We start from the raw sequence: 576,716 nt of genomic DNA, 5'->3' as shown, positions 1-576,716 counted from the left end.
GTCAGGCTCTGTGCTTAGTGGTGAGTCTGCTTGAGGATTCTCTCTCCCTCTCCCTCTGCCCCTCCCCATGCTTGCTCTCTCTCTCTCTCTCAAATAAATAAATAAATCTTAAAAAAAAAAAAACAATGTTGATAGTATGTACATTTGATATGATGTGATGAAAATAACATTTTGTATCTGTGATCTTATTCCCCAAAACCCATTACCCCAGTCTAATTATGAGAAAAATACCAGATAAATTCCACTAGAAGGCCATTCTACAAAATACCTGACCAATAGTACTGACCAAAATTGTCAAGGTCATCAAAAACAGGGAAAGTCTAAGAAACTGTCACAGCCAAGAGAAGCCTGAGGAGACATGACTACTAAGTTAATGTGGTATTCTAGATGGGATCCTGGAACAGAAAAAAGGACATTAGATAAAAACTAAGGAAATCTGAATAAAGTATAGATGTTAGTTAATAATAATGTATCAATTTTGATTCATTAAATGTAACAAATGTACAGTACTAATGTGAGATGTTAGTTATGGGGCAAACTAGATGGGGAATATATGGGAACTCTGTACTATCTTTGTAATTTTTCTTTAAATCTAAAACTGCCTAAAAATAAAGGCTTTTTTTTTTTTTTTTAATTTATTAAGAAGAAAAAACAAGCAAGAATAATAGAAGAGATTTCCAAGGGTCACCTGGAGGGCTCAGTCAGTTAAGCATCTGACTCTTGATTTCAGCTTAAGTCATAATCTCAGTCAGGGTCACGGGATTGAGCCTGGTGTCAGGCTTCGTGCTCAGCGGGGAGTCTGCTTCTCTCTCTCTGCCCCTCGCCCTGCTCCTGCTTTCTCTGTCTCTCTCTGAAAGAAAGAAAGGAAGGAAGGAAGGAAGGAAGGAAGGAAGGAAGGAAGGAAAGAAAGAAAGAAAGAAAGAAAAAGAAAGAAAGAAAGAAAGAAAGAAAGAAAGAAAGAAAGAAAGAAAGAAAGAAAGAAAGAAAGAAAAAGAAAGAAAGAAAGGAGGGCGCCTGGGTGGCTCAGTTGGTTAAGCGACTGCCTTCGGCTCAGGTCATGATCCTGGAGTCCCTGGATCGAGTCCCGCATCGGGCTCCCTGCTCGGCAGGGAGCCTGCTTCTCCCTCTGACCCTCCCCCCCTCTCATGTGCTCTCTCTCTCTCATTCTCTCTGTCTCAAATAAATAAAATCTTTAAAAAAAAAAAAAAAAAGAAAGAAAGAAAGGAGAAGAGAAGAGAAGAGAAGAGAAGAGAAGAGAAGAGAAGAAAAGAAGAACTACCCCAGTGGAGTATACAATTAATTGACAAATTGTAGAGATAACAATGGCTCTGGAAGTTTGGAGGGAGAGAAACGACTTCAGACTATAGCTGCTAACAGATGCTTTATGGAAACATGGAAACTGAAATGTCTCTTAAAGATTGATAAGATGTTTACAAATCCAAGTTGGACTAACTTTAATGAGTACAGTTGACCCTTGAATGTCATGGGTTTCAACTGTGCAGGTCCACTTATATGCGGGTTTTTTTTATATATAAAAACAGTACAATACTGTAAATGTATTTTCTCTTCCTTATTTTTTTTTTAAAGATTTTATTTATTCATTTGAGACACAGAGATACAGAGAGAGAGAGAGAAAGCATGAGCAGGGAGAGAGGCAGAGGGAGAGGGAGAAGCAGGCTCCTCCCTGAGCCAGGAGCCCGATGTGGGGCTCGATCCCAGGACCCTGGGATCATGACCTGAGCTGAAGGCAGACGCTTAACCATCTGAGCCACCCAGGTGCCCCTATTTTCTCTTCCTTATGATTTTCTTAGTAACATTTCCTTTTCTTTAGCTTAGTTTATTGTAAGAGTACAGTATATAATACATTTAACATAGAAAATACGTGTTAATGGATGGTCTACGTTATCAGTAAGGCTTCCAGTCAACCATAAGCTATTAGCAGTTAAGTGTTTGGGGAAATGAAAATTATATGTGGATTTTTGACTGAGCTAGGCCAGTCAGCACCCCTAACCCCTACATTGTTCAAGGGTCAACTGTAATTGTAATACCTGGATTAACTAACTGATGAATTGTTCTCTAGGTCCAAAACTAAACTTAGAATTATTAATAATAGTTAGTAATATATAAGTACTGATGGTACTCTATAAATCTTAAGGCCAGCCTCTGAATACAAAGGGAATTTCCTTATTTTTATTCTTTCTTAAACATTTTTGAATAAAAAACTTTTTTTTTTAGAGCACCTGGGTGGCTCAGTTGGTTAAGCATCCGACGCTTGATTTTGGCTCAGCTCATGATCTCAGGGTCATGAGATCAAGCCTGCATCAGGCTCTGTGCTAAGCGCTGAGCTTGGAGACTGCCTAAGATTGTTTCTCCCTCTACAACTCCCCTACCTCCATAAATAAATAAATAAATAAATAAATAAATAAATAAATAAATAAATAAAATTTTTTGACAAAACAAACAAGAACATGTAAAAAAACTCTTTGACCAACCTCAACCTAGACTATTCCAGAAGCAGAAGAGCAACATCTACTTCTTCAAATAGTGATTAGTAATGAAACTAATTCAGAATAATTAAAAGAAAAAATATGAGACCCCTGAGAGCTTGAGTATCTTTGCATCTGCAGTGTCCAGCATAATACTCACTTCTCCTGGTTCAACTCTAATCTTTCTGACCCCTTTTTCTCAATCTCTTTTACTGCATCTTCATCCATGTGCTCATTAGGAATCAAAACAGTTATGAACAGGTTTGGAGAACTCTATGAAAATATGTGCTGCACTCTAGCACTACATTAAAAAATACAGAGGAAATTGATGGCTTCCTAGTAAAATATAATTTGCCAAAATTGATCCAAGAAAAGGAAGAAAATCTAAGCAGATCAATACCCATCGAAGAGATTAGAAGAGTAATTTAAATCTAACATTTGAAAAAGCAACAGGCCCAGGTGGCTCTGTGACTGTGTTCTATCTATCCTTTAATGCAGTGCTATTCAAGTAGCCAGTCAGGGAACCGTTTATTACCAGCCTGCCAAGAGGTAAAGAGCTTACACTAGAACATAAATCAACATATTGCTTCCTTCAGAAAGTCTTGCTTAAAAAAAAAAAACAAACAGCTTATTTTATTAATGGTGTCCTGAACCGACCCCTTTGGATTTAGTAAGTCAACCTGAGGGTCTCAGAAAATATCAGAGAAGAGAATCTTTGGAGAAAAATGAACTTTCATGTATTGGGATATTTCTTTTCTTTTTCAAGGTTTTATTTATTTATTTGAGAGAGAGAGAAAGCACAAGCAGGGGAAGGGGCAGAAGGAGAGGGAGATGCAGGCTCCCCACTAAGCAGGGAGCCTGATGTGGGACTCGACCCCAGAAGCCTGGAATCAAGACCTGAGCTGAAGGCAGAAGCTTAACCCACTGAGCCACCCAGGTGCCCCGCGATATGTATTTTCAAATAAATATTTGAGTATTAATTATGTTGTGGCCCTATTATACCCTAAGCTGATGAGATAGATGTGTGTCTCAGTTTGTTTTGTATTACTGTTGTTATAGGTTGGGGGGAAGAATATTTTTTTAAAACACCTTTAATTTAGGGTGCCTAGGTGGCTCAGTTGGTCTGTGTGCCTTCAGCTCAGGTCATGATCCTGTGGTCCTGGGATGATCCTGGGCTCCTGGCTCAGCAGGGAGTCTGCTTATCCCTCCCCCTCTAACCCTCCCCGCTGCTCATGCTCTTGCACTCTCTCTCACTCTCAAATGAATAAATAAAAAAATCTTTTAAAAACATAAATAAATAAAACACCTTTAATTTACACATCCAGAGTCAAGCACTCTGGGATATACAGTTTCGGAAAATTTTCTTATGTAAATGCACAAATGCAGATATGGGACAGTTAGTATCCTCAAAATTAAATAGTATACAAACTATTTTGTAATCTGCTTTTTTTCACTTAAAAAAGGTGAATGATTTTCCATGTCAAAATCGACCTATATCATTTATAATAACTGAATTATATTCCACTGGCTGGATGTAGTATAACTTTTTCAATCAGTTCCATGTTAATGAATAATTTGAGTATCTTCAATTTTAAAATATCATAAATATCATAATAGATAACAACTATATGTCCATTCTTTGTGCCACTACCCTCATTATCTCTTCCAGAACTGTCGCAATGGCTTCATAAATAATATTTTTTCTGGCAAAAAAAGCGAAAGAGAGAAAGTCAGCTGAACTAAACAATATATTTAGTGACAAAGTTGATTTATATTTTCATGTCTGTAGATCACAGTTTGAGTAGTGTTGCTCTAGTAAGTGTATAATTTCTATGTTATTTAAACTATTTTAGCTCTCATTAGGACAAAAAAAACCCCTACAAATCCCTAAAACACTTTATGAAGTTATCATAATTTTAAAATCCAGTTAAGATACTAAAAAAAAAGAAGGACAAAAGAAAGGGGAGCAGAGAACAGGAAGAGAGAAACTCCAGGTACTGGAGATCTAGAGGGGAACGAGGCAGAGCACTTCTATTCTAGTGGAAGGAGATTGGCCCTAGCATAAAAACAAAGCACTGACAAGAGCTGTGAAGAAAATAAAATAGGGCAACATGGTGGAGAGTTACAAGAGTGGGGAGAATCTGCTTTAACTTCTGTAACAGAAACTTTTTTGATTCTCTGCAAATTTACCACCCTCGGGGCACCTGGATGGCTCAGTTGGTTGGGCTACCGACTCTTGGTTTCTGCTGGGGTCATGGTCATCGGATGGAGCCCTCTGTTGGGCTCCATGCTTGGTATGGAGTCTGCTCGGGATTTTCTCCCTCTCCGTCTGCCCCTCACCCCCCCACAATTTTTTTTTTTTTAATTTACCTCCCTCTTCTCATCCCCTTGCTGTTAGTCCACAGCTCACCACTGAGGCCCTTTAGCACAAGGACAGGCTTATCCCTCTTCCTAACACAGGATAGATGCTCAAAAAATGCTTATTGAATTGCACAAAGGCTCTCATCTGATCCTAACTGTAACACAGAAGTAACCATTAGTGTCTCCTGTTTTATCAAGGAGGATACTGCTTCAGGGTGTTTGTGTGAATTGCCATGGTGGTTCCACTAATATGGGAGCTGGGATGCTAACCTGGGTCTTTCCCACACCAAAATGCCATCTTTAGAAATACTGTTGTTGAGGAAGGCAAATCTAAGGAGGGGCAAGGGGAAGGGCGGGCCACAAGCAATCAGTGGCTTTAACCAATGAATACCTTTCCCTCCTTTTTGGAAGCCAATGGCAAGCCTGGTTTAATATGGTTAAAGCAATTCTAGAATGAACAAGCAGAAAAGAAACAACTAGAGGGAGGTTGCTTCCCAGAATAAGATTTTATTAGAACAAAATCCCAAATTCAGGCTGACCTGACACTGTGGGGCAGCCCCAGGACATTTCCTGGAGAATAAACCAAACTCCTCTCTATTTCCCGCTCCCCACCGAGATGGCAAATACTGGAGATAAGGTGTCACAGATCCAAGATCCTCCCAATGTCTCCTCACTTTTGCCTGGGCTTTGAACCGTTGAGTCTCTTCCCCAGCCCTACCAGGGAAAGACAAACAGCCGCTGTTGAAAATGTGCGTGGAGTTGGCACAAGTGTTGAAGACTGCAGAGAGCCTCCTTGGACAGCCTCCAGCACCAGAAGTAAACTGCCCTGGGCTTTCTACACAAGCACATTCTCACATCTTATAATGGTATCACAGCTAGGGTGTAATCTTCTAAGTGTCAGAAAACTTAAGCACTTCACAAGTTCTTTCAAGTAAAGTGTCTCTGGGTGTCTATTGACACCTTTTCCACTTTCCTCATCCCTAGCCCCTCCAGCTTTAAAACCTTCCCTAGGGGACAAACATATTCCTCTAAGCACTCCCTTCTTCAATTCCCATCTACAAGTCCTCCTTGGAAGGCCAAGATCAATCGGTCAATTGGATGGTATTGATTCTCTAAGTGCTTTCCTTAGTTTTTCTTGATTAATTTTTTGAATAGATGATTTATGTACATTCTAAAAATTGCACAACACTAAAAGGTATATAGTGAAATATGTCTCCCTTTTATGTTGATACCCATCTGTTACAGATTCAGAAATGCCCTGTGTGTATTCAAGCTCTTTCTTTTTTTTTTCTTTTACACAAATGGTAACATAATACTCTGTTTTTCACCTAAGTATCTAGGAGATTGGTCCACGTCTATTCAGGTGGATCTGTCTAAAAGTTTTTGTGGCTGGAGAGTGTTGCATTTTGTGGACGGACTAGCTGGGGTTGAGATCTGGGCCTCTTCCCAAACCATGACTTCAGATAATATATCCCACTGTCTTGTAGTCTTGCAGTAGATTTATGAGTAAAACCCTAGGACAAAAATGCTTGACTGGAAACGTATAATCAAACAATTGCCGATTATGAAAAGCTCAAGGAGACAGCTCTCGTGAAAGAGTATGCTCTCCTAGCATTTTATATGGACCTCCATTCAGCTAAGGCAGGGGCCCCCACCTCCTTAGTTTTGGAGCTTATAGGCACTTACGCCCAGGGAAAGGGGAGCAAGTTATCCAGGTGGGGAATTAAATGTGTTCCACTAACCGAGAAATTTGTCTCAATTTTTACCTGTATCAAGGAAATAATTGTTTCCAGTGATCATGAATTTCCTTTAAGCTCTTGACCTTTTGTTCCCTTGTGGCGAGGAAGAGGCAGTCAAGGGTTAGGGAAAAGTGGGATCAAATGAAGATGTGAGGAGGAGGGCTCCCAGGCAGGAGGGCTGCCAGCGCTGAGGTGAAGGGGGATGGGAAAGTGGAGAGGAGAGACTCTAAGTGCAGACAGATTCCAGATGGTGTAGCAAGCAAGCCGGATGGACGGGTACTGCCACACCCCCATCCTAAGGCCGCTTTCACTTCACCTGTTGGTCCTGAAGCTGCCTGACCTGCCCTTTGCCCTCAGGGGTTCCCAGGACTGAAAGGCATTTCTCCAAGTCCTGCCTAAGGGAAAGCCCTGGTTTTCTAACGCCAGGGGTGGCCTGAATGTTACCCTAAGGAAAGGAGAGACTAGGTTGCCTGTTCCTCATTCTGGGCCAAGTAAGAAGGGCCGTGCTGTTGCCTCTCCCACCATCCCATCCAGTAAAATCCACGGGAAAAACCTTATCATACTGTCTGTGATTTACTTTAAGATAAAGCAGTCTAGGGAGTGAGACGTTATGTGTGTTGGTTTTGATCTATACCCTTACAGATGGTTAGTTACTGTCTTTAATCCAGTGGTCGTGTTCTTTGCCTCATCGGCAGCATCTAAGGATGTTGCTCTTCCTTCCTCCTTGGAATACTTTCAGGACCACAGGCTCCCTGGGGTCGCCTGCTGCCTTCCATGCTGTTCTTTTTCAGCCTCCTTTGCTGTCTCCTCCTCATCACCCTGACCTGTAGGTGTCTAAGGGACCTAAGGATCACTCCTCAAACCTCATCTCCTTTCTGTCTCTTCTCACTCTGTTGTCTCACTGCTTTAAATATTATCTCTATGCGGATGACTCCCAGATTTTTCTACCCAGGCAGGACCTCTCCTCTGAACTCAAAACCCTTCTACTTGCCCACTTGACAGATCCAATATTTCACCGACTTCTCAAAACCAACATGATTGGCCCCTCAAAACCTTTCTCTCATTTTCTTCCCCATTTCAGTAAATGGCTACTCCTCTTTAAAAGTTTTGGCTTTGGCAATAATAATAATAATAATAATAATAATAATAATAATAATAAACAATGTGACCCTGGAGAGTCATTCTTCCCTCCCATCTTTCCACACTTCCCATCTCTGGATCAGCCTGAAAACCAGTCATTACAATGACCTATGAGGCTAGCAACTGGGTGTGTGACTGAATTTAGTCCTGTTCCAGACTTGAGAGTGAAGTAATGGGGAATTAGGGATTTATATCCCCCATGAGCTTCTCATTTTGGAGGCTACAAATGTTTGCCAAAAGAGTCCAATCATTGAAAGACCAGATGGGCTTAGGTCAGTCCCAATAGCCTATTCCCTCTCAATTCATTTCTTCAACAGCTATTTGCCAAGGAGTTAAGTCTGTGCCAGACTGCATTCTAGGTGTCTGGGATATAGCTCCAAACAAAATAGGCAAAAGCCTCCCCTCTCTTGGAACTTACATTCCACTGGGTAAACAGATGGCAAACAAAATATCAACAAGTAAGTTACATAGTATTAAGGTTTTAAGACTCTGCTGAGAAAACTAAGGCTGGGAAGAGGGATAGAGAATATTTAGGAGAGAAAGGGGTTCTGTGTTCAGTGTTGGATAGGATGTCCAGGGATGGTTGCATTGAGCAAGTGACATTTGAAGAAAGACGTGAGGAGTGAGCCAGCAGTGTCCGGGGCAGTGGGTGCTGGGCATGGGGAACTGCAAAGGCAATGATACGCCCTCCTCACTCCTGCCCTCCAGGGTTGCCTGCCCTGCTCCTGTTAGTGGCACAGGAAGCAAGGAGGAGGGTGTGCCTGCAATGGAATCAACGAGGGCAGGAGGAGGAGAGGAGATCAGAAAGAGAGCCAGTCTGGCTCTGGCCACTGAAAAGGCTTACAAACTGTAGCAATCCCCAGAGCAATAAATACTCCCAGCACCCACATTCTGGTCTCTAAATTCAACTTGTCACTGAAGGGAACCAGGGCTTTAGATAATCACTGATCCCAGAGCTGGGGCAAGAAATGGACATTTTGTCATACCAGAAAGCAAAGAAGCTTTCAAAGACAATGGGTTGTATCCAAAAGATTAGGTTAGGAGCCAGTGTAAAGAGACTCCCCAAGTTCAAGGACGGATAATTTGAGTATGTGCAGTGGATTTAAGTGCATCAAATATGTTAAAATCCATGAGTTTATAATTATACCAAGAAAAAAAAAAAAACCCTCATAGGTCACCTTTACAGGTTGCTAGGGAACCAACTCATTACTCTGAAAACTGGTTTAAAAAGGGAAAGAATCGAGCATTTGTCTTGTCTTTTCTATATGAACTGTATCTCAGGATAGCTAAATTGTTGTTGAGGAAAAATTCTTCTTTTAGAAGCACTCCACCTAATAGATGAAGGAGAAATGGTAGAACTAGGGTACCATAATTTTGCAATCCCTAATGAAATAATATATCTGTGATGACCTCAGTGGCTGTTAAAAACTATCAGGGGAGGGGCACCTGGCTGGCTCAGTGGGTAGAGCACGTGGCTCTGGATCTCTGGGTCGTGAGTTTGAGTCCCACATTGCGTGTAGAGCCTACTTAAAAAAAAAAAAACCTATCGGGGGAAAAGCTTATGAGGAACTTCTATAAAAATTGTATTATTTTTTATTTTTAAATTATTTTAAATTGTTTTTATTTTTTAATTTTATTTTTATTTCTTTTTTTTATTTCTTTTTAATTTTAGCTTATGGAAGACTAAATGAATGGATCAAGCTGTCAATGTCTCAATCCATTAATCAATCTTAACATTACAAAAGAGGAGACAATCAGACATCATGTGTTCTTGATGTGATGCAATAGGAAGTTCACAGAACCATCTATGAAGAATCCTTGTCAAAAAATGGAAACTGAATTTTTTAAAAGATTTTTTTTTTGAGATTTATTTATTTATTTGAGAGAGAGAGAGAGAGTTGGGGGGAGGGGCAGGGGGGAGGGAGAGAGAGAAACTCAAGCAGACTCCCTGATGAGCTCTGAACCCAATGTGGGGCTTGATCTCACAACCCTGGGATCACCACCTGAGCCAAAACCAGGAGTTGAACGCTTAACCCACTGAGCCACCTAGGCATCCCTACGATTTTTATTTTTAAGTAATCTCCACACATAACATGGAGCTCGAATGTATGATCTTGAGATCAAGAGTCGCATGCTGTACCAACTGAGCCAGCCAGACACCAATGGAACCTTAATTACTCAAGATCTAACTGATACTTTTCAGGAAATACAGGGCTTAGGGAAATATATTGGATGATACCAAAGGGATACAATCAGCAAAATGCAGAATGTGGGAAACTCTATGGGACAAATGACACAGTTTCTCCAAAAATACATTATAAGGAAAAAGAAAAGATGGCAAGGGAGCCCTTAAATTAAAAGAGACCCTAGAAGATACAGTAACCAACTGCAACGTGTGGGTCGTATTTGGATACTAACCTAAAAAAAAAAAAAAAAAACCTGTAAAAAATTATTAGAAAATTGGGGAAATTTGAACACTGATTAAATATTTAATAATATTTTTAAAATCTTAAAGGTATGATAACAACATTATGGTTTCTTTAAAGTCCCTATCTTTTAGAGACGCAATACTAAATGATATAATACTAAATATATACTAAAATGATAATACTAAAATGCATGGATGAAATTATATGAAGTCTGGGACTTATCTCAATATAACCCAGTGGGGTAAAAGCAAGGAGAATGGGTGAAAGGGAGTTTCCATATGTTGATAATTGTTGAAGCTTGGTGATGGTCTTTTACTCTATTTTCTCTGTTTTGTGTATGTTTGAAATGTTTCATAATATAAAGTTTAAAAAGAGAGTGTGTTGGGGGGGATACTCACGTACATAGGAGTCATTAAGAAAGATTTTCTATGACAATTGGGAATAATAATCCCTATTTTCTAACTATAAGGCCAACAAATAAGTCATCCTTTGCACAGTTTCTCCTTTAGTAACCAATAACTTACAGGAGACCCTAAAGAACTATTTTAGGGAAGATACACTTCTTTTCATGAATAAAAGGGCTTAGCTTAAATGTGATTAGTTGAGGTGTGGGTAGACTCTTCAGGTACCTCAGCAATGACCAGGGCCAGTGCTTGGGTGGAGGATGAAACCACAAGAGAAGCATAGAATGCTTCTGTGCCACCGTCCTACTGTCTCTCTCAGGTCTTCCTGCCTCTTTCCTACTGCTTTGCCACTCCCAGGAGCAGGGCTACTTTGTCCAGCTGAGCAGGCTGTGCACTGCACAACTCCAGGGATATAGAAAGCCTGTATGAATAGTGCCCCTGGACTTACGCAGCATGAAAGCCCTTAGCAGGAGCCTGGTCACCTCATGCCATCTCTGACTTTGGACTCCTTAGTCTTAACCAGGGCTATTTCCTCAGGACCCTGCTTTCAATCTCTGCTAAGGTCAATGGGTAATAATGGTGTAAATCATATTAGTTTTTTAAATGGGTATTTTTCTAGTATTTCTACTAGCATCTTTCTCCCAATAATAATATTCCCATATGTATTAGTCAAGATACGCTTTCAACTCCCAGATCTCAGTAGTTGAACAAAATAAAGGTTTGTTTCTTGCTTCCATCATAGTCCAGTATGAGGGTGGGGGAGAAAGGGATCTGCCTCTTGCTCTTTCAGGCTCCATCCTCTGTCATCACCTCCTTCCCTGGGTCTACTGCAAGGGAACCAAAGTGTGAAAAGGCATCTCCATCTGAATGGCCTCTGACTGGAGCTGGTGAAGATCACCTTGACTCACATTCCATCAGCAAGAACAAGTTAAGGAGCAGAGTGCCAAGGAAGGCCGTGCTGATGTTTAAGAATAACCAGCTAGTCTCAGCTACACCATGTGAGGTAGCAATGCCTTAGTCCAGTTAAATTAACAAGCCTCCACTGCAGAATGCTAATGCTGACCGTAGAAGTCCCTGGCCCCTCAGAGAAGTGAGGGAGAGGGAGATTTCTGGTAGGACACTTTTCTGGTGCTTTTAAAACTCTGCAGCTATCTCCTTACTCCACCTGCCAGGTGGTAATTGCTCTTTCAGAACAGGAAGACTTGGAGAGGGAAGTATTCAGTTATATTCCTTTTACTAGCCAGGGGCTCAGGGGTTTTTAATTTGAGGGAGGGGGTCCACGATGTTCTTCAAGAGATTGGTGATTCCCTGAAAACCCTATGTAAAATTTGTGTTCGGGCACAATTTTCTGGGAAGAGGGCCCATAGTTTGGCACATAGAAAGCATTCGATAAAGATTCCTTCTAAAAATTCACAAAGGTGGGGCGCCTGGGTGGCTCCATCATTAAGCGTCTGCCTTCGGCTCAGGTCATGATCCCGGGTTCCTGGGATCGAGCCCCACATTAGGCTCCCTGCTCAGCGGGAAGCCTGCTTCTCCCTCTCCCACTCCCCCTGCTTGTGTTCCCTCTCTCACTGTGTCTCTGTCAAATAAATAAATAAAATCTTTTAAATAAATAAATGAATGAATGAATAAATAAATAAATAAAAACTCACAAAGGTGTCTGCACTACTTAGTGCTCTCCAGAGAAACGGAACCAATAGGATGTGTGTGTGTACACACACACACACACACACACACACACACACACAGATTTTAAGGAAATGGCTTACGCAGGTCCAAAATCTGCAAGGTGAGCTGGCTGTCTGGAGACCTAAGAAGAGCCAATGCTGTAGTTCAAGTCCAAAGGCTCTTAGGCTGGAAAATTCCCTCGTGCTTGGGAGAGGTCAGTCTTTTGTTCTATTCAGACCTTCAACTGATTGGATGAGGCTCACCTGCATTATGGAGGGCAATCTGTTTTACTCAAAGTCCACTTATTTAAATGTTAATCTCACTCAAAAACACCCTCACAGAAATATCCAGAATAACATTTGAGCATATATCTGGGCACCATGGCCGAGCCAGGTTGATGAATAAAATTAACCATCACAGGAATCCTGACCGAACAAAAGGTAGAGATTAGGAACTACATCTAAGAAATTTCCACCAGCCTCCTTCGTTCTTGTTAGTCAGGTTCTGCACTCACCCAGTTTCTGTGCCTGGCCCTAGAATAGCTTACTTATTTTGGTGACATGTAGGAAATCTGCCTAACAACTCCCTTCTAGCAACTTCCATCTATTCCACACTGAAAGAATTGGGGCGGGAATTCCCAATTCGGTTTTAGTAAATGTTAAATAATGTTTAAAAAAAGCATTACTTTTTCTCCTGGAAAAAAAGAAAGTTTTGACAAAATCTCCAGAAATGTTGCTTCATCAAAGCATTTTAGCTTTCCCACACTGTATGTGTCACCGATAGTATATAATGGGCTAAGGTATATATCTTTACTGTTTATATCTTACAACCCTGCCTCTAATCATTTCTCTTGAATAAATCCTCCAGCCAAATGAAGTCCTTGAAATCACAGATTATACTTTATCCCTTTGCAATTCTCTAGAGTGTTGAAAATGTGGCTGGCTCAGGCAAGAGCGCTGATTAACTGGTGTGTTGTCACATTCTGTTTTATTTGACTCTGCTAACATTAAGCCACCAGCTAGCCCCGGTATGAAAAAGAGCCCAGATTTATCTTTCAGGGTTGTCACCTAACTTCCACATCTCTACCTTGCTTCTGCACACAGAGCGTCACATAAAGAAAACTGAGGCAGCATTGGGGCAAGAGACTTCTGACTTTGTCACTATTTCTTAGCCTAGGTAAAGTCTGGTGATTTAATGCAGGTATTTTCTCCCACCCTCCTTGCCCTAACTTAATTTTCATCTGAAGGATGGAATGAGTTCTGTCTGTGAGGAAAGGGCCCCTTCTACCCCTACTTGTGCTCTAATACAACACGGGTTGAGACTTCCCTTCCTTGCCCTGGGGAAGAAGGGATGTTCTGTTTTATACAGTACTGAGGGACCTGGATGGGGCAACACTGCTCTATTAATATAAAATGAGATTATTCACCAGCTGTTGTTTCACTGCTTTCAAGCAGAGCCATTGAAACATTTGCAAAATAGCAAAGTGTTCCGGATGGGAGGGGCCATTGTTCTCAATCCAGACCACCCAGTGGGCACCTCAGGTAATGGGCTTTGCACCTGACCCGAGTAGAAACTTAACAAGACATCAAGGGTCTTGCACGATCAGTCTGTGCCTTTGGCAAACCACAGCAGGCACCCTCATTGTCCTCCCCAATCATTTCCTTTTCCCCATTATTTTTCCCCTCCTGTTGCACAACCAGAGATCTCTCCAAGAATCTATTCAAAAGGAGTTCTTAGATTAAATTAAAGTAAAAACAAATCCAGTTAGAAGATAGCAAATGCTGCCTTGATATAAAGTTTGTCTTCTAGAACCCACAACATGACCTACTTCTGTTTGATTTTCATGGACTCATAGAACATTATCCAAGATGGGCGGGAGAATGCCAGGGAAAGGTATCTATCGGGAGCAGCACCCTCCTCAAATTTTCAGTGCATCAAACCACCTGGGGGATCCTGGTGGATGGGGAGGGGCTGGAGGAAGGGCCCAAGAATCTGCATTTCTGAAAAACAATAAGGGGATGGACAACTCTTTGAGCAGCAAGGGTCTAGATTCAATGTTGTTCAACCATTTCCATTTTGGAGCGTATTTGTAAATTTGCCCAAGTTATAGAAAATACAGTCTGAACAGATGATCGAAGTGGCAAAATTGTTCTCCTTAAAGCTGAATTCCTTAATAAATGCTTTGTTACAGAAATATATGTGAGAATAGAGCATTGTATAATATCCATTTAAAAAAAAATGATTCTCCTCTCCTTCCTACTGATGGATCATTCAACCTTCATCACTACTTTTGCTGATTTTCTACAGGACACCTACTCTCTACGTGGATCCAGTGTACCAACCTGTAACTACCTCTCCTATGAGATGTGTTCTCTGGGAGTGAAGTTTCTAGAAGGCACTTTGGCCTTGTGGCAGGGAGGGTGTGAATCGAGCTCTGCCAGTGAGGAACTGAGAGCCCTTGGACAAGTTGCTTAACCTCCCTCATCCTTAGTTTCTGCACCTAAAAGAGTGGGGGGAGAGTAAAAAATTATTTTTGAATTTTTAACTGGGAAAATAGAACTATGTCCCTTACAGGATTACTGTAAGCTTTAAACAAGATAATGTATGCAAATTACCAACTACATTCATGAAGTAACGTACATAAGCCATGTGAAGTGCTCCATAAACCAATCTTCAGAACAAACAAAACCCTGAAATTGATATTCAGGATTGCTAAAATGTTTTCTGGTAAACCATTTTGAAAGGAAATCTTTCCAAAACATTTCTCAGCCCCACCTTGGATAACGGTGTATATACCTAATCCAGTTTAGGTCTTTTCTTATGACTCAGAGTCCTTATTTTGAACACGAGTGACTGCACTGTCCTGAAACACAGGATGACCTCAGTCAGGGGGATGATGATCTCGGGCTTTCTAACATCCATCCTCCCCGCCCCTCGCCCCCCTGGTTCCCCCACAGCCTCTGTGCACACTTCCATAACAGCACTTAACCACACAGAGCCAAAAATATGTGTTTACCTCCTTTCTCAGGGCAAGGGCCAGGTCCTGAATAAATGCTTGTTGTTGAATGAAGATCTCCCCAGGCCCCACTTAAAGGGTTGGATGTCAGGAACTCAGAAGCACGGCTTGTGTTCATTCATTCAGACGCTTTAAAATGCCTCCGTATACTCAGCCAAGGGCTAAAAGCACTGCTCTATTTTATCTTTTAGAGATAGCCGAGAACCGAAATTACATTCCTCCTTAGAACCTTGTGATGGTTTTCAATTACTGCCGGGCCCAGAACGTACTACCCTTCTGGTCAATTGCAGCCCCTCTGGTCTTCTTTGGTGCTTTGTTCTGCTTTCACTGGCAGCAAGGACATTGGAGCCAGACAACCCTGGGTTCAAACTCTGATCTACAATTTGATAGCTGTTTGACTTTGGGTGAGTCACTTAAACTCTCTGCTCCGTTTCCACATCTGTAAAATGAGGTAATAGCCCTCAGTCTGCAAAATTGTTGTGTGTATGGAGATGGCGGTAAAGAAATTCCGAGTCGGCCTCTGAGGGAAGAGTTTTCATAACCTGTGCTTTGATAATCCCACTAGGGTTAGGGGCAGGGGTCGGGCTCTAAGAAGCCTCTCTGAGCAGTACTAGATGGCTGTGAACTAGACTTGCAGAGAGCATGGCCTGTTAAGAAGCAGGCAGCTTTTGGGGCACCTGGGTGACTCAGTCAGTTAAGCATCTGCCTTCGGCTCAGGTCATGATCCCGGGGTCCTGGGATAGAGCCCCACATCGGGCTCCTTGCTCAGTGGGGAGCCTGCTTCTCCCTTTCCTGCCGCTCCCCCTGCTTGTGCTCTCTCTCTCTCTTGCTCAAATAAATAAATAAAATCTTCAAAAAAAAAAAAGAATCAGGCAGCTTTCTTTGCAGAGTACAGAAGTGAGCAAGATGCCAAGCTGCTCTGTATGGCTGAGACTGGTGGCTCCTTGTCAACAACCCTTCTCTCCCCACCCTTCATCCTTGCTGTCACAACCTACTTTCCAAATCTCGAGAATAAAGATGCCAATATTGGCTTGTATTATTAAGGCACAAGTATGAATTTATTTTTTTTAAAGACTTTATTTATTTATTTGACAGAGACACAGCAGGAGAGGGAACACAAGCAGGAGGAGTGGGAGAGGGAGAAGCAGACTCCCCACTGAGCAGGGAGCCCGACGTGGGGCTCGATCCCAGGACCCCGGGATCATGACCTGAGCCAAAGGCAGACGCTTAAAGACTGAGCCACCCAGGCGCCCCAAGGCACAAGTGTGAATTTAAAGATAAATCTTCTGAAATATTTCTGGGAAACGTTTTCCTTTCTGATGCGTGTGTGTGTGTGGTGGGGGGGGGAGTTGGGTGGGCGAGGAGAAATGCTCCTCTTCTTATCTTTAGATGTAGTTACCTGCAGATATAATTCCTAGAGCTATGGCAGCCATCTTGTAACCATGAGGGACATCTCTGAGGATGAAAACCTAAAGGCTGTGGATGACAAAGAGGGAAAGGCAGAAAGCACCTGAGTTGAGTGCATGATGACATCATTGTGCCTCTGAATTAACCAAGCCTGAAAATGATATCTCCAGAGATAATAAACCTACTGTTTAAGTCATATTTAGTTACGTATTCTGTTACCTGTTTCTTTATTATACACTCAGCATAAAATTGAAGAGGCTAAACCTTGGAGGTAGGAGGAGGCTTGATGATAGCACAGAGAAAAGTCACTTCTGTTGAGTATTTTAACTTTTATTGGATGTGCAGTGTAAACCTCTGCCCCACTCTGGGAAGGCTTCAGTAATTTCCACAGTTTCTTACAAATACTTTTGGTGCTGGTGGATTGTTCTGGAGGATTTGAACAAAAGTTGAGATCTACATCAAGAATGGTACCTGATGAAAACAGAGACACACCTGGGAATGGCAGTACTTCTAGGTTATGTAAGGATTAGAGATCATATCTGTCAGGCATCTAGAATGATGCCTAGAATAATATAGGACATATGCCATAAAGGATAAATACTATTATTATTTTATATTAGCATTATATTATTTTATATTAACAGTATTATTATCTCAGCTCCTGACTGGTAGCCAGCAAGGAGGTGGAAATTAGAGGCTCATGGGTAGGGCTGTACCTGGGGGCAGACCCAGTAGTAGACTTTGAGAAGAAGCTCTGTGATGAAGGCTGTATGAAGACAGCACGGAGCCACGCCGTTGGTGCCAGGAAAGTCCAGCAGAGCTTCTGTGATCCTGCAGATGGAGCAAAGGTCTGGATCCAGGGGCTGGAGGGACAGGGAAACGGGAGGTTGTTGTTCCATGGGTATAGAGTTTCAGTTATACAAGATGGAGAAGTTCGGGAGATCTGTTGTACAACAATGTGCGTGTAACGCTACTGTCCTGTAGACTTAAAAATGGCTCAGATGGTAAATTTTATGTTATGTGTTTCTTACTACAATTAAGAAAAGGAAAAAAGCTAGATCCCAGTTACTAGAACAAAGGCCTACAATCCTAACAGGCTCAACAGAAGCCTGACTTGTTTGGGTGGGCCTTCCCGAATTTTCCCTGATTAGAAAAGGACTGGTCCCAGATCTCAGATTGAGACTAACATTCAACCTTCCATGTGGAAGTCCAGAGTTACAAACATTCTATCTGTATACATATGTGTGTGTGTGTGTCTCAGAAGTAGTATACATACTATATGTGTGTATGCACCTATACATATAAAATCTCCTTTCTCTGTTTATGTGTGTACATGTATCTCCTTATCTTATTTAACCTCTCTTTAAAGGACCTTGAGTGCCAACCTAATTTACCCTGACAGCTAATGGGGAGCCCTCAAAGCCAGGGTCTTGCTTTGATCAGTGAGGTGTGACAGGACGGGCCATTGTGTTTATTTCCACCTACTGTCTTGCTCTCTTCCTTTCTGCCACAGGACAGGCATCTCAGATAGGAGTTACTTCTGCGGTCTTGGTCCCAGAATGTGAAAATACATGGAGAGCAGAAGCAGAGCCTTCTCTGATGTGATGGGGAACACGCAACATTGGTTGTTACAAGCCAACTCAGGGAGTCATTTGTTACTGTGGTAAAGCTGACTAATAAATCTGGGCAGTCGCCCACTGCCAACGCACAGGATCAGGAGAAATAATAAGTCATTGTTGTTTTAAGCTACTCCATTTTAGGGTCTTTGTAAGACAATAATGGATAACGGGGGCTTCCTGTAAAGAAGGGATGTCAACCTGAACCAAGGCAAGGTCGGATGAGAGGAGAAGATGAATTGAGAAATTTTAAAGGGGTGGTTTAGAACTCTTTCAATCACTAATGATAGAACTTAACCAAAAAGTGGAATTTATTGGTTTAAGGTGCTGAAAAGGATTCAGGACTGAAATGCTGTCACAGGGTTCAGTTTCTCTGCATCTCTTGGCTCTACCTTCCCTTGGCTGAGTGGGTTCCCTGGACTCTGTATGGTGGATTCCAGCAACCTTGGGGACAGCACCTCCTGGTTCATGTCTTCCCAATGTCAAGTCCAGTAGAAAGAACTTCTTTTCTGGTCATGCTACAAAAGTTTTGAGATCCACTCTGAATAGACTGGCTGAGGTCATACCCCTGAGAAAATCCCTTTGGTTAAGTGGGGATGGTGGTGATTGGAGAAGAGGTACATTGGTTATGGGTCCTTCTGTTGAAACTCAAACAGTTTTTTAAGAGGGAAATTTACTCATTCATATAACTAAAAAAAGAGAGAGAAAAATTCATGGACTGTCCCAACCTCAGGTGCAGTTTGATTTAGAGCTAAAAGAATGTCACCAGAATTCGTCTCTTGACTTTTCAAAATTATTGCCAGCTGAGACACTTCTTATGGGGGATTTTGAAAACCAAGGAGAAGTGGGTTTGTTGATGGTAACAGGCTCCAGTCACATGTGTGGGGTTCTTCCTTTTAATTGCTTTCTGCAAACAAACACAGCTATAAGATAATGGCCCTGTAAACAAACACAGCTTTTAAGATATTGGTCCTGGTGAATGGTCATAGGTTTGTGTTTAAGTTCATCATCGTTCCAACTGCCCACAGAGACAAGAGTGTAAAATGAATCCAGATTGCTTGAGCTTAGATCCTGGCTCTCACGCTGATTAGCTGGTGACCTTGGGCAAGTCATTTAACCACTCAATGTCTCAGTGTACTCCTCTGTAAAATGGGAAATGACATTATCTACCTACCTTAAAAGGTTGTTGTTAATAATACATGCAAATCACTTAGAACAGTGCTTAGAACATGTTAAGTGCTCAATCAGTGTTCATTATTATTCTCATGTCTACAGTAAACAAAGAATCATTTGTAGACATTTTTTCAGAATTATGACCATTTTAGATGGCAGGTGTTGGCTTGGTTTCGATTTATCTCTTGGCAGTGAGTAACTGGAATTGTATCTACTCATATTATGGGTCAGAACACACTCTGATAGCATTTTGCTATGTATTTTCACTGGCTTCCCATCAGTTACTGGACTGTATGTAGTCTTCCAAGAGAGATACCTCCGTTTTTTTGTACTACTTTGGTATGAAAGAAAACCTAAGTTCAATTAAAAGTCTAAAAAGGGAAGAAAACAAAGGTTTTTTTATAACTAGCATATATTTTGCAATCCAGCTTTGAATAGTGAGGGCAGAGTATTGTCCTCTATCTTTTTATCACCTCATTGTATAATCTTGCCTTTTTTTTTTTTTTTTTGAGGAGCTTAGAAAAACAGAAATTTCAAAGTAAGTGTGATGTTAGCAATTCGTATCATGATGAGTTGTAGGTTACTCATAGCTTCTCCTGGTTATTTTTGTTTGGGTTGTTTTGCGTACTTGGGGTTGATAGAACAATTGTTCTATGAGTCTGGAATTATCTTGGCTCTGGCTGCCCGCATTCCTAACTGCAATGTGTCCCTCTGTGAGAGTGGCAGGGATTAAGCTCTGTGGGCACATTATCCACAGCTTTCTCTCTCAGTTTTGGATGCTGTTACATAAGGTTCCATAATGACAGAAAGAGGGGAGAGTGGGTGGGGCTGGGGAGACACTTAGATAAGTTGAATTACTTTCAAAAGTGCTGGGATGTGTAACTTGCATGGGTTTTATCTCCAAGCTAATGGATGGTGGGGAGAGGGGTATGCATTTTGCCTTATTGCTCTGCAAGTCAGCCTTAGTTAGCCAATAGACTTCTTGTATAAATACAAACATTTGCTGGACATGTGCGTGAATTAAATTGCAAGGATGGCTTGGGAATCAGAAATCTTCTGGGTCACTATATAGCTTTAAATAGCTACCTGAGTCTAAGGTTTCTCTAGGGCAATTCAAGTTGGTTTTATCCTATAGAAGTTTGATATCCTAGATAAAGAAACAAAATAAGTGTGTTATTATGTTCTTGATTTTAATTCAATTTAATATTTTTGGGTAGCCAGCAAGATTTGAGTATTCATAGTATGAAGAAAATATTGGTGTCTAATTTCAGTCTCCAAAGTTTGAATTTTTGATCCCTAAACATTAATAATAGTAGTCTTATTAAGTAATTAAAATGTGCTGGGCATTGTACTGCTTACTTTAATGGTGTAGGTATTTGTATCTCTACAATTTAACTAACTGAAGCTTTGAAAGTTTAAGAAACTTACTGTGGTCACAAGTCTAGTGAAAACCAGTTATTTTTTTTTTCCTTAAGTAATCTCTAAGACCAAAATGGGGCTCAAACTCATGACCGGGAGATTGAGAGCTGCTTGCTCTACCAACTGAGCCAACCAGGCACCCCACAACTTTAGTGAAATATGGGAATTGAACACAGCTCTATCTGTTGCCAAATCTGTGTTCTTTCTAACGCAGTGCTGTCCCGTAGAACTTTCTGTGATAACATGTTCTATATTTCTATGGTCCAATATGGAAGCCACAATGTGGAAGCTACTGAGCATTTGAAGTGAGGCTAGTGTAACTGAGGAAATCAATTTTTAATTTTATTTAATTTTAATTAAAATTAAAATTTCATGGCCACATGTAGTGGTTGCACAGGACATCACATTATCTGGCCTATAAACATTCAAGCTACTGTGATCTCATGTGTAGTACATTTAGATATCAAAGACAGCAAATGTAAACAAGTAGTTGGAGGAAAAAAAAAATAACATTTTATCAAAATCAAAGTCATTTATTATTATTATTTAAAAATTTTTTATCTGAGTATAGTGGACCAAAACAAAGTCATTCAAATTGCAGTATTTAAAGGGAGGTAGACCTCAAAGTTAAATGACTCATAAAATTTAGTTACGAAAACTTCTTTTGGAAAATTTCTGCTGTACATTTTACTGGGTGATTATTAACATATTGGCAATGTTGATTATAAGGGGCATAGCAATTTGAAAAAAGGGAAAAAAATGTTCCTGGAACTGTACTCTTACTGCAAGATTCAGATCTCTAGGCATTTTCCAATCTAAGGAATCACAAATTCCTCAAGTAGCAGGGACAGAGGAGTATGTTTACAATCAAACTAACGAAACTTTTTTTTTAATTAAAGATTTTTTAAATTTATTTGAGAGAGAGAAAGCACAAGAGAGGGGAGGGTCAGAGGGAGAAGCAGATTCCCCACTGAGCAGGGAGCCCGATGTAGGACTCAATCCAGGGACTCCAGGATCATGACCTGAGCCAAAGGCAGACGCTTAACTAACTGAGCCATCCAGGCAGGCGCCCATAACCAAACTTTTTTGATTTCTACTTTCAGGTGTCTCCTGCCTCCAGTTATCTTGTTTTTCATAAATGGTTTTAGAGCTGAATATTTACAAACCAGCATCTTTAATGCTCAATACTCATAGACAGACTACATCTCCAACAAACAGTGACATGTAAACAAAACATAGACGCCTACTTAATAGAACTCTAGATGATAACCCCTTTCTTGTCTGACCTCTGGATTTATGGTTCATCGGGATAGGTTGTCTCCCAGTTCTGCCAATTTGACAGTCAAGTCTCTTTTCTGTAAAGACTAGTTTTCTCGCACGAGTTTAATTCATTATTTCTTAGTAACTAATCTACCTAGACTTTTTTTCTTTTTCTTTCAGCTGACTACAGCTTTACTGTCCTGTGGAAACCCTTTTGCTTGCACTAGATCCAGGGAGTTTCTCCATGTGTTGCAGGCCAGAAGGGGGAACGTGGCTCTCAGGGGCAAGGGTCCTGCAGGAGCTGCCCTGGCTCCAGGTTGCGGAACTATTCCTGGCCCCATCCCTCTGTGTGCCCACCCTCAGAAAAACAAATCACAGATCTGACTGGAGTCAGATTGCCTGGACCCTATCTCCTCCTGACCATGCAGGCATTAATTAATATTTTTTGGCCTCACACTCTTCATCTATAAGACAGGACAAAAATAGTTTCTATCTGATAATATTATTGTGAGGATTAAATGAAAGTAATCCAAGTAAGGGTTTAGCATAGTTCCTGGAATAATTATTGATTGTTATTATTACTGGTTATTATTATTATTTAAAGACCATAATCCCCCTCCTTACTATAGTGTGACTTTTCTTATGCCAAGTAGAAATAGGCTCTTCAGTTTTATGACACCAAACATTTTTACGGCTTCTCCTCCAGTTGGTCAGTTTCATGTTTTTTCTCTACTCCAGTTTATGTGTTTATTCATCCATCCAACATTTATCGAAGCCCCATTAAGGGCCAGGTACCATCTTAGAGATGGGGACAGAATGTTGAGTGAGACAGATCTCCTCCAGGTGCTCATGTTTACTGGAGGAGATAACACAGAAACAGATTCCAAATCTGGTATTCATTCCAAGAAGTCACTTTCCAGCAAGTCTCGTTTCATCGGAATAACTTCGGCAGGGATCAGCTGCCGTTGGATGCCCAGGGGCTGCTCTTTGTTTTCTGGTGTGGGGAGGGGCTGATGGATGTTAATAATAGGCTAACTATACCAGACATTCCATCCACTGTGATTCACATGGTTTAATAAAGTCATTCACACCTTAATGTGAATGAACTATTTCTTATCTGAGTTGAATACCTGAGAGTGAAAACTGTGACTTGGGGGTGACTGGGTGGCCCAAAGCATTTGAGAGAGAGCCAGATGTGGCAAGCTGAGCACAGTGGGAGCCTTTGGAAAATCAGAAGGCCTATGAGGGACTGGAGACCAGTGGAAAAAAGTCAGAACGCTCAGCTCCAATTATGATTATTTACCATCTTTGGATTTTTCATTTGTAAAATAATGAGAAATAGAAGAAATGCTGCTAGGCTGGATAGATGATCCCACAGACTTAGAGAATTACACCTGTAGGAGGAGCCTAGAGATCATTCAGTCCAATCTGCTTCTATTACAGGTAAGGAACTTGTGACTTAAGAGAGGTGAAATAACCTGTTCAAGGACACACAGCTTGTTATTTAAAGAATCGGCAAGTCACTAAACTTCTGAGACAGTGCTCATCTCTAGGATATCATTTGGTTCTGTAGCTAGGATATTGTAAACTTATAATTAAGGTCCAGGATCATGACCTTGAGATATGGAGAGGTACTTAAGTATATTTGGAATTATTGAATCGTGCTTTTTATAACTACAGTATGCTCACTACAATTTTAACATTAAGTTTATTTTGCTACATTCTGATTATTTGAGAATTATATTAGAAGTGTAATGTATGTCTCTTAGGTCCATGCACCCATTACTACAAAATGAAGCCACTTTATTTGTATTATCCGCATTATTATGTATGAGTGCTCACTGGCCAGACGCTAGCCCCTCTCCATGTGTCCCCAATTATTTCTGAGAGTTCTCAAGTTCTTCCACTCTGACTTCTCACCTTACTGCCACAGTGCTCTGTCTGCTGCTACTAACTTTTGAACCAGAGCCTCAGGCTCCACCTGCCCCAGAAAGAGAAGGAGATGATCATTCCAACCATGCAGTGTTCTCAGGGGATTAGAGATGATTTATGTAAATGCCTGGCATGCAGAAGTATTCAGTAAATGTAAACTCTTATTAATATTTTAGGTTTCCTTACCACCAGAGTTTCTAGAAGCATAGCTAGGTGGTTGAGTTGATGAATTTCAATGTCATTTTCTTCAATTTTCTGTATTGGCTCTTTGCTTTAAGTGCTCTTAGAGAGTAGTGAAATAGTCAAACATGATTATGAGAGAAGGAAGGAGTTCATTCATTCACTCACTCACTCATTCACTCATTCATTCATTTATTCATTCAGAAAACATGCATGAGATTCAATTATTCTAGGCTGGGGAGCACAAATATGTACAAGCTATTTCAAGGGTTTACAGGTGATTGTGAGAGAGAAGACTACACAAATTCCAGCAATACAAAACAGTGTATAAATTCTTCTGAGTTTCAGGGAGGAAGAGATCATGCCTGGTTGGAAAGACAGTAACAACTAATATTAATGTAGCAATTTCAAAGCACTTCCACGTGCATTTTAGAACTTGATTCTCACAAAAACCCTGTGATCAGAACTCTCATTTGTAGATGAGAAGACAGTTCAGGCGAAATAGAGTGACTTACCTGGGCTTGCTCTGGGAGGAAGTCAGCCCTAGGGTCTGCCTGTTCAGGTTTGGAAGGTCTCTCCACTGCATCATGCTGGGAAAGCTTCATGGAGAAGGTGACTTCATAGACTGAGTATTTAAAGAGGGACCACTTTTAACAGGTAGAGACAGGGCCAGGGCTTTTTAAGTAAATCAAACAGCAAAGGTATGAAGGCTCAAAAGGTTAAGACATATTTTAGAAAGGATGAGTAGAACATGTTAGCTGAAGCATTAGCTATTTGCAGGGGAGTCAGAGATAAGGAAGGTGCACTGCACTGTGGCTGGATGACACATAATCTGATCCACCAGACTAAGGAGTTTAGAAATGATTTGATAGACAACGATAGAGAGGAAGGAGTGTGCTGCATACAGGGAGAATTAGGTAGATCTGGGGAGGTGAGTCAGAATATTGCGGAGAAGATGGAGGAAGCAGGGGAACCAGGAGGAAGCAGTGTCAAGGTAGACTTGTGGGGTGGCGTGGGAAGAAGAGCCAGACCCAGGGAGCATCGAATGGGGTATTAACATGGTGACCAGGTGTGGGAGTTGAGAAAGAGGCAGGGAGTAAAGATGGCTCTTAGTTCTGAGTGGAATCCCTAGAAGAATGGCAATGCTATTCACAGAGTTGGTGTATTTGCAGAAGGAACTGACTTCAAAGGGAAAATCATTAGCTCCCTTTTGGCTCTGCTGTGTTTGTGTTGCATCCTGTGTATTGCCACCTGACTGTCCCCTGAGAAGGTGGGTGGTGAGTCAGAGGGAGAAGGAGAGTTTGCTTGATCTCCCAGAGGCAGAGGGCTCTTCCTTCCTGTCACTGCTCTGCTCCCCACTGCCCTTATTGTGTCTGATGACAACAATGCCCGCTATGTGGTAAACACTCAAAATAAGTTTGGAAAAGAAATCCACTTAAGAGAAGACTTGTCAGGAAAAGCTTTAGGGCAGGGGAGAAGATTAGGGTGAGGGAAAAGAGATGGTTGCTAATAATTGGGAAACACCAAATTTGAGTCACTGGATATAGCTCCTGGTGGGAGCCATAAGTGGTAGAAACCTGGTGGAGTTAAGAATATGGAGAGATTCTGGGGCCAGAGTGCGGATGTTTAAGTTGCTGGGGATAATGGCAAAGAGTAAAAATGACTGGGTTAGACCCAGGCAAGAGAAGCCCCTGCTCTGGACCCTGCCTTTTAGAGGACCTCACTCTGGCTCTCTTCTGTACCCCTCCTTGTACTACACAGTTCATGGGGCCAAGGGGTGATGCTCACTGGAATCTGTGCTTCTAGATCCAGCTCTGGGTAACAGAGCCCTGGGATGCCCCGCTCAAATGGACAAGCCTGCATCCAGGGGCAACCCCAGCCTCTATGCTGGGTCTGACCTGGTAGGGGTACACAATGCCACTACTTTGCACATTCCTGGCCTGAGTAATGGCCAAGGAGCATCCCTTGAGGTGGGTAGCGGGATGTAAATAAAACTTTGGGGGTAAGTGGCAGAACTTGAACCTTGCGGGTAGGGGTATAAACATATGTTCTATTCCAGTGTGGGATGGAGCCAGGAGATGCAAAAGAAGAGGAACAAAAATTGGTGGGGGGTTGGCTTCCAGCCCTATTTGCATGACCACATTCTGAAGCAGAAGTCCAAGGAGTCAGGGAATTTAAATTCAAACCCAGACTTCCAGGTTGTAAAGAAAGTGCATTTGTCAATGTCAAATGTTAGAATATATTTTATTTAAGTTTGTAAGCTTAATTTATACCTTCTATATATATACATATGTATATATACACACACACACACACACACACACACACACACATTTATTTATTTATTTATTTATTTATTTATTTATTTATTTATATTTTTTAAGTAGGCTCCACACCCAGTGTGGATCCCAACACAGGGCCTGAACTCACGACCCCGAGATCCAGAGTCAAGAGTTGGACGCTCAACTGACTTAGCCACCCAGGTGCCCCTATACTTTCTCAATATTTAGGTATGTGATATGTAGACCTCCATTTGTGATCTTATCCTCATATGTTAGGGGTCTTCAGAATCAGCAGGTTATAAAGATCTCCCCACTGTGAGTCTTGAGCTTCCTTCCCCTTTCTTGACAACCACCACACTTTTTGGGTGATAACTTGTTTTATTGTCTGTCTCCTCTGACAGACATGAAACTGTGTGGAGGCAGGAACCAGGCTGTCTTGTGGTGGAAGGGTGTAAAGTAACCTTTAAAGAGAATGCCTTGCTAAATTATAATAGAAATAGAGCAGCAGTCTAGAAGTTTCTCTTGCAGTCAGTCAGGGAGACTGGCAAACATACACTTCTGTTGCCTTAAGAACTAGAGTTGAAGTAATCTATTCATTCTAAATTTTAGGCATGTGCTATTGTTTCCCTTGGAATGAGTGGTTGGATTAGGATCAGATATTATAACATGAAGGCCTGAAATTCTCAAGTGACTGATGCACTAAAGTGCATTTAAAAATGCAAATTGACATTCAAAAATGAGGGGAAAACACAGCCTTTTGGTTTTCTTTGAAAAACTGGACCTTTGGCAACAGTGGTCTGAAGCCTTCAAATGGGCCTATGTTTATCAACAGGCCACATCCTACCACTCACAAAACAAATGCCATGGCCACTGTAAGGCCTCTGAATTCATGACCCCTGCACGGCGGGATATTTAAGGCCCCTTTGCTTTGGAAAAATGTCTTCTTTAATCTCTTTAGGGTTATATTTCTACCAACCTTTGAATTACCTCAGTATCATTTGAATTGTACTATAATACTGCATACCTGCTTATATCTGCCATAGATTCTGAAACTGATTATTTCACATATACTCAAAGAAACCCAACTGCTCCAGGAAGCTACTTTCTGTTAGAGTCATTGATCCAAATTTCCTGTAATCAGTCCTCCGATGACCCTACGGGGAGATACTAGATTGGAGAGTCTGCAGATGAGAATTTGACTGCTTCCTGAAGGCTGAGAAGATTATGTGTGGTGATGGAACGAGAGATGTTGGGGACATGGAAATGCAGGAATTGCCAGTGTGAAGGTTGGAGAACCGGGTTTGGGAGGATGATGAAGAAACTGAGAACGCTACAGCGCTGATTTGTTCAAGTATTTACTGGGTATTCACAACGTGCCAAGAACTGTTTTGCTTTTTTTTAAGATTTTATTTATTTATTTGACAGAGAGAGAGACAGCGAGAGAGGGGACACAAGCAGGGGGAGTGGGAGAGGGAGAAGCAGGCTTCCCGCAGAGCAGGGAGCCAGATGCGGGGCTCTATCCCAGGACGCTGGGATCATGACCTGAGCCGAAGGCAGACGCTTAACGACTGAGCCACCCAGGCGCCCCCCAAGAACTGTTTTGACGCAAGGAATTCAGCAGTAAATTAACAAAAGTCCCTGCTCTCATTGAGCTTAATTCCCGTGCAATAAGCCAGGTAGCACATACATAAACACATACATCGCAAATCTACATGTCAGATGGAAATAATTACTATTTATAAAACCAAAGCAGAGCAAGGGAACAACGAATGAGGGTGGCTGCTATTCCAGGAGACCCCAAAGAAGCAAAGAAGCGTAGCACACACCGTCGATTGGTTTCTAATTTTCTAGGCTACTGGGAGCGAGATGCACCTCCCAGGAAGCCCCGCCCCTCCCCCCCAATAGGGCGCAAGGTGCCATCTCCTGGAGAGCCCCTCCCACTTCCCCGCCCAGAGGCAGCCTTGGAGGCGTGGCTTCGCGCCCAGGAGCACAGAGCGCGCCGCACTGAAAGCCGCGCGCACAGAGTTCCCGGCATTCTTCCCGTTCTGTCAAGGCCGGGAGAATTACCCCCGCCGGTACCTGGCATGCTGGGAACTGTAGTTTCTGCCCGCAGCTCCGGGTCTCAGGGGGCAGTAAAAGCCGCTCCGATCCGGCTCCATTGCTGGCACATGATTTGCATCCTCCAGGGGTTGTGGGGAGGCCCTGGCGGGGGGTGGGGGTCATCCTGAGAACAGTCGGGCAGGCGTCCAGGCGGTGGCCGCCCCGGTCACGTGACCCCAGCTCGCCGGGCGCGCACGACTCCTCAGCGCCATTCCCGCCCCGCCCCGCCCCGCCCCGCCCAGCAGTCGGCCTGCGCCTCCCCTGGCGCTGCTGCCACCTCGCGCTCGGAGGCGTCACGGAACGTGCTCTCCTCTCCCCCTCCCCCTCCCATCCCCTCCCGCCCTCCCCCACCTCCCCCTCCCGCGCCGAGACTCGCCGCCGCCGCCGCAGCCGCAGGAGTAGCCGCCGCCGGAGCCGCGCGCAGCCATGGCCGAGAACCCGGGCTTGGAGAACCACCGCATCAAGAGCTTTAAGAACAAGGGCCGCGATGTGGAAGTGAGTGTGCTTCCGTGGTCTGGGCCCGCCTGGCCGCGCCGGCCCCACGGCGGCGGGGAGGGGCGGGGGGCCGACGCCGGGCTGGTTCTCGCCGGCTCGCGGTGGGTCGGAGTTGGCCGCCGCCTCCCGTCACCGCGGCCCCGGGCTGGGCGGAGCGGGCGACGGGACCGCGGGCCGGTCTGCAGCCGCCGTCCGGAACTGCCGGAGCGGGGACCGGGAAATGCCGGGTTTTCGGCCCCGTCACGCGGGCGCGGCCTGCTGTCGGCGAGGAAGGGATGTGGAGCTGAGGCGGGGTCCGCGGGCCGGGGCCTCGCGGGCCCGGGATGCTGCCGCCCTGGTCCGTCGACCGCACCGCGGAGGGGGCGGCCGCGACTCGCGCCGGCTGCCCGTGCAGCCTCCCGCCCGGCGCGGCCCCCTCGCTGCCGCACATGGAGCCGGGGCTGTGCGGGTCCCCGCGCATATCTCCTGCGAGCCGGGCCCAGGCGGGCGGTGGCGGCCCGCAGAGGGGGGTGGGGACCAGCCGGGTAACTGACTTGTTTGAGGGTGGTGAATGGGGGAGGGTAGGATGCGCCAGGACCATTTTCTCATGTTTCCAGTCCAGTCCTTTGGACCAGTGCTGCTGAGCTATTCCAGCTCATACTCCTGTTACTGCTGGCATTTGGAGCAAGCTGAAGGTGGACAATAGTTTACCATCTATTGTGTTGAGGCTTTGGAAGAGACGTTCCTACCTCCGCTCACGGGACCTCTTTTCTTAGCCGTTCTAGTAGTGGGATTGTGCATAGGATAATAATTTCTTTGACATGTTTTACCGGAATAAATTGGATACATAGCTTCGTACGGCCTTGTATATATCTCTTGCTTCAAGCTGGTACAATTTCCAAGTGGTTGCAAAACTGTAAACATCTTGGTCACTTAGTTCGTTGCTACTCTGCATGTTGCCATTGTTTCATTAAGATGACATTAGCAGGTAGTATTTGCAAACTCGGCTTATTGAGGCAGCGCTAGAGGTCTCTCTGCAGCTACTGAAAGCAATGTAGTATACAGCACAAACTTCCCTGGGACTCTGACCTCTGGATTTGTTAGGCAGAACGTGGTTTTAAGTCCACAGCGTCCTTTTCTAATACTAGGTGACATGATTTGCAGTTTTGTAATTCTTGATAAAGGGCCAATGTGACTAAGAAGTGAGCATTTTTCCTGTCTTAAAGAGAGAAGGTGGTGGGAAAACAGTCGGCGTTCAGTTTTGTAGAGAGACAAAACTCAGGCGATTTTTCAGAGCTACAAAATTAAATGCTAATTGGAAAAAACCTAAGGAAATACTGTGGAATTCCCATTTGAATAACACAAATAAAGGTCATCTATCTATTTTGGTCATGGTTAAATTTCTTTTGTGAGAAATAATTCTAAGCAAAAGTGAAACTTAAGAATAGCAACAAGAAATTCTGGAACTGCCTCCGAATAGCAACAAGAAATTCTGGAACTGCCTCCTGTTATTGGTCCACTTGATGATAGTTAATTTTGAACTTTTCCCATCAGTAATTGTTTTTGAAGCTTACCACTATTATAAAGCAAAACTTATGTAGTTTGAAAAATACCCATATTGTTTGTACAGAAGAACTAATAACATTTGTTTCCTCTCTTGGATATTGGTACAGGTTTTTGTTTTATTACTTGTCTATATTATTGTGTTCTGGGAGCTCAGTGCTACCTCGTAAGGGCTCCTGCATATAATAGGTATGCAATAAATATTTGCTGATGATCAGAATGTAATTAATGACGACTTCTGGATGCATGAAAAAGAGGCATACTTGCCAAGCCTTTTAGCCTGAAAATAATGGTCATAACATTACATTTCCCAGGATACATTAGGGTAACTAAGGCATAGCAGACGTTCAAATGGTAGTTCTATGGGGCAGACCACTATACTAAGAGCTTTATGGGACTTCATTTAATCCTTATAAGAACTTTATGAACTAGGTATAGCATTATCCCTACTTTACAGGAGGAAAGTACTTTAGGGGAGGAAACGTGAGAGTGCTTATGTAGCATGTACAAGGTCATGAAGTGGGTATGAACATTCGTTCACTAATTGTCAATTGGATGTCTGACAATGTTAGGGGATAGAAAAGAGAATAAAATTCAGCGTGTACCTCAAGGAGTTTACAGTTCAGTGGGAATAATAGAAAAGTAAACTGATAATTACAATGAAGTACATCAATAAGTATATTCTGAGAAAATTCTAACTTGGGGCTGAGCAGTCAAGAGAGATGTTCTGGTTGATTCCTAGTGGATGAATTGGAGTAAGCTGATCCTGAAAGATGAAAGAAAATTGGTCCGATAAAATGCAGGAAAAGGGAGGGCACAAGGAAGGGGCATTGCAGGCTTGTGGGAGGAGTAATTGAGCAGTCCTGAGAGAATGCAGTAGGACTGCTGAGAGAGAAGGGAGTGTGACTAAAGGGTAAACTGGGGTCAAATCTGATCAGTAAGTGCCTCTGTTGTGGATTTAGGTATAACCAAGACTAGACACTGTATCTAACTTAGTTTTATCCATTAGAAACGGTATTAAATCAGAAACTTACACAACAATTTAGCTCTGTAGAAGTTGTGATTATCAGGCTATTTCAAAACAGTGAGATGCACTTTTATGAGATGTGATTCCTACTTTTTCACGTATAGAATAGATAAAAGATAAAATATACAACCAGCTGATACACAAATAAGGTGATAGGTGCAAGTATAAAATACGTATTTTCTAAAGAAAATAAAAGTATAGAGTTATACCTGTTCCATTCACAGGAAATTGTGTATGGGTAGAGGTTGGAGGAAGAGCTAGTCAAGAATGGCTTCATAGAAAAGAGGTTGGTGAATTTTATAGGAAGTATGTGCTAAACTTGAACAGGGCACATAAGAAATTAGTGAATGAAGACTCAGGTGAAAAAGAAGAAAGAATAGATTAGGGAGTGAAGAGATGAGACTTCCATATGGCCTGTGGTGGTCTGAGAAATATATCTGTGGCAAAGAGTTGCTTGGACACTTCTTGATAGGGAGATCCTTGAAAGGGAGATCTGAAGGAATTTATTCCAGAGTGAATTAGAAAGTACAACATGATTAGAGCAATTGAAAAAGGTGACTGGCAGGGGACATTCTGGAGGTTCTGGAGGAATAATGCTCTTATCCCATATGGAAGGAGGAATTTTCAAAAAAATTGCAATTGGGGATGGTCATAACATGGAAATAGGATTTGAACTTCCTCTTCCTCCTCTTCTTCCTTTCTCTTCCTCTTCTTCATAAAACTCAAGTAGAGAAAAGGGATGAAATTTTTCCTGAGGTCTATAGGTACAGATAGGGGAGGGAGTAATTATCACCGATAGCAGTTTGGAGCATGAATGGGGGAATGGATTTTGTAGCTAAAACCAGGGAATACATTGTGAAAAGGAAACTCTTAATTATCTTCATTTGCTCTGGAATGTGTGTTTTAATACCAGTCCTTTTTATGTAAGGCATTGTTCTTAGACTTTTTTCCCTTTTACAGAAGTATTTAAAACTTTTCCAATATACTTACAGAAAAGTGCATGAAATGGAAATGTTCCATTTAATATTTAATGAATACTTATAAATCAAACACTCTGGTAATTGCCACCCAGGTTTGCCACCCAGGTCAACTTTGCTTTTTCTTGCTCCTGTGTACCTCAAGAATGTAACATTTTTATCAGTAACAATAATAACATTTTAAAAATCTTAACATTTATTGTTTGCAGTGTACCTGTACCAAGTATTTTATATGGATTATTTAGTCTTCACAACAATACTGTGAAGTATGTACTATTATTATCCACATTCACTGCTGAGGAAACTTGAGGCCTACGATTCTTAAGTAACTAGCCCTACGTCATGGGTTGGAGGGTGTAAGTGGCAGGACCTAGGCTTATAGTGAAGCAGTATGACAGAATTCTTGCTCATGTTCTTTACCGTCTCTCCACTGCATGGAGCCTCAGACCTGACTTGTATGAAATACATCTGAAAATTAATGGGGAAAATATTTAAGGAATCTTGGTGATTTCACAGAAATTCCTATCTTGGTGTTTTAGAACCTTGCTAATAAAAATTTCTGAAATCTTAGTTATCATCTGATTTATTTACCTTTTTTTTTCCTTTTTACTGTTACAAAGTTTCCTTATTAGTAAGGAGCTAGTTAGTTGGTTTCACCAAAAAATAACAACCAATATCCTTGGGCTTAACACTTAAACTTTATGCTTAAGTTTCTAATACTGGGGATAATATACGTTTTCTCATCTGCAGATTTGACCAGCATTACCAAACTCGCTTCTCTCTCTGGAGCCTCTATTGCTTAGTAGTACTACCTAGTTGCTGGAGCTTGAAACCTTATCCCTGACTCCTGTCTCTTCCCTTCCTTCACTGTTCTGTATTGGTCAGTTATCTGAAGAGCCCTCATATTTTTTTTTTTTTTTTAAAGATTTTATTTATTTGACAGAGAGACACAGCGAGAGAGGGAACGCAAGCAGGGGGAGTGGGAGAGGTAGAAGCAGGCCTCCCGCGGAGCAGGGAGCCCAATGCGGGGCTCGATCCCAGGACCCTGGGATCATGACCTGAGCCGAAGGCAGACGCTTAACGACTGAGCCACCCAGGCGCCCCGAGCCCTCATATTTTTACCTTTGATACCGACCTTACTTACTATAGCTACGCTAGTTTGGGCCACTGTCAGTCTCACCTGTGTTAAGTATGATAGTGCACCTGGTTTCCCTGTCACCAGTATCTTCCCTTCCCATTGTATCTTGTGGGTTGATCTTTCAGAAATTTTTTTGTGTGTTGCTTATAATTCTGCCACACCATGGCATCCTAGTTCAAAACAAAACAAAAAAACCTGCAGAAGTTCTTCATAGGGCCTTTCCTGACTGACCAGTAACATGCTTAGTACTGTCAGTCCGTAGTCTTTTTCTTCTCTCTAAAGCTTTCTTAAGTAAATTTTCCTTTACCTCTTTGGGATAAATTGCTATGATCTACAACAACTTCTGTGTGTGTGTAGCTGTTAAAGTATGTGGGCTCTGTGGAGGTAGGTGTGGGTATGGGGTAACTGGATGATGGGCATTAAGTAGGGCATTGATAAAATGAGCACTGGGTTTTATATGCAACTGATGAATCACTAAATTCTACCCCTGAAACTAATAATACACTATATGTTGACTAAATTGAATTTAAATAAAATTTTTTTTTTTAAAAAAGTATGTGGGCTCTGTAAAGAAGCTCACTGAGGGTAGAGACCTTGGGCTTTAAGTGCTCATTTAGTGATGAGTATATAAAATTTAATAAATATTCTGAGAAGAGAGACTAGATAATATACTTAAAACACTGTACATTTGGGAGTCAATGGTACTCTATGATTCTAGGACATCAATGATTTCTTTTGGTGTTGACTCCATGGCATTGATACTGCTGCCTAGCCCTCCTTTGACAGTCTGTTCTGCTATAATGTATTTTTGTAACATGAACTAATTCATACTTGAATGCTGAAGAGGAATAATGTTAGTTAATGCAGAATTCATGTTGGTTCATATTTGATTTTTGAGTTGATTTTTACCAGCACGTTAACTGTTTAGCACTCCCAAGTAACAGCACTTGAACACAAACACGTGAAGTACAGAAACACAGTTGAATACAGCAAGTCCAAGAGTATGCACATTGCCCCTTCACCCATATTCTGCCTCTAGGCTCCATTTAACCCCGTGTTCTGTCTTAAAGGTGCTTATTGCCCTAACCATCTTGATATATTTCCCTCTTTCTTCTTAATTTTGCAGCCCATGAAGTTTTTCAGGAATCTATATATCACACAGCAGATAGGTTATAATTATCTTTACTTGAATTCACTAATGGCATAAAATCTCTCCTTGTCCTTCTGCCTCATTGATTACTCCTTTTTGGTTGGTTTTGCCAACTCTTCTTCCTACCTCTTGAGTGTAGGCATGTCTTGGGATTCTGTCTGTGACTCTCTTCTCTATAGACTGCTTTTCTTGCCCACATCAAGCCGCTCCATTAGTTTTAACTATCATTTCAGTGTGGGGGACTTAAATCTGTTTTAAGCATCTGCTGGAAATTAATCACATGAGCATCACATCAGCTCCTTAAGCCCAAAGTGTTTAAAGCTATGTTCTGCCTTTTTTTTCTTTTTTCTGTTTATGGCATCATCACCCTCACTGTGACCTGAACTTGAAACTTGAGAGGCTTCTTGGACTCCTTCCTCATCGTCCACGTTCAGTCAGATGCCAGTCATGTAGCTTGAATCTCTGTGCTGTCTCTGGATTTTGGCCCTGCCTCTCTATTCACTGCCTCCAGCCCACTTTCAGGCTTAGTACTTATCATCTGGCAATTTAAAAGTTGCCCCCAAAGTGATATTTGATATTCTTTCTCCAGTCCATGAGATCTTTCAGTGAGTCTGATACCTGATTATTTTTCCAGGTTCAACTTTCCTTCCTCTCTCCCTCTCTGCCCCTTTAAGCTCTGGCAACACTGAACTTCTTATATGCTTATACATAATCTGGAATCCTGCCCTCCCCTGCTTGCCAGTGCTATTTCTATTCTCAGGGCTATCCTGCTGACTGGAATATCCTTCCCTGCCTCCTGTTGCCTGGCTAATTCCTACCCCTCTTTAAATACTCAACTCTGGGTTTAGCTCTTATGAGAAATCTTTCTGAATCTCTTCATCTTCCCAAGTTGAGTTAGGTACCATTCTTCACTCCTGAATATATCTTTCTCATTGCACTTATGATAATGTATTTCAATTATGTTTTATCTCTTTCTCCTACTAGATTGGAACTTTTTGAGCACATAGACTGTATATCTCCTTTGCCTACCTCTTAGTACAGTGGCTGGAACAAAGTAAGCACTAAAATATTTCTTGAGTAAATATATCTATACTAGGTACCACCAGCACGATAATTTTCTTAAAATACATTTTTGAACCGAAGCTTTTAATCTTTTAGTGCCTTTTCCTATTGCTTTCCAAATCAAGTTCAAACTTTTTATTATAATAGGTAAAGTGTTGAGAGATTAAGACACATGCACAGTGAAATAATTTTAAATTTTTTCTTAATTTTTTATTTTTTTTAAGATTTATTTATTTTAGAGAGAGAGCGCAAGAGCGAGTGGGGGAGGGGCAGAGGCAGAGGGAGAGTCCCAAGCCGACTCCACGCAGAGGGCAGAGCCCGACTTGGGGCTCAATCTCCAGACCCCGCAGTCACAACCAGAGCTGAAACCAAGGGTCAGACACTTAACTGACTGCACCACCCAGGTGCTCCTCTTATTTTTTAATCATAGAAATATTCTAATACATAGTAAAGTGGAGAAAATAGTAAAATTCCATATGCACATCACTTGGTTTTAATAAGTAACAGTTAGCTCTTTGTTCCATCTTTTGTTCCATCTATATATATGATATCATGACATTTTACTCCTGAAGACTTAAGGCTACCTCTCTAAAAAAGTAATGCATTCTTACATAAATACCGTATCACCCTGACACAATAATTTCCTAATAACATCTAATCTAGTCCACATTTTAAATTTCCCTGGTTGTCCCTTACTTTTTTTTCCCCCTTAATATTTGGTCATTAGAACCAGGATTAAACAAGATCAGATCACATTTGGTTATGTTTCCAAAGTCTCCTTTACATTTTTTTTTATTGTAGTAAAATATACATAACAGAATTTACCATTTTAACTATTTTAAGTGTACAGTTCTGGAGCATTAAGTACATTCACATTGTTGTGTAATGATCCTTACTGTTCCATCTTCAGAACTTTTTCATCTTTCCTAACTGAAATTCTGTCTCCATTAAACAGTAACTCTTCATTCCCTCTCTCCCCAGTTCCTGGCAACCTTCCTTCTACTTTCTGTTTTTATGAATTTGACTACTCTAAGAACCTCATATAGGTAGAATCATACAATATCTGTCCTTTTGTGACTGGTTTATTTCTCTCAGCATAATGTCTTCGAGGTTCATCCATGTCGGGGCATGTGTGAGAATTTTGTTTCTTTGTATGGCTGAATAATATTCAATTGTATGTAGGTACCACATTTTGTCCATTCATCCACTGATGGACTTGGGTTGCTTCCACCTTTTGGCTGTTGTCCCCCACCATTTTATAAATGCTGTTAATTTGTTGAAGAAATCAGGTCAGTTTTCTTGTATTAAGTTGAACCACATGAAATTTCCATTTTTGGGTCAAGTATCAGCAATTCCATATGGTTAAGCCTAATAAACTGTCCTCATTACTGGATTTGTCTGTTTCTTTGTGATATTGCTTAACTTGTTCCTCCTATTTCTTAACACCCTCTGGATTTTCTGTAAACTGGAGGTTAGCTTTAGAGGCATGATTATCTTCAGTTTAAACATTTTTGATTAAAAAAAAATACTTCCATTGGTGATGCTGTGTACTTCAGACTATATCCCAGTGGTGTACAAAGATCAGTCAGAGGGTTCAGATGATAAAGAATAGATAAAGATAGTTCAGATAAAGACTAGGGATGCTGGGGTGGCTCAGTTGGTTGTGTCCAACTGTTGATTTCAGCTCAAGTCATGATCTCAGGGTTGTGAGATCGAGCCCAGCTGGGCATGGGCCCTGCTTAAGATTCTCTCTTCCTCTCTCTCTCTCTCTCCCCCATACCTCAAAAAAAGAATAGTTTAATGTTGTAATGTCATAGTCACTACATTTGGTGAAATGAATTTTAGTAATTTGGGTGAAATGTGATATAGACTGGATAACATTTGAAGTGAAAGAGTAACCTGACTTCTTGGTATCCAGCAAAGGAGTTAGAAAATGTATCTGGAAAATCTAACTTCAAAGTCAGTGACATTCTCTTTCCATGACTGACACTGTCCCTAAGTTGACTTTGGTTTCTTAGCATAGAATTTGGCTATATTCTCAATTCCTAGTCTCTGTTCCTTTACTTTGAAGGTAAAGCAATAGTAAAAATGTAAGGAGGATATGGCTGTACTTTGTGCAGTTTTGCTGTTAAGAAAAATTTTGTCACAGCCTAGGATACCAACATTAATAGTTAAAATATGGTAAAACAAAATCATGACTATATTTACTTGGAATCAGTCTTTCTGAATGGTTGTGTTTTCTGGGCTATGAGTTTATTTGTTTACATACCAAACTTTCTTTTATTTTGAAATGTCAGTGTTTCTGTGTCCTATATATTTCTCTGCCTTCCTAGATAGAATATAATTTAGTTATTTTCTTGTTTCTTGAGAATTACCATTATGCATACGGATATCAGTTTTTACTTTTATGTAAGTAATGCCTTTGGGTTCTTAGATTTGTCAGAATTTTATCCTTAATTTCTATGTTTGTGGAGTTTTTGCTCTTCATAATTTTTTTTTGCCTGTCCTTCTGTTGCACGTCAGCTATCTCTTTGATATGTCAGCGTGTTTACCTGTAGTAGTTCCTCTCTTCCCTTTTAATTTGATGCTTCATACAGCCTAGTGACTTGGATAATAGATTTATTAAACACTTATTTATCATTTGCTATGGGCTGGGCAGGCATTGTTAATGCCAAAGATAATAAATATAAATAACATTGTCCTTGCTCAGTTTAGTGGGAGAGACTGATACCTAAGCATATACAATGGACTCTTGAACAATGCAGGGGTTAGGAGTGCCCACCCCTGTGCTGTCAAAAATTCACATATAACTTTTGATTCCCCGCTTAACTACAGATACCCTGCTGTTAACTGCAAGCCTTACAGATAACATAAACAGTCAGCTAACAAATATTTTGTATATGTATGTCTTATATACTGTGTTCTTACATTAAAGTGAGCGAGAGAAAAAATGTTATTTATAAAAACCATTAGGAAGAGAAAATACATTTACAGTACAGTACTGTAAAAAAATGTGTATAAGTAGACCAGCATAGTTCAAACCCACGTTGTTCAAGGGTGAGCTGTACTCTGTGTACAGCATGGTAAGTTCTATGATACAGGTACGTAATTTGCAAAGTACTGTGAGAGCATGGAGAAAAGGAGTGACTATACCTAGGGAAATTGAATGAAGTTACACAGAAGATCACACTTGAACTAGGTCTTGAAGAATGAATAGGAGTTTGCCAAAATGAAAGAAAAATAACATGAATAACAGTGACTGTGTCATGGAGTCTTAAAGTCGTGATGTGTTCAAGCAATAGTTGATGTGGTTCAGTTCCTTTCTTTTGGAAACCACATTCTGATTTGACCTTTCTTTGCAGGGTACTCTTCTGCCATTGGATATCTTTTGGGGAGATTTTTAATCTAAGTGCTCCTGCCTCCTTTAGTTAATTAAAGTGCCTTGCTCTTTCTGGTTAACACAAAGCCAATTAAATGCTGTCCCTGGCATTTAAATCTTAAATGAGCTGATACTGAGGCCTAAGTTGTTCACCTTGGCAGAAGTACTATGAAGAAATCTTTCATTAATTCCCACCACTTAGATCTGCAGAGTTGTTTTCATCCTGAGTTTTTCATAGATTGGATTCTACAGCTTTTCCTTTGGTTCTGTGAATTGCTCTATATTCTTTCAGTAAATTCTCCTGCACCCCTTTGCCCCCCTTTGTTTCTTAAACTAACTCAAGTCTGTTTTTATGGTTTGCAGCATAACTGTAATAAGGTGACCAGCTGTCCTGGTTTGCCCAGGACTGAGGGAGTTCTCAGGACATGGGACTTCCATTGTTCAAACCAGTAAATTCCTGAGCAGACCTTAACAAGTTGGTCACTTACTGTAATTGAAACAGTTTGGGAGTAAAGATGATGAGTTTGCGGAACCAAATGTTCAGATGGAAATATCCAGTATGCAGCTGAAAATAATGTGTGCAGAACTAGCTTGCTTTGGTTATTTCACTCAGCAGTTACTTGAATTCTGAACTAAGTATGAGAGATAAAACACTGAATATAATGATAACCAATAACTGTTGAGCACTCACTATGTACAAGGCACTATGCTTATTAGAATAATACTAAATAATTCTCACATAATTGCCATTATACAGGTGAAGAAAGTGAGTTAAGAAATTTGCTTAAGAACATATAACTAGGAGGAGGCAAAACTGGAATTCAGTCCTAGATTTCCTACTTTAAAGCCCTCTTCCCTTAATAACCATTCTTCTACTCTGCCTCAGGGTCCCTGCTCAAGGAATGTGTGGATTAATATGGAAATGATGTAAAACCAAATAAATACTTACAGTGGAAGTATGTTGAGAGAACAGTGGGCACATAGGGAAAGACTCAGCATGGGTGAGTTAGAGAAGGCTTCATGGAGATGATTGTCCTTAAGATGAAACTGGAAAATTGTATAGGTCTTTCTTTGGTAGTAAATCTTGGGTGGGCCTGGAGGTAAGAGACAGCCTGATATATTCTGGGGAATAAAGTAAATCAGTATTTCTTACAGGTGGAGTGATTGGAAGGTTGGATAGGATAGGCAGGGTAGGCAGGGGCTAGATTGTGAAAGACCTCTCCTGGGTTTTGTGCATTTAAAACTGTAGCTTCAGTTGCACCATAGGAGGTAGATTGGTGAGGGTGAGAAGGGAGTTAGAGAGGAACAATGAGAAAACTCTCAGGGGTCTCAGAGATGGATGGTCTGACTAATAGCACTGTCATTGGGGTCCAAAGGCTGTTTATTTGGCATATGTTACCTTCTCTTTTTTTTTTTAAAGATTTTATTTGCTTATTTGAGAGAGAAAGAGAGCGAGTGTGCGAGTGCACAAGCAGGGGGAGGGGCAGAGGGAGAGGGAAAAGCAGACACCCTGCCGAACAGGGTGCCGATGTTGGGCTTGATCCCAGGAGCTGAAGGCAGATGCTTAACCAGCTGAGCCACCCAGGCACTCCTTTGTGTTACCTTCTAGAACAGACGTTAGCAAAATTTTTTTTGTAAAGGGCCATAATATTTTTCAAAGCCCAAATCTTTTAGGCTTTGAGGGCCATACTATTTATGTCACAACTCTCTATCTCTGCTGGAGATGAAAGCAGCCATAGACAATAGGCAAACAGATGAGTGTGGCTGTTCCAATAAAGCTTTATTTATAAAGTGAGGTGGCAGGCTAGATTTGGCTTGTGGGCTGGATTTGGCTCAAAGGCTGTAGTTTACCTAACTTTGTTCTAGGATAATATGACCAGTAGTGAAGATTTGGAAGATAGATCAAGCAATGATTTTAGTGATTATGATGATAATGTAGATGAGGGTTCTTGAGTATAAGAAGAAAAGAGGCTAGGGGAGGAAAGAACCCAAGGAAGTACATCATCTTCGGGCACTAGTGAAAATGCCACTGAAGAATGAGTCTGTAGGAAGCTTACAGCAAAGTGGTGTAGGAGAGTTTCTTGAAGGAGGGGCAATAGTTGCAATATCAATGCTACAGAAAAGAGAGCTATGAAGGACCTGAAGTAAGCCATTCATTGTATTTGGCAGTTGGGGCCAGGGAAAAGTGGAAAACCCAGACAGTAGAGGAGGCAGGGCGCTAGATTATGATGGAGTGAGAAGTGAATTGGAGTTGAGGTGGTAGAACCAGTCAGTAGAAACTCAATTTAAAAATTTGGTAGCCGTGGAAGGAGGAACCACAGGTAGTGTGAGGAGGAAGTAGGGTTAAAAGAAGGCTCTTTGTTGTTTTTTATTTGTTTACAAGTATGGAATTGACTGTTGTTTGTAGACTGAATTGAAGAAGCCAGAGGAAAAGAGTTAAGGGGCTGGCTAGAAAAGGAATAAATGATTGAGCCAAGAGTAAGCGGGGAGCTGTTAGGGAGGTAACATAAGAGATGTAAGTTGTGGTTAGATTTTGAAGGGCCTCAGGTGGAAAGGACTTGAAGAAGAACAGACAGGAGTGAGGATGGGCTGAAGTAGGGTAGGGAAATTGGAACAGATTATGCCTACTGGCCTCTATTTTCTTTGACGTCGTTATCTCTAGAGAATAAAGGGTCTAAGGTAGTATGTGAAGAAAGGGTGATTTGGGAAATGCAGGATATTTGGGGAGCAAAATACCTGGGAACAAGAGGGGAACGGGGGAGGGGCAGAGGGAGAGGGAGAGAGAATCTTAAGCGGGCTCCATGCCCAGCTCAGAGCCTGAAGCAGGGCTCAATCTCACGACCCTGAGATCACAACCTGAGCAGAAATCAAGAGTTAGATGCTTAACCGACTGAACCACCCAGTTGCCCCCAGATATCATCTTTTATATGTCAATATTTTAACATGTATTTTAGAAGTTAGGTCGATTTTTGACAACAATTATAATTTTTGAGTTTTTCCTCACACCAAGTAATTTCTCCCACACCAGCAGGGTGTCCTACAATTCAATTCAATTCTGACACTATGTAACTGGAGACAGCATCAGATTCCCACAGGTTAAGGGCTTAGTTCTATAAGACTTCACCCCTTGCCCCCCACCCCCTTCTGATCTACCAGCTATAGATTGGAGGTTCCCACAACCTCCTTCTCCTCCTGTTTAATTTGCTGGAGTGACTCACAAAACCCAGAGAAACATTTTACTTACTAGATTACCAGTTTATTATAAAAAGATGTAACTCAGGAACAGCCAGTTGGAAGAGATGCTTTCTCTTGGAGAGTGCCACTCTACCTGTACCTCCACGTCTTCACACCAGGAAGCTCTCTGCACCTGGTCATTTTGGATATTCATGAGGCATACTTTATTAAATCATTGGCTATTGGTTACTGAGGTCAATCTCCAGCTTCTCTCCCCTCCCTGAAAGTTGGGGTGAGTGGAGGGACCAGAAGTTCCAGTCCTCTAATCACATGGTTGTTTCACCTGGCAACCAGCTCCCAGCCTTAGGTGACCTAGGGGGGGCTTTCCAAAAGTCACTTCATTAACATAATGAAAGACACCTTTATAGTTGTCAACACTTAGGAACAGCTGAGGGCTTTAGTGCCAGGAACACTGATGAAGACCAAATATATATTTCTTATTATAAATCATAGTATCACAGTAAGACATATAGTATTATCCTACTTAAAAACTCCAAAACAGTACTTGTCATATCATTAGCCTATTAAAAATGTACTTTTGATATGAAATTTCAAAGTAAAAATACCTGCTATTATACCACACATTTACAGACCAAAAAGAACCTTCTTGGTCAGTTGTTTGGGGTTGGGTGTGACATAGGAAATTAATAAATAATATTTTAGATAACTTTTTCTTCTCCAACGAAAAAGAGAAATAAAGGAATAATCTTACCCCTGCCAAAATAGGTTGATGATAATGCGTAATTTTTACGAAGATGGTATAGAAGTTGTTACAGAGGAGACTTCATGTAAATCAAGGTGTCTCCGTATTTGCAATATTTTGAGTGATTTTTCTTTCACTTTTTAAAATGAAAATGACTAATGAATGCTCTACATTATCAGAAAGATATTAAAGTACTCTATGTGTCTTTGAAACAGCTTGATGTATTCCAGTTTATTATACCTTGACTGTAAAGAAAACACAACAAAAAGTTTTTTTATCAAATGTGGAAGCATTAGAATTATAGAGGCATCAAGTGGGACAGCAATGAATTTGTGCTGTGGTCCTTCCGATATTGAAACACTGTGTTCTTTCTTTGCATTCACTATCTCAGAATTGCAAAGCTGGTAAAGATCCAGCTTTTCTGGATGTCTTTGTGATGTATACAGAAGGTGTTAAGGTAGACACTGTTGTCATTTTTCTGTACTTAAGATAACAGTAGAGAAACAGTGGTAGAAAGCTGAACAGAGTATGGAGGAAGGTAGCTGGACAGGCATTGAAATAATTAGAGATTGGATAGTGTCTGCATCTTCCTCTTAAAATTCACATGTGCAAGAAAAAAGGAGTTAGGTAGCCTCAGAAGGATGATCATGTTAGCTGGGTATTGGGCTATAGATGGTAGAGATGCAAACAAAGATGATAGAGGAACAGCCTACAAAGTGTTATATAGTGTTAATCAGCTAGCAGAGAGCCATGGACTATGCGGTTAGATCTCTTTGTAAATTTGAAGCTAATTTTGCTAACTTGAATCTAGTTCCATGAATATCATATATATGTATCTTGGTTTTAGAATAAGGTATAATTAGGAACATTTATCGAGGCTTTTTTTAATACTTTGTAAAAACAAATTTTTAATACCTTCAGCATCTGGTGTTTTAAACAAAAACATAGGAAGTAGAATATTTTGGGAATGGTGCTGCATAACACTATTTGTGTGCTAATTCATATTAGTAGTTACTCACTTATTAGTTATACTATGCTTTTATCTAAAAGTTAAATATATTTTAAGGGGGAAGAGAAGATAAAATATAAATCATGATTTTAATTAGAAAATTTAAGCATGTAGATATATTCACAAATTTTAGAGAGAAAGTTTATAAACTGGTAATTCCCAGTTAGGGCTATCACACTATTTAATGATAAAATGCAAATTTACTCCTGTATGAAAATAAATTCTCATTGGCTGAATCCTGTAGTAAGAGTGACAATAATTTGGTGCGCCTGGGTGGTGCAGTTGGTTAAGTGTCCAACTCTTGGTTTTGGCTCAGGTTGTGATTTCACGGTTGTGAGATTGAGCCCCAGGAATCTGCTTAAGACTCTCTCTCCCTCCCCTTCTACCCCCACCCCCCCAAATTAGTAAATAAATAAATCTTTTTTTTTTTAAGTGACAATAATTTAAAATGCTTCCTCATTCCCCTTGGACTGTTTACAGTTACTGTCATGGACTATGGCTGCTGGCAGCAGTGTGGTTTTCAGTTATGCATTGAGTTTTGGGAACATTGTTTTTGCTAGAATAAAGGAATTTGTACTTGGATGTTAAAGTTCTATCAGGGCTAGATGTTTGCTTTTTGTTTTCTAAATTTTATGAATGTGGGGCTAATACAAACGAATACTTTTCTTCATCCTTTTGAGCTTTTGAAACTTTGGGAAAGTGGAGTATTTGAGAGACTTGGAGCTAAATTAATCTAGATTTGGAATATAGAGGGAGAAAAAACATAGACTATATACTGTGATTATGGTATAGTGCAAACAGCATTGTCACTGGATATGACTCTCCCAAGTTCAGATTTAACATTGGTTGTGTAGACTACCCTTTTTTGATATTGTGGGGCAGAGGGAAATAAAAACGAATGAAACAAGATCCCTGCCTTCAAGGGGCATTTAACCGAGGAGGGTAAATAATACAGCTAACAGTAACTATAAGGCGGAATGCAGTGGTTTAATAAAAGTAAAGATAGTTTGAGAACACAGAGGAAGGACAGGTGAATTACAGCTTTGAAGATTTGGCAGAGCTTTATAGCAGAGCTAACATGAACTGGGCCAAACATTTCATGGTTTGAACTAGATGTTGAATTAGAATAGCAGAGAAAAACACATTTTTTTCTTAACCTAATTTATTTGTGACCATGTATGAATGAATTTCCCTCTGGTTTGTTGCAGTGATCCAGAGCATTAGCATGAAAGTCTGTGTTTCCCATTTGGTGTACTGCCCTAGGGCCAGCCAACTGAGGACTTAGGTGATGGAGCACTTGCAGCCTTGTTCCTTAATCTCCGAGTGCTGTATAAACATTTTGTGTGTGTGCCATGATGTGAAGGAGATCGGGAAACACAATTTTAGATTACTTAATACTTCCTTCCTGGTAATAAGTTCTTTAATATATTGTTCAGCTTTTGTCAAAAATAGCTAGATAATATTCATAATAAGAACACATTCTGAGTAGGCTGTATTAGTTACCAGCTCAGTCTTCTGATATATTAGACATTAGCTCCATGCAGTGATTAGGGGGCTCAGCCAGGTTTTTCACTTTTTTTCTATGATTTTGTATTTGGGAACATGATGGCATTAAGTGAGGATGTGATACATTTAGGGTCATGACTAAACTTCAAAAATAATGTGACCAAAATATCCCTCCTTATGCTTTTCCCCTTGGTAAACATAGTACTGGACCTGTTTCTGAGAAAAATATGTATACTCTTCACAGCAGAACAGCTATTGGGGGGGAAGGGACGATGGGCAAATCTGTGTAGGGTAGGGACAGCCTTGAGAGGAAATCTAGAGCTCCCTTCCTCTCCCTTCTTCCCTGAAAAGGGAGAAGGAAGCAGAAGACAAACTTAGTTTCAAAGTTTTGAATTTACAACCCTGAAGAAACCAGGCAGCTGGATACCCAGGCCTAGGAGCACCCTAGTAGTGACTGTTGGCAAGTGTTGAATTCAGCTAGGGCTGTAGATTCTGGGGCTAGTGTGGCATGAAATACCACCCCCCTCACCCCTGGTTGTATTGGAGAGGAGAAACTGGAGCTCCAACTTTCTTATATCACGGAAGGAAGCACTAAGATGATTCTAGGAGAGTGATAGTTTTGGTGCCACAGATTTTCAGAACACAGTTACTTTTTGTGTGTATGTGAGGTAGAAGATATCTGGTGCCTAGGGGTGTTTTAGGGGTCTTCAGAAAAGATTCAGCACGCTCTTGCTCTTTTTGTTCAGTTCCTCTGCCTGATAGACTTTAGTAATGTTAGTTTGGCTACATAACAGTACTGTAAATAAAATGTTCACTTTTGCATAAAATAAGTATGACATTAAATAAATGTCATGTAAACATCATTGTAAGTTTTATTATAACACTGTTAAAGGTTAGTTATTGACCACTCACAAATTTTTTTAATTATAGGGAATATTTATCAACTGCTAAAGTGGTGATAAGCAATACGACCAGTGCATAATACAGTTTTAATAGGAGGAAAAAATTAGAATGTTATTGGTAATTATAGAGAAACTAATCTTTGAAGCAAATTAATTTAGGAAGCGTTTTAAATAATTTGAGCATTTATCAGTAGGATAATGAACTTGTTTTAAATTACAGAGGTAATACACATAATCAGTAATATAAATTCAAAGGAGAAAATGAAACATGTCACCATCACTTGCCACCTCTCTTTACGCAAGTAACAACTGCTTTTTTTTTTTTTTTTTAAGATTTTATTTATTTATTTGACAGAGAGATAGAGCCAGAGAGCACAAGCATAGGGAATGGCAGAGGGAGAGGGAGAAGCAGGCTCTGCACTGAGCAGGGAGCCCGATGTGGGACTCGATCCCAAGACCCTGGGATCATGACCTGAGCCGAAGGCAGACGCTTAACCATCTGAGCCACCCAGGCGCCCACAACTATTTTAATAAACTTTATTGGGGTATATTTATCCATCTTAAGTATTAAACTTGATGAGTTTTGCAAATGATTACTTCCTTGTAAGCACCATCACAGTCACGATGTAGAATATTTCTGTCTCCCTCAGAAGTTCCCTCATGTCCCTTTGCAGTCCTTTCCTCCAGCCCCAAACAAATATTAATCTGCTTTCTGTCACTATAGTGTGCTTCTTCCACAATTTCATATAAAGGTAATTATAATACATACTCCTTTGAGTCTGTTTTTGTGATATAACATTAATATTTTTTTTGTTTACTTGGAGTTCAGTATTTTTAGTTGCTGACACATACTCCATTGTATGAATATATCACAATTTGCTTATCCATTCACCTGTTACTGGACGTTTGGGTTCTTTTCAGTTTTTGGCAGTTATGAGTAAAACTGCTATAATATTTGTTTACAAGCCTCTGTATGTGTTTTTTTCTCTTGGATAAATACCTAGGAGTAAAATGGCTGGATTATATATAGTAAGTGTGTATTTGGCCTTATAAAAAACCGAAACTCTTTGGGATGCCTGGGGGCTTAACTTATGCAGTTAAGCATCTGCCTTGGGTTCAGGTCATGATCCCAGGGTCCTGGGATCGAGTCCCGCATTGGGCTCCTTGCGCAGAGGGGAGCCTGCTTCTCCCTCTCCCTGCCACTCCCCCTGCTTGTGCGCTCTCCCTCTGACAGATAAATAAAATCTTAAAAAGAACAACTTTGAGACTCTTTTCCAAAGTGCTTGTAGTATTTTACATTCCCACCATAAGTAATGTGAGTTCAGTTATTCCACATCTTCACCAATACTTTGTATTGGCAGTCTTTTTAATTTTCAGCATGTAGTGACTATATGTTGGTATCTCATTATGGTTTTAATTTGCATTTTTATGATGACTAATGATGTCTAGTAATTTTTTGTTTATACATTTACAGGCTAGTTATATATCTTCTTTGTGTAGTGTCTGACTCTTTTGCTCATTTTAAAAGTTAGGTTGATTTTTCTAATTACTAAATTGAGTTTTTTTATAATCTAGATACAAAAGTTCTTTGTCAGATACATGTGAATATTTTCTCTCAATCTTTTGTTTGCCTTTTCATTTTCTTAACAGTGTCTTTTGAAGAGTAAAGGTTTTAAAGGTTTAAAGCCCAATTTATCAATTTTTCTTTTATGGTTCATGCTTTGTGAAACATTTACCTACCCCAAAGTTTTTCTTATGCAAAGCTTTTTTTCCTGTGTTTCCTTCTGGAATTTGTTACTCTCATTTTTTACATTTAGGTTTATGATTCATTTTGAAGTAATATTTGTGTATACCATGAGATAAATTCTTACAGCACTTCAATTACTATGGCACTTTTGTTGAAAATCAATTAACATATATATATGGTCTCTTTTTTTAAAATATATTTTATTTATTTATTTGACAGAGAGACACAGAGAGGGAACACAAGCAGGGGGAGTGGGAGAGGGAGAAGCAGGCCTCCCGCGGAGCAGGGAGCCCGACGTGGGGCCCGATCCCAGGACCCTGGGATCATGACCCGAGCAGAAGGCAGACGCCCAACGAATTCCTGATCTCTATTCAGTTTTATTGATCTACATGAGTATCCTTATGCCATTACCTCACTCTCTACTGCTCTAGCTTTGTAGTAAGTCTTTTTTTTTTTTTTTAAGGGGCAGTGACTTTGTTATAAGCCCATTGTTCTGAGAAAACATTTTACAGAAAATATGGGTATCAGTAAGTCTTGAAGTCAGCGTAATCTTCCAACCTTGTTCCTCCTTTTTAGGATTGTTTGGCTACATAACAGACATCTGTAGAACACTTTACCCAACAAGGTTAGAATATACATATACATTCTTTTCAGGTTTACATGGGACATTCTCTAGGATGGATCATATGTTAGGCCATAAAGGAAGTCTCAATTAGTTAAAAGATACTAAAATCACACTGAGTTGTTCCTTGACCCCAGTGGAATAAAGTTCACAAGTTATGTGGAACTCAAACAGCACACTTCTAAATAACCAATGGGTCAAAGAAATCACAAGGGAATTAGAAGTTGAAGAAGTTAGAGAAGATTAGAAGAAATTTAAGATGAATAAAAATGAAAACATAGTATGTTGAAACTTACTGGATGAAGCTACAACCATGCTCAGGAAACTGTATAGCTATAAATACCTACATTAAGGGGTGCCTGGGTGGCCCAGCTGGTTAAACATTGACTCTTGGTTTCAGCTCAGGTCATGATCTCAGGGTCATGGGATCGAGCCCTCTGTAGGGCTCTGCACTCAGGGCAGAGTCTGCTTGAGATTCTTTCCTCTCCCTCTCTCTCCCCTTCTGCTCTGCCTTCCCCCACTTCACGTGCTCTCTCTCTCTAGGATAAATAAATAAATAAAATCTTTAATACCTACATTAAAAATGAAGTATAAACTAGACTTGTAACAAACAGAAGGTAGGAAATAATAAAGATTAGAGAAGACAAAAATGAAATCAAGAATAGAAAAACAATAGAGAAAACCAGTGAAATCAAAAGTTGGTTCTTTGAAAATGTCAACAAAATTGACAAACCTTTAGCTCGATTGATGGGAAGAAATGATGGAGAAAACCAGTGAAATCAAAAGTTGGTTCTTTGAAAATGTCAACAAAATTAACAAACCTTTAGCTCGATTGATGGGAAGAAAGAGAAGACTCAAATTATCTTACAGAAATCAGATAATAAGGGAATACTGTGAACAATTATATGCCAGCAAATTACATAACCTAAATGAAATGGAAAATTCCTGAAAAGATATAAACTACAAAATTGACTCAAGGGGAAATAGAAAATCTGAATAGATTTGTAACAGGTAAAGAGATTGAATCCATAATCACAAAATTTGCCACAAGGAAAAGCCCTAGACCAGAAGGAAGAGGGGACATTTTCCAACTCATTCTATGAGATCAGTATTACCCCGTTACCAAACTAGACAAATGTATCACAAGAAAAGAATATTACAAACCCATGTCTCTTATGAATATAGACACATATCCTCAAGAAACTAGGAGCAAATTGAATTCAGGAATATATTAAAAAGATTATACATTATGACCAAGCAGATTTATCCCTGGAATGCAAAGCTGGTTCAATATATGAAAATCAGTCAACATAATATACCATATTAATAGAATAAAGGATAAAAAACCACATGATCATCATAATATGTACAGATATAGCATTTGACAAAGTTCAGCACCCTTTCATAATAAAAATATTCAAACTGGGAATTGAAAGGAGCCTCCTCAAGCTGATAAAGAGCATCTACAAAATATCTACAGTTGGCCTCATATTAATGGTGAAAGATGGAAAGAAAGCTTTCCCCCTAAGATCAGGAACAAGACAAAGATGTTCATTGTTCTTCCTGTTCAACATTGTACTGGAGGTTCTAGGCAGGACAGTTAGAAAAAAAAATTAAAAAAATAGAAATAAAAGACATCCAGATTGAAAGTAAGTAAAACTATTCTCTTTTTGAATATGACATAATCTTGTATATGGACAATCCTAAGGAATCCACTAAAAATCTACTGGAGCTCTAATATATGAGTTCAGCCAAGTTCAGGATATGAGATCACTATATACATAGCAATTGTATTTCAACACTGTCAGTGAACAATCTGAAAATGAAATTAAGAAAACCGTTCCATTCACAAAGAATAAATACTGAGGAATAAATTTAACAAAAGTTTAAGACTTCTAGTTGAAAACTATAACTTCATTGGAAGAAATCAAAGAAGATCTAAATAAATGGAAAGACATTGTGTGTTCATGGATCAGAAGAGTTAATACTGGTAAACTAAAATACTCCTTACGTGATCTACAGCTTCTTTGTAATTCCTATCAGAGTCCAAGCTGGCTTGCTTTTTTTCTTTCTTCTTTTTGACAAGTTGATTCTAAAATTTTTGTGGATGTAAGTGACTCCAAGTAGTCAAAACAATCTTGAAAAAGAATAAAGTTGGAAGACTTCTACTTAGCAGTATCAAAACTATTACCTACAATAATCAAGACTGTGCAGTACTAGCATACGAATTGGACTCTACCTCACAGCATATACAGAAGTTAATTCAAAGTTGATCAAAGATCTAAATGTAAGAACTAAAACTATGAAAGTCTCAGGAGAAAACATAGGTGTAGATCTTCAGATTAAGCAGTGTTTTCTTAGTATGACACTAAAAACATAAATGACAAAAGGAAATATCTAATTGAACTTCATCAAAATTAAAATCTTTTGTGCCTCAAAAAACACCTAGAAAGTGAAAAGGCAGCTCACAGATAGGAGGAAATCATATATCTGATAAGGAATTTTTATCTAGGATATATAAAGAACTCAGCAGTAGAAAGATAATCCAAGGGGTTACCTGGCTGGCTTAGTTGGTGGAGCATGCAATTCTTGGTCTTGGGGTTGTAAGTTCAAGCCCCACTTTGGGTGTGGAGATTACTTAAAAAAATAAATAAAAATTAAAAAGACAATCCAATTTTTTTTTTTTAAAGATTTTTTATTTATTTATTTGACAGAGAGAGAGAGAGCTAGAGAGGGAACACAAGCAGGCGGAGTGGGAGAGGGAGAAGCAGGCTTCCCGTGGAGCAGGGAGCCCGATGCGGGGCTCGATCCCAGGACCCTGGGACCATGACCTGAGCTGAAGGCAGACGCTTAACGACTGAGCCACCCAGGTGCCCCGACAATCCAATTTTTAAATGGGCAAAGGACCGGAGTAGAAAATGCTCTAAAAAAATTATACAAGTGGTTAATAAGCATGTGAAAAGATTCTCAACGTTATTAGTCATTAGGGAAATGCAGATCAAAACCATAATGAGATATCCCTTCATACACATTAGAATGGCTAAAACAAACAGATAATATCAAGTGTTGGGGGAGGATATGTAGCAGTTGAAAAACTCATACACTTCTGGTAGGATTGTAAAGTAGTATAGCCACTTTGGAAAACATTTTTGCAGTACTTCAAAATATAGAATTGCCATACCACCCAGCAGTTTTACTGCTAGGTATACGCCCAGGAGATATGAAAGCACATGTACACAGATGTTCATAGTCACATTATTTGTAAAGGCAAAATATGGAAACAGTCCACTGGCCATCAATTGATGAATGGATAAGTATGTTATATTCATACAATGGAATATTATTCAGTAATAAAGAGAAGTGAAGTACTGATATATGCTACAACCTGGATGAATCTCAAAAACATTATGCTAACAAACCAGACAGAAAAGGTCACTATATGATTCCATTTATATGAAATGTCCAGGCAGTCAAATCCATAGATACAGAAAGTAGATTAGTGATTGCCAAGGACTGTGGAGAAGTACAGAGAATGAATGATAAAGGGTGTGTGCTTTCTTTTTATGATGATGAAAATGTTCTAAAATTAGATAATAGTGATGGTTGCACAACTCTGAATGTACTAAAAACCCACTGAATTTACCCTTTACAGAAGTGTATTTTATGGCATGTGAAATATCTGAATAAAACTGTTATTAAAAGAAAAAAGGTAAAGTACACCTAATATTAGCACAAATTATGTAATGAAAGCATTTTCAGAATGGAAAATTATATGTAATAAGGATAATGTGGAGTTCTGGTATTTAGATTCTAAGTCGTTGGGTTGGGTTTTTTTGTGAAAGGGCAATGTTGTTAAGTTCCAAATTCATAAGCTGTGAGTCTTTGAGAAAAAAAAATCACTTAAGAAATGTCATCTTTTCTGGGAAATTCCTCTGGTACTCCAAGACAGAACCAGTTGGTGTTTCTAATGATCACACACAATGTAACCCATACTTAAAGGCTAAGAAAAGATTAAAAAACAAATTGTAGCCAACACTGTTCTAAAGTGGAGTATCTTTTAGTGGGATAAAATATGTATCTAGAATTCTTTGTTCCTGTGCAGCTAAGTCGCCCTTTTCATTCTGCATTCATCCCAGGAGGTGTTCTCTTCTCAAGATGCAGGCAAGGGCCTATTAATGGCTTTCTATCATAAAAATTCAGTGTTCAGGAGAAGTAATAGGATTTAAAATTGAAAATACAGATAGATCACAACCTGTAGAAAAAGGAAAATAAACATTGATGACTACCTACTTTGTGATACAAATTGCTTTTGTTAATGTTTATTTCATTTAGTTCTCAGAACCATTTTTTGAGATAATTTAATATCCTACTTTTGAAAGGTGCTATTATCTATGGATAGGGTAAAAACAATAGGTGAAGCAAGATCAATGAGAAAAATGATGAGCTCAGTTTTGAATATGTTAAGAGACTTGGGGTTTTCTGGAGAGTGATCCAGGAGACACTTCAGCTCAGGAGAGAGAGTTGAGCTTAAGTTTTAAGCTGTTTAAATTCCCAAGGGTGTTGGTCTTGCAGAATATATCAAAACCTGCTTGTTTACAAATGCAGCAGTTTATTTAGAGTATGCTGGCTAAAGGGAGCTGCAGTTGAGGGGATGATTCAAGTCTGGCATCTGAAATTTATATCAGCTGCCTTTCCTTCTCAGAAACTAAGTTGCCTTACACATTCTCTCCCTGCCCCATCACACATTTTAATTGTTTTTTATGGGTAGCATCTTTTTTTTTTTTTTTTTTGTACACAGACTGTAATCAGCTGGTGTGGATAGTCTCTTATAATTTTTAACTAATTTTGTATTTTCTTGGGGGCTTATTCTTGAATGAAGTCTTCAGATATTAGTATTGTTTTAACAGTTCATCAATCAAAAGTAATGGTTCATTAATCAAGATTGTGTGGTACTGGCATAAGGATAGGCATATATAGATCAATGGAATAGAACTGAGAGTCCAGAAGTAAACTTTTACATTTATAGTAAATTGATTTTCAAGGGTGCCAAAGCAGTTCAACAGGTAAAAAAGTCTTTTCAACAAATGGTGTTGGGACAACTGAACTGGATATTCTCATGCAAAGGAATGAAGTTGGGCCCCTACCTTATACTGTAAAATTAACTCAAAATGGGTCCAAGACCTAAATGTAAGAACTAATCCATAAAAAACTGTAGGAGAAAAAAAAAATATGTGGATCTTTGTGATCTTGGATTCGTGGTTTCTTAGCAACAACATCCAAAGTAAAAGCAGTCACATAAAAATGGATAAATTGAACTTTATTAAAATTAAAAATCTTTGTGTTTCAAAAGACATCATCAAGAGGGGCTCCTGGGTGCCTCAGTTGTTAAGCGTCTGTCTTCAGCTCAGGTCATGATCCCAGAGTTCTGGGATCAAGCCCCACATCGGGCTCCCTGCTCCGTGGGAAGCCTGCTTCTCCCTCTCCCACTTCCCCTGCTTGGGTTCCCTCTCTAGCTGTCTCTCTCTGTGTCAAATAAATAAATAAAATCTTTAAAAAAAAAAAAAAGACATCATCAAGAAAGCAAAAAGAAACCCATAGAATGGAGGAAAATATTTGCAAATCCTATCTGATAAGGGACTTATATCTAGAATATATGAAGGACTCTTAAAACTCAGTAATAGGGGCACCTGCGTGGCTCAGTCAGTTAAATGTCCGACTCTTTATTTTGGCTCAGGTCATGATCTCAGGGTCCTGGGTTCGAGTGTCACATCATGCTCCCTGCTCATCAGGGAGCCTGCCTCTCCCTCTACCTGCCGCTCCCCCTGCTTGTTCTCTCTCTCTCTCTGACAAATAAATAAAATCTTTAAAAAAAAAAACAAAACTAACAGGGATAAACCTTGAAAATGATACGCTAAGCAGGAGAAACCAATCACAGAAAACACATACTGTATGATTCCATTTATATGACTGTCTAGAAGAGGCAAATCTATAGAGACAAAAAGTAGATTAATGGTTGTGTAGAATTGCGGTGGGAAGGTGGGTAAAATGGGGGGGTGACTACTGAAGGATACAAGGATTCTCTTTGTAGTGATGAAAATAACTCAAACTGATTTTGTTGGTGGTCATACAACTCTGTACTAAAAGCTATTGTGTACTTCAAATGGATGAGATGTATGGTGTATAAATTATATCTCAAAGCTGTTGTGATACCAAAAAAAAAAAAATAGTTCCACTGTGATACATTGACTAGTTGCAACCTAGACTATATACAGGTAGACAAAACAATATACTGTACTATTTTAAACACTAGATATAAATATTTCCTTATATTTAAAGATTTAAATGTTTCCCATTACGTGTATTCTGTTTATGACCCCACTGAAAAGTTACACTTCTTTTTTAAGATTTTATTTATTTGCCAGAGAGAGAGAGAGAGCACAAGTAGGGGGAGCGGCAGGCAGAGGGAGAAGCAGACCCCCCCACTGAGCAGGGAACCTGATGTGGGACTCGATCCCAGGACCCTGGGATCATGACCTGAGCTGAAGGCAGATGCTTAATCAATTGAGCCACCCAGTTGTCCCTGAAAAGTTACACCTTATTATGTTTTAGAATTCATCAGGAAACAAATCCAGATGGTTCAGTTATAATATGTAGTTGGTAATTGAAGCCACAGAAATATATGTGACATGCTAGGTGGAGTGAGTAAATGAATAGGCCTACAGGGCTGTAGACAGATCATAGGGAAGGACGATGTAGATGAATGGAGGAAGAAGACCATAGAGGATGGTATGGAAGTTAAGGAGGTGAAAATGAATGGTTAACTGTTTTCCTGCAGAGATGCCACATAAGAAATGTGTTCCATGAATAGAAGGTTGCTGATGATGTTGGCGGTAGCAGTGTCAATGGAACTTTGATTGGGAGTGGGCTAAGTGAAGGGAAGTGAAGACAGTAGAGACCACTCTTTCAAGAATTTGGCTAAGGAGGAGAGGAAAATGTAGGGTGAGGAAAGGCTTTAAAAAAAAAATAAGATGAAGGAGACGTGAGGTTACTTACGATGATGGGACATAGAGGTTGAAACATGGGAGAGAGGCGATAATTGATGAAGTAAGGCCCCTAGCTAGATGAGATCAAAGACAGACACCTCTTGCTCTGTCATATTTGGTAGGATGAAAGGAGACAAGGATGTAAGAGGATTCGGGTTATTGGGGATGGGATTGGGGAGGAGGTTTGGATGTGCATGATAGGAAGTTGAGGGAATTGCTACTATCTGATGGCTTCTGTTTTCTTAAATAGGAGGCCTGGTCTTCTGTTAAAAAGAAGGAGGACAGAGAAGGGGGGATTGAAAGTAGTAGCTTTTTGTAAAAAATCTAAGAGTAACCTGGAAAGATTTCCAAGCAGCAAGCATTGAGATCTTAATTGAGATTAGAGACCTAGAATTGGTAATACCCATAATGGAGGGAGGTTGAGCTTTTTTTTTTCCCTCTCTCACAACACTTAGCAGCCTAGCTTTTAGAGTGCGAATTGAAGTGACCCAAGGTTAGCTTTTTTGCCAGGGCAATAAGCTAGAATCACAGGGGACAAAACTGTGTATGTAATGTATATGAAGTATGTAAGAAGGAAGCGAAAACAAGAGGGGGTTGATAAATTGGGAGAAGTTGAAGGAGTTAGGGATTAAGGTAATCTTTGTGGATCTAGGTCAGTCTGTTGAATGGCAATTAATGGGAAATTGTTTAATGCCTTAATTGGATCTAGGGAGAGTTTTGCTGCTAGGGTCAGAGATTCTTCAAATTAGAGAATACTGTACAGAGTGTTTAAAATTCATATCTTCATTTCATATTAAAATGTTGAGCATTTCATAGTTTTTGAATGAAATGTAAAACATCCAAAATTTATCCTAATTGGACTGGTAGATCTGTGGCTGGTTCTTGATTGCTACAGAATCTTGAGTCATGGTGAAACTGAAATTTAGGAAAAAAGCAGAGCCTCGGTCTGTCCCTGACCAGCCTCTTGAACTGGATTATTTGAAGGGTTGTTGAAGGTACCAGGGATGTTGTCAAGACTTGGTTTGGGGAGGAAAATTGAGCCAGCTGCCAGAGTCTTCAGTGAATGTAAGGGAGATGGTGACAGAAATGAGAATGGACACGGGGATATGTGGCTAAATGATATAAACCTTTTCCACAACTGGGTAGAAGCCGTGGTCTTGCGGTGGTATAGAGACAGATATTGATCTTGACACATGTGGAATATGGGAGCATCATTAACAATGATGATGAAGATAACATCTGTTGATGGCTTTCTATGCCAGACACTGCCCCTGTCACATGCAGTTAGCATGAATTTGATTTATTTGTTTCAGTAACCCTGTGAGGCATTGTTATCTTTATTTTATGGATAAAGAAGCTGAGATAGGCCAGTAACATTCCTAAAATATCATAAAGTTTGCATGTGAGGGAGCCAGGATTTAAACCTGCTGACTCCTAAGCAGATGTTTCTAAACACCATTTTGTGCCATCAGCAGTGCACTAATGTAATTTGTCGAATATATATGTATTCCATGTGCATTGAATAATTTACATTGTTTGTAAGTACCTTAGAGGAAAATTGTTCAGTAGAATTTTTTGATGCTTTCTAATTGATGATGATTGTGTTGTTATATGTTTTATGGACATACTACCCTAGAGTTGTACCCTAGAATTGTGGATCTTAATAGTGTGGGTCCTGGACCAGTAGCATCGGCCTGGGATCTTGTTTGAAACAAATCCTTAACCCTTACTCCAGCCCTGCTGCTCAAGAAATTCTGGGAACGGACCCCAGCAGTCTTTTAACAAGCCAGATTAATTCCGATGTAGGCTGAAGTTTGAGAACTACTGACCCAGAGCAAAGTGTAGTATAAGAAGGTGAATGAGAGTTTGAATTAGACCCTTGGAGTAGTATTGAGATTGTCAGTGTTTTTCAGATCATGTTCTGTGAATTGAAATCTGATGGGGAATTATTAGCATTAGTTTATACTTTTCATGGCTGCAGTTTGGTATGTTGATGCTACTAGACACAAGTGAGATGGGAGGCAGAATGTCAGTAGATCACAACTATTGACAACTCAAAATGCATAGTAGTACACATCAGCAGTATTATTTTCTTTCCATTAAACATTTAAAAGTTGTGTAATATTTGATATACGAAAATAGGTAATGTCCATACAAGTTTTGAAGCAATAATAAAACAGATATTCTTGAATCTAATCAATTTAAGAACTAGCACAAAAACTACCTGTGTTTTCTTCTCTGATCACATCCCTAGCTTCCTACTGGAAATAATCCACTGTCACAAATGTGTTTAAATCATTACTTTGCTTTTCTAGACTTACCATACATGTCTATATCCTGAAATAAAAGATAGTATTTAGTTTTGCTTGCTTATTTTATAAAAATACTATGAAATACTCATATTTATAAAAAAAATAAGGTTTTTTTTTTTTTTACTTTGTTCATGTAATGTTACATCTCTGGATTTGTTCATGTAGCTGTAGTTCATTCCTCCTTGTTGCTGAGTTGTATATCACAATTTATTCTCTTTTAGTAAACATTTGGGTTGCTTTCAGTATTTTTGGGTTTTTTACTATCACAAACTAATGATGTCAGAAACCACTTGTATATGTCTCATGGTGCATATATGCAAGAGTTCCTGTAGGATTATACCCTGGAGTAGAATTGCTGTGCCCTTGGTGTTTTTCAGCTTTACCAGATTTTTGCCAAATTGTTTCCCAAAAATGATTGTACCAATGGACCTTTTACCAGTTGCTCTACATCTTTATGAACACTTGGTGATATTATACCTATTAATGTTTGGCAGCCTTAAGTGGAAGATGGTATCTCAACTGTGGTCTTAATTTGCACTTCAGTTAATAAGGTTGACTACCTTTTCATGTTGGCTATTATTTTTTATGAAATACCTTTTCTTGTCTTTCTCTTATTTTTTTTTTCTGTTGTCTTACTGATGTGTGAATACTTTATTCTGGGTATTTATTCACTATTCATGCTTCAGGTATCCTTCCAGTTTGGCTTGTCTTTTCACATTCTTTGTAGCATCTTTCAAAGAACAGAAATTCTAAGTTTTAACAGAGTTCTTTTTGTTTTAGCATTTTTTATATCTTCCTTAAGAAATTTTTCTCCACTCAGGGATCATAAAGATAGTTTTCTTTAAAAATTTAAAGTGTTGCTTTTATAAGTGTTCAAACCATCTGGAATAGATTTTTCTGGTGATATAGTAGGAATCCAGTTTATCCCCCCACCCCCATGGATAATTATTTGGCCCAGCACCATTTACTGAATAGTCTTTTTTTCCCAGTGTTCTGCATTGCCATCTCTATCATATCAAATTGCTATATATGTTTGGATTTATTGGGAGTTCTTTTCTATTGGTGAATTTAGTTTTCCTCTTTAATGTTTATATACTTTTTATATACCTTTAAAAGTTGTCAGTTTTTAAAATTACAGCTAAACCTGACTAGTAATAGTAACTTACCATTAAATATCCAGTCAGTGTTAAAATTTCCCCAGTTGTCTTTTATATGTAATATACGCATGTTTGGATTAGTATCCAAATAAAGTCCACTTACTGTGATTGATTGGTATGTTTCTTAAATTTTTTAAATCTGTAGGCTCCTACTTTATTTCCCAAACCACCTTTTTTTGCTTTGTTGCCTGTTGTTAGAGAAATGGGGTTATACTGTATTTGGCTGTTTGCAACCCATTGGTGTTTAGTATATCTTTCTGTTCTCTATATTTCCTGTAAGTTGGTTGTTAGATATAGAGGCTCAATATGGTTTGTATATTTGCCAAGACTGGTTTATAGATGGCATTATATACTCTTTTTAAAAAGAGGTTTTATTTGTTTGTCAGAGAGAGAGCACAAGCGGGGAGCAGGCAGCAGGCTGAGCAGGCAGAGGGAGAAGCAGGCTCCCTGCTGAGCAAGGAGCCCAATGCTCCTGACCTGAGCCAAAGGCAGGTGCTTAACCAACTGAGCCACCCAGGCATCCCGACTTTTTAAAAAAACATTTTATTGAGATAAAATTCACATACATTTTCACATACCATACAATTCACTCATTTAATGTGTATTCAGTGGGGTTTTTAGTATATTCATAGCGTTTCTCAACCATCACCACAAAAAGAAATGTTGGGCGCCTGGGTAGCTCAGTCGGTTAAACGTCTGCCTTCAGCTTGGGTCATGATCTCAGGGTTCTGGGATCGAGCCCTGTGTCTGGCTCCTTGCCCAGCATGGGGTCTGCTTCTCCCTACCCGCCCCCACCCCGCATGCATGCGTGCATGTGCTCCCTCTCTCTCTCTCAAATGAATAAAATCTTAAAAAAAAAAGAAACGTTATGCCCTTTAGCAGTCACTCCCCATTTCCTTATCCTCCCCAAACAACCACATCCCCCAGACCTAAGCAACAACGAATCTTTCTATCTCCATAGATTTGCCTGTTCAAGACATTCATATAAATTGAACCATATAATACGTGGTCTTTTGTGACTGGCTTCTTGGACTTAGCATAATGTTTTCAAGGTTCTTGCATGTTATTAGTATGTGTCGGTATTTCCTTCCTTTTTATTGCTGAATGGTATGCCATCGTATGGATATATCACATTGTATTTTATCCATTCATCAGTTGATGAAGGTTTAGGTTGTTTACACTTTTTGGCTATCGTGGATAACACTGCAATGAACATTCATGTATAAGTTTTTGTGCAGGCATATGTTTTCCTATCTCTTGGGTATTTACCTAGGAGTAGAATTGCTATCAAATGGTGATTTGATATTTAACCTTTTGAGGAACTGCCAAACTGTTCCAAAGTGGCTATGCCATTTTACAGTCTCACCAACGTGTATGAGAGTTCCAATTTCTCCACATCCTCACCAGTAGTTACCTGTCTTTTTCTTATTTTATCCATCCTAGTGAGTGAGTGATTGTAGTTTTGATTTGCATTTCTCTGATGGCTACTTTTGTTGAGCATCTTTTCATGTGCTTAGTCACCATTTGTTTATCATCTTTGGAGAACTGTCTATTCAGATCCTTTGCCCATTTTTAAAATTGTGTTGTCTTCTTATTGAATCAAAAGGGGTCCATTATATATCCTAGAATAAAAGTCCCTTATCAGGTATGTGATTTGCAAATCTTTTCTCCCATGAGATGGCATTTTAGTTTCTTGGGTATTATATATTCCTGTTAGGTGGTACATAATAATGTCATATTACCTCTTTTTGTGATACTACCAAGCCTTGATGATCACTGCCTGGATCCATTAATTTATTAACTGTTGTAAAGTGGTGGTATTTGAATTCTGTCATTCCTTCTTAGAATTTTGAGTTTGAAGTTAATGTTCTTTCAGCACATTGAAGATATGATTTCGCCGTTTTTGGTTTCCATTGCTTTTCAGAAGTCACTTTTGTCATATATTCCTGGAAACGTGGATGCCCAGTTGGTGGCAGTCTTAAAGAGTATCAGCACAATACCCTTTAGGTTTTGTTTTGGTTTTTGCTTTTTTGGCTTTTGTTTGTGTGTTTGTTTTGTTCCAGAGCTATAGTTTTCAGTTTTCTAGCTCTATCACCTCTTGAGAACACAGTTTTGTATCCTTATATAGTCTCCTACCTCCTTCTCCCCAAATAAAATGTATACATTTGCTTCAGTTGGTATATTTAGAAAAACAGAATTCCTAGCCCAGGGAACAGTATATAAATATCCATTTTACAGAGGATTTTTAAAAGAACAGGTTTATTGAAATATTGTTTGTATATCATATAATTCATTCATTGTTAGTGTAAAGTTTGATTTTTAGTAAGTTTTACAATTGTGTAACCATCCCCTCAATCCAGTTTTAGAACACTTCCATCACCCTAAATCCTGCCCTTTTCTGAAATTATTTATTTATTATTATAAAGATTCTCAACCAGCAGTTGACATAGGCTTCTTTTTTTTCTTTTATTTAAGATTTTATTTTTAAGTAATCTCCACACCCAACATGGGGCTCACACTCACAACCCCGAGATCAAGAGCCGCATGCTCCACAGGCTGAGCCAGGCTTTTCATAGCCCTAGAACCACCTGAAATTGCATGTCAGCAATATGTTCTATAGGTCCTGTGTTTAGAAAAAGTAAAATTTTAGTAAAATGACAGTTATGAATTACAGTCAGAACCATTCAGTGCATCTTGTTAAAGTGGTTCTGAAATTGTTCCTATGACTGAAAAGCTTTAGGAAAGAAAAATATGGGGATATGCTGTTTAAAAAATGAAAAGTAAAAATAAATTAAAAAGTAAAAAGTAAATAAAAATTACAAAATTAAAAATTATAATTTCATAATAAAGTTACAGACCTGTAAAATATAACCATTTATAAGGCCCATCTGTAGTGAATAAAATCAATAGAGAATTTTAAAAAATTTTTTAATTAACATATAATGTATTATTTGTTTCAGGGGTACAGGTCTGTGACTCATCAGTCTTACACAATTCACAGCACTCACCATAATAGTACCTACCCTCCCCAACGTCCATCATGAGAATTTTTTTTTAAAGTCTGTTTTCAGACTGTTGTGTTTTAAAGATAATCTGTTTTTCCCTGGCTGTTTTCAGGATTTCTTTTTTATTTTTGTTTTTTCCTTTTGTGTCCTGCAGTTTTACTGTGATTTCTTTTTATTTTCCTGCTTAGTGTTTGGCTTCTTAAACCTGTGGTTCAGTGTTTTTCATCAATTCTGGAAAGTTCTCAGCCAGTATCTCTCAAACATTGCTTCTGTGCAATGTCTCTAATGTCTTTGTGGAGCCCAAATAAGTACTGTTTGGTAACTTCTTACTATATCCTCTATGTTTTTTTGCCCTTTCTTCTGTAATTATAAAATTTGTGCTTCTTATATTTCATAATTGTTTCTTCTGACTTGCCTTACAGTTCACTGAATCTCTGTTAAACTCCATCAAATCTACTTATAAAACCCATCTGTTGAGATCTTAATTTTGGTTATAGTACTGTATTTCAACAATTATTTTTCATTTCTCAAAGTTCTGTTTGTTTTTTTCAGATCTGGCTCTTTCTTTCTTTTGTTTCTTTTCCTTCTTTCTTTTTACAGTAATCTCTATACCCAATGTGGAGCTCAAACACACAACCCCAAGATCAAGAGTCACAGGCTCCATTGACTGAGCCAGCCATATGCCCCCAAATCTGGTCATTTCTGATCATTTCTTCTGGCTTGCTGATAATTTTAATTTCATTTTTCTATTCCTTGAATGTTTATTATAGTTATTTTATATTTTATAATTTAATTTTAGTATTCTAATTCCAAGGAGGGTAGACCTGTATTCCTAGTTGTCATTGACTCTGTGGTTATGACTCTCTTTATAGTGGTTTATTTTCTTGTATATTTGGTGACTTTTCCTTAATCCTGAGAACCTGATGGAACTGCTTTTCAAGCAGAAAAGGTTTGCATCTGTTGAGGAACAGTCCATTTTGGCCATCTTGAGCAGTCGGGCTAAATGAGAAGTTTAGTTTTTTAACCCTGCATCAGAATCTGGATTTAATTTCTGTTCCCAATGTGAATAGATTATTAACCTCATACTTTCCCTTTCACATATTTACGTTTGACAACTTCCCCCATGGTTAATTTTACTGGCTCCTCTACCCCCTTAGTACTTATGTGAGTTTAACAATGCATTTAAAAAGTATTTTTTCCGTTATGGCTAGGATCCAGTTTAATGAAACAGAAGACTACTCAAAAGTATGAGGTCTTCCAGAAGTGACATATTTTGTTACTAAGAAAGATGTATGCATAGTATTTAAAATAAATATCATCATCACATTCTCTTTCTCTCTCTCTCTCTCTCTCTCTCTCTCTCACTCACACACCTGACCCTAAGAGTAACAGTAACTCCTTTAAAACTAACAAAGTATCTAATCGTTCAAATTTCCAGTATTCTCAAATATTACATATTTTTGAACAGTTTGTTTGGATCAGTATCCAGATAAAGATCTGTAGCCTTACTCTGATTGAGTGAATTTGAAGTCTCTTTTTAAATCTACAATCTTTTTTTAATTCAGTTAGCCAACATATAGTACATCATTAGTTTCAGATGTAGAGTTCAGTTATTCATTAGTTGCATATAACACCCAATGCTCATTACATCATGTGCCCTCCTTAATGCCCGTCACCCAGTTACCCCATCCCGCCACCCATCTCCCCTCCAGCAACCCTCAGTTTCCTATAGTTTAGTCTCTTAATCTGTAATCTTTTAATCTCACTTTTTTTGCCTTTTAGAGTGTCATTTAACATGTTTATTTGTCCTCTGTATTTTTTTTACAAATTGATAGTTGAATCTGGAGGCTTTATTTTGGGCAGAGGGGACAAGAGTACATCATATGTGATGGCTTTCTTTTCCATCAGGACGGCAGATAGTGTCTGATTGTCTCTCTCTGTAATGCTGACAGCCATTGAGGAACATTGCCTAAATTTATTATTTACTAGGAGTTGTAAATGGTGATATTCTAATTCTGTCCTTCTTTCTTTATTAGCTGGAATACTATTTTAAACAGAAACTTTCCCTTATTTATTAACTGGTTAGGTTATCCTCATGATAAAATTTGTTTAGGTAAAGGCAAAATGAGTGCTTGATTCTCTCCATTTATCAGTTTTCAGAACAATGAGGTGGTTCATTAGCACCTTCCAGTGATGACCAATATGGGTTTTTTTCATATTCTGAATTCATGAATTGAATCATATGTATGTTTCAGTTCATTGTGTTGTTGTTTTTTTTTAAGATTTTATTTATTTATTTATTTATTTATTTGAGAGGGGGTAGGGTGGGAGGAGCAGAGGAGTGGGGACGAGCCGACTCCATGCAGAGCTCAGAGCCTGATGTAGGGCTCCATCTCACCACCCTGAGATCATGACTCAAGCCAAAATCAAGAGTTAGACATTCAACTGACTGAGCCACCCAGGTGCCCCCATTGTAGTTATTATTTTTATTGATACTCTAATTGACCATCCTTGACCAATTGGCGCCCCTTCAAGGTAGCTTCTGAGTGTTTTGGACAGATCTAGGAATTTTATTTTATTTTAATTTTTTTTTTTTTTTTTTAAAGATTTTATTTATTGGGGCGCCTGGGTGGCTCAGTTGGTTAAGCGACTGCCTTCGGCTCAGGTCATGATCCTGGAGTCCCGGGATCGAGTCCCGCATCGGGCTCCCTGCTCAGCGGGGAGTCTGCTTCTCCCTCTGACCCTCCTCCCTCTCATGCTCTCTGTCTCTCATTCTCTCTCAAATAAATAAATAAATAAATCTTTTAAAAAAAAAAAAAAAAAAAAAGATTTTATTTATTTATTCATGAGAGACAGAGAGAGAGAGAGAGAGAGGCAGAGGGAGAAGCAGGCTCCCAAGGAGCAGGGAGCCCGATGCGGGACTCGATCCAGGACCCTGAGATCATGACCTGAGCCAAAGGCAGACGCTTAACCATCTGAGCCACCCAGGCGCCCAGATCTAGGAATTTTAAGTGGACAGATCTAGGAATGTTTTTAAAATGATGTATTCTGCGTATATTGGTATTTCCGATTCAAATTCAGGACAATAAGTAGGGTTTTACTAAACAACTTCTATCATATATCTCTATCTCCTTTGTCCCAGGTTGAAATTCCTTGTTTTCTTTGATACCAGGGTTGGTAGAATTAGAGTATCACATTACTACTCATTTCCTTTGTTCCAAATACATACACAACAGTGTCAGAATAATAATCTCAATACTATAACCAGTAGTAGGATTACTGAAAATGGTATAGTTTCTTTGTACTTACCTTGTCTTTAGGGTTGACTGGGAACATACAGTCAAATTACTATGTTGAAAAGTTATATGGGATAGTGTAACTGTGTCACCAAGTGAATATACACTTAGGTTAATTAATTTTTAAAATTCTTTTAGGAATTGCGTTTTTTTAAGTTTAATTTCATCATACATGTATGTAATTCATTTTTATATAGTTCTGAAGTCAAAGGGTGCCTAGTTTCCTTTAGCTCTTCACCCTGTTTCCTTCCTATTCCTGTATATTTTTCTATGTGATCTGTTTTATTTACTATTTTTTAGTTTATTTTTGGTATTTTGGAAGGTTTGGTATTTTGGAAGTTTTGTTTATTTGTTAAAGTGGTTAACTTTATTTAGTCTCCCCCCTTTTAGTCATTATTATCTATTGATTCCCTATTATGTGCATTATTGAAATTGGTTGTGACCTCTTTTTTCCCTTTTCCTAAGCATCTGATGTGAAGTATATCCTTTTTAAAAAAGTTTTTAAAAATTATTTTGAGATAGTTCTAGATTGATAGTTCTAGATTGACATGCAGTTGTAAAACATAATACAGAGAGATCCTTTGTACCCTGTACCCAGTTTCCCCCAATGGGAACATCTTGCAACACTATAGAAAAATACTGATATTTATACAGTCAAAATACAAAACATTTCTATCACCACAAGGATCTCTCATGTTGCCAATTCGTAGCCATGCTCCCTCCCTTTCACTCTGCCTCTCCTCAACCCGTGACAACCACTAATCTCTTCTCCATTTCTGTGATTTTGTTGCCTTAAGAATGTTATATAAATAGAATCATATGGTATGTAACCTTTTGGAATTAGCTTTTTTCTCTTAGCATAATTCCCTGGAGATTCATCCAAGTTTTTGCTTGTCTGAATAGTTCGTTCCTTTTTACTGTTGGGTAATGTTCTATGGCAATGTATAGTTTCATTAAACTGTGAAGGATACCTGGGGTGTTTCCAGGTTTGGGTTTTTCTGAGTAAGATGGCTACAAACATTTTTGTACAGATTTCCTATGAACATAAGTTTTCATTTCTCTGGGATAAAGGTCTAGACATGCAGTTGCTGAATACTATGGTTTTGCATGTTTTGTTTTTTAAGAAACTGTTTTCCTAATGGCTGTACCATTTTATAATCCTACTAGCAATGCATGAGTTTCTACACATCCTCATAAACATTTCATCACAATTATTTATTTTAGCTGTTCTGATAGATGTGTAGTAATATCTCATTGTGATTTTAATTTGCATTTCCCTAATGGCTAATAATATTGAACATCTTTTCTTGTGCTTATATGCCATCTGTATATCCTCTTTGATGAAGGGTATACACTTCATTTCTTTTGCCTATTTTCTAATTTAATTGATTTTCTATTTTAATTAATTTAATTGATTTTCTATTGAGCTTTGAGAGTTCTCTATATATTCTAGATACCAGGCCTTTAGTGGATATGTAGTTCGCAAATATTTTTTTTCAGTCTTTAGCTTATCTTTTCATCCCCTTTCCATGGGGGGCTTCCTCAGAGCAATGTTTTTTAATTTTGATGAGGTCCAGTTTACCAATTATTTCTTTTATGCATCATACTTTTAAGGTCAAATTTAAGATCTCTTTGCCTAGCTCCAGAACCCAGAGATTTTTTTTCTGAATGCTTTATAGTTTTACACTTAAACACGATCCATTTTGTATTAATTTTTGTGTAATATATGAGACTTAAATTAAGATTCATACATTTTGTCTAGCAGTGTCTACCTGTTCCAGCACCATTTGTTGAAAAGTCTGTCTTTCCTTTATTGAATTGCCTTTACCCTTTGTCAGAAATCAATTTGAGCATATTTGTATAGGTCTGTTTTTTTTTTTTTTTAATCTGTTTCTTTGATCCACCAGTATCACACAGTTTTTATTATTGTAGCTATGTAATCTTGAAATTGGATAGACTGGTCCCTCCCACTTTATTCTTCTTTTTCAAAAATTGTTTTAGCTTTTCTAATTACTTTGCCTTTTTTTTTTTTTTAATTTATTTATTTATTTGACAGAGAGAGACCCAGCAAGAGAGGGAACACAAGCAGAGGGGGTGGAAGAGGGAGAAGCAGGCTTCCCGCCGAGCAGGGAGCCCAATGTGGGGCTTGATCCCAGGATCCTGGGATCATGACCTGAGCCGAAGGCAGACGCTTAACGACTGAGCCACCCAGGCACCCCATACTTCGCCTTTCTGTATAAATTTTAGAATAATATTTTCTGTATCTACAAAGAATATTATTGGGATTTTGAGAGGAATTGTGTTAAACCTGTGTATTATAGTAGGGAGAATTGACATCTTTACCATGTTGAGTCTGTCAATCCATGAAACACAGTATATCTCTCCATTTTTTTAGATCTTTGAATTCTTTCATCAGTGTTGTGTAGTTTTCAACATGTATGTCCTATACATGTATTGTTAGGTCCATACGTAAGGTTTTTTTTTTTGAGAGATTATAAATGATACTGGGGGTATTTTTAATTTTGGTGCCCATGTATTCATTGCTAGGATATAGACATACAACTGATTTTTGTATTTTTATGTTGTATCTTGTGACCTTGTTGAACTGACTTATTATATCTACCTAATAAATCACTGGATTTTTTTTTTTTTTTTTTTTTTTTTTTACTGATGTCCAAAGGCATTTTTCTTTTTTTCTTTTTGGAAATCCATTCGTTTTTCTAATACATCTTGGTATTGGTTTCTCTCAGTTAATGTCCCAGGCATTGGTGTACTCTTTCAATATTTCATTTAAAGGCTTTTAGTTGTAGGACTTTTTTTTCTTTAATTGTAGTGTTTAGTATTTGCTTTATTTCATTGCTTTGGTTTTCTTCTTTGAGGTCTCCTTATTATAGGTATGTAGGATCTTTGCTTAGCTTTATTGTCACTTTCATTCTAATATTTTCACCTTCATTCTTTTTCTTTCTTTCTTTCTTTCTTTCTTTTTTTTTTCAGATTTTAAGTAATCTCTACACCCAATGTGGGGCTCGAACTTACAACCCTGAGATCAAGAGTCGCATACCCTACTGACTAAGCCAGTCAGGTTTTCTCACCTTCATTTCTTTCGATTAAAAATTTATTTGCACGTTCTTGGGCGCCTGGGTGGCTCAGTTGGTTAAGCAACTGCCTTCGGCTCAGGTCATGATCCTGGAGTCCCTGGATCGAGTCCCGCATCGGGCTCCCTGCTCGGCAGGGAGTCTGCTTCTCCCTCTGACCCTCCCCACTCTCATGCTCTCTCTCTCTCATTCTCTCTCTCTCAAAAAAATAAAAAATAAAAAATAAAAAAATCTAAAAAAAAAATTTATTTGCACGTTCTTTATCTCTTAGGCATTATCTGTTGTGTATTGAATCTCATGACTGTTCTTGGTTAGGTTTCCTTTCTGAAATAATTTTTTTCTTTTACTTCAAATTCTTTCCTATTTTTAGCACCTGATTTCTGAGTTTTTCTAATTCTGATTTAGAATGTTATTCACATTTTCTTGGATATAATCTTTGTCTTGTAGGTATGGCTTTTTGGTGGCAAGCTTTTAGTGTCAACATTCTGCTCCTTATTTTCCCATTTCTTATGGCATGTAATTTGATCTCAACCCTTTTCTGTTGTTCATTTACATTTCCTGAACTTTTTGGAGCAAGGGATTGGTCAGGATAGTTTTTCTAGCTTTACCACCCTATACCCCTCTTCTTCTGTGGATTTTTACAAAATGATAAGAAGTATTTAGCTTTCTGTGTTCTGAGATCAGTCTCTGTTTCATTAACCCACTTTTGTCTGGACCCTCCTTTTCTTTGCTTCGTTGTGCCTGTCTTGCTCAGTTGGGATTCTTCTCCCCCAAGTTCTTTTCAGTGCAGGGCTATGCCCAGAAAGGGAGACTTCAGTCCTTAGTTTTCAAGTCTAGAGGCTTATCATACCTTACAGTGTTGGTGTATACAAAAAGATCTTTCCATTTGTAGCTATTTGCAAATTGCCTTTCTAAACTCGAGTGATTTATGATTTGGGGTTTTTCTGGCCGCAAGTCCTTCAATTACCTACCGTATTATTTCTGCTTTTCTGTTTCCTTCTGTATACATGCTGATACCATGTGAGTCCTATACTTGACGATTTGACCCAGATTCTGCGTGTATTTGAGAATTCGTGGGGATACCTTGTCACTCAATCTTGTAGATTTTGTCCATGGGGTTTTGGTTTGGGTGTCCTGGTGACTGTGTGTGTGTGTGTGTGTGTGTGTGTGTGTGTCGGGGGAGATTATAGGACATTAAAAACTTAATTGAGAACTTTTATTCAAGAGAAAGACAACCCAAGTAGACTAGTTAGGAGGCTATTGTGGTGATCCAGGTGAGAGGATGGTGGTGTAGTCTAGGATAATGGCAGTGGAGCCAGAAGGTGTGAATCCTATTTTTGGTGACTTGTTGGACGTCAGAGAGTGAGAGACTGAGCAGACATGGCAGATCTCCTAAGACTGGGATTCTTACAACTGTTTGGATGGTGGTGCTTTTTCTAATATTGGGAATATTCATGGAAGAGTAGTTTTTTGGGGGAATGTTTTTTGGGGAGGGGAGGAGTAAAGGGAGGAGAGGGATCAGCTATTATGGTATTTGTAAGCATGCTAAATGTGAGGCCTTGCAACAGTCTGTCCTCTACCCCCAAATACACATATAGACATATTTCATTTCTTCAGGGAGCTGTTTCCTGATTCCCTAATCATGTCTCCTTCCAATACTGAACTTTATTTATTTTCTTATCTTAACATTTAACACATTTATATTACGCTTATTACTAATGTGTTTTTCACTAGACCAACTGTTGGCAAACTTTCTCTTAAAGGGACAGAAGGTAAATATTTTAGGTTTTGGGAGCCCAGAGACAAAAATAAGGATATTACATGGATACTTAATAGTATTTATAATATAACCAGCTAAAAGTGTAAAAACCATTCCTGTTCATTCCTACAGAAAACAGCCCATAAGATTTGGGCCACAGGCTGCGGTTTGCTGACATTTTACTAGACTGTAAATTCTATACTTGTCTCTCAGTTGTAGGCATAGTGCCTGGTGCATTTTAGATGTATTCAGTAAATTTTTGTTGAGTGAGTGAATATAGTACTTACAGATTTGGAGCTCAGGCAAGAGGACTGAACTAAAGATAGGTATTTGAGAATGGTCATCAAATAGTAATTGAAGACATGAGAGTAGATGAGATCACTTGGGAAGAATGTTAGGGAGGAGAGGGCCCAAGATGGAGCCTTTTTCTGTAATTCAAACAGAGAAGAGAATAAGTCATGACTAACTCAGTGGTACTTTTATCAGATACATAGTAGTCAGTACTTGTTGTTGATTGACCTAAGTCATTTGGCTATTTTACACGCATATGGTACTTTTGGGTGAGTAGGAGGCCTTTAACTATTAGAGATAGGTATTTTTTCCTTAGGAATTTTACTACCAGTGAGTTATGTTATAATAAGCTTTAGAATTCTGCCACTTATACAAGCATGTGTTAGCAAGCAGTTACCACCTTGTAATAAAACTTGAACTATAAGCATATACCACAAAGAACTGATTAGGATTAGATGACAAAATCCTCCAAGAAAGGGTGAGATACAGGATCAAAGGGAGGCCTAGACTCAAAAACTTCTCTGAAGACAGACTGCTGGACTTGCCAGATTCTTAAACTGCAAACAGATAAGAATCAAGACACATGTACAATATTCCTAGTCAATCTGTATATCTTGCACAGTTCCATTTCATCAAGAAAAAAAGTTATTTCCAATATCTCTTATACTAATTAACAAACCATTGTCTAAATTCAAATGTTGGTATTTGAAGCACTTACTTAACTGGGAGCTAACTTCTGATATGGATGCTTCAAATGCTAACTAACTTACTTTGAAGTGTGGATTCCTAATTTAGGGAACTTTAGAAGTTGACTCACCACTCCTATTGATGCTGAAGTATTTTAGTGTGAATTACAGGATAGCATTAACTTGATCATATTTTGTAAGGGATATGTTGCCTGATCTTTTTTGTTGTGTGCCTATCATCTTATTAACAGTCCATAAATAATTAAATGTAGTAGTTATTGCAATGAAAATATTTTTCCTTCTCAGTTCTAGTAACAGTTGGATTAGATAGTCATATAGGCAAATTTTAACTGTAGTGCGGTTCTAATCTTCAAGTGAATCAAGACAGTTTAGAGTTATCAAAATAATATTGGTATTTGAAAATTGCTCAACATTTATTACCATTCTATATGATGAATTTTACATGAAGCAGTCTGTATTCATCATATTAAAGTCAAAACACAGAAACATAGAATTAGATTCAAGGTTCTATCTTTCTACTCTTGAACCCTACTAGAGATAATAGTTTTATCAGTGCATCATTTCTTCACATTAAATGAATGCTACTAATTTGAATTTTGTTTGGCAGTTTTGTTTACATTTAATATATATATTTAAGCATAAGTTATATCTAGATTAATATTTCAGTATATTTTACCAACTTTATAATTTGATTTTTGTGGGATTTTTTTTCCTAAGAGAATTAATTTATCACTGCAGTTTAGGAAAACTTGACAGAGATACCATAGCAAAAGAATTATTAAATAAAATAGTAGCATACTGAATCTGGCAATATATTAAAATAATAATATACCATGACCATGTAACCTTAATGTAGCCTTAAATCCAAAAACGTAAGTACCATACTTATATGTGTAATAAGATAATCCATCATATCAGTACATCAAGGGGAGAGGGGATATCTAACCATTTCCGTCATTCCTGATAAGACCATGCCTGATAGAGCCTCTCAGTAAACTTAGAAGGATACTTTGCCTTTTGATACAAAATAGCTATCCCAAATTTATTTTCCTTTTCGTGTGGTTTTAAGGCCATGACAATAAGTTATTTACTTTTTTAAAATGTGAATCATTTGAGATAGATAATCATTGGTTGCAAACCTCAAAAACCAACTCTGGCCAACTTAAACAAAACCATAATTTATTGGAAGGATATAGGTAGTTCATAGAATGAATAGGGACACCTGAGAACTGGGAATAGAGCAACTCCAGGGTATAGGTATTATTCACTATCTTGTCCAGATATTTCCTTTGGAAATTAATGTGCTACCCTTCTTTTATTTTCCTTTCTACTTTGCTCAAGGTTCAGGGGGAGAAAGTTCTGCTGGCATGGTTTCGGTCTCATGCCCTGTTCAAAACTAGGAGAGAATGAGATACTTTAATAGGAGTTCGATCAGGGCAGTCCACAGCGGAGGGCATATAATTCCCCAAAGAAACCTGGGTGCAGTTAGGAAAGGGGAATGGATTCTAGGCAGCCAAGTCCCACCTCCCACTCCCCACAAAATTAACCAACAGATATCCAGTAAAATAGACAGGAGTTTCGGCTTTTTAAACTCCATGGTTGATTTAAAATCTAAAACTGACCAGTCCTTAATCCTTAACAATAAATTACTTCTAAAAAATTTTTAAATATTAAACGCTTAGACCTTAATTTATCTACTAGCAGTATTAATATTCAGTACTTATGTATTCTTTATTTTTCCTTTTAGACAATGCGAAGACACCGGAATGAAGTGACAGTTGAACTGCGAAAGGTAAGGGTGATTACATTTAAGAGAAGGTAATTAGGAGGTTTTTCTGATTTTAAAATTCTGTATAACTTGAATAATGAAAATACTGTAGCAAACTAGTGGTCATCCCTAAATCACACAGCATAAAAATATATCATTAAATAGTTAATAATGGTATATACTTACAACAGCTTTTATTTATCGAGGTACTGCATACTGTGTGAAGTATTTTAGTGCCAGCATTGAAATTCTCACATCTGATGAAATTAGATACTCTTCTGTTTTGTTTTGTTTCTTAATATCTCTTTCTTTGGGCTAGAAAGGATTCCTCCACCTTCTTCACGTAAAAGTTACACGTACTTGTTAAAGATACTTTAGAAAAATAAAAGTAAAATAACCTTTTATCTTACCAATTAAATGAAACTGCTGTTAAAATTTATTGTATTTCCTTTTGGGTTTTTTTTTGAGGACTTTAGAGTTAACCTTCATGAGATTCTGTATTCATGCAAGTTCATTTTATTTGAAGCAAATATTTTAATTGCCAATCAAGAAAATACACATAACTAATTCTCTATATTACATGACCATTAAAAAAACAGATTTTGAAATTTATTTCCAAATCTTTGTGTTCATCTTAGGTTAGATCCTTTTCTTGATCTTAATTCACTCCTGAAATTCCTATATTAAATTACCATCTTGAAACTTTTCAGTTTTAGAGAGAAGGAAGGTCTTGATTCTGAGAGTAACACTCTCCCTGTTACTAAAACTATAAATAGACCTGTGCGTTTATTTATTTAGTAAGTATTTATTAAATACCTACTTTGGGTCATGAATTTTTACCCAGCATCAATATTATGCTCATTGTATAGTATATAGTTCCTGAAATTGATTTTCCTATACTCCCTATGTACCCCCCCCCAGTCTTTAGTACAATTGAAAAATGCTTGCTAATTCCAGTGTTCTTTCAACTCCTTAACCTCTTCAAAGATACTTACAGATTAACAACAGTGATTTGGCAATCATATTTTCAAGTTTTTTCAGATCCTTGGTTCATTTGGACCAGAGACGTAAACTAAGCCTTAGCTTAATAAAGAGAGTGAGGTGAGCTCCTTGCCAATCTTAACACTCGGACCTAGCTTCTTTTTTTCTTTTTAACTTTTATTAGCATATAACATACATAGAAAAAGGTCAACACATCTTAAGTGTACAGCTTGATGAATTTTCACAAAGTGAACACATCTGTATAATAAGCTCCTAGATCAAGAAAGAGAACATTACCTGTATTCTAAGGCTCCTTCCCAGTTACTCCTTTCCCCCAAGGGTAACCATTATCTCGGTTTTTAATATTATAGATTATTTTGCATAGTTTGAACTTTATATAAATAGAACAGTAAGTGTCCTTCTGTGTCTAGTTTTTTACATTCATCATGTAAAGCTCATTCTCCTCAATAGAGACAGTAGGAGTAAAACATCTGTAACATTATACCAGCTATCCGCAGATGTGGGCCTTTACTTTTCCCTACATTTCATGCTTGGAAAACAACTCTAAAACTTTTGTGTTGGTCCTGGTGTTATTCAGAATCCTCCTCTTATTTTAAGCTTTCTAGCTCTTCTAATATGCTTATAAATTCAAGCTATTCATTTGTATTTATATTTGGCTATTTGTTCCTCCATTTATAGTTGTGCTATCTTCTGTACTTAATTTATAGAATTAAAATTTCTTGCTTGTCAGAGTACATCTTTTTAAATATCCATTTTGGTTACCTTAGAGTCCTCTTCGCTCTTCTTTTTCTTCATAGATAACATTATTTTCATTTCAGTCACTAGAATTAGTTCCTAGAAATCCTTATAGAAGGATCAAAAATGAAATTAAAGAAATCTCAAGAAATTCCTTACTTCACACTTCAGAATTCCCTGGTTAAGCAGCAGAATGTGAACCATTCCTGAAGCAAAGCCTAAACTTCAAACCAAGCTTAATTGATTTTGATATGATTGTACAGAGGTGTGGAGAGCCCTTCAAGAGAAGATTCCTTTACTCTTTATAGTCAGTGTCTGTCTCTACTTCTAGTCTTGCTGTAGCTTTGTAGCTCCATTGAGGAAAAAATCCCAGCATTGTTGTTAATGATATTGAGATTCTTGAAAAATACAAGAAAGCTAGTTTCCAGAGTTTCATAGATTAGCTCTACCCATTTGCATTAGACTGTAATCTTTTAAAGTGAGGGTGATAACCACACTCCCCCACCCCAAGTACTCTCAAGTCACTCTCCCAGCCTATCCCTAAATGCCTAGTCAAGTTCTGGACCAATAGTTGGTACTTATTAAATGCTGATATTCAAGAATTAAATTGATTATGATATCTTAAAATTTTCTGTATATTTAAATCATTTATTGAACTTTTAAAAAATCATTTATTGAACTTTTAAGACAAATACGATAGAGACAAAGCAGTACTATTCAAAAGTCCTAATCTGTGCCAAATTAGGGAGCTTATGTCAAAATATTAAACAAGGGACTGCTTCTTTTACCAAAAAATCCTTCTGCCTAAATAAATAAATAATGGAACTAAACAATGTGTTTAGTTTCATAGTTGATTTCTGGCACAAGCTTCGTATCTTGTAGCAGACCTGTAACAAATTGAGAAATTTTAGCCAGTTCAGGGATCATACTTTGAATAACACAGTATCTGCTCTGTCAAATTAAGAATGAAATCTAATTATTAATGTGTACTGTTTTTACTGGCCTCACATTCTTTTTTTTTTTTTTTGAACTTTTTTGTCTTCTTTTACCTCCTTGATATCTTACTTTCCTATTTAAGTAAGTACTTTTGTATCAACACTTACACAGAAGTCTGTACTCCTGTTTTATATCATGTTGTAAACAGAGTTACATAGGAGTTAAATAACTTGCCTAAAATCACACAGCTGATAACACCTCTCAAGGTAAATGTTTGTTGAGTGAATAATACCTCATTCATGAGTTGAAAATCAGTCCACAACCTGCCACTGGCATTTTTAACTTTAGCACATTATATTAAACTTTATATAATCTTCTCTTGGTGATTAATCAGTCAGATATTCCATTAGGATTTTATTGTCATTAGATTTGGGGGTAGGATTGGTTAAGTTCTTACATAATGAAAAACACCACCAAAATGCCCTACTTGACTAATCAGATACAGTATAATTGTTTTAATTGTTTGGCCTTGTAGTAAAATATCTTTTTAAAAATAGCCTGAATTCCCGTATATCAACAAGATAATAAAGAAAATTCATATCATATTCATTAATACAGAAACAAAATCCAGCACTCATCCTGATAAAACTCTAAATAAATTACAGATAGAACTTGCTCAACTTGATAAAGAACATCTGCAAAAACCTGCAGCTAACATCATAATTAATGGTGAACATTAAGTGAAAGCCGAATGCTTTTCCCCTAGGATCTGAGAACAAGGCAAGGGTGTCTGCTCTTATTGCTCTTATTTAATACAGTTCTGGCAATTCTAACCAGTGCCATAAGTCAAGAAGAATAAATAAAAGGCATTTAGTTTAGAAAGGGAAAAATAAAATTGTCCCTTTTTGCAGATGACGTGAATGTCTATGTAGAAAATCCTAAAGAATCTACAGAAAAGCTCCTCAAATTAGTAAGTTCAGCAAGGTCACAGAATACAAGATTAACACATAAAAGTCAATGGCTTATGTATGCTAACAGTGAACATGCAGAAATCAAAATTGTAAGTACAATACCATTTTTTAAGATTTTATTTATTTTTTAAATTAATTTAAATTCAGTTAATAAACATATAATGTATTATTGGTTTCAGAGGTACGGGTCTGTGATTCATCAGTCTTATATAATACCCAGTGCTCATTACATCACATGCTCTCCTTAATGTCTATCACCCAGTTACCCCATTCTCCCACCTCCCTCCCCTCCAGCAACCCTCAGTTTGTTTCTTATGATTAAGAGTCTCTTATGGTTTCTCTCCCTCTCTGGTTTTGTCTTGTTTTATTTTTTCCTCTCTTCCCCTGTGATCCTCTCTTTTGTTTCTTAAATTCCACATATGAGTGAGATCATATGATACTTGTCTTTCTCTGATTGACTTATTTTGCTTAGTATAATACCCTCCAGTTCCATCCACGTCGTTGCAAATGGCAAGATCTCATTCCTTTTGATGGCTGCATAATATTACATTGTATATATATACCACATCTTCTTTATCCATTCATCTGTCGATGGACATCTTGGCTCTTTCCACAGTTTGGCTATTGTGGACATTGCTGCTATAAACATCAGGGTGCACGTACCCCTTCAGATCCCTACATTTGTATCTTTGGGGTAAATACCCAGTAGTGCAATTGCTGGATCGTAGGGTAGCTCTATTTTCAACTTTTTGAAGAACCTCCATGCTGTTTTCCAGAGTGGCTGCACCAGCTTGCATTCCCACCAACAGTGTAGGAGGGTTCCCCTTTCTCCGCATCCCCGCCAACATCTGTCATTTCCTGACTTGTTAATTTTAGCCATTCTGACTGGTGTGAGGTGATATCTCATTGAGGTTTTGATTTGTATTTCCCTGATGCCAAGTGATGCTGAGCATTTTTTCATGTGTCTGTTGGTCATTTGTATGTCTTCTTTGGAGAAATGCCTGTTCATGTCTTCTGCCCATTTCTTAACTAGATTATTTGTACTTTGGGTGTTGAGTTTGATAAGTTCTTTATAGATTTTGGATCCTAGCCCTTTATCTGATATGTCATTTGCAAATATCTTCTCCCATTCTGTCAGTTGTCTTTTGGTTTTGTTGACTGTTTCCTTTGCTGTGCAAAAGCTTTTTATCTTGATGAAGTCCCAGTATTTCATTTTTGCCTTTCTTTCCCTTGCCTTTGGAGACATGTCTAGCAAGAAGTTGCTGCGGCTGAGGTCGAAGGGGTTGCTGCCTGTGTTCTTCTCTAGGATTTTGATGGATTCCTGTCTTACATTTAGGTCTTTCATACATTTTGAGTCTATTTTTGTGTGTGGTATAAGGAAATGGTCCAGTTTCATTATTCTACTTGTGGCTGTCCAATTTTCCCAGCACCATTTATTGAAGAGACTGTCCTTTTTCCATTGGATACTCTTTCCTGCTTTGTCGAAGATTAGTTGACCATAGAGATGCGGGTCCATTTTTGGGTTCTCTATTCTGTTCCATTGGCCTATGTGTCTGTTTTTGTGCCAGTGCTATCCTGTCTTGATGATTACAGCTTTGTAATAGAGCTTGAAGTTGGGCATTGTGATGCCACCAGTTTTGGTTTTCTTTTTCAACATTCCTTTGGCTATTTGGGGTCTTTTCTGGTTCCATACAAATTTTAGGATTATTTGTTACATATCTGTGAAAAAAAGTTGATGGTATTTTGATAGGGATTGCATTGAATGTGTAGATTGCTTTAGGTAGCATAGACATTTTAACAATATTTATTCTTCTAATCCATGAGCAGGGAATGTTTTTCCATTTCCTTATGCCTTCCTCAATTTCTTTCATGAGTGTTCTATAGTTTTCTGAGTGCAGATCCTTTTTCACTGGGGTCATTTTTGCCATTTTAGTATTTTGTTTCTCACTCATTTATTCTTCTTTGGACAGAATGATAAGATGGAAAAATTCACATCAAAAAAGAGAACAAGAGGCTGCACTGACTGCCAGGGACCTAATCAGTATGGACATAAATGTCAGAACTAGAGTTCAGAATAACAATTATAAAGATACTAGCTGGGCTTGAAAAAAAAAAAACATAGAAAACACTAGAGAATCCCTTTCTGGAGAAATAAAAACTAAAATCTATCCAAGTTGAAATCAAAAAGGCTATTAATGAGATGCAGTCAAAAATGGAGGCCCTAACTGCTAGGATAAATAAGGCAGAAGAGAGAATTAGTGATATAGAAGACCAAATGATGGAGAATAAAGAAGGTGAGGAAAAGAGAGATAAACAAGTACTGGATCACAAAGGGAGAATTCGAGAGATAAGTGATAGTCTCAAGGGGAACAATATTAGAATAATTGGGATCCTAGAAGAAGAGGAAAGAGAGAGGGGGGAGAAGGTATATTGGAGCAAATTATAGCGGAAAACTTCCCTAATCTAGGGAAGGAAACAGGCATCAAAATCCAGGAGGCACAGAGAATCCCCCTCAAAGTGAATAAAAATAGGTTAACACCCTGACATATAATAGTGAAACTTGAAAATCTCAGAGACAAAGAGAAAATCCTGAAAGCACCTCAGGACAAGAGGTCTGTAACCTACGAGGGTAGAAACATTAGATTGGCAACAGACCTATCCACAGAGACCTGGCCAGCCAGAAAGGACTGGCATCATACATTCAGGGTGCGAAATGAGAAAAATGTGCAGCCAAGGATACTTTATCCAGCTAGGATGTCATTCAAAATAGAAGGAGTGATAAAAAGCTCTCAGGACAAACAAACCAAAAGAATTTGTGATCACCAAACCAGCCCTACAGGAAGTATTAAAGGGGATCCTTTAAGCAAAGAGAGAGCCCAAAAGTAACGTAGACCAAAAAGGAACAGAGACAATCTACAGAAACAGTCACTTTACAGGTAATACAATGGCACTAAATTCGTATCTTTCAATAGTTACTCTGTAAATGGGCTAAATGCCCCAGTCAAAACACACAGAATATCAGATTGGATGAAAAAGCAAGACCCATTGATATGCTGTCTGCAAAAGACTCATTTTAGACCCAAAGACACCTCCAGATTTAAAGTGAGGGATGGAAAACCATTTATCATGCTAATGGGCATCAAAAGAAAGCTGGGGTAGCAATCTTCATATCAGACAAATTAGATTTTAAACCAAAGACTGTAATAAGAGATGAAGAAGGATACTATATCATAAAGGTTCTATCCAACAAGAAGATCTAACAATTTTAAATATCTATGCCCCTACCATGGGAACAGCCAATTGTATAAGCCAATTAATAACAAAATCAAAGAAACAAATTGACAGTAATACAATAATAGTAGGGGAATTTAACACCCCCCTCACTGAAATGGACAGATTATCTAAGCAAAATATCAACAAGGAAATAAAGGCTTTGAATGACACACTGGGCCAGATGGACTTCACAGATACAATCAAAGCATTTCATCCCAACGTAACAGAATACACATTCTTCTCAAGTGCACATGGAACATTCTCCAGAATAGATCACATACTGGGTCACAAATCAGGTCTCAACCAGTACCAAAAGATTGGGATCATTCCCTACATATTTTAGGACCACAGTGCTTTGAAACTGGAATTCAGTCACAAGAGGAAATTTGGAAAGAACTCAAATACATGGAGGCTAAAGAGCATCCTACTAAAGAATGAATGTGGGGGGATGGGTTAGCCTGGTGATGGGTATTAAAGAGGGCATGTATTGAATGGAGCACTGAGTGTTATACGTAAACAGTGAATCATGGAACACTACATCAAAAACTAATGATGTAATGTATGGTGATTAACGTAATAAAATTAAAAAGAAAAAGAATGAATGGGTCAACCAGGAAATTAAAGAAGAACTAAAAAATTCATGGGAACAAATGAAAATGAAAACAAATGTTCAAAACCTTTGAGATGCAGCAAAGGCAGTCCTAAGAGGGAAGTATATAGCAATACAAGCCTTTCTCAAGAAACAAGAAAGGTCTCAAATACACAACCTTACCTTACACCTAAAGGAGCTGGAGAAAGAACCCCAAATAAAACCTAAACCCAGAAGGAGAAGAGAACTAATGAAATTAGAGCAGAAATCAATGAAATAGAAACCAAAAGAACAGTAGAACAGATCAATGAAAGTAGGAGCTGATTCTTTGAAAGAATTAATAAGATCGATAAACCCCTGGCCAGATTTATCAAAAAAGAGAAAGGACCCAAATAAATAAAATGATGGATGAAAGAGGAGAGATCACAACCAACACTGAAGAAATACAGTTGTAGGAAAATATTATGAGCAAAGCCAACAAATTAGGCAATCTGGAAGAAATGGATGCATTCCTAGAGATGTATAAACTTACCAAAACTGAAACAGGAAGAAATGGAAAACCTGAACAGACCCATATCCAGCAAGGAAATTGAAGCAGTAATCAAAAATCTCCCAGGGGCGCCTGGGTGGCTCAGTTGTTGGGCGTCTGCCTTCAGCTCAGGTTGTGATCCCAGGGTCCTGAGATCGAGCCCCACATCAGGCTGCCTGCTCGGCGGGAAGCCTGCTTCTCCCTTTCCCACTCCCTGTGTTGTCTCTCTCTGTCAAGTAAATAAATAAAATCTTAAAAAAAAAAAAAAAATATCCCAGCAAATAAGAGCCCAGGGCCAGATGGCTTCCCAGGGGAATTCTACCAAACCTTTAAAGAAGAACCAATACCTATTCTTCTGAAGCTGTTTTAAAAAATAGAAAGGGAAGGAAAACTTCCAAACTCTTCTTATGAGGTCAGCATTACCTTGATCCCCAAACCAGACAAAGACCCCACCAAGAAGGAGAATTATAGACCACTGTCCTGGATGAATATGGATGCCAAAATTCTCACCAAGATACTAACGGGGCTCAGTCTCATGAGCTGAGCCCTAATCAAGAGTCAGACACTTAACCATCTGGTCTACCCATGTGCCCCCAGACAAGCTTATTTTAAAATGTTTATGGAAAGGCACAGGTTCTAGAAGACCTAAAACAATCCTGACAGAGAATAAAAACAGGAGCAATTGCTCTACCCAATATTAAGGCTTATGGAATAGCTACAGCAATGAATACTGCATGGTATTGGCTGAAGGATGGACACCTTGCTCAGTGGAACAGAAGATAGAACCCAGAAATAAACCCATTATTAGTTTCAGATGCAGTGTTCAACAATTCATCAGTTGTAACACAGATAAACCGAAGTTCCTTTTGGCAGGTGCAAAACTAATTCAATGAAGAATAGCTTCTTTAGCAAATGGTACTAGAGCAATTGGAAATCCATAGGCATAAATAAATAATCTCAACCTCATTCTCATACCTATACAAATATATAAAATGGATCCTACACTTAAATGTAAAAGACAAAAGTATAAAACTTTGGGAGGAGTAGGGGACCATATTTCAACTGGTCCCTGGAATTGAGCTGGATATCTACCAGACCACTCTGAGCAACCACGAAACCAGCCTGAGATGTAAGATCTGGATCTCTACAAACAGAATATCACAGGTGGTTGGTTTGGAGGTACGAAGCGGGGAGCCGTGATTCCGTGGGCAGATATGGAGGATAAATGGCAGCGGGAGGGTGCCTGGCCGTGGGGATCCTGCACCGCCAGTGAGCGACAGCCTCGCACGCTGGGGACGGGGCACAGACTCGCAGACCGGTAGCGGCGGGGAAAGGGCTTTAGGGCAGCCCCCAGGGCGGAAACCTGGAGCAGCGGGGTCGTGCGGGCGAACTGGGAGCGGCTGGTGGTTTTAGAAGCACAAAGGGCAGAGATGAGCTCCGACCTGGAGGCAGGACTGGGAGCACTGCGGAGGGGCGCACAACCCAGGCCGATGCAGTTCATAGCACCACGGACAAAAACGGAGATAGTGTGGCCTGGAGAGCTCACTGAAGAACAACAGACTGCAGTCTCTCTGCTCTGAGGCAGAGGGTTGGAAATGGTCTCTTCTGCTCTGACTCGTGGAAGAGACGCGGAAAGACGCCAGGGAAAGCCACCAGAGAATAAAAGCCCCTAAAACTGATTCCCGCTGAGCCCATCCCCCGCCACAGGGGCGCAGGGCAACTCCGCCCGAACAGGGTTGCCTGAGTAACAGCGTGGCAGGCCCCTCCCCCAGAAGACAGGCTGGGAAAACAAGAGGCCAGCAACCCTAAGGTCCCAAGAAAACAGGTGCATCTTGCTTGAGTTCTGGTCAATAATTTGGACTCTATACATTCCCTCATACACCCATCAACAGAATGACTAGGAGGAGGAGCCCCCCAAATAGAAAAGACTCAGAGATTATAACTTATGCTGCAGATTTACAAATGGATACAGATATAACCAAGATGTCAGAGATGGAATTCAGGCTAGCAATTGTGAAGACAATGGCTAGAATGGAGAAATCAATTAATGGCAACATAGAGTCTCTAAGGGCAGAAATGAAAGCTGAATTGGCAGAACTTAAAAATGCTATCAATGAGATCCAATTCAATCTAGATAATCTAACAGCTAGCGTAACTGAGGCAGAAGAACAAATAAGCGACCTGGAAGACAGTATAATAGATAAAAAGGTAGAAGAGGAGGCCAGGGAAAAACAACTCAGAATCCATGAAAATAGAATCAGAGAAATGAGTGACACCATGAAGCGTTCCAATGTCAGAATAATTGGAATCCCAGAGGGAGTGGAGAGAGAGAGAGGACTAGAAGATGTATTTGAGCAAATCATAGCTGAGAACTTCCCTAATCTGGGGAATGAAACAAACATTTGCATCCTAGAGGCAGAGAGGACCCCTCCCAAGATCAAGGAAAACAGGCCTACACCCCGGCATGTAATAGTAAAACTTGCAAATCTTAGAACCAAGGAAACCACCTTAAGGGCAGTTAGGGGGAAGAGATTCCTTACGTACAAAGGGAGGAACATCAGAATAACGTCAGACCTATCCACAGAGACCTGGCAAGCCAGAAAGGCCTGGCAAGACACGTTCAGGGTACTAAATGAGAAGAACATGCAGCCAAGAATACTTTATCCGGCAAGGCTTTCATTTAGAATGGATGGAGGGATGCAGAGCTTCCACGACTGGCAGAAACTGAAAGAATATGTGACCACTAAGCCGGCCCTGCAAGAAATATTAAGGGGGGGAGGGGGTTCTATAAAAGGAGAAAGACCCCAAGAGTGATATACAACAGAAATTTACAGGGACAATCTATAAAAACAATTTCTTCACAGGCAACATGATGACAATTAATTCATATCTTTCAATAATCACTCTCAACGTGAATGGCGTAAATGCTCCCATAAAACGGCACAGGGTTGCAGATGGGATAAAAAGACAGGACCCATCCATATGCTACCTACAAGAGACTCATTTTGAGCCTAAAGATACATCCAGACTGAAAGTGAAGGGATGGAGATCCATCCTCCATGCCAGCGGACCTCAAAAGAAAACTGGGGTAGCAATTCTTATATCAGACAAATTAGATTTTAAACTAAAGTCTGTAATTAGAGACACAGAAGGACACTATATCATTCTTAAAGGGTCTAGCCAACAAGAAGATCTAACAATTGTAAATATCTATGCCCCCAACATAGGAGCAGCCATCTACATAACCAACTGTTAACCAAAATAAAGAGTCATATTGATAACAATATGTTAATTGTAGGAGACCTCAATACTCCACTCTCAGCAATGGACAGATCATCTAAGCATAAAATCAACAAGGAAACAAGAGCTTTGAATGATACATTGGACCAGATGGACCTCATAGATATTTACAGAACATTCCACCCTAAAACAACAGAATACTCATTCTTCTTGAGCGCACATGGAACTTTCTCCAGAATAGACCACATACTGGGTCACAAATCAGGTCTCAACTGATACCAAAAGACTGAGATTATTCCCTGCATATTCTCAGACCACAATGCTTTAAAACTGGAACTCAATCACAAGAAAAAATTTGTCAGAAATTCAAACACTTGGAAGCTAAAGACCACTCTGCTCAAGAATGTTTGGGTCAACCAGGAAATCAAAGAAGAACTTAAACAATTCATGGAAATCAATGAGAACAAAAACACATCGATCCAAAACCTATGGGATACTGCAAAGGCGGTCCTAAGGGGAAATACATAGCCATCCAAGGCTCATTCAAAAAAATAGAAAAATCCCGAATTCACCAACTAACTCTACACCTTAAAGAACTAGAGAAAAAGCAACAAACGATACCTAAGCCACACATTAGAAGAGAAATAATTAAAATTAAAGCAGAGATCAATGAATTAGAAACCAGAAATACAGTAGATCAGATCAACAAAACTAGAAGACGGTTCTTTGAAAGAATTAATAAGATCGATAAACCACTGGCCAGACTTAATCCAAAAGAAAAGAGAAAGGACCCAAATTAATAAAATTATGAATGAAAGGGGAGAGATCACAACTAACACCAAGGAAATAGAAACAATTATTAGAAATTATTATCAACGGGGCGCCTTGGTGGCTCAGTCATTGAGCGTCTGCCTTCGGCTCAGGTCAGGATCCCAGGGTCCTGGGATTGAGCCCCGCAGCGGGTTCCCTGCTTGGCGGGAAGCCTGCTTCTCCCTCTCCCACTCCCCCTGCTTGTGTTCCTTCTCTCGCTTTGTATCTCTCTGTCAAATAAATAAATAAAGTCTTTAAAAAAAAAAAAGAAATTATTATCAACAACGATATGCCAATAAACCGAGCAGTCTGGATGAAATGGAGGCCTTCCTGGAAACCTATAAGCTGCCAAGACTGAAACAGAAAGAAATTGACAACCTGAATAGGCCAATAACCAGTAGCGAGATTGAAGCAGTGATCAAAAACCTCCCAAAAAACAAGAGTCCAGGGCCTGATGGATTCCCTGGGGAATTCTACCAAACATTCAAAGAAGAGATAATACCTATTTTACTGAAGTTGTTTCAAAAAATAGAAACAGAAGGAAAACTTCCAAACTCATTCTATGAGGCCAGCATTACCTTAATCCCCAAACCAGGCAAAGACCCCATCAAAAAGGAGAATTTCAGACCGATATCCCTGATGAATATGGATTCCAAAATCCTCAACAAAATCCTAGCTAATAGGATCCAACAATACATTAAAAGGATCATCCACCACGACCAAGTGGGATTTATCCCCGGGATGCAAGGGTGGTTCAACATTCGCAAATCAATCAATGTGATAAAACACATTAATAAGAGGAGGGAGAAGAACCATATGGTCCTCTCAATTGATGCAGAAAAAGCATTTGACAAAATACAGCATCCTTTCCTGATTAAAACTCTTCAGAGTATAGGAATAGAGGGAACATTCCTCAAGTTCATAAAATCCATCTATGAAAAACCCACAGTGAATATCATCCTCAATGGGGAAAAGCTGAGAGCCTTTCCCTTAAGATCAGGAACACGTCAAGGATGCCCACTCTCGCCACTATTGTTCAACATAGTACTAGAAGTCCTAGCAACAGCAATCAGACAACAAAAAGAAATAAAAGGTATTCAAATTGGCAAAGAAGAAGTCAAACTCTCTCTTTCTGCAGACGACATGATACTTTATGTGGAAAACCCAAAAGACTCCACCCCCAAATTACTAGACCTCATACAGCAATTCAGTCATGTGGCAGGATACAAAATCAATGCACAGAAATCAGTTGCTTTCTTATACACTAACAACGCAACTGTAGAAAGAGAAATTAGAGAAACGATTCCATTTACAATAGCACCAAAAAACCATAAGATACCTCGGAATAGACCTAACCAAAGAGGTAAAGGATCTATACTCTAGGAACTACAAAACGCTCATGAAAGAAATTGAAGAAGACACAAAAAGATGGAAAAATATTCCATGCTCATGGATCGGAAGAATAAACATTGTTAAAATGTCTATGCTACCCAGAGCAATCTATACCTTCAATGCCATCCCAATCAAAATTCCAATGACATTTTTCAAAGTGCTGGAACAAACAATCCTAAAATTTGTATGGAATCAGAAAAGACTCCGAATTGCCAAGGAAATGTTGAAAAAGAAAAACAAAGCTGGGGGCATCACATTGCCCGATTTCAAGCTATATTACAAAGCTGTGATCACCAAGACAGCATGATACTGGCACAAAAACAGACATACAGACCAATGGAACAGAATAGAGAGCCCAGATACGGACCCTCAACTCTATGGTCAAATAATCTTTGGCAAAGCAGGAAAAAACATGCAATGGAAAAAAAACAGTCTCTTCAATAAATGGTGCTGGGAAAATTGGACAGCCACATGCAGAAGAATGAAACTCGACCATTCTCTAACACCATTCGCAAAGATAAACTCAAAGTGGATGAAAGACCTCAATGTGAGACAGGAATCCATCCAAATCCTGGAGGAGAACATAGGCAGTAACCTCTTTGACATCGGCCACAGCAACTTCTTTCAAGATACATCTCCAAAAGCTAGTGAAACAAAAGCAAAAATGAACTTTTGGGACTTCATCAAGATAAAAAGTTTCGGCAAAGCAAAGGAAACAGTCAACAAAACAAAGAGGCATCCCACAGGATGGGAGAAGATATTTGCAAATGACACTACAGATAAAGGGCTGGTATCCAAGATCTATAAAGAACTTCTCAAACTCAACACCCAAAAAACAAATAATCAAGTCAAAGAGTGGGCAGAAGATATGAACAGACACTTCTCTGAAGAAGACATACAAATGGCTAACAGACACATGAAAAAATGTTCATCATCATTAGCCATCAGGGAAATCCAAATCAAAACCACACTGAGATACCACCTTACACCAGTTAGAATGGCAAAAATGGACAGGGAAAGAAACAACAAATGTTGGAGAGGTTGTGGAGAAAGGGGAACCCTCTTACACTGTTGGTGGGAATGCAAGTTGGTACAGCCACTTTGGAAAACAGTGTGGAAGTTCCTCAAAAATTTAAGAATAGAGCTACCCTATGACCCAGCAATTGCACTGGGTATTTACCCCAAAGACACAGATGTAGTGAAAAGAAGGGCCATATGCACCCCAGTGTTCATCGCAGCAATGTCTGCAATAGCCAAACTGTGGAAAGAGGCGAGACCCCCTTCAACAGATGAATGGATAAAGAAGATGTGGTCCATATATACAGTGGAATATTACTCAGCCATCAGAAAGGATGAATACCCAACTTTTACATCAACATGGATGGGACTGGTGGAGATTATGTTAAGTGAAATAAGTCAAGCAGAGAAAGACAATTATCATATGGTTTCACTTATTTGTGGAACATAAGGAATAGCATGGAGGACACTAGGAGAAGGAAGGGAAAAATGGGGGGGGGGGAATTGGAGGGAGAGATGAACCATGAGAGACTATGGACTTTGAGAAACAAACAGGGTTTTAGAGGGGAGGGGGGAGGCAGGATTGGTTAGCCCAGTGATGGGTATTAAGGAGGGCGCGTACTGCATGGAGCTGGGTGTCATACGAAAACAATGAATCGTGGATCACCACATCAAAAACTAATGATGTATTGTATGGTGACTAACTGATAAGATAATAAAATTAAAAAAAAAAAAGTATAAAACTTTTAGGGAAAAAAATGGAGGAATATTTTCAGGATCCAGAGCCAGGCAGATGGTTCTTAAAGTTGACTGCAAAAGCATAATCCATAAAACGAAAGTTGGACCTTAATAAATTAAAAAATTTTATTCTGTGAAATCTCGTATGAAGAGGATGAAAATACAAGCTAGAGCTAAGATGAAAACCACATATCCAATACAGGACTAGTATTTAGTATATATAATGAACTCTTAAAGGTTAACAGTAAAAAACAAAACAAAAAAAAACCCTAATTAAAAAAATGGGCAAGAATGAGAAGAGACATTTCATTGAAGGAGATACACACATGGCACTTATTGTAATTATGATTATTAATACATTAGTCATCAAAGAAATATGGATTAAAACCAACTAAGCATGTATTAGAATGGCTAAAATAAAAAATAGTGACAACATGAAATGCTAGTGAGGATGTAAAGAAATTGGATCACTCATACGTTGCTGATGGGAATGTGGAATGGTACAATCACTCTGGAAAACATGTTGGTACTATACAGCCTACTGGTTATACTCCTACTCATTTATCCCAGAGATATGAGAACTGGTGTTCATACAAAATCTGTACATGAATGTTTGTAACAACTTTATTTTGTAATAGCCAAAACCTGGGAACAATCCAGATGTCTTTAAAGGATAATTGGTTAGGGGCACCTGGGTGGCTCAGTCATTAAGCGTCTGCCTTTGGCTCAGGTCATGAGCCCAGGGTCCTGGGATCGAGCCCCGCATCGGGCTCCCTGCTCCGCAGGAAGCCTGCTTCTCCCTCTCCCACTCCCCCTGCTTGTGTTCCCTCTCCCGCTGTGTCTCTCTCTGTCAAATAAATAAAATCTTTAAAATAAATAAATAAGTAAATAAAGGGTAATTGGTTAATCTTTGGTATGTCTTTGCCATGAAATACCACTCAGCAGTTAAAAGGAATAAACTATTGATAGAAGCAGCAACTTATGTGAATTTCTAGGGAATTATGCTGGGCAAAGGAACGCCCATCACAAAAAGATTATATACTGGGTGATTCTATTTATATAATATTTTTGAAATGATAAAATTTTAGAAATGAAGGACAGATTAGTCGTTGCAGGGGTTAGATATAGGGACAGGGAGGAGAGGCAGAGGTTGCTTATAAAAGGGCAACAGAAGGGCATCTTCCGTTTTTGGAACTGTTCTGTATTTTGACTATAATGATGGATACATGAACCTCTGCTGGTGATAAAATTGTATAGAATTAATACATACAAACTTTCATACAGTGAATGCAAGTAAGACAGGAATTCTGAATAAGATCGGTGGGTTGTATCAGTGTCAATGTCTTGGTTGTGATGTTATACTATAGTTTGGCAAAATGTTAATTAAGGGAATCTGGGCTAGGAGTACCAGGGTGGCTCAGTTGGTTAAGCGTCTGCCTTCCACTCAAGTGGTCCTGGGATTGAGCCCTGCATTGGCTCCCTGCTCAGCAGGGAGTCTGATTCTGTCCCTTCCCCCTGCTCATGCTCACATGCACTTGTGCTCTCTCTCTTTCTCTCTGTGTCTTAAATAAATAAATAAAATCGTTTTTTAAAAAAAGATGTGGTTTATATATACAATGGAATATTATTCAGCCATAAAAAAGAATGAAATCTTCCCATTTGCAATGACATGAATGGAGGTAGAGTATTAGGCTAAGCAAAGTAAGTCAGAGAAAGACAAATACAATTATGATTTCACTCATATATGCAATTTAAGGAATAAAACAAGTGAGCAAAGGGGAAAAAAAGAAATAAATCAGGAAACAAACCTTAATTATAGAGAACAAACTGATGGTTACCAAGGGGAGGGGTTGGGGGATTGGTTTAAATAGGTGATGGGGATTAAGGAGTGCACCTATTGTGATGAGCACCGGGTGTTGTATGGAAGTGTTGAATCACTATATTGCACACCTGAAAGTAATATAACACTATGTTAAGTAACTGGAATTAAAATAAAAACTTAAGAAGAAGCTAATTCAGGGTTTCATTAATAGAAGTTTTGATTGATCAAGGTTTTATTAATTGAAGTTATGATTGAGACAATTATCAATGTGAATGCAGTTATAAGAAATAATGCAAAAATCCCTAGCCCAGGTTCTCTTTTTAAAAGATTTTATTTATTTATTTTGAGTGAGTGAGCAAGAGAGTGTGTGAGTGGGGAAAGGGACAGAGAGAAAGAAAGAATCCCAGGCAAACTCCATGCTGAGTGTGGAGCCCGACATGGGGCTCAATCTCATGACCCTGAGATCATGACCTGAGTTGAAATCAAGAGTCAGACACTCAACTCGACTGAGCCACATCTTCTTTATCCATTTATCAGTCAGTGGACACTTGGGCTGCTTCCATATCCTGGCTATTGTAAATAATACTGCAATAAACGTAGGGGCGTAGGTATTCCTTTGAATTAGTGTTTTTATATTCTTTGAGTAAATACCCAGTAGTGTGATTGCTAGATCATAGGGTAGACCTACTTTTAACTTTCTGAGGAACCTCCCTATTGTTTTCCAGAGTGGCTGCACCAGTTTGCCTTCCCACCAACAGTGTAAGAGGGTTCCTTTTTTTCCACATCCTCGCCAACACTTGTTGTTTCTTGTGTTTTTGATTTAAGCCATTCTGACAGATGTGAGGTGATATCTCATTGCAGTTTTGATTTGCATTTCCCTGATGATCAGTGATGGTAGGCATCTTTTCATGTGTCTGTTGGCCATCTGTATGTCTTCTGTCTGTTCATGTCTTCTGTCATTTTTTATTTATTTATTTTGAGGGTGTTGAGTTTTATAAGTTCTTTGGATACTAATCGTTTATCAGATAGGCCATATGCAAATATCTTCTCCCATTCCGTAGATTGCCTTTTAGTCTTGATGATCATCTTCTTACCTTCTTCACTGTGCAGAAGCTTTTTATTTTGATGTAGTACCAATAGTTTATTTTTGCTTTTGTTTCCCTTGCTTCAGGAAATATATCTAGAAAAAGGTTGCTATAGCCAATGTCAGAGCTTACTGCCTGTGCTCTCTTCTAGGATTTTTATGGTTTCAGGTCTCACATTTAGGTCTTTAACCCATTTTTAATTTATTTTTATATATGGTGTAAGAAAGTGATCCAGTTTCTTTCATTTGCATGTTGCTGTCCAGTTTTCCCAGCGCCATTTGTTGAAGAGACTGTCCTTTTCCCATTGGATATTCTTTTCTGCTTTGTCAAAGATTAATTGACCATATAGTTGTGAGTTTATTTCTGGGTTTTCTATTCTGTTCCATTGATCCATGTTTCTATTTTTGTGCCAGTACCATAGTGTTTTAATTACTACAGCTTTTTAATATAGCTTGAAGTCTAGAATATTGATGCCTCCAGCTTTGCTTTGCTTTTTTGAGATTGCTTTCACTACTCGGGGTCTTCTGTGGTTCCATACAAATTTTAGAATTGTTTGTTCTAGTTGTGTGAAAAATGCTATTGATATTGTAAAAGGGATTGCATTAAATGTGTAGATTGCTTTGGGTAGTATAGACATTTTCACAACATTTGTTCTTCTAATCCTTGAGCATGGAATGTGCTTCCATTTCTTTGTGTCATCTTCAATTTTTCTCATCAGTGTTTCATAGTTTTCAGAGTACAGTTCTTTCACCTCTTTGATTAGGTTTATTCCTAGGTATCTTTTAGGTATCTTTTTATTTTGGGTGCAGTTGTAAATGATATTGTTTCCTTAATTTCTCTTTCTGCTGCTTCATTATTGGTAATAGAAATGTAACAGATTTCTGTATATTGATTTTGTATTCTGCAACTTTACTGAGTTTATCAGTTCTAGCAGTTTTTTGGTAGAGTCAGGTTTTCTATATAGAGTATCATGTCATCTGTAAAGAGTGAAGGTTTTACTTCCTTACCAATTTGGATGCCCTTTTTAAAGAGAGGGAGTGGGGGGAGAGGGAGAGAACCTTAAGCAGACTCCATGCCTAGCGTGGAGCCCAGAGCTGGGTTTAATCTCAGAACCCTGAGATTATGACCTGAGTCAAAATCAAGAGTTGGATGCTTAACTGACTGAGCCACCCAGGCGCACCACCTTTTATTTCTTTTTGTTGTCTGATTGCTGAGGCTAGGACTTGCAGTACTATGTTGAATAAAAGTGGTAAGAGTGGACATCCCTGTCTTGTTCCTTACCTTAGGGAAGAAGCTCTCAGTTTTTTCGTTAAGGATGTAGCTGTGTATTTTTCATATATGGACTTTATTATGTTGAGGTATGTTCCCTATAAACCTACTTTGTTCAGGGTTCTTATCACAGATGGGTGTTGTATTTTGTCAAATACTTTTTCTGCGTCTATTGAAATGATCATATGTAAAACCTTAAATTAGTAAGGAAGAATCCAAAATAAAGCAGCCATTTGATAAGGTTAGTTAAGTGATCCTTCAGGAAGAATAATTTCTGTTGTCAAATTTTTACATGATTGATGAACCAGTAATGTTTTGGTTTTTTTTAAAAAATTTTTTAAAAGATTTTATTTAAGGGGCGCCTGGGTGGCTCAGTCGGTTAAGCGGCTGCCTTCGGCTCAGGTCATGATCCCAGGGTCCTGGGATCGAGTCCCACATCAGGCTCCCTGCTCAGTGGAGAGTCTGCTTCTCCCTCTCTGTCTGCCTGCCTCTCTGCTTACTTGTGCTCTCTATCTTTCTGTCAAATAAATAAATAAATAAATAAATAAATAAATAAATAAAATATTTTATTTAATTATTTGAGAGAGAAAGCACAAGAGGGGGTAGGGTCAGAGGAAGAAGCAGACTCCCTGCCAAGCAGGGAGCCTAATTCGGGACTTGATCCCGGGACTCTGGGATCATGACCTGAGCCGAAGGCAGTCGCTTAATCAACTGAGCCACCCAGGTGCCCCGGTTTTTTTAAATTTTTTAGTCAAAGTATAATACATTGGGGAGAATGGCCAAAATGTAAATATAACATATAAAACTTGTGGGTGAATATTCATATATCTACACAGTGATAGTATCATTTCATAAATGTTAATATTGAGGGGAAGGTCTTATCTTTTGAGTATTTTTTTCTACTTTTTTTTAAGATTTTATTTATTTGAGAGAGAGTATGAATGAGCAAAGGGGAGGGACAAAGAGAGAGGGAGAGGGAGAAGCAGACTCCCTGCTGAGCAGGGAGCCCGACTTGAAGCCGGGCTTGATCCCAGGGCCCTGAGATCATAACCTGAGCCGAAGGCAGATGCTTAAGGAGCTGAGCCACCCAGGTGCCCCTTTTTTCTACTTCTTTAGAAGCATTTAGATGCAACCAGAGTTGGGCTACTTTAAAAAAAAAAAAAAAGCAAGTTGTAGAATATATCTAAGAAACAGTTCTGTAGCTACAACTGGGGTTCAAATCTTAACTGATATTTCCTAGATATATAATTTAATTTAGCCTGGTTCTCTGTATCCCCATACTCATCTGTGAAATAAGAGATTTTAATTTTACAGGAACTAAAACTAGATAAGATTTAACACAATGAATATATTGCTCAATAAAAACAAATTTAATTATGTCACGTTCAAAATGGGGCTGATAAATATCTATTTTTTTCATAACATGTTTAAGAAGTGATTGCTGACTTATTCCACAAATTTAGGTATAGAATGTTCAGCCACTTTTTCAAGATGAAGAGAGAAATTTGGGAATAAAAAAGAACTTTATATAGAGACAGATATACAGAATTTTTTAACTCAAAAAATATTAGATTGAGTCTTAGAAATTGTCCATAATTAACCTTATTAACCTACAAAGTGTTAATTCCATGTGGTTCAATCCTAATAGGAAACAGAAAGTTAAAAAGAATTAAATACATAGTTGGGTAATAGGTTAATAATAGATTTTTATTTTTTTTAATTTTTATTTTTTAAAGATTTTATTTATTTATTTGACAGAGACAGAGATAGCGAGAGCAGGAACACAAGCAGGGGGAGTGGGAGAGGGAGAAGCAGGCTCTCCGCGGAACAGGGAGCCCGATGTGGGGCTCGATCCCAGGACCCTGGGATCATGACCTGAGCTTGAAGGCAGACGCTTAACAACTGAGCCACCCAGGCACCCCAAGATTAATAATAGATTTTTAAAGGAACTTTAGAAATGGATCTAATTTCTATGTGTGTGTGTGTAGATAAAGTAGGTGTTGAAACTAGGTTAGTTTCCATATCTTCTGCACTCTCCTCCCACTTGACAAAAGAAAGAGATACCTTTTATAGATGCTGAATTTATTGAAGTACAGTGTCTAGGAGGGTAAAAATCTCTAGGTTGTTAAGTAAAGGGACAGTTTAAGTTACTGGTTTTGATGAGTAATTTCACAGTGTTGTACAGACTATATTCTCTGATCACTATACAATTAGATTAGAAGTCTGGGAATAAGATAGTTATGAAAATCTCATAATTGTGAAGAACAGAAATAAATATTACATGATTAATTAGATCACCAGAAACCTGCCCAGGGATTACCTTTCCTTGGCATGTACATAGTTCTTGTTTTGTTAAGAATAAAGTATGATTTTCATGCCCTGGGATATTTTTGGCTTATTTTAGGATGCTGTCAATTTAAATTTGTGAGTTATCACTTAATTTTTGAATGAAGAAACAATTTACTATGCAGCTACAATAACTTTAAACTTGTATACGCTTAATAATATATGTCCAAATATATATAAAGCAAAAATGAACAAAATTACAAGGGAGAATTTGTCAAAGACATACATAATCACTGTGGGAGATTTTCTTGTCGTTAATAAACACACCAGTTTACAGGGGAAAGAAAAGTTAAATAACCTAATTTGCAAGTGTTATTTTAAAAACACATATAAAACCCCATGAAAAATGGTTTTGTGATAGTATAAAGCTATAATTTCCAAGCTGTGCACTGAGGTGCCACGGGGCTCCGTGATGAACCCAAAGGGATATTTGGGATATTCTAAATTTTTAAGAGAAACAATGTGACATTTAACGTCTTTCAGATACCACAGAACTATTAGGTATTAAGGTAGTTCACAATTTAAAAAATAGATCTCACTGCATTCCTTTTAATCACATATTTTGTTTAAGAGTGAAGTGAGATTCTTTTTCTTTCAGTTTATATGCTCCTAAAACCCCCGACTCCTCACAGCCCCACAACCCCCTGCCAATGACTATTAAGTCATTTGGACCTGACTACTTGAATAGGAAAACTTAGGTATTTCCTTTGGCCTACAGTGTGGACTGAGAAGGTTCAGGAAATTCTGATATAAAGCAAATATCAATTAATTTCACAGTGTTGTACAGACTGTATTCTCTGATCACTATACAATTAGATTAGAAGTCGGGGAATAAGATAGTTACGAAAATCTCATAATTGTGAAAAAAAGAAATAAAGCACTTCTGAATACCTTGAGCATCACAGAAATCTTAATGGCTATTAGCATTACCTAGAAATGAACAATAGGAAAAATATTACATGTCAGAAACTGTGGAATACAGTTAAAAATGTACTTCACAAGAGAAATTTATAGCAAGTAGAGATACAGAACAAAGAATAATAGGAATTTAAAAGGCATATTAATGTATCTGTAGCATAAGTTTTAAAATATTAGTACATCACTTAGTTTTTGCTGCATAATAAACCACTCCAAAACCAAGTAGCTTAAAACAATTGCCATTTTTTCAGCTAATAATTCTGTGGGTTGGCAGAGGGGTTCTTCTGGTCTGGGCCAGTTCAGCTGATCTCTGCTGGGCTCCCTCATTCATCTCTGGTCAGCTGGTGATCTGTGGATGATCTTTGTATGGTCTCACACAAGTTCCTGGCTTTTGGATGAGACCTTGGTTGTCTTCTACATAGCCTCGTCCTCCACCAGGCTAGCACAGTGTTATTCACATGGTGGTTTTAGAATTTTAAGAGCAGCAAGAGAGGACATTCTCAGATGTGTAAGAACTTTTCAAGTCCATTTGATTAATGTCCCATTACCAAGCAAGTCAAACAGCCACATCTAGAATTAGTGCAGGACCAAACTATCCAGAGGCACAGATATGGGAAGGGGAATTATAGCCATTTTTGCAAACAATCTACCACAATTTGAATATAAACAGTTTTATGCCAGTAGATTTGAAAACTTAGCTGAAATGAACAATTTCCTAGTGGAAAAAAAATAATTTACCCAGCTAACTCAAGAAGAAATGAAAAACCTGAATAGATCTAAAAATAAATTATATCAGTAACAAGACATTTAACCTCTTCCAACCCCGTGAGAAAGAAAAGGTAATCTTGCTGATAGAACTCCAGCAAACATTCAGAGAACAGATAATTTCAGCCTTATTAAATGATTTTAGAGAAGGTAAGGAGGTAATACTACTCAACCCATTTTATGAGGCTAGCAAAACCATAACATCGAGAATAAGACCAAGACAGCATGAGAGAAGGTGCTTATAAGCCAGTTTCACTTATGAACATAGGTAAAAAAAAACACAAACAAATGTTAGCAAATTAAGTACAATAATGAGTATCTTTTTAAAATTTGCAGTAAAGGTTTATCCCAGGTCTTATAAATGTGTAACTTTTACATTGCAAGGTTCTAAGTTTAACATTAAAAAATCAGTTAATTTACCACATTTACAGATAAAAGGGGAAAATTATATGTCCATATCAATAGATGCAAAAGAAGCACAATTTAATAAAATTAAGCACCTATTTGTGGCTAAAAAGGAAAAGAAAAAGATCTTCGCAAATTAGAAATAGAAATGAGCTTCCTTACCCAAAAAAAAAGACCGCAAGCATCATATATTAGGATAAAATGCTATCCCTGTATTGGGCATCTGTGTATATAGGAGGTTTTAGTTATATTTATGCTATGTATTGTTTTTATGCCTGAAATATCTGGGGGAGTTGGAGGAATGGAGAGAGTACAATTCCTAAAAGGCCTTTGGAAGCTTGATTATTCAGACTCAAAAATAGAATGGGATAAACCTTAGTGAAACATTTAAATAAATTCCAGGAAATGTTAAAATATAATAAATTTTAAGATTAACCATTTTACAAATCACAAAGTACAATGCATAGATTTTTTTCAGTTTTGAAACAATTTCAGACTTGCAGTTTGAAATTCAAATTTACATTAGTACAAAAACCACTGTGCACTCTTTACTCAGCACCCAGCTTCTTTGTTAGCTTTTTTCTGTATTTGCCTTATTCTCTCTCTCTCTCTCTCTGATTTACATACCCACACGTACACACACTTTTTCTTGAAGCAGTTAAGTTGCAGGCATAATGCCCCATTACCCTTAATTTGTCAGTTCATGTTTCATAAAAACATACTTTCCTATGTAAACCACAGTGCATTTGTCAAATTATCAGGCTAAATATCTACCATCTAATTCATAGACCTAACTCATTTTGCTAGTTGTTCCTAATAAAAAATGTCCTTTATAAATCCAACATCCAATCCAGGATTAGACATTGCACTTGTCATGTTTCCTTAATCTCATTCAGTCTGACAGTTCTTCAGTCTTTATCTCTCATGACTACATTTTTGAAGAGGACAGACTAGTTTTTATAGAATGGCAGATTTAGGTTTGTCTGACTTTCCTCAGGTTGTTGTTACCACAGAAGTGATAACTGTTTTCTCAGTGCATGAGACCAGAAGGCACACAATATGGGTTTGTTCTTTACTCATGATGATAACCTTTGTCAGTTGGTCAAGATGCTGTCTGCCAAGTTTTTCCACTATAAATTAATAAGGATTTTGTGGAGAGCCACTTGAGACTATAATATATCAATGCATGGATTTTAATATTTGTGAGATGCATTAATTTAAAAATAATGTAGAATTGATTGAGTAGTTGCTAAAGAAGTATGCTGTGATATAAGTACAGGTTGGTAGGTAATCTAATGATTAGCATATATATAGAGGCCTCAGTTTGTTTAAACATGTTTGCTTTGCATAGGACAAAAAATAGGTGTTAATGCAGATAAGCCAGTAAACTGCAGATACACATATATTTCCAGTTTTAACTTTCTACTGGATCTGAATTTTAACATCAATATTAATACCTCTTCAGTTAATTTCTATTATCAAAAACTTCTGTAAATATTGTATTGAAGACTAAATAGTATACCCTCTGAAATTGTAAGTTGAGAAGGATTTTAGAAATCAGTCTTTTTTTTTTTTTTAAGATTTTTATTTATTTGAGACAGAAAGAGAGAGCGAGCACAGGTGTGAGTGAGCATGGGGAGGGGCAAAGGGAGAGGGAGAAGCAGGCTTCCTGCCGAGCAGGGAGCCCAACATGGCACTTGATCCCAGGACCCTGAGATCATGACCTGAGTTGAAGGCAGACGCTTAACCACCTGAGCCACCCAGGCACCCTAGAAATCACTCAGTCTTTTATCTAATTTATTTTGACTTAATTCCATAGATAAACTATAAACTTTTTTTTATTATGTTATGTTAGTCACCATACAGTACATCATTAGTTTTTGATGTAGTGTTCCATGAGACAAACTGTAAACTTAAAAGATTGATTTACCCAGTGATAAATTATGTGAAATGGCACATGTTGCTGCTATTACAAACAATTGAAATCCCATGAAATGTAGAACCATATTTGCTTGTAGAGAATTTTTGTTTGTAAAAGCCAGATAGCAAGAGTTTATATCTGAGATGATGGCAAGTAGGTGGCATTTATGCTAATGAATTCCCATTCCCCACATTCCCAACAAGCATACAAACCTTAACATTTGAGCATTGAACTCTTTCCAATCTAGCTGACTTCTTGCTTTAGTAAGTACATGAAAGCTAGCATACCATAAAAATGTAAATTTGCTAGATTTTTATAGTAATAATGCATCCCCAAATTTGAATCTTTATTAAAGATTGGGAGGCATGATATTGGTCAGAACTATTGCTGTTTAATATAGTGTGTGTGTGTGTGTGTGTGTGTGTGTGTGTGTGTGTGTGAAAGCTGTACTGTCACCAGTTAATTTTGTTACCAAATCTAGAAGGTAGCCTGTTATTGGTTTGTAGTATGTATATTTAATTCATGTTCTCCTTATCCAGAACAAAAGAGATGAACACTTACTGAAAAAAAGAAATGTTCCCCAAGAAGAAAGTTTAGAAGATTCAGATGTTGATGCTGATTTTAAAGCAGTAAGTTACTTTGGTGTTATAAAGTGTTTTTTTATAATTTTTATTATAAGCAGAGAACTTCATTTGTAATCTAAGACCAGTTTTACAATGATAATTAATGTATATTAACTCATAACTTTAGTAAATAGACTTAATAAATGTAATTTTATTTAAAAAACTCTTCCCTGAACTGTCTTTTTTTCCTTTTAAGCAAAATGTAACACTAGAAGCTATATTGCAGGTATGTTATTAATTTAATATAACTCTCATTTTGAAGTGTTTTGAAATTGATATTTTTAAAATTTCTTAAATTTACATTTGGTGTTACAGAATGCCACAAGTGATAACCCAGTGGTCCAGTTAAGTGCTGTTCAGGCTGCAAGGTAAATACTAATTTGTCCAGAGAGTTATTGTAGGTGTGTTAGCTGGTAGTCTAGAAGTAATACATTGTTTTTTCTGTTCATAGTTTGAAAATTATAGCAATTAATTTCTTATATTTCTTTTTCTAGAAAGCTATTATCCAGTGACAGAAACCCACCAATTGATGACCTAATAAAATCTGGGATTTTACCAATTCTAGTCAAATGTCTAGAAAGGGATGATAAGTAAGTATGGATTTGAGTCTCTGTTCACTTTTTTCAGTTAACTGAAAATTTAGGATTATAATTTAATGGGTTCAGTTCGGTTTTGCATTTATTCTGTTTTTCATTTGCTATATATTTTTATGTAATTTTCTAATTCTGTGATCATATTCAGAAGACCTAAAGTACTTTTTTTTTTAATTTTTGAAGTATGTGTATATTTTCTAGGAAAATTTTAGCTTCTGTTTATTGCCTATTCCAACCTACTTCAAATATTTATAGTCTTTATTTTATTTTTGTTTTGAGTAATATTTTAAAACAGCCCAAATAGTGTTTGAGTCACTCTTTGCTTATGAGTCTATATATAGATTAACCTCATGACTGAGTCAACATGATTGATTTCCAGAACTGAGTGGCTCTTACCCTGGGAATACTCCAGCTGATCCACTGATCTTCTTCAAAGTCTTTAATAGAACTCCAACCATGATTAATTGTCTAATAATATGCTTTTTATTTGTGGTAAATTAAAAATCAGGTTATTCTTTTCCAGAATAGAAAGGGAAAAACACTACTTTGTATCTTTTGAGATGTGGTCCCATTTCTGTTAATGTTTAGAGATATCCCAGAGTACTGTATCTTAAACCTCATCAATTTGAATTAACTGGGAAGAACGTAAGTTTGAACTCCAAAATATTTTATTTATTTAATTTTATTTTTTAAAATATTTTATTTATTTATTTATTTGACAGTATAAGCAGGGGGAGCGGCAGGCCGAGGGAGGGGAGGGAGCCCGACACAGGGCTCGATCCCAGGACCCTGGGATCATGACCCGAGCCAAAGACAGACGCTTAACTTGACTGAGCCACCCAGGCGCCCCATGAACTCCAAAATATTTTAAAACAAATGCTGATTGTGCTTTTGAGAGCCTTTAGACTAAAATTTGGTATATTTTGCTAAATGTTGTCCAAGGAGTTTTCAGTTGACTAGATAAAATAGTGAAATATAGATGTTGCCACAAAGGATTTTTATTATTTAAAAATTCTTCCTTCTGCTTTCATTGTATGCTATGACCATCTTTCCAAAAATGCTTAACACTTATTTTATTCAATCATGTATATTTTCTGTAACAAGTAATTAAGTAAAAATAAATTTTATTTCAGCTGTTTAAAAAACAGTCTATTCTATCTCTACTTTAGGGACCCCCTTTTTCCCTTGATCTCCTTCTCTTTTTTTTACTTTACATTCCAGCCTTTGGGCTCATTTGTGTGTGTGTCTGTCTGTCTGTCTGTCTGTGAAATACAGCATATATACAAAAATTATGCTAAAATACATACAGGCCTGTACAACTACCGCCCAAAGCAAAAACAAAATTGTCGGGATGCCTGGGTGGCTCAGTCGGTTAAGCGTCTGCCTTCGACTCAGGTCATGATCCCAGGGTCCTGGGATGGAGTCCCGCATCCTGCTCCTTGCTAGGCAAAGGAGCCTGCTTCTCCCTCTGCCTGCCGCTCCCCCTGCTTGTGCTCTCTTGCTCTCTCTCTGACAAATAAATAAATAAATCTTAAAAAAAAAAATTGTCAGTGGTTTGGATTTGACTTTATGGATTTTTCATGGGGAATTGTGTTATCATATAAAAGCCCATAGACTTTGGAGCCAAATAGATGTTGGTTTAAATCTAGAGTTTGCTATCGATCAAAACCCAAGTGACTTTTGAGCCTCAGATACTTCATCAATAAAAATTAGGTGGTTGTGAGGAATGGAAATAGTATACACAAAACACTACAGTATCAAACTTAAAATAAATGCTCATTTATTATTACACTCATTATTTTTCTACATCTTCTCTTTTTCTTTTTTTTTCTGAATGTTATCTTAGAACACTCCCTGCTTTGTAATTTTATTTTTTTATATCTCACTGTTTTCTCATTTTCTCATCTCTCCAATATTTTGCCAGGCTACCTATACTAGCTTAATATAATAACCCAATAACCCTTTCTTCTTCCAGCCAAGAACAACATAAACTCATCATCTTTGATTTTATTGTCCCCTTGCTTCTTCTCTGCCTCTAATATTCCCTGCTTTTGCCGAAATTCGTCCTGTAGTTCTTACCTGCTACTCCATTTTCTTATCTGGCCCATCTTTTTGACCTCACTGCTTTTTCTATCTCTGACATTTATTCTCCTTAAAATACTTTTCCTTCTTGGGTTTCTCTAACCTCGTTACTAACAACCTTACTTTCTTTGATATTTAAAAAGCTTTGTTCTAAGCCCCTGACCTTTGGCTCTCCTCAGTTTTTGCTCACTACCACCCCCTCCCACCTTGGTATTCTGTTTAAAGGAACTTATATTCTTTCAACCATCTATCCTAACTTGATGTACATAATTTCCTTTTAACAGGTCTCTCCATCAGCCTTAAACCTTTTTTATCCATTCTACATACCATGGACTCCAACATTGTTTTCTTTACTCTCCTTTTCAGTAGTCCTCTATACTTAGTATGTCTATAGAATAAATTCCCAGTTCTGAAGCTTGGGATTTGAGTTCTACTCCCCTTCACCACCACCCCCCCACCATACACCCACACTTGATAACCACCCTTTCCAATTTCATCCCGTTACATTTCTGCATACTTTCTTAGCTTCCTCTCTCTTGATCTATTCCTTGTCATCTGTACACATCATGGTTATCCCACCCGTGATACTTTTATTTGTATTTCCAGCTGTTAGTGCCTTTCTTTCTTTATCTGTCTTTGAAAATCTAGTTCAGTTTTCACTTTCTTTGTGAGCTCTTATCACAGTTCTAAATTGTAATGATCTCATCTTTTCAGTAAAATTATACAAACTTGTAATATCTCCAGTATGTGAAGCAGATGATGTAGTGGATCAGATGGGGTCTCAGCTTTAAGACCAGTCTAGAGGCTGTAGCAGTAGTCAAGTGAAATGGTGAGGGCCTCAACTAGTACAGTGATTTTAAGAGTGATACTATAAATATAAGAAACATTTAGGGGGTAAAATTAACATGACTTTTTGATTAGATATTTATGGGAGAGGAAGGAGTCAAGGAAAATAATGACTAGCTAAATGTTGCGACTACCAGTGGACAGAAACAAGTAGGTTTATATTGACTGACTTTGGAAGCCAGTGAGACAGTCAGGTGGAGATATCCATCAGGCAATTGGATATAACAAGGTGAAATTCAAGGACAGGGTAAAGGATAACCATATAGGTCTGTGGGTCATAAATTTAACTGGAAGTTATATGTCTCAAGACTTTCTTTGTGTTTTACAGTCCTTCATTACAGTTTGAAGCTGCTTGGGCGTTAACTAATATAGCATCAGGAACTTCTGCACAGACTCAAGCTGTTGTACAGTCTAGTAAGTAAATTAACATCCTTACTTGCTGGGAATTTTTAAAAAATAGAGGCAAGGAAGTGGAGTTTTATTGTAAAGACTGAATTTTATCTTAAAACATTTTAAATTAGTGAATTTTATGAGTTACTTTTGATGATTGATATCTTTCCCATAGCTATCATTAATCTATCACTAAATATGTGGTTACTAAAAAGTGAACAAAGTTTTATGTTTTGGGGTAGAGACTATCTCCTAACAACAGGTTTTAAATTTTCAGTTTGTAGTACCTCTGATGTGCTGAGTAACTTATGCCTTTTAACTTGTAACATACATTTTTAAAATTTTGCCCACCTCAGGATGGGCTAACTATGATTAGTGTGTTGATCCAAACTGACAAAAAAAGCTCTTTGAAAAAATTAGAGGTCACCAAGTACTCTTAATGTGTGAGATGCTTAACTGGCTTTAGGTGGCACTGGAGATGATTTTAAGTAGTATATGATATAGCAATAAATTACACTGAATCAGTTAGTGAGAATACCACTCCCTTTCAGATATTTCAAAGGAGAAAGTTCCCAGTTAGATATTAATTGTAACAAAAAGGCAGCAGGTTTTAGACTAGGGCTTTTAATAGAGACTAGTAGGTACAATTTAATAACAATGTTTTATTTGAATTTTTAATTTTTTGGTTACTTTCTATTTGTGATACTGCTAAGTGATACTGGTCTTCTGTTTTATAGAAGTGATAAAACTAGTTAAATTACAAATGTGAGGTCAGTTGAAACCCTCATACATTGCTGGTGGGAATGTAAAATGGTGTGGCCTCTTTGGAAAAACAGTTTATCAAAAGGCTAATCATAGAATTACCATATGACTCAGCAGTGCCACTATTAGGTGGACCCAACAGATAGGAAAACATGTCCACACAAAGACTTGTATGAATACTCATAATAGCCCAGATATGGAAGTAATCCCAGTATCCATTAACTGATATAAGTAGGTGAACAAAATGTGTTATATAATGGAATACTATTCAGCAATAAAAAGAATGAAACATTGATATGTGCCATGTATGGATGAACCTCAAAAACACTATATGCTATCTAAAACTAATGATGTAATGTATGGGGATTAACATAACAATAAAAAAAATTTAAAAAAAAACAAAACACTATATGCTAATTGAAAGAAGCCAAACCAGAAAAAAATCCCACATATTACATGATTTCATCTATATAAAATGTCCAAAATATGAAAATCTGTAGAAACAGAAAGCAAATTAAATGGTTGGCTAAAGCTGGAGGAGTGGGCAGTAGGACTGCTTTGGATATGGCATTCTTTTGGGGGTGATGAACATGTAAAATTAAATTGTAGCGATAACTATTACAACTCTGTATAAATACTAAAAACCACTGAATTGTATACTTAAACAGATATATTGTATGTAAATTGTATCTCAATAAAGCTGTTAAAAGTGTGAGTTGATTTTAATTTAAGTGTTAAGTAAATAATACAGGTAGTGCAGAGTTACAACAAAAAATCCTGGAAGTAGTACACAATTGACTGAAATTTAAGAAAAAGTGATCTAGCTTATGTTTAGTTTCCTTCCTGGAATGACTATATACCAGTGTTTTAGAACTTACATTAATGTGTAAATTATGTAAGAGTAAAGATTATAATGATAAATTATTTAATATATAAGGTAAGCCAGATACGGGAATGATCAGTTCTTTAGGTAAAATCCCATATCAGCGATTAGGATCATATTGACTAAAGTATTCTAAGTTTATGTGTTGGGGGGATCTCTCTTTTTTTTAAAATGCATTATAGGAAAAATTTCATGCTGCTGTTTTCTTTTAGTTAATGATATATAATAGCAACTTTTAAATCTTGTCAGTAGGTGTGTTACTTGAATATTACTAGGGGAAAGTGCTAAAATTAACTTTTTTAGGGTAAAGGTATTTGCCACATTTATTCATTCAGTGAACTGTAATTGGGTAACCATAGTGTGCCAGGCTCTGTATATTTTATCAACTTATTTAGTCTGAAATCTATAAACTCTTCAACATTTTGCAGTATCAATGTTTGTTATTATTATAGATGCCGTACCTCTTTTTTTGAGACTTCTCCATTCACCACATCAGAATGTTTGTGAACAAGCAGTATGGGCTTTGGGAAACATTATAGGTAAGTTGGATTTAGGTTTAAAAAAACTCCAATTAAGAATCTTAATTAACTTTTCTCCTACATTGGCATAGCCATTACATCCTATGTTTCCTCTAATTTTAATGTGGGTTGACTATCTTCTTGCCTCATAAATACTAACTTAAGATGGTACCTCTTGAAACAGATACGCAATTTGTTATCAGGATTGATAGGTTAAATTTGTGTTCTCCAAATCAAAATCTGGAGAAACAACAACAGTTGATGCCCTTGACTAATGGTGAGGAAACATAGAACATCAGTGTCCTAACATGAGCCATTGCATACATTTCAGACTTTCTCATCCTGAATGTAATTTTTTTTTAAATACAATTTTCATTTCTGTAGGTGATGGTCCTCAATGTAGAGATTATGTCATATCACTGGGAGTTGTCAAACCTCTTCTGTCCTTCATCAATCCCTCCATTCCCATCACCTTCCTTCGGAACGTCACATGGGTCATTGTCAATCTCTGCAGGAATAAGGACCCCCCACCGCCTATGGAGACAGTTCAGGAGGTAAATGAAGAATTGCAAAGCCCAGATGGTATATTTTCCCTATGTTTATGCTTTCAATTTTCATTCAGGGAATGAAATAATGCACATACTTATTTCATTGCAAGTATGAGATTTTTTAATAACATATCATATTTAATTTTTGACTCCTGTGAAATGAAAGTTGAGTATCTTATGGCACCTGACAAAATGTTAGTCCACCCTAGTTCTTATTTTTTAATGACTATTTTCATTAAAAAAAACAACTTTCAAAAAGAAAAATACAAAAGGAGAAAACCAAATCTCAGAGGTTTTATTACTACGTTGCATTGTTGGTTTATTACTAAAAAAATAAGGGATTGCTACAGATAAAACTAGTGTACTTATATGCAAATGTTCTTGAATGAATTTACATTAAGTCCAATTGAAATTTCTCTAGATTTCTAACAAAATCAGTGTTCTTAAATGTGTGACATACTTTGTGTTAAATCTACTAATTAAAACAAAATAAAAACTTCTCTATTTACATTTAAGTTGTAAATGGATCTGAGTATTTTAAGTTTTTAAAACTTTTATGCAACCTTTAATCACTTGACAATGTCAAAAAATGTTAACTATGAAACTTTATAATTGACATCTTTCACCAGCTTCTGGGTTTTGCTGTTATGGAAAGGGTACTTAGTGTGATCCCCCCACCCCCAATTCCTCCATCCCAGATTTAAGAAAAAAAAAAAAAAGATAGTAAGGCCTGAATTCAGCAAACTGTATATTTTGTACTGGTTGTCATTTTCTTGAGTAAATCTGAAGTCAGAAAATTTAATTTGACTGAAGTAACTAAAATCTTATCTTACTCTTTAAGCAGGTAAGTGAGATGACATTTTTAAGAATAGCTTTTTTTAGGGGCACCTGGCTGTCTCAGTCGATAGAGCATGTGACTCTTGATCTTGGGGTTGTAGGTTTGAGCCCCACATTGAGTATATAGATTACTTAAAAATAAAATCTTACCAAAAAAGAAAAAAAAAACAGCTTTTTTTAAGCTAGCTGTACTGTATAGTTACATCTTCATTCTTTCCACTTGACATTCTATGTTATAAAGAAAGTTACTGAAAACAACTGTTTTTCCTTTAAGGTGCATTAATCTCTGCCAAATTTATTTGGATATTTTAATTGGACATCTGAACTATTCAGATTGAATTGATTTTCATTTTCCTAATAGAGATTCATACAAATTTAATGTCTTTTCTTGCTCTGCAAGTAGTATTTACTGCTTTTTGTATCACACTCATTTTTACAAAGACATATTCATCAACTCTAGTGTTATTTATTGTTTATCTTCTTTCCTCAGATTTTGCCAGCATTATGTGTCCTTATATATCATACGGACATAAATGTAAGTAAAGTAGAATCTTAGATTTGGGATTTTGCTCTTGATGGGACTGAAAGGGTTATTTATTTTTTAGACTTTTGTAAGTGTCAGCGTATATTTGATTAACTTGTGAAGCTTCCAGAATGTATATCTTTTTCAGAAATAGGATTAAGGTTTTATTAACTTTATATCTTAAATCATCCAGATAGCAAAAATACTGACTTCAAAAAAAAAAAAAAAAAAATACTGACTTCAGAGAAATTTCACATATGTAGTTATTTATCTGTGTCATTCATATTATTTTAAGTATCAGTATTTATAAAGAGGTAAAAACTTTATAAAGCACCTTCATATTTCTTTAAACTTCATTAGCCGGTTAAGTGTCCCAACTCTTGATTTCGGCTAAGGTAATGGTCTCAGGGTCATGGGATTGAGCCCTGAATTGGGCTCTGCATTGGGCTCCATGCTTGGCACTGAGTCTGCTTGTCCCTCTCCCTACCCCCTCTTGCTCTGTCTCTCTCTCTCAAGTAAATAAATAAAATCTTTAAAAAAAATAAATCTTATTTGATTCTTATAATAGGATAGATATTATGCCACCATTCTATAGAATAAGAAACTGGGCCTCAGGGAAAGATTAAGTGATTTATCCAAGGTTGCAGAGCTTGTAAGAATCAAAGTTGATGTTGGCGTGCCTGGGTGGCTCAGTCGTTAAGGCGTCTGCCTTCGGCTCAGGTCATGATCCCAGGGTCCTGGGATCAAGCCCCACGTCGGGCTTCCTGCTTGGCGGGAAGTCTGCTTCTCCCTATCCCACTCCCCCTGCTTGTGTTCCCTTTCTCGCTGTGTCTCTGTCAAATAAATAAAATCTTAAAAAAAAAAATCAAAGTTGATGTTCAAAACAGAGATATCTTCTAAAAAAACAAAAACAAAAAAAAACCCTGAGATCTTCCGATGGCACATCTTGTGTGCTTTCAGTGAAACCACACTGCCTCCCAGGACAACCTTTGAAGGTATAGTATTGAAGAATATCAAGTATAGTTTTAAATGCAAAGGCATTTTCAGATGATTTGGTCATTACGTGAGATTTAGTTAAGAATTTACTATATAGGGCGCCTGGGTGGCTCAGTTGGTTAAGCGACTGCCTTCAGCTCAGGTCATGATCCTGGAGTCCCGGGATCGAGTCCCACATGGGGCTCCCTGCTCAGCAGGGAGTCTGCTTCTCCCTCTGACCCTCGCCCCCCATGTGCTCTCTCTGTCAAATAAATAAATAAAATCTTTAAAAAAAAAAAAAAAAAAGAATTTACTATATGTATTCTGGCAGATTTTTTTATTAGATAATCTGAAAACCCCCTTAATGTAGCAAAGCAAAATGCTACTCTTCCATGGAGTAAAATAATGAATAAATTTCAGTGAATCTAAAATTGATTCTAGTGTTCATCTAGCATTGATTTGGCTTCTCTTGTTCCAGCTAAGATCTCTTTCTGATTTGCTGTGTGTTTGTGTTTTTTATAATCCTGTCTTTGTTTACATACATATATAATACAAATGTATGTATGTTTGCCAGAATTATGTGTGTGATTTATCACTGGGATGAAGAAAATACATCTTTGCTAATATTGAACCACATTTCTCTAGTTCATTTTAGAACTTTAAACTCTGGGAAGGATCTTTTTGCAACCAAAGTAACTTGTCATTTGTGACATATTAGCCTGAAATGTCATAAAAATTAAGTGAAACTTGTTTAGCCATATACATCTTATCTTCAAAATGAATATAAAAGTGACAGTAAAAGTAAAAAAAATGATAACTATCTTAATAGCAAGAAAGTAAAATTATATAAAAAAATGTATTTGTTGCTAAATTTAATTCTAAGCATTCCAACAGCTAAGATTAAAGGGAAGATAAACAAAATATCTGATATTGCCATCAAGACAAAACCCAGGACATTATGGAATTGATTACAGCCAAATGAAATCTTCCACCATCTGTTGATGATGTTTATTTGAATTTCAACTTTGTATTTGTATTAAAATGGCAAAGTACTGAGTTATAGGTATATTTATCAAGTTTAACAAATACTCATGGATTATTAACCACTCAAGCCAGAATTGTGCTGTGAATTGTAGGCTCAAAGATAAAGAAGACAGAGAGACCCTGCCTTCTAAGACCTTTACATTAGTAGCAGGTAAAAAGAGTTGAAAGGAATGAACTTTTGTTGATGACTTGCTACACTGAACCTATTTCTGTAATTTTCTTTTACCTTACTACACCCTTATGTGATAAGTTTTATTTTCCTATTTTATAGATAAGGAGTTTAAAATTCAGTAAAGTAAAATAACCTAACTAAGGGCCTATATGATAAATAAGAGCTATAGCTGAGACTTGAAGCTATGTCCAAGGCCTATGCTTTTTTTATACGATGATCACATAAATACAGAACATGGTGTGAAAACAAAACAAAACAAAAGTAAAATAGAGGAATGACCAAGATGCTAATTATGAGAGCGCATGTTCTCTCTGGCAGCCAGAAAGCTTCACTGAGAAAGTAACATTTAAAACAAGTATCATGTGGAGAAAGATGGTGGTAGAAGTGGCAACAGAGGTAACAAAGATGATTATTTTAATAGCTAACATTTATTAAGGGTTGAAAATGTGCCAGGCATTATTTTAAGCACTTTTCATATGTTAACTCATTTATTCCTTATGAAAATAAGATTGGTACCACCATTATCTCCCTCTTACAAATGCGGTAAAAGAGGCAGATAATTAAGTAATCTGTCTAATGTCATACAACTGGGACAAGTAGTACTTTGTCAAATTGAAAAGTCATTTCAGGTATATGAGGAAAGATATTAAAGACTCAGGAGCATACTTGGACGGTTTGGAGAATATAGGTAGTTAATAACCCAACACATTTGCTGGGGAGTTAAGTTGCAGGGTTTTGAATCCTGTGTTAAGCAGTGTTGGTTTTATCTTGTGATCAGTGCAGAGTCATTGAAGATTTTTAAATAGAGGAGTCATGTGCTCATATCTGTTATGGTCTGATAACTTAGAAGAGGTATGCAGGGTTTGGAATGGGGAAGGTATGAATGTAAGTATGCTTATTTTGCTATCATAATTGGTTTAAAGAAGTTGATGAAGGTCTGAATTAGAAACAGTAATGGTTAAGAGAGGAAAAGTTTAGATATTAAGAGATAAAATAGTAGAACTTCAAGAGGAAAGGATCAGATTGAAGGAAAAGTAAAAATTACTTTGGTTTCTAATTGAGCAGTCCACATGGATAATAATGCCATAACAATCAGAAGGAGTAAAGCAAAAGGATGAGACTGGTAGAGAAAGATGATGAGTCTATTGTAGGGCAGACATATTGATTATGACCTACTTGTTGTTCCTCCATAGCAATATTCTAAGAAGGAAAACACAATACAGACTTATTTATCAGTATTTAAGGGATTCATGAAAATATGGGAAAGGGGCTAAAAGTTGAATTCTAAGAAATGCTCTGCATTTGAGCAGTGACATCAAGGGAGGAAGAGCCATTGAAGCAGTTGTTAAAACTAGAGAGATGGAAGAATAAGTTATAAAAACAAAGAGTAGGGAAAAATACAGCAGAAATTCAGCAGTTTCTGAATCATACAGCATCTTATGTACCACCTTAAGAGCCGTATATACTTTTTATGTAGCTGATATTGAACCAAAGAATAATGGTCTAATTTGTATTCTGGGTCGATGATTCATACCATTAAGTGGAGTGTAGTTTTTAGGGGAAGGTGGAGTTGGAAAGACAAATTGGTGGTGCTTTTGTAGTATGGATGAGAGAAAATTAGCACCAGTACTAGAGCTTAGATATCAGGAAGACAAGAGAAGACTCTAGAAATGTTTCAGTGATAAATTTGCTGGGTTTAATATCGGTGGCAAGAGAAGAGGAGGTCATACACATCTTTCTAATTTGGGTTTTAAGGTGTAGGACACAACGGAAAACAAGAATAGCAGCAGGCAGAGGAATGAAACAGCCGGAGCGACTTAATTTATGAGACAGTGACTAGTGAGAATGTTGGAGAAGCTGGGTTGGGTTGTGGAGATAATTAGTTGGTTTAAATATGCCTATGTGACATTAGAAGAAAAACTAAATATTAACCCTTAGGACTAGAGAAAAAATCTGGACTGATTGAGGTCAGTCTGTGTTTATTGCTTTCTAGTTATTGTGCTTCTTAAAGTTAATTTGCAGTTGCAGTAGTTCTGTAGCATTTGATTTTCCTGCCCTTTTCAAAGTTGTACATCCATGGCTTAACATGCCCAGACAATTTTGAGTGTTCCTAACATTTGATATCTAGCTTATTGTATTGCTGGTGCAAATGAAATTAATCAGTTGTAGCAGATTGGTTATGTGTGGAGACTTGATTGTTAGTGACACTTGATGATAAGCGTGTCGGGTCCCTGAGACCACCCTCAGGTTCATTGAACTGCTAGAAAGAGAGAAAAGCTGTTACACTCATGCTTATAGTTTATTACAGCAAAAGGATACAGATTCATTTAGGAAAAACTTAGTTTTTTCCTTTCTATGTAGGGAAAATCCCAGTCCTTCCCAGCTATGTGTTTATCTTCTGTATGTCTCCTTTACTACTCACACAGCCTACTTCACTTCTGACACTTGTGGTTGCCAGATGTATAGGGTTTTCCCCACAACAAAAGGCAAGTCTCTCTGATACCAACTGGGTATCCTATAATTTAATTTGATGTGATACAGTCTGCCTGGAGAGAGTGTCTGATCTCACAGGTTAAGCATTCATTTCTCTCAGGTCCCCCACCCCAGCAGTCTCACACTTCAGACACCAGTTGTCACCTGTGCTTCTGACTAACTGCCTGTAGATCGGGAGTTCCAACAGCCCTGTCCTTGAGTTCAGTTAGGTTAATTTGTTAAAGTGGCTCACAGAACTCAGGGTAACACTTATATTTACCAGTTTATTAAAGGAGATGATAAAGGATATAGATGAAGAGATACAAAGAGCAAAATCCAGGAGGGCCCTAAGGGCAGGAGCTCTATCCAGGAAGCTCACTGAACCAATTTGTACTATTGGGATTTTTACGCAGGTTTCCTCCTGTAGGCATGATCAGTTGTTAACTCCATTTCCAGCCCCTCTCCCCTCTCTGGATAGGGTTGAAAACTCCAAACTTCTAATCAGGGCTTGGTCTTTCTGGCAACCAGCATCCATCCAGGAGCCCACCCAGACTCACTTCAATAGAACAAAAGATGCTCCTAGGTCTCTTATCACTTAGGAATTTATAAGAGTTTAGGAGTCCTGTGTCAGGGCAGGGTCAAAGACAGATACTAGAAGAAGAGATGTTCTTAGTGTTCTTATTGCTTAAGAAATTACAGGAGTTTTAGGAGCTCTGTACCAGGACAGAGTGCCAGGGACAGACACCTATATATATAAATATTTATACTATTTACATGTATAAATATGTATATATTATTTCACAATATTAAAATCAACAAAGGCAAAAGGCAAAGGGGGTAGAGTTTAGGAGAAACCAGGTGCAAGCTTCCAGTTCTCCTCTCCCAGTAGAGTTGTAAGGACAGTGCTTTATTTTCCCAGCAGCCATGAGTGACACATATGAACGTATGAAATATTACTAACCAAGAACCTCCTGAACTTTGGTGTGCAGGGTATTTATTGGGGGTTAGTCATATAGGCTTGGACAGCCCCCATGACTGCCCTTAGCTTCTCAGTCTCCATCCCCTTCTGGAGGTCAAACTGATACAGTGTGGCCCACAACTTCAAGCAAACTAAAAGAGATATTCACATAAAATCACATTGTTGCATAAGCTGTTTGCCCAAGATCTCAGGTATACAATGTAATCAGGCAGGATAATCCAAGAGCTCAGAGGTTATCTCAAAGGAGCTAATCAAGAGCTGGTCCTTTTCTTTGGAATGTGTAGGATGCAAGTACCCCTAGTCTTCTCAGTTACCCATTACTGCATATAAGGATTAAATATAAGTACACAGTTGTAACCCGAATCAGCTCTAGTTGTCTCTGAAGCATGTGTGAAGTTGACATTCCATAGACACTCCATTGATACCTAATCTTCTAGGAAATGCTGTACATGTTAATAGCAGTTTTCTGTAACAGTGCCTAACAGGACATTATTGGTTAGCACATTTATTGGAGGTGACATAAATCAGTGAAGGTCTTTGAGCTGAGCATATTCTTATTGGAAGACTGAGTTGCTGGAGATTTTCCTTTGGTTCATATACCAGTTTTCAGAATTATTATCTCAAAATATTAACCATATAGAGTTGTCAGTCTTTTGCGTGTGTGCATATATGCCTTCTATTGTGTGTCTCGAGATCAGCTTTCTAGCAGTTTTCAAGTATCTGAAATATTAGCTGAAGTAAAAACTTTTAAAGCTTTCTAGCAGAGAAAAAACAGACATGAATAGTGAAAAATAATTAAAGTAGCCCAGGATTACTGAAGACTTTGTCGGCACAGTATTAATCAGATGATTAACTGGAAGAAGAGTATACTCATTGACTATTAGTGGCTGTAAAAGCCAGATAGTTTAGTAGTTTAGCGTGGAAATCATGAAAAAGGGAAAACCAAGAAAAAAGAATAGTAGAGGGGGAAGGTGTAAAATAACAGAAGCAGCTTACATGGGAAAAGGCAACAAAAGGTAAGCATCAGAGAGAGAGCGGCTGTTAGCCTGATAATGGAGATGAGAAAAGCAGACTTTGATGAAAACAGAAGAAGCTAGCGTGGCCTGATAACCACGTGCTATGAATTTCAAAGTTTTTAGAACTTTTTTAATATGAAATTTTCAGGGGCACCTTGGTGGCTCAGTCGGTTAAGCGTCCAACTCTTGATTTTGGCTCAGGTGATGATCTCAGGGTCCTGAGATCAAGTTTTGCGTCGGGCTCTGCACTGGGTGTGGAGCCTGCTTAAGATTCTCACCCCCTCTCCCTCTGCCCTTCCTCTTGATCCTGCACATTGGTGCGCGCTCGTGTGCTCACTCGCTCTCAAAAAATGAAATAAAAAAGCATTTTTAAATAAAATGAAATTTTCAGTGACCCAATTATATTACTAAACAAAATTAAAGAGAGACTAGAGGTGTCTGCAGTTTGAGGAGGCCTAGGACTTAGCTGTAGCTTACATTACCCTACCGGTTTTTCAGATATTGTTGTGGAGATCCCACTGAAAATTATTAACTGACCTCAGCTAAGAAACCTTAACTATTTCATTTTTCCAGGCCTCTGAATATTAGAAAAAAGTGGTCTTCTGCTAGTAGTAGGTGCCACATGATGGAGAAAAGGTTACATTTTATTTAGCAGCCTCCTAAAGTACAGGCCCAGGCAACCAGTATTGTTTTGTGAACATGGTTTATTCAAACACACTATTACGGATAGGTATTTAGGCTATTTCCTGAATTTTGCAAATATAAATAACGTAGCAGTAAATAATCCTGTGTATTTTCATATTATTGGAGATACACTTAAGGGTAAATCCCTAGAAACAGGATTGCTAGGTCAAAGAGCAAATGCATTATAATTTTGTTATATACTGCCCAAATTCCTTGTCTTAGAGGCTATGCCATTTTGTATTCCCCAGCAGCACCATAAAGTGACTTTCTCCATAGCCTTACAAATAGAATGTGGTGTCACATTTTTAATTTTTGCCAGTCTGATAAGTAAGAAACTGTGTATCAAGTTTTAATTTGCATTTCTTTTTTTTTTTTTTTTTAATGAGTGACATTGGACATGATTTCATATATTTAAGGGCCATTTTCAAATCTTTGCAAATAGCCTGTTTTTCGATCGGATTTTTGTCCTTTTTCCTTAGCTTCTAAGAGTTCTTTATATATTAAGGATATTAGCTCTTTATTTGTGATACATATTTCAGGTATTTTCCTAATTTGTCTTTTGTCATCGATATATTTTGCCATGCAGACTTTTGCTTTTTATGTAAACAAATTTATCAGTCTCTTGTTGAATCTCAATTTGTTTCCTAAGTTAATAGGTTTTTTATTATATTAAGCAAATATCCATAAAATCCTATTTTGAGTGTTGACATCAAGAATGGGTGTTGAGGGACACCTGGGTGGCTCAGTCAGTTAGGTGTCCAACTCTTGATTTCTACTCAGGTCTTGATCTCAGGGTTGTGAGACTAAGGTCTGCGTCAGGCTCCCCACTGGGTATGGAGCCTGCTTAAGATTCTCTCTCTCCCTCTCCCCCTGACTCCCCCCTTTAAAAAAAAAGAATGGGTGTTGAATTTTTCAGTGTCTGTGGAGATAACCATGATTTTTCTCCTTAAATCTGCTAATGTGACATATTAATGATATTTCTAAAATTGAACCATTTTTGCATTTCTTCTTTTTTAAGATAGATTTATTTATTTATTTATTTATTTATTTATGAGAGAGAGAGGGAGGGAGGGAGAACGTGAGCAGTGGGGAGGGACAGAGGGGGAGAGAAAATCCCAAGCAGGCTCCCCGTTGAGCACGGAGCCCCATACAGGGCTTGATCTCATGACTGCAAGATCATGACCTGAGCCAAAACCAAGAGTCAGACGCTCAACCAACTGAGCCACCCAGGCAGCCCCCCCCCAGTCTTTGCATTTCTTAAATAATTCCACTTGATCATCATACATTGTTTTCTTAGTGTGGTATGGGATCCTGTTCACTAATGTTTTATTTTGAATTTTTACACCAGTATTCACATAAGTGATACTGGTTTGCAGTTTTACTTTTATGCTATCTTTATGAGGCATTAATATTATGTTTTTATTGCTTTTTTAATGTTTAGGTATCAACATTATGCTTCCTTTATTTTTTTATGCTCTAAAACAATTTATATAACATTGGGTCTGTCTGATCTTTGAAGAATGATAGTGTTGCCCTTGAAACTTCGGGTGTTGGTACTACATGGGGTTAGTTCCTTGATGATTTTCTTTATCTTTGCTATGGAAATTATCTTGCTTAAGCCGTCTATCTCTTCTGAGGTCAGTTTTTGTAAACTGTTGTCCTAGGAAATTACTCATTTCATCTATAGATTTTCAACTTTACTTCCATGTACTATTTACTTTTTATTTTTAGCCTTTTTGAATTACTTAATTTTAGATGTGTCTCTTATACACAGCATAGAACTGGGGTCTGTTTTGGGAGCCAATTTAAGAATCTTTTTCTTGTTTATAGGTGAGTTAATCCTGGTCATATTGTTTGATATGTTTAGCTTCAACTCTGTCACATTATTTTGTATAATATTTTGTGTGTGTTTTATTTTCTATTTAGTGTGCTCTTTTTTTCTTAAAAGGTTTGTTTTTGTTCTAATGTTACCTTTATACTTACACCTTTTCTAATGCCCTTTTCTTCTATCTGATTTTAATAATATTTTTTGACTCCTAATACCTATACAATAATTGAGGAGCTTATTCTGTTTTCTCCTTTCTCTTGCCTCATCCTCCCATTTTTGAATCTGCTTATCTTTTGCCAAATATAGGAAATTTTCTGCCATTATTTCTTTAAATATTTTTCAGCTCCACTTCTCTTGGGACTCTTGAGGGCACAGTGTTAGATCTTTTGTTACTGTTCTACAACTCTCATGAAGTTTGTTTTTCCTGTTATTAGATTGGGTGATTTGTATTGATCTATCTTTGAATTTGTGGATTTTTTTTCCCTTTTTCAATTTTACTAGTGAGTCCTTCCAGTGAGTTTTAAATTTGGGTTACTGACTTTTTCCATTTAAAATTTTGTTTGGTTCTTCTTTATATCTTTTGTTTCTTTGCTGTTTCTTTGCTGAGATTTCCTATATTTATTTGTTTTAAATATATTCATAATTGTTCACTGAAGTATTTTTATGATAGTTCCTTGAAAATCTTTGTCAGGTAATTCTGGTATCTGTGTCATCTCGGTATTGACATCTGTTGACTTCTTTTCCCTTTTGAGTTGAGAGGTTCCTCGTTCTTGGTATGACAAGTTATTTTTGATTTGTAAGCCTGTACATTTTGGGTGTTGTGTTATGTGACTCTGGTTTCTGTATAAATCTTATTACCTGTTACTGCCAGACTGGGTAGTAGACAGGCTTTGTCCACACACACAACATCTGCAGACACCCGTCAGTAGGGAGGCCTTAGTGCTGGGTGGGATGGTAGGTGGGCTCAGCTTTCAGGCATAGCTCCCTTCTGTCCTCCCATTTTTGAAGTTGCAATATTTCTATTTCTTCAGAACATATACCATTTATAAATTATTCTTCCACTCTTATCCCATGTTTATTTTAGTCTGTGATCTACAATGAAATATTTCCTCAGGCATCTCTAGTGCAGAAGGTGTCAGCATATTTTCCTGAAAAGGACAAGTAGTAAATATCATAGGCTTTTGGAACCACATGGTCTCTGTCCCAGTAATGTGAGATAGTTTTACTAGGATATGTTACTTTTAAACACTTTACTCTCTTCCCCTCTCCTCTTCTCTGAAGTCTTACATAGGCTTGGGGCAGGAGGCCCAGACAAAAACTAGAATTTAATTTTTTCTTTTCTTACAGGTAATTTGAAATTTGTAGTATTCTCTGACTCCTACTAATGCTGAGGGTGTGGGCTATATGTGTTTGTTTTTAAGATTTTATTATTTATTTATTAGAGAGAGAGGGCACGCAAGCAGGGGGAAGAGGCAGAGGGAGAAGCAGACACCCCACTAAGCAGGAAGCCCAATGCAGGACTCGATCCCAGGACTCTGAGATCATGACCTGAGCTGAGGGCAGATGCTTAACCAACTGAGCCACCCAGGCACCCCTATATGTGGTTTTATTTGCTCTTTTTATTCATCTCTTTATATTTTGAAGGATATATAGATGGATTTTAATTCAGGTGGCATTATTTTAAAGCAACAGAATGTCTTTAATTTGGATACCTTAGTTAGAAACATCTCGATTTCACATGAGATAAGATCTGTGCTTACATATAAACTCTTTGACTTTGAGTGAGTCAACAAACTTGAGTCTTTCTTTTTGTTTATTATTTGCAAAATCAGATGGGTGTAGGGCATGGTTTATACTCTCTGCTCTTCACTTGGAGACCTTTTTCAAGGGCTTTGCAAATAATTAATTTTTCCCCCAAAGTTAAAATGCCAACTTATTTCTTTTAACTGTTTACTTTAATAGCCTGAAAAATTAATTATATTGCTAAACATGTTTGAAAACCACTAGTATCTTTTTGGTCTTTTCTAGCCATGAAGCAGCTGGTATATGGTCTTGTTCTGTATATAAAGTGTTTCCTTATGATTATTAGGTACTCAATTTGTGGGGCAGAGAGAAAAACTTCTCTGCCTGTTGTTGTTTTTTTTTTTTAAGATTTATTTATTTATTTTAGAGAGAGAGAGCGCGCACGGGCACACACACAAGCAGGGAGAGAGGCAGAAGGAAAGGGAGAGAATCTCAAGCAGGCTCAACTCCCTACTCAGCGTGGAGCCTGATGTGGGGCTTGATCTCACCACCCTGAGATCATGACCTGAGCCGAAATCAAGAGTCGGATGCTTAACCGAAGGAGCCACCCGGGCGCCCCTTGGCCTGTTTTTAAATTCATCTCTCTGATATATAAAGGCAGAAGTTAGGGTAGAAGTTGTCTCAGACTTCTGTCTCATATTTGTGAAGAATGATCTGAGGTAGGTAAGCATTGAGAAAGTTCTCTGCTGCTTAGTAGATTTATCAGGTAAGCAGATATTTTTGCCACCAAACTAAAACACAAAGTTTAATTACTTTTTATGTCACTGCCCCTGAGGTATGTTAATGTATTTTAAGCATTCAAACAAATACCTAAACTGGTAATTCTTTTTTACTTTCTGTAGATTCTTGTAGATACTGTTTGGGCTCTGTCGTATCTGACAGATGGAGGTAATGAGCAGATACAGATGGTTATTGATTCAGGGGTTGTGCCATTTCTTGTGCCCCTGCTGAGCCACCAGGAAGTGAAAGTTCAAGTAAGTATCTTATTTTTCTTACTTGTATAGAATTGTGTTTACTATATAACCTGTTAACTTGAACACCAGGCTTCAGTTCTGTCTCTATGTACATATCTTCGATATTTCTCCTCTATTTTACTGAACCTGATTTTGTTGGTTTCCAGATCTTTATCTCACCCAGATTCTTTGCAGAGTTTCAAACTGACAATAGCCAGTTTTCGTTGAGGTCTCAGACATCTCCTCTAAGAACTCCTTCAAGCATTCCATTGCCATTTTAACCAGACAAAATTAAAATGTATCGTCTTCTCCCACAAACCTGCTCCTCTTTATATATCCCCTTTCAGTAGACCACATAGTTCAAGCTTGAAACCTTGATTCCTCCTTTCATTTACCCTCCATTATAGAGTCCTGTTCATTCTTTTTATAGCTTTCAAATCTGTCTGCCCGTTATGTATCTAGAGCCACTGATTTAGTTCAAGACTCTTTTTCCCCTCCAAATAATTGAAACAGCATCCTAGCCGCATTTCCTCCTCTCTCCTTTCTCCTCACTCTAATTAGGGGTGGGTGGCTGATAGATATTCATTCCACTTCTGCCAAAGTGACTGTCTAGATGGAAATACATGCCCATTCCAGGCCTTTATTAAAATATTTCTGTGGTACTAAATTAGTAATAGATAAAAAATAGCTGCTGTTAAAATGAACCTTTACTTTTTTTTTTTGAAACTTTACTCTTTAAATTATCATTTCTTTTTAGTTTTTGAATCTTTTCAGCAGTTTTTTACACAATTTTTCTATACAGTTCCATTTTTTACAAGACTTATTTAAAATTCAAAATTGCCTCTCAGTTCTACGTAGTACTTTTCTAAGAATACAGTGTCTACCCCTTGCATTTTTACATTTTCTCAGGATTATGAAAAAAATAGAATCCGCTTCATCATAAACAAATAAATTTATAGAAAGTGTTTTATCCCCACCCCAGACGGCAGCCCTCCGAGCAGTTGGCAACATAGTAACTGGCACTGATGAGCAGACCCAGGTCGTTCTCAACTGTGATGTCCTGTCGCACTTCCCAAATCTCTTATCACACCCAAAAGAGAAGATAAATAAGGTAAGGCATATAATTGTCTCACTGGTGCATTTCTTTCTCTCTGTATATTTCATTTTTCACTGTCCCCTTGTTTTCTGTTGCTATTTGTTCAATCATGATTGTCTTCAAAACCACTGTAGTTAAGATGAGAATTATTTCAGATCACCTCTGCAGTTATTTTGTTGTAAGTGCTGCCCTGATAAAATAACCAGTGTGTTTATTTAAATAGATTGGGCAGTAGCAAGAATCAGTAAATTAGTAGCCACTAAGTGAGAATACATACAGAATCTCTCATTGGATGGCTGGTATTTTTTATATACAGAGAGATCATAATTTAATCTCCCTATGAAATTAGACTGGACCAAAAGAGGCAATGCCTAAATTAAAGGATCAAAAAAGTCTTTTTTAAAATTTCAAAGTTGAGATATAAACTTATTATTAATTGTTTAAATATATACTTCAATACTTAATTCCTTTTGTGTCTGCCTTATTTCACATTGCATAATTTTTTTAAGGTTCATCCGTGTTGGAGCATGTATCAGAACTTCATTTCTTTTTATAGCTGAATAAATATTCCATTGTACATATATACCACATTCTATTTATCCATTCATCTGTTGATGGACACTTGGAGTTTTTCTCCCTTTTGGCTGTTGTGAATAATGTTGCAGTGAACACTGGCATGCAAGTGGCTATTTGGGTCCCTGCTTTCAGTTCTTTTGGGTATATATCTAGGAGTAGAACTGCCCAGTCATATGGTAATTCTATGTTTGGCTTTTTGAGGAACTGCCAAATTGTTTTCCCTAGCGGCTACACCATTTTATGTTTCCACAAGCACTGTATGAGGGTTCCAATTCCTTTTTTTAAATTATTATCATAGCCACCCTAGTAGTTGTGAAATGATGTCTCGTGGTTTTGATTTGCATTTAGTTTAATGTAGTTTTATCTGCCTGAAATGCCACCATCCCCAAAACCAACAGAATTGATCATTTCTTCTGTGTCATAGCTATATTTCTATAGTTACTCAACTATAATTTGACAGTTGGACTCTTAAGAAAAGCATGTTGTCAAAAAGTGCATTTTATGAATACATTTGTTCCAATGAAGGGAAAGAAGCCAGAGTCTTTTAGACTCTGGGCCAGTTATTTTTACTACAGAAATTTCAATAATATAGGTGATTTTTACAGCTAAATGTATTCCATAATTGGAAACAGAGCTGAGAAGTGAGGAGGCCGGACAGAAGTGGGTGCAGAGAAGTTCTGGCCTGTGATCGATATGCTTTAAGTGAAGGTATCATGGGGGAAAGAAAAAGGGTTCGTATAGATACCCACTCAGCCTCAGCAGCCAGTTAGTCTCCTCAGAGGTTTTTCACCTTGAGCATTTGTGTTATTTGCACTTGGGATCATCATGGGACCCTCGAGGTGGAATAAAACTCCATTTTATTCCCTCAACATTTTTTTTAAACATTTTTTTATTCTAGAGAGAGAGAGCAAGCACACGCGAGTGAGTGTGGTGCGGGGGCGGGGGGGGGAGGCGAGAGAGAGAGAGAATCCCAAGCAGACTCCTCACTGAGTGCAGAGCCCAATGTGGGGCTCAATCCCAGGACCCTGAAATCATGACCTGAGCCCAAATCAAGAGTCAGACACTTAACCAACTAAGCCACCCAGGCACCCCATATTCCCTCAGCATTTTAGTTTGAAAATTTTCAAACCTACGGGAAATTTGCAAGAATAGTATAGTGAGCACCCATATACTCTAAACACTGATTTACCAGTTGTTAACATCTTAACCACAATTGGATGGCAAAATAACTTTACAGTTAACTTTTTTAATTGTAGAAGAAGAGACAACATTTGACACTAAAATTAAAATAGAACCTGGTTTGTGACTTATAAATCCTTTAAGGTTATAATAGTTTTCTTATAACTTGTTTAAAATGAGAGATTCTGTGTAACCTAATTGCTTTTTGGATGCACTCCCCCTAATGCAACTCAAGTGATGTTGTTATAGTATATGTAAACTACATTAAAATAAAAATACAAATGCATTAAAAATAATTTTTCAAACAAAGGTACCCTGTATTTTGATCAATTATAGGAAGCAGTGTGGTTCCTTTCCAACATAACGGCAGGCAACCAGCAACAAGTTCAAGCTGTAATAGATGCTGGATTAATTCCTATGATTATTCATCAGCTTGCTAAGGTCAGTGGTATTATGAGTTTATCATGTACATTAATATATTACAACCAAGATTTTTTGAATAAAGAATTCATATAATTATTTCTTTTTTAACCTTCAGGGGGATTTTGGAACACAAAAAGAAGCTGCTTGGGCAATTAGCAACTTAACGATAAGTGGCAGAAAAGATCAAGTGAGTTTGGAGAAACTATTAGGATTGTTAATACTGCAAAGTATACTACTCTTTTGTTTAGGAGCTGCTGATTGTTTAGAAGCCCTGTGCTATGTTCTTTTTGGGGGAAAGATAATTATATAAATAAAAATGTTTCTTTTGTTGCCTAGGTTGAGTACCTTGTACAGCAGAATGTAATACCACCATTCTGTAATTTACTGTCTGTGAAAGATTCTCAAGTTGTTCAGGTGGTCCTTGATGGTCTGAAAAACATTCTGATAATGGCTGGTGATGAAGCAAGCACAATAGCTGAAATCATAGAAGAATGTGGAGGTAAGAGTGGATTGAAGAAAAATAGTTGAGCACTGGAATGCTGAAATAATAGTTCCCTTAAAGACAACTAATTAGGAAGAAAACTCTCAGGGGACATTGCTGTTCCATCATCAAAGTATGTTGCTGTCCTTTGTTTGCTATGTTAGCATTCCAGGAGGTTTTTCCAGCCAGCATTAGTCCATACTTTGGAAAAACTGGTTGTGAAGGTCACTCCGTGCCTTCCTAGAGGTTTATGTTGCTTTTTAGGTAACATAAACACTCCTCTTGAAGTCACAGTGCGTGAGAGCAAATTAAAAGCTCGAGAACCACTACAGTAGAGAAACATAAGCTTTGTTTAATCCAGCATTTCTTAGAATCCGTGATAGTGAAACACTTTTTTCATGTTACACCTAATATCATGTGATTGTGTGGACCTTACTTTGTGAAATACTATTCCATATTGTTGGAAAAGGTTAATGATTTCAGAGTCATCTAGGTATTTTATTTCAGTCTTACAATTGCTAGAGCTGCATGCTGAACTTAATGCCACAGAAGTTACTTTGAAATTTTAATGAGAAAACTGTGATTTGAAATATTACGTTAATTATTTCTCCAGTAATGACATATGAAATGTATTTTTTAAAGTTTTATTTTTAAAGGTACCTGTTCAATATGTACTAAATTGCCCAAACCTTAAATTAATTCATTCTATTGTCATGTTTTATTTTGTATATTTTATTGACTATTATGTGTAGTTATACTACCCAATTTATTTTTTAAGAGAAAGCAAACACAATAGCATCATAAAATATTCAGACTGGAAATACTTTCTCAATAACAAGAAGAAATTATCCTGGAGATGTTAAGGAGTTTTATCTATGGTCATAGAAGTAGATCTTCATGCTATTAATTCACTTCTTATTCTGGTTTGAAGATATTTTGAGATAATTTAAAATTAGCATTGTAGTCCATATAGAACAGTTACCCCCAGAGAGTTTAAGATGCAGAATTGTAACTCTTTGGCTTTTTATCAGTGTAGTTGTTTTGGTCTATGGGAGGTATACTTATAATTAGGAAACACATATACTTAGTGTTTTATAATTTTATAAAGAACTTTACATCCATTATCTTTGACACTTATATTCCCATTTTTGTGGTTCTTATATTACTATATAAAGAAAAATGCAACTATTTCAGAATAACCTAGCTAAAAAGACATTTCGCAGAATACTGTTAAGGATGTAAATTTATAGACTTGTGCATCTGATACATGGAGTAAATATATTGGGAATAGACATGAAGGCATTCTATAGTTTTGAAAAATTGTTTCCGAATTTCACGGTGGCTATAAGATATAAGCACCCTATTTGATTGTTTTTTTAAAAGAAATTACTTGAAAATGTAAAGCTTTGTCTTCTGTTTATATCAGTTAATCATGAAGTTTCTGAAAACTTGTTGTATAAAAGTAATAACATTTGGAAAACAAAGGGAAAGTTAAAAAAAATTACTATACGACATAGTGTGCTTCCACTAAAACATTCTTGGGAGGCCTTGGTTCGAATTCTGTCACTGACTTGCCATGCAACCTGAAGTAAATTGCTTTACCCCTCTGGACCACAGCTTCCTCATCTGTCAGATGGAGTGCTTAGGTGGTTTTTTTTACTGTCTGCCTCAGATACAAATGTACCTCAGGGTTTCTAGAGAGGAAGAAATTGGTGGGATGCTGGTCCTCCAACCAGAGCAGCTCAGAGTTTTATCTGTTTTTTTAAGAAAACTGTCATCTTTGGGGAGTGGTGGGAGGAAGGTGTTCTGAGTTCTTTCGGATTTTCCATGGTGAGAATGAACAGTTTTTATTTGTGTCTGCTTGATTATTTGATTTTTTTGTTTTTATCAGGTTTGGAGAAAATTGAAGTTTTACAGCAACATGAAAATGAAGACATATATAAATTAGCATTTGAAATCATAGATCAGTATTTCTCTGGTGATGATGTAAGTATACATTAAAGTATGGTATGCCTGCATGTACATTAAAACCTGGACATACTCTAAGTTAACTAAGAATTTTCCTTTTATCATTAATACTACAAGTTTATACTATATTTCTATCAGATACTCTTGAGGTGGCATTTTCTAGTTATTTTTAATAATCTAAATTTTAAAAAATTAATGATTGTTTTCCATCAGTCTGTTTTTTTATTTTTATTTTTTTTAAGATTTTATTTATTTATTTGACACAGAGAGCACAAGAAGGGGGAGGAGCAGAGGGAGAGGGAGAAGCAGGCTCCCCACTGAGCAGGGAGCCCGATGCAGGGCTCAATCCCAGGACCCTGGGATCATGTATGACCTGAGCTGAAGGCAGATGCTTAACCGACTGACTGAACCACCCAGGCGCCCCCATCAATCAGTTTTTTTTAAATACTGTGTCTGAAACATCATTATAAGGTAAAAATACAAAAATGGGTGTTTGAGGGGCACCTGGCTGGCTCAGTCAGTAAAGCATGAGACTTGATCTCAGGGTTGCAAGTTTGAGCCCCACGTTGAGCATAGAGATTACTTAAAAAAAAAAACAAAACAGTTCTTGTTGCATTTGTAATCTGTTAAATGGGAAGAAATAATACAGTTGACTTTTGAACAAGTGTTTGAACTGCACAGGTCCACTTATAGGTAGATTTTTTTATATATATAAATACAGTACAGTACTATAAATGTATTTTCTGGGGCACCTGGGTGGCTCAGTCAGTTAAGCATCTGACCGGGTCAGGTCATGATCTCAGGGTCCTGGGATGGAGCCCTGTGTGGGGCTCCCCACTCAGCGGGGAGTCTGCTTGTCCCTCTGTCCGTCTGTCCCTCCCCCTGCTCATGCTCTCTTTGTCTCTCTCTCTCTCAAATTAAAATCTTTCAAAAAACTGTATTTTCTCTTTCTTATGATTTTCTTAGTAACATTTTCTTTTCTCTAGCTTCATTATAAAAATACAGTATATAATATGTATAACATACAAAATATATGTTAAATCAACTGTTTGTTATCTGTAAGGCTTCCAGCCAACAGTAGGCTATTCGTAGTTAAGTTTTGGGGAGTCAGAAGTTATACTTGGATTTTTGACTCTGCACTGGGGAGGGGTTGGTGCCCCTAGCCCCCAGTGTTTTTCAAAGGTCAACTGTAATTATAGAAATGATGTGTGTTCAGATAGGTAAAATAAATCTACAGATACAGAAACTTAAGAATGGGGCAGGGAAGGGGGAGGGGGTAAAAAAATTGGAGCAATTTTTAAATGTGTGTTCAGTTTAATTAAATTGTTAAATTACTTGGGGCACCTGGGTGGCTCAGTCAGTTGAGCGTCCAACTCTTAGACTCTTGATTTTGGCTCAGGTTATGATTCAGGGTCATGAGATTGAGCCCCAGTTTGGGCTCTGGGGTCAGCAGGGAGTCTGCTGGAGATTTTCTCTCCCTCTGCCCTTTCCTCCGGCTCTCATGCCCGCACCCTCTCTAAAATAAATAAATCTTAAAAAAAAAAAAAAACTTAAAAAAAAAAGTAAATTGCGGGGGCGCCTGGGTGGCTCAGTTGTTAAGCATCTGCCTTCGGCTCAGGTCATGATCCCAGGATCCTGGGAACGAGCCCCACATCGGGCTCCCTGCTCAGTGGGAGGCCTGCTTCTCCCTCCCCCACTCCCCCTGCTTGTGTTCCCTCTCTCGCTGTGTCTCACTCTGTCAAATAAATAAATAAAAACCTTTAAAAAAAAAAAAAAGTAAATTGTTAAATTTCTTAATATTATTATTGATTTAAATATTTTTATTGATTGAAACATACAGAATGATTATACAACATTTGTATAGAACTCCCGTAAGAAGTAAGTTCTGCTTATACCACAACATGTAGTATCTTAACATAATAAGGACTTTTTTTTTTGCTTTTTATAGATTGATGAAGATCCTAGCCTCATTCCTGAAGCAACACAAGGAGGTACTTACAATTTTGACCCAACAGCCAACCTTCAAACAAAAGAATTTAATTTTTAAGTTCAGTTGAGTGCAGCATCTTTCCCAGTTCAATACGAAGCACCACCAGATGGCTACCAAATGACAAGAAGAAGAACAACAAAAGGCTCCAAAACACACATGCCTCTTCGTTTTGATGCTTCTAAAGCAAGCCATGTCTCAGTCACTTTGCAGTTGCCAAAAGTTACTATCACATGGACTGTAAATGCATATGCATGATTTCCTAAACTGTTTTAGAATTCTCCTTAACAATCTCAACTACCCTATTTTTCCCTGCTCCCTGGTGCCACACGCTGACAACTGCAGTCTCCAGTTTAGAATATTCCATAGTGGTGGCATGTCAGCTGTCCACTTGATATTCCTTTGGAAAATGGTGCGCTGTGGATCAAGACACTTTGGTATGATGCATATACACGTTGGAAGACTTTAAAGAGGTGCAGTCTGATCTGAGCCTCCATCATTGTCCTCCACAAACATATTTTCATATTCTTTATGTGAAGAATAGATTTTAAAGTACAAGCCAAATGATTTTCATTGGTGGAACTGACACACAAAAAAAGTAACTTAAAAAAAGAAACTTGGTTATTGATTAAACAGATAAGTTTTAAAAAAACTGCGCTTCATCTACCAGTAATTGATGTGTTTATTATCTGCCTCAGAAGCCAGGGTTGGAGGAAGAACTTTAGCTATGGATGGTAATGCTTTCGCCATTATACCTAATTTTTGAGAACAGCAAGCCCTATTTGACCACTCACTTCAGCCTGTGTGTTCCTGCTGTTTTGAAGTAATCAAATGCTGTGCATGGTATTTTACCTGAGCTGCAACCTGTTATGGACTTGAACTTCTGTTTAAGTTGAAAGCAAGAGTCCCTGACTATAAAGAGAAAAACAAATAAAAAACAACAACAAAAAACAAAGGTCTAAAGTACCGATTGGTGATGTTTAAAAAAAAAAATCTTGCTTTCAGCTTTCAGGAGTTAATATTTTTTTGTTTTAAATTGATAATTGGATATGGTTGATTTATATTGGGTTTAAACTGTGGAGCTTTCATGTTTACTGTAATTTAGTCTTAAAATATTTTTTACTTAGTAACCAGTGCTTTTGATAATGTGGTTGGCAACAAACCAGCAACTATTTAGAAGTGTTATAAAACTTCATTCTTTGAGTATTGGGAAAGTTAATTCAGATCCTACTCTAAAGGCATACTCATATATTAAAAGATTCAGACAAGGATCTGTGTAGAGGAATAATCTGCAGTTATTTGACATAAACCTGATTTGCAGTGATCTTTAAGCAATTCTGCAATATCTGGTATTACTATGTAAAGTCCTTGCTTTTGGTAAATTGTCTGACCCAGTTATTAGTGAAAGAATATGGATTTGAAAAATTTTAAACTGAATAATTTGTGCTGTCACAGAAATGGTTTTGTTGCTATTGTTTACTGGGTATAATTTCCCAATGCATTGATGTGAAGGGATAGAAAATCTAAACTAATTTAGTATCCGATGGGGGGTGTATTTACTGTGATGAAGATGAGACAGATGCCATCAGAGCTTTGTGAATCAGCTGGGGTGTTTTCACTGATAAACAACACATAGCAGGTGTGCATTCATTACAAATATATGTATCTGCCAAGGTGGAGCCACTTTAAAGAGTGAGTTTTGTCTTGTATCTAAAATGGATACAAGCGTATGTTTAAACTGCAAGATTTTTACTTGCTAGAGAATCTGTTTTAATATAGTGGTTTGGCCTCTGATTATTTATAGGTTTTATAAATTTTAGAATCAATTTCTCTTTAAGGTGGCTCAGATTTTTCAACTCTTGTGCACATAAAATTGAGTTGAAGTTCATTGTGCCTTTTTTTCTTTATCCAAATTTTGAGTTAAAGCTTCATATGGTAACTGCATCCTGTTCAGACACTGTAGTTGAAATTTTTGAAACTGTGTGGTGTTCACTAAAAGTAGGAATAACAAAGTCAAAGCTAATTAAGGTCACAAACTTCGGTGAAACCCTTAAAGTCCAAATCTTCTCGATATTGTGAATTGTACCCCTTCCAGTTTAGTTTCTTCCGGACTCTCCATACTACTTACTGACAGTTACCTTTTAAATTTTGCACACATTGAGATTAAATTGGGCCTCTACTGTGCCGATTCCTATTTCCTCTTGTGTTTTAAGTGCGAACTAACATAAGTGAACATTAGCATCAAGTAGTGCAGACATATGTATGCATTTGCTTGATTCAGTTTGTTGTGACCTTATCAGTTTGGAATTGGAATTGCGCCATTTCGTAGACAAAGGAAACTAAGTATATTGCTGCACTTTTAAGTTTTCAGAACAGTGTTGAAAAATTGCATTGTTTTTATTTTTTTTAAACTCAGTTAAAAAAGACTAAACGTTCTTTCAAAAGAGGCATCTAAATGTGTTCCTAATTTTGTATATGGGCTTAGGTTTTGTAACCAATAAAAAAAAAAGCTGCTATCAAATACGATAAAACATTGAAGAACTTATTTCTAAAAGTTTCTTAATTTCTTAGTTTTGTTTTCTGCGTGGTTAAATTTAAATTTGGAACTATTTTTCAGACATCAGCCACAAGGAGGCAAATCATGAATTAATCTTTCATTGTATTTTAATTTCTCTCTTCCACTCTAACAAACCAGGACAATAACAGTGCTAGATTTCAGAGTATTTTGTGACAAATAAGAAATACCCAAATCTTTATTAATTTCCTGAGCTGCCATAACGGTACCGCAAACCAGGTGGCTTAAAACAGTAGGAACTTACTGTTGCACAGTTCTGGAGGCCAGAAGTCGGAAATCAAGGTGCGGGCTGGGACCCTCTCTGGAGGCTCTGGGGAGGACCCTTCTCTGTCTCTTCCCAGCTTCTGGGGTGCCTGGCAGTGCTGGGGTTCCTCAGCTTGTAGCTGCGTCCTTCCAGCCCCCGCTGTCGTCCTCGTCACGTGGCCTTCTCCCTGCCTACCTCAGGTTTAAATACCGTGACTTAGAAGGGCCATTTGAGAAAATGGTGTGATTATGACTTTCATGAAACAAACAAAATCAAACTTTACAGCCTAATCCTTGAGAACAAGTAACTGTGGAAGATAGTAATTGAAGTAAACTGGGAAGTTGTAATCTGTGAGATAGAGGTTGTGGCTCTAAATGAAATCTTGGATTAATTAAAAGGACAAAAGAGGAACAACTTTTGAATATACAAATATTTTTACTTTAGTATAATGCCACTTCAAATTATTTTTGAAAGAAGTCAGTGTGTATAAGTAAATAAATGTGGTAGTACTTTTTTTTTTTTTTTTTTTTGTGGTAGTACTTTTATGTCATCTTGCCATGATTTCCTTCAGAAGAGTTGTCCTTTTTAGAGGATTATTGCAAGTGAAAATTCATGAATGTCATTTGTCTTACAGTGATAGTTACGAATTTTCATAACCCTAGTTGAACCGGGGGATTTCAATTAAATCTATTTGGAGAAAGGAAGTATAATTTCTGTACATTAAGCTCTAAGTCTTAAGGCATATAACCCAAGGAGTGCTCTATATAACCCACCACTCATTTGTCTAAAGTTTTAAAGGAACTCTTTATGTTGTACATAAAGCTAAAAAGTAGTGGTAGAATGATTCTCAAAAAGTACTATATAGAGATAGGAGTGTATCTGTCTGTCTATGTGTATAGATAGGGCTCAATACTGTATTAAGAGAAAGTGTTTGGGGAAAGGGATGTGAGAATATAGCCTGTTCACCTCCTTTAGCCTCCTTAGTTGTCCATGAAACCCCTCAACTAACTTTGACCTAAATCAGGGTTTCTCAAACCCTGCAATAATGACATTTTAGGCTGGCTGATTCTTTGTGTGTTGGGGGGTGTCCGTTGCATTGTAGGATGTTTAGCAGCATCTTTAGGCCCACTAAGTACCTCTGCATTCCCCAGTCATCGTGACAACAAAAATTGTCTCCAGACATTGCCAAATGTCCCCTGGGAGCCAAATTTGCCTGGGTGCAAACCACTGGCCTAAGTCATGCCTCTTTGTTGTGTAAAGAGTCCCAGACTTTGCTCAGATGAATCAGATAAAAAGAGGAGACACAAATATGCCTTTTCTTCATTCTCCATTTTAGGAGAAATCAGAGCCAGCCCTATCACCAATCTGCAGGAACTCCTGGTAGTACTAAGCCCCATCTACTGCAAAGGACTTAGGATAGAAATGGGAATATGGGGGAACTACTAACCTTCTTGAATTCATCCTGTGGCTACAAAAAGAAGGTGTGTGAAACAAGCAAATGTGTTACTTGCCCACAATTTTCACAACACTGCCCTGTAGCGGGTTAAGCATCTCCATTTTAGTTGAGATATTTAAGTTCTCTGGGAAAGCTGGGGTGCGACCAGAAAATCACAGCCGAGTCTGAAAAGCACTTCTTTGAAGAACTGTGAGAGATTGGCCCCATCAGGAAACTTACAAGTTTATTAAAAATGATCAAAAGCAGTAGAACTATGGTTGAGTCATGCTATAAACGATATCTTCCCTGCAGGGAACTTCTGCAACATTCCTCTTCCCTACCCTAACAAAATTGCCATCCACCTTCTTGAGTCAGTCTCTTGTCAAACTGGTACCCAAAGAGAAACGGGGCCTTGTGCCAAGTAACCTGTAAATCTACAAGATAAACACATCTTCATGGGACAGCAGTTTTACTTGATGATAAGTAGAGCAGTTTTATGGTAATACAAGCCTAAGTGTTACAGAGTAAAGGACACATTTTAAAGATAAAATCAGATTTTTGAGGCAGGCTATTTTACGGAAACATTCCTGCAGGAGTTGGAGAGTTTGAGAAGCAATGATGAAACACTCTTAAGTGAGCCTGTTCTACTTTGTGGAATAGCTTTAGTTGTTACCAACTCTCTTCTTAATACTGAACAAAAGGCACCGCTCTTAAATGACCATCTTTATAAATAAACTTTTTTGTTATTCCTAGTTAGCAGAAGAGGCAGATCTGCATTTATCAGTTGCCTTCCTCAACCTGGACACCCCATGCATTTCAGCCATCTGGGTATGAAGTCGTTCCTGGAACTGGTTCCTGTCACATCATGCATTCCAAAGACCCCAAGAATAGAGGGTGATGTGACTAGTTTCTGGGTAAAATGGAATAGGAACATTGCATTACCTGGACACTTAATTCTATTAATGTGGAGGAGAGTTTTTTAATTATCCTACCAGCTTATCATAATTAGACTTGTGATCAAGTAACAGCCTCAGCTCCCCTTGTCATCAGCTCTCTTTGACTCAGTAGTTAGGCATTTACACTTTCAAACCTAAATATAAGAATTTATAAATGCCATATTATGGATTTCAGCCCAGTTTTCCTCATAATAAGATCAGATTCTGTTTATATCTATCCTTTCCTTGTCTTCAATCATGTAGGAAGCACCATGGTGAGTTAAAGGGAGTGAAAGAAAGCAAGTATAGGGGGAGCACCTGGGTGGCTCAGTGGGTTAAGCATCTGCCTTCGGCTCGTCATGGTCCTGGGGTCCTGGGATTGAGCCCCGAGTCGGGCTCACTGCTCAGCAGGGAGTCTGCTCCCTCTCCCTCTGCTGCTCCCCCTGCTTGTGCTCTCTCTCTCTGTCTCTGTTAAATAAATAAATAAAATCTTAAAAAAAAAAAAAGTATAACTAGAGCAAAAATAACGACAGGGAGCAGGATTACGAGGGACATGGGAGGGGCTAAAGAGATTGGTAGGGGCCAGGCCCCACAGCTGGTAAATCAGTCTAAGAGCAATGGGAAATCATTATTACTCATCATTATCATTCTACAAGAGTGATGATAGAAGATCATGTGTAATAACAATCATTGGCTGATAAGGTAAGGACAGGAAAGGTACTTGGGGTCAATGATGTCTAGAGGTCACATTAGTGAGTGTGAAGCACGGAGGCAAGAGATGGTGAACAGCTTGGTCCATGAAGTGGATGGGATCAAGAGATACTTGGTAGCTAAAATAGTTGATGATGCCTTAGATCTGGAGTTTGAGGAGCGGGAAATACCAAGGATGATTTATAGGTTTCTGGGTTGCAGTAACTGATGAGTGGAAGCACAAGATAGGGAACACTGGAAAAGACTCAGATGTAGGGAAGAGAAGTGATGAGTTCAGTTTGGGTTGTGTTGAGACATCTAAATGACTGTCAAGTAGGGCAGTTGGAAATACTGGTCTGGAGGTCAGAGGAGAGCTGGGCTAGAGATTTGAATTCTCTGCCTGTTTTGGTGGTTATTAATGCAGGGGGTGAGCATGAAACTACCTGGGTCCAGCATTTGGAGTGAGAACAGGGCTTAGGACAGCGTTGTGGAGTTCCAACATTGAATGGGCATGTAGTGGAGGATGAACTTGCAAAGGGATCAGAAGGTATAGATAGGGAGGTCAAAAGTAAATGCTGTGTGTTTCCTCAGCAAATGGAGGGAAAAGAGATTCCAGTACCCAGTGGTGCTGTTGAGAAGTAAAGTGAGGACAGGAAATGTCCTTTGGGGACATCACCAGTCACCATAGTGAGAGCTTATATCACTGAGACGAGGGTGGAAACTAGAGTAGGAAGGACTGAGGAGCAGGGACACAATATGGAGACATTGAATCTAATTAGGTTTTTATTTTGCTCCGAAAGGGAGGGCAAGAGACTAGCAATAAATGCGTAAATAAATAACATAACTTATCTGGTGTTAAATGCCATATAAAGTATTACATAGGGAGTAACCAGGATAGAAAGCTTTTGAAATTGTGCTCAGTGCCAGAAATCATATTTTTAAATTGTGGTAAAATACACATAACAAAATTTGCCATCTTAACCATTTTTAAGCGAACAGTTCAGTAGTGTTAAGTAATATCACATTGTTGTGCAACCATACTCCATAACTTTTTCATCTCGCAAAATCGAAACTCTATAGCCATTAAACAACTCCTCTTTTCACCCTCTCCAGAGCCCCTGGCAACTTCCATTCTATTTTCTGTCTCTAGGAATATGCTTACTTTAGATACCACATATAAATGAAATCATACCACTATTTCTCTTTTTGTGACTGGCTCATCTCAGCATAACGTCCTCAAGGTTTATCCATGTTGTAGCATGTGACAGGAAATCTTTCCTGTTTATGGCTGAATAATATTCCATTGTATGTATATACCACCTTTTAAAACAACGAATAATTTTTTATCACAAGTACCCTAGTGATACTTCAATATAAGTATTTAAAAATTCCTTTTTGGGGGGCTCCTGGGTGGCTCAGTTGGTTAAGCGATTGCCTTCGGCTCAGGTCATGATCCTGGAGTCCCTGGATCGAGTCCCGCATCGGGCTCCCTGCTCGTCAGGGAGTCTGCTTCTCTCTCTGACCCTCCCCCCCTCTCATGTGCTCTCTCTCATTCTCTCTCTCTCAAATAAATAAATAAAATCTTTAAAAAATAAAAATAAAAAAAATAAAAATTCCTTTTTTTTTTTAAATTTGAAGCTCAAGTTTATCTGGGCATCCTGTATCTTATCTGGCTATCCAAAAGTGAAAACACAGGCTTGGTCAGTAAGGGTTACAATCTTTTTAAACTCTGACTCCTTTCTCCAGTGCTAAGTCTCTAAGTAACAGAGGCCTAAGGAAGGGAATGAGGAGAAGGTTAAAAGCAAACAAGATGCTACCAAAAGCAGAGAGAAAACGTTAACGCATGATCAGGACAAATTGGCTCTTCATTAGGGGAGAGCTGTAATTGCCTACTAACATGTCAGCGTGCAGGGTCAGAAAGCAAAGGTCTCGTGGGTTCTGGCTTCCGTTGTCACTGAGAGTCCGTAGGCAAGTTACGTTGAGGCTGTTTTCATATTTGTAAACTAGGAAAACATTGACCTCCTAGGGTTGTTGTGACTTGGATAGGATAACGTTCAAAGAATCCAGCGTCAAGCCAATACGACCTATTGCTCCTCTCCCCCATACTTTGGTGCTTCTGTGGGTTTTTAAAGAGATAGGGTCAGAGTAAGCCACCAGGGCTTTAAAAAGCCTGCTGGTGGCTGACAATACCTTTGGCCCTCACCTCTCCTGCAAGACTTGCAAGGGCTTAATTAGAACCTTTTGTTCCTAAAATTCTTCCCGGTCTATTGCCAAAATTTCTACCATATGGACTTGGCTTTGTCGCTTAAGGTTTTGAACCTTGTTGAAAATCAAAGCGCATCAGAAGGTGTGGCTACTACCAGTCTTTTGGGCTTCGTCTGGGAACAGGCCCGGTCCAGGCACTAGGCGGGTGCGTGAGCAAGATCCCGACTCGTGAAAGCCTCCCGGCTCGGCTGGCCGGCCCGGAGGCGAGGCGGGAAGCGAAGCGTCTCACCCGCCCGCGGGCGCCGAGCAGCCCCGCCCCGGCCCGGCGGCCCCGCCCCGCCGCTTCTCCGCCGGCTCCCCTTTGCAGGGTCCCCGGCCGCCGGCCGCATGGGCGCGGGCTGGGAGCTGGGGGCGGCGGCCGGCCGCTCGCTGCTGCTGTGCGCCGCGCTGCTGCTCGCGGGCTGCGCGCTGGGCCTGCGCCTGGGCCGCGGCCGGGGGGCGGCGGACCGCGGGGTGCTCGCCTGGCTCTGCTACGACGCCCTGGTGCATTTCGCCCTGGTAAGTGCGGACGCTGCCGCTCTCGGGACCCTCCCCTCCTGGTCGCGGGGTGTTCCCGGAAAAGGACCGGGACCAGCCGGCCGCCCCACGCCCTGCAGCGGGCGGGCGGTCTGCGGAGACCGGGAGGTGCCTGGAGGCCGCGGTGCTGCCCCTCTCGGTCCCCTCGTGTAGAAAGAGCGCACCTTCCTGGGGGTGCCAGTTCCTCTGCCACATTAAAAACGAACAAACAAAAAAACCCTCTGAAATGGTTATTTCTGTACTGTGTTATGTTAGTTTGATTGTAAGCCATCCAGAGGCCTTGGCTTACGTGACCTGCACATAAATGTTGAACGGAAACAAATTGAGAGAGAGAGAGTTCTTGAGTGCCCCAGGGGGAGCAGGGAGAGATGAGGAGGCGCACTGCGCAAAGTCCGAGCGCCGGTACCGAGACAAAACATCCCGCGTGTCCCGAGTAATCACCATGTTTTGGGTAATGACTGTATGCCAGGCACAGCACCGTGTTTACTATTTCCGATCTTTACAACACCCTGTAATCTACTTATGGTCCCTGTTTTACAGAGGAGAAAACACGCCGTGCAAAGTTAGGTGACTTTACAGGGCCACACAGCTGGCATGGTTCTGAGTCAACAGAGTCTGGCTCCAAAGCTTGCACACTTTGAATCATGCCCGGCTTTGGGAACCGTGTCCCTAAAAATTCAATCCACTTTATAAATAACCAGGAGGTTAGTATTTAAGGGAATTCTGTTGAAATGCCCCCCTCCTCCATGCACACACGTTTTTTAAAGTTTGTGGGTTTTTTAAAGATTTTATTTATTTATTTGACAGAGAGAGCACAAGGAGGGGGAGCAGCAGAGGGAGAGGGAGAAGCAGACCCCCACCACCCCAGCAAGGAGTCCGATATGACATCGATCCCAGGACCCTGAGATCATGACCTGAGCCGAAGGCAGTCGCTTAACCGACTGAGCCCCTAAAGGCTTTCTGTTGTTGTTAACAACTATGCCAAAATAGCTTTTTTGCACATTTGATCTTGCTTTGATCTAGGCCAAACTGTGGTTGATGTGAAGCCAAAGTCTATAGTATTGAGAAAGAAGGAGAAAACAAAATTTTAGTAATCACTTAGGTCTCTAAATGTGGATCAGTTGGATGTGTGCACATACCAGGTGTTGCTGGGCTGTGAAATTCTTTCTTTCCTAAAAACTTACATGTGGAAATAAGAGACAGTGACTAGGTCCTTCAACCTGATTTTTTAAGCTGTCATTGGACACAAGGTCTCCCAAAGAACAGGGGCAGTAAAAGAGGTGGCTAGCCCTCTTAAAGAAAATGTAGTATAACATATTTCAGACGTACAAAAATGTATAATGATACTAAAACATATACCCATATGCCCACCTCCTAGTTTAAGAAAATTAAGTCTGCTTTTCCAGCACAACTGTTACAGGTAACATCACACACCTCTCCATTTGTGGCACCTTGAGGGGTAAGCCGATGCATGCAGCCGTTGCTCCTGTCTCCACCCACCCCCTGTTCTGAAGGAAATGTTCCTCCCACAGCCCTATTTTACCTGTCCCAGCTGCAGAAGAGTCCACTGTATGAGTGCACCATACCTTAGTTTTCTTAATTCTAAAAGGCACATTTTTTTTTCACATATTGGAACAATCAGTGACATAAAACCACTGTGGGCTATTTTACTGATATTTATATCTGCGAAATTGGGATGTATCTTATAACTGATGATGAAATATGATACCTTAGCCAGCTTATATTAATAGGCATGTTTTTATTTTGCTGTTTACACACCATGCTTCAGCCAGCATCTTTGTACACATATCTTAGAGATTGGTGAGGAGGACGCTCGAATGAAGCTTAAAGCCTACGAGAAAAACGCGTGCTCTCAGTATCTTTGGCTGGGAGTTTACCCAGCCAAATACCCAGAAATGTGGCATAGGCAAAGACTGGGAAAGAAAGCCTCCCAGAGAACTGGAACTGTGACTCACTTGTTCACACTAGAACCTGAGCTGCCTCTTCTTACTCCTTTAAACTTCTCAAAAGGGAGGAGACATTGGGATGCGTTGGCCACCATCAAATGCGGAGCTCCTAGTTGGACAGCATTTCCAGCCAAGCATTCCCAGAGGCACTTCGGCTCCCCGATGTCCAACCAGCATGTGGTTCCCCGGGGCTGCAGCCCGGTTGGTTGTGGCCAGGGTGAAGGACACGCTGATTTCCCACCAGTGCACCTGGAAGGAGTTCTGGCAACATAAATAGAGAAATCAGTGGTTTGGTTCACCGTTCCTCGAAGATGGCCATGGCATTTTGTGCACGGGTGCTTCATGGTTTTTTCCCCCTCATCTGCAATCTTAGTAGAGCATTCCAGGCATGGCCAGCGCAGGGAGGCAGGATATGGATGTCTGTGTTTTGGGACCCATCTCCTGATTGACTAGAGCACAGGGTCTACCTAGGGAAGGAGTGAGGACAGGCCAGAAAGGCACTTGAACGACAAGTAAGACCTTGAATTTCCTTCTGTAATAGGAAGCCGTTGAAGAAAGATCTCAGGCAAGGAAGTAGCATGGTCAAAGCAGATCTTTCCAAAATAATTTGGTGGTATTGTGCTAAGTCAGGAATTGTAAAGGGCCTGAGATTGTACCCTTCTTACAAATTAACAAGTTAGCCTGGTTGATCCCCCCAAGTGCCGCAGGGCAGCACAGTGAGGGCCCGCTGGTACCTGCACATGCAGTGGGGGCATTTACCGGGGAGGAACCGCAAAATTAGGCTCCTGTCTTATCTGGAGTTGCTGGTGACCCGCTCATCCTTCGTGAGAGAGTCCTTATCTTTACTCAAGAATGTAAACAAATCTTCTCTGGGAAGGAAAGGCAGGTCTTTATCTTTACTACTCTGGAACGTCTCAGGAGGGAGAGATCTCTTTAAGCGTTACTACCTTGGAGTGTCTTCTTATATAAAGATTCTTCAATTGGTGTAAATGCCTGTGCTCAGACACTTCAGACGGTGCAGGAATGCGAGGGGTACATGGAGAATTCCCTCCCAGCACAGTGGATGGTGGATTGAAAAGAATAGTGAAGGGGCAAAAAGATCAGCTAAAAAGCAAGTGCAGTATTTGGGCAGTGAGATGAAAGAGGGCTGAGCTAAGGTGGAATTGGAAGTTAAAATGGGGAAGAAAGCTAAATCCAACAGCCCTTCCAGGGGAGAATGTTGTTAAGTCAAAGTGACGGCTCGTACGTTGGGGGTGGAGATGATGTGGTTACTGTTGACAATGTTAGTGAAGACAGGAAGGTCAGATTTTAGAACTATGCATCTGGGGTTCTGGTGTGTAGTTGAGGGGAAATGGCCAGAAGGCAGTCGAAACTGTAAGACAAGCTGGAGAGACAGATTCAGGGCAGAGTGGAGGGAGTTAGACGTTTTTACTGCGTTGGAGGAGACAGCAGGAAGCTCTGGGAATGAGCAGTTTCTGAGCAAGAGAGAACAGAAAGGTGAAAATGCTGAGGAATGAGAACAGAATCTTTAAAAATGTCTAAAAATGTGTATATATTGAACAGGCAGGAAGAGGAAGAGCCAGGAAGGGGAGACAGTGGGCCGGACCAAGAACCAGGATAGTGCTGGGTCCTGGGACCCAAGGGAAGGAATGACAAGATCACTGTTAATCGCTGCAGCACCATTTAAAAGTAAAAAAAGGTGAGGGCTGAGCCGGAGCCTCTGGGTCCAGTGATTAAGCGTCTGCCTTCTGCTCAGGTCGTGATCTCAGGGTCCTGGGATCGAGTCCTGCTTCGGGCTCCCTGCTCAGAGGGGAGACTGATTCTCCCTCTGCCCCTCACCCTGCTCTGTGCTTGCCCTTGCACTCGCTCGCTCTCTGTCTCTCAAATAGATAAATAAAATCTTAAAAAAAAATAAATAAAGCATTGGTAAGGGTGCCTAGCTGGCTCAGCTGGTGGAGCATGCAACTTTTGATCTCAGGGTCATAAGTTCAAGCCCCATGTTGGGTGTAAAGTTTACCCAGAAAAATAAAAAAGTCATTGGTAAAAGTATTGTTTGAGAAGCTGAGGACTTAGCAAGTGGGGTAGAAAAAGAATGGAGGCAGCATCTGAAAGACTTTTAAAGAGACTTGGTGGTGGGAGGAAGAGGAGTGTAGGAAGGTAGCTCAAAGACATAGAAGAAGCAGGCAAGAACTTGGGGTTCTGTCTGAGATGGGAAGGTCTGGGAGCATCTGTGAGCAAGAGCACGGTCAAGGGAAAAGTGAAGGGGCAGAGAAGTCAGCTGTGCAGCGCTTACTGTCTGGTGCTGTACCTGGCTGCGTGAATTAACCTACCACAGAGCTGAATCTGCCTGAATCTACTCCTTGTCCTCAGATCAAACCCCTCTGATTGACTTGTTCCTCCCATACTTCCCTCATTGAGAGCATGACTTAGGCTTGTCCTTCAGGGTGAAGGACAGTTGTCATGGAAAACTCGGGCTTCACCTGTCCCCATTCATCCTACCTTAACACCCATGGGTCTTCCTTTAAGAAGTCCCGAGTCCCAGTGGCTGCTCAAGTCCCTATTAATTTGTGTATTTTGGACATTACCCTTTTCCATTTAGCATCACCATCTGTTCTCACCTTCCACGACAATAACTTCAGCCTCCGACTCTCGGGATTCTAAAAATTTCTTCCTCCTCCTACTTGCTTTATCATTAGGTCTCAAGTTGCCTTTTAGTGCGCAGTCTGTTACTGTCTCCTGTTTTCCCTTTCCTTTTTTGGCATTGTCTTTTTTGTCGGTTTTGCTGTAAAATAGATCTCCTCTCCGGTAAATGCATTTATAGCCTTCATGCTACTTGGCAGGCCTGGTGAATCACAGTTGGTTTCGCTGTCTATTAATGGTAAAGCTTTCTGATGGTTAATTGTCTGTGTCAACTTGACTGAGCCATGGAATGTCTAGTTATTTGCCCACATGTTATTCTGGGTGTTCTGTGAGGGTGTTTGGGGTAAGACTGACATTTAAGGGGCGCCTCGCTGGCTCAGGTGGTAGAGCATGTGACTCTTGATTTCAGGTATTAAGTTCAAGCCCCATGTTGGGCGTGGAGCGTCCTTTAAAATAAACAAATAAATAGCATAACATAACATAACATAACATAACATTTAAACTAGTAGACTGAGTAAGGGAGATGGCCCTCTCTAATGTGGGTGGGCCTCATCCAATCAGTTGAAGGTCTGAGCAGAACAAAAAGGCTGACCTTCGGGCAGAGTAAGCTAGATCACTTCCTGCCTGATTACCTTCAGACTGGTAGGTACATTGGCCTTTTCCTCCTTCAGACTCAAACTGAAACAGTGGCTTTTCCTGGGTTTCAAGCCTGCAGCCTTTGTACTAAAACTACATCAGTTCTCCTGGTTCTCAGGCCTCCAGACTCAGACTAAAACGACATCATCAGCTTTCCTGGGGCTCCAGCATGCCCACTCACCCTGCAGATCATGGGGCTTGTCAGCCTTCATAATCACATAAACCAGTTCCTTATGATGGATCCTCTGTGTGTCTGTGTGTCTGTGTGTCTGTGTGTATCCCCATCCCATTGGTTCTGTTTCTCTGGAGAACCTAATACAAGCTGAGAAATGATGCCAAATTGAAAGTCCAAGGAATAGCACCCATAGTGACCACTGGCCTTTTTCAGAGTACAGGGGTATACAGCCCTTCTGCTTCTGCAGACCTAAATCCAGTTTGTTTTCTAACATCATGAACAAGACATGCATTAGGGATAGATGTCTAGGTAGCCACACTGCAGAGTGAAATCCCATTCTGCTGTTCCTCATTTCCCATCCTCCTTGGGGCCAGGTGCCGTGCTCGACACAGACACACACGTGGCCCTTGTCCTCTCTGGCCTTATAGAGGAGCAGAGAGTTTTTCTCTAGTTGTTTCATATGGAGGATAGTAGTTACTAATGTCACTCTCGGTGTAACCATATGAGAAATGGCTTTTACAGGGAAGTGCTGGGAGAAGCTTAGTTTCTCCTGAAAAAATTGCTTCGTCTGCTGCTTCCTGACAGCAAGAACAATGTACATGTTTCTCCCTTTTCACTTGGCTGCTTGGAAGCTTAGAACCACATTAAACTCTATAATAACAACAAAAGAAGGTCTGCATATATATGTTCTTATAGGCCTCCTGATCTGGATTCTTACTCATTTTTATATTTTTATGACAAATATTTAAAAATTCTTAAGTACATTTCACCATTTAATTGAATGTTTTGTTGTAGACCTAAAATATAAGACGAAGTATAGAAATACTTCAAAAAATTTTAATGCTGCTAAAATATATTTCCTTTGAAATGGAAGAGATATCCTAGGGAAGTACCATGTTTGTTTGTTTGTTTGTTTTGTCCTTCGTAACACAACACACAATTTGTAATTGTTTTGTCTTCCTCTATCCCCAGTACCTGGCGTGGTGCCTGGTTTTAGGAGCTATTCTGGATAATTTGTTGATATCCCATGAATGGAAGAATGATCCTATCATTTCAGTTTATGGTAGTTATCAGTCATTTACATGTTAAGCCTCAAGTAGCTCAAATATCTAAAATGTCAGAATGCTTTTCCCGTGTCAGTCAGTGTTTTAAAACAAAATTGGTTTGAATTGTATATTCCCGTGATCATTGCCGAACATACAACATTTACAGATATAAAAGGAAGAAAAAAATAAAACTAACCAGAGATATTGTTCGTATCCTTAAGAATAGCCTTCCAGAATTTGTATGAAAATATATATCCAGATAAGTGTTTTTTCAGAGTTGTTTTTATGAAAATGGGATCCTACTATTCATTCTTTATTGCTTTTTTCATTTAACTGTGTTCAGCGACCATCCATATCAGTATCTCTTGAACTGCTTCATAATTTTAAATAACGGCAGAGGATTTTGGTATACTTTATTATAAGCTATTTTTTCAAGATTTATTTATTTGAGAGAGAGAGGGAGGGGGTGCATGAGTGGGGGGAGGGGCAGAGGGAGAGGGAGGGGGGGAAGCTGACTCCCTGCTGGGCTCCATCCCAGGACCCTGAGATCATGACCTGAACCAAAACCAAGAGTCAGACCCCCAACCAACAGAGCCACCCAGGTGCCCCTTATTATAATTCTAACCAATCCCTAATTGTTGGGCTTAAGGCTCTTTCCAGCTGCTGGCAGTCCTATAGAACGCACTCTGGGCATTTTCGTCAATGTGTGTAATTATTTACCCAGGACAAATCCTGAAAGTAGGATTGCTGGATCTAAAGGAAGCCAGTTTTTAAAGACTCCACAAGGAGGGGCCCCTGGGTGGCTCAGTCGGTTAGGCCTCTGCCTTTGGCTCAGGTCATGATTCCGGGGTCCTGGGATCAAGCTCCGCATCGGGCTCCCTGCTCAGCGGGGAGCCTGCTTCTCCCTCTCCCTCTGCGCCTCCCCTCCCCCATTCATGCTCTCTCTGTCTCTCAAATAAATAAAAATAAAATCTTAAAAAAAAAAAAATAAAGACTCCACAGAGATAGTCACCATGTATATTCCAGTCAGCTACTTTCTCACACCCGTGCCAGCGCTGGGTGTCATGATTAGATCCCACAGCTCTTAGGCACTGGGTCTCAGCTGACCCTTGACAAGATATTCTGTCCGGCTGCCACCACGGCAGCCAGCTCCGACTTGACTTCCTTGGGCCCCGAGCAGACAGCCCTTGCTCCCCGCTCCCGCCCCAGGCCTCTGGGATGCAGCTCAGGGGTGAGGTCCTTGGGAGCCAGTCAGCTTCCAGCCACCTGCCGCGGGATGGACCTTTGGCAGTGATATCTGGGAGCCCCAGGATAAGTTCTTCCTCCCTCCCCTGAGATGGACTCCCCAGAGAAGCAGTAACGCATGTACAGTTTCTGGAGAAAGTCAAGCCTGGGCCAGCCAGCCTGTTGCTGAGTGATGTTCCTAAGTTACTAAGCTCAGTGATGCAGCCTCAGATCGGAGGAGCCTTCCATCCTCCTTCTCTGTCTCATTTCCCATCCCCCACCTGCTTCCAGCCTCCCTGCGAGAGCCATCCCCATGAACGTGGTGGAACACAGTATAATTCTTTCTGGGGGACCCAAGCCAAGATATCATCTCTCCCTCTCTCTCTCTCTCTTTTTTTTAAACTAATCTCTATTCCCACCGTGGGGCTTGAGCTCATGACCCTGAGATCAAGAGTCATGTGCTCTACTGACTGAGCCAGCCAGGCAGGCTGATACCCTTTCTCTTAATAGTTGCATATTACTCCATAGCGTGGATAATTGAACCAACCATGCAACTTCAGGTTATTTCTAATTTCTTTTGCCACTAAAAACAGCCAAAATTTTATAATAAACGTCCTTGAGCAGGTATCTCTTCTTCTATTGGACAAGTTTAATCGAGCTGAAAAAAATCAAAATAAATGGAATTGGCAAGCTTCCACCCTATCTAGGAGTGGGCCATTCAACCCTTGATTGGGAGTCTACCTTCTTTTGTAGGGTCTCATGAGAACCCGGGAAGAGACTTACAGGATTCCCAGAAAAAAAGGAGTGTCTAATCTTTGCTCAATCCTGATCCCATGATACCCTCATAACAGAGCTTCATGCTTTCTAGAAGGCAGGCAGGCTTGCTGTCCTGTACCAGGCTTGGGACAGGAATATGGGATTGGATCCTGGGGTCCACCCCCTAATAGCCTGGTTTTCTTTTTTTTTAGGACTTGTTTATTTATTTTTAGAGAGAGAGAGAGAGAGAGCACCAGCGGGAGGGGCAGAGAGAAAAGGAGAAGCTCAAGCAGACTCTGTGCCCCAACTTGGGGCTCATCACGGGGCTCCATCTCACCACCCCAAGATCACAACCTGAGCTGGATGCTTAACCGACTGCGCCACCCAGGCGCCCCGATACCCTGTTTTTCTATACAGCTCTTCATCTTTTCCTTATTGAGCTGAAAGGGGTGTTCATAAGATAGTACAAATGATTTCACTCATATCTTATTATGCATCCTCTTCTTTTTGGCCAAGAAAGTGTCTCAACTGCATTTGTTGACTAATCCATCCTTTCTCCACTTATTTGAAATTCTGTTTTTATCGTATACTGAAATCTTTTATATGCATGGATAATTGGGAGATCTAACAAATTTGGTTCTGTTTTATGAATCTTTCAATTTCAGTTCTGTCCATACAGTTTTGTATTATTTTAGCCTTATAGTGTATTTTAATATCTGACAAAGCAAACTTCTTACCACTCACTTCCAAACACTTAAAAATGGATCCTTCTACATGAACTTTAGATTCCCTTTGCCAGATTCTAAAACTTGGTGTTTTAATTTGGGATTTTCTTAAACTCCTACATTAACTTGAGAGTAAGTGATATCTTTACAATACTGAGTCTCTTCTAAGAATTGAGTGGATCTCAATTTATTTAAATCTTCAGTTACAGTCTCTTAAAATTGACTTCTAAATATTTTTATTGCTACCGTGAGATATTTTTCCTTTGTACTTTAACTGGTTGTTGCTATAAATGGAAACTATTGGGATATATCTATATATAGTAACCAGCCACTTTCTATATTCTCTTTTTCCCCATTCCAGCGTTATGGAGTTATAATTTCCATACAGTAAAATCCACCCCTGGGGAGTACAGCTTGGTGAGATTGGTGAGTGTAGAGTTGTGTGACTACCATCACAATCACAGTATAAAACATTTCCATCACTTTTTTACAAAGGTTTCTGCCGTCCCTTTGCAGATGTCCCCCACCCTGACCTCTGGCACCAGGAAACGCTGATCTGCTTTCTTGTCATAAGGGTTTACTGTTTCTGGGATTTCATATAAATGAAATCATAGGATATGTAGTCTTTTATTTGGCATAAATTACTGAATGGTATCCCACTACATGGATATATCCCAATTTATTTATCCATTAACCAGTTAATGAACATCGGGGTTGTTTCTAGTTTTTGGCTGTTATAAATAATGCTGCTATGAGTATTTGCTTAAAAGTCTTTGTGTGGGCATGTGTTTTCATTTCTCCGGGGTAAATGCCTAGGAGTGGGATTTTTTAACTAGGGTAGCAACTACCAAACCTTTTCCAAAGTGGTTCTACCATTTCCATTCCCACCAGTGATATGTCACTGTTCCAGCTACGCCACGTTCTCACCAGCACTTCGTGTCTCAGTCCACTCTGGCTGTTATTACAAAAATATCATAGACTGGTGGCTTAAAGAACATTTATTTCTCATGTTGCAGAGGCTTGGAAGAGAAAGCCTTGGTCTCCCTTCTTCTTATGAGGACAACAGTCCCATCATGGGGCTCTACCCTCGTGACCTCATCTAAACTTAATTATCTCTAAAGGCCCCACCTCTAAATACCATCACATCACATTGGGGGTTAGGGCTTCAGCAGATATATTTGAGGGGACACATTCGGTACATTACACTCAGACTGGTATTTTTCTTGTTTTGTTTTAGTCATTCTCATAGATGCATATGAACTAACCCTATCGTAGTTTCAATTGGCATTTCCATGATGTCTGGTGATATTGAACACCTTTTCCTATGTTTCTTTGCTCTCCATACATCTTCTGGGATTTGCCCATTTTTTTAAATGAAACTTGTAATTTTGAGATAATGGTAACTTCCTCCCAGAGAGAGAATACAGAGAGAGCCCATGTACACTTTATCCAGTTTCCCCGGTGATAACATCTTACAAAATTATAGTCTAATATCACAACAAGGACATTGACATTGACACAATCAAAAGGCAGAACAAGGAGCACATGCTCAGTTTCAAACATTTATGAAATTGCAAGTATGTCAAGAACCCCCCAGCTGAACCCCCCAGGTTCCGCTATGATTGGACTGGAACCAGTGGCCCTCCTTCCCCCGCACCCTGTGTTCCTGGTGATGTTGTGCTGCTCCCACCCACCCACCCCCCGCCACAATAGCAGCCCTGATCCAGCAGGAATGAGGAAACTCCATGCCCCAAAGCCAACCTGCTGGCAATGGCCAAGACCCTGGAGAATGGCCTTGTACCTCACAGTCCATCTTGCGGGAGCTTACTGATGCCAGCCAGAGCTCCAACAAAGCAGTGCCATCGAAGGTTTGATGGCCCCAGGCTGGAAGAACTTTGGCAGTTTCAATGCTTTGGGCAACCTCGGTGAGTGAGCGGGCACCTTCTCAAAAGAGGGATCCAGAGGCAGGATCAACACGACTCTCCCTCCCAATGCAGAGAGCATCTCAAGGGCTGTGGGCGCCTCTTCACATTCTCACTGGGCCACCCCCTCACCCTGCCACCTTTTGGTCCCCATGCTATGGTGACCCAACAGTCCCCGTTTCCCAGGAACTGCAGGCATTCCTGAAATGAGATGGTCACCCTACCTTCTGCTCCTTTCACTTTCTGCCTCCAGACCTTTCCTGTGTATCCTTGTCCACTTGTCTCCACCTGCTTTTCCCTGCCCTTTCTTTTGTCTCCTGCCTTCTCCCTCCCAGAAAATCTAACACTGGAAAGTTTTTTTCTCATCTACCTGAAACTGCCAAGGGTAAAGAAATAGCAATTTGAAGACTGATCAAACAGCGTTGTGTTTTATTTAAACTAAGGCAGGACAACCAGTTTTTTTTTTGTTTTTTTTTTTAATTACTCGAAAAGAAGGGAATTAGGCAAAAGAAGAACGCTTGTTTCTCCCAAAGCTTAGAACGATTAGTTCCTTGTAGGAAAAGGGCCTTTTACATTTTCTGGGTATGCACATGTGCGCATGCGCACACAGGCGCGCACCCACCCCCAGGAGAAAACCTGTCCGGTGGCCTGAGGCAGATTGCATCCCTGCGTCCTGGTTATCATTATAGTCAGCGTTCCCCCCGCTCTCTGTGAACTCTCTATCATGATGTAGCACAGGCCTTTTTTGAGGGGTGTCGGGGAGTTCCTGCCTCTCTTGCGGAGGCTGTGAGTCCCTTGGGGACGAGGACTATTACTTTCCTATTCTTGCATCTTCAAAGATGCACTGCCTGGCTGCATAGTTGATTTGCAAAACTGATTTCATCCCAAAGACCTCAAGATGTTTTATGACCGTCGGCTCCGTTAGCCAAATGAAAAGCGAGGTGGCTAGAGTGGTGCTTTCCACTGGAGAATCTGTTTCTGCCCATTCAAAATGGTGGCCTCAAATTGCAACCACTTTGTGGAAGAGATTCAGAGGAGCTTTTGTGTTACTTGAGATTTTCCTTGCATGGTATACTTCTTTGAAAAGTTGCCATCCTGTGTTAATTTTGGGGACGAAAGGCGAAGGGACAGCACAGGTGGCAGGGTTCATCTTTAGGATACAAGTTCCTGAGGATGGTGGTAGCTCAGTGTCAGACCTGTTAGTGAAGCTCTTTGGGGCCAGAACCCTGCATTTATTTCCTCAAACTAGGTCAAGTGATGGGTGGGCATGCATGGCAACAAGGAACAGGTTAACTCATGGAAATGTAGCAGAAGCTGAGATGTAGCTGGGCCGTTGGAGGTTGGTTCTGATTCACAGGCAGCTCTGGGTTAAGAAAATTATGACCCTCCTCCTAGCTCCTCTCTAGGTTTGCTTCTCTTTCTGTTACTCACTGGCTTTCTCACCCTTTATTCTTTTTGTGTATCCCATAGCATCTACTCTTCATATCCATGTGTTTTCAGTTGAATTGTGTCCTCTCCCCAACAAAACATGTTGGAGTCCTAACCCTCAGTACCACAGAATGTGGGCCTACATTCTTAGGGGGCTTTATGGACCTAATGAAGCCATTAGGGTGGGCCTTCATCCAGGATGACTGGTGTCCTTATAAAAGGGGAAATTGGGACACAGAGACACAGACAGGTTCCATGTGAAGATGAAGACAGAGATCAGGGTGATGCTTCCACAAACCACGGAACACAGGCAAACCACCAGAAGCTGGAGGAAGTTATGGTACGGGTTCTCCCTCCCACCCCTCAGAAGGAACCAACCGTGCTCACACCTTGATCCTGGACAGCCAGCCTCCAGAACCGTGAGGCAGTAGATGTGGTTCTAAGTCACACAGCGGGTGGTTCTGCATTATGGCAGCCCAGCAAACGGATACACCGTCCTTGCTCGCACATGCTTCCTTGTAACTTTTTATTCATAATGTCGAGTTGTTGGCCTCTCACAACCTCGCCTACATAATTAGTTTTCGGAAATCAGTTGGGATTCACTCCCTATTTGTCAATTTCTGTTCCAGAGAGCAAGAATTTCCTTGGCCCAGTGTGTCCCTGTTTGAATGTGGCTTTTTGGATAGGCCGCCTCATAGGCCAGCAGCCAGCCTGTGAGTTGTCTGCTCTGGAGTCCTGTCATCCCTCCTTGTCTCTCCTTGTCCTCTGGGTCAGTCACCTGTTGCCAAAGCTGTGGTTGTCACAGTGTAAACCAGTTTCCCACAGCCGTCCACTCTCCGGAGACTGGCGGTAGACTGGGCACAGCATGCGTCATGATGGACGCATCTAATGGAATGCCCAGTACTGGGTGTGGAAAGCCACCTCAGTCTAGGAAGGGGCTCTAGGGGCCAAGGAGTCCAGTCTCCCCCTTGAAATTGGAATTGTACTAATAACCCAGAGAGACATAGGGTCATCCACCCTTTGCTTGAAAACTTTCAGCCAATAGCATCTTTCCAGAATGGTATAGCTCTGGTGTTAAGAAAATACTTCCTTATGGTGACCTGAAATTAGCCTCCTTATGATTTCTATTCGTTGGTCCTAGTTCTGCCCTTATGCGCCGGAAAGGAAGTGGAGTCCCCTGTCTACCCTACAGCGCCCCCTAGTGTCAGTGCCTCCCACCCTTTCTCAGGACATGGTTTTCTGGTGCTTTACTGTCCTTGTCACTCATCTTCACCCAGGCCACAAATTGCCTTTTTTTTTTTAATTTTTTTATTGTTATGTTAATCACCATACATTACATCATTAGTTTTTGATTGCCTTTTAAGTGCAGTGCCGATTCCTCAGCACTGTTCCAGAGGGGTCTGACCATTATTCAAGAAGCCTGGGCCGGGGAGGGAAGTTAGAGCATGGGCTTTGGGGTCTAATGGATGCGTTCTCGAATCCTGGCTCTGCCATTCACCAGCTGCGAGATTCTGAACAGTACCTTTTCCCTACCACAACCCTTTCTGCAAGGAGGAAGAGAAAGAAGGAAGGGAACTTTGTGTCTCTGCTTCCTTATTGTCTTAATATGTTGGGGCTGCCATGACAAAATACCACAGACTGGGTGGCTTATAAACAGTAGACATTTATTTCTCAGAATTCAGGAAGCTGGCAGTCCAAGATCAGGCGGCCCTCATGGCAGGGGAGGGCCCTCCCCCGGCTCTGGAGGTGGTGTCTTCTTGCTGTGGTAGAAGAGGCTAGGAATCTCTCTGGAGCCTCTTAGAGAGTCACTGATCGCATTCAGGTGGGCTCCCCCTCAGGACCTGAGCACCTCCCAGACGCCCCACCCCCTAGTATCATCGTCTTTGGGAGATAGAATTTCAACACATGCATTTGGGTGGCACACATTCAGACCAAAGCACTTATCCATAAAGTATGGAAATAATATTTTCCTCAAAGCATTGTCATGAGGTTTAAGTAGAGCTTGGTCATTTAGGACAGTGCTTCTCAAACTTGAAAATCCCCAGGGAACTTTTCACAAGGCAGATTTGAGTCCATAAGTCTGGGTCTGAAATTCTGCATTTCTAACAAGCTCCCGGGTGATGCCCAAGTTGTGGTTCATGGACCACATTTGAATAGCAGGGATGTGGGACGCTTGGCACCGTGCCTGGCACCCAGCAGAGTTCTGTAAACGTTGATTCTGTCTTCCTCTGCCCCTCCCGTGACCCTTCTCGCTGTACTCCATGCTAGCATTAACTTTTCATTTTCATCCTGTCCCTATGTAATATAGTGACAAAGCACTTGTCCAACTAAGATGAGCCTTTGAAAGTTTCCTTTCAAATCCTTAACCAGAGAAATAACGGTCTCGGCAGAGTAGGGTGTAGTCTTAAAAGGGGAGAGATGTTTTCAAGTTCTAAACCAAACGCTAAGCTGCCATCACGTAGGAACAATAGAACTGGTGTTGTTCCATCCCCGAAGTTCTGGAGAGGCCAGCACTGTCCTCTGTGAATACCGGGCGACAGCCCATCTGCGCGGCAGGTTCCATCAAACAGAAGGCGTCATGTCATTAAGGGGACGGCAGCTGGGCAGCCTAGATTTATGAAGTCACTAAAGCCTTGTCATCGAGGTGCCATAGGAGGCTGAAGCAGCTGATACTTCCAGAAACAATGATGGGTGCTGTTGCCATGACATGGAAAAATCAAGTCTGATTAGGCTGAGATTTTGTGAGTCTGAATAGAAAATGCTAATAAATTTTGACAGGATTTATGTGGTGATTCCATTCTACTCCACTTTATTCTCCCACTCTTAGTAATGAGTGTTGTGCTGTTTTTCTCTGGTTCTTCATGCAAACAAGCTAAAAAAACCAAAAGACTTGCAAGATACATTTGAATGCAGATTTAGCCTTCACAAATACCGACATAAATTACAAAAAAAAAAAAAATGGGATTCTTTTTCTTTTTTATTTCTATAAAGCCTTTTTTTCCCCCCACTAAATTTTCCTGTAAGGGTTGAAATGAGTAAGTTGCGTATTTTCTCTAAAGTGGTCATTGAATTACGGAGAGCGGTAGCTTGCTGAGCCCAGCCTTTGTTGTTTTTGTTTTTAATCTGAGCTTTGGCTGGTAGTTGTCTAAAAGCTTCCAAAATACAGTTGCTAAAATTACAGTCTGGAACACCTTAAATGAAAAATGACCTTGCTGTTGTTACTTTTATTTGCCATGACACAATTTAGCTTTTAAGTTGATTTTGTTAGCAGCTCAATTAACTACAGTTCAGTCATTCAATCATTAGAGCATCTAATAGGAACTTCTGTGTGCTTTTTTTATTTTTATTTTTTTCCCCAAAAATACACTTTACTTTTTAGAAAAGTTTTAGTTTTACAGAAAAATTGAGAAGATAGTATAGAACATTTCCATGTATGCTACACCAGGTGCTTCCTATTACTAGCATTTTTTTGTTGTTATTTTTTTATTTTATTATGTTAATCACCATACATTACATCATTAGTTTCTGAGGTAGTGTTCCATGATTCATTGTTTGCGTATAACACCCAGTGTTCCATTCAGTACGTGCCCTCTTTAATACCCATCACCAGGCTAACCCATCCCCTCACCCCCCTCCCCATTCTGTATGTTTTTAAACCAAAATTCCTGATCCACAGAACTTGAAAATTTCTTAAATAAACAAACATGGTAAAATTTTCCTCATCACCCTCTGGGTTTATAGTTGAAAATTTAATAGCAGAAAGAAAATATTTTAAATATTTATGGCTCCATAATAACATATACATAAGAAGTATTTTTTTAAGATTTATTTATTTTGGAGAGAGCAGGGGGGCAGGGCCAGGGCACAGAGGGAGAGAGAGAGAATCTCAAGAGGACTCTGCACTGAGTGCGGAGCCCATCGTGGGGCTCGATCTCAGGACCCTAAGATCATGACCTGAGCCGAAATCAAGAGTCAGAGGCTTAACTGACTGAGCCACCCAGGCATCCCCGTGAAAAGTTTCTCGAGGGCTGCCATGAAACTCACCAGGAGTGTCTCAGGAGAATGAGATTGGGGATCAGGAGGAAAAGAGTTTTACCTTTCACTTTATACCTTTTCATTTTTTTAAAAAAAACTTTCAGTGGGGCACCTGGGTGGCTCAGTCGTTAAGCGTCTGCTTTCGGCTCAGGTCATGGTCCCAGGGTCCTGGGATGGAGCCCCGCATCGGGCTCCCTGCTCGGTGGGAAGCCTGCTTCTCCCTCCACTCCACCTACTTGTGTTCCCTCTCTCGCTGTGTCTCTCTCTGTCAGATAAATAAATAAAATCTTTAAAAAAAAAAAAAACTTTCAGTAATGTATCCCTTTAATAATATTTTTTAGTAATTAAAATAGTTAAGGTATACCACCAGAAGAAATGTCATAGAATTACCATATGATCCAGCAAGCCCACTTTTATATAAATATCCAAAGAAATTGAAACCAGGGACTTTGATACTTGCACATAGCAGTTTTATTCATCGTAGCCAATAAACAGATGAGTAGAGAAACAAAATGTGATGGATACCTACAATAGAATAGTAGTCAGCCTTAAAAAGACATGAAATTCTGGCACATGCTACCACACAGAGAAGCTTGCGGACATGATGCTGAGTAAAATAAGCCAGTCATAAAGACACAGATCGTATGATTCCACTTATGTGAGGTACTTAGAGTAGTCCAGTGTGTCGAGACAGAGTGGTGGTTGTCAGGGGCCGGGGCTAGGAGGAGAATGAGGAGTTACTGTTTAACGGGTTCAGAGTTTCAGTTTGGGAAGACTCAGTTATGGAGATGGATGGTGGTGATGGTCGCACAATAATGTGAGTGTACTTACCACCACTGAATTGTAGACTTAAAATGGTTAAAATATTAAATTTTATGTATATTTTACTATAATACTTTCTTTTTTTTGATTTACATTCTTTTCTGGGGGGAAGAAAGCCAGGCCTGGGTACTGTAGGCAGAAGAGCCACTCAGGCACAGCCTGGAGGAGTGAAAACCAGCCCTAGGTCTTCTGAGAGCACAAGTGTAGGTGCCCTCTGCCCTGGTGAGGGAGCCCAAGGGGAGGGGCAGGGGCCATCGCTGTCGGCTACAGTGCCAGGCAGGGCAGAGTCTGGACCCACCAGGCCTCATAATGTCCTGCCCTCTGCACCCCTGGGCTACCATCCCTATCCTTCCACCTCTCAGCCTGCCTGCTAAGGCCCAGCTCTAGGCCTGCCTCCTCCTGGAAGTCTTCCTGACTGTCTCAACCACAGGCCCCTCATCTTTTTCCAATCTTTATTAAATTGGAAGTTGGTATTACCCAACTAGATAAGCTCCCTGAGGCCAGAACCCAGCCTATGCTAAATTAAAAAAAAAAAAAAAAAAAGCTGGGGGCGCCAGGGTGGCTCAGTCAGTTAAGCATCTGCCTTCAGCTCAGGTCATGATCTCAAGGTCCTGGGATCAAGTCCCGTATCAGGCTCCCTGCTCAGCGGGGAGTCTGCTTCTCCCTCTTCCTCTGCTCCTCCCCCCTGCTCATGCTCTCTCCCTCTCCCTCTCTCTCTCTCTCAAATAAATAAATAAATAAATTTTTTTAAAAAGTCCTGGCAATTGATTAAAAAATGTTATTCAATTAGTAATGTTCTTTCTTCCACAGCTCTTGTTCTACCTGTCTGGTTTTTTAATTAATTTTTTTGAAGGGGAAGATAATTGTTGAATCACGTGTTGTTGTACGAAATAATACAGAGAGAGCCCATGTATGCTTTGCTTAGCTTTCCCCAATGGTAACATTTTTTAAACCTATAGTATAATATACTATAATATCACAAGCAGGATATTGATGCAATCCACTCATCTTACTCAGATTTCCCTAGATCCACTTGCATGTGTGTGTGTGTGTGTGTGTCTATTAATTTCTGTACCATTTTACCAACTGGGTAGGTTCAAATATCCACCACAACAGGATACCAGATAGTTCCGACACCACAAGGATCCCTGGTGTTTTCCTTTTGTATTCACTGGCACTTGCCCTGCCGCCCCCCATCTCCTCCAGCCACTAACCCCTGGCAACCACTCTATCTGTCCTCCATTTCTTAAAATTTCTCATTTCAAAAAGTGTTATATAAATGGAATTACGGAGTATATGTAATCTTTTGGAGTTGGCTTCCTTCGCTCAGCAGATTCCCTGGAGATCCATCCAAGTTCTCGCGTGTATCAGTAGTTGGTTCCTTCTTAGTGCTCGGGAGTGCTCCAGCATGGATGGACTGTGGTTTGTTCAGGCATTCACCTGGTGAAGGACGTCCAGCTTTAAGCTATTACAGATAAAGCTGCTATGGACATTTGTGTGCTTGTTTTTGTGTGAACATGAGCTTTTATTTTTCTGGGACAGGTGCCCAAGAGTGCAATTGTTGGGTCCCATAGTAATTGCATATTTAGTTTTAGAATAAACTGCCAGCCTCGTTTCCCAGAATGGTACCATTTTCATCCCACCAGAAACACGTGAGTGATCCACATCCTTATCGGCATTTGTTGTAGTCACTATTTTTTTTTTATTTTATGCGTTCTGATAGGTGTGGAGTACTAATTCATTGTGGTTTTTATTGGCATTTCCCTGCCTGCTAATGATGTGGAACATCTTCTCATGTGTTTGCTTGCTGTCTGTAGACCCTCTTTACTGAAATGTTTCTTCATTTCTTTTGCCCATTTTCTAAATGGGTTAATTGGGTGTTTGCTGTTGTTGTTGTTGTTTAACTCTGTTATCCCCCACTACCCTCTCCCTTCTTTTATTTCTTATTCTTTTAGTAAACATTTATTAGCATGTACCATCTATCAGGCATTTGGAATACAGAGATAAAAGACAAAGACTTTGCCTGAAAGGAACTGATGGTTTGGAGGAGGGGACAAGTAAGCAGGGTTCTTCTATGTAGGAGATGCACCTACTTCCCATCAAGAGAATCAGTGAAGCCTTGCTTCCTGGAGGAGGCAGCATCTGATCAGCATGTGGAGGCGTGAATATATTTATTATACTTTACATATATTACAGCTGACCCTTGAATATCCTGGGTTGCACTGCACTGGTCTGCTTATACATGGATTGTTTTGATAAATATAGTACAGTACTGTAGGTGTATTTTCCTTATGATTTTCTTAATAATTTCTCTAGCTCACTTTATTGTAAGAATACAGTATATAATACATATAGCATACAAAATATGCTAATAGATTCTATGTTTTTAGTAAGGCTTCTGGTCAGTAGTAGGCTATTGGTAGTTAAGTTTTTGGGGAGTCAAAAATTATATGTGGATTTTTGACTGCACAGGGGTTGGTGCCCCTAACCCCTGTGTTGTTCGAGAGTCCACTGTAGACTGCCATTGCATTTGAGACATTAATATAATAAGAAGTATACAGTGCCTTCTAAAAGCCCCTCGGTATCTTTCTAAGTAATTCGTAATGGGAACTTGTCATTAATTCAAGGTTAGTAAACACTGAACACAAAATATCATCCTGGGTTCTTGAAGATTCTGAGATAAGACAGCATTCCAGACTCCAAAGGTGTATGATCTAATGGGAACTAGAGATTGATAACCAGCAGACAGTTGATTATAGAAGCACAAATTTAGTAACACAGTAGAGTGAGGAATTATCACTAGGAGGTTGGGAAGATTTCTTAGAGGAAGGAGGGTTTGAACTGGCATTTGAAAAAGGAGTAGAACTTGAACAGGTAGATATAAAAGGGATAAAATTTGTTATACACTCCTAGGTCCCTGCATGTTATAAATTGCCAGATCCCCATCTTGCTCTTACCCACAGAGCTGCTTCTGAGGAAAGGTCCCGGACCTAATGTCAGAGTCCAGGTGTTGCTAATGGCTTCAGTTGAAGAGATTGCTAGTGGAAGTCATATCTAGTTTTAGGATGAGATCCACAATCTAATTTTAGGCGGTCCTTCATCTTACAGATAGATGGAATGAGACCTACAGAGGATCAAATTCAGCCCAGCTTTATTGCTTCTGCTGGCCAGGCCAGGGGATGTGTTTTGTCTAGAAAGTCCCCAGGCCAAGCCAGGGAAGTGGTGTGGATTTCCTGCTATGTCTCTGCTAAAAATAAAAAATTGATTGGTGAAAATAAAGTGTTACACAGTGGATGGGGAATACTTATTTTAAAACATTGCTGTTTATCTCCTTGTAATTTTTTAAAATCTCCCTTAAAGAATATAATTTTTACATATACTCCGAGGTAAGCCACATTTACCAAGTAAGTAACTTACAAAGTGTCAAGAAAAGACAGAACGAACCAACTTTAAAGCTTCTGTTTAGCAGAGATGAGCATGTATAAGAAGCTGGAAGATATTAATGAGATGGGGAGAAAGTCAGGTTTCTTCTCTCAATAAGAGAAAAAGAAAGGCAATTAAACACTGTAACTAAACAAAAATATTTTATAAGAAAGTCATGGCCCAAATATGTAGCAAACTAAAATACAGCATGATTTTGAGAAATTTATGAGTGTAATAAAGGATATTCCAGCTGCCACATTCTTCTTAAATGACACAGGAGTCAAAATACTAGATCTGCAGAGAAAGAAGTTGTGGCCCTTTGCAGTGAATGACATTTACCTAATCACCATATTGTAAATGCTGTTGATTTTCAGCTTTCAGAATCCATATAAAATAGGAAGACAAATATGTTTACAGAACAAGAATGGAAATGTAATCAATCTCAGCAATGTACAAGCAAAGTAGACAGAAGTTGAGCGTTAGAAATGGGGAGGAGAGGAAGAAAGCATGGCAGGGGCTAGCTTCCTCATCTTATACACTGGGAAGTCCAGATGCTGGGCAACACTGATGAATGAGGAAGCTGAGGTTTTTAAGTTTACTACCTAAGTTACAAATTTGGTAACTAATGGAAGAATTAAGGAGTATAATATAGCTATTTGAAAGGATTCAGGGGTACCTGGGTGGTTCAATCGATTAAGCAACCGACTCTTGGTTTTAGATCAGGTCATGATCTCAGTGTTGTGAGATCAAGCCCTGCGTCGTCAGGCTCTGTGCTCAGCATGGAGTCTGCATGGGATCCTCTCCCTCCCCCCCCACCCCCCCCACATGTTCTCTCTGTCTGTCTGTCTCTCTCAAATAAATAAAATAAATCTTTAAAAAGGGGGGGGCGTGGTTCAGGACATGCCACTCTAAACTATGCCATTTTGGCACATTGATGGTTAAGAGCTGAAGGCATTTGGAAAAATGCAGATGCAGGAAGGCCTCTCTGACCTCCTCCTTTCTACCTAAAATCAGGTCATTAAATTTCCCATGAGAACGGTGCCCTCCCTGCACCAGGAAGAGAAGAACGTTCTTATCACCAGAGACTGGGAGTCAATGCTGAAATGGACCTATACGAACAAACCTACTAAAATAACCCTTATCTTCCACTGGTTTCCCTCATATATTTCTTAGTCACTTTCCCACAATTTACTGTCCCCTAGTCCACGCCCCTTTGTCTTGTCACATCTCCGTAATTTATCGTTCTTTGTGTAAAACAAAGTATGCAAGCTTTTGGGCCTAACAGCTTCTTTGGGTCTTTGTTTTACTTTTAAGGACTCCCATGTACATGTAAAAATAGTGAATAAAATGTGTGTGCTTTCCTCCTGTTAGTCCGTCATGTCAGTTAATTCTTAGGCCAGCTACAGAGTCAAAGAGGGCAGAAGGAAGTTTTTCCTCCCCTACGCTATCAAAAAACTGTAAAAAGTGGAGACGCAGAGGGGAGACATAAGTTAAATCATAATTTTTCAGGATTGGCAGTCAGTTGAGAATATCTAAAGAAATAGCAGTGTAAGTATATTGTGAGTTAGGGCAATAACCCCCAGAACTAAATTCAGCTCTAAGTGATAACCTCTGGGAAGTAGTACTATAAGTGAGCAGGGATTAGGCAGAGACATCATTTTAATGTCATATAAGCAATTACATTGGTAAAAAGAAATGGGAAAAGAAGTTGTAGTGACCGGCAATAAAATTTGTTCAAAGGAGCAACATGACAATTAGATACCCCAGTGAATTCTAATTAATTAGTTTTGAAATTTAAGCAAAGAAGCACTTCAGTGATAGGAGAGTCCTCAGTGTAACTGCAGATGTTCGTTACCTAAAATTTAAAATGTAGCCTGTAAGGATTTTAATTTTCCTAAATTTGCCCTTATGCAGGAAAAAGAACTAGTTTAACTCCGACAGATATGTAAATGCCACTTTTGTTAAGAGAGATCCTGGCTGTTTTTTGAGGCGAGACAAAATGAACTGCTGTGAGGTACTTCTCAAAGGTGTAAAATCTCTGGAATAATCCAGAGTTTAGCCTATTTAATATAACATTTAAGCTCTTTCCTTGTGCGAAATTTTCAATGTATTTTTCCCCATAAGAACACACCTCTGATTTTTATCATGCCAATCATTGAAAAGCAGCATTTATTAGATAAACATTCCCTTTGGGCATATCTTTTTGCAAGGTCGGGGGCGGGGGGCAGTCAGGCTCCAGGCTCACACCCCACGGGGTCGTGGAGGTGCGGAGGGCGCGGACCAGGACGTGGGCTCCTGGGGATGCTGCCGCGCGTCTGCGGTGCCATCCCGTGGCTGTGATGCTAAATTAGAGCCTGTTTTCATTTTCTTCTCTCCAGGAAGGCCCTTTTGTCTACTTGTCTTTTGTAGGAAACATTGCAGATTCCGAAGGCTTGATTGCTTCATTGTGTAAGTAATTTTAAAATGTTTGCATTTGGAATGTTTGAGGAGATTAATTGCAAGTATGGCTGTCAATTAAATGAGTCCCTGTCGCACAAATGGTGTGATTTCATTTATATGAAATGTCCAGAATAGGTGAATCTCTAGAGACAGATGATAGATTTGTGGTTGCCTAGGACTAGAGAGGGGGGACAGAGGAGGGGGATGGAGAGTGAGGGGTTTGGGTTTCTTCTGGGGAGTTAATGAAATGTTCTAAAATTTCATTGTGATGATTCAAATCTATGAATATACTAAACCCCACTGAACTGTACACTTTAAATGGGTGAATTGTATGATGCGTGAATTATATCTCAATAAAGCTGTGTATTTAAAAATATGTTTATACTGCAGATTGAATAGTTTGCAGTATTTAAACTGGGTGCTTTTCCATACTTTTAACATCAACCTTCACTTTATCATATATACATACGAGGTCTGTATGTGTGTGTATATATGTGTGTGTGTGTATATATACATATATATATATGTAGTCTTGAAGATAATTTCCAAAGCTCCTCCAGCTCTGCAGAGGTGTTAACTAGTTTTGCCTACCTTCTTCATGCTGCTGTAAATCAGTCAACATTCCATCAGTTAGTATCGACTTCCTCCCACGTACTGGGTCAAATTTGACGAACAGGTGAGCCAGGCAACAACAGGATCCTTCACCACCATTATAGAATTGCCTTATGCAAGGTAACTTCTTTGAGACTTTGCATCAGAAATTCTGCATTGTTTATCTCATTTTTTCCATAATTCTGAAATCAGGTCCTTCAGCCAGGACCTGTGTCCGGACTGCTGTTCATCACTAGAGTTAGGAAACTTCGAGAGAATCCAGGCAGCTATCGTTAGTGCTTCTCAAAGCAAAATGTGAGTTGTCTTTGATGCCTGTCAGGTCCCAGCCAGGGGTAGCTCAGGGAGCCTGAGCCCCCACCTCAGGAGGGAAATGTTGCTGTGCACATTCGTGTGTGCAATGTGATGAGTGGGCCAGATTAAACTGTGCCTGAGAGTTGCTGGGGAAGCCCAGGGCTGGAGGACGCAGCCTAAGTCATTGTCCTCCACCCTGGCTGCCTGGCCTGGCATCAGAGAAAGTGAACAGCCCAGCTTTGGCCCAGTCCCATGAAATGCAAATGTCTAACATGATCTTTATCAGTCATCTTCAGTTTACATTTTTTGGCCTTAAAAAAAGTAAAAACTCATTTAATGGTGGTGTCCATTATTCTTGAGAAAACGAAAATCCAGTAGATAATGTAAAGTAGTTCTTCTCGGACTTTAAAGTGCACCAGCTTGCCTTGGACTCTTGTTCAAATACAGATTCTGATTCAGAGGATCTACGGTAAAGCCTCCCAGATGTTGATCTGCGGACCATCCTTTGATTCACCAGGATGTAGAGCTGGGCTATAAACATCACATGGACCCTGTTAAAGAGGAATTATTAATGACACTTGTTCAAGATGATAAGGAAGAATTTATTCAGGAGGTACCCCTACAGTGGAGTCTTGCAGTAGGGAAGCGAGATCGGGCTCAAGTCCAGATGCAACAAGGACAGGTGGAGCTTTATGGCCAAGAAGCTGGTGGGGTCAGTGGATGGAAAATTACTAAGAAGAAACATCGAATGGAGACTCTTAATAGACCGACTCAACAGGAGTCTTCTGCAGGCAGGCCAGGATGATAGGATATGATATAGAGGGTGGGGGTTGAGGAATTTGATCAGGTATCAAGAGTAATCAGATATCTGCACCCCCATGTTCATGGTAGCATTATTCATAATAGCCAACGCATGGAAGCAACCTAAGTGTCCATCGACGGGTGAATGGATAAAGAAGTTTGGGGTGTGTGTGCATGTGTGTGTACACACGCATGGGCACAATGGAATACTATTTAACCATAAAAAAAGCAAGAAATTCTGCCATTGTGACAACATGGTTGGACCTTGAGGGCATTATGCTAAGTGAAACAAGCCAGACAGAGAAAGACAGATATTGTATGATCTCACTGCTATGTGGAATCTTAATTAAAAAAAAAAAAAAAACTCAAACTCATAGAAAAAGAGATCAGATTTGTGGTTACCAGAGGTGGGGGGGGGGGTGGAGATTGAGGGAATTGGATAAAGGTGACTAAGTACAAACTTGCAGTTACAAGATAGGTAAGTACTGAGGATATAATGTACAATATGATGACTCTAGTTACCACTGCTGTTAAGTTATCAAGAGAATGGATCCAAAGAGTTCTCACCAAAAGGAAGAACACACCGTTTTTTCTTATTTTTTGTATCTATATGAAGAATGTATGTTCACTGAACGCATTGTAATCATTTCATGATGTATGTAAGCCGAGTCATTGTGACGCACACGTTAAACTCATACAGTGCTAGATGTCAATTACATCTCAATAAAACTGGGGGAGGGGAGTGGTGTAAAGCCTGAAATTAAGATCCAGTATTAGGTATTGACAGCTGATAAAATCCAGAGGGCTTCACATGGACTAACCGCAAGGCCCCTCCGCACTCTGCTTCCTCCTATGAGCCAAACGACCCTCCTTGTCCCAAGGACCAGGCACGGTGCCCGCAGATCCCTGAGGAGCAGGCTTCAGTTCCTTGCCAGCCCCCCGGATTACTGGAAGAAGCCCGTTCCTGCTGCAGGAACCAGGGGCCGCCCCAGCCTCATTGCTGCAGAGCCTGCCTCCTGCGGGCCCTTCCCGGTTCGCTCCGGTTCTGAGTGCAGCCCCCGCATGGCCCGGTGGCGCGCAGTGCCCTCTTTCCCCCAGCCGTGAGTGTATGTGACTTGTAAGTTGCCATCAGCCTCGTCCGTCCAGTGCCACCTGTTGTGTGTGGCCACCCCCATAACCCAAGGCTGGGGCTCCCTCCTCACCAACAGCGGGAAGGAGGAAGTGATCACACCTCACCTCCCTCATCTGGCCCAAGTGTCTCTTTCTCTACGTCCCACATTCAGTTGCCGTCACTTACTGTGCAGTTTGACCTCAGAAAGGGAGCCCCTAGGGGGCCGCCTGTGTCCCCCGTCCTAGTTAAGGCTGCATTCCCCAGGCCCGGCACAGAGCCTTCCTGTGCTCCGGAAGCTTTGCTGAATTAAAGAATGAATGAATGGGGTTATTTTTGCATGTCTAAACACCCACTGATCTCTTAGTTCCTAAAGCACTGACATTTTACATTAGTGATAATTCCTTAGATTTTGGGTGCACTAGAGGGAACATTTCAGATGTATATATGTTTATTTTTTTTAAAGATTTTATTTATTTATTTTGAGAGAGAGAGAGAGCACGAGCTGGGTGAGGGGCCGAGGGAGAGGGAGTTGCCCCGCGGAGCAGGGAGCCCGATGTGGGGCTCGATCCCAGGACTCTGGGATCATGACCTGAGCCGAAGGCAGAGGCTTAACCGACTGAGCCACCCAGGCGCCCCCGTATATATGTTTAGATTTAGAGGAAAACCTTACTTTCACTATTATGTTGTTTTCCGGTTAGCTCCTGGCTGGCCGTTGGCTCGGGACCGACAGCGCAGCTCTGCCTGGCCCGTCCGTAGTGTCTGGCCTCTCAGAGTCTCTGCTCAGCATGTGTCTGTGTGTTATCTCATTAAATGGCTAATCCTGTTTATTGGCCTTTCTTTCTGCCAGGACAGCCTTCATTAGAACCCTTTGTCCCTGGCCCCGAGGGATCCTAACTTGGGCCATTAATAGAGACTAGAGCTTTGTCCTGCTGCTCCGACCAATCAGATAATGTAGCTGATATTTGATCATTCATGCCTTTTCTAAGTAATGTGAGAACAGTATCAAAGCGAGAAGAGGTGGGACTTTCATTTTTTCACTCTGATCATTTGAGATCTTACGAGCAGCATGTATTACTTTCATAAATTAAAAGAGAGAGGAGAGACGAGGGAGAGAGGAAAAAAGAGGACGAAGGAAGGAAGGGAGGGAGGGAGGGAGGATTCTCCCAGTGCATGACTCTCAGTCCAGCTCTAAAATGACTTTCTCACTTCATTCTTTCTAGAAGAAACCATCCTGATAATGGGGTCTGGAAGGATTTCTTAGGGCACGCCCACTCCTTGGTGACCACAGCAGAGGCTTCTGTGGTGGCTGTTCTTAGTGACTCCTGTCTGCACTGAAATGCCCCGCCCCCGCCCGTGTCCATCCGGGACCCCTTCTGTAGTCCAGGCTGTGTCATTACCATGCCCCCCACCGTCCCCTCGGCACTCAATTTCTCTTCAATTATTAATAAACACTTTTTTAAATAAACGTTTCCTTAATAAAAATTTTCCCACGTCTAGATTATACCTACAGACTTTACGTAGCAATTTTAAAGTAAGGAATTGTAACGCGTTTACCAAGATAATTATTAAGGATCGTCTTTGCAAAATCTGACCGTGCTGAATTAATTTAGAATTCTGCTTATAGTGAAAAGGGCGGGGGCGAAGAGGATGCATGTGTGAAAGTGCTTTGGGAACCAAAATCCTTTTACAAATGTCACGTGACGTTGTTATTATTACTCGTGTCACGTAGCAAATGGGTTTTAGCTTCAGTCCTTCTCCTGTGTTCCACGAGGCATTGTGAAGAAGGGGGGGGCAGTTCTTCTTTTTATCTCCTCCTTAGGGGGAAAAAAAAAGGTCATTTCCACTGACTGTCATAAAAATGGTTGCCAGATGAGTAACAAAATGTATTTCACTTGTAGGGAAAGAATATGGCAAAGCTGATGCAAGATGGCTTTATTTTGACCCAACCATTGTGTCTTTGGAAATTCTGACTGTTGTCCTGGATGGGTCTCTGGCATTAGTCCTCATTTATGCCATAGTCAAAGAGAAATATTATCGGTAAGTGCCCGCCTCCTGGCCTGCTGAAGAGAGGACACACATGAGCTGTCCCAACGCCCGTGTGGTGTTTGGAGTAGATTATGACCACATTTATTTGTTAGATGAAGAGTAGAGTAGAAATGAAAATTGTTCTGTTAGGTAAGAATCATGGTGCCACCAGGATAATTTCAGATCGTTCAAAATAAAAAGTATGAGAAATATGGTTTTAGGAACTACCTAGTCACTGTATAGGCAAGAAAGTGTGAACTGCATTGGATGATTTTTCACCAATATTTTGGAGAATACAAGGGTCATATTTCCATCCTTCCTCCCCCGCCCCACCCAAATCACTCTAGAAAACTTGTGTTCCACCTTACACCAAGTAAATTCTCTTATGTAATTTGGAGTTAGGCATGCAAGATAAATCTCTCCAGAAGCAGGTTATGGAGGATGTGAGGAAGGCAGAAAAGATGGGAGGAGAGGGGGGCGATGGAAGATTAACCGTCTGGCGTCAGTCAGACTCTGAGACTTGGAACTCTCGGCCCTCCCTCTTACCCTTTCCCTTCCTCTCCTTCGTTCAGACACAGTGACCTGGGGCAAATAGAATGCTATCCTGGGGATGATTCCCAAAAACAATGTCAAGTAGGCACAATTGCATTCCATTTTCTAGCATCTTGAATGGAAGAAGTCATTTTTAAAGCTTTAATCACAAAATTTCAGGTTTGAATGGAACCTCCAAGGTCATTTAATCCACCTTTCCCCACTCAATTTTACTTAGATAGCAGGAAAAATTAAATTTCTTCTTGGTATCTTGATATAACTTTGGCTCCATGACCCTCGTTGTAGACTCACTGCCCACTGTATTCTTCGAGGAAGGGACTGTTCTTACTATCCCCTTTTCGGGTAAGGTAAAATTGTGGCTCGTAGCAAGATTCGCATCTCAGTCTCTTTTGCTGGGCGAGATGTGACCTCAGTAAATCGTCCTAAGAATAGAACAGGATACCTGAGAGACCTTATTTAACTGAGAATAATCCTCTAGAAAGGGCAGTATTGCTTCTCCAGAGGATGTATGGGTCTTCCACTAATCAGATTGACTTGCCCCATCAAAGGAGCGCTGTGCAAAACCTGAGGTCTGACTTCAGAGGGGTCTTCTGCTGTGGAAGACTGTGTTAATGCTGACATCTAAGACAAGATGTCAGGATTCCGGGTGCCCAGCTGCGCTGAGCTCTTGTTTCTTTCTCTCTAACAGGCATTTCATACAGATTACCCTGTGCGTGTGTGAATTGTATGGCGGGTGGATGACCTTCTTCCCAGACTGGCTTATGGGAAGCCCCAACCTCAACACCGACAACTGGCTCTACTTTGGGGTCTATCTGGTATTTTTCAATAGTGTGTGGGTTCTGATGCCAGGGCTGTTACTGTGGCAGTCATGGGTAGAACTCAAGAAAATGTATTACAAAGGAACCAGTGCAGGGAAAAAGTTTAAGTGAATTTTCAAAATCACAAACACTGGTATCTTGCTTTATAAGCCAGAATGGGGTCAAACCTTTTTGGTTGGTCAAAATGTAATGCATTCCTGTGTACACTTTCTTTTTCTACTGTTGTTCCTAAACAGCCTATTTCAAATTGATTGTATGGTGGCAAGTTTTTGTTAATCGTGGTTTTTTTTTTTCAATTAAATTACAATATGGGGAACAGAGAATAAATTTTAACTTGTAATAATAACCCATTTGATTGTATGTTTTTATGGCTAGCATTAATTGTTCTGCATTAATAAAGCCAATTATCATAAAATACTGTAGAGCCTATTAATTTTTTATTCCAAGAAAGTATTGTTGCCTCAACTTTTAATCCTCTCACTTGTCTTTTGGTTACCAAAGTGAAGGCGGAAATGAAATGAATGCTCCTGTTTTACATTTGTATTTTGTCCAAGTTGTGAAGCCAACAAAAATGCTAGTAGGAGAACCCTGTGAGTGGGCTAACTCCTCACAGGTGAGCTCGGGGGATTCACAGTCAGGTGATTGATTTATATCTGTCCTGTTTCAAGGAGGAAGATTGAGGTGCCTTACAGAAATACATTGCACAATATGACAAAAAAGTAAATTGGGAAATAGGAACCCAGGGAAAATAAGAGTGGGAAATAATAAGATGACCGTAAAGTTAATGCATGCCATAATGTCGTATGTAGTGGGTAGAAGTGAAGCGCACGGATTTGGCACTTACCTCCAATACCAGGAGGGAAGCATGACCCCGTTGTGTCTCATAAAACACCAGTTTTGGGGAAGCAATTGTATCAGGTCTGTCAGAGGTAGGAGGGCAGGCACTTACATAAACTTGTTCAGCACATGCCTTTCTTACTAAAGTCTGAGCTCACAGGTGTATCCTCTGCCTAGAAAAGTGTCCGGCACAGAGGCCAGGCACGTGGTGAGTTGCAGCGGATCCTGTAGCTCGGCGAGCTCGGTCTGCATTGTCCCCTCCTTCTAGTTGTCTTCTTATCCTGCAGAGGATGTAGGCTGTGGTCCTGGATGCAAAATTGGTTTCACCTTTCAGAAATGCTTCTGAGAGATCCAGAGGGTAAAAGCGTGGAAATCATTTCAACTCTTCCTCCTTTTTTTTTCTTTTTCTTTTATTTATTTATTTATGATCATTATTATCATTATTGCTGTTTTGTGGTGACATGTGAGGGGTTTTGGCATTTGTGTTCTATTTCCCAGGTACTGAGAGGCAGTTGGGGTTGGGGCACAAGAATAAAGTGTGTGTGGGCTGAGCAGCTCCAGTCGTGACCCCTTTGGTACTGCCTCCCTCGGGGGAGGGTTCTTTCTGTGGGCATCTGGGAGTCATTCCTAGAAGCTTAGCCAACGATCTGCTCTTGCAGCCTCCCAGTGAATTTTGTAAGTACCTAATTCCCTGGGCTAAATCCTCCTCAAATCTCCTAAAGTGATTTCTGTTCTCTGCACTGTATCTTGACAATGATATTTGTTGAATATTGAATAAGTATAGCCAGACGAGTGTGAGGAATCTTATATTATCACATTAAAGGCTTTAGAAGTCCTGCAATAAAGAAACTTGATTAACTTGTGTTGTTTTTTTTTTTAAGATTTTTTTTTATTTATTCATTTGAGAGAGAGAGAGCACAAGCAGGAGTAGGGGCAGAGGGAGAGGGAGAAGCAGGCTCCCCACAGAGCAGGGGGAGCCTGACGTGAGACTCGATCCCAGGACCCTGAGATCATGACCTGAGCCAAAGGCAGATGCTTAACCATCTGAGCCACCCAGGTGCCCCCTTGGTTAACTTGTTTAACCCCACTTTTTCCCAACATATTTACCAGACCACTTTAAAAAGCGGATGGTATTTCATGGAACATCGCTTAGGGAAGCACTGAGCAATGCAATACAGTATCCATGAAATTAAAAGAAAACCAGTTGTCAATAAATGTTTAAAACCTATTCTAATATTTAGAAAAACTGAAAGATATACAAGAAAATAAACTATAAAATATTATTGAGAGAAGTTATGTAAGATCCAAATAAGTGGAAAGATAGGCCATGTTCATATCTTAGAAGACTCAATATTGTAAAGAAGTCAGTTCTCCCCAAACTGATATATAGATTCAGTGTAATCCCAGTCAAAATCCCAGCAGATTTTTTAAAAAATGATAATAAGTTGATTCTAAGTGTTTTGGGGAATGAAATGCAAAGGGATAGGAAAGCTAGGACAACCTTATAGAAGAACAGAGTTGGGGGCGCCTGGGTGGCTCAGTCAGTTAAGCTTCTGACTCTTGATTTCCACTCAGGTCATGATCTCAGGGTCCTGGGATTGAGCCCCGTATTGGGCTCCAGGCTCAATGGGGAGTCTGCTCGGGATTCTCTCCCTCCCTCTCCTCTTGCCCCTCCCCCTGTTCATGCTCACTCTCTCTCTCAATCTCTCTCTCTCTCTTTTAGGTGTATACCTTACAGAAATGCTTGCTTTGTGCACCAGAATAGCAGCATTATTCACTTAATAATCCCAAACTGGAAACAACCTAAATGAATATATTGTGATACAGACATATAATGGACTACTATACAATGAAAATTAACAACTAGGTTACTCATAACAACATGGATGAATTTTCCAGACATAATGAAAAATGGAAGAAACCAGACTAAAAGAATATATATTGTAGGATCTTGTTTATAGAAGGTCCCAAAACAGGTCAAACTGTGGTGTTAGAAAACAGGGTGAAAGGGGCGCCTGTGTGGCTCAGTAGTTAAGCGTCTGCCTTCGGCTCAGGTCATGATCCCAGGGTCCTGGGATCGAGCCCCACATCGGGCTCCCTGCTCCGCGGGAAGCCTGCTTCTCCCTCTCCCACTCCCCCTGCTTGCGTTCCCTCTCTCGCTGTGTCTCTCTCTGTCAAACAAATAAATAAAATCTTAAAAAAAAAAAAAAAACAGGGTAAAGGTTGCCTTTGGGGAAGACGATTGGATGTAGTGATGGGGAGAAGTCATGAGAGGACTTCTGAGATGCTGGTAAGCTATTTTTTTCATTTGCATGGTAGTCATAATTTGTGATAATTCAGCTGTACGCTTATGAATGGTATGCTTCTCTCTCTATGTGTTCTACCTCAATTTTAAAAGTTTATTTTTAAAAATCCCTGGTATGAAGACCTGGAAACTGTCTCCAGTGGGCCCCCATGAAGAGAACACTGTGTCCTTGACTGCAGGTCCGGGATAACTGGCTGTTTCTAACGGTGTCCCCGATGTGCGCTGAAGGCAGGATGCCAGGGGGAGAGTCTAAAAGCCTTTCCATGAGGGATTACCTAATTGTTTCCGGTACTTTGCTCTCTGCTGAACTAGCTCAATCCAAGGGTAAACAGAGTAGAGAAAAATGGATGGGCTGCCGATCCTGCAGGCAGTCCCGAAAACATGATGTCTCTCAACAGAATTTTTGCTGAGTGTTGAATGGGAGAGAAACGGGGATTATAGGCGTTGACAGGAACTCGGAGTACAGATACGTGCTGCTGCCAAAGAAGGACAGATCGAAATGTTTTCACAATTAAGGGAGTTGGGGAGACATTGGTGTCCCGGTGCGAAAGTCTAACAGATCAGGGTAGATAGAAGCCCTCCTCCCCATCAGAGAGAGTTGGGGACAAGGTGTACAGTACTCTATTTCATTGATCCTAAGATAGATTTATTTCTCCATATTTTAATATTTTTATTTTTATTTTTTTATTATGTTAGTCACCAATATTTTAATATTTAAAAAAAATTAGAAAGCGTTTTACAGTTGCTGTGCCGTAGTTAGTTGGTAGTGCTTTTTCTTTTTCTTTCAAAGTATGATGCGTCTCATCTTTGATGGTATCTCAGATTCAATTAAATAAGTCACTACCTTCAATGTTGCTCCTTCAAGCCTCAGTATCTCTAGCTACTTGGAGTCTGATAGTTCAAAATTTATTTTAAAAGTCTAAATTTTGCTTGGGGCCTTAGGGATCACTTACTTTAATACCCCCTGTCCCCTCCCCCATCCCTTCACATTTGCCTACTGGGGGCCAACCACAGAAGGCCTGCTTTGATGAATATATAAAATGACTTGTAGTAGATTACTAGTGGCTTATATTATAGGTAACTAGATTCCCGCAAACAGTCCGTCCCTCCCCAGTATTGTTTACACTGTAAATTTCCTTTGCCAATTCTTCCTTTCCAGATAAGGTTGAGGCAAAGAATCAGCATAACCAATCCCAATTCCTGGTCTAAATGATAGTTTCCTTGTATTTAATTATGTCAGTTCTACAGCTCCTGGAGTACTAGCACCCCGGCTCCAGGAAAAGTCTACAGATTGCAGTATGAAAGTGTAAAATAACACTTTGTCAGAGACTGGCTTGATGGAAGACAAAATGCCAAAAGTTTGGGGAAGAATCCTTTGTTTTTCTTTAGTTTAAAATTATTATTAAAATCCACAAACTTTTTCTTGTTTGTTATGATAGCTAGAGTTTGAATGTAAGGATAAATAATTTATACAGAGAATCACTGGGCAAAGCCTTGCATGAAAAAGGTTAACTGCTGCTATCCTTAATTGTAATTAAATGCCCTCGAGGTACTAGGTAGGGCCTGGGAGGCCTAAGCATAATATGAACTAACCTCCAGGCTTGTCTACCCATTACCCATTGCCCTTTTAGAGTCTCTACACCTTCCCCCCCCCCACCCCCACCCTCCACTTAGCACTGCTGGACGCTGGCAGACCCCAGACCTAACAAAATCCATTTCCTGTCACCACTTCATTGTAGGAAACAAATCACATCCATTAATTAGTATTAAGGTGTTAATAATTATAATGGTTTGACGCATTACCCTTCCTGAATGTATTTGCATAAAAAGTGTATTACACAATTGATACATTTGCATTGCCAAAAAATGGAAAATTCAGATAAGCAGAAAGAAAAAAAATAATTATCCCCAGAATCGTCAGGAAGAACCACTATTACAAATTTAGTTTCTAGTTCTCAAGCTCTTGTCTGTGCATGTATTAACATTTTGGGGAGACTTTAACATTTGAAGTAGGACTTTAACACCCCTTCCTTCCTCTCTCTCCCTTGCCCTAAACTTATCCAAGAAGGAGAAGTTCTACACGTACACGTAAAACCAGCTGTGGATAGTATTCCAGAACATGCCCCCATTCTCGAGAAATGCATGCCCTTACAGAGGTGGAGAGGTAGCAATTATCATTTATTTTTGGAAACTAGTTTCCGTAGATGCTTATGTTAACACAGATCAAGTTGACATCTTAAAATATTTGATTGGCCACCTCCCAGCTCTTCAAGGGAGGGATCAAGTGTGCTGAGCGTGCTCTGGTGTTATGTCCTACTTGTTCAATCCCTTCCCTTCCAGAAGCCTTCCCTCAGTCCCCTGAGAGTCAGAGGGAAGGACTCTGAATTCTTACAGCCCTTGTCTGTGTCACTTAAGTGGCCCTGGGTGGCCTTGTAGTGTTATTTTTGGTGTCCAGCATCACGACTCCCAGGGGCCTCAAGGCCACACTGAGTCCTAGAATCTTATACTGTCAAGGGGCCTTGGAGAGGTACAGTTGATACACAAGGAGGATCAGAGGGCTTAGCTAACTGCCCAAGGCCACACAGCATTTTAGTGAGGTAGGACCCAGTGTTCTTCCCTTTCCAGCAGTGTTGGACATATTCCCAGGAGCTTACAAGTTATGGAAGTTATTCAATTTTGTTCACTTTTTTATGATCTAAAAAAATTAGCCTAAGCACCTTTCTGATCCTCCGAGTCTATTCATTACACTTGAGTAGTCTCTCAATTTCATCATTTGACTTTGTATCTTGTATTGTCCTGTTAGTATTTTTCACTGGTTGGACCAAGTGATCAGGTGACAGCAGTTAACTTGTATAATGCAGTGGTTTTCCAGGGGGGAGGGGTGACAAAGTAGAGGACACGCTCTCAGGGGTCCCCACTTTTTCAGATTTGAGCAACACTACAGAATAGCATGGTACTTACTCCCCACAAATGTGTTTGTTGATGATGGCTTCTCATTTCTGATTCATGCTACTGTATTGACAGTAAAAAATTGGGGGCATTTTTTTCTTATTACATGTTGGGAATCGGACTGATTTTGGTATCTGGGGGGAGGATTAGTAAAGAACTGGAGGCAAGAAACGGATCTCACTGGTGTTCCCCTGAGCGCCCACAATTTAAACTGTCTCCATAAATTCAATGCCTGTCCCGAGATCAGACTACATTCATGCTCCCTGTAACAGTGCCATCTGGTGGCCCCAGGGTAATAGGACAGCAGTTGAGTGATCCAGGATTTTGAGGAGACCTTATTTTAGATCATAAAGCCCATGGCCAACACCCTTTCCCTGGGAGGCCCCCTCCTCCCATGACAACCTCCTCTCTCATCACTGCATACCCAGTTGGCACCTCTGGCCCAAGAACACTTCAGCGTCATCCCCACTTCCCCAGGGCACTCTCCGGCAGCTCCTGAGCAGTAGACAAGCTGTTGATAACTGCCTGGCTGGGAAGAAGTGAACTTACCTGTGGGGCCTTGTCAGCTGCTATTGGCCACGTTAGGCCAGGCCTGGCCTGGATTCTGGTGCTCGAGGCCCAGTGATTTACTGCCTTCCTGGGCAGCAGGTGGCCAGAGTATTTTTAGTTGCCCGGAGCCTTTAGAAGGTTTGGGTGGGGGTAGAAGGCAAAGGTGAGGTCTTGGCTCTTCCAAGGCTTAAGTTCAAAGCCTCCCACTTGTGGAGTCTCTTCCCTAACTTCCCATGGGCTTGCAGGCTCCTGGTATAGGGGTCTCCACTTTAGAAACCATGTACGTCTTCTTGCACCTCTTGGCCTTTTTCCTTTTCCTAGTCCGTGGCGAAGCATGAGCTGGAGACAGTGATACCTTTGGGGTGTCCGGGTTGTTTGGTATCTAGGAAAAGGACTGGGTGTTATTAACGCCCTGCATGCGCACTCATTCCATTTCAAAGCACTTTTCTGTTCATTGTATGATCAGATCCTCACAATGATCCCCTGAACTCTGCGGATGGTGATTATCATCTTCCTTCTACAGCAGAAGAAGCTGACAGAGAAAGACAAGCGATCACCCAAGGCCACAGGGAGTGCACGTGGTGGCACCTGAAGCTGGGCTGTCCTGGCTTGGCCACCAGCAGTGCTGAGTTAGAACCCACTTCTGCTGCTCACCAGTGTTGGGATTCGGGGAAAGATGCTGAACTCCTCTCCTTATCCAGAAACTAAGAATTGTGGCACTTGGCACATACAGTTGTGAGGATGGTTAATAAATCCTGGGATCAAGCCCTACGTCGGGCTCCCTGCTCAGCGGGGAGTCTGATTCGCCCTCTCCCTCTGCTCTTCTCCCTGCTTGTGCTCTTTCTCTCAAATAATCTTTAAAACACACACACACACACACACACACACAGTAAGTTGTTCTTATCCAAATAAAACCTCATGTGTTTATTTGGCTTTGCGTGTGTCCAGGGTCCAGGCCCTAAATACACCACATTGCCACTGCCCTCACAGGAAAGACCATCTCAGAACCAACTAATCAACACACCAGGGTGTTCAGGCCTGGAGCAGGACTGGCCAAAACCTGGGGCTTCTGAGCAGGCACATCAGAGAGAATAAGTATGCTCAGATGCTTTGTCAGTTGGACCCTCTGAGACCTGATTGGAGTTACCTGGTACAATTACTTGGTGATGTAAATGCTTTTGTGATTCCTTATTCTTACCATCCTTCTGTTTCTTTTTTTTTTTTTAAGATTTTTTATTTATTTATTTATTCATTTGAGAGAGAGAGAGCAAGCAAGAGCATGAGCAGGGGGAAGGGGCAGAGGGAGAAGCAGGCTCCCCGCCCAGCAGGGAGCCCGATGCAGGACTCGATCCCAGGACCCCGGGATCATGACCCGAGCTGAAGGCAGACGCCCGACCGACTGAGCCACCCAGGTGCCCCACCATCCTTCTGTTTCAAGAAAACATTCTACTTGTCCTTCAGGGAAGAGGGGTTTTGCACCAGCACCTGGATTGAATGGTATCAGCACCATGAGAGACCTGGAGAACCAGGAACAATGAAGTCACTGAGCCTCCAGCAGGGAGGGAGTTGGAGAGAGCTTCAGTTTTAAGTTGTCCACACATGCATTTTACCCAGAGCAGCTGAACTGGAACCCCTGGGCTTGTCCTCCCTGTGGCTGCCCCACCATCTCCGGAGCTAAGGCATGCCACTAGGAGCCTCAAGGTCTCCGGCTGGTGGAGAGGGGCTCCTGGAGGTTTGATCTTGGTCTTTCGAGGGACTGTCAATACACCATAGATCTGTGGGTCCACTGGGTTCCAGCCTCCCTGCTGGGTGCCTGGATACCTTTTAATTGGACCGTTCCCTGCTCTTTTTTGTTTAGTTAGCACTCCAGGATTCCTGGAGGGTGGGCAGAATCTGGCTCAAACCTCAGTTCATTTGCCTGTTGACCCTGAAACCTAAGTAGACCTAGCCAGTGCAGAGGGCCTTGACAGTGGTGGAGATGGTCCCCCCACGCAAGGAGCCAGGTCCTTTCCCTGTGAGTACCGGCCCCCAGTTGATGCCCAACCCCCATGCTGGAAAGTGATTGTTGTCCATAGCTCACCAGTTCAATGTCATGTTTTGTGTGGAGAGGGTTCCATGGTTGTGATCAGTCTTTCGGATTGGCTATTCCCATCATCATATTAAGGGCTCTGAGATATCCTCTAGTGGAAAAACCTGTTCAATGTCATTGAACCCAGCATTTCCCAAGCCTGTTGGACCATGGAGCCAATGTTCAAGTCAACAGCACTTCCCATCCTTCAGACTAGAGTTTCACAGAACCTACCTTGGGAAGCACCAGCCCAAACCATGCCACAGCCACCTCCTGAGAGCCGTCAGCTGCCTTGACTCATGGCCAGATCCTACCCCAGATGGCATAGGACACCAATCCCTCCCAAAAGTGAACCTGAGCTCATCACATCATGAGCCAGCCCCGCTTGGCCCATCTCGCCAGTCCTAATCCTACTCAGCCCTGGCTTTCTACCACATTCCGTTTTGTCTAGTAGCTGAGCCATCCTAGGGCAACAGGAGAGGAGAGAGGATTCTCCTGAGAATTCACATCTTCACTGTCCACCAGATTGACACCCAGAGGGCACTGTTCACCTTGAGGCTGGGATCCCATTGGACAGGGATCTCCTTGTTTTTCCTGCTTCCCTCCCTTCTGGTTCTTCATACTGTGCTCCCTGACATCTACTTAAAATGCCTTGGGCCTGGGAGGAGACTTTTATTAGGTGAGCAAATCCAGCACAACCTCATTCCTGATTCAGAAGACTAGCCCTGGCTATTCCAGCTGGCATTCTGAAAATGTATTATTCCGTTTCTTTTCTTAAATCCAAACTAGTTGTGAACCACAGCCCACGAGTGTACCTGTCCTTCCTCTCTGGTTTTCCACCTGTCCACAGCCCCAGACCCCCAAGCTTTGGGGGAGTCTCCCCCCACCTCCACCCCCCACCCCCACCCCAGGCAGCTCTGTTCCAAGAAAAGCTGACACTGCAGGACAGATGGGAATGCTTTGTTAGACGTGAGTGGTTAGGTGCCTGTGGGTTTTGCCCAACCAAGGTGCATTTCCCCCTCTGCTTCATGATGGTTTCTTCCTCTCCGCTTTGTGATCATCATACAGGAGTCTCTGCTTTGGATGCATTCTGGGATCTCTGGCTTCTAGAACCCATTGCCTGATCCTCACCCCTTACTAAAACCTGCTTGCAGCACACCGTCAATCAGTGTGTTCGCATTAGCTCAACTAAACATCGCCAAGATGGGAAAGAGTCTGGTGGCCAAGGACACCCTGAGAGCCCATGAAAGTGGAAAACCAAGGAATGTAAGAATTCCAACATGCACTTTCACACAACTTCACACAGGAAAATAGCTTGGGTCTTTAATCATTTATGAACTAAGGAAAAGAAGTTATAACTTCAGAAAGGTGTAGCAGATGGCAAAAGAGATTCTACCTTACCTAATCATATGCTTTATCACTTTATACTCAAGAGTCCAACACATATACAGTCACATCAAGGGAATATGCACCCCTGAGCGCTGAGGGGGACAGTGCAGTGAAAATGGCTACTTCTCAGACTCGTAGCTGGAATACCATCCCTGAGCATTATTTTATATACAGGAAATCTTTTTTTTTAAGATTTTGTTTATGTGAGAGAGAGAACATGAGCAGGGGGGAAGGGTAGAGGAAGAAGCAGACTCCCCGCTGAGCAGAAAGCCCCACCCGGGGCTCTTCCCAGGACCCCGGGATCATGACCTGAGCAGAAGGCAGACTCTCAACTGACTGAGCTACCCAGGCACCCCGATAGATGAAATCTTTTTTTTTTTTTTTAAGATTTTATTTATTTGACAGAGAGACGTTAAGAGAGAAAGCACAAGCAGGGGGAGTGGGAGAGGGAGAAGCAAACTCCCCGTGGAGCAGGGAGCCCGATGTGGGGCTCGATCCCAGCACCCTGGGATCACGACCTGAGCCGAAGGCAGTCGCTTAACGGACTGAGCCACCCAGGCGCCCCATGAAATCCTGATATAAAACAGTAGACAGGTAGCTTCCAACGTTCGGTGCCCGTGTTAGCTAATGTCAAGGGGAGGAAAAACCCACAAACATCAGTTCAGTGCAACGGGAAGCATTTGCCCTCAGAGCTTTGTGTCGTCTGGGATGAGGCTGATCTGCACTGGGCTCGGCTGGTCAACTCTGCTCAGTCTGCAGTGGCTGAGTGGCTGTGCTTCTCACTTCAGGTCTCTGGACTGCGTTGGTGGCTTGGCTCTACGAGTCTCTCATCGTCCTTAGCGGACTGGCCCAAGCTTGTTCTTCTGACCGCGCGGGCAGAAGCAGGAGGGGCGCCTGGGTGGCTCAGTTGGTTAAGCGACTGCTTTCGGCTCGGGTCATGATCCGGGAGTCCCGGGATGGAGTCCCACATCGGGCTCCCGGCTCAGCGGGGAGCCTGCTTCTCCCTCTGACCCTCTCCCCTCTCATGCTGTTTCTCTCTTTCTCTTTCTCTCAAATAAATAAATAAATAAAATCTTAAAAAAAAAAAAAAAAAGGCAGCAGGAGAGAGGAAGCCCCAGCGCGCGAGCACATGGCCAACCCCGGCCTGAGTCACATCTGCTCCCATCCCATTGGCCAAAGAGAGTCACGTGGCCACGCCACGCTCAACTCCCCCGGCAAGGGCCGTCCATCCCTGGTGAGGCCCCGACAGGGGAGTTGCGGGGGCGGGGAAAGGAGTGAGGAGCCAGGGCGATGGCACCATCGTGCTCACCTGCGGTACACAGGACAGAGCTAAAGACAGGGTTTCTTCTGTCAGTTGCTACAGCAGCAGCATTTTGTTGCAAAGATGCTCCAGGGAACCCGGCAGTCCTGGGAAACCCTTGAAGGTAAGTCAGAAAGAAAAAAAAAAAAAAAAAGGAAGGGGATAAAGACTTGTTCTTTAGTGGTGGTTTTTCACAGCAGCTCTCTGCCCGGAAGCTCCTCAAGATGCGCACAGGCTCCGTGAGCCCGAGAACAGGACGCCGCCCAGAGTGATCCCGAGGAGTGTGCAGGGAGCGGGCACACGGAAGGGCAGCGTGGCCACCAAAGAACTCTTCCATGGCTGAGGGTGGTGAACCTTTCTGACAAATGGGTGCCAAGGAAGCACCAAGGAAGGGAGAGCGCCCCGGGGGCCGGCCAGGTGAAGATCAGCCTTCCCCAAGAATCAGGGAGAGCAGGAAGGAATGGCAAATGGACGAGGCTGGAGCCTACAGGTAGTTGGCTTTCCATGCCTAAATTAACCGTGGAGTGAGCATGGTTACCCACGCTGTTTTGGTTGCTCTCAACTTATTTATTATTTGAAATGTAGTTTTTATTTTTATAAAAAGAATACAGATATCTGGCTTAAGAAGTGAAATAAAAGTAGAGGCTTATAATGAAAAACAGCGGTCTCCTGCCTCACTCCCTACTAACCCCTAATTCCTTCTCCCCAGAAACAACTGTTTTCGCTGTATCTTCTGATATTTTCCCTACTTCTTTCCCCCATGCTTCTGTTGCTGTTTCTTGATTTTTTTCAACTTCAGACACAACCTATTCTCTTCTTACCTAGGAAGGTGAGACTTGCACTCTCTTGCACTCTCCCCCAGTTTTCACCCCCACACATATATCCCTTCCCCCATATTCCCAATATAGACTTTTGGTTAAATGAGTATTTAGTGTGTACACTGTTATGAATATGAAAAAAAATTGTTCACAACTGGGCCATTATAGAACACTATGGTTACACTTCTTTTCAGTGCAACCTTTTGTTTCCCCAGGAGCTGATAATTGCCCTTCTTTGTGTTATTTCTTGCTTGGTTTTCTACATACTTATCAATAAGACAACCTAAACTGTCAAAACTGAAAACTTCACTGATAGAATCAAGCAGATAAGGTAAACTATTAGTTTCTTATGACAAAAGACGTAAGTGAGACATCCTTCTGGGAACGGTTGGTTCTCTTGCTCCCAGCTGTACGGGTAGCTCTTGTTCTGGAAACTCCTTTGCTCCCCTCTAGTGTTGAATTCCATATTGCCTGCATCCCCTGTCTTCATTTTGGTCTATCCTCTTGAGGGAGCACGACGACCAGTAGTCTCCTGATAAAAGGTGCACAAGTCCTTACTTGTCTGAAAATGTCATTATTCTATCTGCACGATTGATTGTTTAGGTTACAACAACAATTTTCCCTCAGAATGTTTTCTTACTTTTTTTCTAGACTTTCAGAAATGTTGCAAAAACATTAGCGTTCTATCTAATGCCTTTACCGAGCTTCCCCTGATGCTAACATGTAACATAGCCATTGCACAATGATCGAAACGAAGGCATTAATTTTGGTACACTAGTATTGACTGCATTATGGACTTTGGATTTCATCAGTTTTCCCGATCATCATTTTATGTTTCCAGGGTCCATTCCAGGATCCCATATTACATCTCATTGTGGAGTCTTCTTAGTATCTTTTTTTTTTTTTTTTAAGATTTTATTTATTTATTTGACAGAGAGAGACAGCGAGAGAGGGAACACAAGCAGAGGGAGTGGGAGAAGGAGAAGCAGGCTTCCCGCAGAACAAGAAGCCCGATGCGGGGCTCGATCCCAGGACCCTGGGATCATGACCTGAGCCAAAGGCAGACGCTTAACCGACTGAGCCACCCAGGCGCCCCTTCTTAGTATCTTCTAATCTGGAACAGTTCCTTAGTCTTACTTTGTCTTTCATGATCTTAACAGTTTTGAAGAATAGTGGTCAGGTATTTGGTAGAATGTCCCACAATTTAGATTTTCCTGATTTCTCATGATTAGACCAAGGTTCTGGATTTTTGGCAAGAATACCACAGAAGTGATGTGCCCTTCTTAGTGCATCTGATCAGGGGTGTGTGAAGGTGGTGTGACTTATTACTGATGGTGTTAATCTTGACCACTTGGCTATATGGTTTGTGCCAGTTTTCCCCACTGTGAGTTACTATTTTTTTCTCATAATTAATAAATATCCTGGTGGACATACTTTTTTAAAATTTTATTTTAATTCCAGTATAGTTAACATACATTGTAATGTTAGTTTCAGGTGCAAAATATAGTGATTCAGCACTTCCATACAACACCCAGTGCTCATCACAAGTGCATTCCTTAATCCCCATCACCTATTCCCCCCCTTCCCCCTCCCCCCTCCTCTCTGGTAACCATCAAGTTTGTTCTCTATAGTTAAGAGTCTGTTTCTTCGTTTGCCTCTCTCTCTTTTTTTTCCCTTTGCTTGTTTGTTTTGTTTCTTAAATTCCACATGAGTGAAGTCATATTGCATTTGTCTTTCTCTGACTGATTTATTTCACTTAGCATTCTACTCCCTAGATTCGTCCATGTTGCTGCAAATGGCAAGATTTCATTCATATTTATGACTGAATAATATTCCATTGTATATATATGCCACATCTTTTTTTTAGCCTTTTTCTTAATCTTTATTTTGCTGTATTAAAAATAGTTGAAAAGAATCTATGTTTCTTGTAAAATCATAGCATTTTGTTCTAAATACTGAGATAAAGTATTGGCTAAAATAATACCTGAGGCATATATAAATATTTTTTAAATGCTCAAGGAAAAATAAATAAACTGGAAACTGAGGCTGGGTGGCTCCGGTCTGGCCCTCCACCCCCAGGTGTGCCCAGGGAGGGTAGCCCAAGGTTTAACCACTGCCATTTCAATTAGTGTTAAAAATTCCTTTTTTTTTAAACATTATATTACATTTTTAAAAAAATTTATGTCCATCACCCATTACCCCATCCCTCCACCCCTCTCCCCTCCAGCAACCCTCAGTTTGTTTCCTATGATTAAGAGTCTCTTATGGTTTATCTCCCTCTCTGATTTCGTCTTGTTTTATTTTTTCCTCTCTTCCCCTATGATCCTGTTTTGTTTCTCAAATGCCACATATGAGTGAAATCATATGGTATTTGTCTTTCTCAGATTGACTTATTTCACTTAGCATAAAACCCTCTAGTTCCATCCACACCGTTGCAAATGGCAAGATGTCATTTTTTTGATGGCTGAGTGGTATTCCAATGTATATATATACCACATCTTCTTTATCCATTCATCTGTCGATGGACATCTGGGCTCTTTCCATAGTTTGGCTATTGTGGACATTGCTTATGCCACATCTTCGTTATCCATTCATTTATGGATGGATATTTGGGCTGCTTCCATATCTTGGCTATTATAAATAATGCTTCAGTAAACATAGCAGTGCATGTATCCTTTTGAATTAATGCTTTCATATTTTTTGAGTAAACCCAGTACTGTGATTACTGGATCATATGGTAGTTCTATTTTTAATTTTTTGAGAAGCCTCTAGTGGACATACTTTAAGACAATGCAAATATCCTGTTTATCCTCAAACTTTCACCCACTAATTTTAGCCTCAATTGGTAAATCTTGCCTACAATTATTACTGTAATATTCTTAATGTTAATTTCTATTTTCCTCCTTTCTTCTACATTTGTTAATGTAATTCTTTTGTAAGGTAGAGCTGTCCCTTCTCCATTTATTTAGTGATTCATTTATTTATTTACATCAGCATGGATTCAAAGGTATTTATTTTTTTCTAGGGCCTATAGTCCAATTCATTGTTAAAATTGCTCTCAGAATTTTGAAGGCTTTGCTCCATTATCCTTTAGATTTTAGTATTGTCATTAAGATGTTTTAATGCTATTCTGATTCTTGCTCTGTTGTATGTGACCTATTTTTCTCTTTTAGGATGTTCTGAAATTTCCTAATATTGTGTTTTTGTGTTTATCTTTATAAAATGTATTTGTATTGGGCCCTCCAAAGACTGATCTTTCAAGCTAAAATTCATGTGTTCTGGGAAATGTTCATGTTTTATTTATCTTATAATTCATCCCCTTTCACTTTTTTTTTTATTTTTTTTACGATTTTATTTATTTATTTGACAGAGAGAGAGACATCGAAAGAGGGAACACAAGCAGGGGGAGTGGGAGAGGGAGAAGCAGGCTTCCCGCTGAGCAGGGAAGCCCCCGATGCGGGGCTCAATGCAGGGCTCGATCCCAGGACGCTGGGATCATGACCTGAGCCGAAGGCAGACGCTTAACAACTGAGCCACCCAGGCACCCCTATCCCTCTTCACTTATTTATTTATTTATTTATTTATTTTATTTTTTTATTTTTTAGAGCGAGTGAGAGCATGTGCAAGGGAGTGGGAAGAGGCAGAGGGAGGAGAGAGAGAATTTTTTTTTTTAATTTTTATTTATTTATTTGTCACAGAGAGAGAGCACAAGCGGGGGAGCGGCAGGCAGAGGGAGAGGGAGAAGCAAGCTCCCCACTGAGCAAGGAGCCCAATGCGGGACTCAATCCTAGGACCCTGGTATCATGACCTGAGCCAAAGGAGACACTTAACCAACTGAGCCACCCAGGTGTCCGGAGAGAGAGACTCTTAAGCAGGTTCCACACTCAGCACAGAGCCTGATGCAGGGCTTGATTTCACGACCCTGATGTCACGACCTGAGCCAAAACCAAGAGTCAGACACTTAACCCACTGAACCACCCAGGTGCCCAGGAGATTTTTGTTTCTACTTTATCTTCCAACTTTGTGTTCGATTTTCAGTGTAGATTTCCAAGAGCTCTTTCTTGTTTTCTAAATTTTTTTTATAGCAATCTTGCCTTATGAATCTTGCCTTATGGGTATGATATCTTCTCTTATTTCTAAGGATATTGATTGTTTAGGGGAAGTTTTCTTTTGTTTCCTGCACTGATCTCTTCTGAGTTAACTTTTTGTTTGTTTTTGTCTCTCTTTCATGTTGGAAGCTCTTTTTCAGATGTCCCATTATCCTTTATTGTCTGTTTACATTGGAGTAATGCATTGCACAGGATATGCACACTGTGCCAGACATTATCCATGGTCCCTGCAAAGGGGAAAGCAGATCTTTACAGTGGAGAGATCTAGCGGTCACTGCCTTTACCAAACTTCACTTCACCACTAGTGAGACAGCAGATGTTATCTCCTGATATGATGCAATATGAAGTAGAAAATCCATATGACTTGCCAAAAACATCTGATCTGAATCTATCCGTGCCTTTAGATCTAACTTCCAGTTGACAGGATTTACAAGAGATACAAGGACAAGTTAAATGATACCACAAGGAAACAATCAGGCAAATCAGTTGTGAGACCTGGTCTCTTCCAAAAGGGAAGGGGGACAAACAAAAGGAAGAGGACTGTTCTAGGGAGGAGAATAAAGATACATAATAACCAAATGCAATGGCATTCTAGGGACAATGAGGGAAATTTCAATATGGATTGAATATTAGACTGTATTAGAGAATTATTTAAAATTTTCTTAGGTGCAATCATGGATTATGTATAGATTTCGATTATGTATGATAATGACCTTCTACTGAAATATGTAGGGGTGAAATATCACAATGTCCACAGCTCATTTTCAAATGGTTCAGAGAAACAATATATGGACATATATTTATCTATATTTATTTATCTGTATTTATCTAAAGATAAAGCAAATATGTTAAGATGCTAATTATTGTACAACTTAAAAGGTAGGTATATGGGTGTTCATTATATTTCCAATGTTTCTATATGTTTACTTTTTCCATAATAAAAATGTAGGTGGAAAAAAGAGGAAGATACCAAAAAGCTGCTAGAAGCTTGTATGAGCCCTGGGTCTGTGGGCAGGGCTCATCAATCAGTGAGGCAACTGGTTCATGAGAGGACCTTCAGATGTCAGTGTTGACATCTTCTCTCCAACTGGTCAGAACTCCTACAGAGGAGCCCCCAGTTCCTGCCTGGGGAGTGCAAACCTCACTGCCAGCACGGGGGCTGAATGGGGAGGGTGTCTGCAGAGCCTCACCAGTCAGTTCACAAACTTTCACTGAATTCTCCTGTTTTCATAGCTGTCTCATCCTCAACTGGGTAATGCCTCCAGAGAATAAACCAGTGGTATCCTACCAGGGAGCCCTGGGGCAGTTGCCTGGCCTGAGTAAGATAGTGAAGGAATCTGAGGGTCTGTCTCTTCATACAGGCTTCCCACCAATTCTATTTTCATCCCCATTTTGAAGCTTCCTGATATTCCAAGTCTGGAGATCTCCCAGGGTTTGGTGCAGAAGGACTTGCTTATCACTGTGAGGCTACAGAGCATGGTCTCTGGGCCACACTTCTACAGATTCTGCTGTGTGACCTGGGACAAGTTATTTAACTTCTCTGTACTTCATCCCCAAAATCAGAGTACAAATTCTAGCGTTGTTGGGGTGTTATATGAGTCAATGTACCTTCAACACTTAGACCAGTACCTGGTACAGAGGATGTCCTCTAAGCTACACACACACACACACACACACCCAGCCCCCAGCCCCCAGCCAACTTAGGTTTCCACTTTATTTGGTCTATGAGATTACTTTCCATCTTCCATAATTTCATTGCTATCTCAAGCCTGCTACTCTCTCTTCTGCTTTCTTCGTCCATGTGGGGTTTGGCCTTTTTTTTTTTTCCTTTGCTGTCCCGCTAGTAAGGTTTGGGCAGATAGTTGAGTTACATGTATGTTGCATTTCCCAACCTTAAACCACAAGTCTCCACAACTTTCTTTCTCTGTCCCTCCTAATGACCCCCTTCAGGTAGTATATTCATCATATTCTAGCCCAAACTCACTGGAATGCTGCAGGTAGAGCCTGGGTAGTGAATGTCCAGGCTTCTCAGGTCTGAAACCAGCTCTTAATGTTGATCTAGAAAATGGCTGAGAAGTGCCCCAAGATGAACATGCTGGTTGAGCTCCTTTCTGAAATCGGAGTCATCATCACTGGCTGAGGGGAAGGAAGCGCTCGTGGCATGGCAGGCCACCCCCAAGCTTGTGTAAGAATCTTGTGACCCACAGCTGTGTCAGAACAAAACAACCAGCAGGCTTCTCACCCCCGCAGCCCAGAGCTCTTGATTCCTAGGGATCATCTGATCCCTAGAGAACTTAATCTTACCTTCAAAGTGGTAGAAGGGGGTACCTTTGCAAATGACTTACTTGAAGAGTTTGGAATGCTAATTTAGAGGAATGAATTCCCTCCCCAGGTAGGATTAGGCCCGTGGAATTCTGTGATCTTCACATCTTCTTCTGCCTGGGTCATGATGTTGTCCTTCTGCACCTGGAGAAGCCCCACTCCAAGTACAGGATACAACTGAGGAAAGAGTGGCTTTTCCAGTTAAAGACTGATCCTACCTTCTGGCTAGTTGACCCTTGTACTTTAGCACTCTCTACTGAGCAGAAATAAAAGAGCTTGGGCTGCTTGTTTTCCATTTGCCATTCCCCACCCCTGTCTACCCTGCTCTATGCCCTGGGAGGCCAACCTCTGATGGAGATAATGGGGGGTGGGAGGAAGGAGAGGCCAGATTATTCATTCCCTACTCACTCCCCATTCCAGAGGGGTGCTCCCCGGCTGGCCACTTAGCTCTCCACTCCCTGGCTCTAGGCCACTGTTTTCCAAGTGCCTGAGAAGGTGGCAGTCCAACATACCCAGACCTTCCCTCTTGGGCCTTATTTCTGCACACAGTAGGTCCCTGCTGTGTGGACAATGAGAGATAGGGGGCCCACATTCATATGGCCTTGAGCAAAGTTGTGAATTTCCAGCTCTTACATTTCTGGCGGTACTCCTTCCCTTTTTCAGCTGTTCTCAACTTTTAGCTTTGCGTTCTTAACAAAACCTCTCCTGAAAAGATATTGAGAATGCATTCACATTAAAGTGCAAATAACTAAACCATCCTTGCTGCCCTTCTTCTAGGGATATTTTCTTTTAAAAACTGAAGTCCAAGGAATGAACCTGTAAATGTAGAATTTCAAAGAGGAGTGGAATTTAATGTGGGCTTCAATTTCCAGTCTTCTGAAATCACTCCTAGCCATTCAACCTACTAGCCTTTGTAAGAGGAGGGTGCATTTAAATGTGGTGAAGAAAGCATAGTGTATAAACTTGTCCAATCACTATGTTGTACACCTGAAACTATTGTAAAATTTTAGGTCAACTATACTCAAATAATAATTAAAAAAATACACTGCATGGAGGAGATATTAATTCTAGGCTTACAGTACTTTTATTGAAAGTGCTTTGGGCTAGGAAAGGGCAGAGGAGAAGCACTAAAATAGAGCTGTCAGTAGAAATGGTAGGAAGGCGGATGGAGGCTAAGTGTCCAGAGTTTCAGAATTCGTAAGAGCTGTCTTGTGACTTCACTCCCACCCCCCTACCCTTTCACCAGCTATAACACCCTCTTTACTCCAGAACAAGTCTGGGTCTGGAAAATTCTAAGGCAGCAAAGAAAGCCTGGGCCCCCAGAACTCTGTGTTTCATATGCATTTTTAATGTACTGTAGCATGACTTCATAGTTGTCCCATACCAAAAGCTAGACTGTGTGTCGGAGGGCAGGGACGATGTGTCTCCTTCATCCTGTCGTTCGTGTACGTGGCTCGGTGTTTGGCACATAGTTGGTGCTCCAGAAACATAAGTTGACTAGATGGACACATTACCTCACTGAATTCTAATTTTCTAGATCAACATTAAGAGCTGGTTTCAGACCTGAGAAGCCTGGACATTCACTCCCCAGGCTCTACCTGCAGCATCCCAGTGAGTTTGGGCTAGAATATGATGAATATACTACCTGAAGGGGGTCATTAGGAGGGACACATTACCTCACTGAACTCTCACAAGAACTTTGTGAGGTACTCCCTATTATCATTCCCATTCTGTAGATGAGGGAGCTGGAGCTTTGTTAGGTTAAATAATTTGCCCAGGTTACCCAGCTGGTGAGGCAGAGCTGGTGTTCTAGTCAGTTCTGACCGACTTTAAGGCCAGGCTCCAAACCAGAGCACTTAACTGCATTTAGACAGCACCAGTTTGAGCAAAGGGTGGGGCTGCACCTCCGTCTTGATAGTGATACTCTCATGGAAGAATTTTCATAACCCTCAAAATCTCTGTATACATTTATTTATATCCTTTATATTTTCCCTCCAGGTTAAGCCAACATTTCATGCCATATGAAATTGAAGTTTGTGGAATTCAAAAAGGTAAATATAAATGGCAAAATGATAATGGTATCATGTTCATAATCTGGAGATAGTTTATAATCATGATGCCTCCTTTTATTTGAAGAAATGGAAATGCTTTTGTGAGAACTAATTTGTTTAGGTTTGTGATTTCATGCTTGAAGTAGGCTGCAAAAATATCCACATGGATATTTCCAGGTTCCAGGTTGCTGGTGGGGAGGAGGGGGTCAGGGGAGGGAGAAGGATTCATTATTAGGTCTTAGCTTGAAATCTGAGGCAGAACAAGGCCATTTTCTCATGGAAATTTTTTAAATACTTAGCTCTGTAGCTGTAGAGCCAAATCTCCTTGGGGGTGAATGTTGTCAGAGGAGTGGAAATCAAGACAATGAGGTAAAAATAAAAGACTCCTTTTTTTTTCCTTTCTAAAATTGTTTTGTTTTTCCTGAGCTGCTGCTTTTATGAGCCGTATGGGAAAGGGATACAGGGGTCATGCTTCACCACACCAAGAAATACGTCTCTCAGTAAGTTGGAAGCAGTCACAGGTTTCCATAATCTTGTGAGAGGAAAATGCCTTGGGTCATACTGAACTCATGTTCATCATTCCTAATTAGGAGTCCTTCAGAAACCTTCTAGGATGCATTCCAGTTGATTAGCCCTCACCAATATTATTTTGCTAATCATGGGTTCGACTAGAAGCTCACAGAGCCAAACCAATGGGAGCTGTTGGGGAACTAGAATTAAAAACAAATCTGCCAACCTCTCCACAAAGGTAGTAGAGAAGGAAGACAGTTTTCTTATTGAATAAGCTTTCAACCAGAATGTGATGTACGTCACAGGCCATCAGCTAGAGATTGCAAAGACAGAAAGGAGTCTCACCCTCTGATACAGCCAGGCAGACACAACCCATTACCTACCTAATAACCAGTCCTCAAGGGCGTGACAGCACCATTTGTCATACAAGGTTCATCCTAGATTTACCTGGTAATTGGGGTCACCATCTGTTAGCTAATTGGCTTCTCCTATCTTTATGACAGGAAGTAGTTTTGCAACGTGGAGTGAGGTACTTTGCCGAGTTAGGCTCCTGCCCTTCCACAGAGACTGGGAGGCAGGCCCTATCTCCCTAGATGTTGACATTTCAAAGGGATTGGTCCCAGGTCCTTGAGAAAGACATTCCTGAGTCCTAAAGCTGGCAACAGCTTTATTTAGCTTTTTAAAGGATTTACATACATTTCAAAGAGACAGAGGAAAGAACTTACAAGTTGTCTAAAGTTAATGCTCTAAGAAAAGGGATGCAGGGAGAAGTCTCTTCTTTTCAACAGGGACAATTAACTCTCCTATTTTGAATTTGTATTTGTCCTTACAGGCCAAGAGGTGGCAGCAAAGGTTGGCCTCTCCACCTCCTGTTCACCCAGGGACTCTCCCATCTCATCCCAGGCTCTGCAGAAAGAGGCACAGACTAAACAACTCATCATTCCTATTTGACTTCCATCTGTCTGAAGGCCGGGCCTGGGGCTTCTGGAAGGGAGGGCTCTGCCCCACCTTCCCTCCCCCCTCCCCCCCGCCCATTCTCCACTTATCCCGCTGAGTTGCATCATCTTGGTTCTGAGGAAAGTGCAAGTCTTCTGTGAGGGGACCTCACCACCCCACCTGAGGCTGGGTTGGGAATGCTTGAGGTGTTGATGTGTGTTCTAAATCCTTGAGGACAAGAAGGAAAGGCAAGGTCCTGGCTCACCCACGTGTGGGGCATGCGCGCCTGGTCCACTTGGAGGGACACAACTATCCCAGGCCTGCAGGAGGAGGTGCGTGTGTAGACCGGGGAGGACGGACAACTGAAAACCACAGCAGAACCAAGTCAAAACCAACCCCCGTGGTTCACTTTCACCAAGAGGATTGATTCTGACCAAGAGAGGAAGGAGAAAAATCTTTAAAATCCATGAGTCGGAAAGGGAGAAACTCAGCCTCATATTCAGATGGGTAATCAGCTCTCCAAACTGGAACAGTTCTCACTGTACACAGTGTTCACAGAAAAAAAGAACAGAGGCATTTTAATTTAAGAAGAAAACAGACACCTGCTGTCCTGCATTTATTGCCACATCCACTGGCGCACATTCCTGCTCCTTCACGCACTCTCGGGGATTAATGGGAGCTTGATGGATCTGAAAGGTGTGGGGGAATTGGAACAGGCAAAGTACCTCTCAGGTAAGGAGAGCACCATTTAAAAAATAAACCAGAAAGCACGATTTGTTTTTTCCTAAGGTTTCCTGTTTGTAGCTCTGTAATGTGTATATGTGTGTATATATATGTGTGTGTGTGTGAATATGTGTATGTATCTCTCTGAGCAGAAGAGCAGGAGGGAAACCCTTCCATCTGCCCCCTACCTCCCCCTTCCATGGCCTTGGAGGGCCCTGGCCTGCCTCAGGTGGGGAAGCAAGGGCTGAGGTTACCCTACTGAATACTGACTGCCCTACCCTTCAGTTGCCAGCAGCAAAGGGAGTGTGATTCCCACTTGCAAGGGCTAGCCTGGACCTACTGTCATTTTGCTTCCAGGCAGGCAAGGCTAGCTTCCCCGTGGCCTTCAGGGAAGGTTCTGAGAAAGGATGGTCTTAGCCTCCCTCCAGCACCACCAGTGTTAGGGTGAAGCAGAAGGAAGGATGGGAGCCCTGGAGTGGGCAAGGCGGGGCCCCTGCCTGGGCAGGAGAGCAACCTGGCCCTCCTCCCAGGCACTGGCTCTGGGCCCTGCGCGTGCTCTCACTGGCCACCTACCTCCAGGGCCTTGGCCTCCCCAGCGGCCCCTTGCCCTACCTCACTAGGTCCCCACTTAGCATTCCCTCTGCTACTTAGACTACAAGTCGGGTGGTTCTGAGCATGACATGTTCCACAAAGAGCACGTATGACTTTTTGCTGTTGTCTTCACTACAGAGGATGCATGAAGTACAGGTTCGTGCTGCCATTTTGGCTCTCGAGCTAATGAGCCTCTTGGAGTTCTCATTTGGGGATTTCACTCTGGACAGTTCAGAGGACCTGGGGACTCCCCACCATGACACCCAGTTCAATAGCTTTAAACAGTTATTCATTATTCACCCAGGTATTCAATGAGCAGCTCTCAGTACCTAATATCGTTATAGGCTTTGAAGAGGATCAAAGGATGTAAGGCATCCCCTGATCTCTAGGAACTTAGACCATCCTTGGAGAGACTATGTGCCCAGGTGTAGAACAGCCCCGATTCAGGCACTAACAAGTGGGCCAGCACCAGGAGAGTTCAGGAAGGGGATGAGCATGGGCTGAGGCATACGGGCAGAGCTTCCTGCAAGGTGGGATCTGAGAGCCTTAAAATCGTGGGCAAGATTCCAACGGGAAAATATCCTAAGCCTAAAAGACAGTAGGGGTTCAGGAGGCTTGCCTAAGGTGGTGTGACCCCAGAGGCCTGCCGCCACAGCTGGCATCACTCGGGTAACTACCGGACGGCCTGCTGACATGGAAGCGTGAAGAGCCGGAGCACGTGCACAGAGGGCATGGGAAATCCCAGGAAGGTGCTGGGGGGCCTTGCATCCCGTGGCATTCCCATACTCACACGAGGCAAACATCTCAGAAGCTGGGGAGGTAGAAGGCTGGCAGGCTGCCCTCGGACTCTGAGGCTCTCCAACCCCACCTTCTGTCCAGAGAGTTGTATATATAGTTCCCATTCCAGAACTCACCTGCTGGGTGATTCTGTGACTGATTTGGCATTCAATCCCTTCAAGCAGGGACCAGCAGGGAGTTCTGGTCAACACCAACTGAGCACTAATGGGCATGGTTCTTAGGATATTTTGTTTTGTTACCCTTCTTCCCAAATCTTATCCAAGGGGGGGATGATGAGAGGAGAGCTCCTGGGGCTTATTAAGAGCACATCTGCCTTCAAGGATTTGGGGCTGTCGTCACACACTACCTGCTGGTCCCCCTGTCCACTCTGTTTGGTCCAAACAAGGAGCACACTCTCAGAGCTGGACAAGATCTTGGTGCGTCCTGATGTTAGAAAAGAGACGGACAATTGTCAAGAGAAACGAACAGATGCCCACAGCATGATGGCTTCTGCGGTGACAGGATGTCTGTTTGCCCCATGGGTGGCAAGAGCGGGCATGTCAGTCAAAAGACATCCCGGTCACCTTCTACCCTGCCTCCCTGGTTTAGGACCCTCTCTCCACCCCAAGTCAGCTACCCAAGCCATCTTCCTAAGTACAGATCTCCCTGCCACATATCAAAACAGTTCAGGACATTCAGAAGGACAGTTCATAGCAGATGGACCCTTGCTTATTACAGAGGGATGGAAATGTTGGGTAAAGTATCACCAAAAAATTGCATTTTAATACATGCTGTCCTTAAACAAAGAAGGGACATCCTCAAGTGACAGAAATGAAGAGCAAAACCACAGTCAAAGCAGGTAAGTGTAAGCTGGGAGCCTGGAGCCCACGGAGATACTAGAGAAGCCAAGGTTAGGCTCTAGGGACTGGGCTAAGGTTATAACACCTGTATGGGAACAGGAGGTATGGCCTTAGGCTTGCTTGGAAGAGAGAAAATTTTGATTTGAGCTCAATAGAAAAGCAAGAGCATCAAAGAGATGCCCCTTCCTTAAAAAGGGGATTGGGAAATGGTATTCACTAGCTCAGGAAAGTATGAAGAAGTAAATGGTCTCTTTGGAACATGGGTGCAAAAAAAAAAGTCACCTGTCAGAAATTGAATCCCTAGGGCCTGTGCCATGAATGGGCACAGAACCCAAATCGATGCCACCTGTGAGGCCATGAGCCCCAAGCAGAGAAACTAACATAATGTTTGGTCTAAAACAGTTGAAACCTCCAGGAGCCTAGTCAACACTAATGTGAAACCACTCTGTGTAGAAACATTGTCACAATGCAGGGCACATGGGGGTCACACAGGAAAAACAAATCCTACCAAAGATGAGCTCATGATAAAAACTGACACATCAGCGGGGGAAAGGAGCCTGTGTGAGTGGGAACCAGCTGATGCACCCAGCAGGGTACTCAGTATTTCGGGGACTGCAGGTAATAGAACGATCTGAAAGAAGCTCTCAACACATCCATACCCAGTACTTCAAGACCAGAACCCACCAGTTCTGGCCCCGTCCCAAACATCCATACCCAGCACTTCAAGACCAGAACCCACCAGTTCTGGCCCCATCCCAACTTGTTCCTCCTGTGTCCACCTTCTCAGGTCATTCCAATCCCTCCTGTCACATACACTCAAAATCTTAACGCCATCTTCAACTTGTTCTTCTCTCAGCTTTTTCCCTCAAAAATGGCTTTTAATTTCTCCTCTCTCTTCCTCCCCTCTCCTCTGTTACTGCAAAGGGCGGCTAGCTGGTCTCCCTGCCTGCCCGACTCCAGTGTCCCCCTTCTTTTTATTCCACCCTACACAGCCACTAAATTATCCTCCTAAATGTTAAGTCCACTGGTTTCACTTCCCTGAGCCAAATCCAGATTACGAAAGTCCAAATTTTCCCCAGCTTGGACTTAAAGTTCTTTCCAGTTTTGTTTCCTATTATAATACAGCCCCCTCATCCACCCCTCACCCCACGCCGCTTACTTGTCCTTCCTTCACTCCCCCTCATACTTCCAAGCAGTCTCCTTCCTCTGACTCGACTGCTTCCCTCATCACATCAGCTGACTGAAGCTCAACCTTGGCTTAAACCTTCTAGAAACATGATGTTGTGGAAGAATACAGGCATCATTTGGGCTAGACCTACCAGGTTTCAAGTTCCAGATATGTCACTTAATAGTTCTGTGCCTCAAGCAAGTCAGAACCTCCCCCAGCCTCAGTTTCTAATTATGCAACATGAGAATGATACCTACTTTGCAGAATTGAGAGAATTTGAGATAACTATGGAAAGCACCGAGCACAGAACTTGACCCCAGTAAGTGCTCAATAAACAGTTGCTGAATTGAGCCTCTATCTGCTTTTTTTATGGGAGTTTTGTCCTACTGCTTCCCCAAGCAGAGCTCCATGAGGCCTGAGGCCTTGTCCAATCTGTCTGTGCATCTTTGTACTTTCCTGTGCCTGACACAGGAAAACCTATCTACTGACAAGTAGTGGAAAGAACGGAGCATGCCTAACCTGATGTTAGAAGGAAGAATTTGGGTAGAGGGACCTAGTGGATCTCAGATGTTGGAAGAGTGTTGAGGGCCCATTTATACCGTGTCACTCCAGAGAGGGGAGAACCACCATCCATAAGGAGGAAGGTTTTAGCCCAGAGTAGGAATAGCTAACATGTAGAGCTGTTTAACATGAGAGCAGGTGTCAAGTACGAGCTGCTTGCCATTAAAAAGCTCAGATTATAAAAAGTATTCCTCCGTTGGATGATAGGTAAGACCAGATCAGTGATTCTTAACTTCTGGGAGTTACAAAAGCCTTTGAAAGTCTGATAAAAGTTATGGATCTTCTTCCCCCGCCCCCCCCAAAAAAGGCTCAAAGCATAACGTTTTGCAAATAATTCTGCAAATAATTTCAGGAGCTTCATGGTTCCTAGGTAAAGATCACCTGAAAACCCTTGTAGGATGCTATGTTCAATTTTCTTTTTTACTGTTAATAATGAGAAAGAAGCATTTTTGTTACATGTATCTTCAAAATCCACACCTCCCATCTCAAGGGCCTGGCTCATAACTAAAAACTCAGTGCTGTTTGCCCAAATTCAATGCTCTACATATTTGTTGATTAAATGAATGAATAAATGAATGAAATATTTGATTAATCTGATCTTTAAGGAAAGATATGTGCTGTATGGAGAAAAGAGAAAGAAAAAAAGATAAAAATGAAGCATTTTAGAGAAAGACCAATACAAGATGATAAAAGGTGGAGAAGAGTTCATCAGGGTCAGAGAAAAGGATAAATTTTGGAAGGCTTTAACTCCCAGCCTCTTGCCCAGGGCCAAATGCCCGAGCGAACTTCTAAACCCAAGGTTCCGTGGGGCCAGAGTCACCTACTCCAATCTGCTAGCCCTGGCAGCTTGCACTCACAGTGATCGTGGCACATACCCAGGGGCACCAGAGAAAAATCACTCCTAAGATCGTGACCATGTCCAGATGATATTCTAATCTGATTTTGAAATCTCTTTCCCTCTGTAAATTTAGGTCTTAATTGTAATGCAACCATTCATTGTTCTAGTATTACAATTGCTCAGTTCACCCTTGGTAATGAGTTATCAAAGGAAGTATGTTGAGGCATTTTTTTTCCCCTTAGAGTATTATTATTCAAAGAATAGTTGGTTTTCAGCATAAACCCTCGTGACAATAAGCCCCAAGAAGAAAATATCCTGTCCAAGCACAGAAGGACATCTTGTTTGACAAACTGAGTTTCAGATTCTCAAGGACTAGCTGCTTCTTTCAGTTCGTATGGGCAGAGTCACGCTGCTCTGCCTGGATCCAGTCTTCTTGCTCTCCCCACTCCCCCGCTGCACCTGCGCTCACCTGGAGACACAGTGGCAGCGGGATTTCAGGAGCCTTCTCAAGCTCTGCAGGGCCTCGGGCAGCCCAGCGCCGGTGAGGGCACTGCAGGCCCGGAGCTCCCAGCTGCGGTCCTGGAATCTCTCCAGGCCCAGCCTGTCTCTGATCCAGAGCAGTGGCAGAGCATCGGGCGCCTCCTGCTTGTTGGCCAGCACCAAGAAAGGGACGCGGGCCATGTGTGGATCATTCAGGACTTCCACGAGCTCAGCCACCGCCTCGGGCAAGCGAGCTTCATCTGTGCTATCCAGCACATACACAAGGACATCCGTGCCTTCCAGGTAGTCCTTCCAGTTGGCCCTCAGCTGGGTCTGCCCCCCCACATCCCAGATGGTCAGAGACACATGCCCAGGGACTCTGAGAGGCTCCACGTTGAAACCAACAGTGGGCAGGGTCTCCACCAGCTGGTAGCCCTTCAGTTTGTACAGGAGCGTGGTCTTCCCAGCTGAGTCGAGGCCAATCATCACCACCTGGGCTTCTGCCTTGTGACCTCGGGAATTCACAGAACCCATGGTGGCTACTGCTAACCCCTAGGGGAGAAAGGCCAGGTGCACACATCAGCCATTCTTTTCGGGAGGAACACAAATCCACGCAGGCACACCGAAGAAGAGCCTCTCCTCCAAAAGCAGGAAGTGTCTTTACGATGTCAGGTTTCAAACACAGGCCTGGGCTCTGAAAGGGCCAGGAAGTAGGGCAAATGAGTCACCCCGAGCTGATCTATCTGGGAGGGAAGGGGGCTGCATCAGAGAAGAGGGTAGGGCTTCCTGGAAGACACCCAACGCGGGCTCACCTTCCTTGGTAGTTAAAGCAAAGAGGCAAAAGGAAGTTCCAGTTAGATATAACCCAGTTCAGTAGGAATGACCGAAAGATGTCTTCAGTTCTGGCTAGTCTGTGGCTTCCCGCCTCTATTTTCTTCCTATAAGCCTAACTCCCGAAGTGGAAGCTAGCTCCAGTTCAGTGCACCAAGTGAAGAGGACAGTCGGCTGCCTCTGGAGCTCCCCTCAGGACCAGCACTGCGTCCTGCAAACAGTGGTATTTCAAATACGGTTGCCTGGGGACACATTTACCAGTCACAGCCAAGTGGTTTCCTCCATTGCCTTATCAAGGTAAATTGCCTATAGAGCACGACTCACCTTTTTTTTTTTCATTTAGAAATGCCCAATTTCTAAAACCAAGCCCTGTTCCCGACCTAGGGGACACGTGGCTGGGACATCTCTCCCCCGGGGTGGGGGGGAGGCGGGAATATTGCGGTTGCCCCTGGAAGAAAGTAAGACAGGCGGCGTTCATTCCTCACGCGGGCGGGGAAGAGGGCAAGTAAAGTTACCTCGGTGTTACTAGGCTGCGGCCGAAAGCTCCTCCTCTGTGGCAGTCCGCTCGCCCGCAGCTGCTTTCCGCGCGGCAGTAGCGTCCCAAGAGCGAGAAGAGAAGGAACTGCAGGGGCTGCTGCCGGTTCCCCTTTTCCGCTTCCTTCCCCAGGTGGTCGGGGCGGGGCAGGCTCCACAGCCCCTCCCACGGCCCTGCGCGGCCCGAGCTGGGCTCCCGCGGCGGACGGGCCGCGCAGATGTCCCCAGCCCGGCGAAGCCTCGCACCAACCCCGTTTCTTAGCAACTCAGAACACATGCCTTGATGGTTTTTTGGTTTTTGGTTATTTTTTCTTCTGGAGCCTGGAGATTCTTTTGTTCGCTTGGACCCTACAGACTTTTAAAAACTGCCGAAGTATGATTAAAACCCTCTAAAAAATAGTAACTATGTTGAAGGTAAACGGTAAAAATTTAATAGTTGTGTCACTGTGGTGGAACTGCGCAGTTAAACTTACTGCTTAATTTTTTTTTCGGCCATGTCATCATGTTTTTCCCAGCAAACAATGATACCTCCAGAAAACATAATTTTTTAAAAATTATGGCCCATCAGAAGCCGTTGACTCTGCAGCTCTCTAATTGGCATCTGCAGCTGCAGTGATTTGGCTCTTGGAACCAGTCACATTTGTGAGGTGCTTTTTGCTTTCCCACGCACTATTTCATTAAAACGCCAAGAACCGGGCGCCTGGGTGGCTCAGTTGGTTAAGCGTCTGCCTTCGGCTCAGATAATGATCCCGGGGTCCTGGGATGGAGCCCCGTGTTGGGCTCCCTGCTCCGTGGGAAGCCTGCTTCTCCCTCTCCCACTCCCCCTGCTTGTGTTCCTTCTCTCGCTGTGTCTCTCTCTGTCAAATAAATAAATAAAATCTTTAAAAAAAATAAAAAAATAAAACGCCAAGAACCGAGATGGGGGTTATGACTCTCCCGTTTTACAAATAAAAAAAGAAACCACTTTTAAAGATTTTATTCATTTACTTGAGAAGAAAGAGAGCGAGCACAAGCAGGGGGAGCAGCAGAGGGAGAGGGAGAAGCAGGCTCCCTGGTGAGCAAGGAGCCTGCTGCAGGGGCTCCATCCCAGGACCCTGAGATCATGACCTGAGCCACAGCCTCTTTTTTTTATTTGTAAATAATTTGCTCAAGTAAATAATTTGCTCAAGATCTTGCTGGAATTTATTCATCTCTTGCTCTTTTAGCGTGTCTGCTAACTCACCTAGAAAGTGCTTTATAGAGAGCAAACATCCTGTTGTAATTGTCGTTGCTTTTCTTAGGCCAGGATATTTTAACAGGAGGGAGTGGTTAGGAAAACACAGAGTGTGTTATGTACACACACCACTGTGTTGTGTTGTTACTGTTGCTTAGTACTTCAGGGTCGTTTTGCAGCCAGCCTGGGCAGGTGGGACTTATAGCCAAGGATCGGCAGGGTGGGGGTCAGCAGATAGAAAAGTACTGAGAGAGAACATCAGGGGTCAGGGGAGATTCTGGCTAAACTGACCTCTAACAGGATTCTTGCTGAAGGCAGGCCAGGTGACCAGATGTCACCTGGGGGAAGGTAGGGGCTGAGGAATTCGATCAGATATTGAGGTGATTAGATATTAAGGGCAGGGCATTCTGGTTAACACATAGCAGGGTTCTTGCTAAAACAGGATTTTATGAGGAAGTGCACAGATGAGCCTAGAAGAAGGTTCGGGAGCCTGACTAAAGTTTAGCCGAGCAAAGAATCTTTGTCATTACCCCAGAGCAGTCTCCAAGCATTAAAGAACTGTCTGGAGGAGGGCTTGTCTGTCTAATCTGTGGGGCAGGGCAATCAGATCAAGCTGAGACTCAGTCCTGTCCAGCTGATGAATCCATGGGGATCCTGCCAGGATTTGATTTGCAGGAGGATTGGGATGGACAGAGGATAAGGACACAGAGGCCAAGGATAATGTGTGTCTGGGGCCTGGGAGCCAAGGGGGCAGTGTTGCTATCACTCTGATCCTGGTTCCTTCTGTGTGAGCCCTGGGGACGGGGGAGAGGTGGACAGGAGCTGAAGAAACCACTGACTTGAGAAGAAAGGTTGGAGTAGGTACTGTAAAGTTTAGTTCAGCTCGAATATCTTATAGGACAATATCTTATAGGACAATTTTTATTGACCAGCTGTAAGCATAGCTTTGTACAGTCTATCACATGACTTTTAATTTTTTTTTTAAGATTTTATTCATTTCCTTGAGAAGAAAGAGAGCGAGCACAAGCAGGGGGAGCAGCAGAGGGAGAGGGAGAAGCAGGCTCCCTGCTGAGCAAGGAGCCTGCCGCAGGGGCTCCATCCCAGGACCCTGAGATCATGACCTGAGCCACAGGCAGACGCTTAACCGACTGAGCCACCCAGGCTCCCCGATCACATGATTTTTTTAAGGAACTCTTCAAAATGCATCTGCATGCCATATGAATGGCAGCAGTCAGCATCATTCTTGTATGTGAAGACTAGGACATCGTGTATCAGAATTAGATACAGAATATATTGCAGACTCTTAAACTGTCTTTATTTTGCATTATAAATTGTATTTAGAATTATTACCACTTTGAGTGCCTTGTGTTTTACATTTACAGCACAGCTCATTTTCCAGAACTTTTCTATTTCTAGTTTCCATTTTATTGGTAACACCATCTCTTTTTTTGTTTTGGTTTGGTTTTTTGTTTTGTTTTGTTTTATCACCACCTCCTTATAACCAAATGAGGAACCTGGAAAAGTCGGGGCGGGGGTGGGGGGGGTGGGGGGGAGCGGATTTCCTTGCCTGCCTCTCTTTGCTCTGTCTCCTCCAAACAGAAATAGTATCTCTTTCTTTCTCTCTCAAAAACAAAACAGAACAAACCAAAAAACACAAGAGGAAAAGGAACTAGCAGTGGGTGATGTGCTTTCTGAAACAGCGAGCCAAAAAAGAGCTGAAGGATGTTAGCCCTGCACCGAAGCTTTGACTACCGACTAAGCTCTTAACAGCATTTGCAGGAGGTTTCTGGGCGCTAAGGGGGAAAAGCCAACAGTGGCCAGAGACTGTCTCCTGAAAATGTGCGGGGACGATGATGCGGAGGCAAGGGTGAGGAGCTCCCGCCGTGCCTCCGCAGGAGCCGGGGACGCGAGCTGCTGCTGTTTATCCTCCAAGGTTGTTTCAATATGCAAAGTAGGGCCTTGGCAGCCGCTGCTATTCAGTCAGCCAGGGCTCCTGAACTGGGTAGTGTATTTTTAGTTGGCAGTGGAAAAAAAAAAAAAAAAAAACTTGATTAGGAAGGAAGTTGGAAGGTCACTTCGTAGCTAGAAACTCAAATCTGCACTTGAGACTTCTTTACGTTTCCCAGATGAGTTCCTGTCACTCTGGGCAGCAAAGTGCTTCATTCAGTGCTTCGATTCTCTTCTTTTTATAAACAAAATTACATAAGTAATGATGAATATATTGTCTCTCATTTGAGTGTCAAACAATGTAAATGCCTACAGGACAAAATTCTTAGGTTCACTCTTTTTTTTTTTTTTTTTGAGAGGGAAGGAGAGAGAGAGAGGATGGGCAGAGAGAGAATCCCAAGCAGGCTCCATGCCCAAAGTAGAGTCCACCGCGGGGCTCGATCTCACAACCCTGAGATCATGACCTGAGCCTGAATCAAGAGTCAGATGCTTCACTGACTGAGCCACCCAGGTGCCCCTTAAGTTCACTCTTTTTTAAAAAAAATATTTTATTTATTTATTTTAGAGAGAAAGAGTGAGAGTGAGTGGGGGAAGGGCAGAGGGAGAGGGAGAGAGAGAATCTCAAGCAGACTCTGAGCTGAGCATAGAGCCCAAGACAGGGCTCAATCTCATCACCATGGCCTTATGACCTGAGCCAAAATCAAGAGTCAGATGCTTAATCGACTGAGCCACCCAGGTGACCTGAGTTCACCCTTTAAATCACTACTCCCCTCCTCTGAGGTTATCAGGATTAGTAGTTTGATGCACATTTGTGCAGTGATCTTTCTATATATACTTATATGTTTTGAAGCACACACATCTATTTTACTGTTTGTTTTTTGTTTGCGTCTTTTAAACGTAATTGTGATGTCTGTAGCTTATCACATTGAACGTTTATGAGATCTTTCCACATTAGTATATATACTAAATCAGATGCACTTACCGTTTTGTTTTTTTTTAAGATTTTATTAAATAATGAGAAGGCCACAAGAAAATACAAGAAGCATAATGCTAAAATATTCATAGATGAAATTACATGATTCTGAGATTTGCTTATAAATAATCTAGCAATGGAGAAGTAGTAGCTCGGGATATAATATAACAAGATTGGCCCTGAATTGACAGTTGTCAAAGCCAGGTAGACAGGGGTGTATTATATTAGTCTCTCCATTTTGCATACCTTTGAAATTTTCTGTAGTAAAATATGAAAAGCATATATAAGAGCCATATTCCAGTTTACCAAATGTCTGATTCCGCTACAGCTCACAGGCCTCTGGGCGTCCTACGACTTGTCACACTCCACATTTTCTCTGTAAGAACTCAAAAGTTGCCTTCTCCGGAATCTGCCATGACCCTAGCTGGTGTGGTTTGTCCCTGCTTTACCCTTACTACACTTCGTATATATACAAACACACGCTACAACAGTCACACTCACACACATACTCCCACACTAAGGGAATTATCTTATTAAGTTGAGATTTTAAAGACATAGCAGTCATCGATTGAGCCCCTAATCTGTATCATACACCATGTCTACATTTGTTTCGTTACTCCTCTCAACAGCTTTGGGAGGTAAGACTTTTTTGGTCCCCTTTTATAGATATAGAAACTGAGGCTACAAAAGATTAAGTAATTTGCCCCAGCCTAGTTTTTTTTTCTTTTTTATTCTCAATTTTCTATCACTTTGTCAACTATTTTTTAGATAAATACATGTAAAAAGTGATCAATACAAACACTGAGAAGCAAGCACAAATCTTACTGAGAAGGAACATTGCTGTTATTAGATGGAGATAAACTGAAGAGTGTCTCTGGGTCATCGTCTGAATTTGGCTTCCTTGGGAGTTTTACAAGAGTCCGTCCTGGGGCAGTCAGTGTGCAAGGCCATGAAAGCGTCTTAGGAAGCATAGGGCTTCCCATAGTTGGGGCAGCAGGCAGGCCTTTCCAGCAGGCCCAGTACTGGCTATCCAGTGGGAACATGGCCAGTAGGAATGGACCGCTCTGTATATTCTACGTCAAAGCCCACTTTCAGGGGCACCTGGGTGGCTCAGTCAGTTAAGCGTCTGCTTTCAGCTCAGGTCATGATCCCAGGGGTCTGGGATCAAGTCCTGCATCGGGCTCCCTGCTCAGTGGACAGCCTGCTTCTCCATCTGCCTGCCACTTCCCCTACTTGTGCTCTCTCTCTGACAAATAAATAAATAACATCTTTAAAAAAAAACAAAAACAAAGCCCACTTTCAGCTCTCAGGAATGAGCAAATCCGAATACTTCTTGGGGTGAGGGGAGTATGGTCAGGTGGTCCTGTCTGTAGGGCATGGAGAGGAGAGGAGAAAACTCGTTACCACATGATCAAGGCCTGCCAAATACAGATAAGAATTCGAGCCAGGCTTGCCTGGGAATTTTTTCTTCCAGGTAAAGAGAATATAATGACTGCAGATAGTTTGGTGATAACAGTCTTTATTGTGTCTATGTCTTAAGTCATACTACTTCAACTTGAACTAGTTGTTCTCTATATCATATGCACATCTTCTTTGAGATTCCCTTGACATCTGTCCCATGTTGGATCTTCTGCTTTTATGTCCCAGATTTTCCCCTTTCTTGGTTCGCTTGGTTGTTTTGGTGGAACACACCTTCAGTAGCCTCTCAGATGCGTGGGAGGTAAGTTTTTAGACCTTGAATCTCTGAAAATGTCTTTTTTTTTTTTAACTCTAACGATTTATTAATAGTTGTCTGGATATGAGATTCTAGGATGGAAATCACTTCCCTTCGGGACTTAGAAGGCGTTGCTTCATTGTGTTGTGGCTTCCACTGCTGCTGTTGAGACTCTAAAACCAGATTGGCTCTTGATCCATCGTTTGTGACTTGTATTCTCTCTGGAAGCTTATAAACTCTTCACTCTTCACTGTGTTCCAAGAATTCTGAAATTTCAACTAAATTGTCATGTTGTGAAAGTTTGTGTGCTTTTAATTTTTTCCCTTTTCTTACTTTTTTATTCTTTCCTTTTATTATAATTTTTAATTTTGTTTTGTTTTGTTTTGTATGAAAGAGATGTTAAAAAGATTTTTAAACCAAAAGGTTTTAAAGCCTTTTTACTTGGTATGAGCCTATTTTCATCCATTATGCTAGAAACTTAGCGGGCCCTTTCCTCTGCCTCTTACTGCTAGAAGTAAGTTACTTTCAATTTTGGGACATCTTGAAATTTCCCCTCCAATTTTTATGTTCCTTCTTTTTGGAATTCCTATTATTTGGTTGCTGAACTTTGACTTATTCTTTAATTTAAAAAAATTAGTTTCTGGGGTGCCTGGGTGGCTCAGTCAGTTAAGCGTCCGACTCTTCATTTTGGCTCAGGCCATGATCTCAGGGTTGTGAGCTTGAGCCCTGCATCGGGCTCCACGCTCAGTAGGGAGTCTGCTTGAGATTCTCTCTCTCTCCCTCTGCCTCTGCCCCTCCCCACCAATCTCTCTCCCTCTCTCTCTTTTTTTTTTTTTTTAAGATTTTATATTATTATTCATTTGACAGAGAGAGAGAGAGCTGGAGAGCACAAGCAGGGGAAGAGGCAGAGGGAGAGAGAGAAGCAGGTTCTCCACTGAGCAGGGAGCCCACTGTGGAGCTCCATCCCAGAGCCTTGGGATCATGATCCGAGCTGAAGACAGATGCCCAGCTGACTGAGCCACCCAGGCGCCCCTCTCTCCCTCTAAATAAGTAAGTAAGTAAGTAAATAAATAAATAAATAAATAAATAAACAAATAAATAAAATCTTTAAAATATATATATTTTTTTCTTTCCCATCTCATACCTTTACCTTTTCACTCTACTTTCTGGGAGATTTCTTCAACATTATCTTTCAGTCCTTCCATTTTGTTCATTGCATCTATGATATCTCTGCCCCGCCGCCAACAGCTCTTTTTTTGTTCTCCGAATCTCTCTGAGTTTCCATGGAACCAGGGAGAATGGCTATAGGAGACCCCAAAGTAGAGGACATGTGGTAACAACCAGAGGGTTCATGTTCTATTTTCTGAGTTACTGAAGTCTGCCTCCTTCAAGGTAACATAGAGTCTGTTTCCCAGCATGGAGCCTGCCAGCCTGCTTCTACCTAAATCCTATTTACCATCTTGGGACAGAATGCTATTAGATCATTGTGTGCCATGAGTACACTGGGAAGAGATGAAGGAGCACAGAACATTCACCAACATAGATCACAGGGTGGGCTACAAGTCTCAATAATTACAAAAGAATTGAAATCACACAATATATTCTTTTGTGTGACCAAAGTGGAATTAAGGTAGGAATAAATACTGGAAAGATACCTGGAAAACCCCCAAATTTTTGGAAATTGAATAACCTACTTCTAAATAGCCCAAAAGTCAAAGAAGAAATTGCAATGGAAATTAGAAATTATTTTGAGCTGAATAAAAGTGAAAATACAACATACCAAAATTTGTGAGTTACAGCAAAACCACTGGGAAATTTATACACTTAAATGCTTATATTACAAAAGAAGAAAGATGTAAAATCAATTACCTGAGAGAAAAAAAGAAAAGCAAACTAAATGCAAAATAAGAAATAAAATAATCAAAATAAGAATGAAAATCAATAGAAAAAATGGAGGAAATGGATACAGACAAAAGATTCTTTGAAAAAATTAATAAAATCAACTAACTGCTGATAAGGCTGATTAAGAAGAAAAGAAAATCATGAAGAATAAAAAAGGGACATCACTATCAATTTTAGACCAAAAAAAAAAAAAAAAAACTGACAAGGAAGATATTATGGGCAGTCTTATGCCAAGAAAACCAATAGCTTAGATGAATACTATTTGTTGAATAAGCTATCTTTTTTCTTGGCTAACTTGAAATATCACCTTTATTGGGGCGCCTGGGTGGCTCAGTCAGTTAAGCATCTGACTCTTGATTTTGGCTCTGGTCATGATCTCGGGGTTGTGAGATTGAGCCCCGTGTCAGGCTCTGCACTGAGGATTCTCTCCCTCTCTGCCCGTCCCCCCTCCCTCCCTCTAAAAAAAAAAAAAAAGAAAAGAAACAAAGAAATATCACCTTTATTGTACACGAATTCACATACTGACACATAGTTATGAGTTTGGATGCTTTTATATATCACATTGCGTTACTCTATTTGCTCTAAGAGCAAGTGTTGCAGTAAACCAGTGGGAAGTTGCATCAACTTTTCTATTTACTTACTTACTTACTTACTTATTTATTTAATGGACAGAGAGAGAGAGACAGCAAGAAAGGGAACACAAGCAGGGGGAGTGGGAGAGGGAGAAGCAGGCTCTCCACTGAGCAGGCAGCCCAACGCAGGGCTCGATCCCAGGACCCCAGGATCATGACCTGAGCCTAAGGCAGTCGCTTAACCAACTGAGCCACCCAGGCGCCCTGCATTAACTTCTCTGACCCAGCCTCAAAGGGCCACTCCTGCTGCATTTTATTGGTTACAAGCAAATTTTAAGCCCACTTAGATTCCAAAGGAGGACACCTAGACTCCATCTCTCAGTGGGAGGGTGACCAAAGAATATGTGGCCATTAAAAAAAAAAAATCCATGCTGTCTTTAGTGGTAATGCTTCTAAAGTTGTCAATAAGTATAATATTTCTGTAGGTTTTGGATAAATATCCTTTATAAATTTGAGGACCTCTCTGATTAGATCATGAAGAAATAGAAACAGCAGTTGTCATTTGTTTTTCTCACAGACAAGTAGTAAAATTCATGGAGAATAGGTTCTCTTTTCTTTTTTTTTAAGTGTTTTGACATACAATGTTATATTAGTTTAAGGTGTATAACATAGTGATTTGACACTTCTGTACACAACTCGCTGCTCACCATGAATAGTGTAGTCACCATACAACATTATTACAATATTATTGGTTATATTCTTCATGCTGTACTTTTCATCTCCATGACATACTTATTTTTAAAAGTTTGTACCTTTTAATCCTTTTTATCTATTTTACCCATCCCTCCACCGATCTCCCCTCTGGCAACTACCTCTAAGTTTGTTCTCTGAATTTAAGAGTCTGCTTTTTCTTTGTTCATTTATTTTGTCTCTTAAATTCTACGTATAAGTAAAATCATATGGTATTTATCTTTCTCTGTCTTACGTATTTCACTTAGGGAAATATTCTCTAGATCCATCCATGTTGTCTTAAATGGTAAGATCTCATTTTCTTTTATGGCTGAGTAATGTTCGTGAAGAGTAGTTTTTAAGGGTAAACTTATATTGCCAGATTTGTGAAATCTGGCCACACGGGTGAAATTTACTACACAATACCAAATACTATTTAGATTCTAAACTTTGGATATTAAAGCTTTGGCATATTTTACAACATCAGTGAGACAGTATTCTTTGTGAATTGTTATTTGACTGATAGTTTCTGGCAATACCTAGCACATACAGCAAAGAGATTCATAGAGAAAAGAGTGGTTTGTTTTTTAAAACGTGAACATTTTCTTATAGAAACTGTACATTTATTTTTCACACAAAGGAGTATGAATAGGGAATGTCAACAATGGTGAGCTAAACAACACATTTAATTTCAAGAAAACTTCAAATCCCACTATAGAATCCTGCTGAGCTAGATTAAATTAGACTACATGGTGAACTCTTTAAGCAAAACTAAGGTGGGGGCACCTGGGTGGCTCAGTCGGTTAAGCGACTGCCTTCGGCTCAGGTCATGATCCCAGTGTCCTGGGATCGAGTCCCGCATCTGGCTCCCTGCTCAGCACGGAGTCTGCTTCTCCCTCTCCCTCTGCCCCTCCAACTGCCTGTGCTGTTTCTCTGTCTCTAAACAAACCAACCAACCTGAGTGGCCTTGTTCCTAAGCCCACATTTATCACTTCATTGATAAGGGCCGATCTGGAACATTTAGGCCAAAGAGAAAAATGACAAGAACTAGAATATATGCCTCAATCTCTAAGCTGATTTAGGTCATCTGTGGGAGAAATTTCCAGCGTCCCCTGCACCAATTTTAGCTGGCTGTAGTGATAAGAAGGAGATCGATGGCTGCTCTAGAGGGAAGGCAGAGAACTCCCCCAAAGAATAGATATTTACACAATATAGAATGATTATGTGTATACTTTTGGCCTCTAAAAAATACAGCCAAAGTGGTGTTCTTCACCTTGGTATATACCCATGCTTGGGAAAGATGAGGAGGCTGGGGGAGGTGAAGAGGTGAGGAGAAATCTGAAGTGTAAAGGAGCTTGGATTTCCATTGGCACCTCCTTTTTCCCCTAGAGAGATACTGACATAATCATAGGAGTAAATGAATGTTCCCATCTCAATGAACTCATTAGATGGGAATGATACATTTACACACCAGTGTATGAGCTTATCCTCATGAACCTTCCATCCAAAAGAGGGAAGCAGAAAAAAGAAAGAAAAAAAGGATTCTAAGGGCTTTTAATTTATTCTCAAACATTAAAAAAAAAACTTCTATTCCTTTTAATTGCTTTCCCTAGTTATATGTGAAATGGGTATTTCAGAGTTTGCAGTGGTAGGAAAAAAAAATAATAGGACTGAAGAAAAGGAGAGACATTTAAAAATTGCATCATTTGTAACCAAGTGTTAGAATAAGCAGAAATACCAGATTTCCATTTAGCTACCTGCTAGATCTATTGCCTTTTAAACAATTTTAGATGTTATTCCTGTTTTGCTAAATCCAGGGAAGGACCAGGAAATATCTGCCTGGCATGTTATAACATAGTAAGTTTATGTAATGTTAAAACTCTAGGAAATGTTGAACCCTATATAAATTCTGACTCCATTTTCATATGGCTGTTTTATTCATATTTGAATAGCCCTTACGTTCCTATTGCACAATTGGGAAATCTGCCTTCTCATCTGGCTCACTGATTAACTTTTGAGTGGACGGAGATAAATCCTACTAATTGCTGAGTTTGTTCCCTTGTTTGTGAAGCACTGAAGTAATCCTCCGGCAAATGTACCTGGGCCACATCTTAAAAGTTGGTCACCCCGTAACAGGTTTGGAAATATTGCAATAATTTTAGAATTGGATGAAGGAATGCATCTTGAAATTTTTTTAAAAACCTATATAATTTAAATTTGGTGTGAATTTCTTATCAGGCAGCATCACATCTAGGTTGGTTAGTAAATAAACTAGAAGCAAAGTAAAAGGGAAGAAGACATTTAACAGACTCTAGGTTTGGGCCCACGCCACACGGTGGCAGGCTTACTCTGTTGTGCTCCCTCTTCAGGACCAAAAGAACCAAAAATAGAAACGGGGGTGGGGGCGGGGGGAACAAACTTATGAGAAACACATATTAACGCTTGGATTTAACTACCTTAAGCCACATATTTTAGGAAGGTAATGTTTAGAAAAGATGACATAAGTTAGTAGTTTGTCAAGATCGTATGTTCAGGGATGCCTGGGTGGCTCAGTCGGTTAAGTATCTGCCTTCAGCTCGGGTCATGATCCCAGGGTCCTGGGATGGAGTCCCCTATCTCCCACTGTGATCCTCCTCGCTCTTTCCGCTTCTGCAGGTTTCTCATGGAAGCCACTTATTAAAGATGGCAGAACCACAACATGGAAGAAAACTTGGTCCTCGAATCACGTCTTGGAGGAGAGCTTTGTGCCTGTGAGGAATCATCATTTTGGATGTTCCATGAGTGAGAAATAAACTTCTATTTTGTTAAGACACTGAGGTTCTGGGGCTTATCTATTATGACAGATAGCATTAACTAAAATCGCATGTAGAGTCCTTAGTACGATACCTGACACAATACCCACTTAATAAATGTTAGATGTTAAAATCATGACTCTAAATATAAACCAGGAGGTGCCTCGGTGGCTCAGTCGGTTGAATGTTCCACTCTTGGTTTTGGCTCAGGTCATGATCTCAGGGTCGTAGAATCAAGACCCATGGAGTCTGCTTGTCCCTCTCCCTCTGCTCCTCTCTCTCTCTCTCATAAATAAATAAATAAAATATTTTTTAAGTAAATAAATATGGGGCACCTGGGTGGCTCAGTCAGTTAAGTGTCTGCCTTTGGCTCAGGTCATGATCTCAGGGTCCTGGGATCGAGCCCCGCATCGGGCTCCCTGCTCAGCAGGGATCTTGCTTCTCCCTCTCCCTCTGCTCCTCCCCCCCACTCATGCTCTCTCTCTCAAATAAATAAATAAATAAATAAAATTAAATAAATACAAACCAAGAGCCTAAAACTCTGAACTTCAAACAGCAATATATGGAGATTCTTCTGCAGTATACGAGATCTGGTTTTTTTTTTTAACCTGGAGAAAGTCTAGCAAATAAAGTTGTGTGGGGAAGCAGTAAAAAGCTGAGCTATTCGTGTATGGAATTTGGAGAAAGTCATGATCAATATTTTGTATTTATATTTGCTACTTTTTTGGAAAAAATTAACAGAATGTAAAAGAAAGAAAATCAAATAAAAAATTCATGTTGGTACCATCTTTAAAATAATATTTAAAATTTTTCTTTCTTGTGATGACATTAGTGTTATGATTCAATTATTTCTCTCAGTATTTCACGCAATGCTTACCCTTTTTTCTTAAAAATGTCTTCTTTCTTGGCTCCAACACTTTTTGATTTTTAGTGCTTTTATTTATTTTTGTATTTTTAAGATTTTATTTTTAGGTGATCGCCACACCCAACGTGGGGCTCAAACTCACAAACACAAGATCAAGGGTTGCACGCTCTACCAGCTAGCCTGCCAGGTGCACCTTTGGTGCTTTTATTAATGCCTATTCTCAGTTTTCTCACTTAAAACCCAGATCAAATTTCACGTATTCAGTCAAAGCCTTCCAGGATATCCTGGTTGGAAGGGATCCCACTTGCACTCAACTGTCAAATTTTAAGAAAGATTTATTTATTTATTTGAGAGAGAGAGCAAGTACAAGCATGGGGTAGGAGAGGGGCAGAGGGAGAGAGAGAGAGAGAATCTTAAGCAGACTCCTTGCTGAGCATGGAGTTGGGCTCAATCTCAGGACCCTGAGATCATGATCTGAGCCAAACTCAAGAGTTGGATGCTTAAAGGACTGAGGCACTCATGCGCCCCTGAACTGTAACATTTATACAATCCAAGGCTCTTACCATTTGCTGTCTTCTGTGCTAGAGTTTATTTTCAGGTGGGTTTATATAGCTTGCTTCTTCCTAATCAGACGGCAAGCTATTTGGTGACAGGGACCACGCTTTTTTGATTTTCCATTGCCTACAGAAAATAGAGTCTGTGCAAACAATTATTGATAATCAACTCATTGGTTTGAAAGCTCCAGGTTTATGAGATTTCCTATCACATTTTAATATCTATCTTTCAAAGAGTTTTATGAGAATAAAGAAGAATAGCTCTCATAAAGTTTTCTTCAGAGATAAATAATAATTTATAGTTGGGGGACAATAGTGGGAAAGGTGGTATTTCAATGGTCAGTGGTTTGGGTTAGAGGAAATTTACAAAGAATAAATTAGTGCCTGATGTTCCATACTGAAATGAGGACAATTTTATATGTATTATTAGCTAAACTTATTTTCATTTTTTTTTTGGTCCTGCATCCTGTTTTTAAGAAAAAAATTTTTTTTGTTGGGGGGATGCTTGGGTGGCTCAGTCAGTTAAGCGTCTGCCTTCGGCTCGGGTCATGATCCCAGGGTCCTGGGATCGAGTCCCACATCGGGCTCCTTGCTTAGCAAGGAGCCTGCTTCTCCCTCTGCCTGCCACTTCCCTTGCTTGTGCTCTCTCTCTCTGACAAATAAATAAATAAAATATTAAAAAAAAAATTTTTTTAAGTAGGCTCCACGCCCAGCATGGAGCCCAACATGGGGCTTGAACTCATGACCCTGAGATCAAGACCTGAGCTGAGATCACCAGGCACCCTCCTAACTATTTACTTTTTTTTCTTTTTTTTTTTAAAGATTTTATTTATTTATTTGACAGAGAGAGACACAGCGAGAGAGGGAACACAAGCAGGGGGAGTGGGAGAGGGAGAAGTAGGCTTCCCGCTGAGCAGGGAGCCCAATGTGGGGCTCAATCCCAGGACCCAGGGACCATGACCTGAGCAGAAGGCAGACTGAGCCACCCAGGCGCCCCCTAACTATTTACTTTTTAAATTTCTTTCTGTTTGCATATTTGCTTAAGATGTTTACCTTAAAAATATTAAAAGTTATAGCTGAAAATGTTTCATATTTTATATTCAACATCAGAAGGACTGTAGAATGTTTTAACTCTGACTTGCCTTTCACCTTCAATTTGATCGCTAGTTTCATCCTGTGTTTATTGTCTAAATTTGGTAATTTTCTATAATCAGTGTTTACTTAGATATACCAATGTTCTATTAATTTCTTTGCTCATCATTGATTCCTGCATTCTGATCTTTTCTTCCAGGTTTATTTTTCTACCTTCTGGGTCTGTGAGTGGGAAATTCTCTTAGTCATGGTTTGAAAATGTCTTTATCCTCACCTTTGAATGCTAGTTTCACTGGATAGAGAATTCTAGATTAACAGATATTTTCCTCCACCCTTTTGAGGATATTGTTCCATTATCCTCTGGCATCTACACTTGTGACAAGAAGCCAGCTTTGTCTACATATGGGTCTTTGTAGGTACTATGACTTTCAGCCTCATCCCAAACATTCACAGAACCCGGAGCAAAATTACAAATGGAGGCCCGCATACAATGTGTATAAAAAATTTTAAGTTCCAAAACAAGCTAACAACTTGTTAAATAAAATATGTTCTATCCTCCTATCTTGACAAATACAGCTTTTTAAGGACCTGGATTTAGACCAAACCTTGAATTTAGAATTCTTGGAATCCTTGGGGGGATGGGGAGAGATCCCCACCCCGGCCCCTGCCTCCCAGCTCACCCTCCTTGTTTCCCAATCCTGGCTCCATCCCGCACCGAAAGAAGCTTCACACACATGCCTGTGGACACTCCATTTCCAAGCCTACAAACAGCCTCTCCCCGGACACCCCATGGCCTTAAGGGTGTGCAGTCTGTTCTTAGGGGTTGGACATAGGAAGAGGCCCACTAAGGTCCTGAAAGTGGGCTGGTGCTGTCTGGGCTGGGAATTCTAGGGTGTTGGGCACCTGGAACATGGTTTGGAGGAAAAGGGCAAACTTTGGGTCATGTTTCTTGATGTTGTAATAACCTCCTTAACTCCCATCCAACCTCTTCTCTGCAGTGTATCAGAGAGAATTTTTAAAAATGTAAACCATAGCATTTTACTCTCTCCTAAAAAATCCTTTAAAGGCCTCCTATTGCATTTGAAATAAAATCCTTTAAAAGCCTGCAAAGCTCTAAGTGGTACTTCAACATGCCAAGCTCTTTGGGAAGAGCCTTCATCCAAGAATCTCTCTTTCTGAAACATACTCTCCTACCTGCTCCTCACATGGCCGAATTCAGTCTATTTTATGGTTCCTGGTTTAAATGCCACCTCCTCCCCAAGTACAACTTCCATGTTATTTGCTATCACTGCATCTTGTTTATTTCCTTCAGAGTACAAATAACAAACACATTCACCTGTTTGTCTTCTCCTCCACACTTGTCATTGTACAAGGGAGACTGTCACATACAAGTCGACTCTGAGATGGAGATTAGCACGTAGGAAGTTATTAGGGAGTACTCTATCAACCCCTGTTGAACAAAAGAAAGCAAGATGGAGCATCCATCAGGCAGTGGACCCCAGAAAGGGCCCTGACTTTGGGCAAAACAATTCTCTTCAGCCGAAGCGCTTCCTCAGAGGGCTGACAGCTCTGGTCTGGACAGGGCAGTAGAGTACCCAGATGGTCCATGCCTTGTGCAGATGTGTTTTCCTCACATGAGTTCTGGATGTAGCTTCTTGCAGAACTCCGGGCGGGCCTGTTCCCTGGAAGGAAGGTTAGTAGCGTGAACTACATCCCCCTGCTGTTGTAGTTGGCATTAGGCTGCAACCAATACTCATCCTCTCTCTCTTCTGTGGTCCATTCTAGATTCTCTTCACTGTTGATTAGCACCTCTGAAGGTTTAGGTGACTTACCTCGTGGAGTGACAGATTCTTAAAACTGATGAGTTCCAGTTCCTGTTTATCATGTCCTTCTCGGGCTGCCCCTGCTGCTCTTGTCCATTTGCCATCAAAATTGCACAAGTACTGAAAGATGTCCTAGTTGAATACCGGGATGCCAAACATATGCCTCCCTGTCTCCACTGTGTAATCATAGCTCTACTGTCTCTTGATAATAAGAGTCAACTACCCCCATGAGGATCTTTGTCTTGCCTGCTGGTCTTTGGCATGAAGGGCCCAAAATGCTGGGTGGTGGTATAGTTTAAAGTTCATTGAAGACTCTTGCTGTGTTTCCTGGTAAAAATGTTTCCCCTTTGGAAACTAAGACCTTTAAACCTGTGGTTATGCTTGTGAGGATGAAAAACAGAAATTCCCCAAGTGGGTCATTGGGATTGATGGTACATAGGGATGCTCCTGCTTCCACACCTTTGATCACACTTCCAGGTATTCTCCTGTGGGGGATACAGCATCATACAATGGTGATTGATTCAGAGCATGACTGCGTCCTGGAGAGTAGCACTTTATCCTCACGGGTATCATCTCCAAGCTGGTACTTCAGCCAATCTTTCTGGGCGGTATGCCATGTGACGGGTCCAAAGTCGATTCCATGGTCATATGCCCACTGCTATATCCCTCTGCTATGTAATGGGTTCCTTGATTGGATACAATGATATATGGGATGCCATAATGGTGGATCAAATACAATATAAGCCCTTGGACAGTCATGTTGGCTGAGGTTCAGCAGGCAGGAAAGGCAAACCCATAGAATATGAGTCTATTCATGTTGAAATGAGTGACTGCCTCATCCAGGGTGGGAGGAGTCCAATATGGTTGCCTTTTCACCAAGGAGCTCTTTGGTATCTTCAAGGGATAGTGCAGTACTGAGTCTCAGCAATGATTCCTGTTGCCGGCAGGTTGATCATGTGGCCACGGGAATAGTTAAATTAGTGTTGGTGAGTGGGAGATCATGCTTGTGGGCCCATGTATAGCTTTCCTCCTTGTTACCATGTCTTCTCTGTTCATGAATCCACTGTGCCAGTACTGGGGTGGCTGATGGAAAAGCTGTTTGGCACTAACTGGCTGAGTCATTCTACTTGGGTGTTTAATGCCTCTTCAATGGTAGATGCTCTCAGAATCTGTGGAGGAAAGGGATGGAAGCAAGATTGGGCAGAAAGAAAATAGGCTTCAGTACGGTCACAACCAGGGCTCAGCCAACCCTGTGGGAAGTTCTGAAGCTGGGATGATTCTTTAGAATTGTCCCTTACTGAGGTAAGGGAGTCTGGTCTTAACAATCCCACATTGATCAGTCATTTCTTGCAAGCTGCTCCTGGAAGGGGCATGACCTTGGGTAAGGTAGCATTCTTTAGTTAAGAAAATGACTGAAGAGGTCAGTGCATCACCTTCTCAGAAGCTGGGAGAGTAAGTCCTTCAGTCTTAAAGGAGAGATAGGCTGGTATAGCATAGCTTCCGTGAAAGAGACCATTACTATTTTTCACCAGTATATACCCAAGCTTAATACAGTGCTTAGCACACAGTAGGCATTCAAAAGATCTTTTTGAGTAAATAAATTACTGAAATGTCCTGCTTTCTTAGTTTGGAGGATAAAGGTCAACATCTCATCCCACCTTCCAACATTTTACTATGAGAATTTCAAAATTTAAAGGAAAGTACAAAAACCATTTCCAGATTTAACATTTTGTTATATTTGCTCTCTCTTTTCATGGATAAATATGTGTACAGTATTAGTTTGGTTTTTTTGTTTGTTTGTTTGCTGAACCATTTGCAGACCTCATGACACTCTGTCCTTAAACACTCAGGTATGCATCTCCTAACAATAAGGACATTCTCAATATTACTATGATCATATCTGAATAAATAACAGAACAATTTAAAAGTCACCTAATATCTAATATCGGCACATATTAAATCTCTATGATTCTCCACAAAATATCTTTTACAGCTTCAAAAAATTTTTCAACCATGATTCCACCCAAGGTTCGTGTATTACATTTGAATATCATTTTTCTTTCGTATCTTTTGAACTGGGACAGTCCCCTCCCCTTTTTCCCCAATAGACTTAACTTTTTGAAGAGACCAAGGCTAGGAGGGTTCTTGTACCCCATTCTGGATTTGTCTGATTGTTTACTCATAGCGTCATTTTGTTTGTCCCAGGTAACGTCACCTGCAATATTCCAAACCAATGAAGCAAGCCCCATCTGAGAATATTCTTCCTACCCCCTATCAGCACCCTAGCATCATTCCAAGAAGTCATCAAGATACATACTAATACCCAGAGGATCAGTCCTGCTTCACAGTCAATTGCAGTCAAAACTCTAGCTCCCTGGAAGACAAAAGACCTCATAACTCCTACCAGAAGCTGGTGGCTTCCTAATGAACCATGTTGCTCCTGGTGGTACTGCCATTGCTAAATGAAGGTGGCCCCAGCACCACTGCTGATGAATAAAGTAAATATGGCACTGTCAGTTCATGTGGTCAGTGCAGGGCTTCCATATTTAACAAGCTCTTTCATCTGACCAAGGACAAGGAAGCCACTCTAAACAGAGTGTATTGGGTCACCTTTATGCAGAAGGTGGTCTTGTGTAGGAGCAACATAGACACGATAAGTTCTGTGCTTCAGAGGGTCTCATGCCTGATCTAGGGAACAGAGTAGGTTTATCTCTTTATGTCACCTGTTCAGCATAGCATCTGCCCTCAGTGCAGGGGAAGAAATCAACCAGCAGAGTACTTTACTACTTTAGCCAGCGCTAAGACACTTGTTTGCTTATTGATGTGTTCTTGGGGTGACGGAAAAAAGGAATTAGAATAAAAATTCTTTTCCAATTCTCCATTACCACTTCTTTCAATCTTCCCCCCTCCCTGTTTTATGTTTATTTATTCCAACTATAAGAGCAGAAATTATCCCCAAAGTAGTTTGAGGTTGTAAAACTAATTGTGACTGATCACGTTTACCCGTTCCGTTAAGCTAATTGGAAAATCAAGGGGCACTTTGTTGAGTGTCCGACTCTTGATTTCGGCTCAGGTCATGATCTTGGGGTTGTGAGATGGAGCCCTTCATTGGGCTCCATGCTCAGCGGAAAGTCTACTTGGGATTCTCTGTCTCTCCCCCTCTGTCTGCCCCTCCTTCCCCACCCCCACCCCCTGGATCTCTCTCCCTCTCTCTCAAATAAATAAAAAAATCTTAAAAAAAAAAAAAAGAAAATCAAGGTGGAATCTCTTTCTAGGTAGATTCTATATTTTACTACATTTGTAAAATCCCAAGACTTACGCCATCCTCAATTCTCAAAAAATAATTATATTGTTTCTGCGGCTTTCAGAACAGATGTCTGTGTGTTACAACTGTGTATTACATAAACAGGTAAGCAATCTTATATAGTGAAATAAATGTTTCCTATTTAGCCATTACAAGAGTTGCTGGTTTTATGGCTTCTTTTTTTTTTTTTAAGATTTTATTTATTTACTGAGAGAGAGAGAGCATACATGAGCAGGGAGAAGGACAGAGACTTTCAAGCAGACTCCCCACTGAGTGTGGAGCCTGACACAGGGCTCAATTCCATGATCCTGAGATCATGACCTGAGCCAAGAGTCGGATGCTCAACTGACTGAGCCACCCAGGCACCCCTCATTAGGTTCTTGACAGATACTTTTTGCCAGCATAGTCACGTCTTAGCATGAACATTAAGGGGGATCCTCCCTCCCTGATGGAAGTAGAACCAAGTTTCTTCCTTAAAGTACTACTTATAAATTGAGTTATTTTGCCCAGTAGTTTAGAGTGCTCTAAAATAATCTTGTTTGGAACAAGTAATTTTGCTACTTTTAGATAACAATTACAGAGAGCTTTTGAAGCTGGAAAAAAAAAGGTAAAAAAATCACCTAGCACTAGTCTACAGGCCAATTTTAGGTTAAGAGGCTATGATTTGTCTGAGAGAAAGTTACTGAATCCAACAAATAACACTAATACTAATAAATATGTCAGTCTTAACAGCAATGTTAACCAATTAGGTTTCCTTTGTCCCAGAGTAACTGAGGTCACCAAGTCCAGCTATATAGGGTTACTCACTTTTTCTAAATAAATAATACTGTTTCATGCCTTCCTACCTTTGAACATACTGTTCTCTCTTCTGGAAGGTCTTTCTCTCCCTTCCATCTAACTACTACGTGTCCTCCAAATTCATTTTCCCAGGAAGTTTTTTTCCTGGCCTTCTAATAGTGGTCCTTCCTTTGCGTTCACCTAGCACCCTGTATCATACTTTTCACACTGTACTGGAATAATGAAACAAACTACATATTCCTTGAGATCAGCAACCATGTCTTATCCAACCTTTTATCCTCAAAGATGTGCCAAGTATAGCATCTGGCACATGATAAGCAGTGAGTGCTCAGGAAATATTTGATGACTCAAACCCCAAACCTCAATATTTTTCTCAAACAAGTTATGTTTTACAGAAGCTCTTTTGATCAGATTGTAGCCTAAAGAAACTGACATCAGTTTTTGTGTGTGTGGGTTTTTGTTTTGTTTTGTTTTTGAACAAAGTAGGCTCAAGAATTTTTAGTAAATTCACTAACTGCTACAACCTTGATGGTGCCACTTTGCATTCAGTGGATATGGAGGGTCTACCACATTGACCTTCATTCAGTGGGTATTGTATTAAGCCCAGAAGTCCTGTTTCAAAGACTTCATAATCTAAGGAAGAAGATAGCAATAGACAATTTACCTCTTATGGGAAATGTGCATTTCTAGGCAGAGTGAGACTTATGTATCAAAATATGTAGTTGCCAGGAAATTAGGAAGAAGTTACTGCAGACACTGTCTGAATGAATTTCAAATGCTGAAGCTGTTGAATCAGGGAGGAGGATGCAGAGAAGGAACACAGGAGTAGGTGGTATTTGATCTGGATTTTGAAAGATGAGTAGGAGACTGATGAGTACCTTGGGGTGTTGTTAAAGATAACCAGAACTCCACAATAGTTAAAGCAGTAAACAGATTTTATTCAGAACTATTGGCAGTAGGAGAAAAGAGACCTCAGTATACAACTGGGCTTGATTGCACTATGGCAATAGTTTTTGAATAAAATCTGTTTTAATGCCTTAAGTACTGTCTGACTCTGGTTTTCTTTAAGAGGGAGAGGGTAGTGATTCCAGGGCATTTCAGAGAGTCGTGAAAGAAAGAATGAATGCAAAGACAGGTAAAGCAACTTAGGGGAAAAGTTAGTAATCCAAAGAAAGTTGAATAGTCAAGGAAAACAGGAATTCTCTGTAGCCAGAGCCTAGAGTACTGCTGAGGAAGTGCTGGAAGATGTGGAAAAGCAGCCTCCTTCCAGTGGATTGAGTTGTTTGGTGATACTTAGAAAATGTTTTTCTGTTTATTCATGGGAGTTCAAGCGGGAAAGGTAAGTCTGAAAAAGATTGCTTAGAAAGTTATGCCAAGAAGTTTGGACTTTATTCTGTAGCTTGTGGAGCGAACTGGAGTTTTCAAAGGCTGTACAATACTTTATAAAGATGATTGTGGTCTCAACAGATGACAAGCTAGACCAGCACAAAGCAACCCCGGCCCCAGTTTACTCATTCATAAGAAGAAAAGGGTTGGGTCATTTGCTGTCTTAGGTCCCTTACAATCCTGGGGGCATGCTTCCGAGGTACGTCTGCCCTCCTTTCATCACCTGGGCCCTATGCCTCACTCCCTCCTTCCTTCGGATCAGGATCCAGTTGCCACCTTCCCTACCCTCCCGCCTAGCGCAGCCGCTCTCGGACCGGTAGGAAATGGGGGGCGGGGAGAGACATCTCTGGAGTTCAACGAGTCCTGCTCCGAAACCCTCTGTCCTCGGCAGCACCACCTGGGTAGGCTAGAGGGAGCAGGGCGCGCCACGGGGCAGGGAGAGGAGTGTGCAGTCGCTTTTCCGTCCTAGGTCCCCGCGGGAGGCTAGCCGGCCGTCCCCACGGCTAAACAAGCCATCGGGGAGGGCAGCAGGAGCCAGTCCCTCGAGCGTCCCTGGCTCCCTGAGACAAAAGCCTGCGAGTCTCGGCGGTCACCGAGCTCCACCGAGACTCTCCTCGGAGACCCCCGCCCTAGAGCCCAAAGACGCCCACTCCGGGACACCGCCAGGTGGGAGGCTTAGCCCGGAGGCCGCCCGGCGCGCGCGGCGTCGGCGTCACGTGAGGCGGCCCGGCCACGTGACCCGGCGGCCCGGCCCCTGGCGCCCGCCCCCCGCTCCTCCCCTTCGCCGGGCGTCCGGGCCGCTGCTCCCAGGGGCTTCTCCGGCGACCGAGCTTCCGAGATCCCCGCGGCTGGGCCCGGCCGGACGGCGTGAGACAGCGGCTTGGCGTCCCAGGTAGCCGGTGGGGCGCGGGCCCGAGTTCACGGGGGCCGCTTCCGCCCCTGCCCTTCTCCTTGCTCCCGTTCCCAGCGGGCCGGGCTGGCGCGTCCCGTTCTCCTGCCCGCTCCCTCCCTCCGGCTGCGGGCCTCGGCCCCCCGGCCCCCTGGCCCCCGGCCGCGGGTCCGCGGGGCGCTGCGTCCCGGCGGATGTCTGCGACGCCAGCACGGCACCATTAGCACCTCTGCTGGCATTTCTTCCGAGGGGGAGAGAAAGGGTGGGGGGAGGCTAGCGAAAGTTTTCCCGGCTCCCTCTCTTTTTTGAGCTGTTTGGACGCAGCTTTGCTCCCAGCTGAAGCCTGTTAACGCTCTCGGCGCTGTTCTGCGGAGAAGAGACCTCCCCTCCGACTCTCCTCCCCATCCTCACTCGGCCCTTGCCAAGATCTTAGCATCTCCTCCTTCACCTCCGGAGGGTAGTGGTGTCACAAACCATATTCTCCACTGTTTCCCTTTCCTCCACAACACGGCTTCCGCAAAGGGGCATTCACTTAGGGACCTTTATCCAGGAGTGCGGCGAACTGCGTGAAATATTTCTCGTGTCCTCCTTCGGGTATACTACCTACTCTATTTTATAGGAGGTGACCATCGAGGCATGCTCTGTTCTCTCGTAAGTGGCTTTTTGTGTTTTTGTTTGCATGCGAGACATTCCGATGTCATCTTTGCAGCTGAGGATTACAATTTTATAAAGCAGTATTATAATATTGCTTAAAAAAACAGATTCCAAGTCTTATTGGACTTTGGCCTATTTTGGGGGGATTATAGTTCTTGGGGGCAAAAACTGAGTTTCTGAGACTGTTGTGCATTGTGGAATAGTAACATCAAAACATCACGGTATATCATGCTGAAAGGAATGGATAAATGAGCTAACCCTGAAGGCAGTTTATAGTGTGCTTTAAACTTTACAAAGTATCCATTTGAAGTGAGCACTGGGTGAATTTCACCTCTCTGAAGTGCTTTCAGGGTTGAGTAGGTAACTGTGTATTTCCATTCTATTAATATAGCAGTTAATCTGTGAGATGGGTATCTTTTAATCCATTGTGTGAATTCCAGTCTATTTATTAAGTACTTCTGGACAGGTCCTATTTTTTCTTCCCTCTAGAAGAAGAGGAAGGATATTAATCATTAAAGAGATTTCTTCTACAGTGATTTTTATGGGTGTGATCCAAATGATCAAATTCTGGGAACTTCAGAAAGCAAATAGCCTTAAAAAGCTATCTAGTTTGTAGCTTAAAAAAATTCTTTACAGTTTTTAAAAATGAAGAGTGCCTACATGTTCTAGCAAGAGGTTTGGCTTCATCTTAGCAGCTCAAGCTGGGAAGTCGACAGTGTCCTCCTTTATTTGAAAGTCACTGGGGAAGATGAAACTGAAAGGAAATCAAAGACCATTATTATTATTCTATTTTTTCTGTGTGTACTACATTAAACAGTAATTCATGCATCATAAACAAGGTGGGGACGCTCAAGGATTCTAGAGTACAGCCAGGGCATTAGGACACATTTTTAAGATATTCTGTGGTTTAAAAAAAATTCTAAAAATGTTACATATTGTGTACATGTTGAGGAATGCACAGGAGGCATATGATAAATGTTGTTTGAGTTTAACCAGAATAGACTTCATAGAGGAGGTCAGTTAATCAAGTGATTAATCAAGTGATTAAATCAATTGTGTATTTGAGCCACAACATGGACTTAATTTTTTAAAATGTCTAAGTACATTAAGTCCACAATATAGACTTTTTTTTTTTAATTTTGCAAGGAAACAATGAAATTTAGAAACTACAGAAGCATAGGGCGCCTGGGTGGCTCAGTCGTTAGGTGTCTGCCTTCGGCTCAGGTCATGATCCCAGGGTCCTGGGATCGAGTCCCGCATCGGGCTCCCTGCTCGGCAAGAAGCCTGCTTCTCCCTCTCGCATTCCCCCTGCTTGTGTTCCTGCTCTCCCTGTCTCTCTCTCTGTCAAATAAATAAATAAAATCTTAAAAAAAAAAAAAAAAGAAACTACAGAAGCATAAAAAAGAATGTATATCACCTGTAATTATACCATCTGAAGATAACAGCAGTTAATATTTTGGGGCATACATCCTTTTTACTATACAAATTTACTGGGTTGCTGTGTTCAGATAGTGAGAGTTCAGGTAATAAGAGATACTGTGATATACAAATCTAGTTCATACCTGGGTCTAGGAGAGTCAATAGCAAAGGTTTGAGTATTGAGGAACTTAGCCAGATCTATATAATTTTGAGTTTAGATGGAGTTTTTTTTTTAGTATTAGATTTTAATAAATGAGATCATACTCATGCATACCTAAGAAATCGTAAAGTGTGAAAGGACTTTAGGAGGTAATGAATTTCAGTTGGGAAAGACTATACTCGGGCCATTCCCGAAAGATAGTATCTATACTTCCCACAACCCCAGAAAAGAAGATTCCATGGCTTTCCTGAGATTAGCATTCCACAGGGGCAAAAGAGTATGTTTGCTGAGATGTTCTTTTCGATGCTTAAGAAAAAGTTTTAGTTTTGGAGATGGACCAAGTCTATCAGGTTCTAGTGCTTCAGTCATGAGCTCAACTAGTATAGTGGAAACAGCTAGTAATATTGTTGACAGCTGTGAAGTGTTTCCGAGATTACTGCCAGCAAGTCTTCCCATCCCTATGTTGACTGCACTACCCCCCATTAAGAGATGGAGTCTCTATCTGCTCCGTTTGAATCTAGGAGAAGGAGAGACCACCTGCAGTGGCCGCGCTATGTGAGTGAGGCCTGTGTCAGCCTTACTTAAGCTCCCAGTGCCCATGACCTCGTGAGTACCTCACAGAATTGAAAGAAATAACAAACAGCTCTTGTTTTAAGCCACTGAGTTTTGGGATGGTATGTTACTTAGCAAAAGATGATTGAAACAACAACATAGCACCTTGTGTCATATAATCCTTGGTGTAAATCTGGTTCACATATATGTCAGTCCCAAGATGTGATCCCTGAGCACAAAACTGAGACCAGGATATGCAGTAGTGTGCCTTAGTGATAAATCTCTAAATTATTAAATCTTTACTTCATATTACATAAGGATGTACTTACTGAATAAATTTAACTGAACGCTGTGACAGTATCTTGTACTCTACGAGGTAACTGGTTACGTCAAAAATCGGTGAACATGTTTTAAAGGAATTACCCATTATTGAGGTGAATGGATATGTGGTGTTTTCTTGCAGTTTGCCATTTGATGAATTTAGTACCATGATTGTAGTTGTAAATACTTAAAGTACAGATGTAATATCTGCTGCAGTGAACACGTTTGAGAGGTGCTTTGTTCTCAAGGGTCAAGAAGAGTGAATCTTAAGCAAACTGTCATTTCAAATGTGTATATTACACGACTTTCAGCAAGCAGATGATCTATTGTTCAGGAGCACTTGTCTCATTATGTTTAAACGAGCAACTTCCCATTCCAGGTCCGGTTAGATCAGTTTAAGGGGAACAAACCACTTCACTGGAGAAGAAAAACTCACAGGAGCTCAGATGGGTACTTCTACAGACTTAAGGTTTCCAGCTTCCCCTGGGCTCTGTCTTAGCACCTCTATAGGTTCCTCTGGTCAGTCCTCTTTCCTCACAGGGAGAAAAAGGTGACCTCAAAAGAGAATGGCCCCAAATGCAAATCAAACCCACAGTGAGATACTACTTCACACCCACTAGGTTGGCAATGATAAAAAAGACAATAATAAGTGTTGGTGAGGATATGGGGAGGTTGGAACTCTCATAAATTGCTGGTGGAAGTGAAAAATGTAGAGGGAGGGGTAGAGAAAGAGAAGAGAAAGAAATAGCTTCCAACTTCTGGTGCCCCAACCTTGAAACTCACTTCTATCCATATCTATCTTTTCCTTCTCTTGTATTTTCACAGAAGACTCTCCCCCTTTCTACAGCTTATCTTGTACCTCTGCTTCAGATTCCACTTCTGTTACTTTCTCAGAAACCTTATTTAGTTGTTATGTCCTGTCCTTATCTTTCTCTCTACGGGCTCCTTCCCATTAACATTTAAACATTTTTCAGTCTCTGGGGGCACCTGGCTGGCTCAGTCGGAAGAGCATGTGACTCTTGGTCTCGGGGTTGTGAGTTCGAGCCCCACGTTGGGTGTAGAAATTACTTGAAAATAAAATCATTAAAAATATTTTTTAAGTCTCTCACATGTTTAAAACAAAGAGATCACCCAAAATATGTCCTTCAACCTACCTATTTCTCTTTTCCTTCACAAACTTCGTGTCGTGAACATGTGTTGTTTATATTGTTTCCTCCTCTTCACCTTTCACATGCTCCTCAACCTGGTGCAGTTTGGCCTTGTCCACCCACAACTTCAACAAAATTCTTCTTGTGGAAGTCACCAGTGATTCTTGTTAAATCCAGTGGATCTCTCTTTGTCCTTACCTAGTTTGGTCTCAGCAGCATTAGACCCTGACACTACCTTCTTTGATACTCATGTCCCTAGGCTTCTATGACACTCTTTTCTCCTGGTTTTCTTCCTACTCTGCCTGTTCCTTCACAGACCAGACTCTTCTGCAGGGTATTCCTTGTCTCTCTGCTATTGGACTTTCTTAGAGTTCTTTCCAAGATCCTGTTCTCTCCTTGCTCCATACGCTTTTCCCTGGGTGATCTCGGGCCAAATTTCCAAATATCCAATCCAGATCTTTCTTGATCTTCAGATTTATAAATCTACCTATTGGACATATCCACTTTGATATCCCATAGGTAGCTAAACGTAAAATGTCCAGGGTAGAATTCCTCATCCTCCCCTGAAATTGGCTGTGTTCTCTGTCCTAGTGAGTGGCACTCCGTTCACTCAGTTACTTCAGCTGAATAGCTGGATATAACCCTTGGCTCTCTCTTGCCCTTATTCAGCTCCTTTCCTCCCAGTCAGTTACAGAATCCACTTGAGTCTGTCTCCTGTCCAGGTTTCTCCATTTCCATTTCCTTGGTACAGGCTCTTTTCTTTCCTGCCTTACCGCAGCCACCTTAGGCTCCCTCTGAGTTCTTTTTCTTCATCCTTATCTGCTCTCTACGTTCAGCCAAAGTAATCTTTAACAGACCTACATCTGATCACACCACTTCCCTGCTTAAGGTCTTTCAGTGATTAAATGTTTCTCTTAGGATAAAGGCTAAGGTTTCTGCTGCAGCCAGGCTAAATTTCTTTCAGTTCTTGCACCTGGCGTGTGCATAGTCACTGTTCCCTGCCTGTCTTCTCAGAGAGTTGACCCTCCCCGATTCTGGTCTTCCCATGGCATTCACACCTCCCCATCAGAGCCGTGGCCACTCTGGGGAACATCTGTTTATGTGCCTAGACCCCTCTGACACCATGTAAGTTCCGCTAGGGGCAGGGGAGGGGGTTGCGGTGTTGGCTTTGTGTCCTTTTTACCTAGAGGACATCCAGTAAACGTTTATCAAGTGAATACAGTATGGTTATGCCTGTCTACTGCTGGAATTTTAATTTGGCTTTAGGCCAGGCCATCGCAGGGTATGGTTGATACTTTATTTATTTATTCATTTATATTTTTTAAAGATTTTATTTATTTGAGAGAGTGAGAGAGAGCATGAGTGGGGTGAGGGGCCGAGGGAGAGGGAGAAGCAGGCTCCCCACTTAGCGGGGAGCCCGATGTGGGGCTCCATCCCAGGGCCCTGGGATCATGACCTGAGCCGAAGGCAGATGCTTAATCTACTGAGCCACCCAGGCGCCCTGGTTGATACTTTTAATACTTTTAGAGACTAGTAGATGAAATCACATTAGAGCTTTTCACATAGGAAAGGTTCATGATAACATAAATGGATTTGAGCTTGGAGCCCTCTATTCCAGCCTTGAACACATTAGAAAAATAAAATCAAGTATTACTGTGCTCTATCCATTTCTTTAGCCTTATGACCCATCTATTTTTATGTGATCTGTTTTACAAAGCTTTGTCTGTTTGGTGCAATGAACAAAACTATAGAAATTATTTCAAGTCATGAAAGTTTCTTTTCTGGTTTCCTTTTAAAAATAGAAGTATCTCATAAAAGCAATACTTCTATGAGATTACAGTCAGCTTCACAACCCTGGATATCTTTTTTTTTTTTCCCTGCTAATACTGTTCCCACTTGGGTTGTTTGCTTTTCTAACCAGAGCACATGGCTTCAGTTGAATTATTTCTTCACTTACAGTGAGCTGTCAGATTCCCTATGTCTTAGAATTGCCTAAAGCTTCTATGCAATGAAATGAGAGTGGCCCTTTGGGTGATGGGGATAAAGAATTGCTTCCAGAGGCCATAGTTGCAAATTGTGTTTCAAGTAAAGTAACTTACTGGCAGTTGGGAAGTGACAGATGTTCTCTCCAGTGAGTAACAAATTTGAACAAAACTGATGAGGCAGAGGGTCGTCACTATGTTAGGAAATTCTACAAATGTCAGTTTGTTTTTAAATGAAAGTAGGAGGATTACCTTGTCACCTGTTCATCTGCATCTTTATGAAGGATGGCATAAACTCTTGGAGAATGCCATGCGGCGTTCGGAGCCCCTTTGTCTTTGTGGAATTTGTCAAGTATTCAGGACATTCCCCTTCATTCTTCTAGTAAGGTAAGCTTGCAGAAAAGAGAAGTGGGTGACAAATTCTAGCAGCTGGGGCAGTAAAATATCAGTATCTCAGTAAATCTCTGAAACTTTGCTTCTTTGCAGTACTTATACCATGGAACCAGTGCAGTAGTTTTAAAGTGTATTTTTATTTAGGGGTCCCTGGGTAGCTCAGGGTCCTGGGATCCTGCCCAGCAGGGAGACGGCTCCTCCTTCTCCCACTGCCCCTCCCCCCCCGGCTTGTGTGCGCTTGCTCGCTCTCTCTCGCTCTCTCTCTCTCTCTCTCAAATAAATGAATTAAATCTTTTTTAAAAAATAAAGTATATTTTAATTTATAAAGTTTTTTTTTTAAAGATTTTATTTATTTATTTGACAGAGACACAGCGAGAGAGGGAACACAAGCATGGGGAGTGGGAGAGGGAGAAGCAGGCTCCCCGCTGAGCAGGGAGCCCGATCCCAGGACCCCAGGATCATGACCTGAGCTAAGGCAGACGCTTAACGACTGAGCCACCCAGGCGCCCCTGATTTATAAAGTTTTGAGGCCGAGTCTATCTTAGAGGCCTGTCTGGACCTTGGAAATACGTTTGGTGTCTAAGTCAGAGGTGTAGCATCTGTTCAGTCTCAAACAGCTCATCAGAGTAAGTATGGAAGAAATCGATGAGCGTAACATTTGGCTCTTCTGTAACTTGAGCAGTTTCTTGAATTTATTTTGCTGTAGCACAGATGTAGGACATGTTGCACCCCCAAAGTTTACCTAAAACCCTAGAACTCGTCTATTTGAGAGTTGTACTAGAATTGAAATACAGTCCCCCAAAATAGAGAAAGATGGCTACACACTTAAATCTTTTGTGCTCAAACAGGAACTTCCATTGGTGAAAAAGGAAGATAGCTATGAAAAACACTCATTCCTGCAGGAAACTGGGTGATCTTCACTGAGGAAATGCTTTCATTTTACCATCTGCTAGAATACTAAGAATTTGATTTCTGGGATTTCATGTAGCAGTTTTCTGGAATATATCATTTTCACATAGTTTTAACTATTGTGCAAGTAATTTTTTTCCGTTTATACATTGATACATATCACATGGACCATGTATTTGTATGTGGTATCCCATTGTTTGCATAGGTATTCTACTTATACTTGTGTTCTAGGTTTCTAGTTCCTAAGATCTTTCTATTAGGGCATAATCTCCTCAGAGCCAGGGACCATGAATGTATTGCTCCTTATGATTTCCCCCAGCATTCTTGGTATGTGGGGTCATTGTCAGAAGAAGAATTAATATATGCTATTATTTTGTTCACATTATCATACAGTAGTACTTTTTTGGTAAGGCATCTTAGACTTTATCAATAGCTCATTAGCTATAAATAAATTCCTATTGTAAGGCAGCTTAGCAACTTAAGCTGATAACAAATAATTACCCATCCAGTTTATGAAAATAGAAAAACCTCTATTAGAAATTTCCAGTGTACTTACATGTAAGTGCTTTAATTTAAATAAATTTCTTTGCAATTAAAAGAAATCTTTTTTCATATTTGACATAGCTGTTTCAAATAGCCTATACCAGGCTACATCTTGTATGCTAAAGCGTATACAGGTCACTTTTAAACAGATTGATTCAGCATTCAGAGTCCTTATGTTTACTGTAAGAATATCCGCCTCCATGATAAGAAATGATACAAACTCACATCCTGCCCTAAGATTGACAGCGTAAGAAGAGCCAGAATCTTGGTGCTAACCAGTTCCGCGGGGCTCTTCATACTATTCTGACCTCTTTTCCTCAGCAAGCTTTTAGGCCAGCAGAAGACAGATTCTGAGGTGTACTTTCCCACTGGTTGCATCCGTCTCCTTTTTTGCCAAATACGTGCTGGTTAGAACGAAGGTTGAGATCTGTGTGGAAGACCCATGCTTGTAAGTCATAATTCTAATTTCTACTGTTACTGAGAACATTATTTTATCAAAAACAGAGTTTTCCTGGACTAGTTTCTCCATTTCGTGTTGTTTTTTTAAAATTTTGTAAGTGTATTCAAATATATTTTTGCTAGATCAGTAAAGCAAACCTTCCTTTAACAGTTACTTGGTTCCTAGGGGAAGGGAAAATAAATGTGCTCTTAGAGGGATCAAAAGATTGGTTGCTACTTTACTCCTTTAGTCTTCTAGTTCTAAATGTAGATTTCTAAAATTGGAAGGTCTGTGTTTGTCCTCTTGACTAAATTTGCTTTCAGAGTGTAAAATAAAATAACCTTTTCTTCTCCATGCCATGAGCTTTCTGAGGGACAGTGCTTGTCACTAGGAAAAGCCATCCAGGGAATGGGATTTTGATCTGTAGTACCAATGGACACAGAAAAAGTCTGTGGGAATATGGGATATATTTTCAAGTGCCAGAGAAAATATGGAGATCCAAGTGAGTTGGCATATTAGCCTCTGAAGGTGTTAAAACTCTTTTCCATCCTCTGCTTTCATTTCTCATTTCTGTTCTTCTCTTCTTGCTTTCTTTCCATATGGCAAAAAAACAAGAAGTCATTGATTCACCTATTAATGTACAGTGAGTGACAGCTGAGGCTGAACATACCAAGGCCTTTTATGAGAAAGTACTTCCTAAATAATAGGCAGAAAAAATGTTGCAAAAAGAAAAAAGATTATCTTACTGAAGTACTTCAGAGGTGATTATTTAATATAACGGACATGCTAATTACAACTCATTTTTATGATTATCAATCAAGCCCTAGAAGGACTGGTCATCATAACAAATAGTTGGTTTAGTTTGAATTGCTGTATATGCTGGAAAGTTCTAAGAAGGCTATATGTCTTTTAGAAATGTTCCATTCAGGATTTCTTTAATCTGAACTTGCCTTCCCAAGACAGAATTAATGAATTATGATTGTACTTTTTCAAAAATATTTTTTAGGACTGAAACACTTTTATATTTAATTTAAGAATATAATCTTTTAGTTTATTAATGCAGGTTTGATGTAAACCCATGGGATCATAATTTTATTTTTTTTTAAAGATTGGTTTATTTGAGAGAGAGAGAGAGTGCAGACATGTGTGTGAGGGACGGGCAGAGGGAGAGGAAGAGAATCTCAAGTGGACTCTCCACTGAGCACAGAGCCACCCTGAGATCATGACCTGAGCCAAAACCAAGAGTTGGTCGCTTAACCCACTGAGCCACCCAGGTGCCCCCATAATTTGATTTTTAAAAATTGTGATAAAATATACATAACATAAAAATTATTTTAACCATTTGTAAGTATACAGTTTACTGACTTTAAGAACATTCACATTATTAGGCCGTTGTTAGAACTACCTGTCTCCATAGAACTTTCTCATCATCCCAAACTGACACTCTGTACCCATTAAACAACTCCCCATTCTCATCTCCCCCCAGTCCCTGGCAACTGTCATTCTCCTTTTTGCCTCTATAAGGTACTAGGCTCGGTACCTCATGTAAGTGGAGTCATGCAATTGTGTTCTTTTGTGTCTGGCTTGTTTCGCTTAGCCTAATGTTCTCAAGGTTCAACCCCATTATATCATGTATCAGTCATTTCTTTTTTAAGGTCGAATAATATTCCATTATATGTAGATACCACATTTGTTTATCCATGCATCTGTTGGTAGATATTTGGGTTTTCTACCTTTTGGCTATTGTGAATAATGTTGCTCTGATCATTGGTGTATGACTATCCAAGTCCCTGCTTTCAATTCTTTTGTGTATGTACTAGAAGTAGAATTGCTAGATCTTATGGTAATTCTGTCTTTAATTTTTTGAGGAGCTGACATAATGTTTTCTACATTGGCTGTAACATTTTACATTCCCACTTCCTACATTTAATTTTATATTAATAACTCATTTTACAGATTTGCTTGAAACACTGCCATCCTAGGTTGTAAATTTAAGGCAAGAATACCTCTTTAAGGCGATGGACTCTGAAAAACAAACAGGGTTCTAGAGCGGAGGGGGGTGGGAGGATGGGTTAGCCTGGTGATGGGTATTAAAGAGGGCACATTCTGCATGGAGCACTGGGTGTTATGCACAAACAATGAATCATGGAACACTACATCAAAAACTAATGATGTAATGTATGGTGATTAACATAACAATAAAAATTTTAAAGAATACCTCTTTAAACTTTAGCAGTTAGGGGGTATATATAATTCAAATAACTAAGCTTTTATTTTCATTTAAAATATTTGTTTATCTTTTGGTCACAAAGTGTTTGTTACAGAAATGTGGAATATATTTGAACAGTACAAAGAAAGAAAGAACCACTTCTGAATCTTTCCAGAGAAATACATTTGGTGTATATGTATCCTTTTATCTGTATGTATTGTATTTTAAAACATTGTAATCACGTAGCACATACTGTTTTCTAACATAGCTAAGCCTTACAGGTACACTTGGTTTTTTGCAGGGTGTTTTGTTTTGTTTGTGGGAATAAGCTCATAGTTTAGCTTTTTGTTAGCATCTCCCTTGGGATACTTCATTTGAGGGATGCGTAGTACTATGGAAGGAAAAGCATTGGGTTACCTTCCTTAAAATCACTGCTGAATACTTACAAAGTGTGTGCCTATCCAGGATGGCCTAGGTTGAGCAGGCCATTTGAAGATTCTTCCCTATTAGTAGTGCCTCCTGATAGAATATTATTATTTGAAGCATGATGATTTAAATGAAATGATGTTGAACTCTGTTTATATACCTTTAAGTGTAATCCATACAATTAGAACAAATCTGTTAATACTTCTACTTCATGTTTAGGCAAATTTAGTAGATGAGTAGATGTCATAAGACATCTGTCCTGATACTGTACTTCTTGTGATAGGTCCTTATATTTCTGACTCATTGTTAGCCACAGTGGTTCTTAAGTCTGGTATAGATTTCAGAACAGACTAAAGCTAGTGATTCCACCTGCTTTAGCCTTTTAGATTAGTAGTATACGCACTTTATGATTATGTGGTAGAGGGTCAAACATATGAAGTTGATAGAATGATACTTAGTATGATTTTCTCAACATTAGCTAGCAAAGGTGTTGCTGCCCCCAGGAAACTGGAGAAATTAAACATCTCACCACAGTAATCTAATTGTAATGATGATGGTGGTAATTTTGAGTTAATTAGAAAATGTTGGTGGTATTTGCATTTACATTATACTGCCTTAGGAAAAGATACGCCACATGCCCATGTTCAGGACTTCTATTCCTTACAGCACATAGCACATCCTGAGTTTTAATACCTCCACAAAACCTCTTGGGGAACCTTGTCTGAATTCTGAGGATACCTTGTTCGTGTCATCAGCTACTCATCTTGAACATAGTCTAATGAAGACATACTTTGTGCTTTAGCAGTCTGTAGCCCAAGGAGGCACCTTGTGCTCGTACACTCTTGTGAGCTCCTTGAGGACAAAGGTGCGTTTGGTCTCCAGGACCTGCCGCCTGGTGGTTTTCGGAGGAAGGAAGGAAGGAATGAGTGACATTCACAAGGTTTAACCAGGCAAATCTAGATAGAGGCATATTAGGAAACACATTTTTAGGGGGGAAGTTCTTTTTGTATTTGAAGCATTTTAAAAACAGATGCTGGTGTACATTATTAGACAAAGTCAGAAGGAAATAATGTTGGAGAAGTTTAATCACTGAAGGGACAGGGCTGATGTTCTTTGATGTGAGAAGAATCAGAGGGCTGGGGTTGAGTCCTGACTATGCCACTCATTGCTCTGTGACCTTGGGAAGTCACTTTGCCTCTGAGCCCCACTCCTCATCTGCTAAGAATGAATTATGACCTTTCTTCCTTACAAGAGTATCGTGAAAATTAGATGAAATAACGTATGTGAAGCTGCTTAACATAGTGTCTGCAACAGTTTTTGTTTTTTTTAAGATTTTATTTGGGGGGGGAGCACAGAGGGAGAGGGAGAAGCAGACTCCCTGCTGAGCAGGTAGCCTGATGCAGGGCTTGATCCCAGGAGCCTGAGATCATGACCTGAGCTGAAGGCCACCACTTAACCGACTGAGCCACCCAGGCCCCCCAGCAACAGTTCTTGATCACTGTTCGTGTCTTCCTTCCTGGTCTTTATTTACTTAACAGAATCGTGTTGCTAGGAGTAATTACTTAGCTTGGGCAGCATTACTGCCGTTGTTCTCACGTGTTCCAAAATCCCCTGCAGCTTGTTCATTACATCTTGAACATACCATTATAGAATCTTACAGGACAGATTTTTGAGACCCAGGCTCAGGAAGGTAGGTGGCATGTCACACTGATTAATTAAAAGCCAACCTGGGAATAAAACATGTGCTCAGGACGCTGTCTTTTCCACCATGCCAAGGCTGTTGATAACGCTTTCTGCTTTTATGATGGTTGTGGACCTGTGAGGTACATGACCTGGTTTTATATTAACTTTTAATTTGACAAGCCTTTGGAGAAATATCTTGTAAAATAAAGCTTCAAGTAATTTAGGAATGGGTTCATATAATAAGTTCATAAAATAAGCCACCATTATGAAATATGTAATATGTTCATATAATAAGCCACCATTATAAAATATGTAATATGTTCATATAATAAACCATCATTATGAAATATATGTAATTTCATATAATAAGCCATCATTATGAAAGCCTGATTTTTCAGTAGCTTACCAAAACCCTTGGGGGCAGAGTGGCCTGTGACTGATTGACTTCAGAATAATTGTACTGTTGTCAGGAAATTGTATAAGTTTGATGGTAGTATCCCTTTGTGTTGTCATTTTAAATGTGGTTATCATATTTTTTTGGCTAATTTAAATCCCCCCTTTTCCCTGTTTATTTAAAATTCTATATTATATACAGTATTACATGTTGAGAACTAACTTTGATGTGGTTCATACTCTAGGAAAATAAAGTGCTAGATTTTTTTTGGAATTGATCTGTCTGCTTATAGACATTTACACTGTTTCCTTTCTTGTGACTCCTTCCTTGTCTGTTTTGTAAGAGACACAAGGCAGGCCATTTGGGTGGGGTAGGGTGGGAGGCATCTTTTTTGTTACCTCGAAGAGCTTTTAAGATAATCATCTTACCATACAAAGAACACAAAAATCAAGAACAAAGAAAAGAACAATAGCCCAGGAGGAAAAATAGGGACTTTATGTAAAAGGATGATGCATGAGGCCAAGAAATGAAGAGTGCACGTGCAGATTCCAGATTCTGGATTGTGTGGCTTCAAGGCCCAGACTCAGCCACTTAATGGTTTGAGCAAATTCTTAAAATCCCTTTGCCTCCCATTTCCTTGTCCGTAAAGTGAGGATTTACATGAATTAACAGATGTAAAATATTAAGAACACACTTGGCACATAGTGTTCAAGAAATATCAGTTGTTATTGTTGCTGTTATTGTGATTATTTTTTAAATGGTGCCCAGCCACACTCATCATAGGAGGAATTCAAGTTGAAACAAAACCAAGACACCATGATAATACACTGTGTGGTAAGGATGTGGGTAACCAGGTGCTGCCAAACATTGGTGGTTATTTTATATACTCATACTACTTCGGTAGAGGACAATTTGAGATAACTGTTAAAAAGGTAAAATAGCAATTTGGGGTGCCTGGGTGGTGCTTTAAGACTCTTTCTCCCTCTCCCTCTGCCCCTACCCCTGCTGTGTGCTTGCTCACTCTCAAATAAATAAATAAATCTTTAAAAAAAATAGCAATTAGGGCACCTGGGTGGCTCACTTGGTTAAGTGACTGCCTTCGGCTCAGGTCATGATCCTGGAGTCCCTGGATCGAGTCCTGCATCGGGCTCCCTGCTCAGCAGGGAGTCTGCTTCTCCCTCTGACCCTCCCCCCTCTCATGTGCTCTCTCTCTCATTCTCTCTCTCAAATAAATAAATAAAATCTTATAAAAAAAAATTAAAAAAAATAAAAAAAATAGCAATTAGACTTTGACCCAGCACTTCCATTTTTAGGAATTTATCTTATAAATGTATGTATAAAAAAAGACAAGTATATGCAATAATATATGTAGACAATAATTGCAGTCTTGTTTATGCTAGGAAAAGACTAGCAGTGACTTGAACAGTCTCTCAGTGGAAGGAGATAAGTTGTTAACTTGATGTAATGGAATGTGCTAATATAGAATGATTTCCAAGATGTACTGTTAAGTAAGGGAAAAAAGGCTTCCACACACATATACACGTAATGTTTTGTAAGCATACACTATCTCTGGAAGGAATTAGAAACAGCTGTTCACAGTGGTAGCCTTTGAGGAGAGGGTTGGGGAGGGATGGTAGGGAAACTTACTTTCCTTTACCCCTTTATACCAGTTGAAACAAAATTTTTCAACATGTTTATGTATTAGTTTTTTACCTTTCCCCAAATCCTTTACCTGTTCCCACCAGCACGCACACATGCACACTTCTCAGAACATTCAGATGCTGTGCCAGGAGTCTGGCTGTGGAGTGATGGGGAATAGCCTGTCCTTGATCGTGTTTAATGCTAATTGAATATGTGATGTGATTCTTGGGTCATAGTAGTCATCTGCTCCTTGTCATCCAAGTTGGTGCTGTTGGGAAAAATCTCCCTGGATGGTGAAAACTGAGGCTTGGCTAAGTATACCTAAGCCCCAAGGCTCTCTCTAGGTGTTATCAGAGGTGCTGGAGGCCAGAAGGCCTTGGTCTTGAGCCTGGCTCTCCTGGCTATTTTTAGAGGTCTGAGAAGAGAGTGAGCAGGAAGGAACTTCAGGAGTTCTGTACCTCATTAGGAAACCCTGGTTGTATTTAGAAACTGGTTCTATTTCAGTTTCTAGAGGTGAGAGCCAGAATGGAAACTCAACTTGGCATGGTAGGGTTTTGTGCTTGTGCAGCTCCCTGGAATTTCTAGAAATACTTTTTTAACCCTAGAAGACTTGGAGGCATGACAAGGATAGATCTTTGTGTAAAACTCCTTAAACAGGTCAAATTTAGAGTTTTATGGAAATTTATACCTATGTCTACTTTTTATAGGATACTATTTAAGCTAATTGCTACTTGCATGAAGGCTTTAGGCATGACCTTGAACACAAGATTAGGGTGAATTGTCTTTCCTTGTTCATATGATAACTTTTCAGTGTGAAATAAAATTTGATCTGTGTATATATAGAAAACATGCTCATAGAAATTAGAACCAGAATATAATACTTTATTTTGTGGTTTCATTCTGTATATCTTTCGGCTAGTCCTTCTTAATATTTTTGCCACTTTAGACTTACATGAGGGATTTCCCATTCCCATCATTAAACAGTGGCTTGGTATGGCAGTGATTTTCTACAAGGGATGGGGATCTTTGAGTGCAACCTGGGGGTTGGAGGAGGACAGTGGGGAAGTAGAGGTAATGATTCTGATTTTTTATAACATGTGCATGCGCACACCCTCCCGCCCTCCCTCTCCTAAGCAAGAATTCAGTGTCTTAGGCAAACTAGTACTGTAACCTTTAACTTTATCTCAGTAACCTAAAGAAAAAGTTCTGATGAGACACCCTGGTTTCATCCAGTTAGCAGCCTTAACATTATCTGCTGTCTGGTTGCAAATAAGCAAGTATGTAACAGATAAGCACTGACTTGTGAGTAGGTAAGACAAACAACTGGTTCTAGCAAGCTGTTCCTCTCATTGCAGAAAAAGGCCCAGGTTTGACCACAGGGAAGGATTGGACAGGTTGCTGGGGAAAGTGAGTGGTCCATTTAACCAAAGGTAGGTACTTTCTTTTGGAATTAGGTTTTGTTTCCTTTTATTCACAGTGTCTTTTTTTTTTTTTTTGAAGTTACTTTAGTGGTTATTTCATTTTTTTTCTTGGGATCTTTTTTGTTGCAGCAGAGATGTTGGCCTATTTATAGGAATTACTTGAAGCCAGAGTCATGGTGGATGTAGGAAAGTGGCCAATCTTCACTCTGCTCTCACCTCAAGAAATTGCATCTATTCGGAAAGCGTGTGTCTTTGGCACCTCAGCCAATGAAGCACTGTACGTTACTGACAATGATGAGGTAAGAATCTCTCAAAACCCAGAGTGTGATTTTAGGGGGCGAGCTTTAAAGTGTGAAGTTTGAAGACCAAGAAAATGTTGTGGCCAGCCGATCTTTCCAGAATGCAAATTTACTCATATCAGTCTCTGTTTTGAAATATTTCCGTGGAAGATCCATAGATCCCCTTGGCCCTTACTTTCCTTCCAGTCTTTTCTCCTACCACTATCCCAGATGTACCCAGCAAGGCCTACCTCCTTATCTTCTGAAAGGGTTGGGGATAAAAAGAGCCTGAAATTCAAGAAGACCATGTCTTTGATATAATTTCTCTCTCCTTTCAGTTTCTTGATTTAATACCCCTCAACCCCCTGCTACTCTTTGAATTTCATAGTATAGCCAAATATTCTAAAACTTAATGTCATCAGAGGTTGAATTTTTCTTAATCCGATCAGTCTCTTCCTACCTACTGAGCTGTCACACTGAACTTGAGTGTGTCTTATTTTCAGAGTGGAGAAGGGAGCCTTTGTGTAACTTTAGGCCAAGTGACTCAGACAAAACTATTTGTTTTCTAGGTCTTTGTATTTGGACTGAACTATAGTAACTGTCTAGGAACTGGAGATAACCAGAGTACACTTGTACCCAAAAAGCTAGAAGCCTTATGTGGAAAGAAGATTAAAAGCCTTAGTTATGGGAGTGGACCACATGTCCTTCTCAGCACCGAAGGTAAAGAGGGAACAAAGTCAGCTTTTCAGTTTGTGGGAAATCGAGCTGAATTCTGAGCTAAGGCGAGGTGGGGCCATATGAAATAATTTCGAGTGGTTTATTTCTTAATTTCTGAGAACTATACCAAACTGATAAAAGTTAAGCACTTCAGGCTAACTCTGGAACAGCCATAATATTGCTTGCAAATTAAGCAAACGTTAGAATACTAACGTAAAGTTGTTAAAGATTAGATGTAGCAAATGAAGTAGTCCTTCTGCCTAATTTTTCAGTGGATTTATGGGAGCAAGGCAACCTTTGTGTTTTATTTGGCACATTTTCATAAACACACATGATTCTGGTTTTCCTTTCATTGTGTAGTTCCTGAATCTCTAATTTAAGAAATCTTAGTTTATTCCCTGGCGTTCATGTGTGTGCCATCTGGAAAGACTGTGAGATAGATTCTTCTCCTTTTAATCTCTGCCTCCCTAAGATCACTGAAAAAGGACACTATAACATTCTTCTTTGGTAATTTATCTCTACTGTGGGCAACCAGGACTCTCTGAAAATAGGTTCTATATAACCTAAATTCTTCCCTTTATATTTTAAGCATGTTAACTCTTGCTCTGTCTCTAGCAGAGACCCTCTGCTTTCTGTGGGGAAGCTTTCTGTTTGCTTCTCTTTCTCTCTCCAGACTGAGGAATCACAGCTTCCTTGGATATTGCCAGAGGTCTTAGTATTGAGCTTTTTAATTGCCTTTAACTCATATCTGAATCTACTCCAAGTTGTCTGCATCTTTCTCAAGCTGTGAGATCCAGATCTGAGCATGATTGTCTGGTGAGAATATAACTGGTATTGAGCATAATGAGGTGATGATCTCACTTCTATGTTTTGTAACCATGCTCTCTGGCATCACACTGGCTCTTTCAGGCAGTTACTACTTTGCTGACTGGTTCTGCTTGTCATCTCTTGTGACCTAATTTGATTTTTTCCTAACAAATATCAGTTTTAACTGGTCATTGATTTCTGACTGTAAAACACTGGGGCAGTTTTTTAGAGCAAACACACTAAAATGTATGCATTTATTGTATTTATTTATTTTTTAAATAAAGATTATTTGAGAGAGCGAGCGTGTGCACGTACGCATGTGTGAGTGGGGGGAGGGGCAGAGGGAGAGACAGAATCTCAAGCAGACTCTCCGCTCAGTGTGGAGCCCAATACAGGGCTTGATCTCATGACCCTGAGATCATGACCTGAGCCGAAATCAAGAGTTGGGTTCTTTGGGGCGCCTGGGTGGCTCAGTTGGTTAAGCGACTGCCTTCGGCTCAGGTCATGATCTCAGGGTCCTGGGATCGAGCCCCGCATCGGGCTCCCTGCTCCGCGGGAAGCCTGCTTCTCCCTCTCCCACTCCCCCTGTTTGTGTTCCCTCTCTCGCTGTCTCTCTCTCTGTCAAATAAATAAATAAAAAATCTTTAAAAAAAAAAAAAAAAAAAAGAGTTGGGTTCTTAACTGACTGAGCCACCCAGGCACCCCTAAAACATACACATTTCAAGTCTTGGTTTTCTTCAAAGTGGTGACCTTAGGAAATTACAACTTTTGGAATTATTTCCAGAGTCTAGATCATGTAGCCTTAACCATCTTGAGTGTTACAATTAAGATATAAAATAAACATAAAACATAAAAATATAAATAAAATAACTGATTTTCTTGTGGGAATATATTTAAATTCAATTTTGATTGTTACAATACATTTTATACAATATAATTTAAACATGCCCTGCATTATGTATCAGATGTATGTATAGCACATATGTTTGTACATGTTATATATGTATTACAAACAAATAGTTTTAAAAATTAAACCATTTAAAACACTTGAAACCATCAAGTAGTATATGGCTTTTATTAAAAAAACAGAAGGACCTCTGCCTCACCCCTTTTCAGTCTTAAAAACTACCCTTCAGAAGGAGCCACTTTTAACCCCTTCAAATGTTTCTTCTCATGTTAATCTCATATTTTTAAGTTAACACACTTACACTCTTTCTGAATTTTCAATTTTAGATCTTATTCTTCCACTTTTTATCATGGCAGATAGAAGTTAGCTTTCTTTCCTCTTTTTTTCCTCCTCCAGTCATTTCAATATAGCAATACCACCATTCTGGTTAAATCGATATTCAGTGTTTACATTATTAGGACTCTGTGTGATTTACAGCTGAACCATCACCTTTCTGTACAACTGTTTGTTTTCCTGGGGTTCATTCACTTATTTTTCTATAGGGCTGTCATTATGTCCAGACTCTCCCATAGTACAGTATTGTGTCTCAGCACTTCTGAGATTATCTAGTTGTCTCTGGAGCCCTCGTCCCCATGTTCCAGCCGGGACTGGTCACCGTAGGCCTGCCTTCCAGCTCTCAGCCTGGAATTTCATTCACCGTCATCCATGGAAGTCCCCTTAACTTTGTCCTTCCTGGATCCCCTATTTCTTGTGCCCCTGTGTTGTCTTCCTTGGATTATACCCTTATTTGGGTGAAACACATTCTCTGGTAGCTTCCCAAAGAAAGTGGTATGAGAGAAATCTTTGAGACGTTCTCTTAAAATGTCTTCATTTTACACATGCAGTTGCTCAGTGGTTTGGCTGGTCTTAAAATTCCTGAGTGAAAATCCTATTTCAGAATTTTAAAGTCATTGCACCTCTCAAGTCAGGCTTGCTGTTGAGATTCTGATGCCATTCTGACTTTCGCTATTTTTGCATAGGACTGTTTTTTCCTCTTCGGAAGGTTTAAGGATCTTTTCTTTGTTCCCAGTTTTCTGAAAAAATCATGGTTATGTACTCTAGTGGATAATTTTTAATTAAGTAATTAAGAAAATTTATGAGAGAGAGCGTGCGCACACGAGTGAGAGAGTGAGAGAGAGCATGAGCAGGGGGAGGGTGGGAGAAGCAGACTCCATGCTGAGCAGGGAGCCCGATTGGGGCTCGATCCCAGGACCCCAGAACTATGACCTGAACCGAAGACAGACGCCTAACTGACTGAGCCACCCAGGTGCCCCAATTTTTAATTTATTGATCATTCTGTTGACTCCAGTTTGGAAATTCCTTCATGTCTAGATTATTTTCTTGTCATATTTCATGGATAATGTCCCTTCTTTGTTTTGTCTGTTCTCTTCTTTTTTGGAACTTTTCTTAGAAGGAAGTTAGAGGATTCTGAACTGATCCTCTTTTTTATATTTTGTTTCCTATCTACTTTTTGGGAAATTTCTTCAACTTTATCTTACAACTCTGATGTCAGATTTTCACATTTCTGCTGTTACGTTTTCCCGTTCTCTTTCTTGTTCTCAATGTGCCTTTCTCAAGCCTCCTGTCCTTGTGTCATGGATTCACTAACTTCTCTTTGAGGCTGTCGTAGGTTACTTTCAAGTTGTCTTCTGTTCTCTGTAGTGTTTCTTTTTCTTCCCCTCCCAGATTTCTTCTTTCTTTTTAATTTGTTTTGGTCTCTGACTTTTCTTGTCAGAGGCTTTCTTGAAAAGTTTGGTGATCCTTGGCCATCTGTCCGCAGGTGAGACCCAGGCGCTGATACACGTGTTGGGAACACTGGATTCATGGGTGGGGCTTGTCAAGTGCTGAGCTTGACTTTAGGGAGATAATAACTGTTGCATTAGGGATTCTCCCAATGTCAGTATGTGAGCTTCTGTAGGGTAGAACCTTCCAGATTCTTGACCTGGATCATTTTTTTTGCCAGCTTTCCATGAGTAGGGGAAGGACAGGGGTCTCACTATTCAGTACGTGGACTTCTACTTCTCCTTTCCTCACTATGGTGCCTCACAGCTGTTGTCAGGCCTCTCTGGAGTATTTTTCTAGCTCATTTTCTTTGTCATGTTATGTAGGAGAAGGAAGGGAAGGAGGTTCGGGCAAAGGGAGAAGTTGGGCTGCAGGGAGTTACGTAAAGAAATTCACAGCAAGTAAATGCTCTAGGTCTCTTGTCTTATACCAGCGTTGGGGAGGGGTAGTTGCCTGACCCCACAGCAAGAGGATGAGGATTTGGGGTCTAAGTGCTTCTGTTTTTAGTTACACCTCCCCTTACATCTCCTGTTATGTCTAGTCCCTCCAATCCCTGGGCCTTCCTGAGATTCCAGGGTTGTAATTGGCTTCTCCTTTTGCAGTTGTAGGTGTCACCTTCTCTGGTCGGCTGTGTTACTCACCCATCCGTCTGCCTTCCATCTTCCAAAATTTTGTTGTCATCTCTCCTGTTGTATTTTCTTCTTTATTGTTCTTTTTTGTCCTTGAGTGTTTATGCCTTTTTTTAAAAAAAATTGTTCCCTTCACTATATTTCAGCAGGTTTTCAGGGAGGAATAAAGATAAAAACATGTTCAATTCTCCATGCTTTACTCACTTGTGTGCTATTTCTAAAAGGTATTTTAGGAATGTTTTGATCAATGCTACATTATTAAATTGAAAATCTAGGATGTGAGCGCAATCTGGCTGCCACATCTGTCACCCTATTGATCGTCAGGTTTGATAACAGCTGATCTGGCTGGGTAGGTGGGTGCCCCCTTCCTCACTGCTCCATGTGCATCCCTCCTGAAGCTGTTTGCTCAGTCGGAGAGGACAGGACGACCTTTCCCATGGAGGAGGTCAGGGGTAGACAAGTAGCTGTGCTCCCCTGCTAGAACCTCCAGACAAGCTCTCGAAGTCCATTTGTAGGAGAACGTAGGGTAGTCAAGCTTCCAAGACTCCAGACATATCCAAATAAGGTGCTACATGTGGCAGTCTGGCTTTCCTCAAAAAAAAAAGAAAATCTAGTCCCATCTGGTGACAATTCTGAAGATCAATATTCATTTAGTATTACCACTTAATAGACCTAGGGCTTGTGGATTTCTTTTTTTGTCTTCTGAAGCAACATTAAATTAGGTTACTTATAAAATGAGTTGTTTCAGACCACTTCTCCAACTTGGCGTCCAGTCTCTGAAAGCTGAGTTTCCTTGAAGGTCAGAACTTCATGGGATGCTTCTTTGCCTCCTTCTGTGCTCTCTCTTTCCCAGGCCCTTCCCACTTCCCGCTCTCCCTTCTATCCTGGTTGGTTTCACTCTCTCATCCTTTGGTACTTTTGCTCATCTCTTGACCCTCACATGATTCTGAAGCTTGATCCTTGGTCAGAGACTGTGCAGCAAGAGCAGGGCTGGGGGAGTCAGTGCTGGTGCCCCATTGGATGGGGTTGCTTTGAAAACTTCCTGGGGAGTTGGGACTAAGAGCCATCTCAGGAAGCTCAGTTTTCCTATGCTTCATCAAATAAAAAGGGAAGAAATAGGTATATATGCTATCTTAAGATAGTAAAATAATGTGATTATAGTAAGATTGAATAATAATGTAATAATGGCAAAACAATCACAAGAAGGTGATTGCCAAGGGCAACTCTGGAGAGGACTGATGGCGGAGAACAGGCAGCTGGAAAGAGCCCAGCATCTGGAGAATAAGGTCCTTCATCCTGAGGGCATCTGGGTGACACAGCACAGCAGTCATTCATTCTCTCCCAGGCACTGCTCAGATCCGTGTCTTCTGATATGTTTTGGGAACACAGAGTGCCCTTGGCAGCCGTAACTTAAAGTTCAGTGGGATTCTTTTTTTTTTTTTAATTTTTTATTGTTATGTTAATCACCATACATTACATCATTAGTTTTAGATGTTGTTCAGTGGGATTCTTGCTGTGTCCGTTAGTGCAAGTGTTCCGCTTAGGGAACCAGGACTTCTAAACCTACAGAACCTATAATTTCAGGGACAGGAAGCACAGATTCCCCAAGTCGGTCACTGGGAGTCATGGTCAGTAGGGTCCCTCATATAAGCCACTCTGGTTCCTGGACCCCCGTATTCTACCTCTTAGGGACACAGCACCATCTGGTGGTCACTGATTCCGAATCTGTACCTCGGAGCTTAGCATCCCGGCCTCCCCTGGTCTCAGCTCCAGGCCGATGCCTCAGCTGTACCTTCATCCGGCTTGTCATCGCTGTGTCCAGTGGCATCTTCTGCATGTTGCGTACATGAGATAGGGCCAGGAGTCCCGTGGTCATGTGAGCACTGCCACGCCTCTTTTGCTATAAAGTGGCTGCCTTGGTCTGATGAGATGTTTTGTGGGATCAGATACTCTGTGGATTAAATGCTCTGTAAGCCCTCATATAGCTGTGCTAGCTGAGGCCCTGTGGGCAGGAAACCCATACCCTGATTATATGTTGATTTCTGTTAGTATGAATGGCTGCTCCTTCCAGGATGGAAAGGGTCCATTGGAGTCAGCTTGGTAATAGTCAGCTATTACCAAATAGCTAGTTGGTCTCTTTAAAGGGTGATGCTGTAGTGGGGACTCTGCATTAGTCTTTGTTACTAACATGGCAGGCTTCGGGCAATGGTAGCAGCTAGGTGGTAGCCTTGGTGGGTGGGAGTCGCGGCTTCTGAATTTGCATTTTTCTTCTTAAGAGTGAGGGCATCTTTTCATATGGTTAAGAGTCATTTACATTTCTGGGGTGCCTGGGTGGCTCAGTCGTTAAGCGTCTGCCTTCGGCTCAGGTCATGGTTCCAGGGTCCGGGATCAAGCCCCACATCGGGCTCCCTGCTCCGCGGGAAGCCTGTTTCTCCCTCTCCCACTCCCCCCACTTGTGTTCCCTCTCTCGCTGTCTCTCTCTGTCAAAAAATAAATAAAATATTAAAAAAAAAAAAAGTCATTTACATTTCTTTCATTGTGAACCATCAGTTCATATTTCTAGAGGGTTCTCGGTCTTTTTCTTTGTATTTTTAGGAGCTCTTTTTATATTAGAGATATTATCTCTTAGTAATATAAATTGTAAGTATTTTTTTCCTAATATTTAATTTTTTCCTTTTTTTAGGTGTCACACTTTTTCAGTCTGTAGCCTCATCCTTTTTAGGATGAAATTTTCCATTTATGGTTTCTGTCATAATCTCTGTAATAGGGAAAACCTCTTGTGAGAAGCACAAGATTAGATTTTAGATTAGATAATCAGAAACCTACTTAATTATGAGTACCTTTCCTCTGGTTGCTTGGGGACCATTGCAGCGAGTCAGCAGCCTGCCAGTAACACTGGGATTTCTGGTGTTGCTGTTGGATATCATTGTGTCCAGGTCTAGATTGTCCTTAATAGGGCAGGATGTTTTATTACCGGGGAAAGACATGAGAAGAGTGTATAACTTGGAGGTCTCTGCTCTTGACACACAGGCGTGCCGTAGGAGGAAATGCACGAAAACAGTGGTACTTCTAGAGAGGAAAACAGAAGTTACCTCTATCAGAGTCCCAAAAAGATAAAGTCATTAGAGAAAAATTGAGCCAGATTTTATGCCAATAATAGTCTGCTTGAGGGAAGCTCTTGCAGTTTTGTATGTAGCATATACCAAAAGTCTCTTTCCTCTTGCAAGTAGTATACCTCTTTCCTCTGTACTTTGTGAGGACTCTCACACACACACATAGACACACACACCTCAGTGGGTCCCTGAGACTTGGTATTTGGTAAAATGATAGTAAAGACTAATGCTGAGCTTTCTTATGGCTTTTGCGTTTTGCTTGGTACCTGACACAGAAACTACTGAGATGAATCAGTGTGTTCAGACGGTCTAATTTTGTATATACAAACTGAGTTCTGACCATAAAGCTGGTCTTCTTTCTATGTTAGTGTCAAGTCCTTTCTTGAATGATTTTACATTTTTCTATCTCGTTTCCTCATCTGTCCCTCTTTCCCTTACCCTTCATCAGTAACCACTTTATTGGGAAGAAGAGGCAGTGTGAAAGAAATTAAGGTTGGAGAATAAGTTGTGCAAAGTCCGGGGAAGAAAGTACAGGGGTTACCATTCCTTCTCGGAGTTGATTCTTTGTCTGTGGCCTTCTTGTATAGATGGAGTTGTTTATGCCTGGGGCCACAATGGATATAGCCAGCTTGGGAATGGGACGACCAACCAAGGCATTGCTCCCATCCAAGTCTGTACCAATCTCTTGATCAAGCAAGTGGTTGAAGTAGCTTGTGGCTCACATCATTCAATGGCTCTGGCAGCTGATGGAGAGGTAAGTACCCTGCTTTTATTCTTTATTTTTAAACTGTGGTAAAACACACATAATACAAAATTGCTGTCCTAGTCATTTTGGAAGCCAAACCTCAGGATGTGTGAGAACCACTTTCTGCAACCATTTTATCATATGCCTGGACTGTTGCCATGGTCTCTTTAACCACTTAAAATGGGTTAGGATGGCAAATTTTATATGTATAAAATAACGCATATATATTTTTATATCCATGGGATCTATTGAATGTCAGTTCAGTGACATTAAGTATATTCACATTGGTATGCAACCATCATCACCATTCATCTGCAGAACTCTCTTTATCTTGCAGAGCTGAAACTGTACCTACCAAACAGTAACTCTATCTCCCTCCCAGCCCCGGGTGACCACCGTTCTGTCTCCATGAGTTTGACTACTCTCACATGCTCCTATATGCTCATATGAGTGGAATCATGCAGTGTTCATCCTGTTATGACTGCCTTATTTCACTGAGCATAATGTTATCAAGGTTCGTCCATGTTGGAGCATGTGTCAGAATTTCTGTCCTTTTTAAGGCTGAATAATACTCTGTGTGTATGTATATGCAATATTTTGTTCATTTATCTGTTGATGGATATTTGGATTGTTAGCACCTTTTGGCTATTTTGAAAGTGCCTTTTAAAAAAATAAAATAATGACCATATTTATATCTGGGATAGTGTAAACATTGTAGCCCTGTGTGCACAACTAAAAACATGTGGGAACACACTCTTTTTCTAACATAACCTATGTGATCAGGACCACTCTTTTGATGACAGTAGACTTCAGCCTAAAGGCAGTTGAGTCTCCTGCTCTTTGTGTTTGACCGTGTTCTGTACTTGAGTTTTTTTTTAACTACCCCATCCATTAAGGTCTGTTTTGTTTTTCAGTAAATGTAATGATGTCATAGAAAATAACTTTACCAACATACCAGTGGCTACTGTACCACTTGTTCACCCCAAGTGCCATGCTTATCTTAAAGTTTCCTCATCTTACTGATTTTATTTTCCAATCTGTTATCTCATTTTGTTTCTCTTCATCTCTGTAACCTTAGGTCAGACCTTGCTATCTGCCCGGGCTATTGCCCTGGTCTTTTTTATTCCATAGCTTTTTAATTGGTCCACCTGTTAAGTGTTACCTCTCTGCCCCCTGTGATTTTTTTTTTTTTAAGATTTATTTATTTATTTTAGAGCATGAGTAAGAGGGGCAGAGGGAGGAAAGAGAATCTCAAGCACACTCAACACCAAGCAAGGAGCCCGATGTGGGGCTCAATCTCATGACTCTGAGATCACGACCCAAGCTGAAGCCAAGGTTCAGACGCCCATCCGACTGCACCACCCAGGCGCGCCCCTACTCCCTTTGATTTCTAAAACACAGATCATTCTGTTCTGTTTAAAATCCCTCATTGGTGTTAACAGTGATTTTATTACGTCGGGCAGGTTATGGGTGAAGAGACCAGAGAAGCTGAGGGAGATCAAGGTTTCATGGGTGGGATGTGCCGGGTCTAGGCCTAGCACCCAGGTCTTATGCCCTGAATCCATGGTTTGCTAGTCTGTTTTTGATTATTGGAACGCCAGTCCTCATTTTTAAATAAAAGGCAGCTGCATTGCAAGGGAGCTTGGGATGCTTGAGAAGAAGTGCCAGAAGAATGATTGTTAAAATTAGAATTCCCTAATTTGTAGCCTGGATTCTTGGTTTACTTTAACTGTAAGCATATGCTGCTTTGGATAATTGTGCTAAATATTTGCTTTATTATACTAGATATTTCCTGTGAACCCACTCTCAGGAAGTGTTGCAGGTTATTTCTTTTGTACCTGTGAAATGAACCTCCAGTGCATATTCTTTTAAAGCGCCAGCCATGGGTTTTGCTATTGTTGCCTTGGGCGGCATCAGACATGTGAGCTGAGATAGGAAGTGCTGACAGAGGAGAGAATTACGGAGGCCAGACCTCAGGGTGTGGGAGGACCACTGCCTGTGGGCAAGTGAAAGGGGTGGGCGTCCTTAGAATTCTCCCAGTGTTGAAGGACATTCTTTCCCTGGCTGCCAGCGTCCGCCCTCCCCTAATTCTTCTCTCTGGTCACACACTTGTTTGATAGGCTTAGTTGGTAATTAACTTGAAGTGATTTTTTGTTTTGTTTTTCATCTTTGTTACCAGATTTTAACTAGCTTAGAGATTTATTTGTGTCTCTTTAGAGATCTGGTTTTCACATTATGGCAAATCATAGGCCAAAAGTGCACAGGATGCATTTGAGGAGGGGAGCTCCTTGGAGCTGACAGCCAGCAAATGAGAACACAGAGAAAACAGTACCAAGAATAGCCTAACAACCTGGTATCGTTTCTGTAGGGACAGACACCTCTTTGGTACTTGTGAGCCTTACTGTGTTACGACCTGTAACTGTGATCGATAATTATAATCGTGATGGTCGTGAGTCATCAGGAAAGGTTATGTAATATTCGGTATTGGCGATTAGTGAGACAGGAGGAGCATTGTATGGCTTTGAAAGCTTTCCATGAAGGGGAAAAAAAAAAGAATATCTGTGCCCAAAGAGTTAAGCAGATTTTTCCTATCACTGCTACTTCTGTGGTATATGCCTTATTTCCTATTGATGCCAGATTGAAAAACCACATACGGCCATCATACTGACGGAGGCAGTGTAGTGCAGTGGTTAAGAGCACAGCTACACTTCTTGGGTTCACAGTCCATGTTTACTGCTTACTGGTGTGGAACCTCAAGTAAGCCACCTAACCTCTCTGTTTCCATTTCTGTATATAAAATGTGGGTGATAATAGGATCTACCCCAGGGTCACCATACAGGATTACTATGAAAATTAAAGAAGTTAGTGCCTGGAAAGCTCTAATGATACATTAGAGCCATGTAGCACATTGTAAATATTCAGTAAGTGGATATATTTTTACTTTATGATTATTAACATGTGTTAGAGCTCGAATTTTTACCCTATTACTAGTAATTCATTCTTTTTCCCTTGTCTTGTGTAGGTATTTGCATGGGGCTATAACAACTGTGGCCAGGTGGGATCAGGATCTACAACAAATCAGCCAACTCCTCGAAAAGTTACAAACTGTTTACATATTAAGAGGGTGGTTGGCATTGCTTGTGGTCAGACCTCATCCATGGCTGTTCTGGACAATGGTGAGGTGAGCTCTCTCTGCACCCCCCCGCCCCCCCCACCCCCCCCGCCGCCATCCTCACATCCTCTCTCAGTGAAATATCATTTTCTTCGTGAGGAGCATGTATGAGATCATGGAAGGAAAAGTGCCTTGTTTTGATAGTTTTGTTGATAAGTTAACTGGTTACTGATTGAGAGAATATCTGGAGGGTGTTTGCTCCTCAGTATGAATTTTTAAATTCCAGGATTTATCTGCAAGTAAGGATACTTTATTTTTTTGTGAGATCCAAATAGTCTAATGTCCATAGGTATATGTGATTTAATGTAATGAAGAGTTTGATACTACCTGTTTCATCCACTGAAAAAATCAAATGTGCACTCTTCAAAGTTAGCTGATGATGTTTGTAAGCAGCGACTGACGCCACTGCCCCTGCATCTGGAGTTTGTTCACAGGAGGAAGCAACTTACAGAAGCAGAATTTCTTGTCCTACTTGTTGTTGGCTACTTTTACAAAAATTCAACTTTTAGTGACCCTTTACCATGGTTACCTTTGAGCTGATGGTTATTTCTATACGATTATTCTGGTTGTAACTTCTACTTAAATAGACCTGTTACCAATCTATGAATGTCTTAGTGAAGAAAAATTGTACAAAGATATGTCTTTGAAGTGATTTTTTAAAAGATTTTATTCATTTGAGAGAGAGAGAGCTTGTGAGAGCATGAGCACAGGAGGGGCAGAGGGAGAGGGTGAAGCAGACTCCCTGCTGAGCAGGGAGCCTGACATGGGGCTCAATCCCAAGACCTCAAGATCATGACCTAAGCCAAAGGCAGATGCTTAACCAACTGAGCCACCCAGGAGCCCCACAAAGATATGTGTTTGGATACCGACGTGTGAGTTATGCATTGCAGTGCTAGAGTGCTTTAGAGTTTTCTGAATACTCACCTATGTTAACTTATTTTTTTTAAATTATTTTTATTGAGGCATAATTGGCATACATTATGTTAGTTTCAGGTGTACAATGAAATGATTCAATATTTGTATATAGTTAAAGATCACCAAAGTAAGTCTAGTTAATATCTGTCACCGTATAGTTTTTTTCTTATGATGAGAACTTTTAAGATTATTCTCTCAGCAACTTTCAGATATGCAGTACAGTATTATTAACTATCATCACCATGCTGTACATTACATCCCCATGACATTTTATAACTGGAAGTTTGTACCTTTTGGCCCCCCTTACCCATTTTGCCCACGCTCTCCAGCCCCCCGCCTCTGGAAACCACCAATCTTGTTCTCTGTATATATGAGCTTGTTTTCTGTTTTGTTTTTAATTGAAGTACAGTCGATGCACAATTTTACATTAGTTTCAGGTGTATAACACAGTGATTTGATGAGTCTCTTCCTCGTGCCATGTTCACCAGAAGTGTTAACTTATTTTTTGAACCAATCCTGATGTCATCTCGGATGATTTCAGAATTTCTTGGGATAGTCATTGGACATCCTCCATCTCAGTATTCTTTACTTTACCTCTATTTTTAAAAATAAATTTAATTTAAAAATTATTCTTATGTGGTTATTTTCACAAATGAAAGGAAATGAAACACATAAAGTAAAAAGTGAGTACCTTTTCTCCAGTCTTGTTAATAGTTTGAGGTATATCTTTTTGGACTTTTTCCTATAAAAAATTCTGTATGGGTGAATGTAATTATCTTTTATAAAAAAATGGGATTATTAATGGGATTATTATTTTATCTGCTATTCTGCAGCTTTCCTGCTAACAGCACAAATGTTTACCTGAATCTATTATCAGACCATTTATAGCTGCTTTCCATTATAATGGCTGCTTAGATTTCCGAATTGGATGACCCACACCCAGAACTCTACTAATGGAAATTTCAAATGTTTCTAAATTTTTGCTGTTATAAACATTGTAGCACTGACTTCCTGTGTTACTGTGTATCTCTGTACACTTCTGTAAGTATTCTGTAGAATAAGTTCACAGGAATAAGATATCTGGGTCAGAGGGTGTGCCATTAAAATTTTTGACAGCTATAGCCAAATTTCTCTGCAGAAAGTTAAAACCTGTTGCCTTATGATATGCAAAGTGCTTTTAACCATCTCTTGCTAGTACCCTAAATTCTCTGCCCCCTTCCCCCTCCGTCACATTGCCCTGAAAAGCCCCATTCATCTGTTTGCCTTGCATTGTCATGATGCCACCAGGCATTTCAGGTTTCTCATTTGACCAGACCTGTAGTCTGTTCCTGGTCAGTGCTTTCTCCTGTGTCCCACACTTGCCGTTCTAAATCTTTACCCCTGCTGGCAAACCTCTCTCCAGCTCTGCTGCTTTCAGCTGGTGACTCCGCTCTCCAGAGAGCGAAGGGGTCACCACATTCTCTTATGTCTTCTTAGCCTCTTTCCTGTCCATTCCTTCTCTCTGGGTCCCACTTCTCTCTGGGTCCCATAGTTTAGACCCTCAGCAGAGCTCATCTTTGTGCTGATGAGAGACACATGTATCTCCTGAATGGCTGTCCCGCCTCTAGTCTTAAGTCCTGTCCCCTTTATGTGCAGCCAGCACGATCTTTCCGAGATGTGTGAAATATTTCAGTGGAAGGCCCATAGATGCTTTTTACATTCCCTAGTATGTGTTTTGGCACATTCGGTCATCCCCTCGGCCTTTGCTTTTCCTTCTGGTCTTTCGCCCTGCCATTGTGCTGGATGTGTCCTGCCAGGCCCGCCTGCTCGTGTTGAGAACCTGCTTCCAGAACATTCTGTGCCCTCTCCCTGGAATACCTTCACTTCCATTTATCTCTGCTCAAATCTGCTTTCTGGAAGTCTTTCCTAAACTAGCTTCCTATAGCTAAGTCCTTTCTCTTCTCTGCTCTTGTAGTGCCTTGATTGTATCTCTAGAATGGCACTCGCCACCTGACTGCAAAAAGTTTGCAAGTGTCCATCTCTCCTGTTAAACTGCGACCAAAAACTTCTAGTTTCTAGTTTCCTAGTACCTTTGATCATGTCCTGACATTTAAGAGGTGCTTCATAATTGTTAATGAGCATTAGCTTCCTCATGTATAAAACGAGGATAAATGCCTTGCCCCAGGGCTATCCAAACTAAGTTATGGAGTAGGAACTCGTGCCAAATTCTGTCATCCCCACCCCCAAAATATCTGTGGGATCACAGAGTAGAACGTGGGTGTGGGAAGTGGAAAAGTACTTGATTTGTTTAGGTGGACTGCATTTTTCTATCTTCCCTCTTACTAACAGTTTTAAAAGCTGGTTCTCTCCCTTTCTCTCTCTAAGGTGTACGGCTGGGGTTACAATGGCAACGGTCAGCTAGGCTTGGGAAACAATGGCAATCAGCTGACCCCTGTGCGAGTGGCGGCTTTGCACAGCGTGTGCGTGAACCAGGTACGTGTGCAGCCTGGGCTCCGCTGCGGCTCCCCACCGGCTTGGAGAAACACTGGGGATTTACTCTTCAGAAAATCTTTTCAAACAATACTTTCTGCCTTCATCTTCCACATTTACAATTTCATCTTCCCTAAATTCCCATGATGAGAAGGAACACCATGGTGGTGACACATCAGTCTTGACAAGCAAAAAAAAGATATTGGAAAAATCTAGTAGTCTCAGTGTTGGGCTTTTCTAATGCTTTTTCAGTGTTCCGAGAATGTCAGTCCATACGTGATGATGAATTGGCATTCTGCAGAAGCTTGCTGTGATCTTCAAGTAGATGTTTCTGCTGCCCTTCCTGTTTTCCTGTTGATGGTAACCATTTACATTTCCTTGCAGATTGTCTGCGGCTATGCACACACTCTAGCACTAACAGATGAGGGCCTGCTCTATGCCTGGGGGGCTAACACGTACGGGCAGCTGGGAACTGGCAATAAAAATAACCTGCTAAGCCCCGCCCACATCATGGTGGAGAAAGAAAGGTAACTGGGCTGTACTGTGTCTCGGGCTTGTGTGTGTGGTTTTGGACTTGGGGCCGTGTGTGCTGAGCTATGGGGTTTGGCTTTTGTAACTCTTCTGTTTCTTAACATTGTCATTTTGAACAAGAGTTTGAGTAGCAGCCAGAGGGAACGTGAAGTTGATAGGATTCTTATGCAGCTCTCTAAAATAGCCTCCTGTGATTGATAGGCATTAATGCATCTTGGTGTAAGTCTTACTGCCTTCTTGTGGCCCATCTAGTAGGGAAGTAAAATAGGGCCTGTCACCAGGTAGAAATTCAGAGTATAGTACTGACTTTTCCTTTGAGCCAACTAAAACAACTTCTAAATAAATAAAATCTCTTAAAAGGACACTATCTGTTTAGATATTGATTTGATTTAATGTGTGTTACTGGAATAGATGCTTTGTTTGTTCGGCCAAATTGTGAGTCCTTACTAAGTTTTAGAGGGTTGACTTCTGATTATAGGACCTTGCCTAAGAAGCATACTGAGAAATGCAAGTTTGGCTTGATGTCTGTTTGGATTAGGATGTTCAGAGTCCATTACCCCGAGGCAGGTGCTTATTTAGGGGGTGAGAGAAAAAGTTGTATCAAGGAAATGGCATATTGAAGACACTCTTTTTTTGGCTACTGTCTAAGCCCCCCCGAGAAACATCAGTACGTTTTGCCTCAGTCCACTTTCCTCATCTACTTCGGTTTCTAGTCCCTTTTTCCAAATTGTCCTCAACAGGTTGTGTTATTTATCCTAATTCAGAATGACTTTAGGATAAGAAGTGGGGCAGCAAGCAAGGGAAAAACACAATACTCTTGTTGTGATCTTTTGGTTTTGTTCTTATGACCTGATAACTAATATTCCTCAATCTTGGGCTGTTTTTTGTGGTGTTGTAAGCATGACCCTTTTATCTACCTTGTGTGGTGTGCTGTCGGCTTCTGTGATAAAGAAATGACATACATTTTTCTTAAAACTTTTCAGGGTCGTAGAGATCGCGGCCTGCCACTCCGCGCACACGTCGGCGGCCAAGACCCAGGGCGGGCACGTGTACATGTGGGGCCAGTGCCGGGGCCAGTCGGTGATCCTGCCCCACCTCACCCACTTCTCCGGCACCGACGACGTGTTCGCCTGCTTTGCCACGCCGGCCGTCTCGTGGCGCCTCCTGTCCGTGGGTGAGCACGCTCAGGGCTCCTTCTGCCCAGGAAGAGCGGTACCAGCAACTGACCACTCTCTTTCTCTTTCTGTAGTGCTGGCTGTGGGCTCTGTCAGGTTCTAGAATGTTTTATTCTCCAGTAGCTGTAATTCCTTTCCTCAGAATAGATTTGCATAATAAAATTTATCCATAGGTTTTAAAATATTACTTACTGTTTTCTCCCCTTCAGTGCTTTCATTTTAATTGAGGTGAGATTTCCGTCCATGAAGTTAACCATTCGAAAGTGTACGATTCAGAGGCATTCAGTACGTCCTCAGTGTTGTGCACCTGCCGTGTATATCCAAGTTCTGAAACATTTTCGTCTCCCTGAGGGAAACCCCTGTACCTGTCGTGCAGTCACTCCCCATTCTCCCCTCCCCCATCCCTGGCTGTCACACCTTTGCTTTTAGTTTCTAGGGATTTCCCTATTTTGGACATTTCCTATAAATGGAATCGTACGATGTGTGACCTTTTGGGTGTAGCTTCTTTTACTTAATGTCTCTGAGGCTTGCCCATGTTGTAGCACACAGTGCTTCATTTGTATGGCTGAATGAAATTCCGTTGTATGTATAGGCCACAATTTGTTTTTCTGTGCATCTGTTGATGGATATTTGGATGGATTCCACCTTTGACTGTTATGCATAGTGCTTTTATAAACATTTGTGCACAAATCTTTGTTTGGGTAACCTGTTTTTAAGTGCTTTTGTCATACTAAATTTATTACATAATTCAGTATGAACCAAAAATGCGCTTAAAAAATGAAAATCTTGTAATTTTTAGGGTGACGTGTTAATTCCACTTTCTTTCTCTCTTTTTCTTTCAACACATCTCAAATATTTTTATTTCAGAAGGGCATAAAAACCAAGGTATTTTAGAGGGTAGTGTAATTTAGGGTGATCTTTGGTTATGTAATCTGTCCCTTTTCTGAATATTGTCTTAAGAGTCCATTGATGGAAAATGGTAAGGTGTCATAAAGCTGAGTAGCCATCAACAAGATGGGTTTAATCTCTTTTTCTTTTATTTCTTGTTCATTTCTGCCCTTTTTGCTGATGTATTTCTTCTAAGTTCTTTATATGCAGCGGGAATAAGTGGGCCAGGGTGGCCCTGTGCTTGAAAATTAATGTAGCTCCTGTCAACTGTGGGGTTTGGGTTGCTTTAGCAATTGATATCAAAGGCCACTCTTGTCATACATGTCAGGCTCAGGTGTGTCAGACAGCTAGCCGTGGCTGTCTCATCATCAGATGACCAGTCTTTATGGTCATGGGGGCAAGAGTATGTTTAGGAAGAGTTAAGCTGCTGCTCAATTTAAAGCGAAACTAAGTTGAACATTTCCAGGTTCTTTAACGATAATACAATATATACATATTTTTTTTTGAGAGAGAGAGAATGTGTGGAGGGTGGGGAAGGGCAGAGGGAGAGGGAGAGAGAGAGAGAGAATCTCAAGCAGTCTCCACGCCCAGGACGGAGCTGATGTGGGGCTTGATCTCACAACCCTGAGGTCATGACCTGAGCCGACATCAAGAGCTGGACACTTAACTGACTAAGCTACCCAGGTGCACCAACATATTTTTTTGCAGTGAATGTTGTGATTTGAAAAAAATTAGTTTACAGAATGGGACTGTTTGGCCATAATCATGCATATGTATTGCATGCACAGCCAAGCACTGTGTACATCTTCAGAATCCCATGTGCTACTTAACCAGGACCTGTTTACAGAAAGCTTCTCCAGGTACTTGCCTCTCGAAATCCTAATCCTGAAAAGATTCTTTTCAGAACAAAAGTTGTAACATTTTTTAATGCTAAGTTTGGAAGAGATAAGATCATTCAGTATATCTCCTAGATGACTTCTTTCCCATCTACCCAATAAAAGTCAGAAAAGTTTTTTTCTCCCAGTTTACCGTCTCAGGTGAGCATTAGAAAGAAAGTCAGATGGTTAAAAAACACCTCTGAAGAATATTTCTTCTCTGAAAGGAGGTATTGTACTTGTTGCCAGAAACCAAGAGGCGGAAGAGGGTTCTTGAGGCCTTAGGACGGATGCAGAAGTAGGGGCACTGGTACGAAGCTATTTTGGGACTGGGGCGGGGGCGAGCAGTCTCCATCCCTGGACTCCGTGCCCATCTTAGTCATTTCCTTTCTTTTATTTGCCAGAGATCCAGGTTATAGGGTCAGGGAAAGCCTGATTTTTGAGAGATTGTCCACTTTCCTCCATAGCCAAGAAAAGCTCTGCATTGCAGGAGCCCGGGGGAGGGCTTGGGCAAATGCCATTTCCTTGGGAGATTCTGATAGTAGAGCTCCTGGGTAAGCTTCTTTATTAAGTTTCAGCCTCGGTTTAGCAGATGTCCCTCCTCCAAGAGCAGCAGGCTACCGAGAGGCACAGCTCTCTTCTCATCCTAGGGGCCTGTGTCACCAGCACCTGTGCGCATTGCCAGTGATCTCTGGGATTGTTTTTGTTTTCCTGTTCGCCTTCTACCTGTGCATGTACAGCGCAGGAAGGTGTTACCGAATTTTACAAGTGCCTTTACTTTTTTTCGTGAGGACACAGTTCGACTTACAAATAATCATTCCAGCAGTTCTTACCGGGCAGCGTGACCAGCTTTTTGTAAAACTGTTCCCTTTGAGTGTAATGGTTACTAAGTTGGTTTGCTCTGTTTTTAGATAGCAGGTAAGGATTATTGTTTGTACATTGATCTTTAGGATTAAGAGGGATGTTGAAATTCCACATACCTAGGAAGTAGGGTTTCTTTGTGTAAGAACATGACTGCATGGCATTACTTCACTGGTAAATTTATCTCTTGACACAACTTCAGTTGAATTTACCAGTCCCTTGAAACTACCCCCGAAGTAGGAAAATTGATAAATTCTTAGTCCCCGAAGAGAACCACTAAAGTTTTAAGTAGTTATATAATCGTGGACTGCCTATAACTTTTTCTTCTTTTAAAAAATATATATTTTAAAATGTCTAGCTTAGTATGTAAGACTGGTAAGTGGCCTTTCCAACTACTTATTTTTGGTAGTTTCTAGACTCAAGATACTTAATCTTGATACAGTGAAATTGATTTGTCAAATAAGGCATGAACTCTTGAAAAAATCTGATGGAATTACCTATCATGCTAATGGTTATCTTTTTGAAGTCTTTCATATTTCTACCACATTTCCTGAGCTTTTTGTATTAATAATGTGTTTGTTGCCTTCAGAGCATGAAGACTTTTTAACAGTTGCCGAATCACTGAAGAAAGAATTTGATAGTCCAGATACTGCTGATCTGAAGTTTCGAATCGATGGGAAATACATCCATGTCCATAAAGCTGTTTTGAAAATCAGGTATTTTTGCATGAGCTTAGAGACATCAGTAACCTTACTTTCTTTTTTGCAGTCTCCATGTCTTTGTTGGTCCACAAAATGGGGACTGATAAGGAACAGCCTTGGCAGTAGAGAGAAATGGTACAACTTAATATTTTTATTAATGGGATCCATGCATTAGTGAAGAGTTTTGCATGTGTGTATGAGTGTGCACTCATGTGCCTTTTTGAAAAGGCATAATGTGGTAGCGTAAATATTTGTCTATATTGTGTTTGTTGTTGTTTTCTTTTTTTTAGAGAGAAAGAGAGAGAACGTGTGCTCTGAGCCAGGGGTGGGAGGAGGGGCAGAGGAAGAGGGAGAGAGAATCCCAAACTGGCTCCACCCTGGGTGATGGCGGGGCTTGATCCCACCACCCTGAGCCAAAATCAAGAGTCTGACGCTTAACTGACTGAGCCACCCAGGTGCCCAGTTTATATCGTGTTTTAAATGAGGATCTTGTGAATATTTATTTCCATCGACAAATTTATTTACATGCTTAAAAAAATACAAAAGATTGTTAGTGAAAAATGTGTATGTCCTCTTTTACACATAAAGATTCCTTTTTCCCCAAGCCGAAAACTCTCATGGTCAGGAATGATGGACCTCTGGCCCTGAGGGACATTTAATTTCCAATTAAAGGAATGTTCTTTAGATAGAGTAGATGGCAGGGTGGTATTTATTAATAATGGTTTGAACTCTTGCTCCCTGAGGCTGCCGTTACTGAGAGAGAGGCACATGAAGGGAGACCATTGAGAGTTAAACTGGCCATTTACAAGTCCCTTTTGAGATTTAGTTGAAAACCTTTTCACAAAATAATACTTTTTAAGGGAACCAAAAAGCCATATGTTAGTCATTACTGAGAGAGTAAATATCTGAACCAAAGTTAATAAAAGGTGAACTGGAAATGTTCCTTTCTGTGAACCTGTGGTCAGTCAGTCTATTCCTTTCATTTGTCCTGTTTAATTTGTCATTCCTTGCCTAAACAACTATTTCTTTTTACTTCTCAGATGAAGTAATGTCTTACGTAGGTGGAACCATTTTTAGTTGTGAATGGATTTTGAAAATATTCTGTTTATTTACACCGTATCTCATTTTAAAAGGATTTGAAAAGATGACGTTTTAAAACTGAAGTGTATTACATACTTAAGAAAAACCAGTATTTAGAAATCAGTTCCTCATATAGGTGGCTTTTTACATGCAAATACAACATAAAAAGACCCACTTCGGTTTTTGTTTTTTTTTTGAAATCTGTGACTCTCCTGGTGAATGTGTTTTGTAAGTAAGTTGGTAACAGGCTTGGGAAGATTGGAAACGGAGCAGGTCAAAGCAGAGGAACAAAATAGGACTGATGGCTGTTTTGAAGATGTGTCAGAAAAAAAGGAAAATTATCATGTAAGGTAATGGGATAATAATTAGCCTAAATGTAATCCAGTTAGCATTTAAAGCCATTTTAAGAATATGCTGATTACATGAAAATTAAAAACCAAATAAATTATTTGAATGATGCTGATAGATAGTCAAAGATTTGAACTCTCATTTCTGAATTTCTTTTAATTTCATTGTTTAAAATGCATATCTGTTTGAGAAAAACAAGTGAGCAGAATACTTGATCTGAATGAGGACTGTCAAATGGAGACTGTGGAACGCTGGAGGGTGCTAGGTGCTTCTAGGCTCTATTTATAATTCTTAGTATTTGATAGATCCTAATCAAAAACTGAAAGTGAAAATATGCAAAAGGTGAATGTGAAAGCCTATGCTAGCTGAAGATCCATGATCCTGGTGCGTGTGGGCCCAAGGATGGAGTAGTTAAGGAGACCTGTAATATTTACCTGACTGCGGCAACTTCCTTAGGTAACTTTCTGTGTTCTGTTTAGGTGTGAGCACTTTCGGTCCATGTTCCAGTCTTACTGGAATGAGGATATGAAGGAGGTGATAGAAATAGACCAGTTTTCGTATCCAGTGTACCGTGCCTTTCTCCAGTACCTCTACACAGACACAGTGGACCTGCCGCCTGAAGATGCTATAGGTACGTGAGCCCACTGGATGGGCCAAGCCACGCGGTCACGGATCTCTCTCGTCATGTTCTTAGAGCACTGACATGTACAAAGTGGCAAGTTGGTTGGTTTTTAGACAATATTTGAAGTAAATGTCTTGACATATAGTGTTATATAGTTACTATGGTTAATAATTGTGGACACAAGTTTATGACTGTGGATTTATTTTCATTCTGTTAATACTGAAGTACGTATACATTGCTAATGCATTTAATATATCATCTTGGAAATAAAATGAGGGGGGAATTCTATTTATTCCCCTTCCTTTTTACTGTAGAAGAAGATGTATAAAGTGAGTGTAGGAGAGGTCTGTTTTGGGATGGGGGATGTAGGGAGTGAAGAAGAGGATTTATTTAATAAAATTTCGAGTATTACTCACTAAGAAACTTCTGTTGATTTATCTACATAACTCTTTGCACCAAAATAAAATATTTATGTTTATAAATTATGGGAAATTATCATAAACTTGATTAAACCTTCCATACTTCTTGCTTTTAGGTCTTTTGGACTTGGCTACGTCTTACTGTGAAAACCGACTGAGAAAGCTTTGTCAGCACATTATCAAGCGCGGAATTACTGTGGAGAATGCCTTTTCACTATTCTCTGCTGCAGTCAGATATGATGCAGAGGTAACATAAAATAACGAACAGAAACCACCCCCTCCAACTCCTCATGGCCTGCCCCCCACTTTTCTTGCATGAGACAAGGAACAGGAGTAATTTCACTTTTATTTAGGGAATCCGTGAACTGACTGATCCCTAAAAAAATGAAAGCTGGCCTTGCTTGTTTATTCTGTGTTCATAGTTTCAAAAATGGTTGTTGTTCTACTTTCATTTTTAACTAAGAAAAGAACCTAACTGAGGTCCAAGCAGCTGTACTGCGGGTTGGAATAGAAAGTGTCCTCCCCAGTTGGATTGATGCCATTTGTAGTTTCGGGTGTTACTCAAAGTCAGCTTATATATTTTTTTCAAGACCCACTTTGCCGTCTCCCTAACTCTATCCTGTTGTAAGCCAAGGATGCTGTATGATTCATATCTGTATGCTCTGAAATTCTATCTTTGTCTAATTATAACTCATTCATGTGTGAAGAACTTGGTCTGGGCTCCTTTTTGTTTGTGTGTTTGGTTGTGAATGGTTGGTTTTGCACTGGATTGAATTCTTAATCTAGGATTTATGGATCTCTAGAGGATCTATGAATGAATGGGCTTTGGGGAGTCTGAAATTTTGTGTTTCGTGTATTTTCTTGAAGTTAAGAACCACAGTGTCATCAGATGGTCAGCTGCTCATAAGCAGAAACTTTCTTATTCATCTCTGTACCCTGTAGTGCCTGGCACATGGTAGGCACTGGATAATAAGTGTTTGTTGAACTGAATGCATGTGGTACCACCTGAAGGACGCATTCAGGATAATTAGTGAACTTAAGGCTGCTCTGGTTGGTTTTATAAATGTATAGAGAATAAAAGGTAGAGAGCAGTAGCCTCGGAGTTCGAGATGTCCAGCTAAGGCAGGCACCTTTAGTGACACAATTAGTCCGTTCTAGAGGTACTTCGTCATCATTTGACAAGGCAGAGGACCTGGTATCGGGATTTACCAAACACCCTCGGAGATCTGTAATGTGGCCTTGGTGTGGTGGAAGACAGACTTCATCTTTATCACACTTAGGGATCAAAATGGAACATTATGTCTTATATTTTCAAAATGTATCCTATTTTTATTTGAGATCATGATTATAAATATTTAATAAGGTCAAATAGCTGACTTTCTCTGTGGCCTGGCAACAGATGGAGCGATGATCAAATAAATTATGTCTAATAGGAAATGGAAGTATAGATTTTTTTTTTTTTTTTACCTTTTCTGTGACACCATAAACTTCTTTATTAGAAGTGCTATTTCTTTAAGGTTGCATTCTACCCAGTGATATAATTTTAAATCGGTTGATGCCTGTTCTGTCCGTTAATTGACTTTGAACATCTGCTCTGTGTCTCTCCCTGCTCCTCCTCTTCACTGCTAATGAGTTCCCTATTCCTGGGATTAGGATACTGCTGACTAAAACCAGTTAGGACCATCGGGGCAGAGGCAAACATCGTGGCTCTAGGTGCTGGCAATTTCTTTCTCACTAAGCTAAAACTTACCCAAAAAGTCACAGAAAAAAACCTCGTGCCACTTCTACCCATGCCAGGTGGTCATTTTTTTTTTTTTTTTTACTGGTTTTCATTTTCCTCGTATAAAATATAGACACATGAAATTCTGTCCCTTCCTTGAGACTGAAAATATATGTGATTCCCTTGCGTCTGTCACAGTATGGTCATTTGATTTGGCATGCAAGAGTGTATGTTGAGTTAAATGAATTTGAAATACCACACCACAAGGGTGTGCTTTTTAAAAAATGAAAAAAAACAAAAAAAAAAAACAAAGCCCAACCCCACAAATATTATACATTCAATGTAGAAAAATTAGAAAATAGAAGACAAAAGGAGGAAGAATCACCTTCTTTCTAAGCTATTTTTTTTTTTAGATTCTTACAGGAGTTCTGTAATTGACTAATGTACTTTTACACTGTATTTCCTTAATGCTATAGAATGTAGTAAGTAAATAAATGAAGTGTTTAGAATATAAAAATAAAACCCACTCTATTTATTAGTTGATGGGAAGCTTCTATTAAGTCAGATTGGAAATTAACTGCCAAAAAATGGACTGACTTTCAGAAGCTCCGCTTAGGGAGACCAGATGACTTTTCCTTCATTCTGTGGTTCAAATGCTAGGAAGATGGAGACTACATGCTTCTCACATTCTTTCTCTTTTATGTAAGTTCTTGAGGTTCCTCTCTACCCGCTTTGACAAGGTAATTTCGAAGCAAATATACACACACAAAAGCAACAAAAATGTATTGACTCAGTAGTTAAGAAGTTGTTTTTTTTTTTTTTTTTTTAAGTAAGCTGCTTGTGGAGCCCTTTTGTTACGAGTGCGTTGTCCGACTTTCTGCAAGTTTTAACTGAGGAATGACTTGGCAGGGGAGCACTTAAGTATTCCTTCAGTACAAACCCAGGTGAACATTGCCATCAAGGGAGAAAACGTGAATGAAGCACTGTGTCAAGATAGTTCTATAGCTCATCACACAAGTTTGAAATGTTTCTATTTATACTGTTTTCAGGAAATTTTTGTTTTCTGTGTATATTTGAACATTAGGAGAAGTTGTTGGGAACCAGAGTAGAGTGCTTTCCAGAAAATCCTACTTGCTGAGTAACTTACGTCCTAATATTTTGCTGTTGGTGGGAAGCCATAAATATAAGGTCCGGAATCTAATTCCAAAATTGGCTTGGGATATTGGTTTTGAAAAGTTTTGTGCTAAAGCCTGATGGTCAGCATTTTTTTCTTCTTTCTGAAATTAAAAAGTTTTCCATGATCAGTAGACTATAAAATATTTTTTAGTTAGTAAGACAAAGCACCTTTCTTTATTTTGTCCTAGGTAGCAAGACATTTTAAGGACATTCTAAAAAACCAAACCAAAGACCACTTTGATCTGGCATATTTTGTACCTGATATATATTATAAATTCTAAACTTACGGTTTTGGGGTTTCGTTACTACTTTAACAAGTTTGGACAGAGGAGGTGTGGTTCACAGTCTTGCCATCTGGAGTGCGTCTCAAGTGGGGGCTGGTTGACAGACACATAGGAGCCTGTCTCACCCTGGCCAAGTGGTCTTCGATAGAATGCTTAGCATTCAGGTATTTTAGCTTTCGGGGATTTAGGGCTGGTTAAGAAGTTCATTTAGGCTGCAGTGGCATTTTTAAAAATGTGGATATTAAGACCATCAATTGTCTCTGTTTTACTTTGTTACTGAAGAAAATCTGTGGAAAGGAAAAACAAGTTATTTTCGGAATATATAAGTTATTGGAATAATTTCAAAAATTTGGAATGAATTTATAAATTATTTCAGAGTAGCAGTTTATTTTGAGCTTCCTTGCTAATTACAACAAATCTGATATTTCACCTGATTTGCCTCAGAACCGCTTTAGAATAATTTCACCACAAAATGTCATAAATAAGGGATTTATAGTTTCTAAAATACCAAGAATATTGTTTTAAAGCCCCTGATTTTGCACCCTCTCCCACTTCTGTATTCCATGGGCTTTAAGAAGATGCTTTCAATCTGTTATGAACTTTTTTCATCTACTGGTCTGGTGATCCTTCTTGTTTTCTTGGAAATGTTTTGTATAAAGCCCAGCAGTCCTGTTATAGTTAACTTATTAGTTGGGTAAGAGTTGCACTTTCTTTTCTGGGTATTGAAGATGTGATCATTTGCAGAATAAGGAACAGATCATGTAGCTTCTTCAAATATCTAAGAATTATCAGGAAAATAGTTACCTCATTTACATATCAAAGCAAAGGCAACCTGGCTCAGGGCATTGGCTACTAAGAGAATTGCTTGGCTGGGCCACTCTGGTTCGTGCAGCTGAACTTGCAAATAGTTTCTGTCTTTCCAAGTGCATTCAGTGCTTCCTTTTCCATAGATCTGCCTTAAGCAAGATTCAGTTATTAAACGGTTGGAAACTGCAGAACATTTTTTGAATACTGAGATATCTCACCAATTCAGACTAGTTGGAGGGGAAGGGAAGGCAGTTCGATAGAGCCATTTTCATAAATGTATGAAGTGATTTGTAATCAGAGGCACCCTTTGTATACCTGTAGTACGTAAAAAGTTCTTAAAGTTTATACCCAAGATAATCTCTGTATAATTAGTAAACTGGATAAACTCACTTTTTCATGTGTACTCTAAAGAGCTTGAATTCCAAATTTGTAGACGTGGAAGTGATAAGGTTTTACAAGGCCAGAATTTAGTGAGTCTTGTTTGAATTTGAAATTATGTAATTAAAAGTTAATATTTAAAGATCCTCATCTGCTACATTGCATGGTTTGAAGAAACTTTCTGTGCTTATGACTGGTTATTTCTTCCTAAGGAATGTGTAGAAAAACTAGTTTTCTATTTTTGATAAATAAGATTGAAATGACTTTGATCTCCTTGTAGAATATAATTCAGTTCCTAAAGCTGTTTCTTAATCATTGGGTTGTAATACCAGGAGAGGGCTTTTTCTTTAATAGTAACGTGAGAGGGAATGTTTTATATAGTTTAACATTTTAGTTTCTTATAATACACAGAACGTTCAGCGGTACTTCAGCCCACGGAGACTCTCTTATTAAAAAAGTTGATGCAAAGATTGTGCCTATATTTTAAATGGATTGTGAATTATCTAGAAAACAAAACTCTGGCAGCAGCTGACTGATACACATTAGATGTGGTTTATCTCTTACCAGTGATATGACTGGAAGGGAACCTCATTCAGCTAAGGGCAGAGGGACCCTTAGAAGAAGGAAGTATTTGCTTGCAGGGGTCTGCACAGAGAGAGTAGAAAGGGATGTGTCTCTGTGTTTGTGTGGGCCCTCCCCCACCCTGCCTAAAATTTCTCATTTCACAGTGGCTTGGAAACATGAGACCAAGACGCTGCAGTTTAAATGTTGTTGAGTTCCTGGTTTGATAGAACCCTGAGTACTGACCTTCGGTGTAGCTGGCAAAGTTAAAAAATCAAGGTATTTGTGATAAGAGCTTTCAGTGTGATTTGCTGTTACATATTTAGACTTTGTATACATTCCAGTACCTAATTGATTTAATAAATATATGTTCCAGTGTTTAAAGGAACAAATATAGTAGCGGTTTTGCTGGGGATGAAAAGGCTGTATTGGCATTGGCGGAAACGGATTTTTAAGTTGTTCTGGTTTACCACTTGTGTGTATCACTTTCCTTCTGAGTGTCGGTAGCTGATGACTTCATTCGTCTGAATGAAAACTCCAATCTCTGAATATTCTTCTCTGGATGGACTGAGAATGAGAAATTAGTTTGGTGGGAGTTGTAGTGTATTATTTCTTGTGGCTTTAAGAATGAAGGCATTTTATCTAGGAGAGCACAGCAGTGGATTTAAGGTGCTTGGAATTTTTTTCTTTTTTAATGTGTCTCGTGGGGACATCTCTTTATCACTTTTCTGTTTCTTAAAATCTTCCTTAAGCTAAATCTTAATTCTTTTCTCGGACTTCTTGACTGTGGTAAAACGTATGATGGACTGAAGTTGCTTTCAGCTTTGTTTTTAATTATTATTGCAGAATAATTGACAGACAATATTGTATCAGCTTCAGGTGTATGCTTTCAGCTTCTCCAGACAAAGCCTGCATGTGACTAGACTGTGTGGTAGCCTTGTAGAAGCTTCCCCACCATAGGCTGTGTGAATGGGTGTGTGTTTTGAAGAGTCAGACTTGAGGTAGTGAAATTGTTGCTTTCACAATGTTTTGACTCAATAGTGTGTGCTTTTCTGATACCTACCTATGGTCACTTGTTTGCTTAGTTTGAGGTTTCTGGCCTCAAATGTCTTCTAGGGGAGGGTAAGGATTTGGGATGAGGGGTTTGGATAGAAGTAATTCGATCAAAGTTAATAAAAAAAGGCCTCTTCTTGTTTTTATTTTTGTTGTGTGTGTCCAGGATTTAGAAGAATTCTGCTTTAAGTTTTGCATCAATCATTTGACAGAAGTTACACAGACTGCAGCATTTTGGCAAATGGATGGCCCTCTGCTAAAGGAATTCATTGCTAAAGCCAGTAAATGTGGAGCCTTTAAGAACTGAAGCCCAAGGCTGCTGGGTTTTGTGAGTGCTCTGGGCACGGACGATGATGCGTCCTTTGTGCTCTGCGGGTGATGTAATTTTGCAGGTAAAAAACCCATCAGGTTTTTTTTGTTTTTTTTGTTTTTTTCCACATCTGAGACACCATTCTCTGTGTAGGAATATATGAAGGATGATTTTGAAGAACTCTTGTTTCCAGATATGTACATTTTAAATGTAACCTTAATTTGGCTGGAACATTGTAAAGGGGTGAAAGTTTAGCTGATTGTTTCTTTGTTTTTTTGTTTTGTTTTTGATTAGAGGAACTTTTGAACTTGGAAAGGGGAAGTCTGTGGTAGTTTTCCTGGTTCACATATTGACAACCCTTTGACACCAGGAATTTGGGACAGTTTGTGAATTGTGGGATAGAGAGGCCCCACCATGAATTAAAGATGCTGACTTTGGGGCTTGTTGAAATGATGCATTAGTTGCTAGTTCACTAGCCATACTGTGAAGACGTAGTTAAGATAGTTTGAGGCTTTTGTGTTTGCACTACTGAGGACCTTTTTTAACTTCATAGTGTATCAAAGTAATAATCAGTTTAATATGAGTTAAACCTATTGAGATGATGATTATGTAAAGATAAACTTCTAGGTTAGCCAAGATTTCTCTTCAGACTTAAGCACATAAAGTAGTAATTTAGGACTACCTGTGAAAAGTTGATCATGAAAGAAACTTTATTTGGACAAAGGTCAATATTTTATAAATTAGAATCTCCACTACTATCCAACAGTGTTTTATTTCATTAAGACAAAGTCTGAGAACTGAAGTTTAAATTGCTCCCCCACCGCTTCCCCCTGTAATTGCTCATCATAAGAGGAGAGTAATGACATACTCACTATACTCTTGCCTTCCTAAATTATGGCTGCTAGATCATCAGATTTGCTACATCTGACTCAGAGAAGCAGTTCTTAAAACCACCTTTCTGGCAGGACTTCTTGGAATTTGTTTTAGCTTTTATCTAGGCCAAGCATCACGAATTTGCTTATTTGTAACCTCAGCAGCTTTCATCTTTTAATTGTGTTAGGTATAATATTTAGCACAATTTAACTTCAAAAAAGGATCAAAATTATGGTTTTCCTGAAAAGATCCTACTTAAAAGGGTCTTTTCAGTTTGTTTTTGTTTTTTTGTTTTGTTTTGGTCTGCTTATGAAATGTGACTTTGGGAGGAAGAGTGAGTGTTCAGCTTTGGGTTTTATCACGTGTGTCCATTGAGCTTGCTGTAAGAACAAAGCTTTGTTCTGCTCTGGCCATGGACTCATTTCCATTTGTGGGCACTCCCTAGTGAACTCTTTCCTGCTTGGAAGTTCCCTCATCTGAACTTGGAGCCTGAATACATTTTCAGAGCCAAATTAACAAGAGGGTGAAGATACGCTGCAGCTGCTATTTCTAGCAATGTTTCGAAGTGTGCGGGAGGGGGTTGGGTGGGAGTGAGGGCTCAAAGATAGGAGTTCATTGATAAGTGAGATAATTACAAACCTAGCAGTCCCAGTTCCCTTTTCTTGACCATGTCGCAGGTGATTGAAGCCCAATCAAGTATTACATTAGAATTAGTTCTGCCACATGATAGAATTTTTCTTAGTAGGTTGATAAATGCACATTAATTTGATTATTAGCTATGATGGGTAGTGTTTGTAACAATCACTGTTCCATAGGCTTATGATCTGGACAAACAAGAACTTCAGTATGTTTACTATTGCTCTTACTTGAAAAAGAAAATTAAAAAAAAACAAATTAAAGTAGTAGATTCATTTCCATAGATTGTTCATTCATTCAACAAATATTTACTGAGGTTCCTTATATAGGTGAAGAACCACTTCTCATAGTAGATTACTGAGTAATTTGTATGAGTATGTATGTAGTGAAGAAAAGGGGAATGAGTTCTTTGAAAAGTACTTGAGTATCTTTTTTTTAATACACTCTTATTTTTCTACTTGGTTTTATTGTTAATCATAGCAGGAAATGAAAACTGTTTTTTGAATTGTTTTTTTCATCTGATGTAATTATGAAAGCCAAAGTATTCATATTTCTTAAGATAGCCCTCAGTGTCCTCTTGAACTTCTTACTGGAACAATGTTTGATACTCTAGTGTATAGGCTGTATTTATGTAATGTTTAGAATGACATATTAATAAATAATCTGTTAAGACATATGTGCAGGGTTGTTTTTCCACCTCAAAAATCAGTACCGTGCAGCCTTAAAAAGGAAGGACGCTCTGGCCCGTGCTGCAGTCTGGATGAACCTTGAGGACATTGTGCTGAGTGAAGTATGCCAGTCACAGAGGACAGGTACTGAACAACCCAGCTACGCGAGGTATTCTTGGAGACAGAAAGCAGAAGCTAGCTGCCAGAGGTCAGAGGTAGGAGAGAGGACTGGAAGAGTTAATGTTTAATGGATACAGAGATTCCGTTTTGCAAGACGGAAAGAGTTCTGGAGCAGGATGGTGGTGATGACTGCACAACAGCGTGAATGTACTTGGTGCCACTGAGCTGCGCACTTAAACACGGTTAGCATGGTAAATTCCATGTTCTGTGCCTTTTGCCCCAAATCAAATCAGTACTATGATTCTTAGCAGGTATCAGGCTAAAAACAGGTACCACAATGAACATGTCACCTGTTTCTCAATTGTGTCCCCTCCCCCCAGGGAAATCCTGTGGTTTTTATTCCTACTGAAAGATAATACAGTTGAACTGTCGTAGCAGAAAAGTGTTTCTTGATCCTTGTACTTATAAATGAAGGGAAGGACATAATCCCTGTCCTCAAAGAACATACAAGTTATTAGGAGAGAGGAGAGAGAAGTTTAGGAATTAACACAAAAACATATTTATAAACAACTTTTCATAATAGGCAGTGAGAGAAAACTTAATAGGTTAATATGAAAAGCAGATGCTCCGCAGGTAATGTTTGTGCAGGGTAGGGAAAGATAAAGTGTCCTTATAGCTCATTCCAAAAGGGCGGGTAAGTGGCACAAGCAAAAGCTTAGAGGTAGGGGCTGATGAGCCTTCCAGAACTTACCCTAAGCTAGTTTGGTTAGAAGGGAGAATATAAGCCACGGCCCATTAGAAGGAAACATGGGCAAGGAGGGGGTGTGTGTGTTTGTGTGTGTGTGTGTGTGTACGTACGTGTACGTGTGTGTACATTTATTTCCCATGGTGCCAGACATTGTGCCCTGTGCTTTGCATCATTTCTTCTTCAGTGCCCACAAGGTAGGCAGGTGGATTAAATAACGTGATGGAAGTGTTTCAGTAGGAGGCGACCTAGCAAGTACAAACCTGGCTCTGTTGCGATAGTTTGCCTGATACTGGCCTACTTTATGACCAGCAGACACATGCTGCTCCATGGTGCCAAGTTACCTACCAGGGTAGGAATGACAGATTCAATTTGAAGGTAAAGTGAGGGACACAGGGTTTCTTTTAAGTGACGTTAAAACTCAGATAAGCTTTGCCCTAAGGGGTTACTATCGGGAGGAAGTTGAAGTTCCAGTAATCAGCTAGACCAGGAGGACATTCAGTACATCTGGGATGGACTCTGGGCTTCTGTAGTTTTGGGTTTTTTTTTTACTTCCAGAATTATTTACTGTGGTAAAACATACATAAATTTACCATTTTAACCATTTTTAAGTGTACAGTTCAGTGTTTTTTTAAAAATTGAAGTATAGTTGACATAAATCAGGTTTGCAACAGGTAATTCGACAATTGTGTGCATTATGAAATGCTCACCATGGTAAGTGTGGTTACCATCTATTATCACACGGTTATTACAATACTATTACTATATTCCCTCTGCTGTACTCGTTATCCCCATAACTTATAACTGGAAGTTTATACCTCTTAATCCTTATCACCTGTTTTGCCTGTCTCCCACTCCCCTCCCCTCTGGCAACCACTAATTTGTTCTCCATGAGTCTGTTTCTCTTTTCTGTTATTGTTGTTTGTTCATTTTTTTTTTCTTAGTTTCTACATATAAGAGAAATCATATGGTATTTCTCTTTCTCTGACTTATTCCACCTAGCATAATTCCTTCTAGGTCCATCCATGTTGTTCCAAATGACAAGATTTCATTCTTTTTTATGGCTGAGTAATATTCCTGTGTGTGTGTGTGTGCGTGTGCACACATGTATGTATTATATCTTCTTTATCCATTCATCTATTGATGGATACTTAGGTTACTTTCATAGCTCAGCTGTTGTAAATAATGCTGCAATAAGCATAGGGGTGCATATATCTTTTGAAATTAGTGTTTTAGTTCTCCTTGGGTAAATACCCAGTAGTGGAATTACTGGATCATATGGTACTTTTATTTTTAGCTGTTGGAGGGACCACCATACTGTTCTGCATAGTGGCTGCACCAATTTACATTCCCACCAACAGTTCGTGAGGGTTCCTTTTTTTTCCGCATCCTTGCCAGCACTTGATATTTCTTGTCTTTTGGATACTAGCCATTCTAACTGGTGTAAGGTGGTATCTCATTGTGGTTTTGATTTGAATTTCCCTGATGGCTAATGATGTTGAACAGTTTTTCATGTGTCTGTTAACCATTTGTATGTCTTCTTTGGAAAAGTGTCTATGCAGGTCCTCTGCCCATTTTTTCATCAGATTATTTGTCTTTTAGATGGTGTTATTTTGGGTATTAACCCCTTATCAGAGATATCATTTGCAAATACCTTCTTCCATTCAGTAGGTTGCCTTTTCATTTTGCTGATGATTTCCTTTGCAGTACAAAAGCTTCTTAGTTTGATATAGTCCCATTAGTTTATTTTGCTTTTGTTTCCCTTGCCTGAGGAGACACAGCCAGAAAAATAATGTCCCAGAGATTACTGCCTATGTTCTCTTCTAGTTTTATGGTTCCTGGTTTCACATTTAGGTCTTTAATCCATTTTGAGTTTATTTTTATGTATGTGGTGAGAAAGTGGTCCAGTTTTATTCTCTATATGTAGGGTTTTCCCAACACCATTTATTGAAGAGCCTGTCTTTTCCCCATTGTATATTTTTGTCTCCTTTGTTGTAGATTGGCAGACCGTATAAGCATGGGTTTATTTCTGGGCTGTCAGTTCCATTCCGTTGATCTATATGTCTGTTTTTGTGCCAGTACTGTTTTGATTACTGTAACTCTGTAGTGTAGTGTGAAATCTGGGATTGCTACCTCCAGCTTTGTTCTTCTTCCTCAAGACTGCTTTGACTGCTTGAGGTCTTCTGTGGTTCCATACACATTTTAGGATTGTTTGTTCTACTTCTGTGAAAAATACTATTAGTATTTTGATTGGGATTGCATTAAATCTGTGGATTGCTTTGGGTAGTATGGATATTTTAACAATATTAATTTTTCCAGTGCATGAGCATGGTATATCTTGCCATTTATTTGTGTTGTTTTTGATTTCTTTATCAGTGTCTTAATAGTTTTTAGAGTATAGGTCTTCAACCTCTTGGTTAAATTTAGTCCTAAGTATTTTATTCTTTATTATGCAATTATAAATGTTACTGTTTTTTTAATTTCCCTTTCTGCTCTTTTATTACTAAGTATATAGAAATGCAACAGATTTCTGTATACTGATTTTGCATCCCACAACTTTACTGAATTCATTTACTCTAATATTTTTTTGGTGGGGTCTTTAGGGTTTTCTGTACAAAGTGCCATGTCATCTGCAAATAGTGACAGTTTTACTTCCTCCTCACCAATTTAGACTTTTAAAAAATTTTTAAAATATTGGATTGCTATGGCAAGGACTTCTAGTACTATGTTGAATAATGGTCGTGAGAGTGGACATCCTTGTCTTGTTCCTGATCTTAGGGGAAAAGCTTTTAGTTTTTCACTGGAGTAGGATATTAGCTGTGGGTTTGTCATATATGACCTTTATAATGTTGAGGTATATTACCTCTGTACCCACTTTGTTAAAAATGTTTATCATGAATGGATGTTGAATTTTGTCAGATGCTTTTTCTGCAGCTGTTGAAATGATCATGTGACTTTTATCCTTCATTTTGTTAATGTGTACCATGCTGATTAATTTGCATATATTGAACCATCCTTGCGTCCCTGGAATAAATCCCACTGGTTGTGGTGAATGATCCTTTTAATGTATTTTTTAATTTGGTTGGCTAATATTTTGTTTGCATGTACATTTATCAGATACTGGCTTGTACTTTTCTTGTGGCATTTTTGTCTGATTTTGGTATTAGGGTAATGCTGGCCTCATAAAATGAGTTTGGAAGCATTCCTTCCTCTTTTTTTTTTTTTTTTTGAATAGTTTAAAGATTGTCATTATCTCTTTTTTAAATGTTTGGTAGAATTTACCTGTGAGTCAGCTTGGTTCTGAACTTTGTTGGTAATTTGTTGATTGCTGATTCAATTTCATTACTATTAATTGGTCTGTTCAGATTTTCTATTTCTTCCTCATTCAGTCTGGGAAGATTTTATAGGTCTAGGAATTTATCCATTTCTTCTAGTTTGTCTAAGTTGTTGGCATATAACTTTTTGTAGAAATCTTGTGGGTATTTTTTTGTATTTGTCATTTGTAACTTGTCCTTTCATTTATGATTTTGAGTCTTTTTTTTTTTTGGTGTTTGATAATAAAGGATTTTTTTTCTTTCTTTCTTTCTTTTTTTAAATTTTATTATGTTATGTTAGTCACCATACAATACATCATTGGTTTTTGATGTGGTGATCCACGATCCATTGTTTTCGTATTACACCCAGTGCTCCATGCAGTACGTGCCCTCCTTAATACCCATCACTGGGCTAACCAATCCCCCCTCCCCTCTAAAACCCTGTTTGTTTCTCAGAGTCCATAGTCTCTCATGGTTCATCTCTCCCTCCAATTCCCCCCCCCCCATTTTCCCCTTCCTTCTTCTAGTGTCCTCCATGCTATTCCTTATGTTCCACAAATAAGAGAAACCATATGATAATTGACTTTCTCTGCTTGACTTATTTCACTTAGCATAATCTCCCCCAGTCCCATCCACGTGGATGTAAAAGTTGGGTATTCATCCTTTCTGATGGCTGAGTAATATTCCATTGTATATATGGACCACATCTTCTTTATCCATTCATCTGTTGAAGGGCATCTCGGCTCTCTCCACAGTTTGGCTATTGCGGACATGGCTGCTATGAACATTGGGGTGCATATGGCCCTTCTTTTCACTACATCTGTGTCTTTGGGGTAAATACCCAGGAGTGCAATTGCTGGGTCATAGGGTAGCTCTATTTTTAAATTTTTGAGGAATTTCCACACTGTTTTCCAAAGTGGCTGTACCAACTTGCATTCCCACCAACAGTGTAAGAGGGTTCCCCTTTCTCCACAACCTCTCCAACATTTGTTGTTTCTTTCCCTGTCCATTTTTTGCCACTCTAACTGGTGTAAGGTGGTATCTCAATGTGGTTTTTTTTTTTTTTAGATTTTTTTATTTATTTATTTGACAGAGAGACAGAGAGAGAGGGAACACAAGCAAGGGGAGTGGGAGAGGGAGAAGCAGGCTTCCCGCGGAGCAGGGAGCCCGATGCGGGGCTCGATCCCAGGACCCTGGGATCATGACCTGAGCCGAAGGCAGACGCTTAACGACTGAGCCACCCAGGCGCCCCTCAATGTGGTTTTGATTTGAATTTCCCTGATGGCTAATGATGATGAACATTTTTTCATGTGTCTGTTAGCCATTTGTATGTCTTCTTCAGAGAAGTGTCTTTTCATATCTTGTGCCCACTTTTTGACTTGATTATTTGTTTTTTGGGTGTTGAGTTTGAGAAGTTCTTTATAGATCTTGGATACCAGCCCTTTATCTGTAGTGTCATTTGCAAATATCTTCTCCCATCCTGTGGGATGCCTCTTTGTTTTGTTGACTGTTTCCTTTGCTGTGCAGAAGCTTTTTATCTTGATGAAGTCCCAAAAGTTCATTTTTGCTTTTGTTTCACTAGCCTTTGGAGATGTATCTTGAAAGAAGTTGCTGTGGGTGATGTCAAAGAGGTTACTGCCTATGTTCTCCTCTAGGATTTGGATGGATTCCTGTCTCATATTGAGGCCTTTCATCCACTTTGAGTTTATCTTTGTGTATGGTGTTAGAGAATGGTCGAGTTTCATTCTTCTGCATGTGGCTGTCCAATTTTCCCAGCACCATTTATTGAAGAGATTGTCTTTTTTCCATTGCATGTTTTTTCCTGCTTTGTCAAAGATTATTTGACCATAGGGTTGAGGGTCCGTATCTGGGTTCTCTACTCTGTTCCATTGGTCTATATGTCTGTTTTTGTGCCAGTACCATGCTGTCTTGGTGATCACAGCTTTGTAATATAGCTTGAAATCGGACAACGTGATGCCCTCAGCTTTGTTTTTCTTTTTCAACATTTCCTTGGCAATTCGGGGTCTTTTCTGATTCCATACAAATTTTAGGATTGATTGTTCCAGCACTTTGAAAAATGTCATTGGAATTTTGATCGGGATGGCATTGAAGGTATAGATTGCTCTGGGTAGCATAGACATTTTAACAATGTTTATTCTTCCGATCCATGAGCATGGAATATTTTTCCATCTTTTTGTGTCTTCTTCCATTTCTTTCATGAGTGTTCTGTAGTTCCTAGAGTATAGATCCTTTACCTCTTTGGTTAGGTTTATTCCAAGATATCTTATGTTTTTTGGTGCTATTATAAATGGAATCGTTTCTCTAATTTCTCTTTCTACAGTTGCGTTGTTAGTGTATAAGAAAGCAGCTGATTTCTGTGCGTTGATTTTGTATCCTGCCACATGACTGAATTGCTGTATGAGGTCTAGTAATTTGGGGGTGGAGTCTTTTGGGTTTTCCACATAGAGTATCATGTTGTCTGCAAAAAGAGAGAGTTTGACTTCTTCTTTGCCAATTTGAATACCTTTTATTTCTTTTTTTGTCTGATTGCTGTTGCTAGGACATCTAGTACTATGTTGAACAATAGTGGCGAGAGTGGGCATCCTTGACGTGTTCCTGATCTTAAGGGAAAGGCTCTCAGCTTTTCCCCATTGAGGATGATATTCACTGTGGGTTTTTCATAGATGGATTTTATGAACTTGAGGAATGTTCCCTCTATCCCTGTACTCTGAAGAGTTTTAATCAGGAAAGGATGCTGTATTTTGTCAAATGCTTTTTCTGCATCAATTGAGAGGACCATATGGTTCTTCTCCCTCCTCTTATTAATGTGTTCTATCACAGTGATTGATTTGTGAATGTTGAACCACCCTGGCATCCAGGGGATAAATCCCACTTGGTTGTGGTGGATGATCCTTTTAATGTATTGTTGGATCCTATTAACTAGGATTTTGTTGAGGATTTTGGTTGAGACTTTTTTTCTTGATGAGTCAGCTAAAGGTTTATCAGTTTTGTTTGCTTTTCAAAGAACCAGCTCTTAGTCTCATCGATCTTTATTTTAAAGATTTTATTTATTTATTTGACAGAGAGAGACAGAGTGAGAGAGGGAACACAAGCAGGGGGAGGGGAGAGGGAGAAGCAGGCTTCCCATGGAGCAGGGAGCCCGATGCGGGGGCTCGATCCCAGGACCCTGGGATCATGACCTGAGTGGAAGGCAGACGCTTAATGACTGAGCCACCTAGGCACCCCTCATCGATTTTTTCTATTGTGTTTGTTTTTCTCTATTTATTTCTGCTCTGATCTTTATTATTTTCTTTCTTTTGCTAAGTTTGGACTTTGTTCTTTTTCTGGCTCCATTAGATGTAGAGTTAAATTGTTTGAGATTTTTCTTGTTTCTTGAGGTAGGCCTGTATAGCTATAAACATCCCTCTTAGAAGGGCTTTTTCTGTGTCCCAAGGATTTGAATTGTTGTGTTTCCATTTTCATTTGTCTCCAGGTATTTTTTCTCTTTGATTTTTTTGACGACACATTGGTTGTTTAGTAACATGTTATTTAGCCATGTTTGTGTTTCTTCCAGTTTTCTTGTAATTGATTTCTAGTTTCATTTGGTTGGATAAGACAATTGATATCATTTCAGTCTTAAATTTATGAAGACTTGTTTTGTGGCCCATTATGTGATTTTGAATGTGTATTCTGTGGTTTTACATGGAATGTACTATATATATCTGTTAAGTCCATCTGGTTTCATGTATCATTCAAAGCCGTGGTTTCCTTACTGATTTTCTGTCTCAATGATCCATTGATATAAGTGGGGTGTTAAAGCCCCCTACTATTATTGTATTACTATCAACTTTTCCCTTTATGTCTATTAATATTTGCTTTATATGTTTAGGTACTCCTGTGTTAGGTACATAAACCATATCCTCTTATAGGAGTGATCCCTTTATGTAATGACCTTTTTTGGTCTCTTATTACAGTCTTTGTTTTAAAGTCTATTTTATCTGATACGAGTATACCTACCCTCGCTTTTTTTTTTTTTTTTTCCACTTTCATTTGCAACATGTGTATTTTCCTGTCCCTTCACCCTCTGTGTCTTTAGGTCTGAAGTGGGTCTTCTGTAGGCAGCACATAGATGGGTCCTATTTTTTAATCCATCCAGTCACTCTATGTCTTTCGATTGGAGCATTTAGTGCATTTACATTTAAACTAATTATTGATATGTATGTACTCGGTGCCATTTGTTAATGTTTTCTAGTTTTTGTAGTTCTGTTTTCTTCCTCTCTTGCTCTTTTCCCTTGTGGTTTGATGGCTTTATTTAGTGTCATGCTCAGATTCCAGTCTCTTTACTTTTTCTGTATTTATTATAGGTTTTTGGTTTGTGTGTGGTAACCCTGGGGTTCATATGTGACATCATACGTGTAGAGCAGTCCATATTGAGTTGATGGGTTAAGTTCAAACACATTGTAAAAACACATTAAATTTTTATTCCCTCCTCCGTGTTTTATATGTCATATTTTACATGTTTTTGTTTTGTGTATCCCTTGACTAACTTTTGTATATATAATTTAGCCTCCCTACTAGTTTGTAAGTGAACACCCCACTGGGTGTGGCAGTGCAGGTGCCTGTGGGCCCATGGGTTGAATGGGCTGGTTCTTCAGGGGAATGCAGGGGCAGGGCACATGATGCTGGCAGGGTAGATGGAGAGTGTCCGAACTGGCTCCTGACAGCATCTGGCTCTCCAGGGTGGGGGCAAGAAGAATAGCACCGGCCAACACTTTTGTTCCCAGAGAACAAAAGTCTGCAGATCCCTGCCCCTCTGGCATATATCCTAAAGTTAGTCAGTAAATCTTTACCGATATGCCAGGTGCTTTTCAGACTCCTGCAGCTGTGCTGTGTCTTGGGCCGTTACTTAGCGTGCTGGCTATTTGAGGACAGCGACTCCATTTCCTATAGCTCTCCAGCTCTCCCTGAGTTCAGCCCCACTGGTGTTTAAAGCTCCCAGATTGAAGCCCTGCTGATTTTCAAAGCCAGATGTTTTAGGAACCTGCCTTCACAGTGTGGATCCCCAGTGTGGGGCCTGATACCCTCACTCCTTTGTGCCTGCGATGGCCCTACCATTTGTGGGGAGTCACCCCTGGGGTTTAGTTGCCCACTGTGTCTGTACCCCCCCTCACGTGGCTGCCGCTCCAGGTCTAGCTGTGTGAGGCCCGTTGCGCCAGGCTTCGGGTGGCGTTCAGAGTGAGTTGCAGGATGTGTAGTTGTTGCCTCACCACGGGGGAGGAGGTGAGTTTGGGATCTTTTCTACCCCACCATCTTCCTGGACTCCATCCTGTAGTTGCTTTTTAATTTAAAAAAATTTTTTTTTAAGGTTTTTATTTATTTGACAGAGAACACAAGTAGGCCGAACAGCAGACAGAGGCAGAGGGAGAAGCAGGCTCTCTGCTGAGCAGGGAGCCTGACGCAGGCCTCGATCCCAGGACCCTGAGATCATGACCTGAGCCGAAGGCAGCTACCCAACTGACCGAGCCACCCAGATGCCCCCATCCTGTAGTTTCTTAAATGCCCAGGTAATTCTGATACGCAGCTGAATTTGAAAACCACTAGATTGAGATTTTGTCCCGCAGGTCATTATGATTTCAGCTAGGGTTGCCATTAAAACAGGAATGGGCATGTTCTTTTTCAGCTCTACCATATTCCTTCCATGGGTATTTTTTGAGTACGATTACATGCTAGACACCATGCTGGGGACTTGGGTGAAACTCATTTTGAAATATAGCATTATTGCAAATCTCAGAGGAGTATGGTAAAAAATCAGAAATGTGCATGTGAGGTTTTCAGGGATCACACATGGTGGTGCATAAAAATCCAAATTGTATATTGTTAGTTTGAGAAATATCTTTTTTTTTCCTTAAGATTTTATTTATTTGAGAGAGCAGGGAGAGGGACAAGCAGACTCTCTGCTCAGAGCAGAGCCTGACGTGGGACTTGATCTCACAACCCTGAGATCATGACCTGAGCTGAAACCGGGAGTCAGTCATTTAACCAAGTGAGCCACCCCGGCGCCCCTGGTTTTTCATTCTTGCATATTTCCACTGATGTTCTTATTCCAAGAGTTGTTATAATTTAAATGTTTATTTTGAAGATGATGTATGCCCATGTAGTGACAGCGGCTGAAAAGAAATTTAAAAAGCAGACTTCGTGATGCCCAGTGAATTTGGTACAAGTGGAGTAAAAATATTCAAATTTATTGTATCTCATTATAAGCTGGAACTAGTCTCAAAGGATAAGAACAGTTTATGCATCTATTTAACATTTATTGAGCATGCTAGGTGCTGGGAATGTGTTGGGAGCAAAACACAGGAATAGTGAATTTTTGCCCTCAGAGAGCTTGTACCCTAACTAAGATACAGTGGGTTACACTGGGAAGTGATGGGAAGGAAAAGTACTCCGATGAAATGAGTGGTAGAACTGGTATAGTGAGATCTGCAGGAGGAACAGGCAGAGGAAGGTAAAAGAGCAGGTAAGGCTTCACAGCAAGATGTGCAAAGGCCCTGGGGAGCCTTTACTTCCAGGAGCAGCCTGTATGTTACTGGAATCAATGTAGATCACTGGAGTGGGGGAAGGGGGGGGATGCACCAGCATGAAGCTACCAGAGGATTTTCAGTGCAGAGGGTGGGAGAGATGGGAGGTGTGATCCAGTTTACTCAAGTAGAATCTGAGAAACATTTTATTGGAGAGCAGAAGTGAGATGATAATAAGAGGGAGGCAGGATCAAATGAAATGTCAATCAGCAAGAACACGTAAGAGTTGATGAGGATTGAAGCTTGAAGTCCAGAGAGACAGGAGAGGCCTAGTTCTAAAGATGTGTGGCTTCCACAGGTCAGGTCTTCAGTTTGCAGCCTGCTTGCAACTGAGCCTCATTCCGGGTTTAGGAAATGGTAATCCTTAGAAGACACAGAAGAGACTGAAGTAGAACTTGACCTCATGTCTCTATCTTGAAGAAAGTACATGGTTTGGTTTAAGACCTGAAGTACCTCAGTCTCTTCCTTCAGTTGCTGCTGCCTTTCTTCATATTGGTGGATTTTCTTCTGTATTGCTATGATAAAAAGAAATTTCAGGTTAGTAGTTTTATAAACAACATACTATTTCTGTCCTCTTTCACTTGCAAGTGCATAATACACACTGCTGTGCCCCACATGAAAAGAAAATAGGGCCTTGTGAGCAGGAACTGGTTCCTCTTCTAATTCAGGATGGAATTCTAGTTTTTATCACATAAAGCCGGTCAGTACATCTTTAGAGCTTGAGTCCCTTTTGTGTGTCTTTGAGAACTCAGAAGCAGAGATTGTATAACCTTCATGCTGCACTATACCCATTTGTTGAAATAATAAGTGGAGAGAGCATGTGGTTTGAATATCAAGAATAAAGGCAAATCTTTCATAAAAATGCATCCAGTTTTTAATGTTACATAAAAGCTTTTGGTTTTATTTAGAAAAAGGAAGGCCTTTAATGTGGAAACATAGCAAGAGGATACTTTAATTAGGCTTTATAAATAACAGTATTACTCAGTGACGTTGTTTTTTGAAAACTTCAAAGTTGAAGAGTATTAAATCTTTCTCTAGAATACCTGTAGTTAACTTTCTGGAACATTAGAACTGAGCAGCATTAAGCAAGAGAGTCTGTATCGGTAGGGATGTCAAGTTAGGCCTTTAAAGTTGGTTCTAATGCAATTCCAAATAGTGTCTCCTCTTGCTGCCCCCCCCCCCCAAGTACTACACTATAATGTATATCCTCCCAACTAACCCATGCACGTAGTGGAAACGTGACTTTTATATGAAAGAAAAGTAACACAGATGAAAGTCCCCTACAAAATAAGGCTTTTTAGAAAAAGATTTTAAAGGCCGCTTTTAAAAAATAGGTGGATACTTGCATTAGCAGTGAGCAGACATTCTCAAGAGACTGTTAAAGGATAGGCTGATTATCTGAATGGCGAGTAGGACACTGTGGTTGTGCAGCTGTAGGGGGAGCCGTTCACACCCAGTTCTGTGACCCACTCTGGCTGGGATGTGCAGTGCACAGCCTGTCCCGCTGAGTGGCAGCTTGATACACATGAGTCTGATCTGACTTCTGTAAGTGGGAGTGTAGCCGGTTTTGAAAGCATCTTAATAGTGGGAGGACCTACTCACTGAGTGGTTGAGGTATTATTAACATACAGTGTCCTATTAATTTCAGGTGTACAGTATAATGATTCAGCAAAACCTTTTTTTAAAATAGCAACCATTTAAGTCTCTGCCCCCACCAGGCTTGCTTCTTTTTCAAAAACGTCTCGACTGTTTTTTCTTGCTCATCTTTAGAATCAATGAATTGCAACCCTCCTTCCCCCAGTTAGATTGAAGATTAATATTGGGAGAATTAAAATTTGTACATATCAAATGTCACAGCCTTGACACCTACAGATAACTACTGTTCCCATTTGGGTACGTTTTTTCTGTGTGTGTGAGGGCTCGTACTGCTTTGTGGTGGGTTTTTTCATTTAGTAAGATGATGAACATTCTTCTAAAATGATTTTTATTACTGAATAGTATTATATTACTTCAGTGTATATATATATAAATTATGCTGCTCGCTTATAACTCATACCTGCTTGAAAATTTACAAATGTGTCTTCAAACAATTTACAGTCAAAAAGTGAAGTCCCGATTTCTTCATAGTCTGTAGGGAGAAACACATTTTCAGTTCTAATTTAAATAATTGATATAGGCAGAAACCCCTTACAAACTAACCCCAAATAAGGAAAAGTACACAGAACAGTCCAGCACTGTGCGACTTCCGTCTCACACCGGAGGAGCGGCAGTGTCCCCGGGGACATGGTGGAAATGCAAATGCGTGGCTCCGCTCCCACATCAGAAGTTCCAGAGGTGAGGCCTGCTTACTAGTTTTCACAAGCGCTCTAGGGACCCTGAGAGGCATGTTCAAAGCTTGAGAAGTACTTAGTCTCAAGTAAAGAGGAAATGAAGGAAAGAATGTAATGAATGAATTTTTGGAAGTTTCCTTTTAATTTCACTTTTTGGTTTTGTCCTATAGAAAATAATCCCTTTCAAATAATCATAGACTTTACATTGGTGCCTACAGTATAGACGGTCAAGCTTTTCCTTGCAAAATAACTGCATTTATCATAAAGTTTTTAAGCTCACAGTGCAGGGTCTAAGAAGGCTAAGTGGCTATATACTTGCATATACAAATGGAACTTTGGCTTCCCAAAGAGTGCTTTCTGAAAGGTCACATTAACTAGGTGCAACATCAAACAAAACATTCCATTTTTCTTCTATAAGCTTTGAGTTGACATTACCAAAAAAAGACATAAGGAACAGAATTTGAGTCAAATCAAAACTGTAACATGATGCTATTCTCAGATGTTAGCAAGAAGCGGTGAGGGGGCAGATGTGTAACTGCCTGTGGTTCTGAGTGTCCACGTGCTGTCGGCCATCACTCTCAGCTACGCGCGTCTGCAAAACCCATCACAACTTGCAGGGCACCAAGCCTGCTTTTCACTGAATTAATCAGTTTGTGAATTACCCACATCCTGTTGATCCATAGAAGACTAGAGACCTGGAACAGTGAATTGTATTAAGGAAAAGAAATTGCATAGAAAGAAAGTATGTACTTTTGGTTTGGTCTGTTTTAGAAGTAGGTTTGCGAGAAGTCTCTGCACGTAGAAATGTTGCTATTTCAGTACCTGAATCAGAAGCAGTGTCACCCATGAGTCTTTCTTGAATCAAATGAAGTTTGTCTAATAGTTCTTCAAATAAATCATTAAGAAGCCCCGCTTCCTTACATTTCTTAAGAAAATCAATCTTCACAGCTGCATCTAAGAATAAGAAAAACATTTTAGGAGGAAATGATCTAGAGCAGCTCTCATAAATTCCTTTATGGTCATTTCTTCAGACCATGCCTAGTGGTGGATGAGCAGAGTCAGTAGGATAATAAATACAGCACCTTTATCTTTTATTGTAATTTCATCATACCTCATGTTTTCCTCACTGAAACAATGTTACAAAAAGTGAAAAGAAAAACTTCTCTGCTTAGACTAATTATCTGAATCAAGAGGATTTTCTAAAATTTAGCTGCAGATCTTTGAGATAATAGCTCCCATTTTTTCTGTCACAGTTACTGTGTGTCATTATGGAATGTCTTATTTCCCGGACAGAAAGCTACAGTGACTGGCTTCAGCTTCCTGGGGTCACAGGATTCTGAGCTTAGGTAACCCTGGCTTCTAGACCAGGAAGTATATCCTTTCTTAATACCAAAGAACAATGGACCATCCCCATCTAAATTACTTTGAGCTGGGGCTATGATAGAGTAGATAATTATGATAAAAGCTTTCTTTTCTTACAATTACTTATAAGTCTAGAAGAATAAAGTGGGATCCAACTTTGAAGTAAATGGGTTATTTTTATAAGTACTGTAAGTCATATTTGATACAAAATTTATAGCAAACCTGTGTGTCTGCCATCCTCTTCCTTCATGTGTTTTGTGACTCTGTCTAATGTCAACGTTTCAGGTGGCTAGAGGGAGAGAAAAATCAAGATTACATTGATTTACTGTTGACATTTAATATTGTGTAAAATGAAAACCAGTCTTTTGTTGCATACAATTCAATGATATGCCTGTGGTGAAAAATCATGCCCATATTCATTGGTAGTTTACATGTAAACATCAAGTCATTTTTGTATAACAAAACATCAAGAGGTGTGGCAAGCTCCTCTTGTATAAACAGCAAGAGGTGAAGGTTGCTGGCTCATACTAATTTAGCTCATGAGTGGATGTGTAAAAAAACGGTTTCAAATCCCCAAAACATTTCATACACTTTGCACATAATAGTAATGCAGAAAATTATGAAAATCACAAATCAGGTCAAGTGTGGATCATGCAGCTGAGAAATACTTGGTTAGGTAAGGATGCTTTACTGCACCTCTGCCCATTTTAAGACCATAAGCACACTGTGGGCTCCGATACTTTCACTGATGTGGTACCAGGACATGTGTTACCAGAGCCATGGGACTGTCACCTCCTGAAGGGCATGTGCTGGGATACCCAACACATCCAACTTTTATATTCAGCTCATTATGGTTCTGTTACCATTTCACCGGATATGTGAATGGTTAAAATAAGGAAGCAACTGTGTGAAGAAACTGAAAGCTATAATAAAATGAAGTCAAATTACCTCTGCATGAATGTCTGTTGAGAGACATTTCTTCCTTCCTCTTTTTCTTTTCAGTCCTGAAAAATCAGTTGAAAATCTAAATCATGTAGAAACCAGAATCCATAAAGGAAAAGACTGATGCTTGACTACATAAAATAGAAAACTCTTATATACTAAAAGTTACTACAAGGTCAAAAGATACGGCAAACTTACACTGAATGTTTGCAACACATATGATAAAGCACCAATTTTCAAAATATAAAAATCTTATAAATAAATATAAAACAAATGAATAGAAAAACAGGCCAATGGGGAACCCTCTAGGAAGAGTTCATTAAATAGAAAAACAGACTGGGTCACAGGAAAACATATATTGATCAAAAGATAGGGGCATACACTCAATTTTACTCATAAGTAAAGACATGCAAAATAATTTTCCACCTATCAGACTGACAAAGATGAAAGTGTTTAATAATTGCAAGGATTGGGGTAATTTTGTACTGCTGGTGCAGCCTCTTTGGAAGAGAATTAGCCAGTTGTTATCACAGTTTCACTGTTTATACTTTTTGACCCAGCAATCTACACGAAGTTTTCCAAATGGTATAGTTGCATAAAGGCACAAAGATGAATGGAGAAAAATGTTAACTACACTATTTGATGTGATAGAAAAAAAAAATGGAAATAACCTCAGTGTCCATCATGCAGAGACTAGTTCAGTTGTAATTCAGCTATACAACTGAATAATAATACACACAATGGCATATTATTATGCAGCCTTTCAAAAACGAGGTAGATCCATTTGTATAGATATGGAAGGATGTCTGAGTGAAAACAAAATATAGTATGTACAGGAAATTTTTAGAAGAATTCAAATGAAATGGATAATTTCTTCTGGGGAGAGGATTCATAGCTGTGTTATAATCTGCTTTTAAAAACAACTAATATATTAAAAAATTTTTTTTCAATATTGGGGTGCCTGGGTGGCTCGGTTGAGCATCTGACTCTTGGCTTGGGTCATGAGATTGAGCCCCGTGTCTGGTTTCATGCTGAGTGTGGGGTCTGCTTGAGATTCTCTCTCTCCCTCTGCCCCCCCTCTGCCACTTGTGCACACTTTCTCTTAAAAAAAAAATTTTAAAAATTAAAACTACATTGTTAACTTCCCCTATCAGTAAACACTGATTGAAGCTATATTTTTTATAATTCCTGATAAAAGGGTATTGACTGAAAAATGAGGGTAACGATACTGTTTAGAGAGTGTTGTTTACCACCAAAAAATGCAGTTGGCATGACGTGGAACTAAGCTTTTTCCAAAGAGGTCCTGCCTCTGGTCCACAGTGAGCATTCCAGACTTTGTGCGGGTGAGACACTGCTGTTCAGGCAGCATACAGAGGCCATTCGTGAGTGAATGTACAGCCCGTGACTCCAGTTAACCAGGGCCCAGTTTTCCTTAATTATAACTGAAATGCTAAACATGCATTCTTAGGAAATTTTAGGGAATGTGCAGCAATTTATCAATTTTATAACTACTGGTATTCTTTTAGAAGAGAAGCAGTTGCAAAAGTCAAAGGTTTTTACCACGTCCTCGTTTGGCCCTCTGATTGTAGTGAGGATGGAAGGTAGCAGACAGAGACGTTCCTGGGAGTAGGTCTAGTTTGCAAAGAAGAAAAGTGAGTCCATTACACTGCACACTGCACAAAGAAACTGGCAATTTTATAAGTATTAAAAATTCAACTCACAAATTTGTATTTAATTCAGTGAGGCTAGTAAATCAGGATATTCCATGTCTTACCTAAATGTATACCTTTCTTTAAGCCCACAGTACTAAATTTTAGAGACTTACCATTATAAGCGTTGTTCAATGGAGCATGTTGTTTGCAAAACATTCTGAAACAGGCAATTTCAAAGAATTGTTAAATATTTTTACTTCTTAAATATTCCTATTTTCTTATGATTTAAAAAGGAACTAGTCTATTTTTCATGATGGCCTTACCCTAAATATTTGTAAAAGAAAAATGCTCTCCAAAACTGTGTAAGTTACCCTCATCAAATGTGGACGGAGCCTCTGTCAGATGTCTTTTGTGCTCTCAGCCCTCAAGTTGGTACGCTCTCCGAAGGAGTGCGTGTGAAACATTTTAAACAATGGTAAGTAACTCATACATTGTGGTTAGTGGGATTTTACTGTATAAAGAAAGATATCTAAAGATCCAACATCTAAGACAAATTTTCATCTGACTACACAAAGTTCTACTGATTTTCAACAATAAATAGCACAAAATTGCATGCCTGAATTTTGGGGAAAGTAGTTTTCTAACTCAGCAGTTATCTCCCCCCAGACTTTAGAGTTGAACTGCATTTATCTAGAACGGATCAATGCCCTAGAAGAGACGCAAGCAGCACAGCAGGCTATGAAGAAGAAATGGAGTGAATGAATTTTGAGGAGCTGCTCAGGTCCCATATCTTCCCCAGGCTCTATCCTCAGCCCCCAGCTACATCTCCCTTCCTTTCCTTAAGGTGCTGACCCTCAGGAGGCAGGCTCCCTCTTGCCTGTGGGAACATATGAATTCTTCCTGTTTTACACCAATTTCTACCTTTTACATGCAGTCTTCCTGGCAACCCATCTCCTGCCCCAAGCAAAATTAATCTCAGCCTTTGGATTCCAGTATATGAACACTTCGTTTGCCAGGCACTTACATTTTTTTTATTATGGAAAATTTTGAACAGATCTAAAAGTGAAGAGATGATGAGCTCCATTGCCCCCCACCCATCACTCAGTTTCAACAATTATCAACTCAAGGCCAAGCCAGTTTCATGCGAATCCCCTCCTGCTCCCATCATGCCACGTGCTTCTATTTGTTCTGGCCTCTGGTCCTTCCAACAAGGTGCTCTGAGATTTAGCCCATGTCCTATTCATACTCTTTATATTCTTACTGCACCTAGCAAGATATCTTGTGTATGATAGGCACTCTAACAACTGAATATTTAAATTCAATTAAAAAGTACATAGAAGTTCACCTGATACTTGATAATGACAGAAATGATTATTTTCATTGAGTCTCTATTCCTTGGTTCTACTAACACAAGACCAGTATTTTTGCAGTTTAAGATATAACAGGAATTGACTCCTTTTTGTTCAGTCTTGTAGCTCTGCTAATAACAGTGTGTCTAGTGGGTGCGTGAGGTCATTATGGAAGCCATAATGAACTCTTTGGGAAGGAAAAAAAAAAATAATAATACAATCTATGAGTTTCTGAGCAAATCAAATATAAAAAGTATGGTACAAAATTAGTATGATTTACACATTCCTTTCTAGTCTCAAGCAATAAAATATCTGTGGAACTTGCTCAAAATCAGATGTAAAATTATTTAACAAATTCCTTTTAATAATATGCTTGCCCATACTGTTTTAGAATATAGGCCCCTAAGCCTGAAGAGGATATGGTGGTGAAGAGCAAGAACTCCAGAGCCCTAAAGCCCAGCTCTGCCACTCACCAGATGTTTGACCTGGGGACAAATGACTAAGTCTTACAGGGCCTCAGTGTCTGCATCTGTAAAGTGGGGATAAATATCTACCTCACTGGGTTGTTATGAGGATTATATGCGTTAACATTTGTAAAGTAGTTGGAAGTATTTCTGGCACAAAGTAAGTGATTATTTAGATAAAATAAAACAACATAGTGCCTGAAACACTTTGATGAACCTGGGGGTGTGTGCCCAAAGGGGGTAAAAATCTAGCCTCCAAATGCAATTTTAAAATATTTAGGATCTCACAAAAATCATATTAAAAAGATAATGCTCTCATTCAGAATATTGTGAATAAAAATATTATTTCACTGAAATTTAAAATATTCCATCAGAATGTATGCACATACCCCAAAGAAGTGAGAAGTATCTGCCTAGCTCTTCAACTTCAGACCATCATTTTCTTTTATATTCCATTTCATAACTTTAAAAAAGGTCAAAACTTCTTCTAGATATCTTTTTAACTTTATATTTTATTTTATTAAAGATTATTTATTTGACAGCACAAGCAGGGGGCAAGGCACAAGGAGAGGGAAAAGCAGAGTCCCCACTGAGCAGGGAGCCCCATGCGGGGCTCATTCCCAGGACCCTAGGATCATGACCTGAGCCAAAGGCAAACGCTCAACCGACAGCCACCCAGGTGCCCCTATATGACATGTTTTAGACTGCATCCACATACCAAAAAACCGAACATGACTTGAATCAATTCAGTTAACAACTGGCTTACTGATTTCGTCTGACTAAATTGTCTATTTAACTGAACTGCAACCTTTTGTCAGAAGGAAGATCAAGTTTCTTCCTGGATAAAACAAATACAATTCTGTTGGACTTGAAATATGCCTTACTGGGTCAAAATTAACATTAAAGAATTACTGAAAGAGGGAAGCAAGATTTAAAAGCCAAAGGCAATTCAAACAATTTCTTTAAGAACTTAATGACTGATTACTATATTTGCTGCATAGTTTATCATTTTTAAAAGCTCTTTATAGGTAAGACGGTGGTGAGAGTGGTGGGAAAAAACATTCATTCAGCAGACAAGATGGATAAACCATTGACTTGTGGCTAACAAGGCTCCTGTTTGCAGGGGAGAGCAATAGTGACTGGTTCTAGGTCCTGTGACCACCCATTAGGTCATTCATGCCAGTATGGCAACCAGTGCTTTCTACTGGGAAAGAAGGCATGTAGGAAGATTAAAACCAAAACGAACTCTGCTCATTTTCTTTCTATAATACCGAGGGAAGATACTGTGAAGTCAGGTTCCCAATTGCGCATCCCCCAAACCACGTTCTTACTTAGAAACCATTTGCATAAAATTATCTTTAAAAATCTCTTTGTTGGGGTGCTGTGTGGCTCAGTTGGTTAAGCATCTGCTCAGGTCATGATCCCAGGGTCATGGGATCAAGCCCCTGCATCGGGCTCCCTGCTCGGCGGGGAGCCTGCTTCTCCCTCTCCCTCTGCCTGCCGCTCCCCCTGCTTGTGCTCTCTCTCTGTCAAATAAGTAAAATCTTAAAAAAAAAAAAACAAAAACCTCTTTGTCTTAATCTAACCATTCCTTATTCCATTCCCCCAAATGTAGCTTCAAAACTGTTTAATTATACATACTTATAAATTCCTCGAGATCCATCAGTTTGTAGAACTGCGTGGTCATTCTTGGCACAGAAAAAGTGGTAACTCTTGCTACAGGCTTTTAAATCACATCCCACGGTGGCTCCTCTTTCATTACAAAATGCGCATTTCTACAGAAGAATAAATTTTACCCAGTAAGCACCTGTTTTTCATAATCTTTGTTAAAATTTAAAGTTAAAGACGTCATTAAATGTTATTTTTAAGTCAGCAGCCCTAACGTCCTCAGCCACAAATGTTAGGTATTTACATCTGGCTGCTCATTTTGAGATTTCAGCAAAACCTCTGTTAAATAAAGTACTTGGTTGGCACTGACCTGTAATGATCTGATTAAAAGCAGAAAACCCTTTTTATTTTTATTTTTTATTTTTTTTAAGATTTTATTTATTTATTTGAGAGAGAGAGAATGAGAGACAGCATGAGAGGGAGGAGGGTCAGAGGGAGAAGCAGACTCCCTGCCGAGCAGGGAGCCCGATGTGGGACTCGATCCCGCGACTCCAGGATCATGACCTGAGCCGAAAGCAGTCGCTTAACCGACTGAGCCACCCAGGCGCCCTACCCTTTTTGTTTTAAAATGAACAAAACCTTTCTCTTTTTACAAGAGATTTCTAAAAAGAGATTTGTCCTGCACTAGGCAAGGGGTCCTGTTAGGGACACTGGGGCCCATGGTGAGGGTGGCTTCTGATGGTGCCACTGAGAGCTGTGTGATCCAGCAGTCTCTCCCCTCTCTTAGACCTTGATCCCTCCCTGTGGATAACACTGCCTGTCTCATGGTTTCTACTGAGGACAATGTGAGATAAAGTAAGTGAAACCTCTCTGGAATCTATGTAGTAGGGCCAAAAATTTAAAATTAAAAAACAAAACCCTGAGTAGCAAATTTTTTCCAAGTTCTATTTATTTGATCTCTTGCTTTTATATATTAGTCAGTTGATCTGGTATTTTATATATTGAAGGTGGTGTAGAGATGGTTAGGACAGTATGTGGCCATAGCAATCTCACTGGTTTAGGGGAGTCCAAGCCATGCCCAAGGCTGATGTGATTTATAGCAGACTCTGTCTCAATGAAGGGGAAGCACAAAGAAACCACCTTGCAAAACAGGAAATACCTCAAACAATACCCTAAGGTCAGCACAAGCAACCATACAAATAAAGAAAATTCAAATATGGGTAAGAAATTAGATTATGCTAAAGGTGGAATTTCAAATCAGAGCACAAAGAAAGATCATTTAATTTGGCGGGGGGGGGGGGCATCTGGCTTTATGTGTAGAAAAAAAGTTACATCCCTACCTCACAACATATTCCCAAATAAGTTCCACATGGATTAAGGCTCTGAGAAAAAGTTTTAAAGTTAATGAAAATGTATGGGGTTAAGGTCAGGAAGGCTAAGCCAGGAAGGAAACTCAGAAGTCACAGAGAAAAAGACTGACGGATCTGACTACATAAAAAATGTAAACTTCCATTTTTATAGTGACAGCTACCAAAAAAACAATGAAAATATTTGCAAACAGAAACAGACTCATTAATACAAAGAACAAACTGTGGGCAAAGTAGGTGAAGGGGATTAAGAGGTACAGGCTTTCATGGGGCGCCTGGGTGGCTCAGTCATTAAGCATCTGCCTTCGGCTCAGGTCATGATCCCAGGGTCCTGAGATCGAGTCCTACATCGCACTCCCTGCTCTGCGGGAAGCCTGCTCCTCCCTCTCCCACTCCCCCTGCTTGTGTTTCCTCTCTCGCTGTGTCTCTCTCTGTCAAATAAATAAAATCTTAAAAAAAAAAAAGGTACAGCCTTTCAGTTACTAAAAATATAAATCACAGGGATATAATGCAGAGCATAGAGATATGGTCAATGATATTGGAATATGATGACAGATGGTAATTGGCTTATTGTGGTGATCATTTCATAATGTATATACATGTCAAATCACTGTGTTGTATGCCCGAAACTAATATTGTATGTCAACTGTATCAATAAAAAAAAAATGTTTGCTTCATATTTGATAAAGGGTTAAGACTGATAAACTCAGAAAAATGAGAACAGGCAAATCACAGAAGAAATACAAATGGTTAATAAAATTTCATGCACTTAAAGACTACTGAGTAACTGTGATGTGTCAGGCACTGTTCTAGGGAAGAAGGAAACAGCAGGGGACAAGGTACCTGCCCTTGTGAAGTTAACATTCTAGTGGAGAGAGACAGACCATGATCACATAAGGCAAAGTTAAAAACACAGTGATACATGTGTTGTAAATATCTTTTCCCAGTCTGTGTTTTGTTTCTTCACTGTCTTTAATGATGTCTTTTAATGAACATAAATTTCAATTTTAACAAAAATAAATAACATCTCTAGTAATTATAGCAATAAGACTATCGATGTCAATATTTACCAAGTGCTTAATTAGTGCAAAGAATGAGCTAATAAAAATATATGAATTATCTTAAAAAAACATAGTGATACATGCTTTGTAAGAATTAAAATAAGGTGAAGTGACATTTTCACTGGGTCCCTATTTCAGATTGGGACACACTCTCTCCTCTCTGAGGAGGTGATACAGAAGTTTAGATTTGAATAATAAGAGCAGGCAAAAAAGCAGGGGGAAGGATGTTCTAGGCAGAAGGCTTTATATTCCTGTGGCAAAAATGAGCCTCCTATTGGCAAGCTTACTGGAAGGACAAGACGGGTGGGCTGATGTTGTTGGAGCAGAGATGAGGGTAAGGAAGTCAGAGGTAAGATCCAAGGGGTAAGGAAGGGCTGGGTCATGTAGGGGTTACAAAGCAGAGTAAGGAGTTGGGGTTTTGGCTTTGTACAATGGGAACATAAAGTGATCAGTATTTTTTTTTTCAAAGATTTTATTTATTTATTTATTTATTTATTTATTTGAGAGAGAGAACATGAGCTGAGAGAGGGGCAGAGGGGGAGGGTGAAGGAAAGAATCCCAAGCAGATTCAGTGCTGACTGCAGAGCACAGAGCTGGGCCATGGAGCTCAATCTCACAACCCTGAGATCATGACCTGAGCTGAAATCAAGAATCCAATGCTGAATGGACTGAACCACCCAGGGGCCCTAAGTGATCAGTATTTTAAAGACATTATTGTGGCTGTGTGGAGAATGGGCTGGGGTAGGGATGGGCAGGAGAGAGTGCAAAACAAAGATCAGTGATGTTGATTAGCAAGTGTCTGAGGGAGATCCATGACTTTACTGCAGGGGGTTAGTGACAGAGAGAAGGGGAGGATAGAGGGGCACCTGGGTGGCTCAGTCGTTAAGCGTCTGCCTTTGGCTCAGGTCGTGATCCTGGGGTCCTGGGATTGAGCCCCGCATCGGGCTCCCTGCTCAGCGGGGGGCCTGCTTCTCCCTCTCCCACTCCCCCTGCTTGTATTCCCTCTCTCGCTGTGTCTCTGTCAAGTAAATAAATAAAATCTTTAAAAAAACAAAAAAAGGGGAGGATAGAGGGTCTGCAGGGTGACGCTGATAGGCTGGATGCTGGGCTGGGAGGTTGATAAGGAGATGATGATGGATGAATGGTGGGCAGTTCATTGAGGTGAGGAGTGAACAGGTTTGGATGGAGTCTGTGTATATGTGTACAGGGGCTGGAACTGTGTTCATTGGCCAGTTTAATATGAGATGCTATTAGATACTCACGTAGATATGTCAGGTTGGTTTTAATGGCTGGAGGTATAGAGTCCCTGGCATAAGTAGGAATTGAAGCCATGGGAACTGGAAGAGGTCACACAGGAAAGATGTTCAGATGGAGGAAGGAGCCCAGGAGAGCCTTGGGGACTGTACACTTTAGAGATTTAGCAGAGAAGGAAAAACAGCCAAGGTGCTTAGGAGGAAGCAGCCAGAAAGGTAAGAGACATAGTAGCAGAGTGTGTGTAGGAAGTCAAAGGAAGAAGGTGCTTCAGGATGCAGGGCACGGACAACTGTGATGAATACTGCTGAGAGGTCAGCTAAAGACAGAAGTGACATTGTAATTGACCAGGTTTTAATAATTTTACAAAGGAGGATTTAAGATGACATGATCAGTTGATCTTGGATATATGCTGAAGGAAATAATCTAACAAGCGGGGATACTGATGTTAAAGGGAAATGCAAGAGCCTAATCCTTAAGGGGGGCAGGTGATGACTCCAAAGTCTAAGTGGAGGGTTGACTTTGACAAGAGGGAGGTCCCAGAGTCTGGGGACAGAGGTGGATGGGCAGTGGTTTGAACAGTAGGAGTTCCTGGCTAATGGCTTCCATTTCTCAATAAGAATCAGACAAAGATAGGTGTACCACCAAGATGAACCCTAATGTAAACTACAGACTTCGGGTGTTTTCATGATGTGTCAGTGTAGGTTCATCAGTTGTAACAATGACCACTCTGGTGGGGGATGTTGATAAAAAGAAGGTTGTGTATGTGTGGGGGTGGGAAGTATATGGGAAATCTTTGTACTTTCCCCGTAAGTGTTCTATGAACCTAAAACTGCTCTAAAAAAATAAAGTCTATAAAAAAAAAATAAGGCATAGTCATCAACCTGGGGATGAGCAGTTGGGGTGGGAGAGGTTTTAAAAAGAGATGAGAGGATATGAAACAGTAAAGGTAGAGGGTGGAGGGTGATGTGTTGAGGTTCCTTTTGAGGTTTGTGGCCATGAATCTAAGATCAGTCAACACATTTGTGGGTTTTTGTCCAGTTGTTCAGCTGTTCAAGTGCCAGTACTGCTCAGCATATGCAGACAACAGACAGGTGCATTTCACTGGCGGGGGGTGGTGGTTTGCTAGGTGAGTAAGGAAATGTGCACATGGGTGGTGGGGAGAGGGAGTCCAGGCTGTTTGCAGGACAGTGCCTATGAGATGGGGCCACTGACTGTAGAGGGATCATGGAAGAACTGCTGGGGCTGGGAAGGCTGGGAGGGAGACAGATGCCTAAGAAGAACTAACGTTCAACCTCTCTCCAGTGATGAGGGAAATGCAAGGTAACACTTCCTGTCAGACGCAAAAAGTAACAAGATTCATGACACTCATTTTTGTCAAGGGCTGGGAAAAATGTTCTTTCATCCACAGAAGTATAAAATGGTACAACCTTTCTGGGGGACAGTTTATTGGCATGTTTCAAAATTATTATTTTTAAAGATTTTATTTATTTGACAGTGAGAGAGGGTGCACAAGCAGGGGGAGGAGGGGAGGGAGAAGCAGGCTCCCTGCTGAGCAGGAAGCCTGATGTGGGGCTCGATCCCAGGACACTGGAATCATGACCTGAGGTGAAGGCAGATGCTTAACTGACTAAGCCACCCAGGCGCCCCGCATGTTTCAAAATTATTAAAGGGAGTTGTCTTTCACTCAGCCATTTCACTTCTAGGAATGTGCTTTACAGCAATGCTCAAACAAGTACACAGGGTATGTGTACAAAGATGTTTACGGTGACATTAGTTGTTATAGTGAAAAACCAGAGTCGACTCATTATCTAACAACAAGGGAATAGTTTCATGCATTCTGGTTGATCCCATGGAATTCCATGAAGTCAGTAAAGAGGATGCCACAGTCATATGCTTATAGTTTTAGGAACATGCCATGTCTTTCTTGCCTTCCCAACTTTGGCACATCCTGTTCCCTTTCCCTGGAATTCCTCCTTCCCCATCTTCGTTACCCTCACTCCTCCCCCACGAGGAAGTCTTCTGGGCCCCACCTGCACTAAGGTGCTTGATTGCTTGAGTGACCTGTGCTGACCCTTCTCAAAGCACATCAGGCTGTGCAGAAACTGCCCTCATATATGTGTATGCCTTGTAAAGACTAAATAAATGTTTGTTCCAGATCATAAACCTTACTGTGGTGGTGGGCATCAGGTGCTCACACCTGCTGTACTGCTTGCTAGGCCTTGAAGGGCCTTTCCTAGAGGAAGTCTACTGTAACCAAACCAATAGGGTATCTATTGTCTTCCCAAGGGGAGCTAACCCAGGTACAAGGGGGTTGATCCTGATTAGTTATGGCCACCTTTAGCAACGAGAGCAGGAAGATGGGTGTGGCCTAATTTAATTTTCAGAAGGGCTCTTATTCAATGCTTGGGGATGAATTCTTTCTTTTCTTTTTTCCTTTTTTTAAAGATTTTATTTATTTAACAGAGTGAGAGAGCACAAGAGTGGGGTGAGGGGCAGAGGGAGAAACAGACCCCCCACTGAGCAAGGAGCCCCATGCAGGGCTTGATCCCAGGACCCTGGGATCATGACCTGAGCCAAAGGCAGACGCTTAACCGACTGAGCCACCCAAGCGCCCGGGATGAACTTTTTCTTTTACCAGAGAGGGATAAGAAAGACTGACACTTCAGTTGTTGTCTGTGACCACCCTATGACCACAAGAGGACCAACTGATGTTGCGGACAGGATGACAGAAAGGATGATGGGCTCTTGATGATGGCCACTAAATCAACCAACTCTGAGGCCAGTTTTCCCTCTGGCAAAGTGAGAAAATGAGCATCCTTTTTGTTAAAGCCAGTTTGAGTTGAGGGTTCCTTCTACTTACAGCCAAAAGCAATCTAACTCATATCTACTTTGCTGATGAAGCGTGATGTAGTTTGTTTTAAAATATTAAATGTTCAGTTGAATTTAAGTTTCCAAAACAGGTCCTATGTCTTTCAGCTCTCCAAGATGTGTCTCTGTCCGTGGTTTACCAATCAAGTAGACTTTCTCTTGGAAACATCCCCTTCAAGATCTGTTCATCTTTTATGAGTAATAAAATCATTTATACTTACCAACTTCCGTCCTCTGTGGATTTCTTTCTTTACTGATTCCACATCAAAATTTCTGTCTTGATTACGTGGATCATGATCCTCACATTCCACAAGTGCTGAAGAATACAGCTTCAAATTGGGAAAAGAAAAAAATGGACAAAGTACCATTGAAAGCTGCAAATCAGAAAATGGTATCACAAAGTACTCACCAGGAGTGGAAGATGAATTGGGGGTATAACAGTGACCACCTTTTGGGGTATGTAAACAGATTACAAGCCACCCTGCTTTTCTTTGGAAGTGGCCCTGATCCCCAGGCATGTTTTATACTGCATAACCCTGACCCCCAGTGGTTAACTGGACCCGGTTGGGGCCCTGACCCGAAACTGAGCCAACCAGATTCCCTATCCTGAGAGAGTGAAATAGACTCTGAGCCACATGGTAGAAAGCAAGCCAGTCTGCAAAGAGAGGAATATAGAAACGAGGGTTAGAAACGAATATAGAGAACAAGATGGGTTCCTGATGGTTTCCTAGCTACTGTTCTTAGACCTGCCCGCATGTCAGCCTTCAGAAACCATGAAATCCCCTGCAGTCTGATTAAAAACCCACTTTTATGTTTAGGTTGGCTCAAGTTTCCGTGTGTTACCTGAATCCAATTTATCTCTGAATTGAAGATCAACATTACACAATGCAATCACAAAGCAACCTACAGATTCAATGCAATCTCTACCAAAATACCAATAGCATTCTTCACAGAACTAGAACAAATAAAGCTGAAATTTGTATGGAACCATAAAAGACCCCAAATAGCAAAAGCAATCTTTGAGAAAGAAGAACAAAACTGGAAGTAGCACAATCTCTGATTTAAAGATACACTACAAAGCTAATAATAATCAAAACAATCTAGTACAGCATAAAAATAGATCAACGGAACAGAACAGAACCCCCTGAAATAAACCCATGATTTTATGGCCAACTAATCTTCAACAAAGGAGACAAGAATATACAATGGGGAAAAGACAGTCTCTTCAATAAATGGTGCTGGGAAAACTGGACACACACATGCAAAAGGATGAAACTGGATCACTTTCTTATACCATATACAAAAATGAACTCAAAATGGATTAAAGACCTAAATGTGAGACCTGAAGCCATAAATTTCCAGAAGAAAACATAGGCAGTAATCTCTTAGATACCAGCCATAACAACATTTTTCTAGATCTGTCTCCTTAAGGAAGGGAAATAAAAGCAAAAATAAACTATTGGGACCACACCAAAATAAAAACCTTTTGCACAGCAAAGGAAACCATCAACAAAATGAAAAGGCAACCTACTAAATGGGACAAGATATTTGCAAATGACATCTCTGATAAGGAGTTAATATCCCAAATAAAGAACTACGACTCAACAATAAAAAACCAAATGATCTGATTAAAAGTGGGCAGAAGACCTGAAATAACATTTTTCCAAAGAAGATGTACAGATGGCCAACAGACGTGAAAAGATTCTCAGTATCACTCAACATTAGGGAAAAGTAAATCAAAACCACAATGAGGGGCGCCTGGGGGGCTCAGTCATTAAGCGTCTGCCTTCGGCTCAGGTCATGATCCCAGGGTCCCGGGATCGAGCCCCGCATCAGGCTCCCTGCTCAGCGGGAAGCCTGCTTCTCCCTTCCCACTCCCCCTGCTCGTGTTCCCTCTCTCGCTGTGTCTCTGTCAAATAAATAAATAAAATCTTAAAAAAAAAATAACCACAATGAGATATCACCTCACAGTTGTGAGAATGGCTAGTGTCCAAAAGACAAGAAATAACAAGTGTTGGTGAGGATGTGGAGAAAAAGGAACTCTCGTGTACTGTTGGTGGGAATGTAAATTACGGAGCCACTATGGAAAACAGTATGAAGTTTCCTTAAACAACTAAAAATAGAAATACCATACGATCTAGTAATTCCACTACTGGGTATTTACTCAAAGAAAATGAAAACACTGATTCAAAAAGATATGCTCACCCCTATGTTTATTGCAGCATTATTTATAAGAGCCAAGATATGGAAGCAACCTAAGCATCCATTGGTAGATGAACAGATACAGATGATGTGGTGTACACACACACACACACACACACACACACACACACACACACACAGGAATATTACTCAGTCATAAAAAAGAATGGTATCTTGCCATTTGCAACAACATGGATGGACCTGGAGGGTATCATGCTATGTGAAATGTCAGAGAAAGACAAATACCATATGATTTCACTTATATATGGAAACTAAAAATAAGTGAACAAACAAAAAAAGCAGAAACAGACCCATAAACAGAAAATAAACTGGTGGTTGTCAGAGAGGAGGGTGGGAGGGCATGGGCAAAAAGGGTGAAAGGAAATGGGGGGGTATAGGCTTCCAGTCATGGAATGAGTAAGTCACAGGGATGAAAGGCACATCATAGGGAATATAGCCAATGGTACTGTAACAGCACTACATGGAGACAGACTGCGGTGAGCACAGCATGATGTATAGAGTAGAATTACTCAATATGTTTACACCTGAAACATGTAACATTGTGTGTCAACCATACTTCAATTTTTTTTATACTTCAGTTATTTTTTTAAGGTATTAGGAAAAGGTAATGAAAAAAAAAAAAAAGACCCAGGAAATAGCTTAACCCAAAGTTTTACACCTTTACAGGAAAAAAATTATTGAACATTTCTGAAATTCATAAAAGAAGACATGAATCACTGAAGACAGACTCCGTCAATGGACAGAAATACTCATATCATTTTTTCCCAAATTCATCTATAAATTCAATGGAATTCCAGTTAAAATTCCAATAGGAATTTGTATAAAACCTTGTAAGCTGATCCCAAAATTCAAAGCACCGAAAAATAGCCATGGCTTATCATAGAATCATAGTAATTAAGACAATGTCGTACCAGCTCAGGGAGAGACAAAGTGACCAATGGAACAGAATAGAGCCAGAAACAGATCTGTGCACAAATATTATATTGTTAGCACATTGGATTAAGAGTGAGGGTTCTAGAAGTAGGCAGTTTGGGTAAGAATCCTGGCTCAGGCACTCACAGCTGTGTGACCTTGGGCAAGTGTCTTAACTTCTCTGTACCTCAGTTGTTTCATCTTTAGTTTGGGCATAATAATGATACCTACCTTTTAGGGTTGTTGTAAGGATTAATAGTTTAATACAGCTTAAGCTCCCAGAACAATACCTTACACCTGGTGAATACTGAATAATAATTATAGTTATCATTATCACTACAAATCAATGAGAAAAGAACAGATTAGTCAATAAATAATGCTGGGAAAAGTGGTTAATCATATAAAAAAAAAAAAAAAAAGGAGATGCCTACTTTACAGAGTAGTCCAAATAAATTCTGGTTGGATTAAGAAACTAAATGAGAAAAGCCAAATTTTAAAATTTGGGGGAAAAAAGATAGAACCTTAGTAAAGGAAAGAACTTCTTAGGGGAAAAATCCTACAAATTATAAAGGAAAGTAACGATGAATTTAACTACATTATAAACCTCTGACAGGAAACACCACAAGTTAAAAGCCAACATATATAATAAAGCAAAGAATCTATTTATATACATATATAAATACATGTAAGGAAAATCAATATCTTAAAGACAAAACGCAGACGATGAACACAAGTCACAGAAGCGAGAAACAGAACTGTTCATAAGCCCAGCCAAATGAGGCACAATCGCACTAATAATCTAGGAATGCAAACAAGACACCATTTCACATCCATCTGAGAGGAAAAAATTAAAATTTCATAATATCACATGTGGCAAGGAAAAAGAGGAACGAATTCTGAAACAATGTGAAAGTCAAACTTGGTGCAATCCTTTTGGAGAGCAATGTGGCACATACAGTGAGGTGCAAAACGCTCCCTCTGTGCCCAGCAATTTAGCTCTGTGCCCTCCACCCGAGAAATCCTCCCATGAATTAGGAGACCTATACAAAGCTGTTCATGACAGCTGGTTAGTTACATGAAAAAAAGTGGAAAAACCTAAGAGTTCATTCACACGAGAATAGTTTAGTAGTGATGGTCACAAAATGGAATTCTATAACATTTAAAATTAAGGACTTAAGAGTTAAATTTATCACATGGATAAATCTCAATAGCCACAGAATTTGATTGAAATTCTACAAAGTCCAAGAACATGTAAAACAATATCATATCTTGTTATAAGCACTTAAATACACACAGTGGGAACATAAAATCAAAAACACAAGATAATAAGAAACACCAAATCCGTGAGGGCAATTATATCTCGAGGGATGGTGGGAGGGGAACAGAGAGAATTAGAGAGCCCTTAACTATCTGTGTTTTATTTCCTTTAAAAAAGAAAGTCAAAGTAAACCAAATATAGTATGATTCTACAAATCTGGATGCAATGTCTATGGGTATTGGTTATATTTGAAATATCTCAATATCTTCAAAGAAGCTTCTTCATCATAATGGTATTTGATCAGTTATAAAGCTAAAATGTAATCATAAGATCTGAAACAGTTTAAAAAGTTAGAAAAATATGCTCCCCAAATCCCCACTTAGAAGCCCAAATCATGGACAACTCGTCATTCTGTCTCCAAAGTACATTTACCTATTTTGGTATGTCCTTCCCTAAAAGGACTCATGTGTTTTCAAGTAACTTACCAAACAATTTTCATGAGCAGCTATATTCTCTGATTGTGCAAAGTATAGGACACTATACTCGATGTCTTTGGGGCAGAGTGCACATGTCCTTTTTTCCATCTTTTCTGCAACCTGAAAGACACCTATAAGTAACATCCCTTATGAGAAATGGAAAAGTGAAACTTCTTGGTCTCCATAACTCCTCCACCAGTCTTAAAGTAGAAGGCAGGGCACTTGTTCATATGAGAGATTCTCAACTCCCAGAGAGGAAAAAAAAATTGGTACCCAAGTGGAAAAGCAACTTACTGTGTATTTCTTAAATGGTTTAATAGAAGGAGGGACAAGAATTAATGAATTTATTTAAAATGTCTAAACATGAGGAGAACTTTATTCAAGAAACACAACCAGGGGGCACCTGGCTGGCTCAGTCACAAGAGCATGAGACTCTTGATTTGGGAGTCCTGAGTTTGAACCCCATGTTGGGTATAGAGATTACTTAAATAAATAAATACACTTAAAAAAAAGGGAAAGAAACACAACCAGGAATTTAAATACAAAGCTCTCAAAACACTGCCTTGGCAATACTAAGCTCTCAATAATTATTATTATTGTCAATACAAATCAACAAGAAAACAATGATGTGCTCAAGAAATAGTGCTCTGGTTAACTGTAAAAAAAAGTTTTAGATCACTATGTCATACTATATTCAAAAATAAATTTTGAGTGAATTAAAGAAGTAAATGAGCAAGGTGCTTTAATTTAAATGAACTTTAATCTAGCATTATAAGTTAGGAGAGAAAGATACATAAAGGCAGGAAATCAATTTTCTTTTTTTTTAAAGAAATGAATAGAAGAAAGGAAAGGAACCTAAGAGAAGGAGAGCTAGGAAGAAAAGGAAAGAGAGGGAAAAAGAAGCCATCTGTTCCCACAACCTCACTGGGCATGTCAGTGAGGGGTAACCTTCTCTAACTTACTAGTTTGCTATTAATTTAGCCATAAGTATCCATTTAACAACTTGTTTGCCCTTTCCAATGCTTATCCTCTTATTGATCTGGTTTTCTGTAGAACACAATTCTGCTTTTAATCTTCAACTTTTAGTTTTGAAGCAAAGATTTCTTTTACCATTTAATGGTGAGAGTTTTAAATTTAGATGAGTTTAACCACTTAAAGGGTTCCTAAAAGTTCTTTTTGTTATCCAAAAGTATAAGATCTCTTGGTGTCTCTGAAATTAGATCTGCACTCGGAGCAGAAGACTGCACTTTGGAGCAGCATTTATCTCACATTCAGAAATTAATTAATTTCTGATTCCAGGATTTGGGTCCTGCCTAGTAGGGATACAAATTCGTAGTCCCTCTGCTCCCCACCAACCACGAAAAAGGGGAGAGACTGAGAGAAAAACCCTCAGATGAAATGAGACAGGCCAGCTGCTTCTTTTCATTCATTTCAAACCAGCACAAATTTGGGAGCACCTCCTGTAGGAGAGTAATTTTGCTGGGCACTCTAGACCAGTGCTGTCCAACGGAAACTGTAATGTGAGCCACAAATGTGAGCCACAGCTGAAAAATTTCTAGGGGCCTCATGAAAAAAAGCAAAAAGAAACAGGTGAAATTAATTTTAATAACATGCTTTATTTAACCAAATATATCCACAATATGATGCTTTCACCATTTAATCAACATAAAAATTAATTCATTCTTCAGTACAGAGTCTTTGAAACCCAGTGCACTTTGCACCTATAGTGTGTCTTAACTGAATAAACCACATTTTATTTTATTATGTTAGTCACCATACATTACATCATTAGTTTTTGATGTAGTGTTCCATGATTCATTGTTTGCGTATAACACCCAGTGCTCCATGCAGTACGTGCCCTCCTTAATACCCATCACCAGGCTAACCCATCCCCCCTCCCCCCCTCCCCTCTAAGACCCTCAGTTTGTTTCTCAGAGGCCATAGTCTCTCATGGTTCATCTCCCCCTCTGATTTCCCCCCATTCGTTTTTCCCTTCTTTCTCCTAATGTCCTCCATGCTATTCCTTATGAAATAAACCACATTTTTAAGTGCTCCACAGCCATGTGTAGGGAGTGGCTACTGTAGGGAACAGCACAGCAGAGGATCTAAAGAAATAGGAGACAGAACTGTTGCCTACAAGAAGCTAACAAAATAAAATAACAGAATAAATGCCATAAAGTAACATAACTGCTGGGTGGAAAATACCATACATGCTATGGATCCAGGGGAGGAAGCGCTCCCTGTGGGAGTGAGTGTTGTCAAGGACATGGGCCTTGAGCTGCTACAACCTGGAGACAGAGAGAAAGGGGAGGGTGGTTGGGAGGGACTGAAGACATAAGCAGCGATGTGGGAAAAGGCCAAGAGGTTTGACTAGGAGGCAGAAAACCAGCCAGGCTGAAGGGGAGAGTCTGTGCAGAGGAAGCTGGAAAAGAATTTGAGAAACAGATGGTGAAAGACTATCAGGAAGGATTTTGGAGCAGGGGAATAACATGATGAAAGTGTTGTTTTAATCAACTAAACTTCAATAAAAAATGAAAAATAAAAACACAGCATGGAGTAAAAAAGGATATTACAAAGCTGTCAAACAAAGAGACAATCAATGTGTATGCTTTTCTTGGTCTAAATAAATAATTCAAATTATGGGGGAAAGAAAAGAGTTGTTTCAAGTTCGATTTCAATACATGGAGAGAAATACAATGCTCCTGAGTAGGAAGACTGAACATTATAATACTGTCAGTTCTTCCCCAAACAAGTTTTAGGTTTAATATCATTTCAATTTAAATCCCAAGAAGGTTAAAGAACTTGGGGGGGGGGGGAGATTATTTGGAGGAATAAATGGGTATGGACTGTGAAGAAAACTTTGAAAAAAAAATACCTGGGTATCTGCCTACCTGATTTAAAACCATATTATAAAGATAAAATAGGACAGAAGAGTAGATGACTACATCAAAAGAAAGGACAACAAAGTGCAGAGAGACGTAGAACATAATCTATAATTATGAGTTTAACATACCATAAGGTGGCATTTGCATTTCTTCTCTGGCACTAATGTCCTCAGCCCATTTTCTATTAGGTTATTCACTATTTTCTTCTTGATTTATGAGCTTGTTATGTATTCAGGATGACCCTTTATTAGCTATATAGAGGTCTTTTAACTTTATTTATAATGTTCTATGATATACAGAATGTTTAAATGTTTTATTTGATGAAATATCAATCTTTCATTTTATGGTTTCTACTCTTGGGTGAAGGAGACGTAACTTAGAAAACACCTCTATTTTCTTCTAAAATGTTATTTTTTTATATTAAATATTAATGTGAAATTTATTTTATTATAAAGTATGTGATGAGGATCTAACTTATTTTCATAGTGGTTAGCCATAGATTTAAATCTCCTTTTCATATAGTTAATTATTACATATGTTTGGGTTTGTTTTTGTACATCTATTTTGTTCCATTGATCACTTCCTCCTCCAATACCACACTTTATAATTTTCAAAGCTTTAGAATATATATTAATATTTGACAACATAATACCCCATCCTAGATGAAAATGGGAAAAAAATCCCAATATTTTATTCACCTCAGGGCCAAAATCTATTTTGATAAAATACTGTATTCTTATTTTAAAGAACACACAAACTGGACATGAAAATTTGTAAAGCATAGGCAAAAAAAAAAAAAAAAAAAAAAAAGCACCGGACAAGAGGATGGAATAAAAATCCCTAATAAAATAATATGATAACATTTGATAGGCATGCAATGCTTCTTGTTGTATAAGAGCTAGACATTTTTGCACGGTGTTACCCTTTCCTTGTGCAAAGCAGGGTGTTCAGACAGGTATACTGTATCTGGCTGAGCTGTCAGGCTGCAGATACCTGAGTATGGCCCCCTGTGTTTGTTCTGGGGACTCTGCCCTTCTGAGTTGCACTCCCAAGTTCACAGGCTTCTAGGGTTTTGGCACCTGGGAATAAGGTGGTGGTAGCAACACTGCTGCCTTCTGACCTAGAGTGTTTTTTCCCCTGCTGATGGACAGAAACCCAAAGTGAGACACACAGGCTCCCCTTAATGGCTTTTCCTTGGTAAAACATCTCCTCATCATAGTTTCCTAAAAGATCTTGGCTCTTCTAACTTACTCATTCTTCCAGACTGGAGGATGCACAGAACTCTCTGCAGTTGGGGGAATCACATTAGAGGCTTTTACATAGACAGACATCCCCCACTTATCTAAACTCTTGCTACTCATTATCTGAAACTCCTGGACCATATACATTTGGATAACTGATATTCCTCACCTTCAGAATTCAGGAACTGTATAGATTCAGACAGTGAAGGACAGGTGTATTATGGGGGCTGGAACATTTTAGGGAAGAGTCCATTGGTCTCTATCAGCAGCTGACACCAAAAATAATGAAGAACAGCAGGGCTCCCCATGGTCCTTCTACTGTGTCCAGTAGACCTAAGGACTCACAGAGACTGATCTAACAAGAATTCTCAAAAAATGAAACTGGTAGCCAAGAAAAGTTCTACAGAATGAAGCTGCAGAAAAATGACAGCCCAGGAACACATGAACTATGACTAACTCAACCAACACAGTGAATCTTGGGTCTCTCCAGGTCCACCTCCACCAGGTAAGGGATTGCTAAGGCCACAGCCTCTGCAGAGGTATCGGGGGTATCTTCCAAATGTTCCTCTTCCCAGATATGGTCCTAAAGCCCACGAGACAAGGGCAATCCAGTCAGAGGACAGAATCTGGAGTAGCCAGATAGGACAGCCAAGAAATACATTTCACCATTAAATGAGTGGATGATGGAATGAGAGTCACTAATCCTATAATTCCATTTACAATCCCCTTCTGATAGGGTATGATTTATGTTCTGGACTGGCAATCAATTTATGATGCTGGCTTGGAAATTTCTTTCTCTTTTCTTCTTTGCTCAACTTAATTTTTATTGCAGCTTACTATTTTAGTTCTTCCATTAGATATCAGATAAGTGGGAGAAGTCAGTTCTTTCACTGAGTCCAGTGACTGCACACCTGAAATGGATAAAGACCAAAACAGAAGAGTAGTAGACATAACCTAGAGGCTTGGTAATGAACTTGGAAAATAAATGGCTTCATCAGATTGTCCCTGGATGTTGTGACTGGATATAACTTTGGGAGAAGTGTGTGAGTATGTATTTGGGAGAGCCAGAGAACATTACTGGGGACAGCTTTAGAATGTATAAACAGGGATAAGGATGTGTGTGTTGCAGGAGAGGAGTGGCAGATAGCCAAGGAGTAGGACGTTCAGTGGACTTCTTTAGAATTACCTAACTTACAGTCACACACAGGGATGATCCTCAGCAGACATGTTTGTACTATGGGACTTCATTTCCCTAGGCACAGCTGACAGTCCCATAGGATGTACCTGCCCAACTCTCAGATATACAGAATTCAGAATAGAAGATTTTAGTTCAGATTGGGCTGGTTTCCCTCCTGTGAAAGACCTTCTCCATCACCAAGAGAATAGAAGCCAAGCTCCTTAGTGGTACATATCAGCGCATCCATCCCTTCAACAAATTCTTAGTAAGAACCTATTATGCACTGTTTTAGGCACTACAAATAAAACAGAGAATGGGATGAGAGTTTCACCTCTTAAGGAACTTACATTCTAGTAGTAGAAACAGACAAGTATTTCTCCTGCTAGCAATAAGTGCTATGAAAAAAATTAGAGCAGGGAAAGGAGGTAGAGAGTCATGAGGGTGGTGGGGTGCTCTCTTAAATAGGATGGGCATGCAAAGCTGTGGAGGATACATTTGAGAGAGACTTGAATTATGGTGGGGAAGTGAGAAATGGGAGGCAAAAAGAAAGACCCCGAGGCAGGGACAGGTTTGGGGGCTTGGCTGACCCACAAGGGTCAGCAAGGGTCAGTGAGGGGCAGCAGAGTCATCACGATGGGCAGGGACAGGATCAGATCAGGACACAGGGTGCACTGTAGGCCACAGTAAGAGATTATTCTGAAGGTAATGAGAGACTATTGAAGGGCTCTGAGTAGGAGAATCACATTTGCTTTTTGTTTTTTACAGATCATTTTGGCTGCTGTGCAGGCTTGTCTGTATGAGACGTTAGAGTAGGAACCAGACTAATACTCTAGGCAGGAGATGATGGTGCATTGCATGGTAGTGCAGGCGAGAAGTGGTCAGGCTCAAGATATATTCTAAAAACAGAACTGACTGGTCTGACTGCATTAGATGGGAAGTGAAGAAGAACGAGAGGCACTGAGGGCTGTGCTAAAGGTATTGGCCTGAGCAACTGGATGAATGGAAGGGGGAAGGCTGGTGGTTGAACAGGTTTGGAACGTGTGGGTATATGCAGGGAAATGAGAATTCTCTTTGGGACATATGCAGTTTGAGATCATTCTAGGCATTTATGGAGTTGGTTATACCAGTCTGGAGTTTGGGGAAAAGGTCAGGATAGAACCTCATCTCCAATAACATTCTATAGATAACACTAGCTGAATGAAAACATGCAACTGCTTGACTTGTGGTTGCCAAGTGACATTTTGTGGCTGGTGCCTTTTTGTGTCCTCACCTCTGTATGCCAACACCCTTTCACCCTTTCTACCTCTGGTTGACTCTTGTCCTTTAAAACTTAGGGCATCTTTGCCTCCATAAAGCTTTCCCTAAACACCAGGCTGAGTTAGGAACCCCTCAGTTGAGCCTTTGTGGTTCTTACCAGGTCATATGCAAGCTGCCTTTTCAATTCTCTAAGGCGGGGTCTTCCTAACTCATCTCTGTATCCCCAGTATCTGGTCCTGAGCCTGCCACACAGTAGGGAGCTCTACACCTATTTGAGTGAAGGGAAGGTGCAGACTCACAAGACTGTTGCCTTATTCACAGAGAGGGCCACTGAGGATTTGAACTACTAAATGGAAAGGAGTGGATGGTTCCCTAAGAGTCACGTTCTCTGCGAGAACTTCGCCAACTGCTTCCTGAGACCCACTTCTTTTCAGGAAGGGGTCCACCTCCCTTCCTACTTCTCCCATGCCATTTCTCTGGCAACAGTTTTAGGAGTGGGTGGACTGCACGCGGAGAGTAAACCCACCCGAGTTGCTGTCGACTTCCCTGATGCCTCTATTCCCAGTGGTGTAGGAAGTAGCAACGGGCGGTCCATCAGCAGTGGGAGAGGTAAGCGGAAGACACACCATCGCACGGGAAGCTCTGGGTAGCGGTCTGGGCAGAGCCCCCGTGGAATTGCCCCCGCGCCGCTGGAGGTGAAGGCACACTAACCCCGCTCGCTCGCCAGCGCTGCCTCAGGGGCTCAGAAGGCGGGTGGGGGTGGAGGGCGGCAGCCAGCGAGCAGGCCCGGGACCCGCCCTGCGGTTGCCAGGACACTGCACCCCTGCCACAGCGCACGCGCGCGATGCGCTCGGGCGGTACTCACCGGTGGGGTGGGGGAGCTGGTGCTGGGCGTCCTGGGCCTCGGACCGGCTGGCTCCGTGGGCCGACTTGGCCGTGGAAGACGACACTTGGTCCATGGCTGCAACCTCAGCGGGTGCTCGGTGGCTGCGCGCAGCGCCTGCACTCCCGGAAGTTCACGGGCAGCTGCAGTTTCGTTTTCGTAAAAGCTACGATGACCGATTTCCCCTGCCTAGGGGAAGTTCTGAGCAAGAGACACGTAAGGTTTGCAGACGGAGTTTTCATTCAGATAGGAGCTCGCATCTTCTACAGATCTGAGTCTGATTTTTTTTTTTTTTAATTTGCAGGCGATCCCCACTTTTCCTCTCCAGATGGGGAGGAAAGGTGGCCCAAACCCCTGGGATCAGCTGGAGAAGTGATTGCTCTTCTGAGGGATTACTCGTTTCTTCTAAAAATTGTATAACACCAAATTTGGCCTAAATAGGTATGTCATAAACGTAGGTAGAATTAACCAACTGTAATTCCAGTTGCGAGTCGCAAATCTTTATTTAGCACCCATGGGGTACACAGCACCATACAAGACGAGGTTTTCAGTGCATGTAACAAAATATACATGTAGAGAACACAAATGCATATAATTACAGATAAAAAAAAGTTTTGGAAAAGAAGCATATAATAGTTGGTGGTTTGCTGAGGAAATAAAGGAAAACCTTGCATTTTGAGGTTTTATTATTATTATTTTTTGCATTTTGAGGTTTTAAAGGGAAGAGAGGCAAACTGGGGATAGTAGAAAAGAGAATATGTAAAAAGATAGCTTGGATAGTCTTGACAAATATAGAAATGGATTACAGAAGAATGGAGCTCAAAGGGGAAATAAGAACACACTCTGGCAGCCATGTTTTTGCCCTTCAATCAGCCAAACAAAGCACTAAAAGAGACAATTAGAGACTGATCGCTCAGCTCGGTTATGATGTGGCACTTGAAGAGACCCATCTCCCACGCTCAGCTTTCAATCTCAGCCTTTTATAGTGTTCTACTCTTATGTGTAGACTGCCAAGATCACAAACTGAGGAAAGCCTATAACATGAAAAACAAAGACCAAAGGATACATACAGGGAAAACAAGAAATAAACCTTCGAAGTCACAAAATATGCAGGAAGAATATAGACATGAATGCGTGTGTACACATCATAGTATTTTCAAAGAGATAAGATACTACAGACATGAACCCAAAACAGGATGCTGTTAAAAGAAATCCAGAGAAGAAAAGAGAGCTCTAGAAATGAAGAATATGAGACCAGAAAAAATAAAGCACAACTGACATATGGGAAGATTTAAATTGAGAAAATCTCCCAGAAAGTACAGCAAAAAGCTGAAAATAAAGAGAAAATTTGGGGCACGTGGCTGGCTCAGTTGGAACAGCATGCAACTTTTGATCTCAGGGTTGTAAGTTTGAGCCTCACATTGGGTGTAGAGATTAAATAAGTAAACTTGAAAAAAAAAAAAATCACAACTCTTAAAAAAAAGAGAGAAAAGAAATTTAGAGAGCCAATCCTGGAAGTCTAACATCTGAATAACAAGAGTTCTATAATGAAAGAAAGAATGAACACATGAAGAATCACTAAAGAAATGGTTCAAGATAATTTCCCTGAAGGACAAAGATTTCAGATTGAAAGATCCCACCAAACACCCAGGATGAAGGATGAAAATGGACCTTACCAGAAACAGAACACTGGACAAAGATAATTCTGTCAGCTTCAAGAGAGATAAAAACTGGTCATATATACAAAGATAAGGAACAGAATGACATCTGACTTTAGTAGTCACCATGGAAGCCAGAAAGGAGACCATTTTCAGATTTCATAGCAGCAGCACTGGAAGCTAGCAGAAGCCTTCAAAATTGTGTATGGAGGTTACTCAAGAATTCTATACCCTGAAAAAATAGCAACCAAGTAAGTGTAAGGGTAAAATAACATGTTCAAACATGCAAGGTCTCAAAATATTTACCTCTCAATTTTCCTTTTCAAAAACAACTGGAAGATGTCCTTCACCAATATGTGGGAGAAAACCAAGGAAAAGGGAAATAATGGAATTTAACTGGAAACAGATCTGACATAAGAGAGACAAAGGGAATCTCTAGGACATTGATGGAGGGTGACAGCTGTGAAACAGATCAAGATGTCAGGATTTATGTACAAAAATATTTCCCATACTTATCAAGTACCTTCACTTTCAGTGTACTGCCTAAAATTCCTACATCTTTACTGCAAATAAATGGACTTAACTTTCCTCATCTTAACAGGCTATTAGGTTATAACTTTTTGCTCCTTTTCCTAGTTCATCAGTTTCCCTTTCTCTAAAACAATTTCAAGTTAAATTTTCATCTAGTTCAATATTTTTAAGCAATTAAATTGGGTCCAAACTTAGAACACAGTTTTATTTGAACAGTAACCAAACTAAACCAGAATCGAGTATAGAAAAAAAGAAAGAAAAAAGACATAAAACTTCTCAAAAGCCAGAACTACTTTTAATTACTTCTTTTTGAGCTAGTATTCCTCTTCTGGTTCCAAGGGGGAAGTTCCTGGCAGCCAAAGTAAAACTTTGTTATGGATAAAATTAGTTTTGACACCTGGAGATTCCTAGTCCCTTTTCCACTCCATGATCAGGGCTGGGTAACCTATAGCAGAGTATTACTCCCTTTCTCTCCACAAACGCAATCTGCACATCATACCCAGGAGAATCCAAGAAGCTGTTCCAGACTTTACAAACTCAGTGGAATTGCTTTGTTTTGTTTTTATTAAGTGAAATTCTTGCCCAGCACAATCCCTTCTGGAGGGCCTAAATAAGCCAAGTCTGACTAGTTTCTAAGTTTTCTTATGGCTCTCCTCTACCTAGAACAAAGATATTCCAATTCCTCTGGGTTTCTATTCCCTCTTTTCTTGTCTATGTTTGTACTGGAGTAGTAAGGAGAATCTGTGGAAAAGAAGTTCCATCTCAAAGAATTTGCCAAAACCCTCCCAATAGGAGAGCTTCTCCCTCTTAGCAGTCAAATGGTTTGATGAGACAGAGTTGCATGCAGCCAGAGCTTCTCCAACTAGTGTTAAAATACTTGGAAGTAATATGCGTAAAGTTAGTTCTTACATATTCTTCAGGCTGTGTTGCCCACCTATGGCTCATAATGGTAAATTATTTGCCAAGAATTAAGCATAAATTTTGTAGGTAAAGATGTGAAATTTGGCCCTTTGGGGGCATGAACTCAAAGATAATAATCACAAAAGTAAATAAGAACAATTGAATTCTATTGTAACATTTGTTTCTCTTAATATATAATTTACAAATAAGTTACAAACTGTATAATGGTATTTCATATAAAATATACACTTCATCCCACTTGTGTAAAGTTGAACAGCAGAAAGAATAAAGAGATAGCCTATGCATATGAAAATGTCCTTATTTTGTTCCTAGCATTTCTAAGTCATACAAACGAATTCCCTGACAAGGGTAAACTGAGAAGAATTCTCTTGATGGATCACAGCCCAGGTTAATTCCACTGATGACTGAAGGTTCTCCTGCATGGCTCTAATTGCAGCGCGATAAGCTAATCTCATCAATAGGCATTAGCTAAAGATTTATAATATTTTCTTCCTACACTTATTAACCCCACATTGGCAGAGGATTTCTTTCTCAGGCATAGTCCCAGCTTCATACCCATAATCCCATGTTAGTTCTGTTCTTGCTTTCACATACCTAGAAAGTAGAAATTAAAAAGCAAACATAAATTACTCTGAGTAACTACCAAATGAACCAAACTTGATTATATCAGTTTATTAACATCACTACAAATCTTCAAAAATCTGGTTTATTCTAACACCCCCCAGTTAGGAATGCTCTTTTATTAAGAATAATCATTTGAGTTTTATTTCAAATCTACCAAAATCCTAAGTAAGAAACTTGTCAATATCCAGGAGAAAGGAAGTGTTTTGCCAACAGTGGAACGAAGCGATGCGATGACATCTGTGGTATGAGGCCTGTGGTGTGATAGCTGGAGGCAGTTCTGACTTACAGGAGATGTAGCATTCTATGTCATTTATTCCCTGAACTGAACTGGGTCAGAACTACCATCCTTAGTCCTTTCAGGAATTCTCACAGGAAATAAGGACTGAAATTTTAGCTGTTTAAAATTTTATTGACTAGGAACAGTTTGGGATAAATGAATATTCTAGGGTAGCAGATATTAGGGGCTATCACATATTTTTTTTTATCACACATATTTAAAAAATATTTTTCTATTGTTATTTTTCACAATCTCAAAATTAAATCACATAAAAGAAATTTCAAACCTGTTGGTGAAGAACGCCATCAATGGAAAATTCCTGTCACGTGTTTCTACAAAAACATTCTGTACCAAAAGATTTGGGCAACAACTATGCTGTTAAAACAAATACATAAACACAGAGGTTAGATATAGAAAAGAGTTTGATACTTTGTTTTTGAAACATTAAAATACCATTCTGTTTCTAACACGTCTCACTTATTTTTGTTTCTTTCCCTTTTTTGCTGACCTATATTGTAAAATATCATAAAGTGTAATTTTTTAATAGTAGGAACTCAATCAGAAAAGCCCTCTTCTGACATTCTTATCTTGCTGGTAGAAATGCAAAATGGTACAACTTCTATAGAAGATAATTTGTCAATTTTATCATTATTATAAATGCATTTATCCTTTGATTCAGCAATCTTATATCTGGGAATGTATTCCACGGATATATATGTACACGTATCTATGTGTTTGATTATTCATTAAGCACTGTTTTTTTTTAATTTTAATTTTTTTTAAAGATTTTATTTATTTGACAGAGAGAGATAGTGAGAGCAGGAACACAAGCAGGGGGAGTGGGAGAGGGAGAAGCAGGCCTCTCGCCGAGCATGGAGCCCGATGTGGGGCTCGATCCCAGGACCCGGGGATCATGACCTGAGCTGAAGGTAGATGCTTAACGACTGAACCACCCAGGCGCCGCAAGCACTGTTTTTAATAGTAAAACATTACTGTTCTAAACATTGTTTATAAACAACCCAAATGTCTATCCAAAGAAGACTGGTTAAATAAACTCTGGTATATCTCTATGCAGCTGTAAACAAAAACAAACACAAAATGAGGCGCTCTCTCTGTGTACTGATATGGAAAGATCTCCAGAGTGTATTGTTAATTTAAAAAGCAAGGCACAGAACAGTGAATATAATATGCTTTTATGTAAGAAAGGGGGGAAATAAGTATATATATTCACTTATATAGAAACACTATACTTATACACTATACTTAAACACTTATAAAGAAACACTATAAGAATACACAAAAAGTAATAAAAATGATTTTACTATATAGAGAGTGGAGTGGGGACAAGGTGAATAGAGGCATAGTTATTTTTTAGGGTATTTTTTTTTTTAACAGAAAAGATTAATATGAAGAATGTATGTGACTGAGTTTTACACCATCGTCAAACAGACCCTCCAGAAAGGGGACATATGTAAGCAATTGATGTCTCTGCTGAACATAACCATTAGTTATCCTTATTCAAGGCTTTTAACATGATACTATTTTATCCAATTACCACCATTCCAATATTGTTGTCTATTGGCCACTAGCACCCATCTCCACACATTCATCTATGCCAGATTCATAAAGGGACCAAATCCCAGCAATACTCCTTGAACATGCCTGCCACCATTCAATTTCAATGATAACTTCCTGTCCATACATTTTTTTCAGTTGGGCTGGTAACCTTTACTCATCTACCATGAGTAGAGGCAGGCTTGGAGCTACCTTGAAACAGAATTTTGTTCAGCTGTATGTATGTATTCTGTATGGCTTTTTATTTCATGTATTCATTTTATTTTTATTTTTAAATCATGAATGTATTTTCTATGTAAAAAAAAATAGAAGGAAGGAAAGAAGGAAAAAAAAGAAAGAAGGAGAGAAAGAAAGAAAGAAAAAGAAAGAAAGAAAGAAAGAAAGAAAAAGAAAAAATTTCTATTTTTTCCTCCTCTAAACAAGAGAGGAGCCCAGGTGGTGTGCTGATTGGGAGAGTAAAATCAACCATACTGTTCTGGTGCAGCCACTTTCAACATAACTGACAGGAAATAAAGCCATGACAGTCCTTTGCTGGGGATCCTTCTTTAATGGCTCTCCAGACATGTTTAATGGCTCTTGACATGTTTGGCAATAGTGTAGAAGTAGTCAAAGTGGAATAAAGAATAGCAGCTGGGGGACAGAAGAAGAAAGGAAAGGATTCTATTTCTTGTTAACCAAGTATCCTCCCAACTAGGAGAAAAAGAAACAAACCAAATAAACAGATCACCTAGCAAGGAAAAAGTTCTTTGTTTTTAAAGATTTGCTGACTTCAGGTGGGGGGGGTGATGGATATTAAGGAGGGCACTTGTGATGTGCACTAGGTTTTGTATGTTAAGTGATGAATCCTAAATTCTACATCTGAGACTAATATTGCACTGTATGTTAACTGGAATTTAAATAAAAATTTGAAAAAGAGAAAAAAGACTTTCTGACTTCAGAATCCTTTTCTCTTCTGATAGCAGGTGAATTACATGACTGCACATAAATTTCAAACCATTCAAAGCAGCACAGAAAAAAAGTTTAGAAATGTGAATCTCAGCCCATATACTCACATTAAGGAAGCGGCCCACATTCCCTTCTTTTGTGGCATCCAATAAAAACACGTTCCCTTTATTAAACTTCTTTAGAGAATCAGGTGAAATATTCTTGGTTTCACTTGGGAACTCTTTTTCACAAAAGACTTGATGGTTTTGATATGCTGGAGATCTTTCCTCTTGGGGCTTTTGCATTTGAGCCTTGAACTCCTTTGTAATATTCTGTTTATCCAATGTGGCTGCTTGGTTACATCCGCCCCCTGATGGAGTTTCTTCTCTACATTTAGTTATATCTATCACATCTGATTCAATCTGCAGATTGTCTTCAGAGTCTTTAACTTGGTAGGAGCTTGAATCCTCTAATAAATATTTTGGAAGGAAGTGTCAGCAAATATACTTAGCTGATCAATAGTCCTGTGATTAACATACTAATTAAATGCTAGTTGCTTTAATTATTGCTAATCCTTACAATGTATGAAGGTAGATAGTACTCCAATTTTACAAATGAAAACTGAGCCTCTGAGAGGGTAAGAGATTCACCTGACCTGTAATATAATGAGAAGTGCGGTAAGAAACCCAGAAGAATCTCAAATGTTTGAGAAAAATCTGGCTCCAGGTCTGCCTTCTTTCTACTACCTTTTTACGAATGTACCTATTGCCTCCTGTCACTACTATATTTAATCTCTACTCCTCATAAACTGACTTACCTCTCTTCAACTCTGGAATCTGCATTTAAGTATATTCTAAACACTTGTAACAGAGTAGGTATTTAGGGAGTACTCTAGGCCTTTAGGACACCAATGAACGGCCTGAGAAGACCCTCTTGGCGTCACCCTCAACAAGTCCCAAGAGTAATAACTGTATTGCTATGGGTTTTGCACACATTAGTGTTTGAAGGTTTTGCTAGATGACCATTCAATATTTATACTTTTACAAACAATAATACTTTAGAATAAGATGAACTGCCTTAATCATTTTTCTTATCCAATAATGGAAATATTTTTTTAGAATATTCAGAAGTGTAAATGCTTGTCAAATGGAATAAGTAAAATCATTTATTTTTAAAAAGTCACTTGTGCCACCTAACTTAGTGGCACAAAGAAATTGTATTTCTCTTAATGTTCTTGATCTAATCATTACTGTTACTGCCTGCTGTTCCTACATGTTCTCATATTTTAATTATGGGTTACTTGTGAACCATAATAGTACATAACTGATTTTTGTAGTGTCTGATATATATACATATACACACACACACACACACACACACACACACACACACTGTAGCAGTTAATGAAAATAACAAAAGAACCAAAAGCAAGAGTACTCATTATGGCTCATATGCATTAAATGGTGAAGGAAATCAGTATGTCATGCCAAAATATCCTTCCTTGACATAAGAATTATTTTAAGCTAAGAGTGATTAAGTAGCCTATGCAGGAAAAGTTCTTTGCTTTCCCCCATCTGTTTAAAAGCAGTACATAAATTTACAAAGGTGTCCTCCCTCCTCCTACCAGGAAGGACAAAAGTTACAACCAGCGACAGGTTTAGACCTTGATCAGCCCGGAAATCAAACCAGAGGAATCTACATAACAAACTTTACTAACTAGCCTTTATCCACTATTGGTTTCCCATATTTTACCTTCCCACAATATGCTGCCCCTGGAGACTCAAGGTCCTTTTCCTTTGTCTTGTCACTCCTCTAAAAATTTATTGTTCTTTGGCAAAGATGCTAGATAAGTCAGAGTTCTAAGCTACTTCTTTTTTTTTTTTTTTTTAAGATTTTACTTTTGAGTAATCTCCAAACCCAACTGGCCTCGAACTCACAACCCCAAAGATCAAGAGTCACATGCCCCACTGACTGAGCCAGCCAGGCACCCCTCTAAGCTACTTTATATTTATATTTATATTTTCATCTCTGAGTACTCCCATGTGTTACATACGTGATATACATGGTAATGGTGATGCATGGTAATAAATTTCTGCTTGTTTTTCTCTTGTCAATCTGTCAGTCTAATTTACAAGGCCCCAGCTGGATAACCTAAGATGGGTAGAAGAAGAGATTTTTCCTTCCCTTTGATGATGAAATAATTATAATACATAAATGCCCTTTCTGATAGACCTTTTCTGTCAAGCAGCTGCCTTGCTCCCCAGCCTCAATCTCCATCCTTTAAGACCAGGTGAGGAGCTGGGGATACAGATGCAAAGAAACTCTAAAGGAGAAGAGGCAATGGCTCAGTTATTCAAAAAGGGTCATCTCTCAGCAGTATCTCCCCAGTGAGGGATATTATGAAATGCAAAAGTACCAAAATCCAGGTTTGTCAAGTTGTAACATGAACTACTGTAAGACTGGTAACACTGAAAGACAAGCACTCAGAATAGCAATATTTTTGCTTTTTGTTGAGCATCCCTACAGCACTGTTGGCTGGAGTACTACAGAATGATGTATCTTAATTTTAAAGGAGCCCCTAACAAAGAGTTAGGAAATGGCTGCTTTGGACAATGCTTCCAAAGCCACAGGTAACACTGTGGACCATGTAGACTCAGAGTTGTCTACCCTACTCCTTCCTGCAATGCCTCAGGGTCACTGTTGGCGTATAGACCAAGGGTTGGCAAACTACTTCTGCAAGGGGCCAAATAGTATTTTAGGCTTTGTGGGCCATATAGTCTCTGTTGTGACTATTCAGCTCTGCTGACATAATGTGAAAGTCATCAGAGATAATATGTAAATTAATGAGTGTGGCTATGCTCCAATAAAATTTTGTTTATGGACACCAAAATATAATTTCATATAATTTTTAAGTGTCACAAAATATTATTCATCTTCTCATTTTTTTAAGTTATTTAAAAATGTAAAAATTATCTTAGCTCATGGGCCATACATAAACAGATGGTGGGCCAGATTTGGTCCACAAATTGTAGTTTGTCAACCTCTGATCTACACAAGTAATAACTTTTATAATGAATGCAGCTTGTTTGTTCTAAGTCTGAGAAAATAAGCCACAGGTATTGAACGAGACAGACAAAAAGGCAGAAGAGGGAGGCTATCACAGAGTGAAACAAAGCCTACTTTTCATTTCCTTGGCTTTGGAGTTCAGATGTACTTGGGCTGGTTTAAATCCATCATTATCTTCTGAGGTGACAGACTCTGAGGAAGCAAATCCCTTAAAAGAGAACAGGTAAGATGTCTTTATTTTCTAGGTCAGGAAAAATAATTTAATGTAGCAGTTAGACCTCTTTCGTCAAGTGTCAATCTGGCTGTAGCTACCACATTAGTTTTGGAAGCCTCAAAGCGGATACCATAAGGAATCTCTGGAGCGATGGAGCCCTTCTGGCTGTGTTCTACTTCTAGGCACTTTAGTAAGCCACATATTAAAGACTTTATTTATCAAGACTGTCAAGACATTCTTTAGGCATTAAAATTTAAAATAAAATTCAAAGACATCTGTCTGTATCCCTCAATTTTGATACCATATTATGAATTTGGCTTCAACTATAAGATGTGCAAAGATAAAAGCACACTTCAGCTAGTTTTTACTTCAAAGAGAAGGTTAAAGGAGTTGCCTGTCTTTATGAGTTGTATACACGGCAATCACTTTATATGTTAATAACTTTTAAAAAGGTGATAAGCTTAACACCACACTTGGCACTCAACTAACTGTTCAACTAGTGTTGACCATTATTATTATTATCATTATTATTATTCAAGTTACTTAAATGGTCAACATTTATTGAGCACTTGGGTGTCAAGCATTGTGCTACACAAAGTTTCTGAAGCTTATCTCATTTAATCCTCTTAACTCTGAGATAGATACTATTATCCTCATTTTACAGATAAAAGAATGTAGACATGGAGATGTCACCCAGGTGGAAAGCCCAGAGCTGGAGGTCAAACCCAGTTCTATGTGGTCTGATGGCCTAACCTTTTCATAATTATGTGATCCTGAGGAGATACTTACTGTATGTACATTACTAGGCAGAGGGCAAATATTTGCACATCACCTAGGGCAGAGTTTTTATTTCTCATCTACAAGCCCTACTGTGAACTATCTTTTTGTCTTCCTCTGTTCTTTTTCCTGCATCTTTCTTTGCTTCCAAGTTATAGTCTCTGACTAGTTATTTTTCTCAGTACGGACTGAAAAATATGCCTTCAGAGGCTATCATGTAAAATGGTGTTTTCTGGATGATTCTTTCCTTAGGCTGTGTCTCTTCTTTCTCTTACATCTCTCAACCTTATCTCCTTAACGTGAATTACTCCATCTTTTTTCTTATTATGTACCACTATCAACTCTGGAACACTTTAGCTTTTCTATAAATTCTCAGAACTGGATAGCTCTCAGTTTCAGTGGAACACATTGTCAGATCATGACCAACACTCTCCTTATGTAACTAAGTTGGGAACATGCCAATGACCATGGAGGACACTAAGTAAATAAAACATTGTCCTAACACTTCAAGAGTACGCCCATTCCAAAATAATGAAAGAAACCCTACACATTAAGTTACGCAAACAATTGGAACTAAGTAAAAGACAGAAAGTTAAGATCACAGTTAATGTTCTCAGAAGGGCCCCATCTACATTTTGCAGTTTTTACCATCCTTTTCCCATTGCGTTGAATAATGGCTGTCTTCACTTTAGGACTTCTAATGACTGAATGATATTGAATTCTTGAAATATTGTTACATTTCATTTCTCTGAAAAGGAAAAAAAAGTTATTCTATATATTACTAAAAATTCTCTTTACTGGACCTTGAAATATAGATATCACTGTTACGTAAGTATCCATTAGAAATTAATCTAATACACCTACGCTTATCCCCCACTAAAGAAGGAAATATATTTTAAAGTCAATCATTTTTGAAGTACGTTTAGAAAATAATCTGTGAAAAGGTTTGTAAATAAGACGCTAGAAAATAAAAAGGACAGCAAAAGTTATGACATCCATAAAGACTCTGATTAAAGGCATAAGTCTTTTAAAGGTAAAACTCCAGGAATGGAACACAGGAAATAAAGTATGTTGGCTAGCTTTTAAAATATAAGCATTCTAGATTTCTCAGAGTTAAACTTACAACCGTGAAGCAAGCCGATACATAGGAGATACATAGGAGTTCAGGGGAGGGTGAGTAAGAAACAAAGAGAACCATTCTTAATCAATAATACAGATCAATCTTGATTGGGTTCCTAATATCTTACTTACATAACAGGCTCTTTTAAATTATTATTGAACGTAGGGAGACACTCCTCAGTCTCAGCACTTCTATGTGTTTCCAGTTCTAATGGGATAACTTCAACCTCACAATCTGCAACTTCTATTTTCCTCTTTTTTGAAAACATATTTTTCATAATATTCTCTTCTTTTCCATTTTCATCAATAGCATCAGGTTTCTCAGTGTTAGATCTGCTTAGTAATCTTCCTAAAAGAAAAAAAGTAAGAGTTTAATAAGACAAAATATAATTGCTAAGCAACAGAAGAACACCTCTATTCTGCTCCATTACTAAAGAACTCTATGAAATGTACCATATTTCTATAACGAAAATAAACACAATAACTCATCCTAGGAAACTCTTGTAAGAAACAATAAACAAAAGACCAGTAAGAGATTTCATATCTTCCAGTATATGAGAAAAAACACTGACCATCTAAAAAAAGCATTTGTCTGTTCTGGTATAAAATGAAAGAGAACAGATTTAGCTACAATAATAAAAATAAAATCAGAATGGATTCTAGAAAATTAGAGAGGTGAACTCCACTCTTTTTATTTTTTAAAGATTTTATTTATTGGGGCGCTTGGATGGCTCAGTTGGTTAAGTGTCTGCCTTTAGCTTAGGTCACGATCCCAGGGTCCTGGGATTGGGTCCTGTGTTGGGCTCTCTACTCGGTGGGGAGCCTGCTTCTCCCTCCCCCCTCTGCCTGATGCTCCCCCTGCTTGTACTCTGTCAAATTAAAAAAAAAAAAAAATTATTTATTTGAGAGACAGAGAAAGTGAGCACAAGCAGGGGGAGGGAGAGAGGGAGAAGAAGACACCCTACTGAGAAGGGAGTCTAATGTGGGGCTCAATCCCAGTACCCTGGGATCATGACCTGAGCAGAAGGCAGACGCTTAACAGACTGAGCCACCTAGGCAACCCGTGGTGAACTCCACTCTTAAGACTGCAGCTTTTGTGTCTAGTTAAAATTCTTTATCAGTTAAAACTTATATATTTTTTAGGGGTGCCTGGGTGACTCAGTTAAGCATCTGCCTTCGGCTCAAGTCCTGATCCCGGGGTCCTGGGATCGAGCCCCATGTTGGGCTCCCTGCTCAGTGGGGAGTCTGCTTCTCTCTCTCCCTCTGCTGCTTCCCCTCCCCCCACCCCCACTCCTGCTCTCTCTCAAATAAAATCTTTAAAAAAAAAAAACACATTTTTTTATAAAGTGACTTATTTAAATCTGAGGTAATATGTGCCTATTGTTCTCATATTAAGTTCTAGTGTAATATTAAATCTTAAAGTTTATGCATTTTCTTTTAAGGGACCCAAAACTATAGTGACCAAGTCAAAATTAGCAGCTGAATCAGAGAGATACCTTAGGTACATTTTCTAGTAATGCAGACAAAGCCAATGAGACTTCCTGGACACCATGTGGCTCCTTATATAAGGCAGGTGACTTTCATCAAAGAGTGATTTTGAGAAATAGGAGAGATGAATGTGTAGGCAAATTGTGTAGTATGTGACAGGGATCCAAGTGCGGCTGTTATGAATTATATGAATTCTTGTTCTCACTGAAGTGAACCTGGAATTTCAGATAAGGATAGTTGCTCTGGTTCTGCTGCCTTGCTGCCAAGACTTGGTCCAGCACAATTCCTTTAGACTGGCTCCAGAGCCATGCTTCCTCAACCTTTCTCATTTCATGATGCACACAGGAAGTGAGGATTTTTACCTGATACTCCGGGGTAAATGGCTGAGACTACTAAGACTGATGTGTCTGGCCTACGGGTTGTGACCAGAAAAAATCAGTAATGGCACAACTATAAAACACTGGTTGGGAAGTTTTGCTTAGAGCATGGGCAACTCTCTCGAGTCCCTGAAATGGAGGAAGCTGCTTAAAGATCACTGCCTGAATCATCCTGTACAGGTATTTATTACAGACTTAACTTGTTAAATTCTAAGAGTTCAAATTATTGAACAAGATAGTCTTTGATTGATAATCTTTACCCTAGCAAGTCAGTCATTTAGTTTTCTTATTCAAAAAGTCTTCTTAACTTATCCTAAAGCATCTGTAGCCATGGAGACAAGAAAAAAATATGCCTCACACAATAACCCAAGTTTTATCATTGAGACTTTCTTTTCTGGAATATCCGGTGTCTCCTCATCCCTTCAGTGCTCAATTTCCCAGTCACGTGCCCCCCTCTGATGCTCCTCCTCTATATTGTTGCTCCTGTCCTTACTATAAATCTAGTAAGATGGAGATTCAGGAATGCAGATCTTACTATAGTAATCTGAACAATGAACCTTTGCTTTACCTGAATAAATGCAAACAAATGTCCCTCTGTCAATGTCATCTAGGCAGCGTACTCCCCATCCCTTCTTCTCAGTTTTGAAGACCTGTAGCCTCACTTGAGGTCCATGCTGGACAACTCGGTTTTGACACATTCGTCGATTACACTTGCACAACAGGCTGCATTCATAAATGCTGTCAATAAAATATGCAAGAAAAAAAACCAATCAGATATCCTAAACTAAAAGCAAAAGCAGTTTATACTGCTACCTAATAATTACCACAGGAGGCTGACTAAGTGTGAAGGCTCCTAGACTCCCTGGATTCTCATCATAGCTCCAGCCATTTACTAACTGTGTGATGTTGGATGAGTTATCAATTTTCCATTTTTTAATGTGGGGATATATAATTGTACCTATCTTGTAGGGTTGTTTCATGATTAAATGAGTCAGTATTTACAAGGTGCTTAAGACTATGCCTGGCACATAATATATGTTAGCTTTTAAAAAATGTCTAGTAATGTCTAGGAAAGGAATGTCTAGGAAAAAGCTTTTCTGTTTCTATGTATCTTTTAGTAACAATTTTGAAAGTTTGAAAATTCCCAATTCTTAGATGAGCTTTGCAAATTATATTTCCTAATGGGGAAATTATATCTCCTAGCTGCCCAAAGTCTAACCCTAGTGGGTAAGAGGCAGACTCAAAGCAGATAGGTGTTTAAGTACACTCTGCATGCTACGTGTGTGCTGACTTACATTTCTTTTTTTTTCTGACTTCCATTTCCAAGAACAATATATAAGTTTGGTTTTTTATTCCTTAACACAGATTTCTGGTATAAAAATTAATATTTAATGATATCTATAAGACTACAGACCACAACAATAAAGTACCCACCTTCAAAAATACAAACACCCTGCAACAAATCCTCAAGGTATCTTACCCAGTAGGTATTTGTCTCTGTAGTCTTTTATATTTATATCCAGTGGTTATTTTATTACTTGACAAGGGGCAAGTCTTGGCATTCCTCGCTGTCAGCTGAAGACATGCACATTTTGTTCTAAAAGGAAAGCAATGGATGGAGAAGTTAGAATAAAAAAGTACCAACTTAAGAGAGTCTTGATAAAAATGTAAATAATATAGTAAAGGATGCAATTGTATTTAGAACAGTCACTTAGCTCATGGACAGTTGGACTTCTTCCCTAACAGAATAGGTCTCTTTAAAAGACAAAATCTACCAAAAATTTGTCAACAATTATAAACTGCCCTATACCTCTATTTACGCATGAAATACTTAAATATATGAGTTTTAATTTTTTAAAATGAATTCCTTTCATTTCCTATTCAGCAGAAGCTAATTTGTGAAAATTCTCCTAGGTCCTCTCTCCTATAATGGATAAACTTATGTATGTCACACTTGAAAGGGCATAGGTAGTTTTGCAGAGATCTTAAAGTATCTCTCCCTCCAATGACATGAAAACAGACTGGGGAGATTGATGCTGGCCATCTGGCTACTACAATCTGTTTTTCATAATGTTGCTAAACAGAAGACATGCAACCATAGATTTTTCTCGTTCAAGATGGCAATGTAGGAAGACCCTGAACTCACCTCCTCCATGGACACACTGTATCTACCTAATTATAGAGCAATGCCTCCTGAAGAAAAACTGAGGGCTGACTGAACAGCTTCTGCACAGAAAAAGAGAGACCACACAGAGAGAGAGACAGAGACACAGTAACAAAGGGAACCCCCACCACCTCTGACACTTCGAACTGCAATGAGGAGGGACTGGTGAGCAGATCTGTCTGCCCTGGGGCACAGAAAAAAAAAAAAAAAAAAGCTGTGGCTTAAAATGACAACTAGAATATAAAGGAACTAGCCCTAGACCCCTGCCATTTGGCAGGGGAGCTGCTGGAACTCTCTCTGGGTTAGAAGGGCTGGCAAACGCTACGGTTTACATTTCCTCTCTACCCTGCTAGCACAGATGAGAGTAGGGTCTGGATGTCCTAGCCAGCCTGCGACCTCAGCAAGCCTTGGACACCCTGGGGCACAGAAAAAAGCCTCAGTTTAAGAGAGCTACTAGGATATAAAGGACTCAACCCTAGAACTATGCAAAATGTCAGAGGAGCTGCTGAAACTCCAAGTCAGGGGAGCTGGTGAACACCATGGTTGATAATCCCCCTCCCTCTTGATACTGCAGACAGGGAAAGGGTCCAGGTACCCTAGTGGGTCTACCGCTGCAGTGAACTCTGGGGCCCTAACCCACACCAGCCCTAGCCATCCCATCAAAGCAGCCCCAGTGCAGCACACATTGCACACCTCTGGTCAGCACTCACTACAGCTCCAGCCATCTCGTCAAGGTGACACAGGTGCAAAGTATCCTAGAACAGTCCAGGCCCATACCACTTTGGCTCCAGATGGTGACTGCACAACCCTGGTGCATAGCATCCTAGAATGTCCTGACCCATGCCCTGCCTCAGCCCTGGCCACGCTACTAGAGCCCCCCTGAATAAAGAACCATGGGGACCCCTGGCCTCATACCCACTTAACCTTCTGCTGTACTCCCAGGGTGCCCTCTCTGTAAAGAGCCCTGGGACCACCCCAGCCCATACCCACTTCAGCTTTAGCTGTCTGGCCAATGTGCCATCTGCACTGAGAGCCCTCAGATTGCCCATCCTGCACCAACTTCAGCTCCAGGCATCCCACTAAGACAGCCCCAGCAGAGTCCCCTGGGGCCTCCAGTCCACAATAGCCAGCCACAGCTCCAGTCAGCCAGCCAAAGTCACCAAGCCCACAGTCTCCATAGACACAACCATGCACAAGATCATTCCTTCTAGTTTAGGAGAAGCAGCCATTCTGTCTAATTCATAGAAACAAAGACAGAAAGTCAAGCAAAATGAGGAGACAGGAATATGCTCCAAACAAAGAACTACAGAAAACCTCAGAAAATAAACTAAATGAAATGGAGATAAGCAATATGCCTAATAGAGAGTTCAAAGTAATGATCATGAAGATGTTCACCAGACTGCAGAGAAGACTGGATGAACTCAGTGAAAACTTCAACAAAGTGATAGAAAATATGAAAAATAATCAATCAGAGTTGAAGAATATAACGGAAATGAAAAACACACTAGAGGGAATTAGAGGATGCAGAAGAACACATAAGCAATCCGGAGGATAGGGTAATGCAAACTACCCCAGCTGAATAATGAGAAGATAACAGAATTTTTAAAAAGGAGGATAGGTTAAGGGATCTCTTGGACAGTATCAAGTGAACAAACATTTGGATTACAGAGGTCCTGGAAGTAGAAGATAGAGAGGAAGGGTAGAAAACTTATTTGAAGAAGTAACAGCTGAATACTTCCCTAACCTAGAGAAGGAAACAGACATCCAGTTTCAGAAAGCACAGAAAGTTCCAAACAAGATGAACCCATAGAGATACACACCATGACATATAATAATTAAAATGTCAAAGATTAAAGATAAAGAGAGAATTTTAAAAGCAACAAGAGAGAAGCAATTAGTAACATACAAGGGAAACCTAATAAAGCCATCAGCTGGTTTTCAGCAAAAACCTTGCAGGCCAGAAGGGAGTGGCATGAAATATTCAAAGTGCTGAAAGAATAAAATCTACAACCAAGAATACTCTATCTAGCAAGATTATTATTCAGAACTGAAGGAGAGATAAAGACTTTCCCAGACAAAGAAGTTAAAGGGTTCATCACTATCGAACTGGCCTTACAAGAAATGTTAAAATGACTTAAGTCGAAAAGAAAGGACACAACTAAAAGAAAATTATGAAAGGGGACTCACAAAAATTAAAAGATATAAAATATGACAAGACAGATATAAAATGAGGGAGGGGGAAGTAAAAATGAAGCTCATTTAGAATGTGTTCAAACTTCAGTGACCATCAGCTTAATGGTCACTTAACTGCTAATACTTAGGATGTTATATATAAAGATTTTATTTATTTGAGAGAGTGAGAGAGTGAGCACATGAGTGTATGTGTTGGGGGAGGGGCAGAGGGATTGGAGGAGCAGACTCCCCACTGAGCAGGGAGACTGACACAGGCTCGTTCCCAGGACCCCAAGATCATGACCTGAGCTGAAGGCAGATGCTTAACCGACTGAGCCACCCAGGTGCCCCTAAGGATGTTATATATAAATTTCGTGGTAACCACAAACCAAAAACCTGTAATAGAGACACAAAAGATAAAGAGAAAGAAAGCCAAGCCTAACACTAAAGAAAGTAATCAACCTTAAGGAAAGAGAACAAGAGAAGAAAGGAATGGAGAACAACTACAAAAACGTCCAGAAAACAATTAACAAAATGGCAATAAGTACATACCTATTAATAATTATGTTAAATGTAAATGGACTAAATGCTTCAATCAAAAGACATAGGGTGACAGGGGTGCCTGGGTGGCTCAGTCAGTTAAGCATCTGACTCTTGATTTTGGCTCACGTCATGATCTCAGGGTTGTGAGACTGAGCCCCAAGTCAGGCTCTGTGCTGGGCATGGAGCCTGCTTAAGATTCTCTCCCTCTCCCTCTACCCCTCCCCTCCCTCTCTAAAAAAACAAAAACAAAACAAAACAAAAAAAACAAGACTCATCTATATGCTGCCTATAAGAGACTTACTACAGACCTAAAGACATACAGACTGAAAGTGAAGAGATGGAAAAAGATATTCCAGACAAATGGAAGTGAAAAAAAAGCCTGCAGCAGCAATACTTATATCAGACAAAATAGACTTCAAAACAAAGGCTGTATTAAGAGACAAAGAAATGCACTATATAACGATAAAGGGATGAATCCGACAACAGGATATAGCACTGTAAATATCTAAGCACCCAATACTAGAGCACCTAAATGTATAAAGCAGATTTTAACAGACACAAGGGGAGAAACTAACAGTAATACACTAATAGTAGGGATTTTAACATCCTACTTACATGAATGGATAGATTATCTAGGCATAAAATCAATAACGAAAGTTTCTTTGAACAATACATTAGACTGGATGGACTTGACATACATACATATATATATATATATATATATATATATATATATATATATATATATATATATATATATATATAACATTCCAGCCAAAACAAAATACACATTCTTTTGAAGTGCACATGGAACATTCTACATGATAGATCATATATCTCAATAAACAAGTCTCAATAAACTTAAGACTGAAATCATATCAAGTGTCTTTTCTAACCAAAATGGAATGAAATTAGAAATCACTTACAAGAAAAAAAGCGGAAAAACCATAAGCATGTGGAGGCTACACAACATGTTATAAACAACCAATGGGTCAATGAAGAAATCAAAGAGAAAATTAAAAAATACCCTAAACAAATGAAACCTAATGGTCTAAAATCTTTGGGATACAGCAAAAGCAGATCTAAGAAGGAAATGTATAGTGACCTCAAAAAACAAGAAAAATCTCAAACAATCTAAACTTATTCCTAAAGGAAGTAGAAAGAACAAGACCCAAAATTAGTAGAGGAAAGGAAATAATAATGATCAGAGCAGAAATAAATGTAACAGAGACAAGAAAAAAATAGAAAAGATCAATGAAACCAAGAGCCAGATCTTTGGAAAGGAAAAAAAAAAAAAAAGAAAGATAGAAAAACAAAACTGATAAACCTTTAGTCAGATTCATCAAGAAAAAAAGAGAGAGGATCCAAATAAATAAAATCAGAAATGAAAGGGGTTAAGTAACAACTGACACCACAGAAATACAAAGGATATGAAAAATTACATGCCAACAAATTAGACAACATAGAAGAAATGGATAAATTCAAAGAAACATAATTTTCCAAAAGTATATCAAGAAGAAATAGAAAAGGTGATTACTAGTAACAAAACTGAATGGGCAATCAAAAAACTCCATTTAAAGAAGGGTTAATACCTATTCTCAAACTATTCCTAAAAACAGAAGAGGAAGGAAAACATCAAATACATTCTATGAGGTCAGCATTACCCAGATATCAAAACCAGATAAGGACATTAGAAAAAAAGAAAACTACAGAGCAATATCCCTAATGAACATAGATACAAAAATCCTCAACAAAAGATTAGCAAACCAAATTCAACAATACATTGAAGATCATTCACCATGGTCAAGTGGGATTTATTCCTGGAAGCAAAGATGGCTCAATATATGCAAATAAATCAACATGATACTCCACATTAACAAACGGAAGGATAAAAATCATTGGATCATTTCAATATATTCACCAAAGGCATTTGACAAAATTCAACATCATTCGTGATAAAACAAACAAACAAACCTCTCAACACAGTGGGGTTAGAGGGGTCATACTTCAACATAATAAAGGCCATAAATGACAAACCCACAGCTAACATCATACTCAGTGGTGAAAAACTGAGAGCTTTTCCTCTGAGATCAGGGATAAGACAAGAATGTCCATTCTCACCACTTTTATTCAACATGATACTGGAAGTCCTACCCACAGCAATCAGATAAGAAAAAGAAATAAGAGGCATCCAAATTGGTAAGAAAGAAGTAAAACTGTCACTATTTGCAGATGACATGATACTATATACAGAAAATCCTAAAGACTCCACCAAAAAACTACTAGAACTGATAAATGAATTTAGTAAGGTTACAGGATACAAAATCAACGTAGAGAAATCCATTGCATTTTTCTACATGAAGCAATAGAAAGAGAAACTGAGAAAGCAATCTCATTTACAATTGTACCAAGATAGTAAAATACCTAAGAACAAACTAAACCAAGATGAAAGACCTGTACCCTGAAAACTATCGATGAAAGAAATTGAAGAAGACACAAACAAATGGAAAGATATTCCATGCTCATGGCTTGGAGGAACAAATATTGTTAAAATGTTTATATTACCTAAAGCAATCTACAGATTCAATGCAATCCATATTAAAACACCAACAGCATTCTTCACAGGGCTAGAAGAAATAATCCTAAAATTTGTGTGGAACCACAAAAAAACTCCAAATAGCCAAAACAATCTTGAAAAAGATCACAATTCCAGATTTCAAGTTATACTACAAACAGACACATAGATCAAAAGAACAGGATAGAAAGCCCAGAAACAAACCCATGATTATATGGTCAACTAACCTTTGAAAAAAGAGGCAAGACTATACAATGGTGCTGGGAACACATGACAGCTACATGCAAAAGAATGAAACTGGACCACTTTCTCACACAATACATAAAAAATAAACTTAAAATGGATTAAGGACCTAAATGTGAGACCTGAAACCAAAAAAACTCCTAAAAGAGAGCACAGGCAGCAATTTCTCTGACATTGGCTGAAGCAACATTTTTCTAGATATGTCTCCGGAGGCAAGGGAAATAAAAGAAAAAATAAACTTTCGGGACTACATCAAAATAAAAAGCTTCTGTTCAGCAAAGGAAACCATCAACAAAACTAAAAGACAACCTACTAAATGAGAGAAGAAAGATATTTGCAAATGACATATCCAATAAAGGGTTACTATCCAAAATATATAAAAAACTTATACAACTCAACACCTAAAAAACAAATAATCCAATTAAGAAATGGGCAGAAGACATGAACAGACATTTTCCCAAAGATAGCCAGATGGCCAACAAACACATGAAGAAGATGCTCAACATCACTCATCATCAGGGAAATGCAAATCAAAACCACAATGAGATATCACCTCACACCTATCAGAATGTCTAGTACCCCAAAGAAATAACAAGTGTTGGTGAGGATGTGGAGAGAAACACTATACACATGCTGTAGATATCATCTCTAAAAATAAAACATTACAGATTAAACTTTCAAGAGGTCTGGTGCTGCATCCTTTATACTTTTACATGTGTATGCACCTATAAACAATATATTGTATTGTTTTTAAAAATTCACTACAATTTGTCTTTTTCATTTGAAATAATGTTTTTGAGACTCATCTGTGCTATATACAAATTTAGTTAATTCCTTTTAACTTTTTGATAGCATTTAGATAAGCAATTAAGTTGCTTAATGAAGTTGCTTGGTATACAGTTAAGTTGCTTCTAGTTTTCAAATATTACAAACAATACTGCAATGAACAGCTTATTCTTATGCATATATGTAAGCATCTCTAGAGTAGGGTCTCTCAGATATTTCTGACCCACAGTAAGAAATACATTTTCTTCATGATCCTATATAGGCATACAAATATATTTCTCTACATATGTGTATAAACTGAAACAGTGGCATGAAATTTTACCCTTATGTATGATACACTTGGGTATTTCCTTTTTTTAAAGATTTTATTGTTTTTACTTATTTATTTTTTAAAGATTTATTTATTTTAGAGAGAGAGAGCATGAGCGGGAGAGGGAATCTCAAGCAAACCCAGTGCCAAGCATGGAGCCCAAAGTGGGGCTCGATCCCACAACCCCAAGATCAAGACGTGAGGCCGAAACAGAGTCAGATGCTTAACTGACTGAGACACCCAGGTGCCCCTAAAGACTTTTTTTTTTAAGATTTTATTTGACAGAGAGAGAGAGCAAGCAGAAGCAGGGGAAGCAGCAGAGGGAGAGGGAGAAGCAGGCTGTCCACTGAGCAGGGAGCGGGACTCGGGGCTCGATCCCAGGACCCTGGGATCATGACCTAAGCTGAAGGCAGATGCTTAACCGACTGAGCCACACAGGCGCCCCATGATTTTATTTTTAAGTAATTTCTACACCCAGAATCGGGCTCAAACTTAACCCTAAAATCAAGAGTAGCATGATCTACTGACTGAGCCAGTCAGGTGCCCCTTGGGTATCTTCTCTACTATTTAATTTAAAAAATGCTAGTTACAACCACTTTAATGATTTTATATCCCACTAAATCTGTAGCTTGGAAAACAATGCTCTAGATATACTTATAAGTACTACTGCCGAAAGTATGTATGCATGTCCTCAATTACTATGTAATTGTTTGAACATCCCCCTGTCAAATGACTGGTCTGGCTTGGTACGGAATTCTAGTTTTACATTTATTTTCCTTTGTCATTTTAAGCTAATATGCCTCTGTTTTTGTCTTCTTTATTTCTGATGAGAACTGTATTGTTAATCAATTTTTTTCTGATAGTGTTTGAGATATATTCTTTACCATAGATACTTTTTAAATTTTCAGCTATTAGCTCTTTGAATGTTGTTCTTTTCTTCTCTCAGATATATTCTGGAGTTTATTTTATCCTCCACAGTTTTTAATCTATCTGTAAATTATCTTCCTCAAGTCTTTATCTCTTTTTATTCTGGAAGATCTCTTTCATTTTGCCTTGCAATTCACTAATGCTTTCTCCAGTTATATAACCTCTACCACTGAGTCCATCTATTTAGTTTTTTATTTCTATGACCACATGTTTTATTTCCCACATTTCCAAATTGTTTTTTTCATATATACACCTTTACCCCCCCCCCCATATCCTTGTCTTATTTCATGGATGTTACTATTTCAATCTCTCTGAACATTTTAAACATATATATTTTAAAGTCTTTTTGGGGCACCTAGGTGGCTCAGTTGGTTGAGCAACTGACTCTTGAATTCAGCTTGGGTCATGATCTCAGGGTTGTGATATCAAGCCCCACTTAGTGCAGAGTCTGCTTGTCCCTTTCCCTCATCTTTTGCTTTCTCTCTCTCAAAATAAATAAAATCTTTTTAAAAAAATAGTCTCTTTTAATCAGATTCTGTATTTATCTCTAATTCTTCAGGTGTGAATTCTCCCATTTGTTGGGATTCATGCTGCCTTCATGGTCCTAAACATCTCTGTGTGCTTTGACTGAAATCCTACCTTTCTGTGGGGTTTACTCCTGGGTGCTCCTTTATGTTGACTTCTCTCCTCATTGCTCTGGCTGTGACTATGGGTTTCACTGCTCTGAAACCAGTTGTTTTTAATCCCATTCCAGGCTATGTGAGATAATTAACCTACTTCCCAGCCCCTGTAGAGGTCCCTGTTTCTATCCCCTGGAAAACTCAGTGCCCACTCTCTGCCATAGATGGGACATGTTTAATTCCCATTCCTATAAGAGTTAAAATCCCTAGCCACAGTGCTTGTGTCCATTTCCAGATCCCAGCAGGTTTCAGCCTTTGCTTTTGTGATTTCTCTTATAATTTCTGACCTATAGAAGAAAATATGTATATTGGTGGTACATGTTATATAAAGGTTAGTGTCTACAGTGTTAAAGCAAAAATCATATACAGTTGGGGTGCCTGGGTGGGTTAAGGTCTGACTCTCGATTTTGGCTCAGGTTATGATCTTAGGGTCACGAGATTGAGCCCTGCATTGGGCTCCATGCAGGGTTTAGAGCCTGCTTGAGATTCTCTCTCTCCCTTTCCCTCTGCCCCTCTCCCTGCTCTCCCTCTCTTTCTCTCCCTCTCAAATAAATCTTAAAAAAAAAATCATATACAGTCAAGATTCTTTAAAAAAAAAAAAAATCTTATAAACTGACCATTAAGTAAACATTGTCTAACAGTTTTTTTCTCCAGCAGTGAGAGACTGGGCTTGGCCACATGTCAATTATGTTTAGATGCAACGTTAAAAACAAAAACAAAAAGCAAAAAACAAAACCCTTATTTTAAAACAGAATAAAACCTGACACTGTGAGAGATTTCCTCTATGACAGGCCTAAAGGAATGAGCCAAACAGAGGTAACAGCAGATTTATATATGTCCTCTCACACTTCCACTAACTGAGATGGTGAAACTACTGCCTATACTATTTAAATTCTTTCTCTCCTTTTTCTTTTGCCCAGTACAGGTAGCTAAATTTGCATTAAATTAAATGTATATAATGCAACTCCACTCTATATATGCCTACATCCTACATGTATCTTACATACCCTTAAAATAAAATTTTCAAATTCTTACTATAGTAGAACATGTTTTTTTTAGTGGAATGCCAATGTTATGGGATTATGAATTATAAGCACCTTTCACTTTATAAAGAAGTAGCAAGGAAATATTTGTAAAAGTAAAACAAGACATATAACATAATGGTAAAGAGCATGGGTTCAAACACTGACTCTTCAATTTGTTTGCCCTACGACCTTAAAATTGGTTTCTCAACTTCCTCATTTGTAACACAGAAGTAATATTACCTACCTCATGGGGTTTTGTGAGGATTAAGTAAAAAAGTATATGTAAAGCACTTGTTACAGTGTCTGGCACTGTTACATGCCTTTAGCTGGACTTGTTGCTATTATGATTATGGTACTAAAGGAAATACTCATCCTTGGAAGAAATAACTTTCAAATTACTATAATATTTGGCAAAGAGTTTTCTTTTCTATTGCTAGTGAGACAGTGTATCTTTCCATTTTCGATTCTTGGTGAACAGAGTTTACAGAGACAGACAAACTGATACAATGCAGGACTTCCTGACAAGTACCCCTACATTCAGAAGACTTTTTGAAATGCCATGTTTTTCTACTCACATGTCTATGCAGCCCTCAGAACAGTCACACGAATCAGTAAACATGTTGGTAAAGCTGTTTAGATAATATGCTCGTGGCCACATAGTCCTTCTGTACTTAAACTGTGGAAGCTTTCTATTGTCAATTTCATTACAGAAAGAAATGGGTACCGATTCCACTCCATTGCTAATATCCACATCAGAAACAATTTCTTCTTGTTTTGGGTAATTCCGAGTCAACTGAACATAGGTATTGAAAGAAAAGTTATCTGTAAATAAAAAGTTACACTCTGTCTCAAGCAGGTAACGGAAAACTTCTTCCACATTTCGTAGACTCCTTCCACAAGGGGTTTTATAACTCACATGGAGTGCTGAAGAATGAGAGTTTGTCTTTGCATGTCGTCTTTGGAAGTGGCATTTGATTGGTAGCTGCAGAGGGTTTTCTCCCTTGAAGGTAAGTGGTATTTTCATCAGACAAGTTCGAGAGCAGTCATGACTTCGGTAAGATAGATTCAAAGATGATTTCTTTTCTCTGATGTATGCAACTTTATTTTCCAAAGGAGGAACTTCCTTATTTTTTGTAGATCTGTTTAAAATTAATTATTAATTAGTATCTCAAATTTATACAATTCCCCATTTTTAAAAAACAATGCACACTAAGGAGTTAGTTCCTATTATCTTTTTAGACATCACTAAAACAAGCCAGACTCTGAAATAAACATTTTACTTATCATGTTCTGTAACCATATAAAAGTTATACCTTAAGGGTTTTTTTCCTCTGGACACCAAATACATGGTGTTTTTTTCCAGCTCCACCTCTTCAACTGGGTGTCCAATAATTCAGTTCAGTTCTGACACTGTCTACCTGGAGTCAGCATCAGTTACCAGAAGTTGAAGGCCTCAGTCCCACAAGATTGTCTCCACTTCAGATGCCAAACACAAGTTCCAGGCCACCTAAACTGACCAACCCAGGGGTTTCCACATGACCTCCTCAGGTTTGATAATTTGCTAAAAGATTCACTTTAATTACTATTACAGTAATATTACTATGTTTTAATTACTATTACCAGTTTATAATAAAAGATACAGCTCAGGGGCAGCCAAATGTAAGACGTACATAGAGCAAGGGAAGTGGGAAGGGGCATGGAGTTGGCCTATCCTCTCCATGTGTGCCACCCTCCCAGCACCTCAAAGCCTTTACCAACCAGGAAGCTTACAGAATCCTGTCCACTTAGAGGTTTTTAAGGAGACTTCACTACGTGAGCACCACTGATTAAATCATTTGCCACTGGAGATTATCTGAATCTCTAGCCCTTCTCCCCTCACTGGAGGCTGGGAGGTAGGACTGAAAGTTTCAAGCTTCTAATGGAGGTTTAATCTTTGGTGACCAGCCTCCACTCTGAAGCTAACTGGGAGCCCATCACCAAGTCATTTCATTAGCATGCCAAAGACACTCATTCTTCAGGAAATTCCAAAGGTATTAGAAGCTAAATGAGGGACCAGAACAAAGACCAAATATTCTTCCTATTATACCACAACCTAATTTCAGAATATCCCAGAAAGCTGTGATTATAGCTGTAATTCTGTGCTACACAGCACCTACCATTTAGAGCATGCACTTTGAGGAATGTTACTTCTTCAAGCATGCTTGGTTCAAAATTCTTGCTTGTAAAAAACAGGAAAGGCTAGCTAAAAAAAAAAAATAACTAATTCATCAAGACTCCTGCAATAATTAAACCAACTGGATTTCTTCTGTAATGTGTATTCCACCTGGCATCATATTGACAAATATGAAAATGATCAGCTGATACAAGAAAATGGAGAGGTTACTGATTTTAAGGGAAAAAAAAAATCTGTGAAAAGATTCCATGTGTATAGAACTCAAGTTTTAATCTTTCATAAAGTACCTAAGTTTTGTTTTACCTAATATTTTCTATCTATCTTTAGGTATCTGTTATTTATTATAAAAGTTACATAGGTATTTTGGAGATATTTTTATGCTCACTATATAAAGCAGCACTATCAATAAGACTTTCTGCATTGATAGAAATGTTCCATGTCTGTGCTGTTCAATTTGGTAGCCCCACTAGCCACATGTGGCTATTGAACACTTTAAATGTGGCTAATGTGACCAAAAAACTGAATTTTAAATTTAATTTTGATCAATTCAAATTTAATTTTAATTCAAATAATTCAAATTGAAATAGTCACATGTAGCTAGTGGCTACTATACTGAACGCACAGATACGAGGTTCTCCATCCCTTTTCCAGCTATATAGCACTCCTCTGCATAAATTCCACAATTTAACTAGTCTTCTACTGTTTCCAATCTTTTGCTATCACAAAGCATGATGTGATGAATAACCTGGTGCATAACAATTTCAAACATGTAGAGATATTACTTCAGAATACATTTCCAGAAATGGGAGTACTAGGTCACAGGGTAAATGAATTAGTAATTTTGTTAAGATTGCCAAACTGTTCTCCATGGGGTCAGCCCTTCCAGCAATTTATGAGAGTGCTTGCTTTTGCAGAGCCTCATCAATCAATGGCTTTTGATGTTTTGGAATGTCCTACTATATTTATAAATCTTTTAATGTTGAAAACATTTGTTTCCAATTTTCCTATTGGTTACTACTTTGATGAACATCCTCATACATAAATCCTTGACCAAATTCCTGATTATTTTTCCTGATTATTACCTTAGGATACATTCCTTTAAGACGAATTAGTGGGTAACAAGAATACACATTTTAAAATAACCTCTTATTAATAAAACTTGCAAACTTATACATAACTGTGTATTTTTCTCACTAAAAAAAAAACAAAACTGTTATATTGGACCCCCACGTACTTGTAAGAACTGTAGAACTCTCAGCACATGATGACTCCATCCAAACCTGTGCACTAAGACAACCAAACTCTCTAGTAAGGCTTCTAGCAGCATAAGGCCATGTCTCTGGGAAGACCCAAGTCCCCCAATAAAGTGTTGCCTGAGAAAGCTCAAGGCTATCAGAAGAGTTTAAGGTTTCTTCTAGCCAACACCTGAAGATAAGCCCCTCAACCTTTCTTTCTTAGAGCATTTACTAAAAAGGGCTTGCAATTGTGAATCTTTCCTCCATTCCCCAAAGATGTGTATTTAATTCCTACAACTCAGGAGTACCTTTCTCCAGGTCCTGAAGGCCCTTCTCTTGGAAGTTAATCGTCAGGAAGGATAGGGCCTTTGTCTTCCAGTCTCTGTGGGAGGATAAATCCTAATTTTGATGGTTTCCAGCTAGCACACATAGCTGGCCTCAGAGGCATTCACACTAACTCTTCGTAATTTTTCACCTGGGTTCCCTTCTTCCTCTATCTCTACTCCCTCATTCACCTGTAAAACACCAGCCACCCCAGCACAAGTTGGAATGGAGCTCAGCTTTTTCCCCTACTGTCAGTAGTTACTGAGTAAAATCAGTTTTCATCACTTTAATGTCTGGTTTTATTTATCTTTGACACTTGTTACCAAACTTCAATTATCAACATGTTGCCTGTTTTACTTCTATTCTTCCACCTCTTGCCCCACACTAGAATATGCTAGAGTATTTTAAAGCAAATCCTAGACATTACCTGAAACAATTCAGTATGTATATCTAACAAACAAGGCTTTTTAAAAAACATACAATCTCAATGACCTATCTTCACATTTTGGTGATTGTTAAATTTGTTTGAATCAGAATTCAGAAAGTCCCACACATTGTATTTGATTCAGATGTCTTTTTGCCTCTAATCTTTTAGCAGTGTCCCCTCCCTCTTCATTTTATGACATTTATTTGTTGAAGTTGAATAAACTGTGTCATTTGTCCTATAGCATTTCCCACATTCCGGTATTTGGTTGATGCTTTCCTTGTGGTGGTATCATTTAACTCATCCTTCTGTCCCTCTATTTGGTAAATCAGTAGTCAGTTCTAGAAGCTCGATTAGATTTAAGTTCTTAGGCTGGGGGGTGGGGGTTGTTCTCTATCTTTCTTTCACTTAATAGTTTTGTGATTCACTCATGATTATTGGCTAGGCCAGTGCTACTCAAGGTGTGGTGGTGTCAGTCCCCAGTGGTTTGCTACCAATTCATAATAAGTACAAAAATATAAAGATGAAAAAGTTTAGAAACTTTTACAGCAATTTAACATTGTTGCAACATCTCATTGCATTTTATAAGTGTATTCCTCAATAAATTTGAAGTTTCAAACAAAACAAAACACCTGTTCTTACCACCATTAGTTTGACAGCACTGGCCTAAGGCCACAGTTTCTTTGGGAATGGGGGAAGTTGTAAAAATAACAATCTTCCAATTCTACCATTTCTATTGCATTTTCTGGCTGGAATTCTTTGATAAAGAAGAAATTTTCCTCATCAACTCTTGGGTTATCTGAAATACAGTTAATATAGGAAAAGCAGGATAAATGCTTGATTCTCTTTATTTACTAGAATTCAGAATGGTGAGTTGTATCCTAGCAACTACCAAAGTGACTGATTTTTAAAATGTTATCATGAACCCATTTATAGATTTAATGTGTTTAAATCAATCACAGTGATTATTCCTTTAGATGTTCAAATTGTGCCATTTTTAGCCAGTGGGAGCTCCTCCAAGTTTGCTCCTATATCTTTCTAACACACTTGGTAGGCTTTGATGGCTTTCTTGCTTTCTGTCCCAAAAAGTCCCAGGTCTAGAATCAGCCATTCCTCCAAAGGACTATGGTTCCACTTAATGAGAAATAACATTTAGAGATCACAATCATGGTGCTAGGAGGTACACACATTTTAACCAATACAGACTACCAAACTGCTTTCCAAAAAAGCTGGACCAATTTACACTGTATGAATGTTGATATAATTATTATTTTTAAATTTTTAACCAATTTGATTAATGAAAAAAACCTTATTAGCTCCTTAATGTTTTTCTCTAAGTAATAGAGAGTTTGAACATAATTTCATGTTTACTGGTCTTTTTTTTTTTTTTTTTCCTTTGGTTAACTGTTCATATGCTTTGTCCAATTTCCTATTGGAGGTTTGTTTGTTCATTCACTCATTCATTCTCCCAACAGATTTCCTGAGTGCCTGCTATACACCAGCTGCTATGGAAACAATGATGAAAGCTCCATGATCTCAAGGAGCTTACATTCTAGGCAGACAACTAAGTATCTACAATAAAGTGTAAATAATGTTATGAATAAAGCCATGATACATAATGTCAGGAGAAGACATCTTTATTATTTTTTTTTTATTAGGGCTCTAATTTTATAATTAATTTTTCCATGAGGTGGGAGTCTAATTTCATAATTTATTCTGATGTACCATGAAGATCTAACTTAAATTTTCCAAATGATATCCAATTGTTCCAGAGTCATTTACTGAATAAGTCTTTCTTTTACTGTGTAACTTTTGACTTACTAACTTAATCCTATCCCACATTCTTATAAATATATAAAATGTTCTATTATTTTCTAGGCTTATTCTGTCTCTTGATGCAACTGTTACCAATTGACGCAAACCAATACCAATGTGGTTTTTTTCCATAGGTTGATGGAATGTTTTGAGATTTATCAGAGCAAGCCCTCTGTCACTATTTTTCCTTTTGAACATGTTCTGTTTTCTGATTTTTTGCCTTTTGACATTAAATTTATAGTATTTGCCAACTTAAAAAAATCCAACTGCCTGGATTTCATGTTAAATTAAATCTACAAATTTATTTGGAAAGAATTTACATTTTTGTAATATATAGCTTTCCCATCCAGGAACACAGTAAGTTTATCCATTTATTAAAATCTTTAGCTTTAATTTTCCTCATGTATACATTTCTTGTAATTAGTCCCATTTATTTACTTTTTTGGTATTGTGAATGGGGACTTTATTCCATATTTTCTATTGGTATACACTTTCAGATTTTTATTTTATGTGACTGTTACTAAACCCTTTTCTTGGCTTAATAATTTTACAATTGACTCTTAAATTTTCAGGGTAGATAAGATCATCTACAAATAATTTCACCGTGTACGTTTCAATAATCATATTTTCTTTGACATTCTGTTGTACTGCCTAGAATTTCTAGGAAAATATTGAATAACAATTATGATAGCAGGCATTCCTGTCTTATTTTAAGGAAAATGCATCTAGAGATTCATCAATACATAGGATATAGATGTTAGAGAAATACATGGTCTATCCCATTAAAGATAATGCTTCTATTTCTAATTGTCGGTATTGAATTTTTCAAGTCTTTTGGCATCTGTTAAGTTTTTCTTCCTATGGTTTACATTGGTAAAATAATGGATTTTCTAATACTAAATCATTCTTGCTTGACTAGAGTAGATTCCACTTGGTCATCTCACTCTTTTAATATTTCTCTGGATTAGAATTGCTAAAATTTTATTTAAGACCCTTATATCCATAATAGTGATACTTAAACTTTTAGGGTCACGAACCCGTTCCACAATCTGATGAAAATTATGACTCTCTCCCTAGAAATATAGCGTTAACATAAAATTTTGCATACCATTAAGGGACTCCATAGCCCTAAGGACTCATGAATTTATTATAGTTAACTTCTTATTTTGATGGTTTCCATGCCACTCCCATATCTTAAATACTATGTCCTCCTCAATCCTAATTTCCACATTCTGATTCATATTTTGGTCAGCAAGAGGATGTATGAGAAAGTTTTCCAGAGGGGCACATGGATGGTATGTTTTCCGAGCATCTGCAGGGGTTAAGTCTGGTGCTAACCTGGATTTTTTTTGTTTTGTTTTTTTGGGTTTTATTTTTTTGCTTTTGTCTAAATACTTCTAACATACTTATACTTTGATACTAAAACTTTTTTTAACGAGTGTTTATCTAATAGCAATTTTCATTACTATGGTACTTGGTGAAGCCTTTTACCTCCAGACTTGATATTTTCTTACACTCAGAAGTTATCTTTTTTATTGTTTCTGTTTCCCTTATTCTAGCTTCTAGTGTTTTTGTTTCAGTTCAGAATAAAATATGGCAGATTTTTCCATAAGCAATGCTTTTGTAGGGCAGGTTTACATTATTTTTAAAATATACTGAAAATATCTACATTTCATATTTTTATAAGTACCAAATTTATAAATGGAAAAGATATGTATTTTTATTTTCTGAGTTGTCAGAGCAATTCTGAATCCTAGTTTAGACATTGTGATCTCCTTCACCATGAACAGCAGCACACTGACCCTAATCCTACCACTTTTGCTTGAAATGCTTACATTTTCTAAAGAACATTATAACATAGGGATGATCCTGAAAGCATTTCTGTAGCATTCACTAGAGTTACTGGTTTTCTGTTAGTAGCTTCTTTTTTAGGATGGTAATTATTCATCATTCTCTTTTTTTTCTCATCCACTTGTCCTTTTCTTCTACATTTTGGATAATCTTATAGATCCCAGATTACATCTTTAATCTCCTTAATAGGTGACTTTCACAATGAACACTTTCTTAAACGAAAGACTAGGATAAAACTGATCACTGCACTACTATTTACAAATAGGAAATATTTAAAACCAACCTAATTACCCATCCTTAAAGGAATGGATAAGTAAAATGTAGTATTTCACATTATGAAAAACCAAACAAGTGTTAAAGGGAATGAAACAGATCTATACACAGCAATATGACTAGATCTCAAAATAATACTAAGAAAAACAAGATGATACATGTATGAATATTTCCATGAAATTTTAAAACTACAATAATACTATATATTGTTGGTGACTATATAAATATTAAAAAATTAACTAGAGAAATAATTGATGATAGTGATGCTCTTGGGAAGGCAGACAGGGAAATGGAACTTGTCATAGTAAGAAGTTAGGTATGGATCAAAGAGTCTCTCTCTCTCTCTCTATATATATATTTTTAAAGAAAGTGGAAGCAAGTACAACGAAATGTTAATAGCTGTTAATTCTAGATTGTGTTTGGGTTTTGCTGTATTCCTTTATAGGTTTTTAATCTTTTAAATTTCTTGAAAAGACAGTAAAAAAATACTAGATGAGAATGTAGCTAAAAGATTAAGGCAAATCCAATGGGGGGAAAAACCAGAAGAATCATGAGGAAAGGTTTTATTTCCCTTAAATAATTTCAATCTGTTTTAGTATTTTTGAATAATGTTGGGGGTATATATTCCATAGTAAGAAATATATTCTATAATGCACCTTTTGCTTTACTCTTCCATTTAACTTGTGTCTGCTTTAGCCTTGTCCACTTTAGTATTGCTTTTATTCATTTATTTATTTTGGTATCCAATATTTCCTTATTTTTTAAAGCATGTGCCTGGAATTGCTTTTCTCTTAAGTGCTACTTTCCTTCCTACCACTTTTTCTTATAAAGCATAGTACACTCCAAACTCTGAGCACTTCCATTTATTTGTCTACCTAAGAAATAACCTCCCCTCTGTCTTGTTTCATTCAATATTCACTGTAATAAATTCTCTTAGGCTCTCACAGCTTTGTTCTTTGTTTTGATATAGGTTACTCACTCTCATGTGATTTTATTTATACACCTACAGGGTTGTATAACCAGCAAACCAAATGTTTCATTTTCCTTTTCAACTTGCCTTAACCAAATAAATTATGTTTCAGACTGGCTTCTGTGGCATCCTTTTCTCCAAATCTTTTTATTTGATTGTCCCTATTTCAACTATGCTCTTTTGTTCCTGTTTTGCTCTTTTTGGGAAAGGGAAATATGGAATACTAGTTTGATGACTCGAAAAGTTCTTCTCTGAATATGAAAAGATTAACTTAGGGTACATGTGAGAGAGAAAGTATCTGGGTTATCCTTAGTTCTTAAATAATAACTAATGTTTGTACCACAGTTTATAGTTTACAATGTACTTTTACATTATCTCCTCATGTGACAATAAGTACAGCTCCAAGTTAGTCATTATTGGAACAATACACAATTAGACCTACTCAGGACTAAAATTTGTAATAGTAAACATGCTGGTAAAACTGGTAATTTGGAATTTAAGATTTCAAAAATGTTAGCCAACCTGGCTTAAGTGTACTCTTCTGGTGACTAAATTAATTAAAATTAAGAGATAGAAGGCTTGAGTTATTAGGCAATTAACAAAGGGAGAAGTACCTTTTATACTGAAGCAGAGTTAGAAAACAAGAAGCAGAAAAACATGGAAATGAAACACTGATATGAACCTTAGAAATGACTCTTTTCTAAACTGTGCCTCATTTCATAAAGTCAAAGAAAACCAACTTATTACAAGCTCCAGAAGTAAAGTAACCTAGTTTCAATCCCATTTTATGGGGAGAAAGGTTAACTTTCTTATACAAATGAAGATACATTACTAGAAAAAACAAAACAAAACAAAACAAAAAAAAACAATCCCAGAGGAGAACATAGGCAGTAACCTCTTCGACATCGGCCACAGCAACTTCTTTCACAAGACACGTCTCCAAAGGCAAGGGAAACAAAAGCGAAAATGAACTTTTGGAACTTCATCAAGATAAAAAGCTTCTGCACAGCAAAGGTAACAATCAACAAAACAAAGAGGCAACCCACAGAATGGGAGAAGATATTTGCAAATGACTACAGATAAAGGGCTGATATCCAAGATCTATAAAGAACTTCTCAAACTCAACACCCAAAAAAACAAATAATCAAGTCAAAAAATGGGCAGAAGACATGACACTTCTCCAAAGAAGACATACAAATGGCTAACAGACACATGAAAAGGTGTTCATCATCATTAGCCATCAGGGAAATTCAAATCAAAACCACATTGAGATACCACCTTACACCAGTTAGAATGGCAAAAATGGACAGGGCAAGAAACAACAAATGTTGGAGAGGTTGTGGAGACCTAAGGGGCTCTTACACTGTTGGTGGGAATGCAAGTTGGTACAGCCACTTTGGAAAACAGTGTGGAAGTTCCTCAAAAAATTAAAAATAGAGCTACCCTATGACCCAGCAATTGCACTCCTGGGTATTTACCCCAAAGACACAGATGTAGTGAAAAGAAGGGCCATATGCACCCCAATGTTCAAAGCAGCAATGTCCGCAATAGCCAAACTGTGGAAAGAGGCGAGACGCCCTTCAACAGATGAATGGATCAAGAAGATGTGGTCCATATATACAATGGACTATTACTCAGCCATCAGAAAGGATGAATACCCAAATTTTACATCAACATGGATAGGACTGGAGGAGATTATGCTAAGTGAAATAAGTCAAGCAGAGAAAGTCAATTATCATATGGTTTCACTTATTTGTGGAATATAAGGAATAGCATAGAGGACAATAGGAGAATGAAGGGAAAAATGAAGGGGGGGAAATCAGAGGGGGAGATGAACCATGAGAGACTATGGACTCTGAGAAACAAACTGAGGGTTTTAGAGGGGAGGGGAGTGAGGGGATAGGTTAGCCTGATGATGGGTATTAAGGAGGGTACGTACTGCATGGAGCACTGGGTGTTATACGCAAACAATGAATCATGGAACACTACATCAAAAATTAATGATGTCCTGTATGGTGACTAACATAGTAAAACAAACAAACAAACAAAAACCCCAATCCTATGCATAGTGTTATAAACCTAGTTACTGAGCCCCCCAAAATATAAAAATGCTGGAGGTAAACAAAGGATAAGTAGGTAAACATGGTATTGTCTGTATCTGTTCGCTAGCTTCCGGATAGGGGCTGCTCAGTTTGGATGTGGCTTGAGAACTGTTTTGTTATTAGACACCTTGACCTGCAAGGCTTCAGAGACTTGTCAACAAATGTCCTAGCTTTTGGCAAGTCTGAGGTAAAAAGTCATTCTATCCTTGATGTCCACTGAAGGGGCATATTTTTTTTTTAAAACCTATATAAACTATAGTTATCTTAAAAACTGTAGTAGATATATTTGTTTTCTGCTCAATCCTTTCTTTGGTCATCCTCTTCTGAAAGGTGGCCATTTATTTTATTTTTTTTAAAGATTTTATTTATTTATTTGAGAGAGAGGGAGAGTGAGAGGGAGAAGCAGACTCCCTGCTGAGCAGAGAGCCCCATGTGGGACTCGATCCCAGGACTCTGGGATCATGACCTGAGCCGAAGGCAGATGCTTAACCAACTGAGCCACCCAGGCACCTGAAAGGTGGCCATTTTAATTTCAGTGTACTCAAAGCTGTTGGGTCATGTATTCACACTGTGCTATTTATAATCTCAAGAATTTGTATCAATACATAAAAAAAATATACCATGAGGTGACACTAGCACTAGCAGATCATATAGTGCTTAGCTGGGACAGCTATGTTAGACTATGTGGGAACAGAAGAACCAACTGATAACAGATGGAGAGAAGCAGAGCTAAAAAATGCTGACCCTGACCTCAGGTACTGACTCTCCAGTTCCAATTCTAGTCCCTATATAGCCTGCTGTGTTACATTTCCTGTTCTTAAGACACCTCATTTTATTTACGTGTTTATATTTAGGTTAGGTGTGTATGTGTGTGTATGCACCCATTTAAAAAACCTCTTCTGGGTGTTTGTATGCATGTCATGTGAAAAGCCAAATGGCTTAAATTCACATCTCTGTCTTTTCACAGTGGGGCAAGCCTATATCCACCATGTATGTTAGCCAAAGCTGCATGTCTGGTATATCTCTAATAAATTCCACTACTTAAGCTGGCTTGAGTAGGTATGTGTTCCTGACAAAGTACCTAAGAAAAAGAATTAAGCCAGGTTTCCTAACATCACAAAAGTAGATACCTTTGAATTATTATTGGAATAAAATTTTTTTTACATTTACCTATGTCATAGCTCAATTATAAGGAGAAGAAATTTAAATCAACTATAGAATAAAATACAGAAGGCGAGTTTTTTGTTTTTTATCAGTTCTAAGATTTTCACTCTGGTTTTGCCATTGACAAACTGTATGACCGTGAACAATTCAGCTGGGATTGAGAACCCTTGGCTTAAATTATTCCTCATTTAGTTTGCCAGTCTGCCTATGTAACTAATGGCTTGCTAGATGTTTAATTACTAAAAGCAAAATAAGTAATAAGCTCATAATCTACAGAGGAAATACAAAAGGAATTATTTAGATTTTATTTATTTGACAGAGAGTGAGACAACAGCAGAGGGAGAGGGAGAAGCAGACTCCCCACTGAGCACAGAGCCTGAAGCGACACTTGATCCCATGACCCTGGGATCATGACCTGAGCCAAAAGCAGATGCCACCCAGATGCCCCCAAAAGGAATTATTTAAACATAATTTTGATCAAGAATGAAACATGGCCTTGGAATTCTTAACAGCAAAGGAAGAAAACCCTGAGTCTAATTAGAAATATCTCTTTATTTGAAAAGATCTCAGAAAGTTCAAAGTTAGGTATGATCTCATGGACAAAACCTCTGAGTGGGAATACAGCACAAGGAGAGTTGCAGGTTCTAAGGAAATGAAGTTCTGATTATGTAATCACAAATAATCCTAATGAGATGAGAAAACAATTAGAGAAACTAATTTCTTTGGGAAGCTCAGATTTTTAAAAGAACATGTACAAACGAAAAAAAGACCAATTATGAATACAAAATCTTGATGTGAACATATAAGAAAAGTCTCACAAAGGTTCAAGCCTACTAAGAACTGAGGTTCCCCAAAATTCTAATAAAACAGCAACAAAAACTTTAAAGCTATGTTTGGACAAGTAGACAATTTGTTGGGGGAAAGAAAGCACAAGGCTGATAACAGAAAGAAGAGCTCAAAAACAATTGTGTCTTCATCTTTTCCATCCATAAGTTCTGCCCTCAAGTTGGAAAGACCAGACAAAAATTAAAAGAAGAAATTAAAGTCTGTGATAATTTAAAAGGAGTCCTACAAAGCTAATTTAAACATATTTAAAATTCTGGGCCCAAACAAATCATATCTCACGGTCTTGAAAAAATTTCAAATATGAATGAAAAATGAGAAAATGCTGCCCTGATTTTTTAAAAATAGGTAAAAAGGGAACATTCCAGAAAGCAAAGAATGATTAGTTTAATATTCATCTCTAAACACTTCTAGAAGAGAGAATCAAGGATGTGACTTTTAAGTACTCAGAATTTGAAAAGCCAACATGGACTAGGTAAGAAAAGTACAAATTAAACTAATTTTCCTTTTTGACAAGGTTTGATAATGTCTGGCAATGATACAGAATGCTACTGCAGTGAATCCTGATAGCCTTGTCAGTAAGATAGAGAAATGTAGGTGGAATAGTGGTAGAGGTAAGTAAATTCACAGTTGGTCCAACAGTTCTTTCTGAAGAGTAATGAAGGAGCAGTGGGCCAGAAAGGTTTTATCTTTGGTCCTGTCTTATCCAATATTGTTTTCATGACTATAACAAAGACTAGAAACTCATTTAATAAATTTGTAGAAGAAAAGCTAGAAGGGAAATACAATATAAAAGGTGATTCAAAATTCAAAAGGATTCTGATAAGCTAGGAAAATGAACTTAAAACCAAAAAGAGACACTTAGGAATAAACCAACTCCTGCATTTAGATTTAAAATAAAATTTTTAATAAAATAAAATAAATAGAAGATGGGAGACTGGTGGTAATTTATATGAAAAAGAATCTTATATTTTAGTGATTTAAAGTGATTGAACTTGTTTTTAAAAGGTAATGAAATTTTATGCTATATAACAGAAGACCAGAATTTCTAGGTTTCTCTAAAAGTATTGTAAAATAAGTTTTATGAGTCTTTTAGACTCAAATTGTAATGACATCTCTAATATTCGCAAATGCAAATCATATGTAAAATAGTGTCAATCTACAACTCTCATAAATCCTAAAACAATAAAGAATTCTACATTGACAATGTTTTTGTCAATTTAATATGAAAGGACAAACAAAATAAGGCAATTAATTTAAAATCTTTCTCTATAAAGACATTTTGTTTTTTGAAATTCTGTTCCTTGGACTAGCACAAAATACTTTCAGAAACTTCCCTTAAACTAGTTCTTGAAAGTTTTAGTACTGGCATTACCTACTAAAAATAAAGACTATGTGTGAGAGCGTCAGATTTCCTCTTATACAATTTTACTTTATCCTAAGGAATCTTTACTGAAACGCTAAAAGGAGAAAGAAAAGGTCAGAAAAATTTAGCCTATTCTCATAAGCTTTCTGATACTAATTTAGAGCTGTTAAAGTATTTGAAAAGCTGAACTGATACTGAAAGAAATACTGTTTACCCTTTTCCAATACTCTTTTAGAAGAAATAATCCAGGGGCATCGGGCTGGCTCAGTCGGTAGAGCATGTGACTCTTAAGCTCAGGGTTGTGAGTTCAAGCTCTACATAGGGTGTAGAGATTACTTAAAAATAAAATTAAAAAAAAATAAAAATAAAAATAAATAAATAATCCAGGAAAAGTATTTTTTTAGTTAAAAAATTGCTAACTTGGTAGATTTCAGTATATTAATAATTTACACAAAGAAGTATTTTTTTTTTTTAATTATTTATTTGAGAGAGAGAGAAAGTGGAGGGAGGGGCAGAGGGAGAGGAGAGAGAGAATCTCAAGCAGACTCCCTGCTGAGCATAGAGCCCAACACGGGGCTCAATACCACAACCCATGAGACCATGATCTGAGGTGAAATCAAGAGTTGGACACTTAACTGACTGAGCCACCCAGGCACCCCTACACAAAGAAATCTTACACTAAATTTTATTGAAAGACTTGATTACTAGGGATATTAGCAAATAAACAACTTTTTAAGGGACTCATGAACCTTTATCCTACATAAAATACTAAAATTTACAACTTTTAAAGCTTTTGATGGGAAAAAGTCTTTTTTATATATTCTATCTACTCTTATGTCAAATGATCAGAAAGAGCAAATCTCCTTCTGGGAGCGAAAGTATTAACAACACAAATAAATTTAACTTATATACATACAGAAATGTACAGTCTTCTGGAAAGGAATCCCCATATGATGTAGAGGGCAATGAACCTGATTTGTTTTCCCATTCATTCTGGGTCACAGATGTATGATCTACATGAAGAAAATACAAACATGAGTAACAGGTACACACCAAGTTCAAAATCATTTACTGTAATATCTAAATAATATCTTTATTGATTAGAGATATATGGAGCCCTTAAATCTGCAAACATAGTAAGATTTCAAAATTAAGTCAAAAAATTACGTGTCAATATTTCCAAAAACATTAAGAAAGTAAGAGAGGATAAAGTAAAAGACTTAGGATAGAAGAAACTTCTACCGGAGAAAATCTAGTTTGGCCTGAACTTTATCTGAATTTTAATCAACCTTTAAGGTGAACACTGGGTAAAAAATCACAATGATTACAAAGGTCACAAAATGGAAAGTTTATGTAACTTTTGCTTTCTCATTGTTCAACTGCCACCTTCATTTTTGGAGGGTAGGGTATTTGGATACCTCTTTTTATATTTCCATTTGACTTTTCATATTACTTAGTCTATGTTTCTGTGCTTAATTTCATCCCATGTCTTGTCTTCTCTTTTTCTACTTCATCTATTCTTACTCTCTAACATGACTACAATACAGAAATAAGCTGTGTATTTAATGAGAAAAGTTACGGATTTCCTGTTATTCTGAAAAATGGATATGTGGAATATTCTATGTTTGGTTTAAAGATACACACACACACACACACACACACACACACACATATTTTTTTTCCTTTTTTTTATAGAGAGCATGAGTGCAAGGTGGAGGGGAAGGGGGAGAGGGAGAGAGAGAATCTTAAGCAGACTCAACACCCAGTGTGGAGTCTGACATGGGGCTTGATCTCATGACCCTGAGATCATGACCTGAGCTGAAATCAAGAGTCATATGCTTAACTGACTGAACCACTCAGGCACCCCTAAAGATATTTTTTTTTTAAGATTTTATTTATTTGACAGAGAGAGACACAGTGAGAGAAGGAACACAAGCAGGGGGAGTGGGAGAGGGAGAAGCAGGCTTCATACTTAGCAGGGAGGCCGATGTGGGGCTCAATCCCAGGACCCAGGATCATGACCTGAGCCGAAGGCAGATGCTTAACAACTGAGCCACTCAGGCGCTCCTAAAGATATTTTTTTAATGTGTTTTTTCCTATGCACTGATGGACTTTAAGAAAAAAAGTGATTCTCATCCTGCCTTAGTATTAACTTGCATTGGTCCTCTAGTGCAGAAAAAAAAGGTGTAGAAAAAAAAGTTTAATAAAATAATAGTTTAAGTTATAATACAAGGCTACTACCTGGCTAATTGGAAAATAATTATCCCTCTTTAATTATCAAGGTAAAGAAAGGTTTAAAAGCTGATAGTTGATAAGAGCTATAATTCCAGATTAAAAATTAAGTTTTACAAATTAAGAATTTCTGATTTTTCCTAGCTAATTTCTTTGTATGAGGCATATAAATCCATACTAACAAATATGAATAAAATAAGTGTATATAAGCATAATTAGAAATACGACTTACTGAAAAAACATAGAGATTTTAAAATTAATCATTAGATAAGGGAGGAAAGGGGAAATAACCCCTCTTAAGAAAACAGTATCCAATCTTTTGTTTGAGGACACAGCACATATTTACAGTTATATACAAACAAGGAAAATGAAAGTAATTAGTGGTTTGGGCAGTCCAGGTTGGATCTGGGATAGCTTGTTTTGATTTCAACACCAAGTCCTTTTGTTTCTCCCAGTCTCAATATTCTTTTTAAAATCAATACTAACATGAAACTTATTACTAGGAAGCTTTTAATCCTTTGCATTTGCCAACAATGTCAATTATAGAACTCCCCAATTACTTAGTTACAAATATTGCTCACCACTGGCAAACATATACTTTTATTTTGATAAATTCATTACATTTCAAATGAACTATATAAAAATACGAAATTATAATATTCAATATTTCTATTGATGAAATTATTACCAAAAAAACCCAAAACCCAATTTACTTTCTATTACTGAGAAATAAATTGTTTAAGGAAAAAAAAAAAAACATTAGAATTAGTTCCTCTTACCACCTCCTGAATTTAAAAGCCTCTTTCTTGTAAAACTAGTATAATCTCTTGAGTGTGTTGATTCCAAGTGCTATTGAAAGATACTGAGAAAGGCTGTTTTCTTAAAGAATCTACTCTTCTAAAAACTATACATTAGCTACTGAAATTGAGAATACTTTTGATAAACAAAAGGTTTCTTTAAAACAGACTGATGATGGTGGGCTGTATTTTCAGAGATTTAAAACCTTAAGGCTCCAAATATGACACTTAAAATTATTATAATTTGTTAACAATATTTAGCAGTATTAATTAAAATCCAGTAAAGTACTTCCTCAACATTTTAGGAAACTGGAGATAGACTAAGATTTATAGGAGAGTGACTCTGATAAAACAACTTTTTAATTTTTTTCTTCTTAGTTCTGGTACATTATCTTTGATCAATTCCTTCTAAAATGAATTTGTTTACAGTTGCAAGATTGATGGTCTAATAATAATCTAGAAATAAAAAACTTTTACACCAACTTATCTATGCCCCAATATACTTTTCTAGTATTGTTTTTCTCACAAAGTGGGTTTGTAGTAGTTTGGAGTCTTAGAATTTCTTGAAGAAGAGATACATTTGTTCATTCTTTCCATAGGAGAGTCAGAAGAATGTGCATTTCCTATCTCTGGATGGGTAGGACTTTTTATTTAATAAGGAAACTCATTTATGTAATTTACCAGTATAGATCTTACATTTTATTTTACATTATCTTTAGGTAATCTGACATACTTAAGTCAATTAAGCCTGCTTCAAGTCAAGAAAATAACAGAATAGGGGGTGCCTGGGTGGCTCAGATGGTTAAGCGTCTGCCTTCGGCTCAGGTCATGATCCCAGGGTCCTGGGATGGAGCCCCACATTGGGCTCCTGGCTCAGCAGGAAGCCCGCTTCTCCCTCTCCCTCTGCCTCTCCCCCTGCTCATGCTCTCTCTCTCTCTGTATCTCTGTGTCCCAAATAAATAAATAAAATCTTTAAAAAAAAAAAAAAGAAAAGAAAAGAATATTCAAGATTGGGATTAGAAATGCACATACCCTTTATCAATGTTGAATTGTTACTTATGGTTGCTTCATTCACTAGAATCATTGCTTGGATGTATTCTGTTAAGGAAAGGAAAAAAGCATGAAAACAATTATTAGCAGCATCACTTTCATTTATGGTGCCAGCTACTGTGCTAAACAATTTACATACTGTATCTTATTTAATCTTCATTAACTCCTCTGAGAGGTTCTTATGATTACCATAATTAGAAACAGAAATTGAGGCTTAGAGGTTTGACTATTCCAAGAGCACCTAGGTGTTTAAGCTGGTTAAACATCCGACTCTTGATTTCAGTTCAGGTCATAATCTCAGGGCTGTGAGATCAAGCCGTGTGTTGGGCTCTGCGTTGGGCATGGAGCCTGCTTAAGATTCTCTCCCTCCCTCTCCCTCTACCCCTCCCTGCCCCTCTCTTTCCCTCTCAAAACAAAACAACACACACACACACACCTCAAAAAACACTATTTATTCCAGGTCATTCAGCAAGGAGGTGGTAGAACTGGATTCAAAACTAGATATATCTGACTCATGAAACGAATGAGAAGGAATATTAAAATGAAAAACAATACCATTTTTTGGACAAGCAAACAAAAGATTAATGTCATATGAACATCCAAAACGTATTAAGAATGGTCCAAAAGAAAATTTGCTTGAAAATCTTATGTCCTGAAGGAAAGAAGGAGGTTTCTACATAAAAATCGAATCTTATGTTCTACAACCAACCAGGGTTGAAAACAAAGAAATAGAAAAAATGAAAACTTGGCTGACTAAACTGACTGCTTGATGTAGAATGCAAGTTCTGCTTTCAGAAGACTAGTAGGGCAAGTTCTGTTTAAAGCAGGCCAAATATAGTTATATGTACTTTCATATTTTAAAAGACATTAGGTGTCTCTGAGTGATGGGATGATGGATAATTTTTGTTATATTTTTCTATACGCACTAAATGTTGTACAATGAGCAGATATTACTTTTGAAATACCCATCACCTTTCAAAAAGGGTTACAAAGAGAAAGAAAAGATAAAATGGGGGGCAAATAAAGTAGCCTGAGAGAAAAAGACATAAATTCAGTAGCTGTTAGTCAAAGTAATCATCTTCACTCACTTTTACAAAGTGTCTATAGTATATGGTAAAAGCAAGTTTTTATAGAAGCAGAGCACAAACACAAAGGAAACAGAATGCATGGTAGGCTCTTAGAAAACAAAAGAAACTATTTGACTTTTAAAACGAAGAATACTGAAAATAGAACTATACTGTATTGTCAGTGGGTAATATTTAGCATTAAATGTCTTGAAAGTCTTTTGTGCTTTATACCTTTATTTGTGGCAGACCCATCTTTGATCTTTTGTTTCAGTGATTGCAGCACATTTTGCACTTGTTCAAATATGAAGTCCACTTTTCCATCATCTTCCAGCTCCATCCAGAAAGTTTTTGCATCACCTAAAATAAAAATAAGTGAATAGCTTAAGAGCTCAACAGAAACAGACTGTAAGCTCCCCAAGGCACATGTTACAGAGAATCCACTTGGTTTCTAAATAACATCAAGATTTAATTGGTCTATCATTTACCTTGAGAAAAAGATTTTGGTCATTGTTTCTTTATTAAGAACTAGAAACAAAGAATATGACCTAAGTATTTCGCTTATTTCTGCTAACATAAAAATACGTTGACAACTTTAGTGACACTACTTCTGGTGTCCCTGTCAGACAGAAGGAATGGCTTCATTCTAGGGCAGTGGTAGATCTATGTATAGACACATAAACATTTTAAAAGTTTCAGGGATATAACCTCCACTGAATATGGAAGTGGATGGTTTTAGAATGAAACATCTCAACAATTGCTAAAATAACTAAATGTCCAACAATATTTTTTAAAATGTCTTCTATATTTTTAAAATAATTATATGAAGCAAAATAATGTTTAAACTTTTTATAGGTAGCTATATAGATGAGCCAATATTTCAGATGTCCAGCAAGTGAACACCTTAAACAAAAATTCCAAAGATAGGTGCCCGGCTTGGTAGAGAATGCAACTCTTGATCTTGGGGTCATGAGTTTGAGCCACATGCTGGGGGTAGAGTTTACTTAAAAAAATTTCCTAGAAGAAATAATTCTTTCAAAGCTGAAAACAGAAATATGAAAAAGACAATTAAAATAAACTGGCAAAAGCAAATCTCTATACCATGTTTAAAAGTAACAAAAATACCTAAAATGTTAAATTTATTTATGTTAAACTATTAAATGTTAAAATATATAAAATGTTCAAAATTAATTAAGAGGGCCTTAAACAAAAGAGGGACATAGTAATTATTGTACTTTAGAAAGATCACTTGAGAAGCCATTAAGAGGATTAATAAGCAGAGAGCCTAGTAAGTTTACAAAAAATACATTTTCCTTAATAAAAGTTAAACCCAGAACCTCTAAGTTTGGCAGTGGGGTGAAAATCTTCACAAAAGGCTTAGGCCTCCTAGTCTCATATCTCCCTGGCAAAGTCACCTTACCCAAAGGGGATCTCTGGCTAATTAGGGATTCTGCCACCACAGTAGCCTCAAAAGGGGTGTTGCTTCCCTGTTAACACTCTGGCCCAATGCCTAGAACATAAGACCAAGCCCACTGTTAACTCCCATAGCATAGCTCAGACGAGGTTTCAAGATTTGAAATAAATGCAATGTGACAGGACAAAAGTGATGAGGAACAATGCTTTAGAGGTGGAAGGACCATGACATGGAGAGCCTTTCATGCCATGCTAAGCAACTCCATTTTTATATGAAAGAACATGGGAGCCATTCAAAAAGTTTAAGCATTCTTATGACGTGATTAGTTTTTTAGAAAGGTCACTCAGGTGGCAGTGGAAGAGGGGGGAGTCAAGAATGATTTCTAATTTTCTGACTTGGGCAACCACATGCATAGTAATGGTATTCATTGAGATAAGAAATAAAGATAGGGAACAAGTGAGAAATTTAAGTAGGGCAAGTACACTGGGTACACAGGCTCCAGAGTAAGATCTGGTCCAATTACACAAATTTTGGAGTCAACGGCATGCAAATGCTTGAAGTCACAGAGTAGATGTGATCAGGGAGAATGTGTCCAATGAGAAGAGGGTCTTCTGTACATAAAGGATGAGTGTAAGAAAAGAGAATCATGGAGACCAAGAAGGAGCAAAGAGATGGAAGGAAAACCCAGGAGAATAGCATATCAGGGGTCAATGGAAAAACAGAAGTGGTGATTAACAATCTGGACTTTAGAATTCAGATGCATTTGTATTTGAATCCCACACTGCCTTTAAGCTGTATGACCGTATGTATGAAATGGGAATAATAGCATCTACCTCATGGAATTGATGCACGGATAAGCATGTGGCCTTTAGCAAGAAATTACTATACATAAAGAGTAAATATATATATATATATATATATATATATATATATGTGGTGTATATATAGTAAATATATATTTTTAATAAAATTACTATATATATAATTTAACAGGGAATATAGTCTTAAACAAAAGAAATCTCTAACTGTGGAATTTTAGATATTATTCAGCTAAGTGGGCAAGTATTTTTTGAAGGACCTTCCCAGAATCCTTAAAATCATTAAGTTTTTCACTGACAGATAACCGAAAAAATCATTGCTTTTAGACAAAACTATTTGTGAAGGCACTTAATTTGTTGTTACCATGTTTCTTTTCATGGATATGAATCAATACTCCATACCAGGGATTTATCTTTATTTGAGGTGGATACCTAGATGGGAAGGATTTTGAAAGGTACTTAGAAATAGCTTCTGATAGCATTATAATCTGGGACCATATACAACTCTCACATGGCCTGAGAAAACAAGCAGTGATGCTGAAAAACCACAATCAGGGTTTAACTGAATTTTTGTTTCTCAGTGGTTACATTTTAAACTGTGTTTGAAATGTCAACACATGATACCAAATTATTCTGACAGGAAATACTTAAGACAACTTATTTGACAACTGAACAGGGTAAATTATTAGTTTTGGAATGGATTAATGAAGAGGACACTGGGAATATAATTTAAGAAAATAAAGCCAATCAGAAAATACTGAAACTATCTGCTTGTACAATAAATGAATGTATTTAAGCAATTCATATTTATTTGTTCTGAGTTTTTAATATTGTTCTTCATGGTATCATTATTTCATACTGCAGGTTTAATTTTCATTTAAATGGTTCTTTTTCCTCATGTCTTCCCTCATTTTTCACTGTCTTTTTGCTACAGAAATTTTGAACCACAGTAATATTAAGAAAAAAGGTAACCAATTTATCTGAAAAATGAGATTAACAGATCCAGTTAATAACTTTTTTGAACAAAGAGGTTAAATGAATATCACAAAGAAACAATTGAGTCATTTTCATTTCAACTGTAGACCATTTGATGGTTATTACAATGTAAACAATTTCAGTTTCCTGCTCCTTTACTTTGTACTCTATGTATGTTCAGGGTTATAATCTGAAACAGTAAATATTTCAGGATATTTCACTAGAAAACATCGGTAAGTACAGGAGTAGGTCCTTGAATTGAAAACCAAATCAGTATACTAATATTGCCACCTGCCTCTAGAAATGAAGAATACCATCTTATAACTCTACTGTTTGTCCCAACTTGCTCCCTTACTTAGCTCGATATGACTACTGCAAGAACATAATCACGAAGTGGGAAGTATAGCAGCTTTGTAAAAGAAGAAAGACAAAATTATATAGTTACACTGTATGTCTCCCAATCTCCCTTGATATACACTGTCTTTGTAAAGAGGCAATACTCAAGAATCACAGCTATAGGAGTTATTTATTAGCCAACTATTTTTGGAGTACTTATCAAATACATTGATAATAAGATACACACACACACACACACACACACACACACACACACACACCCTTAAAGAGCTTCAGGGCATTGGTCTAGAGAATCTCTATGATCTCTTTGAGTCTGTGATCAGCAAAGTGTGGTCTATGAACCCCTGGGGTCCTCAGATCCCTTCAGACAATACGCTAGGTCAAACCATTTTAATAGTAATACTAAGACATTATTTGCTCCTTTTCTATAATGACATTGACTGATGGTATAAAAGCATTGCTGAGTAAAAGTACTTATGTCTTAACATGAATCAAGGGAGTGGCACCAAACTACCAGTTTTAAGTCTTCCAGTATACTACCAGTATATTCTTCATCATCAATTTCACTAAAGAATATCCATGATAAAGCAATAAAATGATTACTACAGGATAATGGCTGTCTCAAGCAAAAGCACTAGTGAGATTGTTCGAGTTGTAGGCTAAACCAGCTTTTTTTTTTTTCATGGAAAACTATTTTTACTTAAAAGAACTACTAATAAAAATTATAGTTTCTTAGACTTGGGTGTTTGGCACACATTTTCTTGAAAAAACAAAGTGAGCCTACTACCCCCGGAAGTTCAATATTGACAGCATTTGTTTAATGATAAAATTCACATTACCAAGTTAAAACTGGAAATTTGTAAGCCTTGTATGTGCCACAGTAAGCCTGATAGCTTCTCAGTAATTAATCACTCTTTGATGAGATTGGTAGCAATATTAACAAATGTGATTTTTAAATACTGTATGATGAAATGTGTCAACATCTGGAAAATCTGCATAATTCATTGAGCCAATATTTTCCAAGTGGCCAATGCATGATATTATAAAATCATAAAAGATCCATTCAATGTGCAAGACAGACCAATGGATTTTAATGTAACAGAACGTAAAAAAACTCACAGATATGCATTCAGATTTCATGCTACAACTGACCTTGGAGGAATAACTACTTGTTGAGTTTTGTAGTTGTATCAAAAAAAAGTACACAATTGTCTAAAAGGCTATTAAAATCTTCTTTTTCCAACTTTTTGTCTATGTGAAGCTTCATTTTCTTTATACATTTCAACCAAAGCAACATTTCACACCAGATTGAATGCAGAAGCAGGTATGAGACTCCCTCTTCTAGTAAACCAACTATAAAAGAGATTTGTAAAGATTTAAAACAATATTATTCTAATTTTTTTGTTTTAGAAAATAATTATTGCTCACAAAAATGTAAATTATGTTAACATGTTGGGTTTATTATTTTTTGAAGCTTCTCAGTTTCAATTTCTAATACAGTAAATATGAAGAGATATTATCCATATAAACCGAAACTGTTAGGGATTTTAAATAGTTCTAAGAGTATAAAGTAGTCCTGAGACCAAAAGAAAGCTTGAGAACTACTGCCCTACATGAACAGTCCAGAGACCACTAAATAAACAGTATGATCTGTATAACAATCCATATATTACAAGTATGTTGAAGGGTAGTGAAATTTCAAAATATCATTTAAGAGGTCCAGGATCCCAAGAAAGAACACTGACCATGACAGGAACATCTAACTGTATTACAATTGTATACACAACCTCACTGAAGGGCTGGGTAGAAAGGTGCTAAGCTAAATAACTTTGGAAATAAGTAGAGTCTGCAAGACTAAAGGCAAAAGGAACTGTGTACAAGAACTGTAGCTTCCTACCTGGGAATAAATTTACATTTCTGATACAGCTACACACACACACACACACCCACACACAGGAATTGAGTGACTAAATAAATGGATAACAGATGGTGGGAGCCATGCTTCTCACTGTTGGAGAGATGTGGTAATGGATTAGAGTTGGGAACATCAGAATAAACTCATGTTTAGCTTAATATAGATACAGATGGTTACATATAGAGATATTTATAGATATGCCTATATACAGCTTAGCATACACATATATCCCTTGCTCTGTTAGCTAAAAGGGCCTATAAGCAAGGACAGCCCAGTAACAACTATCACCCAGATATGGGTTTCTGACATCATCCTCCATTAAAAGGGACCAGGGCTCATTCAAGAAATGACTGACTCTAGAACTGGGGCAGGAAATATACAAGATAAGCCTGCAGCATCTTACAGTACCAGAAAATAAGGAAGTGCTAAAAAAACAAAACAAAACAAAACAAAAACCCAGCTACGTTGATACAGGTATGTCAAAGGAACACAGACCCAACTGAAAGAGGGCTCCCAACAGCCAATCCTGGGACAATTTGAGTAACAAAATAAAACAGTACTGGACAGAAAACCGGATAGGGTAAAATAAGTACCCATGACTCCATACTGAAATAAATAAATGATTGAATATATACATAAATGGGAGAAAGGAGATATATAAATGGGAGAAAGGAGATAAATCTCCCTTGTAGAAGAATTCCAAATAATTAATGTAGATATTCCATTCTCAAAGAGGGGGAGCATAATCCCCACTTCTTGAATATGAGCTGCATATAGTGATTTCCTATCAAAGAGTACAATAGGGAAAGGAGAAAAAAAATGTAATTGACAGTGTAGAAACCACATAACACTATGTCAGCCAGATGATCAAGTTCAATATCAATAAGAGAGAAACCACATTGATAACACGTACCTTTGATATAATGTGGTAAAAATGGCACTTTACCCCTATGGTCTTCTTCCCCAAAACCCATAACCCTGGTTTAATCATGAGAAAAAAAATCAATCAATAATTCCAATAGAGGGGCATCCTACAAAATACTTGGGATACAAAATACTACAAAATAAAACACATGTTAAGTCTGAGAAACTGGACATACAAGAGGACCCTATGGAGACATGATAAATAAATATAATGTGGGATCCTGGAACAGAAAAAGACATCAGGTAAGAACTACAGAAATATGAATAAACTATGGACTTTAGTTAATAATAATGTTTCATTAACTGTAACAAATGTACCAGCCAAATATAAGATGTTAATCATAAGTAAAACTGGACGTAGAAGATATGGGAACTTGCTGTACTATCCTTTCAATTTTTCTTTAAAAAGTAAATCTAAAAGTTTTCTAAAAAATAAAGTGTATTTTTTTAAAAGTACATTAAAGAAATGATTTAGTTTTACAGACACACAATTAATTATAAAGACTGTCAAAATTGTTGGCTACATGAGAATAAATCCTAAATTCCTTCAAATGTAGAATAGTCACTTGTAGTGAAAAACTTTGAAAATTCCACAATTCAGCTTCATTAAGTAGTCTATACACTTTTAAATATAATGTTTAACAATGGTTTCCAAACCTACCATTTTTTTCTCCCATCTTTTGGCGTCGCTCATAAACATAAAACTATTCAAAATTAACTTTATCAAAGGACTGAATCACTTTGATTGAAGAATATAACTGGAATCCAACTGGAATTCAGTGTGGTCTCTATGAAATTTGCAGTCCTCAGAGAAAATACATCATTATGCCATTCCAAACCCAATGTTCTTGGATGCTTGAATTTTCAAATAGTAACTTGAGTTGAAGAAACTTTCAAAAATAACCACTAGTCCAACCTGATGATGAGTCCATGCAACTTCATCAAGTGAATATTTATAGTTATATCAGATCATTGATAATATCTTTTTAAAAATAAAAACCAACTCCATCTTTTGGTCCATGGATGCATGAGACATTCTGTAAAAAAAACAATAAAGACTGGTACATATTTACAAAGAATAAAACATGTAAGAAAAAGAAGACTGTTCTAACAATAGCTCTTTTAAAATAGCATAGACTATTACAGAAACAAGAATACATATTAAATGGAAAAATATGTAAAATATCAAAATTAGGAGATTACAGAGAAGTTAAGAATCACCCATATTTAAAATATTGTTGTCTTTTTTTTTAAAGATTTTATTTATTTATTTGACAGAGACACAGCGAGAGAGGGAACACAAGCAGGGGGAGTGGGAGAGGGAGAAGCAGGGCTCCCATGGAGCAGGGAGCCGGATGCAGGGCTCTATCCCAGGACCCTGGGGATCATGACCTGAGCCAAAGGCAGATGCCCAACGACTGAGCCACCCAGGTGCCCCTAAAATATTGTTAATTCACATAAAATATCCCCATTTTATAAATATTTTTTAAGTTTTATTTTTTATAAATACTTTATAAAAACTTTTATAATGGGGATAGTAATGCTAACTACCTCAAATGAATGAAGAAGAGGCAATAATGACCAAGAATTTCTCAAAACTGGAAAACACATAAGCCAACTAAGGGTTCATTGGGTACCAAGCAAGATAAAATACACACTACTAGACAAACTGTGAATAAACTTTAGAATATCAAAAATAAAGACAAAGTCTTAGAAGTTTCCAGAAAATCTAGATTATCTAAAAGAAACACATATCAGACTGGCAATCAGACTTCTCATCAGAAATGCCAGATGCAATAAGTTAAGGCAAAGTAAGTCTGACCCCAGAATGCCTTTCAGCCAAACTATCTTTCAATAGTGAAGGTTAAAAAAAGAGACTTTCATAGACATTCAAAAAGCCACTTAGGGATTCTCTGAAAGAAAGTACCCAAACTTCATGAAAAAAACTAACATACACAGAAGTACTGAGGTAAGAAGCAATAATGAGCAAATGACTAAAACACATTAATGCTAAAGATAGATTAAAAATAGGTTTTAATAACAAATGAAAGAAAATGATAGAAAGAACCAGATGGTTGGGAGTCTGCCTTCGGCTCGGGTCATGATCCCAGGGTCCTGGGATCGAGCCCCACATCAGGCTCCTGGCTCAGCCGGGAGCCTGCTTCTCCCTCTCCCTCTGCCTCTCCCCCTGCTCATGCTCTCTCTCTTTCTGTGTATCTCTGTGTCTCTGTGTCTCAAATGAATAAATAAAATCTTAAAAAAAAAAAACAAACCAGGGGAAATTATGTTCTTTTATAGAAGGGGATGGAAGGGGATTATTGCCAAGATAAGAGAAAGTAAAGCAGAAGTACCGTCAAGTTCTTCTTCATAGGGAGGGTATCAATACTAATTAAATTTAGATCTTGTTAGGAAACATATTTAAGAACTATGTTGCAAATGCAAAGGTAGTATATTTTAAAAGACATGTAGAACAAAGAAAACTTGGGGCCAACCTCAATTAAAAAGAGAAATGGAAAAATAGGATATAAAAGATACAAAGAAAAGCATGGAAAATAAGATGACAAGAAAAAGGCCAAACTTAATAATCACAAAAAAGGTGAATGTGTTAATCTAACTTATTAAAGGGCTCTCAAAATGGATTGTAAGCAAAACCTAGCTATGATATTTTAAAATAAGAGACCCACTTAAATCACACAAAATGTCATCAAAAGGTTGAAATAACAGTATGTGAAAAAAGACATACCAGCAAATACAAGAAATGTTCATATCAAACGAAATAGAATTTCATATGAAAACCAATAGAAGAGACAAAGAGAAATATTTTACAATGACAGAATAATTCACACAAATATCTAATTGAAATTACTGACTTAATATCAAATAGGCTCAAGAAGTAGAAATTCCAATTAGAGGCAAAACTATAAAAATAAAAAGTTTAAACAACAGTTAAAGATCTTAGGAGAGCCACATGCCCCATATCCCCACCTCACTCCTATTATACAGGTCTATTCAGTTTTATAGATGAATTCTACAGAACTTTCAAGGAACGGATAAATTCTATCATATATGAACTGTTCCAGGTCAGGAAAAATTTGGGAGCCACTCAACTTTTTTTTTTTTTTTTAGATTAGTATAACTATGACATGTAAGAAAAGAAACTCAAGGCCAAAAGCACTTCTGTGCAAAAATAGTAAGTAAAATATGCCATAGAGTAAAAGTATATTACTAAAATAAGATTTATCCTGGGAATACCCCAAAAATTGATATTGGAAAGTTTATCAATGTAAATTCCTACATGGAAAACCAACATTTCAGATGCAGAAAAAAATAAATAAAAGTCAGCAACTTTTCTGGAGGCTGGAAGATGAGGGACCCTTAACAAACTAGGAAGAGAACTTCTTTAACCTGATAAACTCTCTACTAAAATTTAGCAGCAAACATCATACCCAATGATGACACATTAGAAGCATTTTCATTAAAGTCAGGCACAGAGATTAGGAGACTTGCCACCACTCTTATTCGGTATTATACTGGAAGTCTTTGAGAAACGCAGTGAAATAAAAAAACACCTAAGGACTTAAAAAAAAAAAAAGCAAGATCTATCTGTAGAATAAACAAACAAAAACATTAAATAAAGTTAAAAGCCAAGCAAAGAGCTGAGAGAAAATAGAGCTTGTGAACTTTGGTTGGGGAGGGGGTGGGGCAGGCTCAAAACTCAGTGCAGAGTTGGAAGTGGGGCTCGATCTCATGACCCTGAGATCATGACCTGAGCTGAAATCAAGAGTCAGATGCTTAACTGACTGAGCCACCCAGGCACCCTGACGCTGAAAAATTTTTTATAAAAATTATATAGGATACGCAGTATCCAGGGCCCATAAAACTCTAAACCATTAAAAAAAGATGACCCAATAGAAAAATGGGTAATTTTCTGAAGAAATTATAGAAATTTACATAAATTATAAGTTAATAAACATATGAATAGATACTGCAACCTTACTAGTAATCAGAGAATGAAAATTTTTTTTAAAAATGAGTATTAATTTCATCCATCAGATGGACAAAAAGAAGACAGTATCTCGTGTTAGTCTAGACTGTAGGAAAATTGGGATGTTTTGTTTGGGATGTTTAAATTAGTAGAAGTATTTTGGAGGCAAATTTGGCAAGACCAATTAAAATTAAGAATGTTCATAACTTTGGGGCGCCTGGGTGGCTCAGTCAGTTAAGCAACTGACTCTTGATTTCAGCTCCAGTCATGATCTTAGGGTTGTGAGTTCAAGCTCCTTGTCAGGCTCCCCGCTCAGCAGGGAGTCCTCTTGAGTTTCTCTCTCTCCCTCTGCCTCTCCCGCTAGTGCTATCTAAGTAAATAAATAAATCTTAAAAAAAAAAATAATGTTCATAACTTAAAACCAAGCAATCCCACTTTTAGATAGATATATATAGATATATATCTATATATCCTTGAGAAATAGCACATGCGCACAAGAAAATACATACCAGGATTTCCCTGCGGCATTGTCTATAAGTTGAAAAACTGGGAACAACCAATGTCCATCAAAAAGAGAATGGCAAATAAAATGTGCTATACAGTACCTATCAAACAAAATAGAATTTAATATAAAAACCAATAAAAGAGACAAAAATAAATATTTTACATTAACAGAACAACTCAGCCATACACTGGAACACTATCCAGCAGGTATAAAAAATGAGCCATAAATACATAATAAGCTATAAATAACAGGTATACACTTCAAAAACACTGTCAAATGAATAAAGTTAGAAAATGATATAGTATGATACTATCAACATTTTTTTAAAATTACAAATGCATATATGAACCCATTGAGAATATGTAAGTATAAAAAAAGACTTAAAGGTTCTGCACCAAAGTCTTTAGCGTGGGGTTGGAGGAGCAAGGGGGAATTCAGGGACTGTGGATTGTGCTATCCGTAAGGTTCTAATTTTGTAAAAAGAGAACGTAATAGTGTACTTAATTTAAAATTTAAGTATATAATTTTCAAAAAAGGACTGTCCATTTTAAAGGCTTTTGGAGCAGACCGCCAAACTCCTTTCTAGAAAGGTTCTATCAATTCCTATTTCCACCTACAGCACACAAGCATACTAATAGCTTTTTGAAGAAAACTCTCACCAATGTTGTTCATATCTTCTGAAATCTAATAACAGTAAAACATGTTTACTGAAGAAAATTTGCAAAATACAGTAAAGCATAAAGAAGAAAAGTTAAATCACTCATAATATCATCCAGAGACAACCAGTGTAATATTTTGGAGTGAAACAGGGATTTTTAAATTTGTTCTTATTTTCCTTCTCACTTTTTCATTTTGGAGAAAAGCAATCGGTCTGTTTCGCCTCAATTTATGGTTGCTTTGTTTTTAAAAACAGGCTCTTTATGAAACTGACCATTTCTTCTCTATTTCTCATGTTTTAATTACGATGAGAGTAATGAACATTTATTGAGTATAAACCATGTGTCAGGCACACTTCTCAATACTTCACTTATTCTTACTGATCTTCGGAACAATGAGAGAAAATTAGCATGCCTGTTTTTCTAATGAGGAAGCTAAGGCGCGTCACACTGTAAGTGGCAGTGACAAAAAATAAGGAAGGAACCAGGCAGGATGATTTCAGAGTCCGCTTTTTGATTATTCCACTCTACCTTTTCAAAGTTACCTTTTTGCCTCATACAGAACTCACTGCAGGTTTCCACATGCTGAAGAGCTCAGTTCATTACACACTGTTCCTTATTTTAATTACTTATTGGGTTGTGGTTAATGAGAGTCAGGTGCCTTTAGGATCTAATCTCAATTCCGTGGTCTTGGACAAATGATTTTACTCATTTAGGACTCGTGTTAAGTCTTACCTGTGAAATGGGTCAGTGGTTAAACCTTCCAGTTCTGCTTCTGGATTTTACACTGCAGTCCATTTCCTGCAGCCCCTTTTACAGCCTCAGGTTCCCAGCTGCTTAGGAATCACCTCACATTAAGGTATGCACCCGGAGATAGAAAATGAAATAGGGGTTGAGAACTCAGAACGCCCGCGGTCCCTTCTACAGCCTGGGACTGCAGGTGGATAGAAGGAAAAGGGAGGTTGCAAGGGCTGGAGTCCACGCAGCCGAGGGCTCCGCCGCGTTCCCAGGTCCTGGGCCGAAGGAGCTGTCAGCGGGCCACCCAAGGCCGTGCCTCGGCTCCACTAGCACCACAGACCTGAGGGCTGCGCCGGGCCCGCTCCGTTGGCGAGGCTGGGTTTCCCCGCGGGTCGGGCTCCTCTCCGACTCCACGCCACCGAGACCCCACGGTCCCAGATGCCCCCAGGCCAGGAAATACTTCACCATTTACTAGACCTCACCTCAGCAACAACTGTCCCGCCTCACTTCAGGCGGGGAGGGAGGACCGCCCAATCCCTAACGCCCAGGCCTACCTAACGCTAATCCTAAATAGGAGGAGTTGGACACCCAGAGCTCCCACTACTTGGCCGGGAGCCCATTGGTTGGACACCCACTGGGTCCACGCCTCAGAGGCTCCGCGCGCGTATCGCCGGCAGCGCGGCGGCGCCCAATCGCGCCGCCTCCCGATTGGCTATCAGAGCTCTCGGCTTGTCTCGCGCTCTCTGGCGGGGCCAATGGGGATACTCGCAATCTAGAGGCCGGCATCGCAGGAGTGGTGGCGCAGCTGTTTCCTCTGGTAGGTGTTCCGCTGCCATCTTGTGTGTGGCCAGGACTGGGCTTCTTGGCGGTTGAAAGCTTAATTAGTGGCTCCAGGTGTGGAGGGGTCCTGAGAGAGCAGTGGAGGAGAAAAGGGATCTGAGGGCAGACACCTGGTGCCTTCTCACTTACCTGAATTGGAGAGGTTTTCTTGGTCTGAATCAGCCCTGGCTAGAGAGAGTGATGAATGGGGTGGTGGGGGGATCCCAGGCTTTGGTTTGTTCGTCATTGTGGAGGGTTTGCTGGGGGCTCTGATGCTTTAACGCTGATTCCTTTGGTTCTAGAGAGCTACCCCCATAATCTTTGTCTCGGAAGATTGACATCACCCCTCCTAATGAGGTTGTCTGATGGCCTGCCTGATTCAGAAAGGAATAAGGCTGGTCATTACTAGAAGGGGAGAGGGAGATGCCTCACCACTATCCTCAGGTTAGAAAGAGACGTCTTCATTTTATGTCGTTTGCGAGGGAGTGACAAAGTGTTGGCTATTCCCGGTAGTTAACCTTCTAAGGCCATCCTTTGATAATTGTGGGCATCTTGTTCTGCGTTTGGGCAGTTTTATTTATTAATATGCAGCCAGCATTCCTGCAGGGGTTTTTAAAAAATCTAGTAAGTGGTGGTCTTTGCAGAAACAGTGGAAGTAAAGGAAGAATTTTGGCAAATTTTGTTTCCCTGGTTACGATCTGTTAAGATTTCGGAATTTCTAGGTCTGCCTTGACTTGCCTGGTTGCTTCGTCAGGGGCAGGGGGAGGCGTTTGTAAGGGAAAGTATCTTCTGAGCTCTTTTTGAGGTGGGAGAAAGAAAGGAATTATCTCCTTTTCCTTCTCGGTTTTTGTTTTGACTGGAAGTAGACTGCACGCATTCTTTCATTTGGGAGGAAAATTTATCGTATCTGAAAACCTAGACGATAAAAGGCTAATATTTTGTGATTGGCGGTTTTGACACGCATTAGACGAAAGCAAAAATACTTGTTTTGAGTTTAGTTTTCAGTTAGTTATCTAATGATGACTCAACCTAGTCAAGAGTACCATGTGTTTTGTGGCAGGAATGTCAAAGAAACAGCAGTAATCGAATGATTAAAATTTAATTTTCCTTTTAAAATTGGCTTCTTAAATCATGAGTCTTATAAGGCCTAAGTTGCAAGAGTTCAAGTATCAATAATTTAGTGTTTAGTTGATGGCTAAGGTACATGTGGCTATCATAAAGTAAGAGATCAGTGGCTAGAAATAAAGAGAACATAATAGCAGCTCAGTAAATGTTCGCTGAAACTTTTGCATAGCGTTCTCATGTGATAATGCCTGGCATATGTTCAGAAGTATAATTGTTGAATGAATAAATAATGCAGTAATTGGAAGATGTGGATACACATTTCTTTTTCGACTAACTGAAAAAATTTATTTAACCTGCTTTCTAGAAAACTTGACTTTCATTTTCTTGAACTAAATTTATTGCTTCCAATTTATACATACAAATATTATGGATAGGCTCATAATCCTTTTTTGTGAAGTCTTTTTATGAAATTGGAATACAGAGAAATTTAGATAATGAAGGTGAGCCCTCAAGTTATTTTTTCTTGAAAGCATACAGTTTCAGTAAATGAGTACCAAACTTGTCAGTGCCTTAGATCTCTCCTGAAGAAAAAATGTATTGTTTTTCTAGTTTCTTTTTAACACTGCTTAAAGTCAAAATACTGCAAGTTTACTATATTGCATAAATATGTTCTGTAATTTTAAGTAATTTTAAAATAATAAGCTAGGTAAGTATGAGATTTTTCTTTGAAGAATACTAGTCTCTAGATTTCATAATGTATAATGTGAAGATCCTTACAGATATTTTTAAATATTACTTTTGCATGAACAATGTTAAGTGACTTTAAGTAAAAATGATTTAACTTATATTGGTATGTTCAGGATTGTATTTCATTGCAGTCTCATAATATATACAAGTTTAGATTTTTTTCCCATTATCAATTGATGCATGCTGTTTAATTAGAAAAAAATTTGGTAACACCTTTGAAATGAATGTGGTATTTTGTGGCTGAATGTAGATTAAAATCTACTTAATCTTCATAAAAAAAATCAATAAAAATGCTCTCCAGGGGCACCTCGGTAGCTCAGTTGGTTAAGCATCTGCCTTCAGCTCAGGTCATGATCCTGGAGTCCTGGGATGAGCCCCACATCAGGCTCCCTGCTCTGCGGGGAGTCTGCTGCTCTCTCTCTCAAAAATGCTCTCCAGTTCCTGTATTTGATATTTTAAAGATCTAAATGATTTTATTAGTGAAGATTTTAGGGTATAAGCACTTTTTAATAAAAAGAACACATTTAAAAGTTGATAGGTTTTCCCCACCTCATTAACTGAAAAACCAAATTTGCATATAATCATTTCTCTTTTTAAAATTATTTTTGAAGTACTAGGAATACCTTGCTGTGTTTTGTAATAATTTTGATCATATAAATGTTACTTTTGGACAACACTTTGAGATTAATTTTCAGAAATATTTCTATATTCCTCATTAATTAGTGCATTTTGCCATCACTTTTCCAGTCTTTAACAAATATGGTTTGTTATGGGGATAAATTAAACAATGTGACTAAAAATAAAAAAAGATCTAAAACTGTATGAGGATGAAAATTACCATTGCAGTTTGTGGTGTTGTGTTAATCAATGAAATTGATTGCCTGAGTCATGAGGATGTCTGTTATCTACAGAAAATGCTTCTGAGATTAACACATGGAACATTCAGATTATTTCCCTTAAAGAGAAAATGTTTGAAGTATTATACATGTAGCTTTTTTTAAAAGACAGAATTGAAACACTATAATTTTCTCTTTACTATGACTTCTCCCTTTGTAATAATCTCATTTGTTCTTGCCACTTAAACTATAATTTTTGTGCAAATAAGCCCTAATTCTCTGTGAAGTTCTGCTCTTTTAAGCACTTAACACTCATTTCTCACAGCTTTTTGGACAGTTCGATCTACTCAATTTGTATACAACTCTCCATCTTTTATGTTTCCTATCTTGATTAATGGTATAGGTGTCTTCTGAGTGGCTCAGATTTAAAACTTCAAATTCTTACCTTTCCCTGTTTCCTAACTGTATAATCTGTAGCTTAAACCTCCAAAATGGCTTTGCTTTTCATTTTTCTACATTGACACTAACTTAGGCTGTCTTTTTCTTAACATTTTATATGCCACTGTATTATTGACAAAGCCCCCACTTCTCAAGCTGGAATTTGTTTAGTTAAGTTACAGGTTTGGCTACTGTGACAACTTAAAAAATAATTGTGCCCCCCCCATCTTTTTCTAGATTTATTTATTTATTTTTAGAGAGAGAGAACACAAGCGGGAGGGTTAGAGGGAGAAGGAGAAAGAATCCCAGGCGGATTCCATGCTGAGCATGGAGCCAGATACAGGGCTTGATCTCAAGACCCCAAGATTACAACCCGAGCTAAAACCAACAGTGGGACTCTTAACCGACTGCGCCAACCAGGCGCTCCATGCCCCAACCCAGTTTTTTAATAAAAAATTTCCAAACCAAGTAAAAATATGAGCTGATCAGGTAGCTTTGCTGCAAAAATTTGTCAGAGGCCCCCAAGCTCTTACTAACGTGTTACTGTGCCACCTCATTATGCAGCTCCATGTTGTGGACCAACATGGCTGCTTCACTTCCTGCCATTTTATGCCACATGCTTAAGTTAAAGGCTAAAATGTATCAAGGTAGGAAGCACAGAATCTTTGCAAGTGGTGGTAGGAGTAGGATTTTATTCTCTACCTTAATTTTTTTATTTTATTTATTTATTTTTATTATTATGTTATGTTAATCACCATACATCATTAGTTTTTGATGTAGTGTTCCATGATTCATTGTTTGCATATAACACCCAGTGCTCCATGCAGAACGTGCCCTCTTTAATACCCATCACCAGGCTAACCCGTCCTCCCACCCCTCTCCCCTCTAGAACCCTCAGTTTGTTTTTCAGAGTCCATAGTCTCTCATGGTTCATCTCCCCCTCAGATTTCCCCCCCTTCATTCTTCCCCTCCTGCTATCTTCTTCTTCTTCTTTTTTTTTTTAACATATAATGTATTATTTGCTTCAGAGGTACAGATCTGTGATTCAACAGTCTTGCACACTTCACAGTGCTCACCATAGCACATACCCTCCCCAATGTCTATCACCCAGCCACCCCATCCCTCCCACCCCCCACCACTCCAGCAACCCTCAGTTTGTTTCCTGAGATTAAGAATTCCTCGTATCAGTGTTAAAGTTCTATTATCCCAAAAAATCTTCAAGTAACAATTTCACTTCTGTGAAATTGTCATGAACTTTTGATGATTCTGTTAGGTTCCCACAGTTAGATTTGGGAGGAGTAAGGTGCATAGCTTGTGACACTGAAATACTATGATTGTGGCCTGTATCATTTGCAGACCTAGGGACTACTTTGTACTTTCCTTTTCTCTCTGTAATGGTTCTCACTGCCCACAGTTACCTTTGAAAGTAATTGATGCATAGCTCAACTTCCTTTTTGGAGTATAGACAGGTTTAATCACAACCTCTTCTTGCCATATACTCAAATTCTTCATTTAAGCGTATCTTATATTACTTTGTTTCTCTCAGGCTGTGACAAACAAAATAATTCTATGGAAGGCAAGACTCCTTCCTGAGTCACCAACAAGTTTGCATGCAGTTGGTATTGCATGCATGTTTGCTCATTTGAAGTATATTTCATATTTCAAAAAGGATAAAGAATTGGATGGGGAGGTCAGTGGTGGGCCTAGCTTGCTTTACATGTAAAGCAATATCTGTACCTTTGGAGAGTGTATTCATCTCTTACAAATCAACAAATAAGACAGAAAATGCAAAGGTCATGAACTCATGATCACAAAAGAACAAGCACAAATTGTTTACATGAAAAATATTTAACTTGTAATTAAAGAAATAAACATTTAAACAAGCAATTTGTCATAATGCTTCAAGACAAAACTATGTATACTCTTTGACCCTTTTGTAAGGAAACTTGTATGGAAATGGAGATGGAGTCAAAGCTTTATAGTCACAGTGTAATTTTATACTTGGGAATAATTGGAAATAAAAAAATAACCAATGGTAGAAGAATGGTTTTTATATTTATAATTTTATAAATTATTACACATCCATCATGATAGATATATTTCAGCCTATTAAAAGGAATATTTTCAAAAGCTGTTTAGTGATATAGGCTATTTAATGACGTTGGAAAAAGGTCACCATTTTGTGTTAAATGAGAAAAGTATAGAATAGTAATTGAGGAAATGAAATGAGATACCACTATGCAACCTCTTAGAATGCCCCCTCACCTCCGCCCCCCCCCCCGAAAAAGGAAGGGAGGAAGAAAGAAAAAAATATCAAGTGCTGGCCAGGATGCATAGCAACAGGATTCAGATCTTGCTGGTGGGAATGCAAATACCACAGCCATTTGGAAGACAGTTTGACAGGTTTTTTATAAAATTAAACATACCTTTATTATGTGACCTAGCAATCCCACTCCTAGGTTGAAGTTTACTAGCAAGGTAAGAGAGCTCCATTAGCTTCTCTTTATTGCCAGCAATTGGCACCAGTGATTGTGTTTGTTTGTTTAGTTTTAGCCATCATATGGGATATGTAATGGCATCTCATTATGATTTTAGTTTGCATATCCCCAAAGACTGTTACATGCTTTTCTCATGAAAAGTGAAATGAAACCTATAATCACTTCTCTGCAGATATTTATAGCAGTTGTATTTGTAATCACAAAAAACTGGAAACAACCTAGCTGTCTCTTAATTGGAGAATGGGTTTTTAAAAACTGCAGTACATCCATGCAATGTAAAACAAAACAAATCTCTTCCTAGTAGGGTGGCATAAATACATGGGGAAATGGACTATGTTATAACTACATACTAAGTTGTAAGGAAAAAAATAAAAATGAGCCATACAGCATTACATTATATAATGGAAACGCACCAGAAAAAATGTGACTGTAAAGCAGATGAAAACGGTAATTCAACTACAGAGCTAAAGAAAACCACAGCATAATACTCCTACCTGAACAAGCATTTGCAGAAATAAGGTCTCAAATACAAATTCAGAACCCCAAAATAAATGGAAAAAAAGAGGAAGATATGAAAAGTAAATTTACTGAACTCAGGAAGTAAAATGAAAAAAAAATCTTTCAAAATGAAGCTAACATCCAAGATACCTGAGGGAGAATAGATTTACTGAATGTAAGAGATATTGAGGAAAGACTTGCAGATAGCCAAAAGAATGGAAATTAAACAAAGAAAGGTAAAAAGGGAGAAAATCGAATGATACAGACAATATGTAAAAATTAGAGTTCCTAAGAAGAGAAAAACAATAGCAGAGCTAATATTTAAACTTCAATCCATGAAAACATTCTGGAAGTAACAGAAGACTCAAATCTATTTTGAAAAGGCTCATTGTGTACTGTAAAAATTGTTCTAGAATGGTCCAATACAAGTCATAAAACTATTGGACATTGAAGATAATGAAAAATTCCTCTGGGCTTCCAGGTGGAGAGAAGACATTAGGAACAAATTTCTCAACAGCAACATACAAAACAAAACAACCATGGAACAACATATTTAAAGTCTATGAAATTATAAGTCAAGGATTTTAGCACTATGACTCCATCCCAGAAAAAAATTAAAACCTTGATAAATTCCAATATACTAAAAAAAAAATTTACATGATGAAAAGTGCCATGAGCAAAGCAAAAAGGCCAAGACAAGGTAGGAAGAAATATTTGAACTTCTCTCACAAAGAGCTAATCTCCTTAACGAAACTAACCTAGAAGTCAAAGCAAATGACCAGCAACCGAATAGAAAATGGGCCAAAGATATGAGAGTTCACAGAAAAAGAAATGCAGATGACAGGCATATGAAAGATGTTTAACTTAAGTCATACAAAGAGAAATACAAATTAAAGCTATATTAAAAATTACAGCTACACTCAAGCCTTTCTCACCAAAATCCAAAATTACGTAATAATGCTCTGTGGGCTATGGGGAAATGCATTTTGATGCATTGCTTGTAGGGATACGAAAGCACAGAGCTTGAGAGAGAATTTGGTAGTATCCAACAAAATTAGATATGCATTTACTTTTTGATCCAGGCACCTAACTTCTAGGAATCTGTTCTAAAGACACATTGACATAAAATATAAACTGGCATTTCTAAAAAGTTACTCATAGCGGCAATACTTGTATTAGCAAAAGATTGGCAACAACCTAAATGCTCATTAATAGGGGACTAGGTAACTAAAGTTCATCCAACAATGGAATAATCTCCATTCCCCTTCCAAGTCACTCTTGCCCCCAGAAATCATAAAAGAAAATGTAGGAAGTCTGCATGTACCAACAACATTGAATGATCTGCAGAATGTATTATGAAGTGGGAAAAAACCAAAAGCCCGTGGAATAATATATACAGTAATCTATAGGTAGAAGGAGGGAATGGGAAAGGTGCCAACAATGGAAGAGATATTTCTCATAATTTATTTATATAGTTTGATCTTTGAATCATGTGTGTTTACATATTCAAAAGTTAAATTTAAAAAGTAGAACAAAAAGAAAAATCTAAAAAGGAATGGAAACAAATGTACATAACTATATAGCATTTTGTTGTCATAACCATACAAGAAAAGGAACAATTTCTAGTAATTCTAGAACCTAGACTTGGGACTGTATTTTCTTAGCAGGGTGTATTCAACATTATTATTGTTATATTGCTATCTTTAAAGTATTTTATGTATATTGTTGTGCAAAATAGATGTTGCAAAATGTCAATAATTGTTGAACAAACCACAGAAGTTCATCAAGGCTGTAAATTAAGAAAATGTAGTCTGGAAAGTTCTTTGACAGATTGAGCAAAGTGGAAGTGAAGTACAAAAATACCCAGGACAGCTACATAACAGTACCTGTTATACGGCACTGGGTCAGGCACTATGTATATATATATCTATCATTTGACTCTTGCAGATACCCACTGAGACTCTGATCTCTGATATTTTATTCTTAAGAGGTTCAGAGAGGTTAAGTAATTTGCTTCAGATTAGACAGTTACTGAGTGGGAGGTTGACCTTTAAACCCAGATCTATGTGATTCCAGAGCGTGTGCTTTTTCTACTACATTATTGCAGGATATACACCAAATATTGAGAAGAAAGAACATCAGGAGCTAAATGTTCTATTTAAACCAGTAGTTGCTGCTCAGAAAATACATAAATATGCAGACCCTAAGTCAGTGGTTTATATTTTCTTCATGCAAGAGCAATGCACTAAAGGAGAGAAGTGTAAGTTTTGTCTTATTTCTGATGGGGAAATGTAAACACACATACACATATCCTTATATTGATGTTGGAGATAAAAATTTTACAAAAGTTGCCATTGATGACTGAAATTAGTAAAAGACCCAAACTAAAAGTATTTCAAAGCAGAAAAGAAAAAAAATCTGGTAGTCATGGGTTTTAATGATGCTGTGAAAAGCAAAACAAAACAAAACAAAACCCTTCAAAGCTTCCTTTTATGATACTTAAAAGCTCTTCTAAGCTTTGCACAGCCTTTTTATAAAAATTGGCCTTTAAGATACTATTTTAATAAGTTATGTTTCCTCCTGTGGAAGATGCGTGCTGATGGAGATTTTGGGGGTGCCAGGGCTCCCCTCACCCAAGCCACCCCTTCACACTACTACTGGTTTCCCCAGTGATAAAATATTTTCATTCAGTTCAACACTAAAATCTTTCCTAAAAGTTCTGGTGCTTGAAGTAATGGGGGTAGAGGGATTTTCCTGTTTTAATTTGGTTTATCTATATATGATAATGATGGAAATTTAATTTATAATTCTGTGTACCTGATAACAGTAAGAAAATATATTGGATTTGCTATAAGAATTTAAAAATTAATTTTGAAGCTTTTCTTTTTGTCAGAAGCTGTGTTGATCAGTGACTTTGGTGAAGGCTAAGAAAGTTGAAACAAATTTGCTGATGATATACAACTTCTAAGGTAAGCTAATATAACAACTCAATCAAGAATATAAATGTTCTTGACAGATTCATAGATTACAGTAACACACTAAAATAAAATTATCAGGAATAAATATAATATCCTGATTTAAATTTCACAAAGCAATGGCAGAAATATTAAATAGACTTCCATTTCCAACAGTATGATAGACAAGAGTTCTTGAATCCCTCCCTCCACCAAGTATTTAAACACTAGATTCAGTATTTAAAAACGCTTTATTATGAATGGATGAACCTATAAGAAGATAAAGGAAGCTTTTGGGGGCTTGAAACAGAACAAATACATCCTGTGGGGTAAGCAAGTGCTGAAGTCACTAAATACTTTGGGGGTATACATGGCTTTCTGTTGGCATTAGAAACTTGTGCAGGGAAAGGGATGGGGACTGGGAAAATTCCTTGGGTTCTGCAAAGGGTAGGGAGCCTCATCAGAGACCATCTTGGAGAGGAAGACAGCTCTGGGTGGAGTTAAAATCTCTCTTACTGGGGTACATGGCTGGCTCGGTCAGAAGAGCATGTAACTCTTAATCTTAGGGTGGTGAGTTCAAGCCCCACGTTGGGTGTAGAGATTGCTAAAAAAATTAAGTAAACAAAAATAAAGTAAAATCTTTCCTACTAATACCTGGTTACCAGCTCACATTCACTTGGATTTGAGGCCTTAATTTATACTATTTTCCTGGTCCCTAAAGGCCTATTTTCACGGTCTCCCACAAATAGAGAATTTTAATTTAAAGTGGACCTGGATCTCTAACACTTTTCAGTACCTGGCAGAAACAATTAAAAATCCTCCGTGGAGGGAGTTAACAACCCAGTTGTCAAAGTATCATCATTAAAATTCTAACAAATAAGCTCTTACTCATTTTTTAAAAATCACAGAACATGGTTTGTCTCCCTCTCTGATTTCCCTGATTTCTTCCCGTTCAGCGAAGGGAGGGGGGTGAGGGTGGGGGTGGGGTAACCAGATGATGGGTATTAACGAGGGCATGTGTGGTGGTGAGCACTGGGTATTATACGCAACTAATGAATCATTGAACACTACATCATAAACTTATGATGTACTATATGCTGGCTAATTGAACATAATAAAAAAAAGGCAATGAAGATAACAAAAAAATAAAAATAAAAAATCACAGAACATAACAAGGGAAAAAAATGTTATGAACGAAGAGCAGAACCATAAACAACTAAAACAGATCTACAGAGATTTCTGCTGTTAGAAATATCTAATACATAAAATAAGTACTTAATGTTTAATAAATAAAAGAGGGATTCTAAAATATAAAGAGTAATAGCACTTAAAAGTAACCAGGCACATTAAAATAAGAACCAATTAGAATATCAGAAATGAAAATTATAACAGAACTTAAAGATTAAATGGTGTGTTAAACCAGCATATGAGGCACAGTGAAAAAGAGACTACACAGAAGACCATCCATAGAGAAAAAAGTTACTGAAAATAAAAGATCATGAGATGATCTAATCAAGAGTTCCAAAAAGAAAACATGGAATAAGAATGAGGCAATATTCGTACTTGCCTTTAAAATTTTGCCAGAACTGATGAAAGACACAATTGTCAGATTTGTCTGACAAATTGAGATTGTCCAGATTCACTAGAATCTCAATCAGGGTAAATAAAAAGAAATACATCTTACTGTTGTCCAGCTGTAGAATGCCAAGCATAGAGAAACCAGTAGGTCACTATCCACACTTTAATAAATACTGTTCTAAATGGTATACTTCAAGAAGGAAAATGCTCCTAAAAGGAAGGTATGAAATAAAAGAAGAAAAGGGAATAAAGAAAACATGAGTAAATCTAAGCCAACATTGGTGGAAGGAAACAGTAATAATAATACAGTAGTTCTCCCCCCACCCTTTTTTTAAGATTTTTATTTTTATACTCTCTATACCCAGCATGGGGCTCAAACTCACAACACCAAGATCAAGAGTTGCACGCACTCCACTGACTGAGCCAGTCAGGCACCCCCACAGTAGTTCCCTCTTATCTGTGGTTTCACTTCCGTGGTTTCAGTTACCCATGGTCAGCCACAGTCCAAAAGCAAATGGTCCTTCTCCTGATGCAGCATCAGAAGGTCATTAGTGGCGTAATAACTACGTCACAATACCTACATCATTCACTTCACTTCATCTGATCATGTAGGCATTTTTTTATCTCACATCATTGCAAGAAGAGAAGTGAGTACGGTACAATAAGATATTTTGAGAAAGACATTACATTCACATAACTTTTAATATATTGTTATAATTGTTCTATTTTATTATTCTTATTAATCTCTTACTATGCCTAATTTATTAATTAAACTTTATCATAGGTAGGTATGTATGTATAGAAAAAATATAGTATGTTGACCCCTGAACAGCATGGGTTTAAACTGTGTAGGTTCACTCATATGTGGATTTTGTACAGTACAGTAAATGTATTTTCTCTAACTTATGATTTTCTTAGTAACATTTTTTTCTAGCTCACTTTATTATAAGAATACAGTATATAACACCTATAATACATCAAATATGTGTTAATCAACTGTATGTTATCAGTAAGACTTCCAGTCAACAATAGGCTATTCGTAGGTAAGTTTTTGGCAAGTCGAAAGTTATACATGGATTTTTCAATTGCATTCTCCAAGCCTCATGTTGTTCAAGGGTGTGAACAACATATATATATAATATGAACACTACATATAATATATGTTTACATATATTATAATATATGGTACATATATACAGGGTCCAGTACTGTCTTTGGTTTCATGCATCTACTGGGGGTCTTGGAACATATCCCCCACAGATAACTGGACATTACTGTAATGTCTAATTTGTGGTTAACAAGCAAGGCAGAACTACAGTATTGTACTGGCCTACAGTGGCATGTAAGTCAGGAGGGATTGGTTGGAATTTCAGTATTCTAAGGTTCATGTGCTGTGTGAACCAAAGTAAAAACTTTTCAAATGTAACCAATGAAAGAAGACAAATAAGAGTGTTTCTTTTTTTTTTTTTTTTAAGATTTATTTTTAAGTAATCTCTACACCAAACATGGGGCTTGAATTTACAATCCCAAGATCAAGGGTCACATGCTGTACTGACAGAACACCCCTAGAGTGTTTCTTTTTTAAACTAGAGAAGGAAAACAATGAAATGAGGGAAAAGGAAAAAACAAAAAACAAAAGAACAGAAGACAAGAAATAAGTACTCATTTTTTGTCTTCTTTTACTCAGCTTAGTTATTTTGAGATTCATCTATGTTGTTGAGTGTATCAGTAGTTTATTCCTTTGTATTGTTGAGTAATATGTCATTTTATGGATATACCACAATTCATTTATTTATTCATTCACGTATGGGTAAAAATGGACTGTTTCCAATTTTAAGCTACTGCAGATAAAGATACCATGTATATTCATGTACAAGTCTTTATATGGACATATGCTTTCTTTTTTCTTGATAAATACCTAGGAGTGGAACAGTTGCATCATATGGTAGGTGGGTATTTTACATTTTAAGAAGCTGCCAGGTTTTTCCTAAGTGGTTATCAACAGGAAGATGAATACCAAGTTATGGTATATCTATATAGTGGACTACTACTGAGCTGTACTCCTAACAAAGTGGATGAATCTCAGAACAATTACAATACATAAAAGAAGCAAGACAAAAAAGAATACACATTATTTGATTCCACTTATTAAAAATTCTAGAAAATGTAACTAACTTATAGTGGTAGAACGCATATCAAATGTGGTGGATGCAGCAAAGGATCCTATGAAAACAAAGGGAACAGATATGACATTCTAAATATTGAACAACAGGATTTATTAATTAGGACTAAACTATGTAATGACATTAGGCGAAGATAGCCTCAGGCAGCTATCTCTATACTAACCTCCTTCTATATAGCAGAAATACACTGGCCCCCTGGTACCAGACAACTCTCCTAGAGTGTACTTGAATTGGCCTTGCCAAATTTAACCTTTTCCTCTCACCATATGTTCGAGTGGCTAACCAGTGTCTCTTCTGAATGACGCATTCATCTTTTATTTTTTTATTTTATTTTATTTTTTTAAAGATTTTATTTATTTATTTGACAGAGAGAGAGAGAGCAAGAGCAGGAACACAAGCAGGGGGAGTGGGAGAGGGAGAAGCAGGCTTCCCGCCGAGCAGGGAGCCCGATGTGGGGCTCGATCCCAGGACCCTGGGATCATGACCTGAGCCGAAGGCAGACGCTTAACGACTGAGCCACCCAGGCGCCCGACGCATTCATCTTTTAAAATAGTTATGTTAACAGTTTCAGTTAGGCTATAACCAAGTTATGCAGGCCCGGAAGCCATTTTGTCTCTTTAGGTAATGTTATACATTTCTACTGATTTTCTGTGGTAAATGTTACAGTTAAATTTGTAGTATTCAGATTATTTATAGTATTTCCACATTATTTGAGTTACCTTACTCTCTTCTCCCCCTATCTCTTTGGACCATGAAAGAAACCTATCTTATTTCACATCAGTTAGCAGCATGAGACAGGGCATGTCTAGTTTAGTACAAATTTCTAATTCTGTAACTAAATTTAAATTAATATCATAGGGGCACCTGGGTGGCTCAGTCAGTTAAGTGTCTGACTCTTGATCTTACCTCGGGTCTTGATCTCGGGGTCGTGAGTTCAAGCCCCATGTTGGCCTCCATGCTGGGTGTGGAGCCTATTTAAAAAACATTAATATCATAGATGTAAATAAACTGCGGGCCGATTAAAAAGAAAATAAGCATTACAGCCAGTAGCATATTTATCAACCTTGTGGGTGTTTTATAGAGTTTAATAATTGTATAAGATTTTTTGTACAAACGAATGTTAGTAAAACCAAAATGAAAGAAACAAAAAGATTAGGAGAAATATTTGAGCTAAGTAACAAAGATTAATATTTATAAGAAATTTAAAGAACTTATTAAATTTTATAACTGAAATCTCAGTATCCTGGTAGATAAATGAAATACCAGTGTGAACTTAAAGTCCTCATAAGAAGAAATTCATGTATGGTGATTAATATAATAAAATTTAAAAAAAAAAGAAATTCAAAAACAAACACAAAGGGGAATGTTTAATCTCACAAGTGATCAAACAAATGCAAATTAAAACTATGAGAGAACATTTTATATCTCTCTAAATGAGGGAAGATTCAGAAAGGTAGTTGGAGATGGTGAGGTTTGTGTGAATTTCATGGTATACTCATGCTAGCAGCATTTTTAATTAGCATAATACTTTCAGAAATCACTTATATATACCAAGGTCCTCAAATTGTATATTTTGACTGAGTAGAACTGTATGTGGGACTTTGTCCTGAAAAAATAACCCAAATGAGGGGAAAAATGCAAGGAAAATTTTTGACAGTATTGTTGATAAGAGCCTAAATGTCAGCATTGGTGGTTAAGTAAATTACGATAGGTTAATACTGTGGTGTTAAAAAGGATAACTTTTCCCAGAATATCTGTATAGAAACATGGTTAATGTTTTATATCGTTAGCAAAACAAGTTGGCAAAATTTTATACTGTTACTACAGTTATGTGAAATGTATGTATATATACGATAACAAAGTTTTAGGAAATATTCTGAAATAAAAATAGCTTTTGTGTTAACAGGTTGAGATTTTGTGTGTGTTATTGTCCCTAAATTTTTATTTTTATATTTTTATTTTATTTTATTTTTTAAAGATTTATTTATTTACTTATTTAGTTGTCAGAGAGAGAGAGAGCATGAGCGGGGAGGAGAGGCAGAGGCAGAGGGAGAAGCAGGCTCCCCGCTGAGCAGGGAGCCTGATGTGGGACTCGATCTCGGGACCCTGAGATCATGACCTGAGCCGAAGGCAGAGGCTTAATTGACTGAGCCACCCAGGCGTCCCTGTCCCTAAATTTTTAAAAATGAATTTTCAGTGGGAAAAAAATACAACTTAAAAGAATTAAGTAAATGAATACTTACTGACTTAGAACTATGGGTTATATAATTTTCTTAGAATTAATTGAAGTCCTGAGTTAAATTAATTTTCAGATATTTAAGAGTTTTAAAATGAAATCACACTCTACTAGAAAACTTCTAGTTTTCTATCACTAGTATATAGGAATGTCATTGATTTGATTGGGAAAGGTGCTTTATTTTGTTAATTTGCTGAGCAAATTGTATTTAAATCAAGGCGCTTGTTTTTTTGAGTTATCATCAAGCCACATGAGATATTTACCTTAATTTGGTTAAGTGTGTGTCTAGTTAGAGAGCTAAAAGTCCTCTCTTCAGGGTTTTTGAATTATTTTTATCTCAGTAATTAGAACTAAATTCTGTGTTGTAAATGTTTTTCATGTTTTCATATCACAGAAACCATGTTAATGTAATGCAGATTGTAACTTAGTTCTTCTTATGGGAGGTTGGGGTTGATTCAGACATGAATCTATCATTTTCCAAATAGATAACTTGGGCCCAGAGAATTGAATATGTATGTGAGCTATAGTTGAAAGGGCTGTGAAACAGAATGAAACTTATGTGTATAGACAGTTTAACCACACAAATTGTTCTGTTAGTTGTAATACAGAACGTTTCAAAGGGAAGTTTGACAAGTTATCTTTAGGGGCTCGGATTCTAAAAAAGCTTTGTTTTTTTTAAATTGACATATAACATTATTAGTTTTAGGTATATAATATAATGATTTGATGTTTGTATATATTACAAAATCATCACCACAGTAATTCTAGTTAACATCCAGCACCACAGATAGTTAACAAAAAATTTTTTTCTTGTGATGCCTTTTAAGATTTACTCTTTTAACAACTTTCAAATATGCAATACAGTATTAACTATAGTTGCCATGCTGTATATTGCATCCTCATGACTTATATTATAACTAGACGCTTGTACTTTTGATCCCCTTCACCCATTTTGTGTTTCCCCCATCCCCTGCCTCTGGCAACCACCAATCTGTTCTCTTATCTGTGAGCTTGGTTTTGTTTTATTTTTTTAAATCCACATATAAGTGATTATATGGTATTTGTCTTTCTCTGCCTGACTTATGTCACTTAGCCTAATGCCCTCAAGTTCCACCCATGTTGTTGCAAATGGCAACATTTTATTCTTTTTTATGAATAGTATCCCATTATGATATATAGATAGATATGTAGATATAGATATAGATCACATCTTCTTTATTCATTCTTCCATCAGTAGGCACTTAGGTTGTTTCTGTATCTTGGCTATTGTAAATAATGCCACAATGACCATGAGGTTGCATTTTTTTTTTTCAAATTGGTGTTTTCATTCCCTTGGATAAATACCCAAGTGGAATTGCTGTATCATATAGTAGTTCTATTTATAATTTTTTAAAGAAATGTCCATACTGTTTTCCATAGTGGCTGCATCAATTTACATTTCTACTGACAGTGCATAAAGGTTTCCATTTCTCTACATTCTTGCCAATGGTTATTTCTTGTCTTTTTGATGATAGCCGTTCTAAAAGATGTGAGGTGATATCTCATTGTGGTTTTGATTTGCATTTTCCAGATGATTAATGATGTGGAGTATCTTCCTATGTGTCTGTTGGCTATCTGTATGTCTTTTTTTTTTTTTTAAGATTTAATTATTTATTTGAGAGAGGAAGAGAGAGAGAACAGGGGAAGGAGCAGAGGGAGAGGGACAAACAGACTCCATGCTGAGTGTGGAGCCTGACATAGAGCTCGATCCCACGATCATGACCTGAGCCGAAATCAAGAGTTGGATGCATAACCACCTGAGCCACCCAGATTCCTCTGAATGTCTTCTTTTGAAAAATATCTATTCAGATCCTCTCTCCATTTTTTTTTAAGTAGGCTCCACAACCAAACTGGAGCCCAACATGGGGCTTGAACTCACAGCCCCAAGATCAAGACCTGAGCTGAGAGCAAGAGTTTGATGCTTAACTAACTGAGCCATCCAGGCGCCCCTGTTCATTTTTTAATTGGCTTGTTTGTTTTTTTGCTATTGAGTTGAATGAGTTCTTTATATATTTTGGATTTAACCCCTTGTCAGATATAAAAGTTTTTAAAATTATAGCTAAGAGGGGCTTAGGACATTCAAAGAAAAAACAGAACCTTTTTTTTTTTTTTAAGATTTTATGTATTTGAGAGAGAGCCAGAGAGAGAGAACAAGCAGGGGAGAGGGAGAAGCAGGCTCCCTGCTGAGCAAGGAGCCCGACACGGGACTTGATCCCAGGACCCTGGATCATGACCTGAGCTGAAGGCAGATGCTTAACTGACTGAGCCACCCAGGCACCCAAAAAAATAGAACTTTTTAATGGAGAAACATATCTCTTTGAGAACACTGAATATTTAATGAAAGAATTAAATGATGACCCTAAATGACCTTTATTCTTGCCTTAACATACCACCACTCTATTTTTCAATAAAAGTATATTGCAAATTTCTGAATTAGGCTTTTGAAATAAAAAATCTGAAAGTGTTATGAGTTTAGTTGTAATTATATCTGTAACTCTATTTCTTCATAATTTTTTCCTCCTATCATTTTTACCCTCTGCTAAGTAATTTAGAACCAGAGCTACAGATCACATTCTTAACTCAAAATTGGCTTTCTTGTGATACTGGAATTGCAATAAATCTATGACTTAATTTAATAGTAATTACTCCCATCTTTAATTTATACCATGCTGCCTTTCTAGGTATTCTGACTGTCAGAGGCTTAAGGTAGGAGAAACTGAGGCAAGAAGCTATGGATTGTTGGCCAAAGGAACGATAGCAAGACACTGCAGTTTAGATGAAGAGAAATACTGAAAACTGAACTGGGAACTGGTGTCCAGAACAAAGTGTGTGATGGTGTGTGGCAAATGACCAGTAATGCCTCACCTTAAAGACATGGGAGGAAGAGAATGAATAAATAGTTGGGCAGAAGAGTGGTCTTTAAGGCCAAATGACCATGTAATTTATATTAAGAAAATTATGAGAAATGGGCACAGAGACTTACTTAAAGGATATGTATGGCATTATTAATGACAGAGAAAAAGGAAACAATCTAAACCACCTATAATAGTAGCTTTATTAAATATGGTACATTTCTTTAGTGGAATGGTGTGCATCCCTTAAGATGCAGACTTCATAATGAGAGGCAGAATGAAGTAATGGGGAGATTTATTTTAACAGGACTGTTTTCTGGGTAGAATTGTGTCTTGCAGCATTCAGAAGAATTGATAATGTAATTGAAAGTACCAGCATGGTACCTGGGACATAGAAAACACTTGGGAAATGTTAGTTACTTTGGGATTTTTGGTAAGAACTCAAGAACTGGATTTATTGTCAAGTGTGTCTCAAGGAACTTAAAAAAGGAAAAGACTTGGAGAATGGTGGGAAGCCTAGGCAGCCTCAGTCTTGGACTAAGTGGATAGGCACACATAACCCCGGCTACTTCAGATAAATGGAGGCCCTTTATATTTTAGCAAGTTGGAGGGGAGGGGTCACAGAGGAAGTATGAGGAAAGAAGAAAGATAACTGAACATTAAATTTTACACATTACCCTTGATGCTGTGTATGGATGCTGGTATATCCAAATATCAACATAGTGCATGTATTTTGCAATTTAAGAGAATTTGCAAAATCTTCTGTTGGTTGTATAAAATGGTTATATTCATGACACTGTGTGTATTTCATTACATGAATATCAAAAACTGTTTAAAGTATTGTTATTTGGGTTTATTTTTTAACTATATTTATTTGGCATTTAATAATTTATGGCTTATTTAATATTATCAACTGCTTATATCTGAAAAGTTACAAGGAATATTTTAAAATATTATTTTCATCCCTGTATTTATCAATAGAAGCAGAAATACTTTGGGGAGGAAAAATTTGTGAAAAATGATTTTTTCCATGAAATATCCAAGGCTCTCTTTTCCCCTTAACTGAATCAAAGATGTTGCTATCTTATAGAAATACCATTTGCATCTAATTTACTAAGTAGCTAAGAAAGAAAATAAATTTTAAGAAATAAGAGAAAATAGGTGTTGGGCTGCGTGAGCCCAGCAGGTCTTGGCTCCAGGGGAGGGGGGTAGGGGCTGGGCCAGGCCTTGTGGCCACAGGACTTTTCTCTCCCTCCTCCCCAGCAGACACTGGTGGTGGCGCACCAGCACTCGCCGAAACTTCACCCATCTCTCATTGTGAAATGGAACCTTTGAAACTCAGGTGTGGCATCAACAGAGTAAAATATAGCAGCCCTAGTCAGGAATAACAGGAATACGTGTATACTCTTCCTAGCTCAACACAGGAAAAGACAAAAGGAAGAGAGAGGAGATGTGTCCACAAGAACAGACCCAGGTGCTATGAAGAAAGAAAAGTGTATCAGAGAAATGAGGAAAATGATTGGCATTTCAGTTCTTTTTCCTCTCTCTAACTACGGAACCTGACTGTCCTTCAGTCATTCCTCACCTACGAAGAATTCTCACAGGCTTCTCATCTAGAAACCCAGAAGAGTCCAAAACGTTAGATTTCTACTAACATTTGTTGCTGGAAATGCCAAATGACTTGTGGTGTCCTGGGAGAGTCATGAGATAATATGATAGTAGGGTGTGGAACCAGTGCAGGCTAAGATCAAGTAACTTTCTAAAAGAGGCAGCTATAACTAAGAGAATTACTAAGTGATAACTATTATAAATGGAAAATGAAAAAAAAAGTATTTGTTAGACAATTATCACCATTTCGTCCAGCCAGTCACCCAGCAAAAACATTCAGCCCACTAGGCAGTTGTGTGATATCTCAGAATAAATCCCATGTACATGCTGTCAAAAAAGAAAAAAAAGGAGAAAATATATCCAAAATATGAAGAATTGTGAGGATATCATTTTATAACAGTGCACAATTGAGCAGATATGAACATAGAATTAATGAATAACAATGAAAATAAAAGAAGTCTAAATAAAGAACTTTGATTTGTGGGAGGGAAAGAATTCCTTTTTATTGTCAGAGAAATGGTTATTAAAAATAACTTTTAAAGCAATATTTATGCCAAAATTCTTGATAATTCTTGATTGTGGGAGTTGACCAAAAATGAATTAAAACTATTCATAAACTCATCTATTCAGAAAATATCTTGTGGTGCACATATCTTCACAAAATAATCTCTTCTAGTAAGGAGATGTTTTTAAATATAAAAGATCAAAATTACAAAAGGTCACAATTAACCAAATGTTATTTCAAATGTAATGCTGTACAAAACCAAATAGCTGATATTAGTAGAAATGCCATAGGATTTGAACCCTGGTGCTACCACCGACAAGCTGGCATCCAAGTCAAGCATTTTAACCTTTCAGTTTCAATTTTTTTATCTGAATCTGCTATAGTAATAACGTTTGTTTTATATTTCTTATCTGTAAAGTGGAGCTACTATGATAATATTTCCTTCATGTTCTTTTCAAGGCTTTTGTAAAGAACATATATATGAACATTCTTCGATATTATAAAATGCTATATAATGATGGATATTAATTTCAAGGTTTTTGTTTAAATTTGTATCAACTTAAAAACAACTTTGCAAACATCCGAGGAAGCCATTTAATTTCTGAAATTTAGGAATATATATTCAAAAAGCATAGTTGTGATCACTAATTTATATATCTTTGCTATGTTTTTTACTTAACTTTTGTGGCAGACTATTGATTGTCTATGCAAAAGTCATACCAAACCTCCCACTTTCATGACTTCTTCTCATGATTGAGGCTGAAAAATGCCAGATATTATTTTTTCTAGGCTCCTTTGCACTTGGGGGGAGCCATTTTAGCCTCTCAGGCCAGTGAGATGTAGAAGTTTATTGGAGGATTTCCTGAACAATGTTTCCTATATGTTTTCCTCTTAACCATGATTCTTTTTCTCCCTTTTTCCTAGCTCTCTTTCCCATTTCCTTTTCTTTCTTCTTCTTCTCTCATTCCAGTCTTCATGTTTTTGCTAAAACATTTCCCCTTGCTGGAAATATCTTCCCCCTCTTGTAAGATAGAATCTTACTATCCAAATCCTAATACTTTTTCAAAATGCATCTAAATTCCCATTTCTTCCATTAACCCTTTACCTTTTCTCTCCTCACTAGGTAATATCTATATTCTAGCTTATGATACTTGGTCCCTTGATTATTTCCTCTTCCTTTTACATTTTCTTCAGTCTTTATATTCTCGTGTAATTAGTTCGTACAGATAACTATGTTGTTGTGTTTTTTTCTCCCAAGAGTTGTAAGCTTCTTGAAGGCAGGTCCTTTGTCACAGACTGCTTTTGAATTCTTTTTTTTTTTTTTACTTTTTAAATTTTTATGTTAATCACCATACATTACATCATTAGTTTTTGATGTAGTGTTCCATGATTCATTGTTTGTGAGAGCTTGGTACTACAGTAGGCTTGTAAAAATACCAATAAAAAATTGTTAAATGTAATTGCATAGTGGAGAATTAGGCTATAATGTGTAGTTAGTTTGAAAACCAGTTGCGTGTCTAAGTCTTCAGAATTATTGATATAACATTGTATTGAAAACAGTGACAACTTTTGTATATGTTTATCAGCTATGAAAAGCCAAGATCTTTCTTTAAAATGAAAAAGTTTATTACTATTAGATGATCATTTTATAGCTTCTTTCAAAGGAGAACTAGCATCGTGATTTTTAGATCCTATTTTATGCTTTACATTATCCCTGAATAAGTTTTGAAAAGATTATAAAATAGGAAAGAAAAAAATGAAGCAGCATCAACTTGACTGTCTGCATATAGAGAAATGGTTAAATAAATTGTGGTGCACCAGTATTAGGGAAACACCATGCAGCTTCTTGAGAAGAATGAAGTCGGTCTGCTAAATCTGGCATGTAAGGAAACCAGGATCTACTATTAAGAAACAAAAATAACTTATAAAGCAGAATGTATGGTATGAAACCAGCTTTTAAAACCATGTATTATTTAAACAAATAAATCATGTCTGTGTATGTCTGGAAAAAATGAAAGAACAGAACTAAACTATTAACAGTGGTTAACTTTGGGGAGTGGAATTAGAGAAGAGGAAGGCAGGAGATTTTTCAAGCAGTAGAGAAGCATGTAAAATAGATTTTTTTTTCTACAATGAGCATTTATTTTGAAATCAAAATGCAAAAAGATACATTTTAAAAGAATCAGTAAAGCAAGAAAAGTAAACGCTTGTTTTGTAAAACAAGATGCAATTTTGTGTTTGCATTTATTAAAGATATTTTTCTTTGATTAATAGTCATTAATAGATTGTAATTATTTTTCCTACTCCAGATCATGTTTTGTATGTCTTCAGAGTTATGGTAATGGAATCCAACTATAATTACTGAACTAATTTTATAGATATTTTTCCATTCGATAAATTACCTGAATATGTTTTACTATAAATGCTATGTGTTTATTTGCCATAAATGGCCGTGTTTGAATATGAAAATTAAATATCTTGTCTAAAAGTACTTTCCGTTATTAACATGCTTCATAAGCACGTAGAAAGAGATACTTTGAGACTAGTTTCCCTTGACATTTTATTTTTTTTTTTTACATTTTTTATTTAAATTCAATTAATTAATATATAATGTATTATTGGTTTCAGAGGTACAGGCCTGTGATTCATCAGTCTTATACCAGGGCTCATTATATCACATACCTTCCTTAATGTCCATCACCCAGTTGCCCCATCCCTCCACCCCCCTCCCCTCTAGCAACCCTCAGTTTGGTTCCTATGATTAAGAGTCTCTCATGGTTTGTCTCCCTCTCTGGTTTCATCTTGTTTTATTTTTTCCTCTCTTCCCCCATGATCCTCTGTTTTGTTTCTTAAATTCCACATATCAGTGAGATCATATGATAATTGTCTTTCTTTGATTGACTTATTTCACTTAGCATAATACCCTCTAGTTCTATCCACGTCATTGCAAATGGCAAGATTTCTTTTTTTTTTTTTTTTTTATGGCTGGTCCCTTGACATTTTAAACTGAGTAATTTATAACTCAAGGTTTTCTGTCCCTTTACTCAGTCTACTTCTTTCTTTGTCCTTTCTGTGTTCTTTTTAGATCCTGTTTTTCTTCTTGGCTCCAGAGCACCAGCTCACAAATTGTACTTTTGAAGACTTATAACAGGTTTATCATGTGATTTTCCAACATAACATTTTTGTTAGCTCTGATTTCGATAATTTGTAGAAAAGTGAGAGTTTGTAAAAACTTGGAAAATTGGAAGATGACATACCTTATAAGGGGAAATGTGTATTAGCTCTCAATAGGGTGGGGGTTGTTCTTTTATTAAAAGATATATTATGTTCTTACCTCATTCAAGCAAGAACTTTTCACAGAAGTATCAACTATGGAGAAAACAGAAATCAGATCCAGCAAAAAAGGGCAGAGAAATATGAGAATTATTACCATCTAACAGTGGTTATAGCACTAAGCCCATTTTTGTTGGTTATGATGCTGGTTATATATTGCATCTTAGGATTCCATTAATTCTTTCTTACCTCATCCTTTGTTATTTCTTAAATTGAGAAGTTGGAAGAAAATCATAGCCTGCATTTTACTTAGTGTGGTTATATTTTTTGGAAAGATGTGGAATTATAACTATTAAACTTAGAATTTGGTATACATGAATTATAGCCTTTAGCGTTTACTCTTACTATATTTATGTTTTTTTATAAGATCAATTTTTACTTTGCTCAAAGACACGTTGTATTACTCTACCCTCATTCTCTTCAAATGACCTTGAGTCCTTCTTTTCTGAGAAGATCAAAGCAAATTTGTGCTCCCTAATGCCATTCGTCTTTACTTTGACAGTTTCTTTATTCAAACTTTATCTTTCCTTCTTATTTTAGAAAAACATGTATCATTCTTCTTGGATGTTAAACTTTTCGCTTACATTTTTTTTTTTTTAAAGATTTTATTTTTTTTTTAAAGATTTTATTTATTTATTTGACAGAGAGAGAGACAGCAAGAGGGAACACAAGCAGGGGGAGTGGGAGAGGGAGAAGCAGGCTTCCCGCTGAGCAGGGAGCCCGATGCGGGGCTCGATCCCAGGACCCTGGGTTCATGACCTGAGCCAAAGGCAGACGCTTAACGACTGAGCCACCCAGGCGCCCCTAAAGATTTTATTTATTTGACAGAGAGAGACACAGCGAGAGAGGGAACACAAGCAGGGGGAGCGGGAGAGGAAGAAGCAGGCTTCCCGCGGAGCAGGAAGCCTGATGTGAGGCTCGATCCCAGGACCCTGGGATCATGACCTGAGCTGAAGGCAGACGCTCAACGACTGAGCCACCCAGGCGCCCCAAACTTTTCGCTTACATTCTTGATCCTTTCTTCTATCATGAGCTCAAGAATCTCACCCCATCGATTATCCCCTTCTCATCTTGCATCTCCCTCGTATCTGTCCCACTCAATCTACTGAGAATTCAAAGTTTAAAAAAAAAAGAAAAAGCAAACAAAACCCCCTTTCTTTAGCCCTTCAAGTTCTCCTTCCATTCCTTATCAGACACTTGGAAACAGTATTACACACTTGTGCCTCCAATCCTTAACCTCTTACACTCCTAATTGTGTCCTTGACTTTTGTGTGTCTTGGCACTACTAAGACTCCAACCTCTCATCCAGTCTTCTAGGCATGGTAGTTGAGCCATGCTACCTGGATCAGAGCCCATATTACCAGTTTCCCAAGGAAGACTGCCTTGGAGTGCTCTGCCTGCTCTATGCTTACTGTACTGCAGTATGCTCTGGTGGTCCCAGCCTGGCTTTGGTCTCTCTATCAGCCTGTGTCTTTAGAATTTTAGGGTAATATGAATTCTTAAGAGATCCCTTTCCTTGTTTTTAGTGGTTTTCTGAAGATCATTTTTCCCCCTAATACTTTTGCTTTTTAAGAATTGAAAGAGGGTCTTAGAAATTAGATGATAGGTTTAGGCAGGAGGTTCATCCCTACTCTGCTGCATTTGGTATTGTTGAACACTCCACATTTTTGAAGTTCTCTTCTTTTGGTCATAGGGATAGCATATTTTTCTGGTTCTTCTTGCCCTCTCTAACCACCGTTTCTTTAGTCACTACTTTTTCTATCTCTCCCTGTGGGTGCTCCCTAAAGTTTTCTCCTTGATTCTCTTTTGGTCTCTTTTGTATTCCATTGGCCGAATGGGTGACCCCCAGATATATTGCTCTGGTTCTGTTTTCTCTCCAAGTTCTAGTTCTGTATGTTCAAGTGCCTATAGGCATCTATATCCAGAAGTCTTGCTGGCACTTCAAACTCGTTACATATCAAGCAACTGGTTATTTTATAAATTTTTTTTTCCTCCTGTGGTCCGTATTTCTTTTAAGATATTACCAGTCTACTCTTTCATATGGAAAACAAGGAAACTCACTGTCATCTTAACTCTTTTCTTAATTACCATTTACATTTAATCAGTTACCAAACCTATTGTCTCTGATACTCACATATTCCTCTCATTCCCCTGCTAAGTTACCTTCACTGTCATCCTGGACTACTACAGTTCCCTTTGATTTCATCACCTGCTGTTTCTCTGCTCTTTTGATTCTTCTTAAGGACCACCAAATTCATGGTCATGAGATGGAGTTTTGATTACATCATGGCTCCCCTTTGCCCACAAATTAACAGTTAGAAGTCATTAGCCTACTATTAAAGGCTCTCCATAATTTGACTCCAACCTGTTTTTCCTTTTTTTTTTTTTACTACTACCATTCACATAGCATTTGCATCTGATAAACTAAACTGTTTGTTATTTACATCTTGCACTTCCTAATCCTCTCTGTTCCTATTTCCACATGACCAAATCATACACATCATTCACAACTGAGTTCCAGTGCCACCTTCTCTATGAAACATTCTCTGATTCTTTAAGATATACATATTTTTTGGTTCATCTGAATTTTTATGGTATTTCATTGGTCTTTTCCTTTGTGATTCATAACTTTTTGTCTTACACTATAGTTATTTTTGGTACATGTCTTATATCCCCTATTAGAATATAAATTCCTTTTTCTGACCTATATCCTCATAGACCGTATTGCCCTCAGATGGTTGGATGAATGAATCCCGTACATTTTGTTTTAAAGATTTTATTTTTAAGTAGTCTGTACACCCAGCATGGGGCTTGAACTCAAAACCCTAAGAACAAGAGTCACGTGCTCTACCCACTGAGCCAGCCAGGTTCCCTGAACCTTTAAATGATAGAAAGATGTAACAGAGCCTTGCCATTATAAAGTGTCTAAGGCTATTACATTTAGTTGTATGGTTTGTGTACTGTCCAAAGACTCCTGCCAAGGGAGTGAGTAGGGCCTGAAATCCAGCTCACATTCCCCCTTCCCCATACCAAAATATGTGCCAGGCTGGTGCAGGGCTGCATCTGCCTGGAGGGTGGGTTACTTGTTCTTTACACGAAGGTTCTATCTGCTGGTTAATCTATGCATCTGCTTGACTGCAGCTGTCCCTTTTTCTGACTCTTACCAAAGCATCATATAAGCTAAAAGTAACCCTGAAAGTACTGACAGTATTAATTGAGGTTCATTATGGAAACTACTTTGTGTCATGTAGAAACTAACCAAAAATTATTTGTTGAAATAAAAGTTATGGATTAATCGAATGTGAAATAAAGCATTATTATAGAGCATCTCCTTGGTAATTTACTATTAATTTCAAATTTACCCTTCTAGAACATTTGAGATTGCTTGTAATTGTTTACTGAGGTCAGTTGGCTAATAGTCCCATTTCCCTTGTCACCACTTCAACTATATCTTTTGGTTAGGATAATCTGATATGAGGTAGACATTTTTTTTGCCTTGTTCCTTTAGCGCTGTTGTGGTAGAGCCAATGATAGTGGCTTCTGGAAGTTTTTGTAGTTTGATTTGAGGGTTAAGTCATAGACAAAAAAGAGTTTATTTATTTTTTTTTTTTTAAAGATTTTATTTATTTATTTGACAGAGAGAGACACAGTGAGAGAGGAAGACAAGCAGGGGGAGTGGAAGAGGGAGAAGCAGGCTTCCCGCCGAGCAGGGAGCCCGATGCGGGGCTCGATCCCAGGACGCTGGGATCATGACCTGAGCCGAAGGCAGGCGCTTAACGACTGAGCCACCCAGGCGCCCCAAAAAAGAGTTTATTTTTTAAACCCATTCTATTTTACTACTTTTCTAGTTTACTAATTCGTCTAGTTATTTACTTAATGTGTCTTTGTAATATAAAATTTCCATAAACCTGTGAGAGATAGATGGAGTATTCCTACCTAAATATATAGAACAAAGCTTAGAGATGTTAATTGACTTGGGCACAAGGCAAGCAAATGATGAAGCTAGGCTAAAATCTAGGATTTCTGTATTATCCCTATCCCATGCTTTTCTAAAATGCTGCATCCAGAATTGTTTTAGTGGAATTATTTTGGTGTGGTTCGTATATAAGGCAAATTAAAAAGTCCTTAAACACATAGTTAACGGCTTATTGGTATGTGGGTATGTGTATCTGAGCACCTAGTATTGCACTTTGTATCTACTAAGTGTTTAATAAATAAGGTTGATGACACACTGCTTGTGAGTCCTGCAGTGGATCTGTCTCATTCCAGAGTAGTGACAGGGCAACCACAAGTGGACTGATATATTTTTACTATGTGCTAGAGTTTTTATTATATGAGTAGAGAAATGTCTAACATTTAGTGCTTAACTAAATGCCAGCCACATATGCATATTACTTCACTTGACCCTCACAACCAGTCCTGGAACTGTATATTGTTATCTCCAATTTAAATATAAAATACTTATACATTAAGTTTTCATTCAAATCTAGGTCTGCCTAATACCAAAGAGACTGCCTAATACTAAAGAGACAATAGCTTTGAAACTAGCTGCTTGATATCTGAAGAATATTCAGAATAGCTTATCACATAAAGGCCTTCGGAGGCTATAAATCTATGTCTATTTATTGCTAAATAGATAGAGCTGTAGATTATACTATCTTAGCATTGGGGAAACAAAGCAGTCCTTCCTTGAACTGACATAGGAGATCTTAATGCTGGGGCTAAATATTGCAGGTGCTACTGCAGCTCAGTACCAGCAGGGGGCCAGAGTGGTGCTGGAAAAGTGAGAAAGGCCATGACATTCTCAGCTTCAAGAGACTACTCTGGTGTTTTGGAAGTATAGCCAGTAGGAGTAAGGATGTCTCCTAATTTTTGTTATTCAGCTTCCTCCTTCCTAAAAAAAAAAAAAAAAAGAACAGGAGATGGGCAGCACACTAGTGAAAGAGAAACCAGAATAATTGAGTTTGTTATCTTGTTGAAGTTAATTAGAAGACCTTTTAAAGATTTCCAAATTTGGCCAAGGATTAGCAGTTAGTGTACAATTAAAAATGTGGGTGTGGTTTTTAAAAAATCTTTATTATTGAAGTATAGTTGACATAACAGTGTTATATTAGTTTCAAGTGCACAACAGGAAATGTGTTTTCCATTCTATCAATTAAACTTCATTTCTGTGCAACCTCTAAAGCGTTTCTCTTACAGCATTTCTTCTATGTTCTGCTTTTATGAAAGCAATTTGAATATCTTTAAACAACTTGCAAGGCCACAATGTAAATAATGTTTGAAATGGAAATTATGAGAAGGAAGAACTAGAGATATCTATGGTGTATGGGTAGCATGACAAGCTACTAAAGACTTTAAACAGGTTCTTTGCTTTGAGGCTCCTTTATTGGTTATCAAAGGCCAAAGGCCTGGGTGGCTCAGTCGGTTAAGCGACTGCCTTCGGCTCGGGTCATGGCCCCAGGGTCCTGGGATCGAGTCCCATGTTGGGCTCGCCGCTCAGCGGGGAGCCTGCTTCTCCCTCTCCCTCTGCCTGCCACTCCCCCGATGTGCTCTCTATCTCTCTGACAAATAAATAAATAAAATCTTTAAAAAAAAAAAAAAGAATAAATGTAATTTCTGGGCTACCTGAAGGTGTAGCTGTGGTACTTTGTATTTATATTGTGGTCTTTAGGAATAGAGAAAAACAGAGAAACAAAAGTGTGAATGAGAAGTGAAGAAAAGAAGTGAGGATAAGACAGAGGTAAATGCTACTAAAAAAAACAAAGATCTGTAGTTACTCAAATTAGCAAAATTGCAACAATAGGTATACAGTACGTTTTAGCATACTCTAACACATACATACCTATATGCATATACATATACATTCATTTTATAATGATAAAAGTAATAGTCATTTCCTCTATAACACTTGTTTTGAAACAAATGTGTTCCAACATGATTGATATATTAGGGAGCAATTTGAGATTAATACACATTTCTTGTTTGCTTTATGCAAAAGCCACCCTGCTAAACCAAGCCACATAGGAATACACACAATGTACACATGCACACACTTCAAACACCTACCAGCAATCTCAGTGTACCACATGTTATGAGTCCTGTCCATCCACATTTGGTATTAAAACTTTCCAGCTGATTTCAGATAACCCTATTTTCAGTATTTCAAAATAACTCACAAGCTGCAATTCTTCTAACACCCACCTTTATTAGCAAGTGCCCGGTCTTTTTCAAGGTACAGTGTCATATTTATTGTAGCATTTATGTACTTTTTAACCATTTAACATATGTAAAACTACTGGTTTTTTTTTTAAAGATTTTATTTATTTATTTTGACAGAGAGACAGTGAGAGAGGGAACACAAGCAGCAGGAGAGGGAGAAGCAGGCTTCCCGCTGAACAGGGAGCCCGATGCGGGGCTCGATGCGGGGCTCGATCCCATGACCCTGGGATCATGACCTGAGCTGAAGGCAGACGCTTAACGACTGAGCCACCGAGGCGCCCCATAAAACGGTTTTTATTAGGTTCCTACCTTTTCTAAAAAAAAAAGTCTCTGATGAAATTTTTGAATATTGAGTTCCAAACCCACTGTTCCTTGCTTTTTATCTCTCTAGTGTGATCACAGGCCTAAGCTAAATTATTATGAGTAAAAGCAGGGAGACAGAAAGTTGAGAAAGATATGAAAGAACCTAGGAGAAGATAAAATAAGAAGGTATGAAAGATATGATTAGAAAGAAAAGATATGATCGGAACCTAGGAGAAGCCTGAAGAGCCAAGCATCTTTTACTTCTCCCTTGGCAAAGGTAACGGCCAACCCAAGAATGCAAAGCAGTCTGTTGGGATGCATCCTAGTTTTAAGGGGGCAGGTTTACCTTCATTTGTTTGGAAGAAGCAGTTTGACCTGGGGGCTTGAGTAATGGACAGAGCACTGAAGCCAGTTAGAGAAAAAATCACAATAACAAGTCCAGATTCACCAATTTCTGACTTTGGTTAGTAGAAAACAAGCAAAATGATTAAAGCCAAAGGAAATCTAAGACAGTTGTATTGTCAAAAATATTGAAGTCTAAGAAATAAAGGCTTGTGATTTCCCATTCCCTGGAAACTCCCGTTCTCCTGCATGTGATTCCAAAACAAGTGGACTGCTTCAGCAGGAAAGCTCCCAGTCAGGAACCATCCGCAATGACCTTCTCAGTATGATTTTGGGGTTGATAGGGGAGATTCATCCAGAGATTAGAGATTAGAATCGGGCAATCAATTTAGTAACTAAAGAACTCATTTCCCTTCCCAGACAGGGAAGCTTACTCTTCCTGTCCAGCAAAGTATCATACATATTATGAATTCATGTTTCTTTACCTCCCTTTTTTCATGCAGGAGTTTTTATTGCCGGTATCTATTTTTCTACTTTGCCTTGTTTATTAGATGTCTTGGTGTGGGAGGATTAAATTTATAATTGAGCCATAGGATGATAGACCTTAAGGAGCTGCTTCAGACTTGATTGAGAAGCATATACTCAACGGAGATATTGGAGCTGGAGGCGGTGAACAAGTTTGAGCAAGGGTGAGTGCACTGTTAGTTACATTTGGAAACCTTGCCCAATGTTAGACAGGGCTATTGTTGAAAGTATAGATGTAGGAAAAGGGTAGATGTGGATGCTGAGCAACCAGGTTGAACTTTTTTATGGAATGGTTTTATATAATACACAAATGTAACTGAGTGAATCCAACTACGTATGCTTTGAAGTTCAATCATAGTACAAAATAATCTCACCCAACATTTCACTTAATGACTCTTGACTTGAAGTTGCTCTTTCATAGTGAGATTCTCACTTTGCTTTACAGGCCTGTCAATCTCTTTGCACTAATGCTAACACACTCAGAAGCCAAGCTGGTTAATAAGTGTACCCCATTCTTTTTTTTTTTTTTTTTTTTTTTAGATTTTATTTATTTGAGAGAGACAGAGATAGTGAGATAGAGAGCACAAGTGGGGAGGAGAGGGAGAAGCAGGCTCCCCACAGAGCAGGGAGCCCGATGCGGGACTCAATCCCAGGACCCTGGGATCATGACCTGAGCCGAAGGCAGACGCTTAACCGACTGAGCCACCCAGGCGCCCAAGTGTACCCCATTCTTATGCATATGGTTATTAACAGTTGGTTACCTGAACTAGCAGCACCAAAGTCATTTTTCAGGTTTGATGTAGCTATTGAAAGAGAGGCCCAAGGGCTTCACTTCTTTTGAGATCATGGGAACCAAGGGCATGTAATCTGTGCCGCCATATAGGAAGAGCCCAACTATGAATGAAGGAAGCACCAAAGAAAGCAATGCAAGGGGCTCCAATGACATTGTTTAAGCGTGGGCTGAAGTTAGCTTTGATCCAGGGTCTCTCAGCCTTGGCATTGTTGACACTTTGGGCTGGATAATTCGTTGTTAGGAGAGAGGATGTTCTCTGATTTTAGGATGTTCAGTAGCATCTCTGGCCTCTCCCCACTAGATGCTTCCCCAGGTGATAACCCCTGATCTAATCCTAGGCTTTTTGGTTACATGATTCTTAAGTTCCCTTTTTGCTAAACTTATGTGCATTGGGTCTGTCACTTGCAGTCCAATTGTTTTAGTTAACTTTCTCCTATGGCTTCTCTATGTAAATAAAAACAAACATTCATTAAACATAAACAACTCTATAAAACCAATAAAGTAAAATTAACAATAATTTAGTCCAATAGATACCACTAAATTGCCAATAAAGCATAAAAACATATATTTGTGTTTAGTATTTTACATGTTAGGATCTTGATATTTTTGAACATGATAAACCAGTTTTTGTGGCAATTATTGTTACTGTTGACAGTAAACTTTTTAAACCACCAATGTGTTATTTTGACGGACTAATCAATTTTTTAAAAAGATTTTATTTATTGGGGTGCCTGGGTGGCTCAGTCAGTTAAGCATCTGCCTTAGGCTCAGGTCATGGTCTCAGGGTCCTGGGATCAAGCCCTGCATTGGGCTCTCTGCTCAGCGGGGAGTCTGTTTCTCCCTCTCCCTTTGTTGCTCCCCCTACTTGTGCTTTCTCTGTGTGTGTGTGCCAAATAAATAAATAAAATCTTTATTTTTATTAAATCTTTATTTTTAAAAGATTTTATTTATTTATTTGACACAGAGAGAGAGCATGGGGGAGGGGCAGAGGGAGAGAGAGAAGCAGACTCCCTGCTGAGCAAGGAGCTCTACTGGGTCTTGATCCCAGGATCCCAGGGCCCCAGGATCATGACCTGAGCCGAAGGCAGACACTTAACCAACTGAGCCACCCAGGCGCCCCTTGATGGACTAGTCAATTTAATAATGTGCCTTAAAAAATTCTGTAACTAGTTACAATACTTAGAACTAGTGAAGTGATGCAGTAGATACATTTCAAGATGGAATCTAAGTGTTAGGGTACTCAATAATGTGAATATGACTGCTAAGGTGGAGGAGGTAATTTGGAATTCTGCATAGTTATACTATCACACATAGTGGTAAATAATTTTTTCCACCACATTTTTGTATTTGAATTACTGTAGAATCGTTGCTTATTAGTGTACCATGATGTCATTTGGCCACAGCTTGATCTATATGTATCATTTACATTTTTAACTTTCTTCTCTGCTTTCTCAATAACTGAGACACCTCCGTGGAACTACATTATTTATGGGTTGTTAAAGTCTCCATCTAATAATAAAACATTAAAATCTCATTCTATGGAAATTTTTCAATTGTGAATTAACAATGTAAAATAGAAGTTTTGATTTCACAACAGGTAAACTAATTTAACATTTTGACATTAGGACTCTCTAATGTAATGGTAGTCATATATGCTTACCAGTACCTTACAAGTTAAATTAGCAGTTAACTGCCAAGAATTATTTAAACTTCATTTATTAGTTTTATTGTTAGAAATTTTGGCATTGTTATTTTGAATCTATATTAGATATATTGAAAGACAAACACATCATTGTGTTAATGTGTTACTAGAACCAAAATTGTTATGTAAGAGAAGATGAATATAAAATTTAAAAAAAGTAGAGTTGAAACTCTGTAATGATAAATTAGAATTGAAATATCAGTATAAACTAATGACTTTTTAAAACTTATTTGCTACCTTTGATCACTGAAAGGTCTGGAAGCAGTGACATGTCAGTAGCAGTGAGTATGCCTGGTACCCAAACCTCACTAAAAAGCACTAGGGCTCCCTGGAGAAATGACTCATTCCAGATCTGGGACAGAGTAAATACAAAGTGAGGCTGGGACATTCTGTTGAACTAGAAAGCAATAAAAATTCAAAGATTAATGGAATTGTATCAAAAGGATGCAGGAAGTATCTTTAAAGGACTTCCACTGTCCAAATCTGGGAACATTTGCACAATTATTACAGATACCTCTTATATATCATTGCATATCCTCTAGGATTCACTTTTCTCATTTCAGCTGTGTGCAAACTCTTGTGTATGTATAATAACCATACACTGCCTCACTTCCTCGTGTTCTATAAGCCGCTTGCTTTTTGCAGTGTCCATAGAGAAGACCCACACATGTGCAACCTGGAAGTACAGAGGAGTTAAACTCAAGTGTTAGGGGAATTAATGACCCTTTGGGAAAGCCTTTGATCAATGGAAAATGAAGCCAGTGAGTAAATTTTTCTCCTCCCTTTTCTCCTCCCACCTTAGTGGTGGTCCTGAAATGCAGCTTAAATGGCTTCTAAGAGGTTCAATCTGACAGATTAAACAGGTGGACAGCTTGGTAATGCATTGTCATATTGGCTCTCCCTCCTTTGCTTTATTCCCCTTGTCCCTCACTCCTGCTCATTGTAATTGGATTACTTTTAAAAATAATATTCCATAAGGCTTTTGCTTCAGATCCAACTTCCTTGGGGAACCCAAGCTAGAAGGATGGCATCAAAAAGAATAATGCCTGTAATTTATTGAAACATTGAATATATAAAAATTTATGAACCATTTTGAATGATATTCAAAAGAAGAGAAAGACTTACCAAAAATAATCTTTTATTTGCCACCATTGGAAGAGAATGTTACCAGCTGTTACTCTCAAAATTGGTAATTAAAGGAAGCCATTATCATTCTTTTTCAATTAGAAGTCTAGTTGAGGAGAAGCTCTTCTCTACAAAACAAGTCAGCCAATATAGCAGAAAGAAGAACAGAATTTTTTAAATGACCAGTTTTTAACCCCTGATGAAATGATTGATTTAGGCAAGGATCATCAGTGAAGACTAAAATTCTTGGAGGAAGCATTGGTGGAAAACTGCATATTTGCATGTTACAAATGATCACTCTATACCTTACTAGCTAGTCAAAAAGGAAAACAAGTCTTTTCAATAAATAAATTTGCTATTATTACCTTAACTCATAGAAGTAGCTTATTTATTATTTATTATTTTATTTTATTTTATTTTATTTTATTTTATTTTATTTTATTTTTTTAAAAGATTTTATTTATTTATTTGACAGAGAGAGAGATAGCTAGAGCAGGAACACAAGCAGGGGGAGTGGGAGAGGGAGAAGCAGGCTTCCTGCCAAGCAGGGAGCCCGATGTGGGACTCGATCCCAGGACACTGGGATCATGACCTGAGCCGAAGGCAGATGCTTAACGACTGAGCCACCCAGGCACCCTATTATTTATTATTTTAAAGGCTTATTGTATTTTCCTGGTTTTTTGCATGCCTAGTAATTTTTGACTGGATGCCAGACATTATGAGTTTTATGCTGTGTGCTAGATTTCTAAAAATGCCTTTAGATATTTTTGAATTCTACTCTAGGAGGCAGTTAATTTATTTGGAAAGAATTTTATCCTTTCTGGACTTAACTTGTAAGGTCTATAAGGAAGGACCAGAACAACTTTTAATCTAGGGCTAATTTGGTCCCACTGCCAAGGCAATATCTTTCAGAGTATTCAACCCAATTTCCCATATATTATGAGATTTCTTCACTCTGGCTGTTGGGAACAAGAACTATTTCCAGTCCTGTGTGAATACTGAGAATTCTTCAGCCTGATTCTTTCCATTGGTTCTTTTCCTGTCTTTGGAGTTTTCTCACAGATGTGCTAATCAGTTCTCAGATGAAGATTTGAAGAGAATCCTCTGCCGATCTCTGGGACTCTTTGCAACTCTCCCCTCTGGTATTCCTCCCTGTGAATTTCAGTCACATTGGCCTTCTTGAATTCTCAACCTTGTCTCTTTAACTCAGGAAGACTACTACGCTCTGTTTGGGCTCCCCTTCCTGCTCTGCAGCCTGGGGCAATAATCACCTTTTTTCCCTTTTCTCAGGTATTACTGGGCTGAGCTGCCTGGTGTCCAGTGTCTAAAAACCATTGTTTTATATATTTTGCCCAGTTTTTAAGTTATGTAAGGCAGAAGAGTAAATTCAGTCCCTATTACTTCATCATATCCTGAAACAGACTACAGTCCACTATAATTGTACTTCTTAATTTCTCTTTTCAAATAATTTTTAGAAGAATGTACTTTTAAATTTTCAAGTATTAATAGGGTTGGTTAAAGCATATTTGCTTATATGTTAAATATTTTTAAAATAACTTAGTTTTCTCATCTTGCTTTCAGAGGATGAAGCTTGTACCATTCCCCTTTGGAAATTTATTGATTTTTTTTTTGTGGGTTAATATATGGTCACTTTTTGTGATTTATTTGCATGCATTTTAAAAAATGGTGTTTGGTAGAAATCAAATATAAACACATACAATCATGTTCGTCAGTCTTAGTGTATATTTTGAATACCTTGTCTTTATTTTGTGCCTTAGAATCATAGATTGATAATAACGTCTCCCAGTGTTAAAGTGACTTAAAAAAATTAACCTCGTGGTTATTCTAAGCACCATCCTTACTAATTCTGAATTTCTTCAGGTATACCAGAACACTTTGAATGTAATCTTGGACTCAGGAAGATACAAGGCACTTACTACTAATCACCCCCTGGTGATTTAAGATAATATCTGTTTAATATCTTTTTAAGTAGGAAATAAAACTCTAAGTTTTACAGAACTACAAATTAAAGGAATAATTGGCAGATTAATTTCTAGTCTTCTTTGGTGCCTATTTCTTAGGTGTTAAGAACCAAATTACCTTATAATATATTTAAGTTTTAAAAATCTACTTTAGGGGCACCTGGGTGGCTTAGTCAGTTAAGCACCTGACTCATGATTTAGGCTCAGGTCATGATCTCGGATTGTGAGATGGCCCCTCATCTGGCTCCCAGCTCTGGACTCCAGCGCGGTGTGGAGTCTGCTTGAGATTCCACTTGAGATTCCCTCTGCCCCTCTCTCCCTACCTCATGATCTCTCTCCCTCTCTCTCTCAGTAAATAAATAAAATCTTTAAAAATAAATAAATAAAACTCACTTTAAATGAACCACCTTAAGAAGTCCATATTTTTAAATAAATATATGTGTATATTAGGGAATATATATTAAACACATGATATATAGATTAAGAAATAAAGCCAAGCTTTATTTATTTGCTTGTTTTTCTTAAGGGTAATAACCAATTATTTATAGATTTTTGCCTTGCACATTATTTAAGCTCATATTCTTAGGGATGCTTTAGTTCTGCAGAGAATAAGATTAAAACATAATAGGTCTACTAACTTCTTTCAGTTCTGTAATTGAGAGATCTGTCATCAGAAGAAGAGCCTGAGAATTTTGATTGGAAACAGATAGTGGGAGACTGAGAACCTGAAAGTCTTTGGGGCTATGGGACTGGAACAGAAAACTCTAAAGCAGGCTCTGACCAGCATTCTCACAGGGTCAGCATGTATTCCAAGCTGAGTACACTGCCTCCTAATTCCAGAGAATTCTACAAATGCCATCTAAGCCTGTCATCACCAACCATCCCACTCAGTTTTCTACCTAATTCCTCATTCTCAAATTTTTCAGAGATCCATAATTTTAAGATATTTTACTTTATAATTAATTATACATGTGTAATAATGAAAAAAGTTTTTTTAATACTCCTAAGCCTTTTAAATTCTCACTGAAGAGATATTATGCATCCTGACCAATGTTTGTGTGTGTGTATGTGGAGGGAGGAGGACTTCTAAACAAAGTAATCATATTTGGTTTGCACATAAATAGTATAAGCTGCTCTACTTGATATTTTTGGTGTCAGTATTTTTCTATGTTCTTTGTAATTTTCCCTTTTATAACTGCAAATGTTGGATCTAAGTGTCAAAATATGCCATATTTTAAAATACATTAAACTTTCACACACTTAAGTTATAAATAATTTTAAAATCTTGCTTTTTGAAATCTGAAGATTAAATTCATGGTACTTGAGTATTTCCTTGCTACACTTTTATTATGATTGGGAATCAGCATCTTCTCTGAGAAACTAACATATTAGCAAATGAAGCCATTATTATCACTATCAACACACCTTTGTTAGAAACTTTTATTTACATTTTAAAAAAGCATTGTCAGGCCATTTTAATCTGTGGACAAAACTCCATACATGAGCAACTATAGGACTGAGAGGGGAAAATGCGGTGAGAAAAATATTTTGTTTATCCCTAGATGTTTTGGGGGGGAGGGAGCAAGATTTCCAATTTGCCTCAGCGTAATTGCTTTACACACATTCTTGTGACGCACAATTGGGAGGGAGGAAGAAAAAGAGGGAGCTGTTACTGTGTGGTATGTATCTAAAAGAGTGCGTTTAAGAGGGAGAGGAGAAAGCAGAGAAGCAAGCTGGTCTGACCAGAAACAGAACTGCCTGTGACAGATTAAGAGACAAGCAAGGCTTGGAATCTGAGAGCAAGCAAAGAGAGTGGAAATTTACAGCTGCCCTGTGCGAGTGTTCAAGTGATCATTTTCTGCTAACGTTTTCCGGTGGTAACTGTTACTCTTCAAAGAGAGAGAGAAAGTCAAGGCGGGATTGTGGAAACTCCTCTCTGCAGCACTTTTGGTAACAGGAGGCACCCTCTGTTAAATGGAAGATAAAGCTACTTCATGTAAAGTGCTTTGAGCCCAAGAGAGAGCTGTCTTCAGCACCTCACCATGTGTCTACTTTTTGTTGCTTAAACAAGCCTGGACATTTCTATAACATTCGGTGAGTATCAGCCAGGTTATCTATCCCCGTTCATAGAAATGGAATTAATATGGTAAACTTCAGTTTTCATTGAGGTTTTATAGTTATTGCTTATATATTCATTTTAAATCATGTTGTTACCTTGTTTCTTTGTGCATGATGAACTGCTGTTACTAGGAGAGGTTTAAAAAACAACAACTACAAAACAATACTTCTCTGTTGCCTAAGGCACTTGAACCATTACCAACTATTCTGTGTCCATGGAATATCTTATTTTGGAAATGGGTTTTTATTTACAAAGAGTTTCCAAAAATAAAATAGTGGCAGTATACTATTTTTCGTGTTTCCTTTTCAACTGCATGGAAATTCAAAAGTTACCTCTTTCTGTCTATTGTCAGATTTAAAATTATCGTTGTGACGTTTGGTATTCTCAATTATTATAAGTTACACCATTCTCTCATAATTCAAATAGAAGTGTTAATGATACCATTAATTAAAAGGACATATGGTTTAAACATTGAATGCTTCTGTTAGATCCAATAAGTGACACATGATTTTTTCAAAGTTCTGTAATGAATATAAAAATTAGATAATTTACATATCAAATTTACCATTTGATACAAAATGAATGTACATGGGTTTCAAATTAAGGATTCAAACAGTTATTTTGTTGTTATAGCTGATACCAGGCTCTCATATAACCTTGTTTTTCAGCTAAAGAACTGTTATAGCCAGATGCATATATGTATGCAAGCAATACAGCAGAGAAAAGAAAAATAAACTTGTAAAATATGTATTCACATTCCAAGAGAAACTTTATTTGTAGTATTAACATAGGACATTTTGTATACTAATTTTTTATGTCTTTTTAAAAAAAGGCATCAGTGGAAGACACGTAATCATTCCTCTGTGGGAGGAGGGAAATATGTATTGTTAGCTGCTAAACTGAGTCACTGCATAGAGATGTACCATTCTAAGCAAAGTTTCTAATTTACTCCCTGCCAGCATCAAAAAATACGTACTTAGTGATTCAAGTGAATCCTTTAAGTCAGAACAACTTAACTGAAATGAAAACTTCAAGAGAGTGTCAGTAAACGTATCGAAAGCGTTTTACACTAGACATAATCTATAAAATGGCTGTATTTCCTTTATGTGTACAGAAGCCTGTAGAACAGGTTTTGCTTTGTGGGTTTTTTTTTTTTTTAAATGCCTTTCACCTATGTATAAGAAGAAACTCAGCTGGTCTTGGGAAACCTTTTCCAGACCAATATCTTGCACTTAAAATCAAAAGTAAATAAAATAAAGATAATATCACAAACCAACTTTTCTTCTTTGCAGAAGTTCCCGTACTCAGTCTTAGACCAATGGAAGATTTGCACACAGCTTCACAATTGTCTGAATAATTTTTTTATTTTAAAGTATTAAGTCATTGGTATTACCTTAGTGGTGGCATCATTTCTTAAGCCCATAGGAATGTAAATATGACAGTAAAGAATAAGTCATTCCCAGTTTACAAATGTTTTGTACTTCAGAAGTTTATTGTGAGTGGGTTGTTGGGAATTTGGGACCCATCTTCCCTGGAAAATAATTTAACAAATGATTGTTTGACTTTTATTATAGCCAAAGAATTATTTTAGTCACACTATAGAAAAACCATTCCCACCCTGAAAAATAGTAGGAAATCAATTCTAGTAACGAAACCAAATGTAAAAACAATTATGTTGAATACAACATTTTTATTTATCCTAGATATTAATGCTTGAAGAAAAGCAAATTTAATGAGATGGCTGGGTTTTTGGAAGGATGCTTATAAACAGGATTTCTAGGTACTTTAAAGAGCTTCCAAGGTTGATTGCACACCCTGTATGAGATCTAATCTCATGTTACAATTCGCGATTTTTATTTTCCTTGCTCTAGGCTTATTTCTAGCCATTGCTTTTATGTTTATCACCCATTTCTGAAGTCTTTGATTACAGTACTAGTTTTTGCAAACACTGACCTAGCTTCAGACCTCTGCTATAAATTGAGATTGTGAAATTCTAATCTAGAATTATCACTCATTGACAATCACTAATAGTTAGTAGATGTAGAAAATTTTAGCTCTGACAAGTGACTGGAGCTGTCAGCAGAATCACTATGAACCTAATGAATGAAATCACTGGTGATTTCTCCTGGAATAGTAGTCTAGTATTATTTATAATTATAATTATATAATTATTTATGTCTAGTATTATTTATAACAACAAATAAATTAGCAGTTGTATGTCTTCCTAACTTCATGTACTAATTCTATTTTTAAATTATTTCACTAGTTACAATACATTAGAATTCAGGAGTAGTTCCCAAGGACATGGGTTTCTCTTCTTATAAAAGAGTTTTTATTCCGATGTAAGTCTGACTGAGGCTTCCAGATGAATGAGGATGCATTAAAACTTCTCATGAGTTTTCTATTTCTATGTAAATTGTCCATTTTTAGTAAAGATCTCTTCCACACTATATTAATAAAACTTATAAAAACAAAATCATTCTTAGTCATTTTGAACTAAGAAAAAGAATGATCAGTGAAAGTCCTTATTTATACTATATTGTCTACAGATTTTCACTCATTTCTATAGGTTTTCTAGTGAAATATTTAATTATGGTGCCTTCTAATTACATTTAGCATATGTATTTAAAAATAGAACATTGAGATGCCTGGGTGGCTCAGTTGTTAAATGGCTGCCTTCAGCTCAGGTCATGGTCTCAGGGTCCTGGAATTGAGCCCCATATCTGGCTCCCTACTCAGTGGTGAGTCTGCTTCTCTCTCTGCTGCTCTCTCGCTCGCACTCTCTCTCAAATAAATGAATAAAATCTTTAAAAAAAATAGAATCATTAAAGGATAGAAGACATTGATTGGATGATACTTTGACATATATGCTCTATAATGGATTTGGTGTCATAACATGTATAACTAGAATGATGTGCTTTGTAATTTATTATCTCTGTGAAGGCATTTCTAAATTATGACATTGTCAGTGGGGGGAGAGGTAACTACTTGGATATCACAAATACAGTAGAACCTGTAGGTATACTTTTTCAGTTTTAAAATATACCTTAAATCAAATCCACCCATTTAAAGAGAATAGTTTAATGAATATTGACAAATGTATACACTAATGTAACCTGCATTTCATTAGTTTTTTAAAAATGAATCTTACAGGCCCAGTTATCTGCCACAGATGCACTTTGATTATATCATTTCTATCTGTGAGTTCTATTTGGAATGCAGATAAAAGAATGGTGGTTCCTGAACTTTTGTGATTTTTTTTAATGTAGTGCTAAGTTTATTTTAATTTTTTTAGTTTAAGAGAATGTACTTAAGCCTTAAGTTTAAATTAGCAAGCTCTAAGAAAATTTTGGAAATGTTCCTCTCTCACTCATTGTTGATTGTAAAATAAACTTATGTGGAAGGAAAGAAGGCTCATTTTTGAGTTGGCTTTGTTACAGTGAGTTAGAAGTTTGGTTACTTTTTTTTTTTTTTTTAAGATTTTATTTATTTATTTGACAGATAGAGACACAGCGAGAGAGGGAACACAAGCAGGGGGAGTGGGGGAGGGAGAAGCAGGCTTCCTGCCAAGCAGGGAGCCTGATGCAGGGCTTGATCCCAGGACCCTGGGATCATGACCTGAGCCGAAGGCAGATGCTTAACTACTGAGCCAACCAGGCACCCCTAGTTTGGTTACTTTTTATAGTTTTACCTATGGAAATCTTGATATTTTTCTTGGCTTCAGAGATAAATTGCTCACTCTCTTAAACTTTTGTGGGAAACCTTTGAAATTAGAACTATTTTTGAACAGTACAATTGGAGGTTAAACATAAAGGCCTGGAAATACTCATTAGCCATTTAGAGATAGACATTTATTTTCCTTTAAATATTTTAAGGAATAAAAACAAGGGAATTGAATGTCCCAAATGACCATTTCTCCTAGCTTCCCCTTTCCTCTTCCCCTTTAAACACTCCTCTGCACTTATGTCACTGAACATATTCAGATGACTCACTCGAATGATTGAATTTGGGCCATCTTTAATGACGCTCACACATAAGTTAGGAATATGAAATATTTTACTGTGTATTAGAAAAGGGAATGCTGCCAAAATCTACTACAAAGTCTACAGGGCCTGAGTTCCCTGGGAGCAGAGCTGAATAATTTTTTTTTTTGGCTTTCTCTCCAGATTCTGAGCCAAGTTCTACTCTTTATGAAATTTCCTAGCCAAAGTAACAGAAATCATATTTGTTTGACTAATGCTTTGAAAAGACATGGTGATCAGATATTCCACAGTTTGAACTTTAAAACACAGTTGTTTAGTCATTAAAAATATTTATGAGAAGGTGTTTCCATTATAAAAGCATTTGCATGGCCTATTAAACAAAGTTCGGAAAAAAAAAAACAGAAAATTTGAAGGAAAAAGAAAATTTAACATCCATAAGCCAATTACCCAGAGACAATCACCATTAACTTTTGTAAATTATTTTTTCTATGCATAGGTTTTGTGTACTTGTGTTTTGTTTGCTTTTAAATAGTTCTATAAGTATGGGGTACTGTTTTTAACAACATTTCCATTTTATTTCACATTCTTTGCAAACATTTTCATAGCCAAAGACTGCATTTCATCAAATCTAAGAAGCCATTGGCTCTAAGTCATATACTTTGTATAGCACTAAGAAAGAAAGAAAAAACTTGCTAACTAGGGTAAAATCCCCTCAGTTGTAAGAAACACCTAAATTTCAGAGATGGTAAAATGTTTTTAAAAATGTTACAAAGATAACCCTTATTTTAGTTTATTTTGTTAAGACAGATTGCCAGAAACAAGAATTACTACTAAATCAGAGGTTGTGAATATTTAAGGGTTCTGGATCCATATTCTAAATTAATGTCCAAGTAATATTCCCACCAGTATGAGCCAGAGGGAATGGAATCAGGGAGATGTACCAAGGGGGTTGCTTCGGTTGTTTTTTGTGTTTTGGCCTGCGTGGTAAATACACAGGAACTTGTTATGCTGTTCTCTATTTCTTCTTCTATATGCCCCATATATTTTAATTAAATTAAAATACCTAAGGGAAAAGTCCTATTGAAGCATTTTGATTAGCTTGATGGTGTCACAATCCACTTGTGAGCCAACTGCTGTAGCCAGGGCAGTGGAAGGAATACTCTGGCTATGCCTGGGTCATGTTCCCACCCTTTGGGTCGGGTGGGATGGGAAGTAGAGCAGACAGGTCTATCACCATGAGAAACAGGGACCAAATAGCTACCAGAGATGTTCTTTTTCTTTTACTTTTCTGATTCAGTTAATTTCTGCTTCTATTGCTATTATTTCCATCCTTCTTTTCTTGGAGACTTTTGGGGTGGTTTCCTTCTTAACTTGAATTTTTACTTATTTTTATTCACCTATGAATTAATGATAATTGTAGATTCTCACCCTCCCACATGTCCTACCAACAATATCAAGGCTTCCTTTCAAGAATTATTTCTGATTTTTAGGATTTATTTTTTGAACTCTTGTGGGCTTGATTCCACCTCATCTTTTTATAAAATTTTTAGTAAGCATACATAATCTGTTCACACATAAATATGTTGGCTAGAGATTCAATTATGAGGCTATAGACTCTCTTTCAGAACTCTGTAGGTTTTCTCTTTGTTCTGATGACATTTAGTTTTATGGAAGTTCAAAGGCAACTTGATTTTTATCCTTTGTTGTTGTTAAGGTCATTTTGAAGGAATGAGCTTTGACAGTATAATGTTTGTTTCTTTTAAAAGCCACAAGACACTGAATTTGGGGGGATCACCATTAATCTCAACTAGAAGAGCTCTTTAAGTGACTAGATTTAGATCTTTTTTCTGCTTAAGCTGTTACATCTTTGTTGCTTCTGCTTCATTTTTTAGATTTTTCATTCTTGTTGTTGGCTTCCTCCACCTCCTCCCATTGTTGTGATACCTGTTTTTATAGGATAACTTCATCTTTTCCATATCTCTGTAATATAAATATTTATAGGTGCTCAGTAAATATTTTTTGAATGAATAAATGTAGCCTGATTCATTTTTTTACCTTTCAGTTATCCTTAGTCAATTTTCCATGGGGTCATTTCTGCTCTATGAAGATTTGGATTACCATGCTGTATTTGGGGTGTTATCTGTGTATGTGTGTATAAGTATTGGTTTTTGACCTTTTATCTGGGCCAGCTTTTAGTTTAAGTCCTTTTCTTTTTTTGTCAGTTATGTCTGTTCTGTCTCTTACAGAGAACTAATTTTGAAAGCAACCTTTCCTGTCTAAGTCCACAGGGCATTTCTCCTCTTTCCTGGGCTACTCTCTCTCTCTCTTTTTAAATAGAACCTACATTATTTGTTGTTTTTCTGTTTACTCATGCTTGAAAATGGAAAAGTACAACAGGGTAGTGTCAGCCTTGGGCATTTGTTTGCTGCGTGGCCCACTGTCCGCGCTACGCTAGAGGGCATGTTGGTGTGCACAGCCTACATAGTTTTCAGTCTCTAAGAGGCATTCCTCTAGTGTCAGTCTATTGAACTTAATATGCCATCTTCTCCTGTCCCTGCTTCCTGCTTTGCTGAATATAACGTATATTCTAAAAAATCTGAAGTAGACTTTATGGAAAAATTCCTACTACCCTTTTATCCCCAGAAGGCACCATTTTCAGGACTCTGCCATTCCTTTTGTCTCTACCTTAAGCACTTTATCTTTGGCCATGATAGTAGGAGTTAAAGATTTAGAATGGATATGGACCAGTGATGACTCACTTGGAGCTCACTGTATATAACCTAGCTAATATCAAAGGGTGATGCTCTTTCTTTAAGAACCCACCCTTACAGTATGGAGGTTCCTCAGAAAAATTAATAATAGAACTGTCATATGATCCAGCAGTTCTACTTCTGGATATTTATCAGAAGAAAACAAAAATTTTAATGTGAAAAGATATATGCACCCCCACGTTCATTGCAGTATTATTTACCAAGAAATGGAAAGAACCTAAATGCCAATCAATAGATGAATGGATAGGGGCACCTGGGTGGCTCAGTTGGTTGAGCGACTGCCTTCAGCTCTGGTCATGATCCTGGAGTCCTGGGATCGACTCCCGCATCAGGCTCCCCACTCAGCAGGGAATCTGCTTCTCCCTCTGATCCTCCCCTCTCTCATGCTCTCTCTCTCCCTCTCTCATTCTGTCTCTCAAATAAATAAATAAAATCTTAAAAAAAAAAAAGAATAGATGAATGGATAAAGAAAATGTGCTTTATATGTATAATTCTCTGATAAATACTAATTCACCCATAAAAAAAGAATGAAATCTTGCCATTTGTCAATATGGATGGACCTTGAGGACATTATGCTAAATGAAATAAGTCAGACAGAGAAAGAAAAATATTGTATGAGCTCACGTATAAGTGGAATTAAAAAAAAAAAAAGCTCATAGATATAGAGAACAGATTGGTGGTTGCCAGAGGTAGGGGTTGGGGGTGGGTGAAATGGGTGAGGGGGGTCAAAAAGTACAAAGTTCCAGTTATAAAAGAATAAGTTCATGGGGATGCAATAAATAAAATAAGATAACTAGTATTAACGTAAATATAATGTATCTGGACTTTCTCAAAATATTTGACAGATTTGTTTTGATATCTTCATAAATGAAATGGAAAAATGGGTTAAATGATATGACTAGGTGACTTCACAGTTAGTTATATTTTTTTAAAAAAGAATCCCCTCAATTTATAGATAGAACAAATGACACCCAGACAAGGGTGATAATTTCTGAATCACAGTGGTCAATTACCAACTCAGAACCAGATGGGGGTTTAAGTACCTTGTATTTGTTTAGTAGGTAGTACTGAGTGCCAGTTGGCTCATTTTTTAAATGACTAATGGAGTAAATGATGTGATTGGGGTGGATGCACATGCAAGTGTCCTGCATGGTTGCCCAGGGAAGTAGGAAGGGCAGCCCCGGGTTTGAGGGTAATGCAGGAATGTTTTCGGTCTGGGGGTGGGGTGGGGCTGGTTATGGTCCGAGGAGAACAGAGCAGTTAGAGTTTCACCTTAATTTATAGGGGATCAGGGGCTGGAACTGCATACTTTGAAATATAGGTCTTGATTTCCCTCATAATATGGATCCCAGAATTGAAGAATAATGATCTATGAAATTTTATTTTATTTATTTATTTTTTTAAAGATTTTATTTATTTATTTGACAGAGAGAGACACAGCGAGAGAGGGAACACAAGCAGGGGGAGTAGAAGAGGGAGAAGCAGGCTTCCCGCAGAGCAGGGAGCCTGATGCGGGGCTCGATCCCAGGACCCTGGGATCATGACCCGACCCAACGACTGAGCCACCCAGCGCCCCGATCTATGAAATTTTAAAAATTATTAAACTAATTTTATATTATAGTTATTATAGTAAATAGATACACTTAAAATATGAAAATAACAATTTCAAAAAAGGAGTACTATATTGAGAGGCATTATACTGTGTGTTTTTCCCTCTGTCATATAATCCCATTGCCCCCAAAATGTTTACTTTCTCTGTTTAATAATAAGCTCCAAAGAGCAAGGATTGTATTTTTCTTGTTCATGGCTCTATCCCAAGTATTTAGCAAGGTGCCCGTGCTTAGTGCTTACTCAGATTGTTTGTTCAATGAATAAGTGAATGAATAAATGAACAAATCAACAGGCAAATAAAAAGTTGGAAGACAGCAATCTGGGAAATGGTGGCTAACTACCATGTTAACATGGGAGTCCTGAAAACATTTGTGATATTACCAGAATTAACATTAGAATTAGCTTGATACAGTGAGAACTGAGCAGAGCAATAGGTAATGGACAAAAATCATGTCATATCATATATATGATACCATATTCTTATTTGCACTCTATTTTGATGTCAGGGAGCATTTAGTTGAAATTCTCAGTCGATTATCTTTTCCTTAGTGCAGTAGAACTACGTGAAGAAATAGAACAATTACACAAATGCATTTAGCCTTTAAAAAAAACTTTTAATGCTAAGTACTTGAACATTAAATATTTAACCTTCAAAGAATAAATGTATATTATTTAAAGAAAAAATGTGTAAGTGATTCAAGGACCAGATGTGTCTAGGACACTTAATTAAGACAATATCATGTCTCAATTACTCTGACTTTCTCTTTTGTGAAATAATTCATTCATTATATCATAGAACTTTTTGTAATAATAGCAGCTAAACATTATAGAGTACTTTACTTATACAAGGCCCTGTGCAAGGTGCTCTACTTACCTTTAATCCTCACAACCCTGAGAGGGAGATGTTATCGTCTCCATTTACAGATGGGATCACAGAGCCTTTAGGGGATCACATCCTGTGCCCAAGATCACTTAGGTAAGAAGCAACAGTTTGCTTGCTCTGCCCAACTATCTAATGATTGTTTCAGCACCCACCCTAGCTTCCACATTACATATGCTTTTAAATATACTCTACCTTCATTTATTTATGTGTAGGGCTGACTACTAAAGAAAAATCTAGTGTGTCTTTATAATTTTATTCTTGAATTTTATAACAGTACATGATACAATGTTCTTCCGACTCTCTTTTTTTGCACCTGACACTACCCACTGAGAATCATTGTGATCTTCACATGCTTTATCTTTGAATGCTCTGTCAACTTTCAGTATCCACTTTAGAGGCTGACTGGAGTCTCTTAACTTGTTTTTCAAACTTATCCTTGCCCCGAGAGTGGACAAGTTCCCCTCCCACTTAGTCTCCCCACACTGGGGAGTTGAGGGACCTCTATCGAAAACAGCATTTCTTCTGAAAACAAGAATTTGAGTCTTTTGTTTTATCATCAAAATTCACACTAACCATTTTGATTTCTACTTCATAACATATATATGTCCTATTGGAATTCTTGATTACAAACAACAGATACTGAAGGAATTTATTGGAAGGATATAAGGTAGCTCACAGAATGACAGAAGTTCTAGGGAACCAGGTTTGGGAAATAGGAATCTAGGGGGATTAGGGATTTAGAACCACAGCCATAGTTATACCACAGGAATAGCTAGGTAGAGTGCTGCTATCCGCTAGTGTGCACATTTGTGTATACACATTTGTAAAATATCCTCCATTGACTAATTGCATCATTGTTAATCAGAAAAATATTAGAAAAAATGGAGTTAACCCAAATGTCCATCAATAGGGTATTGGTAAAATAAATTATATAGTAATTTAATAAGAAATTGCCACATAATGATCATATGATGTATCTGTATAATAGAATACTATATTGTATACAGTTATTGTAGTAGATCTAAACATATACTCATAGAATGGTATTCAAGATATAAAAAGTGGGAAAAAGTTACAAAATACTATGTTTACTATTATTCTATTTTTCTTTTAAAATATATCTAATTTTATATGTGTGAAAAAATTCAGGAGGAACATATACCAAACTGATATATTTGTTATCTCTGAGCAGTTGGTTAATGGAAGACTTTGATTTATTATATCATGTTTCTGTAGTGTTTGAAATATTTTTGCCAATAACTGTAAAGTACTCTCCTAACTAGAGACTTCAATTATGATTTTCTCCCTAAATACTTCCATTACAGTAGGGCAATGACAGCCACATTCAGCTTTCTCTGCTCTATGTAAATAGATGTTCTCAGAAACAAGAATTAACACTCCTTTTCCTCACTCTCCTCACCCTCTGCCATGATAGTCTTTATTTCCTCAGTGAGTATGGCCAGCTGAATGTTTGAAGAGTAAATAAAGAACAGATGAGATTTTAAATAATTTTACATTGCGATTTTGTGATTGTAGCATTAAATATTGCCTTACCACAGCATGTGGGTCCTAATCTCACTTTTGTCTTACATGTTTATCTAACACCATCGTTATTGTCAGGCTGTCAGCACCAGCAGCATCACTCTCATTGGTTAAAAATTCCAGTTTTAAATGTAAGCTTATTCTCTAAAAGTACTCCTTTCCCATTGGGATTCTTTCTCTAATCCTTGTATTTGTATTGTAGAAAAAATTTTAAACTTTGAGTAAAAACTTTCAGGCAAAGTTTTTAAAATATGTCTTAAAATATTTATATATATTTAAATTTGGTGTAAAACGTGATGAAACTCATTTTAGTTTGATCACTATTAATGTTTCAAATTACTGAATTAAGGTTATTGAAAACATATAAGACATTTTGGTATAACAGTTTAATCACGTTAAGAGTTAAATTCATTGCAAACTGGTATAGCCACACTGGAAAACAGGTCGGAGGTTCCTCACAAAGTTGAAAATAGAACTACTCTACAATCCAGCAATCACACTACTAGGTATTTACCCGAAGAATACAAAAAGACTGATTCAAAGGGATACATGCAGCCCGATGTTTATGGCAACATTATCAACAATAGCCAAATTATGGAAGCAGCCCAAGTGTCCATCAATTGATGAATGGATAAAGATGTGGTATATATACACAATGGAGTATTATTCAGCCATAAAAAGAATGAAAATCTTGCCATCTGCAACATGGTTGGAGCTAGAGAGTATTATACTAAGTGAAATAAGTCAGTCAGAGAAAGACAAATACCATATGATTTCACTCATATGTGGAATTTAAGAAAGAAAACAAATGAGCAAAGGGGGAAAGAAGAGAGAGAGAGAGAGAGAGGCAAACCAAGAAACAGATTCTTAACTATGGAGAACAAACTGATGGTTACCAGAGGGGAGGTGGGTGGGGGGATGGGGGAAATAGGTGATGGGGATTAAGGAGTGCACTTGTGATGAGCACTGGGTGTTGTATGGAAGTGTTGAATCACTATATTATACACTGGAAACTAACATTACACTTACTTTAACTAACTGGAATGTAAATAAAAACTTTAGAAAAAATTTTAAAAAGTTAAATTTATGATTCTTGTTTGTTTTTAGCATTCTGTATCGGAAGAAGAGATTTCTATAGATGAAAAAAATGCCTTTGTTTAGTAAATCACACAAAAATCCAGCAGAGATTGTGAAAGGTCTAAAAGACAACTTGGCCATTTTGGAAAAGCAAGACAAAAAAACCGACAAGGTATGAACTAAAATGTTAATGTTATTATTCAAATGCGTATATTCCAAAACCAAAAACCAATGTAAAAACTTGATGAAGAATCCCAAATATGATCTGTGATGTGCACATAAGTTCTCTATAAATACATGTAAATGGATTTCAGGTTTTATGCAATTGTTGAATCTTTTGCCTTAAACCCTTGGTTCACTATCTTGAGCCTCTAACCAAACTTGGATCCCTCTATAGACTACAGAGCTTAAAAATCTAAGGGGTTACACTGGTATAAACGTTAAACTGATATGAAGGATAGAACATTTTTATTTAAAGATCACCTGATAGTTTCTACGACAGTGCAACCTCATTTTAACATTTTTTAAAGGTCCTACTAAGCAGGATTTCCTCATAGGTAAGGTTTTTTTTAGTATTTTATTCCTTCCATAGGATGTTGTATCTTATATATTCAGTTTCTCTCTTAAGAGATCTATAAAATAAATATCCTTCAGTTCACAGTATCTTTCTATCCCAGTGTATAAACAATCTTGGATTCTTGTAGGGATGTAGAAATATTATTTTTTATCCTGCATCATGTAAGGGATGTAGAAGTGTATTTTTAATTCTTGTGTACTTGTAATATTGAACCAAATATTGGCTCAATTAGAAAGAAGAAATGACCTTCATAAGAGAGTAAATCTAAATGGCAAAAGACAGAAAAAAAACATAAAAAGATACTCATTTTCATGAGTAGTTAGGAAAAGGCCAATTAAAGCCATATACATTCATATTATACACCCACTATCTTGGCAAAAATGAAAAAGGTCGGATGAAACTAAGTGTTGGCGAGAATGGAGAGCAATGAGAACTTTCCTCCACTGTGAGGGATAAAGTATAAATGGTGTCACTGCTTTGGAAACCAGCTAGTATCATCTGTCAAAGATGAGGATGTACATGTGCTAAAACCCCGCAGTTCTACTCATAGATATAAACTCTAGAGATAATCTTGCACTTGTGTACCAGGATGCATGTATAAGAGTGTTCATATGTTACTGTTCATAATAACCCCTCAATGGAAACAACCCAAATGTCCATCAAAGGTAGAACTGATGAACTGTGGTCCAGCCATCAATGGAATACTTGAGAGCAATGAAAATTAAAACACTGTTGCTTCCATGCAGCTGCATGGATGGATCTCATATATATAATACTGAGTGAAAGCACCTCATAGGGTATGTGCTATGGTGAGCGCTGATCGTGTAAGACTGATGAATCACAAACCTGTACCTCTGAAACAAATAATACAGCATATGTTAAAAAGAAGAAGGAGAAGGAGAAGAAAGAAAGAAGAAGAAGAAGAAGAAGAAGAAGATAGTAGGAAGGGAAAAATGAAGGGGGGGAAATCGGAGGGGGAGACGAACCATGAGAGACTATGGACTCAGAGAAACAAACTGAGGGTTTTAGAGGGGAGGGGAGTGGGGGAATGGGTTAGCCCGGTGATGGGTGTTAAGCAGGGCACGTACTGCGTGGAGCACTGGGTGTTATACGCAAACAATGAATCATGGAACACTACATCAAAAACTAATGATGTACTGTATGGTGACTAACACATAATAAAATAAAATTAAAAAAAAAAAGGAAGCACCTCATAAAAGGTCACAGGTACTATTCCAAAAAGTTCAAAATTGGCAGAGCTACACTATATTGTTTGGGGATGCAAACACAGGTCAGAAAACTATAAAGAAAAGTGAAAAAAATGACTGTCATCAAAAACATAAAAATATTTACTTCTAGGTTGAAAAGGTTGCATTCAGGTGACTTCAGGGTTTCTGAAAGTATTTTTTTTTCAAGATTTTATTTATTTATTTGACAGAGAGAGACACAGCGAGAGAGGGAACACAAGCAGGGGGAGCAGGAGAGGGAGAAGCAGGCTTCCCGCTGAGCAGGGAGCCCGATGCGGGACTCGATCCCAGGACCCTGGGATCATGACCTGAGCTGAAGGCAGACGCTTAAAGACTGAGCCACCCAGGCACCCTGAAAATATTCTGTTCTTGACCTGTGTTATGGTCACACAGATGTTTGCTTTATAATTGTTGTTAACTACATATAATTTAAAGTACTCTTCTGTGGATAAATCTCACCCTTGAAGAAACTTCCAACCTTTAATAAAGGATTTTTTCAGTCAGATCATAAATGTATCTGGAAATTATTTTTTTAAAGTAGTGTCATGCTACTATGAATTATTTGTATTTAATTTGCCTTATTCTCTTTATTCCCTTCTTCAGTTATAATGATTATAGAACTATACTTGAAAGTAATAAAACTATATTTCTTTAAAAATATTCAGCAGATTACATTGTTAACTTTTTGGCCTGTTCTCTTTTGCTCTCCTGTATTAATTTTAAAAAGATCTATTGAGTAAATTCCATCCCATATAATTCGCCTCTTTAAAGTGTACAATTCACACACCCGTACCCCTGAAGCAAATAATGCATTATATGTTAAGAAAAAATTTTAAAAATAAAGTGTACAATTCACTGATTTTTAGTATTCTCACAGGGTTCTACAACCATCACCAATATTTAATTCAAGAATAGTTTCACCACCCCCAAAAGAAACCCTGTACTGGTTAGCAGTCATTCCTCATTGTCCCCTCCCCAGGCCTGAGCACCCACTCATCTACTTTCTACTTCTGTGGATTTCCCTATTACTCTTTACAATATAGAGAAGTTTTTTGTCGTTGTTTTTAAGTTTCATAGAGAGCAAAAAAAGGTGATGACTATGTGGGAGAGACAAGTGGATTAACAAAGTTTAATGGGTTTTGATGATTCGATTGTGTGTTTTGACAATTCAGTTTTATTAATAGTCCATTAAAAAATCAGAGTAATAGGAATTTGTTGAAAAACCTTAACAAATGCTTTTAATAAAGACCCGTAGCTACTGACAAGTCTTTTAAAACAGTCATTTTAATTTTTAAGAGTAAAAAAAAAAAAAGAGTAAAATTTATAGTTAATGACTAGATTGGTTAGACTATGTCTGAGTATGTTTTAAAGGAAGAGTGTTTCAGATGAACCATGAGAAATGATGGACTCTGAAAAACAAACTGAGGGTTCTAGAGGGGAGGGGGTTAGGGGGATGGGTTAGCCTGGTGGTGGGTATTAAAGAGGGCACGTTCTGCATGGAGCACTGGGTGTTATACACAAACAATGAATCATGGAACACTACATCAAAAACTAATGATGTAATGGATAGTGATTAATGTAACATAATAATTTTTAAAAAAATGAAAAAAAAATAAAGGAAGAGTGTTTCAATTATATTGACCAAATAGAAATACTAGAGATTTTTTTCTATAAATATATTTTTGCAACATTTTCCAAAATAAACAAAGTAATGTCTGTGAAACAGTTTTTTGTTTGCTTGTAACTGTACAGGGTTCTTTGACCATAAATTAACAGAATCCAAGAAGTGGGGTTTTTTGTTTGTTTATGGCTTGAAAATTTTCATTCCTCTTCACTGTGAGCATATTTTTTGGTCACCAGGCTTCAGAGGAAGTGTCGAAATCACTGCAAGCAATGAAAGAGATTCTGTGCGGCACAAATGACAAGGAGCCCCCCACAGAAGCTGTGGCCCAACTTGCACAAGAGCTCTATAATAGTGGGCTGCTGGTGACCCTGATTGCTGACCTTCAGCTCATAGACTTCGAGGTAAACCCTCTGTAAAAGGATGACACTGCTGCTTTGCAAGTTTAGTGTATACGATCATAAATATTTGACTTTGTTTCTAATATTACTGCTCATCTATTATATATAAACCCAGGATTTTTCTAAAACTTCTCAAACTTCTCTAACAAAGTAAAAAGGTATCTCATGGTTAAGTTTCCTGCATTCAGGTGGCAAGGTTAGTGGCTAATAATAATAATGGTAATAATAAGAAATAACATTGAGTGCTTACTACATGTCCTACAGTGCCAAGCACTCATCTCCTTTCCTTCTTAAAACTACCTATGTGATTGGTACTATATGATTAGCCTCATTTTATAGATGAAGAACCCAAAGGTCAAAGCTATTAAGTAATTTGTGCAGTCACTCAGATACTAAGAGCCTAAGCTGGGATTCAAACTCAGTGTCTCTCAGGCCTGTTCATTTACTAATGATTTCGGAAGTTTGTTGAATGCTAGCAATATAAGATTATTATCTCATTTTGAAAGCAGTTGTACCTAATTTACCTGAATAATAAGTGAACTAAATAAAACAAAAACTTAGAAATATGAGCGGTGAAGAGGTATAGGCGTTTTATTATTTATGGTATATCTGAGAACAGTGGTTTTTCAGTAAACAGCGTGTATGTAAGGCACGTTTGATCATTGGCTGTTTCGGTGATAGAAGTCTTGGTTTTGATTTGTTTGTTGTTTTGTTACTACGGGCATACTAAGTGCTCGGGTTTCCATTGATTCTCAGAGATGGAAGAAAATGCAGATTTCTGAAATAGCTTTTAGTTTTATCACCGGGGAAGTGAAAGGAATACTAATTATGGTGATTACAGCGATTGGACCAAGATAAGGTCAGGGCTCTGGGGATCTGTGGAAATACTAGCCCACAGTTCTCTGGACGGCTTAAATGGGGGAAGATTTTTGGCTGACTGGAGCCAAGGAGGAGGAATGAAGAGCAAGACTGCTCTGGAGATGTGAAGCCAGGTGTGTTGGCTGGACACAAACACCGAGTGGAGGACCCCAGAGGGTCCAGACTTCAACTCATCGTTCCTTTCAGACACACCTGTCTTTTTCTTTCTTTCTTTCCCTCCTTGACCTGTTTTTCCATCTTTGACATTTCTACTCAGTAATCTCTTTGCGTACTTTTCCTCTTACCTGGCTCGCTCACTCTCCCTCCCCGTCTTTTTTTTTTTTTTTTTTTTTTTAAAGATTTTATTTATTTATCTGACAGATAGAGAGACAGCGAGAGAGGGAACACAAGCAGGGGGAGTGGGAGAGGGAGACGCAGGCTTCCCGCTGAGCAGGGAGCCCGATGCGGGACTCGATCCCAGGACCCTGGGATCATGACCTGAGCCGAAGGCAGACGCCTAACGACTGAGCCACCCAGGCGCCCCTCCCTCCCCGTCTTATTCCTTACTTTTTAAACTGGCCATATGTGGAATGAAGTGTAGTTTTATCATTGCATCTGTGTATTTTCGTGTTTCTTTTATTCAGTTTCAAATGAGATATGAACACTTAAAGGAGTTGTGCATGGTGGAAAAATACTTGGGATTAGAATTGTTTAGAGTCCCTGCTGTGCTCTTTGATAGTCAGTAATGTAACCTCTTTGAGACTAACTTTTGTCATCTCTAAAATAGGAAAAGTATGAACTTACAGCACTGTTTTAAATATTAAACTGAATAAAAAAATACATGTTATATAAGAACAGTAAATACATGTGTAGACTATACACAAATGTCTGGTAGTATATTCTCATTTTCCTCCCTTTCTCAAACTAAAGTTAAATGTAAACTGGTTTATTTTTGTTATAACCCTTGACTTTTTTTGTTATTACTTTAATTTTAGATTTAGTTGGTCGGTGACCATAAATGGGAAAAATACTCCCTATTGTTGGATTATGGTATTAAATTTCTATAAATCTCCTATTGTTTTGCACATTTCCCTGAAAGCAGAAATGTATTAAGCTATTATAATCATTAATTAATATGTTAGCTTGAGTTGGTTTATGAGATTAGCCCAATTTGCAGTTGGATGCTGGAAGGAATATGACCAAGGATGGTTATATTTTGAAGAATGAGTCAGGCATGAGATGTCATCGGGTCCAGTGAACTAGGGAAGTCTTGAGCAGCCACAGAGTAGTGTAGGTCCAAGGTGCTATCCAAGAATTAGGGAGATAGGAGTATATCAAGACAGACTTTGGGTACCTTACAACTTTGCTTAGCATTGGCTTAAATAACAAAAGAGGAACAATAAGAAATACTTATGCAAGTTTCCCTTATTTTACATGGATCCTGAAAATAAATAAATTTAGAGAGGAAATTCACTTTAAAGATTATTTTTGAATTAAGACATTCAATTGCCTAAAAGTTGACTTACGTGTTATAAAGTAGAGTGAACTTCTACTCTCTAGAATCCTTGGGGAAAGAAGTATCTTTCTGAATATTTTCATTTTCTATGTAACTAAAGATTAATTCTTCAAATGCAGAAAGACAAATACATTACTTTTGTGGATTACTTTACATTTTCTCTATAAAATACATTATATACTTGCCCCTCTCCAAAATAATATTCTAGATATAATTTTTTACTGTTGACTCACAACTATCATTATGAAGATCTGTTATTGTGGTAATAAAAGAACAGACAGTTCTTTTTTTTTTCTTCAACTTTATTGAAGTATAATTGACCAGACAGTTCTTGACTTTGTTCATTGGATTGATAATAACATGATGCCTAGAACATAGTTATAAATGAACGTGATATGCGTAGATGCGGCTGTCCTTCTCAAGCCCATAAAAAATAGACACTTATAAATACTTCTTAGTTGAATGAATAAATGGAAAGCAGTTAAAATTGAGGAAACTTCAATTGCATTGGCTATATACAATATTTTCAGAAAAGAGGCAGCATTATTAGCATTATTAGCCTACTTGCAGAAATGTGCTATATATCTCTATGGACTGGAGGTCCTAATGGTTAGCCTGCAAGCAGCAACTTTCCATCTCAAGCCTAGAGTATCCATATAAGATAGTGACAACTTGATAAAATTTGTCCTAACTTTAGAGTTCAGTCTAATCACACAGAACTCTGCCCTCCTCATGTCTTGGTTCATAGGTAGAACTGGTACAGCCCCTTCTGAATTGAAAGTATCTTGAGTACTAGGGATCCCGTTTCCCACACCTAGTGCCATGTACACTGGTTGGTTGGTTGAATGAATGAATGAATGTAGGCATGAGAATGAGAGATTGAAGCAGAGGTAAGGAAATTAGACCAAAGGAAGATGTTCTGAACACAGCAATAAGCCACTTTTCTTGAGGAATTAGTAAATTGTTTAGAAGATAATTCAGTAGTGATGATAATCATTCTAGTAAGTGAATAGCCACTCCTGGGGGTTTGTTGGAGAGTACAACAGTTATTTGACTAAAATTTCTGGTATATGTTTATTACAGGAAGAAAAAATTATTATTTAGGGTTGGGCTGTGGCTTTTGCCAGATAACCTAAAAGGATGGAGTATTCCTTGCAGAGAAAAATGAATTTTTGTTTAGAAGATGCCTAGATGGGCTTTTTTTGTTAGTCATAGAGGTTAGGTCTCTAAGCAGTGTCTGGAAGGGAAAGACTGAAAGAGAAGAGCTTAGATTCCCTTTGCAGAACAAAGTAACAGAAATTTGAGAAATGCCCTCTCTCTGGCTAAGATCAGTAGGAGTAGGAAATAGAAGAAAAATAGGAGAAAGTTTTGGAGTGAGGGAAAGAGACTCCAGAACCATGACAGAGGAAGGGGCTTAAGGAGAAAGATGATCAGGAATGCTGACGAACCGGGGCGCTTAGGTGGCTTAGTCGGTTGAGCTTCAGACTCTTGATTTTGGCTCAGGTCATGATCTCAGGGTCCTGGGATGGAGCCCTGAGTCTGGCTCCTTGCTCAGCAGGGAGTCTGCTTATCTCGCTCTCCCTCTGCCCCTCCCCCTACTCAAGCTCTCTCTCTTAAATGAATAAATAAATCTTTTAAAAAAAGAGGAATACTGATAAGCCTTTAATAATAATACGTAGAATTCAATTTGAGATTGTTTCTGCACTGTACTATAATTACTCTTTGTTACCCTTAAACCTTTGATAAAAGAACTATGTACTAATAGTATATGTTAGTGAAGGAGAAGGGGCAGTTTTCTACACTTGGGATAAACAGAATGTTGAGGAAATAACTGGTTGCAGGAGGCAAGACCATGAACAGGCTTGAGAGGAGCTTGGATCAGGGGTTTAGGATCCAGAGCTGACAGCAGTTATGGTGGCCATGGCAGTGGCTTAGACTGGGTAGCAGAAACTGCCTTGGGAGTCTGTGTGACAAATCCATTTCTCCTTCAGGAATCCAGAGCAAAGTGGCCCATCAGGGTGGGGAAAGTACTAGAGGATCCTACTATTATGTGAATAAGGGCTAGTTAGGAGGCAGACCTTTGAGTTAAAATTGTTTAAAAAGGAAATCTTATTACTTAATAGCCATAAATTTTTAATCTAATCCTTTAAACCTTAAAATTGCTGACAGAAAGGAACCACTTCTACATATTTTTATGAAGTTAAAAAAAAAAAAGACTTGTGGCTGAGATTGCAAGTCTTCAGATTTTATGGGCTCAGGATCAAACTCAAGAGTTGTGTTTTTTGAGGTTTGGCCACTATTCAAGACACAGCTTCAGACTCTGATGTTTTGAAACACCATGTGATAAGAGATCAAAGGATGAATTTATTGATGCATTCATTTTAAGGGCAGGTGTGCTTTGCAAAACTAGGGTGGATGCAAAGTCATCTGGTCAGGCTGAATTCGAAAGCAATCCAAAGAAGCAGAGAACTTTCTGCTGTGATAATTTAATCTCTGATTATTATTTCTTGCTACATTTTTAAAAAGTCAGCAAAGTAAGCACTCCAGTATCAGCTTCTCATTTACCCATTTTATGGTCCTAAATTTTTGAAAATTTCTGTCCCTTTTTAAAAATCCTTTTCTGTTCCTTGGCCCTCTTTAAAGTGGTCCTTCACCTTTGGTTTTATTACTGTATTACTGCTTCATGCATTTAACAATTTGAAATGCTTACTATGTGTGTAGGGCATTGATTCTAGTTGGTCTTGAGTCTGGTTGGTTGTTTATATATTTTGCACCCGTCATTAGACAAATTAAGTTACAGAATTTACAGTTACAGGTGAGGAAATACTGTATCATATTAAATGGAATTTTATGTTATCATTACCCTCTTGTCCTCTTAAACTAATGAATATAAACTTTAGAAACATGTATCCTATAAAGGTACATAATTTATAGGTGATATAAAATGGTATTTGGCATCAGGCCCTTAATCAGCAGTGTAACATGTTAATTGGTCGTATTCCCCCTATAAAAATTAAGACAATGACCATTTTAGTTTGACCTTACCATACTTTTTAAGGAATGTAACCTGCCATAAAGATAAAGACTGCTCACGCCATTGTATAATGTACAACATGTTTTATCCCCTCTGCTTTCTGGGGAATGGTACCTCCTTCCCCACCCATGTAGTTACAGTGGGAGCAACCTTTCTGTGCAGCATGACACCCTGCCCACCACACAGCTGATTGGCCTAGTAATAGACATCTCATCAAAGCAGGGCCCGAGTATTCTGCAGGATTCTGGCTAAAACTGAGATAGAACCTCAGTCTCTAATTAGGAGCTAACGATATTCCATAATTTCTGCACCAGTGGTCAGATTTCCTACCATGTAAACTAAAAAAGTAGAGGAAACCAGCCTGCAGAAAAGACAGAAAGAAGAATGAAGATGGGGAGAGAGATAGAGAGGGCCAGGGGGTTTGGAAGGAGCTCTGCGTTGGAATTCTTGCAATGTGTAAATATAATTATACTGAAAAAATTTGAGAGCAACTAATTCTGAGCTAGCCTGTGCTTGGGTTCTCTGAAACTTTCCCAGTATCTGTAAATTAGTTCAGTTTGAATTTTGGTCCCCTGCAAAGCACTCAGCCACGCAGTGAACACTCCTCACCCCCAACCCCTTGCAGACGGCTCTGCATATCTAGTTCTGCTACTGAAATTCAGCACAAACATTTGCCCTACCCACCTCAGCTCTCCCCACCCCTCTTCCACAAGCCAACACATACAGGAGCAGAAGAGAGGGAGGAGAGCAGAGGAGAGAAGTCCATGACTTCAATGGCTACAATTATGTTTCATTTTTTAAAAAATTAAGGTGTAATTTACAAACAGTAACATTAATTGCATCACCCCCAACGTTTTCCCATGCCCCATTGTAATCAGCTCTTTTTCCTACCCTCAGCCTCTGGCAACCACTGATCTATCTTCTGTCCTTGTATAATTTGCCTTAACAAATGTGGAAATGGAATCATGCAAAATGTAGCCTTTTGAGTCTGACTTCTTCCACTTAGCATAATGCATTAGGATTCATTTGTGTTGTTGCTGTGTATCAGGAGTTTATTCCTTTTTATTGCTGAGTAGTATTCCACTGCATGGATGTACCACAGAGCATTTATCTATTCCCCAGTTGGGGGATATTTGGGGAATTTCCAGTTTTGAGCAGTTACAAATAGAACCTCTATAACCATTTATGCACAGTTTGTGTGTGCAAATGTAGGTTTTCATTTCACTTGTGTAAATACCTAGAAGTAGGATAGTTGGGTAGTGTTGGGGTTTTTGTTTGTTTGCTTTTAGCTTTGTTTTTTTTTTTTTTTAATTTTAGCCACTTAAGTGTCAGTGGTATATTGTGGTTTTAATTTGCATTCCCTTAATGACTAATGATGTTGAGCATCTTTTCGTGTGTTTATTTGCCACCATATCTGTTCTTTTGTGAATTGTCTATATAGATCTTTTGCCCTCTTTTTATTTGGTTGTTGAATTTTGAGAATTCTTTATATATCCTATATACAAGTCAATGGCTGCAATTTTAAAATGGGTGTCTTCTTTTGCAATGCTGCTCTCTTTTACTCCCTTATTTGCCTTCTCTCACTTCTTTTTTTTTTTTTTTTTTTAAGATTTTATTTACGTATTTGTCAGAGAGAGAGAGAGAATGAGAGCACAAGCAGGGGGAGCGGCAGACAGAGGGAGAAGCAGGCTCCCTGTGAGCAAGGAGCCTGATGCTGAACTCAATGCGGGACTCAATCCCAGGGCCTGAGCCGAAGGCAGACACTTAACCAACTGAGCCACCAGGCGTCCCTGCCTTCTCTCACTTCTGTTATCAGTGAAGGATGCTCTTTTTCAGTAGTTCCTTCTACTTGCTGTGTCTGCTGTTCATTGCTTCTTTCTTCTGTCTTTTTCTCTTATTTCATTCCAGTTGATACCTCCGTATGTATCATTCATTCTGCAGATGATCGTTGACTATCTCATGTTAGGGCTGACCTTTTTGAATTTGTCAGCTTAATGCAAGTGCTTCTTCAAGTTTGGCATCTGTTCAGTTACATTATATGTAATCTTAGAATTACTGGCTAATATTAGGCATTTTGGGTCATTTCTAGAGGTTGCTTCCTTACCATCAAACACTTTTTTTTTCTTTTGTTTTCTGGCCACTTCTAGATCCAGAACTTGAAATCTAGCACTCTGAGGGTTGCTGAAGACTGATTTTGAAATAGTTAAGGTTTTACTCCAGTTAGGTATAGTGTGATGAATGGATATCTGCAAAAGTTCTGTATTATGGAAGGACCATCATTAATCATCTGGTACCTGTTTAAGTTTTCTCTAATCCTTTCCATTCTGATCCTTTCCTCTGATTTGAGAAGCTATTCCTGGTATCAGAGCTTGTTTTTGTTATCCACAGGGGGCTTCCTTTGCCTTTGCACATTATTTGCTAATGAACCAGAAGAATGTTTTCCTCTGTGTAAAAGTTGGATAGAGTTCTGTGGAGCTTCATTTCTACTGTTCACTGGAATGCTGTATGGAAATGTTCTTGTGGCATTTCACTGGGAAGTATGAAAAACATGCTCTTATGACTTTTCAAAGAGGATTGGTATTGTGCAGGATTACTGCAGAGTCTAGAAAGGTTTGAACAGAACAGATGACTTCCTTCATTTTAAATTTTATTTATATTTACAGTTATACCTCTTATACAAGTATATTGTTTAACATATGTGTAAATGAAATTCATTTAGTATGAAATAGTATGAACATTTTTTGTGTTTTAAAATTATGAGAGCACCTGATCCTAAAGCATCCTTTTAAACTGAAGACTCAGGTCCTAATTTTCTGTTAAAATTTGGATTTTATATAGTGTGTTTTTCTTAAAGGAAGATAAAATTTGCTTTCCCTTGTGTCTGTTTTGTTTTGTTTTGTTTTGTTTTAATCTCTCTCTCTCCCCTTTTTTAAAATTCTTCTTCCTCCCTGGCTCCCTTTCCTTCCTTTCTTCTGAGTTCTTCTCTCTTTTTCTCCCTTATTTCTACCCTTCTCTGTTTCTCTCCATGGAATAAATAAAATGAAAGCAATGGCTAGCCATAGATTTTTCTTGTATTTAATCCTTGCCAACATTTTGATGTTCTTATTTCTGCCAGTTACATATACTATAATTTATGTAACCATGCCTAATTCTGGACATACTGATTATTTCTAACTCTGTATTATCACCACTATGATAAAGATTTCTGTGCCGGTTAAGCATCTGACTCTTGATTTTGGCTGAGATCATGGTCTCAAGGTCATGAGATCAAGACCCACATCAGGCTCTGTGCTGGGCCTGGAGCCTGCTTAGCATTCTCAATCTCCTTCTCCCTCTGTCCCTCCTCTGCTCACACACGCGTGCTCATTCTCTTTGAAAAAAAAGTCTCTGTGTCTGAAACTTTTCTTCCGTATTTAAGATTGTCATTTGGGATTATTTTCTCAGCTAGATTTCCCAATTTGAGATTCTAGGACATCAGTCAGGTATTATTAAATTGCTTTATATCCTCACCAGAAATATATGAGAACCAGCATTGAATTTTATCATTTAAAAAAATTCTGGGACTCTGGACTTAGATAGCACCATAGGAGGCTCCTGAATTTCCCTCCTCCTATGGATAAACAGAATGTACAGTTACACATGCAGGAACTCCCTCTGAGAGAAATCTAGAAATTAGCTGAGTGACTCCTATTCATTGAGCAACTGAGAAAATATCTGCATCAAAATGGGTAGGAAAGGCTGAGACACACTGGCCATAAACCCAACCCCCTGGCATAGCACCATTCAGTTGGGGGGGAACCCCACTGCCCAGCTTCTCTTTGAGGAGCAAAGGGTTTGGACCACATATCTGGTGCCCCAAGTTTTAAGGCTGCCAACTAAGGGATGGTCCCCCAAATCACCTACGTATGAAAGCTAACAGGGCTTGCATTCATGAGTCCCACAGGACTATAGCAAACAAAGGAGCAGTTGTTCATGGGTGCAAGTGCACTTGTTGCAACTATCCCCACCTCCCCCAGGCTAGCACAGAGGAAGCGCGACAAAAACACCCATCTCCCAGTCTTGCCCTGGAAGGGGTTTGATGCGTACTTTACAAGCTACTGTCTGAGGTTCTGGCTTTTCATTAGCATTGCATCTAGTTGCTGGCTACAGTCTCCCCGAAAGAGCTAGGGGGCACTTCCCCTGCTTTCTTCCTCCAGCTTCCTCCAACTGCCTCCAACAAGAAAACCAATAATAAATAATACAGAGAGATCTCATGTACCTTGCCCAGTTTCCCTGATGGCAATATCTTGCAAAACCGTAGCGCAGTGACATGACCAGGATACTGATATTGATAAAGTCAAGATATGGAAATTTCCGTCACCACAAAGATGCCTCCTCTTGCCCTTTTATAGCCGCTTGCCTGTCTTACCCCATCCTCAGCCTCTAGCAACCACAAATTGGTTCTCCTTTCTGCAATCTGAATATAAATGGAACCATATCATGTGTAATCTTTTAAAATTTTTTATTTGAGTTGACACACAATGTTACATCAGTTTCAAGTGTACAACATAGTGATTCCTTAAGTTCATTCATTATGCTGTGCTCACTGCAAATGTAGCTACCATCTGTTCCCATACATCACTATTACGGTATCATTGACTATATTCATGATGCTGTCTTGACTTATTTATTCCATAACTGGAAGCCTAGATCTCCTACTCCCCTTCACCCATTTTACCCAACCCCCACTTTTCTCCCCTCTGGCAACTATCAGTTTGTTCTCTATATGTATAGGTCTAATTTGGCATTTTATTTGCTTATTCATTTGTGGGTTTTTTTGTTTTTGTTTTTTTTTTTTTAGATTCCACATATGAGTAAAATCATGTGGTATTTGTCTTTCACGGTCTGACTTATTTCACTAAGCATAATACTCCTTATGCTCATCCATGTCTCAAATGGCACAGTCTTACCCTTTTTTACATCTGTGTAGCATTCCATTGTATAAATATACCACATCTTCCTTATCCATTTGTCTGTTGATGGACACTTAGGTTATGTAACCTTTTGTTACTGGCATTTTTCACTCAGCGTAATTCCTTAAGATTTGTGAATCCAGGTTGTTGCATGTTTCAAAGTTCATTCCTTTTTATTGCTGAGTCCCTGGTATGGGTATTTAGCCCAGTTTGTTTAACCATTTACCTGTGGAAGGATTTCTAGGTTGTTTCCTGCTTTTGATTATTACAAATAAAGCCACTATGAACATTCATGGCCAGGTTTCATTTCCCTGTGATAAATACCAGGAGTGCAACTGCTAGTATAGTAGTTGCATGTTAAGTTTTTATTTTATTTTATTTTTATTTTTTTTTTTAAAGATTTTATTTATTTATTAGAGAGAGGATGAGCACAAGCAGGGGGAGTGGCAGGCAGAGGGAGAGGGAGAGGCAGGCTCCCCACTGAGCAGGGAGCCCGACGTGGGGCTCCATCTCAGAACCCTGAAATCATGACCTGAGCCGATGGCAGCCGCTTAACCGACTGAGCCACCCCAGGCGCCCTTTATTTTATTTTTTTAAAGATTTATTTATTTACTTCAGAGAGAGAGAGAGCAAGGGGAGGGGCAGAGAGAGAAAACACTCAAGCAGGCTCTACACCCAACACAGTCTGACACGGGGCCTGATCCCAGGACTCTGAGGTCATGACCTAAGCCAAAAACAAGAGTCAGACACTCAAACAACTGAGCCACCCAGGCACCCCACATGTTAAGGTTTTTAAGAAATTGCCAAATTGTTTTCCAGATTAACTATATATGTTAGATCTCCACCAACAAAGTACAAGTGTAGTTTCTTTGAATTTTTGTCAGCATTTGGTATCATTTATTTTAGTCGTTTTGATAGGCATATGTAATAATATCTCCCAGTGATCTTAATTTGCATTTCCCTAATGGCTAATTATGTTGAACATATTTTATGTGCTTGTAGCCGTTTGTAGATCCTCTTTGGTGAAATGTCTCTTCGTGTCTTTTGCCCATTTTCTAATGCGTTTGTATTTTATACTACCAAGTTCAGAGGCTTCTTTATATATTCTAGCACTAGTTTTTTGTCATATATATGGCTTGAAGTATTTTCTCCCCATCTGTAACTTGTCTTTTCATCCTATTAACAAGATCTTTTACAAAAGTGTTGAATTTTGTTGAAGTCCAATTTATTAGTTTTTGTTTTCTAGATTGTGCTTTTAGTGTCAAGTTTAAGAATTATATGCCTAAATCTAGATCCTGAGGATTTTCCTCTATTTTTTTCTGGAAGTTTTATAGTTTTATGTTTTACATTTAAGTCTGTGATCCATTTCAAGCCAGTTGTTGATAAAGTGAATCCTTTAAGAATATTTCTCTATATATTAATTATTTATTATATTATATAATAAATATTTATTATATATTTATATATATTAATTAATATTCTTAATCAGTACTTAGTCCATATTTTATATGGCTAGTAGCTTTAAGATTGAATAATTAATTGAATAATCTTAGTGTTTTCTTTTCATTTTGGGTCCTACTTCTTTTGGTATTAAAAAAGTGCCACATTAATAGGTACATGAGACTCAGTGGTCTAGATTTGTGATAAAGGGTTTATGGATGACTACGCCTCTAAAGTAATAAGTCAGTCAATAAATACTGAATGCCTACTATATATCGGGCCCTGCTACGGGCATTGAAATATGGCTTATCCTTTGGAGCTATCAGTGTGATGAGGGAGTTAGAGACAAAATTCATTTCGGTATACTGTGTTCAGTGTTGGAATCAGTTTAGTATGATGGCTAAGAACCCAGACTCGATTCCATCAGTTTTGGATGGAGTCCTGGCTCTCCCACATCCCACCTGCATAAGGTAACCTCACTCGTCCTTATATAGAATGTACATTATAAGGTTGTTATGAGGATTGGAAAATACATGTAAAGTTCTTACTATAAGTGCCAGGCACAGAGTAAGCACTTAATGTTAGCTGCTATGACCGTGGTGGAGATGAAGGTAGGGGTAGAAAGGGAAGAGGAGGTACTGGTCTATGTAGGCAAAGATGTTGTTGTCACACAGAGAGGGGCAGTTATCTTAGAGGTGAATACTTCTTAACTAAATCTGCAGGATTGAAAGAGGACTTCAATGACCTCCATTTTGACCTGTCTGCACCCTTCAAATTAAGTTCTTTTTTCCAGCTTATCTCTTAACTCAGGCAAAAGACCCCTGCAGGCAACTGAAACTACCCCTCAAGCAAAAAGGTCTGCCCTGACGTCAGCAAGACCGCACATGATTGACCCCAAGACAATGATCTTTACTGCTTACCTACATATACCCACCAAACTTTGTCCCACATTTTCCTTATATAAACCCAGAAGTATTTTCAGCACTTTGGAGATAGTCTTTCAGACACTAGTTTGCTGTCTTCCCGGTGTTGGCCTCACTGAAATAAATTCCTTTCTTGTTTCACCACCACTCATCTCTCTGCCTTTAGATTTTGTCAGCGGTGAGTGGCTGAACCTGGTCTGTTTGGGAATCCTGGAGCCAGGTGCTCTTGGCACCCCTGAGCCCGGGTTACAGAGTGACTAAGATTTAGCTACAAAAAGAAAGGAAGGAAAAGCATTCAGGAGAAAGAGAAGAACAGGAACAAAGGTATAGAAAGATTGTGTATACGTTCATGTAGTTCAGCCATTTGTTATTAATAGAACTTGAAGTAGGAATTGGAAAGTGAGATGTGGCTGGAGAGGTAGGCAAGGACCAGGTCATGGAGGGCGTTGGATTCCTTTCTAAGCAAAAGGAAGGCATTGAAGAGCTTAAGAGACTGGCATAATCAGATTTGCATTTCCACTCAGCTCACTCCGCAGAGTGAAGACTGCTTTAAAGTAGAGGATGTAACTGTGAAAGGTACTCTGAAAGGTACAGTTCAGCTGAGAGACGAAGGCCAGAATCAGGGCCATAGTAACTGACAATGGAATGTCTTCTTGTCCTTTTTTTCATATAAAAAAAACTCCTGTTCAGGGTGCCTGGCTGGTTTAGTCAGAAGCACGTGCAACTCTCGATCTCAGGGTTGTGAGTTCAAGCCCCACATTGGGTGTGGAGATTACTTAAAAATAAAATCTTAAAAAACAAAAACTCAGAGTGCCTGGGGGACTCAGTCAGTTAAGCGGCTGCCTTCGGCTCAGGTCATGATCCCAGAGTGCTGGGATTGAGCCCCGCCCAAGGAGCCCCGCACAGGGAGCCCGCTTCTCCCTCTCCTCCCTGCTCGTGCTCTCTCTCACTGTCTCTCTCTCTCTCTCTCCCAAATAAATAAACAAAATCTTTAAAAAGACAAAACAAAACAAAAAACTTCTGTTTGCAATTCAGAGCTTCAGTTGGAGAAGGAGATGAGCCTCAGGTTGTAGGGTGTGTGAGAGTGGAAGTCTTGTAAATGAGGGCTCTAAAAAGTCTTATCCAAGACTGGCTATAGTTCCTCTGCCTCAGGCTACTAAGATTGAGTGGTCCTCTCTACTTCTCTAGGTTAGATATGATTTCTTACGATCACCTAAAATATGTATCCACCTAATAGAAAACTCACATTCTTTTTTTTTAATGCACCAACTTGGAGTGGGAATTGATAAAGTGGAAGGAAAAAAATACTAAAAAGTACATTTAAGAAAAAGGAATTTGATTCCAACCTGTATTTGCTAAAATCTTTATTTTCTTCATCTATTTTCCCTCCTTCTTTAAGATGGTTTAAAAATGTTAATAGGGCGCCTGGGTGGCTCAGTCGTTAAGCGTCTGCCTTCGGCTCAGGTCATGGTCCCAGGGTCCTGGGATCGAGCCCCACATCGGGCTCCCTGCTCAGCGGGAAGCCTGCTTCTCCCTCTCCCACTCCCCCTGCTTCTGTTCACTCTCTCGCTGTGTCTCTCTCTGTCAAATGAATACATAAAATCTTTAAAAAAAAAAAAAAATGTTAATCATAATTTTATTCTTATATAAAGCTAAAAGGTAAAAAAGCACAAGGAATTCAATTGTATCATATTCACTACTATTTTAAATTCTTCTGTGCCATTTCAACTGTGAGAAATAGACTTCTAATTGTTCAAATTAACCACAGTGCAAATCCTGTGAAAAGAGCCGCATCATTTTGTAGACTCTGTTTGAATGTTTGAAAGCACAGCTGACTAAAGATATATGACAAGAATAAATTTAAAAAATAAATAAAATAAATAGGTCCTGGGGATGTACTGTATAGCACATGGCATATAGATAATGATATTGTATTAACTTTTTATGGTAAGAGATGGTAACTAGACTTATGGTGATCATTTTATACTGTATATAAATGTTGAATCACTAAAAAAAAGAATAAATTAATGTTTTTGGATATTACAAAGAACAGTGCTATTTCTCTTTGTGTGTGTGTATGTGTAAACAGCTTTTGAAATACAACTTACACTCCATATAATTCACCTATTTCAATTGTGCAATTTAATGGTTGTTTGTTTCTTTAACAGGGAAAAAAAGATGTGACCCAGATATTTAACAACATCCTGAGAAGACAGATAGGTACTCGGAGTCCTACTGTGGAGTACATTAGTGCTCATCCTCATATTCTGTTTATGCTCCTCAAAGGGTAGGTACATGGTTTCCTTTAAAGTAGGTTTGAGTATAGAATAGTTGTTAAAAGTATACAGCATTGGGGTGCCTGGGTGGCTCAGTTGGGTAAATGGTTCCTACGATCACTTTGTTCAGCTTTGCCATTTCAGCTCATAGGAAGGCGAAAATACATGGGAGAAATTATCAGCCATGCCTGGAAAGGGCTTACTTTACTCCCATTCACATTCCATTTGAGAGCACTTAGTCATTCGGCCCCTTACTTCTTATGGAAATCTGAGAAATGTTGTCTAGGTGTCCAGGAAGAAGAGGACAATGGATTTCGGTGATTGCTAACATTCTCTGTTACATATTGTTTCTTTTGAAAATTTCTTCCCTTCCATTTTCTGTATTCTCACTTTCTAGATTTCCTGTTAGTCAGAGTTGAATCTCCAGGATTGATTTCTTAGTTCTGTTTTTCATCTCTTATCTTTTTATGTGTTGGAAGATGTTATTTTTACATTTAATTGAAGATAAACCCTATTGAATTTTCATTTCAGCTACTCTATTTTTAATTTATAAGAACTCATTTTTGTTCTCTGATTATTCCTTTTTCTTGTCTCTTGGCACTTCCTGGTTCTGTGACCTTAGGCAAGACACTGCACCTTTCCAAACCTCAGTTTTCTTATCTGTAAAATAAAAGTAAAATTTATAATATTACCTTCACACTAAAATAATATTGTATTATATGCCATTGACTCTGCACCATCAGAAAGATTTGTGTTTTCATCCAGGGTTCTGCCACTTACTATAAGATCTTGGGCAAGTTACCTAACTTCCTTATGTCTTGGTTTCCTCATTGCAATAAGGAGTCAATAATAATACCTACATCAGTAGGTTGTTAGGAGTCTTCAATGAGATAATGCTTTATAAAGCACAGCATCTAGCACACAGTATTCAGTAACTACTAGTCTAAGAAATTATTATCTGTATTCCTTTTAAGAGCTGCAACTTCCATAGAAACATATGAGCAATTTTAAACAAATACAATGAAGGTCATATATAAGTGCCAGAATAACATTATAAAGTAAAGTGCTCATTTGCAGCTCATGTGGATCTGCAAGTCTTAATGGACCCACAAGGATATGATTTGCACAGCTGGTCATTGGTGAATAAGGCCAAGGTGATCAATTTATACCCACTTCTGGAGATTCTAAAATGTTAAGCTCTAAAACATTTGACATTATCCTCAAGGAAATGGGGAGCCACTGAAGAGTTTTGGAGAGAGGAAAAATATCAGATTTATGTTTCAGGAAATGAGGATAAATTAATAGTAGTTTTTAAAAATGAGCTTGTAAATAAACGATCCCTTGAGAATGCTGAAATGTGTTGTCCTGGAGATTGTGTTGACTGATGGAGAAGAGCAGTGGTGTGGATGATCTAAAACAGTATCTTCCACAGGGTGCCTGGGTGTCTCAGTTGGTTAAGTGCCTGACTCTTGATTTCAGCTCAGGTCATGATGTCTGGGCCATGAATTCAAGCCCTGCATCGGGCTCTGCACTGAATGGGGCCTGCTTGAGATTCTCTCTCTCACTCTCTTTCTGCCCCTCCCTCTCGCTCAGGCTCTCTGTTGCTCTCTCTAAAAGTAAATAAATTAATTGATTAATTAAATAAAATTAACTTCATTCCTTTTTGATGTGGTAAAATGTATATACATTTGATACATTTGCATATTATAGATGCTTTATGGAAGATATAAAAAAATTTAGCATAATTAGATATTTATTTAGAAAATTAAGTTGGTAGGGCACCTGGGTGGCTCAGTCGGTTAAGTGTCTGCCTTCGGCTCAGGTCGTGATCCCAGGGTCCTGGGATCAAGTTCTGCCTCGGGCTCCCAGCTCATCAGGGAGCCTGCTTCTCCCTCTGCCCCTCTCCCCTGCTTTTAATTAATAAAAGGCCACTTTGTTAATATACAGATTTTTATTCTAAGACTCAATTTTCTTGTATTTATAGCACACAATAGAAAAATAAGAATTATTATTTTTTAAAGATTTTATTTATTTATTTGACAGAGAGAGACACAGCGAGAGAGGGAACACAAGCAGAGGGAGTGGGAGAGGGAGAAGCAGGCTTCCCACAGAGCAGGGAGCCTGACGCGGGGCTCGATCCCAGGACCCTGGGATCATGACCCGAGCCAAAGGCAGACGCCTAATGACTGAGCCACCCAGGTGCCCCAAAAAATAAGAATTATTTACTTTAAGAATAGCTTCCTCAATTTTGATTCATTAGGAAAGTTTTATAAAATATCTTTCCATTCCTTCTGAAAAGTTAATATTTAGTTTAGTTCATAAGGCTAAAACTGCTTATTAGTTCATTTATGAAGGGCCTACAATAGTAACAGTACTAGTAGTAATAACACTAATGATAGTAATAGTCATGGTAGAAGTTTAGATCATATTTACTAAAAGCCAGGACTTGCTTTGTATTTATGTAATAGTCTTGTAGGTAGTTATTATTGCTGTTGTTATTGTTATTGTTATAACCTATTTTATGCATGAGGACACTGCAGCCAGAGAGGTTAACTAACTTATCCAAAGTCACGTAGCTAGTATGATTTAAACCCAAGTAGTCGGGCTCCAGAGTCTGTGCTCTCAGATTACTACCCAGCTTTCCATTCCTCAAGCAGTCATAGTCTACAATGAGAAGAGACAACTCATTACAACTCATTGTTGTTACTTTATGGGACATCAAAAATGGAGCAGGTCTTAAAGTAGAAAATTGCCAAATAGGCACAAAGAGTAGAAGGATTGAGTGCCTCCTGTGCAAAGGCATGGAGGCATCAAAATGCGTAATGTGTTTGGAAGTTGACAGGACTTGTGGTATAGCTGGAGTCCAGCGTGAATGGGAGGAAAAGTTGGGGGATAAAGCTGGAAAGGCTGAGAAGAGATTATGAAGAGCCTTCTGTGTCCCACTAAGGAATCTGAATGTCATTCTGTAGGTAACATGGAACTCCCCAAGGACTAGATGTGATGAGTTCTGGTTGCAGTGTGGAAAATGGCTTGGAGTGTGGAGGTGCTGAGACTGCAGCTTGGAAGAGTCCAAGCAAGAGATAATTAGGGCCAAAACTTTACTGGTGATATTGGGAATGAAGAAAGCAAATATTTTTAAAATATTTTAATTTTTTTCTGATTCATAGCAGAACATACTTATTATTTTAAACTATAGGGACACCTGGGTGGCTCAGTCGGTTAAGTGTCTGCATTCAGGTCAGGTCGTGATCCCAGGGTCCTGGAATCGAGCCCTGCATCAGGCTCCTTGCCCAGTGGGGAGCTTGCTTCTCCCTCTGCTGCTCCCCCTGCTTGTGCTCTCTCTCTCTCTCTGGCAAACAAATAAATAAAATCTTAAAAAAAAAAAAAGAAATGTATAATATAGAGGGAGTACAAACCAAAATTCTCCCAAAGAAAACCATTATCAACAATTTGGTGATGATACCCCTGTGCTTTATTCTCTGTTATAATGATTCTTTTATTTTTTAATCCAGACTTTAAATCCATTCCGTCACATCCTGTTGTAGATTCCATTTACTGAGCGCATGCTATGTGCCAAGTATTGCATTCAGTATCTTTACTTATGTTATTTCATCTAATTATTTTAATAATACTGTGAGGACTGGGTATTACTCTTACCATTTTATAGATGAGGACATTGAAACTTAGAGTAAGGCTACTGCTCAAGGTTATACAGCTAATAAATGACAGAACCAAGTTTTCAATCCAGATCTGTTTCTAAATTCCATGTTCTTTACCATTACTGTATCTTTAATAAGATTTGTGGGCCATTCAGGTGTGAAGGAAAAGAAAATTATAGAAGATCCTGAGTACAGGGTAGACAAGAAGTCCTAAGTAGAACAGTTTTGCCAGAATCAACTTTACCCATCACCATTGTTTAGTTTAGTGTGAAATGTTAAATCCTTTGTTAAAGATCAGCATTTTTACTGAATTATCTCTTGTAAATTGCTTAAAAACTGAAGACAAAACTTGATTGGTGCATTTACAAATCAAACTGAGGTTATTTAGGAAAATGATAGTATCATTCTGTGTTGAACCTAATTCTAACAAGGAAGGAAGGAAGGAAGGGAGAAAGAAAAAATTTATATTTGCCAATCAAAGATAATCATCTGGATATAGGATATGAAACATGATATGAAGGATTTGGAACCCAAATTTTATGAAAAGATTATAAATAAAGACTTTCTCTAAATGAACTTTTCTCTTGGACCAGGCAAGTGACATTCCAAGTTACTGAGAGAACTTAAACCCCTCTCAGTGATCCATAAAAAATCATAGCCAATGGAAGATGTTCCAGAAGTCTAATACTGAAATCATAAATTTATCCTAATAATACTTAAAAAATTTTTATCCAAAAATTTCAACCATATACAAAAGTAGAAAGTACGAAGAAACCCTAGGTACCCATCACCCAATCTTAACAACCATCAATATTCTGCTGTGTTTGTTTCATCTATCTCCCCAACGCCTCCCCCTACTTTTTTGGCTGGAGTATTTTAAAGCAAATCCCAAACCTCATGTAATCTTGCTTTATCAACCCTAAATAATTTACTTTGATATGCATTGCAAAAATAAAAAAGATAAATTTTACATAACCACAATGTAATCATTATACTTGAAAAGTAACAATAATTCTTTAGTAACTAATACCTACTCCATACTCAAATTTCCTTGATTGTCCCTCCCCCAAATTTCCATAGTTGGTTTGTTCAGTTAAGGATCCTAACAAGTTCCACTTACTGTATTTGGTTGTAATGCCACATAAGTCTTTTTAAAGTCTCTTTTCATTGAGAACAGTGCCTGCTCCCCTTTTTATGAAAAACTGAGTTCATTATGCTACAGAATTTCCTCCATTCTGGATTTGTCATATTGCTTCCTAATGGTGTCACTTAACTTGTTCCACTGTTCCCTGTATTTCTGTCCTGGAGGTTATATTTAAAGACTTGATTAGATTCAGATTCAGTTTTATTTTGGCAATCGTATTTTATAGGTGGTGCTGTGTAGTTCATATTTCATCTCATCAGGAGACATACATTTTATAATGCTAAGATTGAGCAGTGGGTTCAGGTGGAGACAGCTTAATCCATTGTAAACTTCTTCATCAATCTTACACTTGATTGTTTTACCAATCACTGATTAACACTGTATGATTCAGTTATTTCATTAGCAGTTACAAAAAGATGATTTCCTAATCCTGTCATTTCTCATGCATTTATTTTTTTTTAAAGATTTTATTTATTTATTTGACAGAGAGAGACAGCAGGAGAGGGAACACAAGCAGGGGGAGTGGGAGAGGGAGAAGCAGGCCTCCCGCCAAGCCGGGAGCTCAATGCAGGGCTTGATCCCAGGACCCTGAGATCAGGAACTGAGCCGAAGGCAGATGCTTAACCGACTGAGCCACCTAGGCGCCCCTCTCATGCATTTATTGACTAGAGTAGTTTTATAGAGAATAACTTTCCATCATCTACCACAACAACTTAACTACTTTAAAATACAATTCATACCAGAGAGGTAGAATGAATGCCTAATTCTTTTCTTTCCATTATCAATTTAGAGAGAAATAAGTTGTTACCCCAGGAACTTCCATTGGCATCTAATGAGTTTCTTTTCTCTCTCTCTCTCTCTCTCTCTCCCCTCCCCCATCCCTTTATTATCATTATAAACTTGTGGGTTTAATTTTTTTTCATATGTTTTATTTTTCTTGCTGGTGCTCAGTTGTCTATCCTTCAAGTTACTTCATGTCCTTTTGATATTACTCACATTAGCAAGTGAGATTCCTTGCTTTCTGGCACAAGATATACCAGGCCCATCTTGTATATTTCCTAACACAGACTTGGAATCAGCCATTTACACCAAGGCCTCATGTTCTTTTTAGTGAGGAATGGTTCTTAGAGACTATAATCTGGATGCTTAGGCTTGTCATTGGATTGTTATTGCTTCTAAGCCTTTTTAGTGGACAGAGTTTTCTCCCTATTTTTAAAGTAAGCAAATATATCTAGATTAAAAGCAAAACTTCTTGCCTATATTGAGGAGGCCAAGTGTTTGTTAAGTGACATTTTACAGAACTTTTCCAACTACTGCCTGACATTGTTTGCTTCCAGCAACAACACAAGTCATTTTCCCCCCTTATATGTGTTCTTAACTTGAGATATTCTTTCATGAGATCTTCTGACGAGTTTTTGTATAATGTTTACTGTAGTTCACTACTAGAGGAGACAATTGCTCTTACATTTTAGCTTTTCTTAAACTTGAAAGGGATCTTCTATGCTGTGATTATTTGAATAAACATGCATGTATAGTAGTGTGCCTTCTTTATACTAACATAGTTAGAGGCCAGACTATATGATCCAAAATACAAATCAAAAAGGAAGATATAATTCAGTTCTATAAAATAATGATACAACATGTATTGGATTAATCTTTATTAGCAACCTGACATAAATTAGTCATCGTAGAGGCACAGTGATTCATCTTGGTCCCTGCCCTTGGGAACCTTTTTCATAAGTGGAACAGAATAGATATTTATTCTGTACCAAGAGTAAGGATATTTATGTTATTGGGATTTGAAACTTAAGATAGGCTTAATTTGTGGAGCAGTAAACTATCAGAATCCCATATCCTAGAGGGTAGTAAGGTTGAAATGATATATGTGAATTATAGATCCCTTAAAGGCTACTGACAAAAATCAAGAATTTCTCTGTATATCCCAATGTATTCCTAACTTTAAGAAGCTTTCATCTCAGAGAATGACATTTCTACTCTTAGGCACAAACTAGTGGGATGCAACAAGTGTTCTGACCCAGAGGAATATTTTTTAAAATATTTTTTTTAGTTCTCAAGAATAAATAGTGTATCACAGATGGTTCCAATAAACTTTACCAAATGAAAGGAAAAAGTGAACTAATTATACACAAGAGTTTGGAATATAAACTTTTTATAGATCTCAGTTTGGAAATTAAATCAAGAAATGAGAAAAATGTTGGCTACAGATCATACAGCTTTTTGTTTAAGCCAGAGTTTGAGTTTCATTAAAGTTCTAGTATTAAGAATTTCAGTCAGCGTTTGAAATTCATTAACTTCAGGGGCGCCTGAGTGGCTCAGTTGGTTAAGTGTCCAGCTCTTGATTTTGGCTCAGGTCATGATCTCAGGGTTGTGAGATTGAGCCCTGCATAGGGCTCCATACTTGGCGTGGAGCCTGCTTAAGATTCTCTCTCTTCCTCTCCCTTTCCTCCCCCCACCACCCACTCACACACACACACTCTCTCTCTCTAAAAGCGGGGGGGGGGGGGGGGAGGAGAAGAAAGAAGAATTCATTTCATTATATGCCTACTTTGTGCAAAACATTATGCTAAGCACTCTGGAAATTGAGGTGGGGATAGGGGAGAGTAACAAATAAGATACAGACAGCACATGGAGATGGGAGCAGAGGAGGAAAGGAGAAGGTAACAAGAGAGCAAGACGGTAACAAGTAAAACCTATCCCCATCAATGAAGTTGTTTGAAATGAGGTGAAGAAAACAGATTTATAACTACTTATTGGCGATATAACGTAGTATAGATTGAAAAAAGTGCTAAACTGGAATTACAAACTGTTGTAAGAATATGAAGGAGAGAGAGAATAATCCTGAGTGGGGTGTTATTGGGAAAGACTTCAAGTAGGAGGTGGTATTTAAACTAAGCCTTGAAAGATGAGAGAGAATCTTAGAGGTAGAGATGTAAGGAGAAGGACATTCTAGGTTGAGAGAATGACATACCCCAAAATTGTAGGGAATGGGATGAAAAATGAAATTGAAATGTTAAGTTTAGGGCCAAGTTACAAAAGTCCATAAATATTTCACTAGTAAGTCTAGATTTTAATGGTCATAGGTTCTGTCTCTAGGCCAGCAGTCTTTATTTCATATTTCTAAAGTACTCTACCAGTAAACAGCAATGTTTTTCTCCTTCACACTTTAGAAAATACACCTCTCTTTATAACATTTTAATATTTTCCATCTATAACTCTTCCATGTGTACCAGCAGGCTGATTTTCAAGTTCTTCCGGTCAGAGAAATTATTAACACTGTAAATAGGCATTTTTGAATATTCTGCAAGTAATCATGCCTATCTGAATATATTAGCATTTATTGTTAATATGACTTATTCAGGGAATACTCAAAGGAGAGTTAGAGATAGTATTTGGCATAAAACAGGACAAAAATGACAAATACTACCCTAGTTTCGTGAATCCTCTCAAATATACTTGTTTACCATTTCCCCTACTGTATTTGTAGATTTGATTTTGCAAAGTAGCCGGTTTCCTAAGTTGTAGGAGAGAGATTCTATTCTTGAATCAAATGTCATGTAGATGTTGTCTTTTAAAGAATAATGCATTATTTTTTATTGCTCAACAAAATATTATCACTTATATTTGGTGAGTTATATCATGAAGTTTTGTGTAAGAGTGGTTTTGTTTTGATTTTCAGTTTTCTTATCTGTTCATTTTAGTTCTCATCTGTTCAGTGGTCTTTTTTGCTTTTAAAAATATTTTTTGCTGGAATTTTTCTAATCTGCAAAATTCATGGTAAATTTGAAAGGTTATGTAGGCCCTTTATGGATATCATTTTTCTTCTGTCCTCAACATTATAGGAAAGTGCTTTTTCAAGAATTGAAATAATTGAGTTTTTTCCCAGTGGGATTTGTATTAGAACCATAAAAATTAATATTGTATTTAACTGAAATGAAATGAAATAAGATTTTTTTTTATCCTATATGTACTTCCCAGTCTTTTACCACTATATCTTCCTTTGTTCTTTTCTACTATTTACTACGCAGCTGCCAACTGTATCATTTTAATACTGAGCTTGTTTTACTTGAGCTAAGTTTTGTTCACTTTCTTGAAACCTTATCATACACTGGAATGTAACGCAAACTAGATTTATTTCAGTGTTGAATTTTGTTGTTGTTGTTGTTGTTAAAGATTTTATTTATTTATTTGACAGAGAGAGACACAGCGAGAGAGGGGACATAAGCGGGGAGAGTGGGAGAGGGAGAAGCAGGCACCCCACCGAGCAGGGAGCACGATGCAGGGCTCGATCCCAGGACCCTGGGATCATGACCTGAGCCGAAGGCAGACGCTTAACTACTGAGCCACCCAGGCGCCCCTCAGTGTTGAATTTGACACTTGAGGCATTGTTATTAAATTAGGAATGGAACAGATGTAATGTGCCAGTCCTGAATTGTTTCCTATAGTAAACATTGTATTCTTCTAGTGCAGTTTTTGTTTCGAGCTGTAATTCATGATTTCAGTGAGTCATTCAATACGCAGCTATTTATTATTCGTCATCTATTATATACAAATTGTATATATGTGCATGTCATATCTATCCTTATCCTTATCTTTTTCCTGAACCCCAGATAGATATATTCTACTTTCAAGGAGACATCTCTACTTAGATATTAGGCATCTCAAAGTTAACATGGTCAGAAACAAACTTTTAATTTCTTCACTGATCTGTTCATCTACTAGTTTTACTCATCTTAAAAATTGGCACCACCATCTACCCAATTATTCAGGCCAAAAATATGGGAATCCTTGAGTCCTCAATTTCCTTCACCCCAGATTTGTTCCCCACCCTACCCCAGCTATGTCGTTAGCAAGGCCTGTTGACTCTTCCTCCAGACAATATGCACTATCTGCCCACAGTCCGCTAATGTACTACTACCACCTCAGTCAGGCCACCATCATCTCTAGCTGGGCTTCTACTCCTCCTACCCGGTCCTCCTGCTCTCATTCTAACTTTCCAGCTCATTTTTCTGGGTTTTGTTTTTGTTTTTTTTTAAGAGAGAGAGAGTGCACAGGAGAGGGGGGGAGGGGCAGAGGGAGAGGGAGAGAGAGAATCTTAAGCAGGCTCCATGCCCAGCGTGGAGCCCCATGAGCGCTCCATCTCACAACCCTGAGATCTGAGCCAAAATCAAGTCAGATCCTTAACCAACCGAGCCACCCAGGTGTCCCCATTTTTTCCCTTGTTTTATAATAGATTCTCCACAGATGCCCAGAGTGATCTTTTTAAAGCATATGTTAGGCCATGTTAATTTCTTGCTTTAAACTCTCCAAAGTCTTCCTACCACACTTTATTTATTTTTTTTAAGATTTTATTTATTTATTTGAGAGAGAGCACATGAGAGTGGGGAGGGTCAGAGGGAGAAGCAGACTCCCTGCCGAGCAGGGAGCCTGATGCGGGACTCGATCCAGGGACTCCAGGATCATGACCTGAGCCGAAGGCAGTCGCTTAACCAACTGAGCCACCCAGGGGCCCCTCCTACCACACTTTAAAATCACACTCAGCTGAGCTTATGGAGCTGTATGTGATCTGGCCCCTGCTGTCTCCACCGTTGCCTCATTTCACACCGTTCATTACTCTTCCCCTGCGTTCTAGCCACACTGGCCTTACTTCTCTCTCACTCACCAAGCTGGTTCTTGCCTTGGAGCCTTTGCAGTTAGTTCCCTTTGCCTGGAATGCTTTGCTCCTTCCCTGACCCCTCGGTCTAAATGAAAGTAAATTAAGTAGTCACACTCTGTAGTATAAATATTTTAATGTCTTTAGTTTAATAGCACTTCTCAGAATATGAAATTTCTTTTCATTGTTTATAATTTGTCTCTTACCCCATTAAATAGTATTCCCACTAAAAAATATGAACTCCAGGAAGGCAGTGACCTGTTGTGCTTACTATTATGTCCTCAGCGTCTGGAATAGTGCCAGGCACATCTTAGATATTCAGTAGGTATTGAATGAATGGTGTTTGAATGAACTGTGACAAATGGTATGTATGCTTCCTTTAATAGCAGTATTGAAATGGTTCTTTTGATGCCATTAATATTATTTTGTTAATAGGATAACAGTGTTCTCTATTTCTCTCTTGTTTATGCTTTAGATATGAAGCCCCACAGATCGCCTTACGTTGTGGGATTATGCTGAGAGAATGTATTCGACATGAACCACTTGCCAAAACCATCCTCTTTTCTAATCAGTTCCGAGACTTCTTTAAGTATGTGGAGTTGTCAACATTTGATATTGCTTCAGATGCCTTTGCTACTTTTAAGGTAATTTTTTTTTTTTCTGAATCAGCTAGGTCATTTAGTTTTAGCATTTAGTTAAAGTCTGTTGGCCTCTGAGGAGGCAGTTTAATTTTAAAAAGCAGAAAAGGCTATTCCTTAGGCCTGAACGTAACCAACTATGATGCAAATCATAAGAGCATCAGTAATGCATTCTTTCAGGCCTGTTAGTTGGAAAAAACAACTCAAAATACTTGTCACAAACTCATACAGAATGAATTGCAATATATAAGTGAAAAAAGGAACATGTAGTAGTCTCTGCAAAGCATGCTTTCATTTATGTTAAAAACAAAGGGTATAAGGTGCATATGCACTGAATACCTCTGGAAGGTTATCAGGGAAGGAGGATCAGAGTTTACCTGCTGGGGGGGGGGGGAAGGAAGTGGGTAGTGAAGGGAGCTGGAGAATGACATCTTTGCATATGAAGGACATCACAGTACTTTCTCAGTGTAATTGTAAAGTCCCATCCAGTGAAACAAATTACTAATAAATGAATTGTGGTTTTTTCATAATCATCTATAGTCTTATAAACTTATTATCTACTCTGTTACTAAATAGGAAATGAATTTAATCTTAGTTTTATATTAAACATTTTTTAATTGTTGTAAAATAACATAAAATTACCATCTTAACCATTTTTTAGTGTACAGTTCAATAGTGTTAAATATATTCACACTGTTGTTCAACTAATAGGTGTTAAACAACAATGCTCCATTTCTCCCTTCCCCTCAGCCCCTGGCAACCACCATTCTACTTCCTGTTTCTGAGTTGGACCATCAAAAAGCTGTTCAGAAAGCATATTAGAAAATAATGTAGCTAATTTGCAAACTAAAATACTAGAACTTCTACCTCCAATGAATGATGTCACCTTAAAGGTTTCTGTCTTAGAAAATCATTTACTTATTCTTATGTTCCTGCCATTATTTAATATATTTTGAAACTGGTATCATTGTCTATGACATGTTATTTTTCAGTAATGGCCAAGCTTTATCCTTTGAGGGCAGATAAAAGTTTTGGAAACAGCGCAAAACTTTTGACATTCAGATTAGTGGGTAAAGTGGGTGATCGTGGTAGCTAGAACTATTTTTGGTTTTGGTAATAATAATGGTAATGATAATAAAAATGAATTTTAAAATGACTAAAATAGAGTCTGATTTTCTTCAGTGTATACCACATGGCTCTGAAGACAATTTTAGAAGAGGAATTCTGAAAATATTTTAAGCTGATGATGTAATGGCATCATTGACAAACAAGTCAATTACAAAATAGACAAGACTCGTTTAAGTGTATATATTCAGATTCATTTCTTTAACAGCATTTCAGCAATTTACTTGCTCCATTTATGTCATTCCAAATTTACTTCTACTTTTTTTAGGATAGAAATATATATTGTTACCTAATTGTAATCCATGCATGACTTTTTATTTTTTATATATTATCTTAAATACATACTTTAATAATATTGACATAGTCCATATACCAGTATTAGTAAATACTTTAATCTTATTACTTTATGTAAATGACTTCAAAGTTGCCTATGACCCGAATGAGAAATAGTTCCTTTTAGCAGCTCTCCAGAGGTCAAGAAAGGTGAAAGCGGTAGTTCATTATACTGAAAACCATGTATTATTTATAGCCTAGGGATTTACTCAGCCTGTTCTGAGAAGGTGCGCTGAATCCATTAGGAGATACATAGGCTCACATGGTGGCAGGAAGTGTGAGAGAGCGTCAGGGAGCAGAGACAAGAAACAGCAGGGACTGGGGAGAGCAGGAGGAAGGGGGACCTTGGGGGGAAGAAACTCTAGCAAAGGGAAGGGATGGGGCCTGTGGCAGTGCAGTGAGAGGGGCTTTCTGTGACCAAGAAGAGGGAGCACTGGTGAGTGGACCCCGCCCTAAAGATAGCCTGGTGAAGGGGTAGACAAGTCTGGGCAGCTGCTGCCTGCGACATAGTCTATCCTGACATTTCCACAATCTCTCTGGAAACGTCATGAAATGAGGAAAATTGAATTGATAAGAACTCATGTCACAATCCTGTTTGAGGAGGACAATTTACTGTGGCACTTTTGTTTTAACAAATGGGGGGTGGGGAGTGCAGGTTTGGAACCAGGCCTGAATTGCCTGATACAGGAGAGGAAAGGAGCCATAGTGCCATTGTTCCCTAAAAGCCTCAGCCAAGCCCAAAGTAAGTACGGAACCAATCTAGAATCTGGGTTCGAAGGGAGAGCGGTCACCAGCCTGCTGGGGTTTTCCACATGTCTCCCTCCAGTCCTGCCTGCCCCCTAGATTCTCCCTGACAAGATGGGCGGAGGAAGAGCTGAGCCTGCAAGTCTGGGATAGAAGGCAAAGGGCAAGGGAAAGAAGAAGGAAGAACGGGGACCTTAGGGGGGGATGAAGAAGACAAAGAGAAGAAGAGAAGAAGAGAACAGCAAAGAGTGAGGGGAAAGAAGAAAAGAGAGGGAGGAAAAGGCTGGGAACAGCAGTAAGGAGAGTTGCCTGGTGGGCGGAGGGAAGGGGAGCAAGGGCGACAAGCCGGGGTGTGTGCTCAGAGTGCTGTGTCACTCGCGGCCCGCTCCATTCCACGGGCCACTCAGTCTCCCCGGCAAAGCAGAGGCTGTACAGTGGCTGCACACGAACCCCGCCAGAGTCCATCTAGAGCACACGGCCAGAGCGGCCTTGATGCATCAAGTCTGAAGAATGACACTTAACACAAAAATGTTTCCATTTCTTTCTAGCGAACTGTCTGTGCCTAAACAGCTGAGGAGATGTTTTCTATTAATAGATAGCAGAGTCCCATTTTTTTCCCTTTTCTATCTGATGACTCTGCTGTCATGGAAACAAAGTTGGTTCTGTTTTTTAAAGACTGTAAGTAAAGCTTCACAAATAATTATAAACAAAGAAAAAACTCTAATGGAGGCAAAAAGCAAATAGAAACGAATATGTATTTTTCAAAATTTCCTCAAAGATTTTTCAACATTTAATAAAATAAACTATACTTGATAATAATGTCTTGCTATCATATGTTCAACCCAATTTAATTTGCAGCACAATATTAAATATCAAAAGTAAATTGATGTTAATTTATACCTCAGCATATTTTCCATCAAACTTAAGTCTCTGAAAATCTAAATTGAAATCTAAATCTAAATAAACTCATAAAAAGTTTTCTAGTATGCTAAAAAAAAAAAGTGGGGGGTCACCTGGGTGGCTCAGTCGTTAAGCGTCAGCCTTTGGCTCAGTTCATGATCCCAGGGTCCTGGGATCGAGCCCTGAATTGGGATCCCTGCTCAGCGGGGAGCCTTCTTCTCCCTCTCCCATTCCCCCTACTTATGTTCCTGCTCTCGCTATCTCTCTTTCTCTCTGTCAAATAAATAAATAAATAAAATCTTTAAAAAAAAAAAAAAGCATCCAACTCTTGATTTCAGCTCAGGTCATGATCTCCAGATCCTGAGATCTTGAGCTCCGCATCAGGCTCCGTGCTCAGAGTCTACTTATTATTCTCTCTCCCTCTCCCTCTGCCCTTCCCCCATGCTCACTTTCTCTCTCTCTCTCCCCCCAAATAAATCTTTGGAAAAAAAAGTTTTCCAGTATGCCAACAATATTGGAAATGCCAATTTCTATATTTTTCCAAAATGCTGTGGTTAATACAATAGAACAGTGACCATAAATCACTGTTTCTTTTTAAGTAGATGGCTTCGAGGGGTTTTAGTTGTTTGATTGGCTTGGTTTTAGTTTGATTTTCGTTTGGTTTTGTCTTTTGTTTTTAACCTCTTAGACTAGCCTTTTGTTTTGAACTCCAAGATGGCTGTTGCCCAGTTTATTCATTAATGTTTTAACATTGTTTATATTTTTTGTCACAGTGTTGTCTACAAATTGTCCTTTCCCAAAAAGCATTCCTGACAATCAGAATTTTTTTCATCCCTCCTTCCAAGAATTGACATGATAGGAGGGGTTTGAGTTTCAACTCCTTCTGCCACCTAACTGGCTCTGTGTCCTTGAGCAGGTAGTTAACCTTGGAGTTTCGTTTTCCTCATCTGTGAGATGAAGAACATAATCCCTGCTTTGCAGAGTTGTGAAGATTAGAAATAGCATGTGTAAAGCGCTCTGCACGCTCCGCGACACAGAGTAAATCCTCCATGAATGGCAGCTGCTCTTTGGCCCATCTACTGTCACATCCCTGCCATTGAGTGTGTCTCTGTCACTCCGCCCTGGGTCTCCCAAGGTGTGCAGAAGTCACTCACTTAGCAATATCACATTTTTTTTTAGCATGATACATACACTATGCAAAACTTAGTCTTGTCAAAACAGAATTGTGGGGAGGTGCAATGAAAGAGTACACTGTTTCAAATAATTTTTAAAATTTTAAATTTTTTAAAATTTGAACTTTATTTTTCTTTGCAACTTTCTGCTTTTTCCTTTTTGGGTAGGATTTTAGCTAATTTTTTCCACTCTTATATGATCTATAATGATGCAGCAATTATATTTGTCTTTGTACTATGTGTGTATATATATGCGTGGGTGTATGTGTATATATATGGTCAATTCCTCCAGCTTTGTACATGCATCTACTACGTACAGAAATTTGAGGGTATAGCTATGAATATATACACATGAGTGTGAGTGTGTATGTGTGTGAGAGAGAGAAAGAGAGAGAGAATCATTTATTGGCTGCACCCACCATCTACACATGCTGGAGGAATTCTACCCCATCATATTTTATTTTTCTATTATTGGGTATGTAAGTTATTTCAAGTTTTTTCCCTTGGAATTTGGCAGAGGTGCTACTAACAGGACTCCCTCCCAATTCCTCTTTCTTTGGAGTAGCACTAATGTATAATGAATGGAAACCTTCCCAGGCAGCCCTCATCTGCATGGTGCTCCGTCGGCTGCCTCCATCACTGTGTGCGCAGGCCTGGGGCCATGAGAGGGCACGGTCCCCATACTCACGCCTGCTGACTGTTGTAACAGGTGGAGCCAAGGTCTGCTGCAGCCTTTAGAAAAAACTCTTTCTAACTAGGGTCAGCTCAGAAAAATCACTGATCCTGCTCAGGACATTAGGGAAGGGGGTGTCTGAAAACTACACACCGCAAAGAATACTGTGGAACTACCTTATTCTTTTTTGGGGGGGGTCCCCTGAGAGAGGAGCTAGTTTGAATTTTGACCTCAGACAGACCAGGAATGAATTCCTATAGAGGGTTTTCCCATTTTAAAATTCCAGTTCCAGAATACTGGATGTTCTACTGGGAAAAAAAAAGTACCAGTTTCCACTAATAGGCGCAGTGGTCAATCAAGATGTGATGATAAGTAATGAAATGATATCATTGTTCTTGAACTTGAAAATTAATAGCGCAAGAATGCATTCAATATTTTACTTAGTAAAATAGAAATAGGTGAGTTTTGCCATTGCTGCTGCCTTCTTGTTCTCTGTGAATTTATGTTGTGGATCTTCTGTATGCTTTTAGGAAGTTTTAATTAAATGTGTATTAAAGTATAAGAACTTATTTTGGAAAACTTTAAAATTCTTGTTATGTTTTTAATGAAATTCTACATTCTACCCAGAGTATTTAGCCTCTAAGCGTATAAAAGGGATTAGGTGAGGCTTGTTTTCTTTCAACAGTAAGGTGAATTAAGGATATAATTTAGGTGTGAGCTGAAGACAGTCAAATGTTCCTTTATGCTTTTGTTCAGTTTTCTGAGAGTCATGCCTGTAATAAGATCCGTCTACTTGTCTTTAGCTCTGAAAGGGTGCACTGTATGAGTCAGTCACTGCACACCACCACACAGTCCATTAACCTGCAAGCAGGATGAGCCTGCGATGGCTCAGTTAAGTGTCATTTTTGAGCTTCCCAGCGTTCTAGGCATCTCTGTTTTAAACTGGCACCTCTATTTTAAATGCGGTTAAGTAAAAAAACTAAAGGTTGAAATCCCTAAAAATCTTTTTTTTTTTTTAAAGATTTTATTTATTTGACAGAGAGAGACACAGTGAGAGAGAGAACACAAGCAGGGGGAGTGGGAGAGGGAGAAGCAGGCTTCCCGCTGACCAGGGAGCCCGATGCGGGGCTCCATCCCAGGATGCTGGGACCATGACCCAAGCCGAAGGCAGACGCTCAACGACTGAGCCACCCAGGCGCCCCCCCTAAAAATCTTTTAAGTTAACTTATGAGATACGGTTTTAAGCCATTAGGCATTCTTTAAAAAAAAAAAAAAGAAAAGAAAAATAGGGGTGCCTGGGTGGCTCAGTCATTAAGCATCTGCCTTCAGCTCAGGTCATGATTCCAGGGTCCTGGGATCAAGCCCCGAGTTGGGCTCCCTGCCCCGCGGGAAGCCTGCTTCTCCCTCTCCTACGCCCCCCTGCTTGTGTTCCCTCTCTCGTTGTGTCTCTCTCTGTCAAATAAATAAATAAAATCTTAAAAAAAAAAGAAAAATAGCTACTTATGACATTTCAAATAGATCATAAACTTTATTTGGATATTTATTAGGTCATAATCACAATGTAGTCATGGCTTGAAGAAATATACTGTAAACCCCATCTCTTAGGCGCTATTTGTTTCACTAGTTAAATTATTCCTATCATAAATTTAACAATGATATGAATTAAAACTTTTTGTTGTTGACATGAAACAAGCTTGTATTTCACATCTTAAACTAAGAATGGAAATAATTTTGTGGATGTAAAGAAAATATTCTTCAGAAACTTTTATGTTTCAATGAATGGACTTATAAAATTCTTAGAAAAGCCAGATTTATAAAATTTATCAGCTATAATAATTTTATTTCACTTAACTGTTCTTTTTCTAGGACTTACTAACCAGACATAAAGTGTTGGTCGCAGACTTCTTAGAACAAAATTATGACACTGTAAGTAGAAGTCCTTTTTAAGATTTTACCTCATTTCCTCTTCCCCCCACTTAGATCTGTGGACACTTGCTCCTATTTATGATTCACAACAGACACCAACCATGTCTACCATGCACCCAGTTTGTCCATTTACCTGGAAGCCAAGTCATCAGGAAACTTTGTGGAAAATTGAGGATGGCAGGAGATTAGGGCTTTCTCATTTTTCACACCTGTTTCTGTTGTTGTATCCAGAGCTCCAGAAAATGACTGGCACCTGCTTACTTTGATCCTGATTTAAGAGCATCCATATTGCCCTTAAGAGGCAGTAGGTAACCAGAGAAGGGCACTCCACCCTCACTAAAAGAAATCATTTTACTTGCTTGATAATTAGTTTTACTTACTTGTAGAAATGCCAAAATATTTGTCTTCCAAGTCCCTTCTCAAATGGTGAATCTAACCCATCCTTTTGAGATTCCACTGAACCGTGACTCTTCTAGGAAGCTTTCCCTAATCCCACCCATCCACATACATGCATGCATGCTCCCTCCCCACTCTGGCTGCCGCCATTTTCCACATTGTATTATGGTGCGTCTGTACCTTCCTGGCTGGTTCTTGAGCTCCCTGAGAGGCAGGAACCTGATCAGAAACTGTAGATGCTAGATGGAATGTTAAAGACTCATTAGATGTCCATTTATAATAAGTGAAAATAAGAGAGCTAAGATAGTTTATGACAAAACCCACGGCATCAGCTACTAATTTTTTCTGTAGAATGAGTGATGTAAATGTGTTGTGCAGGAATGCTTTGCATTCAGGAAAGAGTACACAATAATTTGTAAGATGGTAAACTCTTCTCTTTGATCCCTTATTTACCTGATTTTGTCTTTGTACCTATAGTCACGTCTTGTGTAATTTGGTAGCTTCACAGACACTGAGCCTGCTGCACTGACCTGAACACCAGCTCCGAGACCTCATGCTCCCTCAGACATTTCATACTTTCTGAGTTTCATATTTCTTTAGCAGTAAACTATGAAATGGGAGCATGTGAAACTGGTGTCCTGGGGAGTCAGGCATACCTTATACATGTATTTGAAGTTTCTGGTTACATATGATTTCACTCATGTGGAATTTAAGAAACAAACGAGCAAAGGAAAAAGAAGAGAGAGAGAGAAACCAAGAAACAAACTCTTAACTATAGAGAACACACTGATGGTTACCAGAGGGGAGGTAGGTGAGGGGGGATGGGGGCATAGGTGATGGGGATTGAGGGTGCACTTGTCATTATGAGCACCAGGTGATGTATGGAAGTGTTGAATCATTATATTATACACCTGAAACTAATATAACACGGTATGTTAACTATACTGGAATTAAAATTTTACAAAACTTACCACAAAATTTGATAAATTTCATGTCCCACAAGATCCTGTCAGAATAAACAGTAAGTCCTTCATATAATTATTATGACTTTAATGTGCGCTACCTGGTTTTGTTTTTACTTTTCACTTTCTTAATTCCTTGTCGGAAGTTATCCTCTGTGTGCACTGCTTGCCCTTATCACATCCGTGCACACACACCTCACACTTGGCCCTCTGAGGACCCAGGACTGTTTTCCTCCCCCCTTAGCCCCTGGACTCTCCTGCCTTCAGTTCTCCGTTGGGCTCGCTCCTCCCACCTCCGTCGTCTCTGAGGCGTGTCCTTGCGTGGTAGGAGGTGGACACTTAGCTTCCCCAGCGTCTGGCACTCTGTGAAACTGAAGGTCCCAGGCAATGGTTGACAGCCACAGTGGGAAACAGGAGCCCCAAACACCAGCATCCCCCAGCTTTTGGGGAGTGTGGAAGTCCTCCAGAGAGACCAGCTGGGATTAGCATGGCCATTTTGTGGCAAAAGTTGCCCCATTCCTCTACCTATCCACACTATGAACTTGACAGTTTGATTCTTCATGGGGTATCATGTGAAGCCCTAAGTGTGTTGAATCTTTTCCTAAATTATTCATGCACTAATAGCTACCAGCTACCAACTTCTCTAAAATGGCATGAAAGGTGTTATTTTGCTACTCAGTTAATAGATGAGTTAATAGATGTTCAAAAGAGTGTATTGAGAAGACTCAAATACTCCATTTTTCTACTCAATTTTTAATTTGCAGAACTAAAATAAAATGGACAAGTACATCTGTTGTATCACTTGACCTTCCTACCCCCCAGTGTCTTTATGTGTAAATGAGGATGATGAAATGGGGGAAAGCTCCCTGTGGACAGTGTGATCAGCATAGAGTTATTACGCACAGAGAGAGATGCAAAGCACAGCAGCTGGGCTGCACTGGCCTGGTGGGTTGGGGATTTACTTTTGAAGCAAGAGAGCAAGCATACCTAATGCAGAGAAACCACTGCTGGTTTTACACTCTAATATTTATTTTCTTTTCATTAGATTTTTGAAGACTATGAGAAATTGCTTCAGTCTGAGAATTATGTGACTAAGAGACAATCTTTAAAGGTAATATCAAATTACAGGGCGCCTGGGTGGCTCAGATGGTTAAGCGTCTGCCTTCAGCTCAGGTCATGATCCCGGGGTCCTGGGATCGAGCCCCGCGTTGGGCTCCCTGCTCAGCAGGGAGCCTGCTTCTCCCTCTGCCTCTACCTCTCTCTCTGTCTCTCATGAATAAATAAATGGAATCCTAAAAAAAATAAAGTAAAGGTAATATCAAATTTCTTTAAGAGTCCCAGTTGATATCATACTAGTAAATGATGGCTCTGAGTGAACAAGTACATAGAGAAAAATTAAGGTGTCCCTTTTTTTGTAACTTGGGAAATATGTTTCATGTTATGACTGTATTTTGTAGCAAAACAATGTAAGTGTCCTGCCTCAAAGACTTTCTGGAAGTAACAATATAAATAATACGTACATGATAAAGTAGAATTTAGTATATTTCAGCTCCGAAAGAAAATCAAGCTTAAGTTAATTTAAATACAACCACGGTTCTCCCCTAGGGTGTATTTTGTGGAGATGAAAAGAAATCACTCTTAGCTTGAAATTAAGATCTGAATCACTGTTTATAAGAATCAGCAAGGTCCGGGACGCCTGGGTGGCTCAGTCGGTTAAGCGGCTGCCTTCGGCCCGGGTCGTGATCCCAGGGTCCTGGGATCGAGTCCCACATCAGGCTCCTTGCTCGACAGGGAGCCTGCTTCTCCCTCTCTCTCCCTCTGCTTGTGCTTTCTCCGTCAAATAAATAAAATCTTTAAAAAAAAAAAAAAAAAAAAGAATCAGCAAGGTCCTCCTGTAGTTCTCTTCCAGTGTATCTGAAACAGGAAAACATGACCCTATTTCTCTTATACATCTCTCTGTAAACTAGACTTTGTGGGCTATTTTGCAGAGAAGGGGAGAGGAAAAGGTTATGTGACGGGGCTCACCCCCATCTGAGCACTTACCCCCAGATTTGTAACATATTTTTCTAAAGAATTTTTTCTTTTTTTGCATTTCTGGGTTCCATATTCTGAGCATTCATGTTAGTGTTCTACTGCAGGTCATTTTTAATTCCTCCACCATTTAACATGACATGTTCAAATTGTATTTCCAGCGAAGATTCTGAAATATGAAAATAGTCACTCTTTAAGAGTTAAAAGAATAATCTTTAATAATCTTTAATAAATTTGGATACTTGATCATGGACCCAAAACTGTGCTTCTCTAAAAATGCTAGTATTACACTGAAACAGACTCTGGAAAGAGGTTAAAAGATGATATCACCAGCTGGAAAAGAAAATAAAGTCAGTGCTCAATTATCTGCAAATAGTTTAATTGGACCAATTATTGGGGGTGGTGAGGAGGGTAATAGGGCATTCCATTTGGTCAACAAATATTTATGTGCTCCTATTCCTAACATTACGGTGACAGCCAAGAACAAAATGAAGTGGCACCTGAATGGACCTTACATTCTGTTGGAGGAGAACAGACAATAGATAAAGAAAAAGATAAATATATAATTTTCAGGTGATTTTAGAACAGTTAAGGAGGGCACAGGGACAGGAAGTGATGACAGGGGTGGTAGGGGTGTCTGTGTGTAACCAAGTGGCATTTGCTCTTGGAGATTATATCACCTATGAAATGCCTGTGGAAGTTCGCTCTCCCCCAGCCCAGGCAGCCCAGCAGAGTAGGGCCACATAGTCAGTGAGTAGCCTCCCCTCCTTCAGTGAAAATGTGCCTGGAGGCGCCTGGGTGGCATAGTCGGTTGAGCGTCCCACTCTTGGTTTCGGCTCAGGTCGTGATCTGGGGGTCCTGAGATCAAGCCCCACATAGGGCTCCGCACTCAGCACAGAGTCTGCTTGGGACTCTCCCTCTCCTTCTGCCCCCTTCCCCTGCCCCAGCCTCAAATAAATAAATTAATTTTCTAAAAAAGTGCCTGGAAGCAGCCATTTGGTCAAGAGGAGGTAGGACTGGTCCTATGGGAGTGGGACGTCAGTTAGAGCTGCATCTCTACCCTTCAGATCCCATTCAGATATTCCAAAGAAAGTTACTGGCAGATAATAATCGGCTGGCTTTGTCAGGCACTTTATATGATGTTTGGGCTTACTAAACATCACTTGTATTATTTTTACATGTTGGGATAGTGACATTCATAGAACAATGTGTTTGTTTCTAAATATTGAATACACTTTTAAGTGAAATGATAAACTAAGTGTATTTTGTATGACATTTTTGTCAGTTCACTTTACCTGTGATTTTGCCTTAGCCAGGACCCGCCTGCCCCTGAATTTGTGCCCTTGCTGCTCCAGCATTACCCATTGTTGCGGGGGTCAGTGTGCTATTTTCAGTCAGTCATTCAGCACTCTTTATTGAGTTTCCCCTTGTGTGGAAACCCACATGAGGTGATCCATATAGAAAATATACCTTGGGTTCACTGTTCTTACTGCTGGAGCCTGGATTGATGAGATCAAGCTTCAGACAAAGGCAGGTGACATGCTGCCGTGCTCGCCCACATCCAGAAAGCTTGTTAAAGCATTTGAAAATAAGGCCGCATCCTGTTGCCACAGCTGTGTACCTAAAGAATAGAATTCCTTATTTGTAAAGGGTTCCACAAGCACAGCCCAAAACAGGGGAGCTGGTCTGTATTATAAGAGATCATCGCCCTCGGTGGGAAGGAGAAATTGAACAGTAAACAGAGCTGACAATGCTCCGAGACACCAGTGTATAAGAAATCTCTCATACATTTTCTAAATCCTTCCTCTTTTTAGTGGGAATTCATAAGATCCTGAACCAAAGTAGCAACATTGGTATAAACTAAGGTGATTGAACTAAATTGGGATCAAGAAAGCTGAGAGTCACAGACTTTAGAATTTACCCTTGTACCGTTTTCAGCAGTGACAGGAATTGGTGATAGAAATTTTTCTGCAATCGACTGTCTCTAGGGCTTTAGGTAAAGTTATAAAGCTAACAGTTGTTCCCCTAAACGGCTCCCTTCTGGGCCTCCTTCCTGCTTTTTCCTTCTTGTTACCCTGTCATCCCTTCCTACTCATGTGCCCATTGCCCTCATTCTGTTCTCAAGATGTCGTCAACCCCACCTTGTCCTGCTCCCTAGCAGGATGCATTTACATTGGATATAGAAGCCTGTTAATTCAGCGCATGTGTGATTGGTACAGTATGTAATAGAAATTTGGTGGGGAGCATAGGGGAGTGAGAAGGTTCATTCTTCACTGCTGTCTGCTGCCACCTGGCTCTCCACTATCAAGCCCCCTTTTCACATGGCTCTGGGGCCAGACACCTCTGCACTGTTCCCAGCAGCACAGGCAAGGAGCAACCGAGTCGGGATGTGGTATTGAAACTCTCCCTTGCCTACTTGATTGTGCTTCCTCCTTATTTACAGATGCCCAAGCCCACTCAGAAGGCCTCTTTCCTGTTCTTTATTAATCCACCCAGACATACTATGTTGGCTGCTACTCTTGCCTAAAATCTTTTATAGTGGCGTGTCTCACAAATATTTTATTTGCACTATGGTAAAACTGAGCACTGGTTGGACACTGAAGAAAACCAGTAAAAGACAGATAAAGCATATCCAAGAATGCAGAAATTGTTAAAATGAGTACTAAAGATTTGCCTTTTTTGAATGCTAGATTATAGGCAGAGACATCACTAAAATAGTCTAATTTCACCGTATTCAAGGAGAGAGCTGTGTATCCTTATCTTTAATAGAAAAATGTTGTTTTGGAGAGCTCTGCTGGTGCACTGTTGGTTTTTCCTTTTGAGAATTAGGTCTGTGGTAGCAATATGTTCTGTTTTGACACAGCCATGTTTATATCTCCGAATTCTGTACTATTTTGTACATATATGTTTCATCATTTCAGAAAATACTTACAGTACAATATGTAAGAGAAATTTGGTGGGGAGCAAACTTACATACTTACAGTATTCTGTAAGTGATAAACTGTCTTAAAGCTAGGCAATTTTCTGACTCCGAAGTACTGGCTGCCATCTTTTGGTAATCATATTCTAAATTTTTCTGAACTCCTTGAGGTGCTTAGATTCCTGGTGTCAATAAAAAATAATTAACAGAGAAATTCCTTCCCCTCACATGACGGAGCTTTGGAATTTATTTCTTATCTTCTTCAGAGCCATTTAATTACTAGCAAGAAAGATTATAATTCAAAAGAAGCTTGGCAGAATTTTGGGGGTTGTTTTTGGCTCTGGTCAATTTCATTAAAACCCTAAGTTTTAAAAAAAACTCATCATTTCTACTTGCTGTGCTTGGCTTTACTCTATATTGAAGCCTATAAAATCTAATACAGAGAACTAAAAACAATTTTTTTCCATTTTATCATGTTAAATGCTTTGTATTATGATGAAGTGCAGCATTTTGTCATTGTCAGTATTAATTAAAATAGATTAACATTTAATGGCTAAAAGAGTCAGTGCTGTTGGTCAAATGATTTAACACGATTGTTTCAGAAAAGTAGTGAAATTATATTAGCAGAGGATCGAATGGATAAAATTTATATGTAGGCATCCCCCCGTAATAAAAATTAAAGTGACTTAATCTGAATTTAACTTATAAATGTCACTTCAGCAAATTCTTGAGTGTGTGTGTGTGCGTGCAAATTTTAAGGGTAAATTTTTTTAATGAAATTTGTTGAAAGACCTTTTAATATGTGTATGTGTGTACTATATGTATTTGTATATACATGATATGTATTATATAATGATTTTTATGTTTTATATAAATATATCTTTATATCAATATAGAATCTGTAGATATAGATACAGATCTATATCTGTAATGAGGCATATCTGTATCTATATATGCCCATGTATATCTTAAGTGGGTATGTCTTATATACATAGACATATATATATATCTTGTCAGCTTTACAACCAAAAGTGGTTGGGTTTTTTTGAGAGTCCGGGAGTCCTCCCGCTGACATGTAAACATGTAGGAAGATAGCACACTGTCTCCCCGTCATCGGGGAAGTTAACCTCAGTGCTTCTCTCCGAGCTGTAACCATTTGCTTGTCAGAGCCATGAGTTTTATTATCCTCTTTATTAGCTGAATAAAGGCAGTTAGCTAAAACAAGTAGTTTCCTTAGTGGCCAGGTGGGTTCAGAGTGAACTGTGAAGGGTGCATAGGGAAAGGCGCCGTCAGGTCCTCTTACAGGGAATGCATTGCCTTTCATCTTGAGAAGACACGTATGCAATGGATCGTAGCTGCATGGCTGTATAAACCCCGTGGAATTTTATCTGTCTTCCTAATATCTTTTTCACAGATTACCTATAATATTGTGCTGTGGATACACTTATTCAATAATCGAACTGCTTGCTTTCTTTTCCGCATTTTGTGGACTTTATTTCCCCAGCAGCATCCACACACATCACACAGTTAAGTTGTAAAGGGGACAAACGCAAGCAAGATTTGATACATGCCCACATGGAGTTTATGTTCTAAAAAGGCAAGTAAATCTGTACTGCGAGGCAAAGTGAGTACAGCTGGGGAGAAACAGAGCACAGAGCAGCAGGTAGAATGGTGCTTCCCCAGGGCCTGGGAGGCAGGGGGATGGAAGGTGTTGGTCAGGGGGTACACACTTTCAGTTATGAGCAGACTAAGTCCTGAGGATCCGATGTATATAGCCTGGTGACTATAGTTAACAGTACTGTGCTGAGTACTTGAAATTTGCTGAGAGTAGATCTTAAGCACTCTCATCACACACCAAACCAAAGGGTAACTGTGAGGTGATGGATGTGTTAATTAACTTGATCGCGGTGAATGTTTCATAATGTAAATATATTTCAAATCATCATGATGTGCACTTCAAATATAGGCCATTCTGTCAATTATGTCTAAATAAAGCTGGGGGAAACATTGGGAGCAAGGAGAGTGAAGCCGCAGAGGCAGAACAATGAGGAGTAAGTGGGGCTCCAAGGAAAGGAAGCAGAAGCGACTCCAGAGCACAGAAGCCTTTGAATGCCATCCTCAGGAGTTTAATTTTCTCCCCTTCATCCATGGGCATCCAGGGATTCGTTTGTTTATTCATGCAGTCTCTCAGTGGAATTAGTAGCATGAATAGGGCTGATCTTCAGGAAGGTGCATTTGGCACAAGGAGCAGGCTGGATTGAATTGGGTCTAGCCTGAAGAAGGGACCATTCTGCCCGCTGCCACCAGAGCCCAGGCAAGACATCGTGAGGGCTGGAAAGAGGATAGAGGCAGTAAAAGTGGAACGAAGAATGTTGGAGACATTTCCAAACAGAAAATTGGCAGACCTTGGATGTAGATTTGATGGGAGTGGCAAGGGAAAGAAGGAGCCAAGGAAGATTTCAACTCTTCTGAGGAGCCTGGCTGGCGTGGTGTCATTAACAAAGAGGAAAAGGAACTGGTTTCAGAGACACCAGTGTGATTGGCCAGCAAAGTGGTCCACTGGGGCCACCAGGTGGGCAGTTAGAAACGTTGGTATAGAGCTCGGGAAAGAAACTGAGACTCCAAATGTAGGTTTGGGAGACATCTTCCTAGATGTTACAGTTGAAGCCATGGGCATAGATGAGACTGGAGAGAGAAAAAAGATCAGAGATTCACATATACCACTTGGAAAATTCCTACATGTGTAGAGCAAAAGTAGAGCAAAAGGAAGGGGAGCAGTAACACAGGAGCAAAGGAACAAGCTGCAAGAGATAAGAAACCAGAAGAATGCAGTCGCCTTGAAACCAAAAGCAAAGAAGAAGTTTCCAGAAGAGTGTTCAGTTAGCTTTAGATGCTGGAGAGATTAAGGAAAATGAAGATGAACAGTTTACATGACTATTGTCCCATGTTTGAGACTAACCAGAACATCCAACAGTGGTCATCATGTCTTATGCTTAACAACCATTATTTTTGTGCACTAAACTAACTTTAAGGTATGTAGTTCTTATTTGTTAAATAGACACAAGATGCATCAAAGGCAAGGTGGTTGTTTACTGGCAGCCAGACACACACAAACACACACTCACACACTCACAGCACACGCCACTACATGCACACCTCTGGGGTTCTGTGGCTGGACCGTATTGTGATAGACAGCCAGCCCATAGTTCCGTGTGCTTTCTCCTCCCATCCAGGATTTCTGTAACCATCAGTACAATGAGGCATCCAGAAAAAGTCTGGTGAATAGGAGAATTCGAAAACTAAGTAGATTATATATAAAACTATGTGAAGGGTACATTTCAGCTGCCTGGTTGCTGAAGTTTTAGGAATTCCTACTCCTATATGACAATAAAAGTTTATGAGGTAAAGAACGGTCAACTGTGCTGCTAGTGGGCCTTCAACTATTCTCACTTTGAGTATTTTTATTTTGTTTTGAAGTGTCTTGGTCTGTTTGTGCTGCTATAACAAAAATGCCCCAGACCGGGTGGCCTAAGCAACATTTGTTTCTCATAGTTTTGGAGGCTGGGCAGTCCAAGATCAAGGTGCCAGCAGAGAGCTCTCTGGGGTTTCTTTGATAAGAGCAGCTGTCCCATTCCTGCAATCCTACCTTCCCAATGGTCCTACCTCCTAATACTTCACATTTGAGGTTAGGATTTCCACATGTAGATTTTAGGGAGGCACAGACCTGTAGTTCATAACATGGAATACTGCTGCATTTGGGGGGAGCTATTAATTTGTCACCAGAAAATGTTTTGTTTTACTCTTTTATAAAAACTTGCTGTACATATTAAACTTAATATGGATGCAGGGTCAGTGATTCTCCTCATCACCTCCTCCCCGGGCTATCTAGCTGGTTTTGTAATAAAAGTTAGGGGATGGGGAGGGTATGTGCTATGGTGAGCACTGTGAATTGTGTAAGACTGATGAATCACAGACCTGTACCTCTGAAACAAATAATACATTATGTTTGAAAAAAAAAAAGAAGAAGAAGATAGCAGGAAGGGAAAAATGAAGGGGGGGGAATCGGAGGGGGAGACGAACCATGAGAGACTATGGACTCTGAGAAACAAACTGAGGGTTCTAGAGGGGAGGGGGGTGGGGGGATGGGTTAGCCTGGTGATGGGTATTAAAGAGGGCACATACTGAATGGAGCACTGGGTGTTATACGCAAACAATGAATCATGGAACACTACATCCAAAACTAATGATGTAATGTGTGGTGATTAACGTAACATAATAAAATAAAATTAAAAAAAAAAGTTAGGGGGAAGGTAACACTCACTTGGCATAACCTATTTTCCCAGTAAGCTACTGGAGTACATTTATTCAAGGAAGGGAGGTATAACTGTAGAGTCAATTTTTTATTCTTATTCTACCATAACGCCTAAGAAACAATGCAGTACTGGGAAGCAAGATTAAAGTGAGTGATGAAAATAATAAATTCGTTTCTGGCTAGCTCTGGGTGAGAGCTACAAAGAGAGCTTTTTTAAGCTGCAGCAACGACTGGCTTTAAAAAAAAAAAAGATTCAGAAATGTATTAATCACCGACTTTAGCAAAACTGTGTGAAAAGCTTAAAATAACAATAATAACTACTCCTTTCATGCCTGTGCTAAACATAAGATGCACTTAAGGACTCTTGATTTTTTTTCACATCAGCATTCCTAACCACATTTATAGTTTGTTTTTCAGGGAGAAGTGCAATATATTTTGAATCAGATGACTCTCAGATAGATTATCTCTCTGATTTGGGTTTTTGTTTTTTTGTTTTTTGTTTTTGTAGCTCCTGGGTGAACTGATCCTGGACCGACACAACTTTGCCATTATGACAAAGTACATCAGCAAGCCAGAGAACCTCAAACTGATGATGAACCTCCTTCGGGATAAAAGTCCCAACATTCAGTTTGAAGCCTTCCATGTCTTTAAGGTAAAGTGCAACAGAAGTAATATGGGCATTTGTTTTTCACTTTCCAATGGCAAACTCCCTGCTGTTTACTCTCCTTTATACTTGAGAGAAAATGAAATAGGCAGTCTTTCCGTTTTGCATGACTTGGATGAAATTTTAGAGGTATTTTAATGAATGCCCATTTGTTTCTAATCCCTATCTCTAAATATTTTCATTTTTTTCCACTGAGAAAATAGGTGGATACTGTTTCCCAAAAGTTACTACAATAATCAGCGATAGAGCCAGAATCCAAATCCCGACTGTCGGAATTTGAATGCTTTGCTTTCTGCCTTAAGTGTTTCTTTGAGCCTTAAATGAAGCACTGAAGAAATACTGGGGTACTGCTCACTTTTATTACTTGTTAGAAATATTTCTTAAATGCATTTTGCTATAAATGGAAACTAGCTCCCCGTAACACTGGGCTCTTTCTCATATTTTTTTCTTTGATGTAAGAGTAACAAAATCACCTCCTAGTAACTTTAGACAGTATATCTTTTTAAGCAGGGTAGGAGAAATCATCTGTAATCCCTACTTCTAACCAAACTGTTGTAAAGATTTTAGTAAATTTTATTTTCCCGTGCACATATTTGAAGGTTTTTTTCTGCAGCTGTATTCACATGGTACACAAAATTGATATCTTAATTTTATCACTTAATGCTTTGCCAGAAGTGAACACTAATTCATTGTTGTTATATATGGATTTTAGAGCCAGGAATTTTATTGGCATAGTTCATCATTGGGTTTGTTTACTCTAGTTTACTTAAACACTTCTCTGTTTTTTATATTTAGGTTATTTCCATTTTTTCCTACTGTGAGGAATGCTGCTATGAGCATTTTCTATATCCAGCTAGGTTTTGTTTTTTTTTTTCCCCCATATTTAGGGTTATTTTCTTAGGATAGATATCTGGAATAGAATTAAGAGTCAGGAGAGTTCCAAGCTTTTGGGGGGTCTTTATAATGTCTGTTGAGTGACTGAGTTTATAAATCTGTAAATGGGAGAGACATGGCAGTTTATAAGGTATGTAATTGTTGCTTTGAGAGGTTAATAAAAACAAAAAAATTTAGTCCATCTTTCAGCCACCAGGTCTTTATTGTCCAAAGAGCCACTAGAGCAATTCAAATACCAAACTAATTTATAAATTCCATTCAGTGATGTTCAAAATCCCAACAGGACTTCTCCTGGAACTTGACAAGCTGATTCTAAAATTTCTGTGGTAGAACAATGGCCTAAAATTAGCTGTGGCCACAAAACATAATTGAAAGTATTTAGTTAACTACATCAAAATTTAGAACTTCTGTTCGAAAAGATCGAATAAGCAAAGTGAAAAGACAGGATAGAATGTGATACATATAACTGACAAATCATTTAGAGAAAGAATTCAATAGAAAAATGGGCAAAGGATACAAGTTGGTCATTTACAGATGAGGGAACCTGACTGGTCAATAAATAGGTGAACATGATCATCTTACTAGGTAACATTGGAAATGGCCATGAAATATCAATGAAGTATCATTTTACATTCTTCATAACAGTAAAATGTTTAAGTCTGACAAATCAAACATTGGTAAGGCTGGAGGGCAATGGAAGCTGTCTATACACTGTAAGTTGATACAACCACTTTTGAAGAGCAATTTAGTGAAATAAAGAACTGAATGTACACATATCCTTCAATCATGAAATCTCATTTCTCAGCAATTTTTTTTTTTAAGTAGGCTCCACACCCAGCATGGAGCCCAATGCAGGGCTTGAACTCGTGACCCTGAGATAAAGACCTGAGCTGAGGGGTGCCTGGGTGGTTTAGTTGTTAAGCGTCTGTCTTCAGCTCAGGTCATGATCCCAGGGTCCTGGGATCCAGCCCCGCATAGGGCTCCCTGCTCAGCGGGAGGCCTGCTTCTCCCTCTTCCACTCCCCCTGCTTGTGTTCCCTCTCTCACTGTGTCTCTCTCTGTCAAATAAATAAATAAAATCTTCAAAGAAAAAAAAAGACCTGAGCTGAGATCAAGAGTTGGACCCTTAACCGACTGAACCATCCAGGCGTGCCCTCAGTGTTTAGAGACACTCTTGTACATGTGCATAAGGAATCATGTACAAAAATGTTTATCACAACATTGTTAAGAATGGTGTAAAATGAGAAAAAAACACAAATGGGCATCAACAGGAGATGGGGAAAATAAATTGTGTTATATTCGTACAGTAGCATACAGTAATGGGTTAAAATTAATTGGGTTATATAGATCAGTGTGGGTAAATCCCAAACATTGAGTGGAATAAACAAACGTTAAAAAGATGTTATTTATTTAAAGTTTGAAAACCTGCAAAACAGCACTATATATGGATTCAGACTTACACAGTTATAATCTAATAACCTGTATGGGGATGGTAAATACCAAATTCAGGATAGCAGTCACCTCAGCGGGAGGGGTAGGGAGGATGGTGTCATGAAGAGGTGACCAACAGCCTCCAATTATATCTGTAGTGTTTTATTTTATTAAAAATCTGAAGGCAAGTATGGCAAAAGTTTTAGATTTTGGTAGAGCACATAGTGGGAATGAGTCTGATATGTTTTGTTGTACTCTGCTCTATGTCAGAATTGCTGTGGTACTGGAAGATGCCTACTCAGTAGAAATGATAGACCCTCTCAAGACCCCTCTGACCCAAGACATTGTAGAAGTCTGTGTGTCATGTCCTTCAGCTCCCATGGAATTCTAATATATCATCCTAGATGAGAACAAGCTTCATATAATTTTGTTCAAAAATGCAGTATTATGGAAGTATTCAGTGGGTGGCCAAATGGAAATAACCTACTTCTGTCCTCAGAATTTGGATCATCTAATCATTGGACAGAGTAGGTGCATTTAAAAATAGCTAACCACTTGTTTACTTGTATGTGTATGAACTTGGCCTATCCTGTACCCTAACTGTGTTTCCACCACCAAAGTATGAACTGAATTGTTCACTTGCCAAATACAATATTTTGTTATTTAGAAAAAGTAACAGTTGAGTCCTAGAGGTTTTTTTCACAGTTCTGTATTAATAATTTTTTTCCCCCAAAAAAGCACCTTCCATAAGGTGCAGAAAATGTGGAACACACTGCTAAAAATGTCTTTGCCAGATTATTTTCATTAGCTTGCTGGTAAATTCAAGGAATTGAATGAGATACCATTTCACGTTTTTTTCTGCTGTGGACAAGCAGGATGGCGTGGTGGGAAAGTGTTGGATGGAAGCCAAGAGACCTGGGTCTTCTTTCTGGCTTAGTTGCCACCAGTGAGTTTGGGCAAATCCATCTGGATCTGTTTCCTCACTTGTAAAATGCAAGAGTTACATTCAAGTCAGTAGTCTAGTTCTAAGATACTAGGTTCTGGAGATCTTTGTCTCTGTGATCCTGCCCTTCCCAGAGATGTGCCCGATATGAACGTAGGTATCAGCAATGAGCCGAGCTCCCTTTCCTCTCCCTGTTAACTTCCTTCATAACAAAGACCATGATGCCCTCCCACCAAACTGTGTCGGGAATGGGGTGGTCTGTGCCATTTGGCTCACCTCTTAGGAATGCTGGAACTCAGGCCTGGCCAGGGACAAAAATGTTCCCAAGTGGACTACTCCGCCACTCAGATCCTAGCAGTTGGCTGCTGTAGCTATTTCCATGAAAACAAGAAGCTCCACCCTCACCCTGTCCAAAATACAACAGCCAGTTTGACAGTTCACCAAAAAAAAGGATACAGAACAAGAAAAGTCCTAGTTGAGAATCATTTCCGTGTGGTCTTACTGAAAAGAATACAGAATTACAGATTAATTTGGTGAAAGCCTAACCATCAATTACCCACTTCCTTAAGGACCTGTTTTTTTAGCAGGCCAACCACTCTGGTCTCGACATACCAAATCTAAATCTACTGATGGAGAAAACAGTTGAGCCAGGTAAATTTAGGAATCCACTATGAGCTGATGTAATATTAATAATTTTTCTAAAAATGTTAACCGTATAGCAAAAAAGTGTTTATAGCAACTTAATGTTTCATCAGCTACTCTAAATAGTGCAGAGTGCTCAACGGTATCATGCCTTCATCTGAACTCATTTGTGCCCATTTGGCTTATTTCACCAAGTGGTAGAGAACAAGTGAAAAGCTGTAATTAAGACTTAACCTCTCGTTTCTACTTTTTAAAATAATTTCTTTAAAAATTCATAAAATAATCAAGTCTATGTTTGTTTATAGAAAGGTTTGTAATGGGTTTTAGTGACCAACTTTATCAACATCACCAAAAAGTATATAAATATATGACTCATGACTCAGTTTGTTAATCCTGGTGCTGAATATTTATGATATTATTGCCTAGTTTTAAAAATTTAGGAAAATTAAGACTGTGAATACTATTAGAATAAGACATTTTTAAAAGTGGCTTTTCCATGTAATTTTGGAATAAATTTGTAGTTTCCTACATAATTTCCACAGTTGTGTGCAATTTGTAGATCCCAAAGACTTGGATTCCAAAATGCCAAAGCAGTTGTTAGAACAACAATGTCTATTATTATAGCCCTGACTATACTTTAAGTGGTGATTGGCTCCCTTAATGTAAGAAGAAGCTGTAAATATTAAGAATGTATCCAGTGAAAAGCAGTTTACACAGACCTGTACCTTTGAAACAAGTAATATATTATATGTTTAAAAAAAAAAGAAGAAGAAGAAGATAGTAGGAAGGGAAAAATGAAGGGGGGGAATCAGAGGGGGAGACGAACCATGAGAGACTAAGGACTCTGAGAAACAAACTGAGGGTTCTAGAGGGGAGGGGGGTGGGGGGATGGGTTAGCCTGGTGATGGGTATTAAAGAGAGCACATACTGAATGGAGCACCGGGTGTTATACGCAAACAATGAATCATGGAACACTACATCCAAAACTAATGATGTAATGTATGGTGATTAACATAACATAATAAAATTAAATTTAAAAAAAAGGAAAAAAAGCAGTTTACAAACCACCAGGTACAGAATGCAAGCCCAGTTTTGTCTAAAATATGTTTACATATAGCTATATGCAAGGAAAAAAAGGATATACACCAAGTGTTCACAGTGGTTATTTTTGGGTGGAGGAATTATTTAAGAGATATTTTTCTTTCTTCTTTGTGTCTCTTTTTCTGTTTTCCTAGTTTTCCACATGTGTCACTTTCCTAATCAGGATGATTATAAGGATGGTGGCAGTGAGGAAGAGGATCTCAGGAGATGTTTAGAGCATCCTGAACCTCCAGCCTGCTCTCCTTCTCCGTCCTCACTTCCTCCCCAGGGTTTTTGTTCTTCCTGCCCAGGTGGTGGGGCCCGGTCTGGTCCTGTTGTGGGCTCGTTGGTGCTCACAGACATCAGCCAGCTTGCGGAAGCAGGGATCAGGTCCTTCTTTCTTAAACAGGAAAAAAGTTACTGTCTCTGATCAGTACCAGCAAGAACTGTGTCAAAATATTCTAACCATTATATTGCTCAGGTCTGTGTCCATTTGAGAGGGTGAGCCTTTAGAATGAAAAGACCTTATTTTATTTACACTTCAGTGGAATGAAACTTTGCTTTGAGTTACTTCCATGTAACTGTCACGGGAGTCCCAGTTTCAAATCCACGTACAAAGCATTCTAGGCTTACAGCACGCCTCCCAGACAGTAAGGGTAGCAAAGCAGAAAACGAGCCTTCCAATGCCTTGTCTAGTGCAAATCTCTCTTGACAGAATAGAATTTGAATGAAATGAATGAATGTGTGTGTAAGACCTGCATTTTTTTAATCTTTCATAAAAAGCATTCAGGTTTAAAATAGAGAGCAAAGTATTCTTAGTTTTCTAAGTTAAAAATATTTGAGTTGTGGTCATGATATTTGCCTTTCTCTAACCATGCTTGAGAACACCATAAATCACACTTCTGCAACATGTGTAAATTAAGGGATACAGCCAATAAGACCACACTGTAAAAAGAGAAGCCACAGGCAGTTCCATTTGTTTAACTTGTTGGGGATGGTTTGAAAATAGCATTAAAAAAAAAAAAAAAAGGGTCCAGCAGAGACAGGACCAAGAAACTCCCTATACTGGACGTAATATTCAGAAGATTTGGCTCAGCGTACCTTGATCCAGAAGTGCGTTCCTAACGGCACTGGTTCGTCTCCAGCCGTCACTGGGGCCGTCAGCCCCAGAGGGACCGTGCTGGTGTGTTGGCTGCTTCTGACCAGTCGCTCCCTTTAGAGGTGGCAGAGTTCAGGAACCATGGAGAATTAAAATAGGGAACATTTCAAAACTGGAAAACAAATTTAACATTTTTTAGGTGTACAGTGTGTGGAGTCAGTGTAGTTAATCCAGTGATGCCTGACTGCAAACTCTTCTACATTTCACATTTATTTTGGATTGAAATAGAGAAGCTTCGTTTGTCCAATATATATATATATATATTTTTTTTTTTTTTTTTAGAAAGACTGTTATGAGTTATTTATGGAGTTACCACAAAATTCCACACAATTTCCACCTAAAACTTCACAGCAGCTCCCTTGTAAACAAATGGTAACCACGGGAGCCACGAATTTGGCTTCAGCATATGATTTTCTGACATACTACTAATAGGTATGATATAAAGGTCAGGCATTCTAACAGTGTAAACCAGTCAGGGGTCCTTTTTAAAATATATGTAAGTAACAATTTTACTTTATTGTAGTAACCTAAACCTCACCATTCTAACCATTTTAAAGTGTACAGTTCAATGGCATTCAGCGTATTTACAGTGTTGCACGACTATTATCACTATCTAGTTCTGGAACATCTTCCTCACCCCAAAAGGAATCCCTGTACCCATTAGGCATTTTCCCATACTCCAGGCCCTTGGCATCTCCTAATCTGCTTTTGGTCTCAATGGATTTGCCTCTTCTGGATATTTCATATAAATAGAATTATACTGTATGGCCTTTTGAGTCTGCTTTCTTTCATTAATATGTTTTTAAGGTTCATCCATGTTGTAGTATGATCAATATTGCGTTCAGTTTTATGGCTGAATAGTATTCCATTGTATGGATATGCCACAATTGTTCATCAGTTGATGGACTTTTGGCTATCGTGAACAGTGCTGCTAGGAACATTTGTGTACAAGTTCTTATTTGAACAGAGTTTTTCAATTCTTTTGATATATACTTCAGAATGGAATTTTCAGTTTTACGGTAATTAAATGTGTAACTTATTGAGTTACTGCCAAACTGTTTACCACAGAGGGTGCGCCATTTTACATGCCCACCAGCATTGTACAGGGTTCAGTTTCTCCCCTTCCTTACCAACACGTGTTGTTTTCAGGGTTTTTTATTAGAGCCATCCTAGTGCGTGTGAAGTGATATTCCATTATGGTTTTGATTTGCATTTCCCTAATGACTAATGATGTTGAGCATTTTTTCACGTGCTTATTGGCCATATATATATCTTCTTTGGAGAAATGTCTGTTCAAGTCCTTTGCCCCTTTTAAAAAAACCTTGTTTTTTCATTGTTGAATTGTAAGAGGTCTCTATATATTCTGGATACTAGATATTGATCATACATATGATTCACAAATATTTTCTCCCATGCTGTGTGTTGTCTTTTCACTCTCTTGATAATGTCCTTTGATACACAAAAGTTTTACATTTTGATGTTCAGTTTATCTGTTTTTTCTTTTGTTGCTCATGCTTTTGGTGTCATAGCTAAGAAACCATCGCCAAATCCAAGGTCATGAATATAGATCCCTATATTTTCCTTTAAAAGTTTTATTAGCTCTTATATTAAGGTCTTTGATTGATTTTGAGTGAATTTTTGTTTACAGTGTGAGATAGGGGCCCAACTTCATTCTCTTGTCAAATACTTTTTCTGCTTCAATTGAAGTGATTATGTGGCTTTTCTTCATTGTATTAATGTGGTATATTAGTTGCCGAGAGCTGCCATAACAAAGTACCATAGACTGAATGACTTAAGACAACAGAAGTTTATTGTCTCACAGTTCTGGAGACTGGAAATCCACAGTCAAGGTGTCAGCAGGGGTGGGTCCTTTCGGAGAGGTTCACCCGGATAATCTGTCCTATGCTTGTCTCCTAGCTTCTGGTGATTGCCAGTGATCCTTGGCATTCCTTGGCTTATAGATGCATAACTGCAATATCTGTCATCATCTTTACATGGTATTTTCCTCTGTGGATCCCTATGTGTCTTTTTGTCCTAATTTTCTTCTTCTTATAAGGATACTAGTCATAGGATTAGGACCCACCCTAATCCAGTATGACCTCATCTGGATTTGATTATGTCTGTAATGTCACATTTATAAGTACTGAGGGTTAGGAATTAAACATTCATATTTTGAGGGGACACAGTTCAACCCCATGCATGTGGTGTATGACATTGATTGATTTTATTATGTTGAACCTCCTTTATATTTCTAGCATAAATTCCACTTGTTGATGGCATATAATTGTTTTAATAGGATGCTAGACTCAGGTTGCTTGTATCTTATGGAGGATTTTTACATCTTTATTCCTAAAGGATATTGGTCTGTAGTTCTCTTGTCATGTCTTTGTCTGGCTTTGGCATCAGGGTAAGGCCAGCCTCATAGAGTGAATTAGGAAGTGTTCCCTTCTCTTTTATTTTTTGGGAAGAATTTGAAGTGGACTGGTGTTAATTCTTCTTTAAAAGTTTGTAGAATTTACCAGTGAAGTCATTTTCCTGGGCTTTCCTTTGTTGGGAGGTTTTTGATGACCAATTCAATCCCCTCATAGAAATTTTAAAAAATCATTAAGAGAATACTATGAATAATTGTAGTGTAATCTAACCAATAAATCAGATAATGTAAATGAAATGGACAAACTACCAAACTGACTCAAGAAGAAATAGAAAAATCTGATTCATGGACGAGCTCGCCTGTCACACGATAAACCCAGAAATCTAATGTCATGTTCACTTCTTTTGAACCTCCACAGCCTTTCCTTCCCCTCTCATAGGGCCTTAACATCTTTGTGTATTTTTTTCTTTCTTCATGATTGCTGGGCTGGAGAAACCTTGAGGGCTCAACCTTATAGCTTCCACTTATCCCCATAACCGATCCTTGTCCATAGTGTGTTTAGAGGATGCACTGTTGCAAGTATGGGATGGGGCAGGGGGCCTGGTGGTAAAGCACTCAGCCCTTTGGAGGAGTGAGGCGCCCAGAACATGAAACCATAGCGCTGTATGGGAGTCACACACTTTTATGGGTATTCTCACGTCGTCATATATGTATCATCTAACTGGGAAGTGTGTCCATTGAGAAATATTACAGCAATCAGTATTATAGTTTTGAGTTATTGTGTCCTATTATGATAGTCATTGCTGTCTTTTATAGAACAGCTGAGTCACTAGTCTAGGATTGTAGTTTCAACAGGAGTGCACATAAGACTCTTTGTGGAACTTTATAAAAATACAGAATGCCAGACCTCTACCCCAGATCTGCTGAGCTGGAATCTCTGGGAGCTGGAGCCTGGGAAATTGTAAATTTTAAAGCTCCACATACATAAGGAAAGAATATCATTGATGACCTCCAGGGAGGGAAGATGAGAGGGGAACTCTTCACCTTTGTCTTTTTTGAATTTTGTAGCCAGATGAATATATTACCTGTTCAAAAACTAAATTATAAAAAAAAAAAAGCACACTCGAATACTACATGTTGTTTATGTTTATGTGCATATCTATGTCATAGGAGGAAAAGGATAAAAACACGCTTGGGGATGGAAGCACACTGCTCAAGGGGGTGGGGACAGATGGAAAGTGAGTTTGCATCTATTTGTAGTGTTTTATTCCTTTAAAAAGAGATTTGAAGTAAAATGGCAAAATCTGCTCAAGTTGTTGGTGGGTATATTGGTATCTGTTACGTTCTTTTCTGTTGGAAAGACTGTATAGTTAAGAACATACAAACATTTAAGACATTTAAAATCAAAACAAAGTAAAAACTGTTCCCAGATAGCTCTGACGAGCTCCCGGCTAGCTCTCCAGAACACGGCTCTGGATGGGGAATTACGGATTTCCCTCAATTAGGGAAGCATAACGTGGGGCTTCTGCATTTTACCAACGCGAGTAGCACAGGGACCCCGAGAAGGGTCTGTGTCATTCCTGGTGTGCGTTCCCTGTCTGACGTATTTGTTTCTTTACGTTTCAGGTGTTTGTGGCCAGTCCTCACAAAACGCAGCCTATTGTGGAGATTCTACTAAAAAATCAACCCAAACTCATTGAGTTTCTGAGCAGCTTCCAAAAGGAGAGGACGGACGATGAGCAGTTCAGCGATGAGAAGAACTACCTGATCAAGCAGATCCGGGACTTGAAGAAAGCCGCCCCCTGATGGTCTCAGCCACCCTCCCGCCACAGTCACCGTCTCATTTGTTCAGTTTGTACAGAAAGTGTCATTTCAGAAAGTCATTGTCCTTGGGAAGGCTTTGGAGGAGGTGCCCGGTTTTTCTCAATTCATTGTTCAGGGTAGACAGAATATAAACATTTGAATGAAAAATGATTAACCTAGAATAATGCATTCGTTTGAATCAAGTCTGTGATGATTTATGTGAAATCAGAGCCACTGTACTAGACATGGATAAAAACAGTTTTAACCCTTGGTTGACCAAGGCAGCAGGGCCGTGGGCTTGCAGACCCGAGCCCTGGGTCACCACAGGCCCCCCAAGCAGAAGCCCAAATGACAGGCGTCCCTGAGCCCTCAAGGTTAAGTTCTCCGAGGAGAACTGGGGGTCGGGGCAAGAGGTGCAAAACCATTCCATCTGTCTGCGCCTGGACATAACGGATTTCTCACGGCGCTGAAAGCTCTGGCGAAACAAGGCCCATGTTTTCAGTCGTCACATGTCCTTGTTCCCGGCCCATCTGTTTTGACCATAACTAAGTTCCTAGGGAAGCGCAACCCTCTCTCCACGCACCATCCCGCGCACCGTCCCGCGCTCCATCCCAGCGGCTCTCCTCTGCACCCCACTCCTGGCGCACCCCCTGCGGCCCGGGTAGCCGGGAACTGGCTCGGCCAAAGTAGGACAGGTCAGCAGGGGTCACGGGGACAGAGGGGATCCGCGGGTATGACCTGCTCACTTGAGAACTTGGAACAGATGGTGAAGGACCACAGCTCTAGCAGTAAACACTGCTGTTTCGCTCTGACTCCTGAAGCGTCAGGGAATGATTGGAATATTTCATTCCTAACTGTCATCATGGGAAAATTCTTTTGTGGTGAAAGTGTGTTTTAGGGTAGGAATCATTGCATTGGGATGCCTCGCGTGTACAAAATCGTGGGTCCAGAGGGTTAGCCCGCTTTTATAAATAAGGGAACATTGCCATTGGAAGGGCAAATGATTAAATGTGTGAAAAACTTCTCAAAGGACTCGAAGTTATCTTTTCAGTTTATTTTCTAATTAGCTGCCACTCTAACTTCCCATCAAAGCTTTCAGCGAAAAGGTAGAAAAGCTACAAAAATGTGGTCTCAAGTATTCTCTTGCATTAAGGACTTAATTGTGTTCTTAAAAAAAGGCATGAACCAAAAACAACAAAAAAGGTTATGGTTGGTTCTCAGACATCAAATGTATAAAATGAAATTTTAAAGTTATATTTATAAGCCATTAAGGGTGTAACGATTAATCTGTATTTTTTCAGAATTCTGTTTCCAAATCGTGAGTTGTGGCCTCTGTAAGGACCCTCACTTTATACAGTATTGTGTGCTGTGTTCTTCAACCAGGTATTTCTCCACCAGAGAGGGAAGGATGCCTCTCCAGGGGTCCTTCTCCAGGATCAGTCCCTCTGTAGATTTTGTATCTGAAGAATTAGCTGACAGGCCTTCACCCCTCTCGGCAGGGGCCCAGCGTGGACTCCTGAGGCGGATGGAGTGGGCCCCGTGGGACCCCTTATAGCAGTTCTGGCCAATGCCAGTGTGGAGGGTCAGCCCACAGCCCACTGATGACCTTCATTCTTTACTCACTGAAGTCAGATTATTTTTAATAACGTTTCCTGACAGCCCAGAGTCTCTTAGAATTTGGCTTTTCTGGTTTTGCTTATTTGACTAGAAGAGAAGACTGTAAATATTTAAAGAGAGAGAGAAAAGGCTCAATAACCATTGGACGTTTATTTGGTTGCTAACACTGTTCCACAACATCCTAGGACACATGTTTCCATTTGGAAAGCAAGGCCTTGTTGTAATTCTTTTTTGATAAATAAAGCATTTTATTTCCTCTGGGCTTGAATTAGTTCTTTTTTTAAAAAAATATTTTATTTACTTATTTGACAGAGAGAGAGAGAACACAAGCAGGGGGAGTGGCAGGCAGAGGAAGAGAGAGATGCAGGCTCCCCACTGAACAGGGAGCCCAACAGGGGACTTGATCCCAGGACCCCGGGATCATGACCTGAGCTGAAGGCAGACGCTTAACCGTCTGAGCCACCCAGGCAGTCCTTGAATTAGTTCTTTGTTAGCAAGTCCTTATTCTAGTTCAGTACCTGTCAAACAGAGAACGGGAGCCTAAAAGGCAATAAATGAAGTAGCTGGGGTTTTGTGTGATACAAATTTGTAAATTATTAACAGGAAAGGGGGGGAGCCAGACGCTTATAGTCAAAATATGTTTGCACAAAATTCACTGTAAATATTGTGAGTCGAAATTTGAGAAGGTCCTATTTAATAAGCTATTTCAAAACACACATTTAAATAAAGACTGAATAAAAAGGTGCCACACACTCCGCGGTCAGTTTCGTTCCTCTGCCATGTAGCTAGTCCGTGCTCCTGTCCCCACTCCAAACAGGGAGCGCCCCGGGGGGGGGGGGGGGACGGGGAGGGGGGTTGGCCTCTGGGGGGCGCTATGGGCCCCCCAGAGGCCCCATACCATCTTCCCCCGGCACTTGGCTAACTCCACGCCCTGGTTGCTGTCCCCTCATCCAAGTGAGGCTGTCACTGCTGGAGCCCCGCCTTCCTGGCACCCAATACACACATCAAAGTCAGAGGCACTCCCATTTTATATCTGAGGAAACTGAGGCTCTGAGCAGTTTAACTCACCCAGACAGCATGGACTACACCTGGGATACAAACCCAGGGTGGCCTGAGGCCCAACTCTGCTCCTCCTCCCTCGTCCATCCTCAGGACTGGGAAAGAGGGAAGGTCCAGGGTGTCAGGAAGTACTCTGTGCCCGTCCCCACTGCGGCCCGGGAGGCTCCTACGGGGTCAGTCCCAGAGTGAGCCGGCAGGCATTGAGATCATGATGTTCTTGGATGAGGCTCTTGGCTAAAGCCAGGCATCTGCCCAAATGTTAGTATCACCCCTGGAGAAAAGGCCGAGGGGCACACGGCCCTTGGGCAACCTTTCTCAACTGCCAGCCTCCATGGGTTCTCATCTTGGTGGCTCTGGGGCAGCATATACACTGGGGAAGAGCGGGTGAGCTTTTGGAAAGCCTCTGTGACTGGCCACACTGGTTTGTGTCATACAAAGCTGCCTGGAGCCATAGTGCAGTCTGGAAATTACACAAGACCTGGAAGAGATTGCAATAATGTAATAGAAAATGAAATTGGAAAGTCGCTACAGTTTTTTAACATGAAAAGATAAATGTTTCAAAGTAGATTCACAGATCTTTCTAGTCTACTTATATTAAAGGAAATTAAGATTTTATATCTTTTACTTTTTTTGCTTGTTTGTTTTCTCCAAAACATTACGTTATGTTTGGCATGAAATAGCCAACTTTTCGTTCATGTTCTTTCAGGAAGATTTTGGATACCGTAGTGAGGCCTGCAGTTGAACAAAGGTCTGAAACCTATAAAGCTAGATTGTGGTCTTCCTAAGAAGATTGAAAAGATTGAAGATGGATGTGAACAAGGACCTAGTTTTGTTTTGGGAATACGGAAAGTGCTTGTATGTCACTACCATAATGAAGCAAAGGAAAACAGCATGATCAGCCTGGCTGCCACTAGGCCTCCGTGTCCACTTCATGGAGGAGAACACGAATTACAGAAAGGGTAAGGAACTTGCTCCAGATCAGCCAGCCAGCCGCAAAGCCAGGATTTAGGGAGAGGTCTGACTCCAAAGACTGTATCTTTGGAAACCAGGATGCATATCCAGGCAGCCTCCCTCCCGGCATACCTGCTCTTCAGCTTTCCACCCCAGAATGGGCAGACCCTTCCCTCATCATGGCCTCCAAAGAAAAGCGAGAATTCTGAATTCCAGGGCTCAAGGATAACTCAGTGGAAAGACTTCAAAAGCTACATTCATTGAAGGAGGTCAAATTTGTTCCTCTTGGTTGTCTCATGTTTGGAAGATCAAATTAGACCTATAGGATAGGGAACTCAAGCTTGAATTTCTCCGCCATTTTGAGCAATCCCTTGACTCTACACCAGTATTCATTTCAGACTGTAATACTGCACCTGCTTTTGTTTTCTTGGCTAGCTTTTTCAGTTGGACATAACGTTGGCTTAGATTTCCTGATAGGAGTGGTTGCTGCCCAGCCAGCCATTCTTCCATCTCACATTCGTCCGTGGCCCAGTGCCACAGGGCCCCCACGAGGCAGCAGTCTGATGGCCGCACATCTGATTCCTGTCAGGATCTCCTAGTCCCTCCCAAGGAGGGGGGTGTATGACGGCCAACATTGTAAAACAAAGTCACAAAGCCACATAAAAATTCACAACCCCATTACCATCAATTAATATTGATTGTAAATTAATCACTGCACTGTGAGCCATCTATGTTACTTTAAAAAACTGTGATCATGGGGGATCTTTCAGGGAACATGTTGTAATACACATTAATCTGTCCTTTAGGGAAGGTTGGAAAACATGAGTCCGCTCAATTTTAGTTCCGAAATTGAAAGCCCAAAGCAAGGACGCCTGGTGGCTCAGTCGTGAAGTGTCTGCCTTTGGCTCTGGTCATGATCCCAGAGTCCAGGGATCGAGTCCTGCATCGGGCTCCCTGCCCCGTGGGGAATCTGCTTCTCCCTCAGCCTGCCTCTCCCCCTGTTTGTGCTCTCTCTCTCTGACAAATAAAATCTTAAAAAAATAAATAAAGCCCGAAGCAACTAAAATATTTATTCAATCACTTGTTTACTCCTTTAACCCAACATCCATTGAACTAACTCTCCATACCTTTAGGGGTCGATCAGGGAAGGACCACAGAGTGACACACCCAGATTGCCAGAGGGATACGACCTTGCACACTGTCCCTGAGTCAGCAGGGAAGGGAAAGCAGACAAAGCGGGAGCCCAGGAGGAAACGGTGGAATCCTCCATCTTCCACAAGGCGGCTGACCTCAGGACAGGCGCGCACAGTTCACGGTGGAGCCCTCCAGGCTGAACCCAGACACTGAGAAGCTGAAGAGGGCGGTGCAGGGGGATGTCCCCCACCCCCCACAGCAAGGTGAGCTGCAACAGCCCCTGTGCTGACCTTCCTGGTGTAAACACGGCTGCCACTTCACTGCCCCTTGCAACTCTGACCACTTTCCCTTGAGAACAACTCAAATTCATTAGTCCTGGAAACATGTTTCGGCTTCACTAATCCACACATTGCAAAGCCACCACTGGGGGAACTGTTTCCACATCCTCTTACTGTCCTTTCTCTCTCAAAGACCTCTATTTTTCCCTCTTAAATGACAGGAGAGATTTGCACACAGTGGAACTACACAGGGTTGGGGTGGCCACCCCCGGACTTAAGTCCAGCTCCACTACTAGCTGTTTGATTCTGAGAATCACTGAGCTTCAGCTTCCTGCCCAAAAAGTGAGGCAAAGAGAAGACCAGCCTCACAGGGTGGCTCTGGAAGTGAGGCACTCACGGACGCGACGGCCCCTCGGGAGGTGCACCCCTGTTGGCTCCCTCCGCCACCCCAGGCGCCCCCTGCCAGCGGGAGAGGGAATTCGCTGTAGGCCATCCAGGCAGAAGGAGCCCCAGGGGCTCGGAGCTTGGCGTGCTCAGAGAATGACGAGGTGCGGGCCCCGTGCGTCAGTGTGTGGACACGCGGAGGGGGCCGGGAGGGGAGTTTTGAAAGCCATCCTGAGGGCTTAATACCATCATCAAGGCAGCTACTGCTCACTTAGCGCCTGCTTTGGACTGGCCCTGCTCTAGATGCTACGTGAGTACTAAACTCAGTCCTCAGAAGCCGGGTAGGAGGCGTGTGCTCATTATCCTGATTTTGCAGATGCAGAAACAGAGACACGAGAGAGTCACTTGCCCAAGATCGTACCGCAAGCACATGGCCGAGCTGGATTCAAACCCAGAACCTAGAGCGAGGAGCTGCAGAATTTGTGAGGCATTCAGGACTTAATATTGACCACTCCTAGTGCTGCACCATTTCTAGAAGATAAGGATGAGGAAGAGGGTGCCTCACAGGCTCGTGGCTGCGGCGACGTGCCCAACTGAGGGGCAGAGTTGCATGAAAGATGGTGAGGGCCGCTCTGGACAGTCTCGTGTGGAGATGTCCGGGCAGCAGGTGGACAAATGTGTCTGGAGCTCAAGAAAGGTACTGAGTAAGGGACAGGTGGGGCTAGGTAGGGAGAGAGAGATAGGGGGCTACGTACATGATCAGGCTCACAGAAATTCCCCAAATGCAGAGGTGTAAGGGAACCAGAGATAAGGGAACAAACCAGACCACCCTGCCTCAGGCGTCAGAAGGGGGGTCTTGTTTCATGACAGTCACCTGTGACCAACAAAGAATAACCAGACCCCAAAGAAGAAAGAAGCCATTACAGATGTTATCACCAGTCCTTACTCAAACCAAGACGTCACAAGAATGTTAAGGCCACAAGCTCCCTGGTCAGCTCTAAATAAAAGACTTGTCGGTGGAGGCCCACGTTGGCTGTCAGGACCCCTCTCACTCCTGAGAGCTTTTTCTGTATCCTTGCTTCATAAAACTCCATCGCTTTCCTCACTCCCCTTTGTCCATGTGAGACAAGAACCTCGCTCTCCCGCCTCCATATGTGGGCCAGTCACTCTGATCTGGGGGGTCCCGAAGTCTGAGTGAGGAGGAAGCCATCCACTCCTTGCTGTAGTTCGGGCCTCAGAAGGCACCCAGTCCTTCGCCCAGTTGTCGTGTGTGTTCTTACGTTCTCTGTCTCCTACTTGACGGCTTTCTCCTCCTGGCAGAGGCTCAGGAGGAAACCACCATGTTCCTCCCCGGCAGCCTCCTCCTTCTGTTCAGTGACGGGGGAGGGCTGCTGGGGCTGCACCACGGCCCCTGGTCCTTCCTCCCAGATGGCCTCACGTTCTTTCTAGCCGTCCGCCAGACCCACACAGGGCAGCATCCATCCGAGTCTGTCTCATGCAGTAAGCTCCGCTGGCCAGAGCTGGTCGCTAAGAGGCGTGGTATTCCCGGTACCCTAAAGACCAGGCTGACATACCTTTGAGAAAGTACCACTGGGACAGAAAGTGGTTGACCTCCCGGCCAGGCCTCACCATTTGCCCAGCCCCCAGCCCTGGAGAGGCCCCGGCCAGGACCCCAGCTTCAGGAACAGAGGCAAGGCCCTAACTGCAGACTGCTGTTCCTGCTGGGCCAAAGAAGCCTCTGCCGTTTTCCGGGCGCTGAGCATGACATTCACCTGGCTGCCACCTGGCCCGCCGGTATGAACGAGACTCTGTGGCGCCCAGGGTGTGGGAGGAGGGAGGAGGGTGTGCCTGCGGCCGCCTGGCAGCATCTAGCAGCACCAGGCTGCCCTTCACCTTGACCGGGGACATTGCCCAGCAGAGTAGTGGTTTTCAGTTGTCAGTTTGCTGGGCCTGCCCGCATCCCACCATAGCACGCAGCCTAAGCAGCCAGGAAACTGGCAGCTAGAGGAGGGGCCGGGAAAGGAGGGCACCTGTCACACTGTCGCTGTCAGGAAAGGCTCAGTATCTGGCCCTGGCCTTGTGGTGGGGAGGCAGTGAAGAGCTGGTGGGCCGCCTCACTGGAGCCCATCTCCTGGCGGCCCTGCAGCTCCTGCCCCGGGCATCAGGGAGGAGTCTGTGTGAGTCAGTTCACCGTAGAAAGGTCTTCCAGGATGCCCTGCGGCTGGGGCTGTGCAGTTCGAGAATGCACACAGGCACAGAGTGCCCGCCCCGCCAGGCAAAACCCACCTCACTGTCAGCTCTTCTCTCCCTCCACGCTCCAGGAAAGGGGGTCAGAGACAGGTGAGACTGTGACCACTGCCTAAACGCGGGGCCAGCAAGGAGTCTTTGGTCTGACCCCGTCCGGGGGCTGCTTGTGAGGGTCCAAAAGGCTGTAGACCACCAGGGAACCCCCAGCCCATTATCCTGAGTTCACAGCCTCTTCTCCCTTTTCCCTCCCTACAGGCTCAGGTGCTTTATTCTCCTCAGGCTGGGGGAGGGGACATCCTGACATTTCCAGGATTAACCCATGTGTATTTACCTTGAATGTCTTGCCTTCATTTCTTCCTCAGACAGAGTGTTCTCCAGCCTATCACAGTCCACCATGTTCGTTGTTCTTTCTCCACCATCTTTTTTCCTGCTCTGCCATCCAACCCGGATAGATCGCCCTACCTGAAAAAAATCTATCATTTGACCATGTTACTTTCTATCCATGGTCTTTTCTCCTCCAATCTTTTACAGTCTACAAGTGGCTTATACCCTAACTCATTTCAGAGCAATCTCTTCTCTTGGCTCAGGATGACCAAATCATAGGACTGGAAGGGACCTGGGTTAGTTAGGACCTTTTCCATTGCAAGTAAGAAATACACCTTTAATAAGCTTAAGCAAAATTAATTAATTAATTAATTAATTAGTTCACATAACTGGGAACTCCAAAGTATAAACCAGTGTCAGGCATGGTTGGATCCAGGAACACAAATCACATCATCAGGGCTCTGTCTTTCCACTGCTGTCTTGTGTATGATTCTCAGACAGGATGTGTCCACATGGTGAGAAAGTAGCCACTGGTGTTCCCAAACCAACATGCTTATGGCATATGATTTAGAAGGAAGAGAGAAACACTCCTCTATCCCCAGTGTCCATTTGTCACATCTCCTAACAGCACTCTGACAATCTCTGATTGTGTCTCATGTTCATCCCTGGAAATGTTTTATTTCTATGTCTATTTCTAGATATGCTTGGTCACATGCCCACCTTCCCGGGCTGGGGAGAGGGAGACGATGTTGGGGAACGGAGGAACAGGGCACTGCCGTTAACAGCCCCATTGACACTGCCTTGAGTGGGGGCAGAATGGGTACCCCAAGGAAGGGATACTGACAGAAGACTGAGGTCATTTTTCTTAACTGGGGTGAACACTGTCTCCCACTGATCTGAATGTTTAGGACTCTCTACATTGCTGACCCCATTCCTCTTTCTTCACATAGAATCGCACCTGCTGTTTCTGTCGCCAACCTTCCCCTCTCCAGGATGTTTCAAGACTGCAGAAGAGTCCAGGAGGATGTCTGGTGAAATGATTCCTGCTGTGATAAGGTTTCCAGTCCCTGCTGCCTGCCATTGCAGCAGCCTGGCTCTCTGGCCCCTCTGAGTGCACCTGTAGCTTTCATTGGCCCTTTTCCTATTCTTCATAAAGTTTATCTTATTACCCCTATGTTCATTATAAAACATTTAGGAGATACAAGGAAGCAAAAAGTAAATAATTAAATCAACATGTAATTCACTATACAGAGGCAACAGTTGTCAACCACACTATCATTTCACCTTTTCAGACTTGTTTACAAAAATAGAATCATGATATACAACTTAATAAAGAGACAAACTAAAAAAAAAAAACAGGCAAAGGACTTGAATAAATATTTCTCCAAAGAAGATAGACAACTGGCTAGTAAGCACGTGCAAAGATTGTCAACATCATTCATCATCAGGGAAATGTAAATCAAAACCATAATGAGATACCACTTTACATCCACTAGAATGGCTAGAAGTAAAAAGTCCAATAATAACAGGTGTTAGCTAGGATGTGGAGAAACCGGAACCCTCCCACATTGCTGGTGGAAATGTAAAATGGTGTCGCTATTGTGGGAAAGAACCTGACAGTTTCTCAAGTGATTAAGCACAGCTTTCATATGACCCAGCAATTTCACTCGTCTATAACAGCCAAAAGTTCAAAACAACCCAAATGTCCATCAGCTGATAAATGAATAAACAAAATGTGGTATACCCCACGATAAAGCATTATTCAACCACAAAAACAAATAAAGGACTGGTATCTGCTACAACACAGACGAACCTTGAAAACACCATGCTAACCAAAAGAAGTCAGACATAAAAGATCACACTATATGATTCCATTCATTAAATCTAGAGACAGAAAGATTCGTGGTTACATAAGCTGAGGAGGGCAGGGGGAGGGTTATAGGGACAGACGGGTCAATAGCTAAAGGCACAGCATTTCTTTCTGAGGTGATGAAAATGTTCTAAAATAGACTCTAGTGATGGTTGCCCATATCTTTCATATATCTAAAAATCACTGAACTGTACCTTTTAAAGAGTGAATTGCATGGTATGTGAATTATACTTCAACAAAGCTATTAAGTTTAAAAACAGAATCATGATGGATAACAGTTTCATAACCTGTTTCTGTTACTTAATAGCTCATGAACGCATACATTATTTCATAATGTTCTGCATTTTTAGTGGCTGTGTAGTATTCCATGTGTAATTTACCAGACCAATCTCCACTTGGTTCCAGAATATCATTTTTACAAACCCTGCCACAGTGAATATCACTGTAACTAATTTTGCACCCATCCATGATTATTTCCTAGTAATTGTAAGAAATTCCTGAAGTCAAAGGGTCATGCACCTTTCCGAGTTTACTATTACCAACGCCATCGCCACCAGCCCTGAAGGACTGCTTTGTTTCCAGATCTCCTGTTCCCTTGCTTCTCCCACTGTCTACTTAGGAGAACCTCCACGTCTCTGCTCGGGTCTCGGCTCTTCCCATCACCAAGTTTTCAGGTAGTTCTGCAGAAAGCGTGTGTTTCCAGCCATAACATTCCACTTCTCTCTCCATTTTCACCTGCCTCTTGACCTTCACTTTTTTAGACCTAACCATAAACCCCAAAATCATCATAACTGAAACCAGATGGATTCACCAAAAACAGACCCCCCAGCTTCTGTTGCTGGCGCTGCCATCTTCTCTGTCTTCACATCACCAACACTGATGCGATCTTTAATGCTTCCCTTTCTTCCGCCTCCATCAGATAAATCCCGGAGGCCTGTTTGACTCCCCCAGGCGCCACCCGAGAGAACCAACTGGCCATGACCTGCCTTGAGTGAGCAGCCCCGACCCCAGGGGACCTCGGTCACACAGGTGTCCACAGCCCCTCCCCGTCCCCGGGGGCCACCTGGCCTCGGCTGTCTCCACATCGCCACCGTCACCCGGGACAAAAACGCCTTCCCGCGTCCCTCAGGCCGCGGGCTCCGGCTCCCACGTGCCGGTCTCCGGGCTAAACTTCTCGAGTCTCTGCGCCAGCTCGTCGCCTGCCCCGACCCGGCCCCCCGCCGCACCCCGCTTGCCCCCACCGTCCCTGAAAACACTCTTCCCAGGGCCAACCGAGACGTCAGTGCCGCCGCCGGCTGCAGGGGCCGACTGCCCGTCCCCCTCTAACTCACCCTCGGGGCTGCAGCGGACAGGCGGCCTCTTCTCAAGGCCGCGTCCTCTCCTGCCCGGCACCTCCTTCTCCGGGTTTAACCCTCACTGGCCTTCTCAGCTCCGGCCTCTCCTGACCGCCCCCCCCGCCCCGGCGCTCGTCTACCTCCACCACCGCGTGCAAGCCGGCGACCCCACCGCTGTGGCCCCAGACCCCTGTTCTCACCTCCAAGCTGGCGAAGCATTCGCGCTGGCTCGCAAACGTAAGGAGCCCGAAGCAGAGCTGGGGACGTCCTGAGCGCCCCGTCGCCGCCCCGGTCGTTCCCACCAGCCGCGCACGGGTCGTGAGGGGGTGCTCTCCTGCGCTCTCACCCCAGCCATTCCGGCGCGCTTCTACCTCCGAATCCTGCGCCCAAGCTGGGCGCTTCTCCGGGGGCCCGGCCCGCCGCTGACCGCTTTCCCGCGGGCCCTCCCGGCTCCGCGCACGTCCAAGGGGAACTCCAGTGAGCCGTACTCTCCATGTCCCCTCCGTGCTCCCCCATCCCCCAATTCCAAATCCCCAAGCATCCAATAATGCTCAAATTCTAGTTTCACTTACAAGCCGCACCTGCATCAGTTTCTGGGCCATGCAGCCACCTGGCGGCTAAAACGAGTAACAGGCCTTGCTGTGATCTTCCGCCAGGCCCTTTCTTGTCAGTGTGATCTGCGCCTTGGGTAGGATAGAAGTAACACATTGACCAAAAGACTGGATCGACACGGGTCTGGGAGGGATGCCTAATTAAGTAGGTATGATGAAATTAACGAGGAATGTGACAGGTTGCAGTAATGGGCTAAATCTAACCATGATTAGATTTAAGAAGGATAAATGTGAAGTCCTACCCCCCGGGGCCAGAAACAAAACTCGGGCTCTGCAGGAGGAAGCACAGGTGCTCAATCAAGGGTTTCTGGTGACCCTGACACCCCGAGTCTGGCTACATCACCTCTTGCCTGGATTCTTGCAGTACCTCCCTGTCTGGAGTCCTGGGCATGGATCTCTCCCCATGCCTGTCCATCTTCCACTCGGCCTGCAGTCATTCCCCTGTGTCAAACCCCGAGGACCTCCTGGGGGAGCTGCCAAGTGCGCACACACACACATACACACGCACACGGCTGGAACCTCAAAGAGCCATGGGGTTGCAAACAGCTATCAACGCTTCTGTGGTCCTTGAAGTCATGTGAGAGGCTAGGGTCCCCAGAGGGAGGAAAGCAAAGCCAGAGGCAAAGAGGGCAGAGAGGAGACCCCTGAGAGGAGAGGAGGGAGATGAGAAACAGGAGACATGTCATGAAAGCCAAGGAAGGATTTTCAAAAGGGCAGGAGGATTCAAGGCTCTAAAGGCTGCAGGGACCTGTAGTGTTTGGCCATTAGGAGTTGGGAGCCCCTTCCCACCGGGAGAGTAGGGCAGAAAGGTAGCAGTGGTTTGTGGAATAAACAAAAGATGAAGATGTTGAGAAAGCTAGTACAGGCTTCCACATAATGAGGGAAAGAAAAACAATGGCGTAAGGGAAGCCTTTGTTTCTGAAGGTTGGAGAAATGTATCAGCTAGCCACTGCTGCGTGACAAATCCTTCCAAACTCAGTAAGTTAAATGAAACCAATTATTTTTTTCTTGTGAGTCCTTGGGTTGGCTGGGGGTCACCTCATCTAGGTAGGGCTGGCTGAGGCAGCTCTGCTCCTTGTGTCTGGTGAAGGCAGGAATGCAAAAGAGCAAGTGGGAACACAAGGCTTCTTGAAGCCCTAGTATCAGCACTGGCATAACGGCATTTTCACCCAAAATCAAGAGCTGAGAAATATACTCCACCTGTTGCTGGGAGGAAAGGCAAAACCATATGGTAAAGGTATGTGAATACAAAAGGTATGGTTAATGTATGTGAATACAGAAAAGGGTAAAAAATCGGGGCCGTGATGCCTTCTACCTGGGAGACAAGCAGAGATGGAAAGAAAGAAGGCATCCGAAAGGGACAGACTGGACAAGATTCAGTGAACTCTGGGAGAAGTGTGACCGGCACTAAATTTGCCAAAGAACTAGATTCATGTTGTGGCTCTACCAATGACCAGAGGAGCAGCTTTGGGTCGGTCACTGGGTCTGAGATTCCATGTCATTCCTGTTAAGAGCAAGTGATCACCCCTACATCTCGGTGGGAAAATTAAATGAGGTACTATAAAAAGTGCTTTACCGCGAAGCACCAACCCACGTACAGTGACACAGTAAGTTTCCGGGAGAGGTGGGAGGCGGTCATGGGACGGCAGGAACACAATGGCTACTTTCACAGACTGAAGGGCATTCGTGTGAGGGAGATGAGACACAAAGAGGCTAATGATGGAAATGGGGAGGGGGAGTGAGGTCATAAAAAAATAACATTTTAGTAATGAGTAGAGTTCCAGTGTGGCTTTAGGAGGTGCTGATTTCTTCCGCACTGGGGGGTGTGGGGCCTGGGAGCAGAGCCCGGCCGACCTGTTATCTTTAGAGGACAGTTGAAGGGGATATGCGGCCATTCGTGGGTCGTTGGATCGATCATCGGTTCTCAGCCAAGGGCGGCCCCCCACCACACAGCCCCAGGGGATGTCTGTTGTCCAGATTTCTGGATGATTCAGGTGGCATTTGGTGGGTAGGGGCCAGGGGCACTAAATCTCAGACAATGCTCAAGACGGTCCTAAACGATGGGAAATGACCACACTCCAGACACTGTTGGTGCCCCTGTCGGTACGCACTGGAGGAGGTGGCTTCTGAGTGCCAGTCTTGAGGGGCCCAATAAACGCACGTCCATTTTTAGCGGGTGTAACCCATGGTGTTGCCACCATGCCTCACTGCCCTGAAAAAGTACTGGACTTCAGAAGAATTTTAGATATGATTAAACGAGCACCGTCACAACAGCAACACATTATAATCCCTTTCAAGAGAAAGTTTTCTAAAACAGCTATCAGTACACCGGATTGTGTGGAGGGCCCTGAAAAGATTAATGTCAGGTACATGAATCACTGATTATTCTAGCATGTAAAGAGAGCCAGCTACCCTGCTTCGAGACACCACATGAGCTATAAAGTTAATGTGCTAGCCGAAGTAAACAGTACACATTTAATTTACTATCATTTTGCTTGCCACTTAGAACACAAAAGTCTCTTTGGAGATGTCTGTTTTCTTAAAAAAAAAAAAAAAAGTCTAGGTAGTTTGAACTCCCCCTCCCCCTCCTTTTCCTTCTCCTTCTCCTTCCTCTTCTTTCTCCAGCATTCACATTTTCTCAGTTTGGGGGCTTGGATCAAAGCAGTAGATTCAGTAAATATTTGCTTCTGCTGTTGATGGTGTTTCTCTCACTGACGCATTTGTAAAGGAAGGTCTGACCCTGCATTCTCTGTGTCACCCTCCTCCCCCCTCAGCTCATTCAGAGCCTGTGTCACCGAAAGCAGGGGGCGGTTGGCCAGAGGATGGCCGGAGGAGCGTCTTACCCTCCCTGCAGGTGTCATTCACAAGGACTTCATAAGAGGAGTTGCCAGAACAAAGAGTCTGCAGAGTTCCCGAAGGCATCTGATTCTGGCCAATCCCCAGGGATTAAGTAGGCAGGAAGAACTCAGGTTTGTCTGTCACTTTGGTAGCAGCCTTAGCCAAGAAAGGTGGAGCTTCCCTGCCCTGTATTCGTCTTAATGTATATCCATCAATTAGGGCATACTTTGGGCATCATTATAGTAGCATGAATGGTGGCCTTCCCCAGTATGTTTAAGATAAAATTTTAAACAAATTTTCAGAAACACACATGTGTGCAACAAAGCACGAGTGTTATCCAGAACCTTCTCTCGGATTTACCAACTAGAATTTGGGTTTTAGATTTGGACTATTGTCTTCCTAGGTGTCTGTCTGAGATTCTCTCTCCCTCTCCCTCTGCCCCTCCCCCCATGCACTCTCTCTCAAATAAATAAATCTTTATTTTTTTTAAGATTTTATTTATTTATTTCACAGAGAGAGACACAGCGAGAGAGGGAACACAAGCAGGGGGAGTGGGAGAGGGAGAAGCAGGCTTCCCGCTGAGCAGGGAGCCCGATGCGGGGCTCCATCCCAGGACCCTGGGACCATGACCTGAGCCCAAGACAGACGCTTAACGACTGAGCCACCCAGACGCCCCTGAAACAAATAAATCTTTAAAAAAATAAAGGTCTCTCAACTGCCAAAAAAAAAAAAAAATTTTAAAAAACCTTCAATTTTAAGATACTTAGTTCTGTTACCATTGCTGTAAAAGCTTGAGGGAGGTAAAAATTTCCATTCCAAGTAGTGGTCTTGGGGACAGAACTCTGCCCAGAGCCCGGGACGTGTGGCTCAAGTCTCAACTGACATCAACTTATGTGACCTGCTCAGTGCCTGGGGTGGACCGTTACTTTCAGGGCCCCAGTGAGCCACGCCTCCTGGTTCTCATGCCCTGTGCCGACCCCTCTCACGGGGACCCTGGGCCTGGCCGAGGCACTGGCATTGGCCGGCGAGCCCCGGGCAAGCCTGACGCGAGGGGAGGCTGGCAGAGCATGCGCACACGGGGCCTGTCCTCTGGGAGCATTCCCGTTCAGAGCCCTGGCCACCAAGTCGCGCGGCCCGACTGCCCTGCTGGAGAGACCACGCGGACAGATGCCTGCAAGCCCCCAGCCGTGTCAGCCATCTAAGCTGAGACGCCGAAGTCTGAATGAAGCTGCTCCAGCGTCCGCGTCCCAGTGTCCGGCTGTGCCTTGCTCACAGCCGACCCACCAGCTGTGCGCGGCCGCGAGTGACTTCAGCCAGGCCCGCGGGGAGCACAGCTGACCAGCTGTGTGTCGCCCAGACTCCTGGCCTACAGCAGACTTCTGCTTTTTGTAAAAGAAAACACTTCTTTCCACCTCATACCCCCACAAGCATCTGAGCTCTCCATAGATGACACTCGAGTGTGTAATTTCAGCAGACACAGGGTCCTTTAGTAAGGCCGCTTCAGAGTCAAAACGAACCAGGAATGGCAGAATTTCTTGTCAACAGAAACGCTTGTATCTGAGAAATAGTTCTTTGCATTTTTAATATTGTTCTTCTGTCCTTCTAGATGCTTCCCCAAATATTTCCTGGTTACGCATGTAGTATTTTCCAAAAACCTAAACCAATACCGGTTTCTGGATCCGTGACGTACACCTGAGGGTGCCCTCATAAGCCTAGTACCAGAAATCTGTAAGAAGTGGACAACGGGAGTGGTATGTGCCTGTTTTTGTCAGGACACTAGTGCTTCTAAATGGACCTTTCTTTCCTTTCTCTTCATGGGTATTTATGTCTGTCTCCCAACTAGACTCTAAGCTCCACGAGGGCAGGGTGTGTCTCTGGGTTTGCTCACCAGAGTGCCAGGCACACAGTAAGCTACCAGAAATACTTGTCAGTGGGATGATGAGTCACTGGGATGTTCGGATGGAGAGTCCAGAGAACTGCCACCGGTCATCATCACAGATGAAACCAGTTTGGCCAGAGGTGGTGGCATGCTACACAGGAGCCTCGCTGCTTATGAGCTTAACATTCTTGAGATTTCATGGCATTAGGTACCCACAGTATCTTTGTGTCTTCTGGTTTAGCTCTTGCTTTCTTTTTTTGAAACTCTGGAGATTGGCCCATCAGACCGTACAAGGTACTTCAAACTGCTCAAACCACGCCACTGTCTCCATTTATTAGGAAGAGCCAGCTCTGATTCCATGTTCTCTACAGGCAAACAGTCTCCTTACTCCACTTTGTGCCCTGGGGATACATCCCAAGCTGAGCATCTTTTTTTTAAAGATGTATTTATTTATTTGCGAGAGAGAGAGCGCATGAAAGCAGGGGGAGGGGCAGAGGGAGAGAGAGAATCCTGAAGCAGGCTCCCTGGCAAGCAGGGAGCCTGATGGGGGGCTCAATCCCAGGAACTCAAGACCATGACCCCAGCAAAACCAAAATTTGGCTGCCCAACTGACTGAGCCACCCAGGTGCCCCCTTCACCCCCAGGCTGAGCATCTTTAGGTGTGGGTGTCAGCATTGGGAGGGATCATAGCTTCTCCTGGTTCAACTTGGCCTGGACCCCAATTTCTGAATGTAGAAGCTCGCAGAAACACAATTGCCTTAACATCTAGAGTAGCTGGGAGCAAGGGGGAGAGTTATTCCAGAAAAGTCCTGGCTCATGTCCTTCTGAAAGACATGCGCTTTCCCTAACAAATTACTTTGTGCTATATCACCAAAGAGCTTCTGTACCAACATGGACTCCCCTTATTTCTTTCTCCTCCTCCAAAAGCTATATGGGTTTAGAAATAACATTTAGGAAAATGAGAAGCAATGCTCATGTATCTTAGTGTCCCTAATGATAGAATTCATGTTTATAACGAAAAGTGTTGGCACAGAAATAAAGCTGACCAAACTGAAAAGATCTGGCAGACGAAGGCAGGAGAGGTTTGCAGGAACAGTAACTTGCTGGGTTATAGTCATTCTTATAGAAATGACTCTACGTGGTAAATTAAAATTAAAAACAGCTACATATCAGTAGATATGTATACTTGCTAGTCTTTTGAGTTACTTCTACCACCACATAGGAAACTCAAGCTTGATGGTATCATTGTAAAAACAAACAACATTTCACTGCTTTTCCATTGTGCGTAATCATTACAAATCACTGAAATTCCATGAATTTGTTGCATACTGAAACTTCATTCGAATGTCTCAGAAACATTTTTTGAAATACTGTAGCACTCCCTTGCCAATATTTTCCTTTTCGTATTGTGAGTTGTCGTCTAAAGTGTTCATAAAGTAAAGGCTCAGGCTTCAGGGGAAGTTTGGTACCCAGGGTGGATGGTTGGGAGGTGCAGGGTGAGCCAGCCAGAGTCTGAATCGAATTGGAGCCTGAAGCCACCTAGAGGACCAATTCCAGCACAGATCAGAGTTCAACACTAGAACCAAAATGACAAATCAGAAATGACAAATGGAAATATGTCCAGATGCTACAGGGATGGCGAATAAGATTGGACTCTTTATCCCCAAAGGCTGCTTTTAGGAAATCTTTCTCAGGTACTCCTCATCTCCGTCAAGTCTTAAAACTAGCCCTTGGTGGAAGAACACACACTGCTCTAACACAATATCTTTGGGGTTCATCCCCAAGGAAAAGATGTAGAATGATGTTATGGGGTGGCTACTGGTACTAAATATATTAGTGAAAAATATTTAAAATGACTGTGGGAAAGGAATTTGATGCTTAAAGCCAAAAATGTTACAGAAAAGACAAAAATGGAGATGGGAACATATGAATTTACCTCTATTTTTCTTCACCAAAATCACTGAAATGAAAGTAAAGGATTTTTGTTTTATTTTAAACATAAGCTTGCAGGACAAAGAGAATGGAGGAATAAACAGCAACATTTTGGAAGCTGTGCCTGTGAAGGTGAGGCCCAGGAGCCTGCCGCTCTGCATGATGCTGTGCTCTCTGTTCTACACTGTTCCAGAATATCTGGTGCTGAGTAACCCTAGTTTATAGGGTTCCAACCCAAACCTCGAAACTCACTCTAGTAGTGTAACGAGGATCATGAAACAGTGCCTCCCAATTTCTAAGGGAAAATTATTCCCAATCTACAATTCTATACCTAACCAAACTATCAATTAAATGTGAAGGTAGAATAAAGAAAGACACTGGCAGATACCCACTCATGGTATCAAAACTGCTCCTCATCAACAGTCTTATCTGACAGTCATCCTGCTACCATGTACCCTCTCTCAGGAATCTTCTGAAAACTACGTCCCACTAAATAGAGAAAGACATGGGTTCCTAGAAACAGGGAATCTCCGGGGATAGTTGTGAAGGGTAGGTCCCAGAAGATGTACCTGTGCAGCATGTCTAGTGAGCAACTGGTCCAGACTGGAGGTGGACAGAGGCTCTAAGAGGGATTTCTTCAATAAGAAGAATTTTTTTAAGATACCCAATGTGCTTGAGTGTATTGAGAGAAGGTTACACAACTTCAGGACAAGTTTGGCTACAGATTAGTAGTAAAATAGAAAACAAGCCAAAAAAAAGGCATTTTTTATTTTTTAAAGAGAGAGAGAGTGTGCGAGTGGGGCGGGGAGGGGCAGAGGGAGAGGGAGAGAGAGAATCTTAAGCAGATTCCACACCCTGTGTGGAAGCCCAGTGCGGGTTATTGGGCTCCATCCCACAACCCTGAGATCATGATCTGAACCAAAATCAAGAGTCAGTTGCTTAACCGACTGAGCCACCTAGGTGCCCCAAAAGGCAATCTTTAAATTCAGAAAAATTCAATAAGGAAAGGAAAAGGAATCCTAGGGCACAACAGGACGAACTGTGACTAGCATTTACAGTCATAATAACAGCGAATACTGATGCAACCAAAACAAAAATGTAACAGTATCGAAGATGGAGAAAGGGAAGTGTGTGGAGAGGGGAGTGAGGAGAAAGAAAGCTCTTCCATAATGGAAATTCAAAAGACAATGCCTAAAACTGAAAAGTAATAAGGGACAACACAGGCATGTTACTGGGACATATAGAGATAAATGCAAAAGAATCAGTTAAAATACTTAAGCCTGGTTGCCTTTGTGGAGGGGTGATGTATAGGATAGGGGGAAGCTATTGTTTTGAAGTAAGGCTTTTAGAGCCATTTATCATTTAAAATTGTAGGTATAATTTTACTAAAAAATGACTAAATTGATAATAATGGGAGTCCTTGAATTTATTACTGTAAAATCAACCAACATGTCAAATGTGTGCTTACATTAGAAACAAAACTGAAAAAATCGGGGGGAAAAGTCCTGACACTGTTTGATTAGGCCCTTGAGGCATTCTTTTTTTTTTTTTTAAGATTTTATTTTTTCTTGACAGAGAGAGACAGCGAGAGACGGAACACAAGCAGGGAGGAGTGGGAGAGGGAGAAGGAGGCTTCCCACAGAGCAGGGAGCCGATGTGGGGCTTGATCCCAGGACCCTGAGATCCTGACCCAGGCCGAAAGGAGACGCTTAACAACTGAGCCACCCAGGTGCCCCAGCCCTTGAGACATTCTTAACTAGTATTTAAGAAATCACTTCACTTTCCAGACTCTCCTATTTCCAGATTTGGAGAGAGTGTGCTACATAGATGAGATCTGAGTTCCTTTGAAATTTGAGTCTATTTAAATGCAGTTCATTGAACACAGTAAATACATTTATGGACCAGCTTCTACATATTTTAATGTAAAATATTCCATTTTAAATGGGCCTCATTTTCAACAGGTACTTACTAATGGGGCTTGTTTTACTCGGGGACAGGATATTCAAAAGATCAGCCTAAATGATAGAAAAGTTCCGTACAGTATTGAATAGATCCAGCTATGACCAAATCCCATCCTACAAGTGAACTTTTGATTGACTGATGACTAGCCCAGCTAGGTGTAACTCTGTAGATATTCCATTACCTTTTGGATAACAGGTGGAAAAAATTATTGCAGGTTGAAGGTTTACAAAATGGTCTGGCTGATTCATATGGATCAGTAATCTGAAGAACGAACGAACAAAACCAAGCAGAAGCTATAGGTTATAATATTTTCCCCTCTAAATTAAAACTGGAGAAGTAAGATTGCAAACTGCTTTTGATTTATTCACCCTACAGCTAAGTTCTTTAAAAGATCTGAAGATGATACAGGGGTATTTGTCATCTTTAAATTTGGTACCTGGTCATAAAAATGGCCTCAGGTGTCAAGGTTATACTAGATGAAATGGTCCTTCCATCTGATACAGTAAGACACGTGTAGTGAAATACACACTTTCACTTACTTGATGGTTTATGTCAGTGGTTTGCAGCTGGGGGTGACTTTATCCCCTAAGGAACACCTTTGATTGTCTTCTGGATGGGGAGTTGTTACTGACATCTAGTGGGTGGAGACCAGGGCTACAGCTAAATGTTCTACAATGCAGGGGACAAGCCCTCACAGCAAAGAATCACCTGGCTCAAAATGCTAATAGCACCAAGGTTTGGGAAACCCTTGTCCACGCTAATTTTCTGGTGTTCAAAAAATGAAAGACAAAAATCTAGCAAATCTAGTGCCACCATTCTAAAATATTAGTAAAGGGTTTTCTGGTGCATCGTTCAGGTAGAATTTTGAATATAACGCCCAGCTTTAAACTTGTGCTTAGAGGTAACGTACAAGGCCAACTCTGGAAAATAAAGATTATGCATTCAGTCTGCTGCTGAATAGATTCCTTAAACTTCTCAAAATTTAATGTTATGATTTTTTTTTTTTAAAGATTTTTTATTTATTTATTTGAGAGAGAATGAGAGACAGAGAGCACGAGAGGGAAGAGGGTCAGAGGGAGAAGCAGACCCCCTGCTGAGCAGGGAGCCCGATGTGGGACTCGATCCCGGGACTCCAGGATCACGACCTGAGCTGAAGGCAGTCGCTTAACCAACTGAGCCACCCAGGCGCCCAATGTTATGATTTTTTTTTTTTTTTTAAAGATTTTATTTATTTATTTGACAGAGAGAGAGAGTGAGTGCAGGAACACAAGCAGGGGGAGTGGGAGAGGGAGAGGGAGAAGCAGGCTTCCCGCCGAGCAGGGAGCCCGATGCGGGGCTCGATCCCAGGATCCTGGGATCACGACCCAAGCCGAAGGCAGACGCTTAACGACTGAGCCACCCAGGCGCCCCTAATGTTATGATTTTTGACAGTGAAAACTTAATTTCTTCTATTTTAAAAAGTGTCCAAAGCAAATTACACTGCTCCCATTGCGGGTGGAGAAACTCGCACAGCGTTTGGCATGTAGGTGCTCAGGAGATGAATAAATGGTATACATCTACATGTTGGCCTGAGATAACAGAGGCCTAAGTTCCAGAGTCAGAAAGTTGTAAGGTGGCCTGAGCTGCAACTAGGAGTCCCTTCTTAGGGTGGAGGAGGAGGCAGCCATCCATAATCCAAGTTAGGACACTCCCTTCACTGTGTTAGCACAACGGCCACAGTATAACTGGTAGACCAGTCTGCTCAACTATAAAGAAGTTAGAAAACCCACAAAGATTCGGGCCCAATAAGCCTTCTCTGCAAACCAGAACTAGGTTACCCAGGTTAGTGCCCCTAGTTACCTTTTCCCAATAGGAAAAGTATCACAGGCTAAGGAGAATGAAGAAATTTGACAAAGGATAATAAAGTAAATGAAACAGGCTGGCTCTAAGTCTTTCTTAGAAGCAGGCATAATCATAGCTCTCTGGGTAATGGTCCTGGGAGGCTCTCTGGTTGGCCTTTAAAACAGTGCTGCTCTGGCAGGAAGCATGAATATTCTTTCAGGAACCCACGATGTGCCCTTGAAAGCAAATGTAGAAAAGATGTGTAAGGAAAGAAAAATTCTCCCTTCTTCCCTTCTAGGTTCTTTGGCTGGCCTAAGGATTAAACTGACTTAAGACAAATTAAGAGGAGAAAAACAAATTTAATTCTGTACAAACAGGAGTGCATAGAAATATGAGACTCAAAGAAGTGACCAAGCAGGCAGCTTTTATACCTTTTGAAAAACAAAGAAACAATCACTTGTGAAGAACTGACAAAGGGGCTTGGGGTTGGGGTAGCAAATTAATGAAGAAGTGACAAAGCGGTGTATATAGCCTTCTCAGGCCTGAGTTCCCCTTTTGGGTGATGAGGGTCCTTTTACCCTCTGGGTGCAGGGAGGGGCCCCTTCACATAGGGAATTTATTTCAGGGGGACCAAGGAGTGTCCTTCTTGTAATGGCTATTTCTTAAATAATTTTAATTCAACATAATCCATATGCCAAAGTGGCATATTTTGCTCCCCTTCAGACCCACCTTTGAAACTGCAAGAAGATCATAATGCAGAAGCTAAGTTGGTAGATTCTTTTACGATTTCATTGAATTAATCTCTAAGTCTTGAAAATAGCTCAGTTCAGTTAAACAGTTGTGTCTCGTTTTAGGAGGTGTTGATGTAACTAGCCTCCCCACATTAGGCCTACACTGTGCGAGAAATTAGGTGTTGAATAAGGCATTTCTATGGAAACAAACAAACAAACAAAAAACCCCAAAGGTTAATGATTAGAACAAATTATAAACCAGCTTCTGAGCGCAGGGGCAGCCAGTCAAGAAAATTTCTAGAAGTTAGGGTCAAAGCATCTTTTGCAATTGGAATGTCTCTGATAACATCACCAGGTATTCAGGTGAACTTTCGGAGCGGCGCACACCGCAGCAGGCATGAAGACTGCCGAAACATGAGTTATTGTGGCCATTTCTCTGAAGTTTATATCAAGCTGGTCACCTTCAGTTTGCCAGGCTTTGGGGAAAGGGCAGTTTTTGTTTTTCACGATTCTAAGTCAAAAGTGGGAGAAAATTGGAAAGGTTCGTTTTGACAGCTATAGCCAAATATCGGAGGAAACTAGAATTCAGGATCCAGTGGATATTTCCATCTTACAAGTGGAAAACAAAACCTCAAACTAATTAACAGCACTAGAATCTGATATTTCTACAGTGTATTACTGAAACATAATTTTTCTGTCTATCAAAGATAATCATGGTAAGACTAATTTGTTTGCAAATTAAATCTAATTTCAATACATTTGGCCCATTTACGTAAGTATAGCAAGAATAACAATTTTAATGAGATAGGCTCTTCTAAATCTGCTTTGCTGAAATTTTTCATAAGGAATCTCAGATGGAACTCTTAAAAGCTTCTCAAAGCTAGGAAGCCAAGCCAAGGACTTGCCATCAGACTTCACCTGCAATACCTATAAATCTGGGTGAATTCCTCTCTTCTCAAGGTCCCCAAAATATCCTGAGGTTCCTGAGTCTGCCAGGAAGTAACCTTCCTCACTCACCTAGTAAGGGTGCTAGGAACCCTGTAAGCAAGGTACTAGAACTCCTTTTCCAAAGGGCTTTGTTGTTTATTGGCTCCATAAAGTCAACCTTAGTTTCTTAAACTTGTGTGGTCATATCTGAGTCTATGTATAGCTCTCATATATGACATTCCAGTCAAAGCCTCAGTAATGTAACCAATGTTTCCACTCATGCTCATTATAAGAATAGATTCTTATTGAACTTATGCAAATAACGGTATTTCCATAAAAATAAGAATACTCACTAACAGTTTTTAAATTATGGAGGCATGAGGTAGGGAGAAAAAGTAATTGTTTCAATTTTGCTTATAAAGGAATAATTAAACAAATTGCTGTAAATCATAGATAACTTAAGAGAAAAGAGAAGTTTTCCTGAAATCTGGAAAAACCAAACATTAAAAAAAAACAACAGCAATGTCCAAACAAAAAAGTCATAAATTATGATCATCTTCCTCAGTTGATTCAGTCCCACGTAATTAATATTTGTTCTGTTTGAATCCAGTTTTTTTGTTAGTTCTGGAAATTCTTACCCAGATCAGCTGGATGCTGTTAAAGTTATTAGAAACCTGTATCCTACAGTACTTGTTAGAGTCCATTCATGAATTCCCTTGAAGATGAAGCACTTTTGCAGGAAAACTTTTACAAAAGCATCCAAGTGAAACAATAACCGTCTGTAAATGATAAAAGACTTAAAAATGGCCATAAAGATCTGATAGAGTTCATTACAATGCAATTGACAAGAAAATCGGATTATACCTGGGACATACAACATTTTAAGATAATAACTAGGATTACAGTGATAACATTATCCTGGACATCTGATTTCTAGGAATTTCATATAATTTCTGGAACACTTGGATACCTGTACAAACACAACATAAAGAAAGCTTGATATTTCTTATTTGACAACACTTCCCATGTAATTTAGCGTATCACATAAACCAATTCATTTAGGATCTCTTTTTTATAAAGAAAGAAAACAAATCTTTTGAGATGTTTCAGGGACCCTCTGGAAAATTCCAACTTACTTTCTTGGTCAAAAAAGTTTATTTAGAAATTGATTTTGAAAAGTTTGTCAAAAATATCAAAAGGTTGGGACATTTGACTAAATAGGATCACAGATAATTTGAAATAATAATTATCTATTTAACCAAGTGACAAAAGATTTTAAAGGCAAATACAAAAGGTTACATCGTTTTAAGAAAAATTCAGCTCTTAATGTTAAGACTCAGTTAAGTAATCAAAGATCTGATAAAAACAACATGAAGCACAGGAAATTACTTTAGTAAAACATAACATCTTTGCTTTCCAGGCAGATTACTTAAAAGGTAAAGAAAACCATTCATAATATCTTATCAAGAGCAGACTAATAGTCCAAGAAAACTTTGTCCTTTTAGCAAATGAAAGAAAATTACATTAGCAGGCTATTAAAACAAAAAAGCAAGTTTATTATTTTTAAAAACTCTTATAACAATTCAATTTTTAGCCAACGTGACTACAAAAGGTAAAATTTTCTTTCTTTCTTCTTTCTCTCTCTCTCTTTTCTTTCTTTCTCAAAAATTTTTTCCTTCCTTCCTTCCTTCCTTTCCTCCCTCCCTTCTCTCCTTCCTTCCCTCCCTCCCTTCTTTCCTTCCCTCCCTCCCTCCCTCCCTTCCTTCCTTCCTTCCTTCCTTTCCTTCCTCTCTGTCTCTTTTTCTTTTCCCAAACTTCTATGTCCTTAGTTTGTCCTTTATTTTTCTCTTTTCCATTCTGTAATGACCATTCTGAAATAACCAGCTTTACTTTAGGACAAAATTTATTCTTTTCCCTTAGCTAAAATACATCTCCATACCTCATACCTTTTCTTAGCTAAAAACACATCCTAGTTTCCTTGCAATACAGAGTTGTTCTTATTATTTCTAGTAGCTTTAATTTACATATATTAGAAGCTTCCTATAGCTGCATTCACAGGGTGGTTCTCAACTTCCAAGGTTATCACAAGCACCTGGAGAGCTGTGAAACGGATTGCTGGGCCCCACGCCCAGTTTCTGATTCAACAGGTCTCAATGGACCTTAAGAATTTGCATCTCTAACAAGTCCCCAGGTGATGCTAATGTTGCTGGTCCAGGGGCCCCACTCTGAGAATCAGTCTCTATTACTTGGTTACATGCTTCTCTCTTCTACTGACTGTGAGCTTCTTCTTACACATCTCATCTCCAGGGTCTAGAATGTGTCCAGCAGTCATTTAATCAATCAACAAATACTTATTGAATGCCTATTATGTGCCAGGCACTATCATAGGCACTGGATTTACAGCTTAAAAAATTCATATATTTATATATATATATATATAAAATTTATACACATATAATTTATATGTATATAATATATGTATATACATATGAATGTGTGCATGTGTATATATATATGTATGTGTGTGTGTGTGTGTGTGTATTCCTGCCCTCATAGAGCTTTCTTCTGGTACTACACAGGAATTTCTCAATAAATGTTGAAAACTGATCAGTTGTAAAGAAGGAAATATGGCATTATCATGAAAATTTTCATAGTGCTTGGAAATATCAATTTTCCCATTTCCCAATCCTAGTTTTCCTCATTTTATGTTTCCCCCTTCTGATATCCCCCTCAACATCCAACACATAAATCCATAAACCTGACATTATACCAGGCTGTGGGGTCTTAAGAAATATTTGCTGATTGATTTATAAAATATTTGATGTGGATGACATATCAGTTAAAAAAACAATTCTAACATGAATTTAAGCTTGTATAAATTATATATGGAAGCAACTGGGAGGATGTAAGCAAATCTCAGTATTTTCATATTGATAAATATTTTAGAATACTTAACTACTAGTTTTCGAATTAGCCTTAGTTATCTCTAAGGATATCTTTCCTCCCCTCTCAATATTTATGGCAGTTCTCGACTGCCTGGTATGAGGACTTTGAACTCCCAGTGGACCTAAGTGGGCTGCTGTACAAACAGGGACATCAGCCAACATTTGGATTGTCCTGTGAACAATTCTGAGAAACTGGTAGGAGGCCTTGTGAGGCCATGTGGTGCTGTGGAAGGGCTGGGAATAACAGCAGAGGCAAATCTGATTATCTCTACATCGTCAAGGCAGGTGCTCCGCAGGATGTCCCACCCAGGCCTGCGGGCCATGGGCTATGCACTCCCTCCCTAACTCCAGGAAAGTGCAAAGCACGTGCCTTCATCTTTGGACTAATTCTCTGAAAGTTTCTCAGGAAATAAAAATGAGAGGTCTCACAAATAGCAATTGGGAATGTAAAGGAATTGATCATAATGTTTACTTGAGATTTTCAGTATTCTTAAGGTTTACGAATATTTTTAAAGATCTTCCAAGCCATGAGACACTCTGTTAACTGTATGAAGGGAAAAATGGGCAGCATTTATAAATGGAATTTGACAAAGGGTAGTTTCAATATTCTAGACTAAAATATTTCCTCACCGTTAACATCATAAGCAAATTTGGTGTTGTTAGTGATTTCAAGAGTCAGTGATATCAAATAGCAGTACTGCCTCAGAATAATATTCTCTTTCTACTCCTACCCCAAATCAGTGATTTAACACCCTAGTCCAACAAATCACTGTTATTTCTATATATCGAAAGATTTTTTAACAAATTAATAACGCTGTTAGGAATATACTTTTATAATGGGGATCAGGTATGCCACCTTCATTTTTTATGATTCAATCCTAATTAAATTCTGATTATTAAAAAGCTTTAGATGTAAATGTGAGCTTTTGGTGAGCTATACACTGACTGAAAAATGGCCAGGTTATCATTTATTTCCCTGGAGCAGTTTACTAATTATCACTTTCATAATCTGAAGGAATTAATATTTTTTAAAAGGTGTATAAGTTTCTGCTGAGATGTGACCTCCAGTGAACCAGCCCCTTTCAAAAAACTGGCTAATATAAAGATAAGACAGGGAGAAATTAACCTCTACAGGTGATTAAATTTGTCTCATTAAATCATTGCTACCTCATTTAAGGTAATAAAAGAACACACCACCCTATTCTGGAAAACACACGAATCTAAACTAAAAATATTCTCATTAACGTCATCCATATGGTAGTAATAACTTATCTTCCTTACAATTTTTCTCAGTTATTCACAAAATCCACCCTTATTTTCTGAGTTAACAAGGATGAATTTTAAAATGTGCAATGCAAATTCTCGAGGCCTCACTCCAGTTTAGACAGGACTTCTTAGTGGTTTCCAAGACACAGCTTTTTGTTTTGGTGCTGTTCTTCACCCGAAGGTAAGGGTCTCAACACACCATCTAGTGTTCAAGAATAACTTAATATTAGGAAAACTTCACTTCAAACACACAGGTATTAAAGTCATAGCGGTTGTAAGATCAAAATAATGCTTAAGTTAAAAAGGAACATTCATTTTATTTTATCTTCAAATTCTCAACTGTTGAAGAACAGATTCTAGATAACCCACCCAGGCAGTGCAGTGTCTGCCCTATTAAAAAGTGGATTCATGGGGCGCCTGGGTGGCTCAGTCGTTAAGCGTCTGCCTTCGGCTCAGGTCATGATCCCAGGGTCCTGGGATCGAGTCCCACATCGGGCTCCCTGCTTGGCGGGAAGCCTGCTTCTCCCTCTCCCACTCCCCCTGCTTGTGTTCCTGCTCTCGCTATCTCTCTCTCTGTCAAATAAATAAATAAAATCTTTAAAAAAAAAAAAAAAAAGTGGATTCACTCAACTCTGTAATCTATACTTTAAAAGGGCAAATTAATGATATATGAATTCTATTGCAACAAAGTTGTTACAAAATTGAAAGAGATAGGAAGATTTTTTGTTGATATAAAACATTTGTTCAAAAATATATACAAAACATGACCTTGCAGTTCAGTGAACAGTCACAAAGCAAACCTACATGTGACCATCACCCAGGCCAATAATGAAAACATCGCCAGCAAAGCAGAAGCCTTCCTCTTGCCCTCTCCCTATCACAACTTCTCCTTCCAATCTCAGGACTGCTAAAGACAGCATGTCTTCCTTTCCTTAGTGATCTAGGAACAATAAGCCCTGGATACGCATCCTTTATTGATTGTAAGTGGCAAATATCTCCTATTCTACGGCTCGCCTTTGTACTCTTTCAATGGTATCTTTTGATGACCAGATGTTCTTAATTTTAACATAGATAAATTAATTCATCCCTGTATGGTTAGTGCTCATTGTGTCCTTTCCCTGGGAGCAGGGAATTATTAACTGACCCCCTCAAACACTGTTACTGAAAGCACATTCTTTAATCAGATCCATATATATTTTTCTTTCTATTTTTTCACTTTTTTTCCCTGATTAATTTTTTCAAAAGATGGAGTAGGTAGGTATTTATTTTTTTTCCAGATGGCATATAAAAAAACATACTACTTGAATAAATAAAGCTAAATTCAGAACACAAAAAATCAAGGTATCTATATGGAAACTATAGAATAGAAATTATTTTCGTAAAGACCTCTTCATTTCCTGATTTTTCAGGGTAATCAAATCATTGTTATTATCAAAAACTTTTTACTTATTATACTAAACTTCACAGCTCATATTTAAATATAATACTGTGGGGGTGTCTGGAGGGCACAGTTGGTTGAGCCACAGGTTTCTGCTCAAGTCGTGATCACAGGGTCATGAGACTGAGCCCCGTGCAGGGCTCTGCACTCAGCACAGAGTCTGCTTAAGACTCTCTCCCCCAGCCCCTCTGCCCCTCCCTCCCCCCCTCCTCTCTTCCCCCCCCCCCAGCCCTCTCCCTCCGGCCCGCCTCTGTGCTCTCTCTCAAATAAATAAATAAATCTTTAAAGATGATACTTTATAGCAATAACTAATGTTCAAAATTATATACCTAAGGAATTGCAAGATCTCCCCAAGATGACATTACATTAAAAATATCTGTTAATATGCAAACAATAAAGCGCTGAAGACTAGTAATTCATTTATGGTGGCTGTGATGACTTTAGTTAGATTATTCAAATAACCCGAGGATTTCCATTCTCTGACCCTACAAATCTCTACAAATGTGCCTTTACACAAATTAAACATCCTCTAATTTGGCCCTATAGCCATCTGTATTAATTATACACATTTTTCCTTTCTAACTGTCCAACAAGTTTTAGTTTGGTATAGAAGAGCATTGTTGTTTACTGTTTCATATACATTTAATTTATATATTCAATGTGTACATGATCATTTGTATTAAACTGCAGATTCTATAGGACTGATTATAAACCAGCACTTTCCATCGAACCTAGCATATAGTAGATACACAAATGTTTGTGAACAAATTGAATGGCAAAAATCTCACCTGCAAAAAGAACATGTTTATCTATGACCACAACAATTTCTAACACCTGATCACTAAAACTCGCTATGTATCCTTTCTTCTCAACAAAGTTAAGCTTAATAAAAGACTTTTAAATACTTACTCTCTTTGCTTTCAGGCTCATTTTGTTCACGAACACAAGTTCCTGATGGATTCAGCTGCCACTGTAAAAGGGCACAAACCTTTTATATGTATGTTTAAGAAGGATTTAATAAATAGCATCTTAGCACCCTGCTGTCAAATATTAAAACTTTTTTTTTTACATGTAAGAATAAAGAGTTAGCATGTTCATACCAACCAAGCCCTAATAATGACCCTGAATGATATGACTTCTGGGATCAGAATCAATATTCTCAGAGAAGGAAGGAACTTTAAAATCCTTTACCTTCATTTTAGAAGTATGGACGTGGAAGACCAGCGAAGTGTAGTGACTTGCCCAGGGTTACACTCTGAGAGCAGCAATAGAATTAAAACCTGAGTCAGCCTGGGCTCAACACTATAGAATTTCCACCATTCCACATTCCATCTCCAGGTCCTACAGCATCTTATGATAGCTACAGAAGGCCTAGATATTAAAGAATGAAAATATGACCCAGATTATCTTGCCTTTTAATATAGTCATATCACACCATAGATCATATCATATCTCCTCTGATTTCAGTTTTCCACCTCGACCATTCAGAAGGAAATAGGGAAGCTTGAGGGTTCTCAGAGAGTACCGAGAAGCCTGGAGCAGCTGAGAAGAAAAACTATGTGTAATCAGTACCTCATGGCACAGCCCTTCCTTTCTCACTTGCTAGAAGTCCCCATCATCAGAATCACTAATGACTTGACCAAAAAGGCCTCATTAGGCACTCTCTCTAGAGAAGCACAATTCAGTGTGCAGTCCCTGGAGTCTCTTCCATAAGCACCAGTGAGTTCAACAGATCAACCAGCTAATATCATGATCCTTGGGGGTGGAATGAGATACGAGACAAACATTTTGCCAGGTGTAAAAAAGTCTTTGGAAAGGAAGGACATCTAGAACTGGTTGGTCGCCTATAGAAATGGGAGCACCAGGAAAAAGAGGATTTATAAGGGGTGGGAAATTATATATAAACTTAAAAAAAAAAGACATCTTTCAAAACATGTCAAACCACTAAAATCTATTAATTTGGGCAAAGTAAGAACTAATAACCCTGAATGTATATTTAAGGATAATCATAAAAAGACTATTTCTAACTGTAAGAAACTTAGAAGCCATTTAGGTAACTCATAACAGGGGAATGGGTAAATAAGTTATATTTATATGTTAGAATATTGTTGAATCATTAAACATTATTTTTGAAGAATTATCAATGACACAGAAAATATAGCAACATGTTAACATTAGTATCTATGAGTTATCAGAGGAATATTTGTTCTTTTTTATGTTCCTAGTCCTCTACATTGAGCATATATTGCTTTCATAATAAGAAAAAAGTAATACAACCTAATAGAGAAAAATCCACATGTATTAAATAGAAAAAAAAGTTTCTGAATAAATGGACATGGGCCTACACTGGTAAAATCTATTCCTGAAAATACTGTTGCTCAGCCCTAACCTAGTCTGCAACAGTCCCACAGAACAGAACCAATTATCACAAGGTATGTGGCAACACCTCAAAGAGAAAAGCAAAACTTTTCAAACAAAATTAATTTCAATTTGCTTTAATCTTAAAAATATCATTTTTGGGGCGTGCCTGGGTGGCTCAGCCAGTTAAGCGTCTGCCTTCGGCTCAGGTCATGATCCCAGGGGCCTGGGATCGAGTCCTGCATCGGGCTCCCTGCTCAGCGGGGAGCCTGCTTCTATCCTCTGCCTGTCGCTTCCCCGGCTTGTGTTCTCTCTCTCTGATAAATAAATAAATAAAATATTCAAAAAAATATCATTTTTTGGACACTCCTATACCACTCTTGACAATCTAAAAATAAGTATAATCATTACTGACATTCAAATTTAGAATGAATATTAGTTCATGTTAGTCACTGGTATTTACAACACTAGGCATTTAGCGAAGCAGGTCGTTGACATCATTTACATAATCCTGCAAACCAGGCCAGAGGAGGGACAGGATGGGAAGGTGGAGAGAGCTGTCACTGGAAGGAGCACAGAGAAGAACCGTGTGCACCTGAGCGGGGTACTCCTGGCGGTCTTGGCTCATCTCTGCCCAGGGGACTCATTCCCTCTGTTTCTGTCACTGTATCTTCCTTTCTTCCGGTCTCTTCATGCTCTTTACAGTGGCAAAGCTACTCAAATCCACCAGTAAGCAACATATTTCAGAATTCACTTAATCTGTCAGTCACAGTCCTGAAGAGCTAGATCATTTCATCTTTATGGAGAAGTTGTGAAAAACCTATTTCTTCCCACTCCTCAGGAGGAATGAAGACACAGAAAACAAAAACAAAGAACTGGAGATTTCCCTTTGACTAGCTGGATGTAAGCTTCTGTTTACTTTTACAAAAGAGGCACCTCTCCCATCTCTCTTTTCTTTCAGGGCCCTCTTTTTCTTTTAAAAATCATGATAAACTTTATCTTCAGCCAGGGGCGCCTGGGTGGCTCAGTTGGTTAAGCGACTGCCTTCGGCTCAGGTCATGATCCTGGAGTCCCGGGATCGAGTCCCACATCGGGCTCCCTGCTCAGCAGGGAGTCTGCTTCTCCCTCTGACCCTCCCCCCTCTCATGCTCTCTGTATCTCATTCTCTCTCTCAAATAAATAAATAAAATCTTTAAAAAAATAAAAAAAAAATAAAAATCATGATAAACTTTAAATAAAACTGGAAATAAAAAACCAAAAATAAATGACAAAAATAAAAAGGATAAACATTTATGATACTTCACATACACACAGAAACTAGACAATATGTTTTATAGTTTTAAACTTCTAAATATAAATTAAAAATATAAATATATAAGTGTACATATACATATATATAGACAGTTTAAAAAATATCTTTTTGGTGCCTTATATGTTCCAGGCACTGTGGACTCAAAACAGGAATGTAGACTGGAAATATTTTTTAAGATTTATTTATTTATTTTAGAGAGACAGAGTGAGTGGGGGGAGAGGGATAGAGGGAGAGAATCTCAAGCAGACTCCCTGCTGACGGCAAAGCCCAGCGTGGGGCTCAATCTCATGACCCTGAGATCATGACCTGAGCCGAAATCAAGAGTCGGTTGCTTAACCAACTGAGCCACCCAGGTGCCCCAGTAAACTTGAAATTTATAAACAGTTATATGCCTTTTATACCTACTGCAAGTTCTTGTATGTAAGTGTTACATTAAATGCCAGAATTATTATTAAAAAGCAGCATATGATTCTGGGCAGGATCCTTTTGCTCTATAGAACACTGGGACAACTGGTGAACTTTGGAACCTGTGGATGAAACAGCAGTAATGTATCAATGATAATTTCCTGAGTTTTGTTGTTGTATTATGGTTTTGTAGGAAAATCTACTGTTTGAGGAAATATATAACAAACTATTTGAGAGTGATCTGGTTATCAACAACAAGCTACTCTCAAAGGTTTCTGGGGAAAAAAAAGTTCTTTGTAGCATTTTTGTAACTTTTCTGTATGTTTGCGATTGTTTCTAAAAAGAAGTTTTTAAAAACCTACATGGTGAAATAGTTAAAGTTCCAAGTTTCCCATGAACTATCTCAGTACTTTTTTTGAAATATCAAATATTAAATCCCTTCTTTTTCTGATTTTTTCCATGAGAAATGTGTCATGAGTGCACGTGTGCGTGCGTGTGTGTGTGTGTGTGTCCCTGTCTTTTGGGTAATCCTAAACTATTTTCACCTCTACCACCCGAACCAGAAGAGCGAGGGAAGAGGTGGGTCAAGGATTTTCTTTTGTTAGCCACCAGAGGGCACCAAAGGGACGATTAATTCAAGATCTGTAAGGTCAACTCTCTAGAGACATATAAATTCATTAAGACAGAGATTTTAAGCTGAACACTTGTAATTAGGTGAGTGCTTGCACATAAAAACAAACTCAGTGATAATAGTTTAAAGTGTGGGAATCACTAATTTAAAATATTCAGCAGGGTACCTAACAATATAATAGAAAGTATACTTGAATAAAATGTGTATCTACTTACTGTAAATTTGCTAACACCCTCAAGTTCCCCAAATCTCATGTAAGAGATGTCTGCCTTCTTTTTTCCAACATCTACATCCCCAGCATAGATCTGTTTTATGCCTGCACCTTTAATTAAAGGTACACACTCATCACATGGGCACTTTGTGACAAAAATCATAGTTCTTTCTTCTGGTTTTATTTCTTGACACCTACAAAAAATTTATAAATATTAGAAAGGTAGCTTCCAAAAGGAGAGTTATATTTTAGAGAAATCCTTAAACACTAAAATTGAGCTGATTTTAAAACAGATTTACATTATAAACAATAATAAACTTTATTCTTGCCGAATTAGTGAATATACAAAATATATAAACTCATAAAATGTTAATATACAATCTGAACATGACAATTATTATAATTAAAATTCATTTATTTATTCTAAGCAATCAGTAAGATGCTCGGTATTAGATTATAAATAAAAACGGGAAAAGACAGACACTGAAAGAGAGAGGGAGGGAAGGAGAGCAAGAACAATGCTCTCTACATGAAGAACTTCATAATGCCACAGCTAGGGGCTAGAACTAACATCTTCCTTATGCGTTTACCGTGAGAGATTAGACATCAGCTCATCACAGGAGCCAAAAGATCTGACCCTTATCTAGTACCTACTGGATATTTAATAAATGCTTGTTAAATTGATAATAATAAAATTCTGCTTTGAGTTACAGTTCCTTTAGCTCCTCCCTGAGACAGGATACTTTAACAAATATTTGCCTCCATACAAATGAAGCAAGTAAATCTGTAATGAAGAGCACAAGGACAAGAACAGAGGAATTGTTTGCTGGGGTAGTTTAGGACTAAGGAATGGCTCTCATCTGAGGCTACAAGGGTTGCATTTGCTGGTTCTACGGTTTCCACTGCTCTCAGTCAGCTGTCTTACACCACCTCCAGCCTTTCAGATCCATCTCCCTAGTTCAGACTCATTCTGTTTGCCTAGACCCGGGCAACAGAATTTTATGCATCTGGTCTATTTAAACAATATACCTGCAACCTAAGTGATCAGTAGGGTAGCCATCTTCCTACTGCCTATCAAATGGAGTATAAACTCAAAGTCCTCCCCCGTCCAGCCCCAGCCTACTCGCATGTGCTCCATGGTCCAGACTAATTGGAACACTCATGTTCCTAAACACACAAGCATTCTCCTACTTCAAGATGGTCTTGAAGCATCTGGTGCTATCTGACGCAAGAATGGCTTCCCTTCCAGTAAGCAACTCCAATTGCCACAATCCCACCAGACCTTCAAACCTCAGCTCAAATACCAGTTTCTCCTTATGGCTTTCCCCTCTCACTGCCCCTCCATCTGTAGCCATCCCTGAATTTCCACAGGACTTTGTGTTGGCCTTGCCCAGAGAACCCATCAGCTTAGCTTGAATGCAGTCTTACATTGAGGAGTACTATAAGCTCCCCAAGGACAAAAGCCATATCTAACTCAGTTTTGAATCCCCTAAGATCACTCCTTTAACGGTAAATGCTGAGAAATGTTTGTGGAAATGATCTAGAGTAACATCAGAAGGGAGGTAGTAATGCCAGTTATAATCTCCAACAAAAACCACATTAAAGCAATTTGGTTCATAATAAAATCTATATATTCATAGATACATGTGCTCTAGATTTAGAAAATAAAGGACATCTCACAAGATGTTGTTACAAGACCCTAACCTCAAACTTCAAGCAATTTTATATTGGAGACAAGGAAGACAAGAAAAAAAATAGGCTCGCTGAGCAAATTTGAGGGCCTGGAGGATATCTGACAATGGCCTCAGGTCCAGCAGCAAACTCCAGGTATAACCAAAATTATACTTCTGAAAAGAATATTTCTTAGAATTAAAAAAAAAGGAATAAATTAAGGTAAAAGAAAACTAATTTCAACTAACCCTTGCTACATTTTTTTTTTTTAAAGCCTTGCTACGTTTTCAAGAAAGACATGCAAACGAATTTCATACCTAAATGTCAAGGCATTCTGCTCCGCATGTACAATGTATCTGAATTTCCTTATTTCTCTGTCTTTCTGTTTGTCATCCATGTGTGGGAAGTCAGCATACTCAGATCCAACAGGAAAAGCATTATAACCGCATCCTATGAAGTACATCGCGCCTGTTCCATCACAACTTCTCTGTGATAGTGAGCAGACCAACAAAGGTGAGTTGCCAACATTCTAAAAAAAGGCACCTGGCAGTGTATTTTAAAGCCTCGTATCATACTGTATATAACTAATTCCATTTTCTATGACCAAAAAAAATACAATCTTATATCCTCTTACTGCAGTATGGTCTTGTCAAAGCTAAATTCCAAGAAGACTGATCATTTCTAATATACAATCTCAAGGCAGTCCTTGGTTTTGGCTGTTAATTAAACATTAGCTTGTTTAATTCACAAATTACTTCACTTGATTCAGACATCTCTCCCCAAATGGGTTATAAGATCCTAGAGAACAGAAACATGTTTTATGCCTCTTTTCTATGCCTTAAAGTACACCTGTTAGAGTGTCCCATACATAATAGGTCCTCAATAAATAATTGTTAATTTTGTATATGCTGTTTTCTACTAGTTAACAAGTCAGAAATTGTAAAAATATTTTGAACATCAAAAACTAATGACGTAATGTATGGTGATTGACATAATAATAAAAAATATTTTGAACAATTTCTACTATTGAACTAAAAATATGCTATTGTGATAGTTGAAAAATAAAAAATGTGCTTTCCTTTTTAAAATTTTTTAAAAGAATTTTACTTATTTATTTGACAGAGACAGAGCAAGAATGAGAGAGAGAGAGAGAGAGAGAACACAAGCAGGGGGAGGGGCAGTGGGAGAGGGAGGAAACAGATTCCCTGCTGAGCAAGGAGACAGACTCTGGCCTAGATCCCAGGACCCTGGGATCATGACCCGAGCTGACACCCAACTGACTGAGCCACCCAGGTGCCCCCCCACAAAATGTACTTTCCTTTAATCTTCATATTTATTGAGCCTCTCTTGTACATTTATATATATATATATTATATGCATATAATATATATATATTTATAATGGAACTTTTTACTTAAGTGGCTCTTTTTTAAGTCTCATAGTCAATGGCATATTACATATAATATGAATGCTTTATCAGTTACTAGAGTGAACTATTTTATAAATCATAAGTGTTTATAGTAATTTAGAATATGCTGTAAACCTCAGTAAATTTCAATATATTATATCTATTCATGTGATAGTTTCAAAAGACTCATTAGTATGGCAACTCGATAAAAATCATTGTTATGATGAGCAAACAAAAGCTTACAAATAAAATGTTATCTCACTGGTAATAATAATAAATTATTCTTAAGCATTTACTACATGTCAAACATCATGCTGAGTTTTATATGTATTATTTCATTTAATCACTCCTCACAACAACCTTGACAGTAGTACTATTAGTTTTTCCATTTTACAGATAAGGAAACTGAGGCCCAGAAAGATGAAACTTATCTAGGGTCACAATGCTAGCAACATAGCCAGAATTCAAGCCCAGGTTACTGGACTCCAAACCCATGTCTTTCTACTTTACCATGCTGCCCACTATCGTTAGCTTGACTGGAAACTTAAATTCTTACAAGCACTTGAGAACCAGAGGTTAAGTCAAAGGCTGCTGGGCATTCATATAAACACAAATGAGAGTTCCAGCCATAGGCCAGGCACTGTGCTAGGTGCCAGGAATATAGCTATAAATAAAACAGAGAATCCTGGCCCTCATGAACCTTATAATCTGGAGCTAAGAAATTGTGCATATAATTTCAACTGTGATGAATGTCACAAAAAAGTTGCACAGAATGCTATGGGAGTTTTTGGTGGAGGAACCTATTCTGGTAGGTAGTAATAGTTGGGGTAGAGATAAGTAGAGTCAGGAGATCTTTTGAAGGTGGAATCCATAGCACTTGGTGGTTGATTATATGTGTGTAGTAACAGGGAACGGGATGGTGACCACTGATGAAGGAATAGGTTAGCAGGGAAGATACTAGATTGTTGGCCAGGTTGAACTTGAGGGGCTATGATACATCCAGGAAAATAGTCAAATTACTTGCTATAAAGTCTAGTGAGGCAAAACCTAGGCTCCCTACTCATCTTTGAGTCAGCCTTACAGTTACTAAGTGTCTCTTGATTCCATGCCCTTCCAACCCACCCCCGCAACTCCAATCCTCATCACCTCCTTTTTATTATCTCCCTATTTGCTGTGTAGCCCCACTTCATTCCCCTTATAATGTAAATCTGATCAAATCATTTTCCCACTTAAAATATTCTTGGATTGCACTGTCCAATACAGTAGCCACTAGCCACATGTGGTTATTCTGAATTGAGAGGTGCTGTAAGTGTAAACTACACACAGGATTATGGAGAGTTAATACTCCCCCAAAATGCAGAATATTTTATTAATAGTTTTCATATTGATTACATGTTGAAATAATATTTCTGGGCATTTGATTAAATAAAATATATTCTTAAAATTAATTCACCTGTTTCTTTTTATTTTTTCAGTGTGGCTCCTAGAAAATTTACAATTATGTATGTGACTTGCATTTTACTTCTACTGGTTAGCACTAGAGTATCCCACTGTTGAAAAGATAAAGTTCAAACTCTTTACATGGTATACAAATTTCTTCATGGCCCAGTCTAATTTTTTGCTACTCTACTATAGAGTATAGTATAGTACATAGAGTACATACTATACACTAAATCACTTGAATTTTCCCACATTCTCTCTCATACCCCCTACCTCTGAATATTATCATCCCAGTCATACTAATTTACTCTGCCTGATGCCTTCCTATGCATTCTTCAAGACTAATAAATAGCACCTTACCTTCTCCAAGAATATTTTATTCATTTCTCCAAGCAGCATAGAGATTCTTCCTCCATGCTCTCCCAGTGTCATGTTACAATTATCGTTATATGCTAGTCTCTTTTTTGTTCCACTGTCTCCATTAATAGACTAAGGCCAGCAAGGGCAGAAAATGTGGACCTTAACTCCCCACTGTCCACTGTGGCACAGTGCCTACGCTGTGGAAGATGTTTAATATAAATGTTTGCTAAATGAATGAATCTATCTAGACAATTGTTGAGGGAATGATCAAATGTTTATAAAATTTAGTAAATGCACCAATACAAAATATTAGCCCCAATGGGTCAAAAAAATGTAATGCACTTAAGATCAAACAATGTTTAAACAAAATCAAGATTAAACGTTTAGAGAATTGTTTTCAGGGGTGCCTGCCTGCCTCAGTCAGAAGAGCACACAACTCTCAATCTTTGGGTCATGAGTTCGAGCCCCACGTTGGGTGTAGAGATTTCTTAAGCAAATGAAAACTTTACAAAAAAAAGGAATTCTTTTCATACTTACAGATTTTCCTTCTGCCCAAATGACTGCTCCAACTCCAGTTTTATGATCCTCTGAAAGATAAATGTCATTTAACTCAGTGAAGATCAAAAATTTGTTAGTTTCAGAAATACGTTTCCAAAAATAATACATATTATTGAAACATAATTCATAATGTGGCAACAATCCTTGACATCTTAACTAATTTATAGAATTTTTGGGCGCCTGGGTGGCTCAGATGGTTAAGCGTCTGCCTTCGGCTCAGGTCATGGTCCCAGAGTCCCGGGATCGAGTCCTGCATTGGGCTCCCTGCTCCTTGGGAGCCTGCTTCTCCCTCTGCCTCTCTCTCTCTCTCTGTCTCTCATGAAAAAATAAAAAAAAAATCTTAAAAAAAAGAAATAAAGAAATAAATACATTTTTATTACTAAATAAATTATTTAGTAAAAATTTACCACTAAAATAAATATTTTAAGCATGGAATATGCAACTAGGTGCTAAATAACTAGGCAGTGTCACTATCAACCCAGTCACACATGATCTATATGCAGAGCTCATTAAAATGGCAGTACCCACAGTCAGATCACTTCAAAGCTGTAACTAGAACAGAGTGTAATTTTATAGATTCTCCACTAAGTCAGCTTCTAAAAGATTATTTCTAACAGATGATGAAATTGATTTAAAAAGAAATTTCCAAACTAATGGATTTAATGTAACAATAATTCACAACACTCAAATCTGTCTTCTACCATTTTTTTAACAGTATAATCATAGAAAATACATTTCGTGGAAATGTTCTTGCTAAGAAAAAAGTTCAAACTTATAATACAAAAAACAAGTTTTTATGGGCTTTCATATATATATACATATATATATATATATATATATATATATGAAAGTCCTTTCCCTGACCTTCAGAGTTTACCTGAAGGGGAAAAGCATGACAACTTAGTGAATGATGCTCATTTCTGAATCAAGTGGCAGAAGTTATAAACATGAGATTATAATTTCCCTGCAGAACCAAAACCTCTGCAACAAATAAAGCTGTATTTCTTAAAACCATTATGAAACAGAAAGCTTTAAAAAAACAAAATAGAAATTCTGCATATCAAGGATTGACTTTTTCTTTCTACTAATACAAGGGTAAGTTTCAAATTTCTAAGATAATTATACACTAATGATGAAAACTATGAAAACAGTATTTATCAAAATCTTAGTAAGGGACTGATGTAGTTAATTAAGTAGGTACACTTACACAGAGACACTACCAATCATCTGTGAACTTACTCTAGGGCATTTTCATATTGGTAAGGATTAAATGAAACTGTAGTTTCACCCTACAATTTCCTAAAAGTTAATCCCCCCCCCCAAGGATAACTTTACCCTACCTAGGCATTAAAAACGAGTTTGCCTTATAAATAAGTTTTAGAAGTTATGATAACATAATGAAATCCCCCATCTTCAGTTCAAGTAAGCTCGAGTTTTCAAAATTATATCACAAAGCATCTGTGTAATTTATTTGAAGCATTTTTTACCCCGTCATCTCATTTTTACCCTAAAGGTAAAGCAGCTATTTCCTTTTCTAGATGAGAAAACAGGCAAAGAAATCAAGTGACTAAAATTTAGCCCTCCAGACAAAACCTACCCCTCCCTTTGATGTTAAGAATTTCGTAACAAAGATTTCCCTCTACTGAATGTGCAAGTAGACAGCGTGAGGGAAGTCCCTGTATTCATGAAATGTATAGTCCGATGTGGGAGGGAGACAGGAAGAAGCAAACACAGAAGCACCTGTGTGCTGTGCTGCGCTAGGAAGGAAATGAGGAATGGAGGGTATGGGAAGCCTTCTTCTAGAGTGGAGATTCATGAAAGAGATTTTGGTGTAAACAAAATTTTGTTCCTTCCAATACCTTCAGAACACAACATGAGGGGAAAAGAATACAATTATGGCTTTACGCTCATTTCTAAGGCAAGTGGCAGAAGTTATAAACATAAGATTATATTTGCCTGAAAAACCAAAACCTTTAAGTAAAATTATCCTTAATACATGTATAAACCTGAAACAAAAAAATGAGAGACTGAAATAGAAATTCTTCATGTTAAGGGCCTATTTTTCCTACCATCGACACAAGTGGTTTTCATGTTATGTTTTTTTAGTCTCAGGAGCCACTTTTCCTGTTTCAGTCTGGGGACAGACTAAAACGTTGTCAGGAGGGGGAAAATGTAATTTTCCATCAGTATGTAGCTCTACTGCCTAGCTAAGTTTAGTTACACCAACAGAATATTCTTTACTCTGTCTTTTAAAATCAGAATAAAATTTCATCCATGTTAGATGGAGTAGATTTCACACAGCTCCAAGGCTGGATGACAGATGAGGTAATTTCTCAAGAATCTTTTCATCTCTGTAATTTTTACAGAAATTGCTCCCCATGATCTGCTCATTCACAAGGTTTTCTCTGTATACCTTTGAAGGAAAGGTCAACTTATAATCACTAAGCCAAACTCCTGAGACTCTGATCACTGAAAGTCAGAGAACTCTTTACCCCATGGTTCTGGAACACAGGTGTGGTTATTTAGCTCCTGATTCTGTGGTCATTTGTCCGAGTGTGGGCCACAGCCCACTTCATCAGAATCACTGGATGCTTGCTAAAAGGGAGGCCTCCGGGCTCCCATGGAAATCTCCTGAAGCAATCTCTCCAAAGGAGTCAGGCAGGGCCCAGGAACCCGCATTTTTCATGAGCATCCCCTCTGATTCATAGGCACACTACAAGTTGAGAATCACCAAGTTATGATTTGAAACAGTTAACTTTTGTGGCTACTCCAACCTACATTCATCATCAATGTCGTGGTTTAGGAGGAAGGCATAATCCTCGGCTTTGGAAAACACATAGTCTAAGGGAAAAGAGGACCCCAAAAAAGATAAAAAATCACACTTGAACCAGATAGATAAGATGCAGTGCCCTCCTCTTTCTTCCCCTCTACAGTCTAAATGAACATTGTCACTTTTTTGCTACTTCAAAATGTCCTTTAATGACATCTCTGTGGATCCTATTTACTCGTCATTCAAAAAGCAATTAATAAGCACCTACTTCTTAGTTACTTTTAGAATTCTGTTGTTAGAGGTTTTGGAATTCATTTTACTCATATGTATATTTTTAAATAAAATGGATTAATGAAATGATGTCTTTACCTCTAGAGTGAAATAAAGTCTTCAAAGAAACTGAACAGCGTGAAATTAAAAGTCTGAGTTATTAGGAGCACACTCAATCATGAGGATATCTACCTTGCCGGATTATCCTCAGTGTTAAATGAGATACATATATAAATTGCCTGGCTCTGTGCCTGACACATTCTAGGTGCTCAATAAATTGTCATTGTTATAATTTATCATCAATGAAGAATACAGGTCCAGAATTCCTTACCAATCCCTTATATCAAGTGTTTTTTGGGACAGCCTGATGTACTTATTTTGTGGCCACACCTGACCAAATATTTAGTGCAAATACTCATACATTTTACTCCATATGTACGTGCTTGATGACAATGTACTGCCTCAGGCCCCCCCTGGAGTGCTGTGTAATATACAATATATGTAACCATATTACCTTTCTAAAATCTGACAAATTCTGGACTCCTTTTCATCTGGCTCCAAGAATTTTGGATAAGGGATTGTGGACCATCTACCTTTGGATGTAAAAAGATTTCCTTTATCCATTCAACACACTGTGCTTAGTGCTAAGGAAAAAACGATGATGAACACATGGTTCTCTTCCCTGGAAGAGTGGACAGTGGAGCGGAGCGCATGCCAGAGAGTTACATCCCATTCAAGATTTGGGTTCCAGGCAAAAAGTCATACACAATAAAAAAATTAACCTTGAAAAATCTTTTAAGTTATCCATCAAGTGCAGAAGCACACCTTTATGTACAAAACTCTGCACAGAAATAGTGGATAACTTTATAATTAGAGTATATTATAAAGAACATAGATGCATATTTGTATCTATACATTACCACATCTTTAAACACTGGAATCATACATGGTATGATCCTCCTATGAGAAGCAGGAGGTCCTGAGATCAAGTAAAAGAACAGCACATTCCTATCTCACTCTGGAATCAGCTGAATTCTTATTAGCAAAGGGGAATTAGTGAATTATAGCCGTAACAGCTATACCCATTTATGTTTCTGTCCTTCCGGAATGGTTTAGAGAAAAATTCTTTATAAAGCTGGTTTTGGCCAAGACACTAATGCATAGCCCACGATACAACATAATGACACTAAATCAGACTCTTACACGAGTTGTTTGGAGTCATATAGTTTGCACCTGTAGTAGAACCAAATTCTTTAATAAGAATTGAGTGATTATTAACCCTGCTGAACATCAGAATCCCTTGCAGAACTTTAAAAATTCATTAGCTAGGCCACATCCTTACGGACTCAGTTCAGTAGGTCTGGGTTGGAATTTAAGCCTTTGTACTTTTAAGAAAAGTTTTAATGGTGATTCTGATATGCTGTCAGTTGAGAATCTCCATTCTACTGAAAGTACTTTGATTGTGGTCTTTGTTTAGAATGCAGACTAGTGGCATTTGTATGGACCTCTTCTTAAGATTTTCTTTCTTCTCCTTCTTTCTTGGGAAAAGCTAAAAAAAAAATCCTCCATTCACCAAATTTTACTCTACTGCTCCTCCTGCCTATATTTTCCCCCCATACTTCAAAGCTGCATTTAAAAAAGTGATCAAGATTCTACTTTGAAAAATCTTACCTCTGGTAAGATGTGAAAACATTGTTCTATAATTGGAAATACAGATGTCATCTTTCAACACAAAAAAGAAAATTCCCAAGTAACATTTTCCTTTTTCACATATACCCTCATGCTCAACTTAATAAAGTAAAAACGTCTGATTTCTCAACTTGCTGATTAAAGACATACCAGCAATTGGAAGAATTTGTCAATATTCCTTTACTTTAATGCTGTTATTTTGAATTCACATTTTTATTGTAAAGATTTTTAAAGTTTTTATGAAATACTGAATACAAAGAAAATATTGAAGAGTTAACTAAAAATTAATGATTTTGCTTCTCTCTCCTTTCTCTTTTTGTCCCATCTCTAGTGGAGGGCTCAGTGATCAACGAGATGACAAAAGCAGGAAGCAGAAGGGTCTAGATAATCAGGCCCTGATTTATAAATGTAGCACTGAATATAAGGCCACAGGAACCCAAATACTGCTCTAAGAGGTGTCTACTCAAGGATCTCACTAACTTCTACACATATAATGACCAGCAAAACTCTACTATCTAAGAGTAAATGAACTCTACGATAGATGAGATGAATACCATTTTACTTCTGAGACAAATACAACCCAGTCAGCCCCAATTTATGCACTAAGCATATAACTCACCAGTTCGATATGCCAATAACCTGGCCTGAACCATGCAGTGCCTTGCAATTTCTTGTGGCAAACTTTGATTGTGAATTTCATTAATCTGTTCGGTATTACCACAATAAAATCCGTAGTGCTTAAAGTTGGGCACACTGGAAGCTACTGTGGCCAAGAGTAGGATAAGGTCTTTCATGTTTTGCCTTAGATTGCTAAAGTATGGATTTTCACATAGGTTCTCCAAGCCTATAGTCATCAGTATTTGCTTATGCATTTCTTCATTTGAAACCAAAAATAACATTTCATATTCCTTTATTCTTTCTTGTTTACATTCAGAATAAAAGTCAACGTTAGCATCCGGCAATGTTTTTGCAATTTTTTGAATAAAGTCACATTTGTAAGAGGTCTCCTCTACAAACTGCACCATATAACACACCAAAGGCTGAAGTAAGACACACACATGGGCCCGACTGTTTGACTTCAATCTTTCCACTGCTTTGGCATCTAACTTGGCATCTTCAGAACTAGAAGCCTCAGTAAGCAAACTTATTTCTGGATCAGCAGGCCAGTATGAAATTCGGTTAACTCCAGCTGAAATATAAAATATGAAAGGCAGTTATCAGACACATGTTGAAATTAAGGGTTTTCTTGATAAGTCCACCATATCATTGTGGTAGATCCAGAGGTCCCAATCTGATAAATGTCTATTATGAAGTCAACTATAATACAGCCCAAGGGTTGGCAAACTATGGCCCACAGGCCAAATCTGTCCCATCACCTGTTTTTTTTTTTCTTCCCAGCTTGCAGGTTAAGAATGGATTTTATAGTTTTAAATAGTTGGAAAAATCAAAAGAATAGTATTTTGTGACACATGAAAATTTTATGAAATTCAAATTTCAGTGTCTATAAATAAAGTTTTACTGGAACACAGACTCACCCATTCATTGACATAGTCTCTGGTTGCTTTTGCCTTACAATGGAGTAGCAGAGTTGAGTACCTATACAGACACTATATGGCCTGCAAAGCCTAAAAGATTTGCTATCTAGCCCTTTATGGGAAAAGATGGCTGACCCCTAACAAAGCTCATGGAAGGTATTTGTGGAATCAAATCACGGGCATTGCTCAGTGTGGTCCCAAAGCCCAGTGCCACGACTGGAATTCCCAGTGCCGGAATCTTACAAGTAATCAAATGGCTGCTTTTAGAAATATCATAGCCGTCAACTGATATTGCTGAGAGTTTTGTATCTGAAATAAACAATTCACCCATACATTAAAAATGAACCTATGCTCTGAATTCTTCCTCTGGGAAGCTATTCTAAAAAAAAAAAATCCTAAATAGAAACAAACAAAAAAATCATGCATGCATATATCTAGTGCAGCACTGTCTAAAACAGTAAAAACATAGGGGTGTCTGGGTGGCTCAGTCAGTTAAGTGTCTACCTTTGGCTCAGGTCATAATCCTGGGGTCCGGGGATCAAGCCCTCGTGTTGGGCTCCCTGCTCAGCAGGGAGTCTCCTTCTCCCTCTGCTCCTCCCCCTTGCTCGTCCCTCTCTTGCAAATAAATAAATAAATAAACAGTAAACATAGGAAAAAAACCTAAATGGCCAAAATAATGTGAGGGCAGCAGTTTATGTGTGTGTGTGTGGGGGTGGAGAGCAATATCAATTTTTTAAGCCCACAAAATTAAAGACAAAATGATAAACTAGAATTTTCAATTAATGTGACAGGTTAGTAATCTTTAATATACAGAAAAGATTTTAATTTATTAACAACACATATGAATTGACAAGAACAATACGGCCTCAAGACAGACAAAACAATATGATCAGACAATTTGCAAAAGAGAAAACAAAACTAGATAACAAACAGATGAAAAAAATATTTTGTATTCGAGAGGGAACAATGAGATGCCTTTTACAGGCTTAAGCACCCAAATGTTCATCAATTAATTAGTATTTTACAAAGAGACCCATTTGCTAGTATCTCCTGCAGTTTCAGCTAGGAGACATTTTTATGATTGTGTCCAGAAGGGAAAAGACAGATGGCCCATAGGGTGTCCTGCATTCAAAGTAACAGATGAATTAAAAAGTCTTAGTTGAATAAACCCACATTTCTATCTACTCCCTGCTCCTCCTGACTCTTACTGTAGCTTGGGGTATAAATCAGTTTTGAAGACCTTAAAGCTGGTATCAGAATGTTTCTTCTGGCTGCATTTCACCTTCCCTCTGTTGGAGTTCTCACAATCCATTTCCTACTCAGTGGTGATAGTCCATCTTTCATCTAAGCATCTGGCTTGCTTCTAGCAATCCTGATTTAAGGAGAAGAGGGGATGACTAGTCTTTGAACAAATGTTCCTGTAGCAGTGGCAAAGGCTACAGCAGGCATTTTCAAATTTTTTGGTTTCAGACTCTGTTACACTCTTAAAAATTCGTAAGAACCCCAAAGATCTCTGTTTATGTAGATTATACCTACTGATATTTACTGTATTAGAAACTTAAAACAAATTTCAAAAAATATTTATTAATTAAAAATAACAATAGAGAATCTACTATACATTAATACAAATAACATGGTTTAATAAAAAATAACTGTATTTTCCAAAACAGCAATGAAAACTAGTTCAAAAGAATGGCATTGTTTTAAATGTTTACAAATCTCTTTATTATCTGGCTTAATAGAAGACAGCTGGATTCTCAATTCTGCTCCTGCTTTCAGTCTGTTGTGATATGTTGTTTTTACTGAAGTATATGAAAAGTATCAGGCCTCACACCCATGTATGGTTAAAAAAGGAGTATTTTAACAGACATTTCAGATAACTGAATATTCTTCTTTGACACTACGTAAAAATTTGACAAGGGATAATTTCTTAAAAGTTAGTTACAATGTGGAATCTGAAATATATCAACAAACTTTTTGTATAATTATGTTTTAAGTCCATTGGTTTATTGCGCAACAGTCTCTACCAGGCCTGAAAATAGCCTAATCATATCAGTCACAAAAAATCAGTTGGTAAAAACTCCTTGTGCTGTGTCAAAAGTAAACAAGGCCCTGCATTCCTTAGCAGAGATAAGGAGCCCAAGAACCCATCCTGTTTATATCAGCTCTAGGTGCATGCCCGTAGGCCCTTCACCTCGTCTGACGGTTACCTCTGCCTCATTATGTTAAAATCTCTGCCCGAGGAGGAGTACAACCCTCATTAACATAACGTATAACGTAAGGCTTGTTTCCTTAAAACCAATGCACAACCTTATGCCCGCCTTTGTATATGATGACAAAACCCCCCTTTCTGAATATTCATCCTAACCCTAAATCAAAGGAACCCATTCACCCAGCTCAGGGAGTCATGGATTTGGAAGTTATTCCCCATGATCTCCTTATTTGCTGCAAATAAAGTTTCCTTCCTTTTGGAGCGACAACTCCACCTGGTGCAGCTCCTATCTGTAACTCACCAAGGAGCCAACATGAACCCATGTTAGTTTGGTTACAATAACTCAAACAACTGCACACGTAAATGGTCTTCCTTAAGGCAACCTTCATACTTAGATTTGTAGCAAAAGTGCTTTAGGTCCACCTCCTACTATTTTTTCACACAGAATATTAAAAAGATGTGTACTCAAGGGTTGGGATTTATTAAAATTAATTTTTACTGTTTCATCAAGGGCATTCTTACATGAAACCCTCTTTTTAACTCCAAGTTTATGGCCATAAAGAGTACAAGGACTACTACTGTCTTGATTCACAATACAGGTAGTTTTTACTCACCATTGTTTGGTACTATTAGTATAAATGTAGTGTTATTATGAAAATAGTATGACCTTGTGGACCATCAGGAATCCACAGACCACACTTTTTGAGAACCACTGTGCTTTAGAAATGCTTCCCTTGTAACTGACCTAATAGTAATTGTTGCATGAGGTTAAACCATGACCCTTAACAAGATCAAATTTATAAGCCTAATATAACAGCAGTTGTATTTATACATGGGCCTAATATTAACATAAAAGCATTTCTATTGTAGGTCCTTCCTGATTTTCCACACTTCATCATTTGCTTTGCGAAGTTCAAATGTCTTAAAGACATCAAGCAGTGCTGAGTTACTTGTACTCCCCTATTTTTCTAATTCTTTCTAATTCTGATTCTCTAATAGGTCTGAGGCTATAGCATAGCCTCATAGTCAGCTCAGCAGAAACACAACTATGTTTTATTCATTCGTCTCCCTTGCTCTAGAAGAGATCAATCAACAGTGTTTTGGTCCTTTCACATTCTTTTTCTATTATCAATGCCACCATCTCAACCCTATTTTACACCCTGCCTAATGCAAGAGTCTGCTCATCAAGCTCTAACCTCTTATCTTTCCATGTTCCAATTCAATAACAAAAACTTAAAAAGTAATAATAATAAATTTAATCATGTTACAATCTGCTCAAAAAGCTTCAGTGGCTCCATATTATCTATAATGGGATTTATAGGTCAATTAACACAAGTGATAAATGAATATCCAATCCGCACAATTAATTGGTAAAAAAAAAAAAAGAAAGAAAAAAATGTCCCCACCACTCTCATACCTATCTTCTCTATTCATAATGACAGGGGAAAGACTATAGAATCCAGCAGTATCTGGGCTCTACCTGCTTGAAATACCTGTTGCAGGCAGGAGGCTCTAGCCACATGACCATTTCTCATGGAAGTGCTTCACTTGTAGCTCAAGGGCACTGTCTTTACTATGGATCTGATCACTGCTCTTAAAACTTTCATGTAAATAGGGGGCACCTGGGTGGCTCAGATGGTTAAGGGTCTGCCTTCGGCTCAGGATCGGCTCCTGGCTCAGCGAGGAGCCTGCTTCTCCCTCTCCCTCTGCCTCTCTCCCTGCTCATGCTCTCTCTCTGTATCTCTGTGTCTCAAATGAATAAAAACAAACAAACAAACAAACTTTCATGTAAATAAAAATCGCCCTTCCTCAAAATAAGTTTAGGAACTCTGGTCTATAAAATAAAGCTCGAAGGCCATACAGTTTTTCAAAGTTCTCCACTTCAGTCCCAACGATCATTATCATCCATCTGCCACTATTCTTTCCAAGAGTAATTCTCCATTTTGAACACTGACCCTCAGAACCTTGCTTCTCACAAACAGATGACCACACATGTGCTGTCCCCATGACCTAGGAATGTGTTCTTCCTCCTCTCCATCTGACCCGTCAAGATCCAGCTTAAGCCCCAGCCTTTCATTACATGCCAACCTGCATAGACACTAGTTCGCCTCTGAATTCATATATCACTTAAGAGCCTTTATCACTCATTTTGGTACTAGATGATGTGTTACATTAAGTTGTAACACAAGTAACCCAAGTAGCAAATTGAGGGAAGAGATTAAAACTGCATAAGCCTTTTCTGGGATGCTTGGGTGGCTCAGTCGGTTAAGCGTCTGCCTTCGACTCAGGTCATAGTCCCAGGGTTCTGGGATTGAGCCCCACATCAGGCTCCTTGCTCAGTGGGAAGCCTGCTTCTCCCTCTCCCTTTGCCTGCTGTTCCCCCTGCTTGTGCTCTCTCTCTCTCTGTCAAATAAATAAAATCTTAAAACAACAACAACAACCATATAAGCCCTTTTTTTCCCCAGAAGCTCTCCAAACCCCATCTTGGGTTTTTAAGGAGGTCTCATTACATAGGCATGATCGATTAAATTATTGGCCACTGGTAACTGAACTCAAACCCCAGTCTCTCTCTCTTCCCCAGATGTCTCAGGAGTGAGACTGAAAACTCCAACCCTCTAATCACCTGGGTGGTTCTGCTGGCAAGCAGGCCTCCATCTACGGGGTTTCCCAGAAGTCACTTCACTAACACACTCAGGTGTGACTGAAGGGGGCTTGTTAAGAATAACAAAAGACACCTCTATCACTCTCATCACTCAGGAAATTCCAAGGGTTTTAGTTGCTTTGTACCAGGAATGGGATGAAGACCAAATATACAACTCATATTCTAAGTCACAATACCACAGTGCCTATATAAAAGATGCAATATTTTTAAAATGGGAGAATGGAAAAAAAAAGGGTATTACCTGGGTACAAAATAGAATCATAACCATAAAGAGCTTTGGTGAGTAGCCTGGTGTAGCAGAGATGGATAGTTAAACATTAATAATCTGTGCTTCTTCCTCCCAAGTACAGAGCAGGCCCTGGGAGACAGCCGTTCAGCCAGGAGCTACAAGCCCACAGTGGATGTGAACAGAAATGATGCATGTGACTTCCAGGCCAGCATTTTTAGGAAGTGTGCCTTCTCTATTCTCTGTCTCAGTCTGCCTCTGGATGCAGAGGACTCAAGGCTCTAGAAGAGGACAGTAGCAACATGACAGAAGATGCCTACACCCATGAAACAGCCACATGGAGAAAAACCACCTGCTGTTCAGCAACACCTATGTTGGACTATTACATGGGTGATAAAGGTCTAGTATATTAAGCCACTGAAATTTTAATGTTTGTTATAGCAGCTAGCATTAGTCTATTAATACACGAAGGGTCATCTAATTAGTTAGTGACAGGGCTGAGACCAGAATCCATGTTTTTTGACTCTTCTTACAGTGTATCAAACTATATTCTGATATGTATTTATATTTCTAAATGATCGCAGTGGTGTTTAGGCAATTTATCTTGGTTATTCTCAGATAAATACTATTAATCCCCAACCAAACCTTATCTACACTTACCATTTACAATCATTTTCAAACAAGCAGAACATGGTTTTCTGGAAAAATAGAGATCACAGTTTTTCAGCCTTGACCCATGTTTTATAAGAGCAATTTTTCCAGCATGTAAATCTTCACTAGAACAGTGGAGACCAACAATTTTCGTGTTTTTCACCACCACAAGACCAGTTCTCTTCACCTACATTAAAATACAAAATAATAATGTATTAGTTATAACATCTGTTAAAAAAGAAACAGGCCCCAAATGGAGTCACTTGTGCTAAGTCTACATTATCAGACTGAGACTTAATACCTAATTGCAGTTTTGGCCTCTCCCAGGAATATAACCTTAACCAGTCAGACTGTAATTTCCTGCTGAGCTAGTGAGGAAATCCACCTGATAAACTCCTGTAGTCCCCAAAAAGAAAGTGACCTTGCCTGAAACAATCCACTTTTTGCTAGCAACTTCCTTTTCCTGCCCCTTCTGCCTATAGAAGCCTCCCCTTTTTGCAGCTCTTCAGAGCCCCTCTCTATTTACTAGATGGGAAGCTATATGACTCATGAATCATTGAATAAAGCAATTAGATCTTTAAGTTTACTCAGCTGAATTTTGTTTAGTTTTGTTTTTTAACTGATTTGGTGGCAGCATTTGGATCCAAAGGAAAACTGATGGCTTCGGGGACAACAAGAAACACAAGCATGGTACCTGTGAACCCTTTGAGCTCTCTGTCCTTCTTGCCATATCTAAGGGCCACAGGTAAGTTCCTTTTGGTTCTGAGCTCTGCTGTCTTTGCACTGAGCTCCTCATCTGATTGGCTTTCCAGTCCAAAATTCCCCATTTGATTGGAACTCCCATTCCTTGATTTAGCCCCCAGATTCCACATTGCGGAATCTCAGGCTATGGTCCCCATTTCTTGAGGTCTGCTGGTTCAGTCCTCTCCCCAGTCCCAGATTCCATGTTGAGAATTGGTAGTGGTGTGCACAGGGCTTTCTCTTGGCCAGGCTAAGGTACCATCTCTTGATTACTGCTGGTGTGTTAAGGTGAACATGTCTCTATTTTGTGTAGGTAAAGGCTATTGCTAATTGGAATTGTGGGAGACCAAAAGCCACAAAATTGGTGGACACAGGTTGAGCACTTAAAAGCTATTACAGCGATCGCCACCTAACTCCTGTGTTAGGATAAGTTGGTCATAGAATGGGTTAGACTGACACTAGGACACCCACCAACCTCAAGAAAATTTTGATGCAACTAGGTACAGGGTAAAACACCACACAACTCCCAACCCCAACCCAGCAGCATGTCCCTCTTGGGTATTAGTTTGGCTCTGAGAAACCCACTTGGCTTAAAAAAAAAAAAAAAAAAAAAAAAGAGGGGCGTGACTCAGTTGGTTAAGCATCCAACTCTTGGTTTCAGCTCAGGTCATGATCTCAGGGTCGTGAGATCAAGCCCTGCATCGGGGTCCACGCTGAGTGTGTAGTCTGCTTGTCCCTCTCCCTCTGCTCTCTCTCTCATAAATAAATAAAATCTTTAAAAAAAAGAGAGAGAGAGAGATATCTTTAAATTCCAAAACATACCACCTTCTGGCATACTTATGTAAGTCTAAAAATTATAATCCTGGGAGCTATAAATATCTATAAAATGACAAAATCTTACTAAGCCTTTTTGTGTCCTAAGAAGTTGCCTTGGTAACAATCATCAGGCTGGGGGCCCCAAAATATGGCCAGACAGAAATGTGGGTTGCACCTCCTTTCCCACTAGCTACGGCTGGATAGAAAATATGGGTTAAACTCCCTTTCTGGCTAGGGCCCTACCAAACTGCTATAAGCCCTCAAGTAAATAACAGCCTAGAATGCGATGGACATTAGGAGGAATGGTCCAGTTAGATAAGATCATTCAAAAAGCAAGGGTCCCCAGGGTGCCTGGGTGGCTCAGTTGGTTAAGCCTTCAGCTCAGGTCATGATCCTGGAGTCCCAGGGAGCGGGGAGCCTGCTTCTCCCTCTCCCCTCTGCCTGCCACTCCCCCTGCTTGTGCTCTCTCACTCTGTCAGATAAATAAATAAAATCTTAAAAAAAAAAAAAAAAAAAAAGCAAGGGTTCCCAAATCAAACAAACAGAATGGCATATACCTGTTTTAACTGGCATGTAGAAGCCTCCAAAAGGCTTCAAAATTTCAAAATACCTTCATTGAAAGATTTGTTGCAAATCACTCATGAAAAATTAAAGACACAAGAGGCACATAAAACAGGACTATAAAACTGAGGTAACTCCTACCATTACCCTCTATCCTCCTTTAATTAAGTATTCATTCTAGTAATCCTCTGTCTGAATCTTCTTTCCACTCTGAGGAGACTACAAGACCACAAACAAAAGTCCACCCAGTTAGGGGCCTTATAGACACCCCATATCTAGCCTTGAAGGGGGGCTGACAGGGCTCCGAGGGAGTGTCAGGTAAATTGCTACCTTAGTCCCTTAAACGGCCAAGGGAAACTAAAATTAAAATGAATGGAAATCCTTGCCAACTTTTGGTAGATACCAAAGCTATACCCTATTTTACACCTCACTAGGAGTCTGCAGATGGGATCCTAGGAAAAACTGGTTGAAGCTGGCTAAGGGAGAGAACTCTTATCAGAGTCAGCTCTCTGGATCTCTGTCTACAGTAACTGGTAGAGACAGAGAGAGAGAAAAAATCTTTTGAACCCTCTTTGGGGATGCCTTTAAGTCCAAGGAGTTATTTAATACTGCCAGGAATATTTACTGTTTGTCTCAGCTGAAATTGACACGATATTTAAAAGGATTTTTTTTTAAGTAGCTGGTCCTGTGGTCAGAAGTTGGCCAGATTAAAAGCTGATATTAAAGCCTGATGGGAGTTTTTCTTAGGCATTCACCCCTAAGCTAAAATAAAAACTATGAACCTAGATGGAAAGAAAAAAACCTTCTCACACTTTTGTGGAAGGATTTACTAAAACATTATAACGATAAGTAGCTCTAAATCCAGAACACAGAAGTCTTTTGATTTCCATCTTAGTTGGAAATATTTTCCTTGATACCAAAAAGCAAATTGAAGATAATGTGGTTAGATGGGGGGGACCAACCTATGATGTCATTTAAGTTACAATCCAATTCCTTGAGAAATTAAAAGCAACTGTTCTTCTCTTACATATCTTTGCAAAACCAGAAATGCAGCTCTAGAAACAATTCAAAGTCCACCTATTCTTTTTACCAATCCCCAAACCTCCCATATTTATCTCAAAAGGCTTATAAGTAGTTTTGCAGGAACTTAATGTTCTTTCCCTGTGCCTTTGAGATGTACATGTTTTACCAGGTCTTCCCCTGGAACTCTAATCTAAACCATCCCCAATTCCTAAGACTGAAGAAAAAAAACTGTGTGTGGCAGGGTTGGGGTGGGGGGTGCTTTTTATGAATACAAACTGCTACAGAAGCTCCCTTGCCCAAAATTTAGTTCACAGCTTTCATAAAATGCTTGTCAAGGACAAATACAAATCTTAAATGTCTTCTCCACAAATATTATAGAAAAAGCCTTAACCATCTGAACAGGTAAATTTAACTTATTCCAACTGTTCTTTTATAAACCAGTGAGTTTTGCATTATCATACCTGTCTCATGGCTAAAATTTTATTTTTATTTTTATTAATTGATTTCTTTTCATGGCTAAAATCTTCAAATGAAAGCTCTAAGGTCTCCGTTTGCATCTCCTATATGTTTATGTGCATCTATGTAAATGTGTTGTAGATGTGTGGTATTTTCTACCTCTGGATAGTACTGCCAAAATTAATTTGTAAAAAAGTTCCATTTAATTGGCTTAAAGAAAATTAAGCACTTAAATGGATTATTCATAAAATTCTCCAAAATATAATAGAAACTAACCCAAATGCGTTTCAGGTTCACATAATCTGGAAAAATATTCAGTATTAAGGCTAATTTAAGCTTGTTGGTTTAATTAAAATAGACATGCCTTTAGAGTTATCAACACTGAATGTAATGCAGTCATACAATTTTATTCTACCTGGCTTTACTAGTCAAAAAAGTTCGTTATCTCTGTTACAAAATCTGACAGGTAGAAAAATAACTTGGAATGATGAAATTTCATAAGCAATCTAAATATAATTGTTCAAAATAAGTGAACTAAATAAACGTGAGATAAAAGTTTTTAGGCAAACTTTTTAAACAATTTCCCCAAATCTTATTGGGAACCTGAAACCTTAAAGTTTTGCTAAGTTAAATTAAATGATGGATAGTCACTGAATATCTAGATTATTTCCAATAACATAAAAGACTGAAACAGTAATTACTGAACATAGGTTTATCTACTTTTTGGCTTCCTTTTACAGAGGAACTAAAAATTTTAGGGTTTGTTATTAAACATGTTTTGTGCTACCCTGAAAAATTTACTATGAGAAGGCATATATTTCTAGAAATTATGAGAAGTATTTATAAATTTGCCAAGTCACAGAAAGCTAATGTAAAAGGTAATTCACAATGTTTACTTCTTTTTTTTTTTTTTTTTAAAGATTTTATTTATTTGACAGAGAGAGAGACACAGCGAGAGAGGGAACACAAGCAGAGGGAGTGGGAGAGGGAGAAGCAGGCTTCCCGCGGAGCAGGGAGCCCGATGCGGGGCTCGATCCCAGGACCCTGGGACCATGACCTGAGCCAAAGGCAGACGCTTAACGACTGAGCCACCCAGGCGCCCCACAATGTTTACTTCTTTATTTTTATTAGAAATTAAGGTTTTTTTTTTTTTTTTTTTTTTTTTTTTTTTAAAGATTTTTTATTTATTTATCTGAGAGAGAGAATGGGAGACAGAGAGCATGAGAGGGGGAGGATCAGAGGGAGAAGCAGACTCCCCGCTGAGCAGGGAGTCCGATGCGGGACTCGATCCCGGGACTCCAGGATCATGACCTGAGCCGAAGGCAGTTGCTTAACCAACTGAGCCACCCAGGCGCCCTAGAAATTAAGGTTTTTAAGGGTTAAACATTGTAATATATTGAATTAAAGCTACTAAAAAAAAAAAACCTCCATATGCAAGGAGAGTAGGATGTGTATTTCAGTAAAAGAAGGCATTAGGGGGCACCTGGGTGGCTCAGTTGGTTAAGCGACTGCCTTCGGCTCAGGTCATGATCCTGGAGTCCCTGGATCGAGTCCCGCATCGGGCTCCCTGCTCGGCAGGGAGCCTGCTTCTCCCTCTGACCCTCCCCCTTCTCATGTGCTCTCTCTCTCATTCTCTCTGTCTCAAATAAATAAATAAAATCTTTAAAAAAAAAAAAAAAAAAAAAGAAGGCATTAGGAATTAGGAATGCATTTTTTTGTTGAGGAAAAAGAAAGTAATTTTGTCCTAAAGTGAGATTGGTTATTTCAGAATGGGAAAGAGGAAAGACATAGGACAAAATCTGAAGGGTTACTAAAAGGGTTGTAGAAGATTTGTGGAAAAGGAGTCTTTGGAAAGGAATACTGTGTGTGATCAAGCTGGCTAAGATTAAAATAAATTAAATTAAGGGTTTTTTTAAATGAATGTATTTTAATATCAAAAGTAAGCTGGCACAAAATTAAAATTTAGTTTTCTCTCTGTTAAAAGGATAAAGTTTTCTTGGACTACTGGTCTGTTCTTGATAAGAGATTGTAAAAGGTTTTTCTTTACCTTTTAAGTAATCTGCTCATAAAACAAAGATTTTGTGTCTTCTCAAAATAATCTTATGTGTTTCATGTTGTCTTCATCAGGTCTTTGATTACTTAAAAAACCGGATTCTTCACTATTAAAAGAGCTAATTTTTTTTTACAACGATTTAACTTTCTGTATTTGCCTTTGAAGTCTTTGTCACTATGGTTAAAGTAGATAACTAAGTATTGTTTCACAGTGACCCATGATCCTATTTGACCAAGTGTTTTACACTTGATCTTAGCCAAAAGGCCGAGAAGCGATGACCAAGTGTTTTAAAAATTTTCAATATTTTTGACAAAGCTGGAGGCCTCAAAATCAAATTCACCAGGAAGAGGAGCCAACATTGAGGTACACTGCTTTCTCTCCCAAGATGTGGGATCAAGAACATTTCTTTCCATTCCTTCTTCCCTCTCTGACCATCCTTTTTCCTAATTCTTACAGCATGAAGGTCTTTATGATTTGGTCCACATTTTGCCTTGCTCTGGCCTTGAAAGATAGTGGTATCTGAGGCCATTACAAAGGGGTGAAATCCAACTTCCAAACGACTGTTGGACTTGCCTTGATGCGGTGATTCTGCAGTCTGCCTATCCCAAACTTCTCCCTGATTTCCAATGCCTCAGTTTCTCTGGAACAAACCCTGTCTCCTTAACCCCAAACCCACGGAAACTTGCATCCAAGCTCTGCACAAAGAGAGGGACATGAGGCAAGAGTAACCAGAATAAAAACTGCATGCACAGTCTACAGACTCTGAAACTGTACTAGCTTCCATGGCTGTCACCTTTCCAGTTCTGAGCCACAGACTCAGAAAATTAGCTCCCTTCCCCTGGAGTGAGTATGAATGAGGCTATGATCAGGAAACTCTCCTTAACTCTTTAAAATACTACAGAATCTGCTGCTTAAAAAAAAACAGCTGCCCAACAAAATCCTTAGACCCCCTAACCAAAGTTGTTCTTGGTAACAGGATGGCCCTTGATTATTTTTTGGCTGAACAAGGAGGTGTCTGTGCCGTGACCAACACCACTTGCTGCACATGGATTAACGCTTGTGGGAAAGTTGAAACTCAGCTATAAAACCACTGAGCGAGCAACTTGGCTCAAGAAAGTGACTCCTTCAGCGGGGTCTTCCTTTAACTTATTTAATTTTGATTGGTTTGGGTGTTGGGACCACAGCTCCAAACGCACTCTAGATATTGGGGATTACCCTGATTGTAATAATCCAGTGGTCTCTCCGGCATGCTGTATTCTCTCAAATACAGCTTGAAATGTGTGTTCGCAGCCACTAACCACCGAACAAATCATCTCCCTAAGACTGGAACATCAAAAAAGGAATGAAGAGAATGACTGGCTTTAAAAATGTGAACCTGAAGTCACGGTCTGTGAATACCACAAAGATTCAAGAAAAAAACACCAAAAACAAAACCAAAACTCATGACCTGTGAATACCACCACAGAGCATCAGCAAAACTGTAAGAATTTTCAGAGCAACAGCCAGGGGTGGGGCTAATGCCTTAAGTTTTGATCACATCTCTCAGGCGTAGGGGTCTGAGCAACTGACAACGGGCCCCATATGGAGTCACTCATGTTAAGCCCACATCATCAGACTGAGACTTAATGCCTAACCTAACTGAGGTTTTGGCCTCTCCCAGGAATATAATCTTAACCAGTCAGACTGGAATTTCCTAGTCAGCTAGCGAGGCAACCCACCTGATAAACTCCTGCAGTCCCACAGAGGAAGGTAACCTTGTCTGAAACAATCCACTTTTTGCTAGACACTTCCTTTTCCCACCCCTTCTGCCTGTAGAAGTCTCCCTTTTTTGCAGTGATTCAGAGGGATGCTGCCTGATTCATGAATCGTTGAATAACGCAATCAGATCTTTAAATTTACTCAGTTGAACTTTGTTTTTTAACATATCTAATGATTATATCATAGATTATACTTGATTTATTAATAAAATGAAAATTTTTATTTAGTTCTTTACCTGAACATAGTTTGAACAAAAGCACATTTCTCATTAAGTCCAAAAACTTTTCTGAAAATTTAATGTTGGTTTTATACCAGAAATTTTCTAAATCTAGGCATTCTTAACTGAACAGTGAAGCATTTAATTATCCATTAATATGTCTGACTGAAAAATAAATACACTTTAACCTAGGAAAGGGCGAGAACCAAGTTGATTTGATTTGTTTCTTACAGCATCCAGTCTGTAACTATTTAGTATTAAGCTTCTACATGGTATAATGAAAAAGGTAGAAAACCCTGTGGTTTTACACATGGATAAGTGAAGCCCAAAGAGATCATGTGACCTTCTGAAAGACCCCACAAATGGTAAAAGGCAGAACTAAAGCAGAAGTCATCTTAAATCTTAAAATATTTTAAATACTGACTAAATAAAGATAATTGTCAACTTCTTTCTAAAAACTGGCTCTCCCAATTTTTCGCACTATGGCAGTCTAGACTAACGTGGGTAGGTCCCACCTCCCACAAATATATAGATTTACAAAAAAAAAAAAAAAGTTTTAAATGCATAGTCAAGCTCAAAAGAAGACACCTGCTCAGGTGTTAAAAATGAAGAGAACTCAAAGCCAGAGCAGTAAGCCTGAGCTACCTCAGCAGTATCCCACCCACAGGTAGGGGACCGGGCTGACTGTGCTTCCAAGCCCTGGAGGCCGGGGGCGGGCTGGGATTCTAAAGAGGTGTTACTTTCAACCTAAAGTGTCCTAACTTACACAGATACTAATCGAAAAAGTTGGTGTGACAATATTAATATCAGATAAAATAGACTAAGTTAAAAATCAGTTCTATGTAAGGCACAACGTAGTCTATGCCGTTTTCACAGGAAAGGGCTCTGAGGTAAGGAATGTAAACCCAATCTTTGGGTTTGGGACTCATTGTTACAGTATGTGGGGAACTTGGGCTGAGCATAGGGTACCTGTTATTCCCTACTCCCTTTCAAAGGGATTTTATTCTATAGTTATCCCCAATAGGACACATCTTGAAATTATTTATTTATTTTAAATAAAGCTCAGACCAGAGCTTTATTAACTAAAACAGTCAAGTTCAGTTTCAGTTATGAGTATAAATGTCTGCAACTATGGAGAATGATATTTTGTAAAATGCCTAAAAAGAAAGAATAGAGAAAATTTTATAGAATTCCTTTTCTGAGTTAACCAACCATTTCCTAAACTAGAAGGACATTTAAAAGGAACAAAAAATCTTTCCTTTACAAACTATACTTCCAAAAATATATCTAAAACATGAAAGATCTATATTGGCTTTTAAAACAAGCTTTAAATTTACCGTGAATTTATAAGCCCTTTCCCCTTCCCATCCCAAAATTTCTTAAGAGTTTTATGTTCCCCAAATACAAAGTGTATGTTAGTATCTACTTCTGAGTAGTTCCAGTGAGTTTTTCTTTTTAAATTATAACTTTGGAAAAGAACTGATCATGCCTTATCAAGAGATCCCAGCATGCTAGAGCTCACTTTATTAAAATGAACCAATTGTGGGGCACCTGGCTGGCTCATTTGGTGGAGCATGCAACTCTTGATCTTGGGGTTGTGGATTCAAGCCCCACGTTGGGTACAGACATTACTTTAAAAAAATAAAATGTTTAAAAATAAAGTAAAATAAAATAATAAAATAAAATGAACCAATTGTGACAAACGGAAATGGCTGCAATTAAATGATTTTAGCTTTAGATTTTCTCAGTAGTTAAGCAGACAGAAATAAAGCCAGAAACTGTGGCGACAAAAGACTTTTTTTTTTTAATTTTTTTTTTAAGATTTTATTTATTTATTTGACAGAGAGAGAGAGAGAGAGCACAAGCAGGGGGAGCAGTAGAAGGAGAGGGAGACCGATGTGGGACTCGATCCCAGGACCCTGGGATCATGACCTGAGCCAAAGGCAGACGCCTAACCATCTGAGCCACCCAGGTGCCTGCCACAAAAGACTTAAAAAAACTATTCCTAGGGCACCTGGTGGCTCAGTGGGTTAAGCATCTGCTTTGGCTGAGGTCATGATCCCGGGGGTCCTGGGATCGAGTCCCGCCTTGGACTCCCCACTCGGGTGAGTCTGCTTCTCTCTCTCCCTCTGCAGCTTCCCCTGCTGTGCCCTCTCTCTGTCAAATAAATAAATAAAATCTTAAAAAAAAAACAAAAACTATTCCTAAAAAAACCTCTCAAGACCCAAAACTATTCCTAATAAGCGGGAAGCGTACTCATCGATTTATTATTAGAACAATCTTTTATCCCTCCCTTGCCCCTCAGCATAGGCGCAGAGACAAAACAAACAAACAAACAACAACAAAAAATGAACAACCTTTTAGGCTAAGTTTAATTTATCACTTTTTTGCCTAGAGTCCTCTTCACCTCAGAAAATATCTTTTATCTTTCATTTGTTTTTAGCTAAGGCCAAAATGTCAAGTTTGAGACAAAGATTTTTCCATCCCAAACTTAAAACAAAACAAAGCAAATAAAAGCCTAAGTTGCATTCCATTTTGCACTTCCACTGACTGCAACTCCCAGGAGACTAAAACTTTTTAGTGAATCACTGTTCTGGATCCTGACTGCTTCACTTCACTAACATCTTGGAAAGCCCTCTGTATTATCTTAGTCACAGGGATTTACAGTAAAATGTAAGCAAAAGAGGACAGTCTGCGTTTTGGTAAACAAATTAGTATGTTAAGTGGTGAGTCACTATTTTTTTGCCTTCGCCTTTCTTAAAATGAAAAACATCTAAATATTCGGAGACAAATTATTTCTATATTCTTGTTGGGCATTTTAGAGACTCACTCTCAGAACTTATCAGGAGATCTCCAGGAATGCACATCAGAATCACGAAGGTAACTTTTTTCAAAATATACGTGTTTTGTCTCCATTAGACACCCAATAAATCAGAATCTCTCTGGAAAACTCAAAAGATTAAAATAACAAGGAAATACTGTGCAATAGTAAAAAGAACAAAGTTCATCTTCTCGGGCCTGGGTTTGATTTTACCCTTCTTACAAGCTAGTAAATTAGCCTGCTACGGTTCCACTGATGCTGACAAAACACATGAACCTCCGGGCTCAGAGACTACTTGATCATTCACAGCCCAGCAAGCAGTATGAGCACCATGTTTGTGATGTTTCCCTTGCCCACAAGTCCCATGGGTGTCATGCAGATGGCCCAGATGGATTCCTGGACAGGAAGTGGGTTGTGTTATAGGAAAGGAACACCAAGTCTGGGGATTGCTGTTTTATCATAGACAGTAAGCAAACCTCCTTTCTGTCCCAGAGGGAGACATTAGCTCAACCCTCAAGGTTGCTTGCTGCAAACACAACTCTGAGAAATGGCCTAGGTAAAGAACAGTTAGGGCCTTGCATTCTTTAAACCAGCAAGATGTGCTGGAGTACGAGAGAACCGTGTAAGAGTGTTTCTCAACACATTTATGCAAACTAATATGGAAATGTATCAAGAGTTAACTTTGAAAGTTAAAAAAAAAAGATGTGGGAGCATATTATAAAATAATCTGGGTTTGTTTTGTTTTTTAGAGGAGAGACATGTATAGTCTTGTAAATGCACTGAAAACTTTTAGAAGGATATGAAGGGTATATAAGAACCTGCCTTGTAAGTGGAAATGGGAAACTTGAGTATAAGAAGGACTTTTAGTCTACTTTATACCATTGTTTTTGCTTTGTTATTACAAACACTTCTTTTTAAAAGTCATAAAAATTCACCTGTTTTTTGTCAGTAGATATCCTGGCCATCTCTTCATTATCTCCTAAGGGTCCATGCTTTCCCTCTTCCTTTTCCTAATTAAAAGCGGATTAGGGGAAAAAAAGATTAGTGCACAAAACATAGAATTAACTCAATATTTCCTATTTGAAGGCTGGTTTTCTTGGTTTTGGATCATTCATTTTTTTTTTTCCTGATGAAAATCTGCATTGACTTCACGCTTTGTTCAGGTTCAAGTTCAGACTACTTAACCTAGTAAATAAGGCCTTTACAATCAGGCCCCTACATACTTTTGCAAAATACAGAAGGACTGAAAGTTGTGGTCAGAAAATAAAATTCTGTAGTTTAAGATTTTGGAGTTGGGCAGTTTTAAGGAGCAGTCCAGAGTGTGGCCATAGCTAAAAAGGGCTAAAGGGGGGTAGGGGTAAATTAACTGGAATTGGGAAGATAAGGAACTATCTGTAGATATGGATTGTGGTAGGCAGAATAGTGGTCCCCCAAAGACTTGCCTGTCCCACTCCCTGGAGACTGTTACGTTACTATGTTACTGTGGCAAGATCGTAGATGGAATTAAGGCTGCTAATCATCTGACCTTGAGATGGACCCAATGTAATTACAAAGGTCCTTATAAGTGAAAGAGAGGCAAATCAGTGCCAGCGTGATGCAACACGAGACTCAGTCTGCCACTGCTGGCTCCAAAGATGGAGGAAGAGCCTTGTCCAAGGCAAGTGGGCAGCCTCGAGAAACTGCAAAAGGCGAGGAAATGGAATCTGCCCCGAGCCTCCAGAAGGAAAACAGCCCTGCTGACACTCTGAGTTTAGTCCAGTGAGACCCATTTCAGGGTTCTGACTTCCAGAACTGTAGGACAATAACTACATATAATATGTGCTTTAAGCCATCGACTTCACGGTAATTTGTTACAGAAGCAAGAGGACACTAACGCATGGAAGTCCACGAGTCTCTTCTAAAAGTAAAACCTGAAGTAGAAAGTTTTGAGCCAGGGCAAGATTCCTTCATTTATTAATTCCACAAATATTTACTGAATGCTTGCCATGTGCCAGCCAGAGACCTAGTTGCTCAGGATGCAGCCCTTATTGAGCTTATGACACAGGAAAATGACTATGAAGTGAGCAGATGATTACGACAGAATGATAGAGCAGGCTTCTGGGAGCCCTAAGGCAGGTGGGATACATAAGAAATCGGAGAAAGTTTCAAAGTGGGAATGGTAAACTTGGTGAATGTTGAACTCTCAGTCTTATGAAACAAATGCTGGATGCTAGAAAAGGAATAACCTCTAAAACGTTTACAAGAAAAGCCATGTCCTGGGAATCACATTTCTATTCCAGCAGAACAGGAAGTGGAAGAAGTGATGATGCTGGTAGTGGAATGGTGGGAATGAGATGGTAGTAGTGGTGGTGAGGACGGTATGAGTGATAATAATAAAGTACCTAACAGTGTTTGCCAAGCACCAGGCTCGAAACTATCTCATTTAATCCTCAGAACTTTACAAAGTAGCCCCTATCGTTTCCATTTTAGACATGAAGACATTGTGGTTGAGAGAGATCAAATAACTGCATAGCTAGTCAATGGGAAAGCCAGGACCTGAGCCCCAAGTCCATCGTCTTAACCATTATGCTACCCTGTTACTGTTCTGGAAAAGTACAGTGAGTACACAGTGGGAAGAATTAGGAGAGAGGGACAGTACATGATGTGTAAAAAACGAGGCAACAATACACTTACTCTAATTCTTATACTACAGTACCATTCAGGCAATTTCGATATGTTTAACTTAACTAAAAACTATGAACCAATAGGAGAGATTATTTTAAAACGATGGCCATTTTTAGTAGTGCCGACTTCTGAAACTTTTAGTTAACTGTGCTTTTCCCAAGTCTCATAAACAGTTTCTCTCCCACTCATTTATCTAGTTTTGGGCTGGATTCTTAAAAATGCTTGGATTTTATACTTAATGTAAACTTTGCTGAACAATCTTCAAAGAGCATCCATACAGTGTAAATATTTGACAACACAGAAAATCTCAGATATCAGTCATATTTAGAAGTGGTTGTAAGTTAAAATACACTGAGGGGGCGCCTAGGTGGCTTAGGTGGTTAAGCATCTGCCTTCGGCTCAGGTCATGATCCCAGGGTCCTGGGATCGAGCCCCATATCAGGCTCCTGGCTCAGCGGGGAGCCTGCTTCTCCCTCTCCCTCTGCCTCTCTCCCTGCTCATGCTCTCTCTCTCTCTCTGTATCTCGGTGTCTCAAGTGAATAAATAAAATCTTAAAAAATAAAATAAAATAAAATAAAATACACTGAGGCTGGTAAAATGAATGACAATCTAAATGTCCAGTGCTAAGGGAATACACATGGTACATCAATACAATGGACTGTTATGCCAACATTAAAATGATAAGAACAAACACATATAGTACATAGTTTGTGCCAGGCACTATCTGAGAACTTTACAAATACTAACTCATCCACTTTTCATAAAAGCCTCCTGTAGTATGTACCAGTAACACTCCATTTTATGGATGAGGAAGTTGAGAGAGGGAAAGTCACTTACTCAAGATTACACAACAGTAAGAGGTGGAGTCCAGATTTGAACCCAGGCAGGCTAACTCCAAAACCACTGACTACTCTTAAACCATTAGACTAAGTTGCTGCTCCAATGTGTATAATAATATTACAGCATAAGCATTTTCCTATGTTAAGTGAAAAAGGCTAGATCCAGAGGTAAATGATCTCAAATAACTCAAAGAGAGACAGAGAGAGAGAGGAAAGATTGAGAAACAGTACAACAATGTCAGTAGTCACTAGATAGTGAAATTGTGAAAAAAATTTTTTTCTTCAGTCCATTTTATAAATAATAGACACACATTAGTTTGGTAACAAATAAAAATGTTTTAAGAAGACAAAAGGTTGGTAAAGCATCAAAGGCAGTATTTCCAATATAATTACATGTCAAATTGCATCTTAAGAGTTTCTATGACTTACTTTGTATAGCAAAAGCAGAATAAAGAATTTAAGTGAAACAAACTTAATATTTTAGCTTAAAGAACATTTTTCTTCTCTTAAAAGGAAAAAGATCTTAGTCAACCCTGTGAACATAATGTGTAATTAATACTGAATTTATTTAATTTAATACACATCCCTGTTGAAAAAGAAGTTAATTTCAGCAGAGGATTTATTCTTGATATATATATATATATATATATATATATATATACACACACACATATATACACACACACATATATATAAATATCTAAATATATAAGTGTGTGTATATATATATGTGAATTAAAATGAGATCAAATCTTCATATTAAAAAAAAAAGTGTCTTCAAAATTAGTACTCAATCTCTAAGAAGCCCAGCTTTTTAAATGTGCTTTTAAAAAGTCTTAAATCTCGGGGTACCTGGGTGGCTCAGTCAGTTAAGCAACTGACTCTTGATTTCGGCTCAGGTCATGATCTCAGGATCATGATCTCAGGTGAGATCGAGCCTCACATCCACCCTGTGTAGAGCCATGTGACCGCTCCATGCTCAGTGGGGAGTCTGCTTGAGATTCTCTCTCTCCCTCTCCCTATGCACCGCCCCCCACTGTCACATGCATGTATTCTCTCTCTCTAATAAATAAATAAAATCTTCTAAAAAAATAAAAGTCTTAAATTTCTAAGCATTTGCTTCTAATCTGTCTCTTCAAGACAATTTTATCTGCAAAAAAACAAAAACAAACCAAAAAACCCAAACAGTTTGAAAATCTTCCACTTTCATAAAATAATATTAAGCTACTAAGAGGCAGAAAGAATAAAAGACTTCAAAATCATGAAGGAAATGAAGACTTTCTCAAAGCCATTAATAATATATGGAGCCAGGGTGGGGGTTGAGGGAGTGATTAATAGGGCATAAAAATGCAAAACATTTTAAATAATGTTTTACTATTTATTAAGTATTTCACATAGTAGTTGAAGAAGAAAACTACTCCAAGAGATATCATTTTATCAGGGAAAGTGAATTCTCTATATACAAAGACTTTACACCCTTCACAAAAATCAACTCAAAATGGATCATAGACCCAAATGTAAAACGTGAAACTAAAAAACTCCACAAAAAATTACATAGGAGAAAACCTAGATAACACTGGGTATGGCGATGGCATTTTAGATACACAAAGGAACGATCCATGAAAGAAATCAGTGATAAACTGGACTTTATTAAAATTGAAAATTTCTCCTCTGTGTAAGACACTGTCAAGAGAATGAGAAGACAAGCAACAGACTGGGAGAAAATGTTTGCAAAGACACATCTGATATAAGACTGTTATCCAAAATATACAAAGAACTCTTAAAACCTAACAATAAGAAAATAACCTGACTAAAATATGGGCCAAAGAGCTTAACAGAAACCTCACCAAAGAAGATATATGGTTGACAAATTAGCATATGAAAAAATGCTGCACATCACATGTCATGAGAGAAATGCAAATTAAAACGAGATACCACTACATGCCTGTAAGAATGCCCCAAATCCAGAACACTGACAACACCAAATACTGGAGACGGTGTGAAGCAACAGGAACTCCATTCATTGCTGGTGGGAATGCAAAATGGTACAGACAGTTTGGTAGTTTCTGGCAGAACTAAATATACTCTTCATCATACAATCCAGCAATCATGCTCCTTGGTATTTACCCAAAGGAGTTGAAAACTCACGTCCACACAAAAATCTGCATACAGATATTTATAGCAGCTTCATTCATAATTGCAGTAATTTGGAAGCAACCAAGATATCCTTCAGCAGGTGAATGGATAAATTATGTGTGGTATATCCAGGCAAGGGATCTTACTCAGCACTGAAAAGAAGTGAGTGATCAAGCCATGAAAGGACATGGAAGAACCTTAAATGCATATTGCTAAGTGAGAGAAACCAACCCTAAAAGGCTACATACTACTGTATGATTCCAACTATATGATGTTCTGGGGAAAGGCAAAATTATGGAGACAGTTAAAAAAAAAATCAGTGGTTGCCATGGTTGGGGGTGGTGGGGGAAAAATAAACATCACAGAGAACTTTTAGGGCAATGAAAATATTCTGTATGATACCATGATGATGGATACATGACATTATACCTTTGAGGTACACAGGATGTACAGTACCAAGACTGAACTATAATGTAAACTATAGTCTTTGGGCGATCATGATGTGTCAATGTAGGTTCATCAACGGTAGCAAATGCACCACTCTGGAGAGGATGTGGTTAATGGCAGAGGCTATTCATGTAGGGGGGAGCAGGGAGTATACAGGAAATCTGTGTACTTTCCCGGAAATTTTGCTGTGAACCTATAAGTGCTTTAAAAAGATAAAGTTCTAATTATTAAAAAGTTAATTCCTTAATTCCCTCTTAAAATTCGTCAGTGTAGTCCCTACTTATAAAATCTAAACTCTCTTGCAAGGCATACAATATTTTTTATTTTCTGATTCCTGTATACCTTTCCAAGCTCATCTTCAGTCTCTTCCCTTCACCCAACTTCACCCTCCCCCATGAGGACCACAAGTTCTCTCACTCCTTCAAGCTTTTCCATATGGAGTCCCTTGGCTTGGTAAATATCTACTCATTCTTCATGTCTCAGTGCAAACAGAGCCTCCCCTGTGCATCCTTCCCTCACTTCCCCATGCAGAGCCTGGTTTGCAGTCTTCAGTCTTAGTAGCATCTCTGCTTATTGCATCTTGTTTAAATACCTAACTTTTGTCTCCATTTAGAAAATAAGAACCAAATCTTTCTTTTCGTATCTCCAATGCCAAGCACACAACCTTATCCACCGTAACAAAGACGCCAGAAAGAAAAAAAAGAAAGAGAATGGTTATGAATGACCTCATAAGAGTACAATTGTGTTTAAGGATTTACAAAAAGTCATTTTGTGGAAAATGTGAAGCAATCTTTCAGCACAATTATTGGCAAGTTGGAAACTTCCATAAGCATATGCAGAATACAGGTGCAATTTTGTAAGAGAAAAACAAGCAAAAATCCTGTGCTTAAAAAAAGACTGAAGGGAAGTACCAAAATGTTAAAAGTGATGTTGTTAGAATGGTGAAAAGCCATGGGTAATTTTTCCCCCTTTCCCTTTTTCAAAAAATGTCTTAAATGCTTAAACAACTTAATACTATTCTCCCTATATGGCCTTGGCCCCCTAAAACATTCTAAACTTACTAATCTACCAAACCAACTGGTGAGAACCTAACACCATGCCACTCCAAGCATGGAGGAAAAAGATGAGAAGGTAAGCACCTTGCTGCCCAAGGGCTGGAGAAAGTAAAGATGTAGGCTTTCATGATTATTCTTTCTATATATTCCTAACCTGTTTTGATCACCTCTTTCAGATCCAAAAAAGAGACTATTTACATGGAACAAGAAACCAATTAGCATTCACAGATTACCTATTCCAAGAGTAGATGCTAAAGGGGTATAAATAAGACATGGTAAAATAAGACACAGTAATAAAAATAAGGTGAAATAAGACATGATCTCCATCTTCATGTAATTTACAGTTCAGTGGGAGAAGGGGAAAACTACTCACATGAAACATCAATAGTATGCAACTGGGTGATAAATTATGCAATCTAATCGTCCAAACCAACATAAAATACCATTAATACCTGATAAACATGGCAAAGTCTGAGAGAGTAACAATTCTATTTTTAGATTAGAAAGATGAGCTATTGCAGCTATGAGTTACAAATATCACACTAAACCACAGAAGTATTTTGCAAATTTTAAGGTTTTTGAGTTTGCTTTTAAGTGTGACAGAAACTGGAAAAACCAAATTTAAACCACGACTAAGTGGGAAAAACTAAGGAAACAAAATATACCTGAGATTTTTGTCTTTGGGCTTTTACTGCTGGGAAGAGCTCCATCCAGAGACTGAGCAGAGTGAAAAGGTTGACTTTAGAAAGCCTTGGTATTTGACCTACAAAAGAGAGGGTAGACACTTTAAAATTTTTACTAATGATGAAAATAGGAACTCATCCTCAGTGCCATTTGGGTGCTGCAGCCTGAACTCAGCTGCTTTAGTAGGAGGCAGAGAAAAAGGGTAAGAGGACAAAAGAATCAAAGGGCAGGAGCCTGGCTACAACCTCACTTTCGGCGACCTCCTCTGGCACTTTTCAAACTTGGGCCCTTTCTCCAGCCATCACATGACAAGGAAAAAAACATGGTACAACTGATACATTTAACTATGGGAACAATCCAAAGGAAGTTATGAAAAGTCCTTGCGTCTGATGTTATCGTGAAGCAAGCTTTTCTTTAAATTGTGGTGTTGCAAGAAGGGCAGTGCGGTGACCTTCGCGGGGAAGGCAGTTGAAATACAGGAAAGCGTCGTGTGTGGTTAATTCGGAAATCAAGTCAAAAGCACGGAATTTTCAGGCTCAGTACCTGAGATCCCAGCTCTAGGTCCTGGGAGGAAAAGTAAAGGGCGGGGACGTGGGGGTGGGGGTAAGAGGGAATGAGCGCGACTTCAAAAGCAGGTGTTGCCAGGCCAGGGGTTCCCGGTGACCGAGGCGAGAACGCGCCTAGGGCGGGAATGAGACATCCCGGGGCAGCAGCGCGGGCGAAGAGGGATAGGCAGGGAAAGCGGAGTTACATGGAGGCAGAGGCTCAGGGCAGAGCGAAAGGCTGGGATGGCAGCAGCAGGGTCCGAGGCACTCACCAGTCATGCTGCCAGTCTGGGTGCTGACTGACCGCCCGGCCCCCGCGCTCTCCAGATTTTGCATCTGCCCTGCTTCTTTCATCCCAAGCCTAGCGGCCTCTGCTGCCCAGAATACCTCTCGCTGTCTGGCATGATCTTAGCCCCAGCGGCTCCACCTCCCGCCTCCTCCCAGCAACTATACGGCAACCGCCGACTGGGCGCAGCCAGTGACGTAGGAGCCCGGCCGCTACTTCCGGGCGCCTCGTGTGTCGTATTAGCGAGGCGTGGACGCGGCGGCGCAGGGCTGCCCCTCCAGGGGCGGCTGCAGAGGTAAGAAACTGCAGTAAATCATATGAGGCCTGACTTTAACTGTCTATGTTTTTGGCCTGGAAGTCCCAGGTTGTGCGGACTCTGATAGAGTGATGAGGCCTGCGCAGACTTGAGAGTTTTGGTGAGACAGTGAAGGGGAATTGGAATGGAATGCTGCCCCATCTGTCACGGTGGAGATCTTAGAGAAGGGGGAGGTGGGGTTGGGAAGGTAGGACCTGGGCGGTCCAGGTGGTTGTTACCATCAGAGATTGGCCAGCCCTTAGGAACTCAGTGCCAGGGACTACCATAGGGACATTCTGCTTCTCATCAAACGTATCACCTCAAGAAGTCCAACTGTAGGGGCACCTGGGTGGCTCAGTCGGACTCTTGGTTTCAGCTCAGGTCATGATCTCATAGTCGGGGGATCGAGCCCCCTGTCGGACTCTGCACTCAGCGTGGAGTCTGTTTCAGATTCTCTCTCTCTCTCAAATAAATAAATAAATAAATAAAGTCTTAAAAAAAAAAAAAAAAGGCCAACTGTGATTATGAGAAAGGTGGGGGTAGGAGGAAGTAGCAAGTGGCCCCTGGAAAATATGGGGAGTGCCATATTGACATTGTAGGTTTGTGCCCAGTGCATTGTACTTGATTATTTGTAAGTGTTCCAGTCATGACTCAAAATGAAGCTCCTCCCCAGTGACTCAGAGCCCAGTTTCCCTCACCAGCCCATTCTGTTCTCACAACTTGAAATACTGACAAATATCAAGACATGAAAACAGCTTTTTGAAAGCAAAAGTTGAACGTTATTAAAAAGGCATCATTTTGTAAAGGACTGAAGTGGTAATCTTCGGTGATAATGGTATGGCTTATAGTTCCTTAATTTTCACTTCTGTATAGTATTTAACTGTAGCTATATACCACAATTTATTTATCCATGTTTGAGCCAAGAAACATTTGGACCATCTCCAGTTCTTTGCTATTGCAAATAACACTGCTGTAAACATTTTTGTATGTCTCCTTATGTTTAGGGACTATACTTAGGAGTAGAATTGTTGGGTTGTTATTGTCAAGTTTACCAGATAATGCTGAAAATTTTTATAAAGGAATTGGACCAGTTTATATAGCTCTATGTCACCACTAACGCTTGGTATTGTCAAACTTATAATGTTTGACAATTGGGTTGGCATAAAATGATATCCTGTGGTTTTGATTTTCCCTGATTTCTACTTTGGTTGAACATCTTGTATGTTGGTTGGCCATATGTGTGTCCTCTATGAAATACCTATTAACCATTTTTCTCTTTGGTTGTTTCTTATTTCTTATTCATTTGTAAGCGTTCTTTATATATTTTGGATATTCATTCTCAGTTGGGAGTGCGTATGATAAATATCTTCTCCCATTTGCCACTTGCTTTTTCACTTACTTTATTATGTCTTTCAGTGCACAGTGTTTTATTTTAAAGTGCCAAACATGCCAATAATTCTCTGTAATGGGTTTTATATTTTAGTATCTTTATAAAATGTCTTTCCTACCCAAGGTTATAAAAATATTCTTTTGTATTTCCTCTAAATAAGTTTTTCCTTTGACATTTACATATGCATGCATGTAGAATTCATTTTTGTGCATGGTCTGAGGAAGGGATCCAATTTTATTTTCCATTTGATAGTCAATTAACACCAACACCATTTCCCCATTGATATGCAATGTCACCTGTGTCATATATCAAATTTCCATACACACATGAGACTGTTTTTGGGCTTTGTATTGCATATCGTTTGTTTATTTACCTCCCTCCCCCCAAAAAGGATCTTATTTTCTTCAGGAATATCTTGGCTATTCTTGGCCTTTTAGAATCTGTGTAAATTTTGAATCATATTGTGACATTCCTCAAATATCCCACTGGAATATTGATTGGAAGTGCATTGAATTTATAGATCAATTTGAGATATATAGGCTTCCTGTCCCTGAACATAGTACATGTGTGTGAACATGGTATACTGGGTTTTCAGAAAGTTTCAAAAGGATCTATGATTTTTTCCCACAAAGATTTTACATATATTTTATGATTTAATTCTAGGTTTTTTGTCGGTATTGTAAATAAAAAAATTTTTTTTTAAGATTATTTATTTACTTAATTGAGAGAGAGAGAGACAGTGAGAGAGGGAACACAAGCGGGAGGGTGGGAGAGGGAGAAGCAGGCTTCCCGCTGAGCAGGGAGCCCAATGCGGGGCTCGATCCCAGGACCCTGGGATCATGACCTGAGCCGAAGGCAGTCGCCTAACCAACTGAGCCACCCAGGTGCCCCAAATGAAAAAATTTTTTTAAATAAACGCTACCTGCAACATGGGGCCTGAGCTCACAACCCCAAGATCAAGAGTCGCATGCTCTACCAACTGAGACAACCAAGCACCCTGTAAATGAAATCTTTAAAAAAAATTATATTTGTAAGTATTTGTGGCTAATATATAGAAATGCAAGTAATTTTTATATATTTTATATTGAGCCATCTTGCTAAAATTTCTTATTAATTTTAATACTATTTATTTTTAGTTTCTTTTTTGTCTAGGTGGAAAGATATCATCTACAGGTAATGACAGTTTTACTTATAGTTTTCTAATATTCAAACCTTTAATATTTTATTATCCTACTGCAGTCTAGGATGTCAGAGAAATATTGAATAGGAGTTATGGTAACAGACATCCTTTCTTGTTCCTGATTTAAAAGGAAATGATTTTTTTTTATTTTTTTAAAGAATTTTATTTATTTATTTCTCAGAGAGAGAGAGAGAGAGAGAGCACACAAGCAGGGGAGTATCAGGCAGAGGGAGAAGCAGGCTCCCTTCTGAGCAAGGAGCCTGATGCGGGACTCAATCCCAGAACCCTGGGATCATGTGTGACCTGAGCGGAAGGCAGTCACTTAACTGACTGAGCCACCCAGGCGCCCCAGGAAATGATTTTAATGTTAAACTTTAAAGTATGGTTTTGCTGTAGGCTTTTGGTAGCTGTCCTTTATCAGATTATGCAAATTCCCTTCTATTTCTGTTGTTTTTTTTAATCAGATGTTGAACTTTATTAAATGCTCATGTTAGGTGCCTTTTATCAGCTTAAGAAAGTTCTTTCTCTACTGGCTTGCTGAGAATTATTATCATGAATGTATGTTGAGTTTTATCAAACATATCTTATGTCTGTTAAGATGATCCTATAGTTTTCCTCCCTTAGTCAGTTAATGTGGTGAATTATACTAACAGATTGCTTGATATTAAATCAACCTTGTCTTCCTTTGGTAGACCCATCGTGGTCATTGTGTGCTACTTTCTTATTCACTGCAGGATTAAATTTGCTAATATTTTAATTTAAGATTTTTTAATCTATGTTCATGAGTGAGTTTGGTGTATAATTTATCATGGTCTTTTTGTTTGGTTTTGATGTCTTGATTAGGCTACCCTCATAAATGAGTTAGGTACGGTTTCCTATTTTTCTTTTGTCAGGAAGAGTTTGTATAAGACTGAAATTACTTGTTCCTTGAATGTTTATTAAAACTTACCTGGAAATGCCATTTGAGCCTAGTGCTTTGTAAGGTGGAAAGACATTTCACTAATTCAATTCCTTTATGGGTTAAGAGACTATTCAAACTATTTTTTCTCAGTCAGTTTTTGGTAAGCTATATTTTTCTTGAATTTTGTTCATTTTATATGTTTTAAAATTAATTGGCATAAATTTATAAACTTTATAATAAAATTTTCTAAATATACAAATTTATGAAATGTTCTCTCACTATCTTAATTTCAAGAACTTCTAGGGACGCCTGGGTGGCTCAGTCAGTTAAGCGGCTGCCTTTGGCTCGGGTCATGATCCCAGGATGGGATCGAGCCCCACGTTGGGCTCCCTGCTCAGTGGGGAGTCTGCTTCTCCCTCTCCCTCTGCCTGCTGCTCTGCCTACTTGTGCTCTCTCTCTATCTCTCTGTCAGATAAATAAAATCTTAAAAAAAAAAAAAAAGAACTTTCTAAACTGAAGAATAAGTAAACAATCCAGTTAGAAAATGGGCAAAAGACTTGAATAGTCCCTTCATCAAAGAAGGTATAAAATGACAAATAAGCACATGAAAAGATGTTCACCATCATTAGCCATTATAGAAGTACAAATTAAAACCATCATAAAAAAAAAAAACATAATGAGATACGGCTGCATACATATTAAAATGGCTCAGATGAAAGGTACCGACAGAACCAGATGTTGGCAAGCATGCAGACTGCCGGATCTCTTACATTGCTGGGGGGAATATAAAATGGCACAGCCACTCTGGAACAGCTTGACGGTTTCTTACAAACGTATGCTTATCGTATCACCCAGCAATCACACTCCTGAGTATTTATACTAGAAAAATGAAAACTTAGGTTTACACAAAATTCTATACATGAGTGTTCATGGGAGCTTTATTTGTAATAGTCAAAAACTGGAAATAAACCAGACAACCTTCAGTGAGTGAATAGATGACAAACTAGGAACATCCTTGCAATGGAATACTACTCAATAAACAGGAAGGATACATGTGTCAACTTGGATGAATCTCCAAGACATTGTGTAGAGTGGGAAAACAATCTTAAAGGGTTATGCACTGTATGATTGTATTTATATACCATTCTCAAAGTGAAAATATTAGTGATGGAGAACAGATCAGTGGTTTCCAAGTGTTATGGTTGGGAAAAAGGTACCACTATTAAGAGGTAACACAAGGAGGGGCTCTGGCTAGCTCAGTGGGCAGAGCCTGCGACTCTTGGTCTCGGGTGGTGAGTTCAAGCCCCACCTTGGGCAGTAGAGATTACTTACAAAAAAAAAGAAGAAAAAAAAAAAAGAGGTAACACAAGAGAGTTTCTTTGTGTTGATAGTTACTCATCTACACATGTGATAAAATTTCATAGAACATACACCTAAAATAAAAAATAGTGCATTAACGATTACTGAACTCCAAATAAGGTCTATACCTGAATTAATAGTACTGTACCATGTGTTTCCTGGTTTTCCCAATATACTATGATAATGTAAGATATTATCATTGCAGAAACTTGGAGAAAGGTACATAGGAGCTCTCTATTATTTTTGCAACTTGTTTGAGTTTTAAATTCTTTAAAAATAAAAAGATACCAGTATCTATCTTATATATATGCATATGTATGTGATTATATATTTAATATATACAATATATTATCTTTCATCTCTGTGAGTAAAATCTACCCTTAGAACAACCATTAGCTTTTTTGCTCACTTTCTTCTTTTTAGATTGCTGTTTTCATTCCATTTTCAGTCCTGTAGTATTTCAGAGTTGTTTAAATGCTCTATTTCCTTTACTTTCTTGCTGGTTCAGCCATATTTGATCTAGCATTTTTGGGTGCTTTGTAACAAATTTGTTTGGGCTATCTTATCTACAATATTACTGGAAATAACAGTTCTGCTACAAAGAATAAGGACTAAAAAGGAGTATAAGACAAATGCTACCTAAGTGCTAAGAAATGGACAAACCTCAGTTCAGGTGAACACAAAAAAGCCTAGCTTAGTCAATAAAATGGTTTTAAAATCAATAAATAATTGATGGAAAGAACATGGACTTTGATGTCAGATAGATAAACTGACATCTCTAACCACCCAAGCTATTTACTAGTTAACTATGAGTTAGCTGAGACAATGTTAGCTGTGGGTAACAAATACCCACCAAATCTCAGCGGCTTGCCACAACAAATCTTTCCTTCTGGCTCAACATTACATGCTACGGCACTGTTCCTGTGGATTGGCTCTGGGATCCAGGCTAAAGGAGCAGCCTTTGGATATTCTTTTCTCCTGGCAGAAGGAAAAGAGATGGCAGAATTACATGATGACTCTTAGGGCAAGTCTCATGTCAAGCCAGACACCCATGAGATGGGATGCATAATCCTGTTTCAGGGATGCCGAAAAGGGGGGTACAGCAAATATCCCGATAATAATGCAATATTAGTAAATTGGCTTTACTAATCATGGATCCTTTGCCTGTTACTTCGTGTCTTGTCAGAACAAAGAACTCCATATCCCCTTTTCCAGAATCTGCAGTTTTCAACATTTTACCACATTTGTACCATTTTTATTATTCTTTCTGTTACATTTGCATACCTCCCCATCCCATTCTTTTTCTGAGTCATTTGAGAGCAGGTGACAGACACTGTGCCCAATCCCCCTAAAAACTCCAGTATTTATTTCTCCAAAACAAGGACATTCTAACACATGCTAATCCGACAGTCCAAAACAGGAGATCAGTGTTGATTGGTCACTACAAGGCAATCCACAGACGCCATTCACATTTTGAAAAGTGTTTCAACATGTGTCATTTCTGTTCTGATTCAGCATCCCATCCAGATTCACTGAGTTTTGACCCTCGCTATTTTCCTTCAACCTGGAACATTTCCTTGGCTCTTCCCTCTGTCTCACAACATTAAAAGTTTTAAAGGATCTAGGCTTTTCATTCTGTAAGATTCTTCTCCACGAGGATGATTCTGATGTTTCCTCACAACCAGACTCAGGCCATCCATTCTTGGTAGGAATGCTACAGAAGTGATACTGTGCTCTTTTCCACGGATCCCATCAGGGGGCAGCTCAGTGTTCACACATCCCAGCCATGGTGACACCAGCCTTGTTCACCTGGCAAGTTAGCGCCTGTCAGGTTTCTAAAGTCACTAGTAAAGTCAGTATTTTTCCCTCTGTAATTGGTCAGTATTTTGTGGCGAGAAATTCCCCCAATTATGCCAATGTCCTATACCCATTAAACCTCCACGTACCAACTTTAGCATCTGTTGGTGATTCCCATATGAATTAACCACCATTGTGACGGCTGTCCAGTGGTGATTTGTTATTTCCATCATTCCTCCTACATACAGTTTTCATTCTAAAATAAGAGTTTTTCCCTCTTCCTCATTCATTCATATGTGTATGGACTTGTCTTTCCTGTTTTATTCAGTGAGCTGTAATCTGTTATCATTTATTTTAGTGCTCAAATTGTCCCATATTTGATGAAATCCTCAAGTTGTCTCTTTTATCCTTTTGACACACCCCCATAAGTCTTTGAGCACTTCCTTACATTCTAGTGCAACGAGATGCTCCAGACTCGTTTTCTACATTCCCTGCACCAGATGTAGAGCCGACCGTTTCTCCAAGGAGCCCTGGTTCCTCTTAGTGTTTAAAAACTAAGATCTAGGCAGTAAGTGTGCTATGTCATTTCTACTAAACCTTCTGAGAAGCTAGATCTAGAAAATATATGAATATCTATATCCATATACACACATACTCATGTATCTCTTTCAGTAGCTATCTGTCTAAGAGTTCCCATTGATACCTTCAATTCCAGAGTCCAGCACATCAGGGTTATTCCTAGCCTCTACCTTTGTTGTATTTGTAAATCTCTTCTCAAACAGCAAGAAACCTGGTTCCCATTTTTTTTCTTTTTTTTTTTCTCTTTTCCTTTCCTTCTCCCATGCACCCAATTCCCCTAATCTAATTTCTCTAGCACATTGGTTGCCTCCTTGGCTGCCCCACCCCTGTTGCTGCTGCCTCCACAGCCCCTTTGGCCTCCAAGGGAAGGGAAAGGAGGAGAGGGGAGCTGTAAAATGGCTTTTTGACTGAATTATTCAGAGAGGGAGGAAAGAAGACAGGAAGGGAAGGAGGGAGGAAGGGAAGTACAGTGGTAATAGGTTTATCACAAATTTTCCTGAAGACTAGGGATGCCTGGGTGGCTCAGTCAGTTAAGTGTCTGCCTTCGGCTCAGGTCACGATCCCAGGGTCCTGGGATCGAGTCCTGCATTGGGCTTGGCAGGGAGCCTGCTTCTCCCTCTGCCGCTCCCCCTTCTTATTTACTTTCTCTCTGACAAATAAATAAATAAAATTTTAAAAAAATTTTCTTAAAGACTAAATGATCCCAAGTAGCACAGTGCTTGGCAAAGAATAGGTGCTCAATATCATTAATTATTGTCCTTCCCTTCTTTGTCTTTCATTTGCTTATTCTCTATAGAAAACCTGAAACTTATTTTATCCTAGGTCCTATGTTGGGAATATTAGTCCTAGCAGTGTGTTTATTTGGACAGAATCTTCTCAGCAGAACAAGCTGCGGTTCCATGGAGCTGATCATAAAGACATGGTATCTCTACTGGATTTGTGGATACTGTTGCTGTTGGCAGAGACCACATACGCGACTTGCAGAAGAAAATGTACCTCACGCTCAGTCTTGCTCTCCGACATGGAAGGCACATCATGACCAGTGACTGTGTCCTGCAGGCCTGGAGAGAAGGTGGCTGCAGGACCGCTAGGGACTGCTGGTGGTTGGTACACCCTTGTGGACAGGATTGGCCCTAATTTGGTCATTTCAAGTGAATCCAGAAATTAAGGTTTCCCAAACAATTCTCAGAAAGCAGTTCCTGGCAGCACTTAAGCCCCAAGGAAGCAAAGAGAAGCCTGAAACAAAATCCAGACACCCTTCACAGAACATTCGCTTTGTTACGGAGAGCAGTGCTGCCGAAGAGAAGTGACTTCTCAGGCTTACCGTATATTGTCCCAAATGGTGTCCTCAGAAGAGAAAAGTTGGTGCCACATAGATGGTGTGCTACAAAGTCAGAATGCCCAGGAACCTTGGGAATGTCTGTGCTCCCACGAGGTGGGAAGGACTGGCAAGCCCGCTGCCCGCTCTGTCCTGAGGCGCTCTGCCGCAAGGCCACCCAACAGAGGTGGGCCCGGCCACCACAGGCCATATCCTTGCCACTCTTGGGTCCCCATTTGTGTGGCGCCCTCTGGACTGGTTTGAGTATTTCTCAATCAGCACCCCTGAAGAGGTTCTGCAATTAGACATGTTAGAAATCAACAGAAGACACTAGAGGGACCAAACGGGAGAGAGTAGAGAGGGAGTTGATGGAGTATCAGTAATGGTAACAGTAACAATAGTATCCTACTTTTTACTATATTCTGTTCTAGGTACTTTACACATATTATTTACACCTTCCAGCAGCCTTATGAAGTGGGTATCATTATTATTATCGCTACTTAGAGGAACCAAGACATGGAGTAACTTGCCCAAACGGTATCACTTGAAAGATGTGGGAGCAGGATATAAGTGTACACTACTTCATTTAATACTCCCAACAAGGCTATGATTCAGACTTTTGTCCTCTCTGCTTTACAGGTGAGGGAATGAAGACCCTCGGACCATCAACATCAGTGTCCCTCAGGAGCTTATTAGAAATGCAGAATCGTGGGCCCCACTTCAGACCTATGGAACCAGAAGCTGGACAGAACCACTGGCCAGGACCAGAGGGCTCCAGCAGGTCTCAAACTTGCACATGAGTAAATGTCACCCAGAGACTATGTTAAAACCCCGATTCCACGGGCCGGCTGCTAGAGATTCTGTCTCTGGTGTTTAGCAGTAGTATTTTGGCCCTCTGTAGAATAGCTTCTGCCAAGTAGTTTTGGGTATCACATTATCTACCAACATTAGCTGATGTTAAAAAGCAAAATTTCCATACTGGTTAAGGCATAAGTATCAAAGTTTTATTTGACTTGGGGTTGACATACTTTTTTAAAGGCCCAGAGAGTAAATATTTTAGGCTTTGGGGACCATTCAGTCTCTGCCGTATGTCATGAAAGCAGCCACAGGCAATATGAATGATTGACTGATACAGCTCAGTTAACTCTCCCCTTCATTTGGCTCATAGCAGAGAACCTCTCGTGATCTCATTGAGACCTAGTTTGGCATGTATTTGAAGAGTGGAGATTTAAATACTTGGAGAGGAAGGGACTCTTAAGTAAAATAGCTAATACTGTAGGGGAAGAGAAACAATTTTCCTCTACTCTTCTAGGTTCTTGGCTGAGAACCCTCCCACCCCTGTAATAAAAGACAGATTAACGAGAGAAAAACAATTTTAATTATGTATGTAAGGGAGCCCCACAAAGATATGAGACTCAAAGCCAGCCAGGCAGTTGAGACTTATGTACCATCCTGAGCTAAGGAAAAGGATAGAGGTCTGGGGCTTTAAAGGGGAGGAAGACAATTCACAGGAAGATGAGAGGAGCAAATGTTTGGGAAGCAAATGTTTGCCCTGCCATGCAGGTAAGTCGCTCAGATGAAAAAGCTTTCTCTGGTAATAGCTCTCTTCCTGGTATAGGCCCCCTTTCTAATTTTTTTAGGTAGTTAAGAAGTAGTAAAAAGCTTTTCCTGAGACTGCTGGGCCTTGATTATCTTCAGCTCAAAATAATCCACATGCCAAATTAGCACATTCTGGGGTGGCTTATTCTGAACCCCCTCAACACAGTATTCCCGGTTAACTTTCTTCAGGCTGAATTGTAACACCTTTTCCACTGGGCTATAAAATCCTGATCCTTTATCAGTTTCTGCAAGGTAACTTCTCACCTGCAGGGCTACAAATTGACACTTTCTATCAAGTATGTGCTATTAATTAAAAAAAAAAATGGTGACAAGTAATCCCCATTTTATCATTTTCCAGGTGTGGAGTAATTTTTGTCATTATAAGAAAAAGTCCCGTGAAGTTGAGTACTGTTTGCTGTAAAGATTTTTGTTGAAGACATAGTTTTCTAACTTACAGGATGTCATCTTGGAGTACCCACGGGATAAATTCTCCTTTCTGCTGTGAATCATGTAACCTTCCTAACCAGATACCGGGAATGAGTTTTGTGTCCTCACTTTATCCCTGGTATAATCTTATTTTATCTACCCTCATTTGTATTTATTTCCTACTTTCTCCATTAACTTAATTTTTATCTTATTTTGGGCATTTTTGTAAATTGCCTTATGTTCTTTTTGGAATACAAATTTATTTAAATAAAGAGTATGTTCGGATTGGAGGATTCTTTAGTTTAATGTGCCTTGAGAAGGAAGAGGAAATGAAGATGATATTTGCATACTCCAAAAACAATACATATGATGTCTTTGACAACAGGCTAAATGTAATATACTCACATTTACGTCATCCACCCTATGACAAAAGTTGTCTGTTCTTAGTTGGCATGTGTACCACACATACCTCACCTAAAGGTATCTAAATGATCTAGACAGTTAATCTGCAGTATTTCTCTTTTGTTTTGTTTTTCAAACAAAATTCACATTTTATTAGATTGAAATAAACTGTGAAAAATGTCCTCACCTAAAAGCAATATTTTCTGTATTATTCCTAGGAAAACCACAAAACTTATTTTTGCAATAAGACCCATTTTCCTGGCTGTGTGTATAAATCAAGATGACACGATAGATGTTGGTCATGAAAAAAAAGAAAATAGGGAAAACCAGACAAATCAGTTATCAGTGTCTGTGGACTCAGGTTCTGTCATGCCTGGAAATTAGTGCTTACCATACATCTGCTAAAAAGTTGATGGCGCAGTTAGGGTATGGGCGCAACAAAGGGACATGTGCAGCAGCAACGTGCGGGAGGCAACAATGGCCCGTTCTTCCGTTTAACAGTAAAAGTAATTTATGTATTTGCATCTCATTGATGAAGACAAAATCTACACCGAAATCCTCTTTAGGTGAGGACACGGTTTCTTACACTATATAAACAACCATTACAGATTTTTAACAATATATTTAAAACACACTGTACTTGCATTGAAGTCAGACACTTCATTACATTTTATAAATTATTTTCCTCCCCTCTTACCCCCTCCGTCCTCAACATTTTTTTCATCCAAGAACTGATGACTCAAATCCTTGTCATTAGATCAATGATCATAAATGTCATGCCCCAGATGACTTCATCCCCTCCACTGTGCCTCCTGAAGGAATCACATAGAAATGAAACTCTGCATTTTTAATACTGTCTTCTTGGAGAACACAGGACATGTGTGAGTTCAGACCATGGCCATTTACAGGTGAGTGGTCAGTGACAACAGGTTAGTGGGAGGCCTGTAGGCAAATTTGCCTTCAATGACTAAGTGGCCTGGGTGTATCCTACAGCTTTACCTGCTAATAACTGACAAAAGGCATCCTAAAACATTCTCTTAGACATCTTCAGTGATTTCTGAATTAGCTTTAGAATGCTCTGACACATTTATATATGTGTCTATCATGAAATCCAGGTCATGTTCTGTATTGAGTTATAGCCACAAGGCCGCAAGACTTCACCTCTGTTCAGTCCATGTTTGGGCTATGTTTTGTGATGCTTACATCCATGCTCCTCAGTCTTCATCCTGGGAAGAAACCACAGGACCTTAAGCAGAACAGAAACATTAGGAAAAAATACATAAGTAACAGGTAGATATAGAGCATCATAAATTGTGGACAGAAGCTCTTTTTCTTTCCCTCTGTTTGCACTTGAACCTCTGACAATGAAGCTCCACAGAGAGTAAGTCACTTTCTACATGTTGGCATGGTGTTTCTTTGAGATCCCATGTCTTCATGTGAAGGCTTTGAGATGCTGACCTGGGAACTGTCTTGTAGTTACAGAATAATGTCTTCCACCATGAGAACACCAACCTCTTCCACCTTAGAACAGTAACCTCAAAGGTTAACTTAGCAAGTCCTGTAGAACTTCCCAGAAAGTTTCACTTGAATTCCATGTTTCGTGGCCAAATTTGTGGCATCCTCAAACCAAAAATCATAATAAAATTCACTATTTTCCATCAGTTCACTCGTAAATGTGATGCCGTAGTCAAGCTGCTGTGAAGATGCCAGACATTTGCTGCTGGGTTCCCCCCCACCCCCCCGCCAAGGCTCTTGTTAAGATAGGACATTTTTAAGAATGACAAATGAAACCAATGCAATAGAAATCTGTTAATGTACCAGAGAGCCAAATGCTTGACCTTCCATAAAGCTACTCCATCCAGCATATGTGTCATTCTTCATACTGTCTCTATATAAAACAAATGCTTGCAAGAGCTCCACTTAAATTTTGAAAGCATCCTATCTGCCTGCCTATTGAGGAAGGCCCATTTCCTTCTGTTACTCTACCTTTTTTCGCTTCTCTGAAAAAAGGCAGACACTACATTGTCAAATCCGAAAAGCAGTGGCAGTGACTGTTGGAGAAAAAAGAACAGTCTTCCCCAGTTGTTCTCAATGCCACAGACAATAAGCCCTGACTTTCCAAGAAGAGCCGAGTGTGTTGATACCTTGGGAATATTCTCTAAAAGCCTGGTGCACAGGGCTTTGATTTTGAGAGGAAACTCACTGTACCTGACCGCATCGCTGCTCCATAAGCAGCCCCGCCGTGTGTGCATATGGCGGCCACCACACATTCTGGACAGAGAGAAAGACTGATCCTAACAAGTGAAAGGTAGTAGGATATGAACTGAGGACAATATGCTAGTTTACATTGACAGGATTACTGCATGCCCGACGGTGCGAACCAAGTACATTGTATTATTATATATTATATATATGTTGCAATGAGTATATAATTGAACATTCTATTGTAATAACGGCAATGCACTAAGTTTTTAAGAAATCAGTCTCTCAGGGCGCCTGGGTGGCTCAGTCGGTTAAGCGTCTGCCTTCGGCTCAGGTCGTGATCCCAGGGTCCTGGGATCGAGCCCCACGTCGGGCTCCCTGCTCCACGGGGAGCCTGCTTCTCCCTCTCCCTTTGCCTCTGCTTGTGCTCTCTCTCGCTATCTCTGTCACTATCTGTCTCTCTCTATCAAATAAATAAATGAAATCTTACAAAAAAAAAAGGAAATCAGTCTCTCTCCTTGCCCAAAATGTATAGTATCCTCCATAAGCACATAGGAACTTTGATCAAGTCCCAGGACATGCCAGGCAGTGTGCTAGGTGATTTGCATACATTAAAATATGAGTTCATTATCCTCCATGGTCTCAGTTGTCATACAGAGTTACAGTTTTTCAGGAGAATCCCCCTTATTGTGAATTAATCAGTCATTTGACTATTTTATTTCATTCAGTCCTTTTTGCAGAAAAAAACCCCAAACCAATAAAGCCTTACAAAATTGTCTATGCATAAACACCCAGGAGCAGGTTATATATAAATTAACTTACTCGATCCAACACATTTTTATTACGCACCATGTTCCAGGAGGTTTGGAATCAGATGCTTATTTCTTCAGTTTTGTGATTTAAAAAACATCAGTGTGGGTTACAATTACCCAGCAGCCGCCGCAGGGAGGTTGTGCACAAGACACAGCAAGATGGGCTGGCTTCTGGACACCCTGCACACGGCAGCCCCAAGGCTGGACCAGCCTAAACCCTGTTGCTCAGCAACCGTTTCCTGTGTAACTTACCATTGTCTGGATCCTGCCCCAATGCTCTGTTGAAAGGCTCTCCGGGTTCTTTCCTTTTGCCATATCCTGTGGCCTTTCCATTGCCCTCATTCTAGGATTACCAGATTTAACAAATCAAAACACAGTGTCCAGTTAAATTTGAATTTCAGATAAATAATGAATGATACTTTTAATATATTAAAGTTATACTAAAAAAAAATCATCGTTGTTCATCCAAAATTCCAGTTGAACTGGGAGTCCTGCATCTCATCTGACAACCTTACTTTATTCTCTTTGTGTCCTCTGTGGTGTGTGACCCTATGGCCTCCAATCCTCCTCAAATTTGGGTTGTCTCATATTTGTCGCTTTTCCTTTTTCTGCTGCTTCTGATTGCTTCAGGGACTTCTGGAGCCTGCGCTGGGACCATCAGTAGTAACCCTAGGCCTCTCCTTTGATCTCTGCAAGCTTTCTCTTTGGTGTGGGCATCGATTCCTATCACTTAGATCAGTGGTTCCCAAAGTTTGTTGCCAGATGAGCGGCAGCACCAGCACCAGCCCCTGGAAAATGGACAGAATTGCACACTCTTAGGCTCCAATCCAGATCTACAGAATCAGGTCTTCTGGAGTGGGGCCCAGCAATCTGTATTTTAATAAGCCCTTCAGTTGTTTCTGATGCAAGCTAAGGTTTGGGAACCATTGATATAAGTGATGACTTCTATGCTCTGGACTCCCAAATCTTTATTATTGGCCTTGATTTCACACCCAAACTTCCCTCTAGCATTTCAAATTGGAGTGTTCTGTGGAATGTTAATATATGAAAGAAAAGGCAAAAATAAGCTGGTCAAATGGGGTTTACATGGTATTGCAGCATATCTTAAAGGTATTTGACTATCGGGACTTCCTTCCAGGAGGTTGTGGAAAAACAACAGATGGATGGCTTCAGTGCAAACAGAGCAATCAAAATGGACTTCATTATCGTCCCCTGCTAAATCACCTCTACCTCTGACAACCTGTTTCTTTCACAGAGCCCCAATGTTCTCCTAGTTAAGTAGGCTTAAAATATTGGAGGTAAGACCCTTCTTGTATCCAATCAGCCTCTGAGTTTTAGGGACTCAGTCATGATAGTGTTGGAAGGTAGGAGACCAAGAGTGACTCTCAAGGGTCAAACAAGCTGTTGTTGTGGCTTATCAGAATCAAGGCTCAGGAGGCACCTCTTCACTGGGACCTGGAGAACAGCCCATCCACCCCAAAGGCAATTCTGGCTGATCTCAACACCAAGCACCCAGCAGAAATCCGAGGCGACAGGTAGACAGCTCCAGGGCTACCCACAGAGCCACAGTGACATGAGGTCAAGGAATTAGGGATAGAACCCAAGACCCCAGGGGCACCTGGGTGGCTCAGTCAGTTAAGTGTCTGCCTTTGGTTCAGGTCATGATCCCAGCATCCTGGGATCAAGCCCTGCATTGGGTCCTCTGCTCAGCGGGGAGTCTGCTTGTCCCTGTCCCTCTGCCACTCCCCCCCACTTGTGCATGTTCTCTCTCTCTTTCTCTCTTTCAAATAAATAAATAAATAAATAAAATCTTAAAAAAAAAAAAAAAAAGAACTCAAGACCCCAAGAGGGCCATGAAGAGCTGAGAAGGCCTGTCCTGGAGGAACTGAGGAAGAGGGCAAGGAACCAGACCAGGTATTGAGGTCAAAGGAAAACAACATGCTTTGAAGAGCTGAAGACCTGGTGGAGGCGGGGTTACTGAGATGAGTAGCCATGGAGAGGCTGGGGCCAGCCTGGCCTGCAGCGAGGAGGATGTCAGCATTGATGGTGGCTGGGCCACACCCACAGGGAGAGGCTCAGGGGACTGAAGGGCTCAGGTACCAGGGAGTTGCTACTGGACCACAGTCGTGAGTTTCTGCCAGAACATAAAAGACTTCCATATGAGTCCATCACCAAACCCAACTTTAGTATCTTTATTCACTATCTTTGTATCTCTTCCTTTATCCTGGGGTAAATACAGGAAAAGGATGGAAAAGGGCGGGAAGGGGAAGTGGGATAGGGTGAGAATGGAAAAGACTGCTGTAAGGGAGATCTTATTGATGATTCACAGTCTTGTCTGCACATCAGAACCACCTGGAGAGCTTTCAGAGCTACATCTGCGTCCAATCCTCAGAGATCCTGATGCTACGGTTCAAATCTCCGGATCAATGCCACTCGAATTTTAATGTGCATTGGAATCACCTGAGGATCTTGTTAAAATGGAGAGTCTGATTTAGCAGGTTTGGTGTGGGGCCTGAAAATCGGCATTTCAACAAGATCCCAAGTGATGCTGATACCACCGGTCTGTGGATCACATTTTCTGTAGCACAATCTAGAGCAGAGCTGCTCTGAGGGTGGTCCCTAGACCACCAGAATCAGTATCGCCTGGGAACTTGAGAGAAATGCAAGTTCTCGGGCCCCACCCCAGACCCACTGAATCGGAAACTGGGGGTGGAGCCCAGTCCCCTGTGCTCGAACACACCTCTGGTGATTCTGACGCAGGCTGAAGTTTGAGAACCACTCTTGTAGAGAATCTGACCGGCCAATGGGAAGGGAGCTGATATTCGCTCTAAGGACAAAGTAATGAATTATCGTTCAAGTAAGACAGAAACAAAGATCAGGTTTTATTCTATTTACGTTACAGTTACGAACAAGTATAACCATTATAATAAAATAATCTCTCTCTCTCTCTTTTTTTTTTAATCCCCATATCATCACAAGTAGTAGAAATTCTTAGGGACATTTTCGGGACGAGCACACTCCCTGCAAAGACGGGAGAAAGGAAACGTCAAACCGTGGCCTTCCGAGCTGCCCGCGGGGCGGAGCTGGTACGGGCGCCGGAAGCTCAGGCGGCAGCGCCTGGTCTGGGGCTTGAGAACCGGCGAAGGGATGCTGGCCGCTCCGAGGCCACGATGCTGCTGGGGCTCCTGGCCACCAGAGGTGCTGCCCCTGGTAATGTCACTGCTCCGGTGTCACGCTCTGCCCCACAAGTGCGCTACGCCTGGGTGACAGTCAGTAACTGCTCCCAACTGGCCTCCCAGGCTCAGCCTCCCCCAGCCGTGCCCGGTCTGTTCTGCGGGCTCCAGCCCCTGGGGACATCAGTGCCCTCCGTCCCCCCCCCCCCCCCCCCGTCCCTCGGAGGCCCCTCCTCGACTCCCTTCAGCCCTTGCGCTGCTGTTTTGCATCTTCCCTTGTGTTGTCTGGTAGCTCAGATCACACATCGCAGCCATCTGTCCATCTCTGTCCCTCACCGGGGTGCGGATCCCTGTCCCCTCCCTTGCGGCCGGTGTTCAACACACGTTGTCTCCCTGGGCAGGAGATGCCAAGGGGAATAAGACACGGTTTGTCTTCAAACCCTGGGAACCAGCCGCCTGCCAGGGAACATGCTGGGTGCTGTGAGAGAGATTCACACAAAGCCTCGCGCCGCGGCCCGTGCACACTCGGCTCTCCTGGTCCGCCTGGCACTTTTTAGCCCTTATTTACACAGGCGTCCGTTATTCCTTAAAAAGTGTGGGTTGTTTCCCTAAGAAGGGGACAGGTAGAGTCTGTCTCTGTCACTTCCTTATAGCTTACGCAGAGCAGGGGACACGCTGAGCGCCAGGCCACAAAGCATGGACAGATGCTCCCGCGCTCCCAGGACAGGATGCTGACTTCGGAAGGCGGCTCAGAGCCGATCCCATCTACGTAATATTTAAGAATTCAGAATCTTCGGCAAGTTGGCTCACGGGGCGCCTGGGTGGTTCAGTCGGTTGGGCATCTGACTTCAGCTCAGGTCAGGATCTCAGGGTCCTGGGATCGAGCCCCGCATCGGGCTCCCTGCTCAACAGGGAGCCTGCTTCTCCCTCTCCCTCTTCTGCTCCCCCTGCTTGTGCTCTCTCTCTCTCTGTGTCAAATAAATACATTTTTTAAAAAAAGTTGGCTCACAATGAAAAACTGCCTCGTGTCTATGTTTAAGAAAAGTCTTTTCAAAGCTCCCCTTAAAACACTCGACCTGCACAACCATGAACACTTATGTCCCCAACGCTTTCACATGCTGGTGAGCGTTACTGTTACAGGAGTAGAAATGGTCAGGAGGGGACGTGTTCAAACATTAAACATGTTGCCCTCTCATGTCCCATTGAGGGCTTGTGCAGGGGACTCTAGGTTCCCAGGAGGTGTTGTGCAATAGCTTCTTTGAACATTTCTTCAGAAGTGGAAATGTCACATATGGAAAAGGGAGGAATGTATGTCTCTGTGAGTAACACCACCGTGATATTCTGCACGCCCATCTGATGTAGGTGATTTTATTACCCTGTGAGTGAAATCTGGGTTAGTCTGGATGACACGATCACACATTTCAAACAAGATAGTGCCATTAGAAAGGAGATTGACTTGGATGCCATGACATGGACTTATCTTTCTAGCGTGTTCGGTCATACACTTAGCCTTCGCTTGGTAAATATTTGCCATGTGAATGAATGAAACACAAACCCTTCCCCAAGGCTGATGCCTCACCTAACAAAAGCATTTTGGTCTGCAGACAGCAGAGAGGGTTCAAGAGAACCTTGCAGGGACGCCAGCATGTGGAGGGTGTGGGGAGTGGCCCTGGGGAACAGCCTTGATGACACCACCCCTGGGGAGGGGGGGGGGGCCCAGGACCGAAAACCACACTCTCCAATGATCCCTGACCAGCCACCCTGGGTCTTCCGAGGAACCCCCCTCTTGTTACAGAAGGACACTCTCTGCTGGGGTAGAGAACAATTTTAGATCTGAGAACAATTTTTCAAATATTCTTGACCACGACCCACAGTAAGAACACATTTTATTTTGTGAACCAGGAAAGACACGGGCTAATATATAGTTGAAACAAGTTTTACAACATAACAGTTCCCCTTACCACACGTGAAGGCCTGGTTTCTCTATTCTGTTCTTGCCCCACTCCTTCCCGTTACAAAAAAAAAAAAAAAAAGTGACAGAGTCCACTGATTTCACAGTCCATTAATGAGTGAGGCCAGCACTTCAGAAACAACTGCACAGTGACCTGCAGGAGGGATGGGCTTCAGACCCTCCGCCTCAGGCACCCAGTGGTGAAGGAAGGGGGATCCTCCCCACTCCCACACACCTGGGAACACACTTAGGTCACAGGGAAGTGGGATATAAATCCCTCTCTTCTGGAATCTCACCGAAAAAGCTCAAAGGAGAGGTCTTTGCTTCTATAGCTCTATTACACTTAAGATATCAGTAAGGTTCTTTTTTTTTTTAAGATTTTATTTATTTGAGAGAGAGAGAATGAGAGAGAGCACATGAGAGGGGGGAGGGTCAGAGGGAGAAGCAGACTCCCTGCCGAGCAGGGAGCCTGATGCGGGACTCGATCCAGGGACTCCAGGATCATGACCTGAGCCGAAGGCAGTCGCCAAACCAACTGAGCCACCCAGGCGCCCCATCAGTAAGGTTCTTAACCATGACCTTCCATAGGGGACAGGCCTCATCTGACTGCCCCACAGACGAACCCCCACGAGCAGAGACACTGTGTGCGGCATCAGCTCCAGCACACCCCTACGAAGGGCCACCAAGCCGAGGAGTGGCCGGGGCACAAGGCTGGCACGTCCCCCCTGTGCGAACCCTGCTGGCTCCAACAGTGTTCCTCAGTCCACCAGGTTTCAAAGAGTTCTTGAGGAGGGAGGATGGGGAGATTGTTCTGGGACAAAAGAAGTCAAGGAAAGCTGGGTGCGACAACTTGGGGCCTCTGATGTGATATGTGCTGTGGTGACTCCACAGAGTCCTTTTTTTTTTTTTATTTATTTGACAGAGGGAGGCACAGCGAGAGAGGGAACACAAGCAGGGCGAGTGGGAGAGGGAGAAGCAGGCTTCCCGCTGAGCAGAGAGCCCGATGCAGGGCTCGATCCCAGGACCCTGGGACAATGACCTGAGCCGAAGGCAGACGCTTAACGACTGAGCCACCCAGGCGCCCCCTCCACAGAGTCCTTTTTGCGAGTAATCACCAAACACCTGCCATGTACAGTCTGGGGACGGCCGCCCCAAGCGGCCACTATCTGCTTGTCCCTCCACTTGGCAGAGACACAATGCAGACGAAAGACTTCTCTGCTGTCCCAGTTGAGGGCAGGACCAGGGTGTCAGGACCATGAAGGCATGGGGACCTGAAGGCATCACTGTATTTGGTTGGTCAGTGTAAAAGTGACAGACCTTTGTCAGCACGCTGAGTGGACTCTATGGATTCACCGTCTGTAGTTTACAAGAGACTCTGTGCCCTGCCTGCCTGCAGGGGGCGCCATTCTTACAGACGGTGGAGTCAATGAGGCCCTTTGGGGGGCGGGCAGTAGCCCTCTGAAAACAGGACTGTGTTTTAAACTGTAAAACACAAAACAGGGATAGAGTTGTTGGTCAGAAAGTCGGACACATTCTCTTTCAGCCCTGACTACATCCATTGACTCCTGTGTTTTGCAGTAAGAGCAGCGTCTCATGGCGGGAATGGGTAAGATCTAAAGACTGGCGCTCAGACTCACACCCACCCTGGGACGTCGAAGACTCGATTCCGTCACCAGTAAAACAGGAATGATGGTAATACGTATCCCACCAAGCTGAGGCAAATAAGGCACAATAACGATCTTTATAAATGTCATTAGCAGTCACTTTGCAGGGAAGCCAAGCCCTGCAGTTGCTCCCTGCCCTCAGGCTTCGGTGCCCGGGGCGCTGCATTGAAGCCACGGCACTGGGCAAGCCTGGGGGGCAGTCTCGGGGACAAGTGGGCGGCAACACACTTGCTGATGCACAGCAGTTCCAAAAGACGGTATTGTCCCTCAACTCTATGATTTGTTCTCAGCCAGGAGTGAGGTGGGACCCCTGAATGTTGGCCTTTACTCACAATTCCTTTCATTTGCTTCTAAAAAATTCTGCTACCTTATGTAGGCATTAAATAATTTCTTGAATAAAAGCTCTAATTATCCTGGGCTCCTTGTATATGCACCATTACATGTATATCCAGAACATGAAAATACAAATACACCCCTGATCTCAGAGGAGACAAGTCTCATGACAGCATCTCTCTGTATGACTTATTAACCAGAAAATGAGCAATCGTATTTCCAAAGTCTAGGAGAACGAAAACTTAGAAAACCTCCCCAGAGCACATTTTGTGTTGTGGGATTTCCGGAGGCTGAAATCAACGTCCTTGAGGGGTATGCCGGGAGGTGGTTAAATTGCGTAGCTTGGTTTAAAAAAGGAAAAAACAATCATGCTGACAAAGTGGCCGATCAATTTGCAAAATGCTGGCCACTCTTCCCAATTCTTCCTAATGGCATCAGTTGCCCACTTGCAGTCCTTCTTTCCCTATAGACCTGTTTTCCCTGAAGTCCCCGCGTTGTGGGAGGCAGCCACTTGCTTGGCCATGCTGGTCGACGACGTCTGTACTTTGGTGCTCTGCTCTGTGTAGCCGGCAGTGTCTCCTCCTGCGTCCCCCTCCATGTCCCTGCTTCTGCAGAAACTTCTCTGTCTGGACTGCCTGGCCAGCAGCAGGTTCCAGGCCGCTGTTCTGTACTTCTTTGAAATGAGGTTGTAGAGGATCGGGTTGATGGACGCACTCAGATAGAAAAGTTGCAAAGCAACAATGTTAAAGTACTGAGAGAAGTTCATCATCCGAGAATCTTCTGTATTTATGTAAATGATCCTGCCCACGTGAAAAGGCAACCAGCAAACTACAAATGCCAGAACCACCACCACTGTAAAACAAGACACAGGCACCAGAGTTAGCTAAAGCATCCGAAAACAAATAAGCCTCCCCGCCCCCCCCCCCCCCCCCCCGCCGAGAAACCATCCGAAATAATAAGTAACAGCAAACAAATTAAATAAACTTTTACCTAGCTGATTCCCACCCCAGGACAACTACCAGGCTGCAAACAGCATCGACATTTGCTTTAAAACTGCATATATGCGTTATCACGGCTGGACATAAACCAGAAGGAGAAATTTCTACTAACAAGCTGTTCTGGCAGGCTTCCTTCCACAAACCTATTTCAGAGACACGTTCTCTGTATTGCTGAAAAGAATTCTGCAACAGGTCTGCACAATTTTTTGTTTTGATATGGGCATGGTTCACTTCAGCCTGCAGGATAACTTAACATTAAGTTTTTTTTAAAAAAAGAATTTAGCTTAATGCGCTCTACCCCATGTTCTCAAAGGTACTATGAGTAATTCACATCTGTGGCATCTAACAGAGACAGGTGGTTGGTTTCCCCATCCTGGATCAGCCCGGCTCACGGATCCAGCGGCTTAGCGGACCCAGGCATCCCACCAAATACCACACTCCTCGGGGGCGCCCTGGGGTTACCCAGAACTATCAGAGGACTGGAGATGGTTTTCTCTGGAGACGGGCAGGGCCGGCAGGTGGAGGCTGGAGCAAAATGACACAAGGAATTGTAGCTAGAAGAGGCGTTGGGAGACGAGGGGAAGGGGACGCTGCCTGGACCGCGGGCTGGCGTGTTTGGAACAGAGGGGGCGCCACTTACGCAGGACGCGGACCGTCTGCCGGTGGCCCTTCTCGCGCCCGGAGGCGGCCGGGCCTCGCAGCGGGCCCCGGCTCCTCCACAGCTCCCGCCCGATGAGCCCGTAGAGGACGCTGAGGCACAGAAAGGGCAGGAAGAAGTAGGCGGTGGTGACCCACAGCATGACGCGCAGCGCGCCCATCTGAGACGGGCTCGGCCGGCACTCGCGACTGAACAGCGCCGCGGCGGCCGCGGCCTCCGCGGCCTCGGGCCCCGACGGCGGGGACGGGGACGGCGACGGCGGCGGCCAGGTGCGGGGCGAGGGGGTGAACGGCGCGCTGCCGTTAAGGTCCGGGACCGCGTCGATGCCGGGGTCCTGCTCGACGCCCACCAGAAAGAAGAAGGGCCCTGCGGAGAGCAGCGCCACGGCCCAGAGCGCCGCGATGAGTGCGCGGACGCGGCGCCGGGTGACCAGGACGCGGGCGCGGAGCGGGCGGCAGATGGCGAGGTAGCGCTCGACGCTGAGCGCCGTCATGTGCAGCAGCGTAGCGTAGGTGCAGCCCTCGCCCACGTAGAGCGAGAGGCGGCAGAGCAGCTGCCCGAACACCCAGGGCCGCGAGCGCCAGAGGCGGTACAGGTCGAAGGGGAGCCCGAGCAGGATGAGCAGGTCGGACACGGCCATGCTGCCCAGGTACAGGTTGGTGGTGGTCCGCATGTCCCGGTAGCGCCCGATCAGCAGCACCGTCACCACGTTGCCGCTCACCCCGACGGCGAACAGACCGAGGCACACGGCGGTCACCGGCACCAGCGCCCCCAGGGGGAAGGGCGAGCAGAGGCGCTCGTCACAGGGCAGCGGGGCGCCCTCCGCGCCGTCGCTGCGGTTCCAGGGGCTGCCCATGGACGCGCCGCGCCGGGCGGACGCGAGGACCCACGCTCGGCGCCCGTCCGCGCCGCCGCACCCCCGGCTGGCCCCGGGGGCCGAGCGCAGGGCCCGGAGGGCGACGCGCTTCCTCGGGCAGCCCGCGCGCAGCGGCTCACCGGCCCCCGGCCGCACCGCCCGAGCTCTGCGGCGCCGCGCGCGAGGACGGAGTCTGCGGGGTCCGTTTTGAGGCCCTCCCACGCGGGCGGCGCGCAGTCTCCGCCCCCGGCCTCCGCCCGCCACAGGCCCGCCCCACTCCGCGCCACTCCCGCGCCCTCTCCTCGGCCCGTCGCGTGCCAGGGAGCTTCCCTCCCCGCTAACTGGAACACGGGAGGCGGCCGCGGCGCACGAGTCCTGCCCCGTCCAGGGAAGCGGTTGCCAAACCCCGGTGAGGTGGGTTGCTGACCCCAGCGGAGCGCGGGCGCTCCGGCCACTCGAGTACAGAGGGGGACCTTCTCAGGGACCTCGGCCTGTGGCTGTGTCCAGGCGCTTAGGAAAGGCTGCCTCCGTAGTAACAGGAGAGGAGTTCAGACCCCGGGTTCTAGTTATGACTCTACAACCAAGTGATCTTAGACCAGTCCCAGCCTCGCGCAGCCCGGGTCTCCTCTTCTGTAAGTTTTCAAGTAGGAGTGGAGGGACTTGAGCAGATAATTTCAGCCATCCCTTAAAACCCTGAAATCGGTGGGCATGACCGTGTCTACTGGTTTTAAAGAACAAGGGTGAAGTATGCACGTGTGTATTTGCGGGCTTACGTGTGTTGCATTGTTCCTATGTACAAAATATTTTATGAACAAAAAAGCAGAGTATTTGCCAACACTAGGAAGAACTAAAATTCTGGGGAAAAGACTAAAACTGATTTATGAGTCAGTTCATTGCGGTCTTAATGACAATAGATGACCCTTACTGAGTGCTTAGGGCATGTTTGGCCCTTTGCTTTCCATTTAATACTCATGTCCTTGGGAGCTCATTTTACCCCTGAGCAAAGTGGGACTCGCTTGTGATTTTGCCTCCTGATAAAATACACACCACACACACAGGAGTCTTGCAATGCCTCCGTCTCCCTGTGGATGAGCTGGTCCTCCAGGGCATCTCAGGCATCGACTCCTGCCGGCGTCCGTCACACAGTATCATTGCCAGGACCTGCCAGCCCTCCTGCATCTCAGCCTCAGTCATCCCCTTTCTGACCTCCACCCCTGGCTTTCTAGCTCACTTTCTCTAATGCCTCAACTCCTGCAATCCTCCACCCACCCTGGGACCTCAGATAGGTTGCTCCTCCTACCTTTTCCTTGTCCCTCACCTGCCTCAAGTCCTCACCTCCCTACTTGACCCAATTTACACTCCCAATAAGCAATCCTAATCACTCCCAGGCAAACACCCTCAATCCTGTGCTCTTTTCTCTGTTGTCATACCGGTCCCCTTGACAAGGACATAACCACACCCCTGGTTAAGTCGAATCTTCTGCCTACTCCGTGCACCCTCCCAAATAGCTGTTGAGTTGTTTCACCTGAAATTCACCACCTCTGGCGTGGCTCTTCATTTTTCCTTGGCTATCCTCATACTTATCTATTCCATCCACTCTCCCACCCTCCAGACCACTCTTTTGTGCATCTTCTTCTCTCCCACCCGCCTCCTCTCATTCCCCCGCCCCCCCCCCCCCCCCCCCCCCCCCCCCCCCCCCGGTGCAGATGAATGAGTAGGTGGGACTTGTACCTGAAGTCAGCTCTGCCCCTTCTTCCTTCACCTCCTCAAGGACCTCACTCTAGCAATTCTCTCTTGCATCTTCAGAATTTCTTCCTCTTCTGGATCATTCTCATGTATCCAGCAAAACTCCTTAAAAGAGTGTGTATATTCAGCGTCTCCACTTTTTCTCTCTCCCTCCCTCTACCCCCAAACAAAGAAAATGCAATTTCGTCATCTATTGTTGATCTGATTTTCCCTTGAGCGTTCACTGGCTGGGGAGCAAGAGAAAATTAGCCTGAATAAAGCCTAGTCCAGTTGGAAGAACGGAACCATGCCTCTGTGTGGTGTTCCGTTCTGGATAGCATGCTTATCTTATCCCACAACCTCCTCTTCCTTCCCCGCTTTTCCCTAGGGGAGTCCAGGTGTTTGGGAGGGGAGGTCAGGGAGCTTGAAGGTCCTTATGAAATAAAACGGAGGGGGTCACCTAGCTTCGTGTGGGATCTTGGGGTGCCCAGGGTTGGCATTTGCCACATTCCAGTTCGGTGCCCCCTTCTTGCCTGGCCACCAGGTGCTCTGCTAATCCCAGAGGAGAGGTCTGTGGTTAGTGAATTTGTGGTCCCTTTTTTTGACTCAAGGGATGCTCGCTGGAGTACCTGACACCTTCCCCTTGGCTCTCACGGCTGCAGTCCCTGAGGTTCTTCCCTTTTTTCCATTCTGCCCCAGAGCTTGGTCTACCCATCGTCTGCTGAAGGCTCCTTGCTCCTTTCCCCACCCACCATGGCGGCCCGCGCCATGCAGGCTCACAAGGGCTACTACACCGTCTCCTACTATTCTGTATACTCGTCCTCCATTCACACACTCCTCTTCTTTGTTGTATTCTCTCTACACTGCTTGTTACCAACTGCTCTACTATTTAATCTACTTAACTCTTTGTTTGTTATCTGCCCTGCCCCTTCCGCTCGCGACATCCTGTGGTCCAGAAGGCTGGGCTGTGATCTATTGTGTGCTGTGCTCTTTCCCTAGTGTCTGGATCAGTACCTGGTACAAAGTGAGAATTTAATAAATATTTGTTAACTCAGGGAACGGATAAGCTTCTGCAGAACCAGGTACCATTATTTTCTTTACAATTCCCAGTGACTGAGAACAGTACTTTGATTATAGTGGGCGTTCAGCAAGTGTTTGTTGATATTCAGGTTCCAGATAGGATACTGATATGGAGAGATGGGTTCGCCCCAGGCTTTTTCCACATCATGATGCTGCAACTCAAGCAGGACTTGGTCTGTCAGGCAGATCTGAATCCTTATTATAATGGCTTGGCGGTCCGTGTTTTAGGAAGAAATGGGATGAGCTATCTGGAGAATGACTAAATCTGCTTTCTCCTTTGTATTTCTAAGGTTATCCACCAGCTTACTGACTTCATACTTCATCTGATGGGAGGAAGAGGACGTCATCAGGGGTGTGGACACCTCTCCCCTCTCCCTTATGGGTGTGTCTGCGCCTGGTACTTGTGTGGGGTGAGAGCGAGGCCAGATCTGGCCCTGCTATGGCTCTGTGTCCCTGGAAGCAAGAGATTAATATCATCGATAGGCCCTTGGCCCTTGGCTGGAGGCCTCATAGGTTGGCTTTTTGGCGGGCTGGGATGTCCTGACTAAAAATAAAGCGAACGCTGGTAGTGTGCAAGGTGCTGTTCCAAGTATTTGCATATTTTAACTCATTTATTCTTCAATAACTGCATTATCAGGTGGGTCCTTTCCGTACACCCATTTTATTTTATTTTTATTTTTTTTAAAAGATTTTATTTATTTATTTGAGAGAGAGAGAATGAGAGACAGAGAGCATGAGAGGGAAGAGGGTCAGAGGGAGAAGCAGACTCCCCGCTGAGCAGGGAGCCTGATGTGGGACTCGATCCCACGACTCCAGGATCATGACCTGAGCCGAAGGCAGTCGCTTAACCGACTGAGGCCACCCAGGCGCCCCATTTTATTTTATTTTTAAAAGATTTTATCTTTAGGTAATCTCTACACCCAACGTGGTGTACTTACAGCCCCGAGATCAAGAGTCTCATGCTCCACCAACTGAGCCCGCCATGCGCCCCTCAGTATGTCCCTTTTCCAGGGGAGGAAAACAAAGCACAGAGAAGCTATCTCTGTAAGCGGAGTTACTGTCTGTTTCTCACGTCCAGGGGCCACGACCACTGTGCCCTATACACACCACAGCACTACCAGCCTTGGGAGTGGTTGGCATGTTCTGGATTCTGCAAGGAAAGTGTCTTTTAGCTCATATTCCAGATATGAGCTGGACAAATGGAAGGATACAGAAAGTTTTAAGGAGCATTAGGATACATCCATAACTTGCAATTTACCTGTTGACATTTGTAGAAACTCCACAGGTTTAATACTCGCTTCTCCACAGAAGAGCGGGATGGGAGGCAGAGGTTGAAAGCTGAATGCACACAGCAATTGACCCACGTTTCATAACGTTTTGCGTCAACATTATACAGTTGGGAAATTTCCCATGACGTTCCAGCTTTTCAGCTTGTCTTGCAACATGGTAAGATCTGGCAGCTCTGGGCCCACATTCCCCAAAGGTGGTGGCAATCCAGGCTGAGCAGGGGCTGCTGTGTTTAGACAGACACCCACTCAGTGGGCACTCCACAGCCTTCATCCCTCACACGGTGGCTCTGTGGGCCCCACACCCAGCGCCTTCTTCACTTAAAGACCTGCTGGCTCCTATAGACCCCAGGTGCCAGGAAATGGCACCTTATTTAATAAAATACAGAGATGGCAGAGCTCCGCCCTGGAAGGGGTACGAACCCCTGGCAGAAAAGGCCGAGGGCTGGCTCTGGCTGGCCCTCATCTCCAGAACCTGACCACTACCTTGACCCCGGGCCTCAGGCTTTCCCAGATTTCCCTCTGCACAGCAGGGACATGGCAGGGCACATTCAGGCAAGACTCTGTGGGCTGCAGAGATCCCAGATACGCTGTGATTGTTGCTGAAGCAATTTTCTCTTGGTCCTAGTTTCTCCTAAGAGAGACAGGCTCCCCCTGGCAATGATTATCAAGGGTGGTGGTGGAGAGAGAGCAAGTTCCTGGGAAGGGTGGCCGGGAAAAGGGTGTAGGACCTGGGGAAAACCCTCCTGGAGATTCCAGTACCCCTTTCCCAGCCCCAGTGGATAGTCCCTGGTCAAGAATGAGCGTCCCGGCTCCCATGGTCACCCTGGGCCCAGTTGGGCTCCCCCGGCCATGCTCTCTCTGCTATGCGTCTTCTGCGCCATCAGCCACAGGAGCGCACTTGGAGAGCTAAGCCCCCCTGCCTGAAGTGTCGTACCACCCTCAAAGCTAAGGAGAGGCTGAGACGTAAGCCACACTTCTCCGGGCTCCTGTAATAGCAAAAATCTCAGCATGTTCATGATGATGAAAATAAAAAGGGAAAACTATGAATGTTGTTTATGATGCAGCTGGTCTGAATTGCAACATCTGGGAAGACCTGCAAAGGCTACCTTAGAGTACTCTGCTCCTGCCTTCCCTTCTTCCAAGTTTTTCAGCACACTGTCTGTCCAGTCAGAATGCCCCACAATGGCCATGTCCATACAGTGAGGAAGACGTGTCTAAAGTAATAAGGAAAAATTTGTGGGCACCCTCACCCCTATATTCATCTTCTAAGGGGACAGAGTTGTTGTTGGCCGTTTCTACCTCTTAAGGGGGCTGGCTAGGTATAACTTTCTGTCTTAGGTATTAGGCATGAATGTTCTTAACTCTTTCTGCGGGGTGGAATGGAGGGAGGTAGAAGGACTCCGTCTTTGGGGAATCCCTCCATCTTTCGTGCGGGGGTCAGTGTGGAGGCTTTCTTCAGGGAACCCTGCACAGAGTGATGAAGAGTGTGGGGCAGAGCCCACCACTTAGTGTGTGGACTTGGGCAAGTGACTTGATGTCGCTGAGCCTGTCTCTCATCTGTGTATAGGGACCACCTCACTGGGTTGTTCCCGTGAGTCAACATAAAGTCCTTAGCTGGGTGCCTGGCATGCAGTGAGCCCTCTCTGTTAGTTCTTCTTAATCATGATAATAACATAAAAAAGAGGCTATCTTTGGGTCCAAACGAGCCCCCTATCTACTTCTTTCTTTGGTCAAATCTTATGCCTTCTGGCCCCCATACCTGTGCCCCTGCTGTTAGCTCTCTTTCCATTGCTCTCTGTCGAAAGCCCAATCCACTTGCCTTTCAAGAGCACTCAGAATGTTAGTTTCTAGGTCAAGTTTCCCAAGGCCCTCAGTGTGATGCGAGTGTTGTCTCTGATGCCCTCAGAGCTCTCGTTAGCTCCCTGGTACCCCTGACAGATCGGGTTGAGGCATGGGTGAGCTGACTGTTGCCTCTCATCTTCACCTCCCTGGAGAACTGTTCCCCCCCGCCGCCCCCGTTCCAGCCTCTTGCATCTGTGCAGGTAGCTGGGGCCGGGCCCGTTGCAAACAAGCCAGGTGTGCAGGTGGAGCGCGTGGGCAGCGCAGGGCAGGGGCTGCTGCCTGAGCCAACAGCCTCCAAAGACCAGTGCCCCCTAACACCTCACACATTTGTTTCTTGTTCCCCTAGAGCCTGCCTCGAGTGTGGGGGACACTCTAGGGGGCTTATCTCCATTTGGTGGCTCACTGTTCTAGGCATATGACCTCTCCATAAGAACAGGTGCCCCCTTCATCTCTAAGGCAGGGGAAGAGAGAAAATTAAATGCTCCTGCCTGGAAGTGACTGTGCCAGCTTCAAGCTGCGAGTCTCTGGGCTCCAAAGCCCCCCTACTGGGACTCTGCACATACTCATCTCCTTGGCCCACCCACTCCCTGTTGGGCTTGTCAGCAGGAGTGCTGGAGGGCAGGGCAGCGAAGAAGACACTTGCGCCTTCCTGTTCATGCCCCTTTCACCGCCGTCCCGCGAGGGCCCCGTGCCCTCCCAGCAGCACTGGCTTCAGCCTCCAGCTCCTCTGGGCACAAACAGAAGCCCCACCAGCAGCAGGCAGGCAGCCTCCCCTCCTCAGAGGTCTGGTTCCCAGTTCCCGGGGCTCCTCCTCGAACCTCCTGGGTTCTGATACCTGCAACATCTTCCTTTGGCTTCCAGCCCAAAGAGTGGCAGCTTTTCCCAGGTATATTACGTCTGTGTCACCTGTTTGCTTTCACGGCCTTCCAACACTTGTTATGCCAAGGTCCAATGTTAAATGAGCCTTATTAAGTATCTAGTGTGGCATCTGTTTTCCTGGCTGAACCCTAATGAATAGAGGGATGAATGCCTTTTCTGCTTACCTTTCATTAGCCAGAAGTCACCTGGCCTCTTCCAACCTCAGGTAGGTGGGGAGTGCCCTGAAGGAGGAGAACCAGTATTTGGCCAGGAACCTTGTATTTTGGAATTCAAACCATGTGTTCCAGTAACTAGTGCCGGATAGCAAAATTTCTGACCACTCGGCAGCTTAAGACAACCCTTTGATTGTGCCAATTCTGTGGGTTAGGAATACAGGAATGGCTTGTCTTTGCTTCCTGTTATCTGGGACCTCAGCTGCAAAGATCCAAAAGCTGGGAGTGGCTCGACAGCTAGGGGCCAGCCCCTGAAGTCTCATTCACTCACCTGTCTGGTGCCTGGACCCAGGAGACTCGAAGAGTGGGACGCCTGACTGGAGTGCTTGCATTATTCTGCACTTTGCTTTTTAACTTCATAACATGCCTTGGTGTTCTTTCCAGATCAGTAAACAGAAGGCTGCTGTATTCTTTTTGCTATAGCTGCATAGCATTCCATTACGTTCAGTGTACAATTTATTTAATCATTTTCCCATCATTGCTCATTTAGGTATTTCCCCAGTCTTTTGCTGTTACAAACAGGTCTGCAATGAATAGTGTCCAGTGTGTCACAAATGGGTGATTAAATGGGTAGGTTAAATATTTGTCGGTGGACCTGCCTGATCAAAGAGTATGTGCAATGTGTAATATCCCTTCACAGGAATTGTACAGCTTAAACTCCGCCAGCAATGTCTTGTTTGTCTACTGTGTTACTGGCAGTGTAACCAAAATTTTGCAGTTTTTTTTTTTTTTTTAAAGATTTTATTTATTTATTTGACAGAGAGAGAGACAGCGAGAGCAGGAACACAAGCAGGGGGAGTGGGAGAGCGAGAAGCAGGCTTCCTGCCGAGCAGGGAGCCCGATGCGGGGCTCGATCCCAGGACCCTGGGATCATGACCTGAGCCGAAGGCAGACGCTTAATGACTGAGCCACCCAGGCGCCCCAAAATTTTGCAGTTTTGCCAATGATAGTGACACATGGTTTTTTGTGTTTTATTTTGCATTTCTCTTGTTATGAGTAAGATTGAGCATCTTGTCGTATGTTTGAGTTCTTTGTATTTCCTTTTCTGTGAACTGCTTGAATCCTTTGCCTGTTTTTATATTGGGTTATTGGTTATTTCATCTTCACATATTTAAGAATTTATTACGTTTTTCTATATTAGAGAGATTAGATAGATTAGCCCTTTCTGGAATATGAATTGCAACTATTTTTTCCCCAGGTTTGCTATTTCCTTGAACTTTTTTTTTTTTTAATTGCTATGCAGAAGTTTTTATTTATAGGACATTGAAATGATCAATCTTTCCTTTTGTGGATTCTGTATCTTGAGGCATGATTTGAAAGGCCGTTCCCATGCCAGGATTATATAGGAATTCTTTCACATCTTTTATTTAGTTTCATTGTTTCCATTTAAATGTTTGATTCATTTGGAATTCATTCTGGTGTAAGGTGTGGGTGATATGGATCCAACTTTTAATTTCTAGGTGGCTATCCGGTTGTCCCAACATCATCTATTGAATTGCTCATTTTTACTTCACTGACTTGAGGTGCCAGCTTTGTCAAATACTAAATTCCTACGTGTTCTTGAGACTATGGACTTTCTGTTCTGTTCCTTTAGGTTTTTTTTTTTCAGTACTCATAAGTTATTGAGGCATTATAATTTAGTGGGGCTAGTCTCCTCTCATTGCTCTTTTTCAGAGTTTTTCTATTTTTATTTTTCCAAATGAATGGCGGTGCCATACTCTTTTATTTACAGTGGGTTTATAGTATCTTTTAAAACTTGGTGTCCCTTTGGGGCACCTGGGTGGCTCAGTCCTTAGGCGTCTGCCTTCGGCTCAGGTCATGTTCCCAGGGTCCTGGGATCGAGCCCCGCATCGGGCTCCCTGCTCCACGGGAAGCCTGCTTCTCCCTCTCCCATTCCCCCTACTTGTGTTCCCTCTCTTGCTGTGTCTCTGTCAAATAAATAAAATCTTAAAAAATAAAACTTGGTGTCCCTTTAAAAAAATTCTTAACTATATTGTCATAAACTGTGTACACTCTTTCTGGAAATGTGTGTACTCCTGGGGCTTTTTGCAGTTTTACCCTCTTCACCCTTTGGAGGTCATTCTGAGCCAGATTCGCAGGGACTGGACACCAAATTTTCCACAGCATGATTAGACACTAGATTTCATGCTGGTATAAAAGTTAGAGACATTAATTATTAGTATTACTGGAGCACCCAATACATGAATTTTCCTCAAACGTGGTTTTCTAGGTTACTTTTCAGAACATAGGCTGTGAGAAACAAGGCCTTATACTACTATATATGGCCATTCCTACTGCACAGCAGTTGTCATTGGTAAAGTGTGTAACTGCAAAACGTATTTTCTCTAAGACCACTGAATCATCCTAGAAATAATGAAGAGTGTCAGAGCTGGTAACTTTGGCCTGGGCAGGCCAAATCATTTAGTAATTATCATGGACATCCATAAAAAATTCAGCCCACCCACTGAAAGTAGTAGGGACATCCAAGGGGGTCTGGGAAGTTTGAAAATCAGGAAGTGAGAAGTTGGTCTGTGTCCTTAGCAAAATGGATTTAATGATTAGGTCAGTTTATTGATTTGATGATGTCCAGGATTCTCTAGTCCTGTGCTGTCTGTATATTAGTCTTTAGGTTTATCTTATATTCCCTTTTCAAAAAATTGAGGTGAAATTTACATAAAATTAACCATTTTAAAGAGAACAATTCAATGGTATTTAGTATGTTCACAATGTTGTGCAACCATGACCTCTGTAGAGTTCCAAAACATTTCCAAAATAAAACCCCATACCCATTAAGCAATTACTCTCCATTTCCTCCGCCCTCCAGCCCCTGGCAACCACTAATCTTTAGTCTTTGCGGATTTATCTATTCTAGGTAATTCATATGAATAGAATCATACAACATGTGATCTTTTGTGTCTGGTTTCTTTCATTTAGCATAATGTTTTCCAGGTTCATCCACATTGTAGCTGTATTCCCTTTTTGAACATGTTAGCTTGTCTCATTCGTGCAAGGGGCAATAAAGGTACTTTCATCCTTGGATGGATGAGTATTTAAGACAGGGTTATTTCTGGGGCTGAGTGTAAGCTCAAAATGGAAGTCAAAGTATCAAAAGATGAAACTGTAGAGGAAAGAAATTAGAGCTGCTCATTTAGTTTGTTCCTTGTATCAGATTGTCCTTGTCTGATTTCTGTTCAATCCTTAGAGGGCTGTGGATTGTTTTGGATAGGGGGAAGTGTTTAGTACAATGCCTGGCTTGCAGAAAGTACTCAATAAATACTATTATAAATGCAATATTATTAATTTGATTTCCTTATTGAATTCAGGGATTTGTGAGAGAGACAGCAGAGGATAGTGTGGGGA

The 576,716-nt window shown here is 39.7% G+C and overlaps 9 protein-coding genes and 5 long non-coding RNA genes across 57 annotated transcripts; 7 read left to right on the top strand and 7 right to left on the bottom strand.

Moving 5' to 3' along the window:
• Positions 1–16,965: 16,965 nt before the first annotated feature.
• Positions 16,966–28,824, bottom strand: LOC144381582 (uncharacterized). The gene is made up of 4 exons (XR_013446988.1): positions 28,592–28,824; positions 24,746–24,855; positions 17,367–17,513; positions 16,966–17,121 (listed from the first exon to the last, which is right to left on the bottom strand). It is a non-coding gene; the product is annotated as an uncharacterized LOC144381582 (long non-coding RNA).
• A 122-nt stretch (positions 28,825–28,946) lies between these two features.
• KPNA3 (karyopherin subunit alpha 3) lies at positions 28,947–130,087 on the top strand. 2 transcript variants are annotated; one of them, XM_036104615.2, is made up of 17 exons: positions 28,947–29,107; positions 73,518–73,562; positions 99,841–99,930; positions 100,121–100,150; positions 100,240–100,292; positions 100,419–100,514; positions 103,774–103,859; positions 105,933–106,019; positions 106,383–106,552; positions 107,874–107,918; positions 119,722–119,853; positions 120,815–120,943; positions 123,020–123,124; positions 123,222–123,293; positions 123,443–123,605; positions 125,479–125,573; positions 127,504–130,087. In XM_036104615.2, exons 1-17 carry the CDS (start codon positions 29,039–29,041, stop codon positions 127,600–127,602), a joined length of 1,566 nt encoding a protein of 521 aa, XP_035960508.1. In that variant the 5' UTR covers positions 28,947–29,038; the 3' UTR covers positions 127,603–130,087. The 2 variants fall into 2 exon arrangements, with proteins under 2 accessions (XP_035960508.1, XP_077926528.1); XM_078070402.1 differs by lacking the exons at positions 28,947–29,107; positions 73,518–73,562 and adding an exon at positions 77,221–77,271.
• Positions 130,088–135,968: 5,881 nt separating this feature from the next.
• Positions 135,969–166,065, top strand: EBPL (EBP like). Its single transcript, XM_036104608.2, has 4 exons — positions 135,969–136,184; positions 159,380–159,449; positions 164,154–164,292; positions 165,521–166,065. Exons 1-4 carry the CDS (start codon positions 136,014–136,016, stop codon positions 165,759–165,761), a joined length of 621 nt encoding a protein of 206 aa, XP_035960501.1. The 5' UTR covers positions 135,969–136,013; the 3' UTR covers positions 165,762–166,065.
• On the bottom strand, positions 151,038–195,487 carry ARL11 (ARF like GTPase 11). Of its 7 annotated transcripts, none has more exons than XR_013446986.1 (4): positions 195,138–195,487; positions 177,057–177,164; positions 172,291–172,672; positions 151,038–151,415 (listed from the first exon to the last, which is right to left on the bottom strand). XR_013446986.1 is itself a non-coding variant. In XM_036104614.2 (2 exons), the coding sequence occupies exon 2, from the start codon at positions 194,323–194,325 to the stop codon at positions 193,777–193,779; it is 549 nt and encodes a 182-aa protein (XP_035960507.1). In that variant the 5' UTR covers positions 194,326–194,343; positions 195,138–195,249; the 3' UTR covers positions 193,522–193,776. The 7 variants fall into 7 exon arrangements, 2 of the variants coding, with proteins under 2 accessions (XP_035960507.1, XP_035960505.1); XR_013446985.1 differs by lacking the exon at positions 151,038–151,415 and adding an exon at positions 154,777–155,018 and having other exon boundaries at positions 195,138–195,486; XR_013446982.1 differs by lacking the exon at positions 151,038–151,415 and adding an exon at positions 159,154–160,894 and having other exon boundaries at positions 195,138–195,478.
• LOC144381581 (uncharacterized) lies at positions 177,040–207,016 on the top strand. The gene is made up of 6 exons (XR_013446987.1): positions 177,040–177,171; positions 186,295–186,347; positions 186,774–186,847; positions 187,690–188,525; positions 201,871–202,053; positions 206,862–207,016. It is a non-coding gene; the product is annotated as an uncharacterized LOC144381581 (long non-coding RNA).
• A 10,558-nt stretch (positions 207,017–217,574) lies between these two features.
• On the top strand, positions 217,575–265,550 carry RCBTB1 (RCC1 and BTB domain containing protein 1). Of its 10 annotated transcripts, XM_078070395.1 has the most exons (16): positions 217,583–217,712; positions 218,329–218,360; positions 226,112–226,238; positions 233,938–234,012; positions 234,133–234,302; positions 234,851–235,001; positions 242,863–243,029; positions 246,043–246,201; positions 249,472–249,579; positions 249,961–250,103; positions 251,091–251,281; positions 254,496–254,622; positions 255,921–256,037; positions 256,515–256,666; positions 257,193–257,323; positions 263,222–265,550. In XM_078070395.1, the coding sequence occupies exons 5-16, from the start codon at positions 234,177–234,179 to the stop codon at positions 263,360–263,362; spliced, it is 1,713 nt and encodes a 570-aa protein (XP_077926521.1). In that variant the 5' UTR covers positions 217,583–217,712; positions 218,329–218,360; positions 226,112–226,238; positions 233,938–234,012; positions 234,133–234,176; the 3' UTR covers positions 263,363–265,550. The 10 variants fall into 10 exon arrangements, with proteins under 10 accessions (XP_077926523.1, XP_077926519.1, XP_035960491.1 ...); XM_078070398.1 differs by lacking the exon at positions 218,329–218,360 and having other exon boundaries at positions 234,136–234,302; XM_078070394.1 differs by lacking the exon at positions 218,329–218,360.
• Positions 265,551–275,931: 10,381 nt separating this feature from the next.
• Positions 275,932–304,981, bottom strand: PHF11 (PHD finger protein 11). The gene is made up of 11 exons (XM_036104595.2): positions 304,851–304,981; positions 297,435–297,556; positions 292,778–292,885; positions 286,040–286,173; positions 282,759–282,802; positions 282,494–282,565; positions 280,940–280,995; positions 280,214–280,280; positions 279,452–279,583; positions 278,356–278,427; positions 275,932–276,814 (listed from the first exon to the last, which is right to left on the bottom strand). The coding sequence occupies exons 1-11, from the start codon at positions 304,942–304,944 to the stop codon at positions 276,636–276,638; spliced, it is 1,080 nt and encodes a 359-aa protein (XP_035960488.2). The 5' UTR covers positions 304,945–304,981; the 3' UTR covers positions 275,932–276,635.
• SETDB2 (SET domain bifurcated histone lysine methyltransferase 2) lies at positions 304,955–362,489 on the bottom strand. 4 transcript variants are annotated; one of them, XM_078070392.1, is made up of 16 exons: positions 361,812–362,489; positions 360,425–360,520; positions 356,592–356,967; positions 349,762–349,887; positions 348,446–348,511; positions 345,301–345,397; positions 330,761–330,983; positions 330,420–330,637; positions 319,900–320,016; positions 318,988–319,157; positions 316,687–316,903; positions 316,084–316,183; positions 314,559–314,652; positions 311,507–311,847; positions 309,166–309,254; positions 305,353–308,572 (listed from the first exon to the last, which is right to left on the bottom strand). In XM_078070392.1, the coding sequence occupies exons 3-16, from the start codon at positions 356,605–356,607 to the stop codon at positions 308,455–308,457; spliced, it is 1,992 nt and encodes a 663-aa protein (XP_077926518.1). In that variant the 5' UTR covers positions 356,608–356,967; positions 360,425–360,520; positions 361,812–362,489; the 3' UTR covers positions 305,353–308,454. The 4 variants fall into 4 exon arrangements, with proteins under 4 accessions (XP_077926517.1, XP_077926518.1, XP_035960485.1 ...); XM_078070391.1 differs by lacking the exon at positions 305,353–308,572 and adding an exon at positions 304,955–305,069 and having other exon boundaries at positions 330,420–330,983; XM_036104592.2 differs by having other exon boundaries at positions 330,420–330,983.
• On the top strand, positions 331,268–335,624 carry LOC118543499 (uncharacterized). The gene is made up of 2 exons (XR_004921091.2): positions 331,268–331,392; positions 335,476–335,624. It is a non-coding gene; the product is annotated as an uncharacterized LOC118543499 (long non-coding RNA).
• A 74-nt stretch (positions 362,490–362,563) lies between the features above and the next one.
• Positions 362,564–473,296, top strand: CAB39L (calcium binding protein 39 like). 14 transcript variants are annotated; one of them, XM_036104574.2, is made up of 13 exons: positions 362,642–362,805; positions 362,936–364,198; positions 370,823–370,975; positions 371,609–371,684; positions 400,892–401,088; positions 413,011–413,152; positions 416,665–416,829; positions 431,718–431,836; positions 442,775–442,943; positions 449,751–449,810; positions 452,214–452,279; positions 460,940–461,083; positions 471,241–473,296. In XM_036104574.2, exons 6-13 carry the CDS (start codon positions 413,042–413,044, stop codon positions 471,418–471,420), a joined length of 1,014 nt encoding a protein of 337 aa, XP_035960467.1. In that variant the 5' UTR covers positions 362,642–362,805; positions 362,936–364,198; positions 370,823–370,975; positions 371,609–371,684; positions 400,892–401,088; positions 413,011–413,041; the 3' UTR covers positions 471,421–473,296. The 14 variants fall into 14 exon arrangements, with proteins under 14 accessions (XP_035960469.1, XP_035960474.1, XP_035960479.1 ...); XM_036104576.2 differs by lacking the exons at positions 362,642–362,805; positions 362,936–364,198 and adding an exon at positions 362,564–362,631; XM_036104575.2 differs by having other exon boundaries at positions 362,642–363,077.
• LOC144381579 (uncharacterized) lies at positions 465,776–483,107 on the bottom strand. Its single transcript, XR_013446979.1, has 3 exons — positions 482,816–483,107; positions 467,186–467,297; positions 465,776–466,484 (listed from the first exon to the last, which is right to left on the bottom strand). It is a non-coding gene; the product is annotated as an uncharacterized LOC144381579 (long non-coding RNA).
• Positions 483,108–493,997: 10,890 nt separating this feature from the next.
• CDADC1 (cytidine and dCMP deaminase domain containing 1) lies at positions 493,998–542,636 on the bottom strand. 3 transcript variants are annotated; one of them, XM_036104573.2, is made up of 10 exons: positions 542,423–542,636; positions 541,587–541,684; positions 534,716–534,790; positions 523,344–523,521; positions 516,668–517,237; positions 511,299–511,348; positions 507,871–508,040; positions 505,887–506,076; positions 501,875–501,935; positions 493,998–499,729 (listed from the first exon to the last, which is right to left on the bottom strand). In XM_036104573.2, exons 1-10 carry the CDS (start codon positions 542,502–542,504, stop codon positions 499,656–499,658), a joined length of 1,548 nt encoding a protein of 515 aa, XP_035960466.1. In that variant the 5' UTR covers positions 542,505–542,636; the 3' UTR covers positions 493,998–499,655. The 3 variants fall into 3 exon arrangements, 2 of the variants coding, with proteins under 2 accessions (XP_035960466.1, XP_077926514.1); XR_013446968.1 differs by lacking the exon at positions 493,998–499,729 and adding an exon at positions 502,157–502,336 and having other exon boundaries at positions 501,877–501,935; XM_078070388.1 differs by lacking the exons at positions 493,998–499,729; positions 501,875–501,935 and adding an exon at positions 504,859–505,162.
• Positions 542,627–553,570, top strand: LOC144381578 (uncharacterized). Of its 10 annotated transcripts, none has more exons than XR_013446975.1 (4): positions 542,646–542,731; positions 545,258–545,294; positions 550,807–551,442; positions 551,895–553,570. It is a non-coding gene; the product is annotated as an uncharacterized LOC144381578 (long non-coding RNA). The 10 variants fall into 10 exon arrangements; XR_013446977.1 differs by having other exon boundaries at positions 542,669–542,731; positions 545,274–545,294; XR_013446971.1 differs by having other exon boundaries at positions 542,669–542,731; positions 550,760–551,442.
• Positions 553,571–561,849: 8,279 nt separating this feature from the next.
• MLNR (motilin receptor) lies at positions 561,850–566,543 on the bottom strand. The gene is made up of 2 exons (XM_036104571.2): positions 565,456–566,543; positions 561,850–564,669 (listed from the first exon to the last, which is right to left on the bottom strand). The coding sequence occupies exons 1-2, from the start codon at positions 566,327–566,329 to the stop codon at positions 564,281–564,283; spliced, it is 1,263 nt and encodes a 420-aa protein (XP_035960464.2). The 5' UTR covers positions 566,330–566,543; the 3' UTR covers positions 561,850–564,280.
• Positions 566,544–576,716: the final 10,173 nt, after the last annotated feature.

Source organism: Halichoerus grypus, chromosome 4 (assembly GCF_964656455.1).
Source record: "Halichoerus grypus chromosome 4, mHalGry1.hap1.1, whole genome shotgun sequence".
In the NCBI taxonomy this organism is placed as follows: Eukaryota; Metazoa; Chordata; class Mammalia; order Carnivora; family Phocidae; genus Halichoerus; species Halichoerus grypus.
Note: the sequence above shows the minus strand (reverse complement) of the source record. Positions and strands in the feature narration are given on the sequence as shown.

Bases quoted from the DNA above. Each gene is read 5' to 3' on its own strand.
- ARL11 (XM_036104612.2), bottom strand. From the start codon at position 194,325: ATGGGTTCTGTGAATTCCCGAGGTCACAAGGCAGAAGCCCAGGTGGTG.
- EBPL (XM_036104608.2), top strand. From the start codon at position 136,014: ATGGGCGCGGGCTGGGAGCTGGGGGCGGCGGCCGGCCGCTCGCTGCTG. The intron at 136,185-159,379 runs GTAAGTGCGGAC...TCTTCTCTCCAG, and splicing joins CCCTGGTGCATTTCGCCCTG to GAAGGCCCTTTTGTCTACTT. The intron at 164,293-165,520 runs GTAAGTGCCCGC...TCTCTCTAACAG, and splicing joins GTCAAAGAGAAATATTATCG to GCATTTCATACAGATTACCC.
- RCBTB1 (XM_078070397.1), top strand. From the start codon at position 234,177: ATGGTGGATGTAGGAAAGTGGCCAATCTTCACTCTGCTCTCACCTCAA. The intron at 234,303-234,850 runs GTAAGAATCTCT...TTTGTTTTCTAG, and splicing joins ACGTTACTGACAATGATGAG to GTCTTTGTATTTGGACTGAA. The intron at 246,202-249,471 runs GTGAGCTCTCTC...TCTCTCTCTAAG, and splicing joins CTGTTCTGGACAATGGTGAG to GTGTACGGCTGGGGTTACAA.
- PHF11 (XM_036104595.2), bottom strand. From the start codon at position 304,944: ATGGACCAAGTGTCGTCTTCCACGGCCAAGTCGGCCCACGGAGCCAGC. The intron at 280,996-282,493 runs GTAAAAACCTTT...CTGATTTTTCAG, and splicing joins GAGGGCCAAACGAGGACGTG to GACTGAAAAGAAAAAGAGGA. The intron at 276,815-278,355 runs GTATGAGTTATA...TTTTTATCATAG, and splicing joins ATTTGTAAATTTTCAAGCAG to CAATACAGAAGAAAATCCAC.
- CAB39L (XM_036104576.2), top strand. From the start codon at position 413,042: ATGAAAAAAATGCCTTTGTTTAGTAAATCACACAAAAATCCAGCAGAG. The intron at 416,830-431,717 runs GTAAACCCTCTG...TTTCTTTAACAG, and splicing joins TTCAGCTCATAGACTTCGAG to GGAAAAAAAGATGTGACCCA. The intron at 442,944-449,750 runs GTAATTTTTTTT...TTCTTTTTCTAG, and splicing joins ATGCCTTTGCTACTTTTAAG to GACTTACTAACCAGACATAA.
- MLNR (XM_036104571.2), bottom strand. From the start codon at position 566,329: ATGGGCAGCCCCTGGAACCGCAGCGACGGCGCGGAGGGCGCCCCGCTG. The intron at 564,670-565,455 runs GTAAGTGGCGCC...CTTGTTTTACAG, and splicing joins GCAGACGGTCCGCGTCCTGC to TGGTGGTGGTTCTGGCATTT.
- CDADC1 (XM_036104573.2), bottom strand. From the start codon at position 542,504: ATGAAAGAAGCAGGGCAGATGCAAAATCTGGAGAGCGCGGGGGCCGGG. The intron at 541,685-542,422 runs GTGAGTGCCTCG...TCTCTTTTGTAG, and splicing joins CCAGACTGGCAGCATGACTG to GTCAAATACCAAGGCTTTCT. The intron at 511,349-516,667 runs GTGAGTTATATG...TTTATCTTTCAG, and splicing joins GTTATTGGCATATCGAACTG to AGGATCATAAAACTGGAGTT.
- SETDB2 (XM_036104592.2), bottom strand. The intron at 348,512-349,761 runs GTATAAAGCACA...TTTCCTTAACAG, and splicing joins TGGGTCTGCCACAAATAAAG to AATACATCCAAGCAATGATT. The intron at 330,984-345,300 runs GTATGTATATAA...AATTTTAAACAG, and splicing joins CCAGAAGACTGTACATTTCT to ATCTACAAAAAATAAGGAAG.
- KPNA3 (XM_036104615.2), top strand. From the start codon at position 29,039: ATGGCCGAGAACCCGGGCTTGGAGAACCACCGCATCAAGAGCTTTAAG. The intron at 99,931-100,120 runs GTAAGTTACTTT...TTTCCTTTTAAG, and splicing joins TTGATGCTGATTTTAAAGCA to CAAAATGTAACACTAGAAGC. The intron at 100,151-100,239 runs GTATGTTATTAA...TTGGTGTTACAG, and splicing joins CACTAGAAGCTATATTGCAG to AATGCCACAAGTGATAACCC.